Source organism: Natrix helvetica, assembly GCF_964273705.1.
Source record: "Natrix helvetica genome assembly, chromosome: 3".
NCBI classification, from domain to species: domain Eukaryota; kingdom Metazoa; phylum Chordata; class Lepidosauria; order Squamata; family Natricidae; genus Natrix; species Natrix helvetica.
Window position 1 is genome coordinate 67,335,829 of NC_138549.1, and position 576,716 is coordinate 67,912,544.

At 39.9% G+C, this 576,716-nt stretch overlaps 5 protein-coding genes across 5 annotated transcripts in view; 3 read left to right on the forward strand and 2 right to left on the reverse strand.

Moving 5' to 3' along the window:
- Positions 1-18,506: 18,506 nt before the first annotated feature.
- On the forward strand, positions 18,507-381,852 carry CACNA1E (calcium voltage-gated channel subunit alpha1 E). Its single transcript, XM_081946599.1, has 47 exons — positions 18,507-18,575; positions 71,598-71,864; positions 97,190-97,295; positions 98,357-98,496; positions 156,737-156,840; positions 159,237-159,389; positions 160,895-161,076; positions 192,975-193,078; positions 229,412-229,527; positions 241,513-241,566; positions 243,573-243,659; positions 244,055-244,264; positions 245,763-245,875; positions 247,539-247,651; positions 251,415-251,546; positions 252,312-252,384; positions 254,802-254,919; positions 255,725-255,792; positions 260,371-260,468; positions 267,197-267,796; positions 275,862-276,151; positions 283,116-283,287; positions 284,854-284,983; positions 288,536-288,595; positions 290,741-290,847; positions 314,259-314,355; positions 316,160-316,320; positions 317,004-317,141; positions 318,014-318,215; positions 319,178-319,342; positions 320,574-320,684; positions 323,478-323,561; positions 323,680-323,805; positions 332,470-332,535; positions 334,046-334,137; positions 336,635-336,800; positions 337,076-337,203; positions 344,755-344,851; positions 352,467-352,572; positions 353,261-353,368; positions 354,128-354,228; positions 355,514-355,620; positions 359,432-359,540; positions 361,871-361,999; positions 365,793-365,973; positions 371,997-372,187; positions 373,624-381,852. The coding sequence occupies exons 2-47, from the start codon at positions 71,599-71,601 to the stop codon at positions 374,161-374,163; spliced, it is 6,801 nt and encodes a 2,266-aa protein (XP_081802725.1). The 5' UTR covers positions 18,507-18,575; position 71,598; the 3' UTR covers positions 374,164-381,852.
- Positions 381,853-401,632: 19,780 nt separating this feature from the next.
- LOC309388824 (uncharacterized protein) lies at positions 401,633-410,749 on the forward strand. Its single transcript, XM_081946504.1, has 2 exons — positions 401,633-401,922; positions 409,381-410,749. Exons 1-2 carry the CDS (start codon positions 401,900-401,902, stop codon positions 410,609-410,611), a joined length of 1,254 nt encoding a protein of 417 aa, XP_081802630.1. The 5' UTR covers positions 401,633-401,899; the 3' UTR covers positions 410,612-410,749.
- Positions 410,750-529,815: 119,066 nt separating this feature from the next.
- On the reverse strand, positions 529,816-544,389 carry GLUL (glutamate-ammonia ligase). The gene is made up of 7 exons (XM_081946288.1): positions 544,233-544,389; positions 539,427-539,629; positions 535,667-535,828; positions 534,033-534,179; positions 532,877-533,004; positions 532,561-532,760; positions 529,816-531,604 (listed from the first exon to the last, which is right to left on the reverse strand). Exons 2-7 carry the CDS (start codon positions 539,590-539,592, stop codon positions 531,286-531,288), a joined length of 1,122 nt encoding a protein of 373 aa, XP_081802414.1. The 5' UTR covers positions 539,593-539,629; positions 544,233-544,389; the 3' UTR covers positions 529,816-531,285.
- A 23,492-nt stretch (positions 544,390-567,881) lies between these two features.
- LOC309388989 (uncharacterized protein) overlaps positions 567,882-576,716 on the reverse strand; it is a 10,089-nt gene continuing 1,254 nt past the window's right edge. The window contains exons 3-6 of the mRNA XM_081946843.1: positions 574,405-574,713; positions 573,996-574,121; positions 572,873-572,919; positions 567,882-572,426 (exon numbers count right to left, since the gene is read on the reverse strand). Of these exons, the coding sequence (XP_081802969.1) occupies positions 572,352-572,426; positions 572,873-572,919; positions 573,996-574,121; positions 574,405-574,713 (557 nt within the window). The 3' untranslated portion in view covers positions 567,882-572,351. The remainder of the gene's footprint in view (positions 572,427-572,872; positions 572,920-573,995; positions 574,122-574,404; positions 574,714-576,716) is intronic.
- Positions 574,568-576,716, forward strand: part of LOC309388990 (uncharacterized protein) — an 11,625-nt gene continuing 9,476 nt past the window's right edge. Inside the window, exon 1 of the mRNA XM_081946844.1 lies at positions 574,568-574,703. The gene's annotated coding sequence lies outside the window, so the exon portion shown is untranslated. The remainder of the gene's footprint in view (positions 574,704-576,716) is intronic.

Genomic DNA, 576,716 nt, shown 5'->3' on the forward strand with positions numbered 1-576,716 from the left:
GGTCATGATGGGTCAGACATGACTTCACAACCAACAACAAATTGAGCAAAATGGACTATTACATCTTTTCAACCTTGTATTTATATAGTATAAATACTGTATATTATACAGAAGGGAAGAAATAGTAATGCAAACTGCTGTATTGTATGGAAAGAAATCAGGCAAGCTAGCAGACATTAAAAAAATCATTATTGAAAGCAAAGTTTGGGGAGGTTTTTTGTCTAGAGAAGGAAAGAATTGCACTTCGAAAGTAAGACATCTTTGGAAATGAATCTTGTGTTCCATCACTGACTGAGCTATCCCATTGATTAAAGAATGGTTGGGGAGCTATGTGGAACCTCTAAATAAGTTTGAGTCAGGATGGCATCAAGCATAGACAGCTTAAGTGACAAATCCTGTGAACTAGACACCTCGCTGGTAGATTAATACAGCAGTATAATTTTTAGCTGTGTTACAGCTGGTGGATGCTCTTCCTGCCAGACCTATATTACCGTATCCCCATCACTGTGGCCTCATTAGCTCATTAGGCCTCATTAGCTCATCAGCTGCAGGGGCCTTTTTGCTAGTGTTGCAGAAAATAACAGGACTTAGACGTTTCAGGATCAAGGAGAAGTTTATTTGGCAGCCAGGTTCAGAAAAGCTAGTCAAAGCAAGCATGTAACTTCTGAACAACTCTTCTAATGGAAGCACGCATTCTTATACTTTGTCAAAAGCAGCACAACACGGAAATACTTAACCCATTTCTGATTGGTTACTGTCTTGCTTTCCCTTTTGTCAGGGCCGCAGGTATTCAACCATGGAGCTCTAGTCTCATAATGGCTACGTGGCTTTGTAAGAACTTTAGCTGAACTTTTTGGTTTTGTGACAACTTTAGCTGAACTCTGCGGTTTTGGCATTCACACTTCCTGTTCTTCCGCAAGCTTCAAACTCCGTCTTTTACTTCATAATAACAACATGAAAGGTACCCAGAGAGGCTATCCAGCCTGACCCCGTATGTTCACTCTTAATGTCCAAATCTCACTTTACATCCTACTTTACTAGGCCGCATGATCCACATACTGGTGTTTCTCTAGCATCTATTGTTACCCCTACAGGGCTTCTTTGGTAGGTTTTCCTTGTGACTTCTGGCCTTCCAATGAAAGGCCTTTTCAAATACATGCTGTCACTGGGCCATTAGACCTGACTGGTGGACTCCTGCTGGGACACTTCCTGGATTTCATGCTGCCCTGTCTGCTGCATCATCAGGTAAATCCAGCTGGACTGCTCTTTTCCTTCTGGCTCTTTAGCTTTTTAGCCAGTCAGCTCTATTCATCTTCAGCTCCCTTGATGAATAAACAGCAACTGTTTTATTTCAGACAGTTTCATTGTAAAAAGGAAATCTCCCATGGCTCCCTGTTGGGTAGTAAATTCCTTTTATGTTGATGATATCATCAGTGTAGGTAGGCAGGCAGGCAGGCAGGCAGGGCTACTGGGCATTCCTATCTCCCTGTTGAGCTGGTCTGTCCTTGCATACTGACTTTTATCTTGCCATATGAAATATTTAATTTAGCCTTTCCCTAACTATACCTCTCTACCACTAACACTGCATTGGCCTTATCCTAAGGCTAAACATTCCAGATGGTTTGCTAGTGAAGACAGCTTTTAATACTGCTCAGAGAAATAAATAGCATGGTTGATGAGACTCAGAGGTTATACAAGAACTTCACTTTTTCTGTCTTTGTCCTTTATGTGCCAAATAGCTGTATAATACAATTTTTTTCAAATCATCATATTAATCTTCTAAAACTTTGACATTTGAATCAGATTGCATGTTTTTTTTTAAAAGTGGCTACATCAGTGGTGATTAAACATTTGATTGATACACACACACACACACACACACACACACACTTGCCACCCATCTCATTTTAAAGCAACATGTACATTTTACATGTACATTATGTGATATACTGAACATTTTGAATTCAAAAGGATTTAAATCTAAAATGCTGCATTTTGAGTTCAAAAATGTGGCTTTGAGTTTGAAATAACCCTGAAAACAACTGCTTTGAGTTTGAAACAAAAGTGTTTTGGGGTTGACAAATTTCCTCAATGGTCAGAACAGGAAAGGACACATCTGATAAACTTTAATCTATAATTTGAAATGTTACGCACAATGATAGTGTTTCAGTACATTTTAACTATAACCTCAAAAAAGGATGCATTTTTATAGAATCTCCCATTAATTTATCTCTAGTATCGTCTGATGAAATGTCCTGAACAGCAGAAGATCGTTGCTTGGAGCTTTAGAAATGCCACTGTAGGGCTGGGTTAGATGCAACAGTGCTTTGATACTGTTCAGGATAGTTTATATAGTACTTTATTATATTGGATTAGATGTAGCAAGATAAAGTTCTGTTGTTTACTGCTATGAATGTGGGGTAGATACGATCTGTGGAATAAGCTCACAAAAGGACATCAAAGATGTTCAGTGGCTTGGAAAATATATACAGTGAGGGAATTTTCTTGATATAGTCTGATCTACAGATCTGCACTAATTTTCTTGTATCAGCAAGTGATTGGGTGAATTTCTTCAGTTCTATAATTCTCAGCTTATTGGAGAAATTTTCCTTGAGCTTCTTGGGAAAAATATTTCTTTAATTATATTCAGTTTAGGATCTGCCTGATTCCAAACTGACTCTTGGTGACTTATAATATGCCCCAAACCAGTTTAAATCACTGAAAAAAAAATACAATACAAAAACCTATAAACTATATATGATTTGGCCACTCAGTACAAAACATTCGAAAACACATTTGTAAAAAGCCTCCATCTATCTTAATGCAAGGCCTGGGAGAACATCCAGACCCTAAAGCCTTCCTAAATGCAATCACAATAGGAACCCATAGAGATCTGAGGCAGGATCTTGTGACAGATGGGAAGGCATATTTCCTGGGTCCTAATAGATGATACTGTTTAATTAAATAGATCTTGAGCACAGCAATTCTGTCAGCTTCTATTGATTAGAAAGAAATGATGAGAGAGAATCAGGTCCCAATTCACTTGATTTTGTGCCATATAGAGCATTATACAGTAGGTCATACTGGAAGCATATACTGGCAGCCAGGGCAGTCTCAAAACAAAGGTGTCATTTAGGTCTACCAAGAAATGTCTGTCACTTCATTGCATTTTGGATGAATTGAAATATTTGAGTGGTTTCAAGGACACTATATGTAGAACATGTTGCAATACTTGAGCTGAAAGTAATCAGGATGTGAGTGACTGACTATTGATGCTTCATCTCTAACCTGGTCAGATGAAATAGAAGGCAGAGCAAATGCTGTTTTAATGACATGATATAAGGAAGTATTTTAGCAGATAACATGATAGTTAATCTAGAAGTTCTAGAAGGCTAGATCATTTCTTTATGCCTGTTGTTGCAAATGAACACTCCCTTTCTCTATTTCTAATCCTCTTGACAGTTATATTTGCTAAATCCTTTGGTCCTGCAGACATTGTACCTATTTAACTGAAGCGAGACAGCATATATCGGACTAACTTTACAGAGTAGATTTCCTTGATTTTTGTGTCATCTAGTTAAGATGTACAAATTACTGAATTGCTTTAATTTCTATCACTATGCGGGGAGCTGCTTATATAAGGGGAGGGGAAGGGAAGGGGATTGTGGCACTGGCAATACCTCTGTGGATTGTCTCCTGTAGTTAACAAGACAGCATCATGAATCCTTTATGGGTTTTGACAGCTAAGATTGAAGATGCTCAAGCAGTCCATTCTTTTTCAAGACATACAGCTGTTCTATAACTGCTTCCTGGCATGCCCTAGAATTGCAGAGCAGAGGAGAGATCGCAGTAGGACTCTGCCTGGTTTAAAGAGAAATTACTGCTGCACTGGATTGTTAGTTTCTATTTGTGGCTCTTTATTGGGCCTTGGCCATGCTGGAAAAACAACTGGTGTAATTATATCGTTCTCTCCCTCTCTGTGTCAGCCTACAGTGCCCTTTCTAACCTGAGGAAGCATGATATACAACTACTGCCTGCAAGCATTGTCAGAAGTAATACAAGGGTGTTATTTATTATTTGGTGCAGACAATTGGATAGGCAGATATATAAATAAAGTGATCCTGTTAACTAGAATTTACTTTTCTTTGCTGTTGCTGCCCTAATGTATGTCTTACAATATAATACTTGGCATGATCACACCTTTTTATGGAATAGTAAATAAAATTATTAAATCATCATAATAAAATACTTTATTTTAGGGCAAGACCAGTGTGTAAACTAAATATTATAAATACAATTAAAAAAACCAATGAAATCTATAAAAGAAAGTGTAATTTTTTAAAAAATAAAGGGTAAAACAATAAACGATATTAATAGCATAACTGCTATTATGAAGATCAGATGCCACTTCTTTATAGCCTTCTCTCTTTTTTTCTCTTTGTCTTTTTGTACTTCTCTTTATTTCTTTTTCACTTACTTTTCTCTTTCTTTTGTATTTCATACTTTCAACTTAAAATTTGTATTTTTATTCTGTTGAAAACATCTTTAATAAAAATATTTTTTTAAAAAAAATATGAAGTAGTTTTTGTAGAAGGCTATTGCTGATCATTTTTCAAAATTCACACCAAGATGGTCCTTTCTCTGCATGCCCATAATCTACGGAGCATAGATATATGCTCTAGAAACATCTGGATAAGACATGTAGCAAAGCAATCTATATCCAGAAGCATAGGATATTCTCTACGTAGAAGACAAGAAGACAATGTCTACTTAGAAGACAATGCTACATAGAAGCATTGTCTACATTTGTATTTATTGATAATTTGCACTACAACGTTCATGATCCCTATTAATTGATCATGTTGATTTATGATTGTTTTTAGTTAAGGGTCTAAATGTAAAATGTTACTAATAAGGTTTGCTTCTTCATCCCCAGACATTATCTAATTGGCAATTAAAATGAGAACGTCCTGAATTTGTTTTCCTCACTGCCCACTCTTCAGTTAGTTGAGAGAAGCTGCAAGCTCAATTTATGTTTTTGCTTGTTAAGATGTAGTTAATGAATACAGAGCCTGCTTGGAAGGCATTATATGGCTCCTCTAATTGGTCACATATCATTTTGCCAAAAGTACTCAAGAAGGAGTAGGTAATCTGGTGCTTTCCAGATAATTCCCACAGTCTTTTGCCAAAAGCTGTTGCTGGCCATGGTTAAATTCAATGCACCTATTACAATAGAGTATTACAGTTACTCTATTGTAAGAGTTGTATAATTTCTAGATTTAAGAAAGATTTCGATATTTTTTGATATTCAGCTTGTCTGCTCAGGCATTTCTATGTGAAAGAACAACAATGGATTCTAGGACATGTTCATATACTTAAAACTTTTATATACTAACATTCAGACTGAAAAAGTTCTTATGGTGCTTGCAAGGATCAGCAAGAAGTCAAATATCACCCTGAAAAAGTAAAGGAATTCCATTTTCTTTGATCTATGCTTTTGTTTAGCAAACCATCTGTCTTCATTTCTGCCCCATGTATAAGCTTTGGAGTGTTGCACAGTATGTCCTACTACATGCAACTCATTCCATTCAACAGATTAGAATAGGAAACTCCTAGGAGAGTTTCATGCTGGTGTCCTCTTGGGAACCTAATGACCAATAATGGAGTTCCCTTAATAATGATATTGAGAAGGCCTGCTAGAAGAGTCCTCTTTGGGCTCATTCCTCCCAGTTTAAAAATTTCTTGCATTTGAAGTTCTCCAGCTGAACAGACGTGGGGTGTGTGAGCTCTCAAGAGCTTCACATGAACCCTGTCTGACAAACATTTTTGGATCAGAATCCCATTGTAAGGAGGGGGCGAAGAAGGGACAGCATCTCATCAGACCTAGAGGGAGGCAACAGATCCCTTGCAAGTCAAAGATTTGTCCTCTGAATTGGAGCAGGGGTGGCAGCTTGGCTGCACAGAAGCTGGCTTTCTGCCAAAGCACTGAGCAGGAGCGTACAGGAGATGAGATGAAAGACCGGTAAGAAGATTCATTTAACCCACAGTTATAAATCAAACCTGGAAAAAGCAAAGAATCTTGAGAGTACAAATAGACAGATTTTGGTAAAAGGAAAGAAAGAAAAAGAAAATGGAGGGTTGAAACACCAGCCCCCCCCCCCCAAGCTATTTCTTTGAAATAATTCGGACAGAAATGGCGAAAGCAAAGAAGTGACAAACCCACTTAAATATAAACCCTAAATTTGGTTTTGGAAATAGAAATCAAACATCCCAAGGGTTTTTGTCTGAACTTCTTCCAACTCTAATTAGGCAGAAAAAAATCAAGAAAAAAATCACTACCTTTTCATTGATAATCTAATCTTGACTGTGTGGGAAGTTTTAATTAACCAACTGCCATAAATCAGAATTGGGAAAAGTAGGAGGCAAAGACATCAAGATGGTTGCAGCTTCTCTTCCAGTTTTACATAAACTGAATTAGCTAAATTTAAGGTGGACCAGAACCTTGAAATAAGATCTGCATAACTAACTGCAATTTTGGAACTGGACATTTAAGGAAGAACAAAAGACCAAGATGACCCCCGTCACTATTCCCCATAGCAGTTGAAGTAGATAAATTGAAGGTGGACCAGAACTCTGAAAGAAGAATTGTATAACTAACTGTAACTTTGGAACTGGACATCATGAAAAGCTGGGAATTTGAAGAACTACGTGAAATCATAAAAAATATGCATAAACCATTAAAATCAATAAAATTAAGCCTAAATAGAATTCTGAACCCAGAGAAGCAGGGATTTAAAGAAGAGGGGAAAGAAGAATGGGGGAAATATAATGAAGATAATGAAGGGGTAAAAATGGTGGGAAATAAAAATCAGACAAAAAACTCCATTGGGCTTGACAGTGGTATAAGGGAAATGGTAAAGGGGGATGTGTTCAAACAAAAGAGAATAATAAACAGACAAAGGATGTTTTGGAGGTTTGCAGTGGCATAAGGAAAATTGAATTAGGAGACGACTTCCGGCAGCCAGGGATGACGGACGCGTGCATCCGCTTTTTGCTGTTTCAGTGGGCTCCCTTGATGTCTAGGGGGAGCACAGGGTGCCTTGGAAGGGCACCCTGCCATAGGGGCAGCTTGCTGGGACCCCCTGGAACGGCGGCGGCCACGGGGGGTGTGTGTCTCCAGCTTTGCCCCAGGAGCCGGAAAGTGTAGGGAGTGCGCGGAATGCCACTGCGCGCTTTTGCCAAACGGAGCCTGGAAGGAAATGACCAATTTGAAAGATACAGCTGAAGTGCGGTGAGGTGAGAGGTCTCCCCAGGTCGTTTACTGTTTTACTCTATTGACTGATCTGCAGGTTTTTTTTGAGACTCTGTTTCAACCTTTGGGGGAGTTAAGATTGGAGGGCGGGGAAAATTTCCACCCCCCTTGGAAAAGCGGCACTTGGAAAATCTCTCCCTTTTATGGGAGAGAGAGAAAGTTTAAAATCTACTTTCACTTCCCTTAAATAATGGGGGAAAATTTCTTTTTTGACTACAACTGCGAAGGAAAGGATGGTTGAACTGATTCTTCTCTAAACTATGTGTGGGAACTTTGATCTTGTTGTTTCCTGACCACCTGTACTGGCTGAGCCAAGATGGCCAACTTTCTCTTTCTTCTTTGTCTTTATGAATGAGACTCCTCCCTTGGAAAACTTTGTCCTGAACTAATTTCCACCCCAGAAATCTCCAGGAGCCTCTTCAAATACGTTTTTTCCCTGGATTTGGAATATTTTGACCCACCTATTTGCTCTAGTTTTGTACCAGAGGATTTATTCTCTTTTGGATTTGCTTGTCTGGTGGTCTCTACCGGCTGTGCTCTCCCACAGACACCATTTCTTTGTATAGACTAATAACTATCTCTGAGCTTCATGATGGGTCCAAAGAAGTTACCGCCTGGCAAGGCCTCATCGGCCCGACATCTTCCACGTCAAGCCCAATTGCTCACCAGTCACAGCTAGGGTCTTTTCTACAACCTAAAGCCCCTGAAGAGAGTGCAAAGGACTTGTCAATTCACCAGATGCTTCAATATATCTTAAAGGGACAGGATGAAATGAAAAAAAACAACTGCAAGACTTAAATGATCAGCTCAGAGAGACGAAACAACAAACCATACGGAATGAACAGAGGATAGCTGTACTGGAGGAGGGTGCGGTTGGGATGAGAGACGAGGTGAAGACAATCCAAAGGGGGAATGTAGAATCTGAAAATCACATGATAAAAATGGAATTTGAAAGGATGTCTTTTTTCCTTAGGTTCCAAAATCTGCCAGAAGTTGAGAATGAAGATCTTAAGGAGATTATGACCACAATATTAGCAGAATACATTAATAGAGATAAACAACAGCTTTGGTGTGATATTGACCTGATCTATAGGATTAATTCAGCCTATGCAAGAATGCACAATGTCCCAAGGGAAGTTCATGTTAAATTTCTTAGAAAGACCACAAGAGATGAGGTTCTAGGAGTTCAAAGGGGAGGACCACTAAAATATAAGGATAAAGAAATAACCATTCTTAAACAGATCCCAAAGAAAGTAAGAGATAAGAGAAGGAAATATTCCTTCTTAGCAAAATATATATATATAATAATGGGGTCTGGTTTAGGTGGCTGTTACCAGAAGGCATGTTGATTTTTTGGAAGGGCAGTAGAATTAGAATTAACACAGTTGTGGAAGAAGCAAGAAACAAGGGAGGGAGGGGCTGAGGCTCTGCCAGTGGACGGGGGGGGGGGGAGGATGCAGCAACTAAAAGACTCAGATCACAGGAGTGATTTGAAACATTATTGCAATTGTTGTTATAATGTACCTTTATGGAAGTGATACAAAACAAGATGATTGAAACATACTGATGATTTAGTGTTAAACTTAAAACTGCTAATACTTATGCAAATGTTGATATTTTTCTATTTTTGTTTGTAAAAGTTGTGAGACTTGGGGGGCTGCTCCCCCCCGCACAATGTAGCTGTCAAAATGTTCTATAACCTTTTAACCATTTTTCCCTGTAAAATTTTTAAATCAAGAAAATTTGCAAAAAAAAAAAAAAAAAAGGAAAATTGAATTAGGAGATTATGCCCCAACAAAGAAAAATATAAAAGTCAGTGGAGTGGGGAAAATTGAAGAGGGTGGATGTGTCAAAATGAAGAAAAGGGAGAAGGCAGAAATAGAGAAGTGGGACAAAAGACTTAATAGGAAAAAAATAGACAACTAGAAATTGTTATATGGGAAAATATAAAGTTAAACTGGGGTTTATTCCTAAATATGACAATAAAATGGAGTTGTTAACTGATTGAATATGTTAATGGAAAGATAATTAAATAAAAGGTCAAAAGATGTGGAATAATGGATAAACATGAAACTGATATGGGGAGATTGTAAAGCAAAGGCTTGTGATTCACTTTTTTATATGATAATTAAACTGAGTTGCTAATTGATTGAATATGACAATAGAAGGACAATTAAGCATGGGTTAAAATATATGAAACATGGATATATACATATATATAGAACCTTTAATATGATGAATGAAGTGAGATGTGTACCATTTGTTATTCTATATAGTAGACTAAGGGAATTGTAATGAACATTGAACAGCAAGGATTGCTATTTATAGACAATTAAGGGTAATCTAATCCAAGATATGGAAAAATGGAGAGGGAACATGAAATAAATTTACAATGGGAAACTATTGAGATTTAAAGACAGAATCACAAATTGGGGGCGTGTAATTCCCCACTATTCTCATCATTATATAAATATAATGATGAGAATAGTGGGGAATTGTAACCAGGTTTACATCTTGGCCAAAACTAGGCTGGGGGAGGGGGGGTTAAAAACACAATGACTATATATGTATACTTTTTTGTTCTATTTCTTAAAAAAAGAAGGAAGAAACTATATGTTAAAATTAAATATGTATATTGAAAAAGAATTATAAATATCATCAACATAAAATGGAGCTTGCTCAGAAGCTGAAATACTCCAAGTAAATGAGATGAAGAGTGTGAAGTAGAGGAGGGAGGTAAGGGAAGAAGAGAGGGATAGGAGAGAGGAGAGGGGAAGAGGAGGAGAGAAAGGAGGAGTGGAAAAGGGGAGACGAGAAGGAGAGATGAAGGGGAAGTAGAGAAGAGAAGGATGACAGTGGGAAGAAAGGAGGGAGGGAGGGAGAGGAGAGAAGAAAGTGATAGATAAGATACAAATATGGTGTATGGAGAGCAGAAGAGCTAATAATTGTTTTTGGGAGTTGATGGTAAGGTGAATTGATGTAAACATTTAATAATACAATATTATGTAATAATATTGGCTATGTAATAGTATACATGTGATTATATGCTATGAGAATGGAAAAATAAAAAAAACTTAATATATAAAAAAAATCCTTGCATCTGTAATTCTGAGCTATTCACAATATTTGCTGCCAGATAGACCATTGCAGCAGGTGAAGTTGCAAGAAAGCCACTACAAATGAGAATCAAAGTAAAAACGGTAGATTCCAGAGGAAAGTTTGGTATCTAGTTGTACAGTGCCACCTACTGCCTTATACATACCATTGTACTTTTAAAAAAAAACCTTTAATCAGGCTTTAAGCACTGCAGTTAACTCAAGGGAACTTATTGAATTGCCTGGTGAAAACAATGGGAGTTGGTGCCCAAGGAAGGCATTAACATGCAAACCAATTTGCCACCATACCAGAGATGATTAACCAGCCATTGTTGTGTATGGTATGAAATTGCAATCTTTTAGAAAGTTTCTGCTTCCAATAGGTTAAAAGATGCTTATGGGACCTTTACCTGGAATTCTTACATTAAAGTACTGTATATGGATTAGACAAAAACACCATCAGATTTATGGAGGGAGTGCCATAAAATAGGAAAATGTAAGTAGATGGGTTAGTCCTGGTTCCTGGTTTTTTTTTTTTTAATTTGTAGTTGATTTTGCCCCTATTTGATTCAATCTGCATTTTCTCCAATGTCTTTCGGTTCCATTCACTAAGGCTGCATTACTATTACTATTAGTCTTCTCATTGTTCCTATCACCCATCTCCTCTCACTTATGACTGCAGGACTGTAACTTTGTTGCTTGTATCCTTATGATTTATATTGATTGTTTCCTGATTGGTTATTTGTACCCTATGACTGTTGTACTTTATGATTCTTGATGAATGTATCTTGTCTTTTTATGCACACTGAGAGCATATGCACCAAAACAAATTTCTTGTATGTCCAATCACACTTGGCCAATAAAGAATTCTATTCTATTCTATTCTGTTTTCGTTTTCCTTGCCCTCTACTTTCTGCAGGCCATCAGCTTTATCCTCTTGCCAGCCTTCATTGTCTTCTTGCTTCATCTGCCACCTTATCTCAGTTCTCCACTTCTTTTTCCTCAGACATTCTAAGAGATGGCCAAAATGGTGAGAATGTATATGGAACATTGGCTACGAAGACAGGCTATTGCAGAGTAGGATGGTGAGTGCTGTCCCAGTTTCTTTTCCTAACAAACTGTATATATATTTGTGATAATATAAATGTACCCAGTACATAGTGGTAGCTTTTGTGTGGTGAGATCTTGCTGAAGTCTCACTGCAGATTGTAAGTTATTTTAGCTATTCAGATTACTATATGATTGTGCATTGGTGTCACTCTTTTTTTTTTTTAAAAAGGAATGTCTAATTAAAAATTTAAGCAAAGAAATCAGCAGACTAAGGATTAGTTTAGAATGTTTCCCCATTTGCTGTTCTTGGGTGGAGTAAACTGTTTTTGGGGAAAATATTCAGTCATTTAATGTTACACCATATATCCCACTTAATTGTTTCATACAGTACACATCGGGATCCAATCTGGGTCAATCACAGGAATCAGAGGTTTAGTCTTCCAAACTTTCAGATTTCATACTAGAGCTCATCCTCAGGGAATGCGTTCTGGTGAGAGAGAAGTTTCCTGAGGCTGGGCTCCAGCATGAGTCCAAAAGTTTGAAAGACTAAATCTCTGGTCCCGGTGACCGACCAAGATTACATTCTGCAACATTATCCTGGCACATGTATATTTGCCTTTATTTGTTAGATAAAGGCAGATGTAGTTACCACCTCACTAGATTTTAGCTGTAGATCATGTAATCAACTTCAGATAATTTAATACTCCTCAGTTATAAGATAAATGAGTCAATTGAATCAAATGACAACTCACATGATATCTTACATATAAGTGATATCCATCTGTTTATGTATCTATCTATCGTCCATCCATCCATCCATCCATCCATCCATCCATCTATCTATCTATCTATCTATCTTTCATTGGATTGTTTTCTTCCAAAGACTTTATGACTGATGGTTGATTAAGCAAATGAGGAATAGCTTGCTTATGTGTGAACAGTACTTCAAAATCTACTGATCAGATATTCAATGCACTCTAAAGAGAGCCCGTTAATCCTTTATAGTGAAAAATGAAGGATGTGGATGAATGAGACATTTTATGAGGCTACACTAAAAAAGCAGCTCATCCCATTTGCCTGAGCAATATGAAGCCTCCAGTCTAGTTCCTTGCTGTAATTATGATCAAGTTTGATCATGGTGAAGATAGGCAATTATGAATTATTTCATGGATTATTTCATAAATCCCCCCCTCCCCCTGCCCAGTCTCTGGATACTTCTCAGAATAGTTTCTATTTCTTGCTGTTATCATAATGGATTCTCTAAATTAAAATTGGCTTTTTCAAAGACATCTGCTTGATTTCAGGACATCTGCTTGATTTCAGGACCAAGCAGGCTTGCATTGGCTCCTGACTATTGGTAGAACAACCTGGCTGTTCTAAATTTACAAGAGCAATGGGTGCTGAAATCTGAAAGTGTCCCAAGTTTTCTTCCATGGCAAAGCATTTTTCCATGTTACTATATTTATTCTTAAGATGCCTGAGAATTTATTTAGATCTCTCTTGGAAGTGATTTCACATTTATTTTACTATTATGGATGACAGATGGAGCCATCTTTCCATCACTCGGAAGCTTTCCTGGCTGCCCACACTTCCCAGACTGGAAAACAGCAATGGGAGGAATTTCCTCATTATGTCTTTTTTCATAATTGAATTGAAGTGGGAAAAGTCGTGGAAAGCACCCCAAATCACAGGAGAGATGAAAAGACAATGAATGATAGAACATTTACATAATTTGCTTCCTTCTGTTCATTATGAAGTGCAAGAATACCACGTTATTTTGAACTTCTATTCCCATTTTTTAAAAAGGAACTCTAAAACCCATTTTCATTCATCAAATGACAAGTAGCCGATACAGATTTTTTTCTGCATGCAACTAGTTTGTGGTCTCTAACTAATTCTGCCTTCAATTCCGGAGTGAACTGACCGTGGTCCTGATTTTTTTTCAAAATAAAGAACAGCCTCTGCTGAAGCTATAACATTGTAGGCTCCAGTCTGGAAGAAAACAGCAGAGCAGTAATAGTGAGGGACCGATGGATGAGGGGTAGAAAGCAAAAGAGAAAAAGAGGGTAAAAATTTAAACCATACATCTTTCTAATAACACTATATATTTGAAGCAAAGAAATAAATAAAGCAGGATACAGATTGTACTGTTTGCACAATATCCCATATTCAATTATAACTGACTACGATGAATTTCCCAGCCTGTCTGTCATTATGTTCCTTTAATGGATATGACTTTTAAAAAGAGCTGAAAAATGGTTCTGGTCATTAGTCACAAGTAAGCTTGCATGGCCTCCTAGCATGGCCGGTTTACACAAAACTGTAATCCAGTGGTGGGTTACGACCGATACACCCCAGTATGGGTGTACCGATGCCTGAAGGGAGCACCAGGTACCGTTCTGGAACAGTGCTCTGGAGGGCCCACTCGGGGCTTCTGCACACTTAGCATATGGCACCTGCGCAACGCTTCGCCGAGCAGCTGGAGCATCACGGGCGGTAAGTACGTATGTACATGCTGCACGCATGTGCACACATGCTGCACATGTTCATGTGGTGGACACCCAGCCCTGTTGCACTCTACCGGTTGCAACAGGATGCGGAACCCACCACTGCTGTAATCATAGGCTCAATTACAATAATCAAGCCAGCCAAACTCATACAAATATGATGATTGAACTTACTGAATCTCTTCCATGACTACTTTAATCACATGTCAATGGATGACAACATGTTTGCATCTGTGGATAAAATGGGGTCCTGTACGGCCTCAGAGGTTCGCTAACCAGATTAGGATCAAAATTCAGCGGGAGGTTCTTTCTGCCATTTTCCCAGGCAGAACTTAATTTTATTTGACTTCCGGGAGTATGCAGGATCCCCTAATTCAAATTTGAATCCATGGTCAGTCTTAAAATTAGGGAAATTGAATGTGAGAAAGTATTAACCCTTTCCCAGCATTACAGCATATCAGGTTATGTTTATTTGTAATTTAGATTTATTGAGGGACGCAGTGGCTCAGTGGCTAAGACGCTGAGCTCGTCAATCAGAAAGGTCGGCAATTCAGCAGTTTGAACCCCTAGTGCCGCGTTATGGAGTGAGCTCCCATTACTTGTCCCAGCTTCTGCCAACCTAGCAGTTCGAAAGCATGTAAAAATGGAAGTAGAAAAATAGGAACCACCTTTGGTGGGAAGGTAATAGTGTTCCGTGCGCCTTTGGCATTTAGTCATGCCAGCCACATTACCACGGAGACATCTTTGGGCAGCGCGGACTCTTCGGCTTTGAAACAGAGATGAGCACCGCCCCCTAGAGTCAGGAATGACTAGCACATATGTGCGAGGGAAACCTTTACCTTTACCTTTAATTTCGATTTATAAGGCTGTTGAATTTACAGCAACTCTTGATGGCATACAGATTTAAAACAAACTTACAATACAATACATTTAACCAATTTTTTAAAATGTGGTTATACCAGAAGGAACCAGCAGACAAACCAAACATAATCCAGTCCAAATGGACACATGTTCCAGCCTAACCTGAGGAAGCAACTACAAGATTTAGTCCAAGGATAGTAAGATATTTGAAACTTTATGAGGATTCTATTCCAGAATGCAACACAGAAGGCCCAGTTCTTAGACTCCATCAGGTGCCTTAACAGATAGAATTCAGAGCATATCTCCTCTTTGCCAGATTTTATTGGATGGGTGGAAACAATGAAAGAAAGAGATCATATGCCAGGTGACAAACAGAAGCTTAATACACCCAGAAATTAACTGGCAACCAGTTCAGCTCCCTCAGCAGAAGGATTATGCAGGCATGTTGGGACATACCCAGAACTGTGACACCACTGCATTCTGAACAGGTATGGTTTCTAGAGTGGTCTTCAAGGGCAGTTTCATGAAGAGCACATTGGAATAGTCCTACATGAGGTGATTATTCTGTGCAAATTACTTCCTGGCTGCAGGAAAGAGCTGCAAGTCTAGGCTTAGATCACATTACAGCTACCCTGATGACAAATGACAAACCTAACAGGTGATTGCCCTGTATGTGTTCCATGTGAGCCATAAACTTCTGAGCCCGTCCAGCCTTTATCTCAAATAAGAACAAGTTAAAGTCTTTAGCAGCAGAACTGAACAGCTCAGGCAGAAATATTGCTGCACAGTAGGGAGCCGGTACAGCAACAACAATCGTAATTGCTCCAACTTTAATGACAGAACCTCACATTTGGTCTCACATCTGGTTATCTCTGATGTAGTGGCTACTTGAGCTTCCCAGGCAACAATGGCTATCCCCCACATCCCTTCCTGGGCTCATGGCTGGTGCCCTAGTCAAAACCCCAATTCAAAGAGGGAAATGCTATCTTCTAGGTCCGTGATGGCGAATCTATGGCATGCGTGCCAGAAGTGGCACACAGACCCCTCTCTGTGGACAAGCACACCATCGCCTTATGGTCTTATGGTATCCGGTACATGCATGTGTGCTGGCCAGCTGATCTTCACATGTGCCGGAACCCCAGAAACCCGAAGACCAGCTGGCCAGTGTGAGCATGTGCACCAACAGCTGCACTTTGACCAGGGCTCTGGTGCATGTGAAGACCAGCTAGACGGCGTGCATGTGCACTGGCCAGCTGATCTTTGAGTTTTTGGGGCTCCGGCACGCACATGCGTGTTCCAGTTTGGCCACTCAGTGCCGAAAAGGTTTGCCATCACTGTTCTAGATGCACCTAGGTTTTGATTATACATTCCAAGTTAGCCACTTCATCCTTGATAAGGTCACGGATGAGGGAAGCTTTGGTACAGATTAATATAGTATTTAACAGCAACTAACAAAGCCATTGCCCATAACGATCTTACGATCTGGCATCAGGGCTGAATATTCTCACCCTCATTTTACTAGTCTGGTATATTTGTAGATGCATGTGTAGATGTTACCTATTTTTGAAATTTAGGACTGTTCATCCTATCTCTTTGCTTTGATTCTTCCCACCAAATAAATTATCTAGAGGATCAAACTCCTCAGACATTAGCAATTTGAAATAATTTTATGGGTTTATATGAGTGGGCAACTTTATTGTCACAGTGAATGAGAATTTGAGATCTTTCTGTTCTGCTTGACATGAATATATGAAATGAATATGATATGATATAACTTGGCATGTTGTCTAAACATCTATCATTAGCCAAGATCTACTGAAGATAGTAGTGTGTTACTTTGGGGCCTCCCATAAAAGATTTAACTACATTTCTTTAAATTAAGTAAGAAATGAATAAAATAACCCCTACAGATTCAGTGAATACTGTATTCTCTCTGCACTTTTAAATATTTGACTCCAATCCACATTGGAGACTCATTTCTTATAGTGTTGATCTAATAAATATCCATCAGTATATTGCCCCCATACATATTTTCATTGCAAAATGTGTTTGCTATTTCAATACATAAGAGTGCCTTCAGGCTGATGTTTGATATGCTTCCTCTCTGGATTTCTTCTCTTAGCCTCTGCCTCCTCCTTAGTTACTTCTAGCAACATCAGTTGCACTGCAAAGTCACCAACAAGCCCTGAGCTATAATAGTGTTTGGCAATATCCTGTAAAAACTTTTATTTCTGCATTACTATTTTTAATAAATAGGAGCAGAACATGGTGTTTAGATACCAGATTTAATGTGATGCTAGCCTCCTTGGGCTATTGCCTATTAGATCTAATGCCTTCTCTCATCTCATATCATTTAGTTTTGTTGCACAACTTCCATAATTTCCAAGCAAGATGTCTAACAGTGATTTTGAATGGGAATCTTTGAGCTCACTGTGGAGACTGCAGAATTGGGGACGTATAAATAGAATTTGGAAAATATGTGTGTGAGAAATAAAAACAAGATATTTATGAGCATATCTCCACTACAATTCCATGTCCACTTCTTACACGGAGTAACCAAGAAACAGAGATGTTAATTTCCATTATCCACTTCATTTAGACAGCGATTCAAAAAGAATACCTTGCAGAAAATACAAGGTTATGCACGAGATGCCCCAATGACATTTATAAAATCCCATCATTTCCTGCTAGGAACATTATGGAAATATAAGGAGCTAACGTACATTGAGTCAGATTGCAAGCCTACCTAGTTCAGTCTTTCCTGCACAAACTAGCAGTTTTAAAAAAAACTATGATTGAATGGGAGCTGAGACTTTTTGAATGTAGGATTTTCATTCACTGCATTACTTGCAATAGATTGAAATGCTTGAGCCTGTAGGGCCTGAACATTACATCACAAATACTTTCAGGCTGAAATTCATCTCACAGAATATTACAGGAAAATGTGCAATTAGTACTTCCCACATTCCTTCTAACAACCAGGTCCTGATCTTGTTCATTTATTATGTTATGTTGGCTTTTAAAAGGGTAAACCACACACAGGCAGCTTTTTTTCAGTCTCTATTGTGTATAGTCTTTCTTCTCCCATTTAAAATAGGCCAGGGGTGTCCAAACTTGGGAACTTTAAGACTTGTGGACTTCAACTCCCAGAATTCCCCAGCCAGCACTGGGGAATTCTGGGAGTTGAAGTCCACAAGTCTTAAAGTTCCCAAGTTTGGACACCCCTGAAATAGGCCATAGGAAGAAACTTGTCAGTAACTATTTCCCCCTTGTTTTGTCTCTTCTAGAGTGATGTTCCTGAATCATATTCATGATGCTCAGCCTTGGCACATGTTCCCTAAATGCTCACTTGCTCTCTGAGGCAGATTCTTTTTCTCCTGGAGGAACCACCACTGAGCTGAGCAGTGGAACCCAAAGATATGTGCTGGCCCTACCAGAGGAAGAAGCATGGCGGAAGCACCGCCTGGGTCTGACGCCTGCTCATTCCTGTAGCTTGCTGGAGCCAGACAACCTCATCTCACGTACTACCAGCTTTGATGCTCTCTATGAGTTGCGATCCCAGGAGAGAGAATCCACTCTGGGCTTAGATGGTAGCAGCACCTTTGACCTAGGGCAAAGCCAACTTATCCCTGTGAGCCCTGACGTCATCAAACGCCGACGAGGGGGCCTGATTGAACAGCGAGATATCATCAAGGCTCATGAAGCTCATAAAATACAGAGCACGCCACAGGCAAAGCGGAAAGAATGGGAGTAAGTACCAAACTGAGTTCAAAGACTGCCTTTCCCATCCTGAAAAATTAGCAGGGGACCTTAATAGTTTAGGTCTTCTCTTTTCCTGAGATAAGAATCTGAGAGAGATTAATAGCCAAATGGGCTCCTTTGGTACAGAAGGGCCTGGAAACATATTTCCCACCTCTGAGCATTCTCTTTCCACCCGTTCATTAAAATTCAACTTTTTCAGATATTTTTTCCCCAGAATGCAATAGTTATTTTCACTTAGTTGTAATTCTGGTATTCCAATTTAAATAACACAGTTTATGTACCTAGGTCATCATTTCATTTGTGGATAAGTTTTTTTTGTGTGTGTGCTAAGCATGAGTAAGTAAATAGGCCCTAGTTTTAGTCCTTGATATGTCCATGCAGGAAAGGCCTCCGTCCAAAACCTTGTTGAGCAAATCTCAGTCATTTTAACAAATCTTGCATTCATTTCATTGATTGTTTTGTCTTAGGATAAGCTAGTCTCTCTGTCAGACATGAACAACCAGACCCACATGTGTAAAGTTTGAACTAGCTACTTTATTGTTTCCTGCCTATAGTGCAGGAATCTCCCCTGACTGGTAGCTTTCACCTGGGAAAGACTAGATAAGGTTGGAGGCATTTGGGAAGTGTTGGAAGTGTTGGACCTTGGTCCCTTATGTTTATTTTGAAAACATTTAGATCTTTTTGAAAAGGAAAACATCTATCAATTTTTATAAAAATGATAGTATAATTAGGAAGAGTACGAAGGATCTTTAAAGCCAAGCTCTTATTCTGAAATAGGTTTTTCTTTGTCCCAGGTCCTTGAATGCTTGAATTCATACCACTAAGATATGGTATAAATAGAAATAATAATTTGTTGTTGCTGCAAGGCTTGGACTAGCCCAAATTTCACCTCACAGAGTTGTTGTTATGGGGAAAACAGGAAGAGGAAGGTATGTTGGATGTATTTGTCAACTCGAGTTATTTGTAGAAATAATAAAGATAGGATATAAATAATCAAATAAAATAAATTTAAGACACATTTAGGAAAATAACTAAACTAAATGAGCTTGACTAAAGTTCTGTACCTGAAGAGTAGCAGTTGGGTAATATCTTGGACGTGATGCACAAAAATCTTTTACTGGCATTCTACTGCTCACTCTGTTTGTTATTATTGTAAAGTGGCTATGGTATATTCTGCAATTTGAATAGCTGCAGCAAGAGAAAGTAATATATATAGAGAAGGAAAAACTGCCACTGAACATTGCATAATAGTGTCCTTCCATTTTTCTATTCCTCTCCGCCCACAGTGCAAGTGCATTGGAAAGGTTAACAGAGGACAAGGTGGGAGGTGACCTTTAGTTATGGCCAAAAGGTGTAGAAAAGAAATTATAACTGCTGTGTATTTATTTACGTTGTCCTTTCCCCCCTCAAACATAACCCCAGAACTGGCTTCTGAAATCTAGGCTGCATCTATCCTTTATTGAAATGGGTTTCCCTGGTGGGATAAAGGTTTGTATATCCATTCTTCAGAACCATTGTTTCAGATTTCTGAGGTGTGTGGCCCATGGTTCTTTTGATGTTCACTATTTCAATAGTTATCTGATTGTTAGTAGCTGTTTTATTCTGACAAATGCCTTTTCTTTTTGAAAAGCTGCCTGAGTGAGAAGGTCTTATCCTCATGCCATGTCCACCGAGGTCGCAGAAGCTATCAGTTGTGCTGAACATGGCTTGCTGAAGTTTACCCACCATCAAAGAGAGTGTCTCCATGGGCAGCTCCCCCTTGAATGCATCAAGGCCGAAGCTGAAAGAATAAGCCTTCTCACCTCAGACTCTTGAATTCCACCAGAGAACAAACAGGATCTCAGGTCTTTGCTTCCTCCCTGTATTAAGCATTGCTAAGCAACAGGAGATGAAGTTGCATTCTGTAGCCGCTGAAGAGTCTGGCCATACTTTTAAGCAAGCTTGTAAATACCTATAGTATTTGGAAGCTGGATGCCTGGCAGCTGAGTGTGGCCTGCAGATCTTGATAAGTGATCTTAGCATAGCTCTTGCCCTATTGTTCTCTCAAGAAGTGAGGGCAATAATGGCAGGGATGGTCCCAAGTGGTTTTCTTTGATGTCCCTCAGCTGCTTTGTTTTGTGCTAGATTCAGAGCATTGGCAAATGGGAGAGAGAACAGCATTGGGGTGAAGAGTCTTTGTTTACTGAGTGATTGGCATTTATGTTTTGTTGTTGCTCAAGATAGCATTCATGGTGATCTTCCCTGATTTAAATACAGAGCAACAGTTCCTTGAGGCAGGGTGTCTTGTCTGATATTAGATTGGATTAATGTCTTATTGTATTGTAGTTTTTAATCTTAAAATATAAATTGCTTAGGGCTCTTATGTGATTGAGTAGCTTACAAGTTTATTGCTTGGATGGATGGATGGATGGATGGATAGATTGATACTGAGAGAGACAGAGAGAGAGACAGAGAGACAGACATGATGACTAATCAGACTCACTCATGAACTCTGTGACTAATGAAGACTTGACCTGGACCTCTCCAATCTATGTCTAACACCTTGATGATTTTGCTAAACTAGTTCAGCTGAAATAAGACAAAATGGCTTAGCTAATGTTCCACCACAAAATCCCCCCAAATATCCTCATTGGGACTGTGCACTGTCATCCTGACAATTCTCCAATGCTTCTCAGAATATTTACACATTGTCCAAGTACGGTATTTGATATCTATATTTAGGAACTGTAGCAAACGGTGTCTTCTTATACCCCCTCTCTCCCTCCCCCATCATGCTCTAAAGTAGGGAGTGGGGACCAATTAGAATAAATCTGTATATGAAAGAGATTGTAGGAAGGGAGGACAGTAAATGGAAGTTTTAGTGTATGAACAGACAGCAGTTCTTACAGTGTTAGCTGTTGCTCTTATATGCCATGTCATGGGAATTAGAATTAGGGTAAATTAGATGATGGCATGCTAAAGTACTTTTTAGACTTACATAAAATTTCCACATGTCAATGCTTGTGACGCTGGCAAACTCAGAAGATAAGAACCATTTTTGGGAAGATCTTTATTATTCATAGGATGTAATAGAATCTTGAAAACCTGCTAGAGCAATTCTCCAGATTAATTTATATATAGGATAATTAAGCCAGACTTAACTTTTCTCTTGCTTCTCCTCTTCTCCAGCATAACATATTTCTTTGCAACAATCATGTTTCCTCTCTGGTATTCATAAGGTTTAGTAAATATTCCACCATACCAAGTCAATGACTAGTATGTCTGCTCTGGAACACCTACCTATTTCAAAGGATTCTGGAGCATGTTTTAGAGCAGTAGGCAACCTGGAGCCTTCCAGGCATTCTGGCCTCATAAAATCCTTCTCTACTGGCTATGCTAGCTTGGGCTGATGGAAGTTGAAGAGTCTGGGCCTGGTGTTCTCTCCCAGCAAATTGTACAGCAGACAAATATGCCCAACATTCCCATTTGCCTGCCTTTAGTGAAGGGACTGAAAAGCATAGACAGTATTCTTATCCTCAGCTTTCCATCTACAGCTTGGTTAGTAAGTAGTTTAATTGTAATATAGTTATTTTCCTGAAGGCTATTGAATCAGATGCCAGATTTCCCAAGAGGAACAACTAATAAGGATAGAAATGGTCTTAATTCTAATCTGATTCTAAAGAAGACCATTTTTAAAGTGGGCTGAATCATTCAGTCTATGACTATATTGATACTATAATACCTTAATATAATTTATTATATTATATTAGGAGGTGGACTGGAACTCTGTTTCTTAATTTGGCCAAAAACATATAGTCCCCGGGATGCAGAAGGAGCTGGGAATGGTTTCTGGCATCCAACAATACGCTTTATTATCACCTTAATTATACATTGGAGATCTGCCTTGCAGTTTGCCTGATGGTAAATGCTAGCTAACTGCATTAATGGATCAGTAGGGAAAGCCCATTTCTCAGTGGAGAACAAATGGTTTGAATGAAAAAAAACCCCCAAAACATCTCTGGGTAACACTGGAAAAAAAATTCCTGCTGAGTTCAGTGTCATCCAAACTGGTCAGTGTTGAAAATGCTGACCCCAGAACCAGATTTAGTATGAAACAGTTTCCAATGTTTCTTACTAATTGTGCAGGAAAACAGTTGTAGAGCTTCATCATCCCACTAGCATCCCACCCTTTATTCATGGCATTCAAGTCATATATTAACCAAGCTTATATCATGGAAAATGTTTTCAAGATAAGTTGAACTGAGGGTGTCAATGATTTGCCCAATGCCAATCACCAAAAACTAATGTGGGTTGGAAATTCAGTACCAGGCAATCTCAGCTTCAAACTTTACATTCCTACTGCTACATTATGTTGGGTTAGTGCAGTGCTTCTCAATTATTTTCTGTCATGCCCCCCCTAGGAAGAAGAAAACATTTCGCGCCCCCCCCCCCGCGCGACTGTAAATAGTCTAATTTGTCTATAAAATTGTTATAAGTACACCTCTGCATAACATAGCACACCGGTCTTTCCTCGACTCCCACCGTAGTCACATGCTTTCTTTCCTCTTTCCCTCTTACTTGTCTATCCTTCCTTCCACCCTCCCTTCCTCCTTCCCTTCCTTCCTGCCTCCCTTCCAGTTCCCTCCTTCCTCTTTCCCCCTGCCTGCCTGCCTTCTTTCCTCTTTCCCTATCCTCCTATCCTTCCTTTCTCCCTCCCTCCTTCCCTGCCTCCCTTCCAGTTCCATTCTTCCCTCCTTCCTTCTGCCTCCTTCCTGCCTGCTTGCCTTCTTTCCTCTTTCCCTCTTGCTTGTCTATCCTTCCTTCCACCCTCCCTTCCTCCTTCCCTTCCTTCCTGCCTCCCTTCCAGTTCCCTCCTTCCTCTTTCCCCCTGCCTGCCTGCCTTCTTTCCTCTTTCCCTATCCTCCTATCCTTCCTTTCTCCCTCCCTCCTTCCCTGCCTCCCTTCCAGTTCCATTCTTCCCTCCTTCCTTCTGCCTCCTTCCTGCCTGCTTGCCTTCTTTCCTCTTTCCCTCTTACTTGTCTATCCTTCCTTCCACCCTCCCTTCCTCCTTCCCTTCCTTCCTGCCTCCCTTCCAGTTCCCTCCTTCCTCTTTCCCCCTGCCTGCCTGCCTTCTTTCCTCTTTCCCTATCCTCCTATCCTTCCTTTCTCCCTCCCTCCTTCCCTGCCTCCCTTCCAGTTCCATTCTTCCCTCCTTCCTTCTGCCTCCTTCCTGCCTGCTTGCCTTCTTTCGTCTTTCCCTCTTGCTTGTCTATCCTTACTCCCTCCTCCCTTTCTTCCCTCCCTCCTTGCCAGCAGCTCCTTCAGCATCCCAGCTGGAAGCAGCAGCACAACAGTCGCCGTTACCAGGGGCGAAGGGGTGGGGGTGGCAAGATCGGGCGACCGCCGCCCCTTTGTCCCTTCCCCAACAGCGGCTGTTGCGCTTCCGCTTCCAGACGGAATGTTGGCGGTGGAGCTGCTGGCGGGGAGGCGAGCTACCTGCATAAAGACGCCGCCGAGGGCATGGCAGAATATATCCCGGCTTGAAGTGGCAGCGCTGGGGACTGCTCAGAGACTCATCAGAGCCACGGGCTGGAGCTGTGCAAAAAGTCTGCTTGGGCTGGGGGGGGGAGGGAGGGAAGCCTGGGACAGCCATGCTTCCCTCCCTCCCACCCCCGCCCGAGCAGGCTTCTTGCACAGATCCAGCCCACGGCTCTGATGAGTCTCTGAGCAGTCCCCAGCGCTGCCACTTCCAGGCGGGATATATTATGCCTCGCCCACGCCGCCGCCGTTGCACCCAGATGGAAAGGGAGCCTTCGCGCCCCCCTTTACAGAGCCTCGCGCCCCCCCAGGGGGGCGCGCCCCACTATTTGAGAACCGCTGGGTTAGTGTTAGAAAAAGTAGTGCATCTTATAGTTCAACCCATATTTCCATTCATTTTTCAATAATGGAAATGTTAAAATTGGCTGACTTATGAACTGAACATACAAATCAGCTACATGATTGTAAATTGTGACTAGACCTCATTTACAATCATTAATTAACAATCCTGACTATTGATAACATTATCTACTCTGATCCCCTGCTTTTTTAAAAACTTCTGGTCTGGTATCTAATATGGATTTATTCACAAGCTGTGATAAATTCCAAAGTTATACAGATGAAAGCTTGGTGTTCTCAAGTTATTTTGGACATCAGCTCCCATATAACCTTATCATTTGCTCAGGCACAAGGACTGATGGAAAATCCTCAAGCTTATCTTTCTCTGATTTTATTTTTGGATATATAGCCAAGACTAATTGTAAAGAGAAAAGCAGGGACAAATCTCTTGCCCCATGCCCTTTTGGGACAGCTGTGTTGTCTTCCATGCCTGGAGAGATGAACTTCTACAGTGGTAAGACTGAGGTAGGTCAGTCTTCTCCAGTGGATACATTGGAGAAATGTGCTCTCCAATTTCCTAGCCAGCACAGTGTTTTTTCTTTATCTCTCCTAACACATCAAACTATTTTTGAAAATTGCTTGTCTTGCACTGCAATGAGTTTTTAAGATTTAATTTAATTTAATTTAATTAGCACTTCTAGACCGCCCCCTCTCCCAAAAGGGACTCGGGGCGGTGTACAGTCCATATCAAAAACATCATAAATAAAATTTAAACAATTAAAATTATTAAATGGATAAATACATAAATAAGAGGAGGATAAAAATAGACAGAACTGTAATTGCTAAATGAATAATTTAAAATATACAGAATTTAAAACCCCAGTGTCCTATAAAATTAAATCCCTTAAAAAACCAGTAGGAAATATATATGCCAGGAGGTAGACGTTAAAAATTATGCCAGGCCAGCCAGTCGGAACAGGTGTGTCTTCAGTTTCTGCCGGAAGGAGCGGAAGTCAGTGGTGGTTCTAATGTCGGGGGGGAGGTCATTCCAGAGGGTTGGGCCCATCACAGAGAAGGCCCTACTCCTTGGTGTCGCCCGTTGGCATTGCCTAGTGGACGGCACCAGGAGAAGCCCCTCCCTGTGAGAGCGAATTGGCCGCAGGGATGTGTGTGGGAGGATGCGATCCCGCAGGTAACTAGGCCCTATGCCATGGAGCGCTTTAAAGATGGTGGTCAAAACCTTGAAACACACCCGAAAGACCACAGGTAGCCAGTGCAGCTCGCGCAGGAGCGGTGCTACGTGGGAGTACCTAGTACTCCCCATGACTGCCCGCGCGGCTGCGTTCTGGACTAGCTGCAGTCTTCGTGCGCGTCCCAAGGGAAGCCCCATGTAGAGAGCATTACAGTAGTCCAGGTGAGACGTCACCAGTGCATGAGTGACCGTGCGTAGGGCATCCCGGTCCAGAAGGGGGCGCAATTGGCGCACCAGGCGAACCTGGTGGAACGCCACCCTTGCCACGGCTGCCACATGGTCGTCCATTGACAGCCGGGCATCTAGGAGGACGCCCAAATTGCGCGCCCGTTCCACAGGGGGCAGTTGTTCGCCCCCTATGGCCAGCGTTGGAGTCAGCTGACTGAACCGAGGTGCCGGTAGCCACAGCCACTCAGTCTTGGAGGGGTTGAATTTGAGTCTGTTGTCCCCCATCCAGACCCCGACAGCTTCCAAACACCGGGACATCACTTCGACAGCCTCGCTGGGGTGATTTGGGGTTGAAACGTACAGCTGAGTATCATCAGCGTACAGATGGTATTCAACCCCAAAACCACGGATGATCTTCCCCAGCGGCTTCACATATGTGTTGAACAGGAGGGGCGATGTAATAAAACAACCCTCTACCAGAATAATTTGTTCCCTCTCCCCCCCACCCCGCTCACTTCCCTCCTGGACTCACCTGTTCGTCTGGCGCTGGCTTCCCTCCTGGCCTGGTTAACCCACCCCCCTCCCTGGAACCCCCTAAAACAATGTAAAACATTTGGCTAAAAATCCCCTCAGCTTCCGTTTCTTCCACCTCTCGGGGTTCACAAACCCGTCATCAAGGTAGGCCCTTGTAAGAGCCAAGGGCCATACCTGCGAGAGAGGGGCCTCCCGCAGGCGGAGCAGGTCTAACCTTGAATAAATTGATAGAATATTGAAGCCCAATTGGGTAAGGGTGCTGGTGGTAAAAGTCAATAGCCGGAGGGCTAAGGTCTTAATAGGGAGCTGGAGGCTTTAGTATCCAGATAGTACTTGGAAAGAAGGTGCGGGGGGGGGGGGAATGTTCAAATATTCCCAAATAGTGGAGCAAGGCAGAGATGTCATAAAAATGGGAGACAGTCTAAGGTGGTTGAAGATAGATATAATTACAGATGTGGGATCCTTAGTGGGTGGGGGGGGGCATTCTGGGCCCAGCTGTTCTTAATCTAGGCAGTCAGTCAGGCCCATCCATAGCCCTGAAACGGGCCTCCAGTGGCCTCTGAAGTTCTAGGCCATCCCCAGCTGTTGTTTTAGTTCTTCTCCTCACTTCTGGTTCCCCAACACATTCATCTTGGTCCCCATCCGGCGCCTCAGTGTTCATTGCAGTTTGGGTAAAGCTCTCAAAAATTATAAGAACATTCTCCAGGTTCCCGGGAGCATGGGAGCAGCCAGGCTACGGCCAAATGTCATAGAGGAGTCCCTGGCTGCAGCTCTTTCCACACCTCCGACGCTGCAGCCATCTCCCTTTGCTGTTCCCGACTGCCTCCCTGATCTGCTCACCTCTCCGGTGCCTCCAGTGCCTCGTTGTCTTCTCTGGTGTCGTAGGGTGGCTCTGGTACCTCCGGTGCCACCTTGTTCTCTCTGGTGCCATTCTCTTGCTTTTTCCCATTTTTTTCGCAACGCAGTTTAAACTTCGCGCCTTCGCGCCGCTGCGCACGCCGCTGCCATTGCCTCATGGCTTCCTCCTCAGCCGCTTACAACCGCTCCGCTCCTTTTACTCTCCGATCTTCTCCGACCAACCCTGGTGGGCTAAAACGAGCCCAAAGCAAGCCAGGGTGGTCGGGCTACCCAATTCTCGGCCCTCCGATGACATGAGGGCCGGCAGCAACCTCCTACCCAGTCGGGACGCTCCATGGTAAGCTTAGGAGCTTAGGAAGGCGACCGCCATCGCCGGAAGCTCCATTGTCTTTAAATAAACTATTGAAAAATCTTTGCTGGTGTATGGAGAGGATATTGTGTGTCTCTTTGACCATGAAACTGTGGATGGTAAAACATACTGGATACCAGTTGCCCAGAGCTGGTTTGATCCACAGAGAAAAATCATTTTCCCATTTTTGGTTCATAGAGGAAATAAGACAGGGGAACAATGTAATCCTATTAGGAATGCTGTGCTTATTATCAGGGTTTCTTAATAAGTTACAGGTTTTTAATATATTCTTATGTATTTGCAAACATAGATGTCACACAGGTGCCATTCACATTTTCCATGTTAACGTGCACTTAGCAATAGCATTTAGCAGAGGTGGTATTCAGCAGGTTCTGACCAGTTCTGGAGAACCGGTAGTGGAAATTTTGAGTAGTTTGGAGAACTGACCACCTCTGACTGGCCCCACCCCCATCTATTCTCTGCCTCTTGAGTCCCAGCTGATCGGGAGGAAATGGGGATTTAGCAGTAACCTTCCCCTGGTGTGGGAAGGGAATGGAGATTTTACAGTATCCTTCCCCTGCCATCCCACCAAGCCACACGCACAGAACCGGTATTAAAAAAATTTGAATCCCATCATGGGCACTTAGACATATACCACTTCATAGTGCTTTTACAGCTCTCTTTAAGCGGTTTACAGAGTCATCATATTTTCCCCAATAATCTGGGTCCTCATTTTACCCACTTCCGAAGGATGCAAGGCTGAGTCAACCTTGAGCCTGGTAAGATTTGAACTGCAGCTAGCAGTCAGCTGAAGTAGCCTGCAGTACTACACTCTAACCGCTGCACCACCTTGGCTCTTGGTGGTAAAGTTAGGTTTTTCTCTCTGTATGCAGCCCATGATGCTAGCAGACTAAATATTGTGCCCCCCTTTACCTTCAGGCTCCTCTTTTCTTTATCATACGTACTTGAAGGCTTTCTACTACATACTGTACCACCTGCACTGGTGATGTTTATGTTGTGACAATGGCACAGGAGAGATTTGAAGGGGAATAGGGTTTGCTTCAAAAGTCAGATCAGTGCCTCATTACCGGTAGCAAACCCCCACAGTGTGTGCATGTAGGCCAAATTAATAAATGATAGGCAGGCAGAAGAAAAAGGAAAGAGGTTTTTTCGTGACAGGCAGCTTTGCGTCTACAGCGGCTGTTTCTCTAATTAACACCCTGTCATCTCATTTAATACTGGTGTGGTTCATCAATTGCCTTTATTCAGGTGAATTGTTTTGGTAAGATATGAGTTGTGATTTTCTGCAACATCCTGAAAGTCCATAGCTCTTCTATACTCTAGTGTACAATTGCAGGACTTGTGATCTACGAATGAATACAGCTCACCAGCTTCAAGAATTCCAGAAATCAATAGTGTTCCCTTATTTGGTATTTCAAAAGGAAAGTGAAGGATGATGGAGGGAGGTAATACATCTAGCAAGTTGCAGTACACACTGTTGGTTGTGCTTGGTTTGTTGGATCATCAGTTCAACAAGCCTGGATTAGTGCGTCTCTTATCCTGGATCTCCTTCATGCGGGTTCTCAAAGGCTTTGCTCAAGATGTTACTTCTGGCAGACTTTCGGCATGATGACGAAGTAGAAAGGAAGATTTCACCATTCTCATTTATTTTAGGATGTTTGAAAAGATTATAGTGATGTCTTTTGTTTCTAATTAAAAGATATTTATTTGGATTTTGGATTTGATGTGCAAGAGAATAAGCATCCGAATCTCATTAACTACACAGAAATTCTACTCTCATCCATCTTCCCAGATCTTCTAAGCTTAATAGCAATGTTACTGAAATTGAGCAGGATTGAAATTGACAAGTGTTTTGTCAATTTAAAGGGGAAACTTTCCTGCAGTAAAGAAAAGGGAAAAGATGAATACAAAATGCCCAGGCGATGGGACAGCAATTTTCTCTCCTTGACTCACTATTTCAAGTCCACACATGTGAGGAGAATCACAGATCACTTTTAATTTGCTTCAAAGGGCTCGAGGGATGAAAATGTTGGTGGTACGGAAGTGTCCCAAGTTAGTGAGATGGGTTTCCCTGAAAGCAGATCCTTCAACCTTTCACAACCTGCTGACTTGCAACATGATCAGAAACTGTTGAATTCATGGCAATTCTTCTGCATCCACTCCTCTCCTCTCCTGGAGTTTAGAATTTTGTTATTTTCAGCATTGGTGCCATAAAAGTATGTGTGTGTGTGTGTGTTTGTGTGTGTGTGTGTGTTCATTTTTCATTATAATATGTCAATTTGTCAACTGCAGTCACAATATGAAAATTAGCCATGACCTTGAAATTGAGTTATATTTATTTGTGTGGCCTTCTAAGCTACAGAAGCTTCCCACATGTATACAAATTAAAATGTGAAGTGAATCATGAGTACATAGCATTTAAAATTCTGGCCTAGATACTCCCAACCTCAGTAGCTCCATCTGTTCAGAAAAGCAAGAGATTGGCCTTAAAATAATGTTTTTAAAACATATTCACATGTGTGTACACATTCAGCTTACTCATACATCCCACTGTCTTCATTAGTGTGAACTTGTACAATGTCTTGTGTCCCCAGCATTGAAATAACCAGGGTCAAAATGCCTGCAACTCTTTTCTTTCTCCAGGTATCATGGTTACTTTATTGAACCATTAGGATCACTAATATTTGCACACTTACCTTCTTATCCCATTACATGTTTTAAAAATACTGCATGAATTATTGAATGGAACAGATAATTGAATAGCCCAATTATCTTATCAGTTCTGTAACTTGCTTTTGGCTCCATATAAACCCAGAAATGCTTGAATGTGAAAAAGAGAGAAAGCATATCATCCAAATTGGCTTTATTTGCTTGCAAGACCACCTATGTATTCTAAAAACAACAATCATACCCTTCTATACTGTGGATGTCATCTTTATATCTCAATTTCTTCCGTGCATGGCTGATCTGTGTCTTACATTAAAGAGTAAGCTATTTTCATTGGACTATGGGTTGTTTCTATAAAAGTTTGATCACTTGGCCATCAAATGCAGTATTATCCACTCTGGTAGATAAGGAACCTTCCATCCTTTCGCACGGATGGATGGGGTTGCATTTTTCCATTTAAAAGTAGTGCACAATCTGGGGATCCTCATGGAATCACAGCATACACTCAAAGAACAAGTGGCAGCTGTGCCCATGAGCTTCACTAGTTTGTCCTCCAAACAGTCACTTCCATCCTTATAACTTCACAGCTCAATTATTTCAATGTCCTGTTCACAGAGATGCCCTTGAAGACCCTACAGAAACTTAAATTGGTACATAATGCAAGAGGGCAAGAAGTGATGGGCTTGCCTAGACATGCCATTGTGTCACTTACTTTTCAGTCAGTCATTAGAATCTTACACCAGTTCAGACACCTACTTTGTGAGATCTAGTAGCTGCCACTATGCTTATAATGTGATTACCTTCTGTCAACAAGAAAACTGCAGATAACAAGGACTGGAAGTTGGACAGGAAAAACATTGTCCTATTCTATTGAAATATAAACATTCTCACTCTTTAGAGCAGGGGTATTAAACTGGTGGCCTGTGGGCTGGTTGCCTCATATGCAGGCCATGCCCACCCCAGGTCAGCGAATGGGAAAAATGTCATGAAACATCACATGATAGCAATGTGATGCTGCAACTTTGATACCTATGCTTTAGAGCAAGGGTGTCAAACTCAATTTCTTTTTTTTTTTTAAACAAAGTTTTATTGGTTTTTGGATGTTTTGCAAAAGGAAAAGGTATGGGGAAGGTTACAAATTGTGGCAGCCGCAAACTGCGGTAGGTATACGCCCCCTCCAGACTCATGGTGTACATTTGCATAGCATTCAAATATTACATAATATAACATATAGTCAGTGTGATAAATTCAAAAATAATTTCAATCAATTTGTATCCTGTGGATTTTCTTACTTATTTGTGTGATCTGAGCTTTCTTGATGTCGCCCCATCTCCCCCCGTTGGCAGTGCTCCGGCCCCTCCCGTGTCTTGTGTATCTACTGGGATGTCTTCTGTTTTTTCTAGGAGTAATTTATTTTTTTCCATAAAGGCCTGCACCTCTATGGGTGTGTTAATTCTGACCCTTGTCTCCTCCCAGAATATTAACATACCTTCAGGCAGCAACCAACGAAACCACACCCCCTTCTGGTATAATTTATTCGCCAATTGCGAATAATATTTTCTTTTCTCCCTCACTTTCTTGGGGATCTGTTTCAGTATGGTTATCTCCTTATCTTTGTATATCAGGGCTTGTCCCCTTTGTGTATTCAGAATTTCATCTCTTGTGCTTTTCCTAAGAAATTTAATGTGCACCTCCCTGGGGACATTGTGTGTTCTAGCATATGTGGAGTTCACTCTATAGGCCAGGTCTATTTCCCACCCCATCTGTTGTTTTTCTTTCTGGGTATACTCAGCCAAGATGGTTGTCATGATGTCCCTAATGTTTTCATCATCTGTCTCCATCACATTCTGAAATCTAAGATAAAAGGACATTCTCTCAAACTCTATTTTCATTTGTTGGGTGTCAAGCTCTTTGTTTCCCCTTTGCATGCCTTCCACCCCCCCCCTCATCTCAGCCGCCCCCTGCTCCAAGTGATCCAATCTCTGTGAGTTCTTATCAATTTTTTCCTGGTTTCCTCTAATTTCTTCTTTCATCTCCTTCAGCTGTTTCTTAATTTCCTCTTGTCCCTGTAGAATTTGTTGAAACATTTGGTGAAACTCCAAGTCCGTAGTTTTAACTTGTTTAAAAGCTGTCAATGTTGATTGCATGCTCAGACTTGAGGTTGCAGATGTCGGGGCAGAGGCAGCAAAGCCGGACTTTCCAGGAGGTGGTCTTTTAGATGTCATTGTTAGTAATAAAGAGTCCAGACAGTATAGAGAAGAATCAGTCAGAGTGGTAGAGCAGCCAAGGGAGTTCGGGGGGGGGGGGTGGTAGAGAGACCAGGCAAAAGGGAACTCTCTATCACCCTGGCAGGGAACAGATATTTTTCACTCCAGAAAGTTCAAAAGCAAACAATCCATAAGAGGAGTATCCAAATAACACGGAGACAAAGACCGGAAGCCTGAAGTTAAAAGGTGGAGTCAAGTTCAGCTTTCATGAAGACAACGGAAGTGTGCCATCTTGCCCTGCCAACTTCGAGAACTGAGGCAACAAATAAAGTTTTCAGGATTCAAAGTTCCCAAAGATCACATTTTCTTGAAAGGGTTAAGTCTGAAGATCCATTTAGTTGGAGTGTGACCTCATTGGTTTGGTTCTCCCGCTCCTCCTTCCCTGGGGCTATGAGCACTTTTGTTTCTAGCCGCTTGTCCAGGGGGGGGGGAAATCCCCCTCCCCTCCAGCCGCACTTCTCCAAGTTAAACAAAAGTTCCAATTAACACCACTGACAAGTTTTAGAATTGGTAATAGGTATGAAGGGAGTCTACGCCTCACCGCACCGCCGCTGCATCCTTCAAGTAGCTTTTTTTCTTCCGGACAGCCTCACAGCGAAGACGCTTCAGCGCGCCTCCCCTTCGTGCTCCTCGGTGCCTGGAGCGAAGCGGGAGCCCCCCAACGGCCGCCGCCGATGCAGGGGTCCTCCCGCCATGCCGCTCCTCTGGCAGAACGCCTCTCCGGGGCGTCCTGTGCCCCCCAAGGGGTGGGGAGCCCACCGGGGATGCACGGGGCGAGCAGTCTCTGCCCGTCGCCGTCAGCCGCCGGAACCGGAAGTCCGGTGTCAAACTCAATTTCATTGAGGGCCGCATCAGGGCTGTGGTTGACCTCGGGGTGGGTGAGTGGGTAAAGGGCATGGCCAAATGAGTAGGTGTGGCGGACTGGGTGGGTGTGGCCAGATTGATTCCACTCCCTAAACTGCTGGCATGTTTCCTCTTCCCACTGGGTAGACTGGGCCAAAGCCATGCTGGCCCAATGTTTCTTCTTCACATTGGATAGACTGGGCTGATGCCATGCTGGCCTGATGTTTCCTTTTCACATTGAATAGGCTGGACTGAAGCAATGTGGGCTGGCCCCTGCATCTTCCAGGACATCCACATTGTGGGCTGATCCAGCTCATGGACCTTGTGTTTGACACTCTTGCTTTGGAAGGACTGATGGGTGAATGCACACCTGAAGATTCACTGTCACAAACAGATTAATTGTTGGATGAGATATGAAGTAAAGGATTCTTCAAATGAGATTGAGGAGCTGAACTCTAAAATATGCACCCTACATATTCTCTATTCAAATAATATATTTTCATAAGAGGATCAATTCCCATGATCAACATTTAAATGATATGGTGAAACACAAAGTACTGAATATGGATGGTTAATCAGTCTTGTGACACATATTTATGCTAGTTTTACAACCGAATATGGTGTAAAGTTTTGTAAAATGCTTAGTTTTTCCTGCTGATATTAGGAAACTTGCTCAAGAACCTTGCAGGATGAAGACTTTTTCTTTGCTTGCAAAGCTAGATTAGCCATCAGCTGCTCACTTGACAGACAAAATACACCACCCCCCTGTTTAGCATGAATGGTAGAATGATGCACATTTCAAATACATGTTTTGGCTATTTATGATTTTTAAAGCATCTTGGTTCTATATCTAAAAATGTGAAGCAGCCTTTATAATAGGTATACTAAAAAGGCTAAATATTATATTTTGTCAGTGATTCATATCATATGCTAGTCACATTCTACTGTTCTGTTCTTTATAGCTGTAGCTATTATAAATTATCTCATTAATATAACAGACCACTCTTTCATTATTTAGACAGTATGTTCCTTTAGGTTCCAGTAACCAAAAGTTATGGCACTCATATCCTTCCTGTTTTGATATTCCTGTCACTAATGTACTTCCCATGGCTTCCAAAGATTTAATTAAATCAGCGAAATACTATGTTAAACTAATGATTAGCCTGGCTGGAATCCCCTGGAGATTTGAAAAAAAATCTGCAGGAAAAAGCTCAGTAGTTCTTTGGTTTAGAATCTAAACATGACATCAAATAGGACATTATTTTGATTGTGTTTATATCATTGTTAGAATAAAACAAGGTACATATAGTTCTAATGTATTCACATGTATCATTCCTCCACTGCTGAATTTTACTGATATACATAAATGTTATAGATATAAAATAAACCTTAATTTAATATTTTTTAAAAATTATGTTGCCTGGAGATGGCAGGAGTTGTAATCAAAACACAAGGTTCGGAATGACTGTTGGGAGCTCTCTCTATGAATCAAATAAGACTCATAGGTGTTATTGGAAAGGAAAAAGACTTTGCTTTCATTCCCTGACTGTGAGCTTCTTCATTATAGCATCAATTAGCTTACTTCTGGACATAAAAACCTGCTGTACACGGACCTAAATCAAATGTAAGAGAGCTGTATTACGATGGAAACCATAAAACAATAAATATGGATTTTTAGGTTGGAAGTAGCTTTTCTATGCTAGAATATTGATTAATCTAACTTGCTACTATTGCATCAAAGTGTCAGATGAGCCCAAGATTGCAAAATCTTTTCTCAGTCCTACTAGGTTGCTATTTACTTATATTGACATTTAAGATTTTCTATATGATTATTGCAGTGAGATCATTATATGCTTAGAGTTGAAAAGATTGGATACTACTTACTATTGTGGAATTGTTGGTGAAATTGACACATCTTGCTGAGATAGAAAAATTAACATTTTTTGATTAGAGAAAATTCATTATGTACATTTATACATTTATTGGTGACTGGAAACTTCTTATGAACATTTTGCATAAAAGTAAAAAAAAATGAATTTGTGATTTATGACAGTTGTCCTCAACCTTAACCCCCAACACTTAACTCAAGATTTAAATCATAACATTTCTTCAAGCTTTCATGAACCCCTGGAAGGACATCAGGGCCTCCATGGACCACAGGTTAAAAACCTGCTTTATGACTTTGATGATTGCACATGATAGATTATAAAAAGAAGAATATCATGATGTAATTTAGAGAAAAAAAATCTAAAATATAATTGTACTTATAACTGCTGTGAAGAATATTGCCATCCACTTTTTGTATATTTTTTCTTATTTTTTTAGCTTTTATTCTTTTCTTGCACTTTTCCTTATTCTTTGATTTCTTCTTTCTTTCTTTTTTGCCTTCCCTCATACTGTATTAGCTTGTATTATTTTTATATAACTAGTAAACACTGAAATACATAAAAAAGAATGTTGGAATTTCCTATAAGGATCAGCAACTTGGTTTCCTCCAGAAGTTTAGGATTATAGCTCCCACAGGTCTTTGCCATTAGCCATGGCTGCTAGGGAATCAAAGTACAAAGCATTTAGAAGACATCAAGCTGCCTGTTCTGGATTTCCCTGCATGCCTTCCTCCAGTAGTAGTAGTACATATGTGAACTCTGTTATTGCGGGACAAAGAAGACCTATTTCAGCAAAATAAGCAACACTGTATATTTTATTAGTTTAGGGCAGGATCTAAGGACCTCTAACCATTGTAGTATGGTGGGTATCTCCCTTACTTCTGGAGTTCCCCCCTCATATGAATACATATTAAAATGGAATACTTTTATTGTAATTAGGCTGGATTTTCTAATGTTGCACCTATAGCTTTCTTATCAACTTGTTCTGTAAGCAGTTTGCTTTGTTAACAGTTTCCCCTCAAAATTTACGGTATCTGTGAGGTCTGCATCTTGCAGACTCATTATTTCAGTCAAATAATATGTTTTTCCTTTCTGCCACCCAATTCTGTTCTGGGATTCAGCTCATTATGATTATGACTAAACCCTTGCTCTTCTTTGCCCAATATATATTCACTCTCACTCTGTGTCAAGGTGCACTAGTTCTAATGGCTTATTTGCCTCTTTCTTTTCATGTGTACCTGCTTAGTACCTTTGGCTGCTACACAAGGTACACATCTGGGCCAATTCACACATGGTTGCAACTGTAGTCTTTTGGTTAAGTCCTCCAGTTTACAAGCAACATCTGAGTCTCTATACTCCATCCTCTGGTACCATGATTAGGTTACATATTTTGGAGGATTGCAGTTCTTCGCTGCCCTTGCTTAATCTTCTACACAATCTAATTCAAATAGTCCTTTCTTCCAGAAGATGCCTTTTATGAGTATTCTCAGTTAAATCACAATGATTGCCTTCACATTTTATATCACATTCTTTTATCTGTCTTCTAATTTACTGAGAGCAAATTTCACTCTAGATCTGGCAAATATAAAGCATCTTGAATTGTTAAACTGAACTTCTCTCATTTGCCTAATGCACACAAAGTTTTACAAAGCTTCTTCTGACTCCAGTGATCTTTTGTTCGTATGCCAAGAAAATGCCAAACTTAAACTCATTCAGTTCAAAAAAAAAATCTATTCCCTTTATGAAATTAGAATAAAAATAGATGCCATCAGATGACCTAGTTCTTCTCACATCTTTTCTGACCTTTTCTTACATTGGGCTGAGATGGGTGAGATGAGTCATTAGTGCTAGAATACACTCTAACAGGTTTGCCTTGTTACTTTTTCTAGGAAAATTGAGCATGCGAAAAATTTCCATTTTTTTTCTTGCCTTAAAAGCATATTCTTGACTAACGGTTACGTTTTCTCTCTCAAAATTACCAAAAGTTAAGTCTGGAAAGCAATTTATCGCGAAATTAATATCTGCTCTTTCAATTCTACATCATAACTTATTAACTTCTAAGGAGCAAATTTAAAATGAAAGCATTTCTTCCTATTTAGCCATTCAAACTGGCTCACAATATATTTTATTTGAGTGATATGTAGGTTTATATTCCCTCCATCCCAGTGGTGATATTCACTTACCTTCACTACTGGTTCGCAAATGTGAACGCGCGCCCATGCACAGAAGGTCACGCATTATGTCAGGGTGGCTGGGTGGAGCCTCCAGTTTGCGTGAACCGGTAAGAACTGGCAGAATACCACTACTGCTCCATCCTCTAGATATTTGTTGGAGAGTTTGCTGAAAGAATACACACTGGTTCTTTTCTCATGTACGTGTAAGAGGATTTAACAAATATCTAAAACCTAAATGCACAATAATGAAATCATTCACAACCAGACAGTCTTTGTCAACTCCTCTGCGAGTTTCAGTGTCCCAGGATCTTTGCGCCTATCCTGTTTGTCTGGATTTCTCTTTGTCCAATGCAAACATGATTCTTTGAGACTTCAGGAACATTTTTGTCTTCAATTATCAGAAGGAGAATTTGGGTCCTTCTAGCTTCTAGCAGAACATTTTCTGATCGCATCACATGACAAAGGCAAAAAAGACATGATGTTTTTTGCCTTTGTGGAGCCAGGGTGGGGATGGCCTGTGTGTGACACATCCAACCTGTGGGCCGCAGGTTTGACAGACCTGCTTTAAGTGCTCAGGAAACGTACTATTTTTTGGCTCCTTCATGGAATCTCATTGCAACTTTACTTCGACCAGCAGAGCCCATAATCATGTTAGAGAGTGATGTGTATCTGTGCTATGTGCCGTATGAAGGAGTGGAAGAGAGGTGTTATGTTTTCACACAGTCTGAAGCACAGATTCCAAATAATTTTAACAATGTGTATAAACCTAATATTTACAATTAACAGTATAATTAATTAATCAATTGACTATGTGCCATGAAGTTGTTTTTGATTCTTAGTGACTGCATGCATACATTTTCTTCATGACAATCTAACCCTAAATTGCTCTTTCAAGTCTTCCGAGGTTGCACTTATCACCACTGCAGTGCTGCACCCACATCTTTAAACTCATACATTTAACAGTACATAATCCCAATTAATATACTATCATTAGGCATTAATGTATATTAGTTCTTTTATTTAAGAAATATTAATATGAATTTCTATGTGTAGTATATCATACCTAGACAATTTTTAAAAAATAGCATCATTTTTAATACCATAAACCAGAACTTTTATTTGGAATTTTGATGGATGTTACAGATTACCCATATAGCTTTGTTTTTGCCTTGTAGCTAATGTGTACCAAAATTAGGAATACTGTCTTTACTATTAGATGGGAATCTTCATGTGGCATGACTAAGACTAGTCATGCATATTTACACATCTTCTACACCTTTTCTACTTTTACAAAAAGTGTAATGTGAAACCTTTCAATATCCAAAGCTATTAAGATTTTTAAAAAGGGCTATCTAGTGATAACTACAGCACATGGAAAGTCTTGTCATGTAAGAGAAATAAATGTTAAAGAGCAGCAATGAACGAAAGTAAAAGAGGTATTACATGCTGAAAAAAACTTAAAGCTATAATAGATATGAATAAAGATGGATTGAAGTTGATGAATGCATATAGAGATATGAAGTTTGGATGTAATTATGAATGAAATATGAATGTAATATACAATTAAAGGTGTGACTTGATGTCATCTAGATACAGCAGTTATGCACCAACTGCTTCACAAGGAGTGTGATCTTATCAAGAACTACCAGAACTAATCTGATGGATAGTAACTCAGTCTAGGAAGGATTTATTCCAAGCTTTTTTGCCCCATCCAGATCTGGCAGTTTCCACATCATTCCCAGTTGAAGTGAGGTGGCAACCTACAGCTGAAAATCATTGTTGACAGCTCACTTCACACCAATAGATAATATTTCTTAGTAGCTTTATATCGATACTAGGCAGCATGGTGAAAAGTATTGAGCCCTGAGGTATTCTGCACAAGAATAAATAAATCCTTCATTGCTATTCTCCGATGACTACAAATTGAAACTATCCACTCAGATAGGAGAAGAACCATTACAAAACAGTGCCTTTAACCTCCAGCTTCCTCAGATAATCTGATAAGACACTATGGTTAGTGATATCAAGGGACACTAAGAGATTCTGGTTCTATTAGACTCTTCCGTGTCTTTCAATACCATCAACCATTTTATCTTACTGGATCACCTGTGAGATTAGGGAAGGGAAGATTGGAAGCAGGATGGTAGTTATTATAAACCATTGGATCTAGGGTAGGGTTAGGTCTTCTTCACCATTACTTTCTCCCTCAATGATGATTGACAATTTCTCTGATTTAATAACTCACCCATTCACTCACTGAAAATGCCAGAAAAAGCCTCAAATCACAGACTGCAAGAGCTCCATTCACTTTCTCACATGTAGTTAATAGGATACCAGACAACATCATGCAATATAGTCTGTATGATCACATTGGTATCCTGCCCAGAGTAAATATAAGCACAACATTATCCACCAAGAAATCACAAAACTATCCAGCAATTCTTAATATAACAATAAATATGGGAATGTTGATGGGTGCAAAAGAAAGGTGTAGTGAATTGCACAAGTCAAGCAAAATGAAAAATAACTTATTTGGTTGATTTAAGATCCTCACTTTCGAAATTTATTCTCTCATTTATGACAAAATCTTGCCAGTATTATTTAATCCTGGCATATCTATTGAATGATGCATCTAAAGGCTTCCCATTCCTTCTCATTTTCTGATGCAGATACAAAAGAGAAATATACATGGATTTGATCAGGCAGGAACATTAATTTCCGGCCAGTAGTTTCTAGGTTTATCAGCCCCCAATATAGAGGTGATAGAAAAAAATATATTCTCTTTTCACATTTCACCTCTATTCAGGCAAGTGTATACAATAAATCATGTAAGAAAATATTGATTTTGAGGCAGACAATATCATGGAACAGGAAGAGTCCCCTTCCTACTTTCTCATTCTGTTTGTAGGAACGTGGGTTGACTTAGCTGAAATAACAACACCTATCTTTTATTTGTGCAGTCTGCATTCCTGTGTGCTCCCGAGTTATGGCATTTGCGTGTCTCAACACTAGATACATCACTGGAAATGTACAGAAAAACAAAAGTTTTTGTTTCCTAAGTGAAGTAAAGAGCATGTCACACAGACATTTAATGCTTGTTTATTTTATGCCTCTTTGGAGATGATACCGAAATGTACTTGCCTAAGGCTCAGCCTAGAAAATTGCAACATTTCCCCAGAAATATAGAGCTGAGAATATTGTGTCAATCAAATGAAAGGGCAAATACTTTTCTGGGAAATAGCAGGAGATATATGCCATGTTTAGTACAATGTTACAAATACAATGTTATGTTACTTCTATATGGTGACCATTAATGGTGCCCATTTGAGAGACAGATTCACTGGCAAAGATCAGATCCAGCAATCTTGGGAATGTTAACAATGATTATGGATTAGTGCAGTGGTGGGTTGCAGGCGGTATGCCCCGGTACGGGCATACCGGAGTCTGCCTGGAGCACCAGGTACCGCTCCGATACGGTGCTCCAAAGGGCCCACCCGCCTGCTTGCACTCTTTACCTGTCTTTAAAGTCTTTGGCGCTTCCGCGCATGGCGCGTACAGCACCTGTGCGATGCTCCACCGAGCAGCTGGAGCGTCACGGAGGCTCATGGAGGTGTCGCTGGATGTAAGATGCATGTGTGCACTGCGCCGTCCATGTGGATGACGCCGGGCCCGTTCATCCAGAACCCACCACTGGATTAGTGGTACTGTTCATCCTTGCATGTTCAAATTATTACTTGGGCCTGGCTACTTGAGGAAATGCCTGTCTCCATATGTTTCCACTCATATTGTGAGTTCAGTAATATGCTGAGCATATTATAGTAGTATTTCCTTGGAGATCCATACTGCTTCTACTTTTTCAACTTTTGGCAAACTGTAAAAGATTTGGTGATTTTCCTAGCTAACCCTTGACTAGGATGGTCCTTTGTTTTTGTTTTGTTTTAATTTATTTTCTCTTCCTGTCAACTGTATTTTCTCCTGATACATGTGGTTTTTGTTACATTTAAAAAATAATAATTATAAGTTCCGAGAGTTGCTGTGGAATTGAATTAATGAATGCATAATATTGAAAACATATTAACGAATGTTTCTCAGCTTCCTAGCAAACCTTTCCATGAATTTTAAAAAATACAGGTAGCTACAGATTGATTTGCATGTGAAAAAGTATCTTTTTAAGTTTTATATAACTGGTCCATCCATTCCACATTTGAGAAGCTGCACCTGGGATTAAATTATTCAGTGTATGGTTCATTTGCATTTTATCAAGCAAGGAAAAAAGAAAACAACAACTAGTCTTCTCTATTTTAACATTTAATAGATTTCTAAAGGAACACACATATCTAGTTGGGTTGCCATTAATGAGACAGATTTTGCCTGAATATTTTAATAATTTTGTAAACCAGGCATTGTTTACAGGCCTTATGCACTATCACAAATTATTCATGTTTAGATTTATTGTGATATTATTGGTCATTTTCAGAATGCAGAGGAAATTCACTTGCATGGATCAAGGTCTTACTTTTTTGGTTGTTTATTTAACTCATTTATATGGCTACCCAACTACTAATGAACTCTTGACAATGAACAAAGTGGGGAGGGGGGAAGGTGTAGTACAATTATTAAGATAGGGGGAAAGGACAAAGTTGAACTTTCATTAAAAAGTTTAAGACCCATAGATCACATACTACCAGCATAGAGCTCCACTAGCATCCTGGTCTTTTTCTGGGGAAAAGCTAGGTCTTGTTCCTGAAGCCAGTAGGATCAGGCCTATCCATATCTCTGGGGAAAGATCATTCTACAAGGCAGGAAGAATGACAGAGAAGACATGCTTCTGAGCCCTAGCAGGTGACACTGTTTCACCAAAGGGACCAAGAGTTTGCCTATTCTGTCAGATCTAGTGGAATGGAAACCATCTGGAACAGGCTAGAAGCCCATTTCTATTTTGAAGTAGAGCTATGCTCTAGCTGCTAGTCAGGACAATTCGAGGGATATGTAGAGACAGCAGTCTCATTGGCCAAGTCTGGCATGTTGGTGCTGGGAATAGAACCCAGGGTGGAGGGGTTTGACATCCACCTCCTCAGTTGCTAGGGGGACATGCTAATCTACAATTGCTCACACAAAAAAGATGGAATGGCTGGAAAGAAAAGTTGGAGAGTGAAATTACATGAGGGTGCAAAGCAGTTATTGGTTCCTGGTCAGAGATAGAGAAGAAAGCTCCTGGGGCGACTTCCTTGGCTTCCCTCCAGAAAGACGATTTCGTCACCAAAGATCCAAGGTAGGAGGAGGGAATCAGCTGGCTACAGGCAGCATCATACAAGACTTTAGATGGGTAAAAGAGAATTCACTGTCATTGACGGAAGCCCTGCTCTCTGAGAAAGAACTGGTCACAACACCGGGAGAGAGGTTCTTCCCCTAGTGGAAGAGAAGGTGGCTCTCCTTATCCAGGAGAAGGCATAAGGCCATGCTGAGCACACTGCAGCACATTCCTTTTTTTAGCTGCTCTTGATAAGCCCAGAAGGAAGTAAAATATTTAGCAGGATAGCTACAGGGGAACTGCATCTACATGGAGGGACGTATGCAGTGGAGTACCCCAAGGCTCTGTTTTAGGCCCAGTACTCTTCAACATCTTCACCAATGATTTGGATGAGGGAATAAATGGGGAACCCATCAAATTTTCAGATAACACCAAGCTGGCAGGAATAGCCAGCACTCCAGAAGATAGGCTAAAGATACAGAAAGATCTTGACAAACTTGAACATTGGGCACTATCTAATAAAATGAAATTCAATGGTGAAAAGTGTAAGGTTCTACATTTAGGCAAGAAAAATAAAATGCACAGGTACAGTATAGGTGGTACCTTGCTCAACAGTAGTAACTGTGAAAGGGATCTTGGAGTCCTAGTGGACAACCATTTAAATATGAGCCAGCAGTGTGCAGCAGCTGCCAAAAAAGCCAACACAGTTCTAGGCTGCATCAACAGAGGGATAGAATCAAGATCACGTGAAGTGTTAATACCACTTTATAATGCCTTGGTAAGGCCACACTTGGAATACTGCATTCAGTTTTGGTCACCACGATGTAGAAAAGATGTGGAGACTCTAGAAAGAGTGCAGAGAAGAGCAACAAAGATGATTAGGGGACTGGAGACTAAAACATATGAAGAACGGTTGCAGGAACTGGGTATGTTTAGCTTAAGAGAAAGAAGGACTAGGGGAGACATGATAGCAGTGTTCCAATATCTCAGGGGTTGCCACAAAGAAGAGGGAGTCAAACTATTCTCCGAAGCACCTGAGGGTAGAACAAGAAGCAATGGGTGGAAACTAATCAAGGAAAGAAGCAACGTAGAACTGAGGAGAAATTTCCTGATAGTTAGAACAATTAATCAGTGGAACAGCTTGCCTCCAGAAGTTGTGAATGCCCCAACACTGGAAGTCTTTAAGAAGATGTTGGATAGCTATTTGTCTGAAACGGTATAGGCTTTCCTGCCTAGGCAGGGGGTTGGACTAGAAGACCTCCAAGGTCCCTTCCAACTCTGCTATTGTATTATTATTGTGTTATTGAATAGTCTCTGGGAGAGAGTGTTAGGAGTAAATCTGCCATTGGGATTGTGGTGTATATATCTGTTGTAAATAACTTCATCATTTATAGTTATAAAACATAAAAATCTTCACTGACTGGGGCTTTTTATCAAAATGTTTTATTATGTTTTTAGGGGGTTCTAGGAAAGGGAGGGGGGATAACCAGGCCAGGAGGGAAGCCAACGCCAGACGAACAGGTGAGTCTATGAAGGAAGTGAGCGGGGTGAGGGGGGAGAGGGAACAAGTTATTCCAGTAGAGGGTTGTTTTATTACAACGGTCGCGGGGAGGGGGGGGATGCGAGGACAAGAAAAGATCGCAAGGTCGGTTGGGAGACCGTGGCTGCTGGCTATGCCCGGTCGTCTGTACCAACCCCCGCAGCCTAGGTGGTCGGGAACTACAGAGCCAGGGCCTGAGGCTGATGCTCTGCAATGCAAGGTCCGTGACCAACAAGGCCCCCCTCATGAACGAGTTGATCTCGGAGGGGGAGCTGGACCTTGCAGGGATAACGGAGACCTGGTTGGGTCACGAGGGGGGTTTACCCCTCGTGGAAATGTGCCCACCGGGTTTCCGTGCATTCCATCAGCCTCGGGCCCTGGGTAAGGGTGGTGGGGTGGCGGTAGTTATACGGGATTGTCTGGAGCCGAGGGAGTTCACTGTTCCTCAGATACCCGGGTGTGAGCTGCTGGGTATGAAATGGGGCCCAGGGAGACAGTGGGGTCTGCTGATTGTATACTTGGCTCCTCGCTATATGTCAGCGGCCCTGCCCGAGCTCCTCGAGCTGGTCTCGGAGACGGCGGTTGAGATACCCAAACTTCTGGTTATGGGGGATTTCAACCTGCCGTCGACGGGAGCAGCGTCCGAGGTGGCTCGGGAGTTCATGGCTTCCATGACAGCCATGGGCCTGACCCAACTAATTCAGGGCCCACACACGAAGGCGGCCACACACTGGACCTTATCTTTGTATCTGAGCAGTAGACGAGTGATCTGGGAATAGGGGATTTAGAGATTACGCCCCTGTCATGGTCAGATCACTCATGTCTCTGGCTGGACTTCCCTGGCGCTACCCTCCACCGCGAGGAGGCGGAGCCAGTTTGTTCAAGCTGGTACCGCCCCAAGCACTTGATGGAACCGGACAGGTTCCAGATGGAGCTTGGGCCTTTACCTGTAGCCCTGACCTGCGCTCGGTCGGAGGACCTAGTCGACGCCTGGAATAGGGCGACGGTGGGGGCCTTGGACCGGGTTGCGCCTCTGCGACCTCTCCTACGGCAACGACCCACCCGGGCTCCCTGGTATACCGAGGAGCTTAGGGTGATGAAGCGCCATAGGAGACGTCTAGAGAGCAGGTGGAGGTCCTCACGCTCCGAATCTGACCGAACACAGGTAAGAGCCTATTTACGGACCTACCTTGTGGCATTGAGAGCGGCCAAACGTAGACATTGTGCCGCTCTCATTGCGTCTGCGGATAACCGCCCTGCCGCCCTGTTTAGGGTGACCCGCTCTCTCCTGTCGCAGGAGACGCGGGAGGCACCCTTGCAGGGAAGAGCAGAGGAGTTTGGGGAATATCTGCAAGACAAAGTCGCTCAGATCCGGAGTGGATGCCCCCCCCCCCAGTGGACCGGACGAGCCGACATCAGTGAGTCTTGTGAGCCCACTCTGGGAGGAGTTTGACTCTGTTGCCCCCGAGGATTTAGACGGGTTGCGTGGACGGCTGCGACCCACCACATGTTCAATGGACCCGTGCCCCTCCTGGTTGGTACTGGCATCCTGGGAGGTGACGCGAGGCTGGCTTCTGGGCCTGGTGAACGCCTCATTGAGCGAGGGTTCCTTACCGACTGCCTTGAAAGAGGCGGTGGTGAGGCCCCTGCTCAAGAGGCCTTCACTTGACCCAACGGAGCTAGCTAATTATCGTCCAGTCTCCAACCTCCCCTTTTTAGCGAAGGTTGTTGAGAATGTGGTGGCGCAGCAATTTCCACGTCACCTCGACGAATCCGTATATCTAGACCCACGCCAGTCCGGCTTCCGACCCGGGCACAGCACAGAGACAGCCTTGGTCGCGTTGGTGGATGATCTCTGGAGGGCCAGAGATAGAGGTTGCTCCTCTATCCTGGTCCTATTAGACCTCTCAGCGGCTTTTGATACCATCGACCATGGTATCCTACTGCGCCGGCTGGAGGGGATGGGAGTCGGAGGCACCGTTTTACGGTGGTTCGGCTCCTACCTCTCCGGCCGGATGCAATATGTGTTGACGGGGGGGCAGAGGTCAACCCCGAGGCCACTCTCTTGTGGGGTGCCGCAGGGGTCGGTCCTCTCGCCCCTTCTGTTCAACGCATACGTGAAGCCGCTGGGTGAGATCATCCGTGGTTTTGGGGTTGAGTACCATCTGTACGCTGATGATACTCAGTTGTACATCTCAACCCCAAGCCACCCCAACGAGGCTGTCGAAGTGATGTCCCGGTGTTTGGAAGCCGTCGGGGTCTGGATGGGGGACAACAGACTCAAACTCAACCCCTCCAAGACTGAGTGGCTGTGGCTACCGGCACCTCGGTTCAGCCAGTTGATTCCATCACTGGCCATAGGGGGCGAACAATTGCCCCCTGTGGAACGGGCACGCAATTTGGGCGTCCTCCTAGACGCCCGGCTGTCAATGGATGATCATGTGGCAGCCGTGGCAAGGGGGGGGCGTTCCACCAGGTTCGCCTGGTGCGCCAATTGCGCCCCCTTCTGGACCGTGATGCCCTACGCACAGTCACTCATGCACTGGTGACGTCTCGCCTGGACTACTGTAACGCTCTCTACATGGGGCTTCCCTTGGGATGCGCCCGAAGACTGCAGCTAGTCCAGAACGCAGCCGCGCGGGTAGTCATGGGGAGTACTAGGTACTCCCACGTAACACCTCTCCTGCGCGAGCTGCACTGGCTACCTGTGGTCTTTCGGGTGCGTTTCAAGGTTCTGATCACCATCTTTAAAGCGCTCCATGGCATAGGGCCTAGTTACCTGCGGGATCGCATCCTCCCACATACATCCCTGCGGCCAATCCGCTCTCACAGGGAGGGCCTTCTCCTGGTGCCGTCCACGAGGCAATGCCAACAGGCGACACCGAGGAGTAGGGCCTTCTCGGTGATGGGTCCAACCCTCTGGAATGACCTCCCCCCCGATATTAGAACCACTACTGACCTCCGCTCCTTCCGACAGAAACTGAAGACACACCTGTTCCGACTGGCTGGTTTGGCATAATTTTAACGTCTACCTCCTGGCATACACATTCTTACTGGTTTTTAGAGGGATATTGTTTTAAATTTAACTTGATATTTTAAACTTTTGTATTGATTTATTTATTAGCTGTACAGTTTGGCATATTTTACCCTCCTCTTATACATGTATTTATATAGTTATTTCTACGTTTTAATCTGTTGTATTTTAATACGGACTGTACACCGCCCCGAGTCCCTTTCGGGAGAGGGGGTGGTATATAAACGCTAATAATAAATAAATAAATAAATAAATCATTTATAGTTATAAAACATAAAAATCTTCACTGACTGGTGACAGTTGCCATTCTTACAAACCTAAATGCACCTCCATTTTTAAAAGAACCCAATCATACCTGGACAATATACCACTATGCACCCACTACTGCAGGTGCTGCTGTCATCTGAGACATCTGAAGTTTCCAAATGCTTTTCAGAGACAGCCCCAAGGGCACTGCAAAGGCTAAACAGTAGGTATGTAAGGCATGAGAAATCATGAGTGGAATCTGGAGTAATTTCTTTTCCATGAAGAAAGAGTAAAGAAAACTTGGAACCAGTGCAGAATAAGTAGAATATCTCAGTTTCCCCTATTTAGTCAATATATGCATGCTTGCTTTGAAAATGAATGCTCTGTTCAAATGTTTTGTGCCTACTGTATGAGCATGATACAAATCTGCCTCAAGGATAGGATTGGGTTTGTTAGGGTGGTGTCAGCTGGAAATAACCAGAAATAGGAGTTCATTCAAAACTGATGGTATGTTTAATCACACCCTCCAGTTTATCCTGCTCATCTCCCACAGGTGGTGTCAATTTATTATAGTATTAAATTTTAGAATAAAATACCATTAATACAGGCACTGATAGGTCTCAGTCTCTCTGACCTTCAGGATATGCCAATAAAATCTGTGTACAGAAATTCTGTGTTATGGAAGTTTTTCTTCCTATTTAAAGAACCACATTCACCTCTACACATTTAAGAAACTAAGAAAAGTGATATCAAATAAATAACGTTCCCAGAAACAGCCCAAAACAGAGTTTGTTCAAATTACAATAGCATGTATTTTAAAAGCTTGAGTTGTTGGGATACATAAAACTGAAAACAAATGGCAATCTATTTAATAAAAGAGTAATTTCCGGAGCACATATTTATATAATAAATTAGTTAGAAATATGTAGTGCTTTCCTATCTGAACTGAGCCATTATTTTCACATTTTTAAAGATTGAAACAAACAAAATGATTCAGTTCATAGATTAATCAACAAAAGACTGAATCTGATCACTAAGAAGTTAATTGGTTGCCATTAATGGATGGAAATGGGCTGTAAAACTAGGTGGTGATTTAAAGTTCTCATTTGCAGCACATTCTTCAATATGAATGTGGCCTTTGGGGTAAAAAGTCCATTGAACACAATCAGTTTTGTGCCACTGACTGAACTTTTTTTATCAATTACTGAGAAAATATTAATGGGCCATAAAAAGCCTTCGGCTTCCTTTTATAAAAAGGTCTGCTATAAGAGCCCCTTTTGGGCCGGCCAAATGGCAGTACTCTGTTATTCAAAGAGAAGATTGTGTCTGCTCTTGGGCTATGAAAGGATAATAATTTAAACTGGTCGCTTGTGCCTCAAGTGAGTACTCTGGATTGATATGTTCTAAGATCAATTTGTTTTCTTGGCTAACTATGGTATTCTCAGGAGTTTTCTCCAACACTAATGTTCAGATGCATCAATACTTTTCTTATCCTGCTTTTTCAAAGTCCAAATTTCACTTCTGTAGAGCATGGCCCCCCAAAATTTGGACACCAGGGACTGGTTCCATGGAGAAAGCTTTTTCCATGGACCGGAGGGAATGTGGTTTTGCATGCTGCCTGCATCCCATGAATGGGGCTTTGCTTGTTGGCATGGCCCAGTTTCTAGCATGTTATGGACCAGTGCCGGTCCATGGACTGGGGGTTGGGGATCCCTGCTGTAGAGTGTCACAGGAAAAACCATTGCCTGCACAATTCTGAACTTCGTAAAAATTGACATCTCGTGGCATCTGAATATTTTATCCTTCAATTCTACTTTGCTAAGAGCTAGTATTTCTTGACTGCTGCTTTCTCTGATCCTAAAATAAAGAAGGTATCAACCACTGCAGTATTTTCACTGTCAGTTCTAGAGCTAGTTGTTGTTTTTGTGATTAGTTTGATTGTCTTTATATTTAAACTTAATCCCATTTTTTCATCTCACATACATGACGATAGGCAGCATACAGTAAAAATAAATAAAATACACATGATAGATACAAAACAAATGATAAAAACACATAACTGCTGAGTATTGTAAAACAACCCATCAACATAGCCAGGATATGGGCTCTATACCACATCCAGAACCTAGGTTGGGCACAAAACCAAATTTTAAGGCCTTGTGTAAGACCCTAAAAAGGCTGTATAACACAACATCTGTTGTTGTTGTAATACTGTTTCTTCCAGCTTCATCAGACATTTAGGCAGGCTATCTTAATTGGCCCCTTTTTCCTTACATAGTTGATGGTACCAGTTAAGGTCATCATTGCAAGGCAGTATCAGTCTGTGAACAGGACTAATAGAAAAATCCCCCCAGCCAGATCACATATCACTTGGTACAAGGTAACTATGCCAATTATGCAAATACTTCAGTAAGGTATTTGATAAAGGGGTCTACAATCTACTGTTTGATAAAATAGAAAAATGTGGGTTAAACAGCATCACCACCAGATGGATTAGCAACTGGCTGACCAACCACATTCAACACGTAGTCCTTAATGGAATTGCATCTTCAGAAAGGGAAGTATGCAGTATGGTGTGTCAATGTTCTGTCTTAGCCAGGGGTGAAATTCAGCAGGTTCTGACAGGTTCTGGACAACCAGGAGCAGAAATTTTGAGTAGTTCGGAGAACTGGCAAATACCACCTCTGGCTGGCCCCAGAGTGGAATGGGAATGGGGATTTTGTAGTATACTTCCCCTGGAGTGGGGAGGGAATGGAGATTTTGCAGTATCCTTCCCCTGCCACGCCCACCAAGCCACGCCCACAGGACCAGTAGTAAAAAAAAATTGAATTTCACCACTGGTCTTAGCCCAATACTCTTCAATATCTTCATAAATGATTTAGATGAGGGGATAAGAAAGAGAACTCATTAAATTTGCAGATGAAATGATGGAATAGTCAACACTCCAGAAGATAGGCTCAAGTTTCAGAAGGATTGCGATAGACTTCCGAACATTCCAGAAAGTGCTGAAAACCTGGGGAACTCAGAGCAGGATGGGAGCCCATTAAATGGCTCATGTGATGTGTTGTCCCTGGGGCAGGGGTGGCGGGAGATTATTATATTAATTTATTATGAAACTATTCTCTTATTCGTTGTATTGTTCTATATATGAGGTTTTTATATTCCTGTCAGCTGCCTTGAACCGCCATGTGCAAATAATGGAAAGTATCAAGGACAGAAGCAACTTAGAACTAAGGAGAAATTTCCTGACAGTTAGAACAATTAACCAGTGGAACAACCTGCCTCCAGAAGTTGTAAATGCTCCAACACTGGAAGTTTTTAAGAAGATGTTGGATAGTCATTTGGCTGAAGTGGTGCAGGGTTTCCTGCCTAAGCAGGGGGTTGGACTAAGAGACCTCCAAAGTCACTTCCAAGTCTGTTATTCTATAAATAAATAGGGCCCTATCTAACAAAATAATGGTGAAAAAAGTAAGGTTTTACACTTGGTCAAGAAAAACCAAATGCACAGGTATAGAATAGCTAATGCCTGGCTCAATAGTAATAACTGCAAGAGGGATCTAGAAATCATAGTGGACAACCACTTAAATATGAGCCAGTAGTGTGTTGCAGTTGCCCAAAAAGCCAGCACAGTTCTAGTGATTTCCGGTTTGCCCATTGGGTCATTTTTCATCCTCTGGAGCCTTCAGGGAAGCCTCTGGAAGGCCCCTGAAGACTCCGGAGGGCTTAAACCGGCCCTACGAGCAAACCGGAAGTCCTGTCCCAAACTTCTGGTTTGCCCATAGGGCCGGTTTTTGCACTCCAGAGGCTTCAAGGAAACTCCTGAAGCCTCCAGAGGGCCTCCGGGGGGGCAGAAGCTGTTTTCGCCCTCCCTAGGCTCCTATAAAGCCTCTGGAGCCTGGGGAGGTTGAAAAATGGCTTTAAAAAAGGCTGAACTCAGCTGGCCAATGCGTGCATGCGTGCATGCGTGCTGGCCAGCTGACAAGGCAACGCCTCACGTGCCGTGACAAATGGCTCCGTGTGCCACCTGTGGCATGCGTGCCATAGGTTCACCATCCCGGGTATAGGGTCTCCTGCTTGAGCAGGGGATTGAACTAGAAGACCTCCAAGATCCTTTGCAACTCTGTTATTCTGTTAAATGAGGCAGGTGCTAAATGAGGTCTACCTGTAGTAGCACTTTGGTCTAAGTTTAATTTGCTATGTAAGGGAATGAAGGTCATCTGACCTGCCCAGCTAAAGCAAACAGGCACTTTATCCTGGGCAGCAACGTTATAGGAAGATGCTAGAGGCAGATGGCTGCTTCGAAGGCATCGATTCACACTGCACGTGAAAAGGCAATAGTAAACCACTTCTGTATTTTTACCAAGAAAACCACATGGATAGAAAATATAAAATGATAAATTGATGATAGAGTGCTGGGTGATGTGTCCATCAGGTACACTGGTACTTAACATGCTACTTAAGATGAGCTGAAGTGTTTATGGTGTTTATGATGTGATTAAGGAGGTTAAGCCTGGGGTGTTTACTTGCCATTGTTGCCATACAGGAAAAGAAAATCCACAGCCACATAAAATGTAAGAAGCATGATCAATCAAGGATATTTGATCTTGGATGGTAGATCAGAAGCCATTGTGGATTTTCTGCAAGTGAAATATAATAATAGATTGTTAAAGAGGGCTTTGAAGTTTCACTTTGCTGTTGGCTTTTATTATGTTTTTTTATACAGTAGAAAGATGTCAGGTCAAATTGGTTGGGTAAACAAATGTTATAACCTGTGATCCTGTTTCACAAGGGGGAGGAACTAATCTTGAAATGTATTTATCAGTATTCAACTGGGGAGACTATGTGTAGATTTGTGATTCCTTCTCTTTTTATGCACTTTTATTTCTTTGTCTTCTTTAGTTTTGCCCCCCCCCCCCCTTTGGAGTTTGTATTTTAAGGTTGCGAATAAAAAATTACAAAAATTGAAGAAGAAGAAAAGAAATGTAAGAAGCAGGAATGTGAAATACTGAAACTATAGTTGAAAATTGAAAAAAAAACCTTCCATATACTATCTTTTTCCTTCATTTCCAAAGCAACAGTGACTGTGATTGAATTTTTAGCATTGAAACATCCAGGTATTTCAGTATATAATGCATAAACTGAAAACAAATTTCACAGGTGTTAGCTTGCAAAGCACCCCAAATAAGAAAGTGACTCTTGCCATTGTAGTCAACAGCCTCCTTGTGTTTAATTAACAAACGGAACATTTACTGCTCCTTTACTAGCTTCCCTATTTAGGAAGCCACCTAAATTCTCTGCATATGTTGCCAGAGTTCTCTGCTGCAGTGAAGTCTTTGAACAGATTTAGGGCCAGTCTTTTCTTTAAAGATGATGCCTATTTGGCTTTGTCTCATCTGTAGGCAAGTCAAAACTCACTTCTTGAACTTTCTAGCTGTCTCATTTTGTTTTGGCTTCTCTAATTAACTCCTGCTCTTCTGCACCACTCATGGTTTAAGCTTTTTCTCGTCCAATTTGCTCAGCATGGTTGGCAGCTTTAGTTGATTTTAATAGTACCATGACTTAACCACATTTCATGCACATAATGAACAATCAATGGGTTTTTCATTCTCTTCCCCCCACTTGTGTTGAATGATCTTTTCTATGATTTCTCAGTGCCACAATCTCTGTGGGTTTTAATATTAGTATGAATCATCTGTGCCTTTGCACAAGGCAAAATGAATTGCTATTTTTTTATTTATTGACTTATTTATTTTAACATTTTTAATAAGTATGCAAAGACTTTTATGTGGTTTCTTCATATTGTAGCAAAGGAGTGAAAGACTTTCACCAGGCAGAACAGAAATGGATTTTCCATTAAATAAACATTTAGAAAGATTCAACAAGCTAATTATAATCCAGATTTTGAAGTGTTAACTATTGGAGAAAAAAGCTCCAGCAACAGCCAACTTTTCAGAAATAAGGACATGCCTCCCATCCCTATACTATATATCTTCCAAGACAACTGTTTTTATCTCATTACGATTAGCTAGAAATATAGTCTTTTTGTGCTGTTTTACATCTATCTAGCTTTCTTTACTCTTGATATACTTTCAAAAAATTAGAATATCCAGAAATTGTTCAACTTGCCACATTCTCTATGCCTTTAGCTTCTTCCTTCCTTCTCAAAATGGATGCAAGTGTTTTTTAACAGATAAAGAGATAATTTTCAGTCAGTGAATGACTAAAACAAATATTCTAGGTTGCTAAATTAAAACTGGAGATGTCCTACCAATCAGCCCAATCAACTGTCATAATAATAGCCCAGAAAAAACAATGTCCCAGATGAAGATTAATGTTGGCAGAAGTATGCTTTTTAATATCTCAATAGATACTTAACTCTTCTTTTAGAATAAGTGACCAAGAAAGTGATGACTATTTTCATACACCTCAACTGTTTTAGCATTCTGTATGAAGATTTGCATAGAATTTGCTATTATAAAAAAAAAAAAACCCAGTGCACTAATTACAGGAAGAGTTGGACCAGCTAACAAATGGGTATCTCTGATTCAACGTTCTCTTTGTCCATTTGCTAGCAAATCATAGGCACCATTAGTAATATTTAGATGAGGTCAGTGTATCCTATTGGACTGTTGCAAGATCTAAAACAATCTATACAAAGTAATATTAATTTTTAGGAAGCTCTGTACAATTACCAAGTATTACTTTGGACTCATAATCCAATACTTTTAGGGAGCTCAAGATAGTCTTTGATGAGTTAACATGGCAGGAATTTATCTAATAAGGTGGGATATACAATACAATACAATAGTAGAGTTGGAAGGGACCTTGGAGGTCTTCTAGTCCAACCCCCTGCCTAGGCAGGAAACTCTAAAATGTTTCAGACAGATGGCTATCCAACATCTTCTTAAAAACTTCCAGTGTTGGGGCATTCACAAGTTCTGGAGGCAAGCTATTCCACTGATTAATTGTTCTAACTGTCAGGAAATTTCTCCTCAGTTCTAAGTTGCTTCTCTCCTTGATTAGTTTCCACCCATTGCTTCTTGTTCTACCCTCAGGTGCCTTGGAGAATAGCTTGACTCCCTCTTCTTTGTGGCAACCCCTGAGATATTGGAACACTGCTATCATGTCTCCCCTAGTCCTTCTTTCTCTTATACTAAACATACCCAGTTCCTGCAACCGTTCTTCATATGTTTTAGCCTCCAGTCCCCTAATCATCTTTGTTGCTCTTCTCTGCACTCTTTCCAGAGTCAGATCTTTTCTACATCGTGGCGACCAGAACTGAATGCAGTATTCCAAGTGTGGCCTTACCAAGGCATTATAAAGCGGTATTAACACTTTATTAATATATGTATGGTTGCCTGGACTCTGCATCTATAAGATGTAATGATGATGAAGATTAAATATGCTTTTTTTCTTAACAGTTAAATGTAGTACCTGAGAGGAAGAAAAAAAGATTATATCCAGGCAACAAGCAGTTTATATCTATAATGTGTATATTTCTTTTCTTTTTCCTTTTTTTTAAAAAAAAAAACCTTTTTGAATTTGCTAAATAACTTCAGGACTATTTATTTCACCCACGTAGCACTCATTGGAACATCTGCTATGTTGCATTAGGTATGCCACCTGCTGAGGCTGGCACATGGAAGGCCCTTAAGAGTTAGATCTGAGGGTTTTGCCTCATGCTCTGACATGCTGTTTCACCAGCAGAAATAATCCAGAAAAAAATATTATTTTTTCTTTCCTCATCCTATTATACTCTCCAACGACAACTGGCTTCACCTCCATTTGGGTTAGTCTGATATATGAGTGATAAATAGATACAATTGTTCATTGTTAATTCTGGTATACTAGAATTAACACCTGTAGCAGGATTGTGCACAATAACCTGGCCAGAGAATGGTGAACTTGCTACCGGGAAAAGGGGCTGGAAGAAGCTTGCAGAAAACACAAGTTTGATCAGCAGCAAAGTAACCCATCCCTCCCCTTGCCCTGTTTTGCTAATCAGATTGATACAAAACATGAGCAGCTACAGTATTTGCAGCAATGGAACACATTTTATCTAAATCTGTTTCCTTCCTTCCTTCCTTCCTTCCTTCCTTCCTTCCTTCCTTCCTTCCTTCCTTCCTTCCTATCTTCCTTCCTACCTTCCTACCTTCCTTCCTTCCTTCCTTCCTCCCTTCCTCCCTCCTTCATTCCCTGGGGTGAAATGTTACCGGTTCGGACGAACTGGTATTTCCGACGGTCACCCATGATGTGCGATTCATATTACCTAGAAAGCAGTCTAATCTAAACCGTGTGGCACAGCGGATTTTCGCCCCTCGCTGTTCTACTTACCTTTGCAGATGCACTTGGTAGCAGGCTCCGCCCACCCGCCCAGACATCATCACATCAGTTTTTGATGCTCTGCGCATGCACAGAAAGTCTGGTGCATGCGCGGAGGTGGCACACGCTCACATTTGAGAACTGGTAGTGAAGGTAAGTAGATTTCACCCCTGCTCCCTCCCCACAATTTACAAAATACAACAGTAAATAAAGAAGTTTACAAACGAAGAAAATACATCCCTGAAAAGAACTGGAGGAAAAGCCAATCTTAATACAAAGGGCCAAAATTACTCTATAAGGAGTCTGTCACCCTCTCTAACCCAGGTCATAGGGAAAAGTCAGGCTTAAGGTCTCATTTAAGAAGGACCAGGATTTGTGTGATATGAATCTTAAACCTGCACTTAATACCAATGAGCTATTGTTCTTTTCCAGATAACTGATTCTAGTGAAAACATGGAAAGAACATTGTAGTGGGAAATATATCTCCATTATGCAGTTCTATGGTGTTCTGGTAACTTCTAATGGAGGTTTATGTTCGAAATCATTTAACTGCCATAGCAAGAATGAGAAGAAATAAAATATTGTCCGAGTTGCCACAACACCCTAAACCATATTATAGTTGGCTTGGTTTGGGCTTAGCATTACTGTGTCAGGTGCAAAGGATCATGGGCAAATGTTAAGTTGTAGCACAGAAGATTTATTCAAACCTGTACACAAGAATCTAGTCAACTGATACTCAGGAGTAAATTGGCGCTGAAGTTCAAAGGAATTCAAAGGGGGGGGGGAGTGAGATGGACTTGGAACTTTTGTGGCAATGTAAGTATTCTAAGCTGATGACACACTTAACTCTGACCCCCACTTCTGCCTGGTCTTCTTCTACAATTTGAGATCAAATGTGTAAAGTTTCTGGAAATTTTGAAATAACAAAATTACTTTCAGCAAAAATGGAAATTTGGGATACAGGTGGAAATTCATGTAATATTGAGTTTTCTTAACATTCTAAAAACGTATAAAGTCCAAAGTGCCTTGTGCAAATGGTAAAACATGATTCGTGCTAAATATTTAAATAGAGCTTATTAAAAGCATAATTATGTTTTATTCATTTGTTTTTCTTTCAAATGCTTTTGCCTCTTGTTGCAAAAAGAACAACATGCAGGCGGATGCTAAAGAATGTGACATTTCTTCATTTTTGCTTTTCTAGAAGAGGCAGCCAGGACACAAATTAATAGTGAAGCTATTAGCATTAGACTAAAACAAAGAAAGCTACATATTCTGAATTATATGTTGGTTGTAGTTGTTATAGTGTTGGGCTAGAAACAGGAGAAGGTGAATTCTAGTCCCACCTTAGGCAAAAAGCCAAGAAAACTGCTGGGACTAGTCCAAGCAATTAATTGCCATGAATTAATAATGACTTAAAGGAACAAACACATACAGATACACATACACACACAGATACACACACACACACACACACACACACATTCTTAATCGTTTTTCAAAAGGCCTCAAATGGCTTCTCTCCCGTCCTCCCCATGATTTCATTCCAGGAATCCTTGAACTCCTTGGATAATTGATTTACCATGCATTGTTTCAAAGCAAGATTACCCCAGCGTCACTCTTATCTTTGACATGAAGAAGATGCATATTTTGATGCATTGCGGTTTTTGCAAATCCTCATAGAAACAGGAAAAGCGTGCCATGTGCCTGCAAGGACAGAAAGTCAGAACATGCTAAAGTCAAATATAAACAAAGAAGGTTTAAATGATGCTTACAAAATAATACATAATAGGAATCATGCTCATATTAGCTTGGTCTACTGGTTAAGGCCCAGTCTAGAAACCCAAGTGAATGAGAATTCTAGCCCCATCTCTGGCATGAAAGCTGGCTGGGGGACTTTGGACCAATCATTCTCTCTCATCCAACCCATCTCACAGGGTTGTTATTAACAATACAATAGCAGAATTGGAAGGGACCTTGGAGGTCTTCTAGTCCAACCCCCTGCCTAGGCAGGAAACCTTATACCGTTTCAGACAGATGGCTATCCAACATCTTCTTAAAGACTTCCAGTGTTGGGGCATTCACAACTTCTGGAGGCAAGCTGTTCCACTGATTAATTGTTCTAACTGTCAGGAAGTTTCTCCTCAGTTCTAAGTTGCTTCTCTCCTTGATTAGTTTCCACCCATTGCTTCTTGTTATACCGTCAGGTGCCTTGGAGAATAGTTTGACTCCCTCTCCTTTGTGGCAACCCCTGAGTTATTGTGGAATATGAAGTAATATTAGGTATGTTTGCCATTTTGAATTATTTTTAGAAAACAAACAAAAAACAAACAAACAAATGTGATCTTCACGGTTTTGCCCAATTGTCCCAAAGGTGCTTTTCATATATACTCCTTGCACTGGTCTGCAAGGAGTATAAATCCTTCCATTCCCCACCATCCAGTCAGAACTGAAGAAACTTCTTGGATGAGAAAAGTCTTCTTATATATATGTAAACCAATGTTATACAATTACAAGAAATGGAGAGCACCAAGATGGGGAGTAGAAGTTGTTAATCCAGGTGGGGGTTCTCAGGAGGCCAACCAGCCCAACTACTGCATGGATCCCTGTATCCACCACACAGGACTACACAGCCAGGTTGTGAGTCCTTTGCAGAGGGACAAGAGAATGGGGACTTTTCCTGAGCTCTGAGGGCAAAATGTTTCCCAAATCAGCAGCAGAATTTACTCCTCTTCATGCACACATGCATGCATGCATGTGCAAGTGCACACACATGGACACAAACATTTGTTTGTAAAGTCAGATTCTCTGACTTTTTTTTCTGTTTAGTCTGGCTATTAGGAAAATCCATGCATTAATGAGTTTAGCAACTGAAATTTGGAGATTGATTAGCCTGCTCTTCAATGGTGTTACAGAAAACAGACAGTAGATGGCACTTTAGTTGTAGGAAGGAACCACTTCAGGCAAATGCAGTCTTTGGAATTTATAGTAAAGTGTAGTTTTTCCTGGTTTCCTTGGCCTTCTGGAGTACACATGCGTATTTCAAATCTCTGAAATAACACAGCAAAAATAAGCTTAGTGTAAGAGCATAACATTTCAGATGTCAAATTCTTCAGATTTCTTTTTCCATATGTTATAATAATATAATGTCATGTTATGTTGTAATGTTATAGGTGGATAGAACATGTGGTAATATTATTAAAAGTTGTAATAATTCTAGTAATGCCATTGCAAAGTTCTTTTTCTGTCTTCACAGGCCTCTGTCATGGTCACTAATGCTGAGGAAACCAAACGTTTCTCAAAAGCACCATCTGAGTGATGTTCCCCTTATATCACCTCCTCTTCGTGCTTCTTCCATCTTTTTCTCATTAAAAAACCCACTCAAAATATGACTGAAATAATAGACTGGACACTAACACGATTTCTACACATTCCAGTCCGGAATGATGTTTAGGACAGACAAGCCTAAACAGAGGGAGATTTAGGGAGAGAGAAAGTAGACATCTAGATGCATTTTTACCTTTTCATACTTCACATATTTCTCTTCTGGTTTGTTTAGCTAAGGGTTTTTAAATTTTTGTTTTTGTTTTAAGCAAAACCAAAAAGATGCTTATACAATTTTAAAAACATTTTTTTTAAAAAAATTGTCTTCTTGATCTTTTTACCAGGAACAATTTTTGATACCCATTCATTCTAAAGTTTTTCATATTTTCATATTTTTAATATTAATATAATTTGCAATTCTGCACAGAATTTCAGTAGTCACCTGGCAGAGACAGCTTGTATTTTTTTTAAATGAATGTTGTATACGGGTAAATGGTTTCTTCATGCCCATGTACTGTAGCTATGACATGTTGCTGATGTGAATAAATGCAAAACATTCCAGATGACAAAAGGTCAGTTTCAGTTCCAGATGTAGTTTACAGCACAAGATTTATGAAGAGGAGCATTCAGAAAAAATGCTTTGGAAAATTCATTATCAGGACCATTGCCTTAAAGCATTAAAGTAGCTGTGTCTTCCAAAAATCTTGATGCAGCTGCTTTAAAGTACTTTTTCCAACTGTGTGCACATTTATTTTACAGTATTTTTGTAACCATCCACCCAGTGGTGAAATTCAATTTTTTTTAAATACCGGTTCTGTGGGTGTGGCAGGGGAAGGATACTGCAAAATCCCCATTCCCTCCCCACTCCTGTGGCCAGCCAGAGGTGGTATTTATCAATTCTCCAAACTACTCCAAATTTTCATTACTGATTCTTCAGAACCTGTCAGAACCTGCTGAATTTCACCCCTGCATCCACCACACCCAATGACTCAGGTCATATTAACAAAAATATTTAACATTTCATCAATGCCACCCCCATTAAAATCCATTTAAAAGTTAAATTAAAACATAATTGAACGTTACCTGATATAATATAAATTATTTAGGTGCTAAATGCCCAGTTTAAAGTATAGTTTTCATGGCTTATTTAAATTTCATTAAGTAGAAGAAACAGATTATATAGAATGGAGACAATCATGAGTTTGTTGGATACGAGCTGGGCCACAAATAACTTTCATAATAAAGAAATGCCCCCTTTGCCTTTCATGGGGCAGAACCTCAACAGGCCCTTTTGAGAGGCCCAGAGGTAACCTTGTATTAGACCATACTTCTGCTGGGAAGGGAAGGGAAAGGCCCGTATGCTTGCATGCATGATTAGGAACTTTGAAGGAAGCCCATCAATCCTTCCAGAAGAACGCAGCTGCTTTCAAGAAGATGTGCTTTACTTGGACCAACACATTTCATGCATCACTCTTTTCAAGAACTTTGTAGATCCCTGTTCTTCTTTCAGGAAGCACCCTTAGGCTGTAAGACTCATTTTCCATTTATTTGATAACAGGTATCGGCCGCTGTGCACTTAAACATTATTATTTTCTATGCCTTTTAAATAAAATAAAATAATAAAATAATAAAGGGAGTTACATAATGGTGGAGCAAATAAAAGCCAAACACCAAGTTAATATTCCAGTGCTACCCACTTATTGACCAATCAACCTATATTAAAGTAGCAAAATAGATGGATACCCCAAGGACATTGCATGTAACACCTCTGTTACACAAGCTGCATTGAGTGCCCGTTTGCTTCCAAGTCAAGGTGTTGGTTATGGTCTTTAAAGCCCTACGTGGCACAGGGCCCTGTTTCCCATGGAATGGTCTTTGCCTGTTACATTGGCCCCTTTCAACCAGTCAGGCAGAGAAGGTAAGTTGTGGACCCCACCCATTAATTAAATAATTGTGGCAGGCAGGATCCAGGAAGAGAGCCTTCTTTGCCATTTCCCCCTGCCCTTTGGAACATCGTTCTCAAAGGTGGTATTCAGCAGGCTCTGACCAGTTCTGGAGAACCGGTAGCAGAAATTTTGAGTAGTTTGGAGAACCAGTAAATACCACCTCTGCCCCACCCCCATCTATTCTCTGCCTCCCGAGTCCCAGCTGATCTGGAGGGAATGAAGATTTTGCAGTATCCTTCCCTTACCACGCCCACCAAGCCACACCCACCAAGCCATGCCCACAGACCAGTAGCAAAATTTTTTTGAATCCTAGCACTGATCCTCCTCTCCCAGGAGAAAGCCCCCCCTACTGGCCTTTCAGAAGTCTGGCTCTGCTGTCTTCCTTGGGACTCAAGATGAGGGGCTGATTAGTGTTTTGACTGCTCTCCCCCTGCCCTTTTAACTTTTAACTTGAACTTTGAATTTTAACTACGTGTGCCTCCTAATGCAATATTTGCACATGGCTTTTATGTTTTTATATTTTACTTTACCTTTGTGAGGGAGCTGAGTGGTTTCTAAATGCGATATATAAGTAAACATAAAAGGTAATGTAAATTTAAAGAAAAAAAATCCTGACAATTTGTTTTGTGGATAAGCCACTTCAGAAACTTTTGACCAGCTTGCTAAAAAAAACCTCCACCTCTTTGTGTTCCTCCACAGACATTTTGCTAATCCACTGGTGCAATCGGAGGAAAGTTTAGCGATTCAATCAAGATAAACCCAATGCAGGGCAAACATGAATTACTTTTTTTTACTCCTGAACTGCTTCCCCAACAGCAGGATGGTCATGACTAGCCCTTCTTGGTTATTTTTTTTAAGAGAATGTGTCTGCTCTTAGCTGTTAATTCTGTTCAACAGTGTTTTTAGGTCAGGCATTTATGAAATTCATATAGATAGCTGAAATGAAAACAATACAGTAACTGTGAGACAAAACTGTGAAATAATCTTTCCCTTGATTAGACTCTATCATGAACTTGGGGCCATGATGCTGAGCTAGGAAGAGCAATTAATGATTTCCTTATGTGAATGCATGACTAGAAATAGCTATGTCTTCAGTCAGTGAAAACATGGTATTTCCTGCAAGGGTGGGAACCAGTAGGCTGGTAATTCTGAATTCTCTCTGAAGCGCTAATCACATGTCAGCAGTGGAGATGCATTTGTTTATAGGCTTGGTAAACTAGGAGGATAATACTCATAGATGCACATAGTCACACAGCCCAGACTTTTAAGAATGTCTTCAACCTTTGGAATCTTTAAGAAGTGTTCTATAGTACATCCAAATACAGAATGCCAATGCATGAGAAGAGCTTACCTCTTTCTCTCCCTCCCTCCCTTTCTCTCCCTCCCTCCCTTTCTCTCCCTCTCTCCAATTGATAGCATCCAATAATTTATTGGAGCTGAAGCCACTTTTAATGCTCGTTAAAGCAGAGCATAAAGTAGCTACCTGTGATGGTAATTTTAGTGATGGTATGAGATGCCAATATTCCACCAGATGCTGAATATCAGTGCTATGCACCTGGGATCTGCTCAAGCCTGATAATTGTAAGAAAGAGAAACTCAGCTGAGTTCCCTGGTGGTTTTCCTACTATATTGATTGTTCAATTACTATTATGCCTGTATTGTTTCTTAAAGATGGTGAATCTGTTAGTGTGTCTGGGTTGGTGCAGTGTTAATATCATAGAAAAGTTATTTAAAGTACTACATAATGTCTGTGACTGTGAGGGTTCTTTTGAGGGTAAATTCAGAGGGACCAATATAGAGGAATGATTTGACTGAAATTAAGCTCTTTAAGGAGCAGAGAGATGCATCTGGAATTATGATGCAGGACAGTAGATTTTGCAGAAATATTGGTTCACCGCTACAATGCATATCATGAATAAAAGAGATTTTAGAAATCTAGAATAGATTACTGGTGTTCCTACTAAGGGGAAACTAAATTTAACAGTATCACTGGCATTTCTCAATGCTATGTAGAACTGAGCAATATCTACCAAATTAAAAGTTTCATTTTTCAGAATCTAAATTCTCTCTCCCTTCCACCACTGTGTTCTTCATAATTGTGTGTGTTGTATGGGGGTGTATGTTCCTGCAAACAGTGAACAGTGAAAACACCAGGAGATTATCCCAAGAGTATATATTCTCAACAGATCATCCAAGGCATGAAGGTTACCCCAGTTGGCCCGCTAAACCAAGTAGGCATCTATATTGAGCAGCAGTGAAACAGGAAGAGGCTGGAAGCAGATGATCATTTCCGTGACAATGGCAAAGGGACCAATTCATCCTGTGTGGGAGAAGGCAATTGTAAACTACTACTGTATTTTTACCAAGACAATGACATGGATAGAAAATATAAAATGATTGCATATATACTGCTGGATGACAGGCCCTTAAGGTAGGGAGGCACTCAACATGCTACCAAGGATGGTTCTTTCATAGTACTAAATTTTTTATTACATGGCTAAATTAAAGCCCTCAGGGCATTTACCTGCTGATGCTGTCATACAGGAAAACAAAATCTACAGCTGCGATGACAAAATTATACTGGGGACATGGAACGTAAAAATCATGAACAAAAGAAAGTTCAATATAGTGAAAGGTGAAATAAAAGAACCCCAAATTAACTTCTTAGGCATCAAATTGAGATGGACAGGGATTGGACACTTTCAATCAAAACATCATACTGTTTATTGCTTAGACATCAAAAACAAACAGACAGAAAAAGGCGTTGCTTTTATAATTAGGAAGTTTATAGGAAGAACAATACTTGGCTATAATGCAATCAGTGACCAAATAATATTGATTACACTTAATGGGCAACTCTTTGCTATGATGATCATTCACATTATTCTCCAATTACCAAAGAAGAGGGGATCATGAATGATCAACCCCAATTGGAATTGGAATGCAAGCAGAATATCATGCTTGTGATTAGAGGCTGGAGTGTTAAAGTTGGAAACATGAAAGAAGAAAATGTAGCTGGATCATAGGAAACCAAAATGAAGCAGGAGAACATTTCTGCTCCTTCTATAAGGTTTTCATAGTTAACAATGTCTTCAAGCAACTGAAACGATACCTCTATACATGGAAGCCACCAGATGAAGTACTGTATATAGAAATTGCTATATTATTGCTATAAAGAGGTGGAGTGACTCAAAAATATGGCCAGACTGGGGAACAGATTATGAACTGTTCCAAATTAAGCTAAAGAAGAAGAAAGCCAGTCAATTTCCACAATATAATCTTGAACATATATCCACCATTTTCAAGGAGACCACCAGGAATTCCTTTGAAATTCTGAATCTCATTGGTAGAAGTTCAGATGAAATAAAAGTCAATGAACACAGTGGCCAAACTAATCACAATAGCCTGTGAATTTTATTATAGTGGTGGATTGTGTTTATCTTTTAGGAGCAATGAACAACAGCAACAAATAACAGTAAAGGTACAAGAAATATGCTGCAGACTAGTAGTTGGTAGAACAGCTACGAGCTTCTTGGAAATCATATTCAAATATTATGATACATCTATGATGTCTTTATATCTACAAGGAACAGAATTGTGCAAGCTATAATATTTCCCATGATAATCTATGGAAGGGAAAGTTGGGATCTGAAGAAGGAGGTTAGAAAAAGTATCGAACACTTTGAACTGTGATGAAGGAAAGGAGTGGGAAGAAGAGAATGATCAATAACAAGGTGGATGGAATCAGTTGCAGGGATGATGGATGCATCACAGGAAGATCTGAAGACCAGGTTAGATAATAGAGAATATCTATCTATATCAGGGGTGTCCAAACTTGGGAACTTTAAGACTTGTGGACTTCAACTCCCAGAATTCCCCAGCCAGGAATTCTGGGAGTTGAAGTCCACAAGTCTTAAAGTTCCCAAGTTTGGACACCCCTGATCTATATTGTCACCAAGGTCACCAATCACTTGACCCATAATCAATTTAAATTGTAATTCAATTATTATGTCCAACTTGAGAACATAAAGATGTGTATTTTCTAATAAGGCACCAAAGGGGAACACATGTATAATAGGAAAGCATGGAAAAAAGCTGTGGTCCTTCCTTGAATTGGCTTTGTTTTCTGTATTTCTTTTATCTCTAGGGGAAAAAAGCATAATTCTATTTTTTTTCAAGGGAGTGAGTGGGTGGGTGGGGGTACCTATCAGGTACTTTAGAGTCCAAAGACCCTAAGGATATTTGTGACAGTGGAAGCCATATTCATTCCCAAAGCACAGAAGTTATATTTCTTGACTGCCAATGAACAAGATAATGATAACTCTGATAGCAATCATATCAAGCCAGTCATATCAATCCTAACCCTACATCAAGCAAGATACCACTGGGCCAAAACAAGAATTTGGCCTGAAATAGGAAAACATTGTTATGGCATTATGGCCTCACCATCAACTCAATTACTATAAATATAAAATGTTGCAAAGTAAGGACAAGCTCCATCCTTCAGATGTTATTAGTTTAAGTTTATTAGCAACTGACTTCAGAAAGAAATTGATCAGGCTTAATTTAGTTATCAATGGATATTCCCAACTGGCCATGTTAAACAACTTTGCAGCAGCTGTGAAAATGTTCGCTTGCACAGCTGCAGAAATCCTTAGGCAATCTGGATGGTATTTTACTCTGTAGTGATTGAGAATGCAGAGTTAATGGTAGCAGTAGTACATCTCCTGGGTAAACATCCAATTTGAGTTGTTTATACATTTTGAGAGATGGTTTTTGCCCCAAACATCAAACCAATGCTCCATGTTCTCTGAGGGTACTTTAAAGCAAGATTTTTACTACTACTATAAGCCTATTAATTTCTTTCAGTCAGCTGTAAATTCTCAAGGCTGCCCCCATCCTCTATATTATGTTGAGGGAAATGGCTATTAAATAAGCAGGTAGGCCACAGAAATGAAGCAGTGGGAGTTTTCAGAAAACCAAATGGACCTTTATATTCATACAGAAGCCAATTAAAACAGTTCTGTGTGAAAAGAGGGACATCGATGAGGCTCTTGGAGTGAAAAGCCCAGTGCTTCCCACAAGAATGTTCTGCAGTTTAATGCTACATTGCAAAATATCCCCATGTAGATCTATTCAAATATTTTTAATGTTTTGTAGTAGAATCCATGAGCATAATGTTTTATAAATTAACTTGAAGGACACAGCTGCTGTTTCTTAAAGCTTTAGAGTCTTCATCTGAATAAGGGAGTGGTACAAAATGGAGAAGCAAGGATATTTATGGATGAATATGAGCAAATACTGATATGTTAACTTCAGTGTATTATGTGAGCTAGGTGCCAACTTTGTGAAAGTTTTGGCTTAATCCCCATTTCATCCTCTGTATTCCAGGAATGAAAAAACTGGCCAGTCTAATATCAACCCATAAGGGAGCCAGGAGGTGCCAAAAAATTGCAGGCTTTCTAGTTTAAAATCTGTGCCAGATAAATTGTTAGAAAGCATGATTGAAAATAAAAATTATTAAGCATTTTTTAGAATATCAGCAAGATTATGACTAAGAGTAATGAGGAAGATACTGTTTATTTGAACTTTCTAAAAGTTCTTGCTGCAGTCCTGAACCAAAGCCCCTTGGCAAACCAGGCAATAGAAGAAGAGGGCTTGACAATTGATTAAAGATACAAGGACAGAGTAACAACAAATGAATGTCTATGGAGATTCTCAGGCATCCAGGCCATGGTTGTCTCAAAGGTGTTTTTTCAAAAGGCAACTGTACTAAGTCAGTACTAAGTTGAGGAAGATGTTTCACTTCTCATCCAAGAAGTTTCTTCAGTTCTGACTGGATGGTTGGAGGGTTTGGGTGGTGGTGGAAGGATTAGTTCTGACTAGATGGAGAGAGAGTTCTAAGGACCTGATAAGGAATATAATCCTTCCATCCCCCACCACCCAGCCTCCAGTCAGAACTGAAGAAACCTTCTGGATGAGAAACAAAATGTCTTCCTTAAGGAAATAACATAGTCCAGCTGACATTTGTAAAAGCACCTGTGAGACAAATAATGGAATGCTTTCAGAATGGAAGTGCAAAGGGAGGTCTCTCAAGGATCTGTATTACAGATAACAACTTTTAATTTGTTCATAAATAAAATTAAGGGTTTGTAGGACATGGCCAGGTTTGCGGACAAATTGTTTGGAAAAGGATGTGTGTAAAAAGCAAAAGGCAGCCAAGTGCAAATTGGGGCAAAAAAAAAAATTCAACTTCCTCAGCTGTTCAAGAAAGGCTTTTGTGGTCAGGTTTCATATCTTAATGTATCCTAAAGTCTTGGTATAACTGTATGCTGTGACTTTTTGTGGAATGTCCTGTTTGGTTGCAAAGCAGCAAAAAAAGTGCAAGTGAGGACAACAAAGTTCAGCAGGAGACTTGAAAACATTATAATGAGGAAGCACTAATGCTTGGACTTTTTAATTTTAGAAAAAAAGATGTGTAAAGTGGGTACATAATGGAGACTGATAAAATAATGTGGGGAGAAAGTGGAGAAAGGGATGCTTTTGTTTTTTATAATGGAAGAAACTTGAGGTTATTCAATTAAACCATGAAAGATTTGTCTGTCTGTGTGTGTGTGTGTGTGTGTGTGTGTGTGTGTGTGTGTGTGTGTCTTCAATTTGTCAATGACTCTTGCCATGGCCTCCTCTCTAGGGCTGAGAGACACTGACATTCATTATTTCTAGGAGCCCAGAATAATTGATTCTGGCTTTCTCCACCAAGCTGGTTCTCTACCCATGAGCCATCCAAAACCAGCTATACCATTTGCAGGAAAAAGGATAGAGTAGTATCCGTAACAGCATTGCTTAAGATGTGCACTTGATTGTGAGCCTCAACGCCACTCCTCCAGACCCTCAGGATCAGAAAAAAGGAGTGGAAGAGCCAAAGGTATGTCTTTTTGGTTTGATTTTAATTGACAAAAGGCAAAAATGGTAAGTTACAAACCAATATTTACTCCCCTTTGAAGCCTGATGGCACTTCAGGAATATATTTATTTGTCCTTAGCAATGAGGATATCAGTCTCTAGACTCCATTTGGTTTAATATAAGATAGTTATTTCCATGTTTGAGCTCTTTTCTCTGCCCCCTGAAAAAAGATAATCTGTACCAGTGAGCTGTTCAGTCCCTCTGGAAGCCACAAAAAGTTTGCCAAAGATAACCAGAGTCCCACAAACTTAAACATACCCATCTATATGAATAGCTGTCCTTTATCACTATATGGAATTACTGTACACTAGGCAACCCATGTCCCTTTGGGTCATCCTTTCAGAGATATTTCCTTACCTAAACAGAGAAACAGAATGACCATAGGTGGGGGGAAAAGCAATAGGAACAGGAATGACTTCTGACTTCCTGCTAACTTCCTTGCTGATTGTCCTTGTGGGAAGCTGGCAGGGAGCATTGGAAACATTTCTTCCTACCTCCTTTGAATTCCTGCTGGCTTTCCCATTTACTTTGCTTATGGGAAGCTTGCAGGGAGAAAGTCCTGCAGGGAAAGCAGAAAGTTGCAAGACCAAGAGCAGCAGACAGGTAAGAGGCTCCTTCTTGGTGGTGGAGGGAGCACACTGGGCGGATTGGGAATGGTATGTGGGTGTGCATGTGAGATGCTGTGTGTGTTGGGGAGGGTGCATATGTGTATGCAAGTGATCAGGTTGGGATGAAAATGCAGTGGGCAGAGCAGATCAAGAAGAGCGTGTGGGAGTTGGGGATATATATGAGAAGTATTGTGTGGGTTAGGTTAGCGTTGGCATCCTAATTTTGAACAATAATAGGTTTTTTTAAAAAAAACAATTGGTCATTAATCAAGGAATATCTGTATGGGCATAGGAACTTATTATATAATGGTTGCTTAAACAATATACTGTATGCGCCATAGAAATTCCTACATAAATATATGTTGTCATTCTTCAACAAATGAAAACTTTCCTCTTCCTTTAATAAGAAAAATGGTTCTAGATTACAGCAAAAGATATACACTGTATTGTTCCATTCTGTGATAAAATAAGTGATGCAAAAACAGAAAAGGAATGAAAACAGTTTTTTTTCTTTTATGAAAAAGAAATAAACATTGAACATTTGTTTTTTAATAGAAGCATAGCATTGAAGAACATCACATTTAAATCTGAAAACTATATTGAAATAACCATCCCAGAAGTTTAGATGCCAAGCACCAGCCTACAGTCCAACAAATTTTATAACTGTATGCCAGGATATTTTTTCTAAGAGATATCCAAGGGCAAATTTCCTCAGAATCTTTGGCTGAAGATAAATTTCTTTCCACAGTTGATGAAATCAAGATATGTTCTGGAAAGGGAAGGTGTCAAGATATGGAAAGGAGTTTAATCTGTTAATTTTGAATTTTCCATTTCAGAAGTATTGTGACTGTTTAAGAAATATAGGGAGTCCTCAACTTAGGACCACAATTGGGATCAGGATCCCATTGCTAAGCAAGGCAGTTATTAAGTGGGTCATGTGTGATTTTATCACCTTTTTTTGCCAGGGTTGTTAAGTGAAACACATGGCTGTTAAGCGAATCCTGCTGTCCCCATTGACTTTGCTTGTCAGGAGCCACATGGAAGGTCACAGACAGATGCCACAGATGGCAGTCACTCGAACCCTGGGCTGCAACCTTTGTAAATATGTGCTGGTTGCCAGGCACCCAAATGTTCAAACACATGACCATGGGATGCTATGACAACCATAACTGCAAGGACCAATCATAACTCATTTTTTCTGCTGCTGTTGTAACTTTGAATGACCACGAAATGGCTGGTTGTAAATTGAGGACTACCTGCAATGAAGAACCCAAGCATGTTTCAGACCCATCTTTTTTTTTTAAAATGCTGGCTTTATACCAATATGAGGGAGGCAGCGGGCAGCTCTGCCCCAGTGTTTAAAATCACATGCCCGTATGCGCATATGGTGAACATACGCACAAAGGATACTAACATCTGTCAGTTCATTAAGGAAGGTATCCTTAATTGTGCAGAATGTGGCATTTGCATGGAGGTGGCAGCGCTGCTTAAATCCCACTTTGTGGTCCCTTCCCCACCTAAAGGTCTGCCTTAAATAAAAAAAGCAGAAACTGCAGAGAGTGGTGAAAGAGAGACAGAGACGGAAATCCGCTCCTGTTTCTGTAAATTAGCAAGTGAGAAGCAACTATCAAGCAGGGCTTATTTCTTTGCTACTCAGCAAGCCTCTGCTCCTATGCAGGTCTACAAGGCAGCCTCTTTGTTCCTGACAGACCCCTCCCTCCTTCCTGATCTTCCCTGAGAAAATCTAATCTGGTTGCTAAACAGAAGCTATCCTGTGAATCTGTGTGTGTGTGTGTGTGTTTGTGTGTGTGTGTGTAAGATAGATAGATAGATAGATAGATAGATAGATAGAGAGAGAGAGAGAGAGAGAGAGAGAGAGAGAGAGAGAGAGAATGAATTGAGCAGCGTAGAAGCTTAGTCAAGAGCCATTGTTAGCACACCCCCTCCATGTAATTGTATTAATTCTCTCGCAAAAGGTATGTGTGTGGGAGAGCGAGATGGATAGTTCTTCCCCACTCCTCATGGGGGGGGGGGATGAGATAATGCTTCTCATTTCAAAGGGGAAGATGGAGCCGATTGCTGCAAGGAAGTTAAACACTTTGCTTCCTAACTAGATTGGAGGGGGCTGCAACCTGTTTCTCCACCTCTTCTTGTCCACGTTTGCCTAACTGCAGGGCTTTCCCCCCGCCCTCTCTCCTTCTTCCTAGCAGGCGGACGGAAAGGCTTGCATTGCAACCTTCTCCCACCCGATTTAGTCAGCCCCTCCAATTCCTCCAGGATTAGACCCTTTTGGGGGGGACGACTGAAAAAGGAGGCGGAGTAGAGAAGAACCCCTATTTTTTTTTCCTCTACACAAAGCCAGGAGGAGAAGGAGGAGGAGGACGTGTCTGATTTAAAGCTCAGCCTCAGTGCAGCGAGCTCCACGTAAAAAGGGACAGAACCTGAGCTCTCCTCTCAGCAAACACACACACACACACACACACAGACACACACAGACACACACACACACACACACACACACAGAGCCTCCACTTAGCAGGCATTTGACCCTTTTCATTGAAAAATTTACTATGGCTTTTTGTTTGTAGCTGATTTGGCTGATTTCTTGGTGGAGACTGTTTCCCACCCACCCCCTTTTTTTTTTCTTTTGAAAAAACAAACCCAATGCTTTGTGTTTTGCCTTGAAAGGATTGCATGGCTGGCTATTAACCGTTGGTTCCAGAGGAATGGAGGAGTCCTTCAACCCGTGGCCCTGAAAGCATCACTGGGAAGCAAACAAAAGGGGGTGCTATCTTGGGAACACCACCCTCTCCAGCACACCCGCACGCAACACCTTTCTTGCTGCTTGCTACTTTGTGGAAAGGAGGGGGCCTTGATTGGATCACCTCTCTCTTTTCCTTCCAGGATGGCTCGCTTCGGTGAGGCAATGGCTGGCAGGCTGGCATCTGGAGATGGAGCCATGGAACAGAACAGGAACCGCCAGGGAGCCCCTGCTTCTTCAGGGGGAACCCCAGGAGCATATAAGCAAACTAAAGCTCAACGGGCCAGGACTATGGCATTGTACAATCCCATACCTGTCCGCCAGAATTGCTTCACAGTCAACAGATCTCTCTTCATCTTTGGGGAAGATAACATTGTCAGGAAATATGCCAAGAAGCTCATCGACTGGCCATATCCTTTCCCCTTATGCCTTTTCCCAGCGCTTAGTATACATTGTACTATGAATGCCACTTGCTGAAACATGGGCAAAGGTAAGCGCCAAGTTCCTCTTCCATTCTGTAGCAGGATCGCTTGGAAAGGGACATGAAGTGCATGCATGCCCCCACTCATCCTTTCCATTCCCTTGATTTATTTAAGAATGTTTGCATTTCCCCCCACCCCCTGCTGCTGTAACCTGTATTTCTCTTCGCATTGCTTCAGTTCTTTGCATGGGTTGATATGCAAGGAACAGGTTGATTTGGCTTTAAAAGGGCTGCAGCCCAGATGGTTGAGTGAAAGAATTGAGAAGAGCGTGCAAGTATGTGGCCAACTCCAGAAACTAAAAGTTCTCCAACATCTAAAGACATAGTTTGATGAGAAAGTGATGACTGAGCAAAGGACAACTTGAATTCATATTTAATAATTCCTTCTTTGCAAAGCCATGTTTCTCATCATCTCGATTTTTTTTCATATTATTTGGAAAGGTTTTCTGGGCCTTGTTCTCTGGACTTCACTACCTAAGTTAGTAAAACAGATATAACAAATGCATGCTAAATGAGCACTGCAGTAGTTTTGACTGAATTGATTTCAACACGATGCAAGTGTAGGCAAGCTTTTAACTTGCATAGAACTCTTCATCAGCAAGAAAAAAGCTTAATTAAGTCCAGAGAAGTCAATCCAGTTTAATGAATTGCCTTATTACTTAAAATGTGGAGACAGGAAATTATGGATCCCTTTTCGTAAACAATCTCTTTCATCCTATATTATAGAAGCAAAATTGAACCATATACTTCTTTACTGTTTATGATATAAACCGTTCATCCTGATGCCAATGTGCCATGCATCTTCTTCCTAGAAATAAACTTAATTTTAATTTAGATGTCTTTTAAATGGAAATAATAAAGATAATGACCATGCTATCAGCATTTACACTCCACCCAAATCACTGTGTCCAGATCATTGCCCTGATCCTCAGAAATCTGGGCAACAAAGATCATGACCTGTAATCTACTCTAGAGCAATTGGGAATAAAATCTAAGCATGGCTGCATACATCACCCTAGCTATATGTAGGTAACTTGCCAACTAATGAAAACCTCCTTCCTCTATCCTTTGGGAATCTAAAGCAAGAGACACTGATGCATAACACAACTTAACTACTTCAAGCCCACCCACACCCACTATTCTTCCTTGCCAGGCTTTCATATTGCTAGTTCCAAGTTCTAGTAATTCTGGCAAACAGGTCCTTTTACTGTATTTGTTTAGCATACCCATGCCATCAGTAGGCTTTCATTATAGATAGAAGTATCCTCTTTTTTCTCCATAATGAATTGAACAAATAAATTGCCAAGTAAAACTGGTATCACAATCAGAACTAAGGAAGGCACCAAGGACTTTAATGGATTTCTAATAAACACCCTATTCAGTACCATGGATAGCTCCTGAAGGTCAGCCTCTCACAATCAGGCAGTTTTCTTAAACAGTGACCACTATTTGTATAAACATTCAGGATGAGATCATCTATCTATCTATCTATCTATCTATCTATCTATCTATCTATCTATCTATCTATCATCTATCCATCCATCCATCCATCCATCCATCAATCTATCATCTATCTATCTATCTATCTATCTATCTATCTATCTATCTATCTATCATCTATCATCTATCTATCTATCTATCTATCTATCTATCTATCTATCTATCTATCATCTAGCTATCTAGCTATCTAGCTATCTAGCTATCTAGCTATCTAGCTATCTAGCTATCTAGCTATCTAGCTATCTAGCTATCTAGCTATCTAGCTATCTAGCTATCTAGCTATCTAGCTATCTTCTATTTTCACATAAGGTAACTATGGAATATAGTTGGAATTATAATCTGGAATATGTTTATTATGAAGAAAGAAGTAGAAAATAGTAAAATTGAATTCCAAATTTGTACCAAAGGGGTGTGATTTTTGCAATGGAACAGTACACTGCATCAGACTTCTCTGGTATTATCTTTGCAGCCCCACCCAGGACCATGCATCTGGTTTGATACAGTCCCTTAGAGAGTTCTATTCTTTTTAGCTATCTGTGTGTCTCTCCAATATTATAGGGGCTTCTGTTATGTTGTAGTAAGGACCTCTGTGCTTATGCAGGTGCATTTACTTAGTAGTGGAAGCATCTCTGAGTAGGGAATAGATTACCAAGTACAAAGGGGAAAATAGATCATATCTCTACCACAAGTAACTCCTTCAGCTGCAGGATTTTTATTCTGCCCTTGTATGAATGGCAGACATTCATACATAGAAGAAAATAAAAGAGTTGTGTTTTGACACACAGCTAAGATGAAAAGACTATCATATTGGGAGTAATGGTAATTGTTACCTCTTCACAGCCTGCCAAATTCTAGCATGTTTTCCTTTACTTGTGGGATTCAGCGAAAACTATTCAGGATTGTTCCTGTCCTGTCCTGTTAGTTACGCTTTATCTTCTTGGTCCTATCTTGAGTTCTTTTTTTGGTTATGAGGAAATGTGATTGTAAAGAGTAATAGAATCGTGACCAATTGAGGATGTTGACAGATGACAATTTGTTTCAGCTAACATATCTTATACTTGTTCTGTCAAAGTGATTTTCCTGTCCTGTTTTTCTCAGGTAGTTTTTCATGACAAGGAAACTAATGCCTCATTCAAAAATATCAGAGATTTGGATAAGAATGAACTGTATAGTATTTCAACATCCAAAACATAGTTCTATTTTTCTTAACGAGACAATGTGATAAGTAGGGTCTTGCAACAAACTTACACACAACAGGCAAGAGATGCCTTCTGCTGTATGTGCTTGAACTTTGTGGGAGACATTTTCTTCCTCATAGTTTCTAAAAAGTATGTGTAGAGTAGATCTTCATATCTCTCATTACTTACTTACATTTTTAGCTGGAATATAACCAAGCGAGCAAGATGGATATATGGACAGATATGCCTCTTCCGGGACATCAAAAAATAAATAACATTGTACTGCATAATTGGCATGTAATATGAAGCCTCCTTTGCTGTGTATTGTTGCCAAGAAAACTACATGGTTGTATCCAGGTAGTCACTAAGAGTAGAGCTGGACTCAAAGGAATTTTTACTTTTAGATCTTGTTGTACATTTAAGAAGACTAGACTTCTACTGTTGCCTATTCGACAAATCTACCAATTCAATCAGCCAGGCCCGTTTTACAGAGATGTAGTAATTGAAATTGCTGAAAAGTAATAGAATAATATGTTTTCATAAAATTGACCCTGGGACCATAAATAAGTCTAGAGACCATGAAGAACTTTTCCCTGTTTTTTTAAAAAAACTCCGTATATGCAATACAGATAAAACAAGTTGGCTTGGGATTTCCCTTGAAGAAAGCTTTTTTTTAAAGGTCAGACATCAATATATTTGTCTACCAAGCATTTTCTGGAAAGGCTATAAGAAGTCTGTCTGTCTGTCTGTCTGTCTGTCTGTCTGTCTGTCTGTCTGTCTGTCTGTCTATGGAGCTCTACAATTATTCTTTAATAAAAGAATGTGGAATCCTGCTAGCACAAAGTCTTGATTGATACAAGCTAGCAGAATCTTGGAAACTGTCAGAAATAATGGGGAGATTGCAACACAAGACTCCTAGAAGGAAAAAAGAAATAGCTTAACAAAGAGGTTCTCTTTACTTTATTTATTATTACAGAATTTCTATCCCATTTTGAATTTATTAAAAGCCATCTCAAGGCTATTTTTCCATTAAGATGAGGATTTATTATATTGTATTACAATGAACAATTCAAATATCAAATTCCTCCTTATGTCTTTGCATTCTCTACAGCCTACCTACCTATAATCTGGTTTGCATTAACCTCTGGGATTTACATATCCTGTAGAAATTCCAGAGAAATGAACAAGATTTACATATTAGCCCCTTTTTAAATTGTGGGCTATATGGAAAATCCAAGGGAGGAATAGTAGTTTAGGAGTATTCCCTGCAGAAGTGCAGAATGTTCAACTGGTTTTAATATTTAGCAGGTTGCAAAGATCATTAAAGTGTTTAGGTGTTTAGTTTGCTGGGCCATAACATATTGAATAGAGGCTACTATGCTTAATAGTGCAAAGAAGTTATTCAAGCTTGTTTAAATTGGTTAAATTTAGCTTTTTAAAGTTGGATGAATAAACACTTGTGTATGCTATTATTTACAAACCAATATGCATATCCAGTAAATTCTCTGAACTTGGTCTGTATAGTAGTATAGATTCTTTAAAATGAAAATATTGATTTTCACCATAAAAACTGCATAAATGGGGGAAAGTGTTACACTGATGACTTTTTTCCTTTCTGATTTATTTAATATCTTGGCCTAGAATCATAACAAGCAACAAAGTATCAAAGTTTGGAGTCACAGAATACCTTTAATTGTGAGTTTCATGAAGGACCTCTTAATAGGGAATTCTGAAGTTCCTTTGGTATCATCCAGCAAACTATGCTTTTGCTCTTAAATCATCATTCTGAAAATGTTTTACACTATTGTCTTAAATGCATTAGATGTTTAGAAATAATAGCGTGAAATGTTTTTAAACTTGAAGTTTCAAAAATGAAAATTAGAATGCCAAATTTCCTATACATCTTTAGACCTATGAGCTCATCTCATGTTCCTAGTATTAGATAAAGATTTCATATTCTTTTAGGCTTGAAATATGGCATCGTGATTCCTGATTCTATGTTCTGCTTGATGAAATACACAGAGATATGTATTTCATATTCACTTGCCAAAAAAATCACCCATGCAGCTCTTATTGGGTGCCTACTATTTATTAGCTTAATGTGCCTCATTGCCAAGAAGTTGCCAAAGTATTAGTCATCTTCAGTTTGTACATTATTGAAGAGATTTGTTACTTTTCTGTGTTATTAATAGCAATGCATTCTTCTTACCTTATGGTGTACATTGGAAGCTCTTATTTTTATTGTTCCCAGTTCTTCTTCATTAGCAAGAATGCTTTATCTGGATCACTTTTAGTTACCAAGCATAAATAGTCTTTGTTGGTCATGTTTATTTCACTGGCTGTCTCCCTGCCTTAATACAATACAATACAATAGTAGAGTTGGAAGGGACCTTGGAGGTCTTCTAGTCCAACCCCCTGTCTAGGCAGGAAACCCTATACCGTTTCAGACAGATGGCTATCCAATATCTTCTTAAAGACTTCCAGTGTTGGGGCATTCACAACTTCTGGAGGCAAGCTGTTCCACTGATTAATTGTTCTAACTGTCAGGAAATTTCTCCTCAGTTCTAAGTTGCTTCTTTCCTTGATTAGTTTCCACCCATTGCTTCTTGATCTACCCTCAGGTGCCTTGGAAAATAGTTTGACTCCCTCTTCTTTGTGGCTACCCCTGAGATATTGGAACACTGCTATCATGTCTCCCCTAGTCCTTCTTTCTCTTAAACTAAACATACCCAGTTCCTGCAACCGTTCTTCATATGTTTTAGTCTCCTTAAAGAGGTTTGATTTCTGTTTTGATACACTAAAGAAGTATTAATTCTTTGTCTCATGAGATGCCAACGTTTTGTCTACTATTCATAAAGAAAGGGATACCACGTATGTAGGAAGGTGCAAATTCTGCCATCTCACTGCATTAAAAAGATCTTAGGAGTAAAAATCTGAATGAAATCTGAATAAAATACTAAGCAAGTTAGTCATTCGATAAGTATTCATAAGGAGCTCTGAGACCCTGACCTCCTTAGGTCTTCTGTCAATATAAAACCTTATTCTCTACTTAAATGTCATCCTGTGTCTTAATTAAAAAGGATTTGTGTTTCATAATCTAACTTCAGTGAACTGTATCCACCTCTCTTTTTTAGTAGCTAATGAATCAGAAAATGTTCAAAGAGCTTTTTAATAGACAGTAGCTTCAAATTATTCTTGTATTAATGTATTAAATATTTACTAAGCTAGGGGCTATAGCAAAAGCTTCCCTTGAAGTAATCAAGTTCTAGGATTGTCATGGTAAGTAAGAAAGACCTTGAGAAATGGGCCAAGAGATTCTGCCTAGGGAATAGTCAGATAAGAGAGGGCATAGCCTGAAACTGCATATTGGGCAGAAAAAGGGGCTCAGAAGGGACCCTCTCTAGCTTCTGAGACTGTAAAGGAGACAGTGGGAGATTTGTACATAGAGAGTGAAAGATTTCAGGTTTCCGAGATTCTGTTAATGTAGCCTTATGATGTTAAGGTTTAGCTAGCCAGAGTTGCTTCAAGAGTGAGATGGGTGGCACATCAATTTAACAAATAAATTTGATTTTAATAAATAAACAAAAACAATGCAATAGAATTAACTCATCTGTTTGTGTTTCCTGTCTGGTCTACAAGTATCAATATAGGTCTTTGTTTTCAGGGCAAGAGATTAACGGCCAATACAGACTAGAGCAAAGTACACATGGGTAAAATCTCAAAAGGTGCAGTTAAGGATCAATGAGATCAATAATTTGGTTCAAGTTGGTTAAGAAAGGACATTTCAGAGGCAGTAAGCAGTCAGAATTCAGGTTCCAAAATACGATATTTTAAGTAAGTAACTTAATGAATTTTAATCATTAAGTATGGCCTCATATTAAAGCTTGCCAACTAAGGATAGGTTCTCAGGCTAGTGTCAGAGCTTGGACCAGATGTTTTGGAACTTGGTTTTGAGATCACTCAGCAGCATTAACATCACATAATCACATGATTATATCTGCTTTGCTACATAATTATGCATGCATTTCTATTGTGTGGAAGATACTAGAAAACATGTCATTGCATTATCATTTGTACCTGGGTTTGCTCTTGTCCTACAGACACTAATTATACAGAGAGGGGAGCTTGACCAAGTTGTTTTTAAAACAATTCTGTCTTTTTCTTAGATAACAATAATCCAAATAATAATAATTGTTGTATTTGGGGAAAATTTGGTGGATGCCACCCATGAAAACTAATTCTTAAAATTCTGATAGTATAGCTATTGATTTTTTAAACCTGAAATGTTTAGTTCCTGCAGGTATAATCTTTATTGGGTTAAATGGCAAATACAGTCTTTCCTAAAAAGCTTTGGGACTAATCTGTCCCATTATTCTCTATCTATCTTGAAGCATTCTGCTCAAACAATCTTATTTGTTCCTTTCCTTCTTGTCTTCCAGCATGCCCACAATGGGACAGAGTACTTCATCCAGGTTAAGCAATATTAATATTCATTTGTTACTAGAAGGTACTGCTGAAAGTTTGCGGATAGATTCTGCATTCCAATCCAATCAGTACAAAACATGTAATATCTACCATGTGCAAAAGAAGGCAGATTCTGCCATGATGATGAGAGATTTGCCTGCCATGGTGATCTGGGATCAATTTGATCTTATGAATCCTGAAAAGTAGACAGGATACTTAGTGGGGTTAGTCCAGCCATGTGCAGGCTAGATTTGTGTTCTACCTACCTAATGAAAGTTGTCAGGGAGGTAACAGAAGGTGGCAATACATTTGACTTGAAACAGTCTCCTCATCAAGAAGCCATCCCTTTACCTAGCCAGATTAGATCATTACTATCCAGTCACTTCATTTTTAAAGAAAAAAATATTGAGAAGTTGGATGGCCAACATCTATAGAGAATCATGGAAGACATAGATTATCTGGACCACTATCAATTGGGAATCCCAGTGGGATACAGGACAGAAACGTCATCAGTCACCCTGAAGGATGGCTTATGAGAGGTATGGAAGACTTGGAATGCAACTGTAAGTTTTAGCCCTGAGTTCGGTATTCTATAAGCCACATGGACCCTACATACAGGAATTACAGGCCTAGATAAATGTACATTTGCTGTACTAATTTTCTGAATTTTAAGAAATTTCAATGTGCATTTTAAAATGAACCAGTAAAGTGATGGTTACCTTTTAAAGAAATGTCTACATTTTGTTTTTAAAGTAAAACTTCAAAATTTGCAAATTTTGTTTCTCGGCCCTTAAAAAGAAGCCTGACCTGAGACTAGTGAATGATGGGAACAAGATAGACCAGTGAGCCCTTTCAGGAAACACAAATATCACCTATCCTGCCAGCTAAAAATCATACATCCCAGCTTGGGAATCTTGAGGTGTAATAGAGTTGGAATGATTTTGTTATAAATAATTTCTATTTTGAACAGCCTAGGGCCTAGGGCAAATAGCTGGGAAAGCCACGCATTGAGGCATCCATGGAAGGAAGTTGCAAAGAAATGTGAAAAAACAGACAGATTTGGATCAAATGAAGTAAGAAGCCAAATTAGTAGTTGACAGGTAAAGATCTGGTTTAGCCCCAAAATGAATTATATTTGAATTATTATAGGAGGAACTGGAGTTGGAGCTTAAGAAAAAGTATGCTACCTTCCCCCCTCCCCTCTTTCCAGTAGCTGTGGTGGCGCAGTGATTAGAATGTAGTATTGCAGGCTAACTCTGCATTCCACTGTCAGGAGTTTGATCGTGACTGGCTCAAGGTTGATTCAGCCTTCCATCCTTCTGAGGTGGGTAAAATGAGGACCCAGATTGTTGGGGAAAATATGCTGATTCCGTAAACTGCTTAGAGAGGGCTTGAAAGTACTGTGAAGCAGTATATATGTCTAAGTGCTAAGTGCTAAGCTGAACATGGATCACAGTTCGTAGGCATAGATTAATATAAATCTTGCAAATTCTGACATTAACCTATGTTTAGAATTCCAGTGCCATAGGATCCTGTTGGGAAAGTCTGCCTATCTGTCAGTTCAACTGGGATGACTTAGGATACAGCTAACTTTACCAACCTTCTAATGAAAGAGCATTGTAATTACATATTATTATCAGATAATGCAGCAATGCCTACTTATTTTCTCTTTTTTAATTGTACAGTGAAAGAATCAGCTTTAGTATATTTTAACCACCTCTTGACAACTTGTATGTTGGTGTCTCAACCATCTCTTGAGTCCCTCCTTTTTAGGCAATTGCATTGGTTTTAGAAAGACCAGTTTCCGCAATCAGCAGAATCAAATTGACTATATTATTCTTTCCACTGATATGACAAGATACTGTTCCCCAGCATGCAAAATAATTCAGTAGTTAGATCACTGGATGTCAGGGAGAAGCTAGAAGGATGCTTCATTCCTGGCAATGTTATATTCTGGCTCTTTCTGGCTCAGATCTTTCTTTATGTTCGCTGCTATTTTTTCATAACCAGTAAAAGTATTTTAATTCCACGAACAATGGAGTTAGGAGTTTTCTTCCTTGGTTATTGAGGGAGGCACACCTGACAGTTATATTCTGGAATGTACATAAATACCTCATAGGGAGGTATTCTAATATTTAACAAATAATTTGGAGTTTGATGAGATATTAAGAGTACAAAAAGTATGGCCAGAAGTTTGAAGGCTGCTCATCAGCATCCCTTCTGATCCACCAAAGTGGAAGTTTAATGATGCATGATTGTATATGATCGATGCTTACATGTTGTAGGACCTTAAGGCTTCCATTGATCCCTTAAAATCCTCAAATCCTTCACCCAAAGAGGAAAAGTTTCACCACCTTTTGAAAAGTAGGTATTAACATGCTCCCCAAAAAGCTGTCTTCCAAATAAATGTTACCCTTCTGGCTTAGGAAAAGCTTTACCTCTAAATTTTGCCACTTGTGCCAAAATTTCTTAACATTGATGAATTGGAAGAAAAGTGACTGAAGATTGCAGTCTGGGGAAGAAATGGAGTTGCTTTATCTAAATCCATTTACCTAGGTAATAAGGCTAAAAATATCTAGGAGGTGGTGATTCAGTCTTGTATATTTTCTTGGTAAATGTGTAATTATACTAGCACCCTGTGCTGTTTTGTTTCTAACGTAAATAGAGTGTGATATAGGATGGAAATATGAGACAATAGTTCCCTGGGGAGCAAGCAAGTTTATCTGGGCATTTTGGGTCAAAAAGCCAGATTTAGTGGCACACAAGGAACCGTGCTTTGCTGTTAATAGATGGAACTACATTATTTCTGCTTTTGCTGTTAAGCATCATTGTCATCTGAAAAAAAAAGATCTTTTGTAGCCAGAGTGAGTAAAAATCTGATAAAAGTTAGAGACTTTCAACCTCTTGTCTTCTCAGTTTTCTATCAGCAAGCAGCTGTCAGTGGCCAGGCCTCCTGTTTTGACTTTATTTACATAGTTGCTTGCAAAGTTACAATTGGGTTAGGATATAAGATGGGAAGTGCAAACCATCATTATCTACTTAATTTAGTTTCTATTAATCATATCTGAGCACAATAACAGACCTAGAACAAACGTGCTGACCTTCTAAAGGCTACGCAGAACGCACTGGATGCTTTAGTGAATTATGCATCAACAGTGCAGGTTTTTGCCAGGACCATGTGGTTTAGACTGGGAGAAGGACAAATCCTGCAAATTTGTTACAGATGAAACTGTAAGCTTCTTCTACAGAAATGTTAAAAGTCTACCTAACTGAATAATTATATAGTAGTAACGAGTCTGCCCAATTGGTTTTATTGATTCTACCACCCTGTATCTTTGTGTGCAGAATTCAGATTTGTGAAATCTCCCAATTCTTTGGGGGGTGGGTGGGAGCAATTACTTTACAGCATAGAATTTCCTAAAGTCATCAAAAACACACACATATCCATTCACAGCTAGGCATCAGTAATTCTAGGTCCATAATAACGTCCTTGTTATATATATTTTTTAAAAGTGATCCACTCAAGAAAAGTTCCTTATTTCAAGTTGAGTGTGCATTTTTGTGGCTGCAATTAGAAGAAAATAATCAATGGAATTTGTGCCTTGAGCCCCAAAGAAGATATAGGATTCCTTACCAGGAATTACAAATGGACTTGCCATTCATGGTAACGTGCAGTTTAAGACTAGTACTAATGAATGTGATTTGTTAGTTAGGCTTAGAAGTTTTGAATATAGTTACTGTTCATATGCTTTATGTTTAGCATATGGGTGAGGTGAGCATATGTTATGTGTGAGTCAGGCCATTATGGTTTGTACAACATGCTATGACTTAGCATAATATGGAATTTAGCCCGAGGATGAATAGTATAACAAAGCAATTAAGAATAAATCTTTTCTATATCAGATCATGCATGGAGATTATTCTGGGGCAGAATTCTGTGTCATTGGGAAGTATATAAAATGCTATAAAAAAATATAAGGTAGCCTAATTTTGTTCCATCATTAGATTAAGCACTATAATTTCCCACAAAGTGATTGAACGGAATATCTCAAATTGTTCTTCCTTTACATTAAAATAAATACATCACGTATAGTTCTTGTATTTCCTTTGAAAGTCATGTTTTACATAACATTAACATATGACTGGCAACCCACTGCTTCTGAACTCTTTTCTGCAGATCTTGGAATCATTCAAGATTCTCTTACTAGCGGATTTGGTAGCAAAATGCCTAAAAGCAGTAGTGTTTGATTTCCTGTTGAGTTTGTGTCATAGTAATAAAAGCTTCCCTTGTCACTAGTGCAGTGAGGGTAAACCTATGGCACATGTATGAAAGGTGATACACCATGCCGTTTTGCGTGACATGCTAGTGTTGCCAGCTGACAGCAACTTTAGTCTAAAACATTCAGGCATGATTTTTGGAGATTGTGGAGGCTGCATGAGAATAGGTGCGCTCTTGCACTGCTGCAAACCCTCCAGAGGTTTATTTATTTATTTATTTATTTTATTGAATTTATAGACCGCCCCCTCTCCCCGAAGGGACTCGGAGCTGTGTACAGACAGCAGCTAAAAAACCATATACACAGTAGAAAATATTAGATACCCCTTAAAAACAGATTAAATATAAAGCCTGTACAATAATAATAAAAATTAAAAGCAGCTTAAAAGGTCTACCCCCCAAAATTTAAAATACCGGCCAGAAGGATTGAAGATTAAAACTGCGGTTAGGCCAGGCCTGCTAATTGGAACAGGTGGGTCTTAAGTTTCTTGCGGAAGGAGCGGGGATCGGTAGTTGTTCTGATGTCAGGGGGGAGGTCATTCCAGAGGGTCGGGCCCATCACAGAGAAGGCCCTACTCCTGGGCGCCGCCCGCTGGCATTGCCTAGTGGACGGCACCTGGAGGAGTCCCTCTCTGTGAGAGCGAATTGGTCGCAGGGATGTGTGGGGTAGAATGCAGATAGCTAGGTCCTGTGCCATGGAGCGCTTTAAAGATGATAGTCAACACCTTGAAACGCACCCGAAAAGCCACAGGTAGCTAGTGCAGCCCGCGCAGGAGAGGTGTTATATGGGAGTACCTAGGACTTCCCATGATTGCTCGCGCGGCCGCATTCTGGACCAGCTGCAGCCTTCGGGTGCATCTCAAGGGGAGCCCCATGTAGAGAGCATTGCAATAGTCCAGACGGGACGTCAAAGCGCATGGGTGACTGTGTGAAGGGCGTCCCGGTCCAATAGGGGACGCAATTGGCGCACCAGGCGAACCTGGTGGAATGCCCCCCTTGCCACGGCTGTCACATGGTCATCCATCGACAGCCGGGCATCCAGGAGGATGCCCAAATTGCGTGCCCATTCCACGGGGGCCAGTTGTTCACCCCCAATGGCCAGTGATGGAACCCACTGTTTGAACCGGGGCGCCGGTAACCACAGGGGCATTCCACCTCCGTCTTGGAGGGGTTGAGCCTGAGTTTGTTACTTCCCATCCAGACCCGTACGGCCTCCAGGCACTGCGACATCACTTCGACAGCCTCGTTGGGGTGGTTCGGGGTGGAGATGTACAGCTGAGTATCATCAGCGTACAGATGGTACTCAACCCCAAAACCACGAATGATCTCACCCAGCGGCTTCATATACGTGTTGAACAGGAGAGGCAAGAGGACCGACCCCTGTGGCACCCCACAAGTGAGTGGCCTCAGGGTCGACCTCTGCTCCCCTGCCAGCACTCATTGCGTCCGGCCGGAGAGGTAGGAGGAGAACCACTGCAAAATGGTGCCCCTCACCCCCAATCCCTCCAGACGACGCAGTAGGATACCATGGTCGATGGTATCGAAAGCAGCTGAGAGATCTAATAGGACCAGGATGGAGGAGCAACCCCCATCCCTGGCCCTCCAGAGATCATCCACCAACGTGACCAAGGCCATCTCCGTGCTGTGACCGGGCCGGAAACCGGACTGGCGCGGGTCTAGATAATCAATTTCCTCCAAGTGGCGTGGGAACTGTTGTGCCACCACACTCTCTACAACCTTTGCCAAAAAGCAAAGGTTGGAGACAGGACGATAGTTGGTTAACATAGCTGGATCCAGGGAAGGCTTCTTGAGTAGGGGCCTCACCACCACCTCTTTCAAGGCGGCCGGCAAGGACCCCTCTCTCAAAGAAGCGTTGACTAACTCCTGGAGCCAGCCTCGTGTAACCTCCCAGGATGCCAGTATAAGCAAGGAGGGACACGGGTCCAGTAAACATGTAGTGGCTCGCAGTCGCCCACGCAACCTGTCCATATCATCGGCAGCAACAGAGTCAAACTCCTCCCAGAATGGTCCCTCAAGACTCGCCTCCGACGTCCCCTCTGGAGTACTGGAGGAGACCCACTCGCTACGGAGGTTCTAGTGTGGTCCCAAAAAATCATGTAACCAGTTCAAGAACTAATGCCTTGTCCAACTCAGAGTTGCTCAGGTAGAGTGTAGGGAGACTTGTCAACAGAAACAGAACACCCCCTGATGGTCAGTGGTATGTGGCAGATCCTGAAGATCACATGCATCATTGGACTGCATTTTATAATGGTAACTGAATATGGAAAGAATTATTTCACATTTGTTCAGGGGCAGGAGGGCAGGGCTGGACACCCCAGTAGTGTCAACTAAGGCATTTTCCAAAAATTTGACACGCTAAGGCTGAAGGGTTTGCCATCACTGCTCTAATGACCCCTTAAACTAAGGCTGTCAAACTTGTAGCCTGTGGGCCAGATGCTGGCCACACACATGCTGGCCACACCCACACCCAGTTTAATGAATTGGGGGGGGGGGAATCCCGATACATCATGTGATGCCTCGTGAGTTTGACACCTCTGCCTTAAACCATTGTTCCTCCCAGCAACTGTGAGAGGACACTTGTTTATTGTCTCATAAGCATTTTAGTATACATTTTACTATTTTTTTCAGGCAGTGTCTCAAATTTTCCTCAAAGTTAATAATTAGAATGTTTTAGATGGAAATCAATTATTTGAGGAAAAAACACTGAATTCGGTGTAGCCTACTCCTGATACTGTAACCATAAGGTTATTGCGTGAAAGCCGCCATCTTTTGGCAGGCATCAAATATGAAATCTTTTAGTTTTCAGGTTTTAAGCCCTGTATAAACACTGCTCCATATTTTTATGAAATGCTGTTGATAATACATTCTGTCACCAATTAACTATTAAATGCTTTTAAATACCCTGTAAAATGACAGTGTTATTATCAGATACCATCAAATATAACTCACTGAATATAATGGAAAGAAAAATATTCAGAAGTAAAGATATGGCAAATATTTGATAGCAACTTTGACAAGAGAAAATTTTTGAAGAGAGCCAATTAGTTTCTTCTGGATTTATGTTTTAAATGGAAGGCTGACAGAATATCACATTGTGTAAAGATGAAGGATTTCTTGGATGAACTTAGATTTGAATTTGAAAGAATTGCACTCAATATTAATTATAGTGACTTGTTATTATCTTCACAACTTTAGGTCAAAACTTCACCACTTAATTTATAATGTATTAAATCCTAATTATCAAAAGCAAAATGAATAAATTAAAATAGCAATCAAATATAATGTGTTGGTGGTCTCAAATAGCATGCAGATTTAGAAGGTGCTTTTGAATCATATTCATCAGCATAGCCTTTATATATCTACTTGCAGATATGTCCCATTGAGTTTGGTAGGGTTTCCCTCCATATACGGGTGAAACTCGAAAAATTAGTATATTGTGCAAAAGTTCATTTATTTCAGTAATGCAACTTAAAAGGTGAAACTAATATATGAGATAAGACTCATTACATGCAAAGCAAGATAGTTCAAGCTGTGATTTGTCATAATTGTGATGACTATGGTGTACAGCTCATGAAAACCCCAAATCTGCCATCTCAGAAAATTAGAATATTACATGCAATCAATAAAACAAGGATTGTACATAGAACAATATCAACCTCTAAAAAATATAAGCATGCATATGTACTCAGTACTTGGTTTGGGCCTCTTTTGCAGCAATTACTATGTACAATCCTTGTTTTATTGATTGCATGTAATATTCTAATTTTCTGAGATGGTAGATTTGGGGTTTTCATGAGCTGTACGCCATAGTCATCACAATTATGACAAATCACAGCTTGAACTATCTTGCTTTTCATGTAATGAGTCTTATCTCATATATTAGTTTCACCTTTTAAGTTGCATTACTGAAATAAATGAACTTTTTGCACGATATTCTAATTTTTCAAGTTTCACCTGTACATTTGCCTAATAGGCATGCAGTGTTCATTCACCATGAAAGAGCAGTCCAGTGACAGTTCAGCCCTTTTGGAATTGAGAATTCTACTTTACAAATAGAGAAATGGAAAGATGAAGAGGATAGTAAATGCATACATGGGGAGCAAAGTTGCTTTTCCCGAGGAGTTTGAAAAATAGTTTCATTTTAGGGAGATAATGTCCCTTAGAAATTTGGGAGAGACAGAGGAAAATTAGCCAGAGAAAAGGAAGGTAATTTATATTCCCTCTTCACTGTTTACAGTTTTGTCCTCTCTTTTCTCCCTTTTTCGTGTATTTATTTATAATTCTAATGAGGGAGAATGACTCTTTTGCAATCTAACTGCTTTGAAGTAGTGAGTGTAAGAAGTAGCCTTCTACGACAATATATGAAACTGTTGTGTTTATTTTTTTAAAAAGAAACTCCTCTTGTCTAACCTTTCTAGCTTACTGAGAAGCAATACAGATAGTCCTCACTTATAACAGTACATTTAGTGACCATTTGAAGTTACAATGGCACTGAAAAAAGTGACTTATGACCATCTTCTTGCTAATATTCTTTGCAGCATCCCCATGGTCATGTGATCAAAATTCAGATACTTTGGCAGCTGACTCATATTTATGATGGTTGCAGTGTCCCAGGGTCATGTGATCACCTTGTGTGACCTTCTGACAAGCAAAGTCAATGGGGAAGACAGATTCACTTAGCAGGCATGTTACTCACTTTACAACTGCAGTGACTCACTTAGCAACTGTGGCAAGGAAGTCATAACATGGGACAAAATTCACTTAAGAAATGTCTCGCTTAGCAACAGAAATTTTCGGCTCAATTGTGTTTGTAGATCAAGGATTACCTGTACTTTGAATTTTTTAAAACGGACACGTACCTTAACTTCTTAGGATCCAAAGTACCATGGAGGGGTTTCATACAAGCACCCATCAAACTAGATTTAAAAAGCTGCACCAATGAATTCTGCAAAATCTCAAAAATAATAATAATTCATGAATGGAAGACTAAACATTATGAAGACACATCTAATTCAAGATGTGTGCAATCCTAGCCATATTAATTCAATAATATGTAAGTCACATAGCTTACATAAAAATGTAGAAGTGGGTTATGAGGAAGGTTTTATATCTCTTAAACTGCATGGGGATATACTGTATTATCCACGTGGAATAAAAAATTATAGTTTTACGTAATAGGAAGCCTTTGCAAACCAATGTTTTGTAGATCCCAGATTCTAATATACTGTAATGCAGCATGTCATATATTCACCTTTGCAGAGTTACTTGTGAAACGTGATTTTACCTAGCATGACTTTCTTGAAAGGATCAAAGGAATTGCTCTTTGGTAAAATTTGGAGAATTTCAGAAGAGATCCCTGTAACTTGTTAAAGGACTGTAATTCTTGTTGATGGGAAATAACTATCAGTATGGTTCACATCTGCAATGTTTCTACAGCCTAAGGGTAAACATGTTAACTCAGACTTAAAATGACTGTTCAGACTATGTTCTTGAGCAGCTTAAATTAATTTAAATGTGCTGAAAGACTTCCAGAGCTGTTGTGCTCCAAGTCTGTGATATATAATATGCATAAATTAATGCTTGATTTTGTGTTGATCTTTAGCTGATAGCAAATAATAAGTGAAAGTAATTATTTGCCTTTTTACATCACTGTAAAAAATCCCCCAGCAATCTAATTGGCTCCTGTAAAGAATAATTAGAATTTGCAGCTGGGGAGGGATTACTTCATTCCATTCTCTTGAGTCCCTAAGATAATGTTGAAAAAGGTTATAGGCTAAAGAGCTCATAGCTGAACCAGACATATACAATCCTGGAGGCGGAGTATGGATTTGATTAAAGGTCCAAAGCTAGCATTCTACCCTGGCACTACAGTGGTTCTCCTGTGCAATTTCTGACTTCTTTAGATTTGGTCCTATAATAGAATACATTGAACTGGATTTTATCCATGAATATTAACTCATAGTATATATATCAATCACAATATAATATGAATATAGTAGCATTCCTTCACTGACCCTAGCAGAAATCTTACGATGCGATATCTATGCGAAAAGAGCAAGGATAATGAGGGACCAGATCACTCTATCTGTGTAGAATGCTCTGTTTTGTTTTGTTTTAACAGTGCTGTGTTATTTTAACTTTCATTCATTTGATTTTAAGCTTTCTTTGGGGATGGGTCTTTCTTTTTGACAATTGAGGCAAACGAGGAAAGGAGAGGCACCCTGTCAGATGGTAAATTGAAACTGAGGCAGCAGTTGTCATGGCAATGCCAAGTTGCATCCAATTGCTATGGTAACTGAAGTTTGAAAAAGATAATAAGGCAAGAAAATAAATCACATGATATAACTTTTATTTTAATGAAGAATATAAAATAAGAGCAGGTTTTCAATGAAAGAATACCATGTTAAATTAGTTCTGTGCTGCTATTTGTTCTTATTATGCCTGGAGAGAGAGAGAGAGAGAGAGAGAGAGAGAGAGAGAGAGAGAGAGAGAGAGAGAGGAGGGAGGGAGGGAGGGAGGGAGGGAGGGAGGGAGGGAGGGGGGTAATTCCATGTAAATGAATGTGGATAAAATCTTGCAAGAAATACATCAGTGCTGGCATTTGTTTAGATTTGTTTTCCCACTCTAGTTTGAAGGGTCAGAACAGTTTACAACAGCTTAAATCTGCTTGCATTAATTGGCACTTGAGGTAACAAGGTGATTAAAGTAGATACATCTGTACCTATCAAAAAATCCCAGTACCTTACACCAGCTTTAAAAACACTCATTTAATTAGGCTACTTTTTGTATCAGTCTCAAACCATAAATTGAAACTGTTGCTGAGATTGTGTAAGGTACAGAATGTCCTGAGAAACTGCTAGAATGGATTTATTTAAAACAACAATGTACTTTCAAAGGATACTGTTAAAATCATATGTACAATTTAATTATATCAATCCCTATCTAATGTAGGACTGGAAGGGAGGCAGCTTTGCTCATATGGCATTTACAACTTGCATTCCCCATGTCTTTCTGTAAATGCAAGTGTGTAGGATGGCATTCTCCAATAAGAGAAAAAAATACAGAAGAAACTAGAGCTTTCTATAGCAATCACACTTAGACTTATATACTGCTTCACAGTGCTTTTACAGCCTTCTCTAAGTGGTTTACAGAGTCAGCATAGTGCCCCCAACAATCTGGGTCCTCGTTTTACCGACCTCGGAAGGATGGAAGGATGAGTCAACCTTGAGCCTGGTGAGAATCGAGCTGCCAAACAGCAGCCAGCAGCCAGTAAGCAGAAGTAGCCTGCAGTACTGCATTCTAACCACTGTGCCACCATGGCTCTTTCAAGTAACCAGACCAATTGTGGGGATTATGTGGACATGATTACCCGTGTGGTCTAAGAATATTTTGGTCATTATCATTAAAATAAGTAAAAAACATTATTTTCCCTTAAGAAATGGTGAAGAGAATGCTGCTCCTTCACTTTGGAATGTGAATTAATGGTCAATTTCATCTCAGCAAGTCCTTGCCCTCAACAGTGCCTTGCCTTGCCCTCCCAGGATCTGATGGGATTTGAAATCTAAAACACCTGGAGGATACTAGTTGCCTATCCTTAATAAAAGCCAAAGCATCAGCAAAGCACTAGCACTTAGGCTTATATACCATTTCATAGTGCTTTACAGCCATTTCTAAACAGTTTACAAAGTCAGCATATTTCCCCCCACAAAAGAGTAGTATACTTCTGAATAGCAGGAGATGATGAAGACTGTCATAGGAGAAAGCACCCTATGTCATTCCCTGACTCATGTCCTTCCCATTCAGTTTTCCATCATAGAAACTGAGGGCTGGACTAGGTCTGGTAGAGAAAAACTATGTTCTTATGTGGTACAAACTATATGGCCTTTATGTCTGGAGTCTTTTCATGTCCGTTTGTCCCAAATGATTTAGTGTTCTATAAGGAGAATAAAAAGACCAGATTACTGAGACTCTAGACCTCATCCCTAGTTCTCCATCGCACGAAGTTATAAGCATACAATAAACTAGAAACTTGATTTACTTATTCCACATGAACAACTGCTGCCTAGTAACTGCAATAAGTAAGCAGAATGTGTTGTGGGTTGGTCACCCAAATGGATTTGGATAGACTAATACAAGTTTTCTAAGTAATCTCCTTTTGTGTTCATTCTTAGTTGAACATGTTGTTTGTGTTATCCTTTCTGTTTTTATCATTTGGGCACATTCTCATATATTGAGCAGAATTGATTCATAACAGCTTTGGCTGTCAGAGGTGATCTGTCCAAAAAAACAAGATAATTTAATTTTACAACACATATAGGATGCTGACATGTTCTACGTGTGGGAATGATAGAGAGGGGTCAATCTATGTATTTCAAGATGTCACGTATTCCAAAAATGCCTATCCAGCATTATAATGCTGGGTTACTAATCATGTTCAGGGTTCACTTCATTAAAATCTGATTGGACACTCCAGAAGGAATCCAGGATGTCTAGAATTGTAATTCACTTGTTGACTTCCAGGATCATAAAAAGGGAATTGTGTAGATTTAGATCTCCTACATTATTATATAAGGATAGGGATGATGATAAAGCCAAGGAGGAAATGAATGGGAGAATATTTTGTACTTTTAATGGTAATTTCAGTGAGGTTTGCTTCACACAAATGGCCAGGAAATCTCCTATGTAAATTCTCTCTGTCCAGCAACAGTTAAAAGAACATTAGCCTGGCCAGCAGAAAAAAAAATCTAATTATAATTAAAATAATAATAATTTAGGAAATCACTAGTCTCCATATAATTTTTAAAGTGTTAATTTACTTATATTTTTGTTAATATACTTTATATTACATCAAATCAAATCATCACAGATTCACATTTACTAAGGTAACCAGGAATTTCCATAGGTGCAACTTCTCTTAATATTGAATAGCAGACTAATCCATCTGAGAATTATGTGGAAAAAATGGTTGAGAGAACTTCTTCATGAACTTAAGAGCACATGGGAAGTTTTGCAAGTTTTTTGTTCGAGGAAATGCCAGATAATCTGATCAAAGTTCATTAATATCTCATCTAGCTTGGCTCTAAAGTTATTCTTCATTGTAATGGACTGTATCTTGTTAAATTGCAAATTCTTCTGCACCAATAATTTAAAAATGCATCAGTTTTATATTTCACAGAATAGGTATGAAACAGAACTGACCAACTACCCTAATTTTAAACTATATTATCTAGGATTGACAGATGTATGTAATAGAATTTAAGAGTGAATGAATAGTCTTCTGTCATTTTGTCATCTGAGGGTTTATTTATTTATTTTATTTATGTTTTATATACCCATCGCCCATCTCCCTCAAAGAAAGGAGGATTAAGGTTTTCCTCCTTTTTAAAAAGATGTTTTGACATTTTGCAAATCGTCAAAAATGTTTTTTTAAAAAAAGTTTTTTATTGGTTTTACAAAATTTTAAGGAAAAGGGTAATGGGTATGGGTACAAATTTTGACAGCTACATCGTGCAGGAAATGGTATTTCCCCCAAGTCTCATAACCTTTACAAAATGATAAACAAAATGTTATTGCTTAACTAGATCTTGACAGCTTGTTTTGAAGATACAACCGATATGTTGTTTTAAGTAAGAGCTTAGAAAATTTTCACAAAACATTCCGTTGAACACAGAAACGTAATGAGTTCAGTTTGCCATTTCTCATTATACTTCAACCTAGAAATTAACACTAGTGAAGCATTTGTTTCCCCTTTCAGCCTTAAAAAATTGGGGGAAGGAAGGAAAGAAAGGAAGGGAGGGAGGGAGCAAGGAAAAGAAAGAAAGGTATATTAAAATAGGAGAATGGGCCTAGTCCGAAGATTTGTGAGTTGGAGAGAGAAAAGGTAGCCATATTCTGAATAGAAAGCAGCAATTATTTATATGCCATCCCAGAAAAGACAAATGCAGTCTATTATCTATTTAGCTGTTCAGGAGCGACTTTTCAATAAACTTAAACTGATGTTTTTTCTTAATATTCTATTCTGGCAGCCATGTGTCCCACTTTATAACACTCCTCTTTTTAAAAGGTGCATACTCTATGCCAAGTTTCACCATAAAGAGTCTTTGGAGAGAAGGGCAGGATGCTTGAGGTAGCTCATCATCTAATTAGCACAGAGTACCGATCTGTAGCTGTAACTTTTGCCACTCTGTTGAAATATACTGCAATTTTATTCACAGAAAGCATTAATACACTTGCTTGTATATATAGAAGCAAATGTATAATTTATGTAACTAGCACATACGGTACAAGTTTTAGGAACCTGTATAATTTTTCTCCTTGTGTGGAAGAGAAATCATATACTTGCCATGACCTGCAGTATATACAAATTTATTGCAATAGTAAGTGTTTTGATTACTAAGAAAATGGGAACTAAAAGAAGATAAATGGGAGAGCTTTTTTGGTTTAATTTTTTTGGCTTCTCCATGCTCAGGTCTCATTCTGCCAGGCAATCTGCCAAACTTAATAGAAGAGAGGAACTTCCAATGTAACTTGTTAAGTGTTAGAAATTGAGAGAGTTGCATACTGTGCTTACTTGCTTTAAATAGGAATCTCAAAATTGCAATACTGTATATACATATAAATATGCTATGCACTCTGTGCTGGTTTTTCCTGGAGTTAAAATCTGAAGACATAAGACTAACTCTGAAAAATCCTTGTAGGTTCAGATGTTAAAGAATGGAACAGAATCCTCAATAATGTATTCAGCAAAGAAAAAAGGGACATTTAAGAAAGATACTTAGAACAGAAAAATATTAATTCTCTAAAACCTAATTCTTTTTCAACGAGAATGTTCTATTTTTAAACCAAAATTTCCAAAATTGCTTTAATGTTTTTAAAGAGTTATGTTGAAACTCTGTTTGCTGGTATCAGTGGTGGGTTGCAGGCAGTACGCCCCGGTACGGGACTACTGGTGCCTGCTGGGAGTACCAGGTACCGTTCTGGTATGGTGCTCCCGGAGGACCCACCCGCCCACCCGCTCTCCTTACCAGTATTTGAGCCAATTGGGGCTTCTGTGCATGCACACGGAGCATATGGCGTCTGCACAACCCTCCGCTGAGCAGCTAGAGCATCGCAGAGTGTCATGGGCGGTAAGTACGCATGCGCATGTGCATGCATGCTGCGCTCGTTCATGTGGTGGACGCCCGGGATCCGGAACCCATCACTGGCTGGTATATAATATTTTACACAAACCCCTAGGTCTCTAGCAAATTTGTGCAAGTGGTAAGTGCAGCTGAAGGATCTGGGACTCAATAATTCATAATTATTATTACTGATTATGTCAAATCAAGGTTTATATTAGGAATTATGGTCAAATTATCAGTTTTGGCATCTTCCTTGTACAGTTCATTTCACCACCACCTTCCTCTGGCACTTTTATATGTATAAATAGGATTTTCAGCTTAGCTCCCTTCTGGTCTCTCATGAAATATGACAGAAGACACTTCACATATGGAAAATATCTGGCTCCAATGATCCCATTCTCACTCCTAGTTCCACATTCCAAGGCATTTATTTAACTCATATTTTCTCCATCCTACCCTGCCCCTGGCCTCTTATTAGGGAAACAATGTCACTGGCTTTTTAAATTCCACTTGACAGCGGAAGATATCTTCCGTCTATATCCTGCATGGCTAACTCCCCCCACCCCAAAGTCTCCCTCTTTCTCTGTTGCTGGAAATGCTGTTGCTAGTTATAAGTGGAGAGGAAGATTTGTTTTTCTTCCATTCAGTTACATCCAGTTCTTGGAACGGATAAGTCTCTGAACTTTTCTTGACAAGATTTTTCAGAAATGGCTCACCATTGCCTCCTTCCTAGGGCTGAGAGAGAATACTTGGCCCAAAGTCACCCAGCTGGCTTTATGCTTAAGCAGGCTGCGGCTAGTGCAACAGTTGGAAAACAAGGGTGAACTGCTTTTTCCAGCATTCTGCAACATACAAATTCCGATTATTTTCACCCAACCCTGATTGTTTTGGAATAGCCTAACAAGAGTTTTTGATCACTGCAGGGATGGGATGTGCCAGAGACAGGAATTATAAGCCTTTCAGACCAGCAGGTAGAACTCTCGAAGGCAGGCTGTCAGTGATCAGAATATACCAGTTGCTGTCGGACAGCCAGAGAAGCAGTTGCTCATTTCCCTTCACATCTTTTTGCATCTCTCCTTACAGATCTCTGCAGTCCTATGAATTGAATAAGAAAGCTTTTGCTAAGAATTTAGCTTCTTGAGAGGTCTGAGGATCCAATTTACAGTCAGAAACCACTTCAGGTACAGGAAAAAGCAGGACGTTTACAATATTCTCTCACACTATGGTAAATACTAATAGAAAGAAATAGTATTTACCCATAGTGTGAGAATTCTCTCACACTACGGTAAATACTAATAGTCTGATCACATGCCGTATAAATAGCAAAGTCGTAGCTTTTGTCAACTGGTGCTTAAAGAACAATGGAGCATTTTTCATCTGCTCCAATTCAGGACTAGCTCTCATTTGCCATCATTCCAACTCATGCAAGTAGACTTGGGTGACCCCTGACTCAGTGTAGATGTGGGTATAATTTCACTGTAGATGTGGGTATAAAGTCAGGCCCTAGGTATTCCACTGAGTATTGGCCAAACTTTCTTTAGTCAGGACGAAAGATTTCTGCAGCTTTGCTTCTAAAAGTGTGCATTTGTTATACCGACTACAGTTGCAAGAGGAAAGCTAGGAACCAAAGCAGAGACAAAATTGGAGTTTGATGTGTGAGGAAGGAGGAAAATGAACCATGAGGCAGAGAGAAGGATGAGTTGGGGGTCAAAACCTGCCAGTTCTACATGGATAATTTAATAGTTTGAGAGATTGGTTTATCCTTGCCTTAATAACCTTGACAACTCAAATTGCCACTTTTAAGTCAATCTCTACCTACACAGCTGATCGGAAAGTGGAAGTCTGTGGCAACACAATATTAATAATTACAACAATTTTATTTCTCAGCTTTCTAAAGCTTCAGAGAGAGAGAGACAGCTTCCCCTTCACACCCACCCTTGACCAACAATGGAGCTGCCAATAATGGATGGTGACATATTAGTCTTTTCAATTGCTCATTCTGAGCATTTGGTTTAATGCAAAAAGAACCTCTTGCTTAGCATCAGCATGGGATGAACTCAGCTGCAGTTTTGCTGTTCTTTGGATGGCAATCAGCCAGGGCTTACTTGATGACTGTTTTATGTTGCTGAATTGGCTAAAGAAACTGACAAGATTGAGATCCTGGGGCCACCACAAAAGGAAATGATACACTTTCCATGGACAATTAATTTATTGAAATTCAATCCACAGCTTTACTGTGACTCATTTATATATTTGTTTTGTATGTTATTTTATCCTTCCTTTAAGAATTTCTAGGCTACATGCATGCAGTAGCATTATTTTATTTTCTCTTCATTACTATGCTGTGAATTTTATAGATGTGTAGCACTCTGGTTGTTCTCACTTTTATTTGAAACATCACACACCATAAAATGCTAGGGTGATTTGTTGAAGAACACTCAAATGTGTACAAAAATATGTACCTTTCTACTTGGATCTTTGCTTCATCACTTGTATACCTTCCAAATATCTTCACCAGTGTTCCACTTAACTGCTTACCCCCAAAACACTTATTTTTCTGGGGTAGGTGATATTAATAAAGTATTAAGGGGTGTAGAAGGGGCAACAAAAAGTGTGATTGAACAAGGAGACCATTGATTTAGAATGTTGTTCCATTTCTGCTATTCGTTGTGTATTCCTTAACATAAATCTGCACGCCTTTTGAATACATGATTCTGGCAACCATCATTGCAAACTGCATCGTTTTGGCCTTGGAGCAGCATCTCCCTGAAGATGATAAGACACCAATGTCTCGCAGATTAGTAAGTTGACTTTGATTTTTGTTTGATTTTCCTTTCTTCTAGATAGTACTGCAGTTTTTCCATTGTATAATTTCAGTCTCAAGGATGATAAATCAGTAGCTATTCAGTTTTGTCTTGACCTTCAGAGCTTGGGGTGTCATCATGATTTAGAATAGTCCTTCGGTCTTTTAGCAAAGGCTGGAGATGTCTGTTGTAATTGCAGAGTTCCAACCCTAGTTGGCACAGAACACTCTTGGCTCTTATTTCTTCTGAAAATTAGTCTAGGCCAAGTTACCACTTTCCTGGTTGTACAAAGTCACTACAAAGTGGCTGGGAGCATACAATAAATTAAGCCAAGAGATTGGGGTATGGAAACCAGGATTTATTACTAAATGTTGTTGTTTGAAACTGTTTCCTGTACACTCTGCATGGAGCCATTCTGAATTTGAACAAATTAGCAAACTTGTAAATTACTAGGAAGTAAATGTTGTATGTGATGGGGAGATAAGATAATGATAGATGCCCACCTGTCATCAGATTAATGGATTATGTCAACACTATTAAAATGTACCATATGATCTAAGTAATCGGAACTAGTTTTTATTGTTGCTTTAAACATGTAGCAATTGTGTGTGTATGGGAGGGAGGGAGAGAGAGAACAAGAACTAGCAGGCAACAAGGTTTTCATTAGTCAGAAAGAGCCTAAGTTTAATATTTAAAATCTTTTAGTCCCATATGAAATGTAGCACTAAAAAGGAATTCATTGGATATTGACATATCCATCCCACTTCAGGAAAAATCTTCTGAAATCAATTGGACTGTTTAGAACCTGTCTGGACTATTAATCAGAACTAATGTTTTTTGGTTTTTAATTTACTGATTATATTCTGAAAAAGTTCAAGATCATCTCAGTAAATAATCTAAGACTATGACCTTATTAAATCCTGTTGAATTCAATTGGATTGAATAAACATAGATAATATAAACTCTAATTAGAAATTGCAATTGGGAAGCTCCAAAACTTTCTCCTTGATATTTGCTAATTACAATTTCTGATCTGTTTGTTTCCTCTGTTATTGTAGGAAAAGACAGAACCTTATTTTATTGGGATTTTTTGCTTTGAAGCTGGCATTAAAATAGTTGCATTGGGATTCGTTTTCCACAAGGGTTCATACCTGCGAAATGGATGGAATGTCATGGATTTCATTGTGGTCCTAAGCGGGTAAGTTTGTTTTATTCATAGTCATTGCATTATTTAAAGTTGCTGAGAATGTTTTTGGACAGTTAATGTGTGTAAGAACAATTTCTTTTTTTAAAGTTTAAAGCAGGTTCAAGTGAGAGAATTTGCAACAGGAAGGGTTAACTGTTTTTCTAACTATCTGCTTCATTCCTTAAGCCTGATCAACTCCACCTCCATAAGTTTTTTTTTAATAAACTTATTACTGGTTTGTTTATTAACAAGTTTTAGATAAATGAATGTAATGAATGTAAAATTTTTAAATGTGCAAAAAGGGAAAGAAATTCATGACAAATTACAAAAACAAAGCAAACAAAAAAAAACTAATAGAGAGGGGGAAGCTATTGATGTATATTATATATTAAATATCAAACAAATTTATAAATTCATCTGAACGGGTAAAATTAATGCTTGTCTGACATTACAAAATATCATGAAAAACACATTGAATCATTTTTTAAAAATTAATAGATAAAATGCCTTTTCAAAAACATATAAATCACATATCTCTTGAATTTAATCCTTAATATGAGGAATATGAATAATTTTCCAATTTCTCAGAACAATTTTCTAACCAACACTGATGGTCCAACCATAACATGTCAAAAGTAGTCAAATTGCAAAGTACATAATTTAACATCACATTGCAATGTGTTTGTATAAAATCAGTAGTGATGTTTATAGTTAACGTTATATTATCAAAATGTGATTGTGAAGATTCTGTATGACTTCAGGACTGAAAAATTATATAAAATAATTGTCAAATTTATTACTTCTATCTATAATAGGGGTGTCAAACTGGTGGCCCATGGGCTGGATGTATCAAAGTACTCAGGAAAGGCCAAAAACATTGCAATACATCATGATACATCACATAATACAATCGAGTTTGACATCCATGATCTACAGGGTACTCACTTACCATATACAATTAATCTTTAATTGTAAGGTATAAGATGGCAATCATATCATGCCTACTTTTTCAGATGCTTTATCAGGATATCACAAAGATCACATATAGGGAGAGTAGAAGATAATATAATCTGGCCTCATATTATTTGAAAGAATAAATTATAGCTGAATTCAAGGAAAATGTTCCTATTCTCAAATGATAATTTTGATTTTCTAGTTCCTAAAGCATGGAAAAAAAATCTGTAGGTTCTACACATATTGACTTGTGAGGTCTTTTAAACTGTGAATTATCAATTCTTTGACATTTATTCCATGTGTGGCAAAGTACTAATCTTTTGTACTGTTATCTGAAGAGGCTTTATTGTAAGGCATAAAATTGGTAAGACAGGAACCAGTTCTTTGCAGGCTGGAAAGCAAGTGTTATGTCAACCCTGAGGAAGAACCTCAAATCTCAAGATAATGAAGCAACAAGTAAATGCCCAGTGATTTGAAAAGGTGGGAGGAAAGAGCATAGGATTAAAAATGTTGACCTGTAGATTTATATATAGACTTGATTTGTGCATACTGTAATAACCAGATTTTCTCTGAAAATATGGTTTCATTCTTGTCAGCTATAAAGGAACTAATGTAGCTCTGTGATGACTGCGAACTTCTGTTGTAAGCAAATTCTTGAAAGTGAGGGAATCTTGTCTGCAGAGTTGAGATTTATTGCTGTGTCTGGTATGAAGCTTGACACTAATGTCCTTGTTTCTTAAATTTGTCCATCTGCCCTTCTCTTCCCAAATCTCTATTTTGGCAGACCTGAAAATGAGAGGAAAGAAAAAGTAACATGCTAATTAGAACTCTATAAGGGAATTTGTTGATTTATAGCCCTTTAAATCAGTCTTTTTCAACCTTGACAACTTGAAGATGTCTGGACTTCAACTCCCAGAATTCCCCAGCCAGCATTTGCTGGCTGGGGAATTCTGGGACTTGAAGTCCAGACATCTTCAAGTTGCCAAGGTTGAAAAACACTGCTTTAAATAACCGTCCTCTGTAGCAGGAGTCCACAACCCTGGTCTGCAGCCTGAGCTTGATCTGTGGTCCTTTTGGAACCAGGTTGCACAAGCAGTAGGTGAGCGCACAAAGCTCCATTTGCCTAAGTGGCAGGCATGTGCACGAAACCACTTTTAATCCCCCCTGCTGCAGTCGCTGCCACCACTGCCGATCCACAGAGTTGGAAAGGTTGGGAACTCTATAGGATCAATATTGGAAAAAAGGAAACTCTGGTTCCAGTTTTCAAAGGTTTTCTATATTTTTGTGAGATCAGCAGCCATTCATCCTCCTCACAGATTAGTTTTCTTGCCTGATAAGAAGACAAAGCCTGCCCTGTTTAAGTTGCTCTGGAAATAAGGCAGGCAGCTTTCTTTCCAAAACAATCGAATTAATGTATCAAGAGATAGCTGAAGTAATATTCAACATAGTACCCAATACTAACTTTAGTAGATAGTGTGCATTGACATGTAGAACCTGAAAATATTTCTAGAATAACCCATTTAAAACACATTTAATAAACCACTTTAAGTTATTTGCACATCTTTTTGTATTGATATCCTTTTAATGTACAGCTGAGTAATGAAAGGCACAAGCACTTCATAGACATTCCAATTATCTGGCGGATGTATTGTTAGGCCCTCTAAAAATCAGTATAGCTAATAAGTTTCACAGTGCTTTGAAAGACACAGCATTAACAATCCTTATAGGGCACATTTAAGAAACGCTTGGAAATAATTTTGAGTGCATGATAGAGATTGTCAGCATTATGTTCTGCTCTGTGAATGCTACCAAATAAAGTACATTTATGAATTATATACTCAATACAGAATTCTCTCTGAAATGGCAGCCTCAGCTAATTATTCTTTGCTAGACATGTGTGACTTGGTATCTTCAGGAACTTTGGCATGGTATTACTTTAGACAGAATTATGAACATGTTACAGAATGCTTGCTCAATGGATTATCAGTGATGATCAGATCAAGCTGGTATATCAATATATTTCATTGTTTAACATTAGGTGCTTTTCTTGCTCTCTCTGAATTATATAAGTCTGTCTGCATGCAGGCACAAATGCACACGATGCATGCAACAAAGGTTGAAAGTATTATGAGTATTTTTTGGCAAAATATATTTTGGATAGATCAAGAGGTAATGCAGTAGTTAAGGCACTGGGCTAGAAACTGGAAGATTCTAAGTCCCACCTAGCACAAAACCAGCCAGGTGATCTTGGGACAGGCAAGGTTTCTGAGCCCTAAGGCTGAGGTAAAATTACTTCTAAAAATCTTGCGAAGAAAACTGCAGGGACTTGTCTAGAGGTCATCAGGAGTTATCATTGACTTGAAGGTACCCTCCCTCCTCAAAAAAAAGCGCCCTTTGGGTATCTTACATTGGTCTCTGGACAATAAAACATCCTTATGTTTATGGTTGTGTAAAATATATAAACATGCAAGAGCTACTTCTTTTAGACTGGGTATGCTTATTGGCCTGGGTGGGAGCAGAGAGTGGAAACACTTCATGACGTCTTTTGCTTTCTGAAAAAATCCAGTGCAAACTAGAGAAAATATCTATAGTATTCTCCTCTGGGAGGAGAATTTGACTCTAGAAATTACAGCAGTTTGCTCTTTTGGGTGTTTTACTATGTTGGATATGGGGGATATTCAGATATACTTTCTAGAATTAGGAGGAAAATACAGATAGTGAATTAAATGTGACTCAGAATATGATTCCAGATAAAAACTGTAGCTTTTCATAAAGATCAGATTCCAGTTAAAACTATACCAGGAAATTAGGGATGAGAAAGATCTTCTCCTCAGCGTTGGACATTCACTTCCAATCAAAATAAGCAGCATGGTGGCAAGAAGCACCATTTAACAGAATGAGAGAGTTGGAAGGGACCTTGGGGGTCTTGTAGTCCAACCCTCTGCTCCAGCAGTAAACCCTATGTCATTTCAGAAAATGGTTGTTCAAACTCTTCTTAAAAATCTCCAGTGATGAAGCACCCACAATTTTTGGAGTCAAGTTGTTCCACTGATTAATTTTTGTAAACTGTCAGGAAATTTCCCCTTAGTTCTAGGTTGCTTCTCTCCTTCATTATTTATGTTTTAATTTATCTATGATATGTTAATATCATGTACATTTCTTACCTATAACATTCTTATTAATAAGTCTGCTAGTTTCTTACATATAGCATTCTGATTAATAAGGCAACCTAGCTTGTTGGGGACTGACTAAGCAATGCATTAAAAATGAACATTTATGAGAGATGAGCATTTATGGTCATTGGTGTCCAATATATATATATAAGAATATTTATATTGCAATAGTTATAGATGTTGCAATAGGTGGAAGATACATTTATTTCATAGATTCATGGAGCATGTTTAATCACGTAGCCACCTTCCTTGACTTTCTATATATGCAAATGGGATTGAAGAAGAGGTTTCCCTCACTGCCAGCCTGCTTGGGTTCTAGACTGGATATAGAGGAGAGAGAGTGCTTCTTCTCTCTAACATTATTACCATCTCAGCTGTACACTATTCCTAATTGGCTGTAACCGCTAGGCTACTACTTAGTAACCTAATTTAACATACAAGGTTTATATATGCAGTCAGTAAAGTTTTATCCATCTTCTCCTCTGCTTTATTCTTCCAAGAGCAAAACAACCTTATTATTGTCTTCAGGGAAGGTGGGCCTAGCTTCACCACTGGAAAAGTATGAGATGGTGCTTTGTGTGATGTTGCCTATAATAGATCAGGCAAGGTGAATTGTTTTCTTTTGTTCTAAACATCAGACTGGAATTATGACAAATGACAGAAAGTGGAAGGGGGAAGGAATTTGATAATAACTCTATTGATAGGAATATGATCTTCTACATCTGTGATGGCGAACCTATGGCATGCGTGCCACAGGTGGCACATAGAGCCCTCTCTGTGGGCATGCGCGCTGTCACCCCAACTTAAGTCTCCCTGGCATTTCTTTCATGAGCTTCTGCTTTCCTGCAAACAATGAAACAGAAGCTCAATAAAGAAAAAGATCTCACCTCTCAGACAGAGCTGCCGGTGTTGGAATGCCCCACCTCCTGCCGACCAGCTGTTTTTTGGGTCTCTGCTGTGCATGCATGCATGTTCGCACACATGCATGTTCGTGCATGCATGGGCACTCAGTGCCTAAAAGGTTTGCCATCACTGTTTTCGATCAACTTGGAGAATGTAGCAAATATATACATATTTGCAGAACTGCATATTTCATTCCAGGCAGCATGAGACTCTTTATCTGTGGGAATGGGACTTTTTTCTTTTGCATCATTATAATGAATGCTAAAGTGTGTTTGCTTCCCCCCCCCCCCCAGTTCAATTCTATTAAAGAACTAATTTGAACTTTATTAGGATTAATCAAACTAGTAGGTCTTTGGCTAATGTTTGGTTCAGGTAAATAATAATATTGACAGTTGATTTGGATTAAGAATGTATGGATTGTTGGTTATTAATGTTGTCCATTGAGTTTGGTCTTGGACCATAAATAAATTTTGATTAATTGATTGATTGATTGTCAATTTTATTAAGCATCACTGTCATAACTTGAACTTTTAACCTTCTCAATTTCTCTACTTCTTTATACTCCCACATCCATTGACAGTTATCTTTGTAGAAGGCAATCACAAATTATTATTATTTAAATAACATTGTATCTTAATGTAATCTGGATTTGCAGAATCATAATTTCCAGTAGTTCCTGTGATTAGAATCTAGCAGCTGGAAGTTAAATTGCCCAGACCAAAGGGTGAAACTTAGAGAGTAAGAGATTGCTGCCTGGGTCCTGTGACCAGATGCTGAATTAAATTAGGGTAGAGGTGCAGAGATACTAGATGTTTTCCTGGATAGCTTTGGGGCTACATCTGACTTTTTGAAGACTGAATGGAATTCTCTTAGCTGGGCTGATTAAACTTGGGATCCAGTTTTCCTCAGCAGAATTATGTATATGATAGATTCTGTAAAAAGCCTGCCTTTTTTTAAAATGACATCACTTATCACAGTATTAATTTTACAATTGATGTGACTATCGTTTGAAACATAAGATACATAATTATTGTATTTAAAGAAAAAAGTGAGGCAGATATCAAAACATGAAATTTTGTTTCTGTTACAAAACAACAAAATATTTTATCATGCTGTGTGTTACAGTTTTAAAATGATTTTGTATGTTTTTCTTAACCTTTGATTGGGAACCACCCACGGTTGGCTGAAAGATGGCCAGTTATATAAATAAATAACAATGTGATTAGTGTATTATTTAATGTATCCTTCTTGTTTCCATATTAATTTAATGTAATCTAATTCTTAATGGATGTCAATGCTTTGACTTAGGCCAGGTCAGAAAACAGATACCAAAAGAAATACTAGATTTCTATTTCATTGATATAGGCCCAGGATGGCGAACCTATGGCATGCATGCCACAGGTGGCACACGGAGCCATTTGTCAGGGCACGCGAGGTGTTGCCCTGTTAGCTGGCCAGCGCGCATGTGCGGGCTGGCCAGCTGAGTTCAGCCTTTTTTAAAGCGATTTTTCTCCCTCCCCAGGCTCCAGAGGCTTTATAGGAGCTTGGGGAGGACGAAAAGAGCCTCCTCCCCAGAGGCCCCCCCAGAGGCTTCCGGAGCTTCCCTGAATCCTCTGGAGCGCAAAAAAAAAACCCAGCCCTATGGACAAACCGGAAGTTCAGGAACGGACTTCTGGTTTGCTCGTAGGGTCGATTTAAGCCCTCCAGAGGCTTCAGGGACCTTCAGGAGACTTCCTTGAAGCCTCCGGAGGACTAAAAACTACCCTACAAGCAAACCAGAAGTCTAGTGACTTCCGGTTTGCTCGTAGGGGCGTTTTTGCCCTTTGGAGGCTTCAGGAAAGCCTCCTGAAGGTCCCTAAAGCCTCCAGAGAGCCTCTGGGGGGGCAGGAGAGGCTGTTTTTGCCCTCCCCAGACTCCTATAAAGCCTCTGGAGCCTGGGGAGGGCAAAAAAAAGCATGCAAAAAATGGGGAGGGGAAGCAGCTCTCATGCGTGCATGCACACTGGGGGAGGGTCGTACTGAGAGGTCGCACATTGCATTATGGGTGTGACACGCCCATGCACAGCCCCCCACTTATGGCACGCAAGCCATCGCTGATATAGGCAATAGCAACAGAATTTCAAAAAGCCTGCCAGTGTTTCCCCTTCCTTCCCTTTTATACCAAAGAGAATCAATGCAGGACAATCTTTAGCTTCTTTCTCACACTTCTTGTTTTTCCAAGCTAATCCCACGTTTTAGTAAAGATTGCTATATATTTTTCGCAAGATCAGCCTTGTGCTGTGTACAAGGGATTTGTGTTACTTTAATAGTAAGAAGCATTTGTATTTGGAATTCAGAGCCTTATAAATGCAGACAGAAAAAAACAGTTTTGTATGGCAGAAATTATAGTTAACTATTGCTCTCAGGACTTTATGTTTTTATAACATTAAGATTATTTCCAGATTATTTATTATGTACAACTGGAATAGAATGGGCTTTGCAATTTCTCTCTCTCTGTGAACAGGTAGGAGATACATTTGTCAAAGACCTAAGTACGAAAGCCTAAATAACTTTGTTACACTGGAAAAGCCCTGTCTTGTTAAAGTAAGAACCTCCTCTTGCATTCTTCACATCTGGCATTTAAATGTTGAGGGCATTCTGGACTAGCTACTTATAGTTTAAGTTTAAGTTTAAGTTTTATTAGATTTATAGACCGGCCCCTCTCCCCGAAGGGACTCGGGGCGGTGTACAGACATCTCAATCAAAAAACCGTATATAAAATAAATACCCTTAACTTCCCGTAAAATCGAATTAAACAATAGGCTGTACAAAGTGATAAAAATTAAAAAACAACCTAAAAACTCACCCCTAAAAATTTAAAATACAGACTTGAGGGACTAAACTGGGATTAGGCCAGGCCAGCTAAATTGAACAGGTGGGTTTTAAGCTTCTTACGGAAGGAGCAGAGATTGGTGGTTTTTCTGATATTGGGGGGGGGAGGTCATTCTAGAGGGTCAGGCCCATCACAGAGAAGGCCCTGCTCCTGGGCGTCGCCCGCTGGCACTGCCTAGTGGACGGCACCCGGAGGAGGCCCTCTCTGTGAGAGCGAATCGGCCGAAGGAATGTATGGGGCAGGATGCGATCCCGCAAATACCTAGGTCCTGTGCCATGGAGCGCTTTAAAGATGATAGTCAGCACCTTGAAACGCACCCGAAAAGCCACAGGTAGCCAGTGCAGCCCGCGCAGGAGAGGTGTTACGTGGGAGTACCTAGTAACTCCCACAATTGCCCGCGCGGCCGCATTCTGAACCAACTGCAGCCTTCGGGTGCATCTCAGGGGGAGCCCCATGTAGAGAGCATTACAGTAGTCTAGTCGGGACGTCACAAGCGCATGGGTGACTGTGTGGAGGGCATTCCGGTCCAATAGGGGACACAATTGGCGCACCAGGCGAACCTGGTGAAACGCCCCCCTTGCCACGGCTGTCACATGGTCGTCCATTGACACCCGGGCATCCAGGAGGATGCCCAAATTGCGTGCCCGATCCACGGGGGCCAGCTGTTCGCCCCCAATGGCCAGTGATGGGAACAACTGGTTGAACCGGGGTGCCGGTAACCACAGCCACTCCGTCCTGGATGGGTTGAGCTTGAGTCTGTTACTTCCCATCCAGATCCGTACGGCCTCCAGGCACCGGGACATCACTTCGACGGCATCGTTGGGGTGGTTCGGGGTAGATATGTACAGCTGAGTATCGTCAGCGTACAGGAGGTACTCGACCCCAAAACCACGAATGATCTCGCCCAGCGGCTTCATATATGTGTTGAACAGGAGAGGCGAGAGGACCGACCCCTGCGGCACCCCACAAGTGAGCGGCCTCAGGGTCGACCTCTGCCCCCCTGTCAGCACACATTGTGCTCGGCCAGAGAGGTAGGAGGAGAACCACTGCAAAACGGTGCCCCTCACCCCCAACCCCTCTAGACAATGCAATAGGATACCATGGTCGATGGTATCAAAAGCGGCCGAGAGGTCTAATAGGACCAAGATGGAGGAGCAACCCCCATCTCTGGCCCTCCAGAGATCATCCACCAACGCGACCAAAGCCGTCTCCGTGCTGTGGCCGGGCCGGAAACCGGACTGGCGTGGGTCCAGATAATCAATTTCCTCCAAGTGGCATGGGAACTGTTGTGCCACCACACTCTCTACAACCTTCGCCAAGAAGCAAAGGTTGGAGACGGGACGATAGTTAGCTAACATAGCTGGGTCCAGGGAAGGCTTCTTGAGTAGGGGCCTCACCACCATAATAATATACAATCAAGGCCATAAACACTTATATACTTATAGTCCTCTGAGGGCTGCTGCTTGAGTTAACATTTTTATTTAAAATCAAGTTACTGGTTTTTGTTCTTAAATATGCTAAATATTCTTCTTTCCAGTAGTCTGTTCTGTAGCCAGATTTCAGTATTTTAGTATTTTAAGTGCCCTGCAACAACATTGAAACAATGTGTTTGATATGTGAAATAAATACTTATAATCCATTCCTAATTTCCTTGTGCATTACTGTTAAAAAACATTTTAACCCATTTTATTAGGATTATTCTTTCTATTTAATTGCATATTATAAACTGAGATAAATATATTTCTGAGAATTAATTACACACCTAAAAACTATAGAAGTAGTGATTACCACTCCCTTCCTAAATTGTATCCAACTGGCCACAACCTATTGAGAGGCTCCTAATGTATCAGCAGTGAAAAAGAGCAGATTTCATAGAAAACTTGGTTTAAAACATTAAAATGAAAGAAAAGAAAAACTAGATGATAAAATACATATTGATTTCCCTCCTTCCTCTAAATAGATCAGTGAATAAATGATAATATAGATCGCTCTTGACTTACAATCATTCGTCTATCAACTGTTTGAGGTTATGAAAAAAGTGACTTATGACCAATTCTCACATATATGATCATTGCAGCATCCCCAGGATCAGATGATCAGAGTTTAAATGCTTATCAAATGGAATATATTTATGATGGTTGCACATACCGGGGTTACATGATCACCATTCGCTACCTTTCCAGGAGCTTCTGACAAGAAAGTCAATGGGAGAAGCCAGATTCACTTAGCAACTGTGCAATTCACTTAACAACCAATACAATAAAATACAATAGTAGAGTTGGAAGGGACCTTGGAGGTCTTCTAGTCCAACCCCCTGCCTAGGCAGGAAACCCTATACCGTTTCAGACAAATAGCTATCCAACATCCTCTTAAAGACTTCCAGTGTTGGGGCATTCACAACTTCTGGAGGCAAGCTGTTCCACTGATTAATTGTTCTAAATGTCAGGAAATTTCTCCTCAGTTCTAAGTTGCTTCTCTCTTTGATTAGTTTCTACTCATTGCTTCTTGTTCTACCCTCAGGTGCCTTGGAGAATAGTTTGACTCCCTCTTCTTTGTGGCAACCCCTGAGATATTGGAACAATGCTATCATGTCTCCCCTAGTCCTTCTTTCTCTTAAGCTAAACATACCCAGTTTCTGCAACCGTTCTTCATATGTTTTAGTCTCCAGTCCCCTAATCATCTTTGTTGCTCTTCTCTGCACTCTTTCTAGAATCTCCACAGCAAAAAAGGTTGTAAAATTAGGCCTGATTCACTTAATTTCCACATCACTTAGAGATAGAAATTCCAGTTCCAATTGTGGTTGAAAATAAATAGTAAGACCTTAGCTAAAATGCTCATTAGCAATTAGATTAATGAAAATTGTCCCAAAAAATGGAGGAATGCTTTGAAATCCATTAGGTAGTTTTCAGTAAGTATATTTGACTCAACTTGCTTATGAGAAGCTTGCAATCTACTAAAATGATTGTTTGGCAGCTTTAAATTTTGTGTGACAAACACAGCTTATAAAAAGATATGGGGAGAGGGGTTTTTTCTTTCTTGTAGCAATGACAAAAATATCTAATTTGATTTGCAACTCAAAACTGGTCAAACGTTGAAATTGGAATTATTAGCAATCACTAAGTGGGATCAAATACAGAAAAAAACATTAATTCCTAATTGGCATAATTACCAACATTAGAAAGTTGCTTATTAAATACGCATACAATATTGTCATTCATTGTCTATGGGAAATAAGATACTATTTTGCATTAATTCTAATTAGCATTTTTGACTTCCATTCTTAGCATGAGAAAAACGAGAGGAAAATTATCGTAGTAGCTCCATTTGAGTGGAATGTGCAGCTCCTTGTTTCAGGAAGAAGCTATGCAGCAGTGAAAATGAAAAGTTCCCGATATACATTTTCGCTTAGACATGAAATTGTGCTATAAAACTGCAACCTAAGCTCTCCAGTGGTTTGTAGTGATTAAGGCAAAGACACAATAGCTGGGCTCTTTTCCTGCTGCAAGAAACCAATTTATTCCTTTCCAAGATGAAAAGAAAGCAGGGAAATGAAATAAGTAGATTGATAGGAGACATAATAAGGACAATTCTAGATAAATGATGCAGCGAGAAAACAGTTTGACTGGCTGTGACTGGAGCTTTAAAGGAAGAAGCTCAGATGAAGCTATGATGGAGATTGCCATGCCAAGATACATAAACGGAGACTCAGGATACAAAGTCTTGAGGCCTTTGGAAAATCAGGAATGGAGTAATCAGTTTTTCTTGATATGAATGCGTAGAATAATAATTGAGAATTTAATAATAATAATAATAATAATAATAATAATAATAATAATAATAATAATAATAATAATAAATATACAATCAAGGCCATAAACACCTGGGCAATACCAGTTATAAGATACACAGCTGGTATAGTTAACTGGACACAAGCTGATTTGGACATTTTGGACCGAAAAACCAGGAAACTAATGACAATGCACTACAGTTTACATCCACATGGTGATATTGATAGACTATACCTACCCCGAAAATCAGGTGGCAGAGGATTATTACAAGTGAAGCAAATAGTTGAAGAAGAAAAACATACGCTGGCTGATTATTTAAAAGAAAATCAAGAACATCTATTAATCGAAGTAAAGAACAAAAATCTATTGAAGGCCCAACAGACGAAACAAGAATACAGAAAAGATGTGATAAAATTAAGAATGGAGAGTTGGCAGAACAAAGCATTGCATGGCCAATTTCTGGAAAACATAAAAGATAAAGTGGACAGTGAAAAAACTTGGTTATGGTTAACAGCAGGTACATTAAAGAAAGAAACAGAGTCACTAATCCTGGCTGCGCAAGAACAAGCTATCCGCACAAATGCCATTAAGGCCAAAATCGAAAAATCCTCTGATGATGCCAAATGTAGACTTTGCAAAGAGGCTGATGAAACTGTTGACCACATACTCAGCTGCTGTAAAAAAATCGCGCAGACTTTCTATAAAATGCGGCACAATTCAGTGGCACAAATGATCCACTGGAATTTGTGCAAAAATTATAATATTAAAACAACAACAAACTGGTGGGAACATAAGCCTGAAAAAGTCACCGAAAATCAGATAGTCAAGATCCTGTGGGATTTTCGTATACAAATGGACAAAATACTGGTGCATAACACACCAGACATCACACTGGTTGAGAAAAATAAGATTACAATCATAGACATCACAATACCAGGTGATAGCAGGGTCGACGAGAAGGAACATGAAAAAGTCGCGAAATACCAGGACTTAAAAATTGAAATTCAACGATTATGGCACAAACCAGCAGTGGTAATTCCAGTGGTAATCGGCACACTGGGTGCTATTCCAAAAGCACTGGAATTACATTTAAAACAGCTAAAACGTGACAAAATCACCATCAGTCAAATGCAAAAAGCTGCACTGCTTGGATCTGCACTTATATTACGAAAATACATTACGACGTCCTAGGCCCCTGGGTGGGGCCCGACTAGTAATCAATGCCAAATCCGGCGAAACAACTGGCCGCTGTGATACAATTGTGTAGTAGTAGTAGTAGTAGTAGTAGTAGTAGTAGTAGTAGTAATAATAATAATAATAATAATAATAATAATAATAATACTAATAATAATAATAATGTCTTAAATAAAGCCTAGTGGAAGAGAAGGGAGTACAGAAGAGAAGAGCGCAAATGACTTCGCTTTTTATACAAATAGCTATAAAGTAGTTGTGTTCTTACTGGAAGAAGAAAGGAGTCGGATACATTCCCCATGTAGTTTTGAAACTTAAGCAAAGTAGGTGGGGGAGGAAAGAAAAAACTACTTTTTTATTTATTTCATTTTTACCCCACTTTTATTAAAACATAGTACTTTGATACCATTAGTAGACTGTCTCTGTTATAAGCAGATATTGCGCTAGTAGATTTTAACAATCACCTAGAGAGTATTTTTGGGTGGTCGCAGTGGCTCAGTGGCTAAGATGCTAAGCTTGTTGATCAGAAAGGTTGGCAGTTCAGTGGTTTGAATCCAGAAGTGTGTTGCTGCCAGTTCGGCCCGGTACAGCTGAACCGGTAGTGGAAGTCAAGCCTGGGTCGCTGCCAGGCCTGACACCCCCCGAACTGGTTCCCTCACCACTGCTGATGTCGCCAACATGTTGGATTTTAGTGACTGCACGTGCGCTATTCACTGTAAATTGTTCTGCATTGCGAACTGGTAGTAAAACTGGAACAATCGACCCATGTTCGAATTCCTAGCACCGCATAAGCTTCTGTTACTTGGCCTAGCTTCTGCCAACCTAGCAGTTCGAAAACATGTAAAAATGAGATTAGAAAAATAGGAACCACCTTTGGTGGGAAGGTAACAGCGTCCCGTGCAACTTCGGGATTTAGTCATGCCAGCCACATGATCATGGAGGTGGTCTTCAGACCGTGCTGGCTCTTCAGCTTTGAAATGGAGGCGAGCACTGATATGGGCAAGGGAAACCTTTACCTTTTAAGGATAGGAATGCACAAAATGATTAAAAGGAAAGTACGAAATGCAAATTTCAATTATTCATTTGGTCCCAGAGAACATTCACCATCAAATATAGTGCACATATTTTTCTATGTAGTACTAAGCAGGTAACCTTAGGAACTGACAACACTATTAGACCATCAGGTATTTTGAGAGAAAGTCATGACTGCCACAGAGAAAGGACTGTTGCAACGGGTTTGGGCATCTAGGTATTCCACTTTGGATGTAGTCACTAAGTGTCAACATTATATTGATGTTATATAATAATCTTTTAAATAAACATGCATGCTCACATATGCATAAAATCGATTTCTTTGGGCAACTCATATTACTTGAATCTGCCTCGGGCCCTTCTTGGAAGAGGAAATAAAGATTCTCTGAAAGACCCCTATAATTAGTCTAGCTGAGAGAGAAAAGGGATTAAATTAGAGAAATCATAATAACTAGATACTTTCACTTTTCACTTTGAATTGCTGAAGTAAAAGTTTATTTGTATTTATTTTTTGCTAACCAGTCATCAGTACATGGGGGAAGTAGCCATTTATTTCCTTGATAATGGAGAAATGGACAGATGTTCAGAGCTTGCACGCTGTTTAGTTCCACTGAGATAGTTTTTCTAAAGGAGGTTAAGGTACTTAAAAATACAAAAAGCTGCTTTTGGTTGTCCAAAGGCATATAAAAGCAAAAAAAGAAGAAGGAGAAGGAGAAGGAGAAGGAGAAGGAGAAGGAGAAGGAGAAGAAGAAGAAGAAGAAGAAGAAGAAGAAGAAGAAGAAGAAGAAGAAGAAGAAGAAGAAGAAGAAGAAGAAGAAGAAGAAGAAGAAGGAGAGTAGTGTGTTGCAGACTGGGGTTGAGCTAGGACTCAATTTATTTTAGTGATCTGGAAGGAGTTTGGTTCCTACTGGACCTGTTGAAGTGGATGGTATCCTCATGACTGTTAGCTTGGCCACCTGTATATTAATTCCTCTTTACGCCTGGCTAAAGGTCTCTGGAGATTTGATGTGCAATTATATTTTAACAGTGACAAATTCTTCTTTGAAAGAGAGGGTTGTCCTATTATCTCTTAAGCAGGCAGTGGTTCTCACCCTCCTCACGAAGCCATCACTGGACCCAACATCTGTACTATTGTATAACCTTTTAAAGTAAGGTTGTAGAGAAAATGGTTCTGTAGCAGCTGTAGAGAACTTTGGAGGATATCTAGAACTCTTTCAGTCCGAATTCAGGCCCAGTTATGAGACCAAAGTGGAGTGATCAGGCTTGTAGGCGACCTCTGAAGAGAACAGGATGGAAGTGGTGCATTATTCTTGCTCTTCTTGACCTCTCAAAGGTTTTGGATACCATTGATCAGAATATCCTTCTGAATTGGTTTATGGGATTGGGAATGAGTGGTACTGTGCTATGCTGGTTCTCTTCCTTCCTATTGGACTGGCTTCAGTTAATTTTGGGGGAAAGAGGTACAGCCCATGGCCCCAGCTTTGAGGCTTCATTCTCTTCTGCTCCTGCCATAGGAGCAGAAGACAGCTTCATTCTCTTCTGCTCCTGTTTATTGTCTACATAAAACCTCTGGGCAAATTCATCTTATGGTATGGGATGAGGTATTATCAGTATTCTGATGAAACCCAATTTTATATCTCTCCTATTGCTGCCATAGTAATGCCTTAGAGCAGCGATGGTGAACCTTTTTTGGCTCGCGTGCCATAAGTGGGGGGAGCACAGGGGGGTCGTTTCCAGGCGTGCCACACCCATAATGCAATGCACGACCCCACTGTTTTCGCCCTCCCCATTTTTGCATGCTTTTTTCACCCTCCCCAAGCTCCAGAGACTTTAGAGGAGCATGGGGAGGGCGAAAACAACCTCCCCCGCCTCCCCGGAAGGCCTCCGGAGGTTTCAGGGACCTTCAGGAGGCTTCCCTGAAGCCTCCGAAGCAGTCAAAACGACCCTCCGAGGAAACCGGAAGTGACTTCCAGTTTGCTGGGAGGGTCATTTTAAGCGCTCTGAAGGCTTCAGGGACCTTCAGGAGGCTTCCCTGAAGTCTTCGGAGCTCTCAAAACGACCCTCAGAGCAAACTGGAAGTCACTTTCGGTTTGCTTGGAGGGTCATTTTGAGCGCTCCGAAGGCTTCAAGGATCTTCAGGAGGCTTCTCTGAAGCCTCGAGAGCAGTCAAAACGACCCTCAGAGCAAACTGGAAGTCACTTTCAGTTTGCTTGGAGGGTCATTTTGAGCGCTCCGAAGGCTTCAAGGATCTTCAGGAGGCTTCTCTGAAGCCTCGAGAGCAGTCAAAACGACCCTCTGAGCAAACAGGAAGTCTGTTCCCGAACTTCCGGTTTGCCCATAGGGCTGGTGTTTTGTGCTCCCAAGGCTTCAGGGAAGCTTATGAAGCCTCCGGAAGGCCTCCCGGGGGGCATGGGAGGCTCTTCTTGCCCTCCCCAGGCTCCTATAAAGCCTCTGGAGCCTTGGGAGGATGAAAAATGGCTTTAAAACAGGGTGAACTCAGCTGGCCAGCACGCACATGTGCACTGGCCAGCTGACAGGGCAGCGCCTTGCGTGCCCTGACAAATGGCTCTGCATGCCACCTGTGGCACGCGTGCCATAGGTTTGCTATCACTGCCTTAGAGGTTCTTCCTTGGAGCCCAGAGGCTGCAGGGGTTTGGATGGGAAACAACAGGGTTCAACTGAACCCTTATTAGACTAATAAGCTTTGACTATTAGGACCTCTTAGTGCTGGAGACTTTTCCATCTTCAGTTCTGGATGGGATTTCACTACCCCAGACAGGACCAAAGCATAGTCCAGGGACCTTTGTGGACTCCTGGCTCTTGATTGAGGAGCAGGGGGCAGCCATAGCCAGATGGAGCTTTGCCCAACTGAAGTATCTGCCTTAATATGTTAATGGTTGTGTTTCTATTTATACATGATGATTTGTAGCATTCCAACCAGTTATCTGAAACATTTATCTATATATGGTATGTGTGGTATAATGGATAAGGCAGAGAGTCTCGGATTTTTAGTCCACCCTCAGAACAGACACTGAGACTGCCCCAAATTCACCCAGCTAGTTTTCATGGCTAAGGCAGGAATAAACTAAATCACCTAGTTTCTAGCCTGGGTGCAACAACCACTAGACAACACTGGCTCTATTTTAAATCATGAATCATAATTTAGCAACCTCTAGATACCAAACATCGCTCAGCCTGATAATGATGTCTTCCAAATTAAGCCATTTGCTAGTGTAAGAACTGCAAATGATACCTTTGCTTTCGGCTTAACAAACCAGCCGTGAGATTAATTAGTAGCAGTAATAAATTAAAATAACTGCTGGCTTTTCTGTTTCTAAGGGAGAGCAGACTTTATCTTAACACATTTTTATTGTAACCTGAGATACTTTTGCAACAGGCCCAGATCTACCATGTCAGATAGAGAATCCTTTAGATTTTCATATTAATACAGAAAATTAACTAATACATAAATTTTAGCAAATGTAGAGCATCCATCCATCTATAAATATCTAAAGCCCAATGCTGTAATGTGAGAATAGAGGTGTAAGTATATACAGAAGTGTCCAAATTTTCATTAAAGAGAAACTGGAGAGCATGCAATACACATTTCTTTTAGATTTCTTAAGAATTGTCTAACAAAATATCCACTATATAGAGTCTAGGGCACCAGAATATCTGGCTGGAATCACAACCTTCTTCAGTGACTAACTTCTGCACCTGCTCCTTGCAACTGAAATTTAGTGCTATGTTATCTGGTACAGACCGGCTCTTCTGGGGGGATCTTTCCTCTGCAGGCAGGAATTCAGTTCCCCTATCAATCTATCCCCAGGTGGTTCCTTGGTATTTGCAACTCTTTGTCTCAGGCTGGGTTTCATGTGAGACTCCCTGCTAAGCACAAGACAAAGAAATGTAAAGCTTCTAAAAGGATGGGTGGAGGGAGGCCAGGAGAATGGGAATGGGAAATTACTCATAATTTGGGGGAAGAATGATGTCAGATGGGATTTTAGGGTGCAGAAGTGACAATGAGAGAACCTGTTGAGGTAAACTGCACGTGTTGAAAATTCATCTTCATCTATCATTTTTACACTTTAAATTTTAACAAGTCTACTATTTTGTTTTTTTCCCTAAGTTTTTTTTTACTTTGAAAAATACAGCAATTTGCAAACAACAACAAAATCATCTTCGCCTTCTGCTTACAGTCAAGAGTCCCTGTTCTAGGGTTGCTAGATGGCTGGCGGGGGTGGAGGGTGGGGACCACTACAAATCTTGAAATGCTTTTTTTCTTCCTTGTTATTTGGTCAGGTTTCAGAAAAAATGTACAGATTCCTTTATGTATCTGGCAAAGTGGCTGAGCAACTTTACAATGTAAAAAGCATTATTAATTTTGTGGCCTTTAAGCTTAACACATTATTATTCCTTTAACAATTTGATATAGGATAACTTTATTCCTCCATGTTCCTTTATACTTTTAATTGAAATATGTAGCAATAGCATTAGGATTTAGAGTTATATATCACTTCACAGTGCTTTACCGCCCTCTTTAAGTGGTTTATAGGGTCAGCATATTGCCCTCAACAATCTGGGTCATTTTACCGACCTTGGAAGGATGAAATCTTGAGCCGGTGAGATTCAAACTGCCAAACTGCTGGCAGCTGGCAGTCAGCAGAAGTAGCCTGCAGTACTGCATTCTAACCACTGCATCACCACGGCTCGATATGTAGATTCAATAGCCAGAAAAACTCATACTGTCCATCTGAAACATTATGGCTTCCTTACTGAGCCCTCTGCTCCTTTTTGAAATATAAATATCACATGGTTTTTAACCATTGTTGAATAAGTCATTACATGTTTTCAAACAATACACTAAATCATATAGTTTATAATCAATATGGTGTTAGGGTTCTAAATACCATGCAGAATTAAATCATTGTCCAAGGCAAAAACATCTTTAAAGGTCCAATTTATTCTACAGGCAAGTTAGCACCTCTATGGAATTCCAACTCTGAATTACATCCTGAAATTCCACCCAGTTGAAAGTTCATGATCTATCCCCACACCCACAAATCCATCACATGTTCCAATCATCATCTTCCACGCTGGCATCTACACCCCTCTGCTTCCAGTCAGGTGTCGAGGTGCAGAGACAAAAGATGACCTTGAGCTTCTATAAAAGAATGACAACATACATTCCACAATCCTACTCCTTTCTATTCCCCCCTCCCAACTACTACACTAATGAAACAGCATAGAAAATTATAAGAAAGTGTGGCAGGCCAAAGATCCTAAAAAGAACATAACTACAGGCCTGACATATGGCTGGATTTGCACAAGGCACTAAACTACAACAGATAAAACAAACTGATTTATGAACCCAACCCCAGGGTCTTTATTTATTTAAAAGACTTGTATGGATGCTCATTTTGTCTGTTACAACTCTGGGTAGCTCATCACAAAACCAAAGGAAATACCCTGTTTCCCTGAAAATAAGACTTCCCCAGATAATAAGTCCAATCGGGCTTTTGAGCGCATGCGCTATTTCCCTGAAAATATTGCAACATAGCAGCAGCCATCAGGTGACCACGCTCACTGCCTCCTGTACCTCAAAAATAATAATACCTCCCCCCAAAATAAGGCCAAGCGCTTATTTTGGGGGTCAAAAGAAAATAAGACCCTGTCTTATTTTTTGGGAAACACAGTATTACAATCAATAGCCCAAACAGCCAAAACCAAATTCTGGCATCCTAACCAGTGCTCCCTAATCTATGAATAATTGTGAACACAATTAGTGGGATTCAGCCTCACTTCATCCCAGGTGAGGAGAGAACCAGGGCTGCTGTGGAAAAGTGTACTTTTTAGATCCCACTAGGAGAGGAAAGGGTCATCCTATCTTATTTGGTGGAATGGGCAGATACCCTCAGGGAGATAAAGTTCTACAAATAATCTAGTTAGGAAACATGCAGAGCTTTAAAGGTGCTAACTATCACTTTGAAACTCTATCCAGAAAGAAAATGGGAACCAGCATAGTTTGCACAGCAGTGATACGATCTGTGTAAACCAAGGGGCACCAAACTTGCCTGTGCTGCTGCATTCTGACTCACTGTAATTCTTGGGTGGTCTTCAAAGGTATCTTTATGCAGTAATCCAAATGGGAAGTGACCGAGTATGAGTGACTGTGAGCAAGGCCTCTCGTTCCAGAAACAGACACAATTGAGACACAAGATGACTCTGTGTAAAAGTCCCCCCCCTCCCAGTAGTGGCTGCCACTTGCTCCTTGAACAGGAGCTATGAGTCCAGGAGGACCTCCAAATTGTATACCACCTCCATCTGGAAAGTGCCATCATATTGAGGGACAGGCACATCACTAGGTCCAGAGGGGCCAGATACCCTAAGCCACTCCATCTTGCTAGGCATAAGTTGAAGCCAGTTCCTCACAGCCTCTTGGCATTGGATCAGCACCTAAACAGCATCACCTGGAAAGCCAAGGATGGAGATGTATAACTGGGTACCATCCGCATGATCTTACATCTGCACATCTGCTCATGTATTTGTTGGTAAATAAATTAATAATTCCCATTCCTGAGCAATAAATGTATTTGCACTTCCCAAAACAGAGTTATTTTTCTGGTTGTATCCAGTGGTGGGATTCTGCTGGTTTAACAACCGGTTCAGTGATCGTGTGCTTCGGATCAAACCGGTTCGGTGATCATGGTCTTTGAAGCAAATATTGTAGTTGGCAAAAAAACAACATATTATCAATTAACAACTAAAGCTACGTACAACCACCCACTATATAAATACAACATGTAGAGCAGCCCAGTGCACATATTCTGGCGAGAGAGAAGTTTCTTAAGGATGAGCTCCAGCATGAGGCTGAAAGATTAAACATTAAGCTATGATGCTGACATCTTAATTAAAACTGATCTTCCACATATTGATCTTCATCAAGTCCACCATTGCATCTGGATACTGATGTGGGGCTGCATGGATTTCCCTTAACCAGAGGATTCAGATAAATAGTTGGCTACTCTCAGAATCTTAACCTGAGTTGGAATCAGAAATGGCTGAACTTCTACAGTGTCTTTTCAAGCATCTTCCCTAAGAAGGGGATTTTGTGACAATTAGCTGTCACATGGGCCAAAGTAAACAGCCAGATAGTAGATCAAATTAGTACCAAACAAGGAACAGATGGAAACTGTATCTTGTGTCAAAAAATAGCTCTGAGTCTTTTTAGTAAAGCAGGTGGGAGAGAGAGGTACAAGAAATGGAATATTAATTTTGATATAAATAGAGCTTGCATTTGATATATAATAATGCATGGCAATCTTTCATAATAGCCTCATAGCCCCAGCACATCTACTTAACCGAGTCTGCATGTCCTCGGAACTATGTTCTTGCAATATTTTATCTTGTTAACTGAGAAAGGCCTGACTGTTGTTAGCAACTTGGTAGTTGTTATAAAATTACTTTATAACTATGATTTAGGAGAGGACACAGATGAATGACATATGCTTTCATTCTCAAATGAATGATATAGGCATGCATGAGGTGGTAAGATACTAAGGTTATGATCATTGCTATATCATACAATACATAATGGCTAAGTTTAGCCCTGTGTTTGAAGGATAAGCTTATTTGAGGATTAACAATTGGTTAATCGGTTTATCCCTCAACTGGTACACAGACAAATTCTTACAGCTGTCCTCCAAAATGAGGATTCCCTAAGAAATCCCTTCCTATGTTACTTTTTCAATTTCCCCAGCTAAACAGGAAAAGGTATAAAGTAGGAAGAAAGGCCATTGTTAGTTTGATATGAGACATCTGTGATTGTGCTGCAATTGTGCATGGAGTATTTTGACTGATTTAGCTACATTACATGAAGGAAGTGAAATGGACAGTAAAAGACTTGAGCAATGCATAAATATGGATTGGAAACAGGGAAGTTCAATCTGTTTTAGAAGGAATAATAAAATACAGAAAGAACACTTAATGCAACTCTTATAGGATTATTTAAAAGAACACAATAAATAAGTTTCCAGAGGGTTAGGCAATATTAGTCTATTGCAGTCAAAATAATGATTAGTTTTAATATATTTTAAAGACCAACACATTCTTGATAGTATATAAAACCTGTATTTCCAAAGCTATATGATCAGCTCCTGTACAATTTATTTATTTTATCAATTTTATTTGCCACCCATTTTGTGGCTCAGGTGATTCTGAGTGGCTTACCATGAGAGGACTTGAATTAAGTTGTAAGAATTCACCTGCAGATGAAGTTGCTCACTACAAGTAAAACTTTGGCTTATGACCACAACTGAGCCCCAAATTTATGTTGCTAAGTAAGGCAGTTAAGTGAGTTGTGCCTCATTTTATGACCTTTTTTTGCCACATTGTGAAGTGAATCACTACAGTTGTTAAGTGAATCTTTTCATCATTAAGAGACTCTGTCTTCCCCATTGACTTTGTTTTCGGAAGCTGGTTGGGAAGGTTACAGATGGTGATCACATGATCCAGGGACACCACAACTATCATAAATTCATGCCAGTTGCCAAGTGCCTGAATTTTGATCATGTGACCATGGGGATGCTGCAGTAGTTGAAACTATAAAAACCAGCCACAAATTCACTTTTTTTCAGTGCTGCTATAGTTTTGAATGAATGGTGTAAGCTGAAGACTGCCTGTATACATACATACATACATACATACATACATACATACATACATACATACATATATATATATATATATATATATGATTTATTGCTCCAGTTTTTCTTCTATTTTATGGTACTTTTCTGCATTAGTTCTGATTTTTAATTGTTCTTATGTAACAATACAACACTATTACCTGCCTTCAGAGAAGGCTGCTTGTTTTCTACCTACAGAAGATCTTGTACATCTTTCAAGAAGCTCTTTCCATCTGGAGTCCATTGCACTAAGAAGTTTACTGAAATATGCTTTCAGTTTTGTTTTGTTTTAAATGGGCACTTCTATTTTTAGAAACCTCGGAAGCACATCTACACATTGATTGATTGGTGCTATATTCAGTTCATTAGGAGCAAAAAAGCCAATACTTATGGCCAGAATATTCATATTCAAACTATGCATATTGAATAAACATATTGAATCCTTGCAAATCCATCTCAGCAGTCATAATATTAAAATTGATCCCTGGAGTTCAATATAGACTTCTCTTGAATCAAGGAAAAAGAGATAAACCTGAAGGAATCTGGGAGGGGGGGGGTGCATTCTTCTGAATTTGTTGCTTTTTGATTAGAGGTGTTGTTTGGAATAATGGGGGGGGGGCATTCCATTGGTGTCAGAATCTTTTATATCTCACTGGCTTTGTATGTCTCTGTTCCTAAAATGATACTTTCTAGTTCTGTCCTATTAGCTGACCCAGAAAGAATCTATCAAAGTTTTTAAGACGTCTAGAAGGATTAGCAGTGTTGTATTCATTTAGTCCAATTCAGAACATAATGTATCATTCAGTGTGTGCAGCAGCTGCCAAAAAAGCCAATACAGTCCTAGGCTGCATCAACAGAGGGATAGAATCAAGATCACGTGAAGTGTTAATACCACTTTATAATGCCTTGGTAAGGCCACACTTGGAATACTGCATTCAGTTCTGGTCGCCATAATGTAGAAAAGATGTGGAGACTCTGGAGAGAGTGCAGAGAAGAGCAACAAAGATGATTAGGGGACTGGAGACTAAAACATATGAAGAACGGTTGCAGGAACTGGGTATGTTTAGCTTAAGAGAAAGAAAGACTAGGGGAGACATGATAGCAGTGTTCCAATATCTCAGGGGTTGCCACAAAGAAGAGGGAGTCAAACTATTCTCCAAGGCACCTGAGGGTAGAACAAGAAGCAATGGGTGGAAACTAATCAAGGAGAGAAGCAACTTAGAACTGAGGAGAAATTTCCTGACAGTTAGAACAATCAGTGGAACAGCTTGCCTCCAGAAGTTGTGAATGCCCCAACACTGGAAGTTTTTAAGAAGATGTTGGATAGCTATTTGTCTGAAACGGTATAGGGTTTCCTGCCTAGGCAGGGGGTTGGACTAGAAGACCTCCAAGGTCCCTTCCAACTCTACTATTGTATTGTATTCACTAAGATGGCCAAACAGGAAACAGGATTTGAAAATCTCCTATTAAAACTGAACCATTTCCTGACCCATCCCACTTTGTTGCTCTTTACAACTATTTCGGAATCTCAACAATATTGCAGCAATATCTTTCTTCCGGTTTACATACCAATTATAGTCCTCCAGATGCAGTAACATATGATGTGGGACAACTGTAGGTTTCAGGGTGGTATAAAATGTAGGCCCTTGGTTTTGTTATTGAATGAACTCTGTTTCGGAAAAGGAGCATGTAATCAGCATAATGTGAAATGGTTTAAAATCTCTTATACTGGTTTCACCTGTTTAACCTCTCCATATCTCATTGTTTACAATGAGAATATCTGGGACTTTTTATGGTGAGGGCAGCTAGAAAAAATATTGAAGAAATTGGGTGAGGATAATGTGATTTAACTGGCACCTGAATCCATTTTATCCAACTCATTTAATTCTGTTTCCACAGGCTTGCATGTATTATGCTAGATGTGCTTCATTTTGCTTATGAACAAGGGTTGTCTTAAAAGATGGTTGAAGGTTCAGATTGATTATATCCATTCTGTTCCGTTCCATTCCATTCCATCTCTCTTTCTGTCTCTGTGAATCATAATGCCCGATTCCTACATGAGGCTTTCCAGTCCTCTATTTCCCAGACAATTAGCAAAGTGTTTGGTCTTCTCATTTGGATGAATATTTAATTTGCCTGCTTTGTGAATGATTCATAGACCATATGCCAGGGTGGCAGGATGTGTGTTTGTGTGTGTGTGTGTAACAATCATCTTATGAAGAGTACCCTTATTTCTCTCCTCCTTTCCCCAGTGAGGAAGGGAATAAGGTAATGTATTTGTGTGCTCAGGGTTTTTTTAAACTATCACTATTTCTGGGCCTTTAACAATAGCTTGAGCTACAGATACAATATTATCATACAACACTTATCACCATGCCTTGAAGAAAAGAAAAATAGTGTTCTGATTTTTGCGGATGTAGCTGCTGCTAAAGGTGCAAGAGTCAATCAGCTAATGTTTTTGTTCATTCTGTTGCATAGAAAACATGGGTGGGAGAAAACAAATTGGTATTTGTTTTATAGTGCACTATTTGTTCCACAAATGTTTCTGTCCCGTCTAATTTGTTCCAGGTGAATTTTGTTGCTATTATTCATTGCTTTCAGTACCCAGCTTATCTCCATTTCCCCCCCATTTTTGATATTCCAACTCCATTCTAAATTATTCATTTTATTTATACTACTTCTTCCAATTCATCCACCAGTTAAGCATTTCCCTTATGTAGGCTTACAATAACCACATTTAAAAGGCTAGTATGGAACTTACTTCCCAGACTGATTAAGGATCAGAAGATTCCGTCTGCAAGTTTCCCTGTTATCACCAAACAGACTCACCTTTTCAGTAGTCCATTGGAAAGCTGGTAGCAATAAAATTAGGAAGTCTGTGACACAGGGATCTATTGGTTCTAAACTGAAAATGGTTCAGTTGCTGGATTTCTTGTTACCTCATCCATTTTGATAAATCTTATTCAAGAGAACTGTGAAAAACTTGCTTGGAAAAGAATCTTCTTTTCTTTTAGGCAGTTGCCAAAGAACCTGACACCTAGCTTTATTGAGCATTTTGGCTGAACAAACTTTCTACTGCGGTAATCACTACAACAGAGTCGTAACAAAATAGAAGTGCTTTTCTGAACTTCATAATAGTTATAAAAATGGTTTTCAACATGTAACCACATTTTTCACTGGATGTACACATAAGCTAGTGAATCAGAACCAATAAATTGAACAGTACAACTATTCATGCTTTAAGTACAAGAAGATAATGCGTTACGTATTTGTGTGTAGCCCACTCTAGTAATAGAGCCAAAGTAGGTCTGGATATACAAGAAAACTGTAGAAACAGTGGAGCATCCTAGGTTGGTTATTTGAGCATATTTTCTTTTGTTTCTAATTAATTATACACATGCATATGCATACACATATTCTAAAGAGGAAAAAACCCACCCCCACCAGAGAGAGAATCCACATAAGGCTTGCTTTAGGGACATGTGGGAAGGTGGGAATCTTTAAAAAAAATCCTAAGAATTGTAGGAAACAGGATAATGTGCCATCATTACTTTACATGTAAGAATTGGAAATATACAAAGCATAATATAGCAGGAATTGTGGAAGTGTCATACATACCGCTTTGTCTTCCAAACATACAAAATATGTTGTTCTTAGAACTCTAAATGTCTGAATTCAACAGCACAATTGCTGGTGCATGCAATCTGGAAGACTATAGCTGCTTATCATGTCAAGTCTACTCATGTAGACAAAAATATCTATCCATATTCACTTCACATTCATGTCTATATAGAATTTTATCTTGATATGCTTCTGTCTTTTCATACGTTGACGTTTTGTAACTTATGAAATAGCCATGAATACCTTATGGAAATGCTTGAAAAGCAGGGTAGAGAGGGAAAGCACAAGGGGAAAAATAAGTCTAAAACAAACATACAAAAGCTGAAAGGGTGGAGGAATTATTTCTTTTTCACAACTCTAATCACAGCTCAGATAGAACTGTTAATCTTTATTTTTAAAAAAACTGCAATAATAGGTGAGACTAGCTGACACAATTGCAACATCACACTCTGAATAAAAGTGCCAAAATCTCTTCTCTAGAAGGAAATTTAAATAATATTGCAGGATGTTATCCGGACATCAGCTTTCAAAATACTGAGTTTGTCTGATTCTATATTGGGCTTTCATTTTGTGTCATCAATTCAGCTCTTCATCTAATTATTGTATTAACATTTGTGTTTACTCCTGTGTGGTTTTATGAACCCTGTCCCATCATTTGCCTAGCACTTTCCCTATCCTTATTTGGTGAAGCTAATTAAAGGAAGAGGCATTGGAGAAGGCCCTAATGCACGGAAAAGTGAAAGTCAGTAAAAAGAGGCTAATTGAAGAGAAGGTGCCTAGAAACTATCCCTCATGATGAAAGTATAAGCTTATAAGAACTCAGAGAAGCAATTAGTGCCAGACGATCCTGAAGAAATGTTGTGCATCAAGTTAGAAAGAGTTGGAAGTGATGGAAAAACAACAAATGCATGTTCACCTTCCTCTTTTTATCTGACGGCTATTAAAAATATTATGGTGATCTGTGCATGAGATGTGTGGAATACCAATTAAGCACTCGCTTCTGCAAAACACTTTGTGTAAAAATAAATGTTGCACTGATCAATCTCTGTAATAGTTTTCAAGCTAATTTCCAGTTTGGAAAAGTGGTTTTCCCCATTTTGTTGCTTAGCATTTTCCAGGACATTTCTCTCAAAAGGCTCCCTATATTGCGGACTTGTAAGTCCAAGCCTAGTATCTGAGAATGAGAACAATTATTACTGTGAAACTAGCTATCAGCATGAGCCCAAATCCTCTGCCTTGGTCAGCCATTTAATATGGGTGTCATAGTTCACCACAAACATGAATTTATGTTATTCTTTTGATTGTTAGGAAGAAACTGGAAATAGTACTGCTAGCACCATAATATGCTTTTATAAACCACTATTGCAGCTATATTTTTATTATGCTATATAGCCGTGTTTGCCTTATCTCAAAGGTGTCCTAGTCTTGGAAACAGTAGAGGAAAAGCATATCAAAATGAATATATGTGGACTGCTTTCCTTATGACAAAAGCGAAAATGTTTGGGTCTTTATGATGCAGAAGTTAACTAACATGTATTTATAGTATTTTCAGTAAAGTAGAGAACAATTATAAAGACATTCCTGGCATTCAGTATTAGAAGTTGCCGTTATTCAGTAAAATTGGCAGTAGATTCAGGTCAGACACTAATCCCATAATTAAACTATGGCGCTCATTGTCACAGGATTATTGAGATGCATTCATATTTGCCTATTGAAATTATCTTACTCTTGGCTGTAATAAACATCTAGTTTCACATGATTTTTTTGACACATATTTGGTTAAGTCACTATTCACAAAAGTAAATAAATAAACAATGAACATTCCTATAGTTGGGAAATACACATTTGCTTCCTGCTATGTTACTACTGTCTTCTTTAACCCATTTTCTGCTGTTCTGGACTGACAGCAAAATGTAAGATTGTGGATGAATACCTGTCACCTTCCCAGTTTATTTTACATCAGTTTAAAGGCCAATATATGCAGGGAAATCTTTAAAAATGAAGAAATCTGAATGGACTCACCTAGGTGTTGTCTTAGCAACAAATTATTTGCCAAATATCAGGAGTCTGATAACCCTTTTGTGTAGCTTAAATTTAAAATGTAAGAGTGTTTGTTAGGACTTTTTTTAAATATATCATTCCAATGTAACTCTTAATACCTGGAACATCTGATGTTTGATTAGAGATCTGTGAACAACTAGAAGCAAATAAAGGTATAACTGGGAGCCAGCATGGGTTTGTTAAAAACAGATCATGTCAAACCAATCTTATTACATTCTTTGATAAAGTGACTAAATTAGTAGACCAGCAAAATGCTGTGGACATAGTATACTTAGATTTCAGTAAGACATTTGATAAAGTAGACCACAGCTTACTTCTTGGTAAGCTAGAAAAATATGGAATAGACAACATCACCACCAGATGGATTTGTAGCTGGCTGACAAACCGTAAATGAGTAGTCCTTAATGGTACTACATCCACATGGAGAGAAGTAAGCAGTGAGGTACCACAAGGCTCCATCTTAGGCCCAGTAGTCTTCAATATCTTCATCTATGGCTTAGATGAGGGAATCGAAGGGGAACTCATCAAATTTGCAGCAAAGTTCTATATTTAGGCAGGAAAATCAAAGGTATAAGTATAGATTAGGTGAGACCTGGCTCAAAAACAGTAACTGTGAGAGGGACCTTGGAGTCCTAGTGGATGATCACTTGAATATGAGCCAGCAGTGTGCAGCAGCAGCAGCCAAAAAAAGGAAATGTAATCCTGGGTTGTATAAACAGAGGCATAGAATCAAGATCACATGGAGTATTAGTACCACTTTATAAAATCCTAGTAAGACCACACCTGGAATACTAGACAGTCATTTGTCTGAAGTGGTATAAGATCTTCTGCTTGAGCAGGGGGCTGGACTAGAAGACCTCCAAGGTTCCTTCCAGCGCTATTCTGTTCTAGATTGTTCTGTATCTGGTTCATCAGTTGTTGCCAGCTGTGTGTGTGTTTTGTTTGTGATCCTGTCTTCCATTGAATCCCAGGAACAGGACCAGAGGTATTTCATTAATATAATTGTTATGAAAGCACAGGAAAAAAAAGTTTAAGTACAGACTTAATAAATTTACACTTCTTGAGACACTCAGTTTTTATTTTCCTAAAGACATTTATGATTAAGAGGGTGTCTTGAGATTTCTGGAAGATGAGATTGAAATTGGTAGGTCTCCAATAGTGACATTGGAGGTAGCGTAGAGTTCTTGGTGCTCTCTGAGCTTGGTTGTTTGCTTGCAGATATTTCATTGACCGGTTTGATAACATTATCAGTGTATTGATAATGCTACCTAATTGACTGTCAAGAGCAAAAATATCAGGTCCACACATGAAAGTTCTAATTTACTGATGTATTGATAAAGCGTATGCAAGGAATCTTCTCAGAGTAATGATTTGCACCTGGACAAAACTAGATAAGGGAAAATGGCATTTAAGGAGGGTTGGACGTCGTTCACTTGTGGCTGTGTAATTATTTTAAACTGATGCTTCCATTTAACTCCTTCCCCTGGCTCTATTGTTTTCTCTTCTACATTGGGTAATGAAATGTTAGCAAGCAAACAACCAAGCACTCCACACATCAATAGGTCTTTCATACTAAGTACTCCTTGAGGTCTCCATGCAGCAGGGGTGTCAAACTTGAGTCATCACGGCAGTTGCACATGTTCTATTGGGACTCCCCCCCTTGCTAAAACAGTGGGGGCAGAGCCAGCATGATGCACCCGGCTCATTGGCCATGAATTTGACACCCCTGGAATGCAGGTATTCTTACATTTCCTCATTTGTACTAGGTACCCATTGAGCTCTTCATGCTGTAGAATGTTTTATTTAAAAAATACCAATCTGTGATATTCAAATTCCAGGCTCATTTTTGCATTGAATCGGTTCTTTGTATACTATGATCATCTCATCTATTCCCCTGCTGCTTATATTTAGACATTTGACATTCAAAAGTAGGCTGATTCTAATCTTTTTAAACTTGCCATGCCTGCTATCTTCTCAACAGCTTATGCTTTGTGAATGTGTCTAACCCTAAGGGGAAAAGAGATTCAAATAGAGTTTTATGCATGATGCAAGGAGATCAGAAGGAAACATAAGATATGATCTGCCTTATCATAACCCAGTCATAAACGTTTGTAATTATTTTTAAAGCATTTTTGAAAAATTTGTATATACATGAAAAACCTAGTTGAACTGCATGCTCATCATCCCACCCTCTCTCTTTTCATGTCTCATGCCAGTTATTGCTTACTAATCTATTTCACCTTTCTCTCTGGTACCATCTTCTCCCACTTCTGCTTTACAGTAATTAGCTTTTAGCTGCTGCTACTTTTCACTTTGATTTTTTTTCTGTAGGAGTTACAACGTATCCTTCTGCTTATCTAATCTATAAAAATTAAGCCTGCTATCTCTCTTTGGTACTTTTGATGAAAAAGCATGAGATCACTGAGATTTTTTTTTAATTGAGAAATTTAGCCTTTCTAAGTGGGGTGGCAAGATATAATTTTATGCATTTATCTAAACAAGGCATAATTATTAACATTGCTTTTAATTACTAGAAAAATAGGGCTTTATGCTAGAAGTTGTGGATGAATAATCCAGTAGTTATAGATGTATTCCACCTATTTTCACTACAGTATTTGTAAGAACTTTAGCAGAGCTTTGTCAGGATCAGAGGCTGGGATCTCAGCTCAGTTTCAGTATTATCCATGTAAACACACTGGATTTTAGAGTTATACCCAGGCAACTGCAATAAATCTCTCTCTAGAGTTTGCAACCTGTGTTAAAGACTGTTGAAGGAGAAGGCTATACCATCCATCTTCTAATTTAATTGGCTCTCATGTGGAACCAACCAATCTCTTCATTGTCCAGAAAAAAGTGCATAGATAAATAACACCTACCTACCACTCAAAAGAGATAATAAAAAGCCTGAAAGAAACAAAAAGATCAAAACACCTTCTCAACAGTAATCAAACCTAGATAAATAGTGATTAACACTACAAGATTAATGAGGCCAACAATCAAGAAATAAACAATATTCCAATCAAGGAATGACCAATTCAGGCAAACAAGCTAACATTAAACAACAGTCTAATCAAGGAACTAGCAAGAACACTCAGGGTGAGCCACTAGCCATATAAAAATAAGACTACTTATTATAACCCCATTCTCTTCTAACATTGATGTTACCTAATTTGGTAATGAAACTTTTGCAAGAAAACCACCAAGTTCAAAGAATACCAAGGACCCCACAGTTCAATCCTCAACTACAAATATTCTATTGATACCCTTCTTGAAAATAAGAGAAATAAAGCTCCATATATATATTATGTGACTGAATCTTTTGTATACTACAAGTCCAATAAATATATATTCATAATCAATGTTTAAGAACCCATGACCAATAATCAGATAAAAGTAGGCTTCAACTTGGTTTGTTAAAAATGCTACAGTCAAGAGAGCCAACTTTCTTGCATTTTTCTTGTAGTAGTAATATTACAGTACCGATTATCTGAAGGATTGTATTTTTCCAAGAGTCCCTACCAATCCAATTCAATCTAGCAGAGTGGGCATGCTACATACCTCATCAGCCAAAGAGTGTTGACTGGTAGAGGAACTAGAAGAAGGGCCTTGTCTGCTGCAGTCCCAGTCTTATGAAATATACTCCCCTCAGAGACTGGAATGGCCCCAACATTATTGACCTTTCTCAAAGTTTTAAAAACTTAGTTATGCTCCCCATCTGTGGCTGGGAATATGTTATGAGCCCTGTTACTTTTAACTTGACTTAATTGTTAATTGGTTAGCTATCTCAGCTGCATTTAATATAATTTTACAATTGTAAGCCATCCAGAATCACTTGACTGAAATGGGCGGCTATAGAAATGGAAGACTTTTTTTAATTAAACTGGCTCAAGAAAGTGCTCTTGTTGTAGAAGTAGTATGGTTTCTAATGAAGAGAAAACATGTTCTTAGATTTAAATGTTAGCTTCTTACTTTATTTCATTGAATAGGCTGCAATTAGCTGGTTCGCATAACACATTAAGCGTTATTCATTTTTAAACTAGGTGGCTGGGTTCACCCAAAACTATAAGTCAAACCAAATAATCTCCGTTATCATTTAGTGTGATCTGAGAATCAGGCCCTACTTTTTGATAAAAATGCTTTTTCCAATGGAAAAATCTGTAACTCAAGTAGCAGCCCTCTTGAGAGACAATCGCTTGTGTGCTATATCCTATGGAAACCAATTCATAAACTCCGATTAACAATATTCTTAATCCATACTATTAATGGTGGTTTTATGTCTTAAAGTTTTATACACTGTTGAGGGAAGATTTCCTATGTTCTCAATTTTGGGCTTTTTTTCTGCAATGCTTCTGATCAGTGACGTGTGGTGAGGTTTATGGCTGGTGAGGCTGGTGACGTCATCAGGAAGGTGGGGAATGAGACCACGTGTGCCGGAGGCTGAGGCAGCCTCAGCCTCCTGCACACGTGGTCCCATTCCCCGCCTTCCTGAGTCAACATGAAGGGGACCGCGGAGCGCGAGCCGCGGTCCCCTTCATGTTGACTCAGGAAGGTGGGGTCCCCTTCATGTTGACTCATGAAGGCAGGGAATGGGACCACGTGTGCCTTTTCCCTTTTCCCTTTTTTTTCTTTTCACGATGAGAGCGGTGAGGCTCTGCCTCCCCTGCCTCCCCTGATCACACGTCCCTGCTTCTGATTCATCTCTCCTTTTTCTCTCCTTGGTCTGGGTCATACTGAATTTTTAAAATATGGCTACTTTTTTTAAAAAAAACTAGCCTTTTTTCCCTTACAGTATCAATTTTTTTTAACCTAATAAAAGAATTTTCAAAATTTCTAAGTGATTTCAGAATCTGATTTTTTTCTTATAGTAGTTTGACTATATAGGAAATAGAGAGGAAAGTAAAATGCAATATTATTACTATATCTAAAGATATGTGACTATGCTATATTAAGGCATTAGTCCATTGTGTTATTATGATGCTAATCAAAGCAGTTTAATTGAAAGAAGATAAATATATATATATATATATATATATATATATATATATATATATATATATATATATATATATATATATATATATATATATATATATATATATATATATATATATATATATATATATATATATATATATATATATTTATTTATTTGTGGAGCAATTGCAGATTGTGATACTATGGATTCTGCTTCCTGATGCCTGCTTTGTGTCTTCTAAGGTATTTTGAGTCTATGCTTGCTGAAGAGGTTTGGGTGGGTAGAGTTAATCCTGGAAAACTCTCAGGCTGTTCTAGCATTTGGATTTGAAGACTTTTTCTAAAAGTATATGGGAAATCCCTGCTGAAATCCCAGGTGCTAGACTAGACTGATAGACATATTTATAGCAAACCACAATTACATCAAAATGATGACAAGTGCAGTGACCTCAAATAAATGCCACAACTATGTACTCGCATCCTGATTTTGGAAGAAGCATATAAGTTGTGGTATTTGAATGAAAACATCACATATATTATTTACCTCCTTTTCTCCTTGCAGAGTAGTTTCCAGTAGGCTTAGTGGCTTCCTGACCTTATTACTCTCAATGACAGGGCAAACCAGAATAAGATATTCAAAATAGCAAAGTACTTGCTCTTAATTTATATATTCTCTTCTTTAATTTGAAATGAAGGGTTCTTGGTGCTCTCCGAGCTTAGTTGTTTTTTTGGTAGAAGTTTCATTACCCAAACTAGGTAACATCAGTCCTAGTAATTACATATTTTGGAATTTGTGCAGAATTTGGATTGCTGGAATTTCAGATATTTTTTAAGCTCATTCATTTTTCAAATTCCTTAACTATCTCACTTAGTTTCATTCGAGATTTTTTTCCCATTCGTTTCCTCCTGGTTCTTTGATTTCTAAAAGGCACCAATAGTCTTCTGGTTGCTGTTGAACCATGGATTTCAGGATCCCTCACTATTGGCCAGGGCTGCTGGAAGTTGTAGTTTAGCACCTAGAAGACTATAGTTTTCGATTGTTCCTTTCTGAACGTCATTGGCCTTTAAAACATACATTTTGACTGAAGCAGAAATCATTCAAAACCATATCTAGAAGTTCATACAATTTCAAGCTAAATTTATCTTCTATAAAAATGTACAACAACAACAACAACAACAACCCAAACCTCTTTAATATTTACATATTTAGAGAAACTCTTCCTAATTAGTGCAGTACTCTTCACAGTTTTATTAGGAGAAAGGACATGAATAGAATTATGTTTGGTTTTAGTTCTGGAAATGTATTTTCAAGGTATAAGCTGTATTTCTCTTTCTATAGCAATATATCCATAAATGTGGTTAGGACAATTAGCTGTTGCTCAATTGATGAGTTAGACATGTTTAGTTTTTCTTTGATTGGTGTCTATTTCTTCCCTCTTTTCCTCCAACGCACAGGTGTCAAACTCGCTGTGTCACATTGCTGTAACGTGATGTTTCGCAGTGTTTTTCCCATTCACAGTGCTGGGGTGGGCATTACCAGTAGGTGATGCATCTGGACCTCAGGCCACCAGTTTAATATGCCAAAGCATTCGCATCTATCCATTTCATCAACTTTATGTATATCCTTTACATCTTCTTAATCCCCCTGGAGTCCTACTCAATTATATACCTTCTAGATGACTATGTCAGTGAGACCCACATGGGCTCTGCTTGGATATTTCCCTAACTTAAACTGGAGAATATTCCATATAATGATAATAGTGAAAGAATTAAGGGTGGGGTTTTTTGGGGGGCGGATATACCATATTCTGAAGGATTGCAGTTGGAAAAAAACTTATTCTGCCAGGTGATATGAACAAATGTGTGGGAATATAATGAGATTGTACAAGAAAAAGTCATGGGATCATTCAGATAGCAAGAATGAATGAAAATTGTGACTATCTGCTTAGAAACAATGACTACTTCAAATACATGATTTGAGTGTAAGTATATTTATATCTACACACAAATGCGAAATATAAATCTGAAAGTGCCTTTTGGCTGATGGTTTATGATCAGGGCTCCCAGACTGTGTGCCATAGTACCCAAGGATGCCATAGTGAATTCACATGATATTTTACTATTTAATAAACTGAATGGTTAGTGAGTTTATTATTGTACCCCAGGGTGCTGTGACACACAATCTGGGAAACTGCTTAGGGATGCTGTGAACCAAGAAAATGTATGATTTAAAAAACCTGGGAAATAAGCAAAGGTACAAGAGTGATGGGAGCATCTGAATGTGAGGCAGATGAAAAGGAAAGAAGAGAAAGTAGAATGATTTCAGCAAAATAAAGTGTGAGTAATATATGAAAGAAGTAGATTACCTTCCCAATAGAATTAGAAAGTAGGCATAAAGAAAGAATCTTTCTGGAAGCTGCTTAGGGCAAAGTGGAAAAAATAATATTATAGCTCTCCCCAGAAATGTGTAACTTTATGATACTGAGAAGTATGAAAAATACTTTGTATAATAATGCAGAGAAAGGGAATGTAAGAAAGATGGCATAGAAGAGAATCAATTCCTGCAAACTGAGGATGGGAGACAGGCATTTTATGTATACAGAAGAAAAAAATAATTTCAAACCATATAATAAAAGAGAGCAAGGAACAATTAAGAATGAAAGAGAAATGCATAACAATATTAATAGAAATAAAAATTATTTTGGAAGTGGATGAAGAGAGCTAAACAAGGTGCCTTCAACAGAGTGAATATAATTTATATTCAACTAAAACTCTAATTCCTGTAACTTTTAACTTGGTGAAATGGTACACCATAGGGCAAAATGGTTTGAATCAAGGTACAGTAGTAAAGGTGCAGTGGTTAAAATGCAGTATTGCAGGCTAACTCTGACAACAGCCAGGGGTTCAATTCTGATGGGGCTGAAGGTTGACTCAGCCTTCCATCCTTGAGACCCAAATTGTCAGGGGCAATATGCTGACTCTATAAACTGCATAGAGAAGGCTGTAAAGCTCCAGGAATCAGTATATAAGTCAAAGTTATATTGCTATTAATGATCCTCGACTTACAATCACAATTTAGAGCAGACTTTCTGTTGCTAGTATTTCTGTTGCTAAACAAGGCAACTGTTAAATAGGTCACAATAATCTTATGATCTTTTTTGCCATGGTTGTTAAGCAAATAAGTGTGGTTGTTGAGTGAACCATGTGGTTATTTAGGCACTTGGCAACTGACATTTATTTACAAAGCTTGCAGAGTCCTGAGGTTGTCATTTGAGATCTTACCAGCCTGCTTCAAACAAGCAAAATCAGTGGGGAAAGTTAGATTCTTTCCCCACTAATTTTGCTTGTTGGAAACAAGCTGGTAAGGTCTCAAATGGACTCTGCAACCATTGGAATATATTTTGGTGCCAAGGGCCTAAATTTTGATCACATGACGGGTGTGTGTGTGATTTATGAAGCTTATAAGTGTGAGGAACAGTTGTAAATTACTGATTTCAGTGCCATTGTACTTTTGAATAGTCATATTGAGGAATTTGATAAGGAAATATCTCTGGAAAAAATGACCCAACAGAGCATGGGCTCTAGTTAAAAATAAAAGTGAAGAAATGATTTGGGATGGAACTGAAGAGTGTAAATAGTGGAAAAAATTGTCTAGCTATTTGATACTGATATGCTTAAAAATGAAGTTGAAGTAAATGCTATAAATGTTAGCTCAAGAACGTATTTATGAAAATGGTAATCATAAATGTTGTGAGACTATTGAAAACTAAAGCTGCAGATGTATATGGATAAATCTTAAAATATAGATATTGTTTGTTAATGCAATTAATGTGTGACTTGTTTAACATTTTAGGAAAGACTACATATCTATGTAATGATTGGAACAATGGCCATATGGTCCCTTTTTAAAAATGGAAAAAATGTAAAAGTGATTCCAAAACTATAGGGGAATAATTTACCAAATACACACCAGAAAGACTAGTGCTTGTGTGCAAAATCCCAATTGAACAGGCACAAGAGATGAATATGAGCACAATTAGTAAAATACATGCTTGTTCTACTAGGGAGGGAGTGTGCACTCCAGATTTCTGCTGCTCAGAATGTCATTGAAAAATATAGGAGTGTGACCTTTGCAATGCATTTGTTGATTTAAAGAAAGCATATGATAGAACAAATAGGCTTGAATTGTGAGACACTTTACCTGAATGTAGAATAGAAAGTTGGTTTCTTAATGCAGCAGGAATGATCTCCCTCTTTCTCTCTTCCCCCAACTCCATCTCCATCTATCTTTATCTCTATTGGGACTTGTCCAAGCAGTCAGCAGGAATAAAGGTAAAGGCAGAAAACATAAAAAAACCCACAAAGAATCTTACATTTAATCAACAAGAAAGCATTCATAATAATGATTCAATTCTGAGTAGTAAATAAGGCAAGAATGTATTATGTCCTCTAGATTTTAATGTACTTATGGACAAACATTAAAAAATGTTTCTGGGATTGTTAGAGGTATGTTGATTGTGGGTGTGGATGTACTTGTACTTTTGTATGCTGTGAATGCCATATTGTTCACTGAAGGCTTTGTTGATTGTGGATGTGGATGCAAGTGTACTTTTCTATGTAGAAAATGCCATCTTGTTGGCTAAGAACCCAAATTATTTCTTGTAAATGTTACATTGTATAATGAAACCAAGTGTAAGGATCTGAAAATTAATGTATCAAAGACCAAACAATTTACATTTGACAGGGAAAATGGAGTGAATAATTACAAGTTATAAATGACAAAATACATGATCTGGTAGACCTTGGTAATTTCCCCCCCTAAAGATGGACAAATGGAGGGAGAGATTTTAAGATGTGGAAATGTTAGTAGAAAAATAGTGGATAGCATATAGTTGTGAAAAGAATGAAAGAATGTTGAAAGAGAACAAAATGGCTGTAAATGGGAGCACATTTCTACCTATCTTATTATGTGAAATGAGAGTTGAACATTTCAGGAAAAACATAAAATTGGAATTCCATAGGAATGGGAAAGATAAAAGTGAAATAAAAAAGAAGTGATAAGGTCTGGTATGATAGGTACTAATGAATAAAGACTTAATACAAAAAGAAGTGATAAGGTCTGGTATGATAGGTACTAATGAATAAAGACTTAATACAAAAAACAAGCAACAATACAAAAAAGTACAATGACATGATTTGGTGATACAGAAATACAATAATGAATGAAGATTGAATTGCAAAATGGAATATGAAGGAAGGTGAATGGATTATAAGGAAATAGAAGATGGCTAAAGTTGGTGTTGGATAGAGCTGAAAGGATCCTCAGAAAGAGAGCAGAGTGAAATTTAAAGAACAAAAATCCGTGTACGAATCGTACTATTGGTACAAATTAGGATGGTTTGCAACATATAGTGAATGGTGTTGTAAGGTAGTCGTATCTGCATTTCCTTTTTCTCAGGCCTTTAATTTATTTGCCCTACTATTTCTTTTTTTTTTCTGTGCTCCACATAACATTATTTACATACCTGCATGAGATAAACTTACCCCCCTCAAAAGTAGTGCTGATTCTTTGGTGGATAGCAGCTGGCCGGGGTGGCAGGGTCCTTTTGCAGTGCTGAACCCCCGCCTCTTCTGTCTTTGTCATTGCCCACCTCATTTGTCTCTTTTCCACAATGCAGGAGTCAATAGGCAGAGCTGGCGCACGAGAGGACACCTATCTGTGGTCCTCTCAGGCTCCTCCTGATATTTTTTTTCTTGTTTTCCTACTCTAAACCTAGGTGTGTCTTATGGTCAGGTGCATCTTATAGTGCGAAAAAGATGATAATTTACCCACAAGTCCGCATGTTGAAGCCCAGTGGATATCAATGTAGACTTTCTTTGTGTCTAAAGAGAACATTCATTGCTGCTATGCACGTTAGTTGTGCTGTATTATTGCTGTTATTATTGTTAAATATATTTAAAAAGAATCTGGGCTGTATCTTCAATAGTACTGCCCTACACTTCACAGGACGAAAAAGGAAACGTTCTCACAAATAGATAGCACTCTTGTTCTCAAGTGATTTTTTTCTTGTACACTCCAGTATAAACAGAAACACTTTAATGGTCTGTTACTGTCATGTTGCTCAAAATCTTCTGAAATACATTTAATACTTTTAAAATCTTTTTAACAAAATCATATTCAATATTGTAATAAAAGTGCTTTTTAATTATAGAATAACTTTAACACAAATGGAATAGTTGCATTGACTTAGGAAGGAAAAATTATGAGGGGAGGGGGAACATCCTGCTCATGAATGCTCACAAATAACTTACTGAAAAAGTCTTCTCTGAAAGAAAATATTAGGGATAGACAATAGAAATGTTGGGGAAATGTGACTATGGTGGGTGAGCTTCCATTTTGTGTTGGGGTTTAGTTTTTGGCAAAGAATTAGGGTTTTCAATAGAAAAAACCTGACCACCATCCAAATGAAAGAGAAGTTTGTGGGAAATTCTATTGTGGGGAACATTCTTTGTAGGAAGACCTAATGTTTTTTTATTTGTTAGCATTTGCACTTTTGAGAACTCAAGAGCATAAGGAAATCAGGTTTGGGGTACGATGATGCATCTCCCATATTGGTGCTATATTTCTGTGATCACACACTGTCCTCCTCCTCCTTCTGATTTGGTTCTGGTGCAGCTAAAATTACTGATGTTTTACCAACTGCTACATTCAGGCTCTGCAACAAAATGGGCAGCTTCCTGTTTTATGGGAACTTTTGCTTTATCCAAATAAACTCTATCCCAATGCTTCATTTTCTGGCTAGCTTTACAATCCCTCTACAAATACTGCTTGGTTTTCCTTGCTTATGTAAGGGAGTGCCTCAAAGAGAGCAATGAACTCTTGTTTTCTCTCCCAACCTCTGGGCTCCAGCAAGGCATTACTCACAAGCTCTGGTATAGCTGTATTTGATAAGAGTACAGAGCTTTGGTTGTTACACAGTGCCAGGTTGTCATAAAATATTTTGATGGATTTGTATACAGAAAGAATGACATTTGATGGCCACACAACTTTTACAGCATGCTCAGCTCAGATTTTGGGGGAAATGGCTGGAAAAGTGCTGAAACATTTACTGAAAGTTGAATGTGAGTTATGGTCATTCCCCCTCCCCTTTGGAATGGAATGAGATCAGTGGGTTTTAGACTGTTAAGAGTTGCTATAGTTCAGGAATTAGAATACCCAATTGACTGGTAAATCAAAATGAGCACTGATTGGCTCCTGGCATTCCCTTCCTGTTCTCAACATTATGAGGTCAGCAGAAGTAAAGATCACCACATAACTGAGTTCAAAATGGGTGCAATTGGGAAGTGGAAATGGTTGCAACTTTTGTATCTCGTGACACATTCTGATCTCTCAATTGTGTATCATGACATGAATGTCTATCTTTCATTTAGTAAAGAGGTGTCAAACTCGTGTCACAGTGGCGTATACATGTAACGTATAGTGACCTTTTTCCCCTTTGCTAAACTGGACGTGGCCAGCACATGACGCATCCAGCCCATGGGCCGCAAATTCGATACCCCTGATTTAGAAGATGCTAACATCAGATTTAGTGAGATTTTGAATCCAGATTTTACAGAACAGAAAGGCAGTTATCACAACAACCCAGAAAGCTTGACATATTGGATAGAAAACTACCTTTACCTATTTCCTTTATGTCTTGAAAGGCTAAAAGATACCGAGGTTTGGGACTCGGTAAAAATGATTTGGTTATTTTGTGTGTTTATTGAATTGTTCTGCTTTGTAGTCTTTGTTTTAGAAACTGTTGCATCTAGACACTGTTATTGTAGCTAATTTTGGAGTTCTCCTTGGTTAAAATAACAGTCAAAATCTCCATTGCCTGAAACAGCAGTATAGGTCCAATAGAAAGATGCCTGAAAATAATCTCAAAAAAATGACACGTTTTAATGATGAAATTCAATGGACCATTTCCCAAATGTTATTTAGGGGAACAAATCTTACTGCAGTTTCTTGGTAATATGATTCACCTTTTAGAACCATTAGAAGAGAGAACAGCAACTATTTATTTGGTTGCCATTGCAGATATAATTCTGACAAACGTGTTGGCAATTTCAGTACCATTTTCACAATACCTGAGATTAGCATCTTTGTAGGTACACAATATGTATAAAAGCAGCATTGGTCTATTTAATAATATAGCCTTTAGGGGGAGACAGAAAATGTTTCCTTGGCTCACTGTGTTCCCACATGGCATGCTGGAACATTTTTGATACAATGTATGTTGTGTTTTGGGAAATATATGACCTCTGTTAATCAACCCTGTCATTGTCCCTGACTCTTCATGGAAGTGAGACCACATGGCGCCCTACTTTCCATCTTTATTCTATTGCATAAGGATAAAGCTGGAATAGTCAAAAGTTATTGGGACTATTTAGAACCTATTTGGGGCTATCAATATTAATTACCCCAGTATAGTTCCCAATAGTCTGGAAGGTTCTGTTCCTGTAGATATACAGATATAAAATGTATAGACAATATAAATTGTTGCCTATTTTCTCTCTCCCCCCTGCTTTTGCTTGCTTTTTTAAAACTGTATCCTGTTTTGCCAGTTAACTGTTTTTGATGTTTGCTAATGTTTAATAAATGAACATCAAGCCCTGTTTGTTTTTTGCAAGTTGAACTGAATGTTGTGTGTGCTTGCTTTGATGTGGATAGAGAGATTTATTGGGAATGTGCTAGATTCACATTTCACTGAAAAGTATCCACTGTGATTTTTATTTTTTTTTGTTAGGGCAAAAATATATTTTAAAATGATGGAAAGGAAAGGTGAGGTGAAATGCTTGATATAGAATTACAAGAAAGTCTGACTTTTCAGTAAATTGTAACTCACCTTATTAACTAAGAATTAATAATTCTTAGTTTTTTGATCCGTGGTTAAAGAGTGAGATGCATTTATCTCCATTGAAAATGGTGCATTTAAATATGCCAAATTGTACTTCAAATGAAAATGCCAGGATTAGCTGTGTTTCTATTTGACACAAGTTTTCTCTCCAATTTAATATATCGTATAAGAAAATATTGTGGGATATTAAAATGAGCGCCACAGATGTCCTTGAGCAAACACATTTTATGAGAAATTATGAAGAATAAAGTTCAAGGTAGCAAACCTCCATTTTATCTGCCTTAGCAGTGTAGTCCTTTTTAAAAGTGCCTTTTCATTTGTTCGTTACTGGGACTTCTTTGTTTTGGGTGACACCACTCAGTAATAAAGGACACCATCTGAGAATTTCTGACAGTTTTTTTTCTTTGATCAGAAAAATCACAAGTGGTGTTGCTATGGGATTGTATGTTCCAGAATGTGATGCGTGTAGTTGTAGAGGAAAAAAATAGCTATCAAACGAACCAAGAGGATTGAACTATATGACTTGAGCCTCCTTTCATGGTTTGAGTGACAATCCCTGAGCTTCTTTCAACTTGCTTTCTTAAATTGATTTATCTTTTAATAGCTTGATGGTACAATTTGGACTTTGTGACGGAATCCTCTTTTGTAAAAGAGGTGTAGTACAATTTGGACTTTGTGATAGAATTAAAATATTGGACCAAGGTTCAAAAATACTCTCATTTATGAAGATCATTGGGTGCCTTGTCACAGTCTCTTAGTCTATTTTGATCCCTAGGGTTGATATGGAGGATGGAGTACTATTTATGCCAGTTAAGTCACAATGAAGGAAAGACAGTTCATTAATATAATGAGTAAATACTAAAGCTTGTACACATGCAGATCTTTCTCATAATGTGCTGTGATGGTTCTTTTCCTTCCTCTGGGGATTGGTTCCAGTTGGTTTTGATTGGGAGTAAGAGTCCCTGCCCTCATAAGACCAGGTAGGCAGCCATGGCCAGGCAACCCTTTGCACAACTTTCTGGGTAGGGTTGTTCTGCTCTCTGTCATGCACGCCCTCTGGAATGGATTAGTATAATTGTTCTACATGGGGCTGCCCTTGAAAAGAATTCAGAAGCTGGAGCTCGTGCAAAATATGGCAGCATGGGTAGTAGTTATGTGCAACCTTGATCAGCACATGTTACACAAACTACATTGGTTGCCACTATGCTCCCACATTGAGATCATGGTGCTGGTAATGATCTATAAAGAGACCATGTTATTTGAAGTAATGCCTTTCCCCTGTACCATCTACCTGTTCCTTTGGGTTCAGCATGAGGGTCATGTTACAGGTTCTGCCCATAAGAGAGTGTCACCTGGGAGGACCCGAGAAGAGAGCCTTTTCTGCCATTGTGCCTTTGGAACACCATCCCCCTGGAACTTATAAGTTCCAACAGAGGCACTAAGGTGGCTGGCAGTGGTAGAGAGTTTCTATAGTGGTTATGTTGAATCTGACCTAATGAAGGATTCTGCTCCTGTTCATGGTATATTTTTTCTTTGAATGTGGGTTTATTGATGGTCTTTATATGCTTGTGTATTTGTTTTTCCCCTTTCGTTCTATTTGGTTTTTGCTTTTTTTAAATTATTGTGAGCTGCCTAAAGTCACTTAGGTGAAATGGACAACTCTATAAATCAAATAAATAACAATATCTGTTGTTAATGTTTTTCGTTATATTTTATTTGTCACTGATATTCCAGGGGTATCAATGGCAACAAAAACACATTGAGGCCAAAGTCATCCCCAGCTTTTCTCTAAGGGTACATCTAGAATAGGGGTGTCAAACTCACGTCATCATGGCATCACATGACGTATCAGGACTTTTTTCCCCTTTGCTAAACTGGGCGCAGGCGTGGCCAGCTCGTGACGCATCCAGCCCATGAGCCAGGAGTTTGACAGCTCTGATCTAGAACAACAACATAACATCCCAGGGTAGGCAGAAACACTCCCATCACTGCATCAAGATATTATTTTTAATGGAAGAACCTTGCCACTGTAGTAGCTTTTCGTTAAAGTTATCTCAATGTCCTGATATATTATAATCGTTCTTATTGTCTTTTACAGTGGCAGAAGATGGCTTGCACATAAACAGATGTATGAGTCTGCAAATCTGCATACATCAGACTGTTGTCCTTGGCAAAGGAATTTTATTTTAGATTTGTAGCAAATCAGAAACATTGATTCTAGAACAGTTTTTTTCAAAATTACCTCCACACACGGTATATTTGTCATTAAGTCTGAACATTTCCTACACAGTCAGTGAAGAAAGTATAGGCCATCTATTCTTGTCCTCTCCAATGTTCCTATGTTCCATCAATCCATCTTGAACAAATACTTCTTTTGTGTCTAGATTCACATAATCTGTTTCACAACCCACTCTTTCCCATATTTTATGATATGCATAGTCCACCCACTGTACATAGTCACATTTTAATCATCATCCGATTTTATTTTCTCTTAGCTTTCAATTGCACTAGCAGTGTTCCATTGCTGAATATTGAATAAAATTGCTTCAGATGAGTAATTCTGAAATGATCTCCATTAGTTGTATTTATAACTGCTACTCAGACCACATGCTGCAATGCTATGAGTTGTAGTGATTATCCTGAGAAGTTGTGTGAATGGGTTTATTAGTCAAGATTTAGATTTCTTTTTTAGCTCATCTTTGGGGGATAAAGATTGTTAATTCAAAAGTTTATCTTTGGAGTTTAAACAAAATGTTAGAAAAAGAACTGTGTGTGCAGACTGTGTGTTTAGGCAATTAATGATGATGAATGAATCCAGAAAAATAAATTGTACCCCAAGATCCAATAACCACATTCTAATGAAAAACAAATATAATAAAGGTATTTTTAGCTTGGGTATTTGTTTGGCAAACAAGAGAAAATTGAGAAGCTGATCATCTGAAATCTTTTGTCGTCGTCTTCTTCTCCCATATCCATCATTGGACATTGGTGATCATGTTGGCGATCCTATTTTTATCAACAGCTGCACGAAAAAGTGCTGCTGAGTTTTGTCCAAACTAGTCCCTTAGATTTTGAAGCCATGATGTTCTTCTTCTGCCTGGACCTTGAAATCTTTGTTAAATCTATTTCAAACCACCCAGAGACCTCCCAGAGATCTTCTTTTTTTATCCCTGCCAGAGAAAGCATCAATAGTGCATAACAGTAGACCTCTATTTTTTACTACATCTAATGCCTAATGGTTACTTTCACGGATGATAGTTTTATGTACTGTACATAGATTACAACACACTGCCATGGCTACTACACTTATAGGACAAGCGATTTGCTATAATGTATAGCATTCATTGAATTAGTCATATGCAGATTCAATCTAAACCTCTAAAAATGTACAGGTAGTCCTTGACTTACAACAGTTCATTTAGTGACCATTCAAAGTTACAACGGCACTGAAAAAAATGACTTACGACCATCTTTCACAGTTACAACCTTTGTAGCATCCATGATCATATGATCAAAATTCAGTCACTTGGCAACTGACTTATACTTATGACCATTACTGTGTCCCAAGGTCACATGATCACTAGCAATCTTTTGACAAGCAAACTCAATGAGGAAGCCAGATTCTCTTAACAACTGAATTACTAACTTATCAACTGCACTGATTCTCTTATCAACTGGGATAAGCAAGGTCATAAAATGGGGCAAAGCTCACTTAACAAATGTCTCATTTAACAACAGAAATTTTGGGCCCAATTGTGGTTGTAAGTTGAGTACTTGTACAGGCCCCAACAGTTTACTATAGTTTGATGTTTTATTAGATATCTGTGGCAGAATAATTTTCCAGCGCAGCAAGAACTCAGTATATTTTGTTACACCAACTTTTAAAAAAGTAATAATCTTCTTCAAGACATAGGGTTACAGACAAATCTTGAGTATGTGATTCAACAATACAAGTAGTCCTCAATTTACAATGGTACTGTAAAAAGTGACTTATGGTCATTTTTCACATTTATGACCATGATTGCAGCATCTCCATGATCACATGATCAAAATTCAGCTGCTTGGCAAATGGCTAATATTTATGACAGTGGCAGTGTCCCGGGGTCAAGTGACCAACTTTTGTGACCCTTTTGTGATAAGAAAAGTCAATGGGAAGTCAGATTCAATTAACAACCATATTACAAACTTAACAATTACAGTGATTTACTTAAAAACTGTGGCAAGAAAGATTATAAAATGGGTAAAGCTCACTTAACAAATTGTCATAAGTTGAGGACTACTTGTAGTGCTATCGGAAGTAGCTGTTCTCAGGATATCCTGATTTTTTTTTAAGTAGCATTCAGTATTTAATATCAGCATCTATTTCTGATTATTAGGGAATATAGTTCTGAGGACAATTGTAACACTTTTGGAATATGCAGGGAATTGATATTGTTTAAACCTTTCTCTCTATAAGATTTCTACTAATAGCAATTTTATTTATAGGCATCCCTTTTGGCCTATGAAGTAAGCCCTTTGGAATAATTCTCCTATTTGTGTTTTGCAAGGAAATATACCAGTGGTGGGTTTCAATTTTTTAGAACCTCTTCTGTAGGTGTGGCCTGCTTTGTAGGAGTGGCTTGCCAGCCATGTGACTGGGTGGGAGTGGCTTGCCAGCCATGTGACTGGGTGGGAGTGGCATGGCCAACTTGTAAAATGTGGTAAAACTCATTTTACAATGCTCTTGCTTAGCAACCAAAATGTTGGCTCAGAAACTCTGGCATTTGAAGCACGCAAGTCTTAAAGCTGTCAAGTTACAAGACCCTTGCACCCCTAACCCTTTAGGAAAAAAACCCAGGGATGTTCAAACTTAACAGCTTTAAGACTTGTGGACTTCAACTCCCAGAATTCCTCCTCTCGCTCTTCATCTTAATGATGTTGGACGGGCGGGGGGAGAAAGCTGGAACCAGTTCTAAATGGCACTGTAGATTTGTGGAACCTCTTCTATAGAAGAGGTTAGAACTGGCAGGAACCCACCCCTGAAATATACGTATATCTAGAGTTGAACACCATGATATTAGAATCACAGTTACTGCGACAGCTCAATATATTAGTCTACATCTTGTGTTTTTAAAAAGTGGCCATTTTCACATAATGGAAGGGAATAAAAAATACAGAATAGCATGTCTTCATTTGAGACATAAAATGAAATTCAATATAAAATAATAAAGGTAAATCCATTCAGCTTTCTTCAAAGGTGATGCAAGGTAAATAAAAACCGAAATTCACCATGAACTTTTCTTTTGAAGGGTAAAGTATCAAAATGAAAGTTGGTCGGTTTGTTTTAAATGCAGAAATTGTAAGTATAAACCTCAGGACAGCTTCTATACCTTTTCTAGAGAGGCAATAAAGGGTAATCTCCTTAAAGAAACACCATGAAAAATAAGCCTCTCAATACATCTATCTGACATTTAAAGCTAAGTCTTGTTAATGCAGAAAATTGGGAGAAATCAAACTAATAATAATATATTATTATTATTATTATTATTATTATTATTATTATTATTATTATTATTATTGAAATCAAACTACTTGATGAATATGTGTAACAAGAAAAATGATATCCAGTGTAATAGATATTCTGATTTCTTCTTTAAGCAGAAGAAGTAAGCGGCGAAATTAACCTGCATTGGATTGTTTGGGATAGAATTTTCTTTTTCTTTTTCTTTTCTTTTTTCTATGATAAAGTCATAGAGTTGAAAGGAGCCTCTTTGACCATTAAATCCAAAACATTGTTTAGTGTTAGAATCCAAATTAAACACCTCCAACTCTTCTCTCAGGCCTTTGAATACCCTTCACTTTGTCATGCTGCTTGTCATATATTATGTCTTACGGATTTTATTATAATTTCTTTGTTTGATTGTTTTGAGCTGCCAGAGTCTCTGAGAGTCAGGTGGCATACACATTTAATATATTATTGTTGCTCACACAGTCAGACAATATTTAGGCTGGATTTGGCATTTTTATCTACCTATCAAGTCCTCCCCAGGGACCTGGAATAGGCAGCTGTCATTTAATAATAATAAAAGCAACTTCAGACGATCTAAGTTGTTTCAAGTAAAGTTGCTTTTTGCAATTGACTGATGGTGATTTTGTCTATGCGGTAGTCTTCAGGTGGTATTCCAAATATTTTGGGATTACATCCAAGGGACCTATCATTATTGATACTATCTTTCCTTTTTTGCCACAGTGTTTCTACTTCTATTTGTAGGTCTTTGTTCTTTCTGTTGTATTTTGCTATGTCCAGGTATTGCAACATTCACTGTCAAGACTTTATATATAAATATACCATAGTAAGGAGTGCTGTTTTCTGTCAGTTTATATTCTGGTGACTTGCCTGTCTGTGTGGATGGGGATGGTTTCAGAGATTTTTTGGTTGGGCTGTTTACTGATGGCTCTTTGGCAGTTTCTTGATTAGGATATTATTCACTTGATTGTTGGTCTGAAGTTAACCTTGGAGTTGATCTATGCTGATCTGGTTGATGGAGAGGTGCTGAGGTCTTTTTGTTCTCTTTTGGATTGGTCGATTGTCTCTTTTGCATAGTCTATAGATGTTATTAATGTCTATGTGTCTATTGATGGCTGATTTGTCAAAGAGAAATTACCTGGCATTTTTGGAATTGGCCAATTGGTCTAGATTGTTACATTTTCCTAATTGAAACTATGGTTAAATCTGTCTATATGTTGTGAAATTAAAGCATTTTCATCATGTCTTCGGACTGCCAGTTGGTGTTCATGGATGTGTTCTGCCAGTCTTCTGCCTGTTTGTTCTACATAGTGGTTGTTGCAGTTTTTACATTGTATGTTGTAGATGACTCCTGTTTTTCTTCTCGGGTTCCTGGGTCTTTTGGTTTGCTTAGGATGCTTTGAAGGGCTTTAGTTGGCTTCTTCATTTTCTATTTTGTGGTCCCTCCAGTTCTTGCTTGCAGACAAATGATATTTCTTACAGATCTTCCAAAGCACCATTATTGTTTGTAGTTAGCCTGTGCAATCTTCTTGCAGCAGCTAACTACAGTAAGTGGTCCACTATTTTTTTTCAACTTTTTTTCCCCAGAGGCAGCACTTTCTGTCCCTTGATGACTTTTCAATGCTGACTTTGTAATTTTGGGCTTGTGCAGCCAGAATTAACTCCCTGTCTCTTTTTTCAATTTTCCTGCTCTTAGCCATTGCTTTACATGCTAGATAATTTTTAAAATATACTGGCCACATAATACTTTGCCTTACCATATCTTCTTTTTTGAAGTCTTCATTTGGTTTTTTGTGTAAGTCAGAGTGGTCTCTCCAGTATTCAGTAAGCCTTCCTGGTATACTAGCTTCGATGCATCTTCTTCACTGCCCTTCAGATATTCTTCCAATGCCCCTTTTTCTTCTTCAACCATCTGGTGTACTTGCAACATTCCACACCCATAAGTTGAGTCTGTCAATATCCCAGGGTACATGAAACATATGATTTATTGTCATTATTTTTCTAGCTATCCTATCCAGGACTTTTACTTCCACTTAAGTCCAGTCCACTATTCCAGCTGCATATCTAAGTCCTGCTAATTGCTTGATGGTATTTCCTCTATTGAGTTTGGACTTCAGGATCTTCTTCAAAGTCATGATATATTCACTTCTAACCTTTTGATATATTCAAGTTGGTCTTCCTTCTCTTGCAGTTTTCCAGAATCATTTTGTCAATTAGGACCCTCTGCTTTTAGGGTAGTTTTCTTTCTGCTCAAGCGGAAAGAGTTCATTTTCAGCTATGGTAGTTGCTGTTCTACTGCATCAGCTACCACAGGAGTTAGTAATTTGAAAGTTTTACTAAGCAGGTAATTGCCCTGTAATTGCCTGGTATACCCCTTCTGTTGGATCTTTTATTATCAGGTAGATTTTATCCGATATTAACCAACCCCTCGTTTCATCTTCTTGTGGTATGCATGTGGTATGTTATTAAACTGCTTAGCTATGAGTGGGTGTATATGTTTGAATCAAAAACCAGGCAGTAATTCAATAATAATAGTACTGAATAATTTTTGATCTCTATCCATTTCTACTGTTATTACAAGTTCTTTCATTTCAACTTCTTTTTTTATTCTTATCCATATCTATGCCAAGTGTTGGAGTTCATTGTATTTTCTTTGACTTGATTCTGTAATATATCAGAAGCTTCCAAAATTCCCAAATATGTGTAGCCTTCTTCTTGTGCTACTGCCTTCATCAAATCTTCATTGTTAAGCTGTATTTCATCACCTTCAATAATTTTTTCTTAACCTTTATAGTTATGGTTGTAGACTTGTCAAGCTCAAATTACATTCCAATAGTTTTCCTGAATTATTTCATGCTTTTTAATAAGGAATCTAGTTCTGTTTTTATTTTGTAAATGAAAAACTCTGCATGTGTGAGTTAAATTTAATTCTATTGGTTTCAGCCCATTTCCCCAGCCTGGCAAATTAGTTTTGAGTTTTATATACATCATCTGGTTTGCTACCTTATCCAGCCTATGTCATTGGTAAACTTGATACAATACAATACAATACAATAGTAGAGTTGGAAGGGACCTTGGAGGTCTTCTAGTCCAACCCCCTGCCTAGGCAGCAAACCCTATACCGTTCCAGAGAAATGGCTATCCAACATCTTCTTAAAGACTTCCAGTGTTGGGGCATTCACAACTTCTGGAGGCAAGCTGTTCCACTGATTAATTGTTCTAACTGTCAGGAAGTTTCTCCTCAGTTCTAAGTTGCTTCTCTCCTTGATTAGTTTCCACCCATTGCTTCTTGTTCTGTTCTCAGGTGCCTTGGAGAATAGCTTGACTCCCTCTTCTTTGTGGCAACCCCTGAGATATTGGAACACTGCTATCATGTCTCCCCTAGTCCTTCTTTCTCTTAAGCTAGACATACCTAGTTCCTGCAACCGTTCTTCATATGTTTTAGTCTCCAGTCCCCTAATCATCTTTGTTGCTCTTCTCTGCACTCTTTCTAGAGTCTCCACATCTTTTTTACATCGTGGCGACCAGAACTGAATGCAGTATTCCAAGTGTGGCCTTACCAAGGCATTATAAAGTGGTATTAACACTTCACGTGATCTTGATTCTATCCCTCTGTTGATGCAGCCTAGGACTGTGTTGGTTTTTTTGGCAGCTGCTGCACACTGCTGGCTCATATTTAAATGTTTGTCCACTAGAACTCCAAGATCCCTCTCACAGTTACTACTATTGAGCACGGTACCACCTATACTGTACCTGTGCATTCCGTTTTTGTTGCCTAAATGTAGAACCTTACTCTTTTCACCATTGAATTTCATTTTATTAGATAGTGCCCAATGTTCAAGTTTGTCAAGATCCTTCTGTATCTTAAGCCTATCTTCTGGAGTGTTGGCTATTCCTGCCAGCTTGGTGTCATCTGCAAATTTGATGGGTTCCCCATTTATTCCCTCATCCAAATCATTGATGAAGATGTTGAAGAGTACTGGGCCTAAAACAGAGCCTTGGGGTACTCCACTGCATACTTCCCTCCATGTAGATGCAGTTCCATTGAGGACTACACGTTGAGTGCGGTTGGTCAGCCAGTTACAAATCCATCTGGTGGTGATGCTGTCTAACCCACATTCTTCTACTTTATCTAGTAGTAGGTTATGGTCTACCTTATCAAAAGCCTTACTGAAGTGTTTCCTCTCCTCTTTATCCAGATTAGTAATTGTGTATGTAAGACAAAAATAAATCCAAGATTGTGCACACGTTTATGGCAACTCCTGTTCTCCACTTTGATGAGGAACCATTGATGAGTCCTCTTTGAATTCAATTTTTGAATAAACTATGTATCCATTTAAGAAAATTTGTGATTTAATGAAGACCTATAATTTATTGCCAAATCTGGGTGTGAAGTTTGACAGCACAAACTCTTTATTATATAGATTATATAATACATGCATATTATATCTCAAACTCATATAGTCCACTAGGCATTGATTAATAGATAAGGAAGGTCATGAGCCTTATGTTCTGTCTGATTTTTCACTGAATCATCTGAACAGTCCATTTCATCAACCTAGGCACTTTATTTTCATCTGAGGACCTTACTATGGGATTTTCATTTTTAGCATGTACAGAGTTCAGTTTAAAACTTTTCAATCAAGCTTGCAATGCATATGCCAAATAATACTTTCTAGCTTTTGTGAGGTGCAGTTTGTGCCAGCAATCCATAATTACCAGTAATTACAGTGAGTATGACCCATCATTTATATAATTAAGCATTTCTTTGCAGTATTCTTTTCCTTTCTGGTCCATTCCCACAGGCTAGATTAGAAGGATATATAAAAGTACCATCTGAACCCATTGGATCTTGAGCCTGTTGCTATTCCTACTGGTAATCTCTATCACAATTTACACAATAATCCCTGTTCTCCCTCACTCTCCCTGCTCTCTCTCACTCTGCCTGCTGCATCCAGGGCTATTACCTTGTTCTACATTTTCCACATGAATCTGAGTGTGGCTTCTTCGCCCTCCCATAGAATCTAGCCCACACAGCCACTGAACATGGCTTCCATGGAGTTGTTGACAAGACTTTACAGCAATCAGTCTGACAAGAACCTCAGCAACAATCAACGTTTCTAGTTAACCGAATGATGGATCGGCTAACTATACTTTTCAATTCACCCCTTTCAGATTTGTCATAATAAACAGAAGACGAAGAGGGGGAACAAATCTGTTACCGCAGCACATTTAGTTAATGCGAAATAGTTTCGTCTTTCCTGGTATCCTAGGAAACAGAACTGTTGTTACTAAAGGGAGCCGGGTGGTTGTTTTTTTTTAATCCAACTGTATACTGGAAAGAAGGGAAATAATCATAATAAAAAATAAAGGTGGTTAATTGCCCAGCAAGGGAGACATTGCCAAGAGTAATGCTGGCCTGTAATTAAATGAATTAGTAGAACAATGACCCAATTTCCCTGGTTTCAGGGTGGCTGCATAAAACTTGAAAAGCTGATTCCTTAATTTAGGTGATGTAGCGTGTGTGTGCTATGATTTTCTCTATTTGGAACTTCCTCCAATTTTTTACAAGCTACATTTAGACACCTAAACAGAGTCAGTGCTCTGGGATGTTTTCAGTCAGTACCAGTTGAGAAGGTACTGCTCCCATTGCACTCCAAGTTTGTAAACTCTTTCACAGAATGTAAGTACACTGTAATGCATCTTCTAAAAAGGATCACTTGTTGAAATACACAGTATGCTAGTTGTCTATTCTCTTGGCATCAAGCATACATGAATCTAGCCAGACGTATTTCAAAACCAGTATAAAGTGATTGGCAACATTATTACCTCAGGCCTCTAATTAGGCTTCTTGGCCTAATTATTGTGAAATGTAGGGCTTTTTCTTCTTTTTCTTTCTATACTCAATCCTGTATCTAGGATTTACCAGATATTTTGGGGGGCATGTTAAGTGTTAAGTATCACCTCTCAGTGAGCTTCAGTCTGATTTTTTTTTTCTTGTCTCCACTTTATCTCTGTTGTCCCTGAATAACACAGGATCCTTTCTTTGTTTCCTTCTTATATCAAGTGCTGCCTACCCATCACTGAAGTTTTTGTAAATGCAATTGCATGTATAAAGTTTTGGAAAGGGAAACATTGTCCCATTTTTCTTTGAAATAACTATCTTGCCTGATTTCTTCAAAAGAACATATTAGAAGACATGCAGCATGAAAAAAAAGATAATGCATTTATAATACAATAGAAAAATAAAAGATCAACAAAGAATCTGTTGTATCACCAATTTTTTTGCAAACATTGGTGGTCAGCTCCTAGATGCCACAATTCTTTTGAAGTGATGCTAATTTCAGGATATATAGTGCAATATAGGGTTTTGCCCATTGGGTCTAGATTTTCTAAAGGAGCCAACTTCGGTCTTGGTGGCCTTTATTTTAGTCTTTGTGTCTCCTGTCCATCTTTCTACTAAGACTTGTGTCATTCATTTAGCACTTTATGACACTGATGGTTTAAAGGAATGTGTACTTCCTGTTTTGAAGAAGATTGATGTTGAAATATTGTCACTTGTTACCTGAGGAAAGAACCCTACCTTAACAAAACTGTCTCTGCATTGGGGTTGATTGTACCCTCTGGAAAAATTAAATTGATGTCAGAAACTAGCAATTCTCAATAGCCAATACCTCAATTAGTTTAGGAGCCTGGGATTTAATTATACAAAATGACATATGGGCTGGCACACCTGGTTGTGTGGAAGGAAATAATTTTTAATGGCCTTGTGCAGTATAGTGATTAAGTGAACTAAATATGCCCACACTACCCAAATTAACAAAATGATAAGGATATATATACTTACATGAAATTAATTCAGTTGTTAGGCTTATTGTTACTTATAGACCATAGAACAACATTGTGTCATCTTTTCATTTTTAGAGCAAAGAAGACTTTAAAAAATTGTTAAGAAACATATCCTGGACCACTTCTTGAAATCAGGAGAATGACTTTTATGCCAGTTATGCAGGATTATCTACTATGCCACAAACCTGATAGAGGCAAAACTCTTCATACAATGACAGATTTTATATTTTAAGAGTCCAATTTAATATCACATTGAAACCCCTAATTATGATATTTAACATCCTTTGACATATATGTTAACATGAAACCAGAACAAATAAATTAGGTTTGATCAATTATATTAATTAAATAAATATATAGATCAAATATATAAATAACAATTTTCATTTTTAATATAATATAATAATAAAAAGCTGCATTGTTGTATTCTATTAATTCTGTTGAACTTTGTATGAGCTGCTAAAGGGCCATGTTGTTAGCACACATTCTAGATGTGCAGATCGCCAGATACATAACATAGGCAAGTCAAACACAAAAGTTAATCTTGCAAAATATTTAAAACAGCACTAAGAAAAACTGATTTAAAGTATTAATCCCTGTTTGGGCCAAGCATTCCAATAAAACATTTTCCCCACTATTTTGAGATTTGTGTTATTCCACAATATCAGCTTCTTGTGTGATTTGGTATCAAATCATAACTGCTTACTATTAATGACAAAATATGCCTAGCTGCTTTTCAAGCATGAAATGAAAATCCTGGTTTAATATTCTAACAACTGCCAAATGGGCCCAGAGAGAAAAGTAATCATAATAAGTCTAATTCCAGAAAAATACTAGGGATGTTAGCCAGCCATTTTTTTCTCATTCAGTTATTTATCCGAATTAAATGGGAATTAACATTGCATTATATATGTATATGTATGTATGTATGTATGTATGTATGTATGTATGTGTGTGTGTTGATGAGAGCTAAATAGCTTGAAATAGATCTATACTAGTCTCCCTTTATTTATTTATCAGCACAAATACAACACACACACGCACGCACGCACACACACACACACATAAAATCTCCATCCCAATGTAATATGCATTTTAATAACATTAATCTTAATAGTAGTTTTAACCATGATGTTACATACATTGAAACTACACTGATACATTTAGACATATTTAATTTGATGTATTATGATACAGATAGTCCTCGATTTATGACCACAACTGGAGTCAGATTTCCATAAATCAAAGAACCCATGTGACTGAATATGATTTTATGACATTTTTGGGGTGGCAGTTATTAAGCCAGCCAGGAGTCGGATTCGGGGGTTCTCCAAACTGCACAGAATCGTAGCTAGAGGTTCTCCCAAACTCCTGTGAACCCCCAGCAAGCCACCCCTGTTGGGGACTGATGTAAGACTCAAGAATTTGCAGCTCAGGATAAACAAAGAGGAAAATACCACTATTTTCTATCATTCCTCTTTTGAGCATTGAATTGCTGTAGCTGGGACTCCATTCTCCATCTAAGGGAAATATCTAAGTTATGGAGATTTGGCTGTTTCACAAAGAAGTGGTTTGTCATGACTCCTTCTTCCAAGGCATTAATGAGGTATTACCTTGTGGAAAAGAGATATTTTGCAAGTAGATGCCCTTAATGGAACATACATGGCCGATAGGCAATTAGGTTTGTGTCAACTTCAAGTGGCTCGAAAGCTGGGAGATTAGGAGCCCAAACATGTGGTACTCTGCATCAACATTTAGTCATGTCTATGTGACTTTTCTGGCCCAGACTAGCTTGCAATGTAGGTGAAGATCTTTAAGGGATTCTGGTGCTACATAAATAAGTTTTGCCAATTAAATTGCCACTTTGCCTACAAGAGTGAAGATTTGGTTGCAAATCTGTACAAGGCTATCTCAGAGTACACAGAACCTGAGCTATTGCAATGGTCCGTGCATGGTTGAAAAGGATAGGGTTCTGGCAGGCACTGCAGCCTGTTCGCTTTGCGCGCACGCCTGGATACACGCTGTGCGTGCATGCGCAGTGCAATTAAAATTGTTCTGCACATGTGCAGAACTGAAAAACAAGATTGCGCCGCCTGGGGAACCGGTTCAAGGGCAAGGCAGGCCTGGGTTGCTGCCTGTTCCAGCAACCCAGGCTGCCAAACCACTACCGGTTTGGCCGAACTGGTCCAAATCGGTAGGAATCCACCACTGATTCAGGATATGGTTTTTAAACAACCACTACAAGCTCATTTGATTTTAGTGGAAAAAAATAAGGAAGAGTCTGCCTTAAAGTATTAGGACTAAAATAGTTCTAAAGTCCAACAGAAAATAATTTCAGGGTTCTGAATTAGAAATAGCTTAGTTATTGAAATTCATCTCAATAAATATCATTTTAAATATTGATAAAAAGCATCTGTCAATTTCTTAAAGAAAGAAAGGAATCTTGTTTTGGAAAAATCACTTAGGATTGAGGCAGCTGCCAAAGAACTTAAACACCTACACACCCTCTACAACTGTGAAGAGTCAATAAAGTCTTATTTTGATTCCTTATTACGTTTTTATAATATTTGGGGAAATCCTGACATCTTCAATATTGGGGAGCATTGCCATTTCCCCCTTATCTCTGAATTCTTAGAATTATTGCAGAAAGCGCACATTTTTACCAAATTTGATTTCGAAGGGTCTTATAATGTAATTTGCCTAAAAGAAAGTCTTGTTGTTCTATTGTCCTTGATGTTGTTATGAGAAGTTGGAATATACGTAATTATACCATTCAGACAGTTTCTCAGTCTTCATGATTTACAGACAGTATTTTTTCAAACCTGTCAGACAAAATTTTAATTGTTTATTTGGACTGATTGATCTTTGATCTGTAAGGATCTAGCTATTTACACCAGGAAGCTTTTGTGGTTCTTCAGTGACTTTTACATTAAGCTAGAGAAACATGCCTTTAATTTGCCTGCCTTAAATTATAGGGAAATTAGGCAAAGGGAAATGCTCTCTGCCAATGCTGAATATTCTATCTTGGAAAATCCTAGCCATCACACATATGGGTGCTCAGAGATGTAATATGATACCTTTTGTAAAGCAAAAAAAAAAATCCCATACATTTATCTCCAATTCTGTGCACCTATCATGCTGATCATTTGTTATGTGATGTTCCAGAGGTTTTTCCTCCTACTCAAGTTGACTTTCACTTCTCCGCTCATTCTCTGCCCTTTAGTTCAGGGTTTTTTGATGGAGGGGGCCTGTTCAAAGGAGAGAAGTGATGTCTTAAAATTGTAGAGACTTACAATAGCAATGACATCCCTTCAACATTTTTTAATTGCCACAAAATTGGGTTGTTTTTTTAGGGTTAAAGGGCAATATTAGTGCCTTGAGAATTGTGCCTTTTTCAGGCACAATTTTGCTAAATTCCCAAGACTTTCCTATTCAAGCCTCTTGGTAAGGATCTGATGTATTGAATTTACAACTCGTAATTCTAACACAAGGCACAGACTGAGCTGGAAAATGTGAGTCCTTAAGCTAGTGTGTATTTTTTTTCTTAATTGCTGCTCTGCTAAGATTAGGCTAAGAAATGGTTCTTGACTCACAGCATAGGGTAAGGTGCACCAATTCCGCCTGTCAGGTGCCTGGTGCGTGTTACGCCTCCTCCTGCAGGGAGGGAGGCTGGCAGGCAGGCATGTGTGCATTACCCAAGAGCTATGTTTAGTAACTTTTGTCTCTTCCTGTTTGTTTCTAGCATCCTTGCAACAGCAGGAGCACATTTTAACACCCATGTGGACCTGCGGACTCTGCGGGCGGTACGAGTGCTCAGACCCTTGAAGCTTGTCTCAGGCATTCCTAGTAAGCATCTGGTTTATCTCCTCCCACTTTGCCCTACTGCTGTACTCCTTTCTTGCAGAGCAGCGTTGGTGTTCCCAATGGCCATCTTTATTTCCTATAGAGGTATTCTATTAGAATCAGGACACTTGCATACAATTCCAGAATGACCTTTAAAATTAAGTGATATTAAATAAATAAAATATTAAATAAAATATTGACATTAAGTAAAATATATCTTCAACAACCAGACTGACAGGCTTCACGTACCTCTGTTCCTCTGATTCAGAAGGGCTTTTGGTAGATCGGTAATAAGGGAAAGAAACCCGACTTGGTTAATTCTGAATATACTGATAAGGGGATGCTGAAAAGGGAGAATGCTGAGAAGATGAGGCCTTAATAATTACTAGTCCCATCTATTTTTCACGTGTTTAGAATACTATATGCATATATAACTACTCGGTGTGCTTAGTCTTACCTGGAACAACAACGATTTTACTAGATTACCATACGAGACCTGCCCAAATTGATGTGAACTCTAATGAATTAGGATAGTGTCAGAGCTGGCAATTATGAGTTTAGCTGGCTCTGGCAAAAAGGAGGAGACATATTAGGGCAGTCAATGGTTGGGTGAGCTAATAATATATTAATCAGGCCCATGTGCTTTGAGAAGATTTCCAGTTTTATTTGATAAAGATAACAGGTGGTCTTTATGTAACCACTTGTTCATCGACTATTCAAGTTCACAACATTGCTTGAAAGAATGATACTTGGTAGACCTTGAAGTTCTGGCTGTTACATCATTCCCACAGTCATGAGAATGCCATTGGCAACCTTCAGCACTTGCTTCTGATGAGCGAAGTCAGTGAGGAAACTGGCAGGAGGTCGCAAATGTTGACCACCTGATGGTGCTCTTAACAATGGTGCCGAATTCACTTAATGATGGCAACCAGAACTGCCGCCGCTAAGTGGCACTATCATTTGATGTTGTGCTTTTCATGTTGATTAGCAACAGACATTCCAGTTTGCTATAGTTAACCAAGGGCTGCCTTTTCAAGGAGAAAAGTCATTTTATTTTGGAATCAGAGGAAATTCCAGAGAGTCAATATTGTACAGCGTATTGTACAGTGACTAAAGCATTGGACTTGCAGTGAGAAAACGCAGGTTTTAGTTCACCCTCATCCATGAAAATTTACTGGGTGATTTTTGAGTAAGTTATTGTCTCTCAGCCCAACCCATCTCACAGAGCTATTGTGGACAGGAAAATAACATTTTGAGCTTCTGAATGAAAGGCGAGAGACCACTCTAACGAAGCCATCATGATCAGTTCTGACTTGGAAATGTACAGTTTCACTGCAAAATTCTCATCTGCTCATTTAAAATATACAATATGGTGATTGAATCCAGAGCCACTGGTGATAAAAATATATTTTTCAAGACTTGCATACCCTTTGAAAACCTACATACAGATACATTTGTTTCACAATTATTTGGGGAAGAGTCTTTTCTTTTCAGATGTATACATTTATTAATTTTACAAGTACAATCAAAGGAAAACAAGGCAGGAATTAAATGAATGAACATGAGGCAAAAACATTTACAAACTTTAGAAAAGTACTGTAGCAGAAGTGGTATTCAGCAGGTTCTGACCTGTTCTGGAGAACCGGTAAATACCACCTCTGACTGGCCTCACCCCTATCTATTCTCTGCCTCCCAAGCCCCAGCAGGAGGGAATGGAGATTTTACAGTATCCTTCCCCTGCCATGCCCACCAAGCCATGCCATGCCCACTAAGCCACACCCACAGAACCGGTAGTAAAAAAATTTGAATCCCACCACCACTGTACTGTAGTGCTATAGTAAAAGGTTTCAAACTGACATTTATATACATTGGCATATTACAATATTTTGATCCATTCAAAGTTTTATATAGATACAAATATAAGTTGGTATTAAAATTAGATTATTATGCAATAATGATCAACTCTAAACAATAATAAGCTGAAGAAAGGAAATCATAATACTTTTTTCCTGATCTAGAAAATTGGGCAAATGTAACAAATCATTAAAAGTTGAATATTGCAATCTTACATTAGGGAAAACCTAAACTTTAGAACACTTTGGACTAAACAAAGCATTTTCTTCTTGCGAAAAAAATTGGGAGGTTTTTTCTAATGGGAAAGAACTTGCTCCTTTGGGAGATGACTATTTACTTTCTCCTCCGTCGGTGACACGAGCTTTGCTTGCTTTCTGGAGTGTTGTCTTCCCTTGATTATAACATTGCATCTGCCAGACAATCACAATTTTTCTGAACATGTTTCACAGTGTGACACTTCCTTGTCTCTCTGCTTCTCCCAAAGGAATAATGTGCTGATTGGTGCTTCTTTTCAATTGCATTTTTCTCCTTTTCCTTTTCTCAAGGTTTACAGATCGTACTAAAGTCCATCATGAAGGCAATGGTGCCTCTGCTCCAGATTGGTCTCCTTCTCTTTTTTGCAATCCTGATGTTTGCCATTATCGGCTTGGAATTTTATAGTGGAAAGCTACATCAGGCTTGCTATGTAAACAATTCAGGTAAGAGATATTGCTGTCTCCCTTCTGACTTTATTCTTGCCCTGGAAGTTTAAAACACTGTACAGCTATGGATCTAATTAACCTACAATCCTTCAGAAACATTTGTTCTTTTAGGTTTGAACATGCCTTCTGGGCAAAAATACTTACTGCAATTTGAGCAGGAGAAATGGTTTGAAAACAAAACATGGTTTTTGTTGTTGTTGTTGTTGTTTCCCCATGTCCTGTTAACCATGAATCTTGAATGCTGTTCAAATGTGTGTTTCATGCAAAGTCCTGATGATACAAAGCAAAAATAATAATAATAAAAATATCCAGACTAAACTCTACTCTTCTGCTTTTCTTTCCCGTTTCCTCACTTTTCCCCGGTAATAATATCTTTCCACATCCAGGCTAGATTTTCTATGAACACAAGACATAAGAGCAACTCAAACCTTTAACTGTCCTATTAAAGAATAAAGTATCCATTTCAGAAAAAAAAAACTAATGTTAGGAAATATACTGCCTTTACGAAACAATATAATCTGCATCACTATTTACTATTTGTTATTCTCCTCTCCACCTTCTCCCATGCACCCCTTTCTGGCAACTTTTTCCCTAGATTTAAATTGTTCATAATTTATTTCGATAATTTATTTTAAACTAAAGGAATTTTATAAATTATCAGGTAGTCAGGATGCACCAAGAGAGATATCTATACTTGGAAGAGGTCTATAGTTTTTCTCCATTTTTTTAAAAAATAGATCCCTTTCCTCATGGCCAAAGTTAAAACACCAGATTTGGGAACAAAATCTAATGCTAGGTTTTGGTAAACCTCTGTGAAGAAGATATGGTTTGTCATCTCAGGAACCCACCATCACTATCACAAGGAGGCAGCACAGCAGAACTGGGGAGGAGGGCATCTGCTACTTACTTATGACCAAGAGTAGCAACCAGAAGCAGAACATGCTTATATATGTTCTCCTTTAGGGTCATTATTCTTCCTAATAGCCATCAATATTTCTTCTTCTTCTTAAGAAGAAAAAACCAGTGCAATGGTCAGGTGGAAAGATCATACTACTGTGCCTATCATTTCACGATCATAATGGTAAGGAGGAAGCTAGGAACTAAGGATGTCAAAAACCAGCAATCCGCTGGATCTTGGCAGTGTGAATACCCTTGGTACTGACCCAACTGATCACCATGCAAGGAACCCAAACTTTCCTGGAAGAGAGGAACTATAAATAAGTGTCATGCAGACATTACAATGCTAGACTTGGATTGGTTGGCTGGATAATTTGGGCTAATTGCTCTTTCACAAGCCAGCCAATTTCACAATGTTTTTGTGCTGATAAATTGGGGGTAAGGGAAATCCTCATGTTCTTTCCTTGTGCTGTTCAAGGAAAAGGTAAAATATAAATAAAATAAATCATACAGAAGCTTCCTGTTTTATTATAACTTCTTGGTCGACGTTGCTCCTTTACATATATGTATGTTAATAAAAGGATTTCATTTCTGTCTGACTGCAGGTGAATTACAAGAGCTGGATCCACCACATCCCTGTGGGGTGCAAGGATGCCCTACAGGTTATGAGTGCAGAGACTGGATTGGTCCCAATGATGGGATAACTCAGTTTGATAACATCCTCTTTGCCGTGTTGACTGTCTTCCAGTGCATTACCATGGAAGGATGGACTACAGTGCTGTACAATGTGAGTAAAGGAAAGAGAGGAAAGAGAGGGCTGGTGCAGAAGTATTTTATCGGATATTGTTTATAATTGGTTACAACTGACTAATTTCATTTCATTTCATTTCAAACTGTATCTCATATGAGCACTATATTTGAATTCCCATACCCTCATGAAAAGGGACACGGTGGCTCAGTGGCTAAGACGCTGAGCTTGTCAATCAGAAAGGTCGACGGTTCGATGGTTCAAATCCCTAGCACCATGTAATGGAGTGAGCTCCCGTTACTTGTCCCAGCTTCTGTCAACCCTAGCAGTTCGAAAGCACATAAAATGCAAGTAGAAAAATAGGAACCACCTTTGTTGGGAAGGTAACAGCGTTCCGTGCACCTGTGACATTTAGTCAGTGCTGACAGTGCGGACAGTGCTGGCTCTTCGGCTTTGAAACGGAGATGAGCTCCACCCCCTAGAGTTGGGAACGACTAGCACATATATGCGACGGGAACCTTTATCTTATCCTCATGAATTATTTTAAAAAATGCTTCTCCTTCTTTTAACCATACCTTTTGATATAGTAACACCAGATTGGCATCCAATTTCCAAATGTTATCAGTTCAAATAACATTTATTGTTTGCAATATACTTCTATAAGTATTATCCTACTAATTTCCAGACAAAAGTTATTGGCACTGATTCATCTAAGCCACAGATCTTTCCATATTGACAAATCATTTGTCTGCCAGTGTCCACTTACCGAGAAATAAAATCCCACCCTGCAAATTAATGTCCCATTTTCTGGTATTGCGTCATTATATCAAATCTATTGAAAAGCTACTGTTTAATTTCCAGTGAGGTGCAGTCAGGTGAGGCAAGTGAGGCACAGCCTCACCACTCTCATCATGAAAAGAAAAAAAATGTAAAAGGAAAAAGGCGAGAGCTGAGGTCAGGCTGAGCTAGTTACTGCCTCACCGTGGATGACTCTGCTTAACTGTTAAAAAAAGCCTCTTAAAAAGCACCCTCTACTATGAGGCAGGAGAACTGCATGCGTACTACAGCATGGCTCTTTGCCTGGCTTCCTGCCTCCTCCTGTGGTCTCCTCAGTGCTCGCTTGTGCTCTCCCTCCCCAAGTGTAGTTTGATTGCAGGCAGAGCCACGTTGCGGGGCAGATGTGTGTGCTACAGCATGGCTCTTTGCCTGGCTTCCTGCCTCCTCCTGTGGTCTCCTCATTGGTGCTCTCCCTCCCCAAGTGTAGTGACTTCCTCTCCAGGCCCCCATTCATTTCTCTCTCTCACACACACAGCTGGATAAAACTATATAAAAATCTAGCCCAGCTTCACTGATTACAAGTTTGAAAAGGCAACGTGGCTCCGCCTGCAATCAAACTACACTTGGGGAGGGAGAGCACAAGCGAGCACTGAGGAGACCACAGGACCACACTTTCCCCCAGCCTCTTTCTTTTGGAAGGCTCGGATCGGCTCCCCTCCGGCTTCTCTGCACCTCCTCTCACCCCAGCCTGCCAGCAGGAGGTGAGTGGGTGGGCTTTATTGTGTTCCAGGCATTTCCCACCCAGACAGCAGGCTGCATTTGCAATGGTGGAGGTGTTTGGGGAAGGCAGCAGGGGAATGGGGGGGATGGCAGAGGAACTGCTTTCAAGCCACTGGAAAAGGTATCCAATCCAACTTTTGTGTGTGTGTGGGCTTGTTTGAGAGTGAGTGAGAGAGGGAAGGGAGTAGGAGAGATAGTCCAATCCAACTTCTGGGTGTGCGTGTGCGTGTGTTTGAGAGAGGGGGAGGAAGGGAGAGAGGGAGGAAGGAGGGGAAGGGAGAAGAAAAAGAAAAAGAAAGAAGGAGCAAAGGAGAAAAGCAAATGCTGTCGCGTTAAATCGGAACTGAGCATGCCTGGCTGTGGAATTCTGGGAGTTGAAGTCCACAAGTCTAAAAATATTTGAAACCCAGCACTGTGTCAGTGCCTCACCAGTCATAAACCTCACCGCACGTCACTGTTAATTTCACCCTTTTTCAGTTGCTGAAAAGGGTCCTTACCATTCTTTCAGGGTGATCACTGTTGCTTTTAATCATAAATGTGAAAGAATCAGTTAAATGCCTACATTTGAGTAGATATTTTTTCTTTCTTTCATTTTTCACCTTTGCTATATGGCATGCTCTATAAACTTGTAGAGCTGCTGTCAAAATATTGGGCAAGCAGGAACTCACAAGGCATATAGGTTTGCATCAGAAATTAAGCTTCCGACAGAGTAAATGTATTGCGGGCAAGCAGAGTTGGTAATTATCTAAGCGAAGGCTTTGCAGCCTTCTCCATCAAATTTTTCCTATCCCTTCTCATCGCCTCCTCCCCTTCCTTGTCTTGAACTACATTACTCTCTGTATTGAAGCAGAATCATTGCATTATAAGTACTTGACATGACTCCTATAGGAATTTGATCATGTAACTGTGCTTAAAGGCCTGGCAGACACCCATGAGTGATGTAGGCAGTGAGGAGAATATCACTTTTAATGATGGTGCTGAACTTCAGGCATGGTGGAGATGTTCTATGGGAAGGAGTGGTGCCACCAGGTCCTGGATTAATACTCCCCCCCTTTTAACTGGGAAACAAAACTCTTGATTTTGGTTCCCGCTGCCCGTACTACTGCATATAGCTACAAATACGAACCCTTGGCAACTTGGCAGAGTTACTGTAGAGATTAATGACTAGGGTTCTGTCTGAATGTGAGAGACAGAGAGATTGCACTCTTACATGCTGCTTTCAGTTTTGAAACTAGAAATAAAGTGGTTATTGGAAAAACAGGTTATTTATTATGCCTTATTTATTAGACAGTTTCATCAGAACAGTATTTGAGAAAAAAAGAAGAAGACTATGAACACAAACTCTGTATACTGCAATTTCTCTATCATGTCAACTAGGGGCAGTTGACTTCTGACTTTTCACTTAGGAACTAGAGCCAGGAGGTTCATAGAACTGGCATATTGCAGTGAATTTATTTGAAGCTTCAATTATGTTTTTCCCTCTACTTAAATAGTTACAGTATGTGTTTTCAGTTTTGTTTGCCACCTCCTGGTAAATGGACAGCTATATAAATTTCTTAAATAAATAAATAAAGCTGCAAGTACTTGACTTAAAGTATCTGGATAGCAGCAAAGAAATACAGACAGTCTAGTTCTTTGTGGCAATAAAGCAAAAATATAGTTTTAGAATGAATTTTTGTTTGTGGAAGTTTTCCACTGATGATGCATCCTGATTTTCCAAAGTCTTCATTTGTATAGAATAGTGATGGCTAACCTTTTTGTTGTTGGGTGCCAAAAATGCAAGTGCATGATAGCCGGCACCCATAATGCAAAGGGGCCCCCACATATGCATGCATGCACAACCCCCCCATACTCCCCCCCCTAATGCATGCCACACTGCTCACCTCCAAGCTGAGCTTGGTATTTTTTCTGGGGAGCTGGGGGAGGCTATTTTTGCCCTCCCCAAGCTCCAGGAAAGCCTCCAGAGCCTGGGGAGGGTTAAAAATGGGCTCAACGTGAAGTTCAGAAATGACTTCGGAAACCTCCTCTAGCTCCCCGGAAGCCAGAAATGAATCTTTTCTGAACTTCTGGTAGGCTCGTTGGGCCAGTTTTTTGCCCTCCCCCAGCTCCGAAGGCTTTCTTGAAGCCTGGGAAGGGCAAAAATGGCCTTCCTCCAGCCCTCCGGAAGGCTGAAAATCATCTGGCAGTGATGGCTCGCATGCCAGCTGATATGGCTCCATGTGCCAACTGTGGCATGCATGCTATAGGTTTGCCATCACAGGTATAGAAGGTTTCCATGGATAATGAAGGCTCTGCATTGCTATAATCATCTTTTGATGGGGGACTGAATAGAGGAAGCAGCTAGACCTTCTTTTTTCATCCTCATCTCATCTCCTGCCTATTCATTAGCTTTTAGCATATTTGATTATTAAGAGGATTCCTCCCAAAATTCATAAATATTTTAAGAGAGAAACTTAATCTCCCAATAAGTGCAGTAAATCTATATTTTGAAAACTGAGATTTTTAGATAAAATTTTCTTTGCCAAAACTCAAACTTTGTACCATATGTGTATTGTATATTGAATGGGGCAATTTAAGAATATTTGAATGGGGCTATTTTGAGACCGGAGCAATACCATTTCTGCTTTGACATATTCAAGTAATGTTATTTCTGTTTGGAGCTGCATAGAGTGGGTAGTCTGCATGACTAGAAGAAGAAAGTAATATTTTTCTAAAATAATTCATCTCAGTGTTATTTTTATATTGTACATTTTGACTGGAGTGATTTTTTTGTATATAAATGTAAAATAACTGTAAATGGAATATAACATCCTCTTTTCACATTCATTATTCCACTTTTCTATCCCTGCTTATAATTCCCGTTAATAATTACTCATCCATTTATGACTTGTTAACTCGTCTCTAAAGGAAATAGATACAGAACATATCATTACATAAGTCATCCCACTGGGGAAGAACCTTAAACTGCCTCTATTCATCAGCTGGGAATTCTCAGCTTGATTGTCTTCTTCATTGGGTCAGTTACCTTGACTTTAAGAAAAACTGCAAATATTACGTTTTCTTTTTGCCAAAACCCTATAACATGTGCTTGATGGACATTTTGGTTAAAGTGGAAAAATTATGCTTCTGAAAAAGTGGGAGGAGGTGTGATTTCTGGAAGGATTAAAGTGACACATGCAATGAAGTTAATTCTCCTTTCATTCAAACCCCGATTTCTCTTTGCCCTGTTCAATTCATCATTTGCTACTAAAACTCTCATTCCTATAAGCTTTAACTGAGCAAAATGGTGAATCACAGGGCAATAATAATATTTGAACCATGGTACCTCAAATGTGCTAATTTGCAGAATGCATCCAAAATTAGTGACTAGTGACTCCCATGGAATTAAACTTTGGAAAATTTTATAAAACATTACATGACATAAACCTTATCATAAAACAGCTTATGATACAAAATGTCACAAAACATTTCTGGGTTGATGTTTGACTATGCTATACTGTTCAGCATGAGCTATTCTCAATGCAGATAATCCCAACTTCTCCAGTGAGGGCAGCACCTTAGACATTGGTCACTGTTGAAGATATTGAGGAATCTGATAATAGAATATCTTTGAAAGGATAACCCAATGAGACATGGGCTGTCTAATGTATCATGTATTCAGCATCTGTGCTTTCAAGAAGTGTTTCTTCTCAAAGGATTTGCAATTGATTGGTGCCTTACGTGGGCAGGAAACTGAGGTGAGATTGATTTGGTGAAACTGAATGCATCACTTCACACTAAAGTAGGAGACACAATTTCTGCTGCATGTAGAAATTCTATGCAAATAAAGAACTAAAAATAAAAGAAAGATATATTAGCATGTCTACTCCCATCTCTAGTAGTCCCTAGTGGGATCTATTAAGTTAACCTAAAGACCAAATATATGCTACAACAACACTGTTTGGCTAGTTTTCAAAATGCCAGAGGGTGGGGGCCATATAGGGAGAGAGTATTTCATAAAATGTGTATTGCTGCTATCGAAGTGCTTTGGAGATAGCAAACTCATGAAATAAGGAAAACCTGGATCTCTATAATGTCTTTATTGCTGGCTATGTAATTTTATAGAATCTTAAAAGCCTGCTGAAGCAATTATCCAAATCATCTTATATTTAGCAAATGTAAGGTGGGGTTCAGGGGAAATAAGGTGAGCTTTTCTTACACTTCTCCCTTTCTTGGTCTAAGAAAGTTTTTCTGCAATAATCCTATTCCCTTCTCCACAGTTGAAGGGTCAGGTGGACATTCCATCACAGTGGCCAGAAATCAGTCATGGATGATGATTTGCCATATACTGGTAGCCCCCTCTTGGTGACCACACCAAATGGGAAGATTCAGTTGCCTGATGTCTCCTGGTGTTGCAGGAAGTTTCATAAAGAGCTTTAAAGATGATAACCAGGACTTCCAATTGGGTCTAGGCAACTTTTGGCAACTTATAATGTGACTTCAACATGGACACTATTCCAACTTAATAGATTTCTGATATCAGAAGTCTATGCACCAGGTTTTCTCCAAAGGTAACCCCTTGTAGAATGCATGGATTATAACTGGTTCACCAGCTAAGGCTAGATAAAGACTCCCCTGGCCATAATTTCCACATAAGCAGGAGATGGGAGTCAGGAGTAAATTATGAACCAACTCCTTTGGGTGTTCCAGACTGCCCTGATATCTACACATAATCCTTGTTCGTCAGCATCAGTTATATCCAAATGGTAGCTAATTAACACACAGAGAGGGGGGGATGTTGATTGCTGCTGCCTCATTTAGATAAAGATGTTTGTGCAGCAACACAAGCATTATTTTTCACTCCAGCATGTGTTGTCAGTTGCAGAAATTTGGCAGTAAATGTGTGCATTGGTCAAAAATGATTTTTAAAATACCATTTATTACTGCCGTATTTGCAAACAGTTGTCTAATGAGACAGTTACTTAATAAGTGCAACTTGTATAGAAGACAGGCAATTGTCTTTGTAGGATTTACTTTGAGTTTGTTTCAACCATCCAAATCCTCACAGCCTACCAGGGACTGGTTCAAGAATAGAATGGCATTTTCAGCTGGAATTGCAGGGGTTATTTGTAATGAGCGTCATCAGTATGTTAATGACACATCACTTGAAACTGCCAAATAACCTCTCAATTTATTTCCCATGGATGTTAAATTTCTTGGAGGAAAACACTTAGCAATGAGGTGCCCACATCAAAGATACCGAAAGTTCAAGTGGCATTTTCCCCATTCACTAACTGGGACTGAAACCACCATAAAATAATACCTCTGCCTCCCAACCCTTGTGGACAATTTAGAAGAACACCATATATGTAACATTGTAGAATACTGCTGTGGGACCACAAGATGTCCTTCCCTATCTTGGTCTTAATGAAGGTGATCAACCTAAGCAATCAGTGGTATTTAGGGTATCCTCACTGAAAAAGATCCAGATAATATATTTTATGGTATTTAGGATCATCTGTAGTTGATTTGCCAATAACTTTTCGATCAACTTTGCAAGAAGTTTGGATGCTAAGCAAAAGTTGTCAAAAACAACTGGGTTGAGAGAGGACTTTCTCAGAGAGCACTATACCCTCCTCCAGAGTATTTCCCAGGTCTAGCTGCCAACGGAACAAGCCAAAAGCGTCATGAGCCTCCAGGGATCGAGCTCAGTATACAACAGGTTGTATCAATTTCCTTGCATCATGAAATCAAATGAACCCTGAATTGGTATACATAATTATATATAGCCAAGTATTGTCTAGTAATTAAGGCACCAGGCTAGAAACAAGGAGATTGTGAGAGCTAGTCCCATTTTAGCATGAAAACCAGCTGGGTGACTTTGGATTAGTCACTCTCTCTCTCAGTCCAACTCACATCACAGGGTTGTTCTTGTGAGGAAAATAGGAAGAGAAAGGAGTATTAGGTATGTTAGCTGCCTTGAGTTATTTATCAAAATAATAAAAGAGAGAAATAAACTAAATGTAACATATTTGGCTGGTAACTTTTGCTGCTGTTCTTAGTCTCATCAGGCTCATCAAACAATGAAATAGAACAGGGGTGTCCAAACTTGGCAACTTTAAGACTTGTGGACTTCAACTCCCAGAATTCCCCAGCCAGAGTTGAAGTCCACAAGTCTTAAAGTTGCCAAGTTTGGACACCCCTGAAATAGAACAACTATCTCTCCCCCCCCCCCTTAATTTTGGTTGCTTGTTATGGACGAACTTAGTGAATCAAGGAAATCAGTGTCAGGATGAACTGCTTCCTTCTCAAGCCAATGAGATGTTTGCTATGTTTGATATCATTGATTGATTGGTTATGGACCACCAAGTCATTTTTGAATCCTAGAGACCACCGTTTGATCCAAAGTATAGGATAATATACTATGAATTGATTTTTTAATGTGCATCTTGGCATACAAGTTTGTCTTCCGTACTTAAACAAACATATGGAAACATGATGCCAAGAGTTTCTACACATGTTGCATATTTCATATGACAACACAGTTGCTCAGCCCAGCTGTAACTACATCTACTACGTTGCTGTGAAAATTAAACTTTGTGTCACAACTGAAATCTGAGCTATATTCATTCAGTTGTTAGTTTACATTATACTTTGAGAAAAAGCATACAGATCACAGTGTCTTAAATCCTTTTAGAAACCCATAAGAACTGCAGTCCAAAAATATAGAACTCTCAGAGGTATTAATTTTTGTCTCAAACTGCAGTGATAACAAAGCTCATTATCTTGGCAAAAAGGAAAAAGAAATGAAAGAGAATACGATGGAACAATAAGTAGGAAAGTTCCCTTAACCAGTCTTCCAGGATCTCTACAAGTTTTTGATTAATCTGATTAAATACTCTGCTGTGATGACACACCATCTGCAATTCATGTTTTGTTAAGAAAGGCTGAATCAAGCCTAATTAAATAAATGCACATAAATCCTTTTAACTTCATAAATCTCCATCTGAACCTTGTGCGAACTGAGCATTTTGGTGGTAAAATGGTAAAACCAAGTGGTGAAACCAAGCTGACTTTGCTTCAGTAAGGCTTCCAAACATGTTGTTGCCAATGAATCTATATAATACTAAAACTCTGTTCATCTGTTTGTAACCTTCAGCTGGGCAAAATGGTGCAACATAGAATAATAGTTTTTGAATTAGTTTACCGCAAATGGGCTAATGTAAAGAATGCATCCAAAATCTGTCAGATTGAAATTTGACACAGTTTTGAGTGCTTCACATGGCCACATGATCATTCTTTTCAATTTTCCTTGCCAGCTTCCCACAAGCAAAATCAGTGGGGAAGCAGCAAGAAGTCAGAAGTTACTTGGACTCCCAGTGCTTTTCCCCCCACTATGGTCATTCTGTTTCCTGGTTTAGGTAAGGAGATATCTCTGAAATGATAACCCAATAGGTCACAGGTTGTCAAGTTTCTTTTAAAGCAAAGTGTAGTCAGAGGTTAAGGATTCTGCTTAAGAGGTTATGTCTGTAGGTATTTAAAGAAATTTCAATAGATTTTATTGAATATTAAATATATTGTACAAGACACAATTATTTCTCAAGCAGTATTGGTAGTGGAAAAATCATGATCTTGAAGTCTGCTAGTAGAAACAATTATTTTTAAGGACAATTTATCTGAAATTTGGATTGGTAGTAGAAAAGTCATGATTCTAAAGACTGCCATTATTCCCCATCAAGATATTTCTACAGCTCAAGCTTCAAAGAAAGCCCTTCTGAAATAACCCAGACAATGTATTTTATCAGATATCATTCAACCCTGTTAATTTCACTTGAATATCTTCAAAAGTATGTAAATAACAATACCATGGAAGGAAATAAAAATGAGAAAGCAAGAAAAGTTCATGGTTAAGTTTAGGGCAGGAATGTGCTTGGATTTAATGCTGATCATAAAAAAAAAACAGTTTCTGTAAGGGAAAGTGGGAACTCGGACTCTCATGCTTCAGTTACAGTATCTTGTAATTAGTTAGTAGACCAAAATAATTTAGTGTTGTCAGGATTTTCACACAAAAAGTTGCTGATTGGACAAAGTTCATGTAAAAAACAAATCTATGAGAAATTGGATATGTTCACAAGCACAACTTCTCATAAGGTGGAGACAGAGAATGTCAGACTAGTGCAACATGTTAATAAAAATTCTTAGAACTGGAGTTTGATGGATAGCAACTTTGCAAAAAAGACAGGAGATTGGCAAACCAAAGGCTGGTGGTTGGCATCTGGGACTATGGGAATTAAGTTGAATGGCACAGTTTCTCAGGGTAGAGATGTTAATTATGTTAAGAACAAACAGCTAGTTGAGAAGTACAGGGCACAAAGACATGGGAAGGATAGAAGAAAGCAGCACTAAAATTAAACTATGGCAGATATAAGCATAGACTTGCACCATCAGACTAATAGAGAGCAATCCACTATTTTAATGGTTTCTCCCTACTTTACAGTATAATACACATTCTTATTTAACTGTGCCATGTCACGTTTTAGAAAGGCTTAAGGCAAGTATGATCCTAGATCCTAGTCAAATCTTGCTTGGTCTGGACATTCTGCTACTACTCTGCTACTTTTTGCCAGTAAATCAGATAGCTTAACTGCCTTCACCTTGCTTCTTTTGTTTATGAGGAGTGTTGTACACCGTTTAAGGATCAGAGGGATGGCTATTGAATTCTGGGAATTCTACTAATCATTGGTCAAGTAGCCAATTTGCCTTGCTCCAATTTAGTGAGCAACAGGCTTCATATCAACCCTAACAAGACTGAGTGGCTTTGATTTTCATCCTCCTGAATCCAGGGATTTGTTATTTCTTGTTCTGGGTGAGACCTCATCACCCCAAACAGAACCTGTATGCAATTTTGGGGTTCTCCTGGACTCATCATATCACAGGAGCAGGTGGCAGCCATGCCCAGGAAGTCCTTTGCACAGCTTCTCATTGTGTACCAGTTGTGCCTGTTCTTGAATCATGAGGCTCTCCTCATGACCATTGCTACCTTGCTCACCTCCTTTCATGGACTACTGCAATGCAGTTCTACATGTGGCTGCTCTTGAAGAGTATGAACTAGTGCAGAATGCAACTGCATGGGTGATTACAGGAAGTTACGTCCCATAGGACATCACCAGCAGATACCCTAATTGTTCTAAAAATGCTAAACTAAACTGGCAGGAGCAAATTAGCATGTGATATATAAATAGCAATTACATAGGCTGAGAATCAGGGGTGGGTTCCAGGAGGCAATACTGCCAGTTTGCTCATGTACGTGCATGCGCAATACAATTAAAATTGCTCTGTGCATGCGCAGAACAGAAAAACAAGATGGCGGCACCTATCTTGGTGGTTCAGGGGAGTGGCAGGCCTGGGTCGCTGCTGGTTCCAGTGACCCAGGCTGCCAAACCACCACAGTTTCAGCCTGACCAGTTCCTACCAGTCTGAACTGGTAGGAAACCACCACTGCTGAGAGTTAGTAAATAAGTTAGTAGCAAATATGCAGTGAGAGACTTATCAAAGATTTCTTGCCTGGAACAGAGAGAAATAAGTCATTGGCAGTTAGGAGAGAAAACCTGACCTAATAATCCAAAGGTTCAGAGCTAGAATTGTTCACAGAAGTCAAGAGTCTAAAAGCCAATTAGAAGCTTGGGTCAACAGGATGCAGGCCAAAAGGGGCAGTGTGGCTTCCACCAATGACAGGAACATGTGAGATGTTCTTATATAGCAAGAGCACAGGCTTTAATTGATTAATCGGGTTAATGCCCTTTCATTTCAAGGAATTGCATAGACTTTCATAGCTTTGCTCTTTTTAATTGTTGCCTTGTTTTCAAGGCTCAGAGGTTGACTGCCTCTTTCTCCACTGACAGAATTAACACCCATCAGTACTAACTCAAATTTATTAGATACAGAAACTGCCTTGGTAGTTAAGTGCCTGTTGACTCTTAAAATTACAGGGAGCCAATCCTTCAGTGTCTTCTCTTCGTACAAAATTCTAATAAGTCCATATTGTAAACATTCAACAAGTGATTTATCAGAAAATGATGCAATCCCAGCTCTCAAGAACTGGGCCAACCAAAAGCCTTGCAAGGTCATACGTGCAATGGATTTCTGGCCTTAATAGATTCTAGCATGATCGGCAAATTAATTGAGTCATCCATATAAATAAGCCCATGATAGTCACTATTATTATGGAAACTATTGATGATCAGTCAAAAGCCCAAAGTGCTGTACATGACACTCTTTTCTGCAACTTTCCCCATAACAATCCTATTCTGTAGATGAAGCTGAGAAATAATTGTGTGTCTGAGTAGGTTTATGCTTGCAGATACAGAGTGATGTGTGTGCACTGAACAAGATAAATGAAACTTGTTTTCTAAAGCTGAATGCCACCAAGCTCTTGAGATGGCAGAAATGCTTCTAATTAAAATACATATTCAGGGTATTCGGTCAGAACAACAGAATATCAATTAGATTTCGACCAAGGATGCATGGAACATACAGTATTTTAACAAAAAAAATTATTGGTTTTTCAACATTTATAGGGAAAAGGGTAAATGGACAGGTATACAAATTATGGCAGTTGCAGAGTGTGACAGGCGCCCCTCTCTCCATACTCATAGTATACATTTATATATAATGCATTGGTATATAATTGATTACAATCAGCATATTAGTTCTGTTACTAAATTCAATCAGATTAGACATTACAATATAAAATCCAGATATAATTCCATTATCACTTTCGGTCAGTTTATAATAATATGATTTTCTTGTTTATTTTTGTGATCTGAGTCTTCTTGCTATTGCCCCATCTCCCTCCACTGGCAGAGCTCTGGCCCCTCCCGTGTCCTGCGTGTCCGCTGTAGTGTCTCGTGTTTTTTCTAGGAGTGTTCTGTTTTTTTCCATAAAGGCCTGCGCCTCTATGGGTGAATTGATTCTAATTCTTGTCTCCTCCCAGAATATCAGCATACCTTCAGGCATCAACCATCTAAACCACACCCCTTTCTGGTATAATTTATTCACTAATTGCGAATAATTCTTCCTTTTTTCTCTAATCTTCTTAGGGATCTGCTTCAGAATGGTTATCTCCATATCATGGTATGTCAATGCTTGCCCCCTTTGTACACCCAGAATTTCATCTCTTGTGCTTTTTCTAAGAAATTTAATGTGAACCTCCCTGGGTACATTGTGAGTTCTAGCATAAGCTGAGTTCACTCTATAAACCAGGTCTATATCCCACCCCATCTGCTGTTTTTCTTTATGTGTGTAGTCAGCCAGGATGTTTATCATGATGTCCCTTATGTTTTCCCCATCTTCTTCTATAACATTTTGAAATCTAAGGTAATAGGACATTCTCTCAAATTCTATTTTCATCTGTTGGATGTCAAGATCTTTGTTCCCTTTCTGCACAGCTTCTACCCCCCCCTCACCTCCTCCACCCCCCCTTCCACAAGATTCAGTCTTTGTGAGTTCTTATATATTTGGGCTTGATTTTCTTTAATTTCATCTTTCATTTCCCTTAGCTGTTTCTTGATTTCCTCCTGGCCCTGTAAAATTTGTTGAAGCATTTGTTGAAAGTCCATCTCTGTAGTCTTATGTTGCATCAGTTCTGTTATCTTTGACTGTGTGGCTGGACTGGATGTTGCGGATGTTGGAGCAGAAGTGGCAAAGCCAGGTTTTCCAGGAGGGGGTCTTTTGGATGCCATCCTTTATAACGTTAGAAGTTCAGTCCAAATATGAAGTAAACAGTTAGAAAAGAAGGGTAGCCAGGTGAATCCGGGAGCAGAAGAACCAGGCAGAAGAGAGTCTCTCCAATAAGTCTGGCAATAGATAGAAAATTTCCCCTAGAAGGTTTAAAAAATACCAATCCACAAGAGATTCCTCTGGGAGACACGGAGACAAAGACCGGAAGCCTGAATTTTAAAGGTGGAGTCAGGTTTCAGAGTTCATAAAGACAACGGAAGTGTGCCATCTTGCCCTGCCAGTTTTGGGCACAGAGGCATAACAAAGTTTTAAAAAGTTCCAAAAGTCCTCAAATCATTGTAATATGTAGGATTAAATTGAAAAGAAAATAATCTCAGCCTAAGTGAGGCTTCATTCGTTGGCTCTCCCCCCTCCTCCTTCCCCGGGGGCTGAGAGCAAAATTGTTCCTCGCCGCTTGTCCAGGGGGGGGGGAAAACCCCCCTCCCTCCAGCCGCACCTCCAAAATGCTCCGAAAGTTATTTTAAAGTTTTAAAAGGCTGAGTAAATCGTCATGCAGAATAAGGGATGAAGAGAGAAGCAACCTCACCGCACTGCAGCTGCTTCCTTCAATTGTTGCATTCTCCAGTCGGCTTATAGCGAGGCGCGAGGCGTAGGAACGCGAAGCGCCCTCCGAGCTTGCTCCCCGGTGCCTTGGGCGTGCGAGAGACCTCCCGCCGGCCGCCGCCGCTGCAGGAGTCCTCCGCGATGCCGCCCCTCTGGCAGGACCCCTCTGCGGGGTGTCCTGTGCCCCCCAAGGAGTGGGGAAGCCCACCGGGGAGCCGGAGCGGGCAAAGAGCTGCCTGTTGCCGCCACCGCCGGAACCGGAACTCCAGAACATACAGTATTCAGTGTCATGAAAAAGGTATCCATTAAATGGATTGTAGGATTATTAGTATGACTATGTTGGTTTTGTAGAACCACGTGAAATGGAAATCAACATATATGATGAAAGAATAAAATAAAATTGTTGCTACACTTTATGCAGTATCAAAGTGGCACTGTGAATGTGGAGAGCAGGAATTGTAGGTAAACAAATATGAAGAGTGCTAAGTTTGATTTATCTTTGGTACCTAGCATAGAAATTCACATTTCTGCTTCTCCTCTACCAGATCCTAGCAGGCTCATTGTTATTTGCAGGCTTATGTAAAATGGTATTTCCATAGAATGTGTAAAACAATTAATAAGATACTATATTAATGTTGCTTGCCTGAAAAATAAACGAATCCCCTTCAAATGGGATACAATATAGCAAGCAGAATATTTTTATTTTCAATTGGATATTGTAGATGTTTATGACTTTCATTGGTAGTTGTTAGGCACACAGTACTGTGCTGTATTGTGGAGCAGCAAAATGTGTACCATCTGTAGAAGTTTGATCATGACTGCTAAGAATTTTTGTGCACTGATTCAAACCTGGTCAATTACCTTGACAATATGAATCAAACCATAGAAACAAACTTGATATTTGATAAGCATAGACCTATCTGAACTGTATCTTTGTGAACTGGGCTGAATCATAGCTAGGCTGAGCTCCAATTATAGTTAAATCCATATAAAGTATCAGAATGTACTGGCCTGTTAGCGAGGCAACAACAATAATCCAGACTCCTAGATCAGAATATACATTTAATCTGCCAATAATCTGATGTTGTTCCAAACTGCTCACTTGTGTATGTTTAAAAAAAGACATCCTCTGAAATCTGAGTGGCAGTTTTTCATCATAAAATTAAGCTCTTTTAAAGTTGAAAATTGGGGGACGTGATGGCTCAGTGGCTAAGAGTTTAATATATGCAATTTTAAATAAAGCTTATATTAGTACAATGTGTGTAGCTCTATTGTTTCTTAATTTAATTTAAAAAATAGAAACTTCAGTTGACCAAGGGCGTGATGGGTAACAAAAGTAAATATTCATGGTTTATGGAAGATTACAATTTGGAATATAAAAGGATTATATGTAAAAAGCATGAATTAATGAACAAAAGGCAGAAAAAAAAATCTCATATTCATTTCTGAAATTAAAAGAAAGATAAAGATAATTCTGTGGGCTGAAGATGATGAATACTTGCATTGGTGTAGGTTTAATTATGAAACAATAGGCTTAAACATATGTTAGAAGATACAGATTTGTTGTGGGTGCATATGAAAGTATAAATCCATAGGTTAGTAATATTTAATGTGTTTTGTTCCCATTTCAACACATTTTTACAGCTGCTCAATGGAAGTGGGCAAAGGTCAAAAGATAAATCACATAAAATAATATTAGTTTAAAGAGCCTATTGTAGTTGAGGCTCTCATAAAAATCTCTCAACCACATAACAAATACACCCATTCAAATCTGCTAAAATCCTGGCCACAAAAGACTGGTGGAACAATCAGGTCTTCAAGGCCTTTTGGAAGACCAATAGCATCAAGGGTATCTGAATTTAAGGGTGGGGAGTGGATCCAGAGAATATCCAACCTGTCATATCTGATAGGACAGGTAGATAAGTGGTCCTGCAAGTTATCTGGCACTTTGCCATGTAGGGCTTGAAAGGTGACAACCAGCACTTCGTATTGCACCCAGAAATGTATTGCTGTGCAGCTCATATAGCAGTAATGTTATATGACATATGAGTACATCAAGCGTTGCGTGTCCTGCCACATTCTGGGCAGCTGAAACTTCCTTATCCTTTTCAAGGACAATCCCATGTACAGAATATTGCAATAATCCAACCAGGAAGTGAGTAAGGTGTGAATGATTGTGAACAATGTCTCCTCATTCTAGGAAGATGTACAACTGGTTCACATGATGTATTACTGCAAACAACCTCCCCCCAGCGAGCCATGGCTGCCACCTGGTCCTCAAGTAGCACTCAAATAGCACACCAATTCTGTCTGGGTGACTTTTATCCTAACCAGAATTAACAATGCAAGATCTCTAGATCTTGGGAGGCCTAAAACTCAAAGCCATTCCATCTTGATGGGTTGAGCTGAAGCTTGCCAAACCCACACAGACTCCAGGTACTAGGAAAGCACTTAGTGGTGTTGCTTGAATGGCCAGGTTTCATCAGCATATTGATGGTTCTTAACTATGAATGGCCTTGTCCATGATTTCCCCTAGATGCTAAATAGAATGGAGTGAGAGTAGTGTTCTGTGGCATACCACAAAGCAGAGAACTATCCACCAAAACACAACACTGCCTGGAATCAGCCACTGAGGAAGGAAGAGAACCATTGAAGTTCCATGCCCCCTCACTCCTAGCCATCCTCAGCCAATCCAGAAGTATATCATGATGTTATGGAAAGCGACCAAAATATCAAAAGTGGTTAGCATAGGTGCACTTGTTCTGTCTTGAGCTTTTTGGAGATCACTACAAGCGTGATCAATGCCATCTTAGTACTATAACCTGTCCTAAAACCCAACTGAAATTGGTCCACACAATCAGTTTCTCAAGAGCCCTTTCAAGAGAAAAGCATACTATTTTCACAAAAATCTTCCTCCAAAAGAGAAGTTGGAGACTTTTAAAAAAGTTTTCCAATACTACTGGATCTTGCAATAATGTCTTGAGGAGGGGATGGACCACTGCCTCCAGTGAAGGAGCCCAAATGCCACTTCAAGGTGGAAGGTAAATCTATAACCATTAATCTGTGGAGAAACCACTAGCACACCTCTAAACAATTCTGACACACCCTCTCAATTCTGTTAGCAATATGGAAGTGGGTGGGAATGACACAACTATGCAGAAAATATGGTATTATGATAAAGAGAAAAATGAATAAAGATGCTTGATGGAATGATGAATAAGATGAGGAAAAAGTGCATGTAAGATAATGAATAGGAAATAGATGTCATCCTTTCAATTTTCTCCTGTTGTTCTCAAGGAGTAGCATCAGTAAGGGTTTTTAATTTGATTAACAGGCCTCTGAAAATGTGTTTTCTTTTTTATAGGGATTGTTATGTGTTCATAACATGACAGGAGGGGGTATAATTGTTAGCAAAACAAAACCCATTGTTACATAATAGCTTTCATTTAAATTCAGACTGTGTGTTACAAGAAATTGTTGCTTAAGTTTCCACTAGACAAGTTACTCTTCAGACAGAACGACCCATTTCCATGACCTAAGACAGGGCAGAAAGCAGAATAGAATTTCATTTTTATGTTTCTGGATAATTTGTTGCAGATCAGCAAGAACTTCAAACTTCCTGATTAACAAAATTACAGCACTCCTGCTCTATCCTGCATTATACTGGTGAAATAAAAACAATATGGAATGGATTTTTGTGGAAACTAATCCCTTCTCTTTCTCAGTATCAGTTCCAGTCTAGCTAGTTAGTGGCAAGATCATTGCTGACTAACTTAGTGACCGTAGTAAAACCAGTTTGCTGAGATTGGCTATTTTCCAGTCACCATCTTTCTTTTCTGTGAGAAGCAGTATGAACGACAAAATGGGATCTGCTCCCCATAGAAATTCTTGGAAAAATAAAAAATAAATAAAATAAAAGTAAAATAAATAAAAAATTCTTGGAAATGGAAAAGGGAATCAGAATAATAGAAAAGAACTCTGAATGCACAGTTAAAGTGGATGATGATAATAGCCCAACTAAACTTAAAAACACTAAAATCTCATTTACTACAGGAACATTGTGGAGTACATGAAGAAATGACACTCATTTTGAGTGGTACATACAGAGATTCTGTTCACATTAACAACTGGCATATTTATTGGGGAGAGCAGCAATATATATATAAAAATTATAGACTTATATTGGAACTTTGTGGAATTAACCTGATTTTTCATTTTCTCTTGTTTTGCTAACTGATCTTTTTGTTTATTTTGATATGGAAAGATAATAATATGCTTATTATGTTGATTTTTTTTCTTTTGTAATAGGCATTCATTGCTGTTGGAAAAAGGTTAGAAAGGAAAACTGACACAATTCTTATCAAAACAAAGATAGGCTCGTACTGTCACTGTTACATGTAGTGTACCATCAATGAAGTTGCAGAAATTTGTTTTGCATCATTCCATATGTGAACCTATTTTTTAAAAAATGGCAGTAGAGGGCATAGAAGGTAGCCACAATTGACTAGAGGGAAAGGTAGATGCCCACAGTTATAGGCTGGAATGGAAAGGTTTACTTACAAAGCATTGCAAACCAGGCAGCACAGCTCAGGTTGTCTCAAGATGAGAAGCAATGACTTCTGAGGCAGAGCCAAAAAAATGTGGGTGGATGTTCCATTAATTGTTGGTAGGGAGTGGGTTGAGTTTTACATCATGCATTCCTGTCTTCCAGAAAAAAGAGGGTGCCTCATGCTCAGCCTGGAATAAAGTACAGATTTGCACTTGGGGAGCAGTCTCAAAACTTGCCTAGGATGTCACTCCTCATGTTGTCCACTAAAGTTTGAGAAACCAGTGCTGAAGTGCAGATTAAAATGTGGCTATTCCATGTGGTGATTTTATTTCTTGAGCAACCTGTCCCCCTACGCTCATTTGTTTCATTCCTGGGATAGAAAACTTCCACAAATGGATTATTTTAGGAGGTTGCAGTATTGCAAAATTTGAGAACCCCTGGCTTAAATGAATCTATGCTTGCTCAGAGAGTAGGAGACATCATTTGAAACAAACAAAAAAAAGAGATGAGGTACGAGGGGTTAAATTACACTTTCCCCAAAGATTATGCTTGGGGGATGGAAAATTCAAGGGAAGAACATTTCAAGTTCTATGGATTATAGATAACAAGAAGGTGATGATGAGATTTAATTAGTAGAGATGGGTTTTTCCCAAGTCTTCCTGAGTATGCTTCTTAATATCTGCACCAAAACATATCCCCTGCCCACTCTGTTAGTCTCTTATAGAGAGCCAGCATCTTCCCCGCCCTTTGAGTCTTTATTTTACTGGGCAATGATGGGAACTTCAGTATGGCAGAAGAGGAAAGAAAGGGGGAGAGCTTGCATCCTCTTCCTTTGCTTGTTCATGTATCTCAGTAAACTGCTTTGGAATGTCTCTGTGAAAAGGTATTTCCCCCCAAGTGTTGCAGAACGTGATGCCTATTCTAAACTTACCACAAATAACAATGGGGACATGACTCACAACAGTTATTTGGATCTGCTTTTCAAAAATAGTGCATCACCAAGTACCATGAACGAGCAACACGCAAAGCATAACATCTCCCAAAAATAAAGGTTTAACGTATTTCTAGTTAAGATAGCTTCAGACTTAGACAGTGTGGCCCTTAACCTATCAAACTCAAAATCATTCATTATTTATATAATTTCAGTGTATTTGTGCATTATTTAAAGACCTATAGGGGAGGAGCATTTACATTCAAACTGCAAATCTAGGAACAATAAACCGTTTTTGGATATGGAAAGAAAATGCAGCAAATATTGTTCAGCGGTTTATACTTACTTACACTTTTGGATCTCATCTGCTCTCTGTCTCAGGCAATGACTGGTTTCTTTTTGGTTGCATTAAATGGTTATCAGTTTTTGGACAGTGTCAGTAGTAGTTGTCAAGAGAGACAACTTGTCAATTCAAAGTGCATGATAAAAAGTATAATGAGTCACCTGGAAATTCATATATTTCCCTATCTCCCCATTTTTTGTCCAGTGATGCATTTGAAATAGTATGTAACCTAGTTAAAGGTTATATTTCTCTGTGAAGCTGCTGAATGCATGAAGCCATCTTGTACTGAGTCTCACTTTGTTTTATTTTCCGCCCTTTCCCCATTTCACCCCCTACCTGCTTGCACGTTTGGCATAATTCAAAGCTGCTAATTTCCCCTGATATTACTTACTTCCTCCTAAGCACTGGTAGGCAGAACTCTCCCGCCCCCACCCCAAACCTTAGTGTCAACAGTTGTATAGCCACAATGAGGAATTTCAGGAAGTGCCAAAGACTGGATGAAAATAAGTAGAGCCTCCAAGATAATTCACCTCCCCTGGTTTAACTTGGCAGCTTTACGGGGTCTTTGATGGGACATTTCAAGGTATTTTGTTTGATTTTGGAGTGGGGAACATTATGGAACTAATCACCAAGCTCCATGCTAGTGACATCCATCTCCTAGAAAAAAAACCATGGCTTTATCTTGGAACAGTCCAGCAAAGAAGGTGCAAACTATCCAAAGAGAATAGCCTTGGTGTGCTTTGGTTGGGGCTCCTGCAAGGAATAGCAGTGATCTTTTCGGTTGTCGTACGAGAGCAAAAAGTGTGACGTGGCCAAGCTGCAGCACCTACAGTACAAGGATGGCTATCACTGCATGCCGTTGCTGTATTCCTTCTCGTAGAGTGGTGCAAATACAGCCTTGCCTACTACCATTGCAAATGAAATGCCTATAAAGATTGTTCCTGCCACTAGGTAGAACCTCATCCAAAGCCCTGTAACCTAGATAGACCAGCTTAACAGATCAAAGATGGGCAGAAATTCCCTAACATTGATTTAACTAAAGATATTAGAGAGTAAACCTGGATCTTTCTGCATTTAGAGCTTGTATTTTCTCTTCTTCTACTGACAAGCCAATAGCTTGTGGTTTCTAATCAAGAATTTTCAACGCCGTTTTAAAATTGGCATGAAAGCTAAGTGTAGTTGACACCAATTTCAAAGTAGTTTATGTACATGTACATTCTCATTTGTATTGTTCCTGTGCTATACAAGTTCATAATCAGTGTCTCTTGTTCCTTTCTCTCACCCCCTCCTTGGCATTTTGAGCTGTAATGTGCTTTGCTTTTCACAATCCATCCATCAAGCTTCTCTTTACTTTTTCTCTTCCCCATTTCATCTTAAAGGCTGTTTCTCCAATAATGCCTGTTCTAGGTTAATGTAGTCTTTTCATTCTGATGATATTGAGGTTCCTTTATCATTCCTGTATTTTTGGCTGCGTATTATTTTATTGCACTATTAGTTTTGGCATGATTTTTCTCAAAATGATAATGGCAGGATTCATGAAGCAGATAGCCTTCCCCTAACTTTAGAGCTCTCCAAACATACAGATCTCACCTCCTAGAATTCTTGGTATGCTAGTTGGGAAATGCTGGGAATTCCAAATTTTAAAATTCATAGTAGAACTAAAAGCCCACCTTTCATTTAGACCATGTTGGATGGAAAGATTTTGTTTGAAGGAGGTGGTCTCAAAAGAAAAAAAAGAGCTTTGTAACCAGCACTCTGGCTGTAAAAAGCAGCTCCAGCAGAATTGGTGGGACTTCCTTAAAACAGATCTGATCCATCAACAGATGGGTTGCTGTATTGACCTTTCTGGGTAATATTTAAAGGCAACTCCAAGTGAATTGCATTCAACCAGCTATAAGGTGAGATGGCTATTGTCAGATTCTTGGTATGCCTAAAACCGAGTGTAATTATTTTCCAAAAGCATTTCTCTCTGTTTATTTAGAAAAGTTTATTGAAAAGAAAGGGATGAGGTTACAGTATAAGAAGCGTGTAACCTAACTATTTCCCATTTGAACCCAAAATGTCACCAAAATACATTAAGAAACACCTTTCTTCATTTTGTTTTTAACTCCCTTTTAATGAACCGATAAACTGGTGGAACTGTCTGATAATGAAGGAGCTTACAGATGATTGTTTATATAACTATCTCCTAAATCTTTATCTGTCTGGAAACTAATCTTTGTAACTACAGTTCCCTGTCTCTTTTTATGTCTTCTACAATTCTTCTACATCCTTAACCAGGCCATTTATAAAAATGTTAAACCACGCAAAGCCTCATACGAAATGGTATTATTTCTCTTCACATGGATCAGTAGAAAACAAGATAAATCAATTGTTTAAATCATCAGGTGTATCTGGTGAAGTTAGTGGCATAGGTCAGAAAAACTTTAGCCTTTCAATAAAATGTCTTAATCTTAAAAGATGCTACCAGATTCCTCCTGATTTTCGGCTACCATAGATTAAAACAATCCTCCTCATATGGTTGTTTTAATGAGTCTCAAAAGATTGCAGATCATGACAGTATGTCATGCGCATGTTGTCATTTGCACACATACACAAACTTGTGGATGTTTGTGGTCCTTTTGTGGTCAATAATTACATTCCTCCACTGGTTATTGATTCTAAGACATTGTTCAAACAGTAAAGGTTCATACTACGTGTTTTGAAAGATGATTACAAGCTTGTAACTCACTATCCAAGGAGATTATTTAGCATATGATGAGAACATGATAAAAGAGAAGTAAACAATCCGTATATACACCATCCATGTAATTATATACAAAATTTCTATGGGGATATGGCAGTGACTTCAAAACTGGATGTCCAGTTCAGTTATCTGGACAATGATCACTTCTGGGTTTGCTTCGCGCAGATCTTCTAGGGAACTAGAGAATGCATGTTGTGGGCAATCTTGCACAATATGTATAATAGTTTGCATTTCAGCACCACAATTGCAACAATCTTTCCATCCCCACTGACATAGGTAAGAGGCACTTCTTCCGGTATCCCACCTAATTCTGTTCAATTTCAACCAGACAAAATGAGGCAGATCAAAACCAGGTGGTTTGGTGGAGGGATCACTAATGATCAGGCCACTGGGTGCAGTCCTCTCTCCAGCAATTTTTTTGGCTTAAAAGGCTGTTTCCCATGTTGGAAAACTACATTGCAGTTGCAATGCCCTCTTGGACCTCGCGGCCATGGCAAACAGAAATGTATAAAATCAAATGAGATGTATGATAAGACATCAGCATGCATGAGTTTCCCCTATGAAGAATCTGGGCAATAGAGTGGACAGGGAAGCTGTGCAAAGACATCATCTTTTATTAGATAGTGATAGGGAAGGGAATGCTGTTGCTCTTGATGGCAGCCAGGCTCACAATAGCCAATTTGGTTTTCATTGAGCACATATTGATAGCATTTAATTAGAGAAAGTATATAATCTTTACTGCTGTGCTTTTCTTACTGATGGATGGACTCTGCACAGTCTCTTTGGAAGCAGGACATGCCCTTCCAAAAGGGCCTTTACTTCTGACTTGCAATTCTGACTTGCATTGTAATTGATCTGCCATTCTGTTTACATTGTACTATCCTGTCTTAAATTCTTTGATTCAAAGACAATAATGTTTGATTCATGCATCCAAACATTATGATTCGTATTTTCTGGTTTCAATACTCTTAATTGTGCATTAGTCTTTAAAATGTTCCTAATTAATATATGTATTAGTATCCATTTTTAAAATCTTTCTTACATGACTTGATGCCACTGAGAGGGCTGGAATTGTACCGGGAGTAGTAATTAAATTTCTATACTCATCTTGCAGTCTGAAAGAAGAAGAAAGCAGAAAAGAACTGACAAGAAGAAACATTTCCAAGATATTGCAAACTTTAAAACATGGCATTTCACTAAGGCACAACTGTAGTATTTTTAATTCCCTTATTTTATTTGAAGTTTACAGCATGAGTGCTAACATGACTTTCTGTCAACAAGTCTTGAATTCTGTATTATTCAATAAGAGTCAAAGTGTGAACAAAATTGGCAACAATTGATCTCAGGAAACAGGCCGGAAACAAGCTGGAATTTAAGCAATAATCATGGACACAGTTACTCTGGAATAAGCCTCACTGAATTCAGGGATTTGCTTGTGAGTAGGCCTAAGCAGGAGTCTGCTGCGAATAGTATAAGTTAATATTTGTTACATCATCCCAACAATCTTAAAAAATGGAAAAAATTCAGCAAAACTCAAGACAAGCCAAAACAATGAGCTCCAGAAGGCTTACTCAGAAATATAAAGTCTCCACATAAAATGCTTCAAAATGGAATATGTGCTAGTAGTGTGATGAGGCATTTGATATTAAAGTTTTCTTCAGTATTTACTGACACAGGAAGTCCACAGTAGACACAGTTTATGCTAAAGATTCCTTCTCATAAAGCACAATACCCACTGTGTTTAACATACACAGAAAAAGTGACATAGCTTTAGGAATAGGAAGTAGTGGGGAAAAAAGTCTTCTTACTGATGACATGTAACAGTGTGATTGGATGATCAAATCTTTTCCATATTTTTTTTTAAATCCATTATAAATCCAATAGCAAGCTTAAAAAGTAAATTATCTTTGTACTTCATTTAGTTCTTTAGAATGAGAATATATTTTTTAAAAATCAGTCCTGATTATTAATACACTCCATCAGGTGTATCAACTTCTACATTCATTCTGATCCCCACCCTTCCATTCAAATAATAATAATAACAACAACAATGGAGATAAATATAAAAACAACAGAAACATAGGCAGAATACAATATAAGGAAAAACAGCTGGATGACAGATTAAATAGATGGAAAACCAAAGCTTTGCATGGACAGCACTTGAAAAACATTGAAGGAAAATGTGATGACAACCTTACATGGACATGGCTTAAGATGGGAACCATCAAGAAAGAAACAGAAGGTTTAATACTCGCTGCTCAAAAACAAGCACTACAAACTAATGCCATGAAAACAAAGATACAAAAATCCATTGACAATTCAAACTGCCGACTTTGCAATGACAAAGTCAAAACTCTTTCACATTTAATATGCGAAGCAGCAAAATTGCACAAACTGATTACAAAGCTAGACATGACCGAGTTGCTAAATTAATCCACTGGTCATTATGTAAAAAATACGATTTACTTTCTGTATCCAGAAAGTCATGGGAACATAAAGTGGAAAAAGTAATCAAAAATGGGAAGGTAAAGATCTTGTGGGACTTTCGAATACAGATGGGTCGTCATTTGGAACACAACCCGCCAGATATCACAATTGTCAAAAACTGAAACATACAATTTATTGACATCGGGTTACCAAGAGATGCCAGAGTCGAAGAAAAAGAACTGGGGGGAAAAATCATGAAATACCATGGCTTGGGCATCGAAACTACGCAATTATGGATGAAACATGTAACAGTGATATCCATTGTCATCGGGGCACTTGATACCATGTTCAATAATTTTATAAGCTACATCAGCAAATTGCAGCTTCCTGCAATTACACCAGCGGAACTGCAAAAAACGGCACTACTTGGAACATCGTATATTTTAAGAAGGTACTTGGTTGATACCTAGGACACTGGCAGCAACCCGTGTCAACCGTTAGCACCACTCAATGGTATTTGTGATGCAGTTTTTAATGTTCAGTTGACTGAGTTTCATGTTTAATGAATAAAGTATATAATAATAAAAATCTTCCAAATACTGAAGACCTTTCCAGATATAACTTAAGTTAGTTTTTCCACATCTACTTTATATTGCTTGATAACTTGGAGAAGCTCTTGAGATAGTTATTACAGACCTCACAGGAGACTATAACTGAGTATCAGTTATCTAGAAACCTAGCAGGTTGCTTTCCAGTGGCTTTATATAAATGTTAATTAATTTGGGAAATAAGTCTTGCCGCATTTGTCATACACTGATTTTTACAGAACTGTTGGCTTTCCTTGGAAATCAGCATATAATTTGCCAAGAACTGCTAACTGAACTCTTTAAAGTTGCTTTGAATGTTTAGTTTACAAAACAGCTTTACCTAAGCCGATCGGCTTTCATTCTATGAGGGAAAGGTACCAATTTTCTTATTAAGCCAATATATATCAATTCAAATTCATTGCTATGCAATGAATTTGAATTGATATATATTGGCTTAATAAGAAAATTGGTACCTTTCCCTCATAGAATGAAAGCCGATCGGCCATAGCAGATGGATACCAGATATTGATTGCTATAATGAAATGTAACTCTTATCAAGCAATCAAATTAAAGTTGTCCAAATTAAAAGAGAAATGAGAAACATTTCTGAGTTGAGATATCAAAATAACAATTCATTAGGAAGAGGCAAAAGAGGCTTTAGTGGGCAACCAAAGGATCATTTGCCGTGGAATAATCTAGTTCAGTGATGGCAAACCTACAGTACGTGTGCCACAGGTGACATGTGGAGCAATATTTGCCCGCACGGCAGCCCTTAGCTCCGGTGTGCATGCGTGTGGCGGCCAGCTGATTTTTGGCCTTCTGGAGGTCTGGGGGAAGCCGTTTTCACCCTCCCCAGGCTTCAGAAAAGCCTCCAGAGCCTGGAGAAAGCGAAAAATAGGCTCAACCCGAACTTCCGGTTGGGTGATTGGGCCATTTTTCACCCTCCCCTGCCTCCAGAGGGTTTCTAGGAGACTGGGGAGGGCGAAAACAGCCTTCCCCACTCCCCTGGAGGCCCTCCAGAGGCCAAAAACGGCCCATTTGCTGACTTCCAGTCAGACCGAAAAGTCCATTTTTCGCTCCCCCCAGGCTCCAGAGCCTTTCTAGGAGACTGGGGATGGTGAAAAAGGCCTTCCCCACCCCCTTGTAGGCTGAAAACAGCCAGTTTCCCGACTGCTGGTGAGCCCAAAAGGCCTGAAAATCAGCTAGCCGGTGCGTGCATGCGTGCTAGAGCTGAGCTCGCATGCCCACCAATATGGCTCTGCATGCCACCTGTGGCACACGTGCCATAGGTTCGCCTATACACTAAACTATGTTACACCATTAAGCTGCAACTGACAGAGTTTGGCTGAGACAAAAAGTTTTTTAAAAAAATATTTTTTGCAAATCCCTTTTGATTTTTTTAAAAAGATGATGATGTTGATATTATGCATTTAGTACAGTCCGACTCTTTGGGAGTCTATGGGCCAAATCTCTCCAGATCTCCCAATGTTGCACTGCTTGTTTGAGTTGCACTGGTAGGTTTCAGCTTTAATTGTCCAGCCACTGGGTTCCTCGATGGCCTAGTTTCCTTTTACTGTTCACTCTTCCAAACATAATTGCTTTCTCCAATGAATTCCCCTGCATGACATGGCCAAAATATATAAACAGAATAAAATTTAAAAATATATAACAATCTATGCACAACACTTAAACAAACAAATCAATTGTTTAAAAAAGGTTACCACTATTGTTTATAAATACCTTTACATCTCCAGGTAATACATTTTATTGCAACAAGTCAGCAAAATTTCTGACCTTCTTATAAAATCCTTAAATATAAAACAATTATGTTTGTTTGTTAATATGTGGAGACCATGTAGTTTCTAGGTGAGATTTCATGGCACAGAGTTCCAGAGAGTGGAAATATGCTTTGTGCCTAAAACCACCCTCCTCCTGCTTGAAATGTGCTGTATTCTAAAAACAGGAAACAAAAACTAGATTTCACATCCCAAGATAAGGGGAAGAGTTTATGGGAGAAACTGCTTTCTGGAGCACAATTTTAAGCAGCACCAAAAGAGGAATACAAGAGGACATATAAAAATAGAGAGATGTCAATTTATCTAACAAAAATAGTTTTTTGAATTCTGTAAATGAAAACATATTTGATAGGAAATAGTATTGAGTAAAAATAAAGCTTGAGCTTCTTCAACAATGTCTTCAAGGTAATTACCATATAGTTCTTTTGGCAAAAATATGGAGGTGATTTTTCACCAACATCTTCAATAATGTTTCTACAGTTTCCAATCTAACAGTAGATTGTATGTTATTTACTGAACGTTGTCATTTTGGATGACTAAAATCTCATGGGGTGCATAATTCCTTAAGAAGTGTGTCTGCATGTTTGCGTGTGTGTGAGAAATAAACATACACACAGATGCACACAGAGAAGTTTGTTTATGATAGCAAGGTCTTCTTTTTCCAGCACATCATTTATATTCTGTCTTGGCAAGGGCAGATTTCTCAGTCAGCCAAGATGTAAAAATTATTCTATAGTTGAGCCAGTTGGAAGTGTTTTATTTTAGCAGTGGAATAAATAAATTTGCCTGTGATCAAATATTTCCCAGCAATGCAAATGCTGAGACCATTAGACGTGTTTTAGAGGTTATATCCTAGAACTGAAATGAACTATCTCTCTCCCACCTCCCAATAGAGAGAGAGAGAGAGAGAGAGAGAGAGAGAGAGAGAGAGAGAGAGAGAGAGAGAGAGAGAGACTGATACACAGACATACTTACATCCACACACATTACACTTGTTACATTACACATTAAGCTTGTCTATTTGATATGGTTGGCTAAATGAATGAATGAATGAAATTAGTTTAACATTTATGCATTCTATTTTAAATCTAGAGCTGTCAAATACCTATTACAATCGCATGCCATCTGTCAGAAATAGGTCAAATGGTGAATACTTTATGTCAGATATTATCAATATTTAGAGATATTGCCTGTCAGTTTTCAACTCTAGATGAATGCATATCAGATATCATAAAAAATCAACTTACATATTACTAACTGAAAGGACGTTCCCTAACACTGCCTCTTGCATGTCAAATATTACTGAAAGACAGCTTGCCGATACTATTATATGTTTAGATGCTACTGCAAATTATTCAAACCTTTGCAAGAGTATTAATAGTGGGTGAAGAGATCATTTAGTTCAGCTCTGCCATATTCTATAAAGCAGCTCAGAATTGCTTAATGGTACAGAAGTCTGGAAATTACAAATATCTCATTTCCCAACGGAGGGGATACTAGACGTGTAAGAACCATAAATCTGCAGTGAGGGTGGGCAGAGGATGCCATCTGGAATTACAGTGGAGCCATTTGTAATTGGTCATTTCTAATTTAGAATATTGGCTAAGCAACAGCAAAGATATTGCCTTTTTTTAAAGCAAAAGAAAGAAAAAAGAAAGCAGAATCAGCTATGAAACAATTGCTTTGTTTCTTGCTCTATACAGTCTCAAATGTATTCAGACTAACACTGGAATAGTGAACTTGGTGAGCTTTTCCTCACAACCAGTTCATGCCAATCTCAGGAGGCTGTTCTAGGATTGTGAAATCAGACTTCCTTGGACTGCACAGAAGGATCATCTAAAATTTAGAAGACAATGGCATCATTTTGTCTCACTTCCCAAGTTTGTTCATTTAGAGCGCCAATTGTTCATTCAGAGATGAGTGATTTCCATTTTGATAGTAATTTTTAGCAAATTCCAGCCATTAATGAAGAAGTTAATGAAGATTGTGAGTTGAGTTTTAAGTGGAGCTGGCTTTTGAGTGGAATTTGATTCTGATCTTCAGCAGCCTGACTGAATGTACAACAGGCTTATAGAAGACATCAGAAAAGTTGCATCAGAATCATTTTCAGTGGAACTTTTGATCATGTTCCATGTGCACAGGAGATGGGCAACAATAATTCATGCTATTGTGCTATACAGCTTTCTTTACATTTGTTCAGTAATGCCTAGCAGGAAGAACAGCATCTCTGTCTTTGGGTGGAGAATTAATCTATGATCTCAGCTAGTGCAATTGGCAGACAATAAAAATATTTTATTTTTGTCAGCCTTAATGGAAATTCTATAAAGAACTTTATCTTCTATTCATGCCCTGTCAAACAGCAATAATTTTAGTTTGCTCTCCTCCAGACACTATATTCTGAAGCATCTTGTTTGAGCTCAGATCTTGATCTGAGCACAATTCAGCCAGCAATACATTATCTTTAGCCCAGAAAGTCTCTGTTTTACTGTGCTGAAGCAGCCTCATGTGGCACTCCAAACTTTTATTGGTAAATAACTGCAATGTAAAATCTTCCTTTCCTCCATTCTTCTCTTTCCTTCTGCACTCCCTTCTGAGGAATAATGTGATAATTGCCATGTGTGAGTATTTATTTAAGGAAGAGTTAAGCAGTTAGGTGAATTCACCCCGGGAGAAAACACTGCTACTATCCTGGCTTCAAACTGCCGTTAATTGAAACTACATTCTCAGTGCAGATGCGCAGTGTCCTTCAAACTGTTTTTACTGTCTGTTCATGATTCCACCTCCTCCTCTTTGCTTGTGTATAATTTTCAGATAATAGCAAAAAAACAAAAAACAAAAAAAAAACAGATAATTCAATGATACAGTGAAGTAAATGGTTGAAATAAGTGATGTGTCATTGAAAATGTTCCTTCTTTGCTATATTTACTGTTTGTACATTCTGTTCAGCCAGACCTGGTTGACAAAAGAGATCCAGAAAGAGGTGTTTCCATGTACCTCAAAATGACTCTAATGTCTTAATGTTGATGGGATGCACTCTGATCATCTGAGAAGTCTTTTATTTATCTGCCTACCTGTTCACCTTTACCATTCCTCATCCCTAGAGAATTCTGACAGTATCAAAGAAAGGAAGAACCACAGCTACATCTTTTTGTATGTTTCAAGTGGTTCTCCAAAAAGAAAACATTTGGTGACTGTGCCAGACAAGGGGGCTTTTCTTTCAACCTCACCTATCATTGCCCCCCCCCAATATGGCTCCATCCATCCATATGCAAATTCTTTGTATGTCTTCTTGAGCCATCCAGGTAATCTTGGTAGAAGTGGTGATTTACATCTAATCCTAAAAACACTTTAACTAGAGGGATTAAGGTTTCAGGGGGTGGAGGATTATGTTGGTTATAAAAAAGTCTTTCAATACTTCACATTTCTGTCATCTGTCCTCCCACCAAATTTTCTGCCATTCCATTCTCTTCCTGTATCTGTACTGTACATAAAACCAGCTTAAGCATTTTTATCTAAATGTATTTTTTTATTTTAGAATGGGATAGTGAATCACAATAAAAACAAACCTCAGCCTGATATACCGAAGACTTCAATATGGGTTTTAGAAGATGACTAGGTTGCAGCTTCAGAACCTATAGTGATGCTCATAAGTCAAGCATTCTAGCTACTTTAAAAATAATATTTTCCCCACTAGTCCTTGGAGATTATGCCTTTTAAGAAGCTCAAATGAAGCTCTTACACTGGTTTGTTTGAATATCATGTACAGATGAGAGAGAGAGAGAGAGAGAGAGAGAGAGAGAGAGAGAGAGAGAGAGAGAGAGAGAGAGAGAGAGAGAGAGAGAGGAGGGTTTAATTATTGCCAAGAACAGTAATAAGATGAAGATGGATGCTGCCTTTCTCAGACAGTCACGTCCTGCTGCATCATTGTGCTGACCAACATCATGGGCCGAATCCTTGCCAAAAGGACAAGAGAGAGAGAGATCTGGAGAGAAGAAAGAGGGCAGGCCCTTATTAAAAGGCAATGAATAACCATATTACAGCCCTGAGCAACCTTGCCAGAAGCCTTTTAAACTGTCAGTCTTTTACTTCATGACTTGTACTTTCCTGAGCAGCTGCCTTCTTTCTTCCTCTCTGTTCTGCTCCCCTGAATTTTAGATAGGATGAAATAATGCTGTTTTGTGGACATTAATAGCAACATGCAATTAAGCGACGAGAACATTATGCTCTAGGTGAGCTTGCAACAAATGCAGTCTGGAAAAAGTGAACATGGCAGTTGCAGTAAAAATGTCACAAGCTTCCTCTTGTTATCACTACTGCAAACCTCTATCCGTGTCAGTCAACATATGCTGAATAGGGTCAACTGTGACATCTTGGATGACTGGCGTAAGTGTTCCCATTAGACTTGCCAAACTTTCCACGGGGACAAAGCTGTTGAGTACAAATCAGTTTGGGAGCCATGTTAAAGTGCATTGTTGCATGGATTGTTTTTCTAAGAGAAATACAAGATGGTTGCTTCTATGTCCCCAGTGCAAAGGGGAAAGCAAGCAGCCAGCACTGGAGTAAATTGAGCAATAAAACAGGACTACATGTATGTGTACAGACATTTAATTTAAAAAAAGACTTCATTGTGTATAACAAAGATTGCATGTAGGTTATTTTTTATTTTTGTTTTTCTTTCAGACCAATGATGCCTTAGGAGCCACCTGGAATTGGTTGTACTTCATTCCCCTGATCATAATTGGATCGTTTTTTGTTCTCAACCTTGTCCTGGGAGTGCTTTCTGGGTAAGCCAGTTCTTTGACTCGATGATGATGACTTCTTACCTTTCTACTTTTAAAGAATGTCACCTTTATTGTTGTGTATCCTTTTATGAATTGCATTATAATTTGGCAGTGGAAATTGTAGAAGGAGGAAAAGCCCACATTAATTTATGTTACATCGGAACTATTAATCTTTTTAAGATGGTGAAAGTATTTCTTACATTGAAAGGAGCTTACCTGAAGTGCCTAGGTATAAAATGCTAGCCCCCAGAGTATTGTAAATCAGATTCCACAGTTTCAAAAGCACAGAAGGCAAGAAACACAATAAAATTATGTTCCATTAAGATTCTTTGCAGGCCTTGAATAAATTCCAACAATGGACATCCTTGGTGAGATTTTCCAGGATTCCTTTTTTCATCCAGAGAGGCATCAACACTTCTTTAAGCTATTGTTGTTTAAGAACTAATTTAGAGATGTAATATTAGGCAAGTTACTCCTTTCTCAAAACATAAATGAAGTAAACAATTGACAGTTCTGCTTTTATTTGCATTCTAAATTGTGAAATTTCCATAACTGACGGTGGCTTCATCCATCCTTTCAAGTTGTGTGAAAGGTTGACAAAGTTCACATACTACCATATAATTTGTATTTGTAGAAGTAAAAATTAAGGGGGGAAACCTGGCTATCATGTGCCTATCCCACAAAAGGCCTGTATTGAGAATAACTGTGAAAAGTATTTTATGTTGTTGGATAGGTATTGAGTCTGGCATAGCATATTAGTATCACACATAACAAATCCAAATAGTACCTCATTCTTTATAGACTCATGAAGCAGCCTATGTTCAGTTGAGTAAAGTTTGTCAAACAGTTTCTCAGTGGGTTTGGATCATATCTTGTCTATTTCCAACAGTGCTATCTCAGTTGACTATTGAAAAATTCCTTGAATACAGTCTCTGAATGATGGCATATGTGTGGGGAAAAACCTTGATCTTGAAAGATCAGGATAGAATGTTCTAGTTTTCACATCCTAAAATATATAAACATATTTATGAGAATGAAACAACAACTCCTTTTGAACTCCTCCAAATCAGACTGAAATTCAGGTATACAGCTGCACTTTCCCATAGTCCTTGTGTGGACAAGGAAATGTAATGTTCAGGAAATAAGATAGTTGCCTCTAAATCCTGTATTTCATTTGAATTTATACCATTCTTTCCAACTTTTAGTATATCCTGTAGGGCTTATCCTCCAATTGTAGAACAATTAAGGTTTGGCAGTACTGTGAAATAAATCAGAGCAGTTACGGAGGAGAGAGTTTAGATCATAGTTGTGCTAGTAGGAAATTGACTAATACTTAAATGAATTAGAGTACAATTTTGTTTGTTTGTGTGTGTGTGTGTGTGTGTGTGTGTGGGTGGGTGTTTTCTATGTGAAAATGGGAGCTGAATACCAATCATCAGTCCAGACTTGAAAAGACAGAGTTTCTGATCACTATGGCAACAGGCCATGTGGTTTTATAGGAATGTAAAAGTGCTACCAAAAGCTTTGAGCACCTGGAAGTATAAAATGAGAGGACAAGATCAAGAAAATCTCCCCATCCTCTTTTCTTATTCCTTTCTAACATAACAGGAGGCCATGGAAAAAGATTTGGCAGTATTCCCAAAGGTGCTTTTCAAGTGGCAACTGGACTTTCCTGTTTTTTTCTTTGAAGATGTTTCACTTCTTATCCAAAAAGTTTCTTCAGCTCTGACTGATGGTGAAGATCGTCATCCAGTCAGAACTGAAGAAGCTTCTTGGATGAGAAGCGAAATGTCTTCTAAGAAAAAAACAGAAAGTCCAGTCGCCTCTTGAAAAAGCACTTTTAGGACAACCCCCTGGATGACTGAGAAGCTCCATAAACATTTGGCAGTATTAAATTATAGACCCAAACTGACAATATTTTCAAATTCTGTAATTTGAAGGTTAATTCTTCAACTTCTCCCCACTACAGTTTTTCTTTTTATTTCAACCCAAATGGAATCTTGGAAAGAAATTGTCTAAAGGGTGTTCAGGGTTTTGCCCATTTTTCCTGCTGCTCATCAGCAAGATAATTCAGTGAAAACTGAACAAAAAGGCCAGATTTGGTGTGGTGGAAAAAGGCAGCAAAAAAAAAAAAAAAAAGGGGGGGGGGGCTAATCTGGCTGGATATTATGGAGAAAAACAAGACAAGAAGAAATTTCTGTATGCCTCCCCATGAAAGAGGGAGCTTTTATCCTTATAGACCAGGGGTGTCCAAACTTGGCAACTTTAAGACTTGTGGACTTCAACTCCCAGAATTCCCCAGCCAGCTCTGCTGGCTGGGGAATTCTGGGAGTTGAAGTCCACAAGTCTTAAAGTTGCCAAGTTTGGACACCCCTGTTATAGATGATAGCAGCTCAGACTATTGCTGATTGTTCTATTCTAAATTCCCCTCCCTTCTCTGCTCATAGCTAAATGAACCAGAGTAGAATATCCATGCTCCATCCTGTTTTTTTCCCTAATCCACATATCTAGACAAAGATGCACAAATGATGCATCTCTAGCAGAGAGAAAAAAACATATACATACATTGTGTGTGTGTGTATGTGTGCATGCACACACATACCAGTACACACTTACATTACCTCAATGCACAGAAGACAGTGTAGATTTCTCTTTTGATTAAAGGGGTTAAAAAGAATTCCAGAAATTATACTCTTTTTCCTAACCTTGTTTTTTTTTTAATTAAACAAATTCTAAATCTCATCAACTTGGCAGAAAACCTTATAGATATAAATGTTATGGCTAGATTTCAAAACTTTCTGTAAACTGTAAGATAAATAGCAAATAGTAGTTCAAAAATCATGATACCAAGGAATCAGCTCAAATCTTCCTTTCTTCCCTAATACTGTTAAGCATGGTAAGATGCCAAAAAACTTCATCTTCATTTTGCAAATCTTTTAAGTCCACTACAAGGAAATATTGTTCTTGTGCTACTATATTGTACTATGCTGTAATATATTTGTTCTGGAAAAGATTTAGTTTTATACCAAGATTTCATCTCAAATTCTCTCTGCAATGCCCTGAACTACAGTAAATTATTGTGTCCACGTGTAGATTACCTTTCTCTTTCCTACACAGTGCATGTATACTTGTATAGTACCCAAGATGCTTTCTGAAATGAGCAAAGAACTAGCTCAAACGAATTAGCTCATTAGCTCCCACCCAGGCCTCTGAGCATAAGTTGAAGTCTGGGAAAATGACTCTTCAAGAGCTGCATTTGCTTTGGAGCTATGAAGAACCATGAAGCAGTGGTTGTTGATGAAATAAAGAAATAATGGGTGGCCACTCAAGAAAATCAAGGAGGAAAAATTTGAGGGGGAAGTATACATTAGGTTGGGGTGTTAGTGATGATACTTACGATAGCAATAGTACTAGTAGCCATGACAGCAATAATCAAAACCTGAATTTAATTCTCCATCACTACCAAACTTAGAGCTTATTGTATTTCTCTACTGCCTCTTCTTAGCCTTATGCTTTTTCTATTCTACTATGGACTATACATGTTCAGTTTTGCCACCACATGTTACCCTCTCTGTAATTACAAAGATTATAAACAGTCTTTTGCTGATCATTCTGAATTATATATTACAGGCTGTTTTCCAGCCATGCAATGACTATAGGAGTCTGAGTTATACTGAAAAGGCGGAGGAGCAATCAGGCTTGGGACTGCAGGAAAAAAAAAAAACCTGAACATTGACTTTGTGCAGTCTTAGCAAAAATAGCTCAGGCACTGCAGTTAAAATCATGAGCAAAAGACAAGCAGGAAAATTTTCAAAAAAAAAAAAAGAACTTTTATTAACCAGTAATAGTTTTTGAAAATAGAGAATGTGTTCACAACAAAAATTATGCCTGCAGTAAAAGTGTGGCTTTCTGGGTCTGGTGCTCTTCACAGCCAGTGTTAACACTACATTTTTCCTGATTACCAACTAGCCTCTTTTCTTCTTCTGTTCTGCAAGAATAAGAACATTGCTTGTCATGTTCTGAGAAAGTTATCGGACCTTTTTCATCTCCTCCATTCCATAATCTTCTTCTTTCTTTCTTTCACCTTTTTGTTTGCCTCTAGCTTTTTCAACTGTCATTAACTGTGATACATCTTCTAGTGTTATGTGTTGTAAATTTCCTTTCTACTCAGGATTTTAGACTGAATGAGCTCTGAAATCAGTCTTTGAAGTTCTCAAGCAGTCTCTTGATTTATTCTTTGTGTTCAGACATCATGATGTTCAGACATAACTATAAATCAGCCATGGTGAATATCAAGCTTACACCTGCTAGGTGAATTTAAGAAACATGTGTTTCCAGTTTAAATTCAGCACAAAATGTAAACACTAAATCAGGTTTTTATAACCTGGAGTACTAGAGCCTGTAATTTCTTTTTTTAAGATTAAGTGTTGACTTGATCACTAAAAGATTAGCCATCCCTGTTCCAAAATTAGCCTTCCTTGCCATTTGTTGAAAGAAATAAGTTTCCTGACCCAAAATGAGTCTCTTTCAAATAGATGATAATTACTATCATCTAAATTCTCCTGAAATGGAAAAGGAGCTGTAGTGATACAGTGGTTAGAATGCTGTACTGTAATCTGCCCATTGCCAGGAGTTTGATCCTAATGGGGCTCAAGGTTGACTCAGCCTTCCATCCTCCTAAAGTCAGTAAAATGAGGGCCCAGATTGTTGGGGGGCAATATGCTGACTCTGTAAACTGCTCAAAGACCACTGTGAAGCAGTCTATAAGTCCAAGTGCTATTGCTATTGCTATTTCTGCCACTTCTCCCAGCAGGACTCCATCCAATCCCTTAGTGGTTCTTTTCCATCATAACCATAATGTAAAAAGTCTTACTCAATAATGTTAGGTCACTTAACTTTTCAGACCATTAATTGCTTTAAGCAATTCAACTGACTAACACAACTAACAGTGGGGAAATGGGTGACTAATTGGACAATTTTGAGTGTAAATATAAATAAACGAAGCTTCCTAACACAAGAGGTGCCTGGAATGTTGCTATGACTACTTAGGTCACACAAAAGTATTCATAGTTTTAGGTTATGTTTCTCTGGAAATCAGTACAGCATCAGTGCCACAGCTTGCAGTTGTGGAAGTGGAAGATGCTTTGTTTTAGGTTTCCCCCACTCCTAAATCACCTTGCAGTATATTAAAAAAAAATTCCAGTAAGGCTTATATTACACTCTTTCTTGTAACTCTTCAATAGGTGTGTTGATTTTTTCATTTTCTACTTTTTAAATAGGGAAAGGTGATTTCTAAAAATTCTGCTGCAAAAATTGGATTTTTTATTTACCTCTAATCATTCCTTGTTCTTTTTCTTCTTCTTTTTAAACCTTATTTCTCATGGGATTATACAATGAAAAGAAAGCAGAAGAAATATTTATGGTAGAGGATTTTTTTTTCAATAGCTACCAACCATAGCTGGTAATCTTACATTAGTAGTGATGACTCTCTAAGCCCAGGGAAAACACATTTCATGGGAGTAGTGGAGTAAAGGGGAAGAAGCAAACTATCTCATATGTATTCAGTGCGTCTTCTAGATGTAATACTGCAAGAATAAAGCCCTATTGTATTTAAGGACCTGTAATAGAAATATTGTCTGATTTAGCTGATTTGTGATGATGTCCTACAAAAAACCTCCAGAAATGCAAGGAAAAGTTAAATAATGCACATTTTTAATATAATCTGAGACATCATGTGTTGTGTTGGAATATAGGTTTTTTAAGTCTTTGACTATTACCGAAGACCAATGTTGATGATACTTAGCATTTATTTATTAATTTCTTCAATGCCCTTTATATCATCATTTAGCCAAAGAGTGTCCTCAGCCAATTAACATTTACTATTTTCTGCTTATTTGAGGATTTGGAGGTGAGAATGAAGAGGAAGCAATCAAAACTAGACCAATTCCAAATCAGAGCATGTTTAATATAATCACAGCATCAAATAATAAATGCATAGGGATAGGATCCTCATGGAGCAAAAATATCTCCAGAAACTAAGCTATCATTAGGTAGAATGAGATACGCATCTTAGATAGTACATGCTGGGGTGTGTGGGAAAACAGTGATAATAGCCTCTGCCATTCTTGGTGAGACCCCAGCTCTGTCAGACTTTGTACAAGCATAGCTGTAAGTCTCAACTCTTCAAACACTATGCCTTTATTCAGTAACTGGTTACTTGGCATTATAATCATTTCGTAAACACAGCTCTGCTGGAATAGTGCTGGTAAAAACAAGAATGAAAACACATACATCAGGAGATCTGTTTACTGAAATATACAGAAGCCTGCATTACAGACTCAGATGCACCCAATCTTTGCATCATGACAGTTTACTATCAAGCTCCTGATTCCTTTCTTACCAACTGTATTCTTTACACCCTCTTTGTTGGAGTATGGAGTTTAGCATGCTTCATAACCTACTCTGTAGTTCTATAATTGCCATTTGTGAAATAAGGTTGCACATCTTCTTTTTGTTTGAGCAGTAATGGCAAAATGTCTTTAAGTATCTATAAGGGTTCTACATAGGAAGACATTCCAGCTATAATTTTCTGGCAATTTGTTTCTTATGGCATGGGAAGAAACCAGCATTATTTAATGCTTTTCATAGAACTGTATACCTGAAAATTAGAATTTTGTTTACTAAATTACCATAGCCTATCTCATCCTAGCTGAAAAGCAATCGACATATTTCTTTGCAGACAAATTTGATTGAGTTCACCTCGATTTTGATTCTTATCAGGTCAAGTCATAGGGCGATCTGCTCCTTGGATTCATATTTCATTTAGATTCTTTTCAGCTTCTCAGATATTAAGATATGGACAGATTGTATAGAGATAAGAGTTTACCACTATGCTTGTTCAATTATTGTTCTTCCTGCCAAATTAAATTCACATTTCAATTTTTAAATAAATTCTAAAAATTAATTTAAGCTCATGGGCCTCATAGATAACCCAATCTTAAAGACATTAATTCCTCAAATCTATGCAGGTGTAAATGTATGGGTCTTAACACAACTATCAGTGTTATTCAGAAACAATGAATGGAATAGTGAAAACAATCTGGGAACTCAAACAGCTATCCACAGAACAGGTTGCCTAATATATATCTAGATTCTATTTCCATCTGCCACATTTTAGATCATCCTCTATAACTCTGTTCTGCCTCTGTATTGGTGTAATTGGATTATTCAGTCACTCCCCGCAAAAGGATGCAGCATTATTATTTGCCCTCAGAAAAGCCTGTGTGATGAGACATGGTTACCAAGTAAACATGTTTTTATGTATAAGAGTTGAATTTGCTTCACTTTTAACTCCAGAAAAATATGTCTGTCTGCCTCAGTTGTTACATTTTGTTGATTATACAATGCCTCTGATTTAATTGAGATTTAAGATTCAGTGTTTAGTTGATTAATCAATTCATTGATTTCTTTTGTTAATTAAAAAGTCTTGTTGCAGGGTGTGGCCAATGTACTCTTTTGTCCTCCTTTTTTCTCCCACACATATACCCTACAATATTGGGCCCATATGTTAGGGATGGTGTGAAAACCTGTATATGTAGGTCAGTTCCAATCAAACAGATATTTGCTGTTTCTAAATAGAAGGCTTGAGAGACTATATATCGAAATGCATAACCTCCCACTTCTACCCTTCTGCTCTAAATCCAGAAAGATTTGTGCTGTTGAGCCTATTGAGTGAGAAGGTAAATGCAATTCATTTGTAATCTACTCGTGTTATATGATAACATTAAATCCAATTATCTACCTGTTTTGAGCGCTTTTATAATCTTACTCCATTCTCTGCTAAGCCTTTGAAAAGGGTAATATTATAATTAATGGATCAGTTTCTCAACATTTGCTGTGTGGAGTTCAACTTCGTTCGAGATTTGTTTTCACACATCAGTTTCTCTCTCTAAAGAGCATTCTTCCTTTCTTGAAAAAGTCTTCTAGACTGTTGATAGTATTTTTTTTTACATATGCAGAATTCTTTGCCAATTTTAAAGAATACATAAGGCTGAAAAAGATTAAGGAGTGGCAGTTAATAGGCAAAGGTAAAAATTCCCCTCGCACATATGTGCAAGCCATTCCCAACTCTAGGGGGTAGTGCTCCTCTCTGTTTCAAAGCCGAAGACATCTCTGTGGTCATGTGGCCAGCATGACTAAATGCTGAAGGTGCACGGAACACTGTTACCTTCCCAACAAAGGTGGTTCCTATTTTTCTTCTTGCATTTTTACATGCTTTCGAACTGCTAGGTTGGCAGAAGCTGGGACAAGTAATGGGAGCTCACTCAGTTATGCGGCACTAGAGATTCGAACCGCCAAACTGTCAACCTTTCTGATTGACAAGCTCAGCATCTTAGCCACTGAGCCACCGTGTCCCTGCAGTTAATAATAAACTGTTAAAAGGTGCTGGTGTGTATAACCTTTAAAGCTTTCTATGGCACAGGGCTAAGATCATCTGTAGGATTAACTTTCGCCAAGAACATCTATCCATCCTACTAGGTTAGACAGGCTAGGCACACTCCTAGTCCCTTCCCTCAGATATTGTCATCTAATGGGGAGTGTGCTTTTCCTTGGCAGTCCCACCTCTATGTAACACTCTCTCCCCTGAAGTTCAGCAGGCCTCTAGTCTCCTAGTTTCCCACAAAGCACTGAAGACCTAGTCGTCGTCCCCAAGGATAAGATGAGATGACTCCATGTTGGAAGCTTGACTTGGTGCCAGGTCTTTGTTTTTCATGTTTACACTTTTAATGCTTTTTAATATTTTTTACATTATTCTTTCGATTCTTGATTGGAAACTGCCCATAGATCGGTATACGATGGGCAGATATTTAAATGTTTTAAATAAATAAAATGTTAAAGAAGAGCATTTATTGGATGCATACAGCAAAATTCTCTATATTCTGAAATAATAATGCTAAAGGGATGATAAAGGCAGTGGTCAATGTTATACTACAAATTCTGAAAACAGCACTAAATGAGAGCTCATAAGGCCAAACATGCAGTTTATTTACTTGACTTGGACTTGGTTCCTTTTCCCTTAAGAGAGGAAACTTCTGGAGAAGAACTGTGCTGAAAACTCTTGTGCTGCACCAGTGTGTGCATATGTCTATGTGTGCTTTTATTAAAATATGCAGTGTAATATCAGGTCAGAGAGGGAAAATAAACTTTGAACATTGTAGTTCCCATGGCAACCAAGTGAGCTAATAAATGAGCTGCAGAAGTAGCCTCTTTCAGCTCCTTATGAATTGAGAAAAAAAAGGAGTTGCAGTGCAGAAGCTAAAAAGCATTGATGGAAAGAAAGAAAAGTGCAGAAAAGAAATAAAACAGTCACACACACACACACACACCAAAAAAAAACCCTCCAAGAAAACACAACCATGTTGATAGAAAGCTCCAAATTAGCCCTTTCCAGCTCCCTGGAAGTGTTGGACTACAATTCTATAATTTCTCCTCCAACACATCTGGAGGTTATCAACTTGTCTTAAGTCTATTTAAATGGATACAAGTGGTGGCTCTATGAATTTTGGTAATATTGTTGGACATAATCATGGAACAGTGCATACATTTTCTCTGTAATTGAAGGAGGAGACCCTCTCAGACTCTATCTATATTCAGTGCTCAGGTGAACATCCATATTCAGTAGAGACTCATCTAATTATTTTTGTATTTATATTGCTCTATGGCCTTTGAAGATTTGTATCTTATGAACAACTCCGTGTTACTTGTGTTTTCCTGTAGAATAGGAATAACAACATTGCTTGATGCTGCATAAATAATTCATAACACATAAGACAAGGACATATTCTTTCGGGGGTGGGGGGAAGTAGATTTTTTTTTCTAGCCCACATTGGGCACCCTCTATAGGTTATTTGTTGAGATCTATAGACTGAGATCTATAGACTGAATTAATATATCAGCATGCTCTTATTTGCTTTCATTGCACATTAGCCTTCCATGGTTATCCACATTTCCTGGGATTAAGGAGTAAAATGACTTCACTCTGGACACAAGAATAGGATACATGCTGAGAGTGAGCAGTGGAGAAAAGGGAGCCAAATTAAAGATCAAGCGCTCATGCGTGAAGACGTGTGAGCAACAGGAATTGTCCACAACTTGTAAAGTTATCTCTATCACCAGATGCTGGGAAATTTTGGAATAAGACCTTAGAATAGTTGTTTTACTTCTCACAGAATATTGCATTTAGTGTTTGGGTAAAGTTGGACTTTTTAAAATGATCACGTTCTAATTTTAATGCATACTTTTACTTGTATTATTTAAGCTGTAACAAAATTCTTAGCTCCAATAGTTTACCATTTTGAAAATATTGAAATGAGACGCAACCCCCTTCATATAGCATGAGAAATAATGGTTGATGTAAGAGGAACCTTTAATGAAAGTTAGAAAATAGAGTTGGAATTAATATTTTACTTCATACAAACTGCCAATATTAAAAAAAAGACAAACCAAATTTATAGAAGAAACTCTGCAAGTAGAAAACATACTCATTTGTTGATTAGAATATTTTATTGCCAGGAAGTGGTATAACGCCTTCATAAAAATTAATCGTAGACTGAACCAGATCTCGAAAAGCAGGGTTTATACCTGGCAATGTGTTATTGCTTGAGAAATGCAAAAGAAAAGTATATTTACTTTTCATCCCAGATATACTAAATATACGTGCAATTACAAAAAGTTTTTACCAAATTGTAAGTTTAATGTGATAAACTATGAGATGAATACTATAGATACCGAAGTAAATGTAGGTTTAAAGAAACTGACTACTGCATGCTTTTTGGATTGTGAAACATCATTAATCCAGAAAATAAAGATCACAAGGAAGGAAGGAAGAACAAGCAAAATATAAGAGAATTTCTTAGATGGATGCAGCTGTCAAAATGAAACTGAGGTAAAGGACAGGAGGTTTCTTCATGGCACATGCATTTTGTATTTGGGTGGGGCTTCCTACCAAAACACTTGGCTCTGGAATGTTTTAAACTGGGTTGTCCAATCTTGGCAACTTTAAGACTTGTAGACTTCAATTCCCAGAATTCTCCAACCAGAATGACTGGCTGGGGAATTCTGGGCATTAATGTCCACAGGTCTTAAAGTTTAGACATCCCTGTTCTAAATAATTCTCTCTAGAGGTAACTGAAACTCCTATTTGTGCACATATAAATAGGTCCTTGGCCAGCCTCAGTCAAAGGAAAGCATCATATTCTTGTATGCACGGCCAGAAATATGTTAGATTAAAATGGAGCAGTTATTCATAAAGCTAAATTTAGATTCAGGTAATAGTTCTTGGTTCAGAGGAAGGTACCTGTGCCCAGGTTGGGTGAGAGGGAATTGAAGCAGAAAATCTTAACTTTTGTAGGCATCTATTGCAGGGGTGGGTTCTGGCTGGCATTACTGCCGGTTCGCTCCTGCGCATGCTTCGTGCATATGCACAGTTCAATAGAAATTGTTCTGCACATGCACAGAACTAAAAGAAGATGGTGGCAACAGCAACTGGGGAACTGGTTTGGAGGCGTTTCCAGCTTGGGTCGCTGCCGGTTTTGCGACCCAGGCTGGCATGCCACTACCGGTTCAGCCGAACCGGGCCGAACCGGTAGGAACCCACCTCTGATCTATTGGTTCCAGCAAGACAAAAATACAAAGCCAATAGCTGGCCTTAAGAATTTATATCACAACACTTTAGTGAGCATAGCACCAGCAGATGATACTAGGGATTTTTAAAAGCCAAAAAAATGTACCAGGAAATAATGAAGAAGGAGGAGAACTGCCACATAACACTCAGACTTAACAATGGTCAGTAAGAAAGAGAGAAAAGTCTGGATAGTGGACGTGGCAGTACCTGGAGGCAGCAGGAAGAAGGGCAAAAAACTGAAGAAAGTCACAAAATATAAAGACCTGCAAATAGTAGAACGGCAGTGGCAAAAGAAAGCAAAGATAGTACAACTAGTGAAGAGTGCCTTGGGCGCAATCCCAAAATAACTGGAGCACCACTAGAACACTAGTGATGTTCTATCAGCATTGACAAGATCACCATCACCTCAAAAGGCAATTTTACTTGGAACAGTTTACATCCTGTTCCAAGACAAGATATCTGCTTATCCCAGGTCCTTGGGAAGGGCTCAATAGGTGGAGAAAAATGCCAGATCCAATCTAAAACATCTGTATGGCCATGTGGTTAGCCATGCCATTTGTAGGACAGGAAAGAACAATCTGTCTGTGCTCTAAACACCTAGTTCTGACATACTGTTACAATTGTGCCCTGTGTGTGTGGGAAGACAGATGGTGCATTTTCCAGACCCTGATTAAATGAGTTCTTCTGATTCCCATAAGCTAACTTCCAGTTCTCTTTACAATTATTAGGAGGTCTTTGGATATTTCTGCTATTTCAGTAAAATCACTTAGTCACATACCGTAAATATAGAATATTTAGACTAAATTTTAGATAAAATTTGGTATGCAGCAAAATGCCTCTAATGTCTTGTTCCACATTTCTTGCTCACATGTAAAGGTCATGTGTGATGAGAAACAGTTTGGATTAGTTTGATAATTATGATTATCAACAGAAAAATAATCCTTATCCAATTTAGCTATTAAACCCAACAATTTCATAAATTGGTGCCTTAAATTGGAAGTTGGCTGATTGTTTCTATTACAACAGCAATCTAACCTATTAAATGAAAACAAATGTTTAAGGAAAGAACAAGTCCCTCTTTTTAAGAAAAAATGATATTCTGCAAAGGTTAATAGATAGGATCCTCTAAAGGGACTATGAGCATCTAATTGGTAGAAGACATTAGCAACCTTTCTATTAGGTTATAGAAAGAAAACCATTTTCTAACAATTCTGTGGAATTTTAAACACTGATAAAACAATGTAGATGTCAATTTGCATTATTTTGTAGGTACAGTGGGGCCTCGCGTCATGACCACAGTTTGTTCCACAACCTTGGTTGCAATACGATTTGGTTGTGACCTGAAACTAATTTTCCCATTGGATTGAATGCAAATATAATCAATCTATTCCAGACCTCTATGAAGTATATATGCATTTAAAACAAAGATTTCTAAGCACAAATATAGTTAATTATGCCATAGAACTCACAGGGTAATAGTAAAATGTAAAATCTTTTAATAACACTGATAGCTCCTCCTGCCTTCTTCTCAGCTGTCTTAAGGGTCTGGCACTCCACAACTTGGGTGGGAGGGCAGGAGGGCTTAGACTGGGCTGGGCTGGCTGGCTTCTGCAGTGCTCCTCCTGCCTTCCTCTCTGCAAGGAAGCCCCTTGAGAAGAAACAGCCCAGCACATGCCCTCCTTCCATGCTCCAAAGCCATTCGTGACCCGAGGTCCCACTCTAGTAGAAAACCTATCTTCTATATTATGTAATGCTGTGTTGTTATTTTCACCTTGCCTTTGCTATGATGCTGAACTTTTAATCAATTGTACTACTATATAGCCTTCTTTCACATGTACCCTATTATGTTAGGATGTTAAAAATGTTAGGATAGAAGTGTCTTAAACCCTACCTCCCACCTCCAATAGTATGATCTGCATGAAATTTATGGATCATCTAAAGAAACTATATACCAGTGGTGCTGAACCTATACCATGCATGCCAGAGGTGGCATGCAGAGTCCTCTCTGTGGACACAGGCACCATTGCCAACTGGTCTTTGCAGGCGCCAGAGCACCAGAAAATGGCTTGAAAATGCCCCAAAAGTCACTCAAAAAACCAGGCTGTTTTCGGTGCCATTTTCAGGCTGGTTTTTGGACTGTTTTTGAGCCCTTTTTGGCCCTGAAAATGGCCCAAAATTGCCTGAATAATGGGCCAAAACCACGCTGTTTGTCGGGCTCTTTACAGGCTGTTTTTGGACTGTTTTTCAGGCCAAAAACAGTCCAAAAAGTGACCCCAAATGGCTTCAAAAAAACCTGAAAACTTCCTGAAAACGCCCCCAAAATGGCCAAAAAACAGGCAGGTGTGCGCAGCCAGCTGGTCTTTGGGTTTTTGGTGCTCTGGTGTACATGCATGCACACGCATGCACACACATTCCGGTTTGGGCACTGAAGAGCTTCACCATCACTGCTATATGCCATCTCATGAAATGAATTTGGGTATTCATGAGGATGACCTGGGACAAGGAAGCCTATTGGATAATTTTAACCAATCAGTCTCCCAGCCCAAAGCATTAGTTGTTACTATGAGAATGGATAAGTGATAGGAGAATACTTTTATGTCACCTTGAGTTCCTTGAAGGAAAGATGAAATGTAAGAAATGGATAAATATTAGTAAATGTAAGCCCGACATTTCAATCTAGACTTCAGTCTGCTTTTGTAGCTTTGATTCAAAAGGGTAAAGCCAATACACATGTGTAATATCAATCTACAATTAGTATAATAATAAAAACATCACTGTATTGCTTTTGTAAGCATTTAAAGTGTCACTTTCAAAAAAATTTAAAAAAATATTTAAAAATATTGTACCAATACATGTTTTTTAAAAGCAATGTAGGAAGTATTCTTTAGGAAAGTCTCATTGTCTTCAAGTACTTCACCATCCCTCCTCTTACTCAGATCAATATTGTTTTCTGACAAGTTCTTTGTTTGACACTTTCGCCTACCAGCTTTCAGCTATCAGCAGCCTCCACTGCTGCCCTGCTCACTTGCTTCTCTGTTTCAGATGGAATCGTTACTCCAGTGAATAGATTTTTCTTTTAGACTTTTCCTAATGGACAAAAGCAATTAGCTCATCTTTGAGGTTTAGCACGTGCCAAAAAAAATTGTACTTATTTGAAAGTAACTGATTTTCAATGCAGTTGGTGGGAATCAGAACAGGAATAATTTTGCATTAATGCCACGTAGCATATTACTTTACTAGATTTATCCAGCACAGAAGATGAGTGTCTGTTACAAGCTTCTACTAACCCATAAAATGGAAAGAATCTGCCTCCTTAAAATCTGTTGAAGATCAAGAATAACAAATTCTTTGTATTTAATGAACTCCGTTTATAAAACTGAAGCCATGACCTTAAAAATCATTTCTTTCAAGAAAACAGTTTTTGCAATATCTCACGATTGTGATGATACTTTTGTAAATTTTCTGGTGCCATTGTCAGTAAAAGATTTGGAATATGGATGTAGAGGTCTCCCTATTCAGTTCCTCAACTTTTATTTTCTGATGTCCTCCTACTTAAGAACTGCATGCCTACATCAGATGAATACCCATTTAATTTCATATTTTGCTTCTCCCTAAAGCCAATCAATAGGCATGAAAGTGAGAAAAATATATTCTTTTCAACGCTAAATTCATAATTCTATAAACCCATAATATCATAATCTTTCCTAGCTTGATGCTTTCCAGATACGTTGAACAATAAATCCCATAGTTCTGACCAGCATTATCTCTTTTTCAGTCCTTTTCAACTAAAATAATACTACTAGTCTAAACTAACAGAGCTTAAAATTTGGTGCTGTAGATGCATTATTTCATTTCATATTGTCTAACATTGTTCCTTTTTGGTCATGGTGCAGAAGAGTCTTCCAGTTGTTTTAGAAAAAGGGAGTAACACCAAATAAAAATGAAATAAAAATTGTAAAGTATATAAAAAATCACCGAAGAGAAAATGAAGATTTATCGTTCTAGCTCAGATATTCTCTTGGCAGAATGCCAACAGAATAAGTGCAGAGGAATACACAGGGCTTTGTTGACCCATAATTTTCATAGAGAAATGAACAATGTAATTTGTTTCTGCATGGCAAATGATCTATTTATAATTTTCTATTAATTATACACTGTAAAGTGTCCTACATTTCATCTGATTACTTCAGAGTTACATGGCACAATGATATCCTCTTTGAATCTTACTTGAATTAAAGCTTCAAGGCTATACAGAGAAGTTCATCAGGCAAGACAAATCATGTGTTTAGAACTGGGGACATTTTCTTCCAAATAAAAGGCCATATAATCCACATAAAAGACTTACTGGAGATATGAAATTAAATAAAATGTTCTTTTTTCTGCTTTACTAGTATTTCATCTGAAGCATGAATTAATCAAATACTCAAAAAAAGATGTTCATGTTTCTCACATCTTTTAAAGAAGATGATCAATTAATAGAATGCCTCCTGATATTTTCTAGCCAGCTACTGCACCTTTTCAGCATAAATGGCTAAATTAGTTACCGTAATCTGCCTTCCAAGGTAGTTTGGATTTGTCTTAAATTTGTCTTTGTACTTATGGGTACCCTAGACCAGCGATGGCAAACCTTTTTTGGCTCATGTGACACAAGTGGGGGGAGCGCGGGGGGGTCATGTGCAGGCGTGACGTACCCATAATGCACTGTGTGACCCCCCAGTGCGCATGCGCGCACAATGTGGGACTCCCTCATTTTTACATGCTTTTTTTTGCCCTCCCCAGGCTCCAGAGGCTTTATAGGAGCCTGGGGAGGGCGAAAAGAGCCTCCCCCGCCCCCCCGGAGGCCCTCCAGAGGCTTCAGGGACTCTCCGGAGGCTTCCCTGAAGCCTTTGGAGTGCTCAAAAGGATCCTCCCAGCAAACCAGAAGTGACTTCCGGGTTGCTCGGAGGGTCATTTTAAGCACTCCGAAGGCATCAGGGAAGCCTCCGGACGGTCCCTGAAGCCTCCAGAGGCCCTCTGGGAGGGTGGGGGAGGCTCTTTTCGCCCTCCCCAGGCTCCTATAAAGCCTCTGGAGCCTGGGGAAGGCGAAAAATGGCTTTTAAAAAGGTGAACTCAGCTGGTCAGCACGCGCATGTGCGTTGGCCAGCTGACAGGGCAACGCCTCGCGTGCCCTGACAAATGGCTTTGCGTGCCACCTGTGGCACGCGTGCCATAGGTTTGCCATCACTGCCCTAGACCCTTGGTATGAATTTTCTTAACCAACTGATTTAAATTAGTTGTAAGATTCAGTTTTTTAAAATAAGAAACAGGCATGTTGCAGAACTAAATTTTCCAGTGTCATCATTATTCTGAAGAACGTTTCAGATGAAGTGTCTTGGCATCTGTAAAAAAAAAGGAACTACTGAATTGGCTACAGTCTAGTACTTTATTTGGAAATATACACTTGCCTAAGAGCATGACAAATATATAATCCTCACCCCAGAAGCTTTTAGACTAGTCATTAATAAATTGGTGTTTTAAATTGGCAGAGGCACTAAAGCAATGAAGTACTGAAATGACAAATCTAGAACACCAGTAAATAAAAGGAGACATAATGGTGTGTTACTATCATCTTGTGAGGAAGTTGAGATGGGCTATTCTTCCATAACCCCAAGAAGTGAAGACAAAGTAACGATATTCCAGAACTACACAGAGGAGAACTATCCGCTAGTGTTTATTGAGTTAGCAACACAAACAGATAACTCTTATAAATGTTCTCAAATTAATGCAGTTTGATTTGTCCAACAGTTCAAAGTCTTGGGGCAAAATACAATAAGAAGAAGCTATTCAGAGAGATACAATAGAATATCTCCTGTGTCAGATGATATAGCTTGGCAATTAACAAATGCTAAGAGAATGCTGGAACAAAAACAATAAGAGCTTGATGGGAATAACAGAACCAAATCAAAGGATAAGCAAGATCAAACGGTTGAGTCTCCAGTGGAAGCACATACACAAGAAGATGCAAAAAATATCACCATTCCCTTAGAATGCAACCAGAAATCTTACCAGCTGTCTATCACATGTGACAATAGTTCGTTTCAGATGGAGCAAATCCTGTAAATTTACCAATCTCCAAAGAAACATGAACCATCACAAATTCAATGACTTAGTTACTTAGAATATCAGAATATAAATCAAATCATAGGAACCTCAGCTTTATAAACTATATAACAAATTGTACTCTTCAGGGGGTCTGGTTATATGTGGGAATTATATTTAAATGCATATTATTCAGTCTCCTTACTATGCTGTGTAAATGCAAGTAAAAGATGCACTGGCAGAAAGATATGCCATATGTCCTAAGCTGCCCACACTGAAGATGTATGCAGTTAAAGAATTAATTAAACTTAATTGCTGTGCAATAGTTGCTAATTAAAGTATCTCTCCCTCCATCTCCATCTCAGTATTAAACTTCAAATTAGTTGCCTTTAGTCCCATGTACTAAAATATCTGAAGGTAATGTAGAAAAGAAATCTAAAGCACATAAAGTCACGGGGGAGATTTTTATGATAGAATGGGTCTCAATGATAAGGTTTCAATGCAAAATTATTTCAATGCCTCCTCCCCACCAATTCAGCAGAAGTATCTCCCTTGCTACAGCATACATCTGACAAGTTAAGAAGTACTTACGTTGGTCTGACACTGCTAAGCATTCAGTGTAGATCTATTGAATTTGAATGGGCCCCAGGACTACATTCAATTGATAAAAAATATATGGGAATCTTGGGTCCATTATTTACCTTGGTAGAACAAAGAGCCATCCATGGGATTATAAATTTTGGACATATGTAAACAAGATTAGATTTAAGGTGAATGTTTGGCTATGCAAGGACCATTTGCCATTGCTTTTAAGTTACTTCCAATGGAGCAAAATTTATATACAAACAATAGTAGTAACCTGAAAAGAAGATAGACATTAGGGCTCAACAATTGAGCTGATCAAGGAAAATTAACGTCTTTAGCAAAAGCAGCTGGAATTCAGAACTTACTTTGATTAGACTCCTTCTAGGTAAACATTTTGGTATAAATGTACTGGCACATTGCAAAGTGTTAGCCTTCAATGATTGCTGGACAATTTGGGAAAAGGATCATGATTGTATTGAGGCTGAGAGAGCAGGTAGCAGTTTATACAATAATTCTTACAAAGCAAAGTCCTTTCAGGTGCCCATCCAGCTGGTCTTAGAGTAATAGACTAATAAATGGTTGATTGCATCATAATAGAGGAATGCTATAACAGCTAGTGGAAACAGTTGATAACAGCAGTAGAATCAAATGAGACCTTTACTTTCTGGGATTTGATTTCTGCTTTCTAAATCTTGGGTGAGGGTTCTCTGAATTTTAACCAGAGTAAGTTAATAAATCTTCTCCAAGGAGTTGGCTTTTGGACCTCTCCGTACTAGCAACAAGTCTTCGAGTTTATGTAGCTAAAACCCAGAATGGTCCCAGGACTACATTTAAAAATGGGAATCTTGGGCCATTATTTACCTATGTAGAACAAACAACCAGACTGGCCAAAGCGTTTAATATATAAATACACAGAAAGATGTGTTCTGTATGACACATTTATTGACTTTTAGAGGCCTATAATAATATCTCCTGAAATAAACCAAGGGGAAAGCTCATAGGCACATTAATTACCCAATGGCTGCTTATCTCTACCTAAAAATACTCATCTTTAGGTAGAGTATAATCTTTAGGTAGAGTATCATCATCATCATCATCATCATCATCATCATCATCATCATCATTCTAGTCATTATCTATCCACTGCAGGATGAAGGCCTCTTCTGTATGTTCCCAACCAATATGTTCTCAAGCTTTCTTTTGCCAATCGGAACGGCTGATAGAGGAGGGCAAATCTCTGAACTTGATCCTACAAGGTGAAGCATCAAACAAGACTGCAGTGTTGCACCTGTATTATTCAATGATTCTATAGATTCTATAACTGGTTGTCTCACAAAAGAACACCATCCACTAAACATTGAAGATAGGCAGATAGCAATGCAGATAAGACAATGATTTTATCATTGACCCCAAGAGGCTAATGAGTCTTTCATTCCTCCTCCTCCTTCTATTTGAATCACCACTTAAAATTGACTAGCAACAAAGCAAATGTTATGATGCTCCCAGAAAGACCCAAAGCCTGAAATGAATTTGCAGTGGGGAGAAATAAGTGGCATGTTTTAACTACCTTGGCATGATTTTTCAGACACCTGAATCATATGGTTCACTTCTTGAAAGCCTTCCTAAAGCTTCAAAGAAACACTGTAGCCATTCTGAGTTATTCTTCTATACAAAAGGAGCATAATATATTCCAGCTGCCATTAAGGTCTTTGTGATCAAACTTCTACCCCAGGGCTATCAAACTCATGGCCTGCGGGCCAGAGGCACTGGCCATGCCCACCCCCAGTTTAGCGAAGGGGAGGGGAGTTGTGACATGTCACATGACAACAATGTGTCATTGAAAGTTTGACACCCCTGCTCTAACACTAAGGTTCCTAATCTCAATAACTTGAAGATGTATGGACTTTTCAGAATTCCCCAGCCAGCATGCATCTTAAAGTTACTGAGGTTGAGAAACTGTAGCCCAACTTCTTTACAAAGTGGAATTAGAGATAGAACACCAGATGTTTCTGCTTGAGACTATCCAAAGGGTTTTGTTTTTTTTTGAGAAAAATTTTTTCAAGTGGCACACTAAATGAAATGCAATCTTTCACCTGAAGTCAGGTCTGCCCAAGGTTAGCATCTATTTGAGGATGTGTAACATTTGACTAAAATTGAATTTTCTATCACAAGGCTTCATCCATAGACATTGGTATAATGTGAATATGCCAGATTACATTTATCTAAAATATTTTCTTAAAAATAAGGATACAAACTGAAGTGGATAAGCTTCTTGGATGAGAAGCAAAAACAAAGTAAGTCCAATTGCCTCTTGAAAAGGCACCTTTGGGACAACCAACTGAGAATCTCCATAAACATAAAGATACAAAAAATTACCTGGCATGTAGCAAAATTCTGAAGACAGAGGTCCCTTAAGGAATATCAAATTTAGTTATATGATTATTGTAGGATTTTTCCTATGTTACTACAATGAGAGAGCGCTGATCTATGAGTGCAGAGATACAGAATCTAATCACCGTCTGGCATGAAAGCCAGTTTGGGACATCAAACCAGTCACTTTTTATTAACCCTAGATTGGGAAGTTGAAAAAAATCTTATCTCCCAACACACATTGGACCATCATAGTAAATTATGATCCATAACCTTCATCATGCAAGTGGATTGTTTCACGATGTTAATATTACTGAACTCATAGAAGCTGATGAATTAGGATTTGCATTGTAATCCCAATAAATAACTCGATAAAATGTCTTATCCATCAATAGTTTTTAACTTTCACTATTTTAGTGTTGCAAATTTAAAAATTTCAGTAGTGTAAGAAAATATTTTAGTTTATTATTAATTAATTAACTGTTAATTAATTATTTTATTGTATATTAAAATGTTTTATAATAAATAAAATAAAAATGGCCACAGTAATATTCATTCATTCATTCATTCATTCATGGATACCTAAGACAAAAAGCAATGAAGTTTATTTTAGGGGCTAATGATAAAAGCCAGGAGCAAGTTAAGTTTTCTTTGTGGTAAACATGCAGTTTTAAACATGCTTTTACCACTCCAAATGGGTTTATCACATCATAAACATGAATGAATGTGAATGATTTTGCTTCTCATCTTATTTCATTGGCCCTAAGGGGATTCCAGGATATCCATCAGCAATCTGTGTGCTAGCAGATATCCATATGCATTTGAAGCAAACTACGCTCCAATTTGCCACCAGGGAAAATGAAATCAATGCCTTATCATTCTCTTTATCATCTTATTCTTGCCAGAATCCAAAGTCATAGAGTTTCCACAATATTTTTTTTTATATTGTTTGTAGTGGAATAGCCCAAAATTATGAATTAATTTCAAGAACCCTTGCCAGAAAAGAGGCTGATGAGCACACAGTACTGCTTTTCTTCTATGCTAATGGAAAAAAGTTATGTCTCATTTGTTTTATCTTTGGACTTCTCGACTTTTAGTAACAATGGATTGCAGACATCTCTAATCCCCTACCTTTTAAATCATGTCAACTTCCCATTTTCTTTTCAGCATTACTGTCTCATTCCTTCCACTTGCTTCTGCCTTGCCTAGGTTCTTTGCTTTATTTTTGGGTGATGGCCACTTGGGTGCCACCAAAAACGACAATGGAGAAGATGCAGATTAACATTTCCATATATGTTAAACATATAAACTTCAATTGAAATCCAAGTTATAATTCAAATAAAACTATATCTCATCACTGAGGAATACATTTTCATACATTTGTCCAAAGAAAGCTTTTTAAAAAAATGTTATCGCATTTTTAAAAATGTGTTCAACCTTAACGCATAGTGTCTAGACAACATTATCTTCCGCTTGTAATATAGCCATATTTTTCCTCTTTTTCTGACCTTATTCCTTTTATAAAAATTGATTGAGGAAGAAAAAGATATAAGTGAGCAGTCCTTTGTGCAAGAATTCTTCTTTTTAGAAACATGGTAGCTATCACTGTGGACATCCTTAAAGCAGACTTGGGGCTCCTTCTCCTGACCCTGTTACCGTCCCTTCCTTTCATCCTTGAATCAGGTGAAAAGTATGTCAGCAGAATTTGTATTGCTCTGCTAGCTGATTTTCTACTGTCTGAGTGATAAGGGTGGTGCTCGGCACTTACAAGAATCCTTTGCTTTTTGTAATGTGTGATAGGGTAGGCTTGAGTGACTATGAGTTGTTAACCGGCCTTTAGCCACCTTTCAAACTGCTTGAATGACAGGTTGCTGTGGCAGAGGTTGTCCATGCTAGTAACCTTTCATTTAGACAATTTCTGAACAAAGGTGTAGCAGTGTTTGAGTAGACCTCTGGAGTGTATATTTAAGCATATGTCTAGCACTCTTCTGGAAGACCACAGGTAATCCTCGACTTACAACCTTTCATTCAGTGACCATTTGAAGTTACAACATCACTCCACGGTCACATGATCAACATTTGGAGACTTGACAACTGGCTCATATTTATGATGGTTGCAGAGTCCTTAGATCATGTGATCACTTTTGCCACCTTCTCACAAGCAAAGTCAATGGGGAAGCCAGATTCACTGTACAATTATGTAACTAACGTAACAACCATAGTGATTCACTTGACAACTGTGCAAGGAAGGTTGTAAAATGGAGCAAAACTCACTTAACAACAGTCTCATTTAGCATCAGAAAATTTGGGCTCACCTGTGGTCATAAGTTAAGGACTACCTGTACTGAATTGGCATTTATAATATAGTCGTCCTATCAGGTTATATGTGTAGCTAGGCATCAACTATGGAGTTCTTCTGGCAGGATATTATCCAATTCATGGCTTCCTGCTTCTTTCCATCTTTCATGCAACCTTCTGTTGAACTAAAAGGAAAACAGACAGATTTTTTTTTCAATTTTGTCACAGCTCCCATATATCATCAGTGCTGCAAAGGAATGACAGTGATGGCCATAAATGGGCACAGCTAATGGCATCAAGACATAGCTCAGTGCAACGTAATAGAGTATGCCAAATCCACACTCCCAAAGTTGTAAAACCAATAGAAAATGCAGCCATATGAAACCCTTTTTCAGTAGAAGCAGCAGAAAATCTGTAAAGAATTTGTTTGGAAGAGATGATTGACAGAACCTGTCTCGCTTTGCTGATTTACATCTGATTTCTAGCTCTGTTCTAAACTGAGCTAAGGAACCCATGTGCCCAGTCAAGCATTATGCAGACGTGCATATTGGCAGGAACCAAGCGTCTGGCATTTCCGTCAAAACCCAAAGGGCCATGTAGAGCAGTCCCCAGCTATGGCATATGAAGGAGTATGCAGTCAATACCAGCTGTCAGGTTTCAGCCCCTAACTGTAATCTTTATCAATGAGGCATTGCAGAATGTTCATAGAATAAGAGTTATTTTAAGAGAATAGGGGAAAGACTACTTTAAAAGTGGAACAGCTAAGCATGCCTTTAAACTGCCTCTGGTAGGTTCAGGATGATTTGAATGTGACACAATGAGGATATATGCCCTGTAAAATGTTTAATATCTTTGTGCTGGGGTTAGCAAGTTCTAAGAATGAGCCCTTGGTTGGATACCTCCTCACACCTTCAAATAAGACTGACATTTGGAAAGTAGGGCACATGGCTCCACACTTCCATTCTTTGAAGGTAGAAATATACTTTTTTTAGCCTAACATCTATAGATATGGCGGGGAGACTCGCTGAACAATGCAGCAGAGAGCTATATCTCCTGAGACAAAATTAAAAATCACTTAACAGTCAGTAGATCTCCAACAAGCCATTATGTAGATATTCAAATCTTTTTCTCTTTTATTTGCATGCATACACACATACAAAAATGCCCACACAAATGTGTATGGGCTCAGCCTGCCTAATAAACTGCAATTCTTCTGGGAGCAGACGTACCAACTCCTTAGAACTCCTTTGCGGCAAGAAAGGTTACTGCTGGGCTCTCACAGGAGAGAGACATTTTCCTTATGAAAGAACATCGCTATTTGTTCTTCATAATTACGCCTCTTTCATCCTGCAATTAGAATTGTTGTGGGGGTGTGGAATGCAAAACAAACTTCCCCATGGTCTACTCTTCATGTTTATGGATTTTTTTTATGTTAACTGCAGCAAGTGTGGCTGAAGTGTATAATGACAAAATCAACATGTGTTGTGTACACACACACACACACATATATACATATACATGTACATGTATATGTATATGTATATGTATGTATTTGTGTTACAACCCCTGGTATGCCTAATACATACCTATTTCCCTGGCTCAACTGATAAGGAGGAGAGCCTGTGGCTTAGTGGCTAAGACTCCTGCCTAATATATAATACAGCCCAGGTTCAAATCCCAGTAAGGGTATGGCTAGCTGATGAGAGCTAATTAGCTCGAAATAGATCTATACTAGTCTCCCTTTATTTATTTATCAGTACAAATACAACATAGATAGATAGATAGATAGATAGATAGATAGATAGATAGATAGATAGATAGATAGATAGATAGATAGATATGCTGTATTGTGTCACAATCCCTGGTATGCCCAAATATGGGAGGGAACACCCTGCTTCCCTTTTCTGTCTTTCGGATCACTCCAGGAGACCATCCATGCAGAAAACCATATTTTTAATGTTGCCTTTGTTACATTTGTGTTGTATTTGTGCTGATAAATAAATAAAGGGTATGGCTAGCTGATGAGAGCTAAATAGCTTGAAACAGATCTATACTAGTCTCCCTTTATTTATTTATCAGCACAAATGCAACACACACAAACACACACACATATATACACACACACATATACACACTCATACATATATTTGTGCCTCCAATGGATTGTATAATTGCATTTGGTCTGCATGTGTCAGATCTTATACAATACATGTGTGTGGGGTATTTTTCTTCACCATTAATTTAATACTATCAGCTTTTATTTCTAGAACAATTTAGTTCTAGGCATATAGTCCATATGTCACCTTATTGGATAATAAATAGCTCTTTCACATGAATTCTCCGATGGCATGTCAAATCTAGAAATAAGAAAAAGACTGTATCACTAAAGAAGGGTAATATGGTTGAAATGCATATGTCACATCAGAAAGAAGGCAAAACAAGGTATGTAGATATAGTATTGCAGGAACACCCCCCCCCCTTCCACTTCATCCCTTATCAGAAAAATGTTTCTGGGCTCTGCCAAAAGATTATTTGTCAGAGTTAAAAGAATGTAACCAGTCTGTCACTTAGAAAAGGAGTTGATTGCCTTATTCCCTGGAAAATAATCTGGAGGCTCCAGTGCTTTGCATCAGTTAGATATTGGGGGGGGGGGGATGTCTCTCAACTGTGGGAAGACTTGACATATCTTTATATGCTTTGAGTGATATGTCAATCGAATGGTGGAAATATACATGGAAATGTATCCGAGAAAAATATAGATAACAAAATTAGGTGCAACTGCCAACTCTTTACTCACAAACAGGAAGAACAATATCTGAACGTACAGTATGTAACTGAATGGTGTGGGAAAACTAATGCCAAGGACAATTGTTTCTTAACATCTTACTTCAAGCAGAGAATTGAGGCACCACTTAAGAAAACCACCTTTAAGTAAAGATCCTTAAACTGAGGCATAAAGAGTGCTCTCTCTGACCACGGTTAGGCATATAAAATTATATTTATTTCATTAATGTTATTATGTATTGAACCAATTACTATTTTCCTGATAAATATTTTTCAAAAATATGTTTTGAACCAACGATACAACTAAGATTGTGCATATTTCAAAAATAATTTGAGGAAATTTGTTGGATCTCACAGGACTCTCAGCTCAGCAGCCTTCTGCTTTTCACTAAAGCATTCAAGTCTTCTTTCAGTCTTCTGTTGCTTTAATGGGATCCTTAATGTGACTCTTAAAACAGCTGCTTTGATTTCCATTTTCCTGCAGAAGCCACCCAAAAGATTTCATATTTCATACGCAGTAGAAGACTATGGCATGGTACAGTTTATTCATGTTACCATATCTTGGCTTGTGCTTGCTCACGTTACCTTATTTTGGCTAGAAATCTTCAGACAACCAGTGTATCGTAGAAAAGAATTGGAGGTTTCTTTATCCGTTTCCTGCCATCTAGCGATCATCTGGATTTGTGTAATGCAGATACAATGGCAGTGATGCTTGGGCCCTTGTAATGCCTGAAGCAGTTCTTTTGAATAGTTTTCAAAATATATGCAGACCTAATAATTATCTTATTGAACCCCTTATGCACTCAATTGGAGGTACAGTAAGCAAAATGAAGTTAGGTGGTACAATGAGTGCTAACTTAATTTGATGTGGTTAGTTTTGCTCCCTTGATCCCTAAGCCTTATCATTCATTGACTTCCTTTCTAAGTCCTTTAGCTATGAGGGTTTTTTTAGTCTATGGCCTTCTTTAAATCCTCCTACTGTTGCCTCCCTGGTCCTCTGCTTCTTCTTTTTCTAGGATATCCTAGAGCTGTGGTGGCGCAGTGGTTAGAATGCAGTAGTGCAGACTACTTCTGCTGACTGCCAGCTGCCGGCAGTTTGGCAGTTCAAATCTCACCAGGCTCAAGATTGACTCAGCCTTCCATTCTTCCGAGGTTGGTAAAATGAGGACCCCGATTGTTGGGGGCAATAATATGCTGACTCTGTAAACCACTTAGAGAGGGCTGTAAAAGCATTGTGAAGTGGTATATAAGTCTAAGTGCTAGTGCTAGTGCTAACCTGGTGATTGTTTTCAAACTTCCAAATCCCCTTCTACTCTAGTTTTTCCAGTCCTTCTTTCTTGACAGATCTACATTGTCTATTTTTTTTCTTAAGATTTCTTTTTTCTGTTAAATGACATTTTTAATGATGCATTCAGGACACATGGTTTCTTGGCAACTGCAGAACTGATTTTAGTTAACATAACAGACTTTGAACTGATAGGATACAATTTTCAGCTGGCAAGTTGTAATGCCCTCCTGTGTTAGAGCTCAATACTTTTTCAGTATACCATTAGGCAAAAAGGCTGCTGAGTCCGTAAAAAGGTTCTTAGCCCTGAGCCTTTTTCAGTATGTTCTGTGATATATTACCATATAATAGTACAAAAGAGGACAAAACATTAGGCAAACTAGGCAAATATTAACTCTTGTATAGATGCAAATCTATTATTATTTATTGTAAATTATGTAGAAATATATTTGATTGTGGTAGAAAATAATGTGCTAGATAACCAGTGTGCCTACTCTGCTTACTGAACTGGTGAAGTTTATGGGCAATTTAAAGACCTCTACAGTATTTATCCTTTTTTAAAAATTTTGGAATCCGATGCAGACTAGATAGACTTCAAATCAGGAGTGCATAGGGCTGCCAGATGCACACTGCAAAAATATCTATGGTCATTAAACAGCAGTAAGCAATGAAAGAAAATCTCTAGCTTGTCACCTAGTCTTGTATAGTTTTGTAGTCCAGATCTGGTAGCTCAAGCTATGAGCAATTTTTCTGGGACAAGAATTATATTCTTGGCCTTGAACTGTCATACTTCAAATATAGTTAAGGGCTAATAAGACAAGTCAGGTACAGGAGCCAGGAAATAAAATAGATTTCATTTAATTAAAATTAAGTACAGGTGAAATTATTAATATCACCTGTTTAATAAATTTTCCCTTTTGTAATAAAATTGCAGTTTGATGGCAAATATTGAACTGACATTCAAATTAGGAGAAGGATTGGATGTAGCCTGGCACTTTTAACTTTTAAACTGAATAGCATTTCAAATGATAGTGGGAAATACTTTTGAATCTGTAGGCCAGCTGGTATTTGCTTTAGTAGAGCTGGAAACCCCTAGTCATACAGCCAAAACAACAGACTCCAGGCTTGCTTTGGGAATATGTGTGTGTGTGTGTGTGTGTGTGTGTGTGTGTGTGTGTATGTATGTATGTATGTATTTGTGTTACAACCAGCACAAATACAGCACACACACACACACACATATGTGTGTGTGTGTGTGTGTGTGTGTGTTGTATTTGTGCTGATAAATAAATAAAGGGAGACTAGTATAGATCTATTTCAAGCTATTTAGCTCTCATCAGCTAGCCATACCCTTACTGGGATTCGAACCAGGGCTGTATTACATATTAAGCAGTTGTATTAGCCACTAAGCCACAGGCTCTCCTCCTTATCAGCTGAGCCAGGGAAATAGGTATGCATTTGTGTTACAACCCCTGGTATGCGCAAATATGGGAGGGAGCTCACTACTCCCCCTTTCTGTCCTTCGGCTCATTACTGAAGACCATCCAGGCAGAAAACTATATTTTTATTTTTAATGTTGCCTTTTTATATTTGTGTTGTATTTGTGCTGATAAATAAATAAAGGGAGACTAGTATAGATCTATTTCAAGCTATTTAGCTCTCATCAGCTAGCCATACCCTTACTGGGATTCGAACCAGGGCTGTATTACATATTAGGCAGTGCCTAATATGTAATACAGCCCTGGTTCGAATCCCAGTAAAATTTAAAATTTATTTATCAGCACAAACACAACACAACACAACACAACACACACACACACACTTATTTATTTATTTATTTATTTATTTATTTATTTATTTATTTATTTATTTATTTATTTATTTTTTATAGTTATAGACAGGTTATTTGTAAAAGGGGAGGAGAATTTACTGCTTTGTCTTTCCTTTCAGCACCCAGCCAGGATGGATCCCACACATTAAATGTTAAATTTAATTGATCACTTTTTCCTCTTTTTTTGCACACTGTTTTTTTTTTCTTTTGCTGTTGTTAGGGTTGAATGGATGCTTTTGTTTTGTTTCATTTTGTTGGATGGTTTGACTATTTTGTATTATGGGACTCATTCCTCTGCAATGTATCTCGGCATCTCACATTCTGCATGCACTGTATAATCTCTTTTGATTTCCACACATTTTAATGGTTTATAAATATCACAACAATCAGCGCCTAGCTTTGTATTTGTTTTGTCAGATAAGTCTATGCCTATCATATATACAGTACGAATAAATACAATACAGATAAATAGGAGCATGTTGAAGCTTCAGCTGATTTAGTATGGTTCTTCATCCAGACAGGATGAAAACCCAGGAGGTTTATGGAATCCTGATGTTTGTGTGTAATGTTGGTAAGGAAATGTTTTTACAGGGATTGTTTAAAATTGATATCAATTGTGTATTATATTTAACCTTTTGTTTGCCACCTACAATTTCATTGGTTAGATGGGAAATTGAGCATTCATATCAATGTGTAATAAATTAATATATTTACCTAAAAGAAAAGCACCTGAGCTTTCTTGAGGTGGAGCAAAAAGCACAAGGCAATCAAAATTAGCCTTTGTATTCAGTATGTTTCTCTGTTTTGATTCATATAAAGCTTTGTTTACAGATTCAAGTTCTCTTACTGTTGTCATGGCAACTCAAGCAGAAATATATATGTGTGTGTGTGCATATGTACACATATCTCTCCCAAGATGGGATGATCTCTTTTTCCTATTTATTTATCTGTATTGTAACTATATATGATGAGCATAGGCTTATGTGACAAAGGAAATACAAAACTAGGCATTGAGTGTTGTGATAGTTATAATATAACCATTAAAATGTGTGGAAATCAAAAGAGATTATACAGTGCACGCAAGTTCTGAGATGCCTAGATACATTGCAGAGGAATGAGTCCCATAGATTTTGAAGGCAAGATAGACAAGGCTGTAATTGAGCCCCACATACCCTTGAAGAATGGGTAGCAGCTTGTGAAGTACATTTCTTAGAGGTGACTAAGATATGAGTGACTCATACCTCCCAATCTAGAAATGTGTGTGCAACTGCTATACAATGTGTACTTATGTGAGGGCCTCTTGGCCATAGCTATCACATCTTCCTTGAGCAGGAACCATGAGTTCCAGAAAACCCCCAGACTATGCTCCAACTTTGACCAGGGGAGTCATCTCATCCAGAATAAACCTAGTTATTTGCGGGATCGCATTCTACCCCATACATCCCTGCGACCAATCCGCTCTCACAGAGAGGGCCTCCTCCGGGTACCATCCGCTAAACAGTGCGGGCGGGCGGTGCCTAGGAGTAGGACCTTCTCTGTGATGGGCCCAACCCTCTGGAACAACCTCCCCCCCCCGATATTAGAACCGCCTCTGGTCTCCGCTCCTTCCGCAAGAAACTCAAGACCCACCTGTTTCGAGCAACTGGTCTGGCCTAATTATAATTATAATCGTAACTGTATTTAACATCTATTCAAACCTTCCTGGATGGCTTTTTAAATTTTATATTGGGGTTTTAAACGGGTTTTAAAATTGTTTTTAAGTATTCAATTGGTTTTGGGATTTTATATACAGACAGTGTGGGTGTGTTGTTTCTGTTCTATGTTTTATGTTATTTTTTGTTGTTTTGATTATGAATGGTCTGTACACCGCCCCGAGTCCCTACGGGGAGAGGGGGCGGTCTATAAATTAAATAAACTAAACTAAACTAAACTAACAATGCAAAATCATTAGTCCTAAAATTCATAGCCATCCACAGCATTGTCCAGGTTGAGCTGAAGCTTGTCAGACTTACAAGCTTCCAGGCCCTGGAAAAGAACTCAATCATGTGGATAGCAATAGCACTTAGACATATATTGCTTCATACTGCTTTATAGCCCTCTCTAAGTGGTTCACAGAGTCAGCATATTGCCCCCAACAATCTGGGTCCTCATAGAATGGCCCAGGGAAGAAAAACAAAAACATAGCTGAAGTGTATGGAATAACTATGCATACATAGCACATGCCAATTGGAAGAAGTTTTCATTGTTGGGTAATATTGGGAAGGGCTAGAATTTCAGTCAGGGGAACCACCAGTCATAGCATTTACAATCTTGGGTATTTAACTGCACGGGGCCATTTTAGATACATGGCAACTGTACAATTGCGCAAGAGGCAAAGATTTCTTGATGGCTCTGCAGTAGGAGTAGAGCACAGTAAAGCAGCTCTGTTGAACGTGGCTAAAGATTGATATTTAAGAGCTACATGACAAACTGCAAATTAACAAGTCACTGAGCCCTGTAGGAATCCACTGGAGAGTTCTCAAGAATTCTAATTAGAAAGTTCTATTTCTTTTTAAACAAAATATGAATGTGAATATGTCGATACGTTCACAATACTTATGTAAGAATAATGAAGAAGAGATGCAAAAAAGGACAGTCATAAATACTGAGAAGTTGGAGCCTTTTCCTACCAGTGAAGTCTAAATATGTGGGCCTTTTGAAGTAGGAAGAGGGACAGGTGATTAAATACTAGTTGTGATTTATATGACTACACCCACTGTAAATCTGGTATTTCCAGCATGATATCTATGGACCCTAATGTGATCATGGATATTTCACTGGGAGCTTCTTCCACTTTTTTTAAAGACCAAAAGTTGGGCTACTGCAAAGAAAGCACCATCTTTCATAATCACTTTTATTTCTAAGCATGTGTATAAATTGAATGTCCTTCCCACTACAGTACATATGTTGATTATACATCTCTTGGTTTTCTTTTACATCTCTTTTTACTTTTAATTGGGAAAATATGAAGGCCTTGACTTTGTCAAACAGATATCTACTACTGCCATCTGACAAGTTCTCACTGAACAGCTTATTGTTCTTGAGATAGGATATACCTTTTCTATTATCGACAGGAAAATATGCAAATTAAGCAAAATGCTATCTATGTGAACATGGATTAATTTGTGTCATGGTTTACCATGAAGCTGCATTTCATAAACACAGTTTCCTAAATATGAATCAATCTGCTTTCCTATCTCTTGTCAAATCAATGTGATCCTGGCATCCTCTCCAGTTTCTGTTCTTTGTATTTGTCTTCACTGCAGAAGACACATTTAGAAAGCTGACATCTAACTGGATTGTTTACCAAATAAGATAAACCTGAAAACACACTATGAAAGTTACATTTTCTTATATTAGATAGCTTCACTTTTGACATATTAGCCAATTTTACATCAGGAAAAAAACATATTATGGTAGATCTGGTTGACATATTTTTAATTTTAAATGCATATGGGAAGTCTACTAAAACAAGAGATCTGATTTGTTCCTCTCTGCCTCTAGGCTGTTCTCGAGAACCTTAGCTTCCTGATTTCTCTTTCCTCATCAGGTGGGCATGCTTCTGCACAAAACACTGCTTTGTAAAGGTGGTTTTTCAAGAGGCAACTGGACCTTCTGGTTTTTCTTTGAAGATGTTTCTCTTCTCAATCAAGAAGCTTCTTCAAGTGAAACGTCTTCAAAGAAAAACCAGAAAAAAGCACTTATGGGACAATCATGGCCTGGATAACTGAGAATCTCCATAGACATTGCTTTGTAATCACATTTGTTTTTATTTCTTAAGAATGTGTAATGGGTTAATGTGGAATGCTGAAATATTCTTGGAAATAAAAAATAAATCCTTTTTTTAATGGTTAAATCAAAGTTCAATCATGCTTGAAGCACAACCACTGAAATGAATGGAGCATCTCAACATTTATGTCTAGATTCTCATGGAAAGGTGCTTTTCTCAAGAGGCAACAGGACTCCATGACCCCTCCCCGAAGACACCCCGTTTCTCATCCAAGAAGCCTCCTCAGTTCTGAAGAAGCTTCTTAGGTGAGAAGCAAAACTTCTTCAAAGAAAAACCAGAAGGCCCAGCTGTCTCTTGGAAAAAGCACCCGTGGGACGTCAACCTTTACTAACTTTTTTTAATAAAGTTTTTTTTATTTTTCCCTTTCAAATTCATTCACAAATATACATTCTTATAATTTCTATTAACATTTATCTATTCATCATTAGTCTCTATGGTTATGTTTACAAATATGTATAATACAGTTTGGGTCACTTTCTTGCCACTCTGTGCCTCCATCTTATTTTGCAACAAACTTGCTCCTTCCATCTTCTCAACCTCCCTTCTCTGCCTTCTTCTTTCCTCCTCTCCTTCCTCTTTTCTTCTTCCCCCCCTTCCCCCTCCCTCCTCCTTCTTACCCTCCCTCCTCCTTCTTACCCTCCCCCTCCTCCTCCTTCTTACCCTCTCTCCTACTCTTAATTCCCCTCCCTTATTTCCTCTGCTTTACCCTTTCTTCCTTTCCCTCCTCACCCTCCTTTCCACTCTTGCAAGCAAAATCCTGCAAGCTGGTGCCTTGCATTATAATTTGCTACCTTCCCATTTATTATTATTTTAAAACTAGCTGAATATTGTTATAAGAATAAAAACAGGCAAAATATAAGGAAAGTATCTCTGGAACAATGTTTCCTCTCCTCAGCACTGGTGCAGTTCTATTTTATCTCATTATGGTCTATCTTTAAAATATATATCAAATGATTAATATTGATCAACATCTAATTTTTAAATCGACATATTTCCTTAATGTCATTTCTTTCTTAAAATATGGTTTTTAGATCACCTATAAAACAAAAAGCCTTCTCAAGGAAGGTTATAAATTTTATACAACATCAGTAATATACAATTATTATAAAACATAATGAAAGTCCAATAGTAGAGGCCAAAGCAAATGTAAGCATGAAAACCAAACTTGCCGTTTTTCAATCAGTTTATCATATCTATCCCACATCGTTTAGTGGTGGATATATTTCTAGTAGTGTGTCGATTTGTGTAGATAGATGGGTGGTCAAAATTATCCTGGTTTATTTGGGAGGGAATAGCAGAACAGTGTCTGTGATATAATGGCATGTTTCTTGACATATTGCAACCTGTACCTATCCTTATTTTATTTATTTATTTGTTTAATAAAACATCTTTGTTACAGGATTTTTATTATATAAACTCAAACTTGTTCCTGCCAGAGGAACTCTAATTTTCATAGATCCTAGCACAGATATCATGGCATATTACAGGTAGTCCTCGACTTACTACAGCAGGGATGGAAAATTTCTTATTAAATGATGTAGCCGTTAAATGAGGCATCAAGTCAGTATTCCTGATTTTATGACTTTTTCCCCATAGTCATTAAGAAAATCACCATGATAGTTAAGCGAGACATCATAGGACTGCCACTTACGTCCTTTCCTACCAGTTTCTAATTTTGCTTGTTGGAAATGGCTAGGAAGATCACAAAAGGTGATTAGATGAACTGTGGGATACTGTCATAAATGCATGACAGTTACCAAGTACCCAAATCATAGTCACATGACTGCAGAGATGTTTCAATAGTTGTAAATGGGAGGACTGGTCATAAATCATTTTTTTCAGCACTGTTGTAACTTCAAACCATCACTAAAAAAAATGGTCAAGGACTACCTGTTTTAGGTTTGTAATGGTCTCCTATCCAATAGTCTGATCAAATTCACACCTTGCAAGTTGACATACCTTTAAACTGGAGCTGTGGCTGTGGGCATTGGCAGTACTATCCTTCTACAGAAGGGGATTTATACAAATTCTAACTTTTATTGAAACCTATCTCAGTAGTACTAGAGCTGTACAACAAGAGATTATGATCCACAATATTCTATTTGTATTTGTGTCAACAGTGTTTTATTTCGTACTTCTGATTGTTTCTATGTTGGAATGTTAGCTTTAGGAGATGTAATGAGGAAAAATTCCACAGCATTGAGTGGACTCCATAAAGTTTAATTCATGCAATGATTGTGTTTACCCAGGAGATTAGAGTGTTACTAGAGGGACCTTGCTAGTGTTCCTGCATTTTCTTCGATCTTTTCTTCACCCTACCGTTTCACACCTTCAGCAAAGCCTAAGATTATGTAGCAAAGCTGTGGCAATGTATATTTCTTTTGAATAATGCATCCACGCCCCCAGCCTATCAACAACATTTCAGATGTAGGAGAGGCAGAGAATGATTTGTTTATGAAAGTTAATGCATAAGGAATGTGTAGAATCACAAGTGTCTATTGGAGAGATGCTGTTTTGAGCAGTGGGAAAGCAATAGCCTTCTTTTCTGAATTATGTACAGGGTCCACTTTTATCTGCCAAATCCCCTGGATCATAAGCCATGTTTTTCTGCTTTCAAGCATGCCATACAAAATCATCTACTTTTCTCTTACAAAGGTAAAAGGAAAGAAAGCTACCATTCTCCCAATTGCATAATCTATAAAGTTGTATTAGGAACACTACAGTCAACAAAGACTGGGGATGATTTAAAAGGATGATATTAAAAACACTTTAAAATTCTCATCTTTCCTGGATTACATGTTCTAGATTTGGTAGAAATGAGTTTTCAACATACATGTCTGATGTTTTTTAACAATTGACACCTATTTGCTGTTTCCCCCTCAAATTATCTCTGGAATTTAGAAAAATAGACAAATATGCACAGATGCATGCAAATAGATGGGAGATGATGCATACTATCTATCTACTGTATCCATCCGTCCATCCGTCCATCCGTCCATCCATATCTTATCTATCTATCTATCTATCTATCTATCTATCTATCTATCTATCATCTATCATCTATCTATCTATCATCTATCTATCTATCTATCTATCTATCTATCTATCTATCTATCTATCTATCTATCATCTATCTATCTATCTATCTATCTATCTATCTATCTATCTATCATCTATCTATCTATCTATCTATCTATCTATCTATCTATCATCTATCTATCATTTCTTGCAAGGACCCAGTGGAATCAGGGAAAGAAAAGGCATACAACTATTGGCCAGCTTGAAAGGGTAGCAAGAAAGCTCTGATCGTCTGCCATTTTTCTCTCTGTATTAGCTGGAAGGATTGACATGGATTGGCTGCTAATGCTTTGTGAAATGTGAAACATATAGACAAAGTTCTAATCTTTTGGTTTCTGAATAGCTCTGCAAATTTCTAGTGCAGCTCAAATCAAACTTATCTTAAAAAGGTGACAAAATTAGCTGGTGAAAATCCTCCGTTCTGTTAGGCACTTAAAACAGATATTTTCCTTCCTGACCTGACTATGTCAGAATACAGTCCAAACTAACTGGTCCTTGGCCTTTCCTTTTTACAGAGAATTTGCCAAAGAAAGAGAGAGAGTGGAAAATCGCCGGGCTTTCATGAAACTGAGGAGACAACAGCAGATTGAACGGGAGCTGAATGGCTACCGGGCCTGGATAGACAAAGCAGGTAATACAAGTTGTGCTGAGGCAATTCCAAAGCCAATTAAATCAGGGGAGCTGTTCTAGAGAACCACTGAACATTACTTGTTTCTAAAAGTATGCTTTCTTTTTTAAAAGTTCCTTTTCATAAAGATTTATTGTTCTGGATTGTTATCATCGTAATTGTAAATGAAGTGTTCTGCAGCACACCTCTTGTGTAGGTGTGAGCATCTGGTGAGGTTTTTGTTTTTTTTTAAATGCTAAAATATGGCATACCGTTTTTAAAAAAGCTTTTTTATTATAGCTTAAATGGGTTAGGAATCTACATAGGACCATCACGGTGCTCTTATAAATCCCAGTAGAATGTATTCCTTGTTCCTACACAACAATATACATGAATAATTTCATATAACATTGTTGTGCTGTCATAAGAGAGCTGGGGAGAAAGTTGTTTCATGAAAAATAAGTGAAATTAATACATTAGTTCAAGGAGAGATCTTTTTACTTTAAAAGAGCATCTAGAGTGTATTCAAATAATTTTGCTGATGATTTCTCTGAATTATTTTTGCTTGTAATTACTGTTTGGTTGCCACAATGTAGAAAAGATGTGGAGACTCTAGAAAGAGTGCAGAGGAGAGCAACAAAGATGATTAGGGGACTGGAGACTAAAGCATATAAAGAATGATTGCTGGAACTGGGTATGTCTAGTCTGATAAAAAGAAGGAATGGGGGTGACATGATAGCAGTGTTCCAATATCTCAGGGGTTGCCACAAAGAAGAACTTTCAAAGTATTCTCCAAGGCACCTGAGGGTAGAACAAGAAGCAATGGGTGGAAACTAATCAAGGAGAGAAGCAACTTAGAACTGAGGAGAAACTTCCTGACAGTTAGAACAATTAATCAGTGGAACAGCTTGCCTCCAGAAGTTGTGAATGCCCCAACACTGGAAGTCTTTAAGAAGATGTTGGATAGCCATTTGTCTGAAATGATATAGGGTTTCCTGCCTAGGCAGGGGGTTGGACTAGAAGACCTCCAAGGTCCCTTCCAACTCTGTTATTCTATTCTATTCTATTTCTATTCATGCATAGATTAATGCTGTTAATCCCTTAATTCCAACAGCCACATCACATGCCTTTTACAACTTTTATCTATGATTTTTGTTTGTAATAATTCAACTCTTTTTTCTGGATAATTGAAAAGAAGATAGACATTTCTAATTGTGGCAGCCAGTCTGAATTTCCCATTTTAAAAAAATGGGAAAAGTACTTTTCAAGATAAACAAAATACTGCTAATCTGAAGTCGCATCCACTAATTTAATTTTATATATGCATTATATCCAGATACAGTTGGGTTATCTTTATCCTTTTTAATTTTAGAGGCAGACCTAGATTTCACAGAGAGATATTCTTTCCTAATTAAATAGTCTTCCCAATGAACAATTTGTATTAGGAAAAAGCAATTAAGAAAGATGCACTGATATGTCTGGATCTGTCAGAACCTTTTCGTACTTAAGGGAACTGGGGGTTGGAGTCATTGGTTCTGGTGAGCCCACTGTTACCTCATCAAAATAGGGAATTCCTGTTCCATATTTGATGCTATTTAACATTTATGTAAAGTTGCTTGGAAGAATCATACATGTCTTTGGAGAAACTCATGCAGGATTGGCACATACGCTGATGAAAGTGAGCAGTTCTTCTCCTTTCTTGTGGGTGTCAGGGTTCCAAGTAATAACTCCATAGAAAGCAGAACTCCAAGGCAAGCAGTTTCATCAAAGAACAATTTTATTGGAGATATCATATTGGTACAAATTGGTGAAAACCGACTCTGAAAATTCCCGTGGTTTTCACCTGATTAAAAAGTGAAAGTTTCCCCTTTCCCCAAACAATCGATCACATTGTCCAATCAAGATGCTGCTTGGTCGCCTGGTAACCGGACTCCTTCTCACTGCAGCCACATGTTGGAATGTCCTTGGTTCCCACAGGAAACTATTTTGTTTTGGCTACAAAACCTGTATCTAACTATGTTCCCCCTCCCTATCCTATCTTCATATTGTGGCAACCCTGAAGCCTCCAAATTGGTCCCAGCCAAGTTTGCTTCAGGGATGACAATGGCTTCAGGATTGGACACCTCAAAATTTCTGCATATCTTCAGGTTATAAGAGATTGTCTCTACCCCATCCCATCAGGTCTCGCAGAAAGGGCATGCTTCAGGAACTGATTATTAGAATATCATTAGTCAGGACCAGGCAAACAATGCATTTTCAGTATCTACCTTCTTGAACACCACTCCCACCAAGAATTGATTATTCCCAAACAGTGGTGGGTTTCAAAAATTTCTTAAACCTCTTCTGTAGGTGTGGCCTGCTTTGTGGGAGTGGCTTGCTGGTCATGTGATGGGTGGGAGTGGCTTGCCAGCCATGTGACTGGGTGGGAATGGCCAACTTGTAAAATGTGGTGAAACTCACTTAACAACGCTCTTGCTTAGCAGCCAAAATGTTGGCTCAGAAACTCTGGCGTTGAAGCACGCAAGTCTTAAAGCTGTCAAGTTACAAGACCCTTGCACCCCTAACCCTTTAGAAAAAAAGCCCCAGGGGTATTCAAACTTGACAGCTTTAAGACTTGTGGACTTCAACTCCCAGAATTCCTCCTCTCGTTCTTCATCTTGATGATGTGCGGACGGGCGAGGGGAGGGAGCTGGAACCGGTTCTAAACGGCACTGTAGATTTGTAGATTCTATGAAGAGGTTAGAACTGGCAGGAACCCACCCCTGGCCTCACCCCCTTCTGGCCTTTCATAAAGTCCTTAAGCCCTGGTCTGGCTTTTCTCTCAGGAAAGGGATGAGCTTGTAGTTTGAATGCATTTGTGGGTTGATGGGTTTATTCTTGGTAACCATTTTATGTTTTATGTATTTTATTTAATTCCATTGTTTATTGCATTGATGTTTTTATTGAATTAGCCACCCAGAATCACATATATAAGATGGGCACCCATATAAATCCAGGAAATAAATGAATAAATGGATGGATGGATGGATGGATGAATACAATTTGAAACTGAATTTGGAAAAGATATAATGGCTAAATCCAAAGATGTGACTTTAGGATTTAGAATATCTGCTTGTTCTCAATAAGACTGCATTTCCTATGCAAAATGAAGTTTGTAATCTGGGTCTCTACCTGAATACGCCATGGCTGCTGGATTATTCAGTCAATTTATCTGACTTAACTTTAATTTCATTAATATATAGGAACACTCATCTTCCCAAAACACCCAAAAAGAAACAGAGTACAGAAGGATATTAGTAATAACACCTTTAAAAATCAATTAATTAAAAATAGAAATAAAGACAGATGGAAATGTATTTATTTATTCATATCCCAGTTTTATTTTATATATATATAAACAATTCAGGGCAGCAAACATACTCTTTCCTCCTATTTTCTCCATAATCTTAATCCTGTACAGTGGGTTGGGCTAAGAGTGATTGGTTCAAAGTCACCCGACCAGCTTTCATGCTTAAAGTGGGACTAGAACTCACAGTCTCCCCATTTCTAGGCTATTGTCTTAACCACTAAACCAAACTAATACACATTTATCCACAGGAAGATTTGGTGCCTTAATCAGCATGAATCAAACTCAATGTCTTGTAATAACAATTGCAATAGTGCAAAACTTGCTACAATCCTGGAAATTTCAATAGCAAAGTCAGCAAGTATAAAGTGGATATGCTTTAACATAATTTTGAACTTCAATTTCAGATGAAATTTAATAGTGTATAGAGTTCATAGTGTAATGAGTTACAAATCAATACAGCCTGACAAAAGGGGCTTTATTATCTTACCTGGAAGAGAGTGACACTAGTAGTAATTACACAAAGTTAGATTGTATTTTCTTTGCAGAGCAGCTGTTGAAGATAGTTTCTACATTACAGCTGGCCCTGAAATTGGTTGAACAGGTAGGGAATGGCATATCTCAGGATAGCTCCATCACTGCCATGTTGAAATATCTATATTAGTTGCTGGTTGTTTTCCAAGCACAATTCAAAGTGTTCATTTTAGTACATTTAATATTGATGGAGGCCTATTTGTGGACAAACTGCACCATCCTCATTATGATCCAAAATTATATTTTAGAGAAAGATGCTGCTATTCTCTGGTGCACTGCCTGGAGTGTCCAAGCAAGGGTTAAATTCTGTCCCATTGCCCAAGGACTGGATTGAAAATCTTTGGCCACGCCCTCTGGTTCCTTCCATCCTCAATTTTTGCAATTCAGTCCAAAGCCCATCAGACGTATTTACAGCCTTAGCTGAACGAATTGCAAGTACAAGTTCCCTTAGCATAGTTTTTTTGTTGTTTTACCTTTATTTAGTTAGTTAGCCTTCCTTACCTCGCTGTCTTGATTGCCTTGCTCTGAGGAGCTGATTTTCGCTCCAGATGGAGTGATGTGCTTCTCAGCCTCCTAGGCGGCTGGTCACCTCCACAGGCACAACTTCGCCGTCCAGCTGCTCTTCACCGGCGAGACTGTCCGAAGCTTCGGCGGGCCGTCCGGCATTCGGGAGGCAAGTCGGATGATTTTGGTGGCCGCATGGCTAAGAGATCGAGCAGGAGTAGCCATCCATCAGCCGGAGCTGTGCCACGTGTTCTTGCTGGGTGCGGCCATCTTGAGAGGTGGCGGTGGCCATTTTGAGAGGGTTTTTTTCCCACTGAAAAAACCAAATTGCCGCTCATTGCTGCTGGAGCTTCAGGACCCAGTGGAGCCACTTGACTCTCCTGCAGCAAGCTTTGGGCAAGTGTTTGGACGTTCAGAGGCCTTGGTGGCTGCTGTCCTCTACAAGCCTATCCCCCTTCCAGTAGCAAGTTACACCGGTCCCATTGAGGAGTCCTGCCCCTCTCCCTGACCACAGCACCTCAGCCCGAGTGAGGTAGTGCGTGTGCTGGAATTCATTCCTCCTCCCACCGAGGTCTACAGTTCCTCACTCTCAGCTGTCAGTCTCTTGGGCAGCATGGACATCGATTCCATTACCGAAGCTCTTGAGCAAGGGCCCTCCACTGGGGTGGATAGGCTCTATAGCAGAAGGGCAGGCAGGGCGGCCAGGAAGCTATAAGGGGGATTGGCAGACGCCCTTACTCCAAGAAGGAGTCTGCAGGACAGGATAAGGTGGATGCCAGGCACCAAAAAGCCCTAGAAAGGCAATTTGAAAAGGCGCAAAGGCAAACCATCATGGTGGCTCAGGTCCTTTCCCAACCAGCCCCTCCCCCATCTTCAGGAGACCCATAGGAGTTTTCCTCAGACCAATCGTATGGAGGGTCCAGGTCCCCTTCCCCTTCTATTGGTGGGGGTGCAGATCTGTTTGACTGTGAGGTAGTGGAGGAAGAGGATTCTCCTCCTCCCCCTCCTTCTGTGTCCTGTAGGCCAGCCTCACGTTCTACTTCCAGGGCAGGGACCCGCCCGGTGGGGGACCAGGGACCTCTTCTCAAGTATCAAGTAGGTTTTATTGTCATTTCAACAATATATGGTACAGTACATAGTGAAATGAAACAATGTTTCCCCAGGATCAAGGTACTACATCAGACAACATAGATAAAAAGAAAAAGAGCAGCACACAGAACTACATATAGCTCTAAATCTAAAAACATAGAGAGTGTTGTGGAGTCTAATGGCTTATGGAAAGAAACTGTTGCACAGTCTTTTTGTGCGGGCCCGAATGCTACTGTACCTTTTTTCAGATGGCAGGAGAGTAAAGACCATGTATGAGGGATGTGTGTGGTCAGCCACAATGTTTCTGACTTCATGAATGCAGCATGTAGTGTATATATCCATGCCAGAGGGAAGAACAACCCCGATGATCTTCTCTGCTGTCCTCACTATTCACTGTAGGGTCTTGCGATCCAACACGGTGCAATTCCCAAACCAGGTGGTGATGCAGCTGCTCATGGTGCTCTCGATGGTCCCCAGGTTGTGAGGATGTGTGGTGGAAGCTGTGCCTTCCTCAGTTTCTTAAGAAAGTAAAGACGCTGCTGGGCCTTCCTTGTTATGGAACTGGGGTTGAGGGACCAGGTGAGATTCTCCGCCAGGTGAACACCAAGGAATTTGGTGCTCTCTATGCTCTCCATGGAGGAGCCATTGATCTTCAGTGGGGAGCGGTTGTGTTGTGTCCTCTTGAAGTCAACAACAATCTCTTTTGTTTTGTTTACATTCAGAGACTGGTTGTTGGCTTCACACCAGTTCGTTGACTTCTCCACCTCCTCTCTGTATGCTGTCTCGTTCTTCTTGCTGATAAGACCTACCACGGTTGTGTCATCAGCAAACTTTATGGTATGATTCGAACTGTGCATTGCTACACAGTCATGCGTCAGCAAGGTGAACAGTAGGGGACTGAGCACACAGCCCTGAGGGGCTCCAGTGCTCAGTATGATGGTGTTAGAAGTGTTGTTCACAATCCGGACTGTCTGAGGTCTTCCAGTCAAAAAGTCCAGGATCCAGTTACAGTGGGAGGTGTTCAGGCCCAACAGGGTGAACTTCCCCATCAGATGCTGGGGAATGATAGTGTTGAATGCTGAACAAAAGTCTATGAACAGCATTCGTATGTATGAGTCTTTGTTTTCTAGGTGAGTGAGGGCTAGATGGAGTATAGTAGAGATGGCGTTGTCGGTGGAGCATTTCGAGCGGTATGCAAACTGCAGTGGATCCAATGTTACGGGCAGGAGGGTCTTTATGAGCCTCATGGCGAGCCTCTCGAAGCACTTCATGATGATGGGAGTAAGTGCAACGGGACGGTAGTCATTGAGGCAGGACACTTATGGTTTCTTCGGCACGGGGGTGATGGTCGTTGTCTTGAAACACTTTGGGACAACAATGATACTCAGTGAGATGTTGAAGTTGTCAGTGAAAACATTTGCCAGTTGGTCTGCACATCCTCTGGGCACTCTGCCAGGAATATTGCCTAGTCCCACAGCTTTCCATGGGTTGACTCTGCTTAGAGCTTTCCTCACATCAGTAGTGGAGAGACAAAATATTTGGTCATTGGAAGGAAGTGTGGTCTTCCTCACTGCCATGTTATTCAGTGCTTCGAAATCGGTGTAGAAGCTGTTTAACACATCTTGAAGTGAGCCATCACTCTCACAGGCAGGTGGTGATGTTCTGTAATTAGTGATGGCTTGGATGCCCTGCCACATACGCCATGTGTCGCCGCTGTTCGTGAAGTGTTGGTGGATGCTCTGGGCATGTGCATGCTTTGCTTCTCTGATGGCCTGGGACAGATTAACTCTCACTTTTCTTAGGACTGCTTTATCACCTGCCCTGAATACAGAATCTTGGGTTTTCAGTAGAGCACGCACCTCTCCAGTTATTCATGGCTTCTGGTTGGGGTATGAGATAATTTCCTTGGAGACTGTGACATCATCAATGCACTTTCTGATATAGCCAGTCACTGACGATGTGTACTCCTTCAAGTCAATGGAGTCACCGTTGGTTACAGACTCTCTGAACATGTCCCAGTTAGTGCATTCAAAGCAGTCCTGAAGAGCAGAGATGGGTCCTGCTGGCCAGGTCCTCACCTGCTTCCGAACTGTTCTTGAACGCCTGATGAGTGGTCTGTATGCTGGAATTAGCATAACAGAGATGTGGTCTGAGTAGCCAAGGTGGGGGTGGGGCGTCACCCAATATGCACCCAAGATGTTTGTATAAACAACATCCAGCAGGTTTCCTCTCTGGTTGCAAAGTCTACATCTTGATGAAATTTAGGGAGCACAGTCCTGAGATTTGCATGATTGAAATCTCCGGCAACAATAAACAATCCGTCAGGGTGTGTATTCTGCAGTTCGTTGATGGTCCGGTGAAGTATACAGAGTGCTTCCTTAGCATTAGCGCTAGGTGGAATATACACGCTGAGTATAATAGTAGTGGTGAATTCCCTGGCTAAATAAAAAGGTCCACATCTCACAACCATAAACTCCACAAGCGGTGAGCAGTAGGTGGAAACAAGGACAGAGTTTTTACACCATTCTCTGTTGATGTATACACACAGTCCGCTGCCACGAGTCTTACCGCACAGCACTATGAGTCCAAATCACCATGGACTCCCTGCAGTACCACGGTTTTTCCATCAACCACAAGAAGAGTGTTACATCTGGGAGCGGTGATCAACACATCATCATGCCTTGTGTCCCTGTCTCCGGATCGGATTCACAGCCTCCAAGAGCTGGTACAGCAGGTTCAACGGTCTCCCACGTACCTGTGGTCCTGCTGTCCCAATTGCTGGGCAAGATGATTTCCTGTCTGGCAATCATTCCCTAGGCAAGGCGGCACCAGATCCAGTGAGCTGATGACGGAAGCGGATGCGCTCGGATGGTGGGCAGAGCGTCATGTGAGTTCCATAAGAGTGGAATATATATCGGGGATAAACAACGTTCAGGCGGATTGGTTAAACAGGGCCACTCTGGATCAGTAGGAGTGGCATCTCCATCTGAACCTGTTCTGTTGTCTGTGTCTCAAGTTCGGCACCCCACTAATCAACCTTTTAGATGCGTAGATGTGCTCAACTGTCCTTGGCCATGGGCCTGCTTTACAACTTCCTGCCATTACCTCTCCTTCCTCGAGTCATCAGGAAGATTCTGCTGGAACAAGCGGAAGTGCTGCTGGTGGCTCCTTACTGGCCACAAAGAACTTGGTTTGCCAACCTCGTCAACCTCTCGGTCAGCCAGCCTTAGAGAATTCCGCAGGAATTGTTCTCCCTTAGCCAGGAGTCATACAACATCCAGTGCCTCAGTGGCTCAATCTGACTGCCTGGCACTTGAGGGGGATCTCCTAGCTCAAGCCAAATTCTCGGGGCAGGTCATTCATACCATCCATTTCACTACCAGAATCTATGGGGACACATGGTCTGCATTCTCAACCTGGTTCGGCTCACATCACCTTTCTGCATCTCTCCCTCAAATACTGGACTTCCTCCAAGATGGATTCGACTAGCGCTGAACACCTTACAGTGCCAAGTTGCTGCACTGGCCACTGTAATATCTGTAGACTCTTCCCAATCGCTCAGCCGTCACCCCAGCATACGGGCCTTCCTTCGAATCTGCGGCCAAGGTGATCCATCAATACCCATCCTGGGACCTCGCTGTTGTACTCATGGCTCTCTCAGAGCCACCCTTTGAACCTCACCGATCTTCTTCCATCAGGCCCCTTTCCTTCAAAAAGGCCTTCCTCTTCGCCATTACATCGGCGGCTCTGTCAGTCAGGGAGCATTTGTGCCTCATCCATAGTGACAGGGTCATTCTCTGACCAGACCCGTTGTTTATCCCAAAGATCAATTCCTACTTTCACAGGGTCCAGGAGGTCGTTCTCCCAAACCTTTGCCACAGACCCTCACACCCTAGAGAATGCCATTGGCATACCCTTGATGTGCGGAGAGCATTGAAGAGATACATCAAGCATACATCCTCCTTCCGATGCTCAGAGGCTTTATTTGTATCATTTCAACTGGCGACCATGGACCGAAAGGTATCATTTTCCACCATTGGCCATTGGCTCAAGGCTTGTATTTCCCTGGTCTACGAGCACCAGGATAGGTCTGCGCCCCCCAGACTGACAGCGCACTCAACCTGAAGCGCAGCAACTACCATGGCCTGGGTGACCCAGGCCTCGATTGAGGAGAACTGCAAAGCCATGACCTGGGCGACACCATCCTAATTTGTCAGGCACTACAAGCTGAACAAATACGCCTCTGCGGATGCTGCCTTCGGAAGACGTGTTTTGCAGAGCGTGGTTTCTGCCGAATCTTAACGTGGATTGTGGACTTCATTGGAGGCACCTGCCCTAGTGACATTTTGCTTGGGCATGTCCCTTGCTTGGACACTCCAAGCAGTGCACCAGAGAATGACCATTGGCTTATCTGAAGGGTCATTCTGGGTACACTGCAGGAGTGTCCAACCCCACCCTGGGGTTTTATTTCCAGGATGTCCTGCTTTTCCGTGTGAGGATCTATTGCCAGGCGGACATCCATCTCAGATGGACCATGCCTTCATTGAAAAACTGAGGATGGAAGGAGCCAGAGGGCGTGGACAAAGATTTTCAATCCAGTCCTTGGGCAGTGGAATATAATTTAACCCTTGCTTGGACACTCCTGCAGTGCAACGAGAATGACCCTTCAGGTAAGCCAATGGTCATTTTAATGTTTATATTTCTAAAGATGTTTAGTTGTAAAATAGAAAGCCGTAATCAAATCTAATATTGTCAAAATAGCCGGGAATTGTTTTCTGTCAAACACCAATTAGCCCATTTAATGGACATTTCTTATGAGAGACATGTTTTGAACTGAGCAAAGATATTTGACATTACATCTTTTTATCCACTGACTCATTGATTTACTTCCACACAAGTTGGTTTCATAAAGGTTTTCTTTACTTTGATCTCACAGTTATAAATCATACTATTATTGTTCAGGGACGAAGGGGTTAACTTATTCCAAAACTGGCTAATCTGTCCCCCATCCCTGACACAAGCAAACAAAGAAAAGTGAGTAGAGCAATCCCTTCCAATGAATAGCATTCTTATGCTTTGTTCAGCACGGAAAAAAGAGCTGACATAATATAATTTTAAGCAGACAGGGAAAGAGAAAATGTTACGAGTTTGTTATCATGTCCCATTCCTCTTTCTATGCCTGAAAAAGATAGATTGTTCACATATATTTCTCTTCTTCTTTTTACGAGTGCAGAGATCACTTTTTTATCAATTGATCCATTGGTTGCAACAGGAATTGATCAACTTAGCTTGTTACCCAAGTGTGATGTTGCTGGCTGAGAGAGAGTGACTAGAATTGAGAGGCGAGACTAGAATTCACAGACTTCTAGTTTATAGTCTGGGACTTTAACCACTACTACAAACTAGACTGAAACATCTCATTAACCATTAGACCAAACTGGGCCAAAACATAATTTGAAATGTCACCTATTGAAATCAGAATCATGCTTTATGTATATTAGTAACTGCTACTTTTTAAAACTATGATCCATTTTGAACCAGGTTGTTTTCCTTACCAAGTCCCCCAAAGTTTGTGTTTTCAGAAATCTTGCATAGGGTTATGCTATAGAATGACATTCTTTTTGTACTCTAATTTTATTTTGTGCCTCCAATATTTTCCTGCTCTTATTACCAATGAAACTATTATTTATATTTTCTTTTGGAAGCCACTTTAAAGTTTCTGAAGTTAGAACTCAAGGCAAAAAGGTATAGCGCTAAGCAGAATACATGATGCTTTCTTCTTCCTTGATTGTGATGCTTCAGCCTAAGATAGCAGTAGACGCAGTGATGAAATTCAATTTATTTTACTACCGGTTCTGGGGGCATGGCTTGGTGGGCGTGGCAGGGAAGGATACTGCAAAATCTCCATTCCCTCCCCACTCCTGGGGGAAGGATATTGCAAAATCTCCATTCCCACCCCACTCTGGGACCAGCCAGGGGTGGTATTTGCTGGTTCTCCGAACTACTCAAAATTTTCGCTACTGGTTCTCCAGAACCTGTCAGAACCTGCTGAATTTCACCCCTGCTTAGATTTATATACTGCTTCACAGTGTTTTTACAGCCCTCTCTAAGAGATTTACAAAGTCAGCATGTTACCCCCAAAGATCTGGGTCCTCATTTTACCCACCTCAGAAGGATGGAAGGCTGAGTCAACCTGTTGAGATTTGATCTGTCAAATTGCAGGCAGCCGGCAGGCAGCAGAAATAGCCTGCAGTACTGCACTCTAACCACTGCTTAGAAACCCTTTGAAAGAGACTAAATTTTTGATTCTTTAAAGCTTTCCTGGGAACCTTAGATGTTTAAATATGTTACTATGTTCCATTGGAATAATTTCATTTTAAGCTTATTTTGTGCTGCTTTATTTTCTTACCTCCCCCTTTTTATTAATCCTCTTTCCCTTATTTCTATGGATATGAGAACTGAGAAGTGTTTGCTTCAGTAAAGTTCAAGAAAACTAGGCAAGTGGGTAACTAAACCAATTATAAATCTTTCTATAGAGGAAGTAATGCTGGCTGAAGAGAACAAAAATTCTGGCACATCAGCCTTAGAAGGTAAGGCTCCTTCTCTCTCAAAAATAAACTATTCTCTTCTCTCTAAATGATTCACAGTACACTTGCTGACACAGTCATATATCAGTTAACTCCTTATGCACAGCCCATGCATGTTTGTCAGTAGAAGATGGGGTGAAACTGCCTGCATGCCACACATCCATGTTTTGCTACCTTTCAGTCTATTTATGGAGGCTGCCAAAAGTGGAGAAAGAACGGAATTTGCAATGGAGAAGTTGCAGGTCATGAATATGTGTCTCCTACATGTTTGTGATTGTTCCCCAATTATGCTATTTGATCAGGTAAGAGAAATAAAAAAGCCTAGCAGCAGGAAGGCATCACATGGCAGGTATGTCAAGTGATCCAGGTGCTGGCATACTCAAACATCCCAGATACAGATTTTTGGGGTAAATTCAACCTATTAACAACCAAGGGTAGCATAGGGTTTCCATATTAGATGTTAACCCCATCTCTATTGCATCTAATATTGAAGTGTCAACAAATGGTCTAATTTTAAGTTTTGATAATCTAATATCCATTTAAAAAGAAGAAAGAAAAATGGTTACTTCTACTTTTGTACTTCTACAAGATAATTACAGGTGGCCCTTTTTAAGTTTTTGCTAAATTGCCTCATTGAGCATTTTTAGCAATTGCCTCATTGAGCAACTATGCACAGTTTTCATCATGATGGTGATGAAAAAGTAACTTCATGGCCAATCCTTATTTTTTGCAACCTCCAGAAATCTGTAAAGCTGAAAGATTGATTAAGATCATAAGCACAGTTGTCGTTTCATTTTGTGACTGCCTTGCATAGCAACCAAGTTGCTGGTGTCATTTATGGTAGCTAAATGAGAAGTAGATATTCATTTTCTAAATGAATATGGAAAAGGAACAAAAACTGAATAAATACATAGAGAAAATAGTTAAAAAAGAACTAACTAAGCATAGGTACTGTATACAATGGTGACTTTGTTTTTTAAGAGTGAATTAATATGTGTCGATACAGGATCTTACTAATTGCTTTTTCCATTATTTTTATAAGGAGTCCATTGAAAGGCTGAAAGTGAGCCCATATGAATCCAGTATTTCAGTATGAAGTAGACAGGGTTTTTTTTCCCAACAAAACAAAGTGCTATCTTCTTGGCAAAACTCCAAGTTCAATAAATTTAACAAATGTATTGCACATTTTCAGTATATAGTTCAGTATCTTTACGCTATATTTCTCTTTGAAAATTGTTATTAATAATACTTTGGATATCAGATCATACAGAGGAATTGTAGAATAAACCCAAATTATAAGTATCCTCTCAGCTTTAGTTTATCTATAGTTGATGTCAGCCATAACAAATATACAAGCACACATATACATATCCCCTGTCCTGATCATCACGCTCCCCAGATTATGGCTTGGCAATAAATCACAGATCTCTGAGTACTTCATTATTTTGTTCCACTCCTCAGCTAGATTTTAGAAGATATGGGTCAGCTCGATTAGAAATTATACTGAGACATGGATAATGTTATCTCAGTGAACAATGATAATGGTTTTACAGCCCTGGGGTCATGTCTTCCACCTCCTCCCCTTCCAAATGAATGGATACATGGTACAACACTTAATGGTTTTGGAAGTAAGCAATTCTTGTATGCTTACATAGCATTCATCTCTGCCCTGGGAACAACTGGTTCCTAGTTCAACCCTCATAATGATTTAGAAATTATATCTAAAGCAAAATGTCCAAGTTTAATTTTATTAGATATATAACAAAGAATACATACACTAAAATAACAAAAGTATGTGGAGTTAAGTGATATGTATTATATCATAAGGGAAGGCATAGTGTATATATCCGGTGAAATGCCTACCTTTGTTGGCTTTCATTATAACTGTACTTCCAGGAATAATTCAGTTTCTGCTCAGTTATTATAAAGTAAAAGTTAGGAATTGCCCACTGTTACTGCATAACGTAGAGGTAATATTTACCGGTGTGCTTTTTCTTCTCCTTTTTTAGTACTTAGGAGAGCAACTATTAAAAGGAACCGGACGGAAGCCATGAATCGTGATTCTAGTGATGAGCGTGTGGATATCTCGTCTGTGGGTAAGATGAAGCTAACAATGTATGTCCTTCAGCTAGTTAAGGTATCTCATTCTACTACAATATAATATTTGTCCCAAATCATGAAACAGCCACATTCAAACAGAAGTGAAGAAACAGATCAGACCTATAGAAAATAAAGTGGACAATTGTATATTTGCTATACTGCAGCTGCTATACAGTCAACTGGAGATACTATTCCAGTTCTTTTTTCCATTTTTGTTCCCTATAATGCTTTGTGGATAGAAGTAGGAAGAAAACCTTTCAAACTGGTAAGAAAAGGCCTCATGATGGAAGAGACAATGACAGAATAACTGTAAGCATTTTAATTATTAAAGTCTATAGTACATTCTACTATCTCTCAGCACTTCATATCTCTGTTCTTCATTCCATTGTAGGAACCCCACTTGCTCGATCCAGCATCAAAAGTGCAAAATTGGATGGGGCCTCATACTTTCGACACAAGGAACGCCTCCTGCGGATATCTGTTCGCCACATGGTGAAATCACAGGTGTTCTATTGGCTTGTCCTGGGCATAGTGGCCCTCAACACTGCTTGTGTGGCTATTGTCCATCACAAACAGCCTGGATGGCTTACACACCTCCTAAGTAAGTGATGTTCAGTGTTGTTCATACAACATTCTTGCAACCAGTTTGAAGCAGAGAACAAGAAACAGTAGCCTAGAACCAACTGCATCATAAGTAAAAGTGTCTCACCTCCACACAGAGACTGAGCACTACCAAATGGAATTTTGGTGATTGTGGAGTGTAAGCATGTTGCGACAGAAATTTAGATCAGAATTACATTCCTTTGAGGAAAAGTTCTCATGAGGAAATTCATCAGAGCAGCGATAAATCTCCTCCTTACCTCCACAATTAAGTTAAGGCAAATCCCCAGTTGCATTTACTGGAGAGAATGGTATTGAAGTTTTTCAATGCATAACCCAAAAGAAATGCAACCCAGAAAGTAGCTATATGAAAATATCTACATTTTCCTGAATATTGTAATGAAGTTCACAATTTGTTAATGTGTGCAGAATTAATATATTAGGGAAAGTGAAAGGAAAATGCATATATTAGGAAAACATATAGAATGCATTCACATTTTCAAACAGACCAGTTTTTAGAATTGTACATTGAAATAGTAATGTTTTGATTATCACTGACTTCATTCCTTTTTAATCTTACTAATCAAATAGGCCACCCACATTGTTTTGTTGATGGTGTCACAGACTTAATTTGGTAATGGCATCATGGGTGCTTATAAACAAAATGATATAGGCCACAAAAGCACCCCAAATAAATAACAGCCGGAAGAACAACAGGCCTGGAAACGATAGCAAGTCAAAAGAACAAAATTGTGAAATTATTGATAAACTTTTGCAAAAAGCCTAATCTTGAGAAGAATGTTTTGACTGTTGAGTTCTGAACACCACAACTGCTGACCCAATCCACTAAATTCCCTACAGCAGGTTCTTTGCTTACTACATGAAAAGGCTTCCAAAATATTTTTGGACATCCCATATTACTGCTTGTACATGAAATAAGGGGCAAAATAAGTAACATGCTTGTTATCAATTTTGCTAAAGTAAACTAAAGTGAAGTAAACTAAACTAAAGAAGAATGCTTGAAGGATAGTTAGAGCAGAAATAGACTAACTTATAACTTCTTTGGATACATTACCATTTATTTTTTATTGCAGACATCTGTTTTAATAATATTGAGATGCTGACTCAAATAAAATCTCTTAAAGATCTGGTTTGATCATATAAAACACAACTTACTTTGTAAGAATACCACCAGGCAAAAGCTCAGCAGCAGAAATTGGGCAATGATCCGCTGATGTGCCTTCTAATTTATTCTTGGAAGTTAGATAGAGAAGAATTTTTTAGCATATTCCCCACATTTGTATAAGCTGCAGTCATAGTTGTAACTAGCTTTTCTGACCTATGTTGTTTGATTAGGTACCCAATCAGGTAGAGAAATTTGACAATGTCAGCCTGATATTTGAAGGGTATATCATTCATTTTTATACATTTTCTTAAAAAAAATAAATGAGACAGAAAGGTAGAACTGGAACTAACCCACTTGGATGGCTTTCTTTCAGACTATGCAGAGTTTATATTTCTGGGCCTGTTCCTCCTAGAGATGTCCTTGAAGATGTATGGAATGGGACCACGTCTTTATTTCCATTCTTCTTTCAACTGTTTTGATTGTGGGGTAAGCAGGGCAAATGATAATGAAGGAAATAACTTATTAAACCCTTATAAATGAATAGGGCAGAGAAGGTAGTGCCATAGATAAGCAAAGGGAAGTTGGTTCAGAAGAAAGTTTTACTGTAATTTGATTAAACTGATGGTTATGTGTGTAGTCCTTCTATGTAGTCTATGTATGTAAGAAGGAAGATGTTTCTTCAAACCAGTGACGTGCGGTGAGGTTTATGGCTGGTGAGGCTGGTGACGTCATCAAATCATGCGGTTGCTCCAATCGCACGGGTGCAGCCCGATCGGAGAAGGAAGGAGAGGAATGGGATCACGTGTGCAGGAGGCTTCTCAGCGCCAGCCTCAGATCAGCGGTCCCCTTCCCCTGCACAAATGGTCCCATTCCCCTCCTTCCTGAGCCAACATGAAAGGGACCGCGGCTGCGCTGATCTGAGGCTGGCGCTGAGGAGCCTCCTGCACACATGGTCTCATTCCCCTTGCAAGGATCCTGGGCTCGCCCAATGCAAAAAATGGCGAGTTCGGCGCACTTGGGGCTGCTGCTGCGATGTCCAAGGAGGCTAAACCAAGCCACTTGCCTCTCCCAGCCACTTTCACAGCTTCCTGGAGTATTTTTTTTTATTTTTATGATGAGAGCGGTGAGGCTCTGACTCCCCTGCCTCCCCTGACTGCACGTCACTGCTTCAAATGTATCTTTTAATTGGCTACTAAGCTCTTCCTACAAAAGTGGATTTCTGGGAAAATATCACTGCTACAGGTAAAAGTATAGAGGGAGATAGTTTTATTGTATAGAGCCAGGAATATCATGGATGGATGGGTGGATGGATATAAAAGAAGCAACGATTTTGCTCACTGGTAATTTCCACCAGTGGAACTGAAAAAAAACGATCAGATAAAGAAAAACAATGCATAGTGAGAAAAGAAAAAAAAAGAAAGGATTATAAGGAAGTGATTTCTGATCTTATTGACAATGGTTATAAATTGATTTATATTTTATCTTTTCTTGTTAAAGTTATATTATAGCTCCCTGCTTTACATATGCTATCCCTTCAAATCACCAAACTCATCAATTACAACTTGTAATTGTTGCAGCAATGATCATACATAAAAATAGCAGAATCATTGCTTCTTAAACATTTCTTTCTTGCCTTACTTTTAATGGGCAAAATCCAGGAATACTCTTCAGAAAATAGTTGGAACTACAAATCTGTAAGGGGGAAGATTCCAACACAAGCTATTTCGCATTGCTAAGAAGTCGCCGTTTTTAGGATTCTTTGAAAAAAGCTCTGATTACTTAATTACCATAAAACCAGCCAGTGTGATGTTTGTATTAGGGTTCAGTAATTTAGTATTTTGCATTGTTTTCAGGTGATGGATTTTGTACAATTTAGAACGCAAAGTAGCTCTAAACCGAATGAAATAAAATACGTAGCAGGTTCATTGTTGCTATTGCTTAGTTTCATTGCAAAGTGTAAATTATATGTGTTGATCTTGTGTGCACAAGGCAGCACAAATGTGTGAAACAACTTTTGAGAAGGGGAATTGTTTATACTGGCTGAAAGAGACTGTTGGGATTATAGTCGAATATAGTATTCTCAGAGGGCTGCAATTAGGAGACCACTGTATTATTTCAGGACTTCTTCTGCACTTGCTTTCTCTCTTAGGTTACAGTGGGGAGCATCTTTGAAGTAGTTTGGGCTATCTTTAGACCTGGGACCTCTTTTGGGATTAGTGTCATGCGAGCTCTACGACTTCTACGGATCTTTAAAGTCACAAAGTGAGATTTACTCTACCTGTTTTCTCAGTGTTTCCTCTGACCTTTTTCTCTGCCTTTTGGATTGTTTGATTGACAGATAATAACTTCCCACTTTTCCTTTGCCATCCTTAGTGTTAATAATATTGGGCTATCTACCTATTAAAAGCTAAGCAAAAATTTAGAAAGCTAAAACTGATACAATAACACGTAATTCTCCTTAATATGAATACACATTCATGCTCATAAATTTTCCTTGGAACATAGTGGAAGTTCCAGATGACTGGAAAAAAACCATCATGGTTCCAATATTTAAGAAATAGAAAAAGTAGACTCAGGAAACCACAGACCGATTGGCTTGACATCAATACCTGGGAAAATTCTACAAAACATAATTTAGCAGGTGGAGGTCCTCACGCTCCGAATCTGACCGAACACAGGTAAGAGCCTATTTACAGACCTACCTTGTGGCATTAAGAGCGGCCAAACGTCGACATTGTGCCGCTCTTATTGCATCCGCAGACAACCACCCTGCCGCTCTGTTTCGGGTGACCCGCTCCCTCCTAGTACAGAGGCCGCGGGAAGCCCCCTTGCAGGGTAGAGCAGAGGAGTTTGGGGAATATCTGCAGGACAAAATCGCTCAGATCCGGAGTGAATGGGCCCCCTTCAGTGGACCATGGGGGACGTCAGAAGCGAGTCTTGAGGGACCACTCTGGGAGGAGTTTGACTCTGTTGCCCCCAAGGATATGGACAGATTGCGTGGGCGACTGCGAGCCACTACATGTTTATTGGACCCGTGTCCCTCCTGGCTTGTACTGGCATCCTGGGAGGTTACACGAGGCTGGCTCCTGGGTCTAGTGAACGCTTCATTGGGTGAGGGGTTCTTACCGGCCGCCTTGAAAGAGGCGGTGGTGAGGCCCTTAGACAAGAATCCTTCTCTGGACCCGACGGAGCTAGCTAATTATCGTCCCGTCTCCAACCTTCCCTTTTTAGCGAAGGTTGTAGAGAGTGTGGTGGCACAACAGTTCCCACGTCACTTGGAGGAAATCGATTATCTAGACCCGCGCCAGTCCGGCTTCCGGCCCGGTCACAGCACGGAGACGGCCTTGGTTGCGTTGGTGGATGATCTCTGGAGGGCCAGAGATAGGGGTTGTTCCTCTATCCTGGTCCTATTAGATCTATCAGCGGCTTTTGATACCATAGACCATGGTATCCTATTGCGCCGGCTGGAGGGGGTGGGGGGCACCGTTTTGCGGTGGTTCTGCTCCTACCTCTCCGACCGGACGCAATGCATGTTGGCAGGGGAGCAGAGGTCGACCCTGAGGCCGCTCACTTGTGGGGTGCCACAGGGGTCGGTCCTCTTGCCCCTCCTGTTCAACACATATATGAAGCCGCTGGGTGAGATCATCCATGGTTTTGGGGTCGGATACCATCTGTACGCTGATGATACGCAGCTGTACATCTCCACCCCAAACCACCCCAACGAGGCCATTGAAATGATGTCCCGGTGCTTGGAAGCCGTTCGGGTCTGGATGGGGGACAACAGACTCAGGCTCAACCCCTCTAAGACGGAGTGGCTGTGGCTACCGGTGCCCCAGTTCAACCAGTGGACTCCATCGCTGGCCATTGGGGGCGAGCAACTGGCCCCCGTGGAGCGGGCGCGCAATTTGGGCGTCCTCCTAGATGCCCGGCTGTCGATGGATGACCATGTGGCAGCCGTGGCGAGGGGGGCGTTCCACCAGGTCCGCCTGGTGCGTCAATTGCGCCCCCTATTGGACCGGGACGCCCTTCGCACAGTCACTCATGCGCTGGTGACATCCCGTCTGTACTACTGCAATGCCCTCTACATGGGGCTCCCCTTGAGATGCACCCGAAGACTACAGCTGGTCCGGAATGCGGCCGCGCGGGCTATCATGGGGAGTAGTAGATACTCCCATATAACACCTCTCCTGCGCGAGCTGCATTGGCTACCTGTGGTTTTTTGGGTGCGTTTCAAGGTGTTGATTACCATCTTTAAAGCGCTCCATGGCACAGGACCTAGTTACCTGCGGGATCGCATCCTACCCCATACATCCCTGCGACCAATTCACTCTCACAGGGAGGGACTCCTGTGCCGTCCACCAAGCAATGCCAATGGGCGGCGCCCAGGAGTAGGGCCTTCTCTGTGATGGGCCCAACCCTCTGGAATGACCTCCCCCCCGATATCAGAACCACTACTGACCTCCGCTCCTTCCGTAAGAAACTCAAGACCCACCTGTTCCAATTAGCTGGCCTAGCCCATTTATAGTCCCATTCTTATCCTCCTGGCAGTTATTTTAATTCTGGGGTAGTTTTTTAGGGGTAGATTTTAATGTTGCTTTTAATTTTAATTATTATTGTACAGTTTGTATGTCGCCTCCTCTATCTATATGTATTTATATTGTGTCTTTATTATGACTGTACACCGCCCCGAGTCCCTTCGGGGAGAGGGTGCGGTTTATAAATTAAATAAAAGTAAAAAGTAAAGTAAAGCAGTGGATGTTTGAGCATTTAGAAAAAAATGGATTTGTTAAAAACAGGTCATGCCACACAAATCTTATTGCTTGCTTTGATGAGGTGACTAGATTAGTTGATCAAAAGAATGCTGTGAATGTAGTACATTTAATCATTGGGAATTGGTAAGGCACACCACAGTCTCCTTCTTGATAAAGTGGGAAAATGTGGGCTGGATGTTCCTGATATAAGATGGACTCACTACATGGCTAAACAACTATATCCAATGTGTGATCCTTAATGTACCTCAAGGTTATGCCTTGAACATAGCCCAATTCGACATCTATGACTTAGCTGAGGGAACAGAAGTCATGCTGATAAAATATGAAAGTGATACAAAGTGGGGGGAAAGAGTATGCGGGCTCAAGATTCAAAAGGATCTTGAAAAATTTGAACATTGGGTGCTATCCTACAAATGTTGTTCACTGTTGAAAAATGTAAGATTCTGCATTTAAGTAAGAAAAGCCATATCTACAGAACACATAGCAAGGTTGGTAATATCTGGCTTAGCAATAGTACTTGCAGAAAAGGTCTAGGACTCTTGGTACATTGCAAGTTAAGAATGTCCCAGCAATGTATTGCAGCTGCCAAAAAAGCCACTGCAGCATCAATAGAGGCTTGGGGTCAAGGTCACAGGGAGTGATAAACCACTCTATGCTGCACCTATCAGGCTACATCTGGAATACTGTATACAGTTATTAGTTCTCCATAATACAAAAAGATACTGAGGAACTGGAAAAAAGTACACAGAAGACCAACAAAGATGGTAAAGGACTTGGAGGCTAAATCTTGTTATGTTTTGCTTAAAGATGAGAGGATTAAGGGAAGGAATGATATAAGTCTTCTGATACATAAAGGGTTGTCACAGGGGAGAGGCTTTAGATATATTCTCCCTAGCTCCTGAGGTTAAGACAAGAACCAGTGGATAGAAGCTTTACAGTGAGAGATACTTGAACTAAAGAATTTCCTGATTGTGAGAACTATTAAGCAATGGAGCAGCCTACCTGCTACAGCATGGATGTTCCATCACTAGAAGATCTCAAGAAAATACTGGGCAGTGATTTGCCAGAATGCTTTGAACATTCCTGCTTTGGGCAAGGAGTTAGACTACAAGACCTTCAAGGTCTCTTCCAACCCTGGGATGCTATGATGTTATGGCAAAATTCTGGTTACCCAAATAAATCCTGGTGTACCCAAATGAAACAATTGTGTGATGCTTTGGGAAGCAGGCTATAACAACATCTGGATTTTCCAGGTATTGGGCTTCCTTGAGGAATTTGGTGGTCTCTCTGATGAGTTCAATGAAGTCTATTATCAGCCTGCTCTTCCTCCTTTTCCTCTTCATTGTAGTCTTTGCTCTACTTGGGATGCAGCTTTTTGGTGGCAGGTAAGTACATAACCAAAGAAAGCTTATTTAATATGTCACCCAAAATGCTAGATTATTCCAAAAAGCTTCCATAACACTTTCCAATAATGCTATTTAATCCTTATGTGCCCTAGGAGAAGCAATTGCTTATGCAAGATATGAGGGCCTAGTTAAATTGATTCTGAAGAAAGATTTTGGAAGATATGCCTTTCTTCTATTTTGCAGATTTACTGCACAAACATAATACTCAGTAGCTGTCACAGAAATAAGCATTCTGACAGTCTTTCAGTTGCTTTTTAAAAAATGCTTCAAAGATTCATAGCTCTTACATCTGGGTTTGGTAATTTGTAGACATTGGCAATTTGTTAGAATCCAGAGAAGCGGCAGAAGATTGAGATCATGCTTTCAATGATAAGGAGATACAATTAAATATCTAAAACAAATAGTGATTGCTTTCCATTGCTCTTCAAAGATAATTCCTGAATTATCTTTTCAGCTATATTATCACTCTATTCTCTTTCCCTGATTCTATTTTTTCTGCCATGCAGGGGCCATTTAGACTATCAGCCCCCTGCAGGAATTCAAATTAAAACATCCCAGACAATAGCTGTCTGGATTTCATGTGAGCAAATTCAGTAAAAGGAAGTCCATCACCATTCTGAAATATAGAATTACAGAAAAAGACCACAAGGTTGGAAAATTCAACTTTTTGCTCTTGTCTGTGGACTGAATCAGAAAAAAAAGTCCTAGCATTAATGTTCACATTTGTTTTCTTTTGTTAAACAGATTTAATTTTATGGACGGCACTCCTTCGGCAAATTTTGATACCTTTCCTGCAGCCATCATGACAGTTTTCCAGGTATAACTCTGTGCTTTGCAACCTGGTATTAGAGAAATTAAATCCAACATACAGGCTTTTATTACAGTGGTTTATTTTCAGGGGGAGGGGGGAAGCCACAATATATCAGGAAGATCCTGCTCTAAAAAAATGATAATTAAATGTCAAAGTGCTGTCCTTTCCTCTTTGTAATGTGTAATGAAATATATTGCATGTTCTGATTTTGTGCATTTTCCCTAATCCTATTGATAATAAGAATATGAATGCTATAGAGGGGAGCCCACTGAGAATGGAAAGGTATTTTGGAACAATTGGGAGATGTGAGACTATATCATCAAAAAATCATTTTGGAGGAAATATAAATTTCTCTCCAGAACCAAACTATCAACCCACCTTTCCAAATCTGAAATAACATGATTAGTTAAGTGTCAATTAACAGGTGTTAAATGTTTGAACAAAGGATCCAAATATAGAGTCTTGTCCTCATCAGTCTGCTTGAAAAAAATAACAAATAGTACTGGAATTTTACTTCGAAGGATGAAATAAAACATTGTCGCCCGGTTTATAGATCAAGCTAATTTAAGCCTTGTTTAATTGTGGTTGTTGAACAATTCATAATGCCTAGCTGTAGATCACATGCTCTGCAAAGCCAATATCAAATCACATTACTCCTTAGTAAGATGTGTGAACTAGGCCAATTGCTAGGAAATATTTAAATAAGAGGGAGCAAAATAATATGCCCCACATTTGGTGCAATTAAAAGTGCAAATTTTAACCTATGAAGCCCTATATAGTTTGACACCCATTTACCTTTAAAGACCATCTATTCCAACTAAAATCAATTATCCTTATAAAAACGTCTCCAGAAAAATTACTTGTAGTTCCCTGCTACTGTGAAGTTGGAGGGACAAGGCTAGTATGAAATATTTATTTGTAATATTTATTTATTATTAAACTTCTATGCCACCCATCTCACTGTGGCAACTCCAGGTGGATTACAGTTATACAATAAAAATCCCTCAATTATGGAACACTTCTCTAAAAAAACTATTTTAAAAAGCTACATCAATTCCAATGTTATTGCCCTTCTGGAAGCAAGACAAAACAGAGCTATTCCAGAGGGTTTTTAAAATTTAATTTATTGAGAGAACACCATAAATATGTTTTATAATATTCTTTGTAATTGTTGTTTTATTATATTTTGGGTACTGTATGCTTATACATTTTGTAATTATCTTTGTGCAACATGGAGAATCATTTGATTGTGATGTCTTAGAAATTAAATCAGTTCAACAATCAGTCAGTGCTGAGTAGGTACAAAAGCGGCATGGACTTTAAGCTAATTGCATACAACTCCCAAGAATGGGTTCAACTCCTTTTTGTGTTTCATTTTCTTTCTGTCAGGCAAAGATAACAATTTTAAAAAAAATAAAGTTAGCCTGTACAAAAGCAATTTAATAAAAATGCCCACATGATTTAATAGTTAAATAAATTTGAATTGTAAGGGAAAGAACTAGAATTCATATGTGGACAATTTATAATTGGAATAATTTGATCAGACCAGCTGAAAACTTAAAATATATTTTAATTTTTTAAATTATAAAATATGTACTGCACTTTATACTTATGTACACAATTAAAACTACAATAATAATAATAATAATAATAATAATAATAATAATAATAATAATAATAATAATAATACTTTAATTTCTAGACCGCGCCCTCTCCTAGAAAGGACTCGGGGCGGTGTACAGTCATATTAAAACAACAATGTGGATACAAAAATATAGATATACATAGATAGACGGAGGAGGTAGGATATACACTGTACAATAATGGTTAAAATTCGAATAAAAATTAAAAATTACCCTTAAAAACTACCCCAAGATAAGATGTTTGCCAGGAGGTTGAAAGATTATCATACAATAAAAAGGGAAAACTAAGAAGCTTAGTGAACTATTTCTCATCAGAAAATACGATGAGAAACAAAAAACGTTTTATTTTTGTTGCTCATTTCTTTTCACATTCTACTGAATCAATATACCTAATCATATGTAAGTTTTTCAAGTTATTGACAAAGTCATCTGTAACGAGAATCACCCAGTACAATTCTTCATTCCTTGATAACAATCCACCAATTGATTTTTAACCTTCAACTCCCCATCACTACACTGTCTTAGCCTTTTCTTATTTATATAAAATCTGGGCATGGTCAACACAGAAATGAAATGAAATGAAGATTTGAGTTCTGTGATGTTCTTATTGTCAAAGTTTCCACTTGTATTTTTAGCTATAAACAACTATAACTATAATAACTAATGTATTAATTGTAAGGTACCTGTGGTTAAATTAAAGAAACAAACTCTTCACCTCTGAAAGCTCCCTTGAACTTAGGAGGAGAGGTTGAATAGAAATCAAATCACCTGTTTGTTTAGATATTAACAGGTGAAGATTGGAATGAAGTGATGTACAATGGAATTCGCTCTCAAGGTGGTGTCAGCTCGGGAATGTGGTCATCCATCTACTTCATAGTCCTCACATTGTTTGGGAATTGTATCCTTTTTAATGTATTGTTTTGAAATATAAGTTATAACATTTGACCGTAGAAAGTAGTAATGGGAGCACTTCTGTCAAAATCTGTAAGACTCACCATTAGGGTATCTCCACACTTCACTTTTGCCTGAAGTGATTCTATGCCACTGTGTTCCCACATTATCATCTCCATTCAGCAGACTTCCAATTTCAGTACTCAATAGTTTTTATAGTTGAAGTATTAGCGTTCCATGCAACTGGAGAGCCCTGTCTCTTGGCTTCTAGGGTCTCCCTACTCTCCTCAAGAAATTAAATTGCTATACCTCAAACTAGTGCCTCACAGTTGGTTTTGATAGATCAGCATGTTACTTAACCCTTCATCATTTAAAAAGCATTAGACTCAATACTTGGATGGAGAAGTGGGACAATGGTTGGATTATCTTTTTGTACTCTTTTATTGGCCAACTAACTGGGCATGATTTTCTCCAAGTTTCAAGGTTGTCACAGTGAGAACACATGCAACTAATTTTAGGCTGTTTCACGGGGTTTGGAAGGTAAAAAGATGGCACATTCATCTTGGTACCTCTGGGCTTAAAAATCAGTGGGACATCACTCTTTTTCCTTAGGCCATTTTTTTGATTGAAATTTCTATCCAGGTTCTATTTTCTTTTCCTCATTAAATTATTGTTTAGACATTGTTTAGATTAGAAATCTCAAACCCTTCCTACTTGAATAATTAGTAAATGTCTACATGGCAGGTTGATTCTGTATTATTTCCATCTAGCTGCTTTAATGTGAAGTTTCATTCACCCCTCAACTATTCTAGATACCCTACTTAATGTATTCTTGGCCATCGCTGTGGACAACCTAGCCAATGCACAGGAACTGACAAAGGTAATAAAATGTTGTAGCATTAACAATCTACTGTATCTTAATAATAAAGAAGTCAATGTATTCTTAATCATGATTGTATCATTTTGATAAGATATAGTTTCAGACCTGATTTATCAAACTTAAATTTTAAGGAGACAGAATGTCAAGAGCTTAAACCTGGCACGTAGAGCATTAATATAAAACAAAGGTTCTTTTTAAGTCAATGCAAGAAGCTTTTTTAAATCAGTATTAAGGAGTCCTATTCTGCTCAAGCATATTTGGAATTTAGGAGCCGGAGTTTAGTAATAATGACTTTAAGAATTACAGAATAACAGACTTGGAAGGGATCTTGAAGGTCTTCTAGTTCAATCACCTGCTCAGACAGAACATCCTATACTATTTCAGATAAATGGCTGTTCAATCTTTTCTTTAAAATCTCCAATGTTGGAGCACTCAGAACTGCTGGAGGCAAGTTGTGCCATTGATTAACGGTTCTAACTGTCAGGAAAGTTCTAGGTTATTTCTCTCCTAGATTAATTTCCATTCATTGCCCTGTCTTCAGGTGCTTTGAAGAATAAGTTGACCCTCTTTTCTAGAAGAGGGAGAAGACATCACTTCTTCTGACTTTTCATTCTTTTGTAGTAGTTATCACCTTAACAGTTTTCAAAACAATAAAAATAGTCCAATTAACTAAAAGAAGAGAATTGCACAATAAAGAGGCAAGCAAAAAAAAGAGAGTAAGAAATGCTAATTAAATTGGCAACAAAAATGATTTAAACTTCTCAAGGCCAGGCACCCATCACAAATGAGACTATATCTTTAGAATCTGCCTGCTCACTTTCTTAAAGTCCTATTACTTATTATTTTCTCCACTGATTTTATTTGAAAAGCTTTTGCCAGTTTCTTCCATAAATAGGCAAAACCTCTTTTCGGTTCAGTTAGGCTTACATTCTTCCCATTCAGATTACTTAGTTTACAGATATAATCATTCTTTCTCATTACAGTCATCAGAGTTTATTATAGTTATCTCTTTAATAGCTCAATATCACAAATCTCACTCATTTTTCTCCAGTTTGCCTGTTGATACTTGTGCAATTATTAAATTACAGTTATAAATTGGAATCATGCCTAGATGAGTTTCACTTGAAATTGTGTGCTTATGATCCATGTTATTAGAAAATATGTAGTGAGTCAGTTAAGAAACTGTGACCACTGCTGCTTTCATAATGGTGTTTTGGTAGAAATAGAAATACACCATGTCATAACTCTAATTTCTAGTCCAGCTGCATTAATCATTTGTAGTATATGGATGTTAAGCAGGCCCTCTATTACAGACAAATCTCTGTCCCAGTTAATACAATAGTAGAGTTGGAAGGGACCTTGGAGGTCTTCTAGTCCAACCCCCTGCCTAGGCAGGAAACCCTATACCATTTCAGACAGATGGCTATCCAATATCTTCTTAAAAACTTCCAGTGTTTGGGCATTCACAACTTCTGGAGGCAAGCTGTTCCACTGATTAATTGTTCTAACTGTCAGGAAATTTCTCCTCATTTCTAAGTTGCTTCTCTCCTTGATTAGTTTCCACCCATTGCTTCTTGTTCTACCCTCAGGTGCCTTGGAGAATAGTTTGACTCCCTCTTCTTTGTGGCAACCCCTGAGATATTGGAACACTGCTATCATGTCTCCCCAGTCCTTCTTTCTCTTAAGCTAAACATACCCAGTTCCTGCAATCGTTCTTCATATGTTTTAGTCTCCAGTCCCCTAATCATCTTTGTTGCTCTTCTCTGCACTCTTTCTAGAGTCTCCACATCTTTTTGACATCGTGGCGACCAGAACTGAATGCAATATTCCAAGTGTAGCCTTACCAAGGCATTATAAAGTGGTATTAACACTTCACGTGATCTTGATTCTATCCCTCTATTTATGCAGCCTAGAACTGTGTTGTCTTTTTTGGCAGCTGCTGCACACTGCTGGCTCATATTTAAATGGTTGTCCACTAGGACTCCAAGATCCCTTTCACAGTTACTACTACTGAGCAAGGTATCATCTATACTGTACCTGTGCATTTCGTTTTTGTTGCCTAAATGTAGAACCTTACTCTTTTCACCATTGAATTTCATTTTATTAGATAGTGCCCAATGTTCAAGTTTGTCAAGATCCTTCTGTATCTTAAGCCTATCTTCTAGAGTGTTGGCTATTCCTGCCAGCTTGGTGTCATCTGCAAATTTGATGGGTTCCCCATTTATTCCCTCATCCAAATCATTGATGAAGATGTTGAAGAGTACTGGGCCTAAAACAGAGCCTTAGGGTACTCCACTGCATACTACCCTCCATGTAGATGCAGTTCCATTGAGGACTACATGATGAGTGCGGTTGGTCAGCCAGTTACGAATCCATCTGGTGGTGATACTGTCTAACCCACATTCTTCTACTTTATCTAGTAGTAGGTTATGGTCTACCTTATCAAAAGCCTTATTATAAGTCCAAGTAAACTATATCGACGGCATTCCTCTGGTCCACTAATTTTGTCACATTATTAAAGAATGCAATAAGATTAGTCTGGCATGATCTGTTTTTGACAAATCCATGTTGGCTGGGAATGAAATAATAGGAATGAAACAGAACATAATATCTATTTTTTTTTATTTCTCTCTGGGGTCAGATAAATATGCATCTCTAAATTTGTATAAGTAATTCATTAAAATATTATTTATCATCCCTGTTTATTATTCAAATTTATACCCCATCACAGTCTTTAAAAAGAATCAGTGAATATTAAAACTGTAAAAAAGGGGGATGAAGTAAACATATTTAAAAGAAGATTGGATAGCCATTTGTCTGGGATGCAATAAGGTCTCCTGCCTTTGGGCAGTGGGTTGGATTAGAAGACCTCCAAGGTCCATTTCGGTCTTATGATTCTCTGATTTAGTGATTTAAATTTGTGTACATTGGAAATGAGCTGTAAATATCTGTTTTTGGGCTCATGATACAATATCATAGTCTTCTGCATTGCCCAAAATCTGACTTGGAATGGCTCCTACATAAGACATCATCTGCAAGCTACTTTGAAGAGTTTGGAGGATGAGTAGAATATAGTTTTATCGTTATTAACCATAGACATTTTATAGATAAAATCCACCTGCAAAGGCATCAGTTGTTTATATTCAAGGACTACAGGTCACTTTTTACTTCCTGTAAAATCTCACTGCATTTTACAAGGAAATCCCCATTTTAACTGTTCTTGTTACTTTTGTTATTAAATTTATTTACTTCTCATTTCATAGTTTGAGGCATCTCTATGATCCATTAAGCCAGGAGATGGATTGTAATTTTGAATCAACTGAATAGGAAAAGCATTATTTTATATGTACATTCAAATCAAATAATCAAATATCTTTATTACAGTGTTTGACCAGTCTTGATGATGGACATTTTTTGGCTTGGGTAGCATTAAGATACTCTGAGTTGATTGTAGGAAAAGTGGATATAAGAGTAAAAATGAATAAGGGCAGTGATTATAATTTTACAGATATATTGTCCAATAGAGACTCAAACTGCCATTGCTAAGCAATGTGATCATAAAGCAAAGTATCACACTACCATTCTGCTTAGCGACAGCAATTTTGGCAGTTTTAGTTGCCTTCAGTAAGTAAATCACCATTAAGCAAGAACATCCCATAATTGCCTTTTGCAATGTCCTCCTGGCTTCCTCGTTGAATCTGCTTGATGGAAGCTGGCAAAGAAGATCACCAATGATGAAAACATGATCGTGGGATGCTCTAATGTCTTAATTGTGACCTGAATGCTAAGGGCTCAGGTCACAATCACGAGACTGTGCATTAGAATGTCAAAAGAAAAAAAAATGGTTCCATGTAAAATAGTACTGATCAGAGCAATAATTTTCTAAATTGAGTAAAGTAACTCAGTTGATACTTGAAGATTCTATGTTAGATAAGGTGTAAACGTTCCTCTAGTGCAGTGTTTCTCAAACTTGGCGACTTTAAGTCCTGTGGACTTCAACTCCCAGAATCCCCCAGCCAGCTGGCTGGGGGATTCTGGGAGTTGAAGTCCACAGGACTTAAAGTCGCCAAGTTTGAGAAACACTGCTCTAGCATTTCTGAGAATAAAAGAAATATTTTTCTGTTGTTTTGCTATTGTTTCAGGACAGGCTGCCAAACTGGTGTATGTGATGCACAATTCAGAATATCCCCTCAGCTGTTTTGCTCTCTTTGAAAACGGCCCAGGGAGACTCCAGGGAGGGGTCATAAGTACCACTCGTTCTGCACCATTGCAAGTTTGAAAAGTCGCTGAATGAGTGGTTATCAATTGAGGACTACCTGTAGATCGGCTATATGTTTTATAGTTCTTTGAAGCATTGCAGAAATATCAATAAATGGTTTTCTAGTAGGAATGCTTATGTACAGCCTGGGCCTATCATACAAGTGGCTGAAGCCCATGTATTTTTCTCACCCATGATCTCAAGCATATTTAAAGGTAGTGCAAACTTCACTGTTGCAATTTGAAATAATTATGTAAGTCATTCATTCAAAGTATGCAACTTTTTCTTCTATTTAACCAGTGCCTTTGTCTTTTCTTTAGGATGAGCAGGAGGAAGAAGAGGCTTTCAATCAAAAGCATGCTCTGCAGAAAGCCAAAGAAGTCAGTCCAATGTCTGCTCCCAACATGCCTGCTATAGAGTGAGTTGCCAGTCTCATTCATCATAGGCCACATTATCTTACAACCCCAAACTTGCTGCAGTCATAACTCTCAGAAAGAAAGACAGAAAGAAAGAAAGAAAGAAAGAAAGAAAGAAAGACAGACAGACAGACAGACAGACAGACAGAAAGAAAGAAAGAAAGAAAGACAGACAGAAAGACAGAAAGACAGACAGAAAGAAAGAATGAAAGAAAGAAAGAGGAAGGAAGGAAGGAAGGAAGGAAGGAAGGAAGGAAGGAAGGAAGGAAGGAAGGAAGGAAGGAAGGAAAGGAAGGAAGGAAGGAAGGAAGGAAGGAAGGAAGGAAGGAAGGAAGGAAGGAAGGAAGGAAGAATTGAACATAATCTGTAAGATTGAGCAAAAATATAAAATAAGGTATAGTGTTTGTTTGGCATATGGAAGCTTCCAAGGACAATCTTTAGAAGTTTCTAGCATAAAAACCATGGGGCAGCAGAGTTATTGTTAGGCTAAGTGAATCAGTGGCTTGACTCTATATTAAATAGTTTCTTATTCATGAAGGAAATTAAGCTTTACTTTTTAAAAGCCCAGGCAAGGATGACAAAAATATTTCCAGCTATTTGATGTTAATAGTTCAATCCAGAAGTGGGTTCCTACCAGTTCGGCCGAGCCAGTAGTTGTATGGTGGCCTGGGTCGCTGGAAGCGGCAGCGACCCAGGCCTGCCACACCCCGAACCAGTTCCTTGGTCGCCTAGCTGCCACCATCTTGTTTTTGAGTTCTGTGCATGCACAGAATTATTTTAATTGAACTGCGCATGTGTCTACAGCGTGCATCACAGCATGCATGCAAAGCACGTGCATGAGCAAACCAGCTGTAAAGCCGACCGGAACACACCTCTGGTTCATCTGTTCAATCTTTTTCAGCCCCGTGAATCAAAATTACTAATGCTGTTTCCATTAATATTTTCAGCAGATTTTTATAAATGCTTACACTAATGAAGTCTGTACTCAAGTGCTAGAAAAATCCAAAACAAAAGAGAGGGACTTATTCTTCCTATCAAGCAACTGTAACATCTACCAGATTTCTCATGGTTCTCAACAATACTAATAATACTATTAGGAATTTAGAAAACTATTGCCAGACTCCCTCCTTCTTTTTTCAAAGAAACTTGTTGAAAAACTCGGTGGGCACAGGGTTTCAGATGGATGGATTATCTGGATCCATTCCAGTGTGAATTCAATTGTTGGAAATGGACAAAAGCTATATTGATCATTGTAGATGACCTGCAGTAGGTTTAAAGGGAGGTAATGTCCAATGGCAGAGTTTGTTAACTTCAACCATGAAGGTATCTCTTTGGACCACCTGTAAGGATTGGCAGAGATATTGGGTTTATCTTCCTCCCTGAGTAGTGGGTTCCAACTGAAGAGAGTAGAGGAAATAGAGGCCTGCAACGTTGGCATTCTCTTGTGGGGGACACAAGGACTCACCTCTCCCTCACTGTTTTTAATATCTACATAAAACTTTTGGGATAGTTCATCTGCCAGTAAGGAGTGAAATCATTAATAACACAGTCCAAACTGAACAAGGGAAGTGGGGGAAATGTCCCAATGCTCAGAAATGTGAGGGCCTGAACAGGACAGAACAGGCTTAGGATGAATCTCAGAAGCCCTTGAGGTCCAGGCTTCCTTCATCTTTACCACCTGATGGGGGAGAGGGCACAATAGCTCAGCAAGCAGAAATGCATTTGTGACTCCAGCTGGTACAATTGATGGACTTTTTGGCCAGGACGATATTCCCCCAACTTTATCAAAGCACAATTGCAGCCTTTCTCAAACCAGAAAATGGTAGCTAATTTTTTCCCTTTGTTACCTCACACAGTTTGCCCCACACTTTCAGATCAATCAGACCAACCTTAATTTTGGGCAGAAAACAGACTCTCTGGGGATGATCTTACATCCTGATTATACATAGATGGGAACATGTTGTCCATCAAGTAGTCACATGTTGTAGAGGACACCCATGATTTAAAACTTCAAAAGTAAATACAGTATCTGATTTGTCCAAGGAGAAGTTATTTTCTCCCAGATAATTTTCTATGAATTAGAGTGGTGTTTGTTGGGGTTCTATTATACATACTGAAAAGAATTGAAGGTCTATGAAAAGAAATGAATGAGTGGAGATTGGTTGCTTTATGAAGTCCATTCTATCATAATGCACTGAATGTCTTTAATTTTCTCCCTACTCTTATTTCCCCCTCCATCACTTCTCTTCCTCCTCCTTCTTTCCTTCTCCTTCTTCCTCCTCTTCCTCCTCCTGCTGTCTCCTAGTTCCTCCTCCACCTCTTCTCTCCTCTTCTCTCCCTCCTTTCTCTTATTTCCTCTTCCTCTTTCCTCCATTCCCCTCTTCTTTTCCTCTTCTCTTCCTCCTCTCTTATTTCCCCTTCCTTCCTTCCTTCCTTCCTTCCTTCCTTCCTTCCTTCCTTCCTTCTGTTTCTGCTGGAAGAAAGTGGGGAAAATATCTACTCTGTGTGTAGAGTGGTTCTGTGTGTGAGAGTGGTTTGTATATGACACAAACAGAACTGTTGGTATATGCAAATGAGGGATTAATTAATTTTATAAACCTTATAGTTTATTTTTTCAGACAATTAATAGTTATTCAGGTAACTAATATTATATATTCCTCATATCCTTCACATATGTGATCTATGATAGGTATAAATGCATCACATATATGCATGGACATATACATATATCTTAAGGTACTTTTACTGAGCATCCAGACTGTATTTATTTATTAAACTTATATAGCCATCCATCTCACCTATGTGATTCTCAGCAGCACACAAAGTTAAAAAAATGATTTCAGCTGAGAAGTTTGTCCTGAGGAATCCAAACAGCTCTGTATAATTGCTCCATTAAGCTATAATTCCTATATATTTTTATATTTTCCAACAAGATTGAACTAGCCCATTAGAGTTCAACTTTCCTACCTTACCTTTTCCTCAAAATTCCTGGGCCTTTTCTACCACAGTCTCATTCCATTCCCATGAGAACTCTTTTCTTCTGGAGCAATTTTTGTGAAGCATCTGGGTGAGCCTCCTTTGAACTAATTCTTATTTTCTACATACTATGTCAATGGAGACTATCTTGAACAAGCCTTTCTGACTTTGTCACCTGCTTTGCGTGGGTTTTACAAATTCCATTTTCTATGCATGTTTAATCACAGAAAGACATAGCATAAAGCTACAAGTTACCTTTATGTCTGCAGGAGAAGGGATGACAGAAGTTCAGTGAAAAACCTAGAATCCCCATATAGACACAAAATAGTCCAAACCCTTTGAGTGCCGTTGATCTATCTCTAAGCAGGTGCTGACCATTAGGCAAGTAGATTGCTGTGCATAGGTTTTTAGCAATAAATCATTTTAATTGAACCTTAACCTGTGAATCTGGACTTTCGTGCCTGACAGTGTCATAGTATTATATTATTATTGATAGTACATGCTAGCGATAGAGCACTGGCATTAATTTATCAATTCATTGATTAATATATGGTTAAATTCTCTTTGTTGCTTTAATTATTTGGTTTCAAACCAGTTACCAATAATTTTACAGATAGTACAAATAGAGAGAATTGATTACAAAACTATGTTCCATTTTATTTAAAGTATTATCCCAAAACAGACACAAATATAGTATATCCATAGTTCATCAATAATTTCCAGTAGATGAATCTTCCTGTATTTTTATTTGTATATTTAATAGTTGTTTTCAATTCATATTTCTGCCCCTGCTTTCCATTATTTTATGCAATATTTTAAGAATGTAAAAGACACCTGGAAGGCATAACATAAACTTGAAAGAAGAAGGTTAATTCAGAGGTTGTACTGATTTTGTTTCTACGTATGTTGTACTGCTCTCAAAAGTATGTGGGATGGAAACCAACCAACATGATGTAACTTCCATGATGTAAACATGGGCTGTAATATATTTTTATTTCAATTTTTTACCTCAGCTTTTCTATTAGACAACTCCTGCTTTTGATTGTGTACAGATTCTGAAGATTCTGCTGAAGATTCAATATTCACAATATGCCCTAATACTCCTCTGTAACTACATTTTAAAGGAAGTTCAAAAGTAGTACAATCTATCTTTTTTTGACTATGTTTTTTTTAAAGTTGATGAAAATTACTCAACACTGTAATATTTCCATTACCTAGAATCGGTTTGGTTATTTTCAAGATGAAATGCACAGCTATTTTTTCTGAAGGTGCTCATATTAGGAAGTAGCAACAAGTGGAAATAAATAAAAGATGCAAAACAGTAATGTGCCATAGATTGAATATGCTTTTATAAAATATTGGCGAAGTATCAAAAAGCATTTTCTGTGTATTCAAGATACAGATATGACTTACCATTACATAGGTGAATCTGATGAAATATTTAAATAATTATTATATAACAAAAGGCTTCAGCAAATGGCAGCCCCTAGTTAGCTGTTGGCTATAATGGAGGTTGATCAAACAGCCCAGAAAAAACAATGACATCATCTCTGTTATTGCCAAGAAAACTCATCAGGAGGTAAACTTGCCTTAAGGGCATCATTACTTTCATTATGTATCTCTGCCTTATATACTGATAGTCCTAAATGCAATGCCAGAAACTGACCTCAGATTTCTGCAGTTTGAAGAAAAAAATCCCTTTGTACAATTACTATCTCAGCACCAAATGTTGGCATATTGTTATTATTATTTATTAGATTTAATAGAGTCATCCACTTGAATGGACTCTGGGCGGCTTACAAAAGATAATTAAGAATTAAAGGAATTAAAAACATAAAATAAAACAAGACACCACAGACTAAAAACAACACATCCTGCTTCAGGAGGAAAAACCACACAATCTAGCTTCCCATAAAGTTTTGACCTTTTGCTGCATATTCAACACTCTTTCAGTCTAGTGCAGAACAAATATCTATGTATTTCATTTTTTGTATACAAAAAAAGATTCTTAGCTGTGAAAAATATGTATTCCAAACTCATAGACATTGGCTTATATTTAATGTTCACTATGAAAGTAATGAATTAGGATTTATTGAACAAATTTATATAGCCACCCATTTCATCACAAGTGAATTTATGTACAAGAGTTAATAGTTCTTTGGTTTTCTGCTTGTGCATTATATGGGATTCTGAGTGCAGGGACCATCAGTGGACATTGCAGTGGACTGAATGCATTCATTTTCCTTCCCCAGAAGAGACAGAAGGAGGAGACACCACATGTCGATGTGGGAACCACGTACCAGTAATCTGTATGTGTGCATGTGATTGCTTGTTGTGAGAGGTTACATGTGTGTATGTGATAGACTCCTGCTATTGAGTTCAAGTATGTGTTGTTTCATGTTTATGTTGTATGGATGGATGTTTCAATCTAGTAGTGTTTATGTGCATACAGTCTGAGCAGCTATAAATCAGAGTGGGTCTATAATCTGTATTTATTATACAAGTATGAGAGTATGTTTTATGTTTGTTTGCAGAGTACGCTTTTGTGTATGAAACAGATCTGTGAACCAACTTAAGGTGTATTGTAACAACTACACTGTTGTGTCTGCGTGTGCAAACAGTCCATTAAATCATGTGTGACTGTATGTATGTCAGTGTATTCTGTGTTTTCTTACCAATATGTTAGACATGTGTTACTCCTGTGTCCATATGTCTGTCCATAAAATTATGGTATACAATTTTATAAGATCAGCAAAAAACCCTTGGAACATTCAGTACTACAGACAAACACTTGCACAGCAGCATATACAATTTTCAGTTGCTCCTTAAAGCTGTTAGATTAGGAGAGATACAGGTTTGATGGCACCAGTGGTAGAAATATTGCATGTTAACAGACAATTTCCCTAGCAACTGAGGAGAACAGCTTTCTTAGTTATCCAACCCTGTATATGTGCCAAGAGGACCTACTTTCAAAACAGTGGGTTATGGGCTGCAGCCTCAGGTGACAGACTGAATCCAAGCATTGAGAGGAGAACCTAAGCATTGCCAGGCTCTAAATATGGGATTGCTGGGGCACTGGATCACCCTGGATGCATTTGCTTCACCCTGGCACTGAGCTGAATGGGACTTGGTACCGCATGCCTCCCCTACTACTACTTCTTCCTGAGCCCTCTGCATGTACTTCTTTGGGTCCATCTTCCCTCTTTAGGCTGTTGGCTAACCACCACCCTTTCAGAGTAGCAAAGGAAATGTCCATTTGCCTACTAAATGGGCCGATCTTGAGTAGCCCTTGTGCTTGCATGCAATACTTTAAGTCATCTTTACCATATCCCTGCTTGTTGATGAACATTTACTTCTTTTACTGCACTGTAAGTTTATTAAGATTGCAGTACATGCAGACTGATACCATATGTTTTAGTGATCTGATGGGTGCTTTCACAAAGACAGTGTTGTGACTGTGCTCGGTCTTTGGCCTCATTGTCCTGTTGTTCAGGCTTATTGCCATGTGCCCAGTGAATGTGGAATGAAATGTCTTCTAATGATTTGTTGATGTCATGCAAGCGGACTTGATTCTTTTATTATCCCGGAGATACTGTGATTTTGCTGTGCATTCATGAAATTCAGGGGGAAAGAGAATCAAGCCCCAATATGTGATTTTTGTATGGTCCTAGTTGCATGCTGTATGTACTGGTATGTGTTCTTATGTTTCTGACAGGGCACAGATGAATTGAACCCATTTGTTTTCCTTTCCCAGGAGGGACAGGAGAAGGAGACATCACATGTCTGTGTGGGAACAGCGGACTAGCCGGCTCCGCCGACATATGCAGATGTCTAGTCAAGAGGGCATCAACAAAGATGAACCTCCTCTGCTCAATCCAAATGCCAGTATTTTTCGGAAAAGAAAGTTACTGGAAAACTCTGGCCTGGAAAAGATTGAAGGTGATCAAGGGGGTAGGCCAGAGCAGACAAACGGAGAAAGTCTGGAGCAAAAATTCCCAGGGTCCAAACCCTGCCCCAGCATCCGGGATGACCAGAGAAGTCCATCTCCTCAGGCCAAGAAGGAATGGGAAGAATGGCATCACAAATCATTTCATGGGAATTGTGATATCAATGATCAGGAAAGCAAAGGAAGCGTAAGCTTTGAGGACAGGGCTAGGCTCCGGCAGAGTCAGAGGCGTAGCCGACACCGCAGGGTGAGGACTGAACCCAAGGAGAATAAAACAGTCAGCCAAGAGAATGGGCCAGAAGGAGTCACACCAGCGAAAGGAGAGCAGAATGGGGATCAAAACGAAAATGGAGAAGAGAAGGAGACAATTGCTGAAAAGGAACCAGTGGCTGACATGGAACTAAAAAGGTAGGTTCTTGGTGGTGCCTCCCCAAGGGAATAAGTAGGTGTGTGACAATAGGTGATTGCTAAATCTTTATAAACATTTAGTAAAATGCAGCAAATTGTAATGGTCTTCTAGATTGACTATTAATGGAATAATGGCTAATAGTAATTTTACACATTCAGATCATCTAGGAATTATTGGATTGTACAGTAATAAGTAGCTGACAATTAAGTGAAGCCAAAGTGAAGTCCATTATAGAAACCTGAGAGAAATGAAGCTAGAGCCCAGGAGAATGGGATTTTTTCCTCTGTAGAATATTTTTACCCTAATAGACAGAATTAATAGAATAACAGAGTTGGAAGGGATCTTGAAGGTCTTCTAAGCGCTCTTCAAAGCGCTCCATGGCACAGGACCTAGCTACCTGCGGGATCGCATCCTGCCCCATACATCCCTGCGGCCGATTTGCTCTCACAGGGAGGGACTCCTCCGGGTGCTGTCCACTAGGCAGTGCCAGCGGGCGACACCCAGGAGTAGGGCCTTCTCGGTGATGGGCCCGACCCTCTGGAATGACCTCCCCCCCGACATTAGAATAACGACCGATCTCCGCTCCTTCCGTAAAAAACTTAAGACCCACCTGTTTAACTTAGCTGGTCTGGCCTAACTGTAGCTTTTGTGTCCCTCTAGCCTATATTTTAAATTTTAAATGTTTAGGGATAGATTTTTTAGGTTGTTTTAATTTTTAACTATAAATGTACAGCCTATCATATAATTTGTTTTAATGGGTATTTATAATTATCTAAGTTTGTATATTGTTTTATTGTGGTCTGTACACCGCCCCGAGTCCCTTTGGGGAGAGGGGGCGGTCTATAAATTTAATAAATTAAATTAATTAAATTAAATTCTAGTTCAACCCCCTGCTCAAGCAGGAAACCCTATATCATTTCAGACAAATGGTTTCCAATCTCTTCTTAAAACCCTCCAAGGTTAGAGCACTCAAGTCATTCCACTGATTAATTGTTCTCATTGTCAGGACATTTCTCATTAGTTCTAGGTTGGTTCTCTCTTTGATTAGTTTCCATACATTGCTTCTTGTACTACCTTCAACTGTGTGACTTTCCTCTTTTGAATATTGTACTCTGCTTGTTTTGTGTACTGCCTGAATAACTGTCAGAAAACATACTTTTCTTCTGCTATTACATTCTTTTAAAATAATATACAGATAGTTCACAACCACAATTGAGTGCAAAAATTATGTTGTTAAGTCAGAAACTTATTAAATGAATTTTGCCTCATTTTAGAACCTTTCTTGCCACAGATGTTAAATGAATTGACCGTTGGCTTACCTGAATGGTCATTTTCTGGGCGCTGTGGGAGAGTCCAAGCATGGGTTAAATTCAGCCTATTCACCCAAGGACTGAGTTGATTTTCCTAGCCATGCCTCCCCTCTTCATTGAGGGCCAGTTTAAAAACTCAGTCCAGCCCAGTTCGGACGCATTTTGGGGGAGCTCCTCAGTTTTTGTGTGAATAGACTGGGACTCTCTAGATAGTATAGATTTTCTTATTTTTGTCTTTGCCTTATTGTAGTTAGCTAGCTGTTTTTTTCTTCGTTTCTTGATGTGTGGAAGTGCTGGTGAGGACTTCGGGGCTTGTCGGCTCCGCTTTTGTCTGTGGAGCTTGCTGTTGCCAGGACGCTTGTCCAGCGGCTGCTGGTGAGCACGGGGGAGGTAGGAGGCTTCCTTCCCCCCCCCCAGCTGTCTTTAATAACTGACTGCCTTGCCATTGGAGGCTCCGGCTTGCGACCGACAGCTCCCTTATCCCCTGAAGATTGCGGATCTTGGAACAGTTTTTTGCATGCTTTTCAGCCCGGACCATTTCCTTTGCCGCGCTTTTCCTCACAGCTTCCAGATCGCCGCTGGGAAGTACTTGGCCTTCGTCCATGGCTCCGGCAAGGCCTCCTCCCCACAGTAGACCATCGTAGAGTGGCTTAGGAGAGCTTTGGCCCTTCTGGTCCCATAGGACCATCTGCATGGCGCAGCAGAGCTTGCAGCTCATGCCGGTGCCAATGGCCTACCACTCAGCTGTGCGATGTCACCATCAGCCACAAGGATCAAAGTATCAGATTCCACCTACCTGATCAAGTCCACTATAGCTGACAGTGAGCTGAGGGCACCAGAGGAGCAACCTGACCCCTCATCTAAATGTAGTAGGCCACAGCCCCCTGAAAGGGAAGAGGGCAGTAAGGGCACCAAAGGGAAGGGAACACCCAAGGCCTTGTCTAAGGTTGAGGCTTGCAGGCATAGGGCCTTGGAAAAAACCTTTGAAAGGGCCCGAAGGCTATCTCTTTCTTCTGGGCAACAATCCTGGGGTCCAAGCCCCTTGCCCCAGACACAGGAGGTCCATTCCCATCCCTCTCCTCAAAGGGACATTTCCCCTTTGTTGGTGGATGAGGGGTCCCAGGGCTCTTCTCCTGCAGCTTCCCTGGGCTATCCATAGTCCTCCTCCATACAGGAGGAACTATGTCCCTTTGCTTGCTCCATCAATGAGGAGGAACTGGGACCTTCAGGGCAAACAAGCAGGGGAATAGCGGGTGGATTAAGCCCCACCAAAGATCAGGGATGCAATCTGTCTGCTGAAATGCAGAAGGTCATAGAGCAGGCTATTAAGAGGGGTATTGAGACTGGCCTTCGCAAGAGGCGCCACACCCCCAGAAGCTCCTCTACCATGCCAACCCAGAAGGCCGACGGGGTCAGGCATAGGAATCTCCCTCTCCGGGCACTTTCATTGCCACAGAGGAATCCATCCTAGAGGAGGAGGACACCATATGGGAGCAGGAACTTTCAGAGGATGAAAATCGCTTCCCCCCCCCCCCCCCCTGATAAACCTGCCTTTACAGGCTTGTTCAGGCATTCTCTCTTCAAGCCAATCCTGGTTCCATTGCCAGAGCTGTTCGTGAATGTGGTTCAGCACCAGTGGGTGCAACCTGGTTCGCTAACAAACCCTAGCGGGGCTGACAAAAACCTCTAATCCATTGAAAGCAATTTAGAGGACATATTAAAGCTCCAACAGGTAGATGGTTATATCTCTCACCTCCAACTCTGTACTGCCCGCTGACCTTCTCGAAGGCCTCAAGGCCGAGGACAAGAAGGCGGAGAAGGCATGCCATAAAACCCACCAGGCGGCTACCTGGTCCATTAGGGCTTCCACCTCGGCATCCTTCTTTACTCGGGCCTCACTGCTTTGGCTCCATCAGTTGAAGTCGAATCATCCCACGAAGGGTTCAAGATGGAAGCATGATCTTAACAAAATCATTGCAGCTGTCAAATACTCAGCTGATGCTTCCCTCAACGCTGCCAAGTTTGCCTCCCAGGCACTAGTAACATGGTTGTTAAATGATTCTGGCTTCTCCATTGACTTTGCTTAAGGTCGCAAAAGGTGATCACATGACCCTGAGACACTGCAACCAAGCATCAGTATTGTGATCACATGATCGTCGGGATGCCACCACGGTTGTAAATATGAAAAACGATCATAAGTAGCTTTTTTCAGTGCCATTGTAACTTTGAATGGTCACTATATGAGTTGTACCTTGAGGACTGCCTGTGTATATCAAATAAGATGTATATCAAATAGGATAGATAGATATGGGTATCGATACACATGCAGATATACAGTAGATTCAAATGCAGATATTACCCTCTCAGTCAGCTATATCGACAAGCTACATGTGGCAGTAATCATTTAGTATCCTTACACGCATAGATGAAAGGGACGAGATAAACGTGATGTACAGTAAAAACTCAGTTTTGTGAAATAATAGAGAGAAGGAGGTGTCCATTACAATTAAATGTCAGTTTATAACAGTTAAATGACATGAATCACATGCAAATTGCTGTGATTCATGAAACTTAAATAACTTGTGCAAATCTGCCATAATTATACAATTATATGGATGCTGTCATTTTATACAAATTACATAAATTATGTCAATTGTCCAGACTGCTTCATAAACAACAAACTTCATCTATTATTTGTGGGCACAAAAACTAATATTTCTTTCTTAGTCTCCTACATGTGTTTCTTTGGGTCCCTTTCCCCTTCTTAGGCTGTTGGATACTCCCCCTTCTTTTGGAGTAATACTGGAGGACTCTTTGGATTATAGACTCTTGATGAGCTCTTTAAAAGATTGCATAAAACAAAAGATAGAAAAGAATGCAGAAGTAAAAAGGGATCTCTTTTTAGCTTTGTTGCATATTTATGACTACTTTTACATACTGTACCTGAAACTCAGATAAAATTAATTTGGATTTGTTATAATCCAACACAGTGGTTCTCAACCTTCCCAATGCCGTGACCCTTTAATACAGTTCCTCATATTGTGGTAACCCCCAACCATAAAATTGGTTTCTCGGGTCCTAAGACCATCGAAAATATGTGTTTTCCGATGGTCTTAGGCGACCCCCGTGAAAGGATCGTTCGATCCCCAAAGGGGTCCCGACCCACAGGTTGAGAACCACTGTTCTAACAGAAGGATTAAGCAAAGAAAAACTATGTGCTATTTTTCAATATGCACATTTACAGTATATTAGAGTTATCAGGTCAAAGTTGCAAACAAAAATGTTATTGCTATCCTGTGGTCATCCAAATTTTACTGCCCAGTTCTGGACAGTTCTATTTAACAATGTATAGAAGTATTGCTCTTATTCTTGCTAGTGAGAAGTTTTCATTACAATCGTTTAATTTTTTTGTCATGATGGAATATCCACAGAAATAAGGCAAGCAACAGAAGAATCAATACAGATTCTAATCAAGCTATGCCAGCAAATCTGGAGAACAATACTATTACTAACAGATTAGAAGAGGTTGGTCACATTCCTTTGTTCAGAAAGGGAGATTTAATAGAGTGTGCAAACTGTTGTGCAGTATTCTTAATTTCGCATGCTAGCAAAATAATATTTATACTAATTCAATGCAGATTGGAGCCATACAATGGAAAAGGAGATGCCAGCTGGATTTAGGAAAAGTCAGTTAATACAAAACTTTATTGCTGATGAATGTTGGATGATTGAAGAAGCCAAAGAATGCAACAACAAAAAAAAGTCAGCATGTGTTAAATTGATTATAGAATAGCATTTGATTGTGTCAGTCATGCCAAGCTGTGGAATGTGCTTAGGAAAATGGGAATTCCAGAACATTTCATTATCCTCATGTAAAACCTATAGACAGATCAGGAAGTGAAAGTATGGGCAGAATAGGGCAAAATAAACTCTGTCCAGGTTGGCAAAGGAGTGAGGACTATACTCTCCCCATATTTATTCGACCAATATGCTTAATGTACTCTAAGATGGACCAGAAAAAAGCAATCTGATTTTAAAATTGGATGAAGAAATATCACTATCCTGAAATATGCAAACAGTATTCTGATAGCTGAAAATGCAAAGGATATGCAGATCTATGGTTGTGCAAGTGGTTAAAATGCAGTATTACAGGTTAACTCACTGTCCACTGCCAGGAGTTCGATCTTAACCAGCTCAAGGTTGATTCAGGTTGACATCCTTCTGAGATCGGTAAAACGAGAACCCAGATTGTTGGGGGTAATATGCTGACTCTATAAACCACTTAGAGAGGGCTGTAAAGCACTATGAAGTGATACATAAGTCTAAATTATATTGTTATATGCAAGTTCTAGTAATAAAAGCCAAAGGACAGAATGGGAAAAAATGGGACTAAAATATAAAGAAGACCAGTCTAATGACAACAATCAGCCTTAGAACTGACAATCAAGTTATTAAAATGGTAGTTAACTTCTACTTTTTCATGATCAATTATCAACAGAAAAGAATCCAACAGTTAAGAAACATACCCCAGACTAACACTTGGAAAAGCAACCATGAAAGCTTTGGAAAAGATATTAAGATGTGATGTGTCTATATCTACAAAGGACAGGCAGTGACATTCCTTGTGACAAGGAAAGTTAGGATGTTAGAACTTCGAAAGAGAATTAACACATTTGAAATCTGGTATTTCAGGAAACTCCTGAGAATGCTCTGGACAGCTAGAAAAATAAACAAATGAATCATCAAAGAATTCAATTCTCACTCAAGGTATAAATGATCAGGCTCAAATTATCCTACTTTGGATGCATTTTGAAAACACCTAGCTCTCAGGAGAAGGCTCTAGTGCTGCGAAAGGTGAAAGGAACAAAAAGAAGAGGATGGTGAACAGAAAGATAAATGGACTCAATTACAGTGACAATGACTGCCCTAACCTGAAAGATCAAGTTAGGGCGCTCATCATAATGGAGAAAATCTATCCATGCAATCACTGACTGACTTAATGGTACAAAATAATCAACCAATCCATTTTATTTAAATAAATGTATTTCAGTGTTCATCTACTTTGGAAGACTAAATTTAATGCTGTTTGCTGGCTGTTTTTAAAGTCATAACTAACTTTGACAGCAGGCATAGTACAGTGGTTAAGACTATTGAGTTGTGAGCCAGGACATCCTACCAGGTACTTTTCAGTAAGGTATTATTTGTCTTGTTCCATTCATTGATATAAAAAAGACTGTGCTAAGGCAAATGCTGTATTTTCTGAGGGTTATTTTTGCTGACATGGTATTCCCTTTGAAACTCTCCTTTGATGTACAATATAAGTACAGACTTGGTCATCCCTGCCAAAAATTTTGATCATGAAATCAGAAGTATTTCTAGATGAGCCACATACAGTACCAGTATGTATAATATTTGACAGGGAGGTGGACCAATTGATGCTGTTTCTAATCTGGAATCCTCTGATTTATTCCTGCCAGTTTTCAGTCCTAATTCTTAATGTGGAAAATAATTTAAGAAAAGCACAATTGAAATTACAGCACCAAGCTGTTGGACAGAAGGGAGGGAAATGCACAACTGAGACACAGTTGAAGATGTTTCCAGATGAGAAAAGTCAATGAGATTGTAGAGGTTTTGCTAAAAGCTGCCATTTGTGACTGTACCGTGACTCTGAGAAAGGGCTAATGAAACTTTCCCTTTGCAAAGAAATTACGTGAACCAGGGAATCTTTATTCCTTCTACATGGACAGAGTCTCCTTTCTCTTCATTTCTCTAAACACACTGAAGGATGTCAGACTTTCTAAGAAAACAGTGAATAGAAAGGGAAAGTTTAATTGGCTTTACTTTGAATGTGGCTTTTCCTGAAAGCAAAATGCAGGTATAAAGGAAAAATGCACACTACTCATATAAGCAAAGGAAATCAAGCAGACATATTTGCATTGTAAAACTGAATGTATGAAATTAACTAGTCAGAAATAGGCATCTTCCTAGAAAATTAATGGATTTTACAGATCATTTTCTTCGAGTTTAGTTATAAGTAAGTGTAATCTTTTAGCCCTCTTAAGTGTATAATAATAGAATAGTGTATAATAATAGAATAGTGTATAATAATAGAATAGTATATAATAATAGAATAGTATATAATAATAGAATAGTGTATAATAATAGAATAGTATATAATAATAGAATAGTATATAATAATAGAATAGTGTATAATAATAGAATAACAGATTAGTGCAAATAAACATGTAAGCCAAAATGTGTTATTATTCCTTTATACAGGGATCACATTGTTGAAGACATTTATAGTAGTCTCATGGCCAGGCTTTGAACCATACTAGGCAAACAATGTGTAATTTTAAAACCTGGAAAAGAAGATATTAATGGTGGTAGGTAGAAAACTGGAAGCACTGGCTGCTTCAAAATAGATGAGTAGAATTCTTCCACATACTGCTATCTAATAATTGCTGCATAGAGGAAACCTAATAAAAAAACTAAAAATTAAAAAGGAAGATTTTCTGAAAAGTGGATATTCACTTTAATTGTTTGTAGCTTACAGCAAAAAAAGTAATTTTTTTCTGCAGTGTTTAGGAAGATCACATCTACAAGTGTCCAATATAACTAAATTATTTAAAACACTGGGGTATCCTAGCTATTATTTTTACTCTTATTCTCCTCTCTTTGCTTTGGCTCACAAACACGTGTCTGTAATCTCTATCCCTTACTATGGCCCTCTCTTTCTAAATTCTCCACCCAGGACCAGTGAAGCAACAACAAATAACGCCGAGCTTCCCATGCCGACCCAAGATCCAAGTCCTTCAGAAGGTCAACAGGTGTTAGACAAAAGCAAGGAGGCCAGCCCAGTGAAGGAAGATGGCGGCAGCCTAGAGACAAGTGAGCAAGCGCTTTTGGGTGACCTATCAATGGGGACAGAGAGGACAATCAGCAAGAGTGAACCTGATCTTTCACTTATCACTGCCAACATGGATAAAGCAACAGAGAGCACTACCATCATGATTGATGCTCAAGACTCCACTGTGGTACAGAGTAAGTATATATCTCTTTTCTAATTTGATACCAAATCTCAGCCTGTTAAAGGGAGATACAGATTGCCATGCAGCATTTGTCAGGCATTCTTGGTTGAGATCAAGATATCCCCCTCTATGTTAAGATTTTAGAAGCTTTTAAAGCTGAGTTGTTCCAGAGAGCAATTTCCCCTGGTTTTTATCAGGCCATCTTTATTTCTGTTTTCATGCCTTGTGCCTTTTCTTTGGGTGGAGTTGTTTTATTGTTTTATAATTGTACTAAATATGGATGTTTCATTTGGTTTTATACTCTGTGCAACATACCAAGAGTTTCTGAATTGTAGTAGAAGAGAAATGTGGTCAAGAAATAAATGAAAAATATTCCTCTGCTCCTTTGTGTTGAATCGGGCCAAAGCGTCTTATAGATTTGTTGGTCTTTCGTAAAGAAGTGACTGACAGTTTGACTGAAGAAAACATTCAGTTGTAGGGTTTTTATAATGTTGTGACTATATTGTTGAAATAACCATCAGCTAATATTCTCTGAAACAGATTCATTTATTAATTATAGAGGGATGTCATAAAAGGACATCTGAAATGAGATGCAACCCCTTCCCAAATTCTTCTCTGGGTTGGCTCCAAATACACTAGCCATCTTCCTTTCCTTACTGGTTAAATTGTAATAATGATCATATTAACAGTTGACAGGATAGGAGATGATGCTCTTTTCTCTTGACCCAACATGTGGGGACTGAAAGGTTTGCTAAATGTCTTTGTCAGTGTTGCATTTAGTGCAACTCTCAGAAAAACTGCCTTTGTCATATCCTCCAAAATGTTAAGAAAAAGAAAGAAAGAGAGAAAGAAAGAAAGAAAGAAAGAAAGAAAGAAAGAAAGAAAGAAGGGAGGGAGGGAGGGAGGGAGGGAGGGAGGGAGGGAGGGAGGGAAGGTGGAAGTAAGTTGCTTATCTGTCTGTCTCCACCTTCATGCTGCCACTACAGCTCTTGATCTGATACAATCCCAGGGCAAACATTTGACAGAAAGGAAACTATTTAGAGGCTAGCAAGAAGTTTACAGGAAGATTACTGAGAAATGGAGGATGTAGACCTCATAGACTTGAGAGTTTATTTCTTCTTTTCACATCCTATATTACATTTTGAACTTTGGAGAACTTGCCCAGGTCATCATAGTTGATGAGAAAGTTATTCATCCCTTTTCTTACACGGAAGCGCTTTAAACAGGCTTGGTTTTAAGCTGATAATTATAAAGAGTCGCTTTATAGAGTAGATGGGTGGCATAATAAACAAATTGCCGAAGATGATACTGAGAGAAGACTAGGTCCAGTGGCATCCATGGAGAGTTGGGCAGGGATGAGAGATTAGAGTGCTGTATGAAAGTTGTGGCTTTTCAGCATAATGCCCCTTTTTCTATGGGTGTTATGATGCCATATCCCCAGTGGTGGGATTCAAAAAAATTTACTACTGGTTCTGTGGGTGTGGCTTGGTGGGCATGGCAGGGGAAGCATACTGTAAAATCCCCATTCTCTTCCCACTCCTGGGGGAAGGATACTGCAAAATCCCCATTCTCTTCCCACTCCTGGGGGAAGGATACTGTAAAATCTCCATTTCCACCTCACTTCAGGGGAAGGATACGGCAAAATTTCCATTCCCACCTTACTTCAGGGGAAGGATACTGCAAAATCCCCATTCCCTCCCCACCCATCCAACCTGCTTTGCAGCTCTGTTCTCTGTGCAGGGCAACAAAAGAAGATGTAGCCGATCAGCTGGGACTTGACAGGCAGCAAATAGATGGGGGCGGGGCCAGCCAGAGGTGTTATTTGCCAGTTCTCCGAACCGTTCTAAATTTCTCCAGAACCTGTCAGAACTGGCTGAATACCACTTCTGATATCCCCCCTACAGGGTGCGTGGTTTGTGCCTTGTTGCTGATTTTGTCATGTCGATGGAAGCATCAAGAGTTCATGGTTGCCACTGACTGCAATCTGCTGCTAAATCCCTGTAAAGGGAAAAAGAATTCAAAATCGAGTACTAAACTCTTATTACACCCATGCAATCTCCTAATTTTAGTTTCATAGCTATTTTTGTTCTGATGTAGCTCACCTGGAAGAAGCATTGAGTATAACTAAGCAACTTTGGATGTAATAATTTTTGTTATGTCCTTCCTAGATTGTTAAATATAATGAAATTAAATTTTAAATTAAAATTAAAAAATTAAAATGAAACTTTAAAAATTGACAACATCCTATCCATTTGCTATCAGAAATTTAGCTGTACTGTTATTTACACCCTAAAATTGGGAAACAAAGCTGAAAAATCTTGGTGTTGTGAGTGTGATGACTCTTGATAGCAAAGATAATCCACCATTTTTATTATCTGACCACAAAACCAATGAGTGAAAAGGATTCTGCAAACCATCTTCAAGCAAAGGAAGGCAAAAATCCAGAGTAATGGTACTAAAATATTGATTAAGGAAATCTAGCAAATTATACAGAGCTTTTATTCCTCAGGGAAAAAATATGTTTGAAGCATATTTTGAGAACAAATGTATCTTCCTATTAAGTGTTATCTGCTAGTTCCTGCTATTCAAATAAAAAAATTTCTGGAGGCAGACATGTATCACTTGAAGCATATTGTGTAGCCGTAGGTCACTGCTGTTTAGCTGTTAAAAATAATATACTGCTAACTACCCCAACTTCTTGGTAGATTATGGCATTATCACCTTCAAGAAAGAGGACAATCCATTTGTACTTTTCCCATCCTTTCCCACCTCCCTCCCTCACCCTCTCTCTCCCTCTCTCTCTCTCTCTCTCCATTGCCAGTATTCCTATCATCCATCCATCAATCTCTTTCTCTTTCTTTATCTCTATCTATCTATCATCTAACTATCTCTGTCTATCTGTGTCTGTCTGTCTGTCCATCTGTTCTTCCAGTATAACATATACATCACATACTACATACTAAAATATTAGATTATAATAATAATATGAAATGTAATGTAATGATTGTACAATATAATTGTACAATACAATACAATACAATATTATATAGAACAAAAGATTGGAAGTATGTGAAGAGTTTTAAGCCTATTTTGAGTTTGAAGTACATGTAATCCTCCTGTTATGACAGTCCCCTTAGCAATTGTTTGAAGTTATAACATAACACTCTCCACCCCACCCTGCAATACTTACAACACAGTTCCAGAGTTGCAAACGTTGCAGAATCATGGCAGTTGTTCACAGTTATGAACAATGGCAGAGGCACTGCAACATTCGCCCTTCCTATTCTCCCGTCCCCCACTGGGTCTCCAGAGGCACTGGGCCTGTGGAGACTCACTTACCTTGGGATGCTCTAGCAAGCCATTGGTTCCTTTTCCTGCTTCGGTGCATTTGTTTTCTGATCCTCTTTAAGTGTTCCAAAGTTTAAACGGTCCCTTTTTTGAAATAGGGTTTTTGAACATGAAAGAGGTCTATTTGGAGTTTGAAATGCTTCAGAAATGGTCAGAACAGCACCAGAACACCTCTGGTGAGGTTTGAACAACTTTATTTCACATTTAAAACAAAATGTTTGAAATGTGAATGATTTGCATATTGCTTACTATTGTGATGTTCTGTGAATTTCCCATTTCTCAGTTCATACTATTTTGTAGGGTCAGGGATTGATTGCTGGCAGAATCCTTTTTACTTTTGGAGAAACAAGGGCACCAATAAGGAGCATGGAGAAAGCAGTTTTTAGGATGAGAATATGGTTTTTCGTAATTATCTCTAACACCAGCAAAAATATATGTGATATTTTCTTATGAAGAGGGATCCAGTGCTTGTTTTAGGATAACAAGAGCAAGCCATGGAAGCCATGGAACTCAAGCATTTCTTTCTTCACCATTCTTCTGCTGCAAAGAACTCATGATCTTCCTCTTCTGATTTAAATTAACTGTAGTTGATGCATTTTGTTGGAATCAGAAGCTGTGATTACTGTTATCAGTTTGGTAAAAGCCAGCTCTATAAACGTATCACTTGAAATTGGTTTACTGGGTTTACAATAAACTAACTTGCTCTATACTAGAAGCAAAACTATCACAACTCTAAACATCAGCTGTTTAGTTGTAGGATGAGCCATGGGCCTCAGAGTAATGTGCAGCTTTTTACTATGTTCTTTTACTATATTTTTATTATATACTTTTACTATAACCTCATAGTATTTAGTAAATATACTTTTTTACTTCTGGCTATATTGCTAACTGGCCAAATATCTTGTTCTTGAGTATATTAAATGGAATGTTTTTAAGGTTTTTTAAAACTGATTTTACTCTTTTTATTATTTTAAAATGTTTTTTTTTCATTTTTAATCTGAATATATGTTTTGAATTGTAAGCCGAATTGATTGAGATTGGTGGCCATAGAAATTGAATAATAAAATAAATTAAAACAAATAATGCAAAACCGTAATTTACAAATTAGGCCATGGTACATAGCACTGAACACCAGCTCCCCAAAGGTCCTAGGATCTTTCTTAGTTTCCTCCTATTTACAGATTGGAAAATGTGAATCTGGGATCTTCTGCATCCAAAACCTTGGAAGTGGGCATTTTCTGCAGAACTTTTCCCCATACAGAGTGCCCTCTTACCAGAGAGATGCCCAGATCATCACTTTTAATTTTTGGAAAGATTTTAAAACCATGGCTTTTTCAGGTGCATTTGGGATTGAGACAAGAGTGGGAAAATGTGATAAATTTCTGTACCTTGATGAAATATGAAACTATGTTTTTAGGAATATAACATTATCACTTTTGATTATATTTTATTGCTGATAACAGTACTGTACTGTTTTTACTGTGAATTTGCAAGCCAAAAAACTGAGCCATTTCATGAAATCTGTGTGTGTGTCTGTGTGCCTCTGTGTATACATTCAGCCCCTAAGCTTTGCCCTCTTACTGCTCCTCTGCCCATAACCTTTTTGAATTAGCCACTTTCAGTTCTTTTTCTTGATTTTTCCTGATGCATTTCCTCTACCTATTTGCTTTTTTTCCCTTTCTCCATTTCATGTATGGATGAATTTTCAGTTAATTTTTGGCAAAGCCTTCTATCACTAAAGAAAGCATTTCTTCTGTAAATAATGATGAGTCAAGGGTACAAGGGTACCCTCCCTTCTTTTTCTTTTTTTAAAATAACTTTCATTTATTTATTTTTGGTACTATGTAGAAGTAGGCAGCTATTGCAAAGACAGATGCCACTGAGAGAATATTTTGCTACTGATTTCTTTTTTTCAGGGAAGGAATACAACCAAACCCAAAAGAAAACCCTCCATATTATGGATAGATAGATGATAGATAGATAGATAGATAGATAGATAGATAGATAGATAGATAGATGATAGATAGATAGATAGATAGATAGATAGATAGATAGATAGATAGATAGATATAGATATAGATATTGAGATATGTCAGGCTAGGCCTAAAAATAATGTCTGGATAATTCCAAAACTTCAATTACTTTTGATGCCTTAGATATAGGAGTTGCAAAAATAGAATACTCATTCCAGTAAGATAATTTCATAGCATTCAATCCAACTGCTTTCTCAGTCTGAGCCTTGACAAAGGCTATGGAGTGCTTTTCTGTGTCTTCACAATTGAAAACTCCCTATAAAATCTGGATATTAATTACACAAAACTATTGCAAAACTACTTTTGTCTCTTCTGTTTGGCACCCTCTTATGCCCTCTCCCCTTCCTCCTCTCTTCTGATCTCCATCTCACTAGCTTTATAGCCAGGTGTTGAGAATATAAGATAGCAATTAATGGCATGTTTTTCTTGGTAGAAATTATATCTTTAAACTGCAATTCCAGAGGTGTGTGATTTGCACTACAGCAGCTGTGAAAATATATAGTAGACAGAGTTAGGTACATGCTATGATTTGCCTGCAGTATTAAACAAGTCTAAAATGTGCTAAAGGGCACACCATTCTGAAAGTCTCCATATTTCTAGCCCTTGCAGTCAAATAGATGAAGAAAGATGACGATTTACCAAGTGTTAACTTATCACACCACACTTAGGATAAACCAGATGTTCATATTATTTTCTTGTTCCTGGTCGGGGATGAATGGAGAATTGTATGTTCTGCACGTTTCAACAGGGCAGCACATCTACAAGATTGCAAGGAGTTGGGGGCAGCTCTTTATTCTATTGCAGTGCTCCTTTCTCTTCCATTGAATTACAAGTACAAAAATAAGTTATAGGAAACAGTGACAGTTAAGGTTAAAATATGCAAATTACAGTTTGCAGAATTTACTTTTCTTGGCCCATAATTTGAATTGCTACTGTGAAGGATGTAATCTTTGTAAAAACTGTATGCACATATTCCTTCTACTCAGAACTGAACTTTTCAGTTTTTCAGCATGGGTTGCTATTCACATTCTAGCTCATAACCTGGTGCTGACAGGAGATTTATTTATAGGGGAAAATGTCCGGACCAAACATAAGTTCTAATGTTGTATTTTCCCTCTTACCAGAGGGAGCCCCCTTGTGGAGTACTGTGAAACCGTTACTATGACAACTCTACTGCGCTGTACAGTAGAAGCCATTTTAAGGCACAACAGGCTGTTCTTAAAAGAATCCTGAGGGGTGTTAGGGGTATCTTACCCCCCACAGTGTTTTTTTTCAGAGAGTAAGTCATCTGTGTACCAAGTTTCGTACAAATTGCTCAAGATGTTCCAGAGTTATGCTGAAGCACACCACACAGAGACCTTTAGATAGACAGACAGACAGACAGACAGATAGATGTAGTATTGGGCACTCTATCTGCTTTTGTCATTCCTTTCTTACCTTTAGCAATATCTCTCTCTGTCTCTGTCTCTCTCTGTGTGTTTGTATGTGTTTGTGTGGTGTGTAATTTTCTATTTTCCGGAGGCCCTGCTATCAAATGCTCATTCACTGCATTCTTCTTGCTAGGCAAAGGACTAACAAGATTTGTTCATTTTACAGTTAGCAACAAGACAGATGGAGAGGCCAGTCCACTGAAGGAGGCAGAAACAAAGGAAGAGGAGGAGGTGGAGGCAGAGAAGAAGAATAAAAAGAGAAAAAAGGAGAAGAGCTCTGAGACAGGCAAACCAATGGTGCCCCACAGCTCCATGTTTATTTTCAGCACCACAAACCCGTGAGATATATTCCATTAGTTTTCTTTCTTTCTGGAATTGCTTAATATATTGGTCTATTTCAGAGAACAGTGGGTTGGGTTTTTTAAATGTGGTCACATGTTCAAAACAGGAAGTTCAGTAATGCCACAGGCAAATAGATTGCCCCATTGCTACCCATTAGGAGTATCTATTATATACAGCAGGGCGCATAGAATTATACAAGTCATAGGCCAAAACATCTGAATCACACACTGCATAAATTGATTGTGCATCTACTATAAATCACTTCATAGAAACCCCTGCAGGAGATCCCACGGCAAAGGTTCACTAAAGGTAGAAGAGAAACATAATGGACAATGAAAAGGATTCCTGTCAGCCACAAAGGAGAAACCTCCTGCCCCTCTGTGTTGGGGCAGCTCCCCCCCCCCACTTATTTTCCAACAACATCCTCAGATTATAGAATTTGAAGGGTAATGGAAAGTTGGCTTTTGGGGGGACATGAACTGCCACTGCCAATCAAGAAAGATTATCATGCCAGATGCTCTGGATCGTATCTAGCAAATCAGAATTATCTAACTGGCTAAAACCAGTATAACAACTCATATTTGGATAATAAAGATATTGGCTAGCTTTCATCAGCCATACTATTTTAATAAAGAGGATTATATGAGAGAAATTGTTTCATAGGGGGAAAAACAAAATGAGAATTCCATCTATTTCACACATTTAGGTAGAGATCAACTTGTCTGTAGCTTTAGAGGATCCTGTTGCAGAATTTATTCCATAACAAAAAGTTGACTTTGTGACACCATCTTTTATCATTTCCATTCTTGTTCAAACAGACCAGTTACATCTGCTCTGTGTAGTTGCTATAGATTTCTTAGCAGCAGCAGCAATTGTTGTTATTATTGTTGTTGTTATTATTATTATTATTGTTGTTGTTGTTATTATTGTGGAATTGATAGTATAGAATTAAAAGATTTATAGTACTTCTTTAATTTCATTATGTGTTGAAATATTAGTTTACATATATATGTATGTATGTATGTATGTATGTATGTATGTACATGTACATGTATTTGTGTTACAACCCCTGGTATGCCCAAATATGCCCAAAGAGCCTGTGGCTTAGTGGCTAATACATCTGCCTAATATGTAATACAGCCCAGGTTCGAATCCCAGTAAGGGTATGGCTAGCTGATGAGAGCGAAATAGCTTGAAATAGATCTATACTAGTCTCCCTTTATTTATTTATCAGCACAAATACTATATATATATATATATATATACATACACACACACACACACACACACACACACACACACACATACATACATATATGTATGTCTTTGGTTGTTCGGGTTTTCTCCCGCGTAGAATTGGAAGTATCTTCATGACGTTTCGATGAAGTCTCATTCATCATCTTCAGGCTGTTGCTTCCGGCTTGGTGCTTCTGGCTTGGTGCTTCCAGGAGGTAGAAGTTGTCTACAACTTGTACAACTGCTAAATAAATGCTTCCATTTCAAATTATCAGAATTCTGTTTAATGCTGTGGCCATTGCATGGGTTTGTTGTTTCTTTGACAGAATCCGAAGAGCTTGCCACTACGTTGTCAACCTGCGCTACTTTGAGATGTGTATCCTTCTTGTGATTGCAGCAAGCAGCATCGCCTTGGCAGCAGAGGATCCTGTCCTGACCAACTCAGAGAGAAATAAAGTAATTACTCAGTAATTACTTGACAATTCTGTTTTGCTCTGAGGTCTTAATGTACCTGAATTCATGTTCTGCATCTACTTTATAATTCACTGCAAAAGTAAACACAGGCTCAGAAAATATACTTGTTTCATCTCTTGCCGGCTATTTTGGATTTGATTGGGTCTTACATGCTTGAATTCTCCATTGCATATGAGAGAGAGGAGAAGAGACTTTGTCCTATCTGAATTTGTTTAATTATAATGGGTAGGAGGAATCAAACATCCAATTTCCTAATCTGTATTTTTGAGTATTTTAGATCACGACAAATTGTAGCACAAGATTCTACTAATTGTTTAATTTCAGTTATAATAAGAGGGGTAGAAGCTTATTTATTCAATGGTGAAGAGTGATGTATTTCCCAGGATGTTATTCTATAGCTAAAGCTAGTCATAGTCATGTCTTTCCCCAAGTAGTTACTTGCTTCTCGATAGTGAAAGTTCTCTTTTCACTGTTCTTGCCTGTGATTGTCACAAAAATCCAACTTAAACCATAGGAATTAACATTTGGAACAGTCACACATACCAGCAATCTATTTAAATACCTTGCTGAAATCCATAGACATAAAATCTGACCAATACAAAGGTAAACCATGCATTTATTCATTTATTTTATATGTCAACCCATCTCCATAAGTCACTTTGAGCGGCCATACAAACTTCATATTGAGACATTAATGGTCAAGAATGTTCTTAATAGCTGTAGAAAGAATGAAATTGACAAGCAATACTTCATAGTTGTTAAACCTAGGCGGAGGATAGGAAGAACCAAGCATGGAAGTGAAAAATGTAGAAGATGGTTGGGATTAGACAAGGACTGGCTTTCTGGTTGCCCACACTATCAAACAATGACCCACTAACCATAATTAATATCTGAAAGTTTTACCCAATACACCTACCATCTTACAGGAAGCTGGCAGCCTGTGTGCTGATGCTCCACTCCAGTGGTGTCAAACTCAAGGCTCGCAGGCCAAATTCGGCCCATGGAGTGATTAGATCTGGCCCAAGGGGCCGCCCTGGAAACAGCGAAGGCCTGGCCCATGGTGTGTCTGCCAGCAAAAATGGATCTTGGGAGGGCTGTGCATGACCCTCCAAAGCGCCATTTTTGGCTGTGTTGGCCTCCTGCAACCCTCTGCCGTGTGCAGCCCTCCCGAGCTCCATTTTTACTGGCAGAGCACTCAGGCCACCACAGGTGCCCCGACACGAGTGATGTTTAGCTGGCTATGCCTACCCTGGCCACGTCTCTCCGATATCAAACACAACCCTGATGCAGCCTCAATGAAATTGAGTTTGACACTTCTGCTCCACTCCTTTGGGTAGATGTGTATAAAATAACCCCCACTTTGCTCTTGAATCAGGAAAAAACAAGAACTTAGTAACAGAGAAATTCACTCAAACTATTCAGAAGAACACATTAAGAATTTAGGGAAAGAAAGAAAGAGAACTAAAAAAGCAAGAATAGGAAATAGAATTTAAAAAGGGGCAAGGGTGGGAAATGTGGTTATTTATACTTTCTGTGCTGCAGGAGTTTAGAACATCTGACTTGCCTCATTTTACACATTGAATTGCCGAGGCCATTAATGCTTGCTCTTAGTTTCCAATCTCCAATTTGATGAATGGATTTCTCTAGTCCCAAAGGCAATAATTAGTTAACCAGTGTGAGTGGCAAATTAACTTGGAAGAGGTATGTTACTGTTATTGCCAGTTGTTTTATGTAGAAATTGGGAAGGCACAGCACTACTGATTTCTAAAATAGTGGCTTTTAGATTTTCTGTACCTAGACACAGGAGAGAAGCAGACTTTTTAAAACAGCTGCATTTCTCAGTTTGATGAAAAGGGGGCCTCAAAGGATATGCACATTGCTTGTGTAGGCTACATTTTCAGCAGTTCCAGCTAATGCCTGTGTGAGAGCTCCACAGTAATAACTACAGGATGGTGCCAAAGTGTGTGGCAGGACGTAGGTGGAAACATGCCTCTGAATCGCAAACGTTGGAACATGAGCAGGAGGGTGCAATGGCATTCAGATCCTGCTCATGTGCTTTCTGCGAGCATCTGGCTGCTCCTTGCAGAAAGAGAACAGTGGACTCTGTGGTCTTTTAGTCTGATTTAGCAAATAACAGCATTTTGCTGCTGTGGCAAAATGCCAGCGGCAGACAGAAAACAGATCAGAGCAGACATAACAGAAAGTACACAAAGCTTAAGGTACAGCCAGATTGTAGAAATTGTTGTCCCAATAAAGGAGAATATTTATAGCTCATGGTTGAAATGAAAGGTCCTTGGTGCGCTCTGAGCTTGGTTACTTTCTTGAAGACGTTTCATTACCCAAATCTGACTGTCCCAGCAAGAAAGCAAGAAAGCTCAGCGAGTACCATGGTCTCTTCAAATTGTTGTCCAACCTGACAGCTGAGGTTGCTAACTTCTAAAGCAGGTTTTATTACTGCCATTTTTAACAGCAGTTTACATTTGATAATGTGGGAGGCAGGTACAGTATTAATACTGCTCACTTTTTTGGTATAATCACCTCCAAGTATTTGTATTATTAAAACAGGAGAAAGCTAGGATTCATTTTTTTCCTCCCACCTTTTGCTCCCATTTTGAAAAATCTTATTGCCACCAGCCTCTTCTTGTTACAGTCTTGAACCAAGGATTTCAGGTAGCCTTAGCTTGCATTCCATGGCAGGGAATGGATATTGGCAGGGGTGGGCTGCTGCGGTTCGCAGGGGTTTGGGAGAACCTCTAGCTAAGATTCTGTGCAGTTCAGAGAACCCCCCAAATCCCACTCCTGGCTGGCTCTGCCCACCTCACTCCTCCCAGGAGTCTGCACATGGCCCATTTTGGATGCAGATAAGTGCAGGGTGCCTGCAGAGGCTCAGGAAGGGCGAAAAACAGGCCTACCTGAAGTTCAGGAAGGCAGAAAACGGGTCCATTTCTGAACTCCAGAGGACCTCCTTCTCCCTCCCAGAGACTTGAGGAAAGCCTCCGGAGCCCCAGGAGGGCAAAAACACATCCCCCCCCCCGGCTGCCATGGTGCAGGAGGCTGACTAGGCCACGCCCACCCAGCAACAGGGCAGAGAACCCCTTGCTAAAATTTTTGGACCCCGTCCCTGGACATGGAGGAGATATTTCTAATGAATTGTATTCTGGACATTATTCATTTCAAAAGTCATAATATAACACATGTTAAATATAATGTGTTATGAATGAGAATAAGTCCTTTCAAAACAAAACAGTTAAAAGTGCTAAATCCGTTTGCTAGGTCATGTTACAGACATTAGTTTTAGTACTCTGTTGCATCTAAAAAAGAGGGTTTTCACTGATCTGGTTTGACATTTTATAAGTTATATAAGTTATAAGGTATTTATATAAGTTCTTAAAAATCAACATTCCTTGCCATTGTTTAAACGTCAGAATAAGATTGTTTTATACTTATTTATTTAATTTATATGCCTTCAATTTTATTCTGCAATGTGACAATACTTTTTTATTCCACACTGTTCCGTTGTTTCCATCTTTGCAGGTCCTGAGATATTTTGACTATGTTTTCACTGGAGTCTTTACCTTTGAGATGATTATTAAGGTAAGTGAGAAGAGAAGTGTTTTCCTGAGTCAGCTGGAAGACAGTGGACAGTTTCATATTCATAGAGCTTTATCATCTCTTTTCAAGAAAATGGATCTTCCAAATAAATTCTCTAGACTGGCTAGATTAATTGAGATCCAACATTTCTGAGAGCAATTTGTACTTTGATGATTTTCTTCCTTCAGTGCCTTGTATTTAAACTCATGCTTGAGTTTTCCTTAGACTGCCACTTGCTGGACCCTGAGAGATTTTTGCAGGATTGTTACTATATATTATTAATGCATGATTTAATATATGATTAAATGTTTTTTAAACTTCAATGAAGTTAAACTTCAATGAAAGAGCTCTGATCTTTTAGGAAGTCGGCTGGGATGGCTCTTAAGACTTATTACAACTTTTTCAACAAACTACTATAGGAATTCTGGGAGTTGCACTCCATTACCTCTGGAAGATACCAGTTTAGAGAAATTGCTCTAGAAATTTTTCTTTCCTGCTGGGAAATTTTGTGACCGAAATAAAGTAATGTCAAAAGCATTTTCATTTTACAATTTGGCTGAACCCTTTTCTTCAGCTTGTCTTTCCTTGGTTATCTCCGTCATCTGTTCCAGTTCTTGGTATGTCAGAGAATTATGCACAAAACCCACACTAAGGTATTGCAGAGTGCTGCAAATGACAACAACGACAACAAAAACAATAATAATAAAATTACAGTGAAAAGTTTTGTATTAAAAAGGTAGAATTATCCAAGACCAAGCTAATTTCTTCAGTCTGCCAACATCATTTAATACGTGAGCAGCAGCAGCTGAGATGTTAGTGCCATCTCAGTTTATAATGACAAAAACGGTAACTTCCTCTTTGTGGGTGGCGAGTGTTGGCCTCTATAGGAACAGAATATAAAACAGTTTCTTAAGCAAAAAGAGAAAATTGGACTTTTTTTAGCATAACTTTTTGCACGTCCCTATCACTTCTCAAATGTCACTCCTACTGAACAGAGTTTCTAAAAGAAGACACAGCATTTAGGAAGCAAAATTGTCCTAATTTTTTTTCCAAATAAATTCTAATAGAACTGAAAGGTACTGAGCTTTTTTTAGTTCTGTAATGATTATTTAAGAAACATTTGTATTCTGTTAACTTGTGCTATTTAAGTTACCTTTCACTTTTTCTCCAGAGGCTCAAGGCAGTGTACCCAGCACTTTCTCCCCTAGTTTTTTGTCAAAACACTCCAGTGAGGTCAGCTGAGCAAAAAAAGATAGATACTAGGCTGAAAGAATCACCCTTTGGGCTTTTCTAGACTTGAACCTGAGTCTTTTCAGTCCAACACCTTAACCAATTCACACAGTACTTGTATTGTTCAAGTAATAGATTTTATATGGTGTGAAAATGCCTTCTATGGGACAACAAAGAGGCCTCCTTTTCAGCAGCTGATAATCAGTAATTAGCTGAGCAGATTTCATTTCTATTTTGTTAATCATGTCTTATAAACAGTTATAAATAGGTTTTGTATGAATTTGCCCCAGTTTGTTTTTCGTTTTGTTGTATAACTAGAAGGAATAGCTAGCTCTCACTTCTTGGGAACATATTTAGCATAAGCTAGTTAGGTAAGTTCTAGCATCACAACAGACCCCCAAACTAATCTTATTATTATTTTTATCCCACTGCTTGTGTCAGAATGATACCAAAGCAGGGCAGTCCAAACTCATTCCTTTTTTTAAAGGCATGCATGCATTATTGTAACACATATAAAAAAAGAAGTGTGATTTGTGTTACAGTGCCCCCAATTTTTATTTGGTCAATCTGACATGCCCTCTTCTGGTGATACTCCTGCTGATTCAACTCTACTATAATGTAAAACAAATTTGACAGAATTAACTTCCTAAGCTAACTGATGGCATTTTTTATTTACTAATTTTAAAATGAAATTATAAGTAACTTTATTGCTACATCCATCTCCCAGAACCACACCAGTAACTGAAAATGCCTCTTAAGCCTTAAGTGAATTATCTTTCTCCATATGTATTTGAATTGTTGCCTCAGTAATGGGATTTTAATGTAAAGAGCTCATAATCAGAAATTGGAGCTTAGGTTATTCTATTCTTCTATTCTTATGAGTATAAAGTATAAGAGCTTGCCCTTACCTTTCTTTAGATGATTGATCAGGGATTAATACTGCAAGATGGCTCTTATTTTCGGGATCTTTGGAACATCCTGGATTTCATTGTGGTTGTTGGAGCGCTGATGGCCTTTGCCTTGGCGTAAGTACTTGCATTTTTTGGCTGGGTTCAGATCATTTTACATACATGGGAACCATGCTACCAATGCTCAAAATTTCATTGGCTGCTACTTCAAAAACATCATATCACTTAAAATAGCATGCCTGTTTCCCTTGCTGGTTTAGCCATCAGTCACAGACATTTTTATAATGATTAAATATGAGGAAATATATTTTATGTGATTTAAAAAATTCTAAATGAATGGATGGATGGTAAGAAGGCACAACTGCAGACCAAGTAGGGCAGATATATGATGGAAATGATAACTTGATTGAGCCAGAATTTTGCCTAATTTCTAGACTTATTTTCTCTATATTAAGGTGAGTATAGCTGAACATACAATGTGAGCTTTAAAATCATACAATTCATTCAGTTCACAATACAGACTTTAAAAATGCTTATTATAGTTTTCTGGGTCTTCATATTACTGGTTTGGAGTAGAGGAAATTTGAGGTGACATTGGATAGTCTTAAGATGTGCACCCTTCTCACTCCTTTTTTGAGAGACTGACTCAAGAAGAGAAACCTATAAAGTCACATTTTAATTTTAAAATATTAATACTGTATGCAGTATTCTGTGAGGTAAGTATACAACTACCTAGTTTGTAATATATAGTACATGACAAAAAGTAGGTTAAACTATTTTTTTAAAATGTTTAAAACTTCTGAAAAACCTTGCCAATAATACTGCATGGACTTGTTTTGGCAACCTTGAAGAATCGAACGCTATTGAACAAAAGAAGAGAAAAAGATCACAAGATAATATTATTAAAATGTTCCCCAGGCGCCTATTTTTTACAGAGCCCAAAGAATATCTCAGGAAAAAATAACTATCTCAAGAAAGAAAGGAATTATCTTCATGCACAATCTGATACATTAATAAAAGACCAAACTGTCACTGAACTTGTAAAAAGATGTGAAAGATATTGATTTTAAGCATACAAAAACAAAAGAAGTACAAAATTAACACAGTTTTCCCCTACGGTATTTACTAATTTCTTAGAAATGATTTGACCTCTGAACTAAAACTCTCTGACTCTTTTCCCAGACTGTCCCCAGTCTTTGGGGATAAGTACAGATGTTTATCAGAATTATTCAAGAAACGTGGCAGCCATTTCTTGCTTTGGTTCTCTGGAGTTGTGCCTCTGATTTTGAAAGAACCAGTCAATCTGAATAATTCCCTATCTTCTTTGCTTTTGGTATTTAGGTTCACTACCAAATTCTTCAAAATATGTTTGAGCTTCATGGTTTATTTTCAAGAATCCTTTAGGATTGGCATCTCGTAAGACCTGGAGAATTCTGTTATGATCCATGATCCTTCTTATAGAAGCCAGTGCTTTGGGTACCTTGAATGAAAATCACAGAAACTAAACAACTTTAAATCCATAGATCTAAATTGGAGAGTATTGTAAAGCATATAATAAATCTCTGATAGCTGGTTTTCAAGAAGGGTCAGTTTGGATCAAAGAAGTTACTTGAACATTTCTCCCCAGAGCCACTTTCTTTCAAGGGGTTCCACATGTGTTAATTGCCCTTGCTGCAAATCTGAACTACTACTATGTCATGTAGTTTGAACAAATGGTAACCAGCATGTTTCCTGTTGACTGCCCTGCATTCAAACTCATAATTGCACCAAGGTGCCTAAAATAATTTTCCAGTTGGAAAGATGCTAAGGACTGTTTCACCTGTCACTTGGGGCCAAATTGAACTTAATTAGAGAGATTAGGGTTTCCTGCAGTTATTGTTTGTTTGTTTTTACTAATTAATGCTGCCAAGTAGCAACTGCTGCTTTGAAAATCAAGGCATAACAGCCAGTCACTCCTCCAGATAAATGCATGTGTACATCTGAGCTTGTAAACACATGTTTGTCATCATCATATTAAGCATTTTAAGCATGTATATAACAACAAAAACATAATATCTGAAATGACTCTTGTTAACTAAGTTGCAAATGAGAGAAGGAAGGTGGGTTCTGGGGTGGAAAAAATAATGGAATGCCAGGATATCAAGGCTGTGAGATGAGGTTATTGCTCTTTTCAGATGCAAATCTTCTTCCAACAGTCTCCTTGTTCCTTTGCTCTTTGCTGATGGCCCATTTCCTGATCTTTTCTGTTTTCTTTCCACCTGTCTATCGATCTGGCTTTGTGACTGTACATCTGGGCTCTTACTCACAGGAATGCTTTGGGGTAATTATTTTTCTTGTTTATCTTTGGGGGGGGGGAACCCAAGTGAGGGAAATGGGCCTTGAATGGAAGAATTTGGTTTGCTTATCTGTCTGTTACATTGGTATCAGAAAGGCTGCTTGGGTTAGCACTAGTTGCATTGCACCTTCTCACAAAGTTTTCCAAGGCAAGTCCTGTTTCCAATCTGTGCTTCCCTTGAGACTAGGAACAATTACAAAGCATTCTATGCATACAATTTCAACCTACAGTATATTGACTCTGCACCAAAGACTGAGATTGTCAAGCTGTTTGAAAGAAATCAATTTCCTGCTATTTCTGGCAAAGTGTCAAAAGCAGAAGTTTCTAAATCATTTCATGGAGGAGTGTGAAAAGTTGCTACTCACAACACCGTAGCTGAAATGAGATAAAAAAAGAACGCCACTTACATTACATCAAGGGAATAGAACGGCACAGATCATTGGTTATGTATTGGTTAACATGGTACTTTTACTGTCAAAGAAATGGAGTCATTCCTGCCTCATATGCAAAAAAAACCCAAACCTTTGAGTACGTTTAATATGCCACTTTCATTGGATGAAGCCACCCACCAGCTATTCAGATACCCAAATGTCTTGTGCCAGTCTTGAGTACCAAAGGACCTTATGATGCATGGGTGAATGAGATACTACTTGAGTTATTATCTGCTTAGATGACATTGTCTGTCTGTCTCTCTGTCTCTCTGTTTGTTTGTTTCATTATGGGTTTATCTACGGTGTACTTCCTTGAAGTCAAGTCAATATACAAAACACATACTTCAAAATCTGAAGTATAAACAAAGTTCCCAAATTAACTAGGTAAAGGCAGCCCGATCAGCATTAGCATCCAAATATTTGGATGCTATGCGAGGCGTAGTCTTAGGGGTTTTTTATCTAAATTCTTGATTCGTATTTTAGGGGGTTCTAGGGTGGGGCTAGTCAGGCTGAGGGAGGGACCAGTGCCAAGCTGGCGGGTGGAGTTAGCAAGGAAGTGAGCGGAGCCATTAAGGGGGGGAGTAGCGACACTCCAGAAGAGGGTTTTTCTATTCCAATGGTCGTGGGGAGGTGTAGGTGTGAGGGTAGACAGAGATTTCATCACCGGTTGGGAGACCGTGGTCATTGGGTACGGACGGTCATATGTCCCAACCCCCGCAATCTAGGTGGTCAGGACCTACCGAGCCAGGGCCTGAGACTGATGTTATGCAATGCCAGGTCCGTTGTCAACAAAGCCCCCCTCATTAACGACCTGGTGTTGGAGGGGGAGCTGGACCTGGCAGGAATCACGGAGACCTGGCTGGGCCATGAGGGAGGTCTCCCTCTCGTGGAAGTGTGCCCGCCAGGTTACCGTGCATTTCATCAACCACGGGCCCTAGGCAGGGGTGGTGGGGTAGCGGTCATTGTGAGGGAAGTTCTTGAGCCAAGAGAGACCACTGTGCTACAGATAACCGGTTGTGAGTCCATGTGCATGAAGTGGGGCCCAGGGAGGCAGTTGGGCTTACTGATTATATACCTGGCTCCTCGCTATGTATCAGCAGCCCTGCCCGAGCTCCTCGAGGTGATCGCCGAGATGGCAGTTGAGACCCCCAGACTGTTGGTCATGGGGGATTTCAACTTGCCATTGGTAGGAGAGACATCCGAGGTAGCTCGGGAGTTCATGGCCTCCATGACAGCCATGGACCTGACCCAAGTAATTCAGGGCCCCACACACGAGGGAGGACACACACTGGATCTCATTTTTGTCTCTGGCCAGTGGAGGAGTGATCTGGGAGTAGGGGATTTAGTCATCACACCCCTGTCGTGGTCAGATCACTCACTTCTCCGGCTCGACTTTCCAGCCGCTACTCCCCACCGCGGGGAGGCGGAACCAGAATGTCCAAGATGGTTCTGCCCCAAGTGCCTGATGGAACCTGATAGGTTCCAGACGGAGCTTGGGCCATTTCCTGTAGCCCTGACCCGCACCCGGATGGAGGACCTAGTGGCTGCATGGAATAGTGCAGCCGCTGGGGCCTTGGACCGGGTTGCGCCTTTGCGGCCTCTCTTGCGGCAGCGAACCACCCAGGCTCCTTGGTTTACCGAGGAGCTGAGGGTGATAAAGCGCCACAAGAGACGCCTAGAGAGCAGGTGGAGATCGTCTCGCTCTGAATCTGACCGAACACAGGTGAGAGCCCATTTACGGACTTACCTTGTGGCATTAAGAGTGGCCAAGCGTCAGTATTGTGCCACTCTTATTGCGTCCGCAGATAACCGCCCTGCTGCCCTGTTTGGGGTAACCCGCTCCCTCCTTCAACAGAGGCCGCGGGAAGCAGAGGAATTTGGGGACTATCTGCAGGACAAAATCGCTCAGATTCGAAGTGAGTTGGTCCCCACTAGTGGTCTGGGGGGGACGTCGGAGGTGGGTCTTGAGGTTCCATTCTAGGAGGAGTTTGACTCTGTTACTTCCGACGATATGGACAGGTTGCGTAGGCGACTCCATGCTACCACATGTTTACTGGACCCGTGTCCCTCCTGGCTTGTACTGGCATCCTGGGAGGTCACACGAGGCTGGCTCCAGGAGCTAGTCAACGCTTCTTTGAGTGAGGGGTTCCTACCGGCCGCCTTGAAAGAGGCGGTGGTGAGGCCCCTCCTCAAGAAGCCTTCCCTGGACCCAGCTCTGTTAGTCAACTACCGTCCCGTCTCCAACCTTTGCTTTCTGGCGAAGGTCGTAGAGAGTGTGGTGGCACAACAGTTTCCACGCCTCTTGGAGGAAACTGATTATCTGGACCTGCACCAGTCCGGTTTCCGGCCCAGCCACAGCACAGAGACGGCATTGGTCGCGTTGGTGGATGATCTCTGGAGGGCCAGAGATGGGGGTTGTTCCTCCATCCTGGTCCTATTAGACCTCTCGGCGGCTTTTGATACCATCGACCATGGTATCCTATTGCATCGACTGGAGGGGTTGGGGGTGAGGGGCACCGTTTTGCGATGGTTCTCCTCCTACCTCTCTGGTCGAGCGCAATTTGTATTGGCAGGGGGGCAGAGGTCGACCTCGAGGCTGCTCACTTGTGGGGTGCCACAAGAGTCGGTCCTCTCGCCTCTCCTGTTCAATGCATATATGAAGCCGCTGGGCGAGATCATAAGTCGGTATGGGGTAGATTACCATCTGTACGCAGATGACACCCAGTTAATAATAATAATAATAATAATTTAAATTTATTAGCCGCTCCCTTTCCGAAAAGGACTCGGGGCGGCGTACAATGGAGTAAAAAACATATAACATTTACATAAATCCATGACATACATAAGTACAAAGACACACATGTTCGGAGGAGGTTAACAGATACAATACATAGACAATTAAAAACCATTAAAATACCCTAATTACAAAACCCCATGTACAGTCCAAATTCAAAATGTTAAAAAACAGACAGTCAGGAGGAGTACGAGAAAATTACGGTTGAGCCAGGCCAGATAGTTGGAAGAGGTGGGTTTTCAGTTGTACACGGAAGGAGCGGAGATCGGAAGTAATCCTGATGTCCCGGGGGAGGTCATTCCACAGGGCTGGGCCCATCACAGAGAAGGCTCTGCTCCTGGGTGTCGCCCCCCGACACTGTTTGGCGGTCGGCACCCGGAGAAGTCCCTCTCTGTGAGAGCGGATTGGTCGTAGGGATGTGTGGGGCAGGATGCGATCCTGCATGTAACTAGGCCCTGTGCCATGGAGCGCTTTAAAGATCATAATCAAGACCTTGAAACGCACTCGGAAGACCACAGGAAGCCAGTGCAGCTCGCGCAGGAGAGGTGTTACAGGGGAGAATCTAGTCCTCCCCATGATCACCCGCGCGGCCGCGTTATGGACCAACTGTAGTCTCCGAGTGCATCTCAAAGGAAGCCCCATGTAGAGAGCATTGCAGTAGTCCAGGCGAGACGTCACCAGCGCATGGGTGACTGTGCGTAGGGCATCCCGGTCCAATAAGGGGCGCAATTGGCGCATCAGGCGAACCTGATGGAACGCCCCCCTTGCCACGGCTGTTACATGGTCTTCCATGGACAGCCGGGCATCCAGGAGGACGCCCAAATTGCGCACCTGTTCCATAGGGGCTAGTTGCACGCCCCCAATGGCCAGAGATGGAAACACCTGGTTGAACCGGGGCGCCGGAAGCCACAGCCACTCCGTCTTGGAAGGGTTGAGTTTCAGTCGGTTGCCATCCATCCAGATCCGTACGGCCTCCAAACACCGGGACATCACTTCGATGGCCTCATTGGGGTGGTTTGGGGTGGAGATGTATAGCTGAGTGTCATCAGCATACAGATGATATCCCACCCCAAAACCACGGATGATCTCGCCCAGCGGTTTCATGTATGTGTTGAACAGGAGAGGCGAGAGTACCGAACCCTGTGGCACTCCACATGTGAGAGGCCTCCGGGTCGATCTCTGCTCCCCTGCCAACACACGTTGCGTCCGGTCAGTGAGGTAGGAGCCAAACCACCGTAACACGGTGCCCCTGACTCCCAACCCCTCCAGCCGGTGCAACAGGATACCATGGTCGATGGTATCGAAAGCCGCCGAGAGGTCTAATAGGACCAGGATAGAGGAACAACCCCTATCTCTGGCCCGCCAGAGATCATCCACCAATGCGACCAAGGCCGTCTCCGTGCTGTGCCCGGGTCGGAAGCCGGACTGGCGCGGGTCTAGATAATCATTTTCCTCCAGGTGGCGTGGGAACTGCTGTGCCACCACACTCTCTACAACCTTCGCTAAAAAAGGAAGGTTGGAGACTGGACGGTAATTGACTAGGTCCGTCGGGTCCAGGGAAGACTTCTTGAGCAGGGGTCTCACCATCGCCTCTTTCAAGGCGGCTGGTAGAGACCCCTCACCCAACGAAGTGTTCACTAGGACCAGGAGCCAGTCACGTGTAACCTCCCAGGATGCCAGTACAAGCCAGGAGGGACACGGGTCCAATAAACATGTGGTGGGTCGCAGACGTCCACGCAACCTGTCCAAATCCTCGATGGCAACCGAATCAAACTCCTCCCAAAGCGGACCCTCAAGACTCGCCACGGGCGTCTCTACTGAACCACTGAAGGGGGTCCATCCCATCCGGATTTGAGCGACTTTGTCATGTAGATATTTCCCAAACTCCTCTGCTCTACCCTGTAAAGGGGCTTCCCGCGGCCTCTCAAACAAGAGGGAACGAGTCACCCGAAACAAGGCGGCAGGGCGGTTATCTGCAGACGCAATAAGGGCGGCGCAATGTTGACGTTTGGCCGCTCTTAATGCCACAAGGTACGTCCTCAAGTAGGCTCGTGCCTGTGCTCGGTCAAATTCGGAACGAGAGGATCTCCAACGACTCTCTAGGCGTCTCCTTTGGCGTTTCATCACCCTTAGCTCCTCGGTAAACCAGGGAGCCAGGGTGGTTCGTCGCCGCAGGAGAGGCCGCAAAGGCGCCACCCGGTCCAGGGCCCCGGTAGTCGCACTATTCCATGCGTCTACCAGGTCCTCCACTCGGGGGCGGGTCAAATCCACAGGAGGTGGCCCAAGCTCCGTCTGGAACCTATCTGGTTCCAACAGGCGCTTGGGGCGGAACCATCTAATACCTTCCGGTTCCGCCTCCTCGCGGTGTGGGGTAGCACCAGGGAAGTCCAGCCGGAGAAGATAGTGATCCGACCATGACAGGGGAGTAATGGCTAAGTCCCCTATTCCCTGATCACTCATCCACCGGCCTGAGACAAAAACAAGGTCCAGCGTGTGGCCTCCCTCGTGAGTAGGGCCCTGAATTAACTGGGTCAGGTCCATGGCTGTCATGGAAGCCATGAACTCCCGAACCCCCTCAGACGCTTCTCCCATCGACGGCAGATTGAAATCCCCCATCACTATAAGGTTGGGGGTCTCAATCGCCACCGATGAGATCAGCTCAAGGAGTTCAGGCAGGGCCGCTGATGTATAGCGAGGAGCCAGGTATACTATCAGCAGGCCCAACTGCCTCCCTGGGCCCCATCTCACAACAAGGGACTCACACCCGGATGTCTGTGGCACGGTGAACTCTCTCGGCTCAAGGTCTTCCCGAATAATCACTGCTACCCCGCCGCCCCTCCCCTGGGCCCGAGGCTGATGAAATGCTCGATAACCTGGTGGGCACAATTCAACGAGGGGTAAACCTCCCTCGGAGCCCAACCAGGTCTCGGTTATTCCTGCGAGGTCCGGCTCCCCCTCCAAGATAAGATCATGAATGAGGGGGGCCTTATTAACAACGGACCTCGCGTTGCATAACAGCAGTCTCAGGCCTTGGGCCTGTGGAACCTGACCACCTAGTATGCAGGGGTTGGTACAAACGACCGGGAATGACCAAAAACCCCGGTCTCCCAACCGACTGCGCGTTCTTAATGTGTCCTCGCACCTGCCCCTCCCCACGACCGTTGGTATCAAAGAGCCCTGTAATGGAATGTTATCCTCCCTTTCCTCATCCGCTCCATTCCTTCCTCTTTCGACCACACCTAATTGCCTGGCTCTACTATCACTCCTGATCTGGTCCTTCCCCCCCCCACCCTTAAAACCCTTTATAAATTTTAAAAAACAATTAACTAAAAAACCCCTTAAAGCACGCTTCCTCCACCTCTCTGGGTTAACAAACCCGTCCTCGAGGTGGGCCCTTGAAAGGGCTGGAGGCCATAGCTGCGAGAGGGGGGACTCTCGCAGTAGCAGCAGGTCTACTCTCGAGTAAAGCATAATAAAGGGCCAGCGCTCATCAAGTGGGTGCTGTCGATGTTAATGTAAGTTAGCCAAAACCACATACATCCAGATGAAACGGATGAAATAGTCCTGGTAGAGATAGGCAGATGGAAATAGTCCACATAGTCCACATCGTAGATGAAAATGATGGGTTAATAATAATAATAATAACCAGCTGGTGAATATGGAAGCTTGGGCTGGAACTGAGACGAAGGCCGCAGTGGGTGGTAGAAATAGGTAGCCCTAGATGAATGAGGGGGGTTGTAATCGCACGGGGGGGGGGGGTACAGGGCAGCCCTCCGCACAGGCCTCTGATGTACCACTAAGTCCATGGCCTGTGCCCCAGCGCCTCTGTCTCCGTGGCCTGCCTTCAGCGCCAATCATTGATAGTCCTCGATCTGTCCAACAACCCTCGGCCGTTTTTGGGCCTGGAGAAGCGTACATCTCTACCCCAAACCACCCCAACGATGCCGTCGAAGTGATGTCCCGGTGTCTGGAAGCCGTACGGATCTGGATGGGAAGTAACAGACTCAAGCTCAACCCGTCCAAGACTGAGTGGCTGTGGCTACCGGCGCCCCGGTTCAACCAGTTGATTCCATCACTGGCCATTGGGGGCGAACATCTGGCTCCCGTGGATCGGGTACGCAATTTGGGCATCCTTCTAGATGCCCGGCTGTCAATGGACAACCATGTGACAGCCATGGCAAGGGGGGCGTTTCATCAGGTTCGCCTGGTGCGCCAGTTACGTCCCCTATTGGACCGGGACGCCATTCGCACAGTTACTCATGCGCTTGTGACGTCCCGGCTAGACTACTTCAACGCTCTCTACATGGGGCTCCCCTTGAGATGCGCCCGAAGGCTGCAGTTGGTTCAGAATGCAGCCATGCGGGTAGTTCTGGGAGTCTCTAGATACTCCCACGTAACACCTCTCCTGCGCGGGCTGCACTGGCTGCCTATGGCTTTTCGGGTGCGTTTCAAGGTGTTGATTATCATCTTCAAAGCGCTCCATGGCACAGGACCTAGTTATTTGCGGGATCGTATCCTGCCCCTCACATCCCTTCGGCCGATTCGCTCACACAGAGAGGGACTTCTCCGGGTGCCATCCACTAGACTGTGCCAGCGGGCGGTGCCCAGGGGAAGGACCTTCTCTGTGGCGGGCCCGAGCCTCTAGAATGACCTTCCCCCTGACATTAGAACGACCACGGACCTCCGCTCCTTCCGCCAGAAACTCAAAACCCACTTGTTTCATCTAGCTAGCCTGGCCTAATTCCAGCTTTCCCACCTCGGTTTGTATTTTTAAATTTTGTGATTTGGTTTTAAGGTTAAGTTTTAATTTTTATAAATTTGTACAGGGGTGTATTTAATTTGATTTTAGTTATATGTATTTTGACTGTATGACTTTAATTTGTACCTGTATACTGCCCCGAGTCCCTTCGGGGAGAGGGGGTGGTCTAGAAGTCCAATAAATAATTAAATAAATAAATAAATTTGGAATATATAAAAGTAAGCCTGATGCATCCTGGATGGATGGCTTGGTTTAAGATTGGAACTTTGTTGAACACAAAAACAAAAAGGTAGTTCTTGTTTTTATGTATATGAGTGTATATGTGTATATACATGTGTGTGTGTGTGTATTTGTGTGTGCATTTATTTATATAAAAATAAGGAATAAGAATTCTGTTATATCTAAAATGGAGGGTTTTCATTGATCTGGCTAGTAATCCTATAGCTAAGTTGTTAAAAATTAAAACTTCTTGCTATTGTTTAAAGTTTAGAATAAGACTTTGTAATCTTTATTTAATTTAAGTGTTGCCAATCTCATTCTGCAAAATGGTCATCCTTCCTTATCTCACTGTGTTGTAAAAGCAAATTCCTAGACAGGGACCATAGTATGTTTCATTGATGAGAAAGAAGCAAAAAGGAAGGTCAGTTTCAAAGACAACACAGGACAATTTTCTCATATAAAAGATGCTGGCACAAAGGCAACAGCAAATCCTGCTCAGCAGCAACTGAAGGGAACTTACAGAATTAAGGTAGACGAGCAGGCAGTAGTTCATCTTTCAGCTACTTCAGCACTGTGTCAGGGAACAGTGCCAGATTTGGCTGCTTTAAAGAACAAGGATCTCCATTTCTAACCTCTCAATTTCAAATGCAGTCTTTGATGGATATAACATTAAACTTCAACAATACAGCAGTCGTGATTCATTAAAGCTGTAAAAATCTTATAATAGATGTAGAACTCCACTTTCTCCGAGGCTGATTTTTCTGATGTTGAGAACTTCAGCATCAGGAAAAAGCAGAAGAGAGTGTTTTAAAGGTCCAGGGTCTAGTCTTTCATCTAACTCCCAGCTCTGGGGGAAATTTAAACCAATGGTTGTGATGTCAGAAAGACTTATTTTTAAAAAGTGGGAAAGGTAGAGAGATAGATGTTTCTCCACGTTCATTTCTCCCCTGCCAATCTGTGGTTGACAGTCTCTTGATTATTTTGGTGTCCCCTGATACCAAACCACTCTGAGAGATGGTTTATGATTGCCATCTATGACTTTACTGAGTAACTGTGTGGTTTTCAATTTAAAACCAAGACAGGGTATCTGATCCTTACCCAACTGATAGCAAATGTGAACTTTATGAAAGCTAGAAGAGAGATCATAATTTGCTTTTTGGCAAATTGATTATAAGATTGTGACTCATCTCCCAAGATCATTAAAAGCTGTTGTTGTGTGAAGTCATGACATATTGCCATAAATTATAGAATGATCGTGTGAGAAATAATTTTTTAGGTTACATAATGCTGAAAAACAGTGAGATCTGTGTATGTGTAAGAGAGAGATAAGCTATATAATAATGTGATTAGCCATCAATGTTTCAAATGTTCTTTTGCTAGAAATTCATAATTATTCCCATTTATATTTAGAAGACATACAAGCTGTCTAGAAAGCATGTTGACTCTGTATACTCCACCAAAAAGGAGGATTTTTATTTCCAAAGAGAGTTTTGAAAAGATAGTTTTGTGTAAAGTGTTCCTGTACAGGTGCAGTGCACATTACTACAACTTTATAGACCTATAACAAACTGGGGAAGACCATAGCTGCTGTTTGCTTATCAATGGGCCAAGATAGATAGGAAAAGAGAATAAACAAATTGTGAAGATAATGTGTCTGAAAGAAAGGATGCTTTTAACGTCACTCTCCTCCAACACCCTTCAACTTTGGCTCTCTTTCTATCATTCCGAGAGGAGAAGGATAGGTGAAGTTTATATAAGCCAACACAATTCTAGACTGCATCAACAGAGGGATAGAATCAAGATCACGTAAAGAGTTAATACCACTTTATAATTCCTTGTTAAGGCCACACTTTGAATACTTCATCCAATTTTACTTGCCATGATATAAAAAAGATGTTGAGACTCTAGAAAGAGTGCAGAGGAGAGCAACAAAGATGATTAGGGGACTGGAGGCTAAAACATGTGAAGAACGGTTGCAGGAACTGGGTATGTTTAGCTTATGAGAAAGAAGGACTAGGGGAGACATGATAGCATTGTTCCAATATCTCAGGGGTTGCCACAAAGAAAAGGGAGTCAAGCTATTCTCCAAGGCACCTGAGGGTAGAACAAGAAGCAATGGGTGGAAACTAATCAAGGAGAGAAGCAACTTAGAACTGAGGAGAAATTTCCTGACAGTTAGAACAATTAATCAGTGGAACAGCTCGCCTCCAGAAGTTGTGAATGACCCAACACTGGAAGTTTTTAAGAAGAGATTAGATAATCATTTGTTTGAAATGGTATAGGGTTTCCTGCCTAAGCAGGGGTTTGACCTAGAAGACCTCCAAAGGTCCCTTCCAACTCTGTTATTCTATTCTATTCTGTAACAGGAATATTTTTCTTCTTAAATGCTTCTATGTAAGGATCTTCATCTCATAAAGCAACTTAAGATTCTATGCAACTGAAACTCACAAACTGTAAATCTTCTTAAGGAATATCTATAGAGAGATGTTGGCAATTGTATTTGGAGCTTTTCTGCAGATAAAAACAAGCCCTGTGGCTGATTTTGAACCTTTTCCCACAGAAAAACGAACAAGCAGGACAGTGTCAAAAAGAAGCAAGGGATGCAGCAGGCATTAAGACTTGTCACACAACCTCTGGAACAAATAAGGGGAAAAGGTTACTGTGCCATGCTGTGTTGGGAAAGAATTTATATGGCAGAAAGCAACTGCAAAAGCAATTGTTCAGAGTTTCATGCAAGGAGATCAATGTCCCAACTCCGCTTCTCTCTGCCACTATCAACTGGTGAGAAAGTTGATACTGAGTCTTCTTTCGAGATCCAATTATATCTGTTGCTTTTTCTGTCAATAAATTAACCAGTCTGCAACACTGGCTCACCAAAGAGGGTAACAACAAAGGAGAATATTTGTAGCTCAGGGTTGAAATGAGAGGTCCTTGGTGCTCCTAGTTCAAATAATGAAATATCTGCAAGAAAGCAAACAATCTCAGAGATTGCTAAGGACTCACAATAACAATATTGGTCATATACAACAATATTTTTTCATTGTATGTATGTATGTATGTATGTATGTATGTATGTATGTATGTATGTGTGTAGCTCTTTCCCAATGTGTATTTATTTAAAAGTGTTGAAAGAAATGTCCTTCTGGGTTCGGCTCCAAGTGGGGAAAAAGACACTGGAGACATGGAGGCTGCTTGGAAAGATGGTTTAATGGTGGGCAGGACCACATGACTTGAGTCCTGAACAGAAAAGGTGATCACATGCTTCAATGTTGGGGAGAAAAAGAGAAGGAAGGAGTGAGATGCTGAGTCCCTGGTTTTATGCCCTCTCTGGCCTTTGATCTTGATCTTGTCTTCTAATTGGTTGTCAGACTCCCATGGGGCAATGCAGGGGCAACTATCTAGGCTGCGTTTTGAATCCCGGTTTGGTTGAGTTCTCAGATGCCATGTGGTGAGTTGGGTAAAGGGCCAATATTATCATGCCTTCATTCCCAACCCCCTGGAGCTGAAGGGGAGAACTCTTTATTATGTAAAGGGATTAGCTTGGCCTTCTTAATGGCCCATTGACAAAGTGGGGATGGGCAGGAAGCTACAGGGAGCTATTCTCTCTTTATAATATGTTTCTTTCTTTTCACATCCAGAGAAATATTCTGCCTTTTCAATATTTCCTAGGATATTTTATTTTTCTGGGAGAGGGCTGGGTGATAACTTTCTATAATCCCTCCTTTTTAAAAAAAACCATGTGAGTGGAACACACATGTTCTTGACAAAAGATAAAAATTGGTCAGATCAGGGAGACTTAATTTTTTGGATGGAAAGGCATTGAGAGAAACAGTAGAAGGATCCCTTCAGTGGCTCCCAGAGAGCTTTCAACCATGAAGGTCTAGCAACCAGGGCACAATTTGTGGAAATAAATTTACAATATCCAATTTTCCATGCCAATTAGTATCAGATATCACTTTCTGTGAGCTTCCAGACAGGTTTCAAGCAAGCAGAAATCCCAAAATTCTTCGCAGCCATTCTTTTCCTTTAAGTTACAGGCTGCCCATTTCGAAGGGATGGTTCTTGAACCTGCCCTAGCTCTTATTCAGGGCTCATGTTTTGAAGATCCTTTCTGCTACTCTTCAAGTGGGGGAATTGCCTGAGGGGAATTGACCCTCCCCCATGGAATTAACAGGAAGATATTACTGTTTAGGCTTTTCTGTCAGGGCAAAAATCAACCTAAGAGAAGCTTTGTGTGGAGGTAAATCAAGGAGATAGTTTCAGTTTAATTCTGAATGTGTGTGTGTAGCTGCTTCTACAATACAGAAAATACAGACATTTTGGAGAAAATTTCCCTCCCACTAGACAGAAATCTAAGGTGTTACATACATACATATAATACAATTCTTACATGAATATGTTAAACTGATTACAATATAAATGAGACAAGAAAGAAAACCTTACAATGAATTTCTGTGAAGGAATCAAAGAAAGAAAATTTTACAATCAATTTCCACCCTCCCCTGTAGTCTTTACAGCTGTCTTCTGGGGATAGAAGAGAGTCTTTTGTTCTTTACTTCTCCATCTCAGGGTCCTTTTTCATGTCTGCTGGATGGCATTAGGTTTGGCTTGCTGGTAAGAGTGGTCAGTCAGTCTTGGTAGTCTGTCCCAGGCTTGGCTAAGTTTTTTTCCTCATGTCAGGTTTTATCAGGAGGCAATCACCAGCAGCCAATTCGAGAGTTATGGTTTGAACTAGCTAAAAAACAAAATTGTATTCAGAGCATACAAGGAACTGTAACTGCATAACTTTTATATGCAGATGAAAAGATTACAACAGTGAAAGGTAAAAGTGCAGGAGCAGGTCACCCATTTACTCCAAATTTCTCAGAAGAGAGAGAGAAATAAAGTGGTTAAAGTGAGCAGAAAAACTGCAGCCGCCTTTAATGACCCAAAAGGAAGGAGGGAAAGAAGGGGGGGAATGCACAGAGGCATTCACAGGTATCACTGGGGGCATTTCATACACACCCTCATGGTAAAAATGAACAGACACTCACTCTCCTCGCCTTTCCTGCTTCCCTCCAAAGAATGACCCAGAAGGAAGGGGGGGAATTCACACAGGCAATCACAGGTCTCTGGATCCCTTCACTTATCATTCCCTGAGGCCTCGGGGACACATACTCACATTCATACTGCAATCAGACCTTCATGCTTGCTCATGCCAACCAATCGTAATAAGTATTTCAGGAAGCTTTTTTTTTTTTTACAAGCCACCAAGCTTCATTTTCTTTTATTAGAGGATCTCACCCTCCCTTCAGGTTTGGAAATGATAATACACATGCATACACACACATACCATTAAACAACCTTGCAATTTACAGTTTCTTTATATGAAAGGGAATCAAAGTACATTCATACCAACTTCTACCATCGACATACTCACATTTGTACTGCAATCATTAATTTCACATACAAAAATCCCATTTCATTCTTTCTTCATGCAAAGCAGTTATTACAATTATTTCAGGAAGCTGTACATAAGCCAATGAGCTCCATTTTCTATTATTAAAGGATCTCAACTTCCCTCCAGGTCTGGAAATGATCTCTCTCTCTCTCTCTCTCTCTCTCTCACACACACACACACACACACATGCACAAATACCATGGAGCAACACTTTCAGGCCTGGAGGAGGTCCTGTCCCTTTAAATCTTCATTTTTTTTCCTTGGGAAACATGTGGCTCATTCTCCAAGCATGGAAAAACTCAGAGAGCAGTTTAAATCCTAACTACCCTCTCCTCCCCCACAGCTTCAAGCCCAAGCTTACTTATTTTGCCAGCTGGTCAAACATATCACAATCAATTCAATGCCATTCAATTCTACACGTTATTAGTATAGATGCACACCTAACAATTTTAACAGACATTACAACAAATTAATCAAATCCAATTACCTAGGTCTTCCCATTCAGACAGGCTTTAGCTTTTATTACCTGCTAAATTTCTTACTTTTGCTTGAAATTACGCCCGTTGTTCTATCTCCTTAAGCAGTAAATTGTTAATACCTGCATCTGTCCTGGGATGTTCAGTGTCCTCCTCCTAATTTTTGATGCGAACACATCGTTTGCATCTGGGTGGAGCTCTTAATTCATCTGATGGTGGCCAGAAATCAGCAATTTTGTTGACAAAATCTAAATCAAAATTGCCTTCTGGAGGCCAGGTTTCTACTTTAAGACCAATAGAGTAGGTTGGCCAGATAAATGTGCAGAGGGTTTTTTACTCAGGTTGAAGGCAAATCTTTAGTAGGAATTTCCTTCATCTCATACATGTACACACAAGGCAACACTCTCCTCCTCCCCCCCCCAGGGAAAAATAATAATCTATACTCACCTGAAGAGTACACTCTTCCAGGGCTGAAAGACGTGAGAATAAGGTTCCCTCCCCCACAGAAAAGGTATTGTTGGGGGATTAGAGGTAAGGGAGGGGCATGGGGGAGGGTAGATAGCTTGCAGGCAGAGTTTGAAAAATAAAACTATTTGTTAAACTGGTAACATTATGGGGATATCACAGATGAGAAATGGGGTCTGGATTCACATGCTTCAGGAAAGAGATGAACAGGTAAAATCATTTAAACACACAATAAATGCAAGGATGAAACTTTTCTTGCAAATGAACTTAAAATATTTCCTGGATTGTTACTTTAAGGTATAGGGAAGGAAGGAAGGAAGGGAAAAAAACTTTTCTTTACTCTTGTTTCTGCTGGCCAAACAGACACAAAGTAAAGACTCCCCCCACCTTCACTTAGTTTTCTGGGCACAACAAACTGAGCGAAGGTAATTTCTGCCAGTTTACTCTTTTCTTTCATTGAACAATTTAAAATTCTTGTCTTTTGGATTGGAGACATTTTAGTTACAATTACCTTGAGGGTGCACAAAGACTTAGACACACATTTACACAAGGACAAGGAGAAAATAAGAGGGGGGGGGAGAGAACTCTCAGGTTTCCACATTCTAGTCATTCCCAGCACAAATCTGTTAAATGAGGGAAGGCACAAATCTTAACAAACAAACCATGTGGTTGCATAGAAGACAGAGAAAGAGACAAACAGACAAGAGAAAAAAAGAAGTCCCAACATTTTCCCTTTTCTTTTAAGTACCTTTATGTAGCCAAATTAGTTTTCCTGTATTATCTTTCAGCAAAGCCCATTTGCCACACAGTTTTCTTGCTCTCCATGCCAACCAAGATAGGCATGTGCCTGGCGTCTCAGGCTTCAAGGAAATCTCGAAGGGAAATTCCTGTCACCCACGAGCTAACGCTTCCCATGACCCTTTACATGTAGGGCTCACTTTGGTCTAGCCGGGTGACCCGCCGTAAGTTTTCGGAAGAAAAAAAATTCCGGGAAGGACTTTGATTCCCTCAATGAAGTATTCAGCCCCTTTCCTCGTAGGGAATTCTGCTAAGGTTTTCCGGATCCAAAAAGGTGATCCGGGGAGGACCTCTGCCCCTCTGCAGTTAGTACCAGCCCCTCCTTCTCTCTTTATGCACAATGAGCCTTTTCTTTTTTGCTTTCACAGGACAAAAGCAACAACAACAAAATTTTCATTTACTTTGCCATCCATTTTCACACACACTCTCCTTTCCCTAACAGAAGGTCCTGTGCTATGGCCTGACCCTAATACTTTCCAGGCTCTCTCGGTAAAACACACAGAGGAACCAGGATCCAGCTGTGATTGGGAGGAAGATTTCATCACTCGCTCACACACATGCAGACATACACACATTTCCACGCTTTGCCATGCTTTAAAATTAAATTTTAGAGAATTAAAATTTAGAGGTACTCACCTTCTTTCCAGGCAGCCTTTGAGCTCAAACTCAAAACCCCTTTAAAACCTAGATCCAAATGGCTAAGGCCAAGATAAAGTTCACACAGAGACTCAATGGGGTCTGTCCCTGCATGGGAGGCTTACCTGGGCCATATCCATTGGTTGGCTAGCTTGGAGTCCCATCTGTGAGTCACCAATTGTTGAAAGAAATGTCCTTCTGGGTTCTGCTCCAAGTGGGGAAAAAGACACTGGAGACATGGAGGCTGCTTGGAAAGATGTTTTATTGATAGACAAGACCACATGGCTTGAGTCCTGAACAGAAAAGGTGATCACATGCTTCAATGTTGGTGGAGAGAAGGAAGGACTGAGATGCTAAGTCCCTGATTTTATGCCCTCTCTGTCCTTTGATCTTGAGCTTGTCTTCTAATTGGTTGTCAGACTCCCATGGGGCAATGCAGGGGCAACTATCTAGGCTGCGTTTTGAATCAAGGTTTGGTTGAGTTCTCAGATGCCATGTGGTGAGTTGGGTAATTGGTTGTCAAACTCCCATGGGGCAATGCAGGAGCAACTATCTAGGCTGCGTTTTGAATCCAGGTTTGGTTGAGTTCTCAGATGCCATGTGGTGAGTTGGGTAATTGGTTGTCAGACTCCCATGGGACCATGCAGGAGCAACTATCTAGGCTGCGTTTTGAATCCAGGTTTGGTTGAGTTCTCAGATGCCATGTGGTGAGTGGTGTAAAGGGCCAATATTATCATGCCTTAATCCCATCCCCCTGGAGCTGAAGGGGAGAACTCTTTATTATGTAAAGGGATTAGCTTGGCCTTCTTAATGGCCCATTGACAAAGTGGGGATGGGCAGGAAGCTACAGGGAGCTATTCTCTCTTTATAATATGTTTCTTTCTTTTCACATCCAGAGAAATATTCTGCCTTTTCAATATTTCCTAGGATATTTTATTTTTCTGGGAGAGGCTGGGTGATAACTTTCCACGAAAGAAAAGAAAAGAAAGGGCTGTGTGGGGGTATCTTTGAAGTTGCATTTTCTTATCCAGACAGTTTCCAACCAACTTTAATATTTTCCTTGTTATAGCAGCACAACTGGCTGTGAATTATACTTTTAAAACTGCAGGTTCATTAAAAATTTGCTTTCACCTAGTAAAATTGCCCCATGAATTATTGAAATGTAGTCTTACCCACTATTTTCACAAGGTAGCTACTGATTTAAAATGGAACCCAAATTATGCCAAAACCTCCAGGGCTCTTGTTTGTCATCCAAAACTAACACAAAGCTCATTTCTGCTGCTGGACAAAAAAAATAAAAAAATAAGATGCCTTCTAGATCTGGAGCATGGTTAGTATGCTACTAATATTTTCTATAGAAATGTACAAAATCCATGTGAAAATCTAAAACAAATCATGGAAAGTTGCAGAACTTTACAAAGTGATTGAGCAATAAAGTGGCAGATGATATCTAGGACTCATAAGTAATGCACCATAGTAATGCACCATAAGAAATACGGTTTACTTATCTAATTATGGATTACATACTGTAGTGTTAGGTCTGAAACTAGCTGTTATCACTCTGCAATGTGATCACTGTAAGGTCAAAAAGTATTGGAACAGAACATTGCAGGGTTTCATCTCAAAACGTTTTTGACAGCTTACTGTGTTGAACACAAGATCAATACACAGAGTAGGAATGCAGCTTCATTTTGTAATGAATTATATTATAGGTTGCTTTTACACTGATTAAAACAGGAAGTCCTCAATGTAAGATACGAATGGGACTAGAAAGTTCAGCCAACTACATGACCAGACCCATTTGGGAGGGGGCATTTTTGTGGAAGACATTAAATGAATAACCATGGCCATTAAGCAAATGGTACAGTCTTTAAGCAGACAGTGTGGTCATAAAATGAACCCATTCTTTCAAATGAGGGCTTTTTCCTAAACAACAACAACAAAAAAAAACACACCAGAATCCAGCAAAAAAAAGGTCACAAATTGCAGTCCTGTGACTGTAAGACACTAACAACATTGCAGGGACGTGCGGTCATTGGAGGCAGGGGAGGCAGAGCCTCACCTCTCATCATGAAATAATAATATATAAAATAATAATATCCACGAGGGAGTTTCATATATATAAGAGGAAGAGGAGGGAGGAGGAGGAGCGCGTGCGGGGTGGTGCCAGCTGGGCAACCGGCAGAGGCAGGAGGGTTCTCGGAAGTGCCAATAACCTTCCTGCCTTCGCTGTACTTTGCGCGCTCCTCGTGACTGCAATCGACATCCAGAAGTGACAGGGGCTTGATGACGTCGCCGCAGCTGCCATGTGCGGATGGACGGAGGTAGCCAGAGTGGCGCCAAAGCAGTCCGGCGGACGAGTGACCGAGGATCAGGCTGCCTGATCCTCCATCGCTCGCTCGCTTGCTCTTTCATCCGCCTGGACCTCTCGGCGCTACTCTGGTTACCTCCGGCTGGCCGCGCCCAGCAGCGATGTCGGCGACATCATCAAGACGAAGTGGCTTGGAGGCGAAATGCTTTTCAGTGCTTTTCTGTGCGTCTGGCGTTTAGGTAGATAGCCAGATGTCCTAAACGCCAGACGCACAGAAAAGCACTAAAAAGCAGCTGCTGTTGGGGAGCGCGAGCCAGCGGAGCGCGCTCAGGAAGGCGGGGAATGGGATCACGTGTGCTGATCCATTCCCTGCCTTCCTGAGCGCGCTCTGCCGGCTCGCGCTCTGTGATCACCAAAAGCAGCTGCTTTTCTCTGCATCTGGCGTTTAGGTAGATAGCCGGATGTCCTAAACACCAGATGCACAGAAAAGCACTAAAAAGCAGCTGCTGTTGGGGAGCGCGAGCCGGCGGAGCGCGCTCAGGAAGGCGGGGAATGGGATCACGTGTGCTGGAGACTGAGGCAGCCTCAGCCTCCAGCACTCGTGGTCCCATTCCCCGTCTTCCTGATGACGTCACCAGCCTCACCAGGCGTAAACCTCACTGCACATCACTGCAACATTGTAGTGCAACAATCATAAGGCAAGTTGGTTGCAAAGTGCCTAAAATGCAGTCACATAACAGGAGTGAGCGTGCAACATTTTATGATGGCCAAAAGGGCTCTATGGGCCATAAACCACCTATTCTGAAACCATTATAACTCTGGATAGTTGTAAAAACATCAGTTGCATGTTAAGCACTGCTGGTAGTGATCTGAGAGGCCCAACCAATGATTCTTTCTTACGTTTGAGCAATAAGACATATATAGTGCTTTGCTTTCAGCATCACCTTATACAGTGGCACAGTCTAACATTTTCTAGAACCCATAGAACATAGAAAGGATAGTATGAGTAACCTTTTATAAGTTTAAGAAGAAATTATAATTTAGAATTTAATTGCCAGCAGATCAAACAAAGCTTGTATCTCTCCTTCTCTCTCTCTCTCTCTCTCTCTCTCTCTCTCTCTCTCTCTCTCTCTCTGTCTCGCATAAAATATTAATTTGGTTTATTGTTAATTTGTGAATAAAGAACATTGTGAATCAAATCTATACAAAATTTTAGAGGGAAGTGGCTAGTACTATGTAGTTTAAGAACTTAAGCATCATGAACTTGCAGATGATAAGGGAGTTTCAACAGTGGAAGACAAACTTTCTGTGGGAAAGTTTGTTTTTCACTATTAACCTTTTCATTGAATAATTCCTGATATGTTTTAAGGAATCCTTGCTTTTTCCAGAATGGGTTTTGACTGTAAATCAGGTGCCTATGGATGATGCCATAGGCCTCATTACCAAAGAACCTTCCTAATTTATATTAGGAAGCAGTATAGTGAAGTGGGAGGAGATAAGGATTTTCTCAAAAATGAGTTTCTTAAAATCAACTTGTAGTGTCTAATTTTAACACTAAAGGTAAAGATAAAGGTTCCCCTTGCACATATATGCTAGTTGTTCCCGACTCTAGGGGGCAGTGTTCATTTCCGTTTCAAAGCCGAAGAGCCAGTGCTGTCCGAAGACGTCTCCGTGGTCATGTGGTCGGCATGACTAGATGTCAAAGGTGCACGGAATGCTGTTACCTTCTCACCAAAGGTGGTCTCTATTTTTCTACTTGCATTTTTACATGCTTTTGGACTCCTAGGTTAACAGAAGCTGGGACAAGTAATGGGAGCTCGCGCCGTTACGCGGCAAAAAGGATTCAAACTGCCGAACTGCCAATCTTTCTGAAATACAAGCTCAGCTTCTTAACCACTGAGCCACTGTGTCCCTAATTTTAACACTAGATATCCTAAAAGATGAATGTAAGGGATAAGACGCAAGTAAAAGTTTCCTGTCCCTACTTTTTCCTTGAACCTAAAAAGATACCACCAGAGTATTTCTTGATGCTACTAGTCCTACTGAACTCTGTGGATGAGTATAGGAGGACACACAGGAATTCTTTTCATGTACTTCCTGAAGTTCATCTTTTAGGCTTCAATCAATTTTTCAATTCTTCCTAGATGCTGATTAATGACTAATGAAGATCTTTTTCTTAATAATTTGACTGAGGATACCCTAGTTATGACAACCTTTTCTTTGCAGTGTATAAAAAAATTCTTTCAATTCAGTTATGGTATCATGTACTTCTGCTTATCAATACACTATATGCATGCACATATTTGCTTGTGTATGAACAGTACATTGTTACAGTTTAATTCAATAGTAGAACCATCCCAGGAAAAAAGGTATTTTACTGCCACCTTTGGATGAAAACAGAGCGAGATGATTGCTGGGATTCACCAGGTACATGAATGTATGATTCATAGTGGCATGGTGCCTTACAACAGATGGCTCAACTCAGCAAGAGTGTGAAATCACCTGTGTTAACCTTGTTAGCACACTCTTTCTCACGATAATAGGATTTGAAATCATCAGTCAATTCAAATGAAAAGGGGATTCTCCTGGGCTTGCGCTCTCTTTTTCTCTCACATACAGACACAAACACACTTTTTAATGTTCAGAGATTTTTTTTAAAAAAAACCTCCACTCAATAGTTCAAATTCATCAGGCTTCAAAAAGCTAATAAGTGAAAGCCCATGCTTCTCACTGTCTATACAAAAAAGTAATGTTTACTATGGCAAAAATACACTGAGCTTAGTTTCTGTTCAAAAAGTTTATTTTTGTTTTTATAGTTTTGTCTTAATATTTGGTGTGGCTTGTTTATCCTCCCAAATGTACAGGTCCAACAAAGGCCGTGACATTAAAACAATCAAGTCTCTTCGTGTTCTGCGTGTTCTGAGACCTTTGAAGACCATCAAGCGGTTGCCCAAACTCAAGGTATTTGCATGTGAATTTCAGGCAGTGACCACTATTTTTTTAAAAATAACTTTTAAAGAGTATCAAATGTGAAGAGTGACAAGTTGCTCTCTAGGGCAACTTGGCCAGAGCTGCATAGTGAAGTAGAGAGCAATAGCACTTAGCCTTCTATAATGCCTCACAGTGCTTTACAGCAGTCTCTGGGCAGTTTAAAATGTCACCCTATTGCCCCCAACAATCTAGGTCCTCATTTTACTGAAGGCTGAGTCAATCTTGAGCCCCATTAGGATTGAAGTGGACAGAGTTAGTTAGCAATATTGCATTCTCACCACTGCGTCACCAGGACTCCTTATCTTAAGTGGGTAAAAAGAAGCTAGCTTTCCATCTCGTCGCAGGGGTGCCAAACTTGCAGCCCGCAGGCTGAATGCATCACGTGCATTCAGGGTCACATCCACTCCCTGTTTAGTGAAGGGGGAAAAGTTGTAATACATCACGTGACGACGTGACGTTGCAAGTTTGACACCCGTGCTCTAGTGCTTCATAGCACAATCAGTCCTGCAAGATATTGTTTGGCTGGTTTTGGAAAATTACTGTAGTTTAATGCTTCAAACTTGCAATCAAATGCAGACAGATGAAGTTGCATGAGCCAGTCTTTCCTTTCCCTAAATCTCAGCCCCTTTCCACAGCATCTGTGAATATCCTCCAGTCAGGGTTTGTAACTCAAGCTATAACTTTCCAAACAGTTGGGTCTGTTTCAATGATATATAATGTGGAAGGTAAGGGAAACTTATTTCGCTACAACCTCTTCTCATCATCTAGCCAAGTTCAGTTCAGTATCACAGATCGATGGCACAGTCATGTCAGAGGAAAGCTGTGGAAAGATAATTTAAATCAAATGGAAGCAGAGAGTTGAACTCTGGAGTAATTGGTGTTGTCTGAGCTTGGTTCCTTACCTGCAGATATTTCATTGCCCGACTAGATAACATCATCAGAGCATTGATTATGTTAAATAGTTAGGTAACAAAACACCTTCAAGCAAGCAACCAAGCTCAAAGAGAACCGAAGACTCCATGATGGCTGGTTCCCCACCCCCACCCCCAGATTTGAGTGGCATAATGCACTTTCTTTATGCACCTACTAGCAGCTCATAGGCACCTAGAAGATGGGGGTTTTCTTACAACCCAGCAGGATGCCTGCTGCACCTAAGTATATATTCCTATAAAACTACAATTCTCAGGATTGTCTTGGAAGAAGAAACAGCTTTTTATTTCTAGAAGAGATGCGCTGAACAAATCCACTTTGATGAGTGGAAGAGTCTCCCTGCTCTTTGCATGCTTAGGAAAGGATTATCTTCACACAGGATTTTGTCTTAGCCCTGAAACCTTCCTCCAGCTAAAGAAGAGGTGGCAAACTCTAGGACAACATTCCTGTTTTTGCGCTATCCAGTCCTTGCCTGTCTTTTCCTTTCATGCAGACCTGCACAGTGATTTTTGAGGGGCTTATCTAGAGAGCAAGAATAGGGCTGAATGTCCACATGAAACTCCCATCCTATAGTTGTTGCAGCTGATATGCATTAAACAGTACATGGAGAAATAATCATGATCACACAAGATGCTATATAGCATGACAGACCCAATTATCCTCATTTGTTTGGTATCCTCATAAATTGTTTCATAAACAAATGAATTAGATGCCTTTTGTACAGTAAAGATTTAACAAATGCCTTAACTAATTATGGCTTTGAGGCTCTTTATGTCATCTTTGATAAGAATATTTTTGTTTAGTTAAGATGAATCACACTTCATGGTTTATCATTCTCCCTCAGGCAGTCTTTGACTGTGTTGTAACTTCTCTGAAAAATGTCTTCAACATACTCATTGTCTACAAGCTCTTCATGTTCATCTTTGCCGTTATCGCAGTCCAGCTTTTCAAGGGCAAATTCTTCTACTGCACAGACAGTTCAAAGGACACAGAGAAAGACTGCATGTAAGTACAGCACGCAGCATTCAGTCATGGCCTTTCGCAGTTAATATACTATAAAAACTCAGAGGTGCTTCTAAATTAATGTTAGTTTTTAAATTGTTTTCTTCTAATTTTCTACTTTATATGCTTTTGCATGTTTTCTGATTATGTAGAAACTAGTATTTTATTTTTAGGTGACCTTGTTCTACTTCCAAACTGATAGGTGCTTAATTATACACTGAATTATAATAGAAAATTATATGGTAAAACTTTAGAGAAAAACATGAGCTTAAGTCCCTATTTTTAATTACTGTAAGAAACTTCTTAATGTTCTTGACCTTTTGGTTTCTATCTGTATTTAATCCTTCCTTACATTTTATGATGATCATTTAGAAAAAGAAAAAAGTAAGTTTAGGGGGCATGAAGATACAACAGTAGGTAGGTTAATATCTGTTATCTCTTATTCTAAATCATGCCTTGTTTCTCCCATCCAATCAAGCTAATTTCTAGCGTCAGAGCCAGACTGACGTAAAAGTGATATCAGAAGGAAAGATATGGGAAAACTGGATTCCCATGATCAATGCTTCTCTTCTATCCTAGGAATTGTATTTGGTATCCCTGGACCTACATTTTAAGCCTTTTTCCCACCCTCTTTATTGTGACAGTATAACAAAAGCCTTTTATTCTCTGCCACTTTTATATTATAGTGGAAATTATATAGACCATGAGAAAAACACAATGGAAGTAAAATGTCGAGAATGGAAGCGCCATGAATTCCACTATGATAATATCATTTGGGCTTTGCTTACGCTCTTCACTGTTTCCACTGGAGAAGGATGGCCTCAGTGAGTATTTTCCTTCTTCACCTATAACTGGATTTGTCTAGCTTTTCAAGATACAGAACCTGTTAGTGAAAAAAAAAAACAGTCAAGACCTCCTGATCACAAAATTGTAGCCATATTACCTTTTTTCACAAAAGAACAAGCTCCACCCTTTCCACTGAGCTTTAGAAAAAATATTATGGACATCCCTGCTGTGTTTCATCCCCCACCTCTTTGACTTTGGTCCCTTTATGGAACCCCATCAGATGTCACAAAACACATCGTCACTCGGAACGCTGACACACATATTGAAAAACTACTGTACTATGATATTAGAAATGGATTGTTGTAGTTCGCCCTTAAATTATGAGAATAATCAGAATATTTAGTGTATTTCCTTTTTAATAATAATAATACATGCAATTTCTTTTTCTGAGGCAAATGAATGTATTTTTATTAGGGTACAAAGGCAGATTTCTGAGTCATGATGCCTTTTTGGCAAAGGCAAAATTCCCCTCTTGTTTGAAGAGTACCTCACATAGAAAAAGAAGGGCTTCTTGAGACATTTGCTGTAAGAAAGTGTTCTTCTAAAGCAAATGTAAAGCTAATGTATACATTCAGAATAATCATAGATTACTATCCTTGAACTATTCTATGGGAGGAAGTCAGGAGGGAGTTTATAACTGATTATTTTCATTAAATTGGCTTATCAGAAACTAAACAGCCTTCAGTCAATTTACTTGTCATTTTTTGTGTATTTCACTCTGCTTTTGATAAATATACTATATCAAAAGAGTTTCATACTCTTTTAGTGTACAACTAACTTGATAAAAATAACAAGGAATCATTAACGTATGATTTTCACTCACGTTTTCTCTTTCTCATTGTGTCCCCAGAGTTCTACAACATTCAGTAGATGTGACTGAGGAAGATCGTGGCCCCAGCCGTAGCAACCGCATGGAGATGTCTATTTTTTATGTGGTGTACTTTGTAGTTTTCCCCTTTTTTTTTGTTAACATCTTTGTGGCTCTCATCATCATCACTTTCCAGGAGCAAGGAGACAAAATGATGGAAGAGTGTAGTCTTGAGAAGAATGAGGTAGTAAGAAGTAACTAGAGCTTAATTTAATCCCTGTGCATGACTGGGTCTGCTTAGAGATAGATTTAACTCTGGGTGTTACGGTAGCTGGGTGAATTGTTTCCCCCCCCCATATTAACCTCTCCATTGACCTATTTAAGCATGTTACGGGCAAATGGATAAACACTTTCTTTTTAATGAGAATCTTGATACTTGAAATCCTAAAAAATCAATAGGCTTTTATTGCCCTAGATTTAAAGAAAAAATGTTGAAGGAGGAGTTGAAAGCAGAATGAAAGTTACCTTATTTTCCATAATAAATAAAATAAATGAAGTTTTCTTCCAGAAATAACTATAAACTATTACTTATATAATAAGATATAATATATGTTTATATGCATATATAAAGTGTGATTATATATGATATCCTGGACATAAATTGTTTCATCTTCTACCATCAAAAGGACACTATAGGGCACTGCACACCAGAACAATTAGACACAAGGACAGTTTTTCCCCGAATGCCATCATTCTGTTAAACAATTAATTCCCACAACACTGTCAAATTATCTAAGTGTATTATTATTATTATTCTCTTCCTTCCTAGTACCTATCTCTTCTAATACCTATCTCTTTCCACTTGACTATAACCATGTTGCTTATATCTTTAAAATTTATATTGTTTTATTTGTTTCCTAGTATAATTTCATTGCTTATTAGTAACCTCTAACTATAACTAAGTGTTGTATCTTATGGCTCTTGATGAATGTATTCTATTTTATTTTTCTTTATGTACACTGAGAATATATGCACCAAAGAAAAAATCCTTGTGTGTCCAATCACACTCGGGCAATAAACTATTCTATTCTATTCTATCCCATGAAAAGATGTTGTTCTACTTTTTTTGTACCACATGGTTGCACATTATTGGTAATTATAATAATATGCTTGACATATTCTTGATTTCCTTTTTTCTCCTTCCAGAGAGCCTGCATTGACTTTGCTATCAGTGCAAAACCCCTCACCCGCTACATGCCTCAAAACCGACACACCTTTCAGTACCGAGTTTGGCACTTTGTGGTGTCTCCATCCTTTGAATACACCATTATGGCTATGATAGCTCTTAACACTGTGGTTCTAATGATGAAGGTAAGATGAACAGAATCAATATTTGAGACAGACTAACATTGCAATTGCAAGTCAACATCATTTTTTTTTTAAAAAAAATACAATTATCACAAGATTGCTAGCTAGTTGTAAATAGAGCACTTGAGAATCATGAATGGATGAAGTTGCCTTTGAATGAACACTGCCTGTGTTGTCTAAAACGACTGAAGCATTTCTTTATGATCTCAGGGAAGAGGGTTGTTCTTCTCAAGTCAAATGCTTTCAACTAAAAATTACAGGGAAAGAAGCTTTCTGGATGCAACTTTAAGAAAGGATGTCTCAGTTTGCTTCCTTTTCTGTTTTTTTTGTAAGCCTAAGAGTAGAGGGGTTTTTTATTGATTTTTAACTGAATTGCTCTGTGAGATTTTTCAAGTGAAGTGTAGGATGAAAATGCTTTAAATATATACAAGCACAAAGTAAATGCTCTGTCACTAAGTGATATCTCTTCATTTCTTGGGAACTGTAATTAGAAGCAGTGTCAGGTATTACATGTTAGAAATGCATCTAAAGGAATTAAAATTTCACATTTCACACTTAAATGTATATTGTGGCTCTCTATGGGACCATCTTCTCCCACTGAATTAGTGGGAGCTCAGGAAGGGTAGATTTGTTCTGGATCCTTTCATTTAAGGATTATTCTCTTTAGGGGCCATGGAGTTGAGCCTTCTCAACCCCCCCCCCCCTTTGACTTTACTTCCTGAAATCAGATTACCTACAGATTGAACTTCAGAAAGCCACTATAACATCTTTTTTTTAAAGAGAGACTAGGCAGTAAAGCAGATATGAGCAGCAGATTTTATCAGTAATGCATAGAGCTTTGAGTGTGCATAATTTCATAATTTTACTTACTATTTTATTATAATACTTTCTTACTGAAAGAGGCCATAAACCATTCCTGTCCTCCCCACTGAACTTTTCTTTAGCCTTTCTCCATTATGAGAAATTAACCATTTAAATGATGGTTTTCAGTACCAATGGAGCCCTCCCTCTCTCCCTCTCTCTTTCTCTCTCTCTCTCCCTTTCTCTCCCTGTCTCTCCAAGATATTAGAGCTATTTCTTTTGAGTGGTAACTGTACATAGCATTCAACTCACTATTTAGGATGTGCAAATCTTAAAGATATAGCCAAACCTCCAGGATTCTTATATTAGCCTAAACTGAAATTCAGAATATTATGACTCGTCTTTCTTTCTTTTTTCTTTTTCTTTTTGGTAGTACTATTCTGCTCCGTATACATATGAATTGGCTCTGAAGTATCTGAATATTGCTTTTACCATGGTTTTCTCATTGGAATGTGTCCTGAAAATCATAGCTTTTGGTTTCCTGGTGAGTAAAATGCATTCAGCATTAGATATTAAAACTCTGTTTATGGGCACTGTAGTTTGCATGCACTAAGAATGCTTAGGGATCAATACTTGCCTATAGGAATTGCTATCTGCACACCTCAGGTTAAAGTTATTGATGTCCAGAAAAACAACATTGCATTCGATGGGGATGGAGCCTCTATGATACCAAACCTCTCAAATGCCTCTTAATAATAATTAAATAAATAAATAATTTAAAAAGTAATAAAGGCAGCCTTTTCTTGAAACCCCAGATGAGGCACAATTATTTACTTCATGAACAGATGGCTCATTTGAGCATAATTGATCCAGTCCAACATTTGTTTGTCCTTCCCACATCTTTCTCTTCTGCAGAAAATCTATTTTTCTCCTTAGAAACCAACTAGATTCCCACAATCATTCAATATTTTTCAATGCTTCCTCAATCCCCAAGTCATGGTGGTGCAGGTGTTAGACTGCAGTGTCGCAAGCTAATTATGCCCACTGCCAAGGGTTCAATCCTGACCAGCTCAAGGTTGACTCAGTCTTCCATCCTTCCAAGCTTGGTAAAATGAGGACCCAGATTGTTGGGGGAAATATGCTGACTCTGTAAACTGCTTCGAGGGTGTTGTAAAGCTTTATGGTGTAGTGTATATAAGTCTAAGTGCTCTTACTAATGTCTTTCTGTATAATTTTTTCTAAGAATATTCTCTTATTATATCACCTTGTCACCTTTCCTCATGCCTAGTTAAGTCTTCACCATACCATCTCTGTTCTGTCCTGTGATTCCAATGAAGATGCAGACACAGGATTGGCTGTCTGCCATGACTAATTACATAAAGCCACCCCTTGGTTAGGAGCCTAGAAAGTTATCTTTAAGAACCCAAGATTAAATTTACAGAATGCTTTCTCAACAACTCGTATAATGAACTGTTGTTTCCTGCAAAGATTACCCTCCCGTTGCTCCACCTATAAACTCTTTGGGAGGGGCCACACCCTTAGCCAGCTGTCCTTACTTCCTTCTATGATGTCTTCTACACAGCTGTACCTTTCTCCTATCAATTCTATGCATACGCACATCAGGGACAACCTCCCTCTGTTCCTCCTCACTGCTCCCTGACTCAGGTGCCACCTGGTGGCCAACAGGCCTCTCTAGTTCCTGCTCTGCTTCCAAACACCCTCCAGAGTCTTCCTCATCCTCCAGAGCAGTCCCATAATGGTCTGAGCTGTCAGAGTCCACCAACAGCTCAGCCGGCCGCTGCTGGGCCACAACACATTTCCATCTTCCTCAATACTTTGAGGTCATTCCCTAAATTTTCTGTAGACAATGCCTGTAGCTAGGCCACCATGCCCTGCCCCAAATCCTGTTTTAAAAAGTAACTTTAAAGCAAGTTCCAAAGGACATATATTATGCTTTTTAAAATAAGCCTCTCCTCCCAAGTATTAAAAGTTAGGCATATAATTGAATATGGGGAGAAAGAAAAATAGCCAGATACATCTTAGCAAAAAAAAAAAAAAAAAACAAGCCGGGGGGGTAGGGGATTTCTTCCAATCTCCATGAGCTGCGGAAAATGTTTTATGCCAGTGAAGGACGTACATACATAATTTCTCTACCTAGTTTTATGAGTAAAGTTTTATGAGACTATCTTGAATCAACCTAATGGTTAATCAAACTTGTTACCCTTTCTCCAAAATGTGCACTTTTCCAATAGTTTGGAAGCCGACTGCAACATGAATGGATACTATGTGTCTTCCTGAATTCCTCAGTGTCTGATTATAAATTCTGGAGTGACCCATTTCATGAAGTTATTGGAATACCAGAAATCCTTTGGCTCCTGAAATTCTTCCCAAAAGCATAGCCTTAAAATAAAATGAAGCTGATGCTTAGATGGATGTAAAGAAAGAATGATTCAGTTTAAAGTTGAATTATCCTCTCTGACAATTATCCTCTATATGCAATTTTTATTCATTGGAATATTTGTTATTTGAATTGGAAATCAGATAAATACCCTAGATTTGTCAAAAATTAGATTGACTCAAAATCTGACACCTAGCCCAATCCTTAGGGTTCAGGTGAATGTGGTTCCTTTTTTTTTTTTTTTTTTTACTACTGGAGCAGAAGGTAATAAAGAAAATCAGTCAACAATCCAATTTCAAGACATAACAGGGAATTCTGAAACTGGCTCACGAAAGCCATCCTTGGTGTATGTTGCAAGGTGTAGCACAATCTAATGCAGGGAAATTAAAACAAATGGATTAGATTGATGTGGACCTCATAAGAAAGTATAGGAAGTTGTATCAATTTCTGTTGGCTAATTGGTGATACAAAAAGGTGAGACAAAATTTTACTTGCAGGCAGAGAGAAGTTTTTAAAAAACATATTTAAGACTATTTGGGGGCATATGCTAACAATTATTTGACTTACCTGCTTGAAAATGGCAGGAGGCTATGCCTCCATTTTTTAAAAAATCATTATTTAGCCTTTGCTCTAGGACAGGTGTGTCAAACTCGCTGGCTGCGGGCCAGATGCGTCACACACTGGCCACACCCAGTTTAGCAAAGGGGGAAATAAGTCATGATACATTATGTGACAACGCAAGTTTGACACACCTGCTCTAGGACATCAAAAGGAGGAGCTAGGGGGTCCTGAGACCTCAGACTAGATAACCAAAGATAGACTGCCCTTATTTTTTGTGTATCTGAATATAGTCTGAACAATGGCAAATTTTCAAGAGATATTATTATCTCAATGCTTATGTTATTCTGTAGTTTAATCTGCATGTTCCTCTTTCTGCAGAATTATTTCCGTGACACCTGGAACATATTTGATTTCATCACCGTGATCGGCAGTATTACAGAAATTATCCTGACGGATAGTAAGGTGAATCTCTTTCTCCATTGCTCTTCTTTAGTGGAAGATCAAGACTGAAAACTGCATATGTTTCTTTTTTACTTTTTTCATTTTACTGTTTCCTCCTTCTCTCTGGCATTGTGTTAAGCCGACAGTTACCAGCAGCTTCAACATGAGCTTTCTGAAGTTGTTCCGGGCTGCCCGTCTCATCAAACTGCTTCGCCAAGGGTATACCATTCGAATTCTGCTCTGGACCTTTGTGCAGTCATTCAAGGTAAAAGCTGAACTCCTGTCTTCCTTCCAAGGTCAGTGGATTGCTTAGGACAATGAATAACATCAACCATTGCATACACAATTGCAGGGCACATCTAAGCAGATATATTAGCCAATTATGGATGCCTTAGGTCAAACCATCAATCATCCACAAAAACACAGATACTGGAGAAAGAGCTAGCAAGCTTTCATCCTCTTTATCCATATAAATGACCATCTTTTCAAGTTTCACAGATGAGGAGATCTACTTTAAGAAAGATTGGATACTCTAACTATCTGGCATAAACACATAGTGGTACAATAGCCTAAAAACCTTACTACTCCAGCATCCTTTATATCACAAGCAAGACATACCTAATAAGGCCCAATCATTTTAAGAAGGATGTATGTAGTCTATTATTCAGAGGGAGAGGAACTCTGCTTAAAAGACTTACAGCTAATTGTCCCCACCTTTCAGATATCTCCAATTGCTATGGCTGTGGAATGCTTGATTCAGAAGAGGTGCTTCAGAATGTGCAACAGCTATGTGATTCTGGAAACAGACATAGCTACTTTGATGAGTCACAGACAGGTGCTGCTCAGTTCACACTCCCACACATTCCAAACACCTCTTCCAAAGCAAATCTAAAGCCCTATTGCCTATTTTATATTGCAAACCCAGTGGGATGCAGCTTTCACTTAGGATCAAATCCCCCTCTGCTAATTCATTTGCTTCCATGTGGCTGTAACAATCTGGAGTCTTTACCACTTCATCATTAAAAATAGTATTCATTGTTCCATGGTTCCCTCAGCCTCTTCCATCACAGCAAACAATACATCCTTTCCATATATTTTTTTCTTCTTCCTATGCAACAAAAGGTGCTACAAAAATTTAGGTTAGATTTTTGGAAAAAAAAATATAAAGTAAAAAGTATTCATTTTATTATTAGTTTTTACCTTTTCAGAGCTAGCATATAACACTTTCATAACCTGTCACAACCTGGCACTCTCCAAATATGCATTATTCATCCATAAATAAAGCAAGTCTCCGCTGAGAGACATACAAGCAGGTATTGGCAGTAATTTGAAAATAATTAGCCAATAATTTTTCCAACATCCTTTTTTTTCATCTTTCCAGTCTAATTTACAAATCTGGGATATCCCAGTGGTTTCCCATTGTTGGAAGAAATGTCCTTCTGGGTTCGGCTCCAAGTGGGGAAAAAGACACTGGAGACATGGAGGCTGCTTGGAAAGATGGTTTTAATGGTGGACAGGACCACATGGCTTGAGCCCTGAACAGAAAAGTGATCACATGCTTCAATGTTGGTGGAGAAGAAGAGAAGGGAAAGGAAGAGAAGGGGTGAAGAAGGGCTTGCAGGGATTTTTATAATCTGTTCTGCCCCACCTATCTGTTTCCTGTTCCTGTGTAAGAAATGTATTCTGATTGGTTGCCAGACTCACATGGGCCCATGCAGGGGCAACCCTCTAGGCTGTTTTGAATCCAGGTTTGATTGAGTTTAGATGCCATGTGGTCAGTTGAGTAAAGGCTTATTATCCTGCCTTAATCCCATCACAGCTGAAGAGGAGAACTCTTTATTATGTAAAGTGGACTAGCTTGGCCTTCTTAATGGCCCATTGACAAAGTGGGGATGGGCAGGAAGCTGCAGGAATTTAGTGTTTAAAATGTGTTTCTCCCTTTTTCACATCCAGGAAAATATAATATTCTGCCTTATCAATATTTCCTAGGATATTTCATTTTTCTGGGAGAGGGCTGGGTGATAACTTCCTACAATCCCTCCTTTTTTTTTTCAAAAAAATGTGAGTGGAACGCACATGTTTTTGACAAAAGATAAAATTGGTCAGATCAGGGAAACTTAATTTTCTGATGGAAAAGCATTGAAAGAGACAGCAGAAGGATCCCTTCAGTGGCTCCCAGAGAGCTTTCAATCATGAAGGTCTTAGCAACCAGGGCACAATTTCTGGAAAGAAATTTACAATATCCAATTTACCATGCCAATTATTTTCAGATGTTTGATATCACTTTCTGTGAGCTTCCAGGTTACAAGCAAGCAGAAGTCCCAAAAAAACCTTCACAGCCATGGTTCTGCCTTTTAAAGAAGTACAGGCTGCCCATTTCCAAGGGATTTCTTTAACCTGCCCTAGCTTATATTTTAGTGAGGCCAAATTGAGTTTAGCTAGTGTGCAATACAAGCTATTTAGTATTTTTTTAAAGTTACACACAATGAGCCCAGGGACTCCTATCAGAGACCACCAGTGCAACATGTCCTGCTTTACTGGGCAACTGGGCAGCATCACTTATTTTTGAGTCACAGGGTTTGAGTTTTTAAGATCCTTTCTGCTACTCTTCAAGTGGGGGAATTGCCTGAGGGGAACTGACCCTCTCCCCATGGGATTAAAAGGGAGATATCTGCTTTTGTGCAAGGGCAAAATCAACCTAGGAAAAGCTTTGTGGAGTTAAGTCAAGGAGATAGTTTCAATCTAATTCTGAATGGAGCCTCTCTCCCTCCCTCTCTCTTTGTGTGTGTGTGTGTGTGTGTGTGTGTGTGTGTGTAGCTGCTTCTACAATACAGAAAATACAGACATTTTGGACAAAATTTCCCTCCCACCAGCCAGAAATCTAAGGTGTTCAGAACTTGCTGTGCTAGCCATTCTCAAATACAATTCTTACATGAATACATTAAACTGATTACAATATAAATGAGACAGGAAAGAAGACCTTACAATTTCTGTGAAGGAGGCAAAGAAACAAAACTTTTTTCAAACAATTTTCACCCTCCCCCGTAGTTTTACAGCTATCTTCTGGGAATTGAACAGTCTTTTGGTCTTTACTTCATCTCAGAGTCCTTTTTCATGTCTGCTGGATGGTACTAGGCTTGGCTTGCTGGTAAGAGTGGTCAGTCAGTCTTGGCAGTCTGTCCCAGGCTTGGCTAAGTTTTTTTCCCTCATGTCAGGTTTTATCAGGAGGCAATCACCAGCAGCAAATTGGAGAGTTATGGTTTGAGCTAGCAGTCCTTTGTTTCTGAGGTAAAAAAAAAAAAGAGGCCAAGAATACAGTTCTTTACAGACATATCTTTAGTCTTATGTTGTGGAATCTCACCCATTCTGTCCAAGTGTGGAAATCCAAACATTATTTCAGGAGGCAGACGAGGTAAATTTCATGGAACATGACATTCCCACTGCCTGTATGATTGAAACACTTTTGCAGTAAGATGAGTAAATTTCCAAGAGGGACAACAACTTGTGTTGAAAACAAACAAACAAGCAAATAAAATATCATAGGGTACAGCATCTTGACTCATAAACATTTAAAAATGCACAGGTGTAAAAGAGGGAGGTAAGAAGAACAGCTTTTTTAAAAAAATTGCAATTTAAAAAAGGTACTTTGAGTCAACACTCCAAAATATCAAATTCCATTCAGATGGAAGCAAATTCTCATTAAGTATGTTAAAACATTTACAAATGTAAGCAAAATATCTCAAAATCATTTCTTTTTATAGGTTTAATTAAGCATTTTAAACCTCAAAAATTTCCAGAAGAAAAAAAAAATCAAAATTGTATTCAGAGCAAAGAAATGTAACTGCATAATTTTATATGCAGATAAAAGATCACAATAGTGAAAGGTAAGCGGAGCAGATCACCCATTTACTCCAAATTTCTCAGAAGAGAGGGGGGGGAGTGGTTAAAGTGAGGAGAAAAAATTTCAGCCTTTAATGACCCAAAAGGAAAGAGGGAAAGAAGGAGGGGGGAATGCCCAGAGGCATTCACAGGTATCACTGAGGGGTTTCATACACACACTCATGGTAAAATGAGCAGACATTCATTCTCCCCGCCTTTCCTACTTCCCTCCAAAGAATGACCCAGAAGGAAGAGGGGGGGAGGGGGAATTCACACAGGCAATCACGTGGATCTCTGGATCCATTCACTTATCACTCCCTGGGGCATGGGGGACATATACTCACATTCATACTGCAATCAGACCTTCATGCTTGCTCATGCCAAACAATCCTAGGTATTTCAGGAAGCTTTTTTTTCACAAGCCACCAAGCTTCATTTTCTTTTATTAGAGGATCTCACCCTCCCTTCAGGTTTGGAAATGATAACACACATGCATACACACACATACCATTAAACAACCTTGTAACTGACTGCTTCTTTATATGAAAGGGAATCAAAGTACATTCATACCAACTTTACCATCGACATACTCACATTTGCACTGCAATCATTAATTTCACATACAAAAAAACCATTTCATTCTTTCTTCATGCAAGGCAGTTATTACAATTACTTCAGGGAGCTGTACATAAGCCAATGAGCTCCATTTTCTATTATTAAAGGATCTCAACTTCCCTCCAGGTCTGGAAATGATCACGCACTAGATTGTTAATGCCTGTCTCTGCCCTGGGGTGTTCGTTTCTAATTTGGACCTGCCAGCAGACGCTGGCTAATTTTTAAAGATCCAAATTCTATCTTGATATCCCAGCACGCGCTGGCATTTTTAAATATCAAGATGTATAGAAACAATGTACAGAGATGTTTGTCCACACATTGTTTGCATTCAGCCACGGTTCTAGGTTGGCGCTCCCAGCACACGCTGGCATATTTTTAAAGATCCAAACCCTATCTTGATCTCCCAGCAATTTCTGGCATAGTTTTAAAGACCAAGATGTATGGAGACTTTCATTAACACATCGTTTGCATCTGGGTGGGGCCCTTGATTCATCTGATGGTGGCCAGAAAATCAGCAAATTTGTTGACAAAATCTAAATCAAAACTGCCTTCTGGAGGCCAGGTTTTTACTTTAGGACTAATAGAGTAGGTTGGTCAGAACAATGTGCAGAGGGTTTTTACTCAGGTTGAAGGCAAACCTTTAGTAGGAATTTCCTTCATTTCATACATGCACACACAAGGCAACACTCTCCTCCTCCCCCCAAAAGGGAAAAAAAATCTATACTCACCTGAAGAGTACAATCTTCTAGGGCTGAAAAACATGAGAACAAGGTTCCCTCCCCCACAGAAAAGGCATTGTTGGAGGATTAGAGGTAAGGGAGGGGGGGTAGATAGCTTGCAGGCAGAGTTTGAAAAAAATAAAACCATTAGTTACTAAGCAGCTAAACAGATAAACATTATGGGGATATCACAGATGAGAAATGGAGTCTGGATTCACATGCTTCAGGAAAGAAATGGACAGGTAAAATCATTTAGACACACAATAAATGCAAGGATGAAACTTTTCTTGCAAACATTTCCTGGGTTGTTACTTTAAGGTATAGGCAAGGAAGGAAGGAAAAAAAATATTTTTACTCTGTTTCTGCTGGCCAGAACAGACACAAAGTAAAGACCCTTCCCAGTTTCAGTTAGTTTTCTAGGCCCAACAAACTGAGCGAAGGCAATTTCTGCCAGTTTACTCCTTTCTTTCTTTGAACACTTTAAAATTCTTGTCTTTTGGATTGGAGACATCTTAGTTACAATTACCTTGAGGGTGCACAAAGACTTAGATATACACACAGACAGACAAAGAGGGAAAAACAAAATCATTCCCACCATGAATTTCAGTTAAATTGGGGAAGGCACAAATCTTAAGAAACAAAAACCACGTGGTTATATAGAAGACAGAGAAAGAGACAGACAAGAGGGGAAAAAAAAAGAAACCCCACCATTTTCTTTTAAGTACCTTTTCAGCCAAATTAGTTTTTCCTGTATCATCTTTCAGCAAAGCCCATTTTCTACAATCTGCTCTTTTCTTCTTCATTCCGGCCAGGACGGGCATTTGCTTTTCGTCCCAGGCCCCCAACAACTCCCCTAGGGGGGTTTCCATGGCTACCCTCGAGCTACCGCTTCCCATGGTCCCGTTTAGATGTGGGTTCACTTTGTCCTAGCCGGGTTTGCCACTTCGTATTTCCCCGCTTTACTTTCGCGTCCTTAGAGGACCTTTCGCGCCCTTTTGAAGGGACTTTCTCTGTTTGCCCTTCGGAGGGTCTTATTGGTGCCCTTCGGAGGGACTTTTCTGGGGATGCCCTTCGGAGGGACTTTTGACGCGTTCCTCACCGCGGGAACCTTCTCTCGATTCGCGCCCTTTCACGCAGGGACTTTTCTTACAGTTTCAAGTCTTGGGGAAAGAGACCCGGAGGACCAGCCGCACAGTGACCCAGGAGGGGTGCTGTCGGAGCGGGTATGCGTACCTCCCTTTTTCTCACTAACTTCCTTATGGGCTTTAGCTTTTTTCTCTCACAGGACAAAAACAGCAGCAACAACAAAAAATAAAAAATCCATTCACTTTTCCATCCATTTTCACACAAACTAGTCACACACAGGCAGGCATACACACATTTCCCATGCTTTAAAATTAAATTTTAGAGAATTAAAATTTAGAGGTACTCACCTTCTTTCCAGGCAGCCTTTGAGCTCAAACTCAAAACCCCTTTAAAGCCTAGATGCAAATGGCTAAGGCCAAGATAAAGTCCACCCACAGACTCAATGGGGTCTGTGCCGGCATGGGAGGCTTACCTGGGCCATATCCATTTGTTAGGCTAGCTTGGAGTCCCATCTGTGGGTCGCCAATTGTTGGAAGAAATGTCCTTCTGGGTTCGGCTCCAAGTGGGGAAAAAGACACTGGAGACATGGAGGCTGCTTGGAAAGATGGTTTTAATGGTGGACAGGACCACATGGCTTGAGCCCTGAACAGAAAAGTGATCACATGCTTCAATGTTGGTGGAGAAGAAGAGAAGGGAAAGGAAGAGAAGGGGTGAAGAAGGGCTTGCAGGGATTTTTATAATCTGTTCTGCCCCACCTATCTGTTTCCTGTTCCTGTGTAAGAAATGTATTCTGATTGGTTGCCAGACTCACATGGGCCCATGCAGGGGCAACCCTCTAGGCTGTTTTGAATCCAGGTTTGATTGAGTTTAGATGCCATGTGGTCAGTTGAGTAAAGGCTTATTATCCTGCCTTAATCCCATCACAGCTGAAGAGGAGAACTCTTTATTATGTAAAGTGGACTAGCTTGGCCTTCTTAATGGCCCATTGACAAAGTGGGGATGGGCAGGAAGCTGCAGGAATTTAGTGTTTAAAATGTGTTTCTCCCTTTTTCACATCCAGGAAAATATAATATTCTGCTTTATCAATATTTCCTAGGATATTTCATTTTTCTGGGAGAGGGCTGGGTGATAACTTCCTACAATATCTAAATAATCCTTTTTAGTTTTGGAGAAATTACAAGATTGGCTAAGGGCTTGCACCTGTTAAGGATATCTTTTTCCATACTGACTGATAATTGTATGGGGGTAATATCTAGATTAAAGTCTACCAAACAATTGCAGAAACCAGCATAGTTTAAAAGACCAATTGGAAGCAGGAAAACCATACACTTAGAACCAGGAATTTAGCCCCCAAATTAAAAACAACAACCATAAATTATTATAATATATTACATACAGACAATATATTCCTTATTAAGCTAGTTAAAAGCTATCTTAGTAAGCTACAATATTGTAACCACAAGAAAGGATATTAAAACCAAAAGATCATGGCTATAACCAAAACTATGCCATGAGGAACGGTTGATGGCAGTCTTCCAGTCTTCATGGAGAAGTAAACAATACTCTGAACCACAATTAGTGGTGAAACAAGCGTGGGCTGATCAAATAAACAAAAATCTGAACCATCTTTAGTGATAGAACTGAATTACTTGGTCTTTCTTTATATTTGTGCAGATCGTTTTGCTTCTTTGTTGGTTATCTAACTTGGCTTTTCCTTTCTCATCCCTGTTATACTCCTCTGTCTCCCATATGTCTGGTTGCATCCTTCTACAGATCTCCAATTTATTTTATTCCATCCTATATTTGGATGTTTTGCAGAGTCAGATCAAATCTATTATGCACAATATGTAAAAATGTCTAAACATTTATGCAGAAGTGGCTGAGGGCCTCACTGGAGTCTGAGACTTGCCAAATTTATTTGGCCATATTCATGGAGCAGGGTTTTTTGAGAGTTATATAGGGTTCTTTAAATGCAATAGAAGATCTGAAAGATCAGATTAGGGATAGGTGGAGGAAAATCTATCTATATGGTTGCTTAAGAGTTGAGAGTGACTTGATGGTACATAATCAATCAAGGCCTATTTAAGGTTAGAAATACAATTACCAAATTTATTTTTTTTAGGTTTAGGTTTAGATTTAAGAATAGGTTTTAAAGTGAAAGGACTCCATGCTGCCAGATTATAGTAATCATGAAAATTGTAAATCTGCAAGTGGCATAGGAGAGCAAAGGTAAAGTATATTATTGTTTAATAGCTCTTAAGTTTTCTGTCTTATTTTGTGCACTTACATATAGCAAAAAAAAATGTGCTTAGTGCCTTAATTGCCTGTATTTTTCTAGTTTTTATTACCTCCCACTGATCATTTGCATGTTTGTTAAAGAAGCTTTAATTAAGTCACTTGTTTCTCTGCTCTGGATTGATGCCAATCTTTTTATTATCATATTTCTTAAACTTAGCATCATAGCTTCACTTTGGTTCACAAACCATTTAGTTAGTTTAAACAGAAAATTCTTATCTTCTCTGCCACCGCTTATTTATTACTACTTTAAGTACATATGAATGTTACTGTTTTAAGCACATAAATACTATGCCTGTAATAACAAAGTACTTTGTATGATTTGCCTTTTCCAGGCTCTCCCCTATGTCTGCCTTCTCATTGCAATGCTCTTCTTCATTTATGCAATCATTGGGATGCAGGTAAGCAAAGAATTTAAAAGATCTAGGATGTTGCGTCCACCCAACATAGAAATAACAAAACCTTGAGGCCTCCTCTTACATTAACCTTAAGCTCCCATTTTCAGGCAGGAGGTCCATTGGCTCAGTTAATAGGTAGTCAAGAATATCCAAGTAAACAGGCTGGAGAAGGCTGACGTAGGTTATTTATAATCTAACAACTACTGGCATCTGAAGAAAAAAACAATGCAATATTTTATATTCAGGAATATGAATTGTTGCATTCCATATTGATGCGTAACATGAACCTATCAATGTTCTTTCTAAAGAATCAACACTGAAGAAAAAAAAAACGCATGAATTATGATTTTTTTTTTTTTTACTCACAGTTCTGAATCCTCAAATGAAAAAAAATTATGAACTAATTCAGTTTCCCTAAGAAGCAATGCTCTCTCAGGTTCAATGGATGCTTTGTATATAAAAACACTATAAGATTTTATTTGTATTCTTTATTTTTGGTAGATGGCACAAATACACCATCTGCTATTTGCTCTTATATCTTATGTGCAACTACAGGAAAAATGGTATATGACACAGGGGTTTAAAATATTAGGTTAAGAGTAAGGATGTTCAAGTTCTATTTTATCCTGAGACATGTTTGACGCAATCATGCTGTGGTTCAGACCAACTTATCTGAAACAACTGTTACTGTGATGAAATATTGCAGTGGGGTGTGGGAATGACTTTGGGAGACATGAAAGAGCCACTGCCATGGGAATGGTCAGATAAGGGGCAGCTGAGCCTACAGAACAAATATGGGCATGGCAAACACCTCAGAAGAGACAATCTCTAGTTTCTTGGGCTGTAAAGGCAATGGAGAGAAATGTACTTTCACTCTTGCAAGATTCTGTTAATGTAACCTTACAATATCAGTAAAGGATAATATTTGTAGCTCAGGTTGAAATGAAAGGTCCTTGGTACTCTCTGAGCTTGCTTGTTTTCTTGCAGACATTTCTTTATCCAAACTAGGTAACATCATCAGTGCTAGTCTTACCTTACAATAGAGTAGAATTAGTTCATCTGACTGTGGGGTCCCTTTCTGGAAATATAGAAGTGAGCGTTCTATATGTTGGTTTGAACTGTTGATCAAAAGTGAGGTGTAAGTTAAATTAATAAATGCAATGTAACAGGTAAGCTACTGCTAATTACTCAACAATGTCTGTATGGTGACTAAATACCGAATCCCTTAAATTTGTTGTGGTTCAATACAAATTCTATACATTGTGGTTATTGAAGGAGAAAGTGAGATGAGTTGGCATACTATAACCAATATTCTTTTAACTCTCTTCAAGATTTTGAAAAATGTTTTATCCCAGCAGTATTTTTCCCCTTGTTCTGGTATCAACAACAGACTTTGGAAATATGAAAGAATGGTCAGACCACTGTACATTTTCCTACCATCCACACATTGCTGTGATTGATGTGCTTTTGTACTATGAAGTCAGAGTTAATAATTTTATTTCTATGTTTTCAGGTGTTTGGGAACATCAAGCTAGATGAGGAAAGCCACATTAACCGCCACAACAATTTCCGCAGCTTCCTCGGATCTCTGATGTTACTGTTTAGGTAAATGTACATTTATATTCTCACAGGTTCCATTCACACTTTGATATAAAGCAAATAATTGCCTCCCCTAAGATTTCAAAAGCTTCTGGTAATGAGCCAATACTCAGCTAGCTAGTTTTACACAGCTTGCTACAAACCAAGGACTCAAAGTCTCCTCTTTTACAGACTATTTAGTAGGCTTTAACTTAAGACTGAATTGTTTTCAGCTCAGTGGGCCACAACTTTTATTTTCTGTGTCTCCTATCTTTTTTTTATCTTTGTAAAGAACCTCCATGTTCTGAAGTCAGATAAAACTCTCTAATAGGCAGCTTAATTCCAAAGAGATTCATGAAGGAAACTATTATCTTTGTTCTAGTTTAATTATCAGGCAGATTATACAACAGCACCTCTTTCTTCCTTCAGTGCATCTACAATGTCATCACAGTCTTTAAACTTGATAAACCCTTTCATTGCCAAAATGAAATTTAAGCTTTCCTATTGGAATCCCCACTCTATCTTCTCACTTGATGCAGAAGTCATAATTAGATCTGACTGGACTGAATCATAAATTGTGTAAAAGTCCTCCTCAGTGTTATAACTGAATTTCAGTAAAATATAGCACTTCATACTGGGTTGTGTATTCAGTATGATTAACAAGAAGTGATATCACCTTTGGTAACCATGATGGAAATTAACCCCAGACAGCCTCTAGATCAGCGGTTCTCAACCTGTGAGTCAGGACCCCTTTTTTGGGGGGCGGCGGGGTTTGAACGATTCTTTCACAGGGTTGCCTAAGACCATTGGAAAACACATATTTTCGATGGTCTTAGGAACCGAGATACTAATTTTATGGTTGGGGGTCACCACAACATGAGGAACTATATTAAAGGGTTGCGGCATTGGGAAGGTTGAGAACCACTGCTGTAGATGTCATGGATGATTTCTGAACCATTTATTGGATTTCAAATGTATCTTAATTTAAGAATTTAATTTACATTTAAGAAACTATCTGAAATGTATCTTTTGAAGCTATCTTAAATAATGTATATTATGTAGAATAGTGAGATAATTACTGCTTTCTGCGGCTGCTGCCACCATCAGCCTGTTTGGCAATGACAGACCACTTCTACACTATTGCCAAGAAATCTACATGGTCCAGATCAGCGGTGTCAAAATCACGTCCCGAGGGCCAGATGCATCACATGCTGGCCACCCCCATCCCCCATTTAGCAAAGGGGGGGGGAAGCCCCGATATGTCACATGATGATGATGTGACAATATGAGTTTGACACCCCCGGTCCAGATGGTCACCAGGAGACTTAAGGAAAAAATTACATTTAGTATGATATTTGTAGTAGATTTTGCAGAAGAGCAAGACCTTACCTCAATTTATATTTGTTGTAGCCCGCCAGCTGCCAGCAGAGTTGGCAGCAGACTCGGATGAGGAGGAGGTTGGGGAGGAACTTGGGCCAGTTCTGGAGTCTGGGGAAGGCTCTAATGAATGCTCTGTGTCAGACACAGAGATAGAACCAGGGCAGTGGTGGGTTCCAGATTCTGGATTCCGTCCAAACTGGTACGGTTGGAATGGCCCCGGTATCATCTACATGGGCGCGCACAGCGCGCCCATGCATAGTACTTGCCTGCGATGCTTCCGCAAGCTTCCACGATGCTCCAACTGCTCGGCAGAGCTTCACACAGGCACTGTATGTGCCACCCACATGCGTGGAAATGCCAAAAGCTTAAAGCACAGGTAAGGAGCTCAGGCGGGCGGGTGGGTCCTCTGGAGCACCGTACCGGAAAGGTATCTGGTTCTCCGGGCAGGCTCTGGTATGCCCGTACCAGGGGCGTACCGCCTGCAACCCACCACTGAGCCAGGACCAGCCGACATTTCCCAGCCAACAGAGAGGCAGCTGCCTTGGAGGCTGAGATGAGTGAGGAGGAAGAACAGCTGGGACCTGTTCCAGATGCACATATGCACAGAGCAGTTAGGAGAGATGAGCAATGAAGGACAAGGAGTCGACTCGGGAAGCAAAGCACACATGGATGCTGAATGGCCCCTCCCTGGCTGGGGAATAAATAGAAGGAAAAGGAAGTAATTGTCATAGGAGACAACAGTTTGTATTTCTGGAGATTTTGCTCATTGTTTTTCGTGCATCAAAGACTGCTTTGCCAGAAGTTAATTTGTATCCTTTCGATTGGGAGCTCACGGCCTTGCAATTATTGCAATGAACTAATAAGGTCTGTTACTGCTGTAAACACCTTGCAGGACTCTTGCCAGAACTTTTCAGTGGATAAATGCAATTAATTCACAAGAGGTAAATAAAGAGGGGGTTTCGTGACAAAGAGTCTGTTTCTTGCTTCTGCTAAGGCTGGGTGAGAACAATAATTTAAAAAAAAACTCCTTAAAACACACTGAAGTCTATTTTTAAAAGAGTTGTAACTTAAGCAGAGACTTTCTGAAAATAAGTACTATGTTGAACATAGTAATAAACTACAAGATGCATTTGTTTTCTTACAGAAGTGCTACAGGGGAGGCATGGCAGGAGATTATGCTTTCATGCCTAGAAGGGAAAGGTTGTGAGCCAGACACTACAGCAACATCTGGACAAAATGAGAATGAGAAGTGCGGCACAGAACTAGCATATGTCTACTTTGTCTCCTTCATCTTCTTTTGCTCCTTCTTGGTGATTTCCTCTTTCCATTATTCTACAGATTTATTGTTTTGTATTGTTTTCACCAGGTTAATTTAAAAGATGGTATGATATTCTTTAGTATTTCTCAAAGAGCTATTATGTTACAAGGGAAGCAGCTGTAAACACAATTAAAGAATTTCACTATCATGTGCAAGAGAACATTGCAGCTCTCTTTTGTGATTCCTCATTTGCTGGTCTTCTACTTATAGATCTGTTGCTATCATTTTCCACTTACTATGCATTCTTCTTGTTTCCTTCATACTTAGATGCTCAATCTCTTTGTGGCTGTCATTATGGACAATTTTGAATATCTGACTCGAGATTCTTCTATCTTGGGACCCCATCATCTTGATGAATTTGTCCGGATTTGGGCAGAATATGATAGAGCTGCATGGTATGTAGGCATATCTGGGTTTTTTTTTAATGTTCTTTACAAAATCTGGTTAGATGTGATATCCAAATCAAGTACAAATAGAATGGAAATGCCCTTCTCCATCCTGCGGCTTCTAGATGTTCTTATACAAAGGCCATCTGCATATAAACAACCTAATAATCTTACTTAAATTAACAATTCAGCCAGTTTCTGCTTTTTAATGAAAAAGAAGTATATATCCTTTGTAAGTTTTTTTATTCTATCACAGCTTTGCAAGAGCTCTTTTAAATAAGAGCAGCTGTGCACCTTTTCATGACAATGAAATATTCTGTAGATTGCAGTTTTCCTGCAGCAAATGATTTTTCCTATATCGACCATACGGACATACTTGTGAGCCATTGTGGAAATTGAGATCTCAGATATACGTATAAAGAGGATTTTACCCATGTATGTACAACATTTAATCCCCCACCCATTTTTTTTTATTTTGTACTATTTTATCTTTTTGTGCCTGCAACCTAAAACGTTTTAAGAAAAAAAAAATCTTCACAGATAATTTATGTCAGAAGTGAATTGGCCACTGTGTTATTAAAACCTTCACTCATACTAACCATACATTTCAGGAGTGCTTTGGAGATATTGTTTTCCATTATATCTTCCTTGGGGAAATTCAATATATTTGCCTAATTCCAGAATTCCTAAACGATGGTCGATGTTCATGACTTTTCTGAAGATATTGGAATCCTAGAAGTTCATCAGATGGATATTATCTGCTTTACCTTAGGATCTGAAAACTAAATGTATTGTTTTCTGTGAATTCACTCTTCGAAATTAATGAAACCTCTGCCTTCTAAAAGATTTACACGATAAATATGTTGGCCTTTAAGATGAGCGCACAGTTAACATGGCTACTCTTCTCAACTTGTTTCTGCTGTTAGAAGCAGGCATTAATTTTGTAGCCCTGACTTAATAACTCATCTGTAGCAAGGAAATTCATGTTATTTTCTTGAAAGGTCAAGAAATGTCAGTGTTACCCTTTGTAGCTAAAAGCCATAGTGACTGGCAGTTCTGAGTGCAGTTTCATAGAAGTGAATAAAGCCAGTTTGTGGAAAAATTATTTAGGATTTAAATAAGAACATAACATATTTTTCTACTTATCTTATTTTCCCATTTCCCCCTTTCTATAGTTATTTTTATAACTAGCCCACTAAATTTGTCTTATACTAAGGCTGAAGTTTTTCAAAAATCATCCAACCTTGCCGTGAAAAAATAAGATTATGAAGAATTCAGTTTCTTCTTTTGCACTTTTTCATTGCATTAAAAAATAATTCCTACAATTCTGTGTAAAATACTGCCTATAGTATAATTATCATTCTAAATTAAACTGATCATTGTAACTGTAAGGGTTTTACCTTCTGCCCTTCCACTGCTAGACTGTGGTGACCAAAATAAATAATCTCTGGCTGATACAACTAAACCTTAATTTTCAGAGACAAAAAAAAATCTGGGATATCAAAAGGAAGCACTGTAGTCTAATCATCTCCTGACATGCTATTGATATAGCTTTGGATCACCTGTTTGTCCTAGGTGAAATTGAACTCACAGTACAGATGGATCACCACTGTGAAAAGAAAGACAAAGTGGGAAGATAGGATTTGGTGGGGGGGGGGGGAAACCCCTGGCTTGAAATGTTGCATACAATAACACCATTTATCTACTTGATATGAATAGTTGATTATGCAAAACCATTTATTCTGCTTTTTAAAAAAATTGAATAAAACTTGGTAGAATTACTGAGTTTTATCATTCCATTGTAAATCAGGCCATATGCTCCTTCTTGGTGATGGGAAATTCCTCCATGGGAACATGGAAGAGAAAATAATAGCTATATCTTCAAAGGAGGTGATTGTGCAGAGCCTTCCCTCAACCCCCTCCTGGAAAAAGAGCGATGCACATCTCTGGCGTTATCAGTTTCACACAGTTCTTCTTTCCCATTTCCTGATTGGGCCTATTAACTCACCTGTGCTTCCTTTCCAGTGGCAGGATCCTGTATAAGGATATGTACAAATTAGTACGGGTGATCTCGCCTCCTCTGGGCCTGGGAGAGAAGTGCCCCTGCAGGGTGGCTTGCAAGGTTTGCCTCACAATCCCCAGCCACAACCTGGCAATAGGGACATCCCATTAAATCCCGCTCTCCTCCTCTCTTTCGTACCTCACGCTATTGTACTTCACAAGGGAATCCTGACTTGCTTTCCCTCGAGTTTAAAGAGATTCAAACCTTCTCAGAATCAGCAGCTGTTATAACTGGAAAAGATCAGGAAATGGATTTCAGGGCACAGCTGAAATTATACATTCATTCTCATCTTGAATGAACAACTCTGGGGGTTTTAGAGTGTCTCCTGTTACATAGAGAAGTCTTTAGAACCATTGTTTTCTGATTCCCCTTTCACGACCTGCATTTTTCATTTGAAAGGGTATTGTATTTAGTTTTCACTAACTTGGGAGCAAAAGTAGAGAACAAATAATTTAATTTAATTTTAATTTAAAACAAAATCAAATCAGATATGGTAAGAAATGAACAAAGCTCACCAGTTGTGCGCAGAGTCTTAATTTTAAAGGTGTTACACTGTTGGGCATGGAAGATCCATTCATTCAGAATAGCATTCTGTCTGTACTTAAGAAATAGTGTAAATAGCTTCAACAATCTTAACTTATATAAAAAGTGTATGCCAGAAAATGACACTTGATATGGTGGGCAGGAGTTCATCTGGCTATTTGGGTTTAACTTAATAAAGCCCCTCAGTTAATAAGAAATTAGCATGTCAAGGAGAAAGCTAGAACAGTCCACAAACTTTTTAATTTTAGGAATGAGAAATATTTTTGTATGGAAAACTATTCTGTCTTCAGTACAGCTCAGTAGCTCAGATATAGGTTTAGTGTTATATTGTGAGATCCCTTCTAATAAAAAAAATAATGTGAATAATGTTTATGTGAAGGCATTAATCTTCTTATACCTATTTTATGAGTGTTAATTCTGTACAAACACATGGATATTCACAAAGAAATATGTCTATATGGTATTGATATTAAGAAAAAATAAACCCTAGTTATATCAACTGTAGTAAATTCAAATACATGTATGTGTATGAATATATATATATATATATATCGATCATTAATCTCTATGGCAAATGACTAACAAATTACAGCTTTGTTTAATTAATAATAATTCTTTTCTTCTTGCTGGTCTCCTTTTGTTCATCAGTACTGACAAGGGCCAAAGATGGTTATGAAACACTATCTTCTATTCATGATAAGGTCATTTAGAATTCGAAGTTTACTAATAAATCTGTGTCAAATTCATAGGTGAATTTGACACTTGCAAAAGTCAATTTAAAAAGAATGAACTTCTGCTTTCTTCTAATTGAAGAGCTGCTTCTATGAGATTTTTCCCAGCCAAGAAACCCTAAGTATTTCGGCACCATTTTCATAATATAGTTCCTTAGGTCATCTTTCACGATCCTTCATTGTTTGCCTGGCCAAAGTTTCACCAAGAAAAATGTTGTACAACCACTAGATAAAAATAACTATTCAGATTCCACAAAAAATTCCTTCCTCACACTCTCTTTCCAAGTAAAAGTGCTTTCAGCTGAACAGTTCCTAAAGCTATTATATAATATATAGTTTCTTCTCCCCCAGCCCCCTAAGGATCCATGAATATGTGAGAAAATTGCAATGTAAAGCACTCTGAATTTCTGGATCTTAAACACTTTTTGAACTTTTCATAGCCAGAGATGAGATGTTGCCCTTTTGAAGTATATTTGTTCAGTTTTTCTTTAGAAAGGATTAAAATATACTAATTATCTTCCATAGTGAACACCACAAGCAGCAGTGAACATACCCACAGAGAATCTTCCAAATTAACTTTGGAAATAGAGAACTGTCCCTATTTCTCAGTAATAGCATAGCATAATTAAGGAACCATGAGCAAATTAAGTTCACATAGTCTTTTGCTTCTCCTACAGTGCTTGGTTTTTTCCCCCCTAACCTCACACTGACTTGCAAAAAAGAAAACTTTCCTGAATTTGATTACTTGCCCAGATAAATCAAGACAACTGAAGGCTTTTGGACAATTTCCCGTGACTCATTTTTTACTGTGAAGTCAGCATCAGAACTATGCTAAAAGTTTACCAGCATTTGGATGTTTCCTTATTTTTGTTTTTAACAAACTTTGTATTTGTTTTTCCCATCATCATAAATTGTCAGTTTACACACACATACACACACTAAAATTAGTTATCTTTATGATTACTTTGAACAGAAAAAATTAATTACAACACATTGAAATATTAATTACTAGATTTACGTCCCATGCTGATTTAATATTTCTAACTGTGCCATGTTGATTATGCTATGCCATGTTATAAATAACAAGTGTTTGTCCTTTTAGTAGTATAGAAAGAGTCTAGGTAAATGAAAAATCTACCAACATCTTTACTTAGGAAAAGTATATTATTTGATTTTGAGAATTAGCTGACTTCTGTATCAAACATTTCCTCAATCTATTTTACTTTTTTAATTTTATGATATTACTTTATTTGTATGTCACTCCCAAAGGACATTCAGTCCCAAAAGCTCTGTGAGGCTAACAATTAAGTTTTAAAATTATCTTTATCTATAAATATATCTGTATCTCCTTAGGCACCTACATATCAAGTGATTTGCAAATATTGTTTTTAATCTTTTGCCTGGGTAAACAGCCATTAGCTTAAAAGAGAATCCCTAATGATAGGGATTATGTGGAAAAGTCACTCCAGGAAGTCTTGCTGTGGATTTTTTCCCCATTCAGATTTCTCTTTTTTCATATTATTAGTGGCTAGCTAAAGTATACTTGTGCAAACTATTGGTGAAAACAATTGTGCTAATAATTGTATGTGATTATGTCCTGCTTAATATACCTGAAATTTACAAATTGAATAGAAACAAAATTAACTCCATTGACATGATAATTATCTTCTTTTCATATTATAAAGTCATATTTATTTTTAGTTTTGTTGACCTGATATTGAAAAGCTTATTTTTCAAGTTTAATCCATAGCATGTTATCCTTTGTTCAGTAAGTTAAAACTGATCTGTTTTGTAAGCCTCTCTGATGCTTAAAAATATTTAAAAGTGCAGAAAAAGAAAATAAAGGAAAGATATAAAAATAGGAAAAGAAAGTATAATCAATGTTAACAACTTATTACTATATTTTATAATACAACCAAAACCCTCTTCTTCATTCCATACTTTACCCCATTCTCTATAATCCTATCTCTCCAGCCTAATTTCATCATATTCATCACCAAGGGTTATCAGAAATAATATAATTATTAGAAACTATATCTGTTACACCCAATTTGAATTCTTCCTTTCCATTTAAACAGATCCACCCTGTTTCCTCTCTTCAAATAATCAAAGTCCAGCCTCATTATAATTCCAATCTAGTTCCAATCAAAAAAATGATTAAATAACACCTGTAATAGCAACCCATTAAAATATGTTAACCTAGATCAGATAAACCAATTCTGTATTCTGTTTGTTCCTCCCAACAATCTTTCAATTCCTCACAGAAAGTTCTAAATTTGCCTTTTCATACTCTCTTTGTCTCTTCTCTCAAAATTCTTGTTATCTTCAGGCCCCCCTTTGTAATTCCACTGTGGCAACTTCAGCATTTCCCTTCTGTTAATCCAGTATTAAAAAATAATCCACATTGCTCCTCTGATTTATTGTTTGTATATAGTTTTTTTGTATATAGTTTTTTAAAAAAATTTAAACCATTCAATTTCATTTGTAAATCTATTATTCTTATGTCTTTCTTGTAGGCTGTAATTTTTAAATCCACCTGTAAATCAATTTCAGTTTTGAGGCAGCCCATGTTGTTAGAGACAGATTTTTTAAAAGCTTTTTTCTTTCTTCTGTGCAAGCTATACCCATTTTCACATTTTTTAAATTTTATACTCTGCTCTTCTCTTTCTTAAAGTTGCTACTACAAGATCTCTTGGCTACAATTTGTTTCATGCTTCTCTGGAAAATTATATACAGTTCTTGTTTTAAAATGTTTCACTACAAAAATTACCAAACTTACAACGGAGGGAAAAATTTAAAAATTCAAATTCAGTTGTGAAGAGAGATATTTTGGAGGCATTTTAAGGGCATTTTTTTCTGGAATAAAAAGCAACTCAATCAGACCTTCCTCGTGTATTTTAATGCATTTTAGTAACTACGTATAAGCCAATTTGACTGCATTTAGTAAAAGATCAACCTAGAAATGTTAAGTAAAAATTGAAGGAAGTAATAGGAAATGGACAATTTTGAGTTGAATGGAAAACACAATTATTATTAAATTATTACACATTTTATCAAAAATAGGAGCAATTAAATACCAAACTTGTTGCTTTAACAGTGATGCCGCTGTGTTAGTGAGTCTTAAAAGTAATACAAGAGCTGAACAAATAGTAAACAAAAGTCATCATATCTTTCACCTAAAAAGAGCTGAAAAAACATCTGATATTGTTTAATAGTTAGTGTATGGCATCAGAATCTATTTTCACTGGAACCCATGCAAGTCTTTTCTTTCCTTACATCATACTTCGTATATTGTGTTTTCCTTCTTGGAAAGAATAGAGGAAACCCTTTATTCTTTTCCACAATATTCCCCACGCTTAGCATAAAGATTCACAATGAAGCTTCCAAGGCAAGAGACTACGGTTTTAATCTGACCTCCTTTTATACTGAGTAGAGGGCTGAATACAGAACCAGAGAACAGGGAATACCAACCAACCCAACTAAAGCCTTAAGGCAAAACAGCTGCCTCTGTCAAGACTCTTTAAACTCCAACTGGGTGAAACTTGAATTCGCATGTGGGAGGAAATGGGAGGAGGGCTGGAGAGCATGGCATGTCAAATTTTCTTCCTGCATTTTCTTTTCTTACACACTTGGCATGCCTTTGCACCAGTGCATGGTGGGAACATGCTCCATCCTAGCTCTAGATGGAAGCAAACAGACACATTCCTTTGAGAAGTGACTGCAGTGGACTTCCCTCCTATGCAAGATGCTGCTTTCTTCTTGCATGGACACAGCCAGAGAGGGAGGCCATGCCACTTCACTGAGGTATGCACCACCAAACAATACTTTTTGTGTATCTTGATTTATAACACTTACACACAAGCCCTGGAAATTACAAGGGGCACGTACTGCAGTTGAAAGAACTGGCTGTAAAAACATCCACAGAGAAATGGAAAGGCAGGCAGTTCCTTTTGGTAGCGTTCCTGGGACTGTGTGAGGGGTGCTATAAATCCACATCAGCACAAGCTGTCATGTATGATTTGCATTGATTAATGGGTTTCCTGTTCTTTTCCTGTTTGTCTTTTTGTTTGTTTGTTTGTTTGTTTTTGTTCTCTCTCTTCTGTTTCCTATATTCTGGTTTATTTGGGCCTTTTACCTCTGGGAATGCCTTTTTCTTTTGTTTTTCTGCATCTTGCTCTCCCTCCCCCATTTCCTTTATCCTCTCTCCTCCTTGCACATGAGCAGTGGCCGCATCCATTACACTGAGATGTATGAAATGCTGACTCTCATGTCCCCACCACTAGGCCTCGGGAAGAGATGTCCCTCCAAAGTTGCTTATAAGGTAGAACAACCCTTCTTTCCTTTATGGGCTTCTGATTAGCAAGAAATGGGAAATGAATAATGGTAAGGGGTGGTGGGAGATAAAGTATTCTATTATTTCTTTGATTTCAGATTGTGTTCCTAGCTTAATATTTACTGCTTATATGTTTCAAATCCCGATAACTGCAATAGCATTATAAAAGAGAAAGGCCAGTGGATCAGTGCAAAAAATGTTGAAAGTTAATTTTTGTGCAAGTACACAAACAAACATTGTGAGGGTAGATCCAAGAGAAACAGGATTGGTAGCTATAATGTAAGGTAACAAATACTCATGAATTTATTTTTGCACTGAACATTATGATTGATAGGACATCTGTTCAGTTATTCTATTGTCTGCAAAAGGTAAGGGATGCAGAATAAGATTCAAAAGGTCTTTGTTTAGCATTAGAGCAAATGTTCTCTATGTATTCAGACATGGTTTCCATCCAGCAACTTCAGTGGAAATGTTCCAGGTAACAGGACTGAATAAAATATTAAAATAATGTACACACTTAAAGCTACAAATGTATCTGGGAATATGGCCTGTGTTTTATTTCTGAGCATGCAGAGTTCCTCCAGAAGTACTTTGGAATTTGTTTGGAATGGAAAATTGTTAACTACATATGAATATTTATATTGATAACAATACATTTTAATGAAATTATCCTGGGCTGCCTGCTTTTAGGAATGCAGTCCCCCTCACGCTACGTAAGGCTAAGTGTGGCTCTCAGCCCAAACATGTTATCATACTTCTAATATGTGAGATTGAATTTTAATCTGTGCAAAAGTCTGAACTGAGCAAAGACTTTGGAATAGGACAACTACATCAGAAGAAAATGAGAAACTACTCTAAAAACTGCAACTTCTTCTCATTGACGCATTGAAATACAAAATGGAGCATGACATGCCCATTAAATTGAAATCCTATCACCAGATTTTTGACTTAAAAAAAAAATTCTGCAAGGGTTGCTCTGACAGCCTAGAAGGCAAGAAGTGATACCACTGAAGCTGAGCAGGAGCAGGTGATAAGATGTTTTGTGACTAGTGTGATAATACTGCATAGATCTAGCAGGTTCAAATAGATCTAGCAGGTTCAAGTAATCTGCAGAACAGGTTCTTGCTAGGTATCTCATGATAGGAAGTGAGAGAATGGATGGGAAAATGGTTCCAGGTCTATTCTGGAAAAAGTAGCAGCCTGTAAAGATTGGGGCATAGGGGCTTCTGGCTGAGGATCCTGTGCTAATATCTTATTATTCATAAAGTATTGAGAGGCTGGGTTAATTCATTTCCAACTCAGAGGTAGATAGATATAATGGAAGCTGCACTGAACCTAGGATATTTTCTTTCTTTCATATTCTCTCTCTCTCCCTCCCCCCCCCCCTCTCTCTCTCACACACACACACTTTACTTATTTTCTATTTGGGGATGCTGTGGTTGCATTTCTGTTTGGATATAACTGTTCCTCCTGACTCTTGAGCTTCAGAACCAGTAGCAGAAATGTTAGTCTGAGGTCTAGTTAACTGGGAAGAGTTTTGTTGGTTTTGTCCTTGTCTTCAGGACTTGGTAAGCAAAATGCCAGATTATTGATGTATGGCTGGTTTGGCTTATCCCTGCCTTTTCTATAAAATGCAAAACAAAGACTTGAGGATGTGGCAATGATATACATTCCTTCTCATGATTTCAAGTCAGCAGAAAGGAAGGTAGCCATGGTTCACCTCCAAAGAGCTCATAGGTGTTTGGAGTGGAAATGGGGGTGATGTGGAAGTGATAGTCTGATGGTATTTGCATCATGAAAGCAGAGCAACTGTATGGGAGAAGAAGGTTAAAAAGGTAAAGAGGACTGTGATTGAAACTGTGTCCCTTTTTGATACAGGTAGTCCTCAACTTATGACTATACAGTACATTCTGTGACTATATGAAATTATGATGGCACTTAAGAAAGGTCTTATGACCTGTACCCAAACTTATGGCTGCTGCAATGCCCCCAGAATCACAAAATCTGGCCACTTGTTAATGGACCCACTCTTACAATCAATTGTAGGGATGCTGCAACTGATCCCACTCACTTATTCCCCCCATTCCTCCCCTATGGATCTCTTGAGCCCACTTCCAATCCAATTGGGTCCCCACAGGCTTTGGGCCTGCTTTCTACTGTACTGGGTCCCATGTCCTTGACTTCCCTGCTCCATTTACCTCTTCTGAAGAAAGCCAGTGTGTCACATGGCCTTCCTATATAGAATTGTGAGAATTGCAGCTGCTCCCAAAATGGCCTTGGCTTCCAGGATAGCATGAAGTGGCCTCTATGGCATATTGGCTATTTCTCTTTCCAAAACATAATTTTTTTGAAGATTGTCTTTCAGGAAAAGAAAAAGCAGCCAATATGCCACACAGCCTTCTTCTTCAAAGGATCTTTGATGCCATTCTGGAAGCAGATATCATTTGGGGAATGGCCAGAATTCTTAAATGACAAGAATTGCAACCACTTCCAAAATTGCACCTGCTTCCAGGATGGCATCATGTGGTTTCTGTATAGAAAGGCCACAAGGCATAGCACATTGGCTGCCTCTCCTTGGGAAAGACAGTCTTTGGAAAAGGCAAACGAGGTGTAATAGGAAAAGGAAGACACCTTGTGGTATACAACCTACTAGGGTGGGGAAGCTGTGTAATGGGTGGGGAAGGCCAAATGTGATCTGGGGAAGTGCTGCAGTATGAGCCTGCACCAGGCTTCCCAGAATCTCCCCCACCTCCTGAGGCATTTCATGCTCTGCTTAATGATCCACGTGACAAAAGCTGGGATTGTGGTCATTAGGTGAGGGGATCAGATAGGTGCCTCAGTAAACAACGGCCATGACTTACCACCATAATTCCAGGTTCATTTGTGGTTGTAAGTTGAGTACTACTGTATATAAAAATGGGTTTTGATTATGTACCTATCATCTTTACTTTTTTGACTTCATTTCCTAAAGCTCCTGCTTGGAAGTTCTGGTTCAAATGCTTAAAAAACAGAATTGCAAACAGGCTCTCCACATAGTTATTTGGGATTGTCCGTTTACTACATTATCCAGGATCTTAGCTGAGGGCAACTCATATTCACCTTTGTGCATGCCAGAGGTGGGTTCCTACAGGTATGGTTCAGTTCGGCCGAATAGGTAGTAATTCCGGCGGACACGTGACCCTACTGGTTCCATCCTCGACGGCACCATTTTGGTTTTCTGTTCTGCACATGCGCAGAACAATCTTCATTGGAAAAATGTGATTTTTTTCCCTTTTTTAATGTTGTACGCATGCGCAGACCATTTGAAGTGCAAATGCCCCACCCATCTGCCCCACCCAGTACCTCCTCACCTCCCGGGTGGCTTCCCTGGCTAAGCTGCCACGTGTTGCCCGTCCTGCACCCCAAATGAGCTGCCTTCTCCTCCTGCCTACGGGTAAGTCTTGCTAGCTCCCCCCACCCAGAGCTTGCTGGGGCCCCCCCATCCTCACCAGGTTCACAACCCTCCCTTCCCCCGCCCCTTCCAGGATCCCCACCAGTCCCATTTTGGCTCCTAGCAGGCCTTCCTGAAGCCCAAAATAGATCGGGGGGGGGGCTAGCAAGCCTCCCTGCAGCCCCCTGGGAGCAAAAGCGGGGGTGGGGAGCTTCAACAGAGAAAGAAAGAAATCCTCACCGTTTGGGGATCCCCAAGTGCATGGGTCTTCAAACTTGGGAACTTTAAGATTGTGGACTTCAACTCCCAGATTTCAGCTCTGCTGGCTGGAGAATTCTGGGAGTTGAAGTCCACAAGTCTTAAAGTTGTCAAGTTTGAAGACCTCTGCTAGCTGCTATCCTTAGGCTCAGGTTAAGCTAATCAATAGTGGAGCTCTAAGAATGCCAGATGATCAATGGGCATGTTCTCAGTTTTAAAACGTCTGGCTTTTCTTCTCTACCAAAGATAACCTGAGGTTCTTCACAGGAAGGAAGGAAGGAAGGAAGGAAGGAAGGAAGGAAGGAAGGAAGGAAGGAAGGAAGGAAGGAAAGGGAGGGATGGGAGAAAAAGGGAAGGGAAAGTGAATGAGATATGGATGGATGGATGGATGGATAGAGGGAGGGAGGGAGGGAAGGAGAGAGAGAGAGAGAGAGAGAGAGAGAGAGAGAGAGAGAGAGAGGAGGAAGGAAGGAAGGAAGGACCACAAACCTGGCACTAGACACAGCTTCAGAGGATGCTTTGAAACAGCACAGCAATCCAGGGTTGGAAGGGACCTGCGCGGTTCAGTAGGAGGGATTTCCTTGGACAGGTCAGACAGACCTGTTTGCGCTGCAGCTCCGCTTGGTGGAAGCTCCTGGAACCTTTCACAGGCCGCGATTGGAGCTTATAGAGCCGGTTCACTCGGAGCTCGCTGCGGGCCTGCAACATAACCAGATAAGGGCTCAGCAACGGTGGCTTTCTGTTTGAGAAAGACGCTGTAGAAATTAAGGAGCCCAAGGAACGCCTGCAGCTCGGTTTGATTGCGAGATGTGGGGGCGCCCTGAATGGCTTTAATTTTTTGTGTGGTCGGGTGAATCCCAGAACCATCGATTAGGTACCCTAGGAATTCAACCCTTGGCACGTTAATTTGGCATTTCTCTTTTTTGAGACACAGGCCTTTGTCTCTAATTCAAGCCAAAACTGTTTGTACACATTTCAAAAGTTGCGCCTCATTTGCAGCCGATACCAAGATGTCATCGAAATAGGGGATGACTCCTGGAATACCCTGCAAAAGCCGTTCCATGATGCTTTGGAACAGTCCAGGGGCGATACTAAAGCCGAATTGCAGGCAGTGACATTTGAATGCACCCTGTTGCATCACAATGGTTTGGGCCTCCGCCGTAGCACCATCTACAGGCAATTGTTGGTATGCCTGTGCCATGTCCAATTTTGCGAAAAAATTTCCAGGGCCTAATGAATGAAGGAGGTGCTGTACAATGGGTACAGGGTTGGCACTTTGTTGTAGCACTTTATTTATTGTGCACTTGTAGTCCGCACAGATGCGGACAGACCCGTCAGATTTGACACGTGTCACTATAGGGATCTCCCAGCGTGCGTGATCGACCGGCTCTAGGTTTCCCTGGCCTACGAGCTTGTCAATTTCCCTGTCAATTTTGGGGCGGAGAGCAAAAGGTACTCTCCTGGGTTTTACCCTGATGGGGGCTATGTTGGGATCCAAACTAAAGGAAATTGGAGTCCCCACATACTTACCCATACTCACCTCTAGGCCCATGGCTTGGAACCAATCTAGCCCTAGGAGGCTCTGCAGGTTGCTGCTGACCACTGTCACTGGGAGTTTCCCGCTGAACTTCTTGAACTTCACCTGGAAGGTGCCTTGGCCCACAATGGGGATCCTGTTTCCCTGGTAATCTCGTAAGCGGATGTCAGGGGTGTGAAGATGCTGCTTTTTTAGGCTACGGATAGCCTGCTTTACGGTAGACCACGGCATGATGGTCAGTGATGACCCGGTGTCGATCTCTATCTCACATGAGAGTCCTCAACGAGGACTTTGACCTTCAGCTTTTTGGGGCACCTGGTGCGGACTTGGCCAATTGACATGTGGTAGGTGACTCTATTGTCGCCCTCTGAGCGCCGTGGTGGCTTCTGCCAGGCCCCTTGGTTGGGGCTCTGTTGGCGGTTTGGTGCGCTTCTAGGCTGTCAGGTAGTGACAGGGAATTCGCTCCGGCACACCTTGGCAATGTGCCCCTTTTGCTCGCAGCGCTGGCAGGTAGTGTTGCGGAAATGGCAAGCCAATCTGGCATGGTCTCCTCCGCAGCTAGTGCAAGGCGGGAGACATGGTTTGAATTTGCGCACTGGCTGGGCATAGCTATTGCGCATGCGGCAGCTGTCATCTTCCTCGCCTTCCTCGCTCTCAGGGTCTGCAGCCTTGTGATGTATGCGTCTTGTGGAATGCTTTGGCACTGCAAAGTCTCGGTAGATTTGACGGCTGATTCGGATGCCCTGGCCTTGTCCAAGGCGATCTGCAGAGTGAGGTTAGATTTAGCGAGTAACCTCCTCTGTAAGGTAATGTCCCGCACATCGCAAATTATGCGGTCCAGAATCAGTTCGTCCAGGTCTCAGAATTCGCAGTATGCTGCAGCCTTGCAAAGCGCCACAATGTACTCATTAATTGACTCGCCCTCTTTCTGGTTCCTGATGTTAAACTCATGCCGGCGAACATGTTTGGACGGCTTGGGGGGATAATGGGTCCTCAGCATTTGCTGGAGCACGGACCAGGCGACTGATTGCAGCGGTGTTGGCTCAGAGAGGTCTTTCGCCATCTCAAACACTTCCCAGCCACAGTATCTGAGGAACATGTTCTTCTTGCGGGCTTCAGAAAGGCCCATGAGGTCGTTTGCCTCGAGGAAGCAGTCAAACCATAGCATGTACGAGTCCCAGTGCTCAGTGACTGGGTCATACAGAGTCGGTGGGGCGTGCATGGCCATTTTGCATTCTGAGTGCGTTTTAGAATCTGCCGCTCAAAAATGGCTGCTCAAAGCCGCACTGAGCTCCGGGCTGGATGTATTTGCTGGATTGCTACGCTCTTTTTGATTTGCCTAGTTGCCTTCCAATCCCACCTTGGTCGCCAGTGTTAGATTGGGTAATGGATAGGCACACACAGCCTTAAGGGTAACAACTGGATAGGCACACACAGCCTTAACGGTAACAACAGCTCTTTATTCAGTACAACAAGTGAGAACAATCCAACGAAGGTTGAGTCTGACAGCAGCCCTTTTATAGGGAGCTGTCAGACCCTTTGACCAATAGGATTAAACCTCTGTTCCCGTCGGAACAGAGGACCTTGGTGGAAACCACTGTAGTTAGAACAAGTATCTAACAGCTTTTTTTAAGATTCTGTACACATGGAAGCAAAAATATTCCATGAGTCTTTATCTCACTAATCTCATTTTATGATAGATCCAGAAATCTCAAGAAAGAGGGTGGTTGGTGTGATGGGGAGAAGAGCATAAGAATTGACAAAGCAATATATATATACTCTGAGAAGTGGATTTGGCCATTTCGTTTTCCCCTTCAAGGGTAAAAGGAGCATGACCCACTCATTCCCACATGACACATCAATTTCTCTTCATTTTCACTTTCTCTCCTCCCTCTTCAACTTCAGATAAAATAGAACCATTGCATGGACAATCATTTGCTGCCAACAAGACCTCTTTTGAAGAAAACTCAAAAAGGGGGCGCCAGGATATAGCTAAGAGTTCTGAGATTATTAAGCAAAAGAAAAATTGTTGTATGTGGGAGATGCAGAAGTAAACTACAGCTGCTTCTCCTTTTAATGGAATCAAAGAGTTTGAATTCTTTTCCCACAATCACAGAATGTGATTGTGAAAGAACCTAATTGGTCATCTTGTCCGTCTTGCTCCAAGTCAGTAAAACATATCCTTGGCAAGGTGAATTAAAAAGGGCAAAAGACCACGCTGAAGGGAATGGGATAGGTTGGAAGAGACGGGGGCGATCCTTGCCCTCCTTTTTGGCTGTTCTAGTTTATGTATTTTAAGCACTTTCCTTTTGTTTCCATGATACAGTTTTCCAAACTGTTTTCTGCCTGATTCCCTTCTCCCCACTTGTTTTGTGCAGAGATTGGTCCTGATGAACATGCCGGTGGCTGAAGACAGCACGGTGCATTTCACTTCCACCTTGATGGCATTAATTAGAACAGCTCTTGATATTAAGATCGCAAAAGGTAGGGGGGTCTAGGGGTAAATGGGAAAGTAAAGTAAGGAAACTAAAATAGCCAAGAGTTAGACATTTACTTTCTGAGGGAGGGAAATGGGCAACTTCCCATCCGTCATTTGTAATTGATTACAAAATCAATTAATTTGTAATCTACATAGACTTCATGACTCAGAATAATCTGATTCTCTAAGAATAATTTCAGATCTAGTTTTTTTTTCATGGAAGAAAATGCTGCTAAACCAACTCTGCTAATATGATGTATGAAATAAGAAATGAAATAGGACATTTCAGAAATTTACTAATTGTGTAATGGGCATCTATTGTGTGCCATCATCAAAATTTTCAGAGAAGAATGTGAAACAACGAAGAATTAATGTGTGCATACACATATTATAAATATCTCATCTGATTTGCAAGGGTACTACTGGTGGATTAATTAATTAAAGATTGAGGAGTACTGGTTTGGATACTTTGCTAAATTTAAGTCTTGTTGGTATCCTCCAGGACCTCACAGATTTGGCTCTTGGTAGCCACTTGGAATTAAAGAAGGGTTCTTATCTCTGGTGTCATTAAGCTTAGAGGAAGATGGGAAACAAAATGGATAAATAATGAGTCTAGCTCCCTTGTTTTCTTTTTCTCTTTCCTTCTCTTTCTATCCACTTTGTTTAGAGTTCTTTTGATCTGCTCCCTTATAGGTGGTGCAGACTGGCAACAGTTAGACTCTGAGCTCCAGAAGGAGATACTGACCATTTGGCCTCACCTTTCTCAGAAGATGCTAGATCTATTGGTGCCCATGCCAAAAAGTAAGTTATTGTTTAGGACTTAGGGCTGCCAAGTGACATTCAGAAAAGTAAAAGAAGCAAGACTTGTATGATTTTTAACAAAGAGAAGGAATGTAATATAAGTAAATTCCTTGTGCTAATCTACATTAGAGCCATGGCGGTGCAGTGGTTAGAATGCAGTATTGCAGGATACATCTGCTGACTGCCGGCTGCCTACAATTTGGCAGTTCAAATCTCACCATGCTCAAGGTTGACTCAGCCTTCCATCCTTCCGAGGTCGATAAAATGAGGACCTGGATTGATGGGGGCAATATGCTGACTCTGTAAACTGCTTCGAGAGGGCTGTAAAGCACTGTGAAGCGCTATATAAGTCTAAGGGCTATTGTTATTGCTACATCATTTCTACTTCTAGCCTACTCTATATAGAGACATAAAGCAGAAAAACATACATGAAAATAGAAATGCATCCACATGTAAATAATACTCAGACACATCACCCCTTTCACAAAATACCCAATATTGTAGCTATTCTATTCTGATATTAGAATCAAATATTAATGTTTAAAGAACAACTATGCAGACACCAAAGCATCATTCTACCTATGATCCACAGCTTATCTAAGGGCCATTAGCTCCCTCCAAATCATAGGGCTTGAAAATTCAGAACCAAGCTTATAAATATGTGTTATTTCCTGCAAATGTGCAAGACCTGATTCTAGTTCTCTTCGCAGAGTAAATGGGTTCTATTTGGGTTAATATGGTTACATCTTTTACTTCCAGCTACAGACCTGACAGTTGGGAAAATCTATGCAGCCATGATGATAATGGACTATTATAAGCAGAGCAAAGCTAAAAAGCAAAGACAGCAGCTAGAAGAACAGGTACAGTTCTGCCATAGGAAAAATATAATTGATCTTGTTTTGTTGTGGCTTAAAATTCAGCCATTCAGATTTTCTGGCAATAGATTTGTATGGAAAGCATTCATAGAGGTTGTGTTAGGTTATTTGCATAATAATTTACAGGCATATCTTTCAGCCTATGTTGCATGTAATACACTAAGGATGGTTTCCAAGAATATATAAATTCTGCTGCAGTTTTGCAGGGTAGCCAATAGGAATCATTGTAGCAAGATAGAAGACAGTGCATATTTTTGTAAAAAGGAAAATGAAATGGCAGGATTCCTGATCTACAGTAACTGTTCTCCTTTCCCACAATTTTATCCATTATATGAGTTCTTTTTATAGGAGTCTGTACAATATGTGTATCCTTAACTTCCCTGAGACCCCTTGCATACCATCAGCTGTGGCTCCCTTAGCTATCTAGAGTATTTATTTGTTGCTACTATGCAAATAGTCTCCCTTTCCTTCTTTGAGATGGCCGGAGCTTGCTTGCTGGTCGCAGTAGGGAAGCAATATATTGGAACTTCATCCCTTCATTATTTACCCTCTCACCAGCAATGCTACTGAAGTGAGCTGAAAAATAGACAAGCAAACCAACAGCAAGCTGCTGTCTATACAAAGCCATTCTATCAAGAAACAGCCATGCAAAGCAGCAGGGAGGCAACAGGGAAAGTTGACAAAGTACCACAGAGTTTCAGTTCTGGAGAGATGATAAAATTTCAGGAGCTGAGATGAAGTGGAAATTTCCAGCCATGGAGACCGTCAGGGAGTCCTAGAGGAAATGCTGAAAATCTGCTTTTGCATTGTTTCTTCTGGAGGAATGGCACAGGTCTCAGAACAGATCAGCCCTTGCATGTGGAAGGTTTCTAAACATAGATTGTGTTAAAAATACAGCATTTATGCAAAACAATTCTTTGAATATAGAGAAAAGTGACTGGGGAGATGTGGGGAAAAGGGAGGATGAAGCAATGCTATGTAATAAATTTTTGCAAGGAAAGTAATTGAAGTGATTTGTATTTGCTATCCCAGCAGTGTCTCATTTAGCTTACACAAAATTACGGGCAGTTTCAGTATTATTTTCCTCTTCTTTGGGAGTAGACTTTACAAAGTCTATTGGAATTTGCCCTCTAAATGTGTTAGACTATAATCCTCATCACCATCTAGCCATTCTAGACATTGAACATGATGGAAGTTTTAATTCCACGTGTTCATTATGTCATTATTTTACCTAATTGAAACTGCAGTCATTTTCTCTTTCTTAATTCAGAAAAATGCCCCAATGTTCCAGCGCATGGAGCCTTCATCTCTTCCTCAGGAGATCATTTCCAATGCCAAAGCTTTGCCTTACCTCCAGCAAGACACAATTTCAGGACTGTAAGTACAGATGTTTGAACAAACAATACCACCGTGGCTTTTGTCTTTGTAACCCTAGTAATCCTGATCCTTTTTTTCCACTGAATTGTACTCAAGATACAAAGCTATAATGGTAGGGAATCTAAACTAAGAGAGATATTACAAATAAACCTAAAGATCCTGATAATAAACTGTGAGGGAATAGAAAGCAATCGTGCTGGTTAACAGCACCTTTTCAATTACTGAGATTGCAATAAGAATGGAGAACTCAAAATTTAGTTTGAACAATGAAAGGAGGAGAATAATCAGGAAATTACATTGCATTTTGATTGTTATCCAATCCATTCCTCCATTAAAACTTTCACAGCCTTGGTCTATATCAGGGGTGTCCAAACTTGAGAACTTTAAGACTTGTGGACTTCAATTCCCAGAATTCCCTAGCCAGCATGGCTGGCTGGGGAATTCTGGGAGTTGAAGTCCACAAGTCTTAAAGTTCCCAAGTTTGGACACCCCTGGTCTATATCAAAGCATATTTCTCTCTCTGACTGGGTTTGTTGAACATGTTACCCAAGAGGAGTGAATCATAACTGTGATGTATTCAATAAACCATACGTGAAGTTACAGCTTAGTGACATGTGCCAACCATCCCAAGTCTGAATACGAAACAATGTTTTCAAATGAAATGTAGCATAAGAATAAAAATATCACTCACAGAACTTTTGGGGTGAAGATTATAAGCACCTCTGGAAAGATTTCCTATGTTTCAGCCATTTCTAAGCCAATTTTGATAATTAAGCAAGTTCACCTTAACGAGCATTACGTTGACTTTAAAGATTATGCTTAGAAGCAAAAACATTAATGCTTTTGATCCAAACAGTATTTTGGTAGAGCCACCCTCTCATTTTAATTAACTCAATCTCTATCCTGTCTTACTATCCCACTACTGTACTTCTTGACAAAACTAACTTACACACTTATAAGCATTTCTTATTTCCATAATCAAGATTTAAAATGTGTATATACTGTTAATGCAACACAGGCGTATAATTTTGACTGGTTTCAGGGTTTTTTCACTTTCATGATATGGCAATGTCAACAATACAAGATAATAGTTGTTTGGTTCTTTTGTATGTAAATAAAAATATTGTTGTTATTGTTTTAATGGTTATTGTTATAAACAGCCAGCTGTTTAGATTAGATATGGCTTTTTTTATCCATCTATCAAGTCCTTCCCACGTACCTGGAATAGAAAGATGATGTTTGCTTGTGTTAAAGTTATTGTTACAGGATGTAAGCTATTCCAATTAAAACTGCCATTTGCAATTGATTGATGGTGATTTTGTCAATGTTGATGGTGTTCAAGTGGTGCTTTAGATGATTTGGGATTGCATCCTTAGGAGCCTGTCACTATCGGTACTATCTTTGCTTTGTTTTGCCAGAGTAGTTCTACTTCTATTTACAAGTTGTGTATTTTGTGATTTTCTCCAGTCCTTTCTCTTCTATTCTGCTTTCTCCAGGTTATACCATGTCCACTGTCCAAACTTTTTGTCATTCTTATCAACAATCGTTAAGTCTGGGGTGTTATATGGTAAGGTGCTTGAATTCTAAAGTCTCAGAGCACTTCGGATTCTTTCTTTTTTATTAGTTTGACTATTTTCTGGTCCTACCATTACTTGCTTGCAGGCAAATGGTATTTCTTAAAAAATCTTTCAATGCACCATTATTGCTACTTTATTATGCCTTTGTTTGTAGTCAGTCTGTGCAGTTTTCTTGCAGCAATTAACTAGGTGGTCCATTGTTTCATTACCTTCCTTACAGAGGTAGCTTTTGCTTTCTTTTGCTGTCTTCTCAATACTGTTTTTGTATGCATTTGTTCTTAAGGTTTGGTCTTATGCAACCAGAATTAACCATTGCATCTCTTTCTTCAACTTTCCTGCTCCTAGCCGGGTCTTGTTATTATATATGTCTTCTATTATCTTAATGTTCTGGTCATGTAATACTTTGTCTTGCCATGTCTGTTTTTCTAATCTTCATTTTGTCTTTCTTGTAGGCCAGTTTGGTCTCTCCAGTACTCAGTATGGTATACTAGTACACTAGCTTCATTGCATCTTCTTCATTGTCCTTCAGATATTCTTCCAATATCCTTCTATTTTCTGCAACTCGCAACATTTCACACCCGCCTATTTTCCTTGGTAAATAGAGTCTGTCACTTCATGGATGAAGGGCATGATTCATTGTCATTATTTTTCTGCTCTTCCTATCGAGGGCTTTTAGCTCTGCTTGAGTCCAGTAAATTATTCCAGCTGTGTATCTAATAACTGGAATTGCCCGAGTGTTAATTGCCTTAATGGTGAGCTTGGACTTCAAGATCTTCTTCACTCTCATGATCTATTTACTTCTAACCTTCTTCATGTCTCTAGTGCTCTTGAGGTTGTCAGCTTGAAAGATCCCCAAGTATTTGTAGTGATTGTCTTTCAAAATCTTAATGTTACTTCCATAGAGCATTTTGATTTCTGCAGATTTCATTGTTTCCCCCTTGTTAAGGATGTCACATTCATCCAGTCCAAACTCCATTACAATATCCTGGTTGTATATATGGACAGCATTGAGCAGTGATTCTATTTCAGATGGTGTTTTTCCATTCAGATCATTCACATAAAGGAGACCAGATAGCCTGGCACATATTTTTGATATTTGATAGTCATTGGTCTGATTTGTTCAGTATTATTGATAGAGGAATCAGTGCAATGACAAACAGTAATGGTGAGAGTGAGTCTCCTTGAAAGATTCCTCTGTTGATATTAACCTCTCCCAGAACATCACCACTAACCAGCAACTGTCTCTTTCATTGTGTCTCTAATCTTTCATGAAGCTTCTGATGTTTCTACTGACTTCTGTTATTTCTAGGCACTTGACTATACAATCACGTGGCAGGGAATTGAATGCCTTCTTTTAAGCAATGCAAGCCACATTCAGGTGGGAAAAACTTGTTTTCAGCTAGATGCTGTTGGATTGTATTAGCTACCACAGCAGTTAGCAATTTCAAAGTTGTTGATAAGCAGGTAATTGGCCTATAGTTGCCTGGTGCTTCCTCTTTTATTGGACCTTTCATTATTATATAGGCTTGTCAGCTGCTAACCAATCTTCAATTTCATGTCCTTGAGCGGCTGTAGACCAGTCAGGTGTTTTAATGAAAAAGTATGTTGTTAATCTTCGCCTGGTGTTGATCAATTCTTGATCTTTCTTGCAGTTTCTCCACCATTTCTGCTGTTATTACAAGTTCTTTCATTTCAATTTTTTCAATTCTTTTTTTATTCTTAGCCACCACTTTTATCCCAGCTGCATTATTGTTGTAATTCTTATTCCGTAGCTATGCCCAGAACTCCACTGTTTCATCTTCATCAAGTGTTGTCTAGTTTGCTGCATTCTCTCCATTGACGGAGTTTGACTGATTCTAGTTTGACTGATATTGAAAATTCTGTATATTGTGTGTAATGCAAGCTACTTATCTGTTGATCTTCTTGGTTGTAGCTGTTATTTATTGCTTTATTATTTATAGTGCTTCAAAAGGATGGGCAAATAACAGCAATGTGGTTTTCTAAAATCTGGCAGGGATATTTCAAGCTTTCCCTTGGAAAATAATTTTATGGCATTTTTATTTCTGACATTAGTAATAATTAGCTCACTTTTTTCCAACAAAAGCATGTTGCTCATTATGAAATATCTTTTTTCCCTGGGACTGATGTTTTATCTTGAAGGAGGTAGAAAAAAATTAGCGAAAGTTACAGAAAGATGTATTCTCTTTTCATTTCAAGTCGGACTATCTTTATAGGACCAGCCGTAGTGGGTTCCCCTCCCTGAGTCCACTCTCTCCCCAAGAGATATTCCAGTTGGCATGTATGGATTCAGCCCATGGAGAGTACCAAGAACAGCAATCTCTGGTAAATCAATGTACCATTCATTAAAAATGCTTCTCTGTTTTTCATTGATTTCAGAAAAGCATTTCAAGTGAAATTGTGTCTGTACTGTTGAAAAACCTTGGTTGCAAGTGGTGTTATATTATTGTATTATATAATGATATTACATTGGGTTATTATAAAATATATTGTACAATATATTGCATATATTGCATGCGGTATATTGCATATACTATTATACAATACATATACAATATCTAATGATACTCTATTACATTATATTATTGTATGATATGTTGTAATGTCTATTTTATTAATTTTACTAATCTTATTTTATTTTTCTGTCTAGATTTTAGGAAGCCTCATATCCCCCCAAAATACCTTATTTTTGACTTTGAGACCTATTCTTTTTTCCAAAGCTATTTTGTGGAATATAATATTGAAACTGGGTCTTCCCAAATAGTTTAGTTATTATAACCCTGAAATGCTGGTAATCCTAGAAAGAGATCCTGGTAGCTACATTTAGGCCTTTGTAGATCCTGTTGATGAAACTTCCACAATAATAATGTGCTGCTTCCTCCTTGGACATTAACAGAGAAGATTTCTGGTAGGCAAGAATTCATCCATTCTGGATAGGAAGAATAAATCTACTGTAGTAACATACAGAGCTTTACTTTATCGGAATTAGTTACAATCTTTTTTTAAAAAAAATATGGATTTCTTTATCGTCAATTTAATCTCACATATCTTCAAAAATTGGTCAATTATTCCGTGAGAGATTCATTGCTGAGGTTTTGGTCACCTCATATATAATTCATCAAATTATTGCTCAAATAGATACCAAAGAATCTATTTCATTTAGGTATCCTAGATGAAAACGTAGAAGCATAATACAGAATTCATTTTTTCTTGTTAGATTTTTCTTTGTCATTGTGGATTTCTAGTGATCTAGAAGTGTACAATCTGTAGAGATGTTAAGACACATTTAACCATTTAATAATAATGAAAGGTCTACAGCTAAAGTTGTACTGATGATTGAGTAAGCATTACTGGAGATTTGGAGGGATTATGATGATAGTAAATATTTTAAGTTATAAAGAAGTATATGTTGCAAATATATAGTAAAATGAGAGTATTATATAAAATATACTCAACTATCATCAAGCAAGTTATATTTTCAAGGTACTTATCAATGTTGGAAATGTAATTTTTATCCGAAAATTTGACCCTTTATGTTTGTTACAGTGGTTAATTCTAATTTTCATTCTACTAATTGGTTTGTTTTCATTGCATATAATCATTTCATCAGGTGGGTTTTTCAGCGATTAATAATAATAATTAGTGCTTTGGAGCTTTTGTTCATTTTGTCTTCAATGCTGGTGTTCATGTTCAAAAACAAAATTGTTGAATCATATCTCAGAAATGTGGATTACATGCCTCTGACCCACACTTGCAGCCACTTATTACCTGGTGGAATTCATGTCTGCATATGTAAATGGTCTATGTGTGTGTGTGTGTGCACATTTGTGCACCACCTTTGTTGAAAGCCAATGCTGTATTATTGTGCATTTATTTCCACTCTTCTCTGTGTGCTTCTCAGAATGTTTTGTAATATAATTTTGTATTATATGCACACACATACATTATGCCTTCTTAAACTTTCTGTGCTTGAAAAGAACACATAAACAATTTTTGTCAGTCTTCTGTTTGGAGACTGATATGCTATTCCTAATTTCTCTTGATCTAATAACAATAAAAATCCATTTTGATCATTGAGCATAGCAAAAGACAAACAGTGAAAGCATTATATAAGCCTCTAAAAATTCATTTTGGGGATATTCCTGGCAAAGTTTTTTACTGATGATTAAGTAGATGGATGGTTGATGGAGAGAAATACATACACACATAAAAACCACACTTCTGAACCAGCAGGCTTTAAAAAGCAAATCACTGAGACATTGGAGCCAGATTTAAATCAGAAAGGCACTTATATCTAATCGTGAAACTGAGCTTAATTTTTATTTATTTTAATCCAAACTTGATATCCGAGTGCAAGAAAGTGTATGCTGAAAAAGCAAGCAGTTTGAATTTCCCTGATCTGTTAGACTGAAATGATTATATATATTTTTAGCGCTAAAGGTATAGTTACTGTTTGTAATAGTGTTAAACACATTCAGCATACTTAAGAAGGGCAGGCTCATTCTCTCTTGCCAACAGAAAGCATTCACAATGCTTCATTTAAATCCTGTTCTCAAGCCATTCCCACCACATGGATAAAAGCAATGCCAGCAAAAAAATGGCAAGCAGTATAACCAAATGAAATCCCATGAGTTTGGCTGTGTGTTTATTTCCAGGAGCCAGAAATTAGAGAGTTTAAAAGAGTGCAGCCCTCTAACTGTGGCAGTTATCTCCCGGTGGATACTCAGGAACGAGCTGTATCTGGGAGGGCTTCTTCCATGCCACGCCTGACTGTGGATCCCCAGGTAAAATCAGGTGAAATGGTGACTAACAATAGGAATATATCATTACCTTCCACCAATACATGACCCTTTCCTACAGGAGGTTGTTGCTTTATTTGAACAATGAAAAAGACTGAAATTTGTCACTGATACCAATTGGCTCCCTATGAATGTGGAACATTCTGTTAATTCTAGTATTACAGATTCTGAACACAGTAGCCCAATGAAACAAGGACTCCAGTCCTTTTTTACAGATGGAAGTTGGAATATCTGTCCTGGACTACAACAGTGCAAATCATTTTTCCCTTCTTTTATGTACACTGAGAGCATATGCACCAAAGACAAATTCCTTTTGTGTCCAATCACACTTGGCCAATAAATTCTATTACAATTAACTCTATCTAAATTTGCCCAGCTACCACCTTAATCAGTCCATAAACCTTCTTCTAATACTTCAGAGACCCTGGACAGCAGAGGTTTGAGGGAGCCATCTTCCTGTTCTATTTCAACCGAACCTATTGTTGATTATAGCAAGAATCCCAACCATTTGAAATAACCCTTTTACTTCTGTCATCTGGATGTATTTTTCCCCTTTAAACTTAGCCACTTTCTCTTTCAAACCTCATTGTCCTAATATACTTGTTTACATGCCTGCTGCCTAGCATCCTGTCCTGGTCAGTCTTGGCCATAATCCTTGTGTTTGTCTGCTGAGCAAATTTTTTTCCTGTTTGTCTGTCTTGTAATCAGTTTTGATTAACAGAGAGATAAAATAAATACCTTCTCATGTTTGTAATAATAATTTATACAATTTTTCAGTGTTTAAGATTTCAATACCAGATTCTCCCACCCTGAAGGCACTTGAGCTGGGTTATTGAGAAAATTGAGAAGGAAATAATGACCTGTTCCATACAGTATCCATGTTCTAGCCCAAAGATAGCCCACTTACTGTTGACCTCTTATTACCCACAAACTCCTGAGACAAGCTGAAGCCAGTATAAATGATCTAACCTGGAGGTAGGGTTTTCCTTGGGAAAGGAAAAGGAGAAGACTTTCCATATACACAAAGTTAGTCTCATGGAGGAGGAAGGGAGGTAAAATCCGGAGTTCCAGTTTGTCTGCTGCAGAACTTTGCTATCTGGCTACAAGACTTAGTCTATATGACCGTTGTAAAAATTAAATGTTTCCCTACCTTGAAATTCCAGTACTTTAATATAAATCGGGCTTCTGTGAAGCATTGGTTTGGAAAAAGTTAGAACTGGTGGAAAGGAATAGAAATTTTAAGATTCAAGAAACATAAAAACAAGAACGAGCAGATAAAGAAAGCAGGCAGAGAATGGATACCATGAAATAGCTAGTTAGATGAGTAAATAAATAATATTAAATAAAGTTTTATTTTTATTTAGTACAACAAAGGCTTAGTATCATAGTGATACCAAGTATGGCTGAACTGTTCCAGTTGAGACTGCAAGAGTGAAGCCATATAAATAAAACATTCTCCATATGAAAGAAGTACCTAGGATCTAGAACTCAGACGTTAGAAGGAAGACTAGAGTAAAGCTCTTTTTCTGGCAATATGTAATTTGTCTGTGTATAGGCAAAGCTTGTATATGGAAAAAAAATTGGTCATGTGAATTCTAAGGTACAAATTGAATTAATTTGAATTAATACAACCCAGACAGAGTAATTAACTCACAGGAAAAATAGATCATACAAGGGTTACTCTGAATAATATTCAGAGTATGATTCAGATCATAATCAAAATTTTGGATGGCTTTAAGTATGCAACAATGCCCAATAGCAATTTTGAATAATGAATATTCTGTTCTGTTGCAAAAATTGCAATAGAATACCTTTTTGTCCTTCCTTTTCTAGTGTTTCTTCCCTTTCTTTCGAACTTAACAATTTGATATTAACTATCCCTCTTTCAGTAGACTTACTGCAGTTCAGATTTTGTTCCAAGACTTAATTTTAGCTGGCAAATCTATTCCTAGGTAAGCTAGAGAAAGCTATTGTCCTATATGAGTATAAATGTCTTTGCAAAGTGAAAAAGCACAGTCTGTTTCCCTGAAGTATTTTCTCTTTTAAAACTGATTTTTTTAAAGTGAGGATTCTATCTCTTACTTTAATGTTAATAGGAAAGAATGTCACTATGGTACAGTGGCCAAGGTATTGCAGATTCTAGTCTGCCCTCAGCCACAGAAGTTCATGGAATGACTTTGGCCTAATTACTGTCTCTCAGTCTAACCTATCTCAAGGGTTGTGGTTGTGAGGAACATAGGGGGCGGGGGGAGTGTTATGTATAATACCTTGAAATCCTGAACATTAATCAATAAATCAGTAAGCAAGGCACCACATACTTTACTGATTAAGCTAGGCCGTATTAAAGGTTTGCTAGTATTGAAAGAAGCCATTAAGCTTTTCTCTGCCATTACTGACCTCTCTCAGTAGGAAAGAGTGAATGGTGCATTTCAGAATATACTTAAAATTAATTTCCAGACTCCCCTAGAGTGTATTCCATAATTATGTGAAATTGTTCGGCTTATATTCATTGAGTTCAAAGGGATAGCTCTCTCTTTCAGCGTAAGACCATTATCCTGTGTGGATTTAACACCTGATCTAGCAATCTCTCTCATTTCAAGCAGACTGAAAATTATGTAGGCCAAAATTCTCAGTCCTTGTTTTTAGTCAATAGATCTGGGATGAGGAGATTTGAGTAACTAGGCAATGAATTAGGTGACACCAAGAGCATGACTAACATGGGTTCTGAAAAGTGCCTGAAAAGTGAATAGAGCCCCCCAAAGAGTTGGTGATGTTCATGTACCTGTTACAATTGCAAGGTTTGAGGCAAACCTTCTGTTGCTTTAGAAACAGACGTGTTTTACTCTATTGTGTTGAATGGGAGACTCTAGATGAATATTAGAAAGGATATTTCCAGTCCAAGCACTTGGGTCTCTGGTGGGATTTACGCACAATTGGAAAAATGGACCGCAGCACAAAGACTGTCATCCCAGAGGTATACCACCTTGATGGGCAAGCCAAATTCATCCTGTATGAGAACCAGTTTTGGTACCAGCTAGAAACCAGGAGAATGTCAGTTCTAGTCCCGCTTTAGGCATGAAAGCCGGCTCGGTAATTTTGGGTTAGTCACTCTTTGCCCAACCCACTTCATGAGATTGCTGTTGTGGAGAAAATAAGAGGAGGAAGGAGTGTTAGGTATGTTCACCACCTGTTCACCACTGTGCAGTAGATGCAGTAGACTCATAGGCTGAAACCTTTGTGAGCTCTTTTGATTGAGGAAGACAAGTTTTGATTCACTTTTGGTGCTCTGTGAACACTACAGGCTGATAAAAACTAAGTACGCCGATTCCCATATCATCCTGATCACTAAAATAGAGCAGAATGTTCAACCATGCATCATTTCAATTCAAATCTTCAATGCAGAAGCTTTGGGCAGTGCAAAGCCTAGTCATGTGAAAGTGCTTATTACCTACCTATAAAACTGAATTTGTTCTGCTGCTTCTTATTTCATTACTCATATGAGTACAAAGATGCAAACATTGGACGTACCTTAGAGCCTGGGGAAGGCAAAATAGATAAGCTTACATTAACTGAAACAAATAGTAACAAAGGTGTTATATGCTCCAAGTTGGGGAGTTAATTTCCTTCACACCTCTCTGATATTACAATGCATTTATTCTTGGCCAAATGAGAGAACTCCCTCTGAGATTAAGTATACTTAACTAGCAAATCTGTCTGCCGAAACCAGTAGGCACTTGCCAACCTTTAAACCTTCTTCCATTCTGGGATGCATTTCTAGGTAGTTACAGATCCTGGTTCCATGAGACGCTCGTTTTCTACCATCCGAGACAAACGGACAAATTCCTCCTGGCTGGATGAGTTCTCAATGGAAAGAAGTAGTGAAAATACCTACAAGTCTCGTCGTCGCAGTTACCATTCTGCGCTGCACCTGTCTTCACGCCGTCTCAACATAGACTCAGGTAACAGAGGATGAGTGGGACTTTTAAAAATACATCTTAAGTATGAAGTGAGCTGGACTCCTCCGAAGCCACAGAATCATAATCTTTCTCCATCAAAAATGAGTAAAGTTAGAAAACACTATGGCTATGCGCAGATCTGGATATGAATTCACCATATAATAATAATAAATAAATTTAAATTTATTAGCCGCTCCCTTTCCAGACAGGACTTTCCTAGGATCAAAAGTCAACTGCTGCACATCCCTGTTTTTAAGAGTTTCCATCAGGTATTACACGCACAGCTACACACTCTCTAAATTGTTTTTTCCCTTTTGAGTCTGGATCTTTTCACAGCCGCAAAAATACAGGCTACTTGTTGAAAGACTTACATGGATAGTTTTTAAATAGGATCTATTTTAAATCATCATCTCTTACTCATTTTTGCTAGTTCTATACTATTTAAATATAACATTCATCTTACAAATAGCATTGCATTTTAAGTGCTAATGGCCCTTCCCATCTAAAGGCTAATTTCTTAAGTCCCAGTTAAATTGTATGACTTAATCACAATAATCTTTTTTTCAACACAGGTCATGTAGAAAAGACATTAACTGAAATGCAGGATATAGTATTTTATATACAGAAATAACTTTTGAATTTAGGTTGTATTCTTTCTGATTCTGTACCTAAATTAATTCTTGTGTGTAATCATTTTAAACTAAAATTTGAATCACAATATCCTCAAAATGCATATTAGTCCTTTCTGATCAAAATCTCAGAATAAGTATGGAGTTTTCAAAAAGGTAATAAATTTGCAGGATTTCTATGGGATTACAATACTTGGAATCCTGATTTCTCCTGCTGATTTGCTCCTACAGTAGACAAACAAGCTCCATGGTGAGGTTAAAAAAATAAAGTTTTTAGAAAGAAAGGAGATTTTGTTTCCAATGTTTCTGTACCATATTTTGGTATTATATTGTACATTTTTGAGCCCACAAGAAAGAGAACATGGTAATAAGCTCTTATCACTTGGCATGAATTTATTTTCCATAATATTTTTTGTAGAAACGACACTGTTAATTAAGATATAAAAGGTAAGATGTTTTCCAGAATGATTTCTGTGTCAAGAATTTCTCAGAATTTTTGAAATATCACTAATAAATGGAAATTTTTCATCCATATTAACATAATGAGTAGTTTCTAACAAAAATATTAGTCACTCTATAGCAGCCACATGTTGTCTCTCAGATTGCTTTTTATATTTTGCCTTTTCATTTATTCATATCGCCCCATAAGTGTTCTTAGTAATTTATGACTCATATAAGAATATGAATGCAAGAAGCAACCTTAATCTAAGACAACCCACTGGTCCATCTTACTCAGTGCTTAAATTGGGAGGGGTACTTCCACTCTTACTTTGAAATGTCAAGGGTAAAACTGGGGTTCTTTTGTGTGCAAAACTTTGCAGGAGCTTTAAAAATAATTTCCTACTGAAGAAATGGGCAACACACCAGCACAAATGGGAGAGATGGCTTTCTTTAGGGTTCAGGACCAGGACAAGATACAAGTAGTCCTCCACGTACTACAATTAAGCCCAAAATTTATGGTGCTAAGCGAGCCAGTTAAGTGAGTTTTACCCCATTTTATGACCTTTCTTGCCATAGTTATTAAGTGAATCACTGCAGCTGTCACGTTAGTAATGCAATTATTAAATGAATTTGGCTTCCCCATTGACTTTGCTCATCAGAAATTCACAAAAGGGGATCACATGACCCTGGGACACTGCAACCGTCAGTAAATATGAGTCCGATGCCAAGCATCTGAGTTTTGATCAGATGACCATGGGGATGCTGCAATGGTCATAACTGTGTGAAATGGTCTTAAATCACTTTTTTCAGTGCCGTTGTAACTTCAAACGAATACTAAACGAACTGTTGTAAGTGGAGGACTAGCTATAATTAAATCACAAGCATTCAGAGGTAGAAGGTGAAAAGAGTAGAGTTCTAGATGTTAATTTTACAATGCCGTTCCCTGTCTTGTTCAGCTGGCACAATCATCAAGTGGTAACATGAAGCATATATTCTGCAAACTATTAAGGATCAACTGTCTTCACCTTCTTTCTCCCGCACAAACTATCTGAACTAAGTTGCATCTTACTCCTCTAGAATGCATCCCTTCCCTCCTAAGAATCTGATCCAGTACATTCCATCACATGCAGAGGTGGGTTCCTCCCGGTACGGTATGCCGGGAGAGGTGAAAATCTGGCGTACCGGATAGGACCGGTAATGATGGCGGCCTGGCCATGCCCCTGTACCAGCGAAAGAAACAGCTGAGAAAGGAAGAAGAGTGGAGGCTTTGGCTGTTGGAAGAAGTGCCTGGACTTCGTTCTCTTTGAGAGCCGCCTTGCTTGCCATGGGGAGAAATCAGGGGGAGAGAGGGAGGAAAAAGGGATGGCCTTCCACAAGTCTTAAAGCTGTCAAGTTTGAACACCCCTGGAGTTTTTTTTTCTAAAGGGTTAGAGGTGCAAGGGTCTTGTAACTTGACAGCTTTAAGACTTGCACACTTCAAATGCCAGAGTTCCTGAGCGAACATGACTGGAGGAGGAATTCTGGGAGTTGAAGTCCACAAGTCTTAAAGCTGTCAGGTTTGAACACTCTGAGAGTTATTTTATAAAGGGTTAAGGGTGCAAGGTTCTTGTAACTTGACAGCTTTAAGTCTTGCACACTTCAAATGCCAGAGTTTCTGAGCTAACCTTTTTAGTTGCTAAGCAAGAGCGTTGTTAAGTGAGTTTCACCACATTTTACAAGTTGGCCATGCCCACCCGGTCACATGCCCACCAAGCCATGCCCACAAAATAGACCACACCCACAAAATAGGTAGTAAAAAAAATTGAAACCCACCCCTGATCACATCCCTCCCCTCCCCTCCCCTCTCCCCACCTCCTACCTACCTCTTTTTTCAATTACTCATTCTACCAGTAGTGGAGAAAGTCCATTTTCTACTATCTGCAAGATAGGATTTAGACATAGACAACACAGATTTACAGAAGAGGTTTAAAACTGGAATTAATACACCCGGTCATATGCCCACCAAGCCATGCCCACCAAATAGACCAATAGTTTGGAGAAAATTATATTAATTACAGGTTTTTTTGCAAAAAAAGACATGATTCTTTTGTCCAAATTGTTAATTATTTTATTTTAAAGAGCATGATTGAGACATCCTGCTGCAGAATTCCGTGTGCTACTTCCAAATACTATTTATATATTCTATTTTATAAGGATCTAATTTATAGAATGCAGACATTCTATAAAAGCTACATAAATGTCTTTCCTGAAATCAAACCATATAAAAGGCATTTTGCCAAGCACTTTATCAAATAGTGATTGAATGATTCATCTGCCTTTCATTTAAATACATTTTATCGTGTCTCACTTATGCATACTTGTTCTAATTATTTGAAATCCTTCCATAGAGAAAAAAGCTTTCAGTATTCCATTATTTCCTTCTGTCTATAATGTTTGTAGAAAAGAAAGGACAAAAGCAGTAGGACAGTATATGAGTATGCAAGATGACAATATAGAGACCCATACACCCTGTGAAACTTTTACTGCATGAAAAATCTTTGGGTGAAAACATCCTTAGTCAATAGCAATAGCATTTAGATTTATATACCGGTACTGCCCCTTAGTGCTTTTACAACACCCTCTGGAAGTCTTACAATGTCAGCATTATTTGCATATTGGCTCCAACAATCTGGGTCCTCATTTTACCGACTTTGGAAGGATGGAAGGCCGAGTCAACCTTGAGTCTCATTAGGATTGAACTCCAGGCTGTGGGCAGAGTTTGCACCACCTGGACTCAGTCAAAATGGTACGGTTTTCCCGAGTCTTCGCTTCTTTTTAAAAGGGAAACACTTTCCTTCCTTATTTCCTATACAATAGTCAAATACACAATTAAATAATAAATATAATTATATGTGTGTCTCTGTTTTCTGTCCCACTCTGATCTGGTCTTCTCCCCTGCTCTTCCACAGTTTATGAGGATCATTTCTGTTGGAAGATGATATGCTAAGTTATTTACTTCCAGCAATATGGCCCAGGCCAGTGGTATATGTTGAGCAACTACAACTAGTTCTGATAAAAATTCTTTGACGTAAACCAAAAATAACATTTTGTTCTGCAAACAGATTTTCTTTATGTCTACCCATAGAACTAAACCTTTACATCTTAATTTTAAAAGCAATTAAACTACTGAGCTGGTTTGTCTTTTATTCGCAGATGAAAACTTGCTCCTTTTCTTTCTTTCCACACTGAATTAATTCCTGCCTTGTATAAAGAAGGGGCTTAGTTTATGAAAGTTGATTTTCTGCCTTGTGATAAGATCATTTGATCAGGGCGATACAATGCCTTTCAACAATAAAGGGACTTTTGGGGGGAAATAAACCATCCGCAAGCCAAATTCAACTATTAAGTAATCAAAATAAGGTGACCTCAACTAGATGCCTTCAGATGATCATCTTTAAGGACATGCAGTTTTAATTTATTTCTATATTAAATTTCTATGCCATCTCCCCTACAAGGTGAATCTGGGTGGCTTACAAATTGTAGAAACAAGTAAAAATAGTTAAAAGATTAAAACAAGCTGACATTAAAATATTATGAAAAACTGCTAAACCTATGCCTACAAGAGCCAAGGGACAGATGGACCAGAATGAGGTCCTCTTATCCTATCAGCCATCTCCAGCAGTGAGCACTCCCCTTGAGGCCTTAGGCCAACTGGCAAGCCAGTTTTTAATACCCTTCCAGAAAGTCAAAACGGAGAGTGCAGTTCCCACCTCCAGTGGAAGAATGTTCCATAGGGATGGGATCACAGCAGCAAAGCCTCTTCTTGACCTTGCCTGCTTCAATTCCTTACCAGACGGGATCCGCAGCTGGTCTTTTCCACTGGCACGTGTAGGATGGTGTTCATCCATTTAATTCTAAGAATCCTGCTCTATAATTGGTGAATTCAGCTTTTCCATTAAATTGGACAGAGTTTTCTGCAAATGGGCTAGGAACTCAGTAAGAAAAAACTGTCAATTCAGGACTTGGAAAGAAAGAAGGTAAGAGAGGATTGTGCAAAATTCTGGAATATGCCTCAAGAGAGTTTGCAGTCCAAATACCAATATGCTCTTAAAATAAACGGATGGTTAAAATGGCTGGATAAAATTACTGCATTTCTTTGCACGTGTGAGAAGACATCTGCTACAACAATATGTATAGCCACTGTTCTTGCTTGGCAAGCCCAAAAGACAATTGGAATTTAGTTATATGTTACACTTACATCCCTATTTTTTAAGCAACCCAGAGCAACCCTATGTGGTTCTCCCTAGTAATAGCTTGTCTTTACAGCAATCTGAGCTACAACAGTAGTGCCATAGGAAAACTCCATGGTTCAGTAGAAATTTGAACCTGAGTCTCCCAAGTGCTAGCCTCATATTCTTCTTTAATTATACAACGCTGGCTACTTAGAATAAAAGAGCAACCCATGACAGGCAGTGGTGTTATAGGAACACCACTATAGGAACAATGGCGGTAAGCTGATACAAAAAAATGCAAAAGTAGAATGTTTTAGGCCAGGGTTGGCCTAAACCTGGCAGCCTGCAGGTCAGAAGCGTCATGCACAGGCCATGCCCACCTCAGCTCCGCAAAAAGGAAAAAAAACATCGTGATATGTTGTGTGACGGCAATGTGACGTGGCGAGTTTGACACCCGTGCTTTAGGCTATTGTATATATTTTTAAAGTCATAAATATTGTACAGTAAAAGATAGTAATGGCTTCAATAGCAATGGAAAAGTCATATAAAGAGTGAAGCAGGGGAAAGGTCATAAAAAGAAAAAAATAAAGTATTAGTGATAGCTTTTGATTTGATGGATAGGTTAAGGAAGAGAAAAATATTTCTCCCATCAAAAATTGTACAGAATGTAGAAGGCATTCAGACTGCTCAAAGGTTCCCAAGTGTAAAGTTTTCATGTAATCCTGCCATTTTTTTTAATAAATAGGCCATCGATCTGATACACATCGTTCAGGAGGCAGAGAACGAGGCCGATCCAAGGAACGAAGGCATCTACTCTCTCCAGATATTTCTCGTTGCAACTCAGAGGAAAGGAGTCCACAAGCAGATATTGATTCTCCAGAGCGACATCATTCCAGGTCTCCCAGTGAAGGCAGGTCACAAACTCCCAACAGACAGGTGGGTGTAAAACTGGCAAAGATCAAGAGAAATATCTGGAAATATTAGTGAAATGTTTGGAGCAACTGCTATCCTTTCCTAATATTCTACAAGGAGCCTTTCAGAAATGCTTGCTTCCATTTTTGATTAACTATAATATTTAATATCAGATAAATGAAGGTTACTATTAGTTACGGTTCATTAGAACAGGCTTCAAACTATAATTATGATCAGTCACAATGTACAATTCTAAAAATAGGTTCTTCTGTTTTGAATAATATTTTGCATTGTATGTTAAATATACAGTAAATGAAAGCTTCCACTCTGTTTTGCATGGCCATGTTAGAAGGGGATGTGAAATGCACTAAGTAGCTTTTGACAGACTAATTGATTTTCATTGACTTAACATGAGGTGAAATCCTGTCAAAAATTAAATTGAAGGTATTCATGTATAAAAGACTAGAACAAGCTGGAAGCATATTACAAAGATATGGAGAGCAAACAAGGATCCATCCTTTGGCTCACAGTCTCAAAGACTGTCTCTGTAATGTATTGTTTTGCCTAGGGTGAGTAACCTACAGAAACTGTGAGGGTCTCCCCTCACCAACTGTGTTGGTGCATCCTGCAAAGTGACTCTGCAGGCAGCACTGAAGATCAGAGAGGGCCTCAGAGAGCCCACACATTTCTGTTATGGTGCAAGTACATTTTCTTACTTGCCATGACAATCTCCAGTGGCTCTCTAAATTGTAGCACAAAATGGTTGCCCTTGAATTTCAGTGTTCAGGCCCTTAAAATATTACAATAATACAGAAAGATTGATATCTAGAGGAAGTCAAAAATATATGCAGAATAATAGGAATTCATGACTGTTTAATTAAGTTTCAGGGGGCACAATGGCTCAGCAATTAAAGATGCCAAGTTGTCAGCTGGAAAGCCAACAGCCCAGGTTCGAGAACCAAGTGCCATGTGATGGGTGAGCTCCTGTTACATGCTCCAGTTCCTGCAAACCTAGTAGTTCGAAAGCATGAAATAGAAGCAGATAAATAGGTACCACTTCAGTGGAAAGGCAACAGCATTCTGTACAGTTCTGCGTATAGTCATGCTGGCCACATGGTCATGGAAATGTCTTTGGACAATGCTGACTCCTTCAGCTAAGAAACAAGAGGGGCACCACGCCCTTCAGTCAGACTTGACTGGACAGGGAAAACCTCTACCTTTATATTAAGCTATTTTAAATTGTGCCTTTTCTCATTTTTTCCAAATGCCACATGACTTGTAAGTGAACAGGGACTTTAAATTATAATACATAGTGCTGGTTTCTTCAGTTCAGGAAAGATTGGTCATCAGAGGCAAAAGTGTTCTCTGTCCTTCCTGCCTCTCCCAGCTTTAGGTGAGGCAGGGCCTGGAGTCTTTTGAGCATCCCAGAACTCTGTATCCGGCTTTTCCCTTTCTTGCAGGGCACAGGCTCCTTGAGCGAGAGCTCCATCCCTTCTCTGTCTGACACCAGCACACCAAGGCGAAGCCGCCGTCAACTCCCTCCAGTGCCACCAAAGCCACGACCTCTCATCTCCTACACTGCTATGATGCAGCACTGTGGTGACACCTCCCCACCACCTGACGACAGTGAGGGGGGCTCCCCTCTGCTTTCTGGGACTCTGGAGACAAACAATACCTGCTTGACTGAGTCTTCCAGCTCCCTCCAGGGAAAGCAGAGTCTTCTCTCCACTCCCCAGCGCTACATCTCAGAGCCTTACCTGATGCTCCAGGATGACTCCCATGCTTCAGACTGTGGTGAGGAGGAGACACTCACTTTTGAGGCTGCTGTGGCCACTAGCCTTGGCCGCTCCAACACAATTGCATCTGGCCCTCGCTCTAGGCAGGGTTGGCAGATGCCCAATGGGCATTACCGGAGGAGGAGGAGAGGAGCATCACAAAGCATGATATATGGGGCTGGCATCGAAGTACTAAGTGATACGGAAGAAGATGACAAGTGCTAGAAGCTACTTCCTCTCCCTTGTCCCCTATGATGCATGCTGATTGCCACATTTGAAATGAAATGAAATGGAAATCAAATGCAGGGGGAAAAAACCACAGCCTTCGTGCAAAACAAAGTCAATTCACAGCTTCTTTGTCTCCCTTCTTTTCTTTTGCACAGAAAGGTGCACCGGCTTGTAAAATGACAATGAAACAGGGCAACAGCAACTTTCATCACAAAGCCACTTGACACAGTGTCTCCCAAAGCCAAGAGTAAAAAGGGTAGAAGTTACTGGAAAAGCAGAGCAAGAAATAAGCTGAAGACTAAGGGTTTTTAAAGCACCATTTTCTTCTCCCCCCCTCCCCCCTGAAAGAAGAGTTTCAAGATGGTGGTCGTGGGTGAGATCATGTGAGATTCAGGGCTTGCGAAAGGCCTTATCTCTTTTGGAGACCCATCCTACAGGTTGATCAATAAGACCAGTGAATTCATTGCTGGATCTATGCAGAGCTGCTTCAGGATGAGATCCCTGCAATCGGTCCTTTTGCAGTCCTCTAGACAAGTTAGCCCATTTTTCAAAACCAAAACAAACTACTAATCATGCATTTAAAGAGAATAGGGTGAAAGGAAGGGAGGGCAGCCTGGGCAAGAGTGAGAAAAAACATTTGGTTTGATGAAACCAACCTCATGCATAAAGTACCGCTATCAATGTAGTAAAGAAGAGAATTGTTGTGATCCTAAATGTACTTAATCCATCGACCTCTCTCTGGGCATATATTCTGAGTTTAGAAAGAGTGGAAAGTGTGTATATGTAGAGAAATATTTTAATACAATGGTAAAGGCCAGCGCTAAGGCTGTATGTTGTCTGACCTCTAAGATAGGAAGTATTTTTACTCTAATTCTCCAAATACTTACCTGAGACCTCCCCAAAAGAAAGCTGTATATTGCTGGCATCTCCCAGCCTAGTAGTAAGGGCTTTATAGAGAAAACGGGTGCTGACCTTCTCCTTAAATGAGATTTAAAGTTATTTTTAATTGGATAGGATGAGAGGGGAGCATGCCAACACTGAGGGTTTGTGTTTCAGAGGAGTTGAGTTGGCTTAGGAAAAGGATCTGGTGGGAAAGTTTTTACATTTGTTTTTGTTTTTAATCTTGAGGCCCACCACATGTTCTGGGAGAAGAACTCTGATCCACTCTATAACATCCCCAGTAAAAAAAAAAAAAAGAGCGAGCAGTGAGAATTGTAGTCAAAAACATCCCAACAGATTTGTACGGAAGTCCAGCAAACTCAGTAGTTAATGATCGTAACTTTTCCATCCACGAAAGAAGACAACACAGGGTAGAGGGGATTTCACCGACGCATCCCTTTTTTGATCATCCTCTTGTTTATTTTAGCAGGGATTGTCTTCCCTGAGCATGGAAGGGAAGAAGCCCATTAGGATAGCAGGTGGATACGTGATCTCATCCTTTTTAGATAACTGAAAATAACTTGTATTTTAATTGTTTACCCAAAGGCCATTTGACTCCAATAGCAGAAAGCCAAGCTCCCTAAAGAACCTGAGCATTCCAATAGCTCTATTTATGCCATAAACACCTTTCATTCCAATCATCAATTTTGTCAAATAAGGTTTTTTTGAGGCAGTATGAAAACTTAGAAAGCTGGTTAAAGAAGATGAAAAGTAACTTGAAAATTGTTTCAATTTTCCAATCTATGAAATAATTACAATCTTTCTTCAACATCTCATCAAGTTGCCTGCTGAAGTTTCTCTTTAAGGTGCTTTAGTTGTGCCAGGTTTTTATTTATTTATATATTAATATTCTAAAAGAGATCAGCATTAAGTAAAGAAGAGGCACTATTACAGGCATTACAGTAATTTTGTTCTACAAGAGAACAAAATTCTCTATGTTACAAAAATAAAATGGCACAATTTGTTTTTAGCTTTATCTACTTATATTTTAGCATTAAATACTAAGCACTATTAAAGAATTCCACTTAGCAATTAAAAATAATGAGCCAACCTAGGTTAGCTACTTTCTAGTGTACCATATGTTTAAAGAAAAAATGATCCTTTACCATGAAATGTTTTATCTCAAATGAATCCCTTCTAATATTTTCGGCAGTGGATAAAAGTCATTCTTCACATGAAGCTTTGTGTGCTCTCGGTGAAACATTTTTTATACTGCTGGCTGACAATGATGCAGGAAAGTAGCATTATCAGTCAAGGGAGGTGTTTAGTCCTTCTGGTACAATCCTTTTCTATTTGCCTTCTTTCACTAATTGGTCATTAAGGGGAAAACAAGGCATGAAATGACCAGAGGAAGAATATTTACTACAATTTACTACATGGCACAGTTCTTATTTAGTCCAGATGGACTTAGTCCAGATGGACTAATGGTATACATAGTAGCTTTTCATCATCTCTTTACCCTCAACCCTTTATAGATCTGGTCAGCTGGGCTAAGAGAAAGAAAGGCATCCTTGATCTTCCTCCTAGAGCAGAGGTCTTTAAATTAGCAACTTTAAGACTTGTGGACTTCAACTCCCAGAATTCTCCAGCCAGCTATATGGAAAACTATCTGTAAGGCAGGAAAGATCCTCTTTCCTACCTTACCTACACTGTAAATAGGAGGATTGGCATTTAAGTCTCGATGTGGGAAAATTTATGATATGTTAGATCATCTATACATAATAGAGATAATCTGCAGGAAAAAATATTTTGCGCATGTTAGAGTGGGAAGGAGAATGGTGGAGGAAGCAGTCTTATTTCCTGCTACTTTTAAAGTTGCCTCACTTAGCCTTCTTTTTTACTATGGATACAGACAAGTGTTCTATGAAGTTTATGTAAGCGTTTTTAGAATATGTCCATCTTTGTGAGGCTCTTAAGTCCACCACTGAACGTTTTCTATGAAGGCTTTAACTGCTCCTAAGCTTCAGAAACAAAGGTAGCTACATGAATTAAGTTTGTGGAAAGTGTACTATGATTCAGGTTTATTGAATATTGGAGTAAGGAAATAACTTCACTTTGCTATTTTTTTCCAAGAAAAAGACACTTACCGGTAACTAGAAGGCAGCTGGTGTTTCTAAGGGCATAAACCCAGGATTCAGAATTAATTTGCCTGGCTTGGAAAGACGCCTTTGGTTACTCTTCAGGAAGCATCCAACTTCATCACTGGAGCTGCAGTTTGTCTCCCTAGATTAGATTATGGAGCAGCACCAGGGATCGCAGGCACAAGATTGAGTACAATGTCTAATGCAGGAGAATCCAGCTGAAAGAACAGGGACCAAATACTGTGTTTAATATCCACATGGTGGTAGATTTGAGCTCTTACCAAAAATGTGCCCATTGCTCTCTATGGCTTGCTTTCTTTTCAAACAGTCTCTTAACAAGATGCATTTCTCTTTACAGCCAACAAGTCAAGGCAGAACGAGTTTTTGCCTCTCTCCAGTTTTGGAAGAAGGCAGGCATCTATTAAAAATGTAACATTTTCTGAAATACTAATATATTTAGAGATTTATTCTTGCCTTTTATTTCTTCCATTTTTCTCTCCAATGCATTTATTGTACTAGCTACCTTCTAATAGATATTAATAGAGTTCAGGGTACTATCAATACTGGGAGATTTGTGGAAAGCACCATCTTCGGATACAAAGTAGTACTCTTATATATTTTCATTTCACTTAAAGATTTGGGATATGGAATAATCTTCTCACCATGTCATCATATTTTGACCAAGCCCTTCTGTGAACACCATTAATTGCATTAACATCTTGCCCTTCTACTCCCAGTACACCTCCTTCATTTCTAGCATGATTCTTTGGAAGGGAGGGGGTCAGTATATCTACTTGGAGGATATTAGCCAGGCAAGTAGCATCATGGAGACAATCTATGAAGAATGCTATATAGAAGGAGAGAGAGCATTATATTTCCATTTTTAATAAAACTGAATGGACTCAATCCAAGAAAAGGTTAGTCATATATCCAACTGGGCTAAGCTTAGCTATGACTTTCAGAAGAGTGTAAGTGCAATTAGTTGACTATTTTAAAAAGGTGTTTCTAATATGGGGGAAAAGCAATTTTGCCTTTGAATTAACAAGCTATAGATGTTCGTGGTAAACTTTTTAATAGATAAATCTTCCAGATATAACTACCTCTTAAAAATTTAGCACAGTTAACAACTGGAAAACAGCAGATTAGTGGCAGGCTGTATATGTCAACAACCCTAAGTACCGATTTCTGCATCAGACTGCTGAGTGATCTCTAACATAACAAAACTACTTATGAAGTTGGGATTTTTGATACGGGACTGTATCTGAATTCCCTTTCCATTTGATTACAGTAAAACACGAACCCTCAGGATGTACTGGATAACATTTTAGTTCAGATCTCTCTCTTAGTCGATGGACAAAAACATTCATTTCCAAACTTATCCAAGCAGCAGATGTAATTTATGTCACTTATGTCAGTTTATATATTTGAGGTAATTATGAAATTACTCAAATGATGCAAATTTATGCAAATGACAATTATAAATGCTATACTTATGCAAATGATATAAATTGAGATAAAAATGCAAATTACATCAATTAAATTTAGCTTCCCCTTAATGATCCGTTATGATGAGAGATATCTTTTTTGCAATATTTATAGTCTGAGGGTAAATAGTGAGACACAAATATGTAACCCAACCTGTAACAGGAGTAGAGTTGAACTGGGGCTGGAGAATAAGAAGTAATTGTAAGGATAAAGGGAGATTGCGGTTTCAGAGTATATTTTAGTTTTGTTTCATGTATTTGGCTAAACACCGTATGCATTTCCTGACACAAACAAGACTTTGACATTATTTGCTGTTGTTAACCTCTCGGCTGAGGTCAGGCTCAAGGAATTACTGTGCTCCAAAAAAAGCATTTTGAAAATGAGAGGACTTCTTTTAAAACCTGGTTGAAGCTTTCACCCTGTCACTCAATAACATAACAGATGCACAAACAGGAAGGGAGATATTTCCAAAGGACAAACAGAAGGCAAATTGATTAAGCTCTGTGAAATGCAAGAGAAGGGTCCTCCTGGATAAACTTGGAGACAAACCCAAACTTGATTCAGTGGAGTCCAAATGGCAGAGGGGAACTGAAATGTCTCCAATTGATGTCTGTGGGCAGTGGTCAATGAAAACAGATGTAGAAGCCCGAAATTGGCATTCATATCAAGCCTCAAGTAAGCTCCTAAAGCCATCTCATCTTAATTGGGTAACAAGGCCACCAAACCCCAAATGGAGGCTCCAGCCGATTCTCTTTCATTGATGCCGAGTTGGCACATGTTAAACCGGTGTCGCTATACAGGTCTCCAGGTCTCTCTTCATGTGGTTTACTCCTGTGAAGCTTCTGGGTCCTCAATGCACTTCGTAGTAGAAGCAGCAAGGGGATTGGTTCTCTGCAGTGGTAGCAGAGCACCTCATCCAAAGCCAGATGATACTTTCAGCATTATAAGTTGATGTGGGAGATATATTGTAACATAAATGCTTGTTTGGGTCCAAAAAAAAGAACCCCACAAAGAAAGAAAAGAAAATTACAGTTCTGTAAAACTTAATTGGTTTTTTTTTTTGTTTTTTTGTTTTTATTTTTGGTCAAAGAAAATAAAACCTTGTTGTAAAGAATAACTTTTGTCTATACCTTTTCTCTTTAAAGGTTTTTTTTTTAAAAAAGTTCTTTCCAAACTGTACATTGTATTTTAAAAAAAACAGTATATTTGTATTCATTTGTTTATCTGCTTGATGATATTCCTGCCTTCCTCTTCAAATGAACACTCTGGGCAGATGGATGGATGGGTGGATGGATGGATGGATGAAAATGGGTTCATTTGCAACAGAACTTCCTTTTACAATTTATTCTCCAATAGAAGAGAACATTTCCAGCTCAGAGTTGACTTCTCAGGTTCTTGGTGCTCTCTGAGCTTGATTGTTTTCTTGCAGACATTTCATTACCAAATTAGGTAACATCAGTGCTAGAAGAGAGTGGGGTTTGTTCTCATTTTATATTCTGGTGGCTTGTTCTGTTGTTGTTGTTGGTGAGAATGATCTTCGTGATTCTTTGAGTAACAAACTAACAGTAAACAGCAGCCTAATCAAAGACCCACCAACATCACTCCCACTAACACTGACAGGGCAAGGCACTAATATAAAATGAGAGCAACCCCACTCCCTATTAGCACCGATAATGTTACCTAGTTTGGTGATGAAACATCTGCAAGTGCATAACCCAACCTCAGAGAGCACCAAGAACCCCAAAATGTATTCTCCATCGTGGAGATCTTTGATAGGTTGGATTACTTTCCTAGAACAGATTTCAAAACGTTGAGAGTTATTTCAGTGGCTCTTGGGATTATTTACCAAGAAAATAAATGTTTGTTGTTTTAAAATATTTCAAAAGATGTGAAGATCACCTGAGATGAAATGGGAAGAAGAGAATTGTTTATTATTTCTGGACAGGTAGGAACTCTGACTCAGGACAATCAAGGAACTAGAGCACGGAAAAGCCACATGTCGGCGTATAGGACGGGGAGAGAAAATATTTACTTGGTAATGTGCTGCTGTCTACAGTACAATAATACTTGTATACAATATTCCAAAAATGATTTTGTACAGGAGCTACCCCACCAACTTCATGAACAAATAAAATGAATAATTTAGCTCATCTTGGAACTTTTTAATTTTTTTTTAAAAAAAGAATTGGGTTATTTAAATCCAACTGAAGCTAAGAGGAAAAAGTCTGAAGAAGATGTGATAAATGGTTCTGAATACAGGAAGCAGAATGAGAGTGATGTGGGCCTCATTAGCGGTAATTGAGGTGAAGAGAAAATGTAATGGGCTGGAATTACAAAAGGAAAAAAATGTAGATTAAACGTACTCTACAAAAATATAATTTAGCCCATAGGATGTATCTTCAGAGATCAGTTAAGTTTTCCTTCCCTTTTAAAAAATAAGAACTTCACGTTCTTAAATTTAAAGGTTTTGTCCCAAGTCAGTTGTCACCCAAAATAATCTACCTGTGCTCTGTGATCTGTGCTCCTCTAATTCTACACCTTAGGGTAGATGAATGCATACTTTTCACAACTATTATATGCAGCTTCCAACTTTTGCTGCTCTGCCGAAAAGCCATGTGGGAAAGAGAAATGTAAGTTCTTCAGGAAAAGAGAAAAATGCATAATCTGTCTTCATTTATAACATTTCTACTTGTGGCAAGCTAATCAAACCACACAAAACTAAAAATTGGACAGGCAGATCCAAGAACCAAGAGGCTAACCGCACACATATTACTGAAACTCTCCTGTTTGTAACATTCAGCTGGGCAAAACTGCATCATAGGGCAACAAATTTTTGAATGAACAGATCTGAGATGGGATTTTTTTTTTAAAAAAAAATGCAAGTACTCCAATGCAAATGCAAGACTTGCCAGCTTCCCACAAGAAAAGTCAATGGAGAAGCTGACAGGGAGTTGAAAGTTGCTCGTACTCTCACTGCCTGTTTTTACCTATCTCTTTTTCTCTGTTTAGATCAGGACATATCCCTAAAACAATGAACCAATGGTTCCCAGGTTGTCTAGAATTTATTATACAGTAGCTTACATTTTTTTGTGTGTGGACCAATGCCAACTTCGTCAAACACATTAGCTTAAATATTTGGCATACTTCCCAAAATGTTTTGCATAATTTACATAGTCTTTTACAATAAACCAATTCTAAAATATCTGTGGCTTTGTGGCATTGATTCTAGGGACTATGTGCAATTATTAACCAGGTTTATGTTGGAGATTAGCCAGCATTGGGTGAAAGAAAGAGATTGCCATAAAATCTTAATTTTTAGTCTACAGTCAAATAGAACCAAAATTAACAGTTATCTAGCATTCGTCTTTTACATATGCACTATGTATTTATAAGTATACTGGATATAGCAGATTTCATCAGAGATACACTTACATGAGAGATGGTGAGAGTAGAAATAGTCTAGCAGTGTCAATTAATTACTTTTTCTTTATAGGGCTCCTCCTTGTGATGTTTCGTCCATTTACTCTTCCACCAACACAATCCCACATCAAAACTATAATCATGGTTGGATTTCCTTTTCATATTAAAAGAAAAGAAAGCAAAAATCATTAGTAAGTGAGGCTAAAATAGTTCTATAAAGGAACAAGAACTTCATATCAATGGATTTTCTTGCATCAAATGCTTTGTTTGAAATCTCACATTAACTTATTAGTATACGTCATCATCTTATTAAAGTAGATGGAAAAGCACAAATTATATTGACAACAAAGAAAGTGTGAATAATTATTCTTCATAAGAGCCGTGGTGATGCAATGGTTCGAGTGCAAATCTTACCAGGCTCAAGGTTGACTCAGCATTCCATCTTTCATCATCTGGTGAAGTGCTATATAATACATTATATATATAAAGTGGTATATAAGCACTTAGTCTTTTATACCACTTTACAGTCCTTTATAGCCCTCTCTAAGTGGTTTACAGAGTCAGCATATTTCCCCCAACAATTTTGGGTCCTCATTTTACCAATCTTGGAAGGATGGAAGGCTCAGTCAACCTTGAGCCAGGTGGAATTTGAACTGCCAAATTGCAGGCAGCCAGCAGTCAGCAGAAGTAGCCTGCAGTACTGCACTCTAACCACTGCGCCACCGAGGCTCCTATATAAGTCTAAATGCTTTAATAGTGTTTTTAAATATTTTATCCCACCTTTGTTTTTATAAATAACAAGGTGGTGAACATACCTAATGCTGCTTCCTCCTCTTGTTTTCCCCACAATAACAACTCTGTGAGGTGGATTGGACTGAGAGAAACTAGTCCAAGGTCACCCATGCTTAATAAATAGGAAATATACTGGTAAGGGAGCAGACTGTAGAACCATGAAGTTCTACTTCTTCATAGGAAAAGTAAAATGAATGAAATGATCCTCAGAGATGAGAAAAATAAACTATAACTAAAAGTAGCAATCAGACTACAATGTATTCTTCATTTATCTGTTTAAGACTCCAAATGTAATGCCTGACTTTGAGACAGGGCTTAAAAAGGAGTTCAGGATTCTCTACTTCCCAAAAAAGCTAACCATGTCACTGAAATCATAGGAGGACCGGGCCTTTTTGCACAATCCTCAATGCCCACTCCCCCACCCCTGCCCGGCCCGATGATTATCAGTTAAGGATCATCTGTGCAAAGATGGATTTGAGGCCTGAACATTTTCCTGCCTCTCTCATAACAGTAGTTAAGATTTCCCCTCCAGTTTTACCTCACTCCCTAAAATGTGAAGCAGCAGCAGCAGAGAATTAAAAAAAAAAACAGAATAAGAGGGCAAAGAAGCTGGCATTATTTCCAGGCATACATGAATGGGCCATCTGAGATAGCTAGCCTTTATTTACTCAAGTTCTTCAGGTTAGAAGCCTGGTGAATGAACTTGTGATTAATCATTTATTCATGTTCTGGTACAAGTGGAGGGAAGCCACATTGTCTCTATTTGCAACTGGGGTAGAGCAAATGACAAGCTCTTTTTTCTGAAACAAAGCATCTTAGCACTGAAGTCTAGGAACCAAAAGCTTGTTATTTGCATTGAAAGAACCCAGGCTGCTTTCCTTAGAAAATTTCTGGGTCTTCCTCCTTGTGTTGGTTTTGCCCCAATATACCTGGAACTAGGCATTCGATCAGTGGAATGTATGGCCTGGATAAACACCTTTAAATGGTGGTTTTGGGTGCTCTTTCTGGCAGTTCCTGGCAGCTACCTCTCCCTGGTGTTCACGGACTCCCATATTTCTCGCTGGGAGAAAGAGCTGCTGAAGAAACTTCATCTGCTAGGTTTCACGGAGGATGCCTTGGGAAACTACGACTTCAAGGATGCCCAATTTAGGATAGTCCAACGGCTCGTGGACATTGATTTACAATATCTACGAGCCAGAGCCAATAAAACTTGCTCCCCCCTGACTCTCAACCAAGTTAATAACTATGGATTGAGGATGGCTTCCTATTTTTATACCCTAACCATTCCCAAGTATAGAAGAGCTTTTTCCCTAGCTTGCTTCAATGTCTTGCCCTCAGCACTTCTGGATGGTCGTTACAAGAGGCTCCCGATTAATAAGCGGCTGTGCCCTTGTGACAGAGCCGAGGTTGAGACAGCGGAGCATGTCCTTCTATTTTGCCCTATGTATAGCGCGGACAGATCTAGGTTACTGTCTCTTCCTGAAATCGTCCCTTCCGGTCCTGATGGCTGTGATTTGTTTGTGCATTGCCTTGGGGATGTCTCCTCGTACATCACCTCTCAGGTTTCCAGGTTTTTCTTGAGAGCTGTGACCATTAGAGGAGAGAGCTGTAACCTCCCTTAGTTGGGCTTTTGGTGACTGGCTGCTGTGTCTCTTTTGTACTGTTCGTGTTTTGGTCTGTGACTGTAAATAAAGTATTATTATTAAAAGCTTGTTATTTCTGCAAACTATTTTGTAGAATTTTCCTCCTGCTGAAAACATTAAACTTTAAAGTTTAAGATATATTTGAACCACTGGATCAATGCCAAGCCATTTATTTGGTACCCTGCCTACGCAGTATAGGAAGCAATGAAGCAGCTCTATTTGGGAAATTTTAATGAAATTTATCTTACATTCGTGGTTATCCAGATTCTAAAGTCCCGTAAACATGAATATACAATATCAGGACTATGAATACTCTCAACCCCCTCCCCCACTACCCATCAAACTCTATGTCCCAGTTGATGAAAGCTTATTCAATATCCTTTCCTTCCTTCCCTTCCCCAAATCATTCTTTTGATTAAAAATGAGAATTGTGCACACTGTAAAATAAACTTTCTGCATTTTTCTGTCTCAAAAATAACTGGATCCCATTAAGGTCCCATGTGTTACCTTTAGAAAAATGATAGCTAACAGGACTGAGCTTGTAACCAATATAGTTTTGAGTAAACTGGATTTTACTTCCCTGGATTTTACTACTCCTGTTTTCAGCTGTCCCTTTTGAACCAACTTTTCAAGGTGACAGTAAGGTTCATTTCTTCTGCTATTATTAAACTATTGGGACTCATAAATCCCTGTTGATTTATTAGAATTCTTTCCATAGAGCCAAATCAATCAGATTTACTTAAATTAGCAGAGACTCTCAAACTTCCTGAGTGTACAGTGACTTGGTATGTGTAAAAACAAGCCGGTTTTAATTTGTGATTTGTGGACTTAACTTATGTTATCATTTAAGATTGTATTTTTTGATTAAAATGTTTTTGCAAAATAGCTGATAACCCCTTTCTCGTGTGGCCCACTAAGGAATCCTTCTGAGGTAATTTTTTTTTTGGGGGGGGGGGGAGAGAATGCAAAATAGCTTTTCTGAGTTAAATCTTATTCTATGAATGAGATGACAAAATAGTCACAACTAGTAAAATTGTTTTTTGAGGAAATATTTGCTGTACCCAGAACAGTATTTCTGAACACATGTATTATGTTATTACTTTTATTTAAATCATATAGTTAGTATGATAGGTAAAGAAGACATATAAGTATTTATTATGTCCCTTGCATACATGTACATAAAAGAGACAGTATATGTTACAATGCACATTTTATCACCTCCCCCTCCCCTGCTCCTTTGATGGCTCCAGTGGCAAACCTTCAACCTTTCTGTTTCTCGGCTTTTTAACTGAAGATGCTAGATAGAAAATTTTAAATGTGCTTGATACAGAATATCTGCTGGTGGTTTTTCTTTGTTCATGGAATACATTCTAACTCAGCAAACATCCTCAAAATGTGATGACATGCCTTGATCTCATGTACCTATAGAGAAATCAAGACTCACAGCAAACAACTCAACTTTCTTAGCCAAGGTTGTGTGAGGGGATCTTGTAACTGCAGTCTTTGCCTACACATTGACTACATGTTGCCCTTCCTTTATTCATGGCTTTGTACAAGAGCCTAGGCAGCATATTTATATAATCTAAAATGTCATTCTGCAACAATGTCAGAATGTGGGTAGCCCAGCAAGGTCTATGGTTAATAAGCACTAGTGTGGGGGAAGAGATTTCAGTCCTCCACATACACGTTCTCCACTTATGGCGGGGTCTGGTAAACTCATGGATGATTTGATCACTGCTATAAGGTAACATCTTAATCCTTAAAAGCTGTTCAATGCTAAGTCACTGAAACATCAAGAAAAGTTGTCAACATCCCAGCTTTATCTTAATTAGTAGAATAGACAGCACCATTTTTTTTTACTTGGCAGAGAAGCTGTTTTGTTCCTTTCACTTTTGTTTGGTCAACTTTTCATGGTGATGTGTAATTTTATCATTGGAATCTGTTGTTGAACCTTCCTTTCTGGCTGAAAGAACTTTAAAAAATAATAAGTAAAGATAGATTTAAATAAATAAGTGGAACAATTTGCACATTTGAATGTGTCACCATAGGCTAGGCTTCCAACAGGATGCTCCTTAATCGTCACTTCAGAGAAGATATTATCTATAGAAATTATTGTTTTTTATTGAAATACTGTCCCTTTCAGCCTCATTCAAGGTCACTGCCAATAAGTTGGAACTTCTAGGAAATTGATAATGAAGTGTCTGATTTCTTATTTCTAGGCAAAAGAAGCTTCTCAACTCACAAGATGATGTACTTTTGAAGCATAATTAGATAGCTCACCCCTAAACAGGGATTACAATCTTCTTGTATTATCTCTAGATTTGAAATAAATGCCATAGCACAAGACAGAAAACAAATCAATATCAAACTATATATTTAAAATATATTGTACATTTTTATGTCTGAGGAAGTAAGACAGACTTGTCCCCTTCAGAGATAATCAGAAGGCTGCTTTGAGTGTGATTTAAATTAAGGGCACATGAAAGCAGCAAGAAGCCAGTTATAAGTGCGCTACCCCTTCTTTTTCACACCCTTCTTTTCCTTTCCATCTCCATCTTGCAACTGTCAAAGCCCATAAACATGCATATCTTATTTTCCCTCTACCTTCCTAAAGTGGTATCAAAGAATGGAAACCATAGCAAAGCAAAAGCTTAATTGCTCTGGTCCAGCCCCCTGGCAGTAGAGAATGGGTAGGCAGCTTTCTCTGCCTCATCAATTGATGGCCTTTGTTTTGAGAGCCACATTTCCATACACGCATCCAGGCAACCCTGCCATAAACATCCAGCCCGCTCTCTGTCCCTTTTTCTCCCAGGGAATCTGGTATTGATGGCAGGAATCATCTGATACAGGATGAGAGGAAGAAAGGTGAAAGCAGTGGGTGTAGAATTACATTTGCTTACAAAGGCATTCCTGTGCCAACAATCTCCTTTTACTCTGTCTAGCTCAAGATACATTTTGTCCTAAATTAGCATGAATAAAAAGCGCAAATTATTTCTAAATCTCACAGAGCATTCCTGTGCGTTTTGATTGTCATCTAGTTAATTTGATTATAATGGGATTTATTGACCAGTTCTTTGATTTAACTCGATAGATCCCTAATCTCCTATTTTAATAGGAAAACCTTCACGAGATCCTAAAAGGAATGCATATACATAGAGGCATGAAAAAATTCAGCCTTTAATAATAAAAAAGGTGTCACATGCTTAAGGATTGGACAGAAAGAAAGCGGTGATGCTCATTCCTTGCAGATTCAAGAGAAGCATCAAAACTGTGGTCAGCAGTCTGCTCAATCAATTAAAAAATGATTAGGAAGAAACCACCTATCTGCTTGCCAAGCTTAATCATATTGGATGGAATAAGTTTCTTTGCTGTTTGGATATGCAAGATAAAAGTAGCATGAGGTTCATATATAATCTGACAATTATAATATAATAAAGCTTCAAATGTCAAACTGCACTTGGTTAATTTTGATTATTTATTTACCTTAGACAATTGCACAGCCAACCAGCTTGGCTGAAATCTTGATTTGGATTAAGAGATAGGGCTTGTGAGATGGACGAGACAATGGAAGAGGGAAGTATTGACTGGCATACAAAAGGGTTACCTTTGGGGCAGGTCTTGTTCAACTTATTAATAAAAGTCTTCATTGAGAGATCACATCCAGACCAGGACAATGAAGAAAATATATAGCTTGGAAGGAGGAATAAACATTACTTGGAATGTTTGGAGGCCTTGGGTATGTTCAGCCTGAAGAAAAGGCTGTGGGGAGGCATAAGGGCTGTCCTCAAGCAACTGAAGAGCTTTTATGTAGGCAGAGCAGAACTGTTTAGAGTCGCTCCAGAAAAAAGAAACAATAGATTTAACTGCAAGGAAGGAAATCTCAATTGAAAGTCGTGAAAAAAATCCCCACGGTAAGAGCTGTTCAATAATGTATTTAAGCAGAACCTCTCTGCTAGAGAGGTTAGAGTAGCAGATTTCTGCTCTCGGTGAACTGAGGTTGGACTAGATAATCTTCTGGGTCATTCTGACCCATACATTCTATAATATACTTGCCCTAAAGTAGAATCATAAGAAATATAGATTGCAGGAGGGGGGGAAGAGAGATAAGAGCATTATGTGCTCCAACTGGCAGAGAGAGAGAGAGAGAGAGAGAGAGAGAGAGAGAGAGAGAGAGAGAGAGAGAGAGAGAGAGAGAGAGAGAGAGAGAGAGAGAGAGAGAGAGGTAGGTAGGTAGGTAGGTAGGTAGGTAGGTAGGTAGGTAGGTAGGTAGGTAGGTCAGTTGTTTAGGAAACGCTATGAGTAACACAGAATCATTTGCATAAACAAGTGCTTGGCAAAATCCCTAAGAAAAACATATAAAAGGCAATTTTGACTGTGAATGTGTAGCTAACTATAGTGTATACAAATATTGATCTGTGCAGAAATGAACCCTATTGTATTTTGTGCACTCTACCCCCTAGTACTTACTAGCTCAGTAGAACTGAACTGACATGAAAAAAATGTTTTTCACTAAAGATTTAGATTGGTCCAAAAAGTATCTTTTGGGGAGATGATTTTTGCTGTTCAGTGCTGTTGAACTGATTTACTTCTTCAGAATGAGAACAATGCTTAACTAGAATCAGGGGTTACTTGCTTGACAGTGGCTGTAACAGTGTGATGATGACTGGTGCTTAAAATATGCTAATATATCTATCTGCTCGACAGATACCTAGAGACACCTTCCCCAAGCTCTGCTGCTCCCTGTATAGTTTGGACTGCAACTCTCAACACTTTTGCCCCACAGGGAACTTGGCTAAAAGAAGCTGATCTATACATCTCTAATTGCAGCTCAACTGAAGGTCAGCAACATGGTGTACCTCAATCTTCCCCCCAAAAGCAATAATAATGATGATGATGATCACACCCATCCCTAGGGACTCCAAGGCAAAAGGACCTATCTATTGTTTAAGGCAGATTTCCAAATTAAAGCATTTCCCTTCAATTCCATGCTACCTCTGCTTGAACCTCTGCTATCTTGAAAGGAAGGAGGGCCACCAATCCTTTGGTCATTGTCCTTGTTAAACTGCTGCTCCTATTTCTCCTACACTCAACTGACATCTGCCTTTCTGCTATTTAAGATCATTATTCTATACAGTGTATCTTGTCTTCTGGGCCAAAAGGGTTTTCTTCTCTATGATTTCCTGGTCACATATTTGAACAGTGTTAGCATGCCTGTCATCGGTTCTCATGCCTAAATATGTCTAAGTCCCTCCTTCTCTCACATACTTTGCCTAAAGAACTACCCATTCATTTTTCAGTCAGCACTAAATAGTGTTAGCATATAATTTGCTGTCACTATTACCAATTCTTATTTTGCCTCCATGGCATCTAATCAACTTACTGCCAGATGGTGTAGGCTTGATCAATAAGTGTGCCCCTCATTATAAAGTAGGTGATCGATTTTCTCTTCTGAATTTACTGCCCTCCTTTTTTAAAAAGTGTCTCACAGATAGGGTGGGTAGGTCTTAGCCATCCATTAGCATTGCAAGAGAAATTGGATAAGTTTGACTGGAGGACTCTGGCTGTTAGCTTTTCTAGCTTGGTATGCATTCTCCTTCCTTCCATATTTCTGTGGGAATCTTTAAGTTAATATAATGAGAAATAAAGAAACAGAGGAAGACACTAGGACAAAAATAGGCCTAGAGATGTTGCTCTTTGCAAATTTGCCATTTCCTGGGTCCTACAGGGACAACTGAGACTGACTAGAAGCGGTGCTATCTTCATAAGGTGTGTGAAATACATTTCAGATCTTCAGGAAAGATCTGGAGCTTTTTTATGTGACCCCAAAGATAACTTTTCTTACATTTAATGTAGGCTTTCTCCTCCAGGACACAAACCCGGCTACCACATATGCAGTGGCAAAATTCTATGTTGCTGCAATGTCCTCAAGAAAAAAATTGGTTACAGAAGTATAGTTGTCATCTTGTGCCAATTATTTGGACATACTGTATCTCTAACAATTTCTGGATCTTGTATTTACTCCCATACTTATTGGCTTTTCACCCAGGTAACCAGGGAGTGACCCGAACAATTTGAGAACATGTATGTTATTATCCACTTTTATCGTCAATACTTTTTAGTTATATTTTATTGTCAGTACTTTTTAATATATTGTACATGCATGTACTAGGATGAGTCTAGTTAGTTGATAGTTGATGTTTTTATCTGCCTTACATTTATTACATGCACACAACACACACACATACACACACAAACCAACATGAGTATTAGTTCATATGACTTTTTTCATATGAAAAAGTGGGGTGAATTGTTAAAATAAAAAAGATTTTGTAGAAAGTTATCACCCAGCACTCTCCCAGAAAAATGAAATATCCTAGGAAATATTGAAAAGGCAGAATATTACATTTCCTTGAATGTGAAAAGGAAGAAACATGTTTTAAAGACAGAGTAGCTCCCTGCAGCCCACCCCGCTTGTCAATGGGCCATTAAGATGCCTAAGACAGTCCCTTTACATAATAAAGAGTTCTCCCCTTCAGCCCCAGGGTTGATGGGATTAAGGCATGATTAGCCTTTACCCAACTCACCACATGGCATCTGAGAACTCAACCAAACCTGGATTCAAAACACAGCCTAGAGAGTTGCCCTTGCATGGTCCCATGGGAGTCTGACAACCAATCAGAATATATTGCTTATACAGGAACAGGAAACAGATAGGTGGGGCCGAACAGATTATTAAAAACCCTGCATGCCCCTTCCTCGGCCCTTTTCTTCTTCTCCACCAACATTGAAGCATGTGATCACCTTTTCTGTTCAGGACTCAAGCCATGTGGTCCTGTCCACCATTAAACCACCTTTCCAAGCAGCCTCCATGTCTCCAGTGTCTTTTTCCCCACTTGGAGCCAAACCCAGAAGGACATTTCTTTCAACACTTTGAAGTATATTTGGGGAAAATAGAACATGAGAAGGAAGAAAGCTAATATTGAGCACCAAATGCTAATTTCTCTGTCGTGGTAGTGATGCTTATCTGTGTTCATTAGCTACAATTGCAGAGATGGCTTCCATTTTAGAATCAACCTCCTTCCCCATCAAAAATATTAAAAATGGTTGATGTATTTCGCCCTTCACCCTACAATTCCTGTTTTTATGAGGTAACAATGAAATCATGTATAAACTTCGGTGGAATCAGGAAAGCTGACAACAAAATTTGGAACCCTGCATGCTCATGATCTCTTAAGAGTGTAAATCAGGTTCAGCCTCAGTCCAGAACTTCTCCATGAAGACAGGGAATTCTAAAGAAGATGTATCCTCATCTTCTTCCAATGGATATATTTTTTCAATGCTTAGGAAGGGCTAACATTTTAAGAGGTTCTATTGTCACCATCTTTCAAAAGCATTAAACAAAAGAAAAGAAATGGTATAGTGGTAAATGCTGCTCCTACCGGTAAGGGGGGGAAATGGGAAGAAATGGAGACTAAGGAAAAAAGAGAAGAATCCATTCACTTCCGTATAAAATGTTATATGAGAGAGTACATGTTTATTTCTTTTTTTTTTAAAGAAGGAGACCATCTAGTGGGAAAAGACAACGTATGGGATACCACCAGAATGCATACCAAAAGAGATTTATCCCTGTGCCCCTGTTTGAAGACAAGATGTTTTCAAGAGATCTAATTTTCTCTGCTTGGATTCTAGTGGGATCAGGGTAGATTGTAGTCACAGAACATGATTACACCATCAATGGTAGGCTGGGTGGGGTATTACACAAGTTAAAAGCCAACATATCTGAAAGGGTGAAGTTTAAGGAAGGCACTATTAGAATCTCCAATTGCATTATAGAATTGCACGAAACAAGTTACGGGTTGCTAGAGAGATTACCAGTGCCTGGCTAAAATACAGGATAGCTTCTCCTGCCTTCCTGATGATTCTACTGCCCTAGCATTGGTGGGCAGACACAATATTACTTTTTCTTCAATGCTTAGCAGTGAGATACACAAAGCCACTTGTTGGTAGTTTACGTTGGCCAGGACTGGCATGGGGAATTGTCAACAGTTTCCAAATAATACCTGAACTGTTGAATTTGCTTAATTATACTGCAAGGGTTTTTTTTTCCCCCTCGTGCAAATATTTAGAAAAATCCTGCTTAATTAATTGTGAAGAGGAACATAATTATAAACAGGAAAGCCATTCTCTGTGATAAATGATTTTATACTCTGGTGCATGGCTGAATTTCAATCACAAAGCATGATGTCTGTGAAACAGAGCAAGAGAGAGAGAAGCTATGAATATTAGTGGAACAAAGAATCAAAAGCTCATTTACAAGCAGCAGCAGCATGTAAATAAAATTCTCACCAAATCATTTATATTCCCCCCTCCTTCTGCCTTGAATGTGTTGATGATCTTATTGCCATTTTCTTCCTGGTTCTCAGGCTTGAACTCAGCATGAAAACAAGATCTTGACTGATATTCTGGGATGGGGGATGGACGGGAAGACAGGGACAAAAAGGTGCACCTTAAATAATTACGTGAAAGCAGGAATTTCAGCACTGCTGTCAAGTATAAGTTCTGCAACTCCTTAAACCAGAAGCATCTATTTCGGGATGGTGCAACTGGCAGCTATTATCAGGAGTTACTAGTGCTACATGAGCGCCCCCATGTGCTCTAATGCACCTCTTCTTCTTTTTTGTCTATGAATTCAAAATGCTGCACACCACTCCTGCAAACTATTCGATTCCAAATAGCTGGGCTTTCTTGTGCTGGCAAAAGAAGCAGGGATTTTTCCCCCTGAAAAACCAACCCATTCAAATTTTGAGTCATGTTATGATTAGTTAAGTCCTTCCAAGTCACAGGACTGTCATTGACCCGTATCCCAGCCAAGATCTTTTAAGAGCACCACCAGCCAACTCATTTTGTCAGACCTTATGCCCGGTTTGCAAAATGCTTGGATTGGTTGGAAGTCATGCCACATATTTCCTTACTTTAGTAGTTCTGAAGTCATGGTTCTCCTTGGCCTTCATTAAACTCTTGATCATTACATCATACTAATACTAAACAGATGGAAGGGAGGATGTAGAAAAGAAGCAAACCACTGGCAAATTCTGCTCTATTCTTTTTTTTTTCCTAGAGAGAGGGAAAGTGGGGAAATGGTTCCAGGATCAGAAGTACAAACAGACCTGCCAAATTGGTGGCAAGAACAATTGCTGAATGGTCCATTTTGGAGAGCAATAAGGAATATCATGATTGGTTTGACTTTATAAATTGGACAAGACCATAGTTGAATGGATTGCCAGCATGGTACAAAAATACAGACAACATACTACTATTTGAAGCTATTTTCTAGGGCAGGCTTGGATTTCTTTCTTCCACAAAAAGGCAGCATATAAATCAACATTTAAAAGTATCAGCTAGCCATATGGGAGAGCACTTGAAACTATGTTTTTTTACATTAAATTATTGCTTATATGTTAAAGGTTTCTAAGTTAATATTTAATGCTAAAGTCCCTATGCTGTATTTTGTTTTTTCACATTAAAAAAATAAAAGGGAAACAACAGAGAAGGCACATTTTCTGGGACCCACAAAACGTAGATTCCTAACGGATGATTCCCACAGCATGCTTTCTCTGCAAGAGGTGATGGGCACGCTGATATAAGTGGGGAGAGATGGTCCTTCAGACAGCTCAGTCCCATGATATTAAGGGGTTTAATAGTTAAAAAAACACTTTTACTTGCACCTGGAAGCAAACAGGACACCAATGAAGCCCCATGGAGCAGAAATGTAATATGTGCTGTTCTAAGAATTCTTCTTAACTGCCTGTGATGCTGCATCTTCTATCAGTTGAAGCTTCCAGATACACTTCAAGTGCAGCCCCCCCGTAGAGCACACTGCACTAGTCCAATCTGGAAGTGACCAGGGTAAGCAGTGCCTGCTGATCCAGGAATGGGTGCGACTGACCAAAAAAACCCCCAAAGGTCTTCCTAGTTATGACTGCCACCTGCTTATCAACCAGGAGTTGTGAGTCAGGGAGTACAACAAAGTTGCACACTGAGGTGTCTGGGGTAGTGCGATCCTATCCAGTATCAAAGATAGCATAGTTCTAGAAACAGCAGGTCCCCAAAACCAAAGCCGCTCAATCTTGCAGAGTTCAACTGAAACCTGTTGTTCCCTATCCAGACCCTCACAGCCTCCATGCACTGGAATAAGATGACAATGGCATAGTTCAATTCCCTACAGGTAGAGGTTAATGAGAAAAGCCATCCCTCATTGCTTCCTTAAGGGCATTCGACTCATACAGAAATGGCTCAGAGGAAAAGAAAACATTTGTTTTGTTGGCATGATGCATCAACTCATGGTTAGTTATATCAAGGTTTATTCTACCCCACAGGCTAGCTTTGTACAGTCCCCTATGAAAAAAAGTGGCTGGCTCACTCTTTTAGCTGGAAGGCACCAGTGAGAGGGCAGGGGATAGATACTTACGTGGAGAAACATCCTTTGACCTTCAAAGCCATATGCTGTTGTAAGCTGCCCAGAATCTCTTGACAGCAAGGTGCGTGGCATATAAATTTAATAAATAAACAAGTAAACCCTGCTCTGTTGGAAAGGGCATGATCATAACTGTCAATGTGGACCTATCAGAGACACAGCCAGAGTCATTTGGTTCTCGCAGTCATCCATTTCGTTGTATCTTTCTCTTCCCCACCTTCCTTGTTCCCTTTTGACTTTCTACCTGCTTCCCTTCCTAAGGCCTAAATGACCCTTAAAGGAAACAGGTTAGGCAAAAAATGTGTCCAGACAGATGAAACTCTATTACTTTTTTCCTCTTTCCATGTGTCCCAGGGGATCCCCTGTGGGAGAGGCATATCTTTCTGTACCTGTAATATGGAATATTACTTTGGCTGCAAAGGGACTCTGAAAACCCAACTGCCACCACTACTTTATTCACTGCATTTTAAAATAAATATTGATATATCAACCTATCGAGTCTTTACTTCAGAACTAAACCCTCTTTCTCAGTTCTTTAAAAACACTTACCTAAGAGCTGTACTTGGGTCTGCAGAAATCCTCACTACCAATAGATGGTGAAAAATTCCAACTCTTGGCTGTCATTTTGAAACCAGAAGAATTGATACGTCAATTCTTTAGCACAAGAAAAAGCAAAGAAAAAGCAGATGAACAAAGCACCTAAGACATATATTCTGAATAGTACTTGATGGCTCCCTTTCCCATGATTGAAAATACTGGATGGGATTGAAATCTTAGCTGGGGAATTGATTTTAGCTAGCTAAGGAGTCATAACATAAGTAAGAACTTAGCTAGGGAACCAAACATTGTACAATGTTGAGTAGTAGAATAGACAGCAGCACATCACAGCCCACATTAAGGGCATGCTGTGGAGCAACCCAATTTATGCCAATGTGATTTGATCCTGGCTCTTGAAGGAAAAGCTGGCAAAGTACTTATGTAAATGAGCCTTATGGTTCTGCTTAGAGGTGGCAGAATAAAGCCCACTAAACATGTGTCATGGATTGCCAGATGTTCATCAATTGCACTGTTTTGCTAAGCTCTTATAACACTATTGCAGCTTGCTAGTGAGTGGGCTACATTTGGCATATCTGCATAAATTGAACAGACCTACAAGTAAGATGGGAGATGTCGGTTGTGGTATTAATAGAGTTTGATAAACTGATGGTGGAATATTTTCTAGCTTGAGTGGAAAAAATGGAAATGACACCTGAGCTTAATCATTAACACAAAAATAGGAAACCCCAAATGTTCTAAGATGCCAGCCAATGTGTGCTATTGTACAGTTCACTTTTTTACAAGAATGTATGACTCAGCTTTCATCTTCTATACTTTTGAGCCAAAGTACTCAGCCTATCAAAATTCATCTGCTGCATTTTAAAAATAACAGCAAACATTGCTAGCCACCATAGAGTACACTGAAACAATCAGTTGTGGATACCGTTTAGTTGTGCGACCCCACTGAATGGTGTAAAGTGTACCTGAACAAAATCTTCTGATGGCAACTAATCAGTTGTTCCCAAGAAAAAGTATCTACAGAGATGAATTCTTTTATAAGGTAATAGAGTCGAGATTGAACACACATGATCCATTGGATATGTATCTTTTAAGCTTTATTCCTGGACTAGAATTCAGAAGTGATTTGATGTTGCCTTCTTTCAATTCTCCAATCTGCCCTGTGGTCTCCCATTCAAACACCAACCTTGCTAAATCTGCAGAAAAGCTGTCAAATGCTCCAGAGGAATGGGAGCATCTCATTAGTGCATTTTTATCCCAAAACTGCCACATTTTCTCATGCCTGACTTTCTCTAAGGTGCATCTCCATTACCAACAGCAACGACCATGGGTTAAGTACTTTCAGTATCCATAATTGCAGCAGTCTTATCAAGGTTTTTTTTTATTTGCATGAGCAGACAAATACATTTGTGTTCTTAAAACTTCTGTTCCATGCCATCTTTTACTATTGTGGATTTTTATAGAGGAGTATTAACATTGATGGCCACTCTCTTTTCTACTCTCCCTGTTCACTTCCACATATATACAGATTAACTGCTTTAAAAAGCTGAGCTTTTGAGCAGAAGGCAATGGCACCATGTAAAATCTGTGGGCACGTAATTTACCTTTCCTTCTCTGCAAGATTGGAGAACGCCTTGTTTGCTCTGCTCTAGTTCAAATTAGTAGTTTTCCATTAATAACCCAATTAAGAGAAGGAAATGATGTTAGGCTCAAACAACAAGCTAACTGGTCGATTCCTATTGCAATCAATAGATCAACACACCAATCTAGGGGTGAAAAATCCAGACTTGTGGGAAAATACTAAATCCACTTGTGGGAAAATACTAATCAGCAGCAAAAAAAAAAAAAAGACAGGAAACAAATCAAAGGAAGGCTTTTCCTGACTGGCTATTTAATTTTCCAGAAATGTAAGCTAAATTCTCACATATGTTTTCACCAGGTTGGCAGAGATTATGGGAGAATATAGTATTTAATGATTCATTTTAAAAAAGCTAAGTAGGGATAAATGGGAACCCTAGAAAATCCCAGGGCTGATATGCAGTAGTTGGAAAGTTTTTTAAAAAGCTAAAATTGAAATAGTATCAAGCTATTTCCATATTATTTCCAAGATGGCATAGTCAAATCCATGTAAAGTTGAGCTAGTTGGAGGCAATTGACTTTGGCTGATTCTAAAAAACAAAAAAGGATTGAACCCAGTTAGTATTTGAATGGAAGACACAGACATCTGAGAGCTATAGACTAGACTGGGAAGGAAATTTTAAAAAATCATTCTGGAAGAACAATAACCCTCTATCATTGCCAAAGCCACAATATAGACAGATCCATGTAAAATGTAGCTAGATTCCAGCACCTTGACATATTTCATGGATTTGAAAAAACTAAGCAAGATTACACCTGGTTAGTACTTGGATGGGAGACAGTGGTGGGTTCTGTATCCTGTTCCAACCCATACGATTGAAACAGGCCCAGCGGCATCCACATGGATGCATGAAGCACGCATGCAGCACGTGCATGCATCTTAGAGCCTCCGCGATGCTCCAGCTCCTCAGCGGAGCGCAGGTGCTGTATGCACCGTACACGGAAGCGCTGAAGACTTAAAAGACCAGGAGCTCGGGCGGGCGGCTGGGCCCTCCGGAGCATTGTACCTGAACGGTACCAGGTGCTCTGGGCAGGCTCTGGTACGCCCGTACTGGGGCGTACTGCCTGCAACCCACCACTGATGGGAGACCACATTGAAATTCCAGAGAAGCTGGAATTGGAGGTTGAAAACACAGTACAGAAAAAAGACAGTGGCAAACACTGTATTTCTGCTACAAGTATTATATAGGCCTGTCCTTGATGTCAGCAGAAGCAAAGCTCTAATTGAAATATACTTTGTAGTAAAGATCTACTTGTAAACATAATTTCAATCTATCTATTGATAAAACACCAGATTGGGGTGGGCTGATTCTTCCAGGTCTATTGCAAGAGGAAGATAAAAAGACTACCCTTTATATTTTCACTTCCCCCCCTCGACCATATTTGTAGCAAATACTGATGGATGCAAATTGTTTCATTTTTGTTTTTAAAGATAAGTTTGCTCCTTCTTCAATTATCGTATATTTCCCAATTTTTATACAAATGCTGGCCTGATTAAACACCCAACAGAGATTTTATTTTTATCTGAACCCAAAATATACCACTACACTGATTTTTTGGACCTTGGCACTATGTTATCTCCAAAATTAAATCCTTCCCTGCTTTGCAATTTCATTCCCCCTTTTCAGGATGACCTCGTGCAACAGCAGAGCGGCTGAATTCAGCAGATGTACAGTAAACACAGAAAGGTGTGGAATCTTAAGAGGTTCTCAAAAAGTAAAAATTCAGTGTACAACTGCTATCTCCATAGAAACAGAAGAGGCTGCGAGATCCTGCTTTCAATGTTAGGCTTCACATTTGGACTCTTCAAATCATTCAACATCGCCAACCATATCATTCCCAACTGGTAGGAATACTTTGGTGTCTCTTGTCCAAAGTACTGGAATACTGATAGTCCTTGATTTATGACCACAACTGGGTCCAGAAGCAATGCGGTCATTGAGTGAGTCATCATATGACCACAGACCATTTTTCTCAATCGATTGGTTTTATGTGGATTTTGAATAACATGAGAGACTACATTGTATTCAGCATTGGAACAACCTCAGGCATGAGCACCTTTCCTGTGAAACTATTGTAGAATAGTGTCCCAATCCCCTATCTTTATAGCCAATTATATTAAATGCAGTTCAGAGGTTACCTTCATTCAAGTGCCTATGAAAGTCATCCCCTAGTGCAGCTAATATTGTCTCGGACCCACAACAAGGTGTGAATCCTGACTGAACGGGATCCACAGAGGCAACTTCTGGGATGTTCTGAAGCGGATACTACACATCTCAACAACTCAAAATTTCTAACCTGTTTCTTCATAATTAACATTCCAAAGCAAATGATGGAAGTCAGAACCCAATACTATGAATGACCTAGTTGGATTTAGACATGGACAGATAATTTAATGAAATAAGATTATATTATAGTAGCATTGGATTACATTACATTAACACTGACTAATTTAAGTGCAGCTGATTTCCATTCAGGATCGTTTATATTGCAAACATACCTTGCAGGTTATTAAATGAAGGGCTTTGCTCTACACTGGATCAAAAATGCAAGAAGCATCCCAATGGATGCTATCCAGGCCTAATTTAAATATCAGCAAAGTAAGAAAGAGATCTTCTGTTCAAGGCAAACTTCTCCCACTGATGAATTTACTTATTTTTAATATATTTTAATGTTTTTCATTTTTCAAATTGCCTTCACAAAAATGATTTGCAATGGTTTGAAAAAAAAAATAGATAGTAAAGCCTTTAAGATAAAGGAATCCCAACAGAAACAGTTATATCACAGTATTAAAACAGAGAAGTGGTGGTCTCTCCTTTAGAGGAGCAAGTGAAGTTGTTGAAGATGTTTTTGGCTAGATCCTTGTACTGAAAAAGGGACTGGACATTGAGACCTCTAAGCTCCCCAGAGTTTAGGCAGGTTCAGAGAATGGACTGCTTATCACCCATTCTGGCTAAAAATTTTAAAATCATAGTCCATCATATGTAGAAATTACCAGATTGGAGAAGCTATTTCACCCAATTTAAACCTCATATGTTTGGGTGGGGAATGGTTCAAAAATGTAGGGTTCTAAATAGCTTCCAATACTGGATTTATTTTTTGTATCTTGTGGGGTGTACCTGTAAACAGCACTTATGTGAAAAGGTTTGGAAAGTTATATATTTGGGGGGGGGGGCAATAAGAGAATTACATAAAACTGTAAATTTTACATAAAACTATAAGGCCATCAGCAACTCGCAAAAGGTAGAACTACAAGCTACAATGATGAAAGACAAACAGCTCAAAAACATCAGGCAACAATTCAGGCAATCAATTTGTTTCCTAAGGTTTTTAAGGCCATTTATTCCAACACATTCTGGGCAGTTTCTTTAAGATATTTTGAACGTGACCAGGCTTTATTTCAATCTCATGGTTACTAATCAGTCAAAAGGTCTCCTTTGCCTTTTAAAGTACAGTGACTTACAAAAGACAGCCATTTATTATAGAAACTTGTCCTTTTACATTTATTTCCTTGGTTTTGCCATTGAATTTTCCTTTATAAAGTTGTTAGAAGAAACGTCCTTCTGGGTTCAGCTCCAAGTGGGGAAAAAGACACTGGAGACATGGAGACTGCTTGGAAAGATGGTTTAATGGTGGACAGGACCACATGGCTTGAGTCCTGAACAGAAAAGGGGGATCACATGCTTCCATGTTGGGTGATAAGAGAAGGAAGGGCTGAAAGTTCCTGGCTTTATACCCTCTGTTCGGCCCCACCTCTCTGTTTCCCCGTTCCTGTATAAGAAATGTATTCTGATTGGTTGTTAGACTTCCAAGTTTTAAGGTTCCAGATGCAATGTGGTGAGTTTCTCTGGAAGGCTAATATTATTATGCCTTAATCCCATCACCCTGGACCTGAAGGGGAGAACTCTTTATTATGTAGAATAGACTGGCTTGGGCATTTTAATGGGCTATTAAGGAAAGTTGGGGCTCTTAAGAGTGAGTCTGTTTCCTGCCTAAAACATGTTTCTCCATTTCTGATCCAGGGAAATATAATATTCTGCCTTTTCAATATTTCCTAGGATATTTCATTTTTCTAGGAGGGGGCTGGGTGCTAACTTCCTACAATAAGCAAAAGTATAAACATAACTACTTTTTATCCTTCTGAACGTTTTTTAGACTTGCCCCCCTTTTCAGGTTTAACTTTATAAGCCACCCATCCACCTAAAAAAAATACCGCCAAGTACAGAAGGAAACTATTATGATTCTGTGAGGAAACATTTTATTTTGCCCTAATTCTCCTCGGCGCCTCTTGCTTTCTTATTATTCACGTGTATTTGATGATAGCGATGTTTTTATCTCGCAGCAAGGTAGCGCCTTGCAGATACTTTCAATTCGGTTCTCGCAGCACAGAAAAGTGCTCCACGTGGAAATGAGCGGAGAGCGTTGGTCAAAGCCAGGTGTATCCTATTAGGGCATTAATCAGAAGGGAGGGACTAGCATTACCGGCCTTTTGCGTCCCATTAAGGTTGGCGAATAAACGGGCGAACTCGGAGCGAAACGTCGGGAAAGGGGTCTAATAGCTTTGGAGGAGGGCGCAAGGCACGCCCAACCTCTCCCTAGGCTTCCTCGCCCGAGACGGCCGCTGCAATAGCGGGAGTTTTGAGGTGGCCGGTAACGCGCGGGTCGCTTCGGCGCCATTGTCCAACTCGCGCTGGGGTTTGGGTGAAATGGGGAGAAGGCAAGCGAACCGGTGAGTGTCGGGGCGACGGTGTGGTTTGGGCTGGTTAAGAAAGCCGAAGTTGGAAGAAGGGCAGAGTGTGGGGGGGGGGGATTGCCCGCAAGTTGCCTAGATAGGCGCGAAGTGCTGAGAGGGAGACGTGGGAATCGGGTGATCGAATAAGATGGGAAGGAGGGGGGGGTTTCCTATTTTTCTTCCTGTTGGGGAGCTGCTCCTGGGTTTGAATTCTCAATTCCTCACGAGCGTTTGAAGTACAGCAACAATCCTATTTCCCTACCCTGGAATGCTTGTAAAAAAGCTGCTAGAAGGTCCTCCCTCTTCTTATCGTTTCTTTCCTCTGTTGGTTTAATGAAGGCAGCTCCTTTCCAGGTCTACGCTAAGGAACTTCTGAGTCGGCCTGCAACGTGTGTATTCTTGTGAGGTGGCCTTTCCCCCCCCCCCCTCCAACAGTGCCTTGTAAATGTAATGAAGCAGCTGTTTCCAAATGTCCACACCTGAGCCCTCGGTGTGATTTTATTTATTTTTATTTTATTCATTTTGTCAAACATGTAGAGATAACAGGTATAAATATAAACATGGACATGGGCACATGAAATGCCACTGTTTTCTTTGAAAACAATTGTCCCAGCCAAAAGGAAAAAAAATAGGGATAATAAAAAGATGACCAATCCTATATGCATGTGAAAAGAACAAGAATTCCAAATAATAATAATAATAATAATAATAATAATAATAATAATAATAATAATAATAATAATAATAATAATAATAATAATAATAATAATAATCTAGAAATATGATAGGGAAGCTCTTGGCATGTACAAGTCTTAGAACATTTTTCATCTTATTTGTTGAAAGGTGCTGTATTTTAAAATGGCAAACTTCACAGACTGAGTATACTATACACAGATGTAGCCACAGGATGAGATGAAGTAGAATGGGGATATGTATTTTATTATCACAGTAATTATTACATTAATGTACAGAAATTAATAAAGTTGTTGAAGAAGAAAACATCTTGGAGATTGTTCCGCAGAAGAGTGGATGGATTGTATGCAACTATTCTGTATATGGAGGTGTGGGAACTGGCACTTGTCTTATATAATGTAAGGTGCAGAGAGTAAGGCCTGTTTTACATAAATTCACACCATTCTCCCCACTAGCTTTAATACTACTAAAGTTCTACCACTTTTAGGAATAACTGCTGAATCACCTAATTATCATTTAAAGCTGCTATTAGCTGGGCTAAGTAAAGATTGTTGCAGCAATTTAAATGCTTACGTGAAATTGAGGGCAACAGTGAAAAATCATCTTGACTTACATCTTAGTTGGACTAGAGTCATGCCATTTCAAATTGCCAAGCTTATTTCTGGAAGGTTGATAACCAGTCTTGGAAGCAATGTAATAAAAGGAATTAATAATGAAGATTCATTAATAAGCACTGCAGTCCTACAGTGCCAAGGAACACTTCCAGCTTACACTGTCTGTTTTGCAAAACAATGCAGTGCTTTAAGATGAGAATGAGCATGATGAGCTTAGGATATTTTTTTTCCTCCAATGTTAAAAGGACACATTTCCAGAAAGCTATACTTATTCTCAATTGCTAACCTAATGGGTGTGCTTAAAAGTTGAAACAATTCAGCTTTATCTCCTGCAGCTAATCAGGGAAAGGTAATGAATTGCAAACTGGAATATATGGAACATGGGGCAAATGGTGGAATTCATTCAATTCAGAATGAATTCTAGCATAGCATAGTTAAAAGCATTATAGTTGTCCTCACCTCACACATCTCTATGACCTATCTGCTCTCACAGGGAGGGACTCCTCCAGGTGCCATCCACCAAGCAGTGCCAACGGGTGGCGCCTAGGAGTAGAGCCTTCTCTGTGATGGGCCCAACCCTCTGGAATGACCTCCCCTCCGATATTAGAACTATTAACGACCTCCGCTCCTTCCGACAGAAGCTTAAGACCCACCTGTTCCAATTAGCTGGCTTAGCCGATTTATAGCTCCATCTTTCACCTCCTGGCAAACATTTTATCGTGGAATTTTTAAGGGAATTTTAATTTTATTTGTATTTTAATTAAATATGGTACAGTATATTTTCTACCTCCTCCATCCCATGTTTATGTATATGTATTCTATTTTGATATGTATATGGTTTTTAATAATGACTGTACACCGCCCCGAGTCCTGTTTAGGAAAGGGCGCGGTTTATAAATAAAAGTTGATTGATTGATTGATTGATTCTTTTCTGGGATTTTAGATTATTTAATTTCTTCCAATGTCACACTGTTGTCAATTCAGAAAAGTTCTAAGGCTTGACTGTTATCAGTCTCCTGCCTGATGCAGAAAGAGGTCATTTAAAACCTAATTACATGCATTGGTATACAAAATAATGTTTTGAGAAAGAAAAAGTCCAACTCAATGTTAGAGGAAGAATTTCTAAAAGTACATTGGCAGTAGAACCAATTAATAATGAAAACTAGATAAACTTATGTTTTGATTTGGAATCCTGCACTAATGGATTAATTTAATTAGCTAAATGGTTTTCTACAACTCTGCTTCTGTAATAATAATAATAATCTTTTATTTCTAGACCGCGCCCTTTCCTAAACAGGACTCGGGGCGGTGTACAGTCGTTGTTAAAACCATATACATATACATAAAACATAGACATAGACGTAGACGGAGGAGGTAGAAAATGTACTGTACAATATTTAGCTAAAATACAAGTAAAATTAAAATACCCTTAAAAAATTTCCTAATAAAATATTTGCCAGGAGGTGGAAGATGGAGCTATACATCGGCTAAGCCAGCTAATTGGAACAGGTGGGTCTTAAGCTTCTGTCGGAAGGAGCGGAGGTCGTTAGTAGTTCTAATATCGGGGGGGATATTCGTATGTTCATAGTCTGCTGCTGTGTTTTTTTTATATCAGTGCAGATATAATACACTACAATAGGCACAATGTACTTGCCATATTTAGAATTTGCCTGGGCGTGGAAGCTGAAAGGATTGAACTAGTTAGTACTTGAATGGGAAATTGGCAGGAAATCCTAAGGCTGATAGCTAGGTTGGGAAGTTGAAAAATATACTCAAAACGGGGAGCAGCATCCTACCTTCCCAACATTGGCAACTTAAATATGTGTGGACGTAAACTCCTAGAATTCCCCAACCAGCCAGCAGCATTCTTGGCTGGAAAATTATGGGAGTTAAAGTCTATACATCTTTAAATTGTCGCGGTTGAGATACACTGCTTTATAGCATTGCTAGAAAAATACTGCATGAATTAGTTCATGAGGTCATTGGCTATTGAAGTCAACTCATAGACTTTTTAGTTTTGACTTCACAGAACTTTTAACTAAATCTACAGCTGTGTGAAAAAGTCCTGTATGCTTTACGGTTTAGTTTATGGTTTATGACATTTTTTGGGTTAGGCCAGTGATTTTTATGATATTTTATGCTAACTGCTATGCAAATATTGTTATATTGAAATAAATACTGGGACGACTTCCGGCGGCCCAAGGCGACGGACGCGCGCGTACGCCTTCTCGCTGCTTTGGTGGGCTCCCCTGAATCCTAGGGGGGAGCACAGGGTGCCTTGGAGGGGCGCCCTGCCGTAGGGGTGGCTTGCTGGGATCCCCTGGAATGGCGGCGGCCGCGGGGGGGTCTCCAGCCTTGCCCCAGGAGCCGGAGAGCGTAGGGAGCGTGCAGAATGCCACCGTGCGCTTCGCCGAGCGCAGCCTGGAAGGAAATGATTAATTTGAATGCAACAGCTGAAGCGCGGTGAGGTGGGGGCCCGGGTCTTTTACAGTTTATTACTCTATTGATTGATCTGCAGGTTTTTTGGGGGACTTTGTTTCAACCTTTGGAGGAGTTAAAATTGGAGGGGGAAGGAAATTTCCACCACCACCCCTTGGAAAAGCGGCAAATCTCTTTTTTTCTCTTTTGACTACAACTGCGAGAGAAAGGATGGTTGAACTGATTCTTCTCTAAACTATGCACGGGAATCTTGATTTTGTTGTTTCCTGACCACCGGTGCTGGCAGAGCCAAGATGGCCCACTTCCTCTTTCTTCTTTGTCTTTGTGCATGAGACTCCTCCCTTGAAAAACTTTGTTGCCTTGAACTAATTTCCACCCCAGAGACCTCCAGGAGCCTCTTCAAAGAAGTTTTTCCCCTGGATTTGGAATATTTTGATCCACCTATCTGCTCTGGTCTTGTATTAAACGACTTATTCTCCTTTGGATCTGCCTGTTTGGTGGTTTCTACCGACTGTGCTTTCCCACGGACACCATTTCTCTGTATACAACAATAACTATCTCCGAGCTTCATGATGGGTCCTAAGAAATTACCACCTGGAAAGGCCTCATCGGCCCCAACATCATCTACGTCCAGCCCCATTGCTCACCAGTCACAACTGGGATCTTTTTTACAACCTAAAGCCCCTGAAGAGAGTTCAAAGGACTTGTCTACTCAGCAGATGCTTCAAGCCCTCTTAAAGGGACAGGACGAAGTGAAAAAACAACTGCAGGACTTAAATGATCAGCTCAAAGAGACACAACAACAAAACACACAGAATGAGCAGAGGATAGGTGTACTGGAGGAGGGTGCGGTTGGGATGAGAGACGACCTGGAGACAATCCAAAGGGGGAATGCAGAATTTGAGAATCGTGATAAAAATGGAATTTGAAAGGATGTCTTTTTTCCTTAGGTTCCAAAACTTGCCAGAAGTGGAAAATGAAGATCTTAAGGAGATTATGACCACAATGTTAGCAGAATATATTAACAGAGATAAACAACAGCTTGGGTGGGATATTGACCTGATTTATAGGATTAATTCATCCTATGCAAGAACACATAATGTTCTAAGGGAAGTTCATGTTAAATTTCTTAGAAAAACCACAAGATATGAGGTTCTAGGAGCTCAAAGGGGGGGACCATTAAAATATAAGGATAAAGAAATAACCATTCTTAAGCAGATCCCAAAGAAAGCAAGAGATAAGAGAAGGAAATATTCCTTCTTAGCAAAAATTTTTTACAATAACGGGGTTTGGTTTAGGTGGTTGTTACCAGAAGGTATGTTGATTTTTTGGGAGGGTAGTAGAATTAGAATTAACACAGTTGTGGAAGCAGAGGCTTTCATGAAAAAACACAGTGCTCTCTGAGGTGACATGGGGGATGTTACACAAGAAACAAAGCAGGGAGGGGCTGAGGCTCTGCCAGTGGACGGGGGGAGGATGCGACAAGAAGAAGACTCAGATCACAAAAGTGAATTGAAACACTATTGCAAATGTTACAACGTACGTTCAAGGAAGTGATAAAAAGTAAAATGATTGAAACATACTGATGATTTTGTGTTAAACCTAAAACTGCTAATATCTATGTAAATGTTCATAGCTTTCTATTTTTCTTTTTTGTAAAAGTTGCGAGACCCGGGGGGGCTTCTCCCTCCCGCACAATGTAGCTGTCAAAATGTTCCATAACCACTTAACCCCTTTTTCCTTGTAAAACTTTTAAAATCAATAAAATATTATATATATTTATATATATATAAAAAGAAATAAATACTGGTGTTTTTAAGTGAAAAGCATAAGCTTTTTGCAATTTGGTGCTGTTTGGATGGGGATTGTGAATTTTCTTGCATGCTAACAATGACTATGAAAACAGACTAACTGATGCATACCCAGTGGCATACGTGTTGCAATTACTAAGGCCGATTCTAGTGTTTTGTTAACATTTTTATTGTTTGTAGCCCTGAAAAGGACCATTTAGGTAACCAAACATGGTTACTAATATGAAATTGGCCAGCCCTTATTGCTTATCACCAGGTGGCATTTCTTTGGCATAGACTGTATAAGCCTTTGCATGTGATCTTTGGTGACAACGAGGTGCAAGACTGCAATAATGGATTCAATCAGCTCCTACTTGGTCGTCTTGCTTATTTCGTAACCAATCTTGGCTCACAAGTTCTCAATTGGGTTCAAATCTGGGCTCTGAGCTGGCCAATCCAGGAGTCGAACATCATGCTTCTTCATCCACTGCTGGACGGACTTGGTTCGATGACAAGGAGTGTTGTCATCCTGGAAGTAAAAGTCCTTCCCTATAAGTTGCTGAGCATGGTCTTTTCCATACTGCTTGGAATTCATGATTCCCTGCACGATTTGTATCCTACCAATGCCAGAAGCAGCAATACAGCCTCAGATCATCACATGCAATGGATGCTTCACAGATAGATTTAGGTAGTATGGCCTAAATTCTTCAGCTGGAAATCTTCTGACATACTTATTGCACTGATTCCCAGTCAAGTAGAAATTGCTCTCGTCACTGAAGATGACCTTGGCCCACTGTTCGTTGGTCCACTTGGCATACTTCTTGGCCCACGCACATCAGCGAGAGCAGTGAGCATCTGTGAACAAAAGTTTATTTTGAGCCCTGCAGCCTTTGAGCCTTCTGGCAAACAGTCTGCAATGCACTGTGCTTGTGCACCGTTTTACATCACATGTTTCACCCCAAATTCTTGTAATCTGAGGTGAGGTGAGTTTCCTGTCAGCCATTGGAATGCGTTTTTCAACCACTCTGCTCACTGTGGTGCGATGGCATTTCACTCTCTTGGCTATTTCTGTACAGGAGTAACCTTCATGAAGCACAATGATGCGATGCCGTACTGGTAAAAGCAAAGGCCTTCATCCTTGCCCACAGCCAGAGCTAAATTAAATTTCTCGATACTTTTCATGCCTATTTATAGTCAGAGAGTATGACAACATTGATTGGCTCATAGATTTAGCGTCTGTGCATTTTGATTGGTCAGCCAAAGCTCGCTGCTGATTGGCTACTTTTGATTCTAACATTCTTGAAAATTCAAGTTGTGTTTGTTTTAGCACATAAACTCACTCAAAACCTTAAAAAGACTTTCAATCAATCAATCAATCAACTTTTATTTATAAACCTCGCCCTTTCCTAAACAGGACTCGGGGCGGTGTACAGTCATTATTAAAAACCATATACATATCAAAATAGACTACATATACATAAACATAGACGTAGACGGAGGAGGTCGAAAATATACTGTACCATATTTAATTAAAATACAAAGCTTCTGTCGGAAGGAGCGGAGGTCGTTAATAGTTCTAATATAACTTTGGTTATATTAATAAAAATTATGCATCTCAATCCGACTACAGAAATTTTCATCAAAGGTACTAATTTTGCATGGTTTCTATGAGTGAAAAGTTGATTAAACATGTAAATACAGCCTAAAACTGAAAGTGTGCAGGACTTTTTCACACAGCTGTATATAACTCATCAAAATGCTAACTAGTACTAGATCTGTTTGGATTTTACAGTAGGGTGTTACTTCTTGCTGTTTATAAGTTTACATGAGCCGTGGATTCTATTTACTACTACTGCATTTCACATTTGCCTCCTCCAATGGCTAAAAGTAATGTTTCTCCATTTCTATTGTCTTCATAGGGATAACAGTGACATTGCAAACGAAAGCTGCCAATACCCCATAACGGAGATACAACTAGACTGTGAACGTGAAAGTGATGACTGTAACTCCAGGGGAGATCAATCAAGTGAATTCAATAGCATTTCTGATTGGGCAGGTCATAAAACCAGTCCTCAGATCAAGGTAAAGGAAGACGATCTGACACCTTTCTATCCAAACAGTCCTGATACTCTTTCCTGTCATGTGGATTGCTCTGCAAAACTACTGTGTGGACAACAGGAAATATCTTCAAAAGGATTTTCCAAAACCTCAACTTATTGGCGACAGCAAAATCCATGTACGCCTGGGGTATATGTTCCTGCTAGAATAATTTATAATCCAGCTTCTCCAAATAAAGATCTGGATTATCAGTGTTTTGACATTTCTAAAGATTTTCATGAACAACGAGAAAAAGAAGAAAATTTTATTATCCTTGTTGACTCAAATGAGGAGGAGAATATATCACCTCCGTTGGGAAAAAAATTGCCTTGTCATTACAAGAAATGTCATGAACCTTTCCAAGATCTCACCAGGCTTCAAGAACACAGGAAGCTACACATGGCTAGGAATTCATATTGCTGCCCCTTTTGTGGGAAGGAGTTTTTTCGTGCAGCTAATTTGCGAATGCACAAATTGACCCATACTAAAGAAAGACCACACAAGTGTCCAATATGTAACAAAGGTTTCATTCGCACTGCTGATGTTTGGAGACATCTGCGCAGTTTTCACAAGATAGAGCGCTCCAGTGTTGTTTTGGGAAATGCAAACATAAAGAATCAATGGTGCACACCGAAAAAAAATCAGGATAATAAAGGGAATCCTAAACAGTTGGAATCTGCTGCCAGCAATCTCGGAAAGGAAAGTTCAAAATCATGTATCTGCCTAGTATGTCACAAAGTTTTCCGCAAACCTAACTTGCTTTCCAAACACAAAGTGATACATCGACAAGAAAAACCATACAAATGCAAAGAATGTGGCATGGCCTTTGTCCAACTGGCTAGATTAAAAAGGCATAATCTCACACATACTGGAGAGCGTCCATTCTCCTGTGAAAGATGTAACAACACATTTACACGTTTAAGTTCATTACAGCGTCATCAACGTATCCATACTGGAGAGAAGCCCTATTCTTGTTCCTACTGCGGTGTGTCCTTTATAGACTCAGGAACTCTGAAGAGGCATGAACAGATTCATAAAGTCATCCAAATATAATGTGATGTCTTTGTGCTATGACTTGAAATTGTGGAATGGTGGAAATTTTAACCCTAATGCTAGTTCTGATAAGGAATGACCTGGTGGAATGAAGATAAAAGTGCCAGACTTAAATAATAAATTGTCATTACAACTGGATCTTTATTGTGCAGTATATTTTTCTTATTTCTATTCAGCCTAGAGAAGGATGAGGATGAAGTGAGATTTCAAGGGCCTTGAATCTAGATCTCTACAATCCTAGACCAACATCTTACATTAACAAATCACGTTTAATTAAAAGAATAGTAGCATTTCACTTACATCCCATATTCCATGTATGGTAACTGCTGGAATGGAAATTGATGGGAATCGTGCTTCCGAAAGATGGAGCAGCCCCACAATTTAGACTGATAACTGATTTAACCTGGCTCACATTGTAACTCAATATTTTACCAGTGTCTCCACCCATACCAAATCTGGACATATTCTCTTCATAGTTGAAATTTACTTTATTAAGTGATGGCATTAGAAGCCCTTTTACCCAGTTCCTATTCAACATTCTGTTGCATTGGGAATAAGCTAAATATTTGTTGATTATTTGTTTGATTACCAGAGAAGAGAAACGGGAAAAAATGGAGAAAGAAACATTTGCCAAAGGCAAACTTTTATGAACAATATTCCGCCCAATGAAATATATTCCATCTTTCTACCTCAACATGTGAGAATCCCTTTGGAACAACCTCTTCTCTTAGTGGTCCCATCATTGAAAGGATTTTGGTAGATAAATTAATCCACTCCAGGATAAAAATGGCTCGGAGAACGGCAAATTGGAGTAATGACTCTTCATATAAAATTCTGTTCTCACTCCTAGGGCATGGTATGTATCTTCCTCAATTTTGGGTCCTCCATCAGAGGTCTGGGAGTTTGAGGGTTCTGTACAGTAAGTTGTTTCTAACACTGTGCTCTTCTGGACAGAGAACTCTGATGTTGTGGATCTGTTGGATCCACCCTCCTTGCTTTTTTTGGGTGGGGGGGATGCTCACTTCAACACTAATAGATTCCACTGATAGAGGCAATTAAGTGATAAATTCCTGTTGGTTTCATAAATACCCCAGTAATTTCCTTAGTCACATTTCCTTATGGTTTTTTTCTTTTCTTACAGTCCTAGTATTTTCTAATGACCTTCCTTCAAAGTAATACCCAGTTTTGACATTGCTTAGCTTTTGCAGATCAGAAGTTTATTGTCACTAACCATTTATACAGAAGGTTAACTGTACCTTTTGTCCCCATAACAGCACCAATTGTTTGTTTGTTTATTGGATTTAACTCAGGGTGGCATACAACATTTTAGAAAAACATATTACAAAAGTTAAAAAGGAAATTAAATAAAGTATCCAAAAACAAACCCAATTAATATTAACAATAAAATTTTAAAAATTAGATTAAAATTAACAAATTAATCATTTATTCTGTTCAGGCCAGGCCAGCTTGCTGGAAAAGCCAACTTTTTAGGCGCGTCGGAAGGACCGGAGGTCGGGGATCATGCGAAGCTCCGGGGGCAGCTCATTCCAGAGGGAAGGAGCTCCCACAGAGAAGGCTCTCCCCCTGGGGGTCGCTAGCCGACACTGTCTGGCCGACGGCACCCTGGGGGAGTCATGTGACTGGGCAGTTTGCATGACGGAAGGAAGATAGTAACAGTAAAATTCAAAACTGTAAAAATTGCACATTTATTCAAAATCCAATTTAAAAACCTTTTTAGTGAATGTTAATAGGATCGAATTCGAATGGAGAAAAATGGTTTTGTGAGTGTGTGTGTGTGTGTTTGAGTGAGCGAGGGGTCTGGTAAGGGAACTGCGCCTATTTAGAAAAGGTAAATTATTGCAAACATGATCAGTCGAAGATAAGTATGGGGACAGGTTGGGCGGTAGAGAGAAAGTGATAAAAGAGTGGAAGAGAGGAAGAAAAAAGAGGAGAGACAGAAAGAGACAGAGAAAGTGACAGAAGAGTAGGAAAGAATGAGACAAAGAGAAAGAGGATGAGAGACAGGGACAAAGAGGAGAGAAAAGGGAGAAGGAGAGAGAAAGTGACAGAAGAATGGAAAAGAAGGAAAGAGAAAGAGACAGAAGAGAGGAAGAGGAAAGAGTAAGAGAACATCTCATTTCAACCCTGATGTGCAAATCTTTTCTTTCATTGGTAATTTTATTTGTCCATTTACTATCCAATACTCTCATTTCTCCTTAAGTTCATCAAGAATTCCCTTTTTATTGAATTTATCACAATACCTTGAGAACAGCTTTTTCAGCATAGTTTTACAGCTATTTAAAATATATAGTAATTTAGGTTAGGTTTTCAGAACATTAGTCTATTTATAAAGAAACAGAATTCAGAAAGTTGGCTTCCCTTTTTGTAATTGCCTATTGTCTGCTTAATTTTCTACCTACATTTTTGATAACTGATATTCACTGTTGACCCAAGAAGCCCGTCGTAGAAAGAAACCCTCCCTATGAAATTTGTTGGGTTTCCATGGAATGAAGTTTGATCTTTTTCTCAATCATACAGTAGCATATTCCTTCTAAGGAGGATATAATCAAGATAGTCCATAATTGCCTATCAATCTAACAGTATGGCGATTGACAATCTCTTTAAATTTCAACTATAACTCTCTCAGTCTTAAAGGTTTGGTGAGGAGAAATCCAAAAATTCTTTTAAAGAGGAAAAAAATGCACAATTGCATCCATGGAGACATGTACCGTATTTTTCGCCCTATAAGATGCACTTTTTAACTCCAAAAAAGAGGGTGAAAATCTGGGTGCGTCTTATAGGCCGAATGTAGCCACCTGGGCAGTGGTGGGTTTCTGCTGGTTGGTCAATGAACCTGGAAGCCCCGCCCCTGTAACTCACTCGCAAGTCCATGGCGTTTTTTTGCATCGGGGCTCGTCCTTCTTTTTAAGCAGGCAGCTATCAGAGAAGAAGGCAGCGCTTGTGCAGCCGAAGATCGCCTGCTTAAAGATTGCCTGCTTAAAGATCGCCTGCTTAAAAAGAAGCCTCGTCCTTCTTTTTAAGCAGGCAGCTATCAGAGAGAAAAAGGCAGCGAGGCTTCTTTTTAAGCAGGATCTTTAAGCAGGCGATCTTTAAGGGAGAGATTCTCTCTCTTCCTCCCCCCCCCCGTTTCTCTCCCCCCTTTCCTTCCTCCTCTTTTTCCTCTTTCCCAGTTTTTCACGCTGAGCCATTGGGGGAGAGAGACGGATTGAAAGGTGCAAAGAGATGGGGGCCTCCCATTTTGAGAAGCCTCCCTTAGCTGAGAGGAGGAACTGGAGGATTCCCCACCCCACTCAGTGCTGTTTTCAATGGGAGGATTCCCCACCTCACTTTTTCCTTCCCAAAAGATCCCTGAGAGGAGGAAAGCAAGGATTCCCCACCCCACTCAGTGCTGTTTTCAATGGGAGGATTCCCCACCTCACTTTTTCCTTCCCAAAAGATCCCTGAGAGGAGGAAAGCAAGGATTCCCCACCCCACTCAGCGCTGTTTTCAATGGGAGGCTTTTCCCCTCTCAGCTCTTTCACTTCCCAAAAGATCTCTGAGAGGAGGAAAGGGAGGATTCCCCACCCCACTTTTTCCTTCCCAAAAGATCCCTGAGAGGAGGAAAGCAAGGATTCCCCACCCCACTCAGCGCTGTTTTCAATGGGAGGCTTTCCCCCCTCTCAGCTCTTTAACTTCCCAAAAGATCTCTGAGAGGGGGAAAGGGAGGATTCCCCACCCCACTTTTTCCTTCCCAAAAGATCCCTGAGAGGAGGAAAGCAAGGATTCCCCACCCCACTCAGCGCTGTTTTCCTGTACACCGCTTGGAGAGTCCAAGCAATGGGTTAATTCAGTCTGCTTGCCCTTAGGACTGAGGAACTTTTTTTCCTTTAGCCACACCTCCTGGTGTGATCAATCCCCAGAATTCTTCCTCAGTCAGCCCGTTTGGAAGTAATTAGCTAGAGCTCTGAGCTGAATTAATCCTTTTTTGGCTTGGACTCTCTATTTGCGTTTTTTTCTTCTTTCCTGATATTTCCCCAACATTGTGAGACCTTTTTCTCCTCATTGCTGCGTTTCTCTCCAGTAGAATCTTCGTTTGTAGGCCAGGAGGTAAGCTGGAAGGTGTGGGGGGGGTGCCCCTCAGCCGATCTCTATGGGACGGCTTTGGAGGCCTGCCGCTTGTCGTTTAAAACGGCGCGGCTGCAGCGGCGAGGTTCCTACGTTCCCAGGCCCCTCATTTGTTGTTTTAGACAAAGTTTTTTCGTTCCCCGGCCTGCTAGAGGACCTCTGCCGCAGGGAGGAGTGAGCGGTCGTCACCATTAAGGCGCGTTCGCTCCTCGCTCTCCCTTCGCCCCCACGCTGTTGCGGCGGCCATTTTAGGCACGAAAAAAGCGCGCTCCTTTATGGCCGCCATTTTGCATCAGCCTCGTTATCAGGAGACCGCTGGAGGTGGCAGGGCCTGGCAAGGGCTCCCAGGCTGGGGTCACCACCTTCGCCTCTTACCTATTTTTGCGAGCGGTGCTGGTTCCTGGGCCATGCAAACGGTCATTATACCGGCTCAGGGAGGAGGCCTTAGTAAAGTGCAGGCCAAAGCCTTTTTTTCTAGCCATTCTCCTCCCTGCCTCTCCTGCGGAGCCTTGCGCCTAGGTGCAGGCCCCAATCCTACCCCTGGGCCTCCAACTGGTATTAAGCAAGGGATCTTTTAATATGTATCGACTCATTTACAGTGCATATAGCAATTTTGACAAATCTTTTGTTTTTTTCCCCTTGCAGCAACCAGTCTCTCTCTCTACCTTCTGCCTTGTCATAGCCTTGCTCCATCTTGTGTGGTCATTGACTATGGACCTGCCCAGTCCCCCTGATTCCCAAAATACTAGGCCGAGCCTCTCTCAGGCCCCTAGCAAGGGTTCCTCCTCATTGGGGAGTGGGGGTGCGGGGAAGAGTGGTGGGGGAAGTTCTGGGAAACACCGTTCCAGAACTCCTTCTGTGGCTGAGGCCAAGGATGCTGAAAGGCGCCAACGGGCCCTTGACAACCAGTTTGAGAAGGCCAGACACCAGGCAGGCAGGGAGCAGTCCCATTCCGGAATTCCCCCCTCCCGGGAGGATCTCCAAATGGTCCTTGCCGAGGAGGTGGAGTCCCAGGACCTATCCCCAAACAGGTCATTTGCGGAGCCGGCTTCACCGGTTCCCTCTTGGTCCTGCGAGCAGGCCCCTCCCCCTGGGGATGCTAGCATAGATGACATGCTGGGTGAGGTTCAACCCCCCCAGAGGAGGGCCTAGATCCTGATTCGGACTCAGAGGAGTTGTCTCCCCGCATGCAGGAGCTGATGGCCCGTGCCATTGCCAAGGGCATCACGGAGGCCATGAAATTTAAGGATCCCACTGCAGTGGCCCCTAGGGGCCCCAAATCCGATCAGGCTGCTCCCCCTCCTAGTAAACGTGCTCGCCACCCTTCCTTGGAATCCTCGGTGGTCAGCGAGGTCTCTGCCATTGAGGACCCTGACCCAGAGGTGCTAGGTCTCTCGGACGACGAGGACCTTCCTCCTGAAGCGCCCGCCTTTGCGGGTCTGTTCAAGCCCAGCCTTTTCAAATCTGTCCTCCACAAGGTTAAGGCTGCCACCAGGGTGGGGATCAAGCCCAAACCGGCCGCACCGGCGGCGGATGCCACTCCGGCTAATCCCAATGCGGTCATGTTTGATGTCCCAGCACCCCAACAGGAGTTGGTTCCGGTCCTGGGGCTGTTTCTCAACCTCATCCAGCGCCAGTGGGCTCAACCAGCCACGCAGTCCTCTCCCAGCGGGGTGGATAGGAAGCTCTACACCATGGAGCCAGTGCTGGAGGACCTCCTGGCCCTTCCCACTGTCGTCCCGCCCATTGCTGCCCTCACCTCTAACTCCTCCCTACCGGCCGACCTCCTGGAAGGCCTCAAGGCAGAGGACAAGAAGGCGGAAAAGGCGTGCCACAAAACCCATCTGGCGGCTGCCTGGGCCATTAGGGCTTCTTCTTCCGCGTCCTTCTTCAACAGGGCCTCGGTGATTTGGCTGCGCGAGCTTCTGACCAAGCTCCCGGCGGGAGACGTCCGTCTCCATCAGGATGTGTCTAAAATAATCGCGGCTTCTCAATACGCCGCTGACGCATCCCTCAACGCCACTAAATTCACCTCCAGGGCGCTGGGCTCTAATATCACATCTCGCCGCCTGATCTGGCTCCGCCATTGGCAAGCGGACCAGAAAAACAAATGGAAACTGGCTTCCGCCCCCTTTAAGGGGTCCGAATTATTTGGCGAGTCCCTGGAACCTCTCCTCATTGAGTCCAAGGACAAGAGGAAGATCCTCCCTTCTTTAAACAAGAAGCAGGAACGCAAGGCCGCTCCCTATTCCAGGAGGCAGTCCTTTCGTGCCTCCGAGCCTTCCACCTCTGCCTCTTCCTTCTCTCCCTCCAATAGGTCCTTCGGTCAGCAGGGCGACAGGTCCCAAGACAGGGCGTCCTTCCGGGACAGAGGCAGGCAGCAGTTCGGCTTCCGCAAGTATAACCGCGGTGGGGCCTCCAACAGGCCGTTCCGTAAGTCAAAGTGACTGCCCGAACTCGGCACCCATCGGGGGTCGGCTCCAGCTGTTTGCCTCCCATTGGGCCCAGACCACCGAGGATGCCTGGGTTCTGCAAATAGTCAGGGAAGGCTTCTCCCTGGAGTTCCTATCCCTTCCCCCCCGGAACTTCATCCGGTGCCCCGTCCCAACCTGCCCTCAAAAGAGGGAGCGCATGAACCAGGAGGTCAGGCATCTCTTAGACATCAGGGCCGTGGAACCCGTTCCCCCGGACGAGGAGGGGAGGGGGTTTTACTCCATCCTCTTCCTGGTACCAAAGAGCTCGGGGGGGTGGAGGGCCATCTTGGATCTCAAAAACCTCAACAGGCACATTGCCTACCGGAGGTTCAAGATGCAGTCCCTGCAGACCATTCTGGCGGGGATTCGACAGGGAGATCTCCTCACATCTATAGATCTCAAAGAGGCATACCTCCACATTCCCATCCGTCCCCAGCAAGTTCCTGCGCTTCTATTATGCCGGTCGCCACTTCCAGTACAAAGCTCTCCCATTCGGCCTCTCGGCCGCTCCTCGGACGTTTACCAAAGTACTGGTGGTAGTGGCGGCCCAGCTAAGACGCAGGCCTATAAGACTCCAGTGCTATCTGGACGACATTCTTATCCAGTCGTCGTCCAGGCAGCAGGCCTTGCGGGATCTTCAGACCACCATGAGATCCCTCAGGAGTCACGGCTTCTCTCTAAACATAGAGAAGAGTCACCTCACTCCAACAACCAGACTTGTACACCTGGGGGCGGTGATAGATACCAGCTTGTGCAGGGTTTTCCTCTCCCAAGACAGGTTGGACGGTCTAAGGTCCATGACCCACAAGGTGATGCACTTGAGGCAGGCTCCAGTGGTCCTTCTGTCGCAGCTGCTGGGGAAAATGATCTTCTGCATCTCCATCGTGCCGTGGGCCCGCCTGCATTCCAGGGCGCTTCAGTGGCTGCTGCTGCCGCACCAGAGGGCATCCAGGAGCAACTCTCCCACGCCGAATCGCGTCCCGCCGGAGGTGAAAAGGTCTCTCCGCTGGTGGGTGTCTCCGGTCTTCCTCAAGGGCCACCTATTCAAGGAGCCCGAGAGGTTAATCATCACCACAGAAGCCAGCCTCTCTGGCTGGGGAGCCCACATGGGTTCCCTTGTTGTCCAGGGCAAGTGGTCCCAAGTGGAAACCAGTTACAGCATCAACCTACTGGAACTGAGAGCTTCTCGCCTGGCCCTGCGCCATTTCCGCCGGTCCATCCATTGTCAACATGTGCTGCTGATGACAGACAATGTGGCCACCAAGGCGCACATCAACCGCCAGGGTGGCACCAGATCCAGAGCACTGATGAGAGAGGCGGAGTCCCTGGGCCGCTGGGCAGAGCGCCATCTGGAATCTCTCCGCTCCGACCACATCTCCGGAGTGGACAACACCCAGGTGGACTGGTTGAGCAGGACAACCATAGATCCTGCGGAGTGGAAACTGGACCCTTGCCTGTTCCACCAGCTGTCCAACAGATTCGGGGCTCCGACTGTAGACCTGTTCGCTTCCAAGGACAACAAGCAGCTCAGCCGCTTTTACTCCCGGTTCTTCACCCCGGGGGCGGAGGGGACGGATGCACTGTGTTGCAGGTGGCCCCGCGAGCTACTGTATGCCTTCCCTCCTCTACCTCTTCTTCCTCAATTCATCTCCAAAGTCATCGCAGAGGGGGCAGAAGTTCTTTTCGTGGCTCCACACTGGCCCCGCAGGTCGTGGTTCGCCGACCTTGTCCACCTGTCGGTGTCTCCTCCGTGGCGCATTCCTCTGGACCAGATCTCCCTCAGCCAGGGGGCCGTAGTTCATCCAGAGCCCCAGTGGCTCCAGTTGGCCGTCTGGCACTTGAGGGGGACCAACTGAAAGGCGAAGGCCTGTCAGAGGAGGTAGTGTGCACCATTCAGGCGGCTAGACGTCCTTCAACCACCAGAATTTATGACGCATCTTGGGCCGCTTTCGCGAAGTGGTGTGAGGAGCTACTCATCGAACCGACGACCGCGCCTGTTTCCAGAGTCCTCGACTTCCTTCAAGCGGGGCTCAACAAGGGCTTGGCCCCAAACACTCTTCGACGCCAAGTGGCGGCCTTGTCCACCGTCTGGTCGGGTGACCCCCTTTTGCCTCTCAGCAAAATTCCGAGGGTGCGCCTCTTCCTCAAAGGCGCCTCTAACCTTCGCCCTCCCACCGTTCATCGCTACCCCACTTGGCAGCTGTCCGTGGTCCTACGGGCCATCTCTGGCCCTCCTTTCGAACCTCTACGCACAACGTCTCTTCGGTTCCTGATGCTGAAGACGGCCTTCTTAATTGCCATCACGTCCGCTCGTCGGATTTCAGAACTGGCGGCCCTGTCTGTTCGCCAGGACCTGTGCGTCATCCACCCTGACAGGGTCATATTGAGGCTGGACCCAACCTTTACCCCTAAGATAAATTCATGGTTTCACAGAGCGCAAGACATTGTTTTACCAAATTTCTGTCCACATCCGTCGCATCCCAGAGAGCGTTCCTGGCATAATCTTGATGTCAGGAGGGTCCTGAAGGTCTACATCGCTCGCACTGCAGAGTTCAGGAAGTCAGAGGCTCTCTTCCTTTCCTTCCAGCCTGGTTCCCTAGGGAAGAAGGTTTCTTCCTCCACGATTGGCAGGTGGCTTCGAGCCTGCATTGCGTCAGCCTATGAATGCCAGTCCAAAACCGTTCCGCGCGGCATCACCGCGCACTCCACACGGAGCGCTGCTACCTCGGCGGCCTGGGCCACTCAGGCCTCGATTCTGGACATCTGCAGGGCTGCTACATGGTCCTCTCCATCACCCTTTGTGCGACACTACAAATTGGACATTTTCGCCTCGGCTGAGGCGTCCTTTGGCAGGCGTGTGCTCCAGGCGGTTGTGTCAGAGACCGAATCCCGGGAGCCTTCTTCTGCCCGCCCGGATGGACAATAACTTGGGTATGTCCCATTGCTTGGACTCTCCAAGCAGTGTACAGGAAAATGACCATTGGCTTACCTGAAGGGTCCTTTTCTGTACACCGCGGGAGAGTCCAACCCACCCTGGCTATCTGAGGCCGGGATTCGGGTTCTTCGTGTCAACAGTACATCATCTTGGACGCTTCGCTCCGTCCTCACGAACTGACTCCTTCTAAGAATTCTGGGGATTGATCACACCAGGAGGTGTGGCTAAAGGAAAAAAAGTTCCTCAGTCCTAAGGGCAAGCAGACTGAATTAACCCATTGCTTGGACTCTCCCGCGGTGTACAGAAAAAGACCCTTCAGGTAAGCCAATGGTCATTTTCAATGGGAGGCTTTTCCCCCTCTCAGCTCTTTCACTTCCCAAAAGATCTCTAAGAGGGGGAAAGCAAGGATTCCCCACCCCACTCAGCGCTGTTTTCAATGGGAGGCTTTTCCCCGTCTCAGCTCTTTCACTTCCCAAAAGATCTCTGAGAGGGGGAAAGGGAGGATTCCCCACCTCACTCAGCGCTGTTTTCAATGGGAGGCTTTCCCCCCTCTCAGCTCTTTCACTTCCCAAAAGATCTCTAAGAGGGGGAAAGGGAGGATTCCCCACCTCACTCAGCGCTGTTTTCAATGGGAGGCTTTTCCCCCTCTCAGCTCTTTCACTTCCCAAAAGATCTCTGAGAGGGGGAAAGGGAGGATTCCCCACCCCACTCTGGCTCGGAGCCCATCTGCGGGGGGGGAGGGATCCCCCTTGCGTTCCTCATCTTCCCGGATGGGCTGGTAAGGGGACAGAAAAGGTTGTTCTCCAGTTGGGACGGAGAGAGGGACAGACAGACAGAGACACACACACACAGAGAGAGAGAGACACACACACACACACACACACAGAGTGAGTGATTGAGTGAGTGACAGACAGACAGACACACACACACATGTATACACAGAGTGACAGACAGAGAGGAAGGGAGGAGAGAAACAGAGAGAGAGGGAGGGAGGGAGGGAGAATGAGAGACAGACAGACACACACATACAGAGTGACAGATGGAGGAGGGAGGAGAGAGAGAGACAGAGATAAAGAGACAGACAGACAGACACACAGAAAGAATGACAGAGAGACAGAGAGGGGGGAGGGAGAGAGAGACAAAGAGCTACACACAGAGAGAGAGACAGACAGACAGACACACAGAGAAACAGAAAGAGAGAGAAAGAGAAAGAAAGGTAGAAAGAATGAAAAAAGAAAAGAAAAAAAAGAAAGTGGGAGAGAGAGATGAAAGAAACAAACAAAGAAAGAAAACTTATGACCACAATTGAGCCCAAAAATCTTTTTTTTTCTAGATTTTCCTCCTTTAAAATTGGGTGTGTCTTATATTCTGGAGCGTCTTATAGGGCGAAAAATACGGTATATATACACAACACAGAGAGAAACAAACTTAACAAAGTGCTAAGTCCGCCCACCAACAAACTAACTCTCTCTTTTAATGCGAGAGAGAGAGTCCCTCCTTCCTTCAGCCCAACACTCTCGCTGGCATCCCAGCCAGATGAGAGGGACTGCAGAGGGTCTCCCCGAGTCTAGGGCAGCGAGTCATTCGATGGGAAACTTGCCTCTTGGAAGGAATGACCCAGCTTGGCTCCCACTTTTGATCTGCCGCCTAATGACCGAACGGAGAAGCAAAGAGGCAGGAGAGACGAAGCGGGAGCCAAGCCGGGTCATTCCTTCCAAGAGGCAACTTTCCCATCGAATGACTTGCTGCCCTAGACTCGAGACCCTCTGCAGTCCCTCTCGTCTGGCCGGGATGCCAGCGAGAGTGTTGGGCTGAAGGAAGGGGGGATACACACGCTCGCGCTCTCCCTCTCTCTCGCAAATGGCAAATCCAAGCAGCCGCTGCTGGGAGCCCGTCCCATGCCTTCTCCCAACCCCCACACCCCTTCTCTCAGCTACTTTCTGCCTTGTGAACCTAGAACTGATCGCTGACTCCAGGCTGGCTCTCCTCTCCTATTATCGTGGAAGGCGTCTCACAAAAACCACTGTGCGGCGGTTGGAAACTGCTGCGCGGTGTTTTGTTGCCACATGCGCGGCCGCGCACCTACACATCTTAGAGGGAACATTGCTAGTGACCCAAAATATCCAACAAAATTGCACAGATAAACTGACAGATAGGAAGTTTAATTAGCTTAAAAGCAAAAATATTCTCAATGACTTTGAAAATCCCAATGAGTTATCAAATATCACGTGATGTCACTTGACTGGCTGGAGACTCAGATAGCTGAGATTGCAGCCAGGAGACGTAGAACAAGGAAGATTTTCTTTGAAAGAGAGAGATGCAGGAGGAAACAGACTCTGCTTCCTGCATTTGGATTCTGTGGCGCACGCACTCTAGGTGGGAATTTAGGATTGCTGCCGAGCTACCCTGGATTTGCCAATGCGAGCCTCAGGTGGGTAGTCTCGAGAGAAACAGCGGCAGTGAGCCTCCTGCCATCGCTTTCTACCTCTTTGTGGTGAGGTAGAAAGCGAAGGCAGGCGGCTCACTGCCGCCGTTTCTCTCGAGCGTGGGTTGCTTTCTGCAGAGCAACCCATGCTCAGCTTAGTTGGCTCGTTCTTGGTTCGCGACCAGCCCCCACCCCCACCCCTTCTGGGCTTTTATGTGTTAATCGAGGCAAGGATGCTGGAGAGGAAGGAAAGCCGGCTGCTTTCACACAATACAGATTATCTCAGAGACTGAATTAATCATGCGGGTCAGAAAGACAGGGAACTTCCTTTCAGCGAGTTTCGGCCAATCACTCCCTCCCCACCCACCCAACGAGGCAAATTTAGCCCTCTTAAACTTGTGCGAAGGCAGCTGTGGGCAATGTTCCCTCTAAAATAGTTGCTCCAGGAAGCTCAAGCCACCTCAAGTCCTCAACCCAGTCACTTTGCTGCCCTGCTGCACCTCAAGACTCCTGTTTAGCTGGAGGGGTTTTCAATCACGATTGTGCGGCCGCTCTGCAGACTGGAGTGCGTGTCCGGCAAACGACACTGCGCGGCAGTTGGAAACTTCTGTGTGGTATTTACTTTCCACGTACCAACTTGGGCGGGCGATTGAAGCGGTGCGCGCCCGTCTCCTGGGAGGAAGGTGGTGATTGGAGGGGAGGGTGGTGACGCCCTCTGCAGCCAACACAATTTTTTTCCTCACCCTCTTACCGCCCTCTGCCACCCCCCTTGCCTCTTACCGCCCCCTAAATCATCTCACTACCCCGCAAGGGGGGGCACTTTGGCAACCACTGCCCTAAATCTAGATCATTCATCCACTGCCCAGAGACAAAAATCAGGTCGAGCATGTGTCCCCTGTTATGGGTGGGATATTGAATTAACTGAGTTAGGTCCATAGCCATCATGGAAGCCATGAACTCCCGAGCTGACTTGGATGTCTCGCCAATGGAAGGCAGCTTGAAATCCCCCAGGATCATAAGCCTGGGGAAATCATCCGCCAATCCGGATAATACATTCAGCAGCTCCGGCAGGGCTGATGAAACGTAGCAGGGAGACAGGTACGTAACAAAAAGGTCCACCTGAACGTCAAGGCCCCATTTCACAAAAGGGACTCACACCTGCCTATCTGAGGCACAGTGACCTCCTGAGCTCCAAGACTTTCCCTAATAACTACTGCCATCCCCCGCCCCCGGCCCCTGCCCTGGGCTCTCAGCTGGTGAAACACCCAGAAGCCTGGTGGGCATAATTCACTAAGGAGAACACCCCCCTCATGGCCCAACCAGGTCTCCATAATGCACACCAGGTCAGCTCTACCTTCTTGTAGGAGGTCGTAATTGAGGGGAGCCTTATGTACCACGGACCTGGCGTTATGCGACACCAGCCGGAGACCAGGGTCCTGTGATCCCGAGCACCCGGGGGTGCGAGAAGGGCGATGAGGGTCGGAACGCGCAATCGCTCTTAAAACAGCGAACCCGTGTCCCCCGAACATAATTTGGCCCTCGGCCCCCACCATATCTGCCTCTCCCACAAACAGTAGAGATGGTGAACCCCCCAATGGAATGGCTTAATGTCTTCCCCAGAATCCCAACCCTTCCCAGCACTCCTGACCCACACCCATTAGTTAGCTCTGGCCTGTGCCCTGGCAGACTCCCCCCCCCAAGCCTATCTGAGCCATCCAAATCAAACCCCCCGCCCCACTTAAAATTTGATTTAAAAACCTCTGTAAGAAACCCCTAAGAAGTCTCTTCTTCGCATGCCACCTCTCCGGATTCCAAGATCTGTCATTAAGGAAGCATCTTGATAGGGGGAGTTCCTGAAGGGAGTAAAGTTCTGTCGCAGTATAACATAGAAGAGAGTGTGGCATCAACCAAACAGGATGACATCACGGGGAGATGGAACGAGGAGATGACATGGCCATGGGGGGGGGCAGCCGACAGTGTTCAAGGGGGTAGCGGGAAGCTTATGTCCATAATAGCTATGGTCTGTGTTAAGGACAATATGTAGGAGTAACGGCCAGATGTCAAATCGCAGCAGGTGATAAATTGGAAGGTGGTGAAACAGCCAGTGAGGGCAGCGGCGGCTCTCCAACAACTAAGCTCCGTCCACGCCAGCCGCACTCATATCCGTCACCAGGGCCGCACTCTGTTGACCTAGTCCATAATGTCACAAGAGGAGGGGCCAAATGGCCAAATGTCACAGTACGGTGGCCCGGGCAATGGTTGTGATACCAGAGGGGGCCACAACGAAGGACCCCTCCCACTCCAACTGTGCCCACGCCAACTACCAAAGCCATCTTCCACTGGCATCAATATCCATGCCAGCTGCCTCAGCCACTCCCCCGCTGATCCAGTCTACCAATTAGGATGATGGATTTCCAATAGCAACCTGTTTTTTTTTGTTTTTTTTACAAAACTATCCATTTGGGGGCTTGGGAAATTTATCCCAAACAAGCGTGCAAAAGAAGAGCAATGGAGGTATGAGAATGAGGGGTGGATTTAGGAACTGGAATATACTATACGTTCATATATGTTGAATTTCATTTCTATCAAATCAAATTCAGTGAATGAGGTATGAGAATGAGGGGTGTCAAACTTGCGGCCTGTGGGGCAGATACGTCACACACTAGCCACGCCCACCCCCGGTTTAGCAAAGGAGAAAAAAGTTGTGATATGTCAAGTGACGATGTGACGACGCGAGTTTGACACCCCTGCTGTATAAGGATGGCAATATTTTTCTTACATCTCTCATTTTAAAATAATAAACTAATGTCATATTATTTAAATCAAACTTCCACTGGTTTACTAGAATAATATATTCCAGCTCATTATTTTAAGATTGCATAAATCGTATCTGTTTTGACAACTTTCTTCAACTTCCTTTAAAAAATGGTTACTGAATTAAGATCTGTCATTAATACCTCCTTAACTTCCTAAGTACTTTGAAACTTCAGAAGCAGAAATAGCATCTTGGCCAAGTTGACTGACTTGAGGAACTGCCAAGAAGTATTCTGAGATAAATCAAGCATATATTGAAGTCAATTCCAGCACTAGACAGCAGATGGTGACTTTGTCCTTCCAATGATCAGAAATACTAATGAATGAAAAGAAAGCAAGTCTGATGACATAAGAATATGCATAGAAATCAGATGCAATTTGTAACTGATTTCAAAAAGAGTCCTTCACCTTGGGAGGAGGAAAGAGGCAAACATTTTGACAGGAATCAAGGCCCTTACCTCACACCTGCCGAAAAAGGACATTTGGTCTGTGCATGATACCTGAATTTTGAGATTAGCACACCAAGAGTGAAGCAAAGCTGAGGCAGCCAATGGGCCAGAGCCTAAAGCAGATAGAGTCCCCCTGAGAAGGAAGGTTGCTGTATGCTGGACATTCACAGGTAATTTTTGACATCAGTCTGAAGGCATGGAAATTCATTTGTATTTTAATGTTTGGAATAAGATAATTGTTGAGAAAAACTTCAGCTGCAGGCTGCCTGTGACCCAACATTACAGAACGTGTCCCACCCACCCGCTTCTAAAATTATCCATCCTAGAGACACCAATCGATCCGATTTGCCTTCTGCTTCCACGTCACCTCACCCTTTACCAGCTATACCCATAAAGATGTCAGAAAGCAGCAATGGCCTCTTCTTGGGATTGCAAATCTGAATTAGTTGTTGGATTCACACTGATGTACTCAGGATATTCAGTGAGATCTGGAAGTATTTTCTCTTGCTAGTGATAAGCCAAAGACCCTTTGAAACTATAACCCATAACAACGTGTGGTGGGATCAGGTTTCCTAGTACTGAGGGCAAAGATCTGTGAACTTTGATGTGTGTTTTTTTTAAGAGTAACCTCCTGGCAACCTAAATTCTGGGCCAAGAAAAGTTGATTGAACAGAACAAATGGTTATAATTGCTGTTTTTCATGAATTATTTGGTTGCTTGTGTTTCTCAAAGTCAAGTATATAATGCTAGCTCTGTTGGTAGCCAATAAGTAGGGTAAAAGACTGTAAGAAACATGAAAAGGACACTTCCCGGTCACTTGAATTTTAGGGAACATTAAAAATGGACCAGTGAAATTTTACTTGATTTCATTTGCTTTACAAATGGCAAAATGTTGAGGTTTCTCAGATAGTTTAATGCTTTACCCATGAATACACCTGATTAATCTGACACATATTGAGGATGTAAAGGCTTCATTTGTACAAATGTCCTGTACCTAATTTAAAATTTGGCTTGCATGCACAGCATAGCATGTTGTGCAAGTCCAGATCATTTAATTAGCTCATGGCTCAGTACACAGCAAGAACCCAGGAAATGCCTTAATTCAGGAACAAGAATAGCGTATTTTCAGTTTGCAGCCCTTCTGCATTTTCCTGGTGCTTTTACCGAACCATAAGTTCCTTCTAAAGACAGAATATGTACTCTGGATCATTCTGCTCTTCCCAACCTTTAAAGTTCAGGATACAGTACAATAATTATATAGCTTCTCTTGTGATGCATGCAGGAGAGGAAGAAATTTGTGTATAGATTGCATGGGGGAGTCCAAGGTAGGGAGTTTGATTCTGATGGTTATGTGGACTTGAGCATTCAGATAGCGGGAGCCCAGCAATAACACTGCTTGTTGTTTTGCTCAGAATGAGCAGATTATAAGGACTTTGTGCATCCATCCCATTTATCTGATGGAGGCTGGGCCAAAACTGTACTTAGGCCTCTCTCCCCTTCCCCCACCTTTGATGCAGTGGTTATGTTATGACTTTAATTAGACTAAGTTGCTTACTAAGCTAATACAATACAAAAAGGGCACCCTCCAAGAAAACTCAGCTGTTCTTTGCTGACATTGTTTGGCTGAAAAGTAGATGGGGTGGGATGGCACTTAAATGTTTCTGTGCACCTGCTAAGGTCTCGTAGGTTTTAATTTATTGACTTATTTAAACACACATACACATGTATACCCGGAGGGAACCTTAATCAGAATATTGTCTGTCTGTCTGTCTGTCTGTCTGTCTGTCTGTCTGTCTGTCTGTCTGTCTGTCTGTCTATCTATCTATCTATCTATCTATCTATCTATCTATCTATCTATCTATCTTCTGATTAAGGTTCCTTCTTTACAAGTAAACACACTTCCATTCAGACACCTTGGCAATATGCACTGTCAGCAAAGTGGATTCTTGCTGGTGTACAGAAGGCGTCCTATCCCATAAACTGCATTCTTAGAACAAAGTTTAAGATTCTTTGAGATCCATTCCTTAATGCCCTCAGATTAATTCATCATTATCCTTCTCAGAATTAATCTTTTTTTTTTTTTGTACTAGAAACAATAATTCAGACATACCGATCATGGACCACTCTCTGATTTCCCCACTTCCTAGAATAGATTGATGGATTGCTTATTTGTGGGCTTTGTTATTACCCATCAAAGCCCTGAGAAAGATACCGTCCAGTCCTTTCTTATGATGAAGTAATTGCCTTAGGGCCAAGATCATAGGAGATAATGCTCCAGGATGTAAGATCCCAATCAGACCCTCTGATTACTAATATTGGAGAAGGGAAGCTATTTACTAGGGGTTTTTTTCCCTAGCTTTTCGGTCTTAATTAGTTATAGGGGTTGATGGAAATTGGCCCCTTGATTTGGGAGAGGGAGGAGGAAAAATACTTGGCTATAAGTCAGAGGTCTTTTATGTAATTTCTTGTTTTGTGCTTGTTGATGTCAGCATTTTGGAATAAGCAATCGGATTGGTAAACTACTCTGAAGAGGGCAGGGTTCATGGTTACAGCAAGTCAGTACTTATCTTGCTCATTATATAGTCTAAAGATGCATATTGAACACTCAGTAGCAGCCAAGGCTGGCCTGCAAGAAGGAAAAAGAAGGAAAGTCAGCTGAATTACTGCTGAATCTTCTAGCATGCAATTTCTTCAAACATTTCTTCAATCCAAGTATTTTGCAGTACTGTGCAATGTGATAGAACTATCCGTCTCGCACTACCCTTTCTAGATAGGAAGGCAACATATTTTCCTTTAAGAAGGAAAAGGGGAATGTATACTTCACTCACTAATTCAGTGAATGTGTTCTAGTTCGATTAGTTCTCAAACTAAATGTGAAAAAATGCATGGGAAAAAAACTGAAAAGAAAAAGTTAATACTTCAAGATTTCTGTGAATTCAAAATAATAACTTTCAGAGTGCTTCTGCTTTCTTTTGGCCCATATCCAGGGCAGGTGAGACCTGAAAATCCTACAAAGATAACACCATCAGACAACAACATCTGCCTACCCCATGTTCTTGGGAAAAATTTGATGGATGGATAAAAATGCCAACTGATCTAATCATCTGGATGATTGTGTGACTAATAATAATAACAACAACAATTGTTGAACAGTGTGGATAATAGTTTTTCATGCCTCTGTTTGAGCTGTGTTTGGATAATTTATTCTTCCCATGTAGAGATGCAATAGAAGTACTCATCTTCAGAGGTTGCCTGTTATGTTTGTATCTCTGCATGAGTCACTGCTTTGGATTACTGCCATAAATATTTTCTGCATTAAAAACAAGACAGTTACTGAACTTTCTTTTTTAATTAATTAATTTTATTTTTGCAAGTTAGTCATAAAAAGGGCAAAGAGCTTATCCCTGGTCTCTACACATCTTACATAGCTCCTCACTTTGGTGTCTGAGATTTCAGGAGAAATTGTCAACATGAATAATCAGCAATATGTCAGCAATGAAGATAAGATGCCTCATTAAACTATTAGAATGATAAGACTCATTGTTAAAAAAAAAGATAAGGAGATTCTTAGAAACTGTGTTCTGCATCTAATGCCATAGGTTGCCCTTTTTTCTGATGCTTTTATAAAATCAAAACTAATATTCCCTATAATCTTCTCTCCTTTTAGACTTTTAGCAAACAGGAACAGTTTTGAATTATTCTTCTGTTCTTCTGTACATACCTACACTCCATTCATTGGGATAGAGAGATGTGTTTAGTTTCCAGAATCTTGGCAGCATCTGGATGAGATGAAGACAAAAAAGCCAGCTGTACATTTATGAGAACCAAGCTGTGCAATTAATATGCTGAGGAAATAGAAGCATTTGTGTATCACTTTCTATTTATGCCACTGAACCATTCCAATTTTACCCAAAAATCAAGTCTTTTGGCCCAGGGACAGGTCTGTTGTAGGAAATGCTCTGAATTTTAGAATCTTCATCTGGAATGCCTTTGTCACATTTTGTTGAAAGAAGATAATATGCATGTAGCTAGATACAAAAAACTTCCATTTGGTGTTATACTTATACATATCTCTTGTAAGGTACATGAGAAGGCATATATACAAAGCATACCTTTATAGAACAGATGAAGATCAATTTGTATGCTCCATTCAGACTGCAACTGAGGGGGGGGGTGTTGCATTTTTGAATACCGTAGTTGTCACTGCGTTAATTGTTTGCTAGCCAAACTGAACAGTTACTGATGAGTTACTGCGCAGGTCATAGGCAGGTCATAGGCCTTATCAGCAATGATTTACTGCGCAAGCTTCTTAACATGTTTCTAATACATCACACATTCCAGAGACTTCTTTCCTTTTGATCTTCTGTTCGTCTGCCAAGAAGGTGGGCGACAAACTGTTCTTCCCAAAATGTAACAATTAGATAGATTTGTTTATTTTCTTATTTCTTATTTTCATATTAAAAGTTTGTTTTAATTAGAACTTGTTACTGGATCTTACTTTTGCTTTCTTGAAGATATGCTGTTTGGAAAAGCCGTTGGTCTAAGACCTCATTAGCTCAGGGTGAAATTTCCCCTGACAGTAGTTCCCTATTTGAAAAAAGTTCCCTGCATGTGGAAATGTAGCATAGGGGAAAATATGGTAGTTGATTAACCAATGAGAAAGACAAGGAGAGAAATCAGACTACAATGATTTTCTCTTGGTAACAGAGAAACTCCCCCTATTTCAGTGGTGGGTTCCTACTGGTTCAGACCAGTTTGGCCGAACCCATATTAGTTTGGCAGTTTGGGTCGCCGGAACCGGCAGCAACCCAGGCATGCCGTGCCCCCAAGCCAGTTTTCCGGGCAGCTCCATAGGTGCCGCCCTCTTGTTTTTGGGTTCTCGGCATGCACAAAACAATTTTAACTGAACTGCGCATGCGCGCATAGCGTGCCTCAAGCGCTCATGCATGCACACAAGCAAACCAGCAGTACCACCTCTGCCCTATTTGCATAAATATTCTCATGTTAGTGTTTATCTTGTAATTACTCAGAACATTTTACATATCTCCCTTTCATACACTCTGCAATAACTAGCCTTAACAGTAATACCCGTTCTTCAAATTAAGAAACTGTGTTTTGGACTTTTACTTGCCTTCTTTACTTACTCATGTCTGTTTATTAATTTGTAACCTTCTCTCCCACTCCCACTCTCAAAGAGCTCAAGATAGCTTATAGGGCAGGGGTGTCCAAACTTGAGAACTTTAAGACTTGTGGACTTCAACTCCCAGCATGGCTGGCTGGGGAATTCTGGGAGTTGAAGTCCACAAGTCTTAAAGTTCCCAAGTTTGGACACCCCTGTTATAGGGGAACTGCCTTTATTTTTTCCTGACTTTTGTGAAAAGACAAGCAAGCCGATCTGACTAGCATTGGATCGACAGACCTCACATAAGGATACTTCTTTTTTTTTTCAATTGGAATGCTTGTGGATTAATCCAGTGCTAGTCTTATTGGAAAAATATGTACTTTGTGGAAGAGATTCTCTTTGGTTTGGCTGTCGCTGCTTGTCTCAGGAAGCATATTAACAGCCGTCTCTGTATGTATGAATGTAGACAGTTATTAAGGTTAAATATACACAAGAGCATCCTATCCCCCCCACCTTACAAATAGATTTGGAAAGGCCATTTTAAAAAGTGGCTTGAACAGCTACATTTTCTTTGTGGTAATATCTGCCCGAAGACTTGTAGATACTATGAAAACTTGTACAGAGTTGTGGTATTGGACTGATATCCTAATATCGCTTATTTGTATTTTTTTCCCTCAAAATGCTTAGTGTAGCTAACATTGAGGAGCACAATCTAAGGCTTTAAAAAAAAACTGTAGTAGTATAGAGAACTAACCAATATCTGCCAGCGAGGAATTGCACAGTGGCCATGGTATATGGAGTAATTTAAGTGATATGTCAAAAAAAAACTATGTGGTGATGGTGTCATTGTATGAACTGATGAAATATGTTCCCATTTCCCGTGATTTCACAAGGCCCTTCTGGAAGATCTGCCAGAGTTGGCTGTACCTTCTGTTCACATTCCCAGGGAAAATAAACACAAAAAGAGAAATCTCTCTTTTACTATTGAGTACAAGGACCACCCTGGGATCTGGGTACGGTTTTAGAATAAAAGATCCCTTTTCAATTAAATGTGGGGCTTAAATGTGGGAGCTCTGACTGAGATTTATATATCCTCGGTTAAATCAGTCTTTCTAAGTATTGACTCTTGCAAATCTATTAATAATGGAGAAGACATTTGAAGAGCAAGTTGTTGGAAATAATTATTGGAAATAGCATGAAAGTTTAGAGCTGGATTAGAAGATATCCAAGGTCCCTTCCAACTCTGATATTCTACTCTATTCTAAGGCTGAGAAAGCATTTATACTAGCGATGTGATCTGAAGTCAAATTCTCAACTGAGAAATGAATTTCCTGGCAATTTTACTGATCCCAAATAATTGTTCCTAGGGATGAATTTTCAGCTATTTGATGTATTATCTTCCATCCAAGGTTGCCAGAGGCAGAATAACTGCTTTGTTATCTGGGGGAGAGATTTCTGTTAAATAAAGTTCTTCTTCCTTTAGCCTGATAAGCTAAATCCCTAAAATTCTCCTTCAGCAAAAGTTCTGGTGCTTCTATAAAAAGCAAGGAAGAAGTGACACCTCTAAAGAGGCAAAGAATAACAGGGATGACAGTAAAACTACAAATAACAGAAATAATTGTGGAAACAAGTAGAGTTCTGCTGTTTATTTAGCAATAAGCACCAAACAATAATAGTTACATAGTATCAAACTAGGCCCAACTTCTGAAGGCTTTCCATCTTGACCTGTCCCAGGTCATAATCCATAGCTCTTCTAGGCATATTCCAATGATACCTTTAGCATCCAGAATGTATTGTTGTTGCTGCTATAGAATAATGAAAGTGTTGCTACTGTTTTTAAGGGCGATAATAGAATGAACATTAGCTTATAGAAAGTGCTGATGTTAAGAATATGTCATTAAGCCCTTCTTTCATGTCCTGCTCTATTAAAGTATCTTAAAATCTTTTCCCCATAAGAAATTAAAGTTTCCCCATAGTTTCAGCAAATAACAACAATACAGCCCTTCCTTCCTTCCTTCCTTCCTTCCTTCCTTCCTTCCTTCCTTCCTTCCTTCCTTCCTTCAAATTTTTTTCTCCCCAGGGTTGTTCTCTGTCTTTCTCAGCCACTTGTTATATAAGCAATTATATAAGCAGCCATTATTGCATGGCGTTTCTCCAATGGAGATAATGACAATGCTAACAATGGCCCACCACATGAAAAAGGAGGCCACGTTGAGAAGTGGCTCTTTTCCAAACTAGGCTTCTGGGCAAAGAGGGGAGAATAGTTTACCCTTTTCTCCCACAATGGTAACAAGAAAAAAAAAAGACAAAGACGTTGCCCATTAAGTATTTATAACTGCTTGTCTTGAAAGCAATAATAATCTCTCTTGTTTTGGAGGGAGAGGAAAAAACAAAGCTGGACTGGAAAAAGACAAAAGAGGACATGCTTTATAATCTACTCTTTTTCAACTCTTGGGATATTTCTCTCTGCCTCCACTCAGGATCCACCCTTCATAGTCGTTGGGCTGGAATTTTTGCTTCATAAGAATGAGACCATGACCATAACGTAGGCCTTCACGTCACTTGTTTCACACCGAGAGAAGGTGATCGACTGAAAAAGCAGGTCCATTTTGTTTTGAGAATATTATGGGGAGAAATGACAGCTATCTTTTATTTTATTTTATTATTTCTCAAAATGTACTGTGTTTCCCCGAAAATAAGACAGGGGTTGCCGGACGGCTGCTCTCTTGCAAGCGGGCTGTCGAAGAGCCAGGCACAGACTCACGGGCAAACGGCTGTGTTGCGCTGTTGCAGTAGTGCAACACAGCAGCCATGAGGTGACAAGCAGCCACCTGGCAACTTCCCTCTCCAGCCAGGCAGAGTACCATTCACTGACCTAGTGGTATCCTGAAGGCGCCAAGCCACGTGGCGCTCTGCCCACCCCTTAGCTCCCGCGACTTGGCACATTCAGTGCTTGGCACATGGCGCTCTGCCTGGAGAGAATGGAGAAAAGCCTTCATCCGATCCCCAATCCATGAGGCCATTTGGAAGGGTATCATGGTCAATAGTATCTATAGTGTCTTCTCCTTGGTTTCAATACAGGAGACGTGTACTAACTTGTGCACATGATTTAAATTCCCCATTAATAGAAGTCAGTGGGTCTAATCTGATTCTGAATCCATCCCTATGATCATGTTTTTCTAGTTCATGTTTCTTCACAGTTAGGCTAATCCTGAAGGGATCCTCAGGTGGTGTGAGCTTTTATTTACATCAGTTGTTGAATTAAAAAAAATTTTTTTTCCAAATATATGATGTGTGGGTATTGGAGAGAAGTATAGATAAGCAGCTGTTGTTGCTGTAAAACACTTACAGAAAATAAATTGCATCTAAGTGCTTTCTATTGTTAGGCAGTTGTTTAAAATAGCAAGCAATATATAAGCAATATAGACAGAAGCCATACATTCCCATTGTACTGATAGTAAGGCAAATATAACTTATGAACTCATGACATAAAGGTCTAGGGGCCTAGAATTTTTGTAGGAAACCCACAGTTTTCTAGAGCAGGGATCTCCAAACATTGCAACTTTAAGCCTGGCAGACGTCAACCCCCAAAGCTGGCTGGGGAATTCTGGGAGTTGAAGTCCGCCAGGCTTAAAGTTGCCAAGGTTGGAGACCCCTGCTCTAGAGCAATTGGACACTTTTCCCCTCAGCTACTGCTTTGCTAATCAGGCATCAAAGCCCTCCGAATATATCTGATTACTTGCTGGGAATTCTGGAAGTTGAACTCTTAACCCACCTGGAAGGCATAGATGTGGAGAGAGTGGTACACATTAACCTTGACTCTTTATAGTGGAGACAAGTGCTGCAATCCTGATTGAACTTGAAGGAGAGAAGTTCCTTCCCATCTCTTTGTAACCCCTGGGAGCACCCATGATAAGTCAGGATGGCTGGAGTTGGTGGGAGTTGCATTTTCAGCAGCAGCTGGAGAAGCAATCTTATTCACTTTTGCTAAAAGCAAAAGAGCAACCGAGATTTTGAAAGAAATAATACAAATGGTTTTTTAAAATACTGGGTTTTGAGAATTGTAGTGCAGAGGTGGTATTCAGCAGGTTCTGACCAGTTCTGGAGAACCGGCCATGGAATTTTTATTTTTTTTTCAAAAAGTTTTATTGGTTTTTTTAAAACATTTATAAGGAAAAGGGTAAGTGGAATGGTTACAAATTTTGGCAGTTGCAAGTGTGGCAGACGCCCCCTCCCTCCAAACTCATAGGATACATCTAAATATAAAACATTAATACATAATCATAAAAAATCAGCACATTAATTCTAGAAAAAATAGTTTTCAATCAATTTATATAGTTATGATATATAGTCTAGATATAATTTCATTATTACTTTCGGTCTATTTATAACATTGTGGTTTTCTTATTCATTTTTGTGATCTGAGCTTTCTTGGTGTTGCCCCTTCACCCCCCGCTGGCAGAGCTCCGGCCCCTCCCGTGTCCTGTGTAACCATTGTGGTGTCTTCTGTTTTTTCTAGGTTCGCTTTATTTTTTCCCATAAAGGCCTGTGCCTCTATGGGTGTGTTGATTCTGATTCTTGTCTCCTCCCAGAATATCAGCATACCTTCAGGCATCAACCATCTAAATCACACCCCCTTCTGGTATAGTTTATTCGCCAATTGCGAATAGTTTTTCCTTTTCTCCCTAATTTTTTTGGGGATCTGCTTCAGGATGGTTATCTCCCTGTCATGATATGTCAGTGTTTGCCCCCTTTGTACACCCAGAATTTCATCTCTTGTGGTTTTCCTAAGGAATTTAATATGAACCTCCCTGGGTACATTGTGTGTTCTGGCATATGCTGAATTCACTCTATAGACCAGATCTATCTCCCATTCCATCTGCTGTTTATCTTTGTGTATGTATTCAGCTAGAATATTAGTCATAATGTCCCTTATATTTTCCCCATCTGCTTCTATTACATTTTGAAATCTAAGATAAAAGGACATTCTCTCAAACTCTGTTTTCATTTGTTGGATATCAAGTTCTTTGTTTCCCTTCTGTAAAGCCTCTACCCCCCCTCTCGCCTCCGCCACCCCACCCTCCACAAGGTCCAGTCTCTGTAAATTCTTATAAATTTGGGCTTGATTCTCTTTAATTTCTTCCTTCATTTCTTTTAATTGTTTCTTAATTTCTTCCTGGCCCTGTATGAGTTGCTGGAGCATTTGTTGCAAATCCATCTCTGTACTCTTAGGTTGCATCAGTTCTGTAATCTTTGACTGTGTGGCAGGACTGGATGTTGCAGATGTCGGTGCTGAAGTAGCAAAGCCAGGTTTTCCCGGGGGTGGTCTTTTTGGAGACATGGTTTATAAAACAAAGAGATCAGTCAGTGTAGAAACTGGGCAGCTGGAGAAGTAGAGCAGGCAAATGAGTCCAGAAGGCAGAGGATCCAAACAGGTGGGAGTTTTTCTTTAGTCACTCTAGCAATAGATGAAAGTTTTTTTTCTCCAAAGAGTTCAGAAAATAACAATCCACAAGAGATTCCTCTGGGTGACACGGAGACAAAGACCGGAAGCCTGAATTTTAAAGGTGGAGTCAGGTTTTACAGTTCATGAAGACAACGGAAGTGTGCCATCTTGCCCTGCCAGCTTTGGGCTCAGAGGCATAAGAAAAATTTTAAAAGTTCAAAAAGTTCTCAGGTCATCAATAAGTTCTGGAACTAAGTCCCATGAAAAACACTTTTGCTGGGGTGAGGCATCATTAGTTGGCTCTCCCCCCTCCTCCTTCCCCTGGGGGCGAGAGCAGAATTTTAACAAGCCGCTTGTCCAAGGGGGGGAATCCCCCTCCCCTCTAGCCGCTCCTCCAAGAGTAAATCCGAAAGGTTAACTTTTAAAATTACTGAAAAGTCTATCAGTTCAAAAGTAAGGGGATGAAGAGAGGAAGCATCTCACCGCACCGCCGCTGCTTCCTTCAGTTTTGCGTTCTCCGATCGGCATGGGGCGAGACGCAGGCGCGTCCTCCAAAACTGCTCCCCGGTGCCTGGAGCAAAGCGGAAAAGCCCCCACCAGCCGCCGCCGGTGCCAGAGCCTTCCGCAAGCCGCTCCTTCGGCAGGGCCCCTCTTTGGGGCGTCCTGTGCCCCCCCGAAGGCGGGGGAAGCCCACCGAAGAGCAGGAGCGGGCAAAGTCCTTGCCTGTCGCCGTAGCCGCCGGAACCGGAAGTCCGGCCATGGAAATTTTGAGTAGTCCCACTAAGCCAGGCATGTCCAAAGTGCGGCCCGGGGGCCAAATGTGGCCCTTTTTCAAATTTCAAACGGCCCGCAGCCTCTTCTCCCCACTGGAGTTATTTGTTTAGTCTTTCATAAAATACCGTATTTTTCGAAGTATAAAGATGCATCTTTTTCCCCTCAAAAAAGAGGCTAAAAATCTGGGTGCATCTTATACACTGAATACAGCATTTTCTGCCTTCCAAAACTCTGCCCCCTTCACCAAAATGGCTGTGCATAGCCTTTAGGAGGTTTTCAGAGTGCTCCTGGGGGCTGTGGATGGCATAAATGAGCAAAAAACCGGCCATTTTTTGCTCAACTTTGCCCGCCCCCTAGCCCCCAGGAGCACTCTAGAAGCCTCTTAAGGCTATTCATGCCCTTTTAAAAAAGGCCCATTTTCGTGGGAGAGTGCAAAAACTTTTTTTTTAATTTGCCTCTTCAAAATCTTGGTGCGACTTATACTTTGAAAAATGCGGTAGTTAATTCACATTTAATGTTAAGGGTTCAAAGAATGTCAGGCTGAATGAGCGGCCCCACACATTTTCACCTCACCAAATCTGGCCCTCCTTGCAAAAAGTTTGGACACCCCTGCACTAAGCCATGCCCACAGAACTGGTAGTAAAAAAATATTGAATCCCACCACTAGTGTAGTGGTTAAAGGGTTGGAATGTGAGTAGATAGCACCAAGTTTGTTTCTACTTTGAGCCAGAGCTTGCACTAGAGCTTGTACTGGATGATTTTAGGCCAGGTTATTCTGTCTTAATCTATCTCCAGAGTTGTAGGGTTTTTTGGGGGGGGGGAGGAAATTCCAAATAAATCTGATTTGAGTTTCTGGAGCAAGATGGGATATATTTCTAATAAGTAAACAATAGGAGTTTTATATTTGGAAAAAAAATCACATAAGAAAAATGTTGAACTTATTAGTAAAATTACACACAATTCCTGTTGTCTGGATAGATCTAGTTCTCCAGGCCCAGCATTTTTACAGCTTCCATCCGGAAATGCTGCAAAACCCTCAGAATATTGGGGCTGCAGACCACAGTAAAATAAATATTGTGCAGACCACAATAAAAGTGTGTCTGGAGAGGAGAATTGTCCTGTGTTTCATAAGATGTACCAATAGTAGTAACTGTGAGAGGGATCTTGGAGTTCTAGTGGACAACCATTTAAATATGAGCCAGCAGTGTGTAGCAGCTGCCAAAAAAGCCAACACAGTTCTAGGCTGCATCAACAGAGGGATAGAATCAAGATCACGTGAAGTGTTAATACCACTTTATAATGCCTTGGTAAGGCCACACTTGGAATACTGCATTCAGTTCTGGTCGCCACGATGTAAAAAAGATGTGGAGACTCTAGAAAGAGTGCAGAGAAGAGCAACAAAGATGATTAGGGGACTGGAGACTAAAACATATGAAGAACGGTTGCAGGAACTAGGTATGTCTAGCTTAAGAGAAAGAAGGACTAGGGGAGACATGATAGCAGTGTTCCAATATCTCAGGGGTTGCCACAAAGAAGAGGGAGTCAAGCTATTCTCCAAGGCACCTGAGGGCAGAACAAGAAGCAATGGGTGGAAACTAATCAAGGAGAGAAGCAACTGAGAACTGAGGAGGAATTTCCTGACAGTTAGAACAATTAATCAGTGGAACAGCTTGCCTCCAGAAGTTGTGAATGCCCCAACACTGGAAGTCTTTAAGAAGATGTTGGATAGCCATTTGTCTGGAACGGTATAGGGTTTCCTGCCTATAGGGGGTTGGACTAGAAGACCTCCAAGGTCCCTTCCAACTCTACTATTGTATTGTATTGTATTGTTCTACAAGCATATTGGCCTGCAGGGTTGGAGACCTGTCCGAAGGGCCCAAGGGAGAGTGGGGTACCTGCCCTTGTTTCAGTTCAGCCTTCAGGACTCAAGCTGCAGTTCAGTTAAAGGTTGTAAGTTATGTAAGGTGCTGGCACTGTGGTCAGCTAGAGGGAAGCACACCAGCTTTTCAGCAGAGTGTAATTATTTGGAATTGCTGTGTTTATTCAGCAGCTTTCATGCCCTTAGAGACAGAGGAGAGGGAAGGAGGAAGAATTCCTATAAACCATCAAACTCCTCTGTTTCCTTCAGCAGGAGGGACGGAACAAAAAACAAACCCAATTTCAAGCATGAAGTTCTGTAACAATATCCTTCAGCCTGTTGGAAAACAAACAACAAATATTAATACCTAGCACTATGCATAAAGACTCAAAAGTGAGTGTTATTTCATCTTGTATTTGTTAAGGAGAAACTATTTGAGACTTTGTTTGCCTCACAACAGGATATTTATCTAATAATTCTCCACACACACAAACACACACCCTTGCAGCTTTCTTCTAAAGAAAATTGAAAGGCGGAAAACTGCATATAAATTGCATGTTTATCATGGTTGAGGATCAGCTTCTTAACCCAGTCCCTGCCATTAATTTGGATAAAATCTACTGAGGGTATTTCCCTAGGTTTCATAAATGTTTGTTAGTCTTTCCTTTCAGGGGAAAAAAAAAGATTTACAACTGATTGATTTAAAAAAGCCTATCCTATAATCCAGTGGTCTCCAACCTTTCCGGCTTTGTGGACCAGCAAGGGGGCTAGGAGGGGAGAGGAAATGCTTCCGTGGGAATGGCAGGCAGGTGCAGCTGGCAGCTCACACAAATGGAGCTGTGCATGTGTGCTTGCCTGCCGCATGCACAGCCCGATTCTGAACAGGCCACAGGCCAGTACTGGGCCACAGCATTCAGTGTTGATGTTGGGACTCCTGCTATAGTCCATCTCTATAACCTGTTGCCCCTCACGTGAATGTACTTCACTTCTAGCTTGTGGCTGAAAATGATAGGAGTTCACTGTTTGCTTTCAACAAGTGTTCTGAATTTTCTGGAATTTCTTCACTCTTTCTCCAAAGGATCAAGATTGTCATATGTGAATATCACAACGGGCAGGGCCTTCTTTCCTCACACTTCCAATTTGTATGAGCACCACAAGCTCAGGATTCAGCTTTGATCATATAATACAGGCCTGATCTTGTCTCAGGCCAGAAATTTAAAAAGAATTATGTAAGTCTTCCCAGTTTGTGAAAACTACTATTTTTTTCTGGCTTAAATTGTGTGGATTAAACTGCCACACTCAACAAGGTGTGGCATTTCACTAGCCCTTCTTTGGGAAGGCTAGATTAGGAGAGCTAGATGGTGACTAGAGATGGGTATTGCCCTTGTGGGAATATGTGGGAATTCTTCCTCTCTTGGGTCACTGACTGGCCAGATAGATTAGCCATCTCAATATTGGGGCCAACCTAACATAGCAATAAGGCATTTGGTTAACAAACTGTTACGAAGACAGAATGGAACCACAATCTGTCAATCCTCTCATAGTGGCAGATCTTTTTACCAAGACAGTAAGGGGTAGGTAGCAAATTAATCACCAGTGAGGAAGTGATGGGTTCCGGATTCCCTTCCAACAGGTACGGTTGGAACGGCCCCGAAGTCACCCACATGCACGCATGCGTTGTAGTGTCAAATGATGCTTCCACAAGCCTCTGCAATGCTCCAGTTGCTTGGCAGAGTGTCACACGTGCTGTACGCGCCACAGGCGGAAGCGCAAAAGCTTAAAGCACAGATAAGGAGCATGGGCGGGCTGGTGGGCCCTCCGGAGCACCATACCGGAACAGTATCCGGTGCTCTGGGCTGGCTCCAGTACCCCTGCAGGTGGGGTACTACCTGCAACCCACCACTGCAGTGAGGAAAGGCAATAATAAATAATAGTGGTGCCAAAATCCTCCAGTGAGTTACTCACAACTGAAAGGATCTTAATTTAGGGAGCCAGGTTAGACGTCCAAAGCCAATGCTGGTAGTCCTCAACTTATAAAGTTCATTTAGTGACCATTCAAAGTTACAACAGTATTAAAATGGGACTTTTTCACACTTATGACCAGTGTAGCATCCCCATGGTCATGTGATTGAAATTCAGATGCTTGGCAACTGATTCATATTTATAACGGTTGTAGTGTCCTGGGAGCATTGATCCCCTTTTGCAACCTTCTGACAAGCAAAGTCAATGGGGAAGCCAGATTCACTTAACAACCGTGTTATTAACTTAACAACTGCAGTGATTCACTTAACAAATGTAGCAAGAAAGATCATAAAATGGGTCATTTAACAACTCTCACTTACCAAAAGAAGTTTTGGGCTCAATTGTGGTCATACGTTGAGGACTACCTGTACTAGTGGGGCTGTCTGGGATAAATATAAATCCTTCACAATTATTTCACAAATATATAATTTTTTTGCCTTGCATTTTCAGGATTGTATATTATGTTTTGTACTGTATATTTTTTAATGACCTGCCATTCTAAACAATTCAGGCAGGAAAATACAGCTCAGGAATTTTATTATAGATATGCATAAATATATGATTTTTACTTCAAGAATATTATGAGATGATAAAACAGACTGCAATGTTTTGGTTTTAATTGTTGCAAACAGTTTGTGTTTGTAAGCAAATATTCCAGAATATGTGGCAGTATAAAATATTACACTTCAATAACTGTGTGTTTATGTATATAGAAGTGCTAGACGGTCCTTAAGAATGAACACAAAGTGTTTTCTAAAGTGACTTAATTGCTCAAAAGTGTTAGACTCATAATGTTGAATTTCATACGCATACATGTGTATAATCTGATTTTCATTTTGCAAATAAATACAATAACCTTTTAAGATGGGTAAATAGATTCAGAATGTATTTAAATATTTAGAATAGCTTTCTCTTATTTCATATGCATTTCTCCTGTTCCTTGGTTTTGTGTTTTTAAAAAGGCCAAACAATGATGTCATAATATTTACTTGTACTGAGCACGAATATGTTTGTGTTTGAATAAAAACAAAAGCCAATTTAAATGGTATTTAGTGAGACAGTGTACTAAGGTCACCCAAACGAATGATCTCAAGATGTATTATAATATACTTCCCATAACCCTGCAGGCACATAGGTAAAGATTGAAGGGGTTCAAAGTTGTAAATCCAACATATCTGGGGGAACAGCAACTTGGAGAAAGCAGAAGTCCTGATGCTTTTAACAACTGTTTTTAATGTTTGTTATTTATTCTGCAGTGCAGGTATCCATAAAAACTCAGCTCTGGTTTTCGTCACTAAAAATTAATTGATTGAATCTTGAGTAGTGCAGGAAAAGCAGAGGGCTGTTAACACATTTGTAAATCTGTTATAAACAGTATCCAGAACACAATCATAGAGTGTCTGATACTAGTTGAGTACTAATTCAAGAAACATCTATACACTGCATTTGTTACATTGGTTTATGAGTTCTTGGGAATTGTACTATTGAATATAAAATGTTTGCAACATTTCACCATGCTAGTCACCAAGATTGTTGGGAGGACAATTGTAGTAGATGTAGTTAGCTTTTCATGTAGTAAGTAATACCCTGGCCTAGAAACTTGGAGACTGTGAATTCTAATTTAGACCTCCCTTAGGTGTGAAGATAAAGGTAAAGGTTTCCCTTGCACATATGTGCTAGTCATTCTCGACTAGGGGGCGGTGCTCATCTCCGTTTCAAAGCCGAAAAGCCAGCACTGTCTGAAGACGTCTCCATGGTCATGTGGCCGGCATGACTAAACGGCGAAGGTGCACGGAGCTCTGTTACCTTCCCACCAAAAGTGGATCCTATTTTTCTACTTGCATTTTTACATGCTTTCCAACTACTAGGTTGACAGAAGCTGGGACAAGTAACGGAAGCTCCTAAGGGACACGGTGGCTCAGTGGCTAAGACTCTGAGCTTGTCGATCAGAAGGTTGACAGTTTAGCGGTTCGAATCCGTAGCACTGCATAACGGAGTGAGCTCCCGTTACTTGTCCCAGCTTCTAATAACCTAACAGTTTGAAAGCACGTAAAAAATGCAAGTAGAAAAATGGGGACCACCTTTGGTGGGAAGGTAACAGCATTCCGTGCACCTTGGCTGACCACATGACCACGGAGATGTCTTCAGACGGCGCTGGCTCTTCGGCTTTGAAACGGAGATAAGCACCGTCCCCTAGAGTCGGGAACAACTAGCACATATGTGCGAGGGGAACTTTTATCTTTACATGTGAAAGCCAACTGAGTTTGGGCCAATCACTCTCTCTCAGCCCAGCTCACCTTGTAGAGTTGTTGTGGTGGGAAATAGAAGGAAGGGGCATTAAGTGTGTATGCCATCTTGAGTTCATAAAAGGTGAGTTGAGGAGGAGGAGGAAGGGGGAGAGTTTCAACTTTCTTGAATTTTGGGTCCTTTGTACCTAACCTAAATGTCGGGTGCCTTTAGCTTTCTACTCCAAAGTCACATTTTTTGTCATATTAAATTTTATTTATTTATTTATTTATTCAACTTATAAGCCGCTCCCTCTCCTCGAAGGGACTCGGGGCGGCGTACAATTAAATACACAACGTATTGCGCGGAGGAGGTATATAAATAAAACAATTATTACAATTTATAAATAACAATAACAATGAAATTAAAAAGACAATAACAATGAAGCTAAAAGACATTAAAATACCCTAAAATTTAAAATTGCCAGGGGGATTAGAGGATAGAATTCTAGTTAAGCCAGGCCAGCTAGTTGGAACAGGTGGGTCTTGAGTTTCTTGCGGAAGGAGCGGAGATCAGTGGTAGTCCTAATGTCGGGGGGGAGGTCATTCCAGAGGGCTGGGCCCATCACAGAGAAGGCCCTACTCCTGGGCGCCGCCCTCTGGCACTGCTTAGTGGACAGCACCCGGAGGAGTCCCTCTCTGTGAGAGCGAATTGGTCGCAGGAATGTATGGGGCAGGATGCGATCCCGCAAGTAACTAGGAAAAGGAAGAAATTGAGAGGACTGCATGATATCCATAAGGGATAAAGTGGATGTTTGTGCTAGGTGAAATTAGTGCCAATGGCACTAGAGTTGCTGCTTTTCCCAGGGAACTTAGACATAGGATGCCTGGCAAACGGAATGTCATATTCTGGTTCCCCTACAAAACGGAGAACTTTTTAAACACATGTATGCAAATGACACAACTCATCCTCCTTATGGTTCTGGAAGATCATGAGATTTGAGAAATCATTGCCCCCCCCTTTTTTTTTCTTTTTGTGGCTAATGAAATAATGTTGATGTCAAGGATTTTAAAGTGTAATTTTCAGATTCCGTTTTGGCCAGCCTCACCTTCAGCCGGCTCTTGACAAATCCAAAGGGTGGGAAGCACATTTCAGGCAATGCTAAGCATTATTCTGATACGGGAGAATGTCTATGCATCTCTAGAACAAATTTTTCAGCAGTCAGTCATGGAATCATTTTCCAATTCCGAGAAGTCATAAAAACTAAGCAGGTTTTCCAAGGCCTGCACTCAAGGATTGAATGGTTAGATTTATGTTCTGTGTTTCTTTTGTATAATTCAAGGCAGCATAAATAATGATTGCTGTTTCCCCAGAATTATGGCACGAGAATAAGGATATAGAATCAGCACCAGTTGGTTCCAAAATAACTTAACACTTCCAGTTCTACTTTCTGGAAAGAGATACAGAGGAGTGCAGAACTTTTGGGTGTCTTCAATGTGGAGACTAAAAGTATTTTTTACATCCAACTGAGTGGAAAGCACAACCTAGGCCAGGGGTGTCCAAACGTGGCAACTTTAAGACTTGTGGACTTCAACTCCCAGAATTCCCCAGCCAGCTGGCTGGGGAATTCTGGGAGTTGAAGTCCACAAGTCTTAAAGTTCCCAAGTTTGGACACCCCTGTTGTAGACCAAAAAGACAGTATAAAACTAACAAATAAAAGAATGGTTCCCCAATTCAAAATGTAATCCTTAATAGGCAGATGTTTCTTAGAGTAATTATTATTCTTATTTCCATTAAAATGTGTATTGTTTTCCCCTCATGATAAATCAATATTGTTGAGTTTGGAAAACTCCAGGTGCTCACAACACAACTGAAAAATGTCTTAGTTGAATAGCAGCCTGTTGTGGTGTAATTTATTCTAAACATCCATATTGACTTTGGAAACATTTAATTAAACTGTTTTGGCCAATGAGGAAATTAATAGCATAGGGTTCAGTATTAGAAAGATATTTTTTTAATTACATGCGGTATGAGGAAATTAACTACAAATATTATCCTGAGATTGTCGAATTTGTCTAAAAATGTGTGGAAAGTTAGCACCCACCCCTCTCCTAGAAGAATGAAATATTCCAGGGAATATTAAAAAGGCAGATTATTTCCCCTAAAAGAGAAATAGAAATCTTAAGGGACACAGAAACTCAGCTCCAGCAGATATTTTGCTGCCGTCTTATCTACAAGGCAAAAGACCTTCAGCTCCAGGGTGATAGGATTAGCCCTCACTCAAGATCCAAACCAGGACAAAGCCATTAAGACATAATAGGAATTGCCCAAAGCCCCTTCAGTACATCACCCAGCAAGATTCAACCAAGCCTGGGACTCAAGACAACCTACAAAGTTATCCTTGCATGACCCCATGGGAATCTGACAACCAATCAGAATACATTTCTTTCACAGAAACAGAAGCAAGTTCAAAGCCCAAGGGAGGGTATAAATCTCTCTCTCTTTCTCTCATCTATGTGCTCAATTCAAAGGTGGTACTCAGCAGGTTCTGACCAGTTCTGGAGAACTGGTAGTGGAAATTTTGAGTAGTTCAAAGAACTGGCAAATACCACCTCTGACTACACCCGTCTCCATCTATTCTCTGCCTCCCGAGTCCCAGCTGATCGGGAGGAAATGGAGATTTTGCAGTATCCTTCCCCTGGAGTGGGGTGGGAATGGAGATTTTACAGTAGCCTTCCTCTGCCACGCCCACCAAGCCATGCCCACCAAGCCACGCCCACAGAACCAGTAGTAAAAAAAAAATGAATCCCACCAATGGCTCAATTGCACAGGACCTCAAACTAAGTGGCCCTGTCCACCATTAAACCATATTTTCAATCAGCCTCCGTGTTTCCAATGTCTTTCTTCCCACTTGAAACTGAACTCAGGTGAACATTTCTTCCAGCCAATGAAAATGTGTGATGAGATTAGAAACTTTCTTTGATACTGGGTACAATCTAGCCAAGATCTCTTGATGGTACCTTCCTTTCAAAGGGAGAAGAATTAAGCACATATGAGTGCAGCTAAATAGTCATTACCACTGAGATAAATGGAGTTTAAACATGTTAATTTTGATTAGACCATTTTCACTGGGTCTCGTTACAAACAGAATTAGAAATTAAATACATTAGAAATAGCTGAGTCATTATGCCAGGTTGCAATTTGATAAGGACTGAGGACTCTATTGCCAACCCAAAATTTTAGACAGCTCCAGGGACTGTTATATCATTTTGAGTATCATGAGAAATAAGGACAGAAGTAGGTTCAAGTTCTAAGAAATACAACATTTGCATCTTCTAGTCAGAACTATATTTTGCTAAGGATGATTTATGCCAAGACAATATTGTCCTATGATTTCGAGGACACAAAAGAACAGTAAAAAAATATGGTATTGGACTAAAGTTCAAGCTTCCTTAGAAGTTCATTTCTACTCTCCCTTTTTTTCAATTTGCAGTTCTTATAGTGGCACATGAAAGATTGAAATTATGTAGCTAGGCAAGGGGAATTAAAATGATTTCTTAGAATTAAGGATTGACCAATTTAGTCCCCAATGTTACATATTTTTATTTGAGGTTAAATCCCTTGAATTGTAGAACTAAGCAAACATACAATCATATTGGAGGTCGAATGGAATTCCTGTAACCTCTAGCTTCCCACTCACTCTGACTTCTATTAGAAGAATAAATACATGTACCTACTTAACTTTAGTTCTTTTTGGCTAATATTTGCCCCAGGATTCTGCTACTTTTACAATACAATACAATAGTAGAGTTGGAAGGGACCTTGGAGGTCTTCTAGTCCAACCCCCTGCCTAGGCAGGAAACCTATACGGTTTCAGACAAATGGCTATCCAACATCTTCTTAAAGACTTCCAGTGTTGGGGCATTCACAACTTCTGGAGGCAAGCTGTTCCACTGATTAATTGTTCTAACTGTCAGGAAATTTCTCCTCTGTTCTAAGTTGCTTCTCTCCTTGATTAGTTTCCACCCATTGCTTCTTGTTCTACCCTCAGGTGCCTTGGAAAATAGTTTGACTCCCACTTCTTTGTGGCAACCCCTGAGATATTGGAACATTGCTATCATTGTCTCTCCCAGTCCTTCTTTCTATTAAACTAGACATACCCAGTTCCTGCAACCGTTCTTCATATGTTTTAGTCTCCAGTCCCCTAATCATCTTTGCTGCTCTTCTCTGCACTCTTTCTAGAGTCTCCACATCTTTTTTTACATCGTGGCGACCAGAACTGAATGCAGTATTCCAAGTGTGGGCTTACCAAGGCATTATAAAGTGGTATTAGCACTTCACGTGATCTTGATTCTATCCCTCTGTTGATGCAGCCTAGGACTGTGTTGGCTTTTTTGGCAGCTGCTGCACACTGCTGGCTCATATTTAAATGGTTGTCCACTAGGACTCCAAGATCCCTTTCACAGTTACTACTACTTATAAAAATGTTTAACGCAAGAATCAAAGTATTTACTATATATATTACACTTGCAGGTTAAAATTATTTTTATATCATTACAATTGAACATTAACCTGAAAATGGGAGAAAATTAATCTTTATTTTCATAATGATCCCTTCTGAATCTTTATCTTATCTTATCTTAGTTTATCATGTGGTATCATTCGTGTGTGTGTGTGTGTGTGTGTGTGTGTGTGTGTGAGAGAGAGAGAGAGAGAGAGAGAGAGAAAGAGAGAGAGAGAGAGAGAGAGAGAGATTGCTAATTCTTCAACCTCCTTCAACCTATATGGATTCCAGCAATCATCTCTTCCAGACCTGCTATTCTTATTTAATATGTTCATGGTATAAATTAATAAATAAAGATATGGGGAGCATCTGTGTCTCTCCCTTCCCTATTATGGATCACTGCGAATGCTTCAAAATTTGTTCCTATTAGCTTTTTTGTTCATGCCATAGATTACTCAGGAAAATAATCAGGCATTCTGCACACACCCATTTTGAAAAGTTTAAATAAATGCTTCTGCAAATAAATCATTTACTAAATAACATCACACCATTCCTGGTGACAAATCATATTTTTTCATGGGCCCATGCCTGTTTCCCTAACTACAAAAATACACTTTGCAAACTCTGACATTTCAATGGCAATTTAAAAGAGATTAAATTACAAAATGGGAATACTTGAATTAAGAACAAACATTCCCTTGCTCTACATTTGTTGGGAAAATATTTTTATATTAAAGCATTTAAGGGGTCATATTTTGGCCATGTATCACCTTTAAGACAGGGTTTCTCAACATCAGCAACTTTGTGTGGTGTGTAGATTTCCCTCTCACATTGTCTGAGGGGATTGTGGGAGCTGAAGTCCACACATCTTAAAAGTTGCTGGCCTTGAGAAACACTGCTTTAAGAAACTTCAAAGGTCCTTCAAGGGTTGAGAGCAACAAATAGTTGTATGCACCTGTTTACATATCCAACAGAGGGCGATAGGAGCTGCTATTTCCCTAGGAGCCTCAAGCCTTATTCTTATTCATCTTATACATCTGGGCTAGTAACAAGGTTTGAATGGTGATGGAACAATGCAGATGCCTCCCCCACTCCCAGATCACGTCACCTTAATTAATTTAGCACAATCTATCCTCTTTCGCTTTGAGAGTTGAACAAATAGGGTCTGTGTGCAAATGGGGACTGACGTAGCCAATGCATTTTTGTGCCCTTGGTTTTTTAGGTTTGTTCCCTCTTCAGCTTCTCCCCTTGTGATCTGCTCCAGCATGTGTTGTTGTTGTCATTGTCTTAATCTGGTCTTTGTTTGTGATTTGGGCTCTAAGGTTGGGTCTCGTCACTTGCCTCGTGCGCCTAATGGGAACAAGAGCAGTGTGACTGTTGATCTGTGTCCAATTAAAAGTGTTAAAATATTGTCAGCTGGGGCCATTACTGCACCATGAGAAGGACAATCTGAGATCTATATGAACAACTAAAGGCCTGTCTTGATTTCTTGCGTGGGTCAAATGAATGCAACTCCCTCTCCCACTTCCTAGTTGATGCTATCAAATATAAATTCGCTGGGCCAAACTGAAAAATCGATTGCATGACTTCAGAGATGCACATCTCTTCCTTCCTTTAGGAGCTTCAATTGGCGCACATAGCATTTTGTCTCTACCCCATGCTCCATTTTCTTCCACAACAACCCTTGAGTGATAGGCTTTAAATCACTGCTCACAATTACCATGGCAAACGATAAGCTTGAACCTGGGAGTGCTGGGTGTACAGCAGAATGCTATTCCAAGTTCCATTTTAATTTTTAGTTTTATATACAGTAGCAGGCAACGGGACCAAAGGCATGTTAGAAATGTCTCAAATTATAAGTGCCCTGGGTCATATTAGCAAGGCTGATGTGGCAGCCATCTTCAGGCCAATGGTCTTTCAGGGCTGTAATTCCAAGGCTGCAAATTACTGCAGTTGAGATAGGGTCCAAAACATCTCCAGGACACTCAGTCAGAGAGAGAGGGGGTGCTGGTTTCTACTATTACATCAGCCTGTAAATCAATTAACCAAAGCTCAATTAAGATATACATGTCTAAGTTAGGGGAGCCAAACTTTTGTTGGCTAAGGTTGCCTCTCTTTAAGCAATTATTTCTGGGGGCAGCCAAAAGTCATTGAGAATAGAATTTCCAGAAGACTTTTAAAAAGTGGTTTGGTGCTTTGCAGGACTAAAAACAACACGTTAAACCTATTGGAGGCTTAATATACCTTTTTAAAGCTATAATGCATGGTTTTAATTTTTGGGGTCTCTGAGGTTCATAAGAAAGACGTCAAAAGACATTTTTTGGACTGTTTCTAATTTCCTTTTAACTTTTGTACTATGTGTTTTTTAATGCTGTACGCCGCCCTGAGTCCTTGGGAGAAGGGCAGCATATAAATCTAATAAATCCAATCCAATCCAAAGACTCAAGAGATTGCCCACCCCTTTTCTAAATGAATTTCAGACAGAAGCAACATACTTAAGGTAAAGGTTTCCCTTGACTACCTGTGTTTGATTCTAGGGGTGGTGCTCATCTCTGTTTCTTAGCTGGGGGAGCCAGTGTTGTCTGAAGATGCTTCCTTGGTCATGTGGCCAGCATGACTATTCCCCCAGCTGCATGAAATGCTGTTAGCTTCCCACCAAAATAGTACCTATTTATCTACTTACATTTGCATGCTTTTGAACTGCTGGGTGGGCAGAAGCTGGAGCCAGTAATGGGAGCTCACCCGATCATGCTATGTTAGGTCTCGAACCCTAGTTGTCAGCTTTTCAGCTGACTAGCTTAGCGTCTTTGAGCCATTGCACCCCCTCAACATATGTACAATAGATGAATAAAATCAAGAAGAAAAAACAACATAAACTAATGATTCCTTGAAACTGTTGTCTGCTTGTGTGGCATTTCCCACCATTGTCTATCTGCGTCTCCTATAGTCATGGGGAGCTCTGAGGAAATATTTTGCAATTCTTGTTCTCCACATGCAAATCCAGCCTATTCTATTCTATTCTATTCTATTTTAGGAAGTTAGCACCCTCCCCTCTCCTAGAAAAATGAAATATCCTGGGAAATATTGAAAAAGCAGAATATTATATTTCCCTGCATCAGAAAAGGGAGAAACATGTTTTTAAAGACAAAGTAGCTCCCTGCAGCTTCCTGACCCCACCCCCACCTTTGTCAATGAGCCATTAAAGCCTGAGCTAGTCTATTTTACATAATAACAGTAGGATTAGCCTTCTACAGGAAACTCACCATATGGCATCTGGGAACTCAAACCAAATTTGGACTCAAATCACAGCCTAGAGAGTTCCCCCTGCATGGCCCCATGGGAGTCTGACAACCAATCAGAATACATTTCTTACACAGGAACATGAAACAGAGGTGAGGCCGAACAGAGAGTATAAAAAACACAGCAAGCCCCTTCTTTTCTTTCTTTACCCAACATCTGGACTCATGTGATCATCTTTTCTGTTCAGGACCTCAAGCCATGTGGTCCTGTCCACCATTAAACCATCTTTCCAAACATCCTCCATGTTTCCAGTATCTTTTTCCCCACTTGGAGCTGAACCCAGAAGGACATTTCTTCCAACATTATTCTATTCTATTCTGTTTTCAAACTCTTTCTTTTGTCAGCTTCTCTCCCAACAGCAAAGCTGGTCCTCTTCTGTTTTGGTTTTAGAAAATTGACCGTTTCCACTACTCTGTTGGGGTGAAAAGTATGAAGAGGAAAAACCAGTCTGAAGTTGTCTTGTTGGCTTTTAAGTCAGTCCAACCTATCCTTAAACAATCCCAAGCTACACAATGACAATATTCAGAGCCTTAGACAAATGGAAAAGGTGAAAACCTCTGGATACCTTTCTTGTTTTCCCCTCAAAAACTCTCTCTCTCTCCTTTCCTCCCCCCCCCCACCCCACAGATACCCAGTTTCTCCTGCTGAGACTGCCCTACTCTGTGTCCAGAAGATCAAAATGAATTGTTTTAGGCAGCAGCAATATTTGGGGAGAGCAAAAGTTGGACGAGCAGGAAAGATGTTGGAGAAGAACAGTTAGGCTTTCGTAAGATGGGTGGGGATTTTTAAAAATCATTATTATAATATTTGGGATGAGTGGTGGCCAAAAATGGTGCTGGGTATCCAAAGTTAGTTTTGGATGGAATCTGAATCAAAGCATCTCCTCTCCACCCCCCCTCACACACACACACTTTCTCGCTTTCCTTTTTTTGCAGCCTCCTTTGCTTTATCTTCTGTCCTTCTGGCCTAAACTGCTTCTCCACGTGAGGCAAGGTAGCACTTGTCCCTCATTCCATCTGAATTGATGGGGACTTCAAAGGGGAAGGCAACATCAGCTCAAACGGTGCACATTAAGATGGTCGGTCAACCGAGAAGGCCCAGAGCAGAGGCCATGCAAGCCATTTCCGCAGAGGAATTTCTTCTTCTTCATCCACCATGGTGAGGCTGACCCAGATCTAACTCTGAAATCAGCCCAGCTCTTCTTACTCGCCCAGTAGGTACTACTGTGAGACAGCTATCTTCCTTATTCCAGAGATCTGAACATTGTATTGTATTCCAGAGATACCAACAGAGTTGCCATATTCCATATCTCCAGCTCCAGACAGCCTAATTTATAAATATTATGCAAATTGACCCTATATGCAAATTAGACTGATTTGCATTCTAAAAATGATTTTTTTCTCCCCAAGGAAATTACATCTCCCCTTCCTTTACCCCTGTTTGTTACCTTTCTCTCACTGACACTAATCGGCACTGTGGTTTTTTTTGTGTGTGGGTGTGTTGGTATAATTGATTGCATCTTTAAAGCGCTCCATGGCACGGGGCCTAGTTACTTGCGGGATCGCATCCTCCCACATACATCCCTGCGGCCAATTCGCTCACACAGGGAGGGACTTCTCCTGGTGCCGTCCACTAGGCAATGCCAACGGGCGACACCAAGGAGTAGGGCCTTCTCTGTGATGGGCCCAACCCTCTGGAATGACCTCCCCCCCGACATTAGAACCACTTCTGACCTCCGCTCCTTCCGGCAAAAATTGAAGACTCACCTGTTCCGATTAGCAGGCCTGGGATAATTACAACTGTCCCTCCTGGCAAATGTATTATTATCTGGTTATCTTAGGGTTTTTTAATCTGTTGTGTCTGTTTTAGGGATTTTAAAAAAATTATATTTATTTAGCTTTGTACAGTTCTTTTAATTGCATTTTAACCTCCTCCAAACTGTACATATTTAATTTTTTATTGTATTTTTGTGATATTCTCTATGGACTGTACACCGCCCCGAGTCCCTTCTGGGAGAGGGGGCGGTCTAGAAGCACAAATAAATTGAAATTGAAATTGAAATAACACACAGGGCCAACCACCTTATTTTGCAATCTCTGCTTCCTTGCTCACTACACCTTCTCCTACGCCAGGGGTGTCCAAACTTGGGAACTTTAAGACTTGTGGACTTCAACTCCCAGAATTCCCCAGCCAGCATGGCTGGCTGGGGAATTCTGGGAGTTGAAGTCCACAAGTCTTAAAGTTCCCAAGTTTGGACACCCCTGTCCTACGCCCTCTCTTTCTTCAACTACTTGCTGTTCCTTCTTTGGCACTTTTCTTCCACTTCCATCCATCTTGTGTCTTTCTGTTTCTGACGTTTGATATTTTTATCCAATTGCTGCTGCCATTTTTGTATCCTTCATTCTCTGGAAGCTGCACACAAACCTCTGAGTTGCCTTGGTTTGCCTACTTGCCTGTCTCTACCACTCTGTTTCTCTGACTACACAAGTTTTCTTTCTCTTTTTTCCACCTGAGACCTTCCCCTCTAACCCTTCACTTACCCTGCTGCTCTCCCTTCCTCAAACCCCAGAGAGCACCCACCCATGCGCTCACACGTCTGCCTTCCTGACTATTCAGGTTTGTGTTTCCCTCTGCTGACTCCTTTAGTTCCTTGCATAGTGTACCAGGCTGCACTGAAATTCTGTGGGATGAAAAAGACTTTTATGTGCATTCTTTGGCAAAAAAAACCCTATTTGGAGGGGGGGATTGGCAATTAGGATGAAGAGTGCATTTAACTCTGGATTACCTTCCGCTTAGTTTAGTCCCTACGTTCTGGATGTGGGAAACAAAACACCCAAATCTTCTAGTGCTGGAACATTGGAGGTACGGGCTAAAAGTGAGAAGTGTGTGTTGCCCAATACCAGCCCTCTGTGCCTACACAGTGCAGAGTCCGCAGAGAGATGTATCATCTGAGGACTTTCTCTATCCCTGCTCTCACCCTATCATCCTTTTGACAAATTCTTCCAAGTCTGCCCAGTAACAGCAACAGGATCCTCCTCCCCCTATCCAAATACCATCTACTCATTTTGCTTTTTCTTCTACAGCAGTCAAAACACACTGGCACTCTCCTTGTGCCTTCGGTTTCCCAAGCTATGTAAGGGTGTGCAGTTCCCACCGAGAGACAATCCAGTTTCAAGGAACAACTTGTTCATCTCTCTTTGCTTCCTGGAGGTTTCTCCCCTCCCTGCACCCCTTCTTCTGGTCATCAGCAACAGCAGCTTTCCCCCTGGATATTCTGAGACTTGCAGATACTGGATGAATGAAAAGCCTTCTTTGCCCCCTCCCCCCCTTCGGTTTTAGAAAGCACAACGCACCCTCCCTCTTCAGGATTCTCAGCCACAGGAGGCAAAGGAAATGTTTCTTACTGTTTATGGATGACACAGCAAGAAAGGAGAAGCAGAGAAGAAAGAACAGAGGAGGAGGAGGAGGAGGAGGAGGAGGAGGAGGAGGAGGAGGAGGAGGAGGAGGAGGAGGAGGAGGAGGAGGAAAGAGGGAGGTGGTGTGTGGCAATTCTGGTTAGAACATTTCAAACCTGGCTGGTGATTCTCTTATTTTTGTTGAGCCAAAACTCTTTTTAATTTATATGAACCAGAAAATGCTGATACTATAGAACAGGGGTGTCCAAACTTGGGAACTTTAAGACTTGTGGACTTCAACTCCCAGAATTCCCCAGCCAGCATGACTGGCTGGGGAATTCTGGGAGTTGAAGTCCACAAGTCTTAAAGTTCCCAAGTTTGGACACCCCTGCTATAGAAGCTTACTTGTGAAGATGCACTCAATAGTATTATGATGATCTAATTTCTTCTCTGTACAGCTGTACGAATGAGCAAGGTGTTTATATTAGAGCTACCACATCTGCAAGAATCCAACCACCAAAAAAACAGAAAGGAAATGCTCCTCCCTTCATGCCAATCAGAGCTCATGTGGACTTTAGGCAGCCCAAATATGATCTTCGATGTTCTTTATACCCTTTCAAAGACCACACTGATTGGGAATCCTAGGTATTAAAGTTCTGATGTATTTGGAAGACATTGATTGAGGAAAGTTGTTTTATATAATTAATATGAGCTAAACGATAGGTCTATATTTGCTGACTGTTACTAAGAAGAACACACACACTATTTCTGGCAGTGTTATAAGAAATCCTCCAGCCTGTGCATGATCAATGTTAGGACTACCATATCTGGATTGCAAAGATCAGGTACAGCCCCAGGTACACCCCTTGCCATGATTGGTCCATCATCTGGTATGTGGGGTTAATATATCTGGTTTATATATATCTTGCAGCAAAAATTATCTTTTCTGTCATTTGGGGGGCCTTTAAAGGCCAGATATGATAACCCTTGTGATTCTGATAGTATATGATATACCAGTATCAGGCACAGAAGCTGCTATTAGCCTTTTTCTGCCATCAAAGTGTCTGCTCTCATTTTAAAGCCACCTACAGTATAAAAATACACCATGAATAGAAATGTTTGGTTGAAAAAGGGCTTTCCCACTGCTCATTATTGCCTCACCAAAATCCCCACTCTGGGTTTTCCAGATGTTTCATCCAGAGCCAGGATAGCCAGGAATATGAGAAATGTAATTCACTCCATACAGAGGGTGTCACCAGTGAGACGGGAACTTTCATGCAATTAGAACAGAAATATCTAAATCGCCCTGTGTCATTAGTTTTCTAGCAACTGGAAAAAATAATAATCCACAATATTATGAAATATGTGGTTTTTCATGGTTGACCAATGCTTTTTTCCCCTCTTCCACATTTTCTAATTGTTCCATTTTGTAATTAGGTGATGTAGATTGAGGATGGGGGAGGAGTGGCAGATGGAAAAAAAAAATCCAAGACAAATAACATTGTGAAATGCCCACAATTGAACTCTATGGATTTCATTTGTTAGGGAACAGTGATAGGTTATGGTCTGTGCTCCAGAGGTCTCCCTTCTAGGTCTCCCTCCATTTACATGTTTAGGATATCTGTTTCAGAATCAGGTCCTGGCTAATTTTTAAAATACATCTAAGCAGTGTATCACGAAGCACATGTGATTCAGGTTCTTTTGGAAATAGCCAGCCAGGTGGCTCAATGGCTAAGACGCTGAGCTTGTCGATCGGAAAAGTGGTAGTTCGGCGGTTTGAAGCCCTAGCTAACAGAGTGAGCTCCCATTACTTGTCCCAGCTTCTGCCAACCAAGCAGTTCGAAAGCACGTAAAAATGCAAGTAGAAAAATAGGGACCACCTTTGGTGGGAAGGTAACAGCGTTCCGTGTGCCTTCGGCGTTTAGTCATGCCAGCTACAGGACCACGGAGACATCTTCGGACAGTGCTAGCTCTTCAGCTTTGAAATGGAGATGAGCAACCCCCCCTAGAGTCAGGAACGACTTGCACATTTGTGTGAGGGGAACCTTTACCTTTATAGATATATAAATGGGGTTTTGTGCATGTATGTTGAAGATGCAAATGAACAAAGGCAAGTTGGCTGCATGCTGTTTATATGCTGTACTATTTACAAGTGTGCTCTTACAAGGACAAAACGTATAAGCAGCTGGAGCCTGCAATGTCCGTCCAGCCATTTCTAGTAGCATCTAAGCTCTCCTGCCCAATTCCCTGTTCTTTTTTTTTTTAAAAATGGATATGTGAATGAACTTTTCAATGACTATTATAAATTATTTAAAAAGAGAACTGAAGGTAAAAGAGAAAAACCTATTAGTATTCAAAATAATCAAGATATCTTTTAAATGACTGTGGAAACGCTAGCCCAACCCTCTGCTCAAGCATCCCCTTGGACTAGAAGACCTCCAAGGTCCCTTCCAACTCTATTCTGAATTCAAAAATCAGGATTTTGAAACTAGTCTCACTGGACAAAAGGAGAAGCCAGCATATCTTCTTTAAAGCTTGAATGCGATTTGCGTTTTTGCAAATCCTTACTTGACCTCCCTTAAATGTGTCTGCCAGTGATACTGATATCACTATCAATAAAGATAAACTGTTTTTCCCCATTGCCTTTACTTGCATTCTCTTGGGGAGAGGATCAGTACCACCCACATTCAGCTTTGGGCAAGTCACTCCGTCTGTTCTGTGTCTCTGTGTCTTCTATTCTTCAGAACCCAACCTCTCATCACTGCAACGTCAGCCACACAATCCAATCCAATCCAATGCAACCCAAACACTCTCTGCTGGTACTTCAGAAAAGCCAAGTTACAATTGCATAAGTTGTTTGTCAATTCACTGAAGGAAATGAGATGACCCAAAAGGATGAATTGGTTCCATATGTTTCATGTCAGCATTCTCAGAGTTCCCTATTTGTGCAAAGTCCCACAATAAGCAGACTTCACCCTAGGGTGGTAGTTCTTCTGCTAATCAGAAGAAGGCAGTCCTTATGCCCTCCCTTGCACACAAAGGTTATGTCAAGTGTGTTATCTCGTGCTCAGTAGCAATTAACAGTTTAGGTCTTATGCCAACTGCAGTGGAATACCTGGTTTCACTTAAGTGCAGAGCTAGTTTAAGCCTCTCCCTGATGCTGAGTAGTATTTGGGTCAGAGAGGATGTTGGTAAGAATTTCATGGTTTTGGGTCTGAATAGGGATTGCAAGTCATTGGTAATAACCCCCCTTTTCTCACTGTTCTACATGGAGTTAAGTTTTCACTTGAGGCACAAATGATTGGGCTCTAATTCCTACTTTGGATACATTATGTGAAGACCCAGTTCTCTGGGAAAAATCCAGTGTGGGAAAGGTGAAGAAGGAGAAGAAGAGGACAACTAACAGCACGGTGGATGGACTCAGTTACTGTGACAATGGATGCACTGTTAGAAGACCTGAAAATTCAGGTTAAAGACAGATTGTCATGGAGAAAATCTACCTACGTGGCCATTAGGAATCACAAAATAACTTGATGCAGCTGAGGATATGGTGCTCCAGATATTCTGACACCGGAGACTGAATGTCTTTGAACATATGAGGCAAAGGCAGACAACTCAAGTTCCCCAAAGACCTTAGAACAGAGTTCATACAAATTGATGGCAAGTTTTTCCATTACCTTCCAGAGTTGTTGAAAGTGAGGCAGCGTATAAATTCATTAAATTATTATTATTTGCAATTTTTACTCAAAGAATAGGTTTCAGAATTCTTTGTTAAAAAAAACAAGGAAGTTTTACCAAAAAAAAAAAAGTTAATGTTTCAAAGAAGAAGAAGGAAAAAGAAACTTGGTCTCAGCTATTGCAGCTTCACCTTTCAAAACTATATATATATATATGTTATGTTCAGCTCCTAGCAGCAGAGTGCTGGAGCCTCCCATACCACTCACAAGAGCCGATATTCTGGAATTTTGTTAGCTGTGTTGGAAGAAATGTCCTTCTGGGTTCGGCTCCAAGTGGGGAAAAAGACACTGGAGACATGGAAGCTGCTTGGAAAGATGGTTTTAATGGTGGACAGGACCACATGGCCTGAGCCCTGAACAGCAAAGGTGATCACATGCTTCAATGTTGGTGGAGAAGAGAAGAGAAGGGAAGAGAAGGACTGAAGAAGGGCTTGCAGGGATTTTTATAATCTGTTCTGCCCCACCTATCTGTTTCCTGTTCCTGTGTAAGAAATGTATTCTGATTGGTTGCCAGACTCACATGGGCCCATGCAGGGGCAACCCTTTAGGCTGTTTTGAATTCAGGTTTGATTGAGTTCAGATGCCATGTGGTCAGTTGAGTAAAGGCTTATTATCCTGCCTTAATCCCATCACAGCTGAAGAGGAGAACTCTTTATTATGTAAAGTGGACTAGCTTGGCCTTCTTAATGGCCCATTGACAAAGTGGGGATGGGCAGGAAGCTGTAGGAATTTAGTGTTTAAAATGTGTTTCTCCCTTTTTCACATCCAGGAAAATATAATATTCTGCCTTATCAATATTTCCTAGGATATTTCATTTTTCTGGGAGAGGGCTAGGTGATAACTTCCTACAGCTGGTTGAGGGCAGAGCTGAGCCAGTACTTATAGTATACTAATCCGCTATTTAGTGGTTAGCTGCACTGCATAACAGCAGCAACAGAGTCATCAGAGCTAGTTAAAGATCTACCAGCATACCAGGAGATCTGAGCCACCAAAAAGTTGTGTATCGGATGCCTTTTTTTCTCCTGAAAGGAAACAGTTCTTTGGAAGCTCAGATTATACATTATTCTGAAGCTTTGTCTTGCCCAATATTGACTATCTGACCTTTATTGCACAGCCGAGTAAGACACATGTGCTTTGTTTAGCAACCAGATTATGTATCTGTGTGTGTGCAGAATGCCTCATTCTGAAAAAGCATAATTTTATTCATCAACTACCTAGTTTATTTTAAAAAAGGAAAGAAAGAAAAGTCAGATATTTTATACCTTTGGGTTGTCATTAGCACAAACTAATTATATTTTGGGTGGTTTCCATCTCAGATATTTCCAGCTCAGGATATAAATAAAATGCTGAGAGATGGTTAGTTTTAAAATGTACTTGAAAATCTATCCCATCCCAGATGTGCTTATATACAGGCATCATGATTATTGCTTTTAGGACGTTTGTTTAAATAAGACCTTTGGAAAAGAAAACAAACAGCTCAATTGCTGATTGTTAAGAGTAACACTTCACTGTTTAACACATCTAATGTTCATTCCCAGCAATTCTTGCCTATTTTAATTCAGGGAATGAAAAAGAATCAACTGCAATGATTGGATTGGGAACTGATCATCACAAAAAGAAATTATTCACTTGACCTTGCAATTCTGTATAAGGATTGAATTTAGTTTTGCAATTCTTCTTTTGCTTGTTTATGAAATACTGTAAAGAAACCAGACTCTTCCCCTCTGAAATAGGGCAGTCAGACTGGTTCCCTGTTTGTTCTCCTATATTGGTCAAACTGGTTCATTTCCTGATATTTGGCCCTCCTAGACTAAGGCTGATTTCTGGGAAATCTGCTCAAATGTTTTCTTTGAAAAATAAAAAAGTCCCATTCTGAATCAGGGTATAATTATCCAGTGCCCACATAAGCCAATCTCAGGAAAGGAACATAAGTTGTGTTCAACTACAGATTGTATAAGAATACAGCTAGCAAATCTGAGCTGAAAACATCCAATCAATTCTTAGGGGGCATTTCATTTGCTACTGATCATCCTTCTCGATGCACAAGGCTGACTTACAATGTTGTACTGAAACAGTAGTGTCCATTTAATTCATGGATTTGTATGGCTCCATATGTGTTGCATATCTACTTAGTCTTATCCAGCTGTGGCTGATTCTACTTAGGTTGGATATGTGATGACTGGGTGTCAGAACTTCCCCACCTGGAATATGGTGCTATCATCCAGCTTAAAGTTAAAATTGAGTTCTACTCTCTTTAAGGGGTATAGCTTTAGATCACATCATTCTGCTTGGCCTGGTCAATCATAACTGGTACAGGTGCTTTCCTTTCTTTGTCCTTCAGAAGAAAATCATAATCTTAGTAATTTCTCCATCTGCTATGCAGCTGAGAAAGAAAGAGAATGATCCTGCCAGCTTCCATGCCTAAGGGAAGACTAGAACCTGAGTCTCTGCTCGTACTCCACACCTTAACCACAATGCAGCACTGATTCCTTGAATATGTATAAATGCTAACCTCACTTGATAGAACATGGGAAAGGTAAAGAACAGAACAATATTGAGGAGAAATTTCCTGACAGTTAGAACAATTAATCAGTGGAACAGCTTGCCTCCAGAAGTTGTGAATGCCCCAACACTGGAAGTCTTTAAGAAGATGTTGGATAGCCATTTGTCTGGAATGGTATAGGGTTTCCTGCCTAGGCAGGGGGTTGGACTAGAAGACCTCCAAGGTCCCTTCCAACTCTACTATTGTATTGTATTGTATTATTGTATTATTTTGTAACTTTTGAACAAAGAATCAAATGAACGTATATAAGGTAAAAAGAACTGTAAACAATTTAATACTTGACAGAATTCTCCTAACTGTCAGTGCAAGATGATCCCTGGTGTTTTTGTTGTATAAATATATGTAGATTACTAGTGTTGTCTTCTCTGACAATATATGTCTAATTCAAAACCAATCACTCTGACAATTAGAGGATTTGTGAGGAGTGTGTCACATCTTTCAGGCCCAGGCTTGTCCTCACACCTCCCCAGATTCAGTCTCTGTTCAGCTTCCAGGATATGGGTGGTAGTGCCCTACATTACCAGACTTTGAAACATAAATCTTAATAATCTGCCATCACAGCCACATCCCTATTTTTTACTTGAAATGTGTCGATGTGCAGGAGATCTACTGGGGAAAAATTAAAAATGATCAACTGGGGTGGGGTGGGGGAACAAGCCTGACAATTTAGTGGTTTCTTTTCATTCGTTCCTAAAGGAACACATGCCTTCTTTCTGCTTATAGGAATCAGACAGAACAACTGCATAACTGGGGTCTTGGTAACCACCTGATATGAGCAGTAAAACCAAGGTGCTCTCTTCCTGAAATAGAATTACAGGTGAAACTTGAAATATTAGAATATCGTGCAAAAGTTCATTTATTTCAGTAATGCAACTTAAAAGGTGAAACTAATATATGAGATAAGATAATTTTTGGTGCTTTTGGCAAAAGTTGCTCTCATCAGAAAAGAGGACTTTGGACCACTGAGCAACAGGACTTTGGACCACTGTGCTTCATTAAGACCAGGGTCAATGCAGCTGTCTACCAGGAGATTTTGGAGCACTTCATGCTTCCTTCTGCAGACGAGCTTTATGGGGATGCTGACTTCATTTTCCAGCTGCCCACACTGCCAAAAGCACCAAAACCTGGTTCAATGACTGTGGGATTACAGTGCTTGATTGGCCAGCAAACTCACCTGACCTGAACCCCATAGAGAATCTATGGGGCATTGCCAAGAGAAAGATGAGGGACATGAGACTGAACAATGCAGAAGAGATGAAGGCCGCTATTGAAGCATCCTGGTCTTCCATAACACCTCAGCAGTGCCATAGGCTGATAGCTTCCATGCCACGCTGCATTGAGGCAATAATTGCTGCAAAAGGGGCCCAAACCAAGTACTGAGTACATATGCATGCTTATACTTTTCAGAGGTCCGATATTGTTCTATGTACAATCCTTGTTTTATTGATTGCATGTAATATTCTAATTTTCTGAGATGGTGGATTTGGGGTTTTCATGAGCTGTAAGCCATAATCATCACAATTATGACAAATTACGGCTTGAACTATCTTGCTTTGCATGTAATGAATCTTATCTCATATATTAGTTTCACCTTTTAAGTTGCATTACTGAAATAAATGAATTTTTGCACAATATTCTAATTTTCCGAGTTTCACCTGTACTGTTACAACTTCAGGAATCCTTATCTGAGCAAAGGTTTGCTAAGAAAACAAATGATTTAGATATGACCTGAACAGGTCATTGCTGTAGTCACTGCCTTTTGGCTGTTAGTTGATGAGTTGACAGCACAGGAGGGAGAGAAATCTCAGTTAAATTGACTGGCTGAAAAAGATTGAATCAAAAAGAGTTCATAGAAGGGCATAATGCATGTCACTCTTTGTGAGAAATTCAAGATAGTCCCTGTGTTCGGGAGGGTCCCTCAGTTTAGACAAATCTTGGCTGAAAAAATTCCCCAACTCAAAGTTCTGCCCATTTTGATTGCCAGAAACCTTTGAGGAAAAAAAAACATTTTGGCTGTATCTTTTTTTTTTCTTTTGAAGTAGAAGCGTTGCCATGGTGGCATCTCTTTGTATCTTGCTTTCCTTTGAAATTCTAGATGAATTCCAGTCCATACTATTAGTCAGCAAACAAGTTCAAGAGTATAGCTACTGTGATTCGCCCATTTTCTGTATATCAGGAGAAAAGGTGCTTTTCATCATCTGGAAGAGGGAACAGACATCAATGGATATCGTTTTCTTCTCAGCTATTATGGCCTGCGCTTTAAGATTTAGTCCTGGCTAATACAGAAACAAGAGAAAAGATTTACCTGCTAATTTTCAGCATGACAAAGAAAAAAAAAATTGATGACACTTCCAATTATATTATGCAACAGTTCCCCCATTGAGTAACAAATAATTTGCATTTTGGGGAACCATTCTACTTCCCCTCTTTCTTCACTGAAGAAGATAAACACAACTAATCCCATACAAAATGTTTTGCAAGTGGCAAGTAAGGACAGTTCTGAATGGAGCCGAAAACCAGGTAAATTTCTAGCAGTAGATTCCAGTTCAGAAGTGACCAGTTAAGATGAAAAGGAAATAACTGGATGAAAGCAAGTATCCCAGTTACGCTAAGAATTATTGGGTTTCTTAGCTAAGAACAAGAAGTTGGCTAACCCACAGGGCTCATGCTGTACCATCAATAATCACACAGAAATAGGATTTGTAAGGGCATGCCTGCTTAATTCCCTGACCTACATAACTTTTAATGATGCAGGAAGAGAACCATCTTTCAAAGGCCACTCTATTCAGCTTGTCAATCTCTCAGTTTTAATTTCCTTAGTATCCTAATTCCCTGGGTTCTTTTTCCCCTGTGACACTCCCTGAGAAACAGAAATACTCAGTATCTCAGACCCAGATTTTCCAAAACAATTTATCTCCATTGAGGCTATTTAAAATTGCATTGAATCTGAAGCAGTGATACATGGCTACAAGAACTCTTTCTCATGTTTTCCAAGTAATATTCCTCTAGTCTAGAAATTGCTGTGACTGTTTTTTAAATATGTACTATTCTTTCATTTTACGGGTCCTCTTTTTCTCCTTCCTTCCATGTTTCCAAATATTATTGAAATCTCAAGAGAGCCATGCTCAAAATATAATAAACTGTGCCTGATAACTTGTGCCTCAGAAGAAAACTTTGATTTGTTCTATTATTCACGGGTTCATATTCTTGGCTATTCCCAGCATATAAATTTGCTGTAGTATGGAAAACACTGGAAAAGCTGACTTGCAATAACATTAAATGTGCTAACTGTTGTAAGGGAATCATGCCAAAAAGATAACTTATCTCCAGGTCAATATTCATATTTGCAATCTTTTCTTATGAAATGAAACAACAGGTGCTATTGGGCTCATTCAACTCGACAGAGTTTGATCTGAAGTATCATGAATTCAGCTTCTCTATGCCCCTCCCCTACTTCGCCCCACCCCCACCCCTAATCCAGGGAAAAAAAAGTAAAGTATCAAATGAAACCTAAGGAGGTAGACTTTTCCCTGCTCAATTTATGATCTTTTGATAGTTACTACTCTTGCAATAGCAATCTTTTTTTTCTGTGAAATGTAATATTCCCTTGAAAATGACTAAGATTCAGTGATCGTTACATAGCTGAAATTTTCTTAATATCCCTTTTTTGTAGTAATTTTGTTAAACATTATAAAGACATAAAAACTAATATGAACCTTTTGTTATTTATAAACAAATCCTTAAAACCTTGTGATTCTTTCTGATCAGCAAAAATCCATTAGGTTACCAGAGACAACAATCTTATCTATATTTTTATATTAATTCCTTTTATTTCTAACTATCTTAATCTTTTGTCCTTTCAAACAATAGAACTTTATTTCTTTTCTTTGTCTCTTCACACAAAATTCTTCAAAGCTTCAAAGCTTTAATAAGTCTCTTTTGTAAATTCAGTATAGGAATCACAATCACAGGTCACAATCTTGGTATGTTATTTGTATATCCTTTTTAATTGTTATAACATCAGATGGTTTCATTTGTATATCTAGTGTAACTTTTTTTAAAAAAAAACATTCTTCGTAACCTGCCATTTTTAAATCCAATTTCAAATTGGTCTCAGTCTTATCTGCTAAAACTTGTTCTTCTTTCATAATACCTCATAATACCTTTTAAACACAATCTATCTAAAATAGCAACAACTCTTAAAACTAACCTCTGGATCCATTGTTCAAAAATATCCTTCAATACTCCAGCACTACATTATTTTGCTCCATTTGTCTTAGTAAGTCTTTAATTGTAATCTTTCCTTCCTTCTGGTTCCCTCTAGTATCCAACCTTCAAAGTTTGTAGGTGACATTTTAAAATGTTGTTTAAAAGGATATCTTTAAAAGGATTGCATTTTTTTAAAAAAATCGGATTGTGTAGGCAAAATGTGTTGTCAAAACTTAGTCTGAGTTTTGCACCCTGCTTTTCAGATACAAGCTGGCTTAGCAAAAGGAAGAATGAGTTTTGATGGTGCTCTTCCCTTGCTTGTGCAGGCAGTGAGAGTTCTGTAGAAATGTCCTCAGGCCTCAGCTGCCTGCTTTGTCTATTCAGGCCTGCAGAAGGCAGTCGTAGTTTTAAATATATGGGATCTCCTGTGACACATAGAATAATATTTAATGATTAAAAGTGGCATATTTATTTCTTGCACAACCTAACCACAATTGAGTGGTGTGTGTGTGTGTGTGTGTGTGTGTGTGTGTGTGTGTGTGTGAAAGAGAGAGAAAGAGAGAGATGCTATTACAGTCTGAGAACATCTGGTTTATATAGTTACATAAGAATGTGGAAAAAATACTTTAATTTTACTTATTTTTTTACAATCATTAAAATACAGAAGGAATATTGTCAGATAGACAGCTTCCATGGCAATGCACAATTTACTGAAATAACCTACTTTTAACCAACCTTGTCAGATTTAAGATTTTGGCAAATTATCGCTCAAGGCAACCCATGTGAATAATGCTATTCACAGAACTCTGAAGTGAAATCTATAACAATGTGACTTCTCCTATTTATAGTAACCAGCAGCAGCATTATAAGATGAGTAATTATCAATTGAATCTCTATATTGTCTCAATACAATTTATTACTGTCTCTTCCTATCTAAAAGGCTGCTAAGTCAGCATTTCAATGTTTGGAGTACAAATCTAGGACACTGATGATTGGTAAGTCCCATGTTCTCCTTAAGCTAAGTGAGGCAGCATATGTCAGGTGGAAGATTCTAGAAGATTCTAGCAAAATTCTAGAGAAGGAAGCTAGAAGCCAGGCAAGCTATGCTATATAGTTAGCCTGTGTTCTACCTGCAGGTTGACAAAGATATTTCTCAAAAATCAATAATAAAGATTGAAATAGTCACCAAAGTTATCTTTTGTACATGGAATGAGAGAGAGGATACCATTAGGTAGAAACACTTTTGGGCTCTACCTGATTGGGACAGACCTGTGTGTGGTCTCTTTTATCCTTTAGAAGAACAACAGAGCCAAATTAAAACTGGAGAATCCACATTCTGACTCTGTTTTGGAAAACAGATTAATTTGCCAGTTTGAAATTGTTTACCCATCATTAATTTCAACAATGGAGACTAATTAGAAAGAATGTCAAAATACATAATTTATTTTGGAAATATAGATTCGTATAAGAGACCAATTGGTGTCTAGTGACAAAAAAAATCTCATATTGGATTGAGATTCTGATTCCACTTTGCTTTCAAATAACTTTTTGCACAGTGGGAAAAGATGTCAAAGACAACTAACTTTGTAGTGGAAAGCTAGATAATGTGGAAAAAACAATTTAAAATATTATGACTACTGTTACCATAGATCCTGACTATAAGGGGGAGTTCCTATTTCTGGAACTGAACATGTTTTGCGTGCAAAAGTTTGAGGTTCACTTTTGGGCATCTAAAACAGTTGCCTTGAATTGCTCCACTTCCCCTGAAGCCTTCTGATTTCAGACTTTTACTACGACTCTTTGGCGCATATATATGTACATATGCATTTGAAGAAATAATTTATTTATTTAAAGCTTATTTGTACTACCTGCCATGCTCTGCACCTCCAGGATGCATATGACATTAAAATATTTTATAAAATGTAAAATAAATCATAATTTCAAAAATTAAAATGCACCTTAGGATGCACCTTATGCAAAATGGGTACAGAGAGAAAAGTTGAGTTATAAAGAATAGAGCTAAAAAAGCAAGGAATGATTCAAATTAAAAGAGGCAGGAGGAAATGCAAATATGATGAAAAATTAATAAATGGTTTAGAAATACTTTAAAAAGGGCTAAACGCCATGCCCTAGTGAATGGGATTAATAATAAAAGCGATGAAATATTTGAGATGGTGTTGAAGTGACATAATGCAGAATCACTATTTTAGAAGTCTCTTTGGGAAAGATAGTGGTGTAGAGGAACTGAAATGAATATTGTAACTCTTGGTGTCAAAGAAAAAAATATTGGGGAAAAAAAGATAAATGTGGTGAGAACACCAACAAGGTGAGTCTGGATGTGTTGCTGAAGGAATGCTAATGTTTGGATATGAGCAGCTATGTAGATTCTTCATCATGTGTGTGAAGGCTGCAGCTGTTCCTAATAATTGGAACAAATGTTTTTATTGTTCCTTAAGGGAAAGGTACTAAAAGTGAGCACAAAAACACTGCAGGATTCGTTAAGCATGCCTTGCAAGGTATTTTTTGCAGAATTCTGATCAAAATTGTGCAAGAAGGAATGAAGAGCAACTTTTGGGAAGTTGCTACTACTGAGTACTAAGTAGTCACCTGGCCTCAGAGTTACTATTCAGGTGACCCTGAGGACACAGATAAACCTCCAAGTGCTTCAACAACCCTCTAAAACAGGGGTGTCAAACTCGTGTCATCAGGGCGGTTTTTGGGGGGGCAGGGGAATGCTGTTGCCTCTTTCCTAGAGCTGAGATTGTGACTGGCCCAAAGTCACCCAGCTGATTTTGTGCCTAAAGCAGGACTAAAACTCACAGTAGCCCAATGTCTAGCCTGATATGTGAATAGATACAACAAACTGGCTCTCCTGTGAGAGATTGTTACCAATAAAATCTTTCTTGCAGATTTCTATTTTAATTGAAAGATAATTTTAGCTCTTCCCCTCCTTGGCATACCGCTTTTTGCTTGTCTCTTCTCTGCCAGAGAACTGCCTGCAGTTTTCCAAAAATAATAATAAAACATTCCACCTGGAGGAGGAGGAGGGGTTATGGGGAAATCTGCTATTTGCCATGTGCTGAAAAGAAGATGTTGACTAAGAATATCTGTCTTTTCCTTGGTATGCAGCTGACAGTCTGAAGTACTGTGAAAGCAATCTTGTTCCACAAGAGGTATTTAAGAAGCATATGGTAAAACAAGAACAGGTCAAGGACTAATGGACGGTCTGAATCTTGTAATGAGTGACCAGTACAAAGGAGGAAGAACACTGGTTGTGTACAGAGAATAAGTAAGGTAGAGTACAAGATCACAATAAATAAGATAGATCACAAGAAAGGGGAAGGACCAAGGAAACAACAGCTGGATGGAGTTGAACTGATCCTCAAACGAGAGGGATAAAAAATCTAAAGAAGAAAAGCAATACATGAAGCTGTGTATGTATGTGGGGGGAGCAAATATGGTTTGCAAGTATTGTAAGGTTCCAGCAGTTTTCCCTGAGCCACTGAGATGTCCAAAGAGAGAGACTCGAGACGAGGCTTGCAAAAAGTATCAGCTTTTATTTATGGCCGTAGCAAAAGCTGGGTGACAAAACTATACCGAAAACATACAAACAAAAGCATGTAAGGAACAGCCACATCCTGGAAGAGTGGCTCAGAGTATTATAAACATTTTGGGCAGATAGAAACAAAGTTTATCCAATCAGAGACAAAGGTTCGTTACCAACGTGATCTTTAAAGTGTTCTTTTGTTCAAGCTCCTGTCTCTGTCTACCTTATCTGTGCAATATTCTTGTAGCCTTGTGTAGCGGATAGCTGCTCCCCTTTGTCAAGTTGTTTTTCGGCAGAATGCTTTAAGGATTTATGAGCCAGGAAAACTCCTTAGTTTGGTTCCTTTATCTATGCAGCCCGTGTAACAGTTTCTTCTACGTTTTCAAGAATGTCTGATGGACCAGGTCAGGAGTGATGGTAGAGCCAGGCGATTAGGTGTGGTCGAAAGAGGAGGGAGCAGAGTGGGGGAGGAGACAGAAGACAGCATTCCATTACAGGGCTCTCTGATATCAACGGTCGTGGGGAGGGGCAGGTGCGAGGACAGATTAAGAACTCGTAGTCAGTTGGGAGACCAGGGGTGCTGGTTATACCCGGTCACTTGTACCAACCCCCGCATACTAGGTGGTCAGGATCTACAGACCCAGGGCCTGAGACTGTTGTTATGCAATGCGAGGTCCGTTGTTAATAAGGCCCCCCTCATCAGCGATCTAATTCTGGAGGGGGAGCCGGACCTCGCAGGAATAACTGAGACCTGGTTGTGTCACGAAGGAGGTCTCCCCCTCATGGAAATGTGCCCACCAGGTTATCGAGCATTTCACCAGCCTCGGGCCCAGGGAAGGGGTGGTGGGGTAGCAGTGATTATCCGGGAAGACTTAGAGCCGAGAGAGTTCACTGTGCCGCAGACATCCGGGTGTGAGTCCCTTGTCGTGAGATGGGGCCCAGGGAGGCAGTTGGGCCTGCTGATAGTATACCTGGCTCCTCGCTATACATCAGCGGCCCTGCCTGAACTCCTGGAGCTGATCGCATCGGTGGCGGTTGAGACCCCCAAACTTTTAGTGATGGGGGATTTCAACCTGCCGTCGATGGGAAAAGCGTCTGAGGGGGTTCGGGAGTTCATGGCTTCCATGACAGCCATGGACCTGACCCAATTAATTCAGGGCCCTACCCACGAAGGGGGCCACACGTTGGACCTTGTTTTTGTCTCTGGCCAGTGGACGAGTGATCTGGGAATAGGGGATTTAACTATCACTCCCCTGTCATGGTCAGATCACTCACTTCTCCGACTTGACTTCCCTGGTGCTACCCCCCGCTGCGGGGAGGCGGAACCGGAAGGCATTAGATGGTTCCACCCCAAGCGCCTGATGGAACCAGATAAGTTCCAGACGGAGCTTGGGCCACCTCCTGTGGACCTGACCCGCCCTCGGGTGGAGGACCTGGTAGCCGCATGGAATAGTGCGACTGCCGGGGCCCTAGACCGAGTGGCGCCTTTGCAGCCTCTCCTGCGGCAACGAACCACCCTGGCTCCCTGGTTTACCAAGGAGCTAAGGATGATGAAATGCCACAAGAGACGCCTAGAGAGTCATTGGAGATCCTCCCGCTCCGAATTTGACCGAGCACAGGCACGAACCTACTTAAGGACGTACCTTGTGGCATTAAGAGCGGCCAAACGTCAACATTGTGCCCCTCTTATTGCATCCGCAGATAACCGCGCTGTTGCCCTGTTCCGGGTGACCCACTCCCTCCTGTTTCAGAGGCCGCGGGAAGCCCCTCTACAGGGCAGAGCAGAGGAATTTGGGAAATATCTGCAGGACAAAGTCGCTCAAATCCGGATGGGATGGGTCCCTTTCAGTGGTCCAGTGGAGACGCCCGAGGCGAGTCTTGAGAGACCATTCTGGGAGGAGTTTGATTCGGTTGTCATCGAGGATTTGGACAGGTTACGTGGACGTCTGCGACCTACCACATGTTTATTGGACCCGTGTCCCTCCTGGCTTGTACTGGCATCCTGGGAGGTTTCACGCGACTGGCTCCTGGGCCTAGTGAACACTTCGTTGGGCGAGGGGTCTCTGCCGGCCACCTTGAAAGAGGCGGTTGTGAGACCCCTACTCAAGAAGCCTTCCCTGGACCCAACGGAGCTAGCTAATTATCGTCCAGTCTCCAACCTTCCCTTTTTAGCGAAGGTTGTAGAGAGTGTGGTGGCCCAACAGTTTCCACGTCACCTGGAGGAAGATGATTATTTAGACCCGCGCCAGTCCGGCTTCCGGCCTGGGTACAGCACGGAGACGGCCTTGGTCGCGTTGGTTGATGATCTCTGGAGGGCCAGAGATAGGGGTTGTTCCTCTATCCTGGTCCTATTAGATCTCTCGGCGGCTTTCGATACCATCGACCATGGTATCCTGTTGCGCCGACTGGGGGGGTTGGGAGTCAGGGGCACCGTTTTACGGTGGTTCGGCTCCTACCTCTCCGGCCGGATGCAACATGTGTTGGCAGGGGAGCAGAGATCGACCCTGAGACCCCTCACTTGTGGGGTGCCGCAGGGGTCGGTTCTCTCGCCACTCCTGTTCAACACATACATGAAACCGCTGGGCGAGATCATCCGTGGCTTTGGGGTGGGATATCATCTGTATGCTGATGATACGCAGCTATACATCTCCACCCCGAACCACCCCAACGAGGCCGTCGAAATGATGTCTCGGTGCTTGGAAGCCGTACGGGTCTGGATGGATGACAACCGACTCAAACTCAACCCCTCCAAGACGGAGTGGCTGTGGCTTCCGGCCCCCCGGTTCAACCAGTTGCTTCCATCTCTGGCCATCGGGGGCGAGCAACTGGCCCCCATGGAACGGGCGCACAATTTGGGCGTCCTCCTAGATGCCCGGCTGTCCATGGATGACCATGTAACAGCCGTGGCAAGGGGGGCGTTCCACCAGGTTCGCCTGGTGTGCCAATTGCGCCCCTTATTGGACCGGGATGCCTTGCGCACAGTCACCCATGCGCTGGTGACGTCTCGCCTGGACTACTGCAATGCTCTCTACATGGGGCTTCCCTTGAGATGCACACGGAGACTACAGTTGGTCCAGAATGCGGCCGTGCGGGTGATTATGGGGAGGACTAGGTACTCCCATGTAACACCTCTCCTGCGCGAGCTGCACTGGCTTCCTGTGGTCTATCGGGTGCATTTCAAGGTTCTGATTATGATCTTTAAAGTGCTCCATGGCACAGGACCTAGTTACTTGCGGGATCACATCCTGCCCCATACATCCCTACGACCAATCCGCTCACACAGAGAGGGACTTCTCCGGGTGCCGTCCGCTAAACAGTGTCGGGGGGCGACACCCAGGAGCAGGGCCTTCTCTGTGATGGGCCCAGCCCTGTGGAATGACCTCCCCCTTGATATCAGGATTACTTCCGATCTCCGCTCCTTCCGTGTAAAGCTCAAGACCCACCTCTTTCAACTGTCTGGCCTGGCTCAACCATAGTTTATCCTTTTCCTCCTGACAGTCCTTTTTTAAATTGTATTATTATTTCGGGGTATTTTAATGACTAATTTAATTTTTATTATTATTAATGTAATGTATTTTTAATTATTACCTCCTCCATGCATGTATGTATATGTGTGTATTTTTATGTTTATATGTATGTATGTATATTTTATTGTACGCCGCCCCGAGTCCCTTGTGGAGAGGGTGCGGCTAACAAATTAAATTTCTATTTCTATTTCTATGGGCTCTCTTTTTGGCTATTGCCAAATAAACATCTATAAGTTCAAGAACACTTTTGTTGACAAGTGGAAATGCTGTGTGTGTGTGTGTGTGGAATGGGATGGTTCTTTGTAGTATTTTGTGGCACTGTTGCTGTAGATTTAAAACTATTCACCCAATGATTGACTCCACAGGTAGCAGTGGGAAACATCTGAAAACAATGCTCTTGAATCCCAGCCCACCTTGTAAAATAATATAACCACTGCTATAGAAAAAAAAATCCACTAGAAAATCAAGCAAAAAGAAGAAAAAAGTTCTATTGCCCTAGCTTCTCCCGGTGTGGGTCATCTAATTTGATCCCACAACAAATAGATAAAAACTATTTAATTCAAGACTGTCTACAAGTTTTTAAAAAAAGTAGATTATTTGTCTTTTCATCAAATGAATTTGCAGCTCCTCTTATAATAGTAGGTGGAGACAAAGGTCAGGAGAGCTTTCACCCAGCTTCAGTTAATGGACCAGATGTAGCTACTTCTGAAATTTGGTGCTATGGTAACAGTCATTCAAATTCTCATCATTTTGCAAACACATTTGTTTGGGGAGGGCAGCTGCCTTTGACGATTGTGGTTGATCCAACATACAGTGGCCCAGCAAATAACAGTTTGGACAGTTTAGCCAAGTCATATATATTCTGCAGGAGCTGCACTGGCTGCCAGTAGTTTTCTGAGTCCAATTCAAAGTGCTTGTCATTACTTATAAAGGCCTTATGTCAACAGACAATGCCATTGAACATAATACAAATAGGAAGTGAAGCTGTGCTTTAAATTATAAGGGATTTTTTCTCTCTTTTAAACAACACTCTTTATTGTAAGGTCGATGACAATTTTGGACACCATGTAATTTTGCCAACAGCAGTGTTTAACCAGAAGCAAATCCAACATTCAGTTTATTCTCTTGAACATCAGTACAAGCCTATAAATGACTATTTAGACACGGTGCTTTCTTTTAGGGAAATGAGCACAGGACTGTAATCCAAGAATAATCTCTCCCAAATTGAGAATTCTGGGAACAAAACTGCAAGGTGCCAAATTTGCAAAGCCTGCCTTAGAATATTTAACAGTTGGGTGCCAGCTTGACCAAGCTGAAATCAGAAGACAAGATCATAAATTTGGAATGTAAACAAGCAAGTGATAATCTTTGGTCCTTTTGAGATATGCTACTACAAACTGAGTTGTTCTTAGAGCAAGGGACTGAAAAAACCTAGTGACACCTAAGTAACCTTGATACATGAGGAAGAAGGAAATATCCCTGTAACTCAAAGCAACTAGGGAAAAGGAAACCCTCTGACAGGGTCCCATGAGGAAGCCAATGTCCCAGTGAAAGGAGTAAGAAAAAGATTTAAGCTGCCTATGGCTGGTCCAAGGCTTTAACAAAGGCCTGCTGAAATAGGGCAGGAAGTGACAAAGCAACCACTTGGCACATGTCTGCCTTTCCAACAGTATTCAATGAGTAGATCATTTCAAGTTCACTAGAGGACAATCTTAGCATTGTGATGCTTCTTGCCCACCAAGCAGAGGTTCTCAAGATATGAAGGGAGAAGAGAAGATTGCCAAGTTTCTGGTCTAAATTTGCAAATAAATCATATTAAAGGATGTCCATGGAGAATCAGGATAACCACAGTTGTGTCTGATCGAAGCTCTACCTTCATTTTTACATGCTTTCTTAAAACACACACATTCCCCCCTCCCCAACCCAGTGGATCACTCAATTGTGTTAACATTGTATTATACAGCATGGGTCTGAAATCTCAGCCACCAAATCTGAATTCCCAAAGAAATATTGCAGTATCTTTCGCAGCAAAAACAACAGGTTAACTGATTACCACCTTATCTCAGAAACTTTTGTGGATCACAGTCCATGTCATCAATGAATGGGTATGAATTATGAGTTGCGTAATGTGTAATTATTGCAGAAGTTTTGAATTACCAGGAAAGGCAACGGTGGCACACTGGACAATTCTGCATTTGGCATCCAAATCATTTAAACTTTTTTGAATCTCTTACACTTTGACTGAAGAGAGGAGAAACTAAGCAATTCACCTTTGATTTTTATATAGGTATATCAAACTATTCTCAAAGACAGAAATAAAAAAGAAACAGGCTAGGCTGGTTTTCTTGCAGGTCAGAGCTGGCAGCCATAAATGCAGGGAGGGAACTGAATGAGCAGAAAAGGAACAGAACACAGGGAGGATTATATTTCTTGATTACCATACACTGCTATCTTGTATAATTGTGACGGGAAATGCTGAAAGGAGTTTTCCCTTCTACAAAAGTCTTAAAGGTAGAGAGCCTTTCCAAAACCCAGGGCTTTAAGACTATGTCCCACACTTTCTTGCGAGATGAAGATATGAGATGATTTTCATTGGGTTAACATTTCTGCAGAGCAGCTGTTGCTACGAGTTGAAAGTCTCTGGAGGAAATAAAACACAGAATGTGTTGGGGAAGGGGACTTATGTTGCATATCTGGGGAGGGGAAATTAATATAAGTTCTTTGCACATTAAGCAGCTGAATTGAAATGTATGATCTAAAAATAAGGAGGGGAGATGTGGGAGTTGAATAGCTGCCACTCAAGATGAGAAAATGAAGGGCTCCAGCAAGGGATCTGTTTAATCTATTCCCTACCCTTATTTAGTGATCTGACACTGAACCTACTCCCATTCAGTCAAGTAAGAAAAAAGAGGTCAGGTCATAATGTCATACAGGAACACGAGTCCCTTTCATGGCCCTCAGTGAATGGAATTGCAGGGAAAATGTTCATTAGCCTTAAGAAGTCATCCTATATGTGGAGCTGATTGGCTATGTCATGGCAACACTCAGCCAGTGAGAGGTTGATGCCCAAACTACATAGTTATATATCATGGGTTTAATAAATGCTTTCACAGGGAACATATTTTATCTGTAAAAGGATCTTTGCCCTTCAATACAAATTAAAATTAGTCTCACCCATATATATACTGAAACAGAGAAGTGTAGTTACGGTAGTTGCCCATGACGAATGCACTAACTCTTGCATTTCATTTGACTCCCAGGAAGTTTGAAAACTACTTCAGGCAGATATTCTCTTTCCTCATCTGCAAACATGATATGACAACAGCATGTTCCAAATGTGCAGAATTTCACAAGTTCTTATGAGGGCTAAGGCAAAAATAATTGTAGAGAATTACTAGAAGTAAAAGGAGGTAATATAAAAATGGTTTATTTGATCAAGGTTAAAATAGATACCTTGTTATCTCTGATAGTCCTTAATGGACTTTTGCTGATATCAGGACTGAAACAATGAGGCGTTGTGGATCTGTTTATACTTAAAAGATGGGATGTGGAAAGAAATGTATTTTAAGAGGACTTGATAAATTGCTAAAATTGTGTGGAGTACTGGATGGCCTTTGAGTGGGTTGTTTTCTTCCAGATGTTTCTACAATTGTTTATATTTGTGATGAAATTGGGAAGTTACTTGTTTATATGTTTCTTTTCTGTTTCTTTATATTTTTTCTTCTTTTCTAATTGCCTATTTTTCTCTTTTTTTCTTTTTTTCCCCTGCACATTCTACTCTATTTATTTCAATTTTTTCAGGGTCTCTTGGTTTTTACCATTGTAATTCTATTTTGTAAAATTACCATACTAAGAGGCAAGAGGCTGAAAGTAGACCCCGCATTTTGTACTGAATATTTTGAATATTTTCTGCCCTGACAATCATCCTGATGTGACTTGTACGTCCAAGAAATGGTCAGCTGACTCTTTCTACATAGGGAGCAGCTCAAAACAGATACTGCTATTGGGGAGGGAGTGTTAAATAAGAAAATGAAACTTACTGGAACAGCCTACTATTGATTGAGGATATAGTCAGTTAAGGTGCAGTAATGTAGTCCCATTCCAGTTAAACCAAAATGATGAAATGTTTGTTGTGAGCTCCATTGTTTTTGGTTTCCATTGTGACATCTCAATGCACATTTTGTCAGATACAGGCACACACCTCAGAGACACTTATGGTGATACCGAAGTGAGATTTATATGACAGATTTGAGATTCCACCAATGTAATGTAATACCCTGTGTCCAAACTGAACTGAAAGACAAACCTGTTGTGGCAGGTGATTTCTGACTTGCACATTATGTAAGCAAACTGCAGAACAATGGTAAGCATACCACAAATGTTGCACATGTCCATAGATTCTTAGATATGCACAAAATTTCAAAATAAACAAAATAAGTTGGCAATTTGAGTTCCTTGTGATCAGTATTCTAGATTTATTTTAAAATAATGACAAAGTTGGATAAATCTGTGGATCCTTAAGGATTTCCTGGCACCAGGTATAACAGGTCATCAATGTGAAACTGGTTATTTTTGGATTAGATTGAGATTACCTATTCCTTGGGACCTCTGGTGGGAACACATCAGGGGTGGGTTGCTGCCAGTTCGGCGCGCAAAAAAATTTGGTTGAGTTTGGTGGTTATAGAAATTGAATAGCAATAGCACTTAGACTTATATACTGCTTCACTGTGCTTTACAGCCCTCTCTAAGCATTTTACAGAGTCAGCATATTGCCCCCAACAATCCCACCTTGGAAGGATAGAAGGCTGAGTAAACCTTGAGCCGGTAAGGATTGAACTCCTGACAGTTGGCAGAATTAGCTTGCAATACTGTACTCTAACCACTGCACCACCGCAGCTCTTATAAATAAATAAATAAATAATAGGAAACCTTGGTTTTACCTCCTAAAACAGGGGTGTCAAACTCAAGGCCCGGGGCACAGATCCAGCCTGCAGGGTACTTAGATCTGACCTGCAGGGCTGATTAGAAACAGCAAAGGACTGGCCCGCATTGTCTCTGCTAGTAAAAGTGGAGCTCGGGAAGGCCACACACAGCTGTCCCAAGCTCCATTTTCACTGGCAGAGGGTTGCAGGAGGCCGTCAGAGTCGAAAACGAAGCTCGCAAAAGCTGCGTGCAGCTCTCCTGAGCTCAATTTTTGCTGGCAGAGGGTAGTAGATGGCCATTGCAGCTGAAAACGGACCTCAGGAGCCCCTTTTCGCTGGCAGAGTGTTCGGGCCACCACAGGCACCCACAACATGAGTGATATCAAGCTGGCCATAGCCACCCCAGGCACCGAGGTCAAACACAACCCTGATGTGGCCCTTAACACCCCTGTCCTAAATGAAAAGCTTTGGGCTTCTCTTCTTTGGCATCTAGATGAACAGATTAATTCCTATCTGAATTTTGGGAATTATATTTTATTACTACAAACAAATGAGTAACAGATATTCAAGGCTTTCTTTGTTCAACTGTAGGATGTTATGGATGATCACATGGGGAAACATTTTGTTCTGACCCAGCCTTCACAAGCCCCACTCAACAGCCTACTTGTGAGGAGAAACCCCTTTTTATTTAGAAAGGCAGGAATACATGGCATTCACTGACCAAGTTCCAGGTCACACATCTGTTGGTGATTCACAAGTCATCTTTGAGTTCCCTGCAGGGAGCCTCAATTAGCACTTCGATCCCAACACAAAGAGTCTTGACCATCCTGGTTAGTGGCAAGGAATCCGCCGGAGGGAACTCTTTTGGAGCATGAATGGATGTCTTCGAGAATCATGCCTCCCACACCCCTCCTCCTTATATCCCAGTCAGGGAGGGGCTTGTTAAAGTGTCCTTCTTTTCCTGGATAGCTGCCCTCAGTTCTGCATTGCTCTCCTCTTCGCACTTCTCTGAGCATACTCGCATCTGGGACAGGGCCCAGCTGTTCCTCCAACTCACTCATCTCAGGCCCTGAAATCAGCTGTCTCTCCACCTGAGCATGAGTAGATGGGCCCTGCTCTGCATCTGGCTCTGAGACCTCCTGTTCCTCAGAGCCTTCCACCAGTTCCAATGATAACCCAGACACTTCCTCCATGTCCGTTGACTCATCTGACTTGACTTCCATTTCCGCTGACAGTCAACAAACCACAACACATATTATGGACAAGTCACAATTGTGTTGTTTACTGATATATTTATAATATATTTCTGGGCACAATTCACAGTGTTGCCAATATTTCAAGAATGAATGACATTGCTATTTATTTAAATATTTATCTCATACCCGCCAGTCATATTTTGGAAATATTTTACAGAAAGAAGAATCAACATATAAATCTCAAGAAAAAATGTAAAATGTGAAAAGGTGCAAAATTTGGAAGGCAACACAAAACTTCAGTATGATATCAAAAATACAGTAGACAAGAGATGCCTCTTCTTTCCACATATACTGCTATTACCAGTCAGCTACGGCATGCTGTGCCTGGAGAATTAGAATTAGAGACATGTGATTAGGGAATTCAACCATTACTTGAAATGGGTTATTCTCATCAAACAAAATCAAATTTTACTTTAAAAATAAGGATAAAATCCAATCCTGTTTATCCCAAATATATCCCAAATGCAAACTTTGAATGTTAAAAAACCTTGGTTAAAAAAAATCTGCATGTAATGCTCCTGACAAACCACAAGATGGCAATGGTCTGCCACAAGTAAAGGAAAAAGTCAAAAGCAAAGAAGAACCTGGAGTAGAATTAAAATTAAAATTATAAGATTATATGAATAAAAAAAAATTGAGCCAAACCTGAAGATGGATTATAGGCTGAAATATACACAATATCTGAAATGGTACAGAGAAATTAAAGACAATAAATTTACAATACAGAGAAAGAAATTAAACTTAACACAGATCCCTGTTTAAGGCTTTTACCTGCATCAACAGAAATAACTAGATGGATGAAGTAAGTGTTCTTGCTTGCTTTCTAAATTCTTACAGCTTCTTGCAAATTCCAAACATTAATTGAAGGCTGCTGTGGTGGAATGGGAGGAATGGTGGGAGCTCTTTTTCTTCCCAGCCTCTCTACCTGAGCTGTTTTTTTGGGGGGAAATCAACTCATCATTGCTCTTTAGGGAGGAAAAAAGCCCTTGCTGCTTCTAGCAGAGAGGGCAGCTCAGGGAATCTAGTTAGTTCCACATGACACACAGACTATCTTTCCAAATTGATGGGTGCATTCAGACTGACACACTGCTGGAATGAGGCTAAGAGACTGGCATCCGCATCTTAAGCATCCTAATTATTTTCATAATACATTAAATGCAAGAATGATATCTGACATCCATTAAAAAAAATAAGATCAGCAGGAACCGGGCAAGAAAGTTACAAAAGGTGTTTGTGCCTCTTTTTTAGCTTCAAACAGAAAAATGGAAGTTCAGGACTTCAACAATAAACAAAGCTAGAAACATGGTAAAAAATAGGATTCATTATAATACTCTAGATTTCAGAATAGTGTAAAATATGCATGTACTCATTTAAATAATTTAATATCAAGAAAAAATATTACAAATGTCATTAGTAGCATGATGAAAACTAACATTGGGGCAGTTCAAAATGCCAAGAATTTTTAGGACTGCTTTCACACATGAAGTACCGGGGCAGTGGCAAGGGAAATCAAGGTGAACAAGTAGTATTATGGCATTTAAACTCATGCCTATTTTATATGTGTGGAAATGTTGCACAGATGCCCAAAAGGTAATGCTTGCAAATGTCACTGTTCACAGACTCTTAAATAAATCCAATCCATGAAAAAACAGTATTGTCATTCACCTCTCCAGACAATTATGGTCTGAAGATGCTTTGCTAATTATTCTTTAAAATATGCCTTCCTGGGGTGGTTAATTTTGTTATGTTAACCTTTATGTTATTCTCTTTTCAGGAAACATCTTCCTTTTGAGGAGAGGCTGCCTGTTATGCCTGCAGCTGGTTCCTTTTAGGATCTTTGGCCTGCCACACACACTCTCTCTCTTTACTATGCTGTTTCATTAGTGGGGAATTGGGAGGGGGAATAGTAAAGTGTAGAATATGTTGTTTTCAAAATAAAAAATTCCTGTCTAGAACTCAAGGTCATTCTTTGTCTCTGCATCTCTGCACCTGACCTGATGTGGATGGGTGGAAATGCCAGCGTGGCAGTGGAAGATTGGACCATGTGATGGGCTTGTGGGTGTAGGGACAAGATCATGAACTTTCAACTGGATGGGAACCCCAGGAAGCTTTCAGATTCGGGTTTCCACATATGTACCAACATGTCTCTCTTAATAATTTGGAATTTTGAGGAAAGCTCTGCCTTGGACTCTGATTTAATTGTGGATGATATTTGGAACGCTGACACCTAGGAATTCAGGAAACGGTAGCTCCAACTTCCTAGGAGGTACAAGAGACTTCTAGAAGGATTTTGAGGTGCTGACTCTTCTGAGAAACCAGGTTCGGAGGCTGGTAAAGAAATTCCCATATTTCTCAAACATACTACAAATCAGGATGAAATTCAGCAGGTTCTGACAAGTTCGGGACAACTGGTAGCGGAAATTTTGAGTAGTTCAGAGAAGCGGCAAATACCACCTCTGGCTGGCCCCAGAGTGGGGTGGGAATGGAGATTTTTTTTTTAATATCCTTCCCCTGGAATGGAGAGGGAATGGGAATTTTGCAATATCTTTCCCCTGGAGTGGGGTGGGAATGGAGATATTGAAGTAACCTTCCCCTAACATGCACACCAAGCCACGCCCACAGAACCAGTAGTAAAAATTTCACCACTGCTATAAATACAGACAAAGAGAAAATGAACTTAGAGCTAACTTAAATAAAAATAAAATGGTCTAATGCTTAATAATTAGGCAAGCATACCTAGACCCTTAGTTTTCTCATTTCCAAATTTCAGAAAAAGTATGGATCTAAAACACTTATTAATTATTCTTATCCTGCCTTTTTTACTTGAAAGCTATTTGGGGAAAACAGTGTGAATTTTAATAATTCTAAATTGTGGTGCTTTTATCTTTGCTGTCAATAAGAACATCTTGCTATTGCTTCAAGTAATATTTTTGCTATTCTCAGATGCCCAACTGTTGTTCCTAATGTAGAACATCTCAGGTATGTTAATACAATTGTTATTTATTTATTTACGTATTTAATTCATTTTTATACCACTTTGCACATTACAACACAAGCAACAAACTTTTCCTGAGATTTTTATGGAGAATGCATTTCTGTAAGCCTTGAGATTTATTTGGAAAATAAACGTTACATGTTATGCTTTGGATAAGGACTGTATTAGCTGATTATATAAACCTGAAAACCTTACACCCAGGTGAATTTTAATTAGTTTGAAGGCTAACTCAAACAGCTCTTCACCTGCGTACATTTCAGAACAATGGAATCAAAATGTTTGGACACTTCTACATAAAAAACAAAACCAGTTGCATTAGGGGAGAGTTTTTCCTAGGTGTATAGAAATATTTTTAAGGACAACATTCAAATTGTCTGCAATAGCGTGAGTATCCTAATAGAGTCTACCAAGCATCAAGATTTCCTCATTATTTGGTCTAGAATTGCAAACTTTTAATAATATCTTTTTATGAGTTATGCACTTTATTAAAATATTGTAGCTCAAGGTTTTCCATGTTGTCCTTTCTAGCTTTTTTAATTTATGTTGTTGATTTTTCAAATTTGATTTTGTTTTAGAGGAGAGTGCTAGAGCACAACTGCAACATCAGCATGTCTAATTTAGGCAAGAAGTATTGTAGGCTTTGAAGACATACTAAACACTTGTAGGCTCATCCCATGTTATTCTTCCTATTGATCTTAGCTTGATGAGGAACAGTTGATTATTTGATAGTTGAATAGCTCACTTAATTTTCCCAATGTCAGCTTCTTTTCCCTTATGAAGGAAGCCTTATTTTTTGATTTTCTAGCATTGTTTATTCATGTTAAAAATCCAGCAAAGATATGAAGTAAACATAAACATAAGAAACCATAATTAATGCGCAATAAACAAATAGACACCATTACTGGAACAGACTAGAGAGGATATTCAAGGGGAACTAGATCCATTTCCTTTCCTGGCCTGAAATCAGTAGGAAACTATACGAACTCTAGAATTTGAAGAAAATAAATCTTTAATTGCCATGGATTCTTACTAAATGGGACTTATTTATAAATAAATATTGCAAAAGAAATTTCATCCTGATTAAAGGCTAGGCTAGATAATATGATTCTATATTAAGGTGGTGTATGGAATTTTGTTTTGGTTCTAGTTTCAATTAAATGCAATAAAGGAAAATTACAAGGAAAGTATGATGGAACCTATTTATATGTATGTTTATTCATTTACTTTATTTGGCCACCCAACATGCAAACTGAAACTCTAGGTATGTAACATAAGAATAAAACCGATACAAAAACAATGTACCAAACAAAAACATTACCTTAACCAATAATTGTTTTATATGAAAGCATTACTAATGATAGACTCATTAGTCACTCTGGCCCAATGCCTGGAGAGAAAGCCAGGGTCATCCTACTCTTGAAAGGTAATTTTTTCCATAAGGTAGGGACCTTGCTAATTTATTCTATATCAGCCTTACTTCCCAGTCCTCTTCTCTTCACTATCCAATTTTTATGTCTTAAAAAGATCCAGGATTGGTCTTATTAATACTCATCTTTGCCGTCAATCAACCAATGGCACAACTTGTCTTCAGAGGTTATGGGAGATTCATCACTGGAAGCTTTCAAGAAAAGACTGAACTGTCATTTGTCAGAAATGGTGTAAGGTGTCTCCTGCTTGGGTGGGAGGTTGGACTAGATGACCTACAAGATCCCTTCCAACTCTGTTAATCTGTCATCTGTAAATCTCTCCATCAGATTATTCCATGATCCCAAGGCTCGGGTTGGAGCAAAAGCGTGAGAAGTTATCTAACTCTTAGTTTCCCATCAAAGATGTAATGTAGTCTTTCAGATTTGACCAGAGAGACTGCATTCTGCCTGAACTTAAAATGTATTAAAAGGTCTTTTTATTCCTCCACCAAGAATAAACAAGTAAGTATGAGAGACTGATTACTTTTTGTGCCAGTGTATGTGTTAAAAAGACAATAAATGAAATACTTAGGTTGTTAAAATGTCTATATTTCTAGATAGTTTAAAATTTTGATTATAAACTCTCAGGATTTGTCATCTGAAATCACTTACTGTTACTAATAGAAATGATTGTTTGAATATCATATGGTGGAATTTAGATTAACCTTCCTTTGAGATTATTGATCATATTTATGGAGCTGATCATTTCACGAATGTTCCTTTGTGTAGTGCGCAATAAAAACAAACCATAAAAAATGGGGCATACACCAAAAACTATTCTGTAATTAAAAAACATAATTATTAAAGACTCTCATATAGGAATCCAGGCTCTTTTGCTCTTATTCAATGTTAATCATAGCTTGCCAACAAACTGTTTTTGATTCTTAGCTGCCATTTTTAAAACAAGCCAACTTTAAGAGCTACCGATATTTCAATGAAGCATAGTTAAGGTACTTACTTGTTATTTGTAAATAACAGTAGCAGTATAAAAGAATTATAGGAAGGTCTTCTAGTCCAACCCTCTTCTCAAGCAGAAGGCCCTATACTATTCTGGACAAATGATTGTTCAATTTCTTCTTAAAAACCACCAGTGATGAATCACTCACAACTTCAGGAGGCAAGCCATTCCATTGATTAATTGTTCTCAGGAAATTTCTCCTTAATTCTAGATAGGATCTCTCTTTAATGAGTTTCCATCCATTACTTCTTGCCTTGCCTTTGGAAATAGATCAACCCATTCTTCTCTGTGATAACCTTTCAAAAATGGGAAGACTACTATCAAGTCACCTCTAGTCCTTCATTAGATTAGACATAGAACAATTCCTACAACTGTTCATCATATGTTTTATCTTCCAGTCTCCTAATTATCTTTGTTGGTCTTCTCTTTACATTTTCTAGAATCTCAACATTTCTGGTATCATGATGACCAAAACCGGATGCAGTATTCGAAGTGTCTTACAAATGTAACACAAAGCAATACTAACACTTTATATGATCTTGATACCATCCCTCTGCATCAACAGCTGCCTTTTTGACAGCTGTAGCACATTGCTGGCTCATACTTAAGTGGCAAAAATGTATTGTTTTTATAAAGAATCAACAGAATTAGATCAGATACTACTAGGGACAGATGAAAAACTAATTAAAAATGTATTGAGGATTAAATGTATTGAGTATCTATTGAGTATTAAAATGGAAGAATAAGTGTAAGAAACGATAGTATGGACCAAAAACTTTGGATATACCATAGAGTTAGATAAATGGCAGAAATTGTGGGACAGAAATTATAAATTAACAATATGAACTGCCTATAAGGAAAATCTATATAAAATGTTTTATAGGTGGCACTTACCACCAACAAGACTGGCAAAGATGTTTGAAAACTTGTCTGCCAAATGTTGGAAATGTAATCAGATACCAGATTCGTATTATCATATGTGGTGGACATGCCCAAAGGCAAAAAGATATTGGAGTAAAATGCACACATGGTTAGAAAAAAATGATAAAGCAACATATTTATTTTAAACCAGAAATATTTTTGTTTGGTAATTTACCAGGACAGTATAATAAAGGGAACACATATCTAATTTTACATGTGTTAACAGCAGTAATAATTCTTTTTGCATAACAGTAAAAAAATGGAGATATCCCTTCAGATGAACGTGTTATAAAAAAAATATTAGAATGTGCAGAGATAGATAGATTAACATTAAAAATAAAAAAGAAGGAAGAAACAGAATACTTTTTAACAGGGGACTTGTTTTACCAATGGCTAACTAACAGACACAGAGGTTAGAAACTAAATAGATTAAGAGAATGATTAATTATATAACAAAAGTTTGCTAGTATGGGAAAGGTAATGCCATTATTACTATGTGATTATTATTAATTATATGTATATTATTATTATTACTACTATGCTTATTGTCTTTTTGTTCAAAACTAATTGTATTCAGACAATATGCTGTTCATATAGATATTGAGCTTTTTATGTTTATTAAAGAAAAATGTACCATCTATCATCTATCTATCTATCTATCTATCATCTATCTATCTATCTATCTATCTATCTATCTATCTATCTATCTATCTATCTATCTATCTATCTATCTATCGTCTATTAGGACTCCTAGAATCCTTCGACAGTTACTGCTATTGAGCCAGGTACCATCTATTCTATTCTGGTGTATATATTTTTTCTTGCCTTTGTAAAATCTTTTCTCACCACTGAATTGCATTTTGCAAAACCTCCTTCAAAATTCCTTGCAGCTCTGCCAGAAGAAGGGACGATTTAATATGTGAGGAGCTTGACTCATTCTATTCCTGATAAGCACTGGAGGTGGTTTATAATTAGAGCCAATGAACAATGTGACAGAAATGAAAAGATTTTCTTTAAACATTTTCCATCAGTCATCTCTATCTTAGGGCCACTCAGAATTCCTCAGCCAGGATGACTTTGCTGAGAATTCTGAGAATTGAAATTCATATACATAGATTGTTTCTAGGTCTGGGAACTTTTTCTATATTTTATTTTCTTATCAATCATTCATTTTACTATAAGATAGGCATTGACCACAATGTAATGTTCCTTTGCCATTCCATAGTTGGCATTATGTTTGAACATTTTGTAATGTATTTGATGCAGCTATGTAAGATGCCACAAAGCTTGGATTTATTAGTCAGCATTGAGGAAACCTCCAATTGTTCTAGTTTCCCTGTACCAGAGAATAATTAAAACAAATATCATGTTGGTGTAATCCAGCTGCCAGATTCTAAGAACAGATATTTCATTGTTAACATAGGTTTTTTAAAAGTTCATTTAATTGTAATTAAAACATTGCCAGGTTTTTTTCTTCAAATTGCATCAAACTGTTGAAAATCTTTAAAAAGAGACAAAAATAAACATTTATGTGACCAGTGATTTCAGTACATTAGAATATGCATATTTGATGGAGCTTTTCATGGATTTTTAAAACCTGAAATGAATTTCAACATAATATGAAATATCACTCAGCATTCTGCACAAGGTGAATTTGTAAAGGGTAACCTGTTTGGAGAGGTTGCGTAAAAATCAAGGGAACTACGTTTTTTTCATCAGGCTTAAGAGTCAGTTTGTTCTGATTTCAGGGTCTTGTTATTTTGCAGGTATTAAGTTTTATCCATGACTTTAACCTAGTTGTATACTGTTTGCCACAAAGCAGGCTGTATGTGTTAAATGCAGCTTTCACATGTTATCTTAAAACTGCATTTATAGTTCTAAAAGTCTTGTAAATAATACAGAAGATAATTTACAGTGTATTTTTAAAAACGCAATTGGAAAACTATCATCCAATAGAATGTCCAAAGCTACAGCCTTTAGTCTTTCCTCTGAAAACATCTCATGTATCAAGTATTTTCAGGACCTCAGTATTTATATCATATATTATTTCTTTTATCATGAGATTTCATGGAAGAATGTGGATTCCTTGACAAAATTAACAAGGTCAAGCAAGATTAATTCATGAACATCTTGTAACTGGCTAAGTTCCAATAGAGGAAACATAGCCCTGTCGAAGGAAGCAAAATGGATGAAAAATTGCAAAAGAACGGATGGTGCTTAGAAACATTCTTGTGGTGAGAATTGCATCATCAGTGCAGGGCCCATTTGCTGTTGTTCTTTGGGTTTCTTGTATTGAGGGTAAACAAACTGATCTTGTTTTCTTGGGACCTGCAGCTGCTGCTGCCTCCTTGTCTCTCCACTTCTTTCTAGTCACTCCAACACACACAAACACACACACAAATTCCAAACCTTCTGCTAGTTTCTTAGCTCCACTGTAGCTCCTATGAAGTTAAAGGACAGATTGAGTGGTGTATGCATTTTTTTTTAAAAAAAAAATGAGTGACAGCAACACCCAGGGCTGAAAGAACAAACTGCTCCCATATGTTGGTGACATCATTGTAGTTCGTGACGTAGTTTGTGTTCCTGCCCAACTGTTGCTTCCAGGATCTGTAGGAGAAGAGCTTGGACAGAAAACAATACACTAAAAGTCCCAGACCACCTCCTGATTAAATTATTCTAATTGGAAATTAGGATTACCATGCATTGGTTGCATAAATCTGCCAAAGTGGTGAGCCAGATTTTTGCCATCTGTACATGGAAGTCCTATATAAATAAAACAGCAAACCTACTCATCCAAAACCTAGTCCCACAACTGGGACCAGCAACTTGGAAATTAAGTGAAGCAGTCACTAAGTGAAACATGACTGTGCTTATGATCTTATTTCAGCTTTCCTTTGCTTTAGAGACCTGCAAACTTCCTTGTAAAATGCAAGGAAGTTACATTTTCATCACTGTCGCTAAACAAGACAGTGGTTAAATGAGGACTACCTACAATTCTGAACATCTGTTAGGGAAGCCTTGTGGACTTTAGAGGTTTCCAGGCATTGTACAGATAGTCCTTGATTTACAATAATTCATTTAGTGACCATTCACAGTTATAATGCCACTAAAGAAAGTGACTTATGACTGTTGCTGCATCCCATGGGGATCAAAATTCAGATGCTTGGCAACTGACTCATAGTTATGACCGTTGCTGCGTCCTGGGATCATGTGATCACTTTTTGTGATCTTCTGACAAGGGAAGTCGATGGGGAAGCCAGAGTATAACACTTAACAATTATGATACTAATTTAACAACTGCAATGATTCACTTAACAACTGTGGCAAGAAATGTCATAAAATGGAACAATACTCACTTAACAAATGCCTCCCTTAGCAGCACAGAATTTGGGCTCAATTGTGGTCAACCCCAGGCTGTCAAGCCTCATGTGTTGCCCATTATGAAATGAATGCATAACCAGTTCCCATCCTTGGCTTAATCCAAGAGCTGCCTGGTAGAAGAAGTTGATCTGCTACAGCTGATCCTGTCAATGGGCAAAGCTCCTGTTTCCTAGAACACGATTTGGATATCACTAATCTTAAAACCAAATTTAAACCTCTCATTCCAACGGCTTGTTCAAGCTCTTGGAGGTTTATAATTAGAAGCCTAGCGCTAGCTCAAAACAAATTAATCTTTCCTAGGCTTCAAGCATAGTAGGCCAGCAGCCAGCACCTCCATTTAGAGAGATAATGGTAGAAAGCGTTGAATGCTTGTTCTACAGGCTGACCTTTTGGCTCTTCTCACATGTCGTGAAATAGCCTCTTGCTTATAGATGGTCAGATCACACACACTGCCTGTATAATATCAAAAAAAGGAAATTGCAACATTTTAAAAAAATCTTTCCATGTACTCAGTTTCCATGCATCTTGATAAAATGCTCAATCGGTCTTGCTGTTTTAGTAAGAGATTAATGCAAAGAATAGCAGCGGACTTATTCAGAAAAAAAGTCTAACAGCCCATCATTTGCAACCACAGATTTGATGTCTCCCATGCCTTCAAATAACAGAGTCATGAGAGGTTGTGAATTTCCCTTGCCTGTGCTGCTAATTGTGTTTGGTGATGTATTCTGTTCTGTCCATGCGGTATAAACGCTGGCAGTGGGTTAATGACTGGTGCTTCTGTGTATTTGCTCACATAAAGTGGGGTGATTTCTCATTTCCCTCGTGAATCGCCTCATTAAAGGGATTGGGAAAGGGCATGGATCTAGGCACAGTCGTCTTTACTGCAGGTCTTTCTCCACTTGCCTCCAGCTATGGAAATACCCAGGCAGTCTCTTTATCCTGCTATGGCACAGCATAGTGCTGTCAAGGTGAATAAAATCTGACGCCAATCACATGCTATTCTGTCAGCAGCATAGACAAGTGCCCCCTGTGGGATAAGGCAAACGAGTTTCTGTTGCCTACTTCAGATTGGAGTGGGAGGCGCCTTATCGTACTCTTAGGCATTCTCCTCCATTGTTGGTCTTTTTCTTTCTCTCTCTCTCTCTCTCTTTTGCTTCAAAAAGAAAGAGGGGGGGGGGGTCAGCTGCCAGTTAACTTCGACTGAGATCTTCCTCCACTCAGCTGAAACACTGATTGGTGCTTGGGGAGGAGCACCCCTAAAACAAGAGACTTAATTTTGAGAAATCCCGTCCTTCCACTTTATTGTATTCAGTGGGCTTATTTTGGTTGAGGGCTTAGCACTCTTTCCAGACTTAATACTTTACCAAGCAATGCACCCATTCTGTTAGTCAGCTTAAGCAAAGATTGCCCAGTGATGTTGGAAGTGTTTGCTTTGGGTATCGTGCAGCCTCGCTCCACAGATCAACTGTAACTCCATTGCAACCGCTACAGTCAGACAGTCCTTGACTTGACGCATGGAATAGTGCTGTGGCCGGGGCCTTGGACTGGGTTCCGCCCTTGCGGCCTCTCCGGTGGCAGCGAACCACCCTGGCCCCTTGGTTTACCGAGGAGCTGAGGGTGATGAAGCGCCACAAGAGACGCCTAGAGAGCAGATGGAGATCCTCTCGTGCCGAATCTGACCGAACACAGGTAAGAGCCCATTTACGGACCTACCTTGTGGCACTAAGGGTGGCTAAATGTCGATACTATGCCACTCTTATTGCGTCCGCAGAAAACCGCCCTGCTGCCCTGTTTTGGGTGACCCGCTCCCTCCTTTCACAGAGGCCGCGGGAAGCCCCTTTGCAGGGTAGGGCAGAGGAATTTGGGGAATATCTGCAGGATAAAATCGATCGGATCCGGAGCGAATGGGTTTCCTTGAGTGATCTTGGGGAGACACCGGTGGAGAGTCTTGAGGTACCATGCTGGGAGGAGTTTGACTCTGTTGCCGCCGAGGATATGGACAAGTTACGTGGGCGACTGCGGGCCACCACATGTTTATTGGACCCGTGTCCCTCCTGGCTTGTACTGGCAGCCTGGGAGGTGACATGAGACTGGCTCCTGGGACTAGTGAACGCCTCGCTGAGGGAGGGGTTCCTACCAGCCGTCTTGAAAGAGGCGGTGGTGAGGCCCCTACTTAAGAGGCCTTCTCTGGACCCAGTAGAGTTAGCCAATTATCGTCCTGTCTCCAACCTTCCCTTTTTAGTGAAGGTTGTTGAGAGTGTGGTGGCGCAACAGTTCCCTTGGCACCTGGAGGAAACTGTTTATCTAGACCCGCGCCAGTCCGGTTTCCGGCCCGGGCACAGCACTGAGACGGCTTTGGTCATGTTGGTGGATGATCTCTGGAGGGCGAAAGATGGGGGTTGTGCCTCCATCCTAGTCCTATTAGATCTCTCAGCGGCTTTCGATACCATCGACCATGGTATCTTATTGCGCTGGCTGGAGGGGATGGGGGTGGGGGGCACCGTGTTGCGGTGGTTCTCCTCCTTCCTCTCCGGTCGGACGCAATGTGTGTTGATGGGGGAGCAGAGGTCGACCCTGAGGCCGCTCACATGTGGGGTGCTGCAGGGGTCGGTCCTCTCACCTCTCCTGTTCAACACATACATGAAACCGCTGAGTGAGATCATTCGAGGATTCGGGGTTGAGTGCCATCTGTATGCAGATGACACTCAGTTATACATCTCTACCCCGAACCACCCCAACGAAGCCGTCGAGGTGATGTCCCGGTGTCTGGAAGCCATGCGGGTCTGGATGGGGGACAACAGACTCAAGCTCAACCCTTCCAAGACGGAGTGGCTGTGGCTACCGGCGCCCCGCTTTAGCCAGTTTGCTCCATCTCTGGCCATCGGGGGGGAACAACTACCCCCGGTGGATAGGGCACGCAATTTGGGCGTCCTCCTAGACTCCCGGCTGTCGCTGGATGATCATGTGACGGCCGTGGCTGGGAGGGCATTCCACCAGGTGCACCTGGTGCGCCAATTGCGCCCCCTACTTGAGCGGGATGCCCTTCGCACAGTCACTCAGGCCCTGGTGACTTCCCGTCTTGATTACTGTAATGCTCTCTACATGGGGCTCCCCTTGAGATGCACCCGAAGGCTCCAGTTGGTTCAGAATGCAGCCGCGCGGACAATCTTGGGGAGTACCAGGTACTCCCATGTAACACCACTTCTGTGCGAGCTGCACTGGCTGCCTGTGGCTTTTCGAGTGCGTTTCAAGGTGTTGATTGTCATCTTCAAAGCGCTTCATGGCTCGGGATCTAGTTATTTGCGAGATCGCATTCTACCCCATACATCCCTACGACCAATCCGCTCACACAGGGAGGGTCTCCTCCGGGTACCCTCCGCTAGACAATGCGGGCGGGCGGTGCCCAGGAGTAGGGCCTTCTCTGTGATGGGCCCAACCCTCTGGAACGAACTCCCCCCTGACATTAGAACTACTGTTGATCTCCGCTCCTTCCATAAGAAACTCAAGACCCACCTGTTCCGGCTAGCCGGCCTAGCCTAATCGTAATCATAAGTACAATCTATTACTGACCTTCCTGGATGGCTTTTTAATATTGTAAATTTTGGGGTTTTAATTTGGTTTTAGACTGTTTTTAACTTGAAATGAGTTTGGGTATTTTACAGACCGTATGTTTATGTTGGTTGTCCAATGTTTTGTTGTTCTTGCTTTGTTGTTTTATATGTACTGTCTGTACACTGCCCCGAGTCCCTGCGGGGAGAGGGGGGCAGTATATAAATTTAATAAAACTCAAACTCAAACTTACAAAGTTAATGGAGCCTGCCCATTCCTGTCCTAACACAAGAATTTCGTGGGAGTGAATCTCGTACCTTGAATGAGATCCCTCCCTTCTTTCGCCCAGGCATTTGTTAATCAAATGTGAGGCTCGTTAAGTACATGAGGTATTTCAGGGTGAGGAAGGCCATGGAGGGCCTACCGATGGAACAGGCCATCTGCCTAAGACCACCCAAGGCCTCCCTGATCCACTGAAATACCTCATGCCGGCCCAAATTGCTTCTACTCCAACCTGCCGCGCTGGATCACTTATCTTGTGAAAATCTAGAAAGTCTTCTCCTCTCCAGTCTCCTGTGCCCCGTTTGGGCCTCCACAGGTCTACCCCGGCCCGTTGCAGTCTGAAATAGAGCCTACAGTAAGGTGACCAACTGTCCTCCTTTAGGGAGGACAGTCCTTCTTTTGTAAGTTCTGTCCTCCCTCGAAAAGTGTCCTCCTACATGTCCTCCTTTTCGATATTTGAAGACTAATCTGTTGCGTGTTATGTGACGTATTTGTATTTGACATGACAATTCGTCAAGACTCGGTATAGTGCGGTATAAGATGCGATTATGAGACGCATGCGCTCCACATGGGAGACCTTGAGAGAGAGAGCCGCGTGCAAGTGGCTTTGTTTACTTCTTACCGAAACACAACACGGCACATACGCATGCAGTAGACTCACGGCACGTCGGCAATTGAATGACTCACGGTAATTATTTCTTTCTCAGTGAATATTCAATTATACAGAGGTAAGTACAATTCACGTTTTATTAAGCAGTTTTTAATGGTGTTTTTTTTACTTCATCGCAAGTATATTGAACAGATATTGAATCTTGTGTTGAATTTTTATCTAAAGAAATGCTAGACATTAAAATAGACAACAATCGTCTCTGAAGAAATTAGAAGACTGAATGTATATTTAAATTCTGAAAAATTAATACAATGGGAAAATCAACATGTTGAAATTGATAAAAGACGGGTGGATATTTTCAGCCATTTCAAAAATGAACATATTCCATGTGAACATGTATTTATACTTGTTCAATTTACGTTGTGCTGCCCTGGAACTAATGCAGCAGTTGAAAGAGTTTTTTTTAAATTGCCAATGATTTTTCGACAAGTGAGAAATCGAGATTGAATGTTGATACTCTAGCTGCAACACTTGCCGTAAAATTCAATATGAAGAATATTTCTTGTTCAGATATTTCCAATATATTGTTAGAAGATGATACATTGACAAAAAATATTAATTCAATGGAAAAGTACTCATTTAAATAATAATTAACAGGCATGTAAGCATAATTACAATATAAAATGTTGCAAATGTTTTTATTATGCATATATCATATTTTAGTATTATTGTTTAGTATTATTGTATTATTGTTGCAATGAGTAAAATATTTCTTTTATTTACGATATATTTTTTCCAATTTATTTGTCCTCCTTTTCATTGTAAAAAAGTTGGTCACCTTACCTACGGGGGCCAGAACTGAGTCTCTGAGGGCCGTATCCAGCCCTCTGAGGAGCCGTTTGGCCTTCCACATACCTTTCTGGCCCATTGCAGGCCAAAATGGAGCCTCAGGATCTGGTCCCTGGAGGTTCTATTTTGGCCTGCAATGGGTCGGGCAAGTCCCCTGGACAGTCAAACAGGGCTTCTGAGGGGCGGATCCACCCCTCAGAAGCTCCATTTTGGCCAGCAACATGCAGGATGAATGTTACAGAGCCTCTGCGGTTGTTTGTAAGGGCGAACAACTCTGGTACTGCAAGATTTGTAGTTTCAGGCCTTGTTTGGAAAAGCTAGGGGGCACTGATTGTGTAACTTTGAACGTTCACTAAGGGAATGCTAATAACCCAGGGATTACCTGTAGAAAACAGCTGTCCAAAAGCTTGCAGTAGATCTAGAGTTCAGGAGCTTTACAGTAAATTCAGAGAGTTTCTTTACATTTTCTCAAAGCTCACACACAGAAAGATCAACTGTTGAGGATCTACTATTATCTGCCTGAAGATCAGTAACTTTTGTAATATTTTGATAGAAACCCATAGAAACCCAACTTTCTAGTGCACAGGTGTATTTATCTGTCAAACCTGTCAGCCAATGACAACACTACTGATTACCCATTAATGATGTTCACTAAAGGGAGAAAAACAAAGCCAGAGGATTTACCCAATGGCTTTGCTTAACATCTCTCTTGGACATTCCAAACTAGGGCACCAATCAGTGCCAAGCAGAACAGATCAGAGCCTCTAGGAGGAGGGCAGGGATTGGCAGAGGGACAGCAATTGTTATTCTGGTTTAGTTTTCTGCCAAGGATGGGTAGATATATCCTTGTAAAGGAGCAATGACTCTGACATTCTGTGTGTGAGAGAGAGAGATGGGGGGGGGGAGGGAGGGAGAGAGCGTGTGTGTTAAAAAGAGATAGGCCAGGTTGGCCAGGTCAAAAAGAGACGCTGCGGGGATCCAAGGAATGCTATTTTATTATTGTAGGCTATATAATAACAAAACATTTAAAGCTTTCCTTGCCCAGTCTTATATTAACAAAATCGAGGCAGGGTTGAGTTTCTCATGCCTCCTTCTATCTATGGGGTGTGTAATCTCCAATCTTTGTGGCTTGTTCATTCCTTCCTTCCTTAACAGGTCTCTCAGACCTCCCTCAAGATCAGGCGAAAATCCTTTAGAGTGTGTTTGGCATATGATTCAAATAGGAACTGTCTGCCTGATGTAATAGATTCCATAAGGAAAAGTCCTTATTTAAATAAGGACTTTCCCTTAAGTCAATGGAAATGTATCATTAGTATCTTTTGTGACATCTGAAACTCTAGCAAAGGATTACTTCCAAACAACTCCAGCAATGACTGCCCTAATGTAACCCATGCTTATTAGGAATTATTATATAAGTTCAGAAGAAGCTGTATTAAAGGGGTATCTTTTCTTTAACTTTCCTCCTGATTAAAGTTGCTTCTTCTAATTCCAAATAAGTTCATATGGTGTTAAAATTAACCCATTCTGCTATCAAAGGCAGCCTCAGGTGAAGAGGGCTTTTGTACCTGTCATAGCTGTGGAAAAAGGAGCATTTTGACAGTTGCAGTTTGTTATGCAGGGTTGAGAATAGCAATAGTATTTAGACTTACATACCACTTCACGGTGCTTCTACAGCCCTCTCTGAGTGGTTTACAGAGTCAGCCTATTTCCTCCAACAATCTGGGTCCTCCTCTTACTGACCTTGGAAGGATGGAAGACTGAGTCAACCTTGAGATTCGATCTGCCAAAGTCAGCAGAAGTAGCCCGCAGTACTGTACTCTAACCACTGTGCCACCAAGGCAGAGAAACTGCATCTTCTCAAATTTTGGTAAAGATAAAAGAATCTGGGGCCAGATTGAGTATGGGCAAATCAGGACAGGTAGCAAGATTATCTTAAGAACCAATTATTGTAATAATTTGTTTTAGTAATATCTAAACACCATAACGGGGCATGAAGTCTTAGCACCTATTTTGTCTTACAGGTCACAGGCAAATCAAAGAAGAAGAAAAAAGGGACCAGAATAGAAAATAAAAGAGGGAACAATGGTCTCCACCCATTATTTTTCCGGGATTTTAGAGAAGAAGCCCCTGTCCAGTTCCTCTGCTTTGCATTATCTAATCAGCAGCTTAATTGATATTTTAAGATTAGGCTAAAGGCTTGCAAAACTGGAATGAAAGAAAGGATTTGAAAAAATAGAGATAGGGAACGTTTAAATCATTTTTCAGGATTTATGTGGATGAGCTCTGATGATAAAATTGGTTTAGATGATGACAAGGTTCAGGTATTACTGCAGCATCCAGACAATACAAAGGCATTGTGCATCTATGATTTTGATTAAGACTTTTGACATGCCTTTATTTGAAGAATCTCACTTCTGGGCAGATTGTACCTTCTTGGAAGCAAGGTGATTGTTAAGTATGTCACACCTGGTTTTATGACCTTTTTTGTCATGGTTATTAAGCAAATCACTGCAGTTGTTAAATGAATTATATGGTCATTAAGCAAATTTGGTTTTCCCCATTGACTTTGCTTGTTAGTAGCCAGCTGGGAAATGACAAGTGGAGATCAGATGACCCCAGGGTGTTGCAAGCATTGTAACTGAATATTAGTTGTTAAGCACCCAAATTCTGATCAAGTGCTTGCGGGAATGCTGCAACAGTCATAAGCTCAAGGAGCTATGCTCAAGTAACATTTTTCAGTGCCTTTGTAACTTCAAACAGTCACTAAATGCATTATTAGAAGTTGAGGACCACACACACACACACACACACACACACACACACACACTATCTTGTTTCCAAGTTCAGATGTAATGCATAATAAGCTGAAGATAACAAAGTTCTACATAGTTTTTGTCTGCTTATATTTTAGCCTTAAATATTTACAGATATTTAAGGAATGGATATTTAGAAAAGAATATCTATTCTAAATATCCATTCCTTTCAGAGAATATTCTTGAGCAAATGGTAGAATGTTTACTGAGAATGGGAATATGAATGGACACATTTTAAGATGTGTAAATGCTGGTAGGAATGTAAAAGTATAAGTAATAAAAGGTAATAACTATGTGGAAAGTCTATCAAAAGCAATAATGGCTGTATATAAGAATGTGCTTAAATCTGTTATTTTTTTATTACATAGATGTGAAGAATTAGATGGGTCAGCAGAAACAGAGAAAGAATTGAAATGCAGCGGAAATGGTTGTGATCAGAACAGTCAGGATTAAGAATGAATGGGTGCTGAATGAATATGGATAGGATGCAAAATATATAACAGAAGTACCTTAAGGAGGTTTGGCCATATCCAGAGAATATAAGAAAAACAAATTCCATAACAAATCTGAGGGAAAGGTGAATAGGCTGTGATGATCGAGCAGGTTGTGGTGGAATTCAAAAATCATCAGAAAGAGGCAAGAAGTTTAAAGAATAAAAAGCAATATGAACCAATATATACATATGGTAGATGCAAAGACAGAAAGGTACTTAGCAGTACAGTTAATGGTGTTTGCATAGATTTTAATTCGCTCTTTGACAATAGATTTGTAAAATAAAAGTCAGTGTAGCTGACATAGTGATGGTTACTAGTTTCACTACATTGGCAGGTGTCACTGGCTGAGCAAACTCCTTTACATATATGTAATATGTATGACACTACTCTTGGTCATGCCCTTCATTTTGAACACATGACCATCCCTGTAAATGCTCGTGTTCCAGCCGAATTATTTCCTCTTACCGTTTTTTCAACTTTGCTTCACATTACTGAGCTCAAAAGGGAACGGAATAGTAGGTAAATAGCAAATGGCTAGTTGTCTGTGAGAAAGCCATTATTTATATAATAAAATATTTGAGTGAGCCCGAAGTTCTGCTCTCAAAATCTGTTTCCATACAATCCATTGAAATTATAGCCAGAGGTCAGTGTCAAATACAGATAGTTTGGGAAGTGGATAATTAATTATTCTTGCATACTTCTTACAAAGGCTTGGCAAATACTTCCAGAGTTCACGAAGCGATTCGCTCCTTAAATGTCTAAAGGTCCCCTTCCCGATAGGCAAGCAGTGTTCCAACATATGCAGAATGTCCCCAACCTCCTACAGATGTCTGTAAAGAGCTACAAAAAAGCATGTGGTTTATATTAGCCAGAGAATCTAAGATTCAAGGGCCAGCCTCTTAAATTCTTCCCCCAGTCTGCTCTGAGAGTGCCAGTCATTGGTGGATGAAATATGAGCCTTCGGGGATGGGAATGGTGAGGTCAGCTTTCAAGCAGATCTGCTATAAGACTGGGTGGTGGAGAGAAAAAAATGAGTTCTTCAGCCAGGCAGCTATTTCTGACTAAAAGTAATACAGTGTTAAGAATGTGTTGCCAAGAGAGATTAGACATGGTTATTTGGTATAGGGTGGAGGCTACAAGAGTTTCTGTGAGTCATCAGAAACTGGTTCATAGAATAACAGAACTTAGACTTTCCCAGTTTGCATAAATACTGCTCTGGAAGTTCTTCCTCTTTCTTTCTTTCTTTCTTTCTTTCTTTCTTTCTTTCTTTCTTTCTTTCTTTCTTTCTTTCTTCTTTCTTTCTTTCTTTCTTTCTTTCCTTCCTTCCTTCCTTCCTTCTTTCTTTCTTTCTCTCTTTTTTCTTTCTTTCTTTTTTCTTTCTTTCTTCATAAGGGTCAATCCAAGAGAAGATGAAACTGAGCAAACTGATCCTGCATTGAACAATTCTTACTCATTGCCCTTCACATCAAAGTATGAAAAAATACCCACAATATTTTACTAAGACAGAAACTAAAAAATATGATTGAATTTCCTTTGAGCTGTTGCTAAGGTCTGAAATAATAAACTATTATTGTCTGTTGATGTAGCACTGTGATACTTGGGTTCAGTGGTGGGATTCAGCCAGTTCGCATCACTTCAGGAGAATCAGTTGTTAACTTTCTGAGCAGTTTCCTGAACTGGTTTTTGGAAGAAATCATTAGGGCACAGAACCGGTTGTTCAATTATTTGAATCCTACCACTGCCTGGGTTTCAAAATGAGATGCAAGAAATTCAAACTCTCTCTCTGTTGCTATCTCAGGGGCATGTGGATTGTTAGAACTCAACTATGATGGCTCTAATAAAATCTGGATCTGTACGACTTGAATTGTATTTATATTTTACCCTTGTTACCCATTAGAATTTAGTAAATTCAGTCCTTCTCCAAGCTTTAAAAATCACTATACAAATATGTACACCCATGTACATGCCATACGCTAAATAAATAAGCCCGTGTACAAATTTGCTTTTGAAAGATGTACGGTTGGTGAAAAGGAAAATATCAAAATGCAAATATTGAAAGTACATTGTTTTGCAGCTTTACTTCAGCCAAAATCAATTATATTTGACTGGTGCAGTACAATGCCCCAATTGGATAAAGGTGGCTGCCTCTTAGTTCCAACTGAAAAGAAGCAGAGCCTTTAAATTTTCCAATGCAGGAAAGAAGGAGAAAAAGATTGTTCTTTCTCTATGATTGAAACACACAATATGCATCAACTTTTCTTCAATTTATGTGCCAATTTATATTTATTATTATCATAGAACCAATGTATATTATTTCATGAAAGAATGCATAAAGAGAGAGAAATTCCAACCAATAAATTCATAGCTAGCTGGCACCATAGTATCAGCATGTTAAATATGCTCCCAATATACATCGCATAAGCATCCTGTACACATATGAGAGGCTAACATAACTTTATGAATAGGTGAGCTGATCATTCTTCCCAGCATCCAGGGATGTTGCACTTATGGATTCCATGTGAGTTTCTAGAACAACAACAACAAAAAAAGAAAACAATGTTTCAGCAAAAAGTATTCAATGAAAACTCTCATTTAGGGCAACAGTTGCTATGCCAGAACTATACAAGTAGCTCTTGACTTACAGCCATTCATTTAGTGACTGTTTGAAGTTACAGTGACACAGAAAAAAAGTGACTTGTGACCATTTTTCGTGTTTATGCTCATGGCAGCATCCCCATGGTCACATGACCAAAATTTAGATGCTTGGCTACTGGTTCATATTTGTGAAAGTTGCAGTGTCCCTGGGCCATGTGATCACCATTTGAGACCTTCAGATGAGCAAGGTCAAAGGGGAAGCCAGATTCACTTAAAACCATATTACTAACTTAAGAACTGCAGTGATCCACTTAACAACTCCAGCAAGGAAGGTTGTAAAATGCGCCAAAACTCACTTAGCACTATCTTTAGTATCAATGATACTGCACATAGCGTGGAAACACAATGGCTTGTATTCAGCCATCTTTAACTTAATGAACTTTGGGTGGGAAAGGTCAAAAAGACTTTGCCTTGCCCTGAATGTCTCACATCCTGCAGTGCTCTGCCACCATGAGCAGATCACACATAAAATGCAATTACTTACTGTATGGCTATTTGATTGTGTGGAATGTATACGGTGTCTGAAGGCTTCATACAATACTAAATTATATCAGCTCCTTTCCCCGTTTTGCATGAACTCAAAATGTGGGACCTAAGTTCTAGTCCTACCTTAGGCACAAACCTGTTGGGAGACTTTGGGCAGTCATTAACTCTTGACCTTGGGAAGCAGACAATGGCAGATCAATTCTGCAAAAACCTTACCAACAAAACTGTAAGGAATTCTACCAGCAATCACCAGGAGTCAAAAACTGACAATGAAAGAACAAATGAATGAACGAAGTGTGTTGAGAAAGCATTGATGAAAACTATCTGAATATGATTTTTATATACCATATTTTTTGCACTATAAGATGCACTAGACCATGACACACATTAGCGTTAGAGGAGGAAAACAAGAAAAAAAAATCTGCCTCTGCCTCCCAGCATCCATCTGATATTCATCTGGCTAGCACCCTTGCAGCAAACAGCAAACAGCCTGGTCAGCTTCAGCACGTTACCACAGCCCCAGCACATGGCTCGTCAGGGCTCTACCGGTCAACTGAGCTGAGCTACTGCCACCAGCAGGGAACACTGGAGCCTTTGCTGCCAAGCAGCTGATTGGCAATTGGATCAGCCTCCTGGAATACTGCCAATCAGCTGTTCTAGGTGGCTGGGATCACCACCACCACCTACTGCTGACGGCTGCCATTTGCTGTTCACCACCGTCACCAATCACCACTGCCGATTGGCACCACTGTTCACGACCATTCTCCACCATTCTCTGCCATGGTTGCCATTTGGTGGCGGCGATCAGTGGCGAACAGCAGCGGTGATCCCCACCACTTAGAGCAGCTGATTGGCAGCATTCTGAGAGGCTGATCAAATCACCGATCAGCTGCTTGGCAGCAAAGGCTCCAGGGTTCCCCATCAGTGATGAACGGCAGCAGCGGTGACAGGTGGCACCAACCCCCACTACCTCCTGCCGCAATATCCACTCTATAAGACACACAGACATTTCCACCCACTTTTTGGGGAAGTGCATCTTATAGCGTGAAAAATACGGTATTTGTTTCTCAGCAGCATTCACGGGGGGTTAAAAGAGCCAAGACAATGGCACTTGTGACACTGTAATCAAAGCCCAATCCTTTAGGGTATTCACAGTCATCACACATGCAGAAGGCAGGGCTTTGATCACTGCTGCATCTTCATTAATTTTTTTGCTAAAATCAAACTATATTATAGCCCACAACCTAGTAAAAAGAATAGCATGATGAAAGAAAAATGATATAAAATTAGACCAATAAGAACTGTTTTGAGAAATCAGTGCTCATTTCTGGTAATTATTGCATTGTTTTCCATGTGCTTATATCTTGATCTGTTCATGAGTTATTCTACAACTTTCCCGGGTATTTCCCAAGATTTATAAAAGATAATCTTAAAGATTTAACAAGTTCATCTGCAAGTTCTTTCAGTATCTTAGCATGTAGTTCACCTGATCCTGGAGATTTAATCTCTTTCACACTGAATTCCTATCCTCCCACTTCAGTCCTACCCTTTCTTTCTTTCTTTTTTTTTCACAACTGCCTGAAAACATTGTCCTGTTATTGAGAGCACTGAAACTACAAGAATAGGTATCTTTTTAAATTGTTAGCATTTTCCTGTCCTCCTTGAGAAGGTTATATACGGGTATTTTCTGTTTGCTTTTATTTTAAATCTTCATTTGGTGCCCTTGATGTTCTTAAGCTTCAGCAACAAAGGAGGTTATTTTTTTTAAAAAAAACAACAGGATGTACTGTACTTTTTTTTCCCTTCTGTTCGTTTCTCAGAGGCTATCAAGCCAAGTGCCAAGGCACTCTTTTTGGCAAGGCTTTTTAGAAGTAGTTTGCCATTGCCTCCTTCCTAGGGCTGAGAGAACATGATTGGCCCAAGACTAGAACTCACAGTCTCCTGATTTCCAGCCTGATGCCTCAACCACTACACCAAACTGGCTCTTAAAAGAGGATTTAGACTGGTAGGTCAATAGGTAGGGCAAGAGTTACATGAGAAGACCTAAAACTGGGGCAGGATGCAAGCGGTATGTAAGACCTAATGAACTCTGCTGTGTTCATTCCAATATTTCAAAGGACTATACATGATAGCATTTTTTAAATTTAGAATAGCCCAGTGTTATTAAAAAATGAGGTCATGCATTTTACTCAACAGAAAATATCATTTACATAAAATATGTGCATGCATCAAAACAAAATTAAAAAGAAGCTTAAATAAGAATATCTGAAGTCTCTTCTCTCCTTGTCTCCTATCCTTTTCCTTTTCTTTCTTGCTGGTGCTCAATTCCATCTGCAGCCTGGAGCCCACCAGAAAGCCCCTGGGCTGAGACTTCCCTGTCCCTCTTTCTCTGTCTCCCCTTTGTTCTTTCTCTCTCATTTTCTCCTCCTCCTCCAAAACACACATCACTGGAATGTCAGTTTTGACAGTGAGCGGGATGCTGAGTTCATTCACAGGCATGCAGTAGCTGGTATGTTTATTTGTTTGTTTGTTTGTTTATTAGATTTATATGCTGCCTTTCTCCCAAAGGACTCAGGGCGGCGTACAACATTAAAAAAAACATATTACAAAAGTTAAAAAAGAAATTAGATAGAGTATCCAAAAACAAACCCAATTAATATGAACAATAACATTTTAAAAATTAGATTAAAATTAACAATTAAATCAATCATTTATTTTATTTTGTTCAGGCTTGCTGGAAAAGCCAACTTTTTAGGGCGCATCGGAAGGACCGGAGGTTGGGGATTATGCAAAGCTCCGGGGGCAGCTCATTCCAGAGGGAAGGTGCTCCCACACAGAAGGCTTTCCCCCTGGGGGTCACTAGCTGACACTGTCTGGCCTACGGCACCTGAGGAGGCCAACCCTGTGGGATCACACTGGATGGTGGGAGGCTACTGGTGGCAGTAGGTGGTGTCGCAGGTACCCTGGGCCTAAGCCATGGAACGCTTTAACAGTCATAATTAGTACCTTGAATCGTACCCGGAAAACAACCGGCAACCAGTGCAGGCCGCCTAAAAGGGATGTAACATGAGAGCACCTAGGTACCCCCATGATAACCCACGCGGCCGCATTCTGGACCAGCTGAAGCCTCCAGGTGCTCTTCAAGGGCAGCCCCACGTAGAGAGTGTTGCAGTAGTCCAGGCAAGAAAGGATAAAGTAGTCCAGGAAAGAAAGTATGTGTCTGCACATGCTGCCAACTTAAAAGGAACATTAATGAGAGCCATGGCACATGGAGAAAAAGGGTGAGAGTGGTTGTGCAGTAGAATTGCCATCTGGATTTTTTTCTATCCTCTCCTGCAGACATGCCTCTTTGGGACAATACCTATCATAGGTCATAATCCACTTAGAGATCTTCCATTCCTGAGTGGGCAGGAGAAAAAGGATGATGACGACATACTATCAAAGTTGGTAGAATTGTCATGCTTTATTTCATCTTTTTTTTTTCTGAGGCATCCACATCATGTCACTGTTATTCTGTGTTTTTGCTATGATGTTCTTTATTTACTCAGACTGAGGAAATTCAGAAGTTTTTCAAAAGAACAGAAGCCTTCCATTTTCCATAGACTTATGGGGATATTACGTGTTCAATGGCCCTTGCTTTGTGGACTTTGCTGTCTATTATACAATTTTAGTCTCGGCCGTCTGCTTGATTTAATGCTTTTAACTGTTTTTAAGTTTTCTCCAGTTTTATACACCACCCAGAGTCTTCTGAAGTTGGGCAGCCCGTTCATTTAAATAGAAGAACAAATACAATTAATAAAATAGATGTTGCTACTCACAGTATTCCTTTTCTGCCTTTTAAGAAAGAAAATAGTTTTAGCATAGCTGGGGATGCATCCAAAAAGTGAATTTATCAGAGGTTATGTTCTCTGGTTACCCTTTATATTGGCTCATTCTATTTTATCAGGCCATTTATTTTTTGTTTTTTTTAATCTTTCAAAATATAATCATGAAAGAGTTTTATCACTAATTAAAGTATTCTAAATTGAAACAAGTGAATCAAATTCAGTGACACTTGCAGCTCCACACCAGGGAAAGGATATTTTTTAAAACTTTTCGAGGACTAATGGCAGTTCCTGAAGACTTTAATAATGAGGCTATCACATAACCTTACAGAGATGTATAGCAATGCCTTTGTCAGCAAAAGCCAAGTTGGCTGGGGAATTCTGGGAGCTGAACTCCATACACTTGGAGATTGCTTTGGTAGGAAAACATTGTTTTGGATGGTGGGTGAATGACTGAATGAATGAATGAATGATCTAACCTACTATCCTTTTTATAGAGTTAGCACTATTATGAGATAAGAATAAGGTACCTGTTTTAGGCAATAGATACTTGAAGGGTGTGAAGCAGAGGTGGGTTGCTAATTATTTTACTACCGGTTCGGGCGCTCTCACGTGCACCCTCACACACTCATGCAAGGCTTCTGCACATGCGCAAAAGCATCCGGGCGGGTGGGCGGAGCCTCCTGCCACCGCTACTACCGGTTCTGCCAATCCGGGCTGAACCGGCAGCAACCCACCTCTGGTATGAAGAATCTCTGTCTCCCCATCTGTTATCCACATAGTCCATTTTTCCGAGTTAGCTCACTGCTGGTAGCAATGCTTCCTAACCTAGCCGGCTATCTCACCTACCAATATTTTCATATCACAGAGAGCACCACTGTGATGATTCCCTACCTGAAAAAAAAGGTCAAGAAGCAACTAATGAAGATAGATACTTCAATAGTCATTGCACACCAACTGCTCGCTACTCTCATAATGCAATGTTGCACCACTGCTCCAGCCAAATTGATGGTCTTTAATTAGGATCAAAAGCTGGTGGTGTCAGAGCAAAGGGCTGTGTGCCTTACAGCTTGTCTGGGATCATCTTCTAAACCAGCCTGCTCTTCTTGGGTACAAATTGGGGAAGCTCAGCCGTCATTAGCATTGAATAAAAACTCAACTAGTGGTCCAGTATGGTTTGGAAGGGAGGGAGACAACTCTCTCCTCTACAGCAAGCAAAAAAATCATTTCTGGAATAGCTAGCAGGATTGGGGACAGCCTGCCTAGCAAATGTTTGGATTGAACGAATTGCAACAATAGCTCTAGGTCTTTTATTTTTTGTACAGTATGTTCACACACCCTAACAGATGAATAAATCATTAACTTGCTACTATTGCACACCAAACCCCTCAGCTTGCTTCACGGCACAATATCTGCTTTCTTTCTTTCATTTTTTTTCTTGCAACACCAGTATAGATTGAACCAATATTTAATTTGTTGCTAGACACAAGTTACTGCAAGGCCTTTGTGCCATAATTTATCTTGGGAGACAAAGTTGATATGTCACTCCCTAAACAGCACAGGAATAAGAAATTTATGAGATACTGTTAGATTTCTGAAAATTTAGGCAGTCGTTTGGCTATAGTGATATATGACTTTAAAAGGGGGGGAGGAGTGGAGCTGTAACCAATCATTAAGAACATATTTTATACACATTTTTAAATGTGTAGCTCCAAAATAAGCTAACATCAGTGAGTTGGGAAATGAGAAAATTAGAGGACATCTCTAAAATAATTGAAATCCTGCCAATGTAGGAGCTCTTCTGCTGCAACATCTATAGTAGGTGACCAGGTTATTCATCTTCTGCCAGCTCAGATTAAGATGAATCCAACACTTTCCAAGACTGATGAACAGTTTGTACAGTTAGAAAGATCCTCTTGAAGAACCTTTCCAACCTTCTTTCTTGTCATTTGGACCTCTTACACTGGGCTGCACCACCCGTAGCAACAGAGCAGAAAATTGCCTTATCATTCCCTGTGGTTATTTTGTGAGTAAGCTCCTTAAGGCAAAGATCTACTATTTTCACTTATCTGCTTCTTCTATAAATATGTTTATTGGTGGCCAGTATAATGTACTTATGTATCTCAGTCAATTCCTGCAGGTTTGCGCACATTCACTCCCTCACTTCCCTCTGACAAATGTCTCTCTTCAGTTGTCTTCCCTCTTCCTTTCAGTCAGTGTGTTGTCCTGATTGCCCCTTGCCTGCCTTTTCTCATTCCTATTTAAGAATTTTCAGGGAGGCGAAAGAATACTTGACAGCCAGCCTCCTGTCAACACCGATTATCTCCAAGAATGCAGCCAACATTCAGCAGTCCTCTTCATAACAATTTACCAATGGGGAGAAAAACGTCCACGTGCTGGGAAGTTTCAAATGGGTTATTTGGATGGTTACTTCCTCAGAGGTGTGACTCTCACTGATCAATTGTGTGAGGGATATCGGAAGACCTCATTGCTAGAGAGGATGGGGGGGGACTCTGACAGTCCTCCCCCTGTGTGGGATAAAATAAGAGCTTGCTTTAGAGTGGAGGGTTTGTTTAGAAGGGTTTACAGCTACCCTTTAGACAATTAGTTTGGCACCATGTTAGAAACCAGGCGCCTGTGAATTCTAGTCCTAGTTTAGACACAAAAGTGGGTGACTTTGGGTCTGTCACTTTTTTCTCAGCCTAGGAAGAAGACAATGGCAAGCCATTTCTGGAAAATGATTTTGTGCCATCAAATCATTTCCAACTGTTTCGCCATCACATACATTTTCTCCATTATGATCTGTTCCTAACCTGGTCTTTCAAGTCTTCCAATGTGCACTCATCAGATGATCTCTTCTTCTCTCTCCCCCCCCCCGCCCCCCAGGATTAGAGCCTTTGCCAGATAGCTGCATCTACCAATAACATGTCCAAAGTAGGATAATTTCAGCCTGGTTGTTTGTTCCCCTGAACCTCTGAAAATGCTATCAAGAAAACTGCAGGGACTCATCTGGGCAACTACTACCAGTAGAAATCAACAATGACTTGGTGGCATGTACACACACACACATACACACCAGTTTACCCATTAGTTCTGGGACAACTAGGAATATTACTTAATTGAAGCTAGAGATTTTGGGACGCTAAAAATATTTTTACTGAAAATAATGGGACATGATTACAGATTGTTTGTACTAAATTAGACCTATTTTGGTTCCAGTTATCGTTTTAAGAATCTGCAGTGCCATTTTGAATAATATTGTCTTCTGGTCAGGCATAAAATACCTTGAGTCAAATCCAAAAAAGTAATGCGTATAAATTTTTTGCTTGCGATGCATTTTTGAGAATATATCCAAGTGGGTTTTAGTAATCTATCATATAATCAACAGGTGGCAGCAGATTTAGTTAAAGTCAAGGGTGTACTACAGCTTTCTTTCTGCTTTTTAAAAAAGAGATAGAACCTAAAGTGAGGCACAAATTAACCAACCACATTTTACCTTAGCACATTGTACAAATTCAATGCGTACGGTTAGTTTATAGCTGTACGTATCTCAGAAATTTGGGTGGCTGAAGTAAACTGCAGTTCTAGTGCCGTTAATCATAATTAAATGTGTCATGCTCACCTTGGCAGTGAAGTACTTATCCACCTTTACAATACTACCTGGGCCCTTTAACCTCTCACTTTCAGCTTGGAAGCAGAGATAGACTAAAATATTTGTCTGCATCCAAAGATTCAACAAGTGATGAGAATTTTATGAGCTTCAGAGGAGGATAATTTTGCAAGATCCAATCTGGGTCAATCATCAGGACCACAGGTTTAGTATCCCGAGCTTTTGGACTTGTGCTGGAGCCCATCTTCAGGAAAACTCTCTCTCATTCTTGTGAGAGAGAAGATCCTTGAGGATGGGCTCCAACACAAGCCCAAAAGCTTCAAAGGTTAAATCTCTGATCCTCGTGATTGATCCAGATTGGATTCTATAGCATTAACCTGGGACTTCATTCATGAGGGCATTTTTTCTGCCTGCCTGCCAGCCTGCCTGCCTGCCTGCCTGCCTGCCTGCCTGCCTGCCTGCCTGCCTGCCTTCATTCATTCATTCATTCATTCATTCATTCATTCATTCATTCCCTCCTCAGGTTGGAATATTGGGGCGGTTAGTATTGGGCTAGAATTGGGGCAGAATGCATGGTGTAATTGTATTTGGAAATGACCTTAGGAGACAGGAGGAAGAACTGCAAACTAGACAATTGTCAGAGAAGATACAGCTGAGTCCACAGAATGATTGGGGGGAGGGGGAACAAATATCCCCAAGAAAGGACCTTTCCTAGAAACCTGAACTGTACAGGTAAGGAAAGGATGATGTACCTTCAGATTTGTAAGATTCTGTGAATGTAACCTTACAATAAAGACAATAAAAATCTCATAGGATTGCTATTTTTCCTGAGGTAAAAATAAGAACAGATCCTTTGAACCTCTAGAAGAAAGTCAGGACATAAATCCAGTGATGTAACTTAACATAATCTCCACTGAAACATTGTAGATTCGTCCTTATGTATCCGAAACACTGCAAATACCTGAGGTTGTTGTGATAAACTATATGCAAAGCATTTTTAAAATGCTCAAAACTGTTGCATAAATGCTCAGTCTATCAACCATTTGCTAATAAAGTGCTTTGTTGCCTTTGCTTTGAAAGAAACTTGGATGTTCCTGGGGGGAAAACTGAAACCCCCAAATGATTAAAGGATCACCAATACATGGGACTATTGCCTGGTTTTAAAAAGGAATAGATGAGAAAGACCATCTGTCTTCCTATATTCTGTCTTTTTCACAGTATTTCACTGGAGCCCTCTTCCTTACTAAAACCAAGCTGTGTTCATCCATTTGACTTCAGCAGTTTCCATAGTAACAGCTCATTCAGCTGCAGCCCTTGACCATTTCCAAAACTAGCTTGCAAAACAGGGAGGAAAAGAGGTCACTAAACATCACGTGACCCTAATAGTCAGCCCTTGAAGTCTGGCAGCATGGTAATTGGCTATCCTCCTTGCTTCTGGCTTCCCTAAAAAAAAGTGAGTACATAATGGCTCAGTATGACTGTTCTTCTCTTGCACATCTCATAAATATGGATAATTCCATAAGGCAGAAAACTCATTAGCTCTGGATTGAGATATTTGCTAAATTGTGTATTATGTTTATAGAGACAAGTAGATTTTCATAAATGAGATATTGGTGAGAAAGGACAGGTCTCTTAGTCTTTCTTGAGAAATTGGAACCCTTTCAAGCTTCCTTTTCCCTTACCTCTTTCTGTTTTCTCTTCCATCACTAAAAATCTTTTCATTGTTTCCACACCACACTGGAACATTTTCAAAAACATGCATGTTCTGTTTGTTGACAGGCCAGTGGCCGTGAACGTGGACTACATGGAGAGAAACATGCCATTTCACAAATTGAATTCAGATAGGATCATTCCATCTCTTAAGAGATGCTAATCCCATAGACATCACAACAAATCTTTGGGGATCAAGGGCAGGTAGCTTCAGAGAGTTTTCCAGAGGAAAATTCTACTGTATATTCCCAGATTTGACATTTTCCTGGCTGATAATTGTTTCCTGGCTTCCTTCTAGGCATTTGCAGCTGGCCATTTATTGAAAAGTGCCATCCTCTTACTCAGCAGATTAGTGATGTCATGTTCATTCTGGTTTCACATCTGGAAGGGAAGTGCTTGGGAACAAAGCATGTTCTCTAATGCCTCCTTGGAGACCTAAACTTGATTCTTTAGCTGAAAGGGAAGTTTTGATACTCATTCATGTTCTGTCTCTTTTCCCCTCGAGCTGGCTTGGAAGCTATGCAAAACAAAAACATTATACCTGGCAAAAAGAAGATGAGCTGGAGCTAGTCAAAGGATTTTTTTAAAGTGTGATCTCTCTTTGATATTCCCATTTGTGTTAATTTTGTGCAAATCATGATTCACTTTAAAGACATGCTGCACTTCTGCAGCTAGATACTTCAAAAGCTAAGCAGCTCTTTACCAGGGTCATGACATCATTACCTGTGCAATGTTGATTCTTATCCAGACCCCTGAATATCATAGGAAAGCCTATGTGTTTCTTGAAGGCTAAACTAAATCTGATTCATGCATTTTTTTCCCTTTTAATTTTTAAACACCACCCTGTAGTGCAAATCTCTTATTGATTTAGGTCATATTCATGTAAAAATGCATTTCTTTCAAATGCATATTATGAATATTAGAGTTATCAGTAAGGAAAGACAATCTGTGTGTACCAATGGAGAGACCGGGAAATCTGATAAGATGTTGCAACTGCTGTCTTGTAGAAGCATTGACTAGAAGGAAACAGGTAAGGCTGTTCACTGCTTTTCCACCTAACAGCATAAGTGTTTCTACTGCCTTAATTTGCATTTTGCAGAAGGTGGGGATCCTGCAAAATAAAGCATTGGCCTGCAACTTCCTCCAGTTTTCTCTTCTAAAAATGCCTAAGGATCTTCTTTACACTTCAGATGATTCTGATAACTAAATATGATGACCAGCAACTTGCTTTGCTGTCTTCCACTTTCTTTTTAAAATAATATTTTTTTTAAAAATACAATACAATACAATAGCAGAGTTGGAAGGGACCTTGGAGGAGGAGCTTCCTAGGACAATGGCGGTCTACCTCTGAGCTCCCTTTGATCATGGGGGCTCCTCGACGGGGGAAGGGGTGTTGTCGGCCCTCTTTACCATCCTGAGGGCCGGGAATTTATTCAGCAACCACCCTGGCTCTCTTTAAGATCAGTTTGGTCTCCCAGGGTGGTCAGACAGCCAGGAGGAAGGAGGAAAGAGGAGGAACGCACCAGAGAGGGAGCTTGAGGGAGCTTGAAGCAAAGGCCCGAGGAGCGGAGAAGCGGTTTGAGCGGCTGCTGGAGCGGCAGAGTGACGGTTCAGCGGAGAAACAGCTAGAGGAATGGCGCAGACGTTCCGGACGACCCAGGTGACGACCCTGCAACCCGAGCGGCGACGGCGACAGGGTGGCGGCAAGAAACACCGAGCGCCATTTTTTCCGGCCGTGGTGAGCTGTTTAGATCGGATGGGAGGCTGGCGAGGGTCGTGCGAGAGCTGCGGGAGAGAAGAGCAAAGCCGAGGCGCCGGGGGCCACTGGAGGCCGCTGGAGGCCGTTGGAATATCAGCAGGACAGGAGGCGGAGGGTGAGGGTCTATGCCTGAGCTTTCCCAGCTTCTTTACCCTGCCCTTCGCTGCTAATATGTCCCCCCCCCCCGCTGAACTGGGATCTCCGCCTTACTGCCTTTGCGAATTGCTTCCTGGCTCCTACTGTGGACGTTCGTTTTCTCCCCTCTTTCTTATGGGAGCCCTGACTTATAAACTTATACCAACTTATATCAACATTGCAATACCCTATTATGAGCTAAACCCTGTAACAGCCGGAAGATCACGATTTACCTGAGGTCAAACCTGCTACGACTGCGAGAGTCCCCCCTCTCGCAGGTATGCCCCCCTGCCCTTTCCAGGGCCCACCTTGATGACGGGTTCATTAACCCAGAGAGGTGGAGGAAGCGTGGAATTAGGGGTTTTTTAGTTAAATGTTTTTTAAATATTTTAGGGGGTTCCAGGGTGGGGGGGAGGGCTATACAGGCCAGGAATGTGGTTAGAGCCAGGCAAACAGGTGTGGTCAGGAGGGAAGTGAGCAGAGCGGGGGAGGGGAGGGAAAATAACATTCCTATAGAGGGCTCTGTGATACCTACGGTCGTAGGGAGGGGCAGGCGCGAGGACAGTCGAAGAACGTGTAGTTGGTTGGGAGACCGTGGTCGTTGGACACGCCCGGTCATTTGTACCAACCCCCACATTCTAGGTGGTCAGGTTCTACAGAGCCAGGGCCTCAGGCTGATGTTGTGTAACGCAAGGTCCGTGGTTAACAAGGCCCCCCTCATCAACGATCTGATTTCAGAGGGGGAGCCGGACCTCGCGGGAATAACGGAAACCTGGTTGGGCCATGAGGGAGGTTTGCCCCTCGTGGAAATGTGCCCACCAGGCTACCGTGTATTCCACCAGCCACGGGCCCAGGGCAGGGATGGTGGGGTAGCGGTAATTATACGGGAGAATCTGGAACCGAGAGAATTCACTGTGCCGCAGATATCCGGGTGTGAGTCTCTGGGCGTGAGATGGGGCCCAGGGAGACAGCTGGGCCTGCTGATTGTATACTTGGCTCCTCGCTATACATCAGCGGCCCTGCCCGAACTCCTCGAGCGGGTCACTGAGATGGCGGTTGAGACCCCCAAACTCTTAGTTATGGGGGATTTCAACCTGCCGTTGATGGGAGAAGCATCCGAGGCAGTTCGGGAGTTCATGGCTTCCATGGCAGCCATGGATCTGACTCAAGTAATTCAGGGCCCCACGCACGAGGGAGGCCACACACTGGATCTTGTGTTTGTCTCCGACCAGTGGACGAGTGATCTAGGAGTAGGGGATCTAGACCCGCTCCAGTCCGGCTTCCGGCCCGGGCACAGCACAGAGACGGCCTTGGTCGCGTTGGTGGATGATCTCTGGAGGGCCAGAGATAGGGGTTGTTCCTCTATCCTGGTCCTATTAGACCTCTCAGCGGCTTTTGATACCATCGACCATGGTATCCTACTGCGCCGGCTGGAGGGGGGTAGGAGGCACCGTGTTGTGGTGGTTCTGCTCCTACCTCTCCGACCAGACGCAATGTGTGTTGGCAGGGGAGCAGAGGTCAACCCTGAGGCCGCTCACTTGTGGGGTGCCACAGGGGTCGGTCCTCTCGCCTCTCCTGTTCAACACATATATGAAGCCGCTGGGCGAGATCATCCATGGTTTTGGGGTGGGATACCACCTGTACCCTGTACGCTGATGATACACAGCTGTACATTTCCACCCCAAACCACCCCAACGAGGCCGTCGAAGTGATGTCCCGGGTCTGGATGGGAGACAACAGACTCAGACTCAACCCCTCCAAGATGGAGTGGCTGTGGCTACCGGCCCCCCTGGTTCAACCAGTGTATTCCATCGCTGGCCATCGGGGGCAAGCAACTGGCCCCCGTGGAGCGGGCTCACTCTCACAGAGAGGGACTCCTCCGGGTGCCGTCCACCAGACAGTGTCAGAGGGCGGCGCCCAGGAGTAGGGCCTTCTCTGTGATGGGCCCAGCCCTCTGGAATGACCTCCCCCCAGACATCAGGATAACGACCGATCTCCGCTCCTTCCGCACGAAACTCAAGACCCACCTGTTCCAACTAGCCGGCCTGGCTTAAACTAGAACTTTCTAACCTCCCTGGCAATTTTAATTACGGTAAATGTAAATTTTGGGGTTTTAAATTATTTTAACTGTTTTAATTTATTGTTATTTATATTAACCTAGTGGCTTTTTATTGGAATTTTATTTGTTAAGCATTGATGTCACCTCCTCCATGCCACATCTGTATATTTGTTTTTATTGTACGTCGCCCTGAGTCCCTTTGAGGAGAGGGGGCGACTGATAAGTCAAATAAAATAAAATAAATAAATAAATAAATAAATAAATTCTAGTCCAACGCCCTGCCTAGGCAGTAAACACTATACCGTTTCAGACAAATGGCTATCCAACATCTTAAAGACATCCAGTGTTGGGGCATTCACAACTTCTGGAGCAAAGCTGTTCCACTGATTAATTGTTCTAACTGTCAGGAAGTTTCTCCTCAGTTCTAAGTTGCTTCTCTCCTTGAAATGTAGTGGCCAGTGGCATTCCTGGATCTTATTTAATAGAATAATAGAGTTGGAAGGACTTTGGAGGTCTTCTAGTCCAACCCATGCTCAAATACTCTAAAGTATACCATTTTAGACAAATGATTGTCCAATCTCTTCTTAAAAACCACAAGTATTGGAGAACCTACAACTTCTGGAGGCAAGTTGTTCCACTGATTAATGGTTATAACTGTCAGGAAATTTCTCCTCGGTTCTAGGTTGGTTCTCTCCTTGATTATTTATTTATTTATTTATCAACAAGTACAAGGAAACAAGTACGAAACCACATGAAAAAATGGCACAAATAAATGGATATAAGCAAAGCATAGCCATAAACACATAAAAAGAGTGTATATAAATGGGGACAGTAGGACAGGAACGGTAGACATGCCGGTTAATTTCCATCCCTTGCTTCTTGTTCTGTCTTCAGGTGCTTTAGAGAATAGGTTGACTCCGTCTTCTTTATGGCAGCGCCTTACTTATTGAAACACTGCTATCATGTCACCCTAGTCCTTCTTTTCATTGAACTTGACATACCCAATTCCTGCAATCATTTTTCCTATATTTTATCCTCCAGTCCCCTAATCATCTTTGTTGTTCTTCTCTGCACTCTTTTCTTTTTTATATCACGGTGACCAAAACTGGATGCAATATTCCAGGTGTGATTTTTACCAAGGCATTAAGTAGTAGTAGCACTTCATATGTTCCTGATTCAATCCCTTTATTAATGCAGCCTAGGACTGCTTTGGCTTTTTTGGCAGCTGCAACACATCACTGGCTCATAGGTAAGTGATTGTCCACTAGGACTCTCTCTCTCTCTCTCTCTTGCAGGTATTACTATTCTATACCCATGTATTTGGTTTCTTTTTTCTTTGCTCCAAATACATAAGTGTTCAGCCATAACAACACCAGCAGATCCAAGCAGTGTGGCCTTTAATAATTGACAGGTGGAAAATTTGTCGATGTTTCTATTTACTAAATGCCAACAAGATTTTGATATGGCATCCAGTGTGCCAATAACCACTGGGACCATCAAGGCCAGTTTATGCCATAATCATTCAGTTTCATTTTTCAGATCTTGATATTTTGTTATCTTTTCTAATTTTTTGTCTTCTACTCTGCAATTCCCCAGTGGACCAAGACTTTGTCAGTCTATATTCAGAAATCCCACAATATTTTATATTGCTCATTTTCAACTACTTTTGTTGACTGTAAGTTCCCACTAATTTTTTCTTTACTGGTACATGATACTTTTTACAGACATCCCAGTGAATCATTTGGTGTTATGTAGTTGTTTATAATCAGTTATGGCAGTTGAACCCAATTGCTGCATTTGACCATGTGATGTAAAAAGTAGACTCTCCACCTATGGGAAAACACTAAGACAATGTTGCAAAGTTCAGCCATGAGGGGGTCAGTCTCAATCTCAACCAACTGTATCTCATATCGCTATGGGAAGAAAATGAGGAGAGATTCCCCATTGACCTATAACCGTGTTGGTGAACCTATGGCACGCGTGTCACAGGTGGCACGCGGAACCATTTCTTAGGGCAGGCAAGACGTTGCCCTGTCAACTCCAGGGCGCCTGCATGCACTGGCCAGCTGATTTTGGCCTTCATTTTTGGCTGTTTTTCACCCTCTGGAGGCTTCCCTGAAGCCTCCGGTGTGTGTGTGTGTGTGTGTGTGTGAAAAACAGCTCAACTTGCAAACTGGAAGTTTGGGAATGGACTTCCCTGAAGGTTGCCTGTAGGGCCATTTTTCTCAGTTCCTGAACTTCTGGTTTGTGTGTTGGGGCCATTTTTGTGCCCTGCGGAGGTTTCAAGAGGCTTCCCTGAAGCCTCCAGAGGGAGAAAAACAGCCCTACAGGCAACTCGGAAGTCAGAAAACAAACTGTTTCCGGCCTCCGGAGGCCTGCGGGGGGAGGCTGTTTTCACACACACCCTCTGGAGCCTGGGGAGGGTGAAAAATGGGTGCCATCATGCACCAAAAGTGGTGGAGAGGGCAGGGGACAGCAGGAATGACTTCTGACTTCATTTTTGGTTGTTTTTCACTCTTCCCTGAAGCCTCTGGGGTGTGTGTGTGTGTGAAAAACAACTCAACTTGCAAACTGGAAGTTCGGGAATGGACTTCCCTGGAGATTTGCTTGTAGGGCCATTTTTCTCAGGTCCATCATTCCAGCCAGCACCTCATAGCAGAGCAGATTAAGATGGTCATATCCCATCTCCATTCTGACTGGAGAAAATTTGACCTAACCTACAAAACATGTTCCCATACCCAATGATGCCTTATGCCCTTCTACTCCATGAGTAGCTCTAATACTTATTCACAAATACGGTATCTGGGACAAATGTATCTTAAAGGCCATCTTCTATATCAGACCTGGGCATTTTATGGCCTCTCTGCCACATCCAGTCCATGGGCTGTTTCTCTCTAGCTGCCATCAGCATTGGATCAGCGTCAGCAGCATTGGGGGCAAGGTATCAGCATCAGAGATGAGGTGATCAGGGTGGGGATTGGGCAGGAGTGGCAGAGTCAATGGCTGTTCTCCATAAGTCTGTGTCTCATGTGGCCTCTTGGGAAAATTAATTGCCCCATCTGTTCTACATGAACTTCATATGATTTATGATCTTCTTTTGAGGCATGCATAGAGAAGAGGAATGATAAAGAGGAGGGTTTTTCTGAGTTAGCATTCAGCTGTGGATAATACCTAAGATCTATTTGCTTTCAGCTATCACTGTATATTTTTAAATTTAAAGTAAAATATTATTCTGGGCTTTGGCCAAACTGCTGAGTCATCATTATCTTACTCTCCATGTACAAAAAATTACTGAGGCATGCATATTTCCCAATGTGAATTTATCTCTACATTTTTTGTTTTGCTAAGCCTACTCCAGATACTGGCTGTAACTTTTTTTAAAAAATTAATCTAACCTATTCTTGTTTTATCACTACAGCGAGAATGAAAGGTTGAAAATTGGGACACGCATGTTCTCAATAAATGAACTATGCTAGGAGAACAATTTTATATTTTAATTTAGCTTGGGCACCTTCCAATTTTTTCCCCAGTGTTGGTGGAAGGCCGCTGAAGTCTCTTGGGCTTTTTAATGAAGTGCATAAATATACCAAAAAGGCATATCAGGTTTTATATTAACTGTAGATTTGATAATGAAAGATATTACGAAGAGAAGGCTATTATTTTCATGATCCATAGTTGGATTTGTTTATTTGTTTGTTTAAATGTAGCATTATTAGTCCATCTCTCCTGAAAATCTAAGCAAGGAGGTAAAAGGTAAGAACCTTGTCTGAATTTAACTCAGGGAGGGCACTTCCAGAATGTCACAAATGAAGGCAAATATACATGTTCCAGGATAATGTTGAAGGATTCAATCTGGATCAGTCACCAGGACCAGAGTTTTAGTCTTCTGAACTTTTGGATTCATTCTGGAGCCCATCCTCAGGGAACTTCTTTCTCACCAAAATGCGTTCCTTGAGGATGGGGTCAAGCACAAGTCTAAAAGCTCAGAGGACTAAACCTCTGGTCCTGGTGACTGACCCAGATTGGATCCTGCAACTTTCAGAATGTCCTGACTGGGCAGTTCTAAACTATTATTGCTATCTATGTCAATTGGGTTTGTATAGTTATATTGTTTTAAATGATTTTCCCCCATAAGAGCAAACTGTGACATCAGAATATTTTCTGTGCAAGGCCAATGTATTTTATAAAGGTGACTCAGAGTGCAAGCAATGATTTGAATGAAACAAAAAAAAAAAAACCGACTAAGCATACAGAGTTGAAAGAAGCTCAGCTCTTATGAAATATGAGACAAGTCCAGGTGGGGGGAGAAGGGACTCTTTAAGCTAGCAAGCTGCAAGTCTTTGGGATCAGTTCATGCCCTCTTAACCCTGGCACCAACTTGATCCCATAACTGCTTCTTTTCTGCCATGTCCTAATGATATTGCCTTTGTCTCATCCACCAACTCATAACTGAGGCAACTTAATCCCATCTTAGCTTTGCCAATGTTACAATACTGTAGTGTGTTGCCACTTCACCCAACATCATAATTAGCACTTGGCTATGATGTGGTGTGCCTTACTAACAAGGGTTGCTTCCATGGAAGCTTGGGCTCTGTCTAGCATCTATAAGACATGCCTACACTAGTTTCAGAGAGGAGTATGCAGGAATAACACCTAATTCGCTCATTTGAAACACTTACTTGAGAGCTTCCTTATAAACATGGATTAGTGCTATTTTCAAACAGTATTAGTCTTCATTTAAAGAATAGGTCTAGCATTCTTTTGAGAGATAATTAGCTCTGTGCAATTCAGATCAATTTAAACTGGGAAAGAGGATCTTTGGATGCATTGGAGGTTTACCTGTTACTTACAAGGAGTTTCATGTGGCTGTTACTTTTACTGTTTTTATTACTTTATGATGCTTGCTTGGCAGGGCGCGTTCATTATTCAACACTCTCTCTCATTTGTTCTTTGTTCATTGGTTCCTCCAAACACTGTATGCCTCTGTTTACCTGTTAACTGGGCTTTTTTAAAATATGGGTTTAGCACTCTTTCAGAAGAGTGCTAGGCTGATATTTGGAAATAGTCCAACTCACAAGTTAAGGTGCAGGGTGACCTATTATGCAATTTGACAAGTGGCTCAGCATGCTGTTCCAACACCATCTAAACTTCCCCAACTCTGTCCTAACACACAATATGAAGAGTGGTTGGTGATTATATTCCCCTAGCACATAACACTTAATGGGGGAAAAAATGAAGCTGGAAGACTTCATCAACCACTTAACTTAAATAACACCACTCAATAGCCTTATTCCTTTGGCAGACTAGGGATTAATACTAAGGAGACCAGCAGAAATATACCAAAGCTCTGAAACTAGAGAATAGCACATTACCCCATCTGGTTGGTATTGCCTGATGAGTGTCTTATTGTAATACCTGCAGATCAGAAAATCAATGTGTAAAAAACACAAGAAAATTACAAAACAGCTTCCATTTGCTTGCCAACCACTTTTCTTTTTTCTTCGCTGCTTGTTTTTGAGATCATTATAGTCCATCTTCATCTAAGTACCTTGTGAAAAGAAAGGTCCACCATATTCAAGAAATAAAAATCAATGTCTTCCCAGGAACTTTTATAAAGATTCCGATGAAGAAGAAAATACTACAATTAACACCAATGGACCCCAGGATGCTCTCTTCCTTGAACCAATGATGGCCATAGTCAAAACGCAGCCTTACTCATTAAAATAATACTCTAAAGCAAGGATAAATAAAGCAAGGAATGGCACCCAGAGATACACAGTTAGACACTTACTGGTATTATCTGGAGTGTTAATTGTGAATGCCCCTGCTGTGCTCCCCACCTTCTCCACGGATGTCACTTTAATGATATAAACTATTGCAGACACTCAACATCTGTTGCATAGAAACCTTCATGTGTACAACTGTATGCTTATTGAATTCAGAAGACTAGAAGAAGAAAGCTTTTTTTCGCAAACAGAAAGAAGAAACCACGATGCACGTACCATATTGGACAGTTTTAAAACAGGGTTAAACAAATACACAGAGGTGGATTACTCACAGGGATCAAGAATCATGGTGGTATGCTGTCTTTGGGATCAGAAACAGTTTCCTTTTTAATAATAGCTAATGGGGATCAACAATGCAAGAGTCCTGTACTGTATCTCAACCAGATTATGACTCTACCAAATGGTTTAGCTATTATGGCAATAAAAAGTGAACTTGATGGATGGTGGATATGAGCCTGCAAAGGTACTTTCTGTTTCTCAAAGAAAATCCTGTGAGGTATAACTGGCCTGCCACAGAGTCTTTGTGAGCGTACAAGTTGATTAAAGTATCCACAACCATTACCTATTGAAGTCAGCTCCAAGCTGGGCCCTCTGTTATGTAATCGTAAGCCATGGCTTCTTTCTGTATGGAACAAAGCCAGGGCTGTTCCTGACATTGTTTTGATACTTTGGTAAGTCAGGTGCTTGGGCAAATAGGGTCACTGAAAATAAGATGAGCAATATCAGTGCGTCCAGTGAACCAACAAATGTGTAGGAATAAAACAAATGTTTTAAAACAATCGGCCCAGTAGGAACCGAGAATAGTCAGTGCCCTTTAGGACCCACAAATGATGTCAGCTGGGAAAGAAAAACAGCTGAGCCAGCAGGGTGGCCAGTATGCTGCCTTGTTTATATCCCTTACAGCTCACAATATCCTGGAAGAGGAACAGTCTGCCAAGCTAGAAATCTGAACAACAATTTTTCCTCTTAATAAGAATGCAGTTATTTGTGGTGCATGATTATTCTACATGAAGTGTACATTCCAGGATAAGATGTATTCCAGATATGATACATTCATTGTGGCAGTTTCCAAAGTGTAGAAATCTAGAGTGTTGTTGTGGTATTTTTTTTTAACTTAGTGCAATTGTCTTGGAGGTTTTCAAAAGAAATGCAAAATCAAGCAATTTGTGACAAAGTCACAAAGCCAAAACTAGTAAAGCAAGTAAAATGGGCGAAAGCTAATCAACAGTTAAACTCTGTTCCAAAAAGATTCATTTTGCTTAGAGTTACCAGATTCAGCAAAAGGAAAAAAACTCTCTGGGAAGCCAGAGAGAAAGTCGGGTCCAGAAGTTTTCTAATTGTATACTTGCTCCTAGGAGAGAGTAATCCCTCTCAGAAGAGACAGAGATCTACTTCTTCTTGGAAAGTATGGCCTCTAGCCATGAGCACCACCTCTGCTAAAAATAGATGTTGAGGCAAAAGTCCAAGGCCCCATGTTATGCATTAGCAGTAACTCACATATTTCCTCATTGGGACTATTCTGTGGGTATAAGATAAGTGAGCATGGCTGTCTGGAGGGGAGGCAAAAATAATCGAGATAGTGATTGTGACCACAGTATCAAACCCCTGCCTCCTTTTTATATGCATTACATGCGCAAGGCATATAAACAAGGGGAAGGATTTTGATCACTTATTCACCTCCATCCTCCAACCTCTCCTCATGGAGGCCCATGAGGGTAATCAATTTGGTGATATAATGAATTTTTTCTACTTGTTTATTCAGTGTCCAGAGTGAAAAAAAAGATGAAAAACAGTCTAGATAATCACTGCTACCTTTTTACCCGAACGTGATGGTAGCTAGTATATAATAAGAGAGACTGAGAGAGAGGAAAAGACATAAACATAGTATGTTTCAACCCGCAAATATAAAATGATTGGCAAAAGGATTGGTTACTTTTCTATTAATAGATTTGAGTTAATTTCTTAAGGGCTTACAAGCTTTCAAAATGGAATTATTATATCTGAGTTCTAAATGCCCAGAATTATTTTCTCAAAAGAACAATTATGTGAAGTAGCCTGAGTTGAAAGTAAGTAAATGGTCCAAAGTTACCCAATGATTGACAATAGTCTCATTGTGTGATATAATTATTAGAATGCTCATTGTTGAGCATCCTAATAATTATATCGGACTGGCTGTTCCTGCCAGAAGAATAACCTAAATGCAGAAAAGATTTGGTTTTTTCTTTGTTGCACCATTTTATGGGGGAGCATTAGAGGTAAAAATTAAAGAAAGATGTGATATTGTTAGGGATGATATATCTTAACAATTGCTCTTTGGAGTAAAAAAACAAATATTTGGTTTTCATATTCATCAATTTTATTTAACTCTCTAGAAAAGTTGGCTAGACTAACAAGGCATGTAGAAGGCAAAATATTAAAAAGCTCTGATATAGATATATTTGAAAGCATAAAAGTATACCTACTATAGTTTTTCCTCATTCTTTGCCTCAGGTTATAGACATACCTTCTGTTGTACTATCAGCCATGGAGCCTTCAAGTTTCCTGTTAGTCCATGGATGATGGCTTTGCAGTCTAACACTTCTGAAAGCAACAGATCAAAAAAGCCTGTTTGGAAAAAGAGATCTACGTTTGTCGTATCATGTTTACAACATTTCTTCCTAGCCATATTTGAAAATGGATTTCATATTCATAAGGCTTCTCTGATAGGACTTGGCTCCTTGTGGTATACACATCTTGCCGTATCCTGATTTATTTGTCTCATTTTTAAATGATGATGCTCAGAACTAGATCTGATAATGCACAGTTCTCTTGGGCAAGGCCTGATTGGCATCCAAATCCTCTTCACAGGGATCAGCTTGAACATATTTTGCTGCGTGAGACAGATGGACCATCTCCTTTTCCCCCTACAGAAGAAAGAGGCCAATTGGACAAGAAATCTATCATTAGTTACATGATAGTGTTGTCTGAAGGCAGGTTCCTACTTTATACAGTGCTCAGTAAGAAGAATGAGAATGGCTGGGATATTCAGAAGCAGTGCCTGGAGGTTGATGCATAAAAGAGAGGAGAAAGGCAGAGAAAGTTCCTCATTTTATCTAACATATGTAGAACTCATGTGGGAAGGAATGATCTTCTGGGTCCCAATCTGCACTAATAGGATGTTCATTATTTAAGATAGGCATCAATTCACCCATCATGGTTGTTTCCTATGCAGCTTGGAAATTATGTCACATGCATGTGATTCCTGGGCCACTGTTTATCTGCGGATATGCTAAATGGTGATCTGAAAAAGAACGGGGTATTCTGAAAGCAAAACACAAGGCCCCTCCCTGGATAAGCCTCAGTACACAGTGACTTAATTGTTTGAATTACATGCATGAGCAGATTTTTGACAGGAGACAGAGATGAAACCCAACTATAAAAAGTGGTTGTTTTTAAACTCCCCTCCATCTCTCCTGTTCTTCGCTAATCTTACATTCCAACTTGGCACAAGCCCTGCTCAGAATGGAGGTTACATAAAAGGGCTTATGAAAGCAGAACAACATGGTCTTGCCAGGCTGGTAAGGCCAGTTTGAACAGACAAAACACATACTTCATTGTTTTGAACCTGGTCCTAATTGGAGGCGTTTGTTCGGAAGCACTGAACATGCCATTGAAGAGAATGTGACAAAAGAGAGCAACAGAGTGGCACATGGTCAGTGCAGTCCTCTCTGCACACATGAGAGCCCATTGTTCTCTGAATGGAAAAAGAAACGAGATCTGAGTGATGAAAAGAAGTGGTAATGATGAGAGATGACAATTCTATGCATGGGAACGGGACTTTTAGCATAGAAGATCTAGGGATGCTTTCCATCATTCCTGAATGTCCAACTCTTCTGAACAATATTGTTATATTCTTTTGTTTTGTTTTATCTGACCATCCAGCCCATGAATTGTAACTCTGGGCAGTTGACAGGATTAAATTTTAAAGAAATAAAATAAATATTAAAGATAAGGGGCAATTTTGTGCACTGGTGAAGGTGCCAGCCTAGTAACCAGGGAACTATGACATCTAGTCCCACCTTAGGTATGAAAGATGGCTGGGGGACGTTAGGCCAGGTACTCTCTTTCAGCCAAGCCTACCTCATAGGGTTGTTGTGGAGTGAAAAGAGGAAGAGGAAGGAGTATTATCTATGTTCGCCACCTTGTAAGGCATTAAAATGGGATAAAAATCTAATAAATATACAAAAAACTGCAAAAACACAATATATGCTGACAAATCAAAGCTAAAATCATCCCAAATGATTTACCACAGGGACTTATCCAACCTCCTAGTGCAAAGCCAAAAACATAAGGAAAAAGTAAGTTTTCATAGTCTTATGGATGGTCAACAGTACCTGGATTTTTCAAAAGTGTGTATCAGGGAACAGCCATAGAAATTATGAATGAATGTTGGGTGCTTGGAGGTGTTGAGTGAATGTATTTCAAATGTGCTGTAATAACAGTTTGTGAGGTTGGTTTTGAAAATACTAGATTAAGTCAAACATAGTCGGGATTTTGCTTCATGTTAGTTGCGAAGTTGTGTCCGACCCGTCGCGACCCAATGGACAACGTTCCTCCAGGCCTTCCTGTCCTCTATCATCCTCTGGAGTCCATTTAAGCTCATGCCTACTGCTTCAGTGACTCCATCCATCCATTTTGCTTCATACAATAGTCAATTGCATGCTTTCATTGGTTCACAACTAACAAAAGTTTGAACCCAGTATTGGGATCGCTTCCGGTTTCCGAAGGCGACGGACGCTGGATGTCCGCTGTTCGCCTCTCCAGTGGGCTCCTTTTAGGAGCACAGGCAGTCTCGGAGGGACCACCTGCCATAGGGCGGCTTGCTGGAACCCCCGGAACCGGCGGCAGCCGTGGGGGGTTTCCAGCTTCATCTCAGGAGTCAGGGAGCAAGGGGGGTGCATAGCGCAGCAGTTGGCTGCCTGCACCTTCGCTGAATGGATTCCGGAAGGAAGCAATTAATCAGAAGTAGCAGCTGAAGTGCTGGAGGTGAGAAGTTCGCTCCAATCTTTAACCCTCTTTAATTGATGAGCAGTAGTCTTTTGTAAGTTGTGGATTCAATCTATTTGAAGTTGGAAGATTGGAGGGGGGTTCTTTCACCCTCCTCGGGTAAAGCGGCATTTGGACTATCTCTCAATCTCGGAATGGAGAGAGAGAGCAAAAGTTGAATCAGTCACTTGCACTAACTATGTGAGAAAGATTTATATCACAACTGCAAGAGGTGATTGCTGAGCTGTTTTAAAAACTTTATGGAAACTTTTGATGTTCTGCTCCCTGGTTCCCTGTGAAAGGGGGAGCCAAGATGGCCTGCTTCCATCTTCTTCGCACTTATAAATGAAATTTGCCTTTTGAAACTACCTTTGAAGAAATTCCTGGCTTTATATTACTACTTCCCCCTGCAGGACTCCTGGAGCTCCTCCTGTTATGTGGTCTTTCTGGATTTGGATTATTTGATTTTCTTTTTTGGGGGGGCTTGGAACTGTGATTGAGGATTAATTTTCACTTGTGAACTTGCCTGTCTTCTTGGACTCACCCAGCTGCACGCTCCACAGACGCCATTTCTTTTGCAAAAGATTTACAGTCATCTCTGAATTCAGACAAATGGGGCCCAGAAAACCACCTTCAGGCAAGGCAGCCTCGGCACCTACCTCCTCTACATCCAGCCCAACAACTCAACAGACAAAAATTCCATCATTTTTACAACAAGAAGGGACTGGAGAGAGTTAAAAGATTTATCTGTTATCCAAATGTTCCAGGCTCTTATGAAGGGACAAAATGAGTTGAAAAAAGAGGTGGCAGATTTTAAAGAGCTCAGAGGTGTACAGCAGCAAACAACAGAAAATAAACAAAGAATCGGTGTGCTGGAGGAGGGTACCATCGGGCTGGGGGATGAGGTTAAGGCAGTCCAGAAGGGGAATAGAGAATTGGAAAATTTTATGGTAAAGATAGAACTTGAAAGAATGTTCTTTTTTCTCAGATTCCAGAACCTACCGGAGACAGAAGATGAAGATCTTAAGGATATTATGAGTACAATCTTAGCAGAATATATTAAGAGAGATAAAGAACAGTTGTGGTAGGATAAGGATCTGGTTTACAGGATCAACTCAGCATATGCCAGAACACATAATGTTCCAAGGGAAGTACATGTTAAATTTCTTAGGAAGACCATGAGGGATGAGGTGCTAGGGGCCCAAAGGGGGGGACCACTAAAATATAAAGACAAAGAAATTACCATTCTTAAGCAAATTCCAAAAAAAAAAAAAGAGATGAGAGGAGGAAGTATTCCTCCTTATCAAAGAAATTATATAGTAAAGGAGTTTGGTTTAGATGGTTATTGCCAGAAGGAATGTTGATCTTCTGGGAGGGAAACAGAATTAGAATTAACACAGTTGTGGAGGCAGAGGCCTTCATTAAAAAACATAGTGCCCTCCTAGAAGACAAAAATAAAGAGGTAGTGAAAAAGGTGACAATACATAAGATATGAAGGAGGGAGGGGCTGCGGCTCCACCTGAAGACAGGGGGGAGGGAGTAATATCGAAAAGACTCAGGTCACAAAAATAAATGTATTTGAAATGTCATTGTAATTGTTGATATATTAGAAAGTGCCAAAAAAGATGATTGAACACATGGTTGATACAATGACGCTGTTTCTGCTTATCTTTTATCTTTTGTTTTTTCTTTTCTGTAAAAGTTGTGAGATTTGGAGAGATTTCTACCTCTAGCACGATGGAGCTGCCAAAATTTTGGTATATCCACTTACCCTTTTCCATAAATGTTTAGAAATCAATAAAATTCTTTAAAAAAAAGTTTGAACCCAGTATTGAACATTCAGAGTTATTATTTTGATTTGAAAATGATGCTAACAGAAATTGTTAGGAGGATTTCTATAAACTGATCAATCTGTCTTGTTCTGCATCCATTGTTACTGGAAGTAGTTAAACACTGAATCAAAATAGATTCCAAAATAGATACTGGAAGGGACCTTGGAGGTCTTCTAGTCCAACCCCCTGCTCAAGCAGGAGATCTTATACCATTTCAGGCAGGTGGCTGTCCATCTTTTCTTAAAAATCTCCAGTGATGAAACACCTACAACTTCTGAAGGCAAGCTGTTCCACTGGTTAATTGTTCTCATTGTTAGGAAGTTTCTAGACTAGCCATACCCAATTCCTCCAACCATTGTTCCTATGTTTTTCCTCCAAGCCTTTAATCATCTTAGTTGCTCTTCTTTGCAATTTTCAACATCTTTTTTTGTAATGTGGTGACCAAAACTGGATGCAGTATTCCAGGTGTGGCCTTACTAAAGATTTATAAAGTGATACTAATACTTCATGTGTGCATTTTACACTTGGTTGGATTTCTGAACAGCTTGATGGATCTTGACCTATTTGTAAGTAGAAGAATGTCCCTAGAGGTAGTTCACAATTTATAACCATAACTGAGGCCAACATTTCCATTGCTAAGCAAGATGATGCTTAAATGAGACTTGCCCCATTTTATGATCTTTTTGCCACCGTTAAGTGAATCATTGCAGTTGTTAAGTGAGACATGTGGTTGTTAAGTAAATCTGACTTCCGCCATTGACTTCATTTGTTGGAAGCTGGCTGGAAAGGTTACAGTGATCCCATGATCCTGAGTCATAAATGCATGCCAAGCACCCAGATTTTGATTATGGGGATGGGGATGCTACGACTGTCATAAGTGTGGACAGTAGTCGTAAGTCACTTTTTCCAGTACTATTATAACTTCGGTCACTAAACAAATACTGGTAGTTGTAAGTTAAGGACTACCGATAATAATTACATTCATCGCATTTTAGAAAGTAACATCAAAACCTGAAAACTTTCTAAAGGGTATTGGAAGTAGAGAGGACACCATGGAAAATTAAGAAATATGTATTGTTAACACACGCTTCCATCTCAAAATGAGAGCTGAGAAAAGCATTGAGGAAATAATTGAAATAGAAAATGCTTGGATTTGCCTGTGGCTTTTCAGGCTATCTTACACAACCCACAATTTCAAAACTAGAACCAAAACACTAAATGAATTGCTGTATAGTGCAAAATAACTGTACAGATACAGGTAGAAGTAGCAGAAATACAGAGCAGATGTAGTTTTTGTTACACATAACAATGGCAGAATTTGTAGCCATAGAGTTTCAATTATTATATTTCACCTAAGCAGTTTATGTAACGAGTGGTAATAGTCTTATGCTTCCCTGGGAGGGAGGGAAATCCTTTTTGGCAGTACTGAATGTACTATTTAGCTAATGTTCCTAGTGCCAGATATTTCAACAAAAATGTAATGGTGTTGACAGAGCAACTAAAACAAAAGATCAAGAGCAAATCCGATCTAACCTAAGGTTTTTGTTCTAAAACAAAAACGGACAAGTTGAAAGGTTGAGGAAGTAAACAGCAAAATGCTGTGTAGTTTCCAGGCATAAAGATAATCCACCTATCACTACTTAACATTGTATCATTCCATAGTTATAATGCTGGCAGGGGGTTCACACATCCTAATCGATTGAAGACTGCAAAATCAGCTGATTGCTTGCATTAATATGTGAACGAACCATAGTAGAACAAACAGTACTAATTAACACTATCTCAATTTATTAAGAGAAATTAAGAATTAACCTCTTCCTGTTCAAGCAGCACCTTCTTTTTTCTTTGAGCAACACATCACTTAAGATCAGGGGTGTCCAAACCTGGGAACTTTAAGACTTGTGGACTTCAACTCCCAGAATTCCCCAGCCAGCCATGCTGGCTGGGGAATTCCGGGAGTTGAAGTCCACAAGTCTTAAAGTTCCCAGGTTTGGACACCCCTGCTTTAGATGTTGGCTTGCAACCAAATTCCAGTAGCAAGTGGCATCACTAACGTTTGGTGGGGAAAAAACGGGTGTGCTGCCAGATTTGATGGCACAACCTTCAAGAGGCCTCGAGTTGACCTTAGGTAGACCCTTTCTGATACATGATTGATGGCATGCAGTGAAATAAAATGTAAAAATAATAATTGAAAGGCAGCATTCCTCTTTAACCAATTGCAGCATTTACAGAAAAGTACCCTTAGGACATAGAAATAATAGGAAATTTTAAGACATTCAGCACTTTGTGAGTTAATTTTGAAAAAATATATATGAAAATAACGTTTCATTAAAGATGGGCTGACATATTGCTCTGGCCCACAGTTTATTGAACAAGTGGCCTTGTTCATTCATGCACACTAAATGATAAACCAAGGTAACAAGATTACCTAATCTGGGCTCAAAAATCAGGATGTAACCATTACTTTTGTCTTTTTCCTCTCATCCAATGATCACCACCCTATTTCAGGAGTCCTGGTGGTGCAGTGGTTAGAATGCAGTATTGCAGGCAAATTCTGCCCACAGCCTAGAGTTCGATCCCGACTGGCTTAAGGTTGGGTTCAGCTTTCCATACTTTTCAATAAAACAAGGACCCAGAGTGTAGGGAACAATATGCAATATGCTCACATTGTAAAACTGCCCAGAATGCCGTAAAACACTATGAGGCACTAAAGAACTCTAAAAGCTATTGATATGTCAGGAGGAGAATCATCTACTAAGACGGATTACCATGAAGGTACCTCCTGGGTCCTACAAAATGGGATTGCTCATTGAAAAGACCTGTAGTCCACTTCCATTATCTGAACACGTCGTCTGGGCAGATAATCTGGGGGTAATACAATTCTATGAATTGTATGCTGCCTTATCCTTTTTACCCCCCCCCCCCCCCGTGGTTATGTGAACCACTCTTCACTGTCATTGCTTTTCTGAACATCTCTGCTCTCCTTTCCACTTAGCTATTTATTCCTCTGTTGTTTCACGAGCTTATATAAACATTGTTACAGAACAGCCTTGCAGCCCTGAGACTAGTTGCCTTTGGCATAGGATTGTAAAAATAAATAGGTTCTCAAATACTGGACCAAACACCCCTTCCAGGACACCTGACCTTTATAATTTCAAAAGCAGGATTCTGAGCTTTCTCCAGATGTGGATGCTGCAAAGCTGGGGAAGGATTGAGGGAAAGGTTTTTTGTCAGCCCTCCCGCTATGCTCTATGCTCCATGTCCTTCGATGCAGTAATGAGAACTGATGGCAGCCCAACTCTGGCAAAACTTAACTCTTGCATTGCACACATAAAGTCAACATCTCCAAATACCCTGAATTTAAGGAGGGAACAGATGTAAGAGATTGTTGCCATGAATGCAAATCTGTGTGTAATAGCCATAAACTTGCTTTATGGCAAATCTTACCAGATAGCAATGCTTGGTCTAGTGGCTAGTTTTAAGTCAAAGCAAATCTTAATTTTCAGTTCTGAGTTTCTAGACATAGTGATGTACAAACTTAGTGACACATTTAGTTTTCCCCCTGTAGTTCTGCTTTTCACATTTTTGGAAAGGACAGCATAAAACCCAGAATAGTCATTGCAATGATGGAAGTTGTACACCAGGACATCTGACTCAGTGGTGGGTTGCAAACATTTTTACTACCATTTTTACTTCTGTGGGCTTGGTTTGGTGGGTGTGGCTTGGCGGGCATGGCAGGGGAAGGATACTGTAAAATCTCTATTCCCTCCCCACTCCAGGGGAAGGTTACTGTAAAATCCCCATTTCCTCCCGATCATCTGGTACTCAGAAGGCAGAGAATAGACGGGGCGGGGCCAGTCCGATAGTATTTACCGGTTCTCCCATACTGCTCAAAATTTCCACTACCGGTTCTCCAGAACTGGTCAGAACCTGCTCAATACCACCTCTGATCTGACACATCTTGGGACTGTGGAAAGCCTCATAATTCAACTCTTTGTCCAGTAGCAGGTGGCCAGATCTGTATGACAGGACATAAGTATGATGGTCTTGGCCCTCTTTAATAGACTGCTACCGAGTATCACGACTCATTAATTTATGGAAGACCAAATTAGTCTAGCCACTATCATTCAACAGAACGTCAGTGGCTGTTATTGCATTGGGTTACAAACAATTCCATAATTACTGCTATCACACTTTGCATTTTCAATGGGGAACATCTGCTTGAGGAGCTACATTCCGGCTAGCGGTGAGGGTACAATCGAGCATATTTGGTAAGTTGTGTGTAAAGTTAGATTGACTGGAGCCACACAAGTTCCCAGTGGCACTGCCAGGTTATTGCAAAATTTGTGCAAACCGATCATGAAAAACACAGGCAGAGAATCACTATTGGATTTTATTATTTTATTACAAATCCCCTCCCTGCCCCCCTTCTCAAGTTCCAAATGCAGCGAAAGCTGATTGGCACCATCCAAGACACCAAAGTACAAAATCCTGAGCCACTCATATTTCCTCTGAAGTCAACTATGCGTATTAACAACTCCCTGGCAGAAGTGGCAGGTTATGTTTGAGTGCCAAGGTGTACCTATTGGAATATCAGTGGCTTCTTTAAAACTGTACAACTTTAGAAACTCCTAAAAATGTGTTATTTAAAATCTCAAAAAAAAAAAAAAATCCATTTCCCCTCCCATCCTGTGTTCTTTTGCCTTCCATTTGAAAAGCCCTGCTTTAATGCAAACTGTACCGAGAATTTTAATGCCCTCCACTCCCTGCCAATTGTTCGTCAAAAATATGGTTAAAAAAGTTGACCAGTCAACTCTTCATTTGAAGCATAAGCACATCTCTGTTACTGCAGCCAGCCGCACACAGCTCAGCCTCGACAGCCAGCGGCTTTAGTTTAAATTAAAAGTTAATGCCTATTTTAATTTATAAGCCTGTAAACGGACAGCCTCTTGTGTGTAACAAGCCTTCAAACTGCTTGTTGAACACGACAGCACATAGCTAACTTTTCTTCTCAACAAACTTTTTTCCCGCTTTCCCATTTTATCCATGAACCTTAACCAACAGACTCTTGCAACAAAGGGTTGATTTAGTGTACCTTAAAAAAAAAAAGGACAACAATTTTCAAAGGTGTTTTTAGACATTTAAATATATATAAAAAGACTATTTCACTTTGTGTTAGAAACAGAAAATCAGTTAGCTTCCAAGAACAGATTGAAGTGTTCTGCAACTTCTTAAATAAAATCTACAAGAAGGGAACAACGTGGCCTAAGACCTAAGAACATGAAAATATTTCTAATTCTGGCAGGAAAAAGTCTGCATGTAGAAATACTTTAGGAGTCCAAGGAAAAGGTATGACTATATGTCTTCCTGCCCTTGAGAGAACTTCCTTGTGGATCTGTACTGAGTACCAGCACTTTGAGGGGTGGTAAGATGCCAAATTCATTTCACCAAAGTGAATGACACACAATTGCACTTTTGCTAATTTCAACACAGCCCCTGAAGCGTAAATCCAGGGAGGGAGAACAATTAGGCCCCAAAGATATGCTTTTTCTATCTCCACTCCACAATCCAGGTCTGAAGTTTCCTGTCTATTCCTGGAAGCTAATGAAACCCTGTCAAAGACATACAGATGAATTACATGAAATAGTGGTAAAATCCCACTTGTCTTCTCCTGTGCCTCTCAAATGACAGAACAAACAGTGAAAGAGACTACACTTCCCCCTCCCATACAAAGAAATAAAAGGGTCAGTTTTAGGAGAGGGAGCACAAACATGGAATTTCATGCCCTCACAATTAATATCTAGAAAATGCAGAAGAGAGCAGGAGCACAACGGGATAAGCCCACTTAGTTCTTGTACTCAAAAGGTTCATCGCCAGTTTCATTGAGCAGGCAGGTGCGGACTAGTGCTTCGGTCACAGCATACGGGTCGCAGTTAGCGGAGGGCCGTCGATCCTCAAAGTAGCCCTTTTTAACCTGGCCCACGTTTCTTGGGATGCGAATGCTGGCTCCACGGTTGGCGACTCCAGCAGAGAACTCATGGATGTTGGATGTTTCATGGAAACCGGTCAAGCGCCTGGCGTTATCCAGCCCTCCTTTGGGATCGTAGGCGCGGATGTGGTACTGGTGGCGCTTACCCAGCTTCTCAATGGCATCTTCGATCTGTCTGTAAAGGAAGAAAAAAAGAGCATTATCAAAAATGGCCCTGGGGATGCTCAGCTATTCATGTTGCTAATAGCAATATGCTTAACCTTCTATACCGCTTCATGGTCATTTACAGCCCTGTCTAAGAGGCTTACAGAGTCAGCATATTGGCCCCACCACCACCACCACCAATCTGGGACCTCATTTTCCCAACCTCGGAAGGATGTAAGACTGACTCAACCTTGAGCCAGTCAAGATTGAACTGCTGGCAGTCAGCAGAATTAGCCTGCAGTACTGCATACTAACCATTGTGCCATCACGGCTAAGATTGTACACGTTGCAATTTCACTATGACTCTTTCATATTTTATTGCAGATATTCCAGAAAAATGCCAAACATTAAAAAGGAAAATAAAATCTAATACATAAATAGCTCTGCTCTTGATACTTGTTTAAAGCTAGGCATTTTCCCGAGCCTCCAAGATGTTAGGCTCCTAATAATGCATCCATCACACCCCAAACAAATTCAGGCTTGACACAAATATTTTTTAAAAAAACTTCTTAATGATGTTCAAAAAACAAACATTGTGAAAATGATTTCCCTTTCTCGCCCATACTTAAAATTAAAAAGGCATTTGTTAAAGTATTTCATCCAACTTGCAGAATACAATAAGCTATCCTTTGCAATGGAGACAAATCTAATTTTAAAACACTCTTTCATATAAAAATATGTACTCACACTAACAGAAATATCCTTAATAATATAAGATATTCTAGTTTGCCTTTAGTTTTTGATTTGCAAACGTTTTCCCCCCATGCTCAATGCAGATGTATCTGATAATGTTCCTTATTGTGATATACTATTATTGTACTACTACTAGATAGTCTCAAAAACGTAGTAGTAATATTGTGTCTCTCCCTGCCTCTTTAAAGCTCTCCTTCCCTTAGAGCATCTTTGCAACAAAGAAATAACACTTACTTGAGGCCTCCTTCCTCTCGCATGTTCTTAGTGCTGAAGTTAGTATGGCATCCAGCTCCATTCCAGTTGCCAGGAATAGGCTTGGGGTCAAAAGATACAATGACACCGAAGTCTTCACATACTCGATGAAGGATGAATCGAGCAATCCAGAGGTGATCACCCATGTCAACACCTTCGCAAGGGCCCACCTGAAACTCCCACTACAAGAGAATCAGAATGAAATCAATCGATCATTCACACCCTTCTCTAAGTATACTAAATGCATAAGAAGATTTCCAGTGATGAAAGGTTAAGCATTGACAGCAAGGATTTATACCTGTGCTGGCATAACTTCTGCATTTGTGCCTCCAATGTTCACACCCGCATATAGGCAGGCCCGATAATGAGCTTCTACAACGTCTCGACCATAAGCTTTGTCTGCTCCAACTCCACAGTAGTATGGCCCTGGAGAATCACAAGAAGCAAAATTAATCAGTGGGAGAATCTATACCTCTAGTCGTCACCTTTAGCAAATCCATGTTATATAAAGGACACTCCTGTATAGATAGTCCTCAAATTATAATCCTTTGTTTAGAGTGACCATTCAAAGTTACAACAGTGACTAATGACAATTTTCACACATGACCATGGCTGCATCCCCATGGTCAAATGATTAAATTCAGTGGCTTGGCTGCTGGCAGGCATTTATGATAGTCCAGTGTGCTGGAGTCATGTGATCAGCTTTTGTGACAAGCAAAGCCAATGGACACACTGGAAGTCTTTAAGAAGATGTTGGATAGCCATCTGTCTGAAACGGTATAGGGTTTCCTGCCTAGGCAGGGGGTTGGACTAGAAGGCCTCCAAGGTCCCTTCCAACTCTACTATTGTATTGTATTGTATTGGAGAAGCCAGATTCACTTAACAGCAATCTTATTAATATAATAACTGCAGTGACACTTGTGTGACTTCTTGCAACAACTGTGGCAAGAAAGAAAAATGAGGCAAAACTCACTTAACAAATATCTCACTTAAGAAATTTTGGGCTCAACTGTGGTTGTAAGTTGAGGACTACCTGTAAAAGGTTTAATTAAATTATGTTATTTTTTCTTATTCAATCATCAAGTAATTTACTTTTAGTGGTATCCCCAATAATCTAATTCCAATATTATCCTGTTCAAAATGTAATCTCTGATTGGCTGAGATCACCATTAGATTAATCCCAGGAGTTTCACAGTTGAAAGCATGACTCTCTTCCTTTAAACATTTTCATACACTCTCATGAATTGGGAATTTCTCTTGATTAGGTGAGTGGTCCATCTACCTTGGCAATGGATTTCTGCTGCCTAAATTCTCATTTAATATCAAAGGCCTAATCTTTACTTTATATATAAAAAAGCAGTAGCCCTGTCACTAAGGTGATGGTGTCTCAATGGCAGACTGCAATTAGTGGTTATTTATTAAAGATTTCATATGAACTTCAGATAGAATCTTACCTTGTGGTCCAGGAAAGCCATTGGAAGGCCAACCAAAGGGATGTCCATCTGTTCCTAGAAGGGTATATTCTTGCTCCATTCCAAACCAAGGGTTCTGGTTAGACACCATGTCCATAATCCTTCTACAAGTAGATCGTAGATTTGTTTCTAAAAGAAACAGGGAATAAGCCAATGTTGGTCATTCATATAGATTTTATCCTTCCCTTAAAAGAGAGGCGGAGATGAATTTGAACTGCAACTTTGTCTATTTGTACTTAATTGTTCTTGAGCAAAGATTTAAGATTAAACAAGGGGTTTTTTAACAGAAGGATTTAGGTTGATGGTTTAGAGATGGCCAAAGCCAATCTCTAAAACTCAATTTGCCTAAAGTGTTTTCTAATTAATGTCCCCACTCACCTTGTAAGATAAAACACCACACTGTACTTATTTTTACATTGCCAAGTGCAGTGGAAGCTGGATAACGTTAGAGTCCCCTGAATATTTTAGCTAAGCAATCTTGATTAAACATCAATATCAAGATAAATAGCAACAGTGTTGTCAGTGTGGCTATTAAAACAGGATGGTTAACAGAATGGCTAATGAATCCTACATTTTCTATAGGGTTGTGATTCATTAGTTAAAAGGGAAAACATTGTTCAGTAAGTTAAATGAAAAATGCGTGAGTAAAAGCTATGCCTGTCAGCTGACAAGAAATCAGCTGAAACTTCAGAGAATGCAAATCTTGTGGCTGGAAGTGGCTTCACATGAGAGCATTCACTAACTTTTTTTTTCTGGCAACTGTAGGCTGTGTCAGTATTTTTTTTTAAAGGATCTGGCAAGTTGTTACCAAAATGCCATGCTAGACATGGTCAGGCACTATGGCCTGGTGCAAAAGCAAGAGGTTTTTTTGTTTTTATTTTGCATAAATGTCATTAGAATGATGCATTAGTATCTGTTTCCAAAATAAAGTTCTGCAATGAACTCTACTGAACAACCAAGATCAAAATGCAAATGAAATATCACAGCACATGGCAGAGACCTCTTGTTACATACATGATGTTCCATAATGCTTCGGACTATGACTTCCCTACTGAAATATAGATGACCTTGACAAATGAATTGCAATCTACTATATTTCAATAAATCACTCTTTTAAATTATACTGCTAGGTAGTGGGCCACAATTCTTATCTTCAGTGGAACTACAAGTCCCTATTTAAAGTTACCATTGTTAACAGTGAAAGGAGGGGAAGTAATGTCAAAAATACTTGTTCTTTGTTACCCTGTGAGTTAAGGATATGGCAAAACAAAACTTTGAAATCTCATTCATCAGAAAAGGGCAAATTCTTTCCCAGTTTGGAATGAATTGTAGAGTGATCCTCCTCCGGATATCTAAGTATGAACTGGAGATTTCATTTAGTTTTCGTGACTGTAGGCTATCAGTTTTAATAGTCTAAATTCCAGTCGTATTTTCACAAAACATTAAACACACTTTCTCCAGGTAAGGCATGCAAAGAGGGGTGGTTTTTTTGTGCAAAATATAAGGGCTAAGCCTCTGCTTCATTATTCATCTCAATGAAGTGGGGGGGGGGGGGTGTTCCTGCATTCTTTTCCTGGTCAGGATAGAAGTTTTAAAAGACCAAAACTGGAACACACCTGCAGGCTTTCGGTTGTACTTTAAAACTTCACATAAAACCAGTTTGTTTGGGTCTTTGCGGAAAGGATCTCGAAACATGGCTGAAGGCACAAGATACATGTCACTGTTTGAGCCTTCAGACTGGAAAGTGCTTGAGCCATCAAAATTCCACTCTGGTAGGTCTGAAAACAACAATAAGATTGAAGTTAAGCCACTTCTACACACCTTACAAACCTGTACTATTTAATTTTGCTGCTATTGTTACTCACACAAGGATGTACCAATGATTTACATCAATAAAAATATACTTCACATTGTACTCATTAATGGGAGTTAGCTAGCCTAAAGTCAGCCGATGTACTACTAATTATTACATATCCCAAAGGGTAAAACTAGGTAGCTGCCATAACTAGTTGTCACTAATAATCTTAAGAGCAAACATAGTCAATATTTGCTGATGGCACTAACATTTTATTTTTATAGTTGTAACAATTGTAACAATCTTTCCGAGGTCGATAACATGAGAATTGTTGGGGACCATATTGTTGGGGGCAATGCGTTTTGCTTCTAAACTGCCCAGAGAGCGCTGTAAAATACTACAGTACAGTATAGAAGTCTCAGTGCTACTACTACTATTGCTTTCCCTATGCCAGCTTAGTGCAAATATTTCACATTAATGTCTAGTACTGGACAGGAACAGGGAGCATTCTCCAGGATTATAATTTCATTTCCAATATTACAGACATAAAGTTTTTTTGAAAGATTTGCTTTAAAACACTGTGAGTATAGATGGCAACTGCAAACGATATGCAGTGAAGCATCTGTTCTCGGTTGTTGCCTGTGGCTCGTTGCTAAGAACTCTTTCTTAGTTTTTGTCAACAAGTATATATTATAAAATTACAGAGGGGAAGAAAACTCCAAAACACGGTAATTTTTGTTTTAACTCTGTAGACTTAAGGGTTATAGCATTACTCATTTTGGAACTTTAATTGCCCTAGAAAATGTATGCCTCTGTTTGCCCACGGTATTCAGTACTGATAATTGTCAAGAGGAGAAAAACTAATGAATAAATAAGCACAGGGCAACCGGCATTAAAGTGGTTAATCTAGTTAATCAGTTTGATCCCTTTCATATGCTGAAGGTGGTGAAATGATTTAAACAAGTTGTGTCAGCCACTTCCTCGGAATAAAAACAAAGTCTTTAACTAAATTCTCCTAATGAGCTATACACACTGGGCAGGTTTCGTAACCATCTCTGGCTAGCTCCATAGCAACCAGGGAAGAAACTCTCATGCTCTTGATTGCACTGGGGTTGCTGTTTCCTTCCAAGTCAAGCAAAAAAGACCAGGTTTTTGCATGTACTCTCTTGCCCATCTGCATTGTGTACATAAATCAGGGCAAGAACAGGGAGCTACCAAAGATACATTTCCTAAATCATTCCAAAGGTATTTGGAACGATTTTGTGGCCTACAAAGCCCCATCCTATATCACATAAATCCCCCCCAATTAGAAATTAAGGTTTCAGCTGAACAGACTGAAGTAGGGAGAGGTGATTAAAAGGACAGCAAATGGTTGGTTCTGTAATGTATTAATGTAATTTTTGGGGAATGGGAAGAAGGAGCACTGTGTTTTTGTTTCAAATTCTCAAATAGGTTTATTTTTCAGTCAATAAATTACCTTGACAAACACACAAGAAACAGATGATGAAAAGGCGGTGTTTCTTTCCCAGGCAGGGGGACTATAAAGGGAAAAGTGCTAAGGTAGTGCTTTTCAACTGTGACGAGTTTGAGATGTGTGATCTTCAACTTTTAGAGTTGTGGGTGTTGGAAGTCCATGCATCTTAAACTTGCCAAGGTTGAGAAACACTACTCTAGGGCACGAGGGCGTCAAAAAAGGGCATGAAGTGAGCAGAGATTAATAGTGTTGAAAATGAGGGAGGCATGAAGGCAAAAGCCAAGTGCTTGCCATCTGTAATTCAAGGAACCAACTAAGGGCCAAGGAATTCTTTATTTCAAGAGTGGCACAAAAGATGGGATCCTGCCAGGAGGTGCTTCTACCATGCAAGCCTGACAGATTGATAGTCTGGAAAAAAGGTGAGGTTTGAGTGAAGCAATACATTTTGGCTGCAGTTCTCTAGCTTAGCCTTCTCCAGGTGCACTGATGTTCTCCAGACATGCTTCACAAATATGGTAGCAAAGATGTTTTAGCCAAGGTGGAAAAACTTATTCTAAGTCAGGGGTGTCCAAACTTGAGAACTTTAAGACTTAGCTGGCTGGGGAATTCTGGGAGTTGAAGTCCACAAGTCTTAAAGTTCCCAAGTTTGGACACCCCTGTTCTAAGTGTCAACCTTGTTTCATAGAAATTAGAGAACAGACACAAATATGGATTTGAAGAAAATCAACATAATGGTCATACAGATTTTTAAAAATGGAAGAACTAAGCCTGTTCCATCATTTATTTAATTTAGCAACCTTACATATTATTTTGATTTATATATTCATTTATATCATCTGGAATTATGTAATGTATTTCATCCAAGCATAATGCATTTCATCCTATATGTGATCTTCATCAACAAACCAACCCAATTTCTTTTAGAAATGAAATTGTTGTTTCTGTTTATTATTACTTTCTTGCATATTTAGAACACAATCCAATGCAGTTCTATTTGTAATGTAAAGATTGGTTGGAATGGATAAGCACATATATGCAAGCAAATGTTGTAGGCTCTTCCTGAGCCTACACCGTTGCTGGTGTACGTCGCCCCGAGTCCCTGGGGGGAGAGGGGGCGACTAAGAAGTCAAATTAAATAAATAAATAAATAAATAAATAAATAAATAAATAAATAAATAAATTCCTGAGCTAGGCAATTTTTTTTATTTTTGGAAAAAACTTAAGTTATGAGATCAAAACCAGAAGAAATAATAGGTATTATGAAGGTGGTTTAAGAAATCCCTCTGCCAATGACTAACAGATACACACTGCCGCCTCCTGGTTTCTCAGAATTTCATCAATTCTACCCCTTTTGGTTGAATATCCATCTATGCAGTTGTGAGAAAATGTAATTTTAATGAAATGCTGAAAAACACTGGATAACTTAGCAACTTGGTTTGAATCTTATTTTATGGATGAAGTATTTATTTATTTAAGGGTATTCTTTATTACAAAAGGCAGCAGGACTCTAGTTGGAAGTGCTATATTTCCTATGTCAACAGGGATGCAGTGAAACGGGAAGCTAAGGGGGAATGAAAGTTAAAAATACAGTATAATGTACCAAATAATTCAATTCTATTCATAGAAAACTGAGATTGGAAAGAGGTATTAGGGTACCAAATATATATTCTGAATGGGATTCCAGATATAGAGAGCCACAGGGGAGAAAATGTAAGTTTATCTGAGAACTCAAAACCACAGTTGTAGACATGATTTCCCAAAAGAAAACTATTAACCAGTGCTTTTCAGTTCATACAAACAATTTGAAACTCAACCAGGTGTCTAGCTAGAAAGGAAACTGAACTGTGGCAGACAATTGACTTCAGTGTTTGTTAACTCTGCCATATTTCTTTCATTTAACTGTTTAATGTACACCTACTCAAAAATAAATTCCCCTAGTATTATGGGGTGTAGTGTCATGACAGCATCGCTAAGACTCTAGCCTAAGTCTAAGGCAGTAGAAGCTGTTCTTCTTTGGGCTTTTTGCCCTGACTTATTTGTCCTTAGTTCTACGCTGGTTCTCTCCTTGACTAATGTCCTAGGAAAGCTCACTCCAAATCTGCTTTACCTTCAACGTTCTTGGGCTCACGCTCCAGTGTCCGGGTTTTACAGCGCAAGAATTCACCAGTTCCATCAATCCATATGTACATAGCTTGCACCTTGTCACCTTGAGGCAGTTTCATGTACATTTGTTTTATAGTTTTGCTCAAGTGGGAACTTGCAGAGGTGGCCATGGTTGCAGTTGTTCCTGAAGTTCTGCAAGATGATGACCTAGAGGGAGAGGGAAAGGGTGTCTATGAAAATTTCCAAAGGGATTCTTGCCAAAAACCAAGTGGGGACATTCCCAGAGTGCCACCCTATGAGCTGGCTTAGCGCATGACGAACTTTCCACAGCTGATTACAATCCATGTACAAAATGTACATCTGCTGCAAGTCGTCATATTTCTACTGAAGATCGTGGAGGGTTGCAAACTATTTCTACAAAGTGAAAATCAGGCCCTGAATAAGCAACTGTATCTTGCTTCGGAAGAATCGTTTCTTATCTGATGCCCTCAATGTGCCTCAGGACTACAATCTGCATAATTCTCAGTCAATTTGACTATAGGATTATGGCAGTTGTTCCAACGTAACAGGAAGCTACTGGCTGGGAAATATTACTGTACAGTTATTATCCAGTAACATTTATGCATTACAATGGGTGTTTAGAAATACGTAATTCTTAATTCTAAACTCTAAAAGAAATGTAATCTCTGAAAAAGAATAATCACAAACAATACAGTCCTTGTTCTGAAAATGAATCTATTGCCAGGACTGCTTCAATTCTCAGACATTTAGAACTCTGATCATAAAAAGAGGGATATAAGGTAATGCCCCTATTTATGTGCAGTATGCCCCATGGCCAAAATGGATTCCAACTAAATATTGATGTTATTCTAATTGTCCTTATCTCTACATTCATGATTTCATCAGTCTTCTGTATCAACTTCTAAGTTTGATAAAGTGATTACTATCAACATAGATTTGTTTGGTTTGTAGCTTTTCTTCTCAACAATAAGCTTTACTACAAGCAACACAAGACACAGCTGCTATACCCCAATAGGCTTGTTTGAGGGTGGAGGTGAGGAAGTATACATAGAAATAACACTGAAAATTCCCAAAGTACTATTGGAAAATTGGAAAATCCATACAAGTAATATAGGGAAATCATGAAAGACAAAACCCTTCCACATTATTTATATTATAGAAGTAATACATAAGGCTTCTTAAATTACAAAGTTTTCCATCAAGATTTATATGGGTTTCAACTGAAAAGAGTTCCAAAAGATGACCAAATTCTACATTAAGAGTTATTAGTGTAGAACCAACTTGATTTCTATTGGTTGAAATGGTGGGCAAACCCTAGAATGTTAAACTTACGGTCTATACCTAAATTCCTAAGAGATTAAAATATGTCTTCTCCCACGATAGCAGAAATCCCATCTTTTATGTCAGACCATGTCATACTATTATAAATTAATGGAAACAATTCATTTAAAAAATCTCAATCATGAATTTTTCGAATTTGTTGGAGTACATTTGCATCTCAAATAGGATAGCAATAATCTCTCATTGTAAAATCTGTAGAGGTAAATGTGAAATAATATGTCTACCTTTCCTGAATCAGTGCCTTCAAAGGCTTTGGAGCCACCATTATTGTTGGCTCTTTAGCTATTTCATTTTTTGTTTGAATCCTGTTTAAACATGGTAAGGTTCTAAGCTGCTCAGAGTTAGTCAATTATTGAAATGGTTTAGAACCCTAGCAAAAATAAGCAGGTAAACAATATACTCAAAGAATTCTAAGCAACTGGCTATAATACCCAGAATCTAAAACTAGTCTAAAATATCTGGAAAACATCAGTTGAGAAGAATTTAGAATGTAGAAATCTTGAACCGCATCAAAACCTTAATAAGCATCACCTCATAACTTCTATTAGATCCTATTTTAAATCACTTAGTATAATTGTGAATGTTAAAATTCAGCTGTCAGTGTTAGAATTAAATTTTGCACATTCTTGTAGTTGATTGGTACTATTGTTTATGCATATTACTGCCAGACAATCCCATGCAAGAATGAATTACTCCCATACCTGCAACATGATAGGTATCTGTTTCATGGTATAGAGACTAACGGTAATGTATGAAGCACCAGTTTGCATAAAGGTTCTTGCTCACAATGAAACTTTCATGTTCTGAATTTTAATTCACTGCAAATGTCACATCGTAATACAATATATACTGGATGGTAACACAAAAGAATGGGATTTTCTTTATCATTCTGAGATCTTTACCATTCCAAGTCAAGCCCCTGCTTAAGCTTTTCCTTGTGTGAAGTTGAATATTATTGTATAATTAAAAGGCGATGAACTAGTAGTTGGTAGTCAACCTGCTAAGAGGTTTAGGATACCTGGGGGGGGGGGGTGGAGGGCGAGGGAGGGGAGAGCAGAGGGAAAAGGGGGAGAGAGAAAGGGAGAGAGAGGGTATCCTACTCTTGTTAAAAATCATGAAATGTTTTTATGGAGAATGCAAACATTTTGTTTAGGTTCATCTCCCATTAAAGAATTCTACTGTGAGATTGAAAAGATGTACAATTTACACATTTCTGATAACTAAAATATCAATTGTGAATTTCAAATTCTATTAATTTTCTAAAAGTAAAATGCTGGATTTCTACAAGTGCATTAGTTATACAGGAATCCTGTCAGGATCTTAGATGGCAAAACTAAATTGTGACTTACATTTTTTTTCATTTCTACTAAATTCCTTGCCTTTCCTTGACTTGCTTATAAGTAAAAAATTAATGAAGAGCCCTACAGCTCTTTAGAAGCTAGCCAATTATGACAAACTATGTATATATATTTGAATTATTTTATGTTTATGTTAATTGTTTGCTACAGTATTAAGTATGTTCCTATCAAAATACTGAATTTTATTGACAATTCCATTGACTAATAAAACATTGCTGTCAAGGCTTAGATAATTTCTTCCATAGGATTTTTGCCTTTCTTTTATACCAACAGAAATATCAGACTGAAAATAGTATCAACTCCCCATTCTGGGGAAAAATATTCCTAAATATGTAGCTCCGAGTACTGACATCACAGTAACCTACAATCCAATTCAACAAATCCTGATATTATCTAGATTTTGAGCTAGCCTTCCTTTTATAAAGAATTATCTTACATGCCACAAGGTAATCATGGCTGTTACAGACATCCTAGACATGTTTGGACTGAATGAACCATCTCTGTCACTAAATTGAATTCTTAGAATTAATTATCCTACTTCTTTCACTTATATTTTCTCTAAAGGTGATTTTAAAATTGTAATCTATACAGGGACAGCAGATGGCAGCATCTAGTCAACTTCAGTTGATCTTGGAAGGGAAAAAAACAACCAGAGTTGGACTAATTAGTACTTGGTTGGGAGATCCCTGGGAAATTGTAGGGTTGCACTCTAGATTGGGAAATCAAAAGCCATCCTTGAAAAAGACAATGCCAAGTCACTCTTTGGAACATTCCTCCTATACCCACCCTGCCTGGGGGAAGTTCACACAACACCAACCTTGGCTGTATTTTGCAAATAAGCACACACACAAACACAATCCAATACTGTTTCTCATTGGCAAAGCAACAAATTGTTTTGGAATGTTGTTTTAATCTGCTTTGTCTTTTACAATGAGGACCGAGGATATTAGATAAGCAAGTAAATAAATCCATATATGTTGTTGCTTTTCCCCAAAAGTTCGTCCTCCAGGATTCTCTTTACATTAATATCTAGATATCACACTCTCACACACACACAAACACACCCCACAGGAGCCCCAGGCTCCCACTCCTATTCCTAATCAAAATCCATCCCTCAAAAGGCTGTATATGTGTGTGTTTTTTTCAACCAGCACTTCCCTCGTCTACCTTTGGCTCCAACCTTGCGGGGTGCACATTTTTACTCTTCTTTTACATCCTGCGCCTTCTCTTCTCCAGTGCATCACGAGGGAGACCATTTTATCCCCTCCCCAGGGCATCAGCGTTCTTGTTTTTATGCATCCCGCTGCCTTGAACCAGACCGGAGCCATCCAGCCTTTGAGAAAGGCAGAGGAAAAAAGGGGACAGAACTGGAACCGTTTCAAGTCCATGGCCGTTCCTGGGGACCCTTCCTTGCCTCCCCATTTAACAAAAGCCAGGCCAGGAATTCAAAAGCAACAGCAGCCGCAGAGATCAGCTCGGGCTCAAAGGGCCTGCAAGGAACCGGGGGACCCGTCCTCATAGGCCTCCGCGGTGTTTCCCACTTCCTCCATCCAAAATCCGAGCAGCAGGAATCTCCCTCTTAAGCCGTCGGAGTTGCTCGGAGGCTGGCCCTTCCAGTTAAGCCGCCTCCTCGAGACCTCGGGAGGACGACAGAAGGGCAGGCGCAGTTTCGAACGTCCTAACAAAGCCCCCTTTTCCCCCGGAGATTCCAGAACGCCCCTCCCCCAGCAGCAAGAGCGCGGAAGGATCACACTTAACGACTTAATTGCTTTTGTTTAAAGGAGAAAAGAGGAAAGACGACGAGCCCCCCCCCCCGCTATTTTCTACAACCCTCTAAAACTGCATCCCGGCAGCCTATATAACGGAACAGGGCTCGTCCACAATCCTAGAGGAAACATGAGAGCGACTTCGGGAAAACTTCCTATTCTCTCTTCCTTACCCCATTCCCCAGCGAAGCCCGCCCGGGGGGGGGGGTATAAGATGATGCGGTCGGTTCACTGGAAAAATGCACCTCTAAACCCCGATGCCCTCCCTCTGCCCTCCCCCAACCCCTTCCAGCCTCTGCTCCCAGGAGCCAAGGCGCCCTTTACCTTGGCCGTCGTGGAGGAAAAAGTGCAACGGTGAGAGGCAGGCGGGGAATCACACGGACTGGCGAGTCGACCACTAAAGAGGATCGCCCATGCTCTGCTCTAGAGGAGCACGGCTGCCGGCTGCCTCCTTTAACTACTGGCCGGTGCCAATCCCCCCCGCTCGCTGATTGGCTTCTTCCAATCGGGAGCGAGGCAGGATCAGCTGATGTGGGGGCTCATGGCTCCAGCGATTGGGCAACCAAGAGAGGAGGAAGGGGGGGGGGAGAGAAGGAAGAAAGAAAGAAAGGCAGAAGGGAGGGGTCGGGGAGGCAAGGAAAGAAAGGGGGGAGTTGGGGAAGGGGGCTTCCTCTCGGTTTTTGGACGGGAGGAGGAAGTAAATTCAGAGCAGATGCAGGTCGAAGGTGGTTACCGCGGCTAAGAAACCCATTTTGTCCATGCCGATGAGAATCCGGCACGGCGAAGCTTTCCGTGCCCATCACACGCGTGCAATTCAGAGCCCTTTCGCGACGCGAGCTTCAAAAGCTGTTTGCAAACGTCCCGGGGCTGAGAAAATTACAGCAGGTTGCAAAGCGAGGATGGCCTCTAGACGAGAAAGAGAGAGAGCTACGCCAGGGATCCCCAACGTAGCCCCCGCAGACTTGGAGCTCGCTGCACGGAGCTCGCCTAGGCTTCCTTAGAGGAAATCCGCCACGGGGGAGGGGGAGGGGAGACTGGGCTGTGCTGCCTTCTCTTCCGACCGCGGAAAGGGCTGCCGCTTTTCGGCCGGGCAATGAAGAGGGGCGAGCGAGTAGCTCTGAAAACAAGATTTGAACTGATATGTGCTCCGGAATGTAGTTTGCGGTGAACTCTTCAAAGCAGGGACCAGCTGCTCCTTTTGTCTTTTTAGATGGTTGCAATCTAGGGCCTTAGAGCAAGCAAGGCTTTGAAAAGTAACGACGCAGGGGTTGGGAACTTCCCCCTTGTGGGGGTGCAGAGGCTTGTAGCCTTTTATGTATGTGTGTAGTCCTTCGCGCATTGCGTTTGGGTTTTGCGGGTAGGCTGCCTCTCTGCTTCCTTTTTTTGTGTGTTTTCGCAAAGCCAAAGGAACTTTGCCGGGCCAAGGCATGTGGTTGGCAGGCTGGATCAGTGTTTCCCGGGCTCTCCGAGGAACTTCCCGGAAAGTTAAGGACAGGAGGATCTCTCGGTCTTTTGTTAAGGTGTTTACAGCCTGAGCTGCCTTTGCGCAACTTTCTCTGCACGCCCAAGGAGGAGGGCGCCGCATACCCGCGTTTTCAGCCCAAGCGAAAGTAGCTTTGGCTTATCGTTTCCCGCCCTCAGTCCAAAGAAACAAGCTAATTTAGCCATTAAGCTTGCTGACATGCCGGTACATGCAGTGCTCAAGATAGTAAACAGGCTCCCAGATATAGAAAGGAAAGCAGCTCTTTTGCCTCCAGAACAGTTGTTTTCTTGGCTGTAGGCAACCTGGTTAGAGTATCTTTTTAAAAGGCTTTTGTGGCCTGCCTTTTAGAGGAATTGCCAAAAAAAAAGAAATCCACCTCAAGGCAGCCTCCCTCAATATCCTCATTATTACCATTCCGCATCAATCGAACTACAGGATGAAGTTTGTGGAGCCCCACTGGCCCAGTGCTAGTTGGTATAATTATTCATTTATTATTTTAATTTGTCAGTTTCCCAGTCTAGGGCTGAAAAAAGAATGATTCTCAAAGTCACCCACAGGTTCCATACCTAAAGTACCAGACCCAATACAAACTTTGTACTCTTCAAATTATTTTTGAAGTGAATTGTAAGTCATAAATAGGGGACGGCGTAGGCCGCTGAACAGAAAATGAATTCCAAAACTGTGGGGCCATAACAGAAAAGGCCCTGCTCCTTTTGTACTGATTTTTTTTTTAAAAAAAGAGTCCAAGGCTTTGCCTGTCATTTTCACATACAACCATTAGTGGTTTTTAAATAACATAAGAAAGTTGATGACATTTTTCATATCAAAAATTCCTATATATTCCCTGACTTTTTTTTCTTAAAGAGTATTCTAAAGCAGAAAAGGATAAAACAACCATTTGAGTTGATACCTATGCACCCGGCCATAGTTTATTCTTTAAATCATGGTTTAAGTAACTGGCATAGCACAAAGGAGAAACCTAGGCAATGTTTTTTGGTGAGTAGTGCTATGAGCCAGAAGCATGGGAACTATTTCTAAGTATATCTCAGCTCTTCAAAGGAAGTGTGGGAAGATTACAATAAATCTGCAATAACTGAATAGCCCCAATTACACAGAAACTGCCTGACTTCAACAAATTTCTTTGATTTGTGCATTATGCACTATTTAACACTGCCTTTGAAGACAGTCCATAGATTTCTATTAATGCAGAAATTGGCTTCTGGAAAATTGGAGTTATTTTAAAAATAATGTGCAGTTTTTTTATCGAAACTCAATTCAAAATACAACCTTTAACCTATCTACCCCTTTATGCTTGTGGATTTGCTGTGTATGGATCCTTATTTTACCTAGTTTTGCCGTAGTGGTTAAGGCATCACACTAGAAAGCAGGAGACTGCGAATTCTAGTCCTGTCTTAGTCACAGATCCACCTGAATGACCTTGGGCTGGCTCTCTTTCTCTCTCTCTCAGCCCTAGGAAGCAGGCAAGGGCAAAAAAGTTCTGAAATCTTGCCAAGGATACTGCAGGGACTAGTCCAGACATTTGCCAGGAGTAAACATGGATTGAAGGAACAAAGAAAAGAAAAAATCCTGAACTATCAGGTCATCCCTCTGCTGTCTGAGATACAGAAAATGGTTCTTAGTTATCACAATTGGATGCATTATCTTAAGAGTATATAAGCTTAGGCTGCTTGAATGGTTGTTATCCACTTCAAGATAATACACAGGATGTGTAAAAGTTGGATATCTTTCATCAGTATCAGCAGACAAATGTGTCAAGTCTCCCTAAAATCAGATTAGCTCCAATCCTATGGGCTTTGTGTAAGGCCTTAAAACACTTGGTTTTTCATATTCAGCAGTGTGTGTAGAATGGCTTGCTGATTGTTGCTGTTGATGAGTTTTGGGATATCTCAGCTACTGCTCATTGAATTGGTTATTTATTTTGTTTTGTATATAGTTAAGTGCTGTGGGCTACTTACAGTCATGGATTTGACATGGGTAGTTATATACTTTAAAGTAATCACTAAATAATTGTTTTACAAAATACCAAATTACAAAGTGACCATCTTCTGTATGATGTCCAAATTAAAGACAAATTCCTTTAAGAACTGGGAACGGTAGCACTCCACTTATGAACACAATTGAGCCCAACGTTTATGTTCTAAGTGAAACATTTGTTAAGTGAATTCTGCCCCATTTTATGACTTTCTTGCCACAGTTGTTAAGTGAATCGTTGCAATTGTTAAGTTAGTAACATGGTTGTTAAGTGAATCTGGCTTCCCCACTGACTTTGCTTGTCGGAAGGTTGCAAAAGTTGATCATGTGACTCTGGGATACTGCAACCATCATAAATGCTGTGTAAAACAGTTGCCAAGCATCTGAATTTTGATCATATGACCTTGGGGATGCTGCAATTGTCATAAGTGTGAAAAATTGTCATGTCACTTTTCAGTGCCGTTGTAATATTGAACAGTCACTAAATGAAGTTGTAAGTTCAGAACTACCTGTATAAGTTTGGGCTGTTTGCAGAGGGCAAAGTGAGCAGGTTACCTGAAAACACATTTTCCTTGCAGTCAGCTTTGTTATTTCTGTTTCTATTGTTGCCATTATATTTGAAGTATTCTCAACAGAGTAATTAACATGCACAATTGTTATGTCTGTCTATATTACATTTTCTTTTTTTCAGAGATGGGATGCCTGGAACCATCCTTTTCAAGGACACCTTCCTTTCTTTTGCATCTGAGGATTGTTGCTATTTTCACATCCTGTTTGCAGATGCGAGACAAAACAAATTGACATGTTTGTGCAAAATAATTCCTATCCTTATTTTAGGGCACCCTTCCACAATTTGATATTCCCCTAGCTACTGGATTACATTATTGTTAATCCACAAACCAATTGGGCAGTCCAGGCTGAGGATCATGGGAGTTATACAATATATTTGGATAACACTAAATTGCAAAGGCAAGTCTTCTAAAAGTTATGTTTTAGAAGCTAATGCTACCTACTGCCTGGCCCATACTTTCATTTCTTCAACCAGTTTTTTAAAATTCTTATTATTAAGCAGTGCTTTATTGATTGCCAGATTTTAGGGTACTTAAAATGCTTAATTATTTCACAGTAGACAAAACCTATTCAAGCCAGTTCATATCTGGTCACTTGAACCAAATGTTCAGTTGCAGAGAAATTGAATGAGGAGCAAGGGGAAGAACAGTTTAATTAATTTGGGATAATTCAAATTAATGAGTGTTCCTTTGGAATTGTCTGGCATAAAATTCAACCCAGGAAACAAAGATTGGGAAGGATTATTTAAGATTAACACGTTTGAGTTAATAAATCTAGTATTTCTTTTGCACAGTAACTAAGCATGTGAAGGAAGGTATGCTGGTATTGGAGTGAATTAGTGATTTGTTTGCATTGTTCATAAAGCAATTTAATAAACTTCATATATTGCATGTTATAAACTCTTTGATTTCCTAACAAATTTTAGATGCAGATCATAGTTAAGAGCATAAGAGCAAATCTTTTCTGCCAAAAAAAGGCAAAAACTCTTTAGTACAATTAAAGAGAATCAATCCCAACAGGTAGACTTGGAATAACTTTATTGTCACTTTGAATGTACACTAATCGGCATACATTAAAATGAAATTTTGCTGCATACAGCTCTCAAATGGGTCACCACGTCCAATATACACTACATAAACATGACAAAATAAATACAAAATTATGGATTAGCCCACATATATGACACAGAGAAACAACACAGTCTAGATTGGATGTATATATGTACATGGCAAGAAAAATGAACCTTACGAGTTTACCAGAGAGGATGGCATAGGAAACAAAGCTGTTACAGAATTTGGTAGTCCTGCTAGAAATACTTTGAAGCCTCCTCCCAAAGGGGAGAAACACAAACAGACCGTAAAGTGGGTGTGTGGGGGTCTCTAACAATGTTTTGAGTTCTAAGCACATAGCGCTTATAAACATCCTGAATAACAGGAACAGGAATCCTATAATCTTCTCAACTGTCCTTACCACTCTCTGTATGGGCTTTCTACCTAAGGCCCTGCTGCCATCGTAGGGTTTGTTTGTGAGGTTTGACCATATTGGCTGGGGATTTTTATTGCACTGCGCATGTGTGCAGTGTGCATCATGCACACAGCGTGCACAGGGCACATCAAGCACATGCAAAGCATGCATCGCCCACACAGCACACCCACAAGTAGTGCCTGCCGGAACCCATCCCTGGCTCAGTCCCTATCTTCCTTTTGGAATCTGATATGGCAGGCTTTATGCTAGTGATCACACACAAACCTCGATGGGAATTTGGGTCTGCATTGCTTTGCCTTAAAAAACTGCACACCTGTGGAAATCCTTGTCCATGGCTTGGAATCTGTCCTTTTTGTTAATCCACACGACAAGACGTTTTTCCCACCTACGGTAACTAACTTCTTCCACTATCTGGTTCCCAGCCAAAGGATGTTCCAGAGGGACCCCCATTAATTTGTATCATTTCCCTGCTTGTTTATTTGACTCCCTTTGTTGCGCATTCCAACAGAGCTTACTTGAAGAAAAGTAAAAATTGTGATAGCTGCCAGTGAGGGCTGCTCAATTCCAAATGTATTTTGTCTCCCACTCATTGCTTCTCTCTGTTTAGCTGTTTTTTTCCAGTGCTGTTTACAAGGGAAAGCTGAGCTTTGCCAGTATGAACTTAGTGCCCTCTAGCGAGTGATTCTGGAAAAATCCATGTTTTGCTGTCTTTTTACCTCTCACTTGTTTACTGAATTCATGTTCTGTTCCCTGGCTGAAGTTACACTGGGATTAATTGCATTTGTACAAAACAGATCTGGTTGGTGCATCATTCAAAACTTTTCCACTGCAATCAAGCCTGTATTTTTGCAAGTACTAAGTTAGGGCCATGACACTTCTGCTTCAAAACTCCAGATGCCCACCAGATTGCATCCAGGATAAGTAATGTGTCTCTTTGCTGCCACCTAGTGATCAACCAGATATCTGCCGCCAGAACTGGTTACTCTAATAAAAGTACTGCATAGCATTTTAGTTTGATAGTAATGATACTTACCTTCATATAAAAATTGACCAGTTCAGTGATTTTAAAAAGATATTGATCAATGGATTCCACTCTCTCTTCGGTTGAAATTCTCTTATCCACCTCTGAAACACTATGAAAATAAAACATATCTTTATTTAGTGAAGTTCATAAATAAACTTCATTATAAAAACATAACACTGAGACACGAAGAGTATATGGTGTTGGGTTGGTGAATAGTAAACAATATAAGTAGAAAGAAATGTACAGTGAGAATTACTTCCTCAAGAATAGCCATTTACTCCACATCTCCACATTATTGGGGCAAAACTGAGAAAGTGACACAAATCTAGCAGGTTTGGTTGGGCCACAAACAAGAATTTGGGGTTGGGCCACCCAAGGACACCATCCAGATCCTAAGCATGTTGATAGTTTTTCTGTAACGGCATGTAATTTTATTGGAGTTCTGTCTCTGTTCCCAGAAAGTTATGTTAAATCCCTAAAAGCTGATGCTATAATAGCAAGCCTTAAACCAGAGGTTTACTAATTACAATAATAGTAATCTGTTAAGTAAATCTGTTCTGAGAGTAATAACTGCAGATAGTCCTCAACTTACAACCACAATTGACCCCAAAATTTTCCATTGCCAAGCAAGACGTTAAATGAATTTTTCCACATTTTATGACCTTTCTTGCCACAGTTGTTAAGTGAATCACTGCAGTTAGTAAATAGGTTGTTAACCGAATCTGGCTTCCCCATTGCCAGAAAGTTGAAAAGGTGACCACTTGACCCTGGGACACTGCAACCACCATGTTTATGAGTCAGTTGCCAGACGTCTGAATTTTGGTTACATGACCATGGGGATGTTGCAATGGTCGTAAGTACGAAAAACAGTCATAAGACACTGTTTTCAGTACTATCGTAACTTGTGAACTGTTGTAAGCCGAAGACCCTGTATTTAAGTTTATTCAACTAGGATTATATTCTTTCTAATAACTTGAAATTTAGCCTGGGCAAAAGCGCTAGTACTATTATTGCCAGTATTATTACTATTATTTTTCATCGGGCACCTATGTTGTGGAATGTCATTTTAAGAAAAAGATGTAGGATGTTTTGAAAGTCAACTTTTTTTCTACCCACAATAGAGCAACAACCAGTGAAGCTGGGTGTAGGTAGATGGAGAAAATTCTGACCACTATGAGATCAGATCGCAGATCAGCTATCTAGAAGTCACTGGTAAAAAATGTGGGTTGGCAGCCACCGCTGTGTTCTTTCTGCATCTATTTTGCAGCTGCCAGCAAGTTTATATAGGCATCGAGAAAAGTAAAACAGTTTTTCCATGGTTAACAATACGTTTGGACTTGAATTCTTGTAATTCCCAGCAAACAGCACAGAGTAACTTTTTCCCTTTCTCTTCTCTTGGCTGTTCTGCTGTCTTAGGAGAAAGCATTCTGGCCTGAATTGCTTCCTGGCGTAGAAAGGGAAAATATCCAGGCGAAGCTTTAGTTCTAAACTCTGCAGCAATACTCTGGATTTTTGGAGGAGGCATCCAGTGCTACTTGTAAAAGTGAGCTTTGCTTTCAGCATGAGAGAGTATGGTTGACCTTGCACGTAGGTTCGCCAGCTTGGGCCCTTCGGATTGGAGGTTTCGGGGTTGATGAACTTCTCAGGTAGAGTCAGAGGCCTATCTGCCCCATTTGCTTTTTTAATGAATAAATATTGAAAGGTCCACAAAGGTCCTTTGCTAGCTTTGAAGAAGCTGCCAGGTCGGAGGTTGATGATCGCTGGTTTCCATTTGGTCTCGAATACAGAAGAGGCCATCGGTTTTATCAGGATTGCACTGAGCAGCTCTCTTCTCCCTCCCCCCTCTAAAAAAGTGGTCCATCTGGCACTGATAAACTTAGCTTTTATGTGCGTCAGCCATGCGTCTAGGACTGTCTCAAGCTAATTGTTTCAGAAAATGGATTGGAAGTAAAAGAAGTTTGCTGAAACTAGTAGGCATTGCACTGAAGGACCAAACCTACGTGTGCTGACCTGGATATAGCTCCTGCTAATTGAGTAAATGCTATTGTCATGTAAGCATTCAAACATGCTTAATAGATTAAGGCCAACTTGGGCCATAGAAGCTCAAGGCAAATAGGAGTTTACTTTGTAGAATCAATACTACAGTTCTGCCTGCTGATTTTCCTTCCCCAGCAGCGATATATTTTATTAAGTTCTTGTCTAAATGTCTGCAGGCCGCTTCCCTTCAGATCGTAAAGTCTGTATTTTAGAGCATCATAGAGTTAGAACATGAATCACAGCTTTGGGCTTGGATTGTAAAACACCCCTGACTCAGTGGTGAAATTCATTTTTTTTTACTACTGGTTCTGTGGGCGTGGCTTGGTGGGTGTGACAGGGGAAGGATACTGCAAAATCCCCATTCCCTCCCAACTCCTGGGGGAAGGATATTGCAAAATCTGCATTCCCACCCCACTCAGAGGTAGCATTTGCCGGTTCTCCAAACTACTCAAAATTTCCGCTACTGGTTCTCCAGAACCTGCTGGATTTCACCCATGCCCTGACTGATGGTCATCTAGAATTTATTTGAACATTTCCAATGAAAGAGAGTCCACCAACTCTCTGGGTAGTGGGATTCACATATTGAACCAACATTTTGCTAACATTCATCCAGAACCTTCCTTCCTGGAACATAAAACCATTTTCCCACATCCTGTTGTCTGCATAACAGCACATCAACCCACGAGGATGAATGCTAACATTTTGTCTGACATCATTTCAGTTACTCAAAACCTCCTATCATATTCTGCGTCAGCTTTCCTCAAGGCTAAGTACAACCAAGCTTTCCAAGTACAACTTAGTCTCCAGCACCCAGATCACTGGCATTTCCTGAACTGTAATTGTTGGTCTGAAGTGTGCTGCCCAGAACTAAAGGCAGTTCAAATCCAACTGTGCTGACTTCTGAGTTCTCATAAATGAGATCTTGGATTTCTATCCTAGACTCCTGCATTAATGGTATATTTCTCCAGCCCCATATTTCTTTCCAATCAGCTCTGAAACCAATGCTCACATAAAGAATACACTGACACAGAGAGGATCTGGCTGGAAGAAGGCTCCCGCCCCTGTGTTTGCCCTTAAAAATTACTCAATACATTTCTGTAATAAGCGGGTATTTGCTAAAGTAAGGGGAAATTAGTAGAAGAGAAAATGCCACATGAAACTAACAGTGACCACTGTCACTATTCAAGAATTACTACTTTTTTGCTGTGTCTTAATATGTTCTTTGAGACACGGTAAAATCCTATTGGAAGAGAAGATATGGCTAACTCCTTTAAAAGTAATATCAAAGATTAAATTTGAGACTGCAGTATGTCATGTGATAAATTATACCTCTGAATCCTGGACTCTCTTTTTATACAACATTTATTTATTTATTCATTCATTCATTCATTCATTCATTCATTCATTCATTCATTCATTCATTTATTTATTTGACTTGTTTGCCACCCATCTTGCCTAACTAAAGATGCAGGAGCTCCATTCAATTATGGTAGAAGCCATTCTAATCTGGAATTTTCACCTGTAGCAGAGGTGGTATTCAGCAGGTTCTGACGAGTTCTGGAGAACCGGTAGCGGAAATTTTGAGTAGTTCGGAGAACCGGTAAATAACATCTCTGACTGGCCCCGCCCCCAACTATTCTCTGCTTCCCAAGTCCCAGCTGAGGAAATGGGGATTTTGCAGTAACCTCCTCCTGGAGTGGGGAGGGAATGGAGATTTTACAGTATCCTTCTCCAGCCATGCCCACCAAGCCATGTATGCTATGCCCACTTAGCCACACCCATAGTACCGGTAGTAAAAAAAATGAATCCCACCACTGACCTGTAGCCAGTAGAAGTTCTCCTGTTTTATTAAACTTCTCCATTTTTTTTTTTTTTTTTTGGCTGCCAGGACCTACTTATCATGCTATCTACATAGTGTTTTCTCTTTTTGATGTAACTCCTTTTCTAAAGGTTTTTTTAATTGAGTAGAATTATGGACTATGGGGAAATAGTAGGAACGGAATGTTTTCGTCTTAACAATCCACCATTCATTTAGGGCTGTTCAAAGTTGGAACGGCACTGCGGGGGAAAAAGATTTTTGAGGATTCCTTGCCTTTAAGGCCATCACAGCATCCCCTTGGTTACATGATCAAAATGGCAACCAGCATTTATGTCCAATGGTTGCAGTGTCCTGAGGTCATGTGATGTTCTTTTTTTTTTTGCAATCTTCCCAGCTGGTTTCTGGCAAGCAAAATCAATGGAGAAAACCAGATTCGCTTAAGACTGTCTGATTCACTTAACAACTATAGTGATTCACTTAAGAACCATGGTGAAAAAGTCATAAAATTGGACAAGACTCACTTAACAGTCATCTTGCTTAGCAGTGGTAACTCTGGTCCCAATTGTACGTTGAGGAGTACTTGTATTCCAGAGGCATGATAGATGTATTGACTTAACAGTGTTATATTCTTTTTGTTTTAACTCTATTTTGTGTTTATATTTATATATATATTTATTAAATTTATAGACCACCCCCTCTCCCCGAAGGGACTCGGGGCGGTGTACAGACCACACAATAAAAACAGTATACAAAATTAAATATTCTTAGATACCCGTAAAATCAAATTAAATACTAGGCTGTACAGTATGATTAAAAATTAAAACAACCTAAAAACCTACCCCTAACAATTTAAAATACAGGCTAGAGGGATACAAAATTACAGTTAGGCCAGGCCAGCTAAGCTGAACAGGTGGGTCTTAAGCTTCTTACGGAAGGAGCGGAGATCGGTGGTTATTCTAATATCGTTTGTATTCAATGTTTATTGTTTGTCTTTTCAAATTTTAACATTTTGATTACTTAAAAGCCAACTAAGCTGCTAAGCAAATTATTTTAGACTACAGCAATATTTCTCAAACTATTGGCACAAATTTCAGGGTTCTATGTAAATAAATACTCATCCATGTAGGAAACTATTTTCCTTTGATCAGCCTCCTAAGAATATGATTATAAATTGCCATAACATCTGTTTCCACATGAGATTGCCTCTTGATTTCCAGTATCATTATTTAGGATTTCCTTGTTTTAATCATGGACAAGGTTCTGACTAATATCTTAGGCAGAACCAGAATGTCATGTGCATTCTGGTTCTGCCTAAGACATTACAAAATTCACATTTTGTTCTTACAGATAAGGATGTTTTGTTTCACTCTGAAGTTCCTCTCTATAGAGAAAGAAAAACTTTTCTTCATGTTTGTCGCCACTTCTATTTCCTTGCATACCACAGGCTTGAAATATTTTATATTCTGCATTTCCATATTGAAGAACGAGTAACAAAGAAACAGCTGCACTTCGTGCTTTGGTAGGTAACTTTCTAAGTGGAAACACCTTAAAATATGTCCTTACCATACCATAAGTGCATTCTTGCCACCCTGTCACATTTTGCGAGAAAGTACGAATCACTGTCCAAAAGCTTGAAAAACAATGCTTTAAAATTCTTGAGCTAGAAGAGTAGAAGAATGTGGACATAATGATGCATCATTTGGGGATAGTTTAAAAAAATGGGTCAAAGGAATGACATTCTCTAGTTTGCTCAAGTCTATAGTAGAGAGCACGTCTGACGTGATAGTAGCTCTGTTGGCACACTCACAGTTGATTCCGTAAGATAGTGGGATCTTAGCCAAACACTGTAAGGTCACTCAATGTCTGTCCTTCCCTCTCATCTGATTGGCCCAGGAATCTATGAGCAGAGCTTTGGAATGTGCTGGTTAAATGATAAGTGTAGCAAATGAAAACATAAGTCGTGTTCTTAGTCTATTAAAGTTGTGTACTGTATTGCATTTCTCAAGGATGTTCTCCAAATGTTCTAGGTGGTTTTCTTAAGGTCTTCTGATGTCTAAATCTAGAAACTGGCTACATGGTCTTTGTCGTGTTCCAGTCTAATTTCACTTGTTTCTCACACAAAGACACAACAGAGACTCTTAATTCCCTGGTACCAAATCAGAATAAACTTGTAATGGGAAATCAAAACAATAATCCAACTTGGGGCTTCCTTCTGTTGAATATGTACACACCACACCATAATTAATTGAATTGTAGTTTATTATTGAATTGTAGTTTATTAAGAGCCGCAGGGACACAGTGGTTAGAATGCAGTACTGCAGGCTACTTCTGCTGACTGTCGGCTGACTGTAATTTGGCAGATCAAATCTCACCAGGCTGAAGGTTGACTCAGCCTTCCATCCTTCTGAGATGGGTAAAATGAGGACCCAGATTGTTAGGGTATACTGACTCTGTAAAACCGCTGCGAGAGGGTTATAAAAGCACTGTGAAGCAGTACATAAGTCTATTGCTATTGCTATTCCAAATGGCTAAATTCTCCTGGAATGCAACAGGGGTGTCCTTCCCATGAAAAAAAATCTAGCTTGGATGCAGAAGTACCATAATTGCAGTTCTACACATTTTAACCAAGACCTGTTCGATCATGCTTTGGAAATAAAGTAGCAGAAGTTAAATCTACTCACTGTATTGCAAGTCAGTATTGTTAATTTTAATCCAGAATCTTAAAGCTCTAGAGGAACCATAACTGTTTTCAAGCTATTTTCTTGAATCTAGCTTCTTCAGATGTGGTATATCAGTGTTTTGCTGATTGGAAGTAGCAAATAAATAGCATATATAAAGAGGGTTGCCATGCTCCTCCTATGATTTAAATTTCTGATTCAAGCATAGTTTTACTGATAGAAAAAATCTGAAAGAAAAGTCTGCAAAGTATTAGTTTGTACAGGCAGTCCTTGATTTATTACCACAATTGAGCCCAAAATTTCTGTTGTTAAGCAGGACAGTTGTTACATTTTGCCCCATTTTATGATCTTTCTTGCCACAGTTTTTAGGTGAATCATTGCAGTTGTTAACTTAGTAACATGATTATTAAAGGAATCTGTCTTCCCTATTGCCTTTGCTTGTCAGAAGGCTGCAAAAGGTGATCACATGACCCTGGGACACCACAAACATCATAAATATGAGCCAGTTGCCAAGCAACTGAATTTTCATCACATGACCATATTAAAGGTAAAGGTTCCCCTCACACATATGTGCTAGTCTTTCCCAACTCCAGGGGGTGGTGCTCATCTCTGTTTCAAAGCCGAAGAGCCAGCACTGTGCATGGAGCGCTGTTACCTTCCCACCAAAGGTGGTTCCTATTTTTCTACTTTTACATGCTTTCGAACTGCTCAGTTGGCCGAAGCTGGGACAAGTAACGGGAACTCACTTCGTTACGCGGGACTAGGGATTCAAACTGCCGAATTGCCGACCTTTCTGATTGACAAGCTCAGTGTCTTAGCCACTAAGCCACCCTTTTTTGATTATTAATGTAATATTGGCAATATTACGTTAAGCCATAATGCCAGTTTGGTGTGTGTTAACCTTGGTGTTTTGTAAATCATGGTTTCTGCCTAAGCCTCAACAAGCCGAGGGACTGTGTGATATATTAATACAGTTGTAATATCAGTTCATAGGAAAGCAGGTTTAACTGGGAACATTCCTCCTCTACTCACCCCCATGACTCCCGGGTGAAAGGACAACGTAACCTTACCAAGGCTATTCCAGGTTACATCATCTCAGAGAGAAATTGGATCAGCATTCCTGTGTTGCCTTGAACTAACCACCCTACAAACCTCAGCCTGCCAACAAGAGGGCTTAATAAGAAGCCAAAACAAACTACCTGCAAAATAAGGTGCTCAAAATTGATGCACTCAGAAAAGTCTCCAAGCTGTTAGCATCCATGTGCTACTCTAAACAAAAAGCTGCCCATTGGGTTGCACTTAGCATAAGAAGCTCTTATGGAATAGGACTTGCAATCCGTCTCTCTCATCTCCAAAATAATAAAATCCCCACAACCACGTGAGAGGAGACTATCTAGAATTAACTCTTGAAAAAGGGATTAACTAATGCAACTGAGGCAAGAGCCACCACAAGTCTTCTCCATCAGGGCAGGCTTTCTATTATTCTCCAAGTTTTGGAGACAGAAGAAGAAACCTGTCTACTCTGCACTGTCAATCTCTAGTGTGGAAGCATTACTAGGATGACGAGAGGACCAGGCCAATTCTTGGAATTGAGTTTTGTACAGTCAAGGAATTCTGAAGTCTGTGCAACAGGAAAAGGGCCCAGATTGGCCACGTATTTCCAAAGGATAAAGGGAGGGATAGATCTGCAGGAAAGAAAGCATGAAAAGTTGGTAGGAAGGTATAAAAAATAGAGTGTGCTTTAATTCCAAAGTCCTCAAATTCTAGCAGAAATGAGCAGGCCTTGCCTTATATTTTAGAAGGCATATATTTGCTTTAGAAGGCAACCAGAAAACTTTTGTTTAGTTTGAAATAAACTGGGAAAGTAGAATGTTATTTTCCCTTTTGCCTTCATCCATTTTTGCTTGCCTTCTACCTGTATTGGAGCTCAATATCCTATTACAAGGAGGAGAGAGAAGGAAGGAAAAAGACATGGCAGGCAATTAAATCTGGGACAATTTTTAATTTATGGGTACAATACAGATGACATCCCTCCCTGGATCATTAGAAGGTGGAAAGGAGGTACATCAATAGCAAGCAGAAACAAAGTAGCTGTTTAGGGAGGGCATTATTCTTATCACCCCAAGCAATTCCAATCCCCCCCCCCAAAAACAAGTTAACACCATTGTTTGTTCTTGATGAGGTTTCACTCTTTCAGAAGGAGTCCATGAAGCAACTGGGGTTCTCCTGGACTCGGAACTCTTGCTGGAAGAAGAGAGCTTTTGCCCAGCTATAATACCAGATGAAGCTGTTTCTGAATCAGAAAACTTAGGTGATTCCCTCATCATTTCTCATCTTGATTACTGTTGATCTGCTTTATTTGGGCTGACCCTGAAGACTACTCAGCAATTGCATCTGGTCCAAAAGGCAGCTACGATGGCCAAATTCCCAGTTCAAAAGAATCCCATCTTCTGCAGGAATCTTGCAGGAACTTCATTGGTTGCCAGTAGGTTTTCAGATACAATTCAAAAGTGCTGTTTATAAAGTTGTACAGATTGTGAGAAAGAGTGTGAGAGAGAAGGATGTGTGTTGTGTAGGGATAATTGGGAACTACTGTGAGTTTTCTGTACTAAAATTAATAATAATCCAGGTACAGGGAATTTCTTGTAGTGTTTTCCCCCTGCTTTTTTAATAGTGTTTTAACTGGAACTTTTAATCTCAACTACTATTACAAAATGTGGTTTTTCAATCTTCTTGCGCCATCTGCTGAAGAAGTAATGTACTAACTCTAAAATAACACAAATTCTGCAGCATGTAAAAACAGGAGAAAGATTAATACTATTTAATGTAGTCTATTCAATCTAAGCTTCAAAATTCAGTTGAAAATTATGAGACAACAACGAAGTAAAAAATGTATTACCATCTTGAAATCCAGCTGGGTGACTTTGGGCCAGTCACTCTCTCTCAGCCCAAACCATCTCACAAGATCGTTGTTATGGAGAAAATTGGAGGCAGAAAATTAGATATGTTCAGTGAATTGAACAAATGTACATAAAAATGAGAAAACAATCTATTCACCACCATCTGCTACTTAGTAATCTATTCATTTTTGCATATCTGTTAATTATTGTAGAGAAAACCTTGATTCGTTGAAGAGTAAAGAAGATGCTAGGTGATTCTGGGGCAATCTTTTTGGTATGGTAGGACTCAAAAGACACCAGTGATATCTCTGGAACTTATTCCAATATCACATGCTCTTCCCAGAAAATTAATGGCTTGAAATTTGTCACTTCAGTGCTAATAGCCATCCAGTCTCTGATCTTAATTGTGGTCGTTTCAAAATGACAAAGCTGAAAAATACTATATCTCTCAATTTGATTTGACTTGTTTTATTTGAAACCCAGCTTTTAATATTTTTACAGTTAATTCAAGGCAGCAAACATATTCCACATGTCTTCCTATTCCTGTTTGGACGCTGTCAGAAAGCAACTTTAACCTGGTAAGTTCTTCTTACTCATGAGCAAAGGATGAGATGAAAGCAAGATCATTATGTCACAGCAGAAAAAAAAGATCTGTTTGCAGGGCTTGTTTATACTATGGTTGCTATGTAAAATGCCAGGTTTTTTAATTTTTTGTATTAAGAAATGGATGGAAATTGTTCCTAAAATAGACATATCATACTTTTATCACAAAGCATCCTCCTGCCCCGCATTTGCCTCACTTCTGCTTTGCTCTTGTGTGATTTTGCCTCACATACTTTGCAGCTTTCATGCTCCCTATCTGTTGTGTGGACTTCAATACCCAGAATTCTGTAGCCAGCAACTCTTATTCTGGAAATTGAAATTCACACATCTAAAAGGTGCGAAATTTGAGGGGGGGGGGAGAAATGATGAGGTGTTGTCTTACCAAAGCAGGACCTAGCTAGCTTCTGACAACTAAAGTCACTGAAGAAAGCCAGATTCACTTAACTGCAGTGAACAACTGTGGCAAAGAAGCTGGTAAAATCAGCCACAAGTCACTTAACAATCTCCTTGCTTAGCAATGGAAATTCTGGTCCCAAATGTGATTGAGGACCCTACTTCTGTTTATGAAAAAATGGCCTTGTGTGTGTGTGCATGTCACATCTCCCTGATATTAAGCCTCAGCTGAATTCCCCCCCCCCCAACAATAATCGCTGTGTAGATAATGAGCAGTGCCCAGAGGTGGAGCTCTTGCTTCACAATCAGAAGGCTATGACTTAGAACCTAGGCAGAAGCTGATGTTTATCTCTCTAGCCGCAAAGAGAAAATATCTGCTGAGAACTCCATGTTGGCATCAGGAAAGGCTCAGCTTATTCAGTCACCGTGACTCCACCCCAATACAAGGGACTACAGGGTCGATATATAATACAGTTGTAGCTGTATTACAGGGTCGATATCTATCTATCTATATCTATCTATCTATCTATCTATCTATCTATCTATCTATCTATCTATCTATATATATATATATATATATATATATATATATAATCTATCTATACCTATCTTTATATCTATCTATATCTCTCTCTATCTCTATCTCTATCTATCTATATCTATATCTATATAGAAAGTCTCTCTTTCTCTCACAGCAGGCTAAGAAGTCTGTCCGACGGAGATGAATAGTCTGCCACACCTATTCATCTCCACCCGCTGCCTTTAATCTCCAGAGCTAGGGTGGGGCTGCGCTAGCAGCAGTGGCTCTTCCGTCCCAAGGATCGGCCCATAGAATTCCACTGCTCTCCTCTCTTCCGCACATCCATGTGTCAGGCACTGGACCCAGCTGTTCCTCCTCTTCTTCATCAGCCTCCTCCAGACCTGGGGGTGTTGACTCTTCATCTGAGGGCTGATGGACCGCCCAGGTTCCGCCTCTGTCTGTATCTCTGACAGCTCCATTCCCTCTTCTCCCTCAGAGCTCTCAGCTTGCCTGATGTTGGCCATGATTCCCACACCGCCTCCTCATCTGATTTGGCTGCTGGAGGGGCTAGCAGCCAACAGGCCACAACAAGTTGTCTTTTGTACTCTGGATATTTATGTAATATTTATGAGATGATGCTAGTAACAAATGTCTTTGTAATGCAGACACCGGAGGAATACCTGTTCTTTTGTTTCTGTATGACAATGTCCAGGGGGCGGCATTGTCTCTCTGGATGGGAAATCTCCCTGTATTGGTCTACAAGGACAGCTGAGGAGAGGGCATCGCATAATGCCAGAGTAAAGGCCCTCTAGTGCCTAGGTACTTTGAGATTAGTGAAGTATAGCATGGGGGAGGCAGACTGCCAGTTGGATTCACTGTTAATAAAGATTGGAGACTTGGCTCTGTCCAATTGACGCTCTGTGTGTACTGCACACTATTTAATTACTTTTTTTGGCCTGATGACTAGAACGTTTTTCCTCTTCCGATGCCTGTGGTTGTGAGAGAGACATAAAGAAGAAAAGCTATCTGATTCATTATGACAACCGTTGATGTTGCCTGGTGATGCAGCAGCCCTGATGATGCAGCTTTTTATGCTGCATTTCTTGTACATTTTCCTACAAGGAAGGGAGCACAAAAATAAGCCAAAGATTTGAGATGGAAGGCTACGTATTTGGTGGAGTGGAAGGAGGAGGCTGGTGCCCAGGACTATTCACCCTAGATTCCTCCCACCCAATTTCTTCCCACTCTGTTCTTCCTCTCAATGTGCCCTGTGTCAAACTACCCACATAAGTGTTTCTTTGGGTTAAACAGCTGCATGTTCAATCACTCAATTTGTTCTTCTCCTTTCTAGCCTAATAGACATGATAGGATCTTACTCACCACTTCTGTCAGTGGCTGGGCAATAGGATGTCAGTGGCTAGCTATGTGTGGCTAGCTACTTCCTTCATCTTCCTTCAAGCGTCTTCCAAAAAAGAGAAGGCAGATGCAGACCTCATGTTTCTAAACACAACAAGGAACAAGCAGATTAGGAGGTGGCGTGGGGGTCATGGCCAGCATGAAGGCAAGCTGAGAGCTCTGAGGGAGAAGAGGGAATGGAGCTGTCAGAGATACACCTGTTCAGGTGATTCTCTGCCTTGCCTCTCTGTCTCCTGCTAAAGTTTCTAAGGAAAGAAAAGAAAAAGAGAGAGAGAAGGGTGAGGAGGGAAGAGAGGAAAAGTTAGACTAGCATTAATGTTATAGCATGCAAACTGTTTTCAATTTTTAAAAACCCTCATACAGTGCCAGAGGTGGGTTGCTCCCGGTTCGGCCCGGATCGGACGAACCGGTAGTGGTGGCAATGGGAGGCTCTGCCCACCTTCCCGGATGCTTCTGCGCATGCGCAGAATGTCATGCGCACACGACGAACCAGTAGCATTGGGATTTGCAACCCGCCTCTGTACAGTGCTATATACTGTAACGCAGACCATCATTTCCAGAGCTGACTGTTCAAATAAAGGGCCTATTACTAGCAAGCATTCATAGGTGCTTGATCCAGTAAATCTCTGTAATTATGTCAGAGTAGTTTCCTGGCATGGCCACACAAGGACAACAGGCAGTGAGTGACCTAGTATTTTAGGTGTGACCATGTAAGCAGAAACACATGAGTATAATTGAACGTGGAATTCATGTATGTGTGATACAATATCCTATCTCTTTTATGGATCTGTGCTTGTGTTTCTCTGCATGTGTATACATCCTGTTCAGTTTCCTTATTTCTCCCTTAAGTGTTGTGTCTCCTGCACAACACTTGGAGCAAATTTGTATTAAAACTAATTGTCCCAATTTGGTGTACAGCACAAGGAAGATGACACTGATAGACATATGCAGGAACTGTTATCTATGCAAAAGGGGGCTGAAACATTTTTTAAATGCAGAACAACAAGATAAAATTCAGACACAGGAAGTTGCCTCCCTAATTCACTAAGACTTAAGAAGGAGAGAGATGAAGCGCAATCAAGTTGCAAGATTATATTATCATAGCCAATCACAATAAAAGCAACTTTAGCCTTCCTATGGATCAATTTCCTGGTCTACCTAGTAGAACTGACACCTGATGGCCTTCAAATGATCTTCTTTTTCATCCAGGCAGCACAATGGGATATCAAATTCATGTTCAGTTTGGGCAAGACTATTCTAAGCGGTTTGACTACCACCATGAGCATAATAATATAGCCCTGGTATTTCTTTGAGTAACACTCCATCTTTCAAAGTCTGAGCAGCAACATCAGGGGATGGTGTTACTGGTAAAGAGAGGAAGAAGGACTCTTAGGTTTTGTCCTTATTAGAATTTAGAATGCCAGATAAACTTTTGCACAAGTTTATGGTCTGAGATCATTTACACTGGGTGAAAATATCTACAAGGGTATCACAAAAAAAAAAAAAAAACAACCCACAAATTCCAAAGTAGAGACCATTGACTCAGTAAGAAGTCTCGGTCTGACTAAAATTATTTGGAACATATCTGTCACCCAAGCTGCTTGCAGAAGTGGTCAGCCTGTGTTCAGTAGAGTTTGCAAAGGACCCCCCCCCCTCTAAGCTCCTGTTGACTTCCTCAGGATCTTTATGGGCAACCTGAGTCCAAGAATCTGCTACGACACATGGGTAGACTTTGAGGTTAAATCCAGACCCAGGTCAGCCTTCCCCAGTCTGGCAGGTATATTGGATCAAGTCTACCATCATCCTCAGCTGTTTAATAGTTAATGCCATTAACTACCTGGGTAATTCTACATGGCCTTCCATTCCTACTTCCATTTAAAGAAAGAAAAACATGGGTGGGGAGGGGTTACATGGCAAAATAAACTAAAAGCAAAGCCGTCCATAGAAAACTAATGATTCTTTTCACGATCACAGTAAGTCTGCATTTTAAACCATGGTTGGATAAACAACTGGAATGGTTGCTTAACTCATACTTCTATTTCTTCTTTTTTTAAATGTGAAATCATTTTATTGATTGTTCTCACTGACTGGTGTAAATGAATGTTGTGGGTAAGTTCTGCCTGGCATTTTTGTACCCACGAAGTAACTTCAAACATAACATTGCAGGTCTTTCACACCAGAAAGCTTACCAAGTCCTCACTTCCTGAACTCTGTGTGAGACCACAAATGCAGACAGCAAAGGTTGAACATCATCATAACTGTTGAAGTAGCTCTGCCATTCTCAGATGCTGCCTTTTGAAAAGTTGCTTCTGTTTTTTGTGATCCGACACAACACAGGTGTGTTGGGAAGTGAAGACCATCTGGAGGCTTCTCTGGCTGCTGAATGGTAATAGTGATATGTCCCTCTCCCTCTCTCAGCCTCTCCAATTGAAGAGAGAAAATTCAAATTTAAAATTCTTTCCATCTCTTCCCCAACTTGTAAGCCCACCAACTGACATTGAAGTTGGTCTGACTTCCCAGAACTTGTAAAATTTATTTTCATTTTTTTTCTTCATTTTTTTTAAAGGGACGATTCAAACTCATTTTCAAAGTTATATATATATGAAAAAACTTCACCCAGAAAAGAAAGCTAAAAGCTAACCAAAGTGTAACAGAAAACTAAGGGTCACTACATAACATTAATTCCAGCTGAGCTAACTCTTGCACATAGAGAAATATTTCACTGCTGTGGAAAAATTATGTACCGTATTTTTCGGAGTTTAAGACGCACCTTTTTTCCTCAAAAAAGAGGCTGAAAATCTGGGTGTGTCTTATACATTGAATACAGCATTTTTTGCCTCCCGAAGCCCCGTCCCCTTCACCAAAATGGCCGTGCATACCCTTATGGAGGCTTTCAGAGAGCTCCTGGGAACTAGGGAGGGCAGAAATTAGCAAAAAATGGGCCATTTTTTGCTCAATTTTGCCCCCCGCTGCCCCCAGCAGCACTCTATAAGCCTCCATAAGGCTATGCATGCAATTTTTTTGACAAAAAACAGGGCCATTTTCATGAAAAACAGGCCATTTTTTGCTCATTTTTGCCCCCCATTCCCCCAAAAGCACTCTGCAAGCCCCCCCCAAGCTATTCATGCCTTTTTAAAAAAAAAACGGGCCCGTTTTCACAAAAAGTGGGCTGTTTTGGGGAGGTTTGCAGAGTGCAAAAACCTTTTTTTTCCTTTCGGAAAGCTCTTTAGTTAAAGTGATTGATGAGAATTAGATTGATCAAGTGCTGTGCCAGCAGAAACAAAGTCTTAGGTGCTGCATATTGTCAGTGATTTCTTTGTCCAGCACATGGATAAGTACACCTGGAAACATCTACCTACCTACCTACCTACCTACCTACTCTCTCTCTCTCTCTCCCTAGCTACCTACTGTATTTCTGTCTCTCTTTCTCTATCCCTCTATCTACCTACCTATCTACTCTCTCTCTCTCCCTACCTATCTACTGTATTTCTCTATCTCTTTCTATTTCTCTCTCCCTCTCTCCCTCTACCTACCTACACCCTCTCTCTCTCCCTATCTACCTACTGTATTTCTCTATTTCTCTCTCTATATATATCCATTTATCTACCTACCTAACTACTCACTCTCTCTCCCTACCTACCTATTGTATTTCTCTCTCTTTCCCTCTCTATACCTCTATCTACCTACCTACTTTTTTTAATTTGCCTCTTCAAAACCTTGGTGCGTCTTATACTCCGGTGCGTCTTATACTCTGAAAAATACGGTATATAACCTCTGAGGCAGGGAGTTTTTCAGACTGGAAGCCTGATGTATTAGCACTTAACAACGGCCCATCATCACTTTTTCTTCTTTCTCCTCTTTCACTTTTCCATCTCCAATTCCTACTTGTCTTTCCTCATCTTCCTCCTCCTCGTCTTCTTTCATGTCCATCTCCTCTTTCTCTTATCCTCCTCATACTCCCTTCACTTCCTCTTTTCTTATCCTCAGAATAACAGAGTTGGAAGGGACCTTGGGGGTGCTCCTGTGCTCCTCCACCCTTGTACTTTTCCTTCAACAGATCAATGAAGAAGGAAGAATATGTGATGGTCAACCTCAACAATAACAAATTAAATTTGAAAGGAAGGCTTTATGGGAGGGCTAATGGTGACAGAATGGGGCTAAGAAAAGTATCACTACATATACATGGGGTTCAAAGGTATTGCCTCTGTAAACTGAAAATTAATTCTATTTTGATTGGAACCAAGGTTTGTAGTGTCTTTATCTTAGTGTAGATAATATACAGTAGGTTTCTGAGGCTATTTCTTAAGCAAACCAAACATTTTCCCCAATAGGTTTACATGATTAAAAGTTATTATCAAAATTCACTTTTTTGCAAAGCGTCTTGGTAAGAAACGCAGCTGGATTTCTTTGTAAATAATTTTCATTTACAAATTAGAGTGCTAATGCATATAGTAAACTCCTGTTGATTGTTGTTGATTGTTTGGTAAACTGATATTATGCCATTCTTTGTGGAGTTCACAAAGTGTATAAGTCATCTTACAGAAGAAACTTCTAGAAAAGAATTGTGAACCAATTTGAAAACAGCAGCAGCTCCACATCTTTCTGTCCCAAATTGTCGCCCCTGTTGGAGATCTCTATTTTATTTTATTTTTATTTTTGCAAGCACATTTGTACATTTTATTTTATTATTACATTATTATAAAATATACCCAGCACATTATTTCAATACTGTGATATTTGTACAATATTGTCTAGAAATTAACACTCTGATGTTTACATAATTAGGCCATTAAATTAGGAAAAAGAATATGAAATATGATTTAAAATTTCAGGGTTAACAGAAACAAAATTATTTAGCCTTTTCATTCAGAACTGAATGTAGCACTAAAGAGCAGCTGCAAATGTCATCAAATGCCTGGAGGATAGGCATACTATACTGTAAGTTATAAAACATAATAAAACACAGCACATTGAAGGTTTTTAACAATCAGATGTTTACAAGATGACTCTATGTCTGATGCTGCTGTTTCATGCATTTGGTTTTAGACTCCTGTGGTGAGTGGAAAAGATGGAGCACAACTTTGAGGAGGAAGATCATGCTTAATTGAAACATGGTTTGTTGAGTTCCAGCTTACAAATGAAGAGGAACAGAGAATAATTGAAAGGAAGGGTTGTATATAAGTTCTAAATTCTAAAGCTTAAAATCAGTACATGTTACTCAGCTGATGTGGAGCATAGACAGGTGCAGAGAACAATTTCCTAAGACCAATTTGAGCTGAGGAAAATTAAGAAAATGGACTTCGAGATCCAACAAAAGCAAAACAAAAACAAAACAAAACTATCCAGACACCAAAGAAGGGAAAGAATACTTTTGACAGAACTATTTTGTTCATGTTGTTTCCAATTGTGGTTTCTGCCTTATTACATATCTGTGGTCTTAGAATTCAGAAATGGACAGCAATTACTTAAAAATGACTTGTGACGTGCAAGCTATTAGTTTCATTTCCTGTTGTCTTTCTGCGTAAAATAAGAGAAGAAATATGTTGCTCTTTTTCTATCATGTTACGAAATCCCCCAAATTTGGCTGAATGAAAGGTCCAGGTTAGTTGATTGCTTTTGTTAAATATCAGATTTCTTCTCAGCCTCAAATGTAATTGTCCAAGCTCTTACTATAGTACCAAGATAATGCATTTTCTGATTAAGAAAGCATTAAGGAAAACAAGTAACAATCCAATCCAGCACCATTGCAAACACATCTCTAAATAAGTAAATAAATAAGTAAAAATATATTGAGAATCTCTGGAAAAATCACAAGCAAAGTGACTTGTTCAATTTTTTTAGACAGTTTTATAAGGCAAGTATTATAATAGAGAAGGCCCTGCATCTCTAGATTCAGTCATAGATAGTGATCTCAGAGGTATGTACATGAAGTATTCCTTCAAGGCCATCAGATCTTTCATTATCCTCTCCCCCCACCCTTCCTCCTCCTTCGGTTCTTCCTGAAAACTGACCCTGAAATGATAGGCTGTAGTTGCAACCACGTGCCTTAAACCAGGTCAGAGTTTGAATGTGCAGGAATATCTATGGTATGTTGGCTCCTGTTACCTCATCAGTCAATATCTCTAAGTTGTAACTGAGAAGCCCTTTGTATAATGTGGCTCATGATCACACCGTTTTATCCAGAGTGAATAAGGGAAAGGCAATGTGCCATCTGGTGATATTCTGGTTACTTTAGATTTGCAGAGAACATTTCCTTCTTTGTTGCCAACTGGACTGACCAACTGTCTCATGCAGTGGCTAAGGATGCTCATTTTTCCATGTAAAAGCCTGGAGACATGGAAGGAATTAGAAGGTGCAAAAATCTTGCAGGAAACCCTTCTAGATAGAAATTGGACAGCCTTCTTTTACTGTTCCTTCTTTTGCAAGATGGGTGCAAGGGAGCAAATTTGGAAAGCAGAAGATCCCATCCTCCATAAGCAAGTCTCTCTTTCTCTGCAATTTACTTTTTACTCTATAGATTAGATTTTTTTAAAAAAATCCTGCTTTATTATTTTTATACTTCATTATAATAAAGGTGGCAAACAAACCTAATACTCCTTCCTCCTCCCATTTTCTCCACAACAACAACCTTTTAAGGTGGGCTGGGCTAAGAATGAGTGACTGACCCAAGGTCACCCAGCTCGCATTCATGCCTGAGGTGGGATTGGATTGGCTCTGTTTGATGCAAGCTCACTATCCTATCTTTTTCCTCAGAAAAATATCAATAGTTTAAACAGATGTTTGTTTTTTTTTCTTCTTTTCTGTGGTTGTTCTATCCTGTGTGAAAGGGAGTCATAGATATAATGAAACTGACTTAGGTCACAACTACGGAGGCACTTCCATGTGTTGCTACTCTTTGGCAAAGCTAATATTTGCCATCTGAAATGGTAGTGGGTTGATACAGAAAAGGTCAAATCATAGTTTCCTTGATGTATGTTATGACTACTGTAGCCCAGTTGAACTTTATTCTGCATTACCTGTGGCAGCCAGGAGCAACTATTCTTGGGAGGGAGTCAAACTATTCTCCAAGGCACCTGAGTGTAGAACAAGAAGCAATGGGTGGAAACTAATCAAGGAGAGAAGCAACTTAGAGCTGAGGAGAAATTTCCGATAGTTAGAACAATTAATCAGTGGAACAGCTTGCTTCCAGAAGTTGTGAATGCCCCAACACTGGAAGTCTTTAAGAAGATGTTGGATAGCCATTTGTCTGAAATGGTATAAGGTTTCCTGCCTAGGCAGGGGGTTGGACTAGAAGACCTCCAAGGTCCCTTCCAACTCTGCTATTGTATTGCATTGCATTGCATTGCATTGCATTGCATTGCATTGCATTGCATTGCATTGCATTGCATTGTATTGTACAAACTATGCACCAGACTCCAGACTGGGTATCGTGAAACCATCAACCTCCATGCAAAGAGTGTTTGGCAATTCATTCTTGAAACATTTAACCATTTCCTAGGAACATGGAATTCCAAAAAAAGAATTGGGATAATTTTTAGAATGGATATGAGAAGGTTAGTCCAGCCCCACTTTCAGAATGGATGAGGTAGTGCAAGAGAACTGGTAGAAACATAACGTACATAGTGAAGTTGCCTCAAAGTGAGGCGGGCAGCATACAAATGAAGATAAGATAATAAAATAAAATAATAAAATAAAATAAAAAACTTTCCTCAATTACTCTGTACTTGGATCCTATAATCATGTGATTCGACCAGGACTAATATAATATGTGACCCTGTGGTGCAATGGTTTCCAAACATCTGGTTCATAATGATTATGGTAGTTATGAAAAGAAAGTTTTACAAGTACAGATAATATAGATAAGGAATTTTTCTACCCAGGAATATTGGGACTCAGTTCACAGCAAAGTCAATGATAAAGAATAAATGGTTACTGCCATCATTGCATGTGGAATGATCTTTTCTTTTTTTTAAAAAAATCCCAAAATGATGTAGCTACTGAATTGAAAAATACATATCAACGTGGTACTGTACCTTTATTAAGTTACTTCAAAATCAAAAAAGAGTGCAAGACATCAATTTGTCATCAGATAATTTACAAAACTCTTCCCAATTTGCCAAAAAAGGTGAGAAATCAGGTGAGACAATGGCTGATGACCTGGTCCACAATAGGAAGTGTCCGCAATACTGCATTCCAGTATGGTACGCTGGTTTACCATACTATACCATACTGTGCTGCGGACAGGAAGGCACTACAGAGAGTGATCAATTTGGCACAAGAAACCATTCGTTGCCCTCTAACACTACTGGATGACATCACAAAGCCTGACTGCTTTAGCAGAGTAAGGAAGATACCCAGATATGATTCACACCCTGGTCAGTGTCTTTTCGCACTTCTATCATTGGGCAGAAGAAATCAAAGCATAGCCAGCCGAACAAATAGGTTTAAAAATAGTTTCTATCCTTGGCTGTCAGCTTCTTAAACACAATCACTCCACACACATGCAGAAACCTATGATTAGTTTTTCTTTTTCTTTCTTTTGTTCCCTAATTACTTGCATAGGGATTATTCTTTGTACTATTTATGTTGTTTGTATTTTTTGTCATGGGTTGTACCAGTGAGGCTAAAACCAATTTTTTTAAAATATATATTTTTATTATTTTTACATTTAAAAACAATGCAATACCGCGGAGTCGGAGTGACCATACATTCACATTATATACAGCTAATTTCAACCATTAACAGTTAAACTACTTGATACATTGTCTATCCTTCTGTCCAATCACAATATATACAGTTTGTTCCAGTCTTGTCACCTTGTCTTATACCAATCATAAAATCTATTCCATACCTCAAAATATTTTGATTCCCCTTTATTTTTAAGTTCAAGAGTGAGCCTATCTGCTTCTGCACAGGCCAACACTTTTCTGATTATATCTAGCTCTGATGGTGTATTTTCTTTTTTCCAATACTGTGCATAGGTTATGCGCGCTGCAGTTAGTATATGTATAATTAGATAAAGTGTATCTTTCTTAAACCCCTCCGGTATTATGCCTAGAAGAAAAGTTTCTGGTTTAAACATAATTTGTTCTCCCACCATTTGTTCTAACCACGATTGAATCATTTTCAAATATTTTTTTGCCTCATTGCACGTCCACCACATACGATAGAAAGTGCCTGGTGTTTTTTTACACTTCCAACAGTTTGGGGCCAGATTTTTGAAAAAACAATTTTGTTGTATACATGATGTACAATGACAATAAAGGCTATACTAAAGCCAGTAGTTCATGTGAAGAATTACTTTATTACAAAAATATATTAATATTCATTTCCCGTATTGACAGTTGTGTAAAATAGATAATTATTTACATTGTAAAAGGGAAAAATCAAGTCTTGAAAAATCAATTCTGTCAAAACCCCAGATCTGAGTTTCTAATCCCGGCTTCTAAAGGTGAATTGTAAATTTTATCCTGGTTTCTGCATATCAGTTTTTCCTGGTTGCTCAGATCTTTACATCTGTATATTAAGATGTTTGTCTTGTCTTCTCCCATTCCTGATTATTTGAATGAAACACCAGATGAGAGTAGCAAATGTCCTCCTATAATCATTAAATGATTATTAGAAAATGAAATAAAATAATAGTAATAATTCAGAGTCATAACAGGAAAATATTGATGTAGCCAAACTATGCACTGTGGGCTTAATTCTAAGCATACAGGTATATTAACTATGCTGTTATATGTATATAAGACATATAAAGGAGTATATTAATTGGGGTGCCATCTTACAAGAAGTCTGCATTTTTCCTTCTTTCTCACAGCCAAAAATAAGGAACCCAGTCTGCAGATTTATTGACTTATTGATTAGATATTTCTTAAATGTTCTTGACCCACCCCAAAAAAGATACTCCTTTTCTGAATGTGCCATGCATTAGAAGACATCATACATATGACTAGATCTACAGGATTACCAATAACCATTAGGAAAAGCAATAGCAAAACTTGAAATATTGTCCAAAAAGGGGAAAATAGCAAGCAAACATACCTCTGGTGTCTCTAAAGCTGGTGACACTGAGTCCATGGGCTGGAAATCTTATGGGCAAAAAGAAACATTTTTTAAAAAGAAAGAAATGTCATTTTCTTTGCTTTTTTTCCTCTTTTATTTTAAAATTTAGCTGGACTTTTCTCTTGATGCCCTGGGCTCTTGAAGGTTCTTGTGTTTATGCTCAGAGATATTTGATATATATAAATCAAAGCAAATCAATAAACAAAATCATAATTGTAAATCTTGGGATTGAACTGCAACAGAGACAGATGAATGATACCATGAAAGAATTGGAATTACCTCCCCTTGCTGCTGTTGCTGCCTCTCTCTCTCTCTCTCTCTCTCTCTCTCTCTCTCTCTCTCTCTCTCTCTCTCTCTCTCTCTCCCTCCCTCCCTCCCTCCCTCCCCTTCCCTCCCCCTCTCTCAAAATGTCTTCGTCTCTGCCCATTTAAAAAAGTACTATAAAATATATTGTTCTGAATCTCCTACTAAGATCATATATCACACATAATTATCTCATTAGATTTTGTCAAAGAATTTCCAAGATTCCAAGGCCACTTTGGCCTATGAAAGATTATGGGAAAACAATGCCTTCTTGCCAATGGATAGGCCATCAACTCTTTATTACATCAGAAGCTCTATTGCCTGACCTTCCACCCTAAGAAGCTAGAAGACAGGCTGGGTGTTTTTTCTGCCCGACTGGAAGTTAGTTCTGAGAGGCATAAACTGAATGTCATACAAAAATGTCAGTCTTTCCTCACTTCTTTTTAATTCTATTGTGATTTTATGACTTTGCTGACTTTGCTTTATTTGCACATTGTTTTGAAGATCCCTGGAGGGCCGATCTTAATCATTATTTCAATCAATCGAACAGCAAGGAAATGCTGCACCCAGAAGGGTCAGTGGTGGTTGCACAGAGCACATAAAGAGGAGGAGGCCTTTGAGCATGTGGTGATAGGTATCATCTTGACTTTTTTTGATCCCCATAGCTGAAACTGGATCCCAGAAGGATTAATTTACACTCTAGCCACCTTAGCTGTCATATTACGCCTTAGCATATGAATATTCCTATTTTGCAATCCAAAATGTCACAATAAAATAGGATATATTTTCCTGATGTTACCAAGCCTAGAAGGACGGCATCGAATCCTAAGCCAGATCACAATTAGTAGTAGAAATGCCAGTATTCCTATGACAGACAAAGGAATTGCATAATGTTGACAGTCATTTGTATGGAAAGTCCTTGTTTCTGTGGGAAGTAGGGAGAGAGAAAGGAAATTGGTTTAGTCATGACTGCTTAGTAAACTCAAATCAATTCTATCTTGCTCCTCTCCTTCTCTGCTGATTACTTTCACCTACTTCAGTTTTGCGTGCGCAAATAAATTGTTTTACAAAATTCTGATTTATCTTGTGACCTTTTTAATGGTCAGATTGGCGATCAAGGAGTATTCCAGACAATGTATAGACAGTGTTCACAGCTTTAGAAAGCTGACTCACGGAAATACTTAATTATTTAATAGAAAATAATTTACCTGGATACAGCGTGGTGCTCAGATTCATGGATATACCAGATGAATTGAATCTGGCTTTGCAGATAAATTCCTCCCCACTGATGGAGAAGTTTTTAGAGATGTAAAGGATGCTGACAAACGTTAAGGAACCGCTATGTTTTTTCATTAAAAGAGTCTGTCCACCTTGGAGAACATGAGGGGCATCCCAGGATATCTGGATCCAGTTGGAAACTCCGTGAACCACACAAGCCAGGCGGCTGCCACTCTGTATTGGCTGGTCTTGTGCAGAAGGCTGTAAAATCATCATCCAGCTGCTTGAGGTATAACTGTCTGAGGAGGAGCGGGAGGGGGAGAAGGAGGAACAGAAAGGGGCAACAACTCAATAAATAGCTGACCCTTTGTAATTAATTGTTAAAGTGAACAACTGCTTTCAGTGGATTTGCTAAACAGAGGCTACTAGGCTAATCTGTATTTCCATTTCAAATCCATTATTTATCTCTTACTTATGCTATTTAATGACTGCAAAACCTGGACTCTAAAAAAGGCAGATAGGAGGAAGTTGGGTGCCTTTGAGCTGTGGGGTTGGAAGTGACTATTATGCATCCCATGGACTGCAAAAATAACAAACAAAGAAGTCCTAGACTGAACCTCACCAAAAATATCACTTGAAGCCAAGATCACCAAACAGAGACCATCATAATTTGATCATGTCATGAGAGCTGACTCACTCAAAATGTCAGTTACGCTGAGAGTGATCGGCAATAAAAGGAGAGTAGTATCAAAATTTATCTGGCAAGGTAAAAAAGCAAGAATAAGTCTTGTTCCAAGACTCTAATAATAGAGGAGGCTTTGGGTTGCCAGACTGGGAGTTATATTACCAGGCATCTGCACTACCAGGCTAAAAAAAATGGATAACTTCAAAAAATAGAGCATTATTAACTTTTGAAGGACATGATTTGCAACTGGGGTGGCACGCCTTTCTATGGTATGAGTAAAATAAAATACACAAATATTTCTAAGGACACTATATTAGAAATGCTCTGTTTTTAGTATGGGCAAAAATTAAGGACAAACACTACTTGAAAATACCAGTCTGACTCTCCACAGTGGAGGCATTGATACATCCAAATATAGTTGATATGGAAAAAATCATAAGATATAAAGATATTCTGAATGAGAAAGGGTAATTGAAAAGCAAACAAGAACTAAATAGTCAAGGGATAGATTTAGCATGGTGGCCGCATATACAAATACAACTAAGATATGAAAAAGAAGCTAAAACATATGATTTTTATAAAGAACCAAGACAATTGGACCAGATCCTAACAGGAACTGATGAGAAACTAATTTAAAAAATTTACAACTATCTACTGAGTATTAGAATGGAAGAAGAGCGGGTAAAAGAAACAATGATAGCGTGAGCTAGAAACTTTGGTTATTCTATAGAATTGGAGAAATGCCAAAAGCTGTGGGATAGAAATTATAAATTAACAATATCTACTGCATATAAAGAAAATATATACAAAATGTTTTACAGATGGCCCTTCCCACCAGCAAGATTAGCTAAGATGCTTAAAGAAATGTCTGCAAAATGTTGGAAGTGTAATCAGATTCTGGGTTCATACTACCATATGTGGTGGACATGCCCAAAGGCAAAAGTATATTGGGAAAAGATACATAATTGGATAGAAAAAATGATAAAGGAACATATAGATTGAAAACCAGAAATATTTCTGTTGGGTATCATACCAGAAAAATATAATAAGGGACTACGTGTCTAATACTACATGTATTAACAGTGGTTAGAATTGTATTTGCACAATATTGGAAAAGTGTGGCGATTCCTACAGAAGAGAATGTAATAAAAAAACTAGAATGTGCAGAAATGAATAGATTAACATTTAATTAAAGAGAAGAAAAACACGGAATATTTTGAAATATGGGATTCGTTTTGTCAATGGTTAACTAATAGAAACAGAAGTTAGAATGTTTAAAATTATAAGAGAAGGATCAACTTTACTATGATGGCATTACGATACATTTTTATTAATATTAATTAGTATCAATAATTAATAAGTATTAATATTATGAGAAAATACTGTTGTTCTATCACTACTACTAATGAATATTATTACTATTAGGAAGATGATTATTGCTCAAACTAATTGTAACCAGACAACACACTTTTTATATAGACGTTGAAACCGTTGCTCTTTCTATATATAGCAAAAATTAAAAAAAATAACTTTAAAAAAGGAGAAGGGGCCCACCCTAATATCTGCTGGCTGGACACTCTACAAGATGACACTGGGATGACCATGGCGGATCTAAAG

Coding starts and splice junctions, on each gene's coding strand:
- CACNA1E (XM_081946599.1), top strand. CDS start 71,599: ATGGCTCGCTTCGGTGAGGCAATGGCTGGCAGGCTGGCATCTGGAGAT. Junction 260,469..267,196: donor CCCAACATGCCTGCTATAGA/GTGAGTTGCCAG, acceptor TTCCTTTCCCAG/GAGGGACAGGAGAAGGAGAC. Junction 336,801..337,075: donor TCTTCTTTTGCTCCTTCTTG/GTGATTTCCTCT, acceptor CTTCATACTTAG/ATGCTCAATCTCTTTGTGGC.
- LOC309388824 (XM_081946504.1), top strand. CDS start 401,900: ATGGGGAGAAGGCAAGCGAACCG. Junction 401,923..409,380: donor GGGAGAAGGCAAGCGAACCG/GTGAGTGTCGGG, acceptor TTGTCTTCATAG/GGATAACAGTGACATTGCAA.
- GLUL (XM_081946288.1), bottom strand. CDS start 539,592: ATGGCCACCTCTGCAAGTTCCCACTTGAGCAAAACTATAAAACAAATG. Junction 535,829..539,426: donor TGAGCCCAAGAACGTTGAAG/GTAAAGCAGATT, acceptor TGTTGTTTTCAG/ACCTACCAGAGTGGAATTTT. Junction 533,005..534,032: donor TGGCTTTCCTGGACCACAAG/GTAAGATTCTAT, acceptor GTGATTCTCCAG/GGCCATACTACTGTGGAGTT.